Genomic DNA, 576716 nt, shown 5'->3' on the forward strand with positions numbered 1-576716 from the left:
ATAGATATGCTTTGTTCTGGCAAGATGGCTGCTGAGGTTGGCCACCATTATTATGTAAGGCATATCAAGAAAAAAGAGAATAAAAGGAAAAATTGTGTGGAAGTTTGCTATTATATGTAATTGGTAAAAAATTAAAATATATTAAAAATTAAAATAAAATAAGCATAAAATAGAGAGAAGGAAATCCACAATGCCATTCCTACAGCTACACCAACTACAGTTTGTATGTTACAAGATTTATAGAAAGTGCATCATTCTTTTGGGTAGAACTGTTTAAAAAAAAAAGAAAGACACTTCAGAAGAATCTGTCATCATATGAGAAAAGGCTAAGTCCTTATATGATTTTCTAAGAGGAAATGAAGGTGAAGGGTCTACCCCTATGGATTTTCAGGGCAGCAAAGACTGGTTTGAACATTTTTGAAAAATGTTTAGCCTTTGCAATGTGAAAGTAACTGGAAGGGCAGCATCTGCTCATCAAGAGGCAGCCAGGGAGATTCCTTGAAACCTTACAGAAATTGGTTGAAGAGAACAGCTATAAAATGGAATAGGTATTCAGTACTGACAAAACTGCCCTATTTGGGGTGGGGTGGGGTGCCTCAGAGGACATACATCAGCCAGGGGTGTGGCTGCCGTACATGCTAGTTTCTTGGAGCCACAAAGGGGATTTAGATGACAGGTGAACACCAAAAATAGATGAGCAGCCCTGAAAAGGGCTCAGCAAGCCCCCATACCAGAGGTCCTCCTTGAGTATCTCATACATCCTGAGAGAGTACATAGTAGTTGTAGTCTCTTGGAAGCCGAGTATGACAATTGTCTTTGTACATTATCATCTATTTGGGATAGATGAGTGTGCACAAAGATACTTGTGCGTGAAAGAGATTTAAGTGGAAAAGTCGGTGCACAGAGCCAGTCCCACTCTCTCGGCGTTGGAAGCCTGGGTCCAGTGGCATGAAAAATCATTACACCTGGAGATTTCCTCAGCTGCATTGGATGGCCATGCTGTCTTTTGTGCTCTAACACGCCCTGAGCACTGCACAGTGCTTTGCTGAGTCGCCATCTCAGCTGTTGAACCTTCTTGTTGGTTTCTTCCGCCTGTTCTGCCTAAACAGTCTTCACATGCTGGGTGAGCAAAGCCCTAGTTCACCAGGGGTCAACGACAACCCGATGGCTACCCTCACAAGGTTTGGCCGGCCTGTTGAAGCCATTGCCCGGGGTGTGGCCGCTGCCACATGCTAGCAGCTACTGGGAGCCACAAGTGAGAGCTGGGTGTCAGGTAGGGGTCAGAGGTTGGAGAGCTGCCCTAAGAAGGCACGACAAGCCCTCCGTACCAAGGTGCTACCCCTCCCTGAACACCCCATACACCCCAAAGAGAGAGTACAACTCTGTTTAATATTATATAATGTGCTTTGTTACTACTTAATTTAATGTTGCTAATGTCTTTCTGTGAGTTTAATTTGTCAGTTTTAATCTTTATTATTTCTCGGTCTGTACAAGAAAATCATATTATATATGGGGTCAATAGATGTTAATTTATATACACAGTTTCAGTAATCCTTAATATTTCTTGCAATGTATGTCCTGAGGATAAGGAGGCCTTACTGTATATACATATATATATAGTCTATCTCTCTCTCTATCTCTCTCTCTCTCCATCCATCCATCTATCCATCTATCTATCTATCTATCTATCTATCTATCTATCTATCTATCTATCTATCTATTCATCTATCTATCTATCTATCTGTCTGTCTATCTATCTATCTATCTATCTGGTCTGTCTGTCTTTCCTCATCTTTCCATGTCTATCTTTCAGTCTGTCTGTCAGTCAGTCAGTCTGTCTGTCTGTCTGTCTCTATCTATCTATCTATCTATCTATCTATCTATCTATCTATCTATCTATCTATGTTTGTCTTACCTCCTCTCTCTCTGTCTCTGTCTGTCTCTCTATGTCTTGTAATAAATGGACAATGGTGTTTTTATTGATTATTACTGGATGGCTTATGGATCAAGATTTTGCCTACCCTCCTCCCTCAAAATGCCACCCATTTTTCCTCCCTCTCCCTCCTACATCCCTTCCCCTCCCCCCTTATAGTCAGCCACCTTCTAAGTAACTCAAGGTGAACTATGAGGTTTAGAGAAGATACTCTTTCTCTCTCAAGTAAGGAGGTTTATTGGGGAAGACAAGACAAGGATAGAGGATGAGGTAAGAGGGATGGGGTTTTCCCTAATCTATACAAGGAGTTAGGAGGGTATTGGTAAAATGGCAGTTCAGTCACAACTGTGAGTCTGTCAGGGGGTCACTGGCAGGGACAGTCAGAGAGAGATAAGAAGACAAATATTTTTCTTCTTTCTTCTTCTTCAAACTCAAATCTCAGATATACAATTAGTTCTTCAGGTTCAGCCACCACCATCAGCCATGCATGCTAGTCAAAAGTTAGTTCAAAGCTAGAAATCCCAGCTTCTTCTCCACCACTCTATCAGAAGCCACAAATGTCTTTCTCTGCCTAGGTCAGAAGCTAAGAGGGGTCCAGTAAGAAGCCTCTCAGCCTCAGCTCAAAAGAAAATGATTCTCCCCCAGTTCAGCATGGCTTGGCTCCAATAGTTTTTCCTGGGAACATTCCCATGGAATGATACCTTTTGATTGATAGATGATGTCCTTTGCTTTGTGTTGCATGCTTGGCTTGCCTTGCAAATTCTCTCTTTTACAGTCTGTCCTCCTCTCTATCTGTCTGTCTGTCTCTCTTTATGCCTTTTTTCCCCTCTCCCTATCTATCTGTCTCTCTGTCTGTCTATATATCTATCGTGTCTGTCTGTCTCTTTCCTGCTCTCCCTGTCTGTCTCTATTTATCTATCTGTCTTTCCTCCTCTCTCCATGTCTATATGTCAGTCTGTTGGTCAGTCTGTCTGTATCTATCTATGTCTATCTTTCCTCCTCTCTCTCCATCTGCCTGTCTGTCTTTTCTCCTCTCCCTATCTGTCTCTCTATCTATCATGTCTGTTTGTCTCTTTCCTCCTCTCCCTGTCTGTCTGTCTGTCTCTCTCTCTCTCTTCACACTGATTCCAAATGAATACATATGTGTATACATACATATATACACCCACATGTGTATAAAATGTTTTTTTCTCAGAATAATTGGAACCAGGAGTTTACTTCTATACCTAACAGAATGAAAAATAGTATTAGTTCTAAACAACAGGGAGCTCAAACCTGGATGTTTTTAAAAGTCAAACTAAAGATCCCCATTTAGTAGGCTGTTTATGTAGCTTATGTTGATGGCTATCAGTTAGAAATGGTCACACAGGTTTATACTGGTTGCTTTGTGCAAAATTAAAAAAAATTTTCTTTTAGTCTGGAAATGATACTGGGAATGTCTTAGATGACGTAGTCCATGCAAGGGACTGATTACCTCTTTCACCTATTACCAGGGAGACAGAGCATAGTTTGGGCATGAACATGAAATCCTATGGCTACTTCATTGTCAGAGCTCAGTGGGAAACCTTCCCTGCAAAGGGGAGCTGAAGGTCTCACGTTTGTGCAAAGCTCCCATGATTCTATTTGTTTTAAACTTGCCCAGATTTCAGGATTTTAGACAACCCCCCCCCAAAAAAAACCAAGGGAAAGGAGGGGATCTCAGTTCAAGATTGTGAAAAGTTATGATAAAATGAAGGAGGTGAAAAATTGCCTCTCTTTGGAACTAAGAATTGCCTGATAAGGTAAAAAAAAAACCCCGGCTCCATCACCTCATCAAAGAGAACGGAGCCAAAGCAATCCACAGCCAACATTGCCAAACTAATTAGTGGGTGATGGGAGGAGGCAATTTGAAGAGAGATTGGGGGGGAGGGGATGGATGTGCGGCTTTTTTTTTTGGCAGATCATTTTTTTTGCCTCATTGTTTTTATGTTAATTGAGTCCTGTGTGATTGGTGGAAACCACTTAATTCCCTTTCTATTCTCTTTCTTCTCTCTTTCTCACTCCCCACCCCCCCACTCTCCAAGTGCTTGGCAATTTTCCACATTACTGAATCAATCTCTTCTCAGTAACTGTGATAGTCATCTTCCTACTGATGGTGGAATTATTTAAGGTGTCTGCATTTTTCCGTTCTTGGCTCAAATCATCCTTTCATTCTTTGTCTCATGGCTGAGGCCAAAGTGAGTTGTTCTGATGTGAGCTAATCAACAGACTTTCTGGACATCCATGATTTGAATGGCTTCATGTGGAAGGAGACATTGAAATTATGGCATATAGCTACACATTCTGTTATTTATGTTTTCCAAAGAACTTGGGGGTGCTGGCAGTACATTTAGAAAAGTATTGAAGGTGAATTAATTTTTAAAATTTTATTTAAAATGTAACTGGGTCCCATGCATCGTCCTTTCCTCTGTTTGAATCATTGTTAACTTCCTCTAGGCCCAAGGGGAAAATAACAATAATTCAAATAGATGAGAGGACATTGTGTGGGCCCTGATACATAAATATTTTATTAAAAGCTTAGCATCGTCCATCAATATAACCAAAATTGCTTAGCAACTATTTACATTTAAATTAATTCATTTCAAAGAATAATGGATCATAACATTTTTTCCAGCCTTTCCCTACTACATCCTCATTAGGGTTTTTCAGTTAATCATTCATTCTCAGGTGAAGGAATGAAATTTTTGTTTGCATACTTTGGGTTAAACCTCTGAGGTCCCTTTCACACCCAAAGCTCTCTAATCCTAATATTCCTTTCTCTGCCTTTTCTAACCTCAGTCTTGATTGTAGCCAACATCCATTTTTAAAAGAAACATGGGAAACATGATGCTTAATGTATGGATATATATCTATGATAGTGTATCTATATCCATAGCCCAAGTCTTTCTGTTTCCAAAATGAGGGCACTAATCATTATACTACCCTGCCTCTTACTGTTAACTATAATTATAATAGAAGGTCAGAGAAGGCAATTATTAGAAAAGGACAAAGCAGAGCATCTAGATATAGAGGGAGATAGAGCCCCCTATATTTTGACTCAGAAAATGAATTGAACTGCTTCACAGACAATTATTTAAGTTATTGTAGGCACTTAAATGGAAATTGAATGACTTTATAATGTAAAAATAATTCATGTTTGAGGTGTGGCTTGGACATCTTGAGGTTCCTCTCAGACACAAAACTAAGGTTTAATATTTGCTGAATTCAATTCATTTTGAAAGAACTGTTACTCCCAGAGTCCTCTGTAAGAAGTGTTTGACAAATAAAGTATTAGGATAGGGGGAGAAGATAAACACACTGGATTGTCATTGGATGCCATTAATACTTCAGCTTGAATTTTTATTAGATAGGAAATCTTGCTTCTGCTTAATTTTGATGGAAGGAAGAGGATGTTTGGCTATAGTTTGAGGTGTTATGTGGGAAGGGCAGACTAGGATGAGACTGAGGTCAATGGGAGAACAGTAGATGGCAAGGAATGGAATGGTAAATGGAGCAAGAATAGGTTAGAAGATCACCAAAATGGAAGAGTGATACTACCAAATATGAAGTTTGCCTTTCTTTAACATTTTATCAAGAATGACATTGAGGAATAGGATTAGGAACAAATTGGAGCTAAACAGATATTTTAAAAAATTGGACCCAGGTTCTCTTGGGGAAGCCAATTTGTGATTTCCTTCTAAGGTCAGCATACTCTGTTCCAATTATAATAGGCTATTTTCCCCAGGTTCCCTGGGGTGGGCTGCATTTTTCATAGAGAAATAAATGTGGGCTGTCATGTTGCCGTCCTTTTTGTGGAGATAATTTTTATGAGTTTCTCATCTCTAGCACTGAACTATCCTTTGAGAAACTCATGCTTTTGTTAGGTAGTTGTTTTTTTTTACACTGCCCAAATACCACATAATTTTTTGTCCAAATTTTGTAGAAAAATGGAACTTTATTGCAATTTTAAAAAGACAAAGACAATCTGATAATAATGTCTATAATTACAACATACTCCCTATTTACACTTAATTATATTTATATACAGGCATGAATAGAGGTTCATTACACATAACCTTTCAAGTTACATGTCAAACTCCAGCCATTTGTGAAGATTCACAATTTAAGTGTTTTCAGTAGAAATACGTTGAAAAATACACATTTCAATTTATTGGGTACCACTATTGAATGATATATCAAGGTTTGACCATAGATGTGAACAATAAATATGCATCAATCTTAAAATTATCCTCAAAATGAGCAGCAATAGTAAGACCCTAAATAGAATCAATAACTGGTTTATTAAAAACAAAATGAGCTTTCAATTTGTGTAGCACCTTTCTTTCAAAAAATTCAAAGCATTTCACAATTATCTCACTTGCCCTCATCATATCCTGGTGAGGTAGGCAGTGTTAAATATTATTATCCCCATTTTGCATGTGGAGAAGCTGAGGCACATAAGTTAATTGGTTTGCCCAAGTAGGTCAAAGAATCCAGAGCCTTGGACTCACAATTCCAAAACCAATGTTTTGTCAACCACAAAGCTATTGCCTCTTCTTTGAAATCGATGAAAGATGCTATCTTATTTTACTAGAAAAAAATTTAAAAAACTATGCATTTTTCTCTTTTCAGTGCATAGTTCATACTGATATTACACTGGTACAGAAACTGATCAGGGAAGTACTTTTTTGGTAAAGATTTGAGGACTTTCTTTCCTTTTTTCTTTCTCTCTCTCTCTTTTCTTTCTTTCTCTCTTTTCTTTCTTTCTCTCTTTTCTTTCTCTCTTCCTTTCTCTCTTTTCTTTCTTTCTTTCTTTCTTTCTTTCTTTCTTTCTTTCTTTCTTTCTTTCTTTCTTTCTTTCTTTCTTAAAGAATGTTGAAATGACTTAGCTCTAGAAATTCCTTGAAAGGGTGCTTCTAGCCATTCACAAGTAAGTACTGTGACATCATGCCATTCATAGACCAGTCTTACTTCAGGTTAAACAGAAATGGAAATGAACAATTTTATTTACAAAATTATGGATTCAGTGACTCAGTCTATAGGTTTAACCACCTTGTACACATTTACACATTACCTTACTGAATCTTTAGAATGTTGATAGGGAGTAGAGAAGATTATTCCATTTTCCTGATGAGTATACAGAAGCATATAAAGGAAATCCTATTTTCTTTATTCATGTTGCTGAGCACCTAATAGCTACTAGACAAAGTTTCTAATTTGAAAAGAAGCCTGATTGTGTTAAATGCAAATGTAAAACTCAATACTTATTAGATCCTGATAGAATATAACCTCCTCAAGGGGAGGGATTATTTAAATTTTGAGGTTTGTATCTTCAATCTATAGCACAGTTCCTGGAATACATGAGGATCTTTAATAAATGCTTATTGATGGATATTTAAATAATGACAAAATTTAAAATAATTAGGAGTGGACACAGGAATAAGAATCTAGGTTTCTGGGTTTCTAGAATATATTTTGATTCACCTGCAGAAATAAATGCCTATAAAAATTGCCTACCATTTTTTTTCTGCACAGTAAGAGAGAATTATCAGGATAGCTATCCTGTGCCATACTAAAAAAGAGATTAAAACATTTTTTGGTAGTTTTAAAAAAGGAAAACTTTAGGAATAGGTGATAAATAGTTTAGGTCGCTTATGTGTTTAGTAAAACAAATATGTGGATATGTGTCCAAGTAATGTTCACTCTCCTTTTGGTTTTCATTATTTTCATCTAGTGAATGGGATTGCCATCACTCAGGGGAAGTTTCTTTTTCTGTAGGGCTACTTTCCAGGAGAGACAACCTAGGATAAAAGAATCACTTCATATTAAGAAAGTGCAAGATATTATTTTTAGTTACACTCAGTTCCATACATATGTTGTGAATGAATGAGGGTGTGTGTATGTGTGTGTGTGTGTGTGTGTGTGTGTGTGTGTGTGTGTGTGTGTGTGTGTATGGTGAGGGTTCAGAGTCAACAAAAGAAAATCAAGTCATTAAGATAGGTAGTGCTCCCTTAATGTTTTCATTTACATTCTCCAGGGGTCAAAAAAGTTTCTTTGAGCCTTAATTATCCTTTATAGTATATTAGATTATGTAATTACCATAGAGGTGAGATGTATTTTTTAAAAAGGGAAATGGATATAATGTAATAAATCAAAATATTTTCCCCTATCTTCTGAAATTTTCTTTTTCATCTTGACAGTCTTGCATGTAGTAAGGGCTTAATGTTTATCAAAAGAAGTAGAATTATGAATTGTGATCGGTTATTATTGTATAAAAGATAAAAAAAAAACCCTCATGAGATTTAAAGGCAAACTATAGTATTATGCAGGGTGAAAATTGCAGTCATTACTACTATGTTATCGACTCATCTGAAACACTAATTAGAAGTATCTGGAACCTGATTCTCAAGGTCAGGGAACTTGCACATAATCAGCCAAGTTTTCCCCAATGCCTCACTTATTCCCTAGTTAGACACATTAGCAATTTCAAGCCACTTGGGCACAGGTGGGTGTAGGGAGGCTGGGATAAAGCCCAATTAATTATAAAAACAGCAGCTTGGTAAATCACTCTTTTCTTGAGAATGTATTCCTTTCCCCGTAAACCAATGTGAATTTTTTGAAGGAAAAAAAGGATGATTATTTTTTTTAAACCCTTCCCTTCCATCTTAGAATCAATACTGTGTATTGGTTTCAAGGCAGAAGAGTGATAAGGGCTAGGCAATGGGGATTAAGTGACTTGCCCAGGGTCACACAGATAGGAAGTGTCTGAGGTCATATTTGAACCCAGGACCTCCCATCTCTATGTCTGGCTCTCAATCCACTGATCTACCTGGATTACTTTTATAAGGCTAAGCTGGATGTGCTTCCAGGCACATTTTACCATAGAGTTTGGGATTAGAAATGACTAGATCTGGAAGGGAATTAGGCAGCAATAAAAACCAAGTCTTGAGTACTAATGTTGGATGCTACTCCCTTATTCAAATGTACTATTAGCAACAATTATATCTTCAACAGATCAGTCAATATGGCAGCCTCTGATGGAATAGTGGAAAGCTTTCAGTAGCTCACAGCACCAATGGAGCCAAGATCATTGGTTTGATCTCTTTGTGGTTCTATCAGTCAACAAGCATTTATTAAATGGCTAGATGGAACCATAACAAACCTCTTTTAAAGCCATAGACAACTAATCTCCCATAAGGAAGAGTAGGTAAAGAAGCCTGAAGGGTTAAATGAAAAGCAACTCAAAATTAATTCTCTTGCTGATGGGCAAGTGGCATCATCTTTTAAAAATGGTGGATATCACAGAATGCAGTAAAATAAAGGCAATTTGGGAGCTCTGCTCTTCTAGGTTCTCTAAGGAACTTTTCACTATTGGCTTGGGAGGAACTGATAAGTGGTGCCGTGAGTGACTGGCTCCTAATTATGGTGGAAGGATGGAGAAGAGCCATGTGAGTCATGCTGTATGAAGCAACAGAAAGTTGAAACTGTAAGGGAAATTGGGCAAAAAGAATAATGAAAACATGGGAGCAGATAAAGGCATCTTTTTGCATGTGATGCTTTTGCTCACTATTTTATGAATCTCATAATTTTAACATTATAAATACTTTCTATGACATTCAGGAAAGAACTATTGAAGCACCCCAACTTATTTTTTGCACAAGGAAAGTCCTTAAAAATCAGTGAAGATTATATAGAAAAAGAGAGCATAACTTTCTAATGATCAACTCTCATGAGGAAAAATACATGAATAAGAAATGTAGACAAGAGACATTCTTACTTGTATTTCTGTCAGTCACTGTTTTGTTCTATTTCCATCTTACGGGCACACAAAAACATAAAATGTGTGAAACCTACGCAATCATTTAAAAGGTAACATAGAAACATTTTATTTCCATCGATTTGAAACACAGGAGTCTGAGGAAAGGTCTTTAGAACACATTACACCATGTGATGAGACAACTAGAGCATAATACATCTTTGACAAATGCCCGTGGTGCACAAGCAGTATACTGGCAATCAAAATCTAATCTAATTGTACAAAGAGAAGATAGTACCAAATTGGCTGATAACTGAGAACTGCCACATGACTATAGATCTCTTTTCCTGTAACATTTTGAAGGGATCTGGGAGACTGGTTTAAAAAAAAAAAAGGAACATTTGAAAAGCCATCAAGGAAACACTTTAGAAATCTCTGTGCCTGGATAAAATGAAGGACAGGGATAATGAAACATCATTTGAATATCTACAAAAAGTGAAGATTCATCTCCTAGTCCTTTTTCCCCTTAGCATGTTCTGGTAATACTGACTAGTTAACTCCCGTTCATCATAATTTTCTAGACTGCTCTCATCACTCTAATCTCAGCACTTTGGGTTATTCTATTGGGTAGACTTTGTTCAAACCATCTAATGGCACAGTGAGGTTTAAAGCATTTACAGAAAGTTACAGTACAAAATAAGAAGATATTACAGCAAATTAGGGTTTCACTGTAAATAAAGGCCATACTATTATTTATAGATGTGTTCCTATTTTCATATAAGTCACTTAACACTGAACATAATATTTTAACCCTATACCCCACCCTGCAACTCCCCCAAAGCACTGAACAATAAACTTGTCAAGCTATCCAGGAAATAACCATCAGTAACTTACTGGGCTCTCAGCAACCAATGATAATCTGGTGGGAAAGCACAAATCACCAGTTTGAGAAGAACGATATCACTCTACCACACTGAAAACGACTGACTATTACACGGAACATGAAAGGAAACCATGGCATTTATTCATTTACAAAACTGCAATTCAGTCTTGATAAGAATGACTTTTAGAATGGCAAAAGTCTTAAAATTAGAGCCAGGCTACAATCCATGGAGTATATTCTTTTGAAAAAAGCATGCTACTTTAACTGCTTGCCTGTCTGCTGGTTCCATGCCTAGAAGTACAGAAATGACTAAAAAGAATGAAATAAGATAACCACCATGTTTTCGTTGGCTATTGCTATCTGAGGAATCACTATGCATTGGCTCCATCATTGTCTCTCCCATTTTTAACTTTTTTAGTCTTTAAAGCTTTAGGCCAAATCTCCTACTGTACACATATCTAAGAAGTACACATATTTACATTTCCATTGTCATCCTTTTAGCTAGTCAAACACCCAAGAAGAACCTTCTTAAGCTAGTGATTAAAACTTCTCAAAGGGGATTATAAAATAGCAGGGAAAATGAGAAGATCTAGATGATAAAGAAGAATGTGCATGTTTTTATATAAGAGAAGCTTAAGGAGTCAGAATTCCTCAAGAAAGTTTTTCCTTTAAATCACCATATGTTAGAGAATATGTTACAGACTTAATTCTCTGACAACAGTTGAGCTGATCTCTAAGATGAACATTCAGAAGACATGTTACTGACTGCTTCTCATTCAGTGAGTGCCAGGGGTGTGTGTAAGTGATAACCAGGTGATTGGTGCTTTCACTTTGCGAAGTCCCAGTTAAAAAAAGAATATACAGAATTACGAAAATTAAGAACACGTGTTCTGTTGAGTAAATAGATGCTGTCACACATTGAAGTAAAATGTCAATATTGCCTTGTGTTGACAATCAGTCATTAATTTTAGCACCTAATTAGACAGAGTTCCTTGGATTTTCGTAGCTTTGAGGCAGTTGAAATAGTAATCAACTGTTGCCTAAGGAAGAGCTATACTCTGAAATGTTTTAAAATAACTAATGATATAATTTATAGTAGCATAGGAGATACAATAGCAAACACATCAATTCAAGGAGAAATAGGCTATTTTTCTCCTCTGGGCTGTAACTTGTTCCTACAAATTCTTCAAACAGATTTTCTGATAAAATTTCTGTTTGAAAAATACAAGGGGCATCAAAAATTAAATTGGAATTTTAAAAGGTCTCCAGTTTAAGAAAACAATGACAAAAGAATATCAAGAACTCATTTCAGACGAGGTGGTAATTCTGATGGATAGAATAACTGACATCTCTCACCTAATCGAAAGAACTCTAACAGAATTCATAAAAGGATAATACAACTGATCAAAAAAGGTATCCTTTATGGATATTTGAATTTTAACATCCTAGGATTTGGTAGAAGTGACCACCTTCTCTCTTTAGCTTTTCTTTCAACTCTAGTAGAAATCTGAAAAATTGTGATTCATTTTTTGTTTAATGCCCAAATAGGAACAATAAAGAAAAACCACAATTTTCTATGAAAAAACATAGAATGCCCTGTCAAAGTATCATCAGGTCAGACTCCTCTTTACACTCTCCCCCCAATAGAAATGATTGTGCTATTAGCCAGTCTTTTAGATTGTGTGTGTGTTGCTTTTAATCAGGTTCTCTGAATATTCTTTTACAACCTGTTAATTAACTGATAGACCTCACATCTCCCTCTGTCAGGGGTCCTCAAATTAAGAAGGAGGTGCAAAGTGCATCTTGTAGACCTGGCACACATAATCCACATTGGAAAATTATTGGGGGGGGGGAGGCAATATCTGCAAAGAAAAAAAGACATCTCTCTGGAAAGTTCTGTCATCCTCAGGACTAAGTTAATCTCTCGTGAGTTAAGAGATGCATTTATACCTGAATGATAACTTCTTCAGGCCAAGAGGTGATAATTTAGTCCATTATTTTCAGAAGAGCCTAGATGCCCATGAATATGTGATCATGACTATTAATAAATGTTGAATAGAGACCCCAGGACCTAGAAAAGAAATGAGGTGCCTTAAGTTCCTAGTTAATTAACTAATAAGTGCTTAACACATGAATTGTGCTCAGAGATATTTGGATACACTAAGCAAGAGATTTTCAACTACTCAGTGGCAGGAGCTCTCTAGGAATGCTTCCAGTTGTCCTCCGCTGCAGAAACATTGTAATTTAGGCTAGTTTACTCTCCTGTTGTTGTACCCTTAATGTCGTAGCAGGAGGTCTCAGCTCTGAAGAAATAAAACCTTATGCTTGATTAGCTAATCAGCTAATTCCCTGTCAAAGCTAGCCTTGTTATTTCAGAAATGTAAATTTAGTTAAATGTATAGAGTTGTCATAGATAGAGTCCACATATTTCTCCAGCAGCATTAGCTTCCCAAGTCACCTTCCTTGTTACCGGGAGGGAAAAGAGCAGAACTGATGAAACTGAAAAGAGGCATTATCAGCAGCAAAACAGAATTGCCTCCTTTTCTGGTGGTGGGAAGAACCTGTGGTTTTCCAATGACTATAAGCCACCATTCACAATAAGACCAATAATTCTTCTGGAATTGTGAAAGGTGTACGAATCTTCGAAGGGTCTTTTTGAAAGACCTGAGTGGGTCCAAGTAAGGCCAGCCTTGGCCAGAACAGGGTCTTCCTTGGATTCTGACAGCTGGCCACAGTTTGGTGTGAAGGGTAGAAAATCCCAAATTGCTCATATAAATGCTCATATAGTCTGCATAGTCACTGGACTGTAATAAACTGAGAGAAATGACAAATAAGTACCAACTGGGGGTAGTGACAATCTGTAGGAAGATTCCTTGTCCTCTGGCTCAACCAAGCATTTAATAAAATTTGTGCCCCAAAGTACTAGTACCGACAATTAATAGACATTTATTTTGGGGCAGCTAGGTAGCACGCTAGATAGAACGCCAGGCCTGGAGTCAGGAGAAGATGAGTTCCAATCTGGCCACAGACATTTCCTAGCTGTGTGATCCTGGGCCAGTCACTTAATTCTGTTTACCCAGCCTTTGCTGTTCTGTCTTAGAGTAGTTACTAAGACGGAAAATAAAGGTTTAAAAAAAACAAAATATACATTTATTTCATTTACTCATTTACCAAGGTATTTCTGACCAGGAGCATCATGTACCATTTGAAAAGTTGAATCTTTAAAGATCCCAACTGTTACATATGTGGTTAGAGAAAGGTTTAAAATAAAAAATAACACAACTAGCTGTAATTAACTAGCTTATGTGCTTTTTGAGTTTTTGTTTTCTTTTTAAAGGAAACTATAAATGAGTCATAAAATGAAAATAGCTAATCTACATACTTTCTGATATTTCTCAGGATCTAGGCACAAAACAAAATACTTTAGATATTTACATACTAAAAATAAATGCTTACAAATGCTCTATTGAATCTAGACTAATTTCTCAGAACAATTACTCAAGCCAGTCAAAACTCTTTTAACTGCGATCTGAAGAGATACTCTGAAACATACATTCATGTTCTCAGCCCTTCAGAGCCAGTGTGGCCACTGTCCAAATAGGTGGTCTGTGTCCAAACATAAAGATTAAGGCTCTCTGTTTGAAATAATGAGTTCCCGGCTAATTAAAAAGAATTCTATAAGTACCATAACATTCTTAAAATACTGAAAAAATTCCGATTCTTCTTAAAATACCGAAAAAAGTTTTTGACTAGAAAAATAAAACAAAGCATCTAAAACTGAATTCAAGTACTTTTGGTATATAGGCCACAAGTGGAGTGCTCAACATAAGAAGGGATCAAACTCTGAAGAGACTCACAGAAAGTCTCCAATCCTATCTGTGTGCTGGAGTTTGACTCTCCAGTCTCTGAAGAAGCAGCTCCCTGAAGAGCCCTGAAGATTGGAACAGTGAACAAGTTAGTCACGGTTCCTTCCTCATCATCCAAACGAGTCTATGCTGGAGGAAAAATTCCAAACCTTGGGGAGCAAATCCTTGGGATAAGTTGTTTTGTTTGGAGATGAGAACAACAGCCATACATTTAAAATTTTTCAGTGAGGAGCAAAAACAATGAACAGCTGGCTCTTCTGAAAGGCAGTATTTTAGGCAAGTGATGGATATTAGGGTGAAGAGGGTTCATTTGAAAATACTGGATCTATCCTCACTTTTTGATCTTCAAGAGCAAATGAACCACTTTGGAGAGAGGGATGAAACATCGGCTTATTATTATTTTTTTTTTTAGCATCTATGTATGTATCTGTGGATACTTTATTGCTTGGGAAAGTTGGAAAATGGTTATTGCCTCTCCCCATCAGGTCCAGGTCTCTAAAGCAATGCACAACTTGCCATTTAGGATGACCTTCTGTTTTTCTTCAAATAGAGAAACATTCCCAAATGGCTGACAGAATCATGTGGAAAAAAAATTCCATCTGGGCATTAAAGTCTGGTGATATCTTTGCTCTGATGTAAGTCTCCGATACTCTCATAGTCATTTTCTTTTGGAAAAGCGATGTGGTTACCGTTAGTCATGGACACGGGTTTGTCTTCATCTCTGTTTAAAGACTGGATTGCTTCGTAGTCGGGTTCCGGTTCCCCATTGGAATGGGCTGCCGAGGGAGGCATGTTTGGGTTTTTCTCAAAGTCCCGCACAGTGGCATAGAGATCATTGCCGGAAGATGGGGATCTCTTTGGGGCCACATCTTGGATGCAGGAGTACGTGGAATCTGGAACTTTCAGAGTCTGTCCTGGCTTACTCACAGAGGAGTACATGGCAGAAATCTAGAAAAGAAATCATCAGGGAATGGTCAATTGCTTTTATTCATCTCTTCTCCCAGGGCCCCTCTGAGTGAATCCTAATCAAGATGCTCTTGGAGAAAGGCACAAAGATAGGAAATGAGATGTTTTCTATGAGGAACAGCTAAGAGACTAGTTGACTGGAAAGAATATCAGAGAAGAGAAATAATTGAAAATAATACCAGAAAGGTAACTACAAGCTAGATTATAGATAGATTTAATGCCAGGCTAAAAAGTTTGAATTTTAATTTACCCCCTCCTCAATGGCTTGTTGTGAAGATTAAATGAGAAAATATTTGTAATTGGTGATTGCTGATGCACATTTGAGAGCATCTATGTGCCCCTGACCCAGGAGTCAAGAACTTGGCCTCAGAAACTTTGGAATGTGTGGCCATGGGCAAGTCACTTAACTTCTGTTTGCCTCAGTTTCCTCAACTGTAAAACCATAGGATAATACCACCTACCTCCCAAGACCATAGTGAGCATCAGATGGGATAATAATTGTAAGCATGATGCTTGGCACATTGCAAGGGCTTTGAAAATGTGGGCTCTGAGCTTTAGTATTTCCATATTTTGAAGATATGCTTCTTCCATTTTGAGTCTTTTAAAAAAATTTTTTTGGTTTGTCCTTAATGATACTAGCAAAGGAATAAAGTGGCTCAGGTGCCTGATGATGAGGGAGGGAAGGAAGGACTAGCTCCTACTTGTGTCAGGCAGTGTGCTAAGGGTTTTACAGATATTATCTCAGTGGATCTTCACAATAAGCTGTGGATGAGAGGATAAAATTCAGACTCCTTAGCCTGGCATAAAAGCCATCTATAATCTAGCTTTTAGTTACCTTTCTAGTATTATTTCCAATTATTTCTTTTCTCTGATTTTTGGTTTCAGACCACTGGCCTTCTAGCTGTTCTTCCTAGAAAATGTCTCATTTCCTATCTGTATGCCTTTGCCAAAAGTCTCGAATTCACTCCCTATTCCCCCAGACCTTGAAGAATTCCCCGATTCCTCCAGTGCTCCATTGGGGGACTCCCTGTTATGTGAGAGGTTTGTAGATCCTCATTCTTCGGGCTTGTCCCTCAAGGAATGCCTTTCTCTCTCTCTGGGTTGATAAGACTCTCCCCAGAAAGAAAGAGAGTCCCTCAGAGGGAGGAAAGGTTTCAGTTCTGTTCTGGCATCCCCAGGTGCCTAGCACAGAGCCTGGGGAACAGAGAACCCCAAATGGCTCCTGGACTGCACTGAGGCCTTTAGAGCAGGCTGTACATCGCACAAGTGACGCTCTCTCAGAGCCTTGGGGAGCTCTGCTGCCTGTTACAGCATCAGACCCGGCCCCATTGTGAATGAATGACAAAATGAGTGTGAGGCCAGGCAAGCACACCTCCATGATGGAGGAAAAAGGGGCATTGAATTAAGGTAGAGAGTGGATTGTAGCCCCAGCTCTCGGCCATTAACTAGCCTGTGACCCTCACTGTTCCTGGCCTCAATTTCCAGATCTGAAAACTCACTTAGCCCTGCTTGCTTCAGTTTCCTCATCTGTAAAATGAGCTGGAGAAGGAAATGGCCAGCCCCCCTAGGATCTTTGCCAAGAAAACCCCAAATGGGGTCATGAAGAGTTGGACACATGAAAAACTGGTAAACAACAACACAGACCATGACCTCACTTTCTATTTCTAACAGACTCGTGAGGGGGGCACAACAGGGGTTTAGGTCTCTATATTTTTTTAAAATCCTTATCTACTGCCTTAGAATCAATATATGTATTTTTTCCAAGGCAGAAGAGTAGTAAGCATTAAGTAACTTGACAGCCAGTAAGGATCTGAGGTCAAATTTGAACCCATGACCTCTTGTCTCCAGGCCTGGTTCTCTATCCATGGAGCCACTTATATCCATTTTACAGATGCAGATACTGAGGCTCAGAGTGATCTTCCTGTGGTCCCATGGCTAATAAATGAGTAGAGAGGATACGAATCTGAGTCAGTCTGACTTCAAGTCCAGGGCTCTATGTGGTATTCCACTGCCTTTCACTTATCACATATTTGCTCTAATGTGATCCATAATTGCTTCTTCTGTAAGCAGAAATGTTTCACACTGAGGAAAAAAGCATTTTCTTGGAAAGATTATTATTGGAATAAATGGAAAATATATTTGGGGCAATTAATGCAGGCAGGCCCTGACTCAGTAAGAGGGCATGCCCTAAAATTTCATTTTTAAGCCCGTTGTTTAGAATTCAGAAGGCATTTTCTCATAGAAAGAATGTCATAAATAGCAAATGTTAGGTTCTTGGCTCAACTCACAGGATTCTATTTAACCCACAATGAAAGAGAAATAGCAGGCTAAGGCACTCTATCAAATGTTAAAGTGTCTCACCATATTATGGACTAAATAGAATTTTGTGGGCCAACCTAGGAATCTAATGGGCTTTTAAGACTTTGTTTTTATGGGTTCCATGTTAAGGAAAGAATAAAAAGTATGCCTAGCCTTTGCTGCTCTTCTGTCTTAGTACTGATACTCAGACAGAAAGTAAGAGTTAAAAAAAAAAAGATTAACTCTCTCTTCCCATCATCCTGGCTATGGCAACAAGGTAATCTGGAGGTTCTGGAAATATGACTCCCTCCTACTGTTTGACTCTTTGTCACCCCATTTGGGATTTTCTTGGCAAAGATATCAAAGTGGTCTGTCATTTCTTTCTCTGGTTAATTTTGCAAATGAGGAAACTGAGGCAAACAGAGTTAAATGACTTATCCAAGGTTACACAGCTAGAAAGGATCTGGATTTGAACTCAGGAAGAGAAATGTTTCTGACCCAGGTCCAGCACTCTATTTACTGACCCACTTAGCAGTCTGCTGGACCCACAGAAGAAAAAATGGAAAACCCATTCCAGGATTCTTGCCAAGAAAATTATGGACTGGTAAAATAAAATTATGTATATATATATATATATGTATATATATATATATATGCATATATATCATATATTATATAATATAAAACTATAGAGCTGGATAGGACCTTAGAGGTCACCTAGCTCAGCCCACTGATCTTATGAGTAACCTGAGGCTCCCTGAGATAAAAAGATTTTCCCTAGGTCATACAGCAAAAGCAAACCAGAGCTGAGACTAGAACCCAGATTCTTGGCTCCCTTCCCATGCTTGTTTTATTATACCATCCTGAGACTACCTGTAACTAGAATTCTCTCCCATTTAGATATTTTTCCATTAAAAAAATATATATCATTTTTACATGCATGTAGATAGTCATTTTCACAAAAGAAGAATTTAAAATCTTTACAGACAATATAGTTTGTCAATTATTTCCAGCATAATAACTGTTAACTAACTAAATTACAGGCTTCCTCAAGTTAATAGAGGAACTTAAGTTGTTTGGGATACTCTAACATTGGATCATGGATTATCAGTTTTGAACTGGAAGGGACCTTAGAGGTTATCTTGTTCAACCTGCAAGTCTTACAGATGAGTAAACTGAGGTCCAGAGGGGTTCTACGAATTAGGATCAGACATGTAAGTAAGTAGCAGAGCTGGGATTTGAACCCAGTTTGTCTCCAAAATCAATCACTCCTTCTACTAAACTATCCTTTCCATAATCATTTGGAAGAGATCTATCATCATAATGATATTTGGTCAAAATCTATAGTGATTTGTGACTGCACTTTAAATGTAATTATAGCCTCATAACCCTGTGAGGCAGAGACCAAACTAATGATATTTTAGATGGAGGATGAAATTGAGGCTTAAAGAGATTAAATGACACCAAAGGCCACAGAGTAGGTAAATGGCAAGACCCAGGTTAACAGCTTCCATGTCCAATTTCTTTTCACTACTTTATTCTTTATCTCAGTAGACTACTGATATCCAGAATGATGAAATGCAATTGGGAGTGGGGCATATTTAAAAAAGATAACACAGTATTTATTCAGTCATTTTAGTTGTGTCTGACTCTTTGTTGACTCCATTTGAGGGCTTATTTATTTTTTGCCATTTCCTTCTCCAGCTCATTTTACAGATGAGGAAACTGAGGCAAATAGGGGCATGTGGCTAATACGGGTCTGGGGCTAGAGCTGAGTTCAGGAAGATGAGTCTTCCTGCCTCTAAGCCCAGAATTCTTATCTACAGTGCCATCTGGCTGACCTAACATAGGAGAAATCTTCTTTATATTTATATAGAGATATATGTAGTTGGTGTTTAGTTATGTCTAAGTCTTGATGACCCCATGGACATATTAATAATGTATATGCTTATTTATATTTGTATTATATTTCTATATTTAGTTATTTTGCATTGGTTTGTTTTCATTTGGTTTCAAAAGTCTTATGCTGTTGTATAGTTCAAAGAAATATCTGTCTCTGGCACTCTTAGAAAGATATACATATCCAGGAAATTCCCCATATTCTAGCAGGCTGCCATCCAAGAAAACAGACTCAATCACATCCTTAGCATTCTTTACCATGAAAATCAACAGTAACTTAATTTCCTTTGGTAACAAGGGAATGGATGCTCTGTACTGATTAAAAATTGCTTCAGGTATTATGAGTCATGGTTGGACAGAAGTCAAAATATCCTTGATTACCTGGCATTCTTTTTTGACATAGTAATTCATCCATTTCAAAAGAAAAAGTCTAGGAAAGAAATGAGCATGTTTTTCTGACAGATGCTCAGCTTCTCAGTTGCCAAGGGATATTTTCTTCCCCTCCATGGATCTCACACACTGTGGGTAAAATTTCCAGCTGGTCTAAGAGTATTCTTAATGCAAGATTGTTATTTGTTTATTGGTCATTGGGAAAAGGATGGTTCCTTTCTAAAGAGAGTGTGAGCTCTATAAAGTCCTTGTCTACCCAAGGGTATAAGCATTATAGAAATCTCAAAATGCTCTCTGTAACTATATGGCAATTCTCTATACTTCACCAGCATCTATTGCTTCAACTGTTAAATACAGGGACTCGATTAGATAATCGCTAAGGTTCCTTACATTTCCCAAATCTTATGATTCGATATTATTTTTTCCCTCTGTCCAAAGTAGTTAATACGGCCAATTGTTTTTCAGCATAGAATATTTTGCTCTTGGAATACCATCTGACATTTCTATATCACTCAACATTGGCAATTGCTTTCATTTACTATATTTTTGGAATAGTAGGAATTATAAAGTAATAATGTCTTTGGGAATCTTGGAGGAAAAGAAAGTGCCGCTACTTACAAAGTACTTTCCTTACAATAACCCTGTAAGTATTCTCATTTTCAGGTGAAAATAGAGACTTCATGTGAATGACTAGAGATCAGTTCACCTGAAAAAGGTTTGGAGATTTGATTAGTTTGTGGGCTCTGTTTGACTCAAGATTGCAATAGATTGGTCAAAAAAGAGGCATGATATCCAGGAAAATGGAGGTGCCATTTTTTTTGGTTTTTTTTGTTTGTTTCTAACTCTTTAGTTTACTGCTGAGTGTTCTCCAATCTCCTTGATTTCACACATTCTAGTACATGTTTTATACTCAGAGCTTCAGACTGGTTCCAGTCATAAAATTTACAAAACACAGGACATCCCTTTGAAGCTTTGCAGGGAGCTTTTCTTAAATATTCTGATATCTTTTAATATTTTTATTTTTAAATCCCTTCATCTCTACATTGTAAGCAAATTTCCCTTTAAGGTCTCCCTTAATACAGATCTTTACTTTTCCTTCCATTTTCCTTCCCAATTCTGATGTTTTTCACAAGGTTGTCTTCAATAGAGATTTTGAGTCAGAGGTGCAGAAGCAGAACATTCCAGGCATAAACTATTCACATACACAGAGGCTGGAGTAGGAAGAGCAGCAAGAAAGCTACTTTGGGCTGGAGAGTGTGTGAAAAAAGTCATGTAGAATAATGCTGGAAAGGTAGAGAGGATTGTGGAGGACTTGAAACATCAGAGGAGTTTGTATTCTATTGCAGCAATAATGGGGAGCTGCTGAAGTGTGGTAAATGGGGGAGAAGTAGGGTTAGAATTTTGCTTTAGGAAAATAATTTTAGCAGATAGGATCTTTAGATTTCTATGGATGCTCCTTTAGAGCACCTCTTTGTTCTTCCACCTTGCTTGGAGCAAGTGAACTCTAGATTTTCTAGGATGCCAACTTCCACTGGCATGGGTTGGAGACAAATGTCATTGGCTCACCCAGGCCTAGGAACAAAATATTAAAAAAAAACCAAACTCTTATCTTTCCATCTTAGACTCAATACTGTGTATTGGTTCCAAGGCAGAAGAGCTATAAGGGCTAGGCAATGTGGGTTAATGATTTGCCCAGGGTCATACAGCTAGGAAATGTTTGAGGCCACATTTAAACCCAGGACTTTCTATTTCCATACATGGCTCTTAATCCACCGAATCACCCAGATGTCCCTGAAAGCATTTCAGATGGAGAAAATGCCAATATATTTCCTTGCCCCTCCTTCCCTTCTTTTGTGCACTCAGTTCATGTTAGCTACATCTTCTCCAATAATGATATTCCTCATTCTTTTATGAGTTACTACTCACTTTATATCTTCATTTTTCTCCATATTCAGCTTTCCTAATGCTTCGTCATAGTGCTGATATGATTTTAATGTTTAAATGAGATTACTCCTATTTTAATCTCAAATTGTTTTTTCTTGTTTAGTTTTCTACTTTTCAAGAGAAAAAATTGTCAGTATTCTCATTAGAAAAAAACAAAGGACACGCAAAGATTGTCATTGTCATTAACTTCTGACCTCCCTTTTTTTTTCTATGTCTTTTTGAAATCTCAATGACTAAAATTGGAGATAATTTTCCAATAAGCATCCAAAAATGCTAAAATTATTTCTTGGCTTCCTTCTCTTCCTTCTTTTTCACTCTCCCTCTTTCCTTTGCCTTCTAATAACACCTATGACATATAGTGCAGCAATAGAAAGGGGCAGGTAGGTGGCCCAGCAGATAGAAAACCAGGTCTACAGACAGGAGATCCTCGGTTCAAATCTACCCTTAAACACTTCATAACTGTGTGATTGTAGGTAAGTCATTTAACCCCAATTGCCTAATCTTTACTACTCTTCTGCCTTGGAGCCTCTCAGTATTGATTCTAAGTCAGAAGGTAAGGGTTTAAAAAAAATGAAAGCAATAGAAAGATGTACACATATTTACAATGAGGAATATTACTTTGGATTTTTGTAATAATAATTCTTTATTTAAATGTCCTTCCCTCTTTCCTTCCCTCTTTCCTTACTTCCTTTCTTTTTTCTTTCCTTCCTTATTCCTCCCTCTTTCTTTCCTTCCTTCTCTCCCACCCTCCTTCTTTCTCTCCTCCCTCCCTCCCTTCCCCTGTACTTTCTGTCCTATTAAGAACTCCAAGAATAAAGGGCATGGGCTCAGCAAGTACGATTAAATGACTCACCTAGAGTCATCCAGCTAAGATGTGTTTGAGACCAGATTTAAACCAGGACCTCCTGTCTCCAGGTCCAGCTCTCCACCCACCTGGCCATCTCGCTGCCCCAGCCCCTTTTCTCAGTCAGTATGTGTCCCACAGGGAGCCTTATGTAGAGTTTAATGGTCTTGTTAAACTCCACATAAAGATCCCTGTGGGACACATACTGACTGAGAAAAGCATCTATTAACATAATCTATATTCGATTGCATATTATTTATTTTGTTAACTATTTCCCAATTATATTTTAATATGATATTGCCTTGCTGGGCCACAATGTAGGTGGCAGGTTTGCCAACTCATATTTCATTCTATTCATCCTTTCTATCATCCTTGCCTTCAAGGCTGATTCTCTTACTTCATTAAGTCTTTCCCTGCCAGGAATCTGTTTCCTAGTTGTCTGGATTCTTTCTAATCTCCTCACCTGTCAGTCATTCACGGTCATGATTAGATCCTCAACCCCAAAGTCATATTCCTATTAACATCCTTACACGGCATTTTGCCTATAGTAGATTAACAAAAAATGACACAGCCCATCCTTAGAGGGAGCAGGGACTTGTCTATGGCAGGGATTTATAATTAGTGATGTTATATGATGCTGATTTCTCATGGGGGAATCGGGGCTCTCTCTGGTGCCAAAAGCTTCAAATGGTGCCTGGCTCCTGGGAGGCATCTTAATGTGTTTGTTGAATGAACAGTTGCAGAAACCTACCTCCTCTTCTGTTAGAGTTGGGTCTTCCTCTCGAGACTTGTAGGACAGCGAACTAAGTCTCTGTTAGAGAGAACAAATACATATAAAGATGAAATACTGTGAAACTTGTATAATTCTCTTAAAATCCAAGACTTAAAATTTTTTTGAGAAAAATTTCAGGAAAAGAAGCTCTCTGAATCATGAAAATGAACTGTTTGGAGAAAGTGCCATAAGGAAACCTGCACAACATCAGAAGATCCAGAATGAACTTTGGGATGTAATTGATTGAACTGATGGGGGTTGAACACATTTATTCTGAATGTAAACTCTTGTGCCAAAGGACTCATGCACCCAATGGATTTTTTGTCAATGCACCTAGCAAACACTGGTTTTACTCTCTCTCTCTTCTATTTCCCTCTTATCTCTAACTATTGTAGTTTCCTCTTAGAAAGTGCAATATTGTATTCACCTGAAGCTAGAAGATCTTTAGATGTATAAGCTGATTATGTTAAATGATTCATTGGGGAGTTAGTCTCTCAAAGAATCACAGGGGAAAATGGTGAAGAGTAAATCAAACTCTCTTTGTCTATCAATCAGCAATTTTTAATCTATCAATAATCAATAAAAAAATTAAGCACCCCTATTTAACATTTATTAAGAGTGTTCACAAATAACTTGCTAAAGTGGGACAACTCCAGAGGTGACTGACCACCCCCTGGGCAGTGCTAAGCAAATTGAAAAGACTGCAATTGGTTCCCATAAAGTAGAGGAAAGGATAGGAAGTGACATGGAAAAAGGGCTATTAAAAGTCTTGAACTTCTTGTCCAGGGATCTTCGGCTGGTGACTTGCCTCTTGGAGGTGGCTTTGGACTGGGACTTAAGACTTTGATTTGGGACCTTGGCTATTGGATTGCTTCTTGGAGGACTGCTCCTGGATCTTCTCCTTTGACTTCAACATTGGAGGACTTCACCTTGGGTGAGTGAGTAGCTGAGGGCTGAGCCTCATTTCACTAGAGAAGGGCTAGTAGGCTTGTTAAAACCTGTCTCTTTAGCTACCTTTTCCCATTTTCACTCTTTCTACCTCTTTGTAAATTAAGCTACTAAAGTAATTTTGACTTAAGTCATATCTTTAAATTGGCAACCACAATATTACTTTATTTTTAAATTTTTTTTTAAATTTTAAATTTTTATTTGGTCATTTCCAAACATTATTCATTGGAAACAAAGATCATTTTCTTTTCTTCCCTCCCCCCCCTCCCACCACCTCTCCCATAGCCCATGTGCAATTCTACTGGGTATCACATGTGTTCTTGATTCAAAGCCATTTCCATGTTGTTGGTATTTGCATTAGAGTGTTCATTTAGAGTCTCTCCTCAGTAATATCTCCTCCACCCCTGTAGTCAAGCAGTTGCTTTTCATGGGTGTTTTTACTCCCACAGTTTATCTTCTGCTTATGGATAGTGTTTTTTAGATCCCTGCAGATTGTTTAGGGACATTGCATTGACACTAATGGAGAAGTCCATTACCTTCGATTGTAGCACAGTGTATCAGTCTCTGTGTACAATGTTTTCCTGGTTCTGCTCCTTTCGCTTTGCACCACTTCCTGGAGGTTGTTCCAGTCTTCATGGAATTCCTCCACTTTATTATTCCTTTTAGCACAATAGTATTCCATCACCAACATATACCACAATTTGTTCAGCCATTCCCCAATTGAAGGGCATCCCCTCATTTTCCAATTTTTGGCCACCACAAAGAGTGCAGCTATGAATATTCTTGTAGAAGTCTTTTTCCTTATTATCTCTTTGGGGTACAAGCCCAGCAGTGCTATGGCTGGATCAAAGGGCAGACAGTCTTTTATCGCCCTTTGGGCATAGTTCCAAATTGCCCTCCAGAATGGTTGGCTCAATTCACAACTCCACCAGCAATGAATTAGTGTCCCTACTTTGCCACATCCCCTCCAGCATTCATTACTTTCCTTTGCTGTCATGTTAGCCAATCTGCTAGGTGTGAGGTGATACCTCAGAGTTCTTTTGATTTGCATCTCTGATTATAAGAGATGTAGAACACTTTTTCATGTGCTTATTAAGAGTTTTGATTTCTTTGGCTGAGAACTGCCTGTTCATGTCCCTTGCCCATTTATCAATTGAAGAATGGCTTGCTTTTTTGTACAATTGATTTAGCTCTTTGTAAATTTGAGTAATTAAACCTTTGTCAGAGGTTTCTATGAAGATTGTTTCCCAATTTGTTACTACCCTTCTGATTTTAGTTACATTGGTTTTGTTTGTACAAAAACTTTTTAATTTGATGTAGTCAAAATTATTTATTTTACATTTTATGACTCTTTCTAAGTCTTGCTTGGTTTTAAAATCTTTCCCTTCCCAAAGGTCTGACGTATACTATTCTGTGTTCACCTAATTTACTTATAGTTTCCTTCTTTATGTTCAAGTCATTCACCCATTCTAAATTTATCTTGGTGTAGGGTGTGAGGTGTTGATCCAAACCTAATCTCTCCCACACTGTCTTCCAGTTTTCCCAGCAGTTTTTATCAAATAATGGATTTTTGTCCCAAATGCTGGGGTCTTTGGGTTTGTCATAAACTGTCTTACTGAGATCATTTATGCCAAGTCTATTCCACTGATCCTCCTTTCTGTCTCTTAGCCAGTACCAAATTGTTTTTATAACCACTGCTTCAGAGTATAGTTTGAGATCTGGGACTGCAAGTCCTCCTTCCTTTGCATTTTTTCATGGTTTCCCTGGATATCCTTGATCTTTTGTTCTTCCAAATGAACTTAGTTATGGTTTTTTCTAATTCAGTAATGAAGTTTTTTGGTAGTTCAATGGGTATTGTGAAAAATAGACTCGAATACAGGACTACAATCCCCATGAGCCTTTGCTCCACTTCCCCAGAATGCCTTGTAATCTCACCTGGGCCGAGATTGAGAAGGTATTTAAGCTCATTCAAAGGCTTTTGAGGGGGCTCTTGGGCTTTTTTTTGGACTTCCGTTTTGGGAGCAGAGGCGTCTCTTCCATGATGTGAGGTTATTTTGTCTAGGCCTCTGGCCTAGGCACATGTTTCTTACTTGTATATTCTTAATCTTTAACCTTTAATAAACCTCTAAAAATATAATACTCCTTGCAGAGAGAAACTAATTTCTACCTGCCTCAGTCTCCCCATATTCCATAAATTTTAATCTTTACAGTTGGCGACCTAATGGAAAAAAGAACTTTCAGTCTTCTGATTTCTTTTCTGATCTTAAATTCAGTTTTAATATCTAGTACCTAGAAAAAAAAATTTTTTTTTTGAGCCATATCTCTCTGGCCAAGGTTTTCTACCCTCGCAAAGCTGCTACAGGCTCCGGACCTGCCCCGCCGCTTCCTGCCTGCAACCTGCAGCCCTGATTGTCCTCACCTGGTACCTGGTCCCAGCCTTGCCCACCCCCGCAGCTGCTCCAGCTCCTGGCCTCTCACCGGCCCGCTGCCTGCCTATTTCTGCGCCTCAGACCCAAGAGCGTGACCCCAGCCGGCTCATCACCCAGATCCTTGGAGCAGATCGCTCAGGACTCATTGCGACCAGCTGGTAACAGTATTGGCCATGTGGGCGGAGGGGAGAGACCAGAGGGAAAGGAGACCGGGTAATTTTCCCTTAGGCTAAGCCTCCACGTGGCTGGGGGTATTGGCCGCAGGGGTATCAGAGAGGGGAAAGACAGAAAAGACTAGAGAGAAGAAACAGATCTTTTCAAACAGAAACTTAATAGCAATGGGCTGTTTAAAAGGATTTTTGACTCTTCTGGCAATTTCATTGATTTTGCCTGCCTGTCTGGGAGCAGACTCAGCCCAAAGATTCAACTTTAACTTTGGGGAGGAAAATGGGTGGCCCAGCGAACTGGAAGCCAGGCCCAGAGACGGGAGGTCTCTAGTTAAAATCTGGCCTCCGATGCTTCCCAGCTATGGGGCCCTGGACGGATCCCTTGAACCCCATAGCCTAGCCTTTACTACTCTACCTTCGGACAATAGACATTTAAATGGATAATTAAAAACAAACAAACAAACAAACAAAAAAACCCCAAGGAACTTTGAAGAGACTAAAGGCTCTAAGGCATTTCAGACTCCAATGGTTTATAAAAAAAATCTCTGTATTCTATTGCATTGTTTTGTTTAAGATATAACTTTGTGATTTTAAGTTCATATATTACTGAATTCAATATTATTCTGCTTGAACTGAAGGTTGATTGAATTTATTTTGAATGTACTGAGTTTTGAAATTCTGTTGTTTTTCCCCCTATAACTGTGTTGAACAAATATTATTGTGAATAAGCCCATATATGAAAAAATAGCCTTTTTCTATTTTGCTGAGGATAGATGGACTTCAGAACTGGTTATAATTGTATTAACAACCTTTGGAATTTTAATGTGCTAAATACCTCAAATGATTTGATTTTAAGGGTTTTATAAATATGATTTTTGGATTTTTTTTTAACAATCTGGTTATTTTTGCCTGCCCCTACCATGAGGTAAGGCTCATTAGCTGAAGTGAAATGTATTTTATAAACCCCAACCTTCCCACATGTGAATGGAAGTTGGGCAGTTAATTTCAGGGCATTTGTACCCTTAAAAAGCCTCCAAAAGGAGCACCCCTTTATTTATACTCTTCAGCTCACTACTTTACTTGCACCAGAATGATATATAGATTTCTTGATTATGTTCTTAACCCAAGATGAGTTTTACTTTGTTTAAAAAATATGTTTAAATACCAAGGTTGAAAGATTGCTACATTTATAAAAATTGTGACAAATGTCCATCAATTCATAGGTTTTAAAAATGTCATACAGCAACTTATGTGAAATATGAAAGTGTGTTTGTTTGCTATTGTAATTAATTGGGCTATTGAGAATTTTGGGGATTTTGATATCTACATATTTGTACTACTGTATTTTTAAAGATGAAAAAATTGTTAACCTTGTTCAATTCATTTGCCTTCTACTCACAGTGATCATGGCCAGATACAAAGAGGAAATGGATCTCATTTTTTGATGAGAAAGTCTTACATTTTATATTTTCTTAGCTGACACAGAGTGTCAATGATTATAAGCTATATTTTTGAATTTTTAAAGCTCTTTTATTATTATATTTTTCTTGCATGTGCAATATACTTTTTTCAGGTTTTATTTTTATTTTTTCTCTCCTTTTTATATTTGAAGCACATGTCACCAGTATTAAGATTTTCTTTAACCTTTTGATTTTTAAGTTTAAGATACATTTGCTAATACATGCCCTAAAAGGCTTGTGACTATAAAAATGATGCCACTAATTATTTAAATAAATTATGGGACTTTGCTTAATGATTCTGTCTGATTCCAGGACAAGAGATACACACAAGAGCCATTGCACAAAGCCAAAGAAAGGCCAATCTAGGATGGATTGATGCACTTCTAGGCCAATACAAAGGTCTTGAACCTAGTGTGAAGACTCGAGGTTACTATGTTTAACGTGTTAAGACATAGGCTTTCCTTGTATCTACACTCACCCTGAAAATACTCACAAATGAGTATCCCCAAACCTTGGCTCCTACTTGGCTTCTATAATCTGGTCCCTTTCTTTTCTGCCTCTCATAATGTGGTACCTTTCTATAGTCCTGGCACTAATTGGGCAAATGCATCATTACTTAGATCATTTTGATTGGGCCCTGATTGAAGGACCTGTTATAGATTTATTTTTCTTCTACTTGGAATTTTTACACATAAGACTTTGATAGTCTATATTTTCATCCAGAAATTTTTCTTTTGGATTTTCTGATGTCTTTTTAATATCTCTTGCCAGTTGATTCATACCTCAGCCATGCATCCCTAACTGATTCTGAATCTTTCAATCACCCACAACACGGGGGAATGTAAAAAAAAAAATCATTATTTAAATTACAAAGTTTAAATTCCTTTTGAGAAGAATTTTAGGTAAAGAAGATGCTACCTCTCTGAATCCAGAACTGAATTGTTGGAGAAGCCACCATGAAGAAGCCTCCAGACCACAAGTTGCACAAAATTGAACTTTGGGTGTGGTTGATTGAACATTTATTTGTATGTATACTTTTATGCCAAAGGGGACTGCCCCCTAAAGGCTTTTTGTCAATGTGTTCAGCAATTATTGGTTTTATTCTTTCTTCTCTTATCCTCACACTATTGTAATCTTTTAAGTTGATTTTGTTTTCATGATCCTTTGGAAAAAAATTAATTTTTTTGCAAATGATCACATGGGGGAATGTGAAAAATAGACTCGAATACAGGACTACAATTCCCATGAGCCTTTGCTCCACTTCCCCAGAATGCCTTGTAATCTCACCTGGGCCGAGATCGAGAAGGTATTTAAGCTCATTCAAAGGCTTTTGAGGGGGCTCTTGGGCTTTTTTTTGGACTTCCGTTTTGGGAGCAGAGGCGTCTCTTCCATGATGTGAGGTTATTTTGTCTAGGCCTCTGGCCTAGGCACATGTTTCTTACTTGTATATTCTTAATCTTTAACCTTTAATAAACCTCTAAAAATATAATACTCCTTGCAGAGAGAAACTAATTTCTACCTGCCTCAGTCTCCCCATATTCCATAAATTTTAATCTTTACAGTATGACACTAAATAAGTAAATTAATTTGGGTAGGATTGTCATTTTTATTATGTTAGCTCATCCCACCCATGAGCAATCAATGTTTTTTCAATTGTTTAGATCTAGTTTTATCTGTGTGGAAAGTGTTTTGTAGTTGTGTTCATATAGTTCCTGTGTTTGTCTCAGCAGATAGACTCCTAAGTATTTTATATTGTCTAGGGTGATTTTAAATGGAATTTCTCTTTCTAATTCTTGCTGCTGAAATGGGTTAGAGATATATAGAAATGCTGATGACTTATACGGGTTTATTTTGTATCCTACAACTTTGCTAAAGTTGTTGATTATTTCAAGTAACTTTTTGGTTGATTCTCTAGGATTCCTTAAGTAAACCATCATATCGTCTGCAAAGAGTGATAGTTTGGTCTCCTCATTGCCAATTTTAATACCTTCAATTTCTTTTTCTTCACTAATTGCTACTGCTAGTGTTTCTAGTACAATGTTAAATAATAGAGGTGATAATGGGCATCCTTGTTTTACTCCTGATCTTATTGGAAAGGCTTCTAGTTTATCTCCATTGCAGATGATGTTTGCTGATGGTTTTAGATATATACTGTTTATTATTTTTAGGAAAGGCCCATCTATTCCTATGCTTTCTAGTGTTTTCAATAGGAATGAGTGTTGTATTTTATCAAAGGCTTTTTCTGCATCTATTGAGATAATCATGTGATTTTTGTCAGTTTGCTTGTTGATATGGTCAATTATGTGGATGGTTTTCCTAATATTGAACCATCCTTGCATTCCTGGTATGAATCCTGCCTGGTCATAGTGGATGACCCTTGTGATGACTTGCTGGAGTCTTTTTGCTAGTATCCTATTTAAGATTTTTGTGTCTATATTCATTAGGGAGATTGGTCTATAGTTTTCTTTCTCTGTTTTTGACCTGCCTGGTTTTGGGATCAGTACCATGTTTGTGTCATAAAAAGAATTTGGTAGAACCCCTTCTTGGCCTATTCTGTCAAATAGTTTGTTTAATATTGGGAGTAGTTGTTCTTTGAATGTTTGATAGAATTCATTTGTGAATCCATCTGGACCTGGGGATTTTTCCTTAGGGAGTTCTTTGATGGCTTGTTCAATTTCTTTTTCTGAAATGGGGTTGTTAAAGTAATTTACTTCTTCCTCTTTTAGTCTAGGCAATTTACATTTTTGTAAGTATTCATCCACATCACCTAGATTGCCATATTTGTTGCCATATAATTGGGCATAGTAGTTTTTAATGATTGCCTTAATTTCCTCTTCATTAGAGGTGAGGTCTCCTTTTTCATCTTGGATACTGTCAATTTGGTTTATTTCTTTCCTTTTTTTAATTAGACTGACTAGTACTTTGTCTATTTTATTTGTTTTTTCAAAGTACCAGCTTCTAGTCTTATTTATTAAATCAATAATTCTTTGACTTTCAATTTTATTAATTTCTCCTTTGAGTTTTAGGATCTCTAATTTAGTCTTCATCTGAGGATTTTTAATTTGTTCACTTTCTAATTTTTTAATTTGCATGCCCAATTCATTGACCTCTGCCCTTCTTAATTTGTTTATATATGAACTCAAGGATATAAATTTCCCCCTGAGTACTGCTTTGGCTGCATCCCATAGGTTTTGAAAGGATGTCTCATCATTGTCATTTTCTTCAATGAAGTTATTGTTTCTATGATTTGTTCTTTAACAAACTGGTTTTGGAGAATTGTATTGTTTAATTTCCAATTAATTTTCGATTTACCTCTCCATGTTCCCTTACTAGTTATTATTTTCATTGCATTGTGATCTGAGAAAGTTGCATTTATTATTTCTGCTCTTTTGCACTTGTCTGCAATGTTTTTATGCCCTAATACATGGTCAATTTTTGTGAATGTACCATGTGCTGCAGAAAAGAAGGTATATTCCTTTTTGTCCCTATTTATTTTTCTCCACATGTCTACTAACTCTAATTTTTCTAAGATTTCATTCACTTCTCTTACCTCTTTCTTATTTATTTTTTGGTTTGATTTATCTAGTTTGGATAGAGGAAGGTTCAGGTCTCCCACTAGTATATGCATATGTATTTTTGCATGCATATATCTATATACTTATTTATGTCTTGCCCTTTCATCCTATACAGTTTGTTGCTATTCCCTCTAAGTATACTTCTTTTTGCTGCCCAGGTAGTAACAACAGTTTTTAAGAGTTACCAATGACCTCTTTTCTTATAGGGATACATATCATTTTAACTTATTGAGTCTCTTAAAAAATTTTTTTTGTTGTTGTTTTTCTTTTTCCCCCTCTTTTTTAATTACCTTTTGATGATTCTCTTGAGTTCCGTACTTGGACATCAAATTGTCTGTTCAGGTCTGGTCTTTTCTTTATGAATTCTTGAAATTCTTCTATTTTGTTGAATGACCATACTTTCCCTTGTAAGAATATAGTCAGTTTTGCTGGGTAGTTGATTCTTGGTTGTAGACCTAGTTCCCTTGCTTTCCGGAATATCGTATTCCATCCCTTTCTTTTTTTCAGTGTGGATGCGGCCAGATCCTGAGTTATCCTCACTGTGGTTCCTTGGTATCTGAATGACTTCTTCTTGGCAGCTTGTAATATCTTTTCTTTGGTCTGATAGTTCTTGAATTTGGCTATAACATTCCTGGGTGTTGTCAGTTGGGGATTAAGTACAGGAGGTGATCTGTGGATTCTATCAATCTCCACTTTTCCCTCTTGTTCAAGGATTTCAGGGCAGTTTTCTTTAATAATTTCCTGTAATATAATGTCCAGGCTTTTTCTTTTGTCATGGTCTTCTGGTAGGCCAATAATTCTTAGATTGTCTCTCCTTGAACGATTTTCTAAATCCTCTGTTTTGTGAATGAGATGCTTCATATTTTCCTCAATTTTTTCATTCTTTTGGTTTTGTTTTATAGTGTCCTGCTGCCTTGTGAGGTCGCTCGATTCTTCTTGTTGTAGTCTGATCCTTAAAGACTGGATTTCATCCTTAGTTTTTTGGTCATCCTTTTCCTTTTGGTCGGATTTTCTTTGGAGGTCATCTTTCATCTTCTTCACCTCATCTTTCATCTGCTTTGCCTCATCTTTCATCTCCTTTGCCTCATTTTCCAGCTGGTTGATTTTGGCTTTCAAGACACTATTTTCTGTTTCCAGATGACTTATCTTAGTTTTTAAGTTCTTTTCCCAATTGTCTTCAGCCTCTCTTAATTGTGTTTTGAATTGCGTTTTGAGTTCTTCCAAAGCCTGTATCCAATTCGCTGGGGTTTCTGATTTTTCCTTTGCTGATCCCTCTCCCTCTGTTTCATTCTTTCTTTGCTCATTACCTGTGCAGAAGCTGTCTATTGTAATTTCTTTCTTCTTTTTCTGTTGTTTGCTCGATTTTACCCCTTCTTTGCTCCCCGTATTTGGCTGTGCTCTTGCTCCTCTCATTTTGTTTTGGTTTTGGGGCTGTCAGTCTCCCCTCTTGGAGCTTTGTCAGATCTCTTGGTACAGTCTCTAGGAGAGGAATGTTAGCTTCCCTATCCTCTGGAGGCTTTTGATTGGATTGAGTTCAAGTGGGTTGGGCTGTATGTGGTATGAAGCACTGAGGCTCTGAAGACTCCTGGAAGGCTGGGCCGCCCAGGCTCTCTCCAGTTCTCTCCAGCTGCTTCTCTGCTGTCCACAAGTGCCTTTGCCCGCCTCCCTAAACTCTGAGGAGTTCTGATGGAATTAGGTAGAACTGGATTGGTCTGGATGTGCCCCGAGGCAAAGGCAAGACTGGAGCCTGATGGAGGGACCCAGCCACAGCCCGTCTCTCCCTGGCTTCCCCCTCTGCTGTCCAAGCTGGATGCTCCGAGCCCGGCGCCCCGCTGCTCACAAGGTAGACCCTCCAAGCCAGCACCTTTGCCCGCTCAGAGGTTCCCGCTGCTGCTGGGGGCTTAGCCCTCTGGGTTGTGGGGGAGGGGTCCTGGGACCTTCCCTCTGCCTTCCCCTTAGCCCTGAGTACTCTCGGATTCTGGCTTTTGGGGGGGCGTACCTTTTGATTTGAGTCCAGAAGGAGGGTTCCACGCTTCTGTCCTGTTGTTCAGCTTGAATTTCGGTGCCCTAGGAGCATTCAGTCTGTATCGGTAAGGAAGGGTCTTCCACGAGGTCTGAACTTTTGCTGCTTGCTAAGCCGCCATCTTGACTCCCCCACAATATTACTTTAGAATTCTCATTTTTCATCAAGTCCCTAAATTAATTTCTTACAAATTTATAGTTCAGTCTTCTTTTTGCATAAATGGCAGGATATTTTGCTCACAGACATTCGTTTCCTGTCATTTCAGCAGCTTTTCAGATAAGTTACCATAATGCTTTGAGATAGGTTTAATAACTTGATCCTGAAAGGTAACTTCCAATAAAAAGAGATGTAAAGATGTGGAGTATTTCAGTAACCTCTGACCTATTAATTAATCTGCTAAGTGGATGGCTAATAAAATATGGTTCATACTCTTATAGGATGATGAGCTAAAAGAATCCAGTAAATGAGTTAGAATATTATTTCAATTACAGCATGAGTATGACTGAAGGGAACAAACTTTTAAAAAATATAGTATTTCTTTAATAATCCTATACAATGTACATATCCACGCTTCACAGGAGAATCATCAGACCATTTGGAATCATTTTCTAAGTCTGTGGATACAGAAATTATCTTAGCCACATTTGAAATGTGATTGCAGTGTGAGGGGCTCCATGATGACCTATTAGGAATCCTAGATTCATGAGGAGGATTGGATTTTCTAGAAGACAATTGGTTATCATAGATTTCATCTTAGGTAGATGGGGTAGAATTTTCATTCTTTTATAATGAGGACCAGGATACAGAGAAAGCCTTGATGCTCTTGGAAATTGTCTCTCCTCAGTAAAGGTGTTATCAAATTAAATTTTAAAATGGTTTCAGGTAAATATAGTTGAGTAAGTTAAGAGGAATGGGTCAATTCTGGAATAAACAATATTAAAAGGGCAATGGCAAAAAAAATATAGCAATCATAAGAAGAATCATTTTCTATTTGCAGTGTAGAAAAAACTAATGGATTTTCCAGACTAATAGGAATGAGGCTGTTTTGGTTTGATCCTCACACATGCGTCTTACTATGGAAAAGAAGAATGATATGAGACAGTTTTATTTTAATAGTAGTTGACATTTTCACGGTACATTTCACTTTATAAACTTGATATCAATTCATTCTCACAAGGACTCCCTGCTTTATGTAGTTCAAAGATTATTATCCTTATTTGCTCATAAGGACATCAAGGCAGAGAGAGGCCCATAAATATCAGAAAGGTGTCAGCTTCATCTCCGTGGGGGAAGAAAAAGATGTTATAAGTTGATGCCAGGTTACACGGAGCATTTAGTACCTTAGAGACAGTGTCATAACAGGGAAATGTGTTCCCGGATGTGTTGGAGGATCACAATGGTGGAAGAAAATGCAAGAGCAGATCATGGGGGCTAGGTGGGTTGGAGGGGGCTTCTTGGCGGAAGCAGGACTTCTGGGTAGGGATAGGAAGGTCAACTAATTGGTCCAAAGTAAGCAACATTGTACACTAAAATGAAAAAAATGCTATCCAATGCCACAAAAGGAACTGATGGAGTCTGAATGCTGATCAAAGCATACCAGTTTTTACTTTATTTCCTTTGTTTTCCCTTGTATATTGTGGAAGAGGCATGAAGGAAGAGAGATAGGACAATTGCATATTCTGAATGTTAGGGAAATTGTTGGAATGATTTGGAAAATTGTTACAGGATTTGTTATGTAAAAACCATGTTCATGTAAATCCCTTACCTAAACCATTTTCTTATACCCATTCTTAGCTTAGCACTAAGTAGACAGAATAGCTAAGATAAGTTAGGATTTTGTTATTTTGGAAGGGTAACAATATTTAAGATGGTACAGAGTTAAGCATAGATAGATAGAGTAATATAAAAGGTAAGTATCATTAAAAAATGTAAGGTGCATTGTTTTAAAGAAAAAAGGGGGGGGAATGTGGAAGAGGCATGAAGGAAGAGAGAATTTTCATGCATGCAAGACAGACAGCTGGGGACATCATCTCTCAATTAAGGTGAACATTCCAAATAGAATGTTCCCAGGAAAGTCAGTTGCAGTCTAGTCAGGAGATGAACTGAGAGAATGCTTTGACTTCTGACCAAGGGAGAGACTGCCTTCTTCTGACCTAGGCTGAGGCTTTGGTGTGGCTGATGTTGGTGATTGACCATTATATACTGGGCTGATTAGAAGAAGACAGAAGAAAAATCAGTCTTCCTTCATAACTCCCTGACAGACTTTTGGGTCACAGCTGTGACAGGATTGACATTTCTCATAATCCTTCTAACCCTCATTATAGACTAGGGATAACCCTGTCCCTCTCATCTCATCTTCTATCCTGTCCTATCTTCCCCAATAAACCTCCTTACCTGAGAAAGAGGGAAAAAGTATCTTCTCTAAACCTCACAGTTCACCCTTGAGTTACATAGAAAGGTAGCTGACTAACAGGGGGAAGGGAAGGGAGGCAGGAGGGCGTGGGTAGAAAACTGGGAGGTGAAGGGTGGAGAATAGGAAATATCTTGATCTATTAGCCATCAGGAGTGATCAATATGCAACCCCAGAATATCCCCTCTGGTAGTATCCCTCTAGTATATCTCTATCTCTGAAGTATCTCTCTAGTTAGTCAGAGTATCTCATTTATTACAACTTAGAAATAGCTCCAGAGTGTCCTTTCTAATACAATGTGCAATAAGTGTCTTCTTTTATAACATGACAATTATGTAAATATATGTTGCATGATAATACATGTATAACATAGCAGATTAACTGCTGTCTTATGCACAAGGGAGGAGAGAGGGGAGAGAATTTGGATCCAAATGTCTCAAAAAACAAATGTTAGTAATTGGGGGAGAATGTAATAAATTATTACTTGGGGGGAGGAGGAAAGAGGGAAGAAAAAAATACCAGATTTAGTGTTGGGCTCTAGGTTCAAGTCTCAGGTATGCTATGGGTTATCAGGATCATCTTGGGCAAAGCACTGAGCTTGAGCCTCAAATGTGAAAGTAAGAAAGATCATTGTTTGGTGCAGTATTACACATCTTGTGCCTATGTATGGATAGACCACATTATGTGAATGAGGACAAAAAGCAAATCAAGAACAGGAGATTCACATATTTTATGGAATTTTTGCCAAACAAAGGACAATATCGAATAAATTTCATGAGGTTGGGGCAAAAATATTTATATAAATAAAGAGATAAAAAATGAATTTTGTGTTATTTCAAGAAGTGAGTAAAAAGCCACATACTAGTAATAAAAACTAGAACCTGTCACACCCTAGTACTTTTTGATGTGCACAGCTAAAATCAGAATGACTTAAACTACAGTTTGAATGGGTCTGGAAAAAATAAAATTGATAAGATAATGGTTGATGACATATAACACTTAATTTTAGAAGACTTAGCCTAAAAATCAATGACCATGTTTGGCTACAAGGCAAGCATCCTGCTCCAGAATTATGCATGTACTTAGAGTGAACATTGGGAAGATATGATAAAGCTGTAGCTTAGAAAGACTTTGATTCTGAATACATTTTAATAAGATGAACACCTTTTCTGTGGAACTTGGGGAACTGTATCTGTCATCATTTGATTAATTCTTTAGAGCCTTAACCATTTCAGTCAATTCACAGTCCCTGAAGACAAGGTTTCCTATATAATAGATGGACATGTGGAGAGTTAAACACAGAGAGAATAATTAATTTCTTGGTATCAATGATTAGGAAAGATTTTTTTTTTAATCTTTCTTACACTAAGCAAGAAGATAACATGTGTGCATTTGAATTTTCACTTTTGTGTCCACTTACTCTCCTGCCCTCTCTCCTGGTAAGGGTCAATTGTGATTCCATGGATTTTTCTTTCCACTGCCTTTAAAGACTCTGTCTTTGGCCCCATACCATTAATTTTTATCAGACTGTAATGCTTGTAATATCTTCAGATAAATATCAAATGAAAAAGGATAGGTAACACAATGGAGGGCTGGGCCAGGATCCATAAAGATATCCAAAGGAAGAACAATAAGGGGAGCTGAAGAAAAAAAAGTTTAATAGAGAAATATAAAGTTGTACATCTGGTTTTAAAAAAAAAATCTACTTTCACAAATGCAAAATTTGGGACAGCATCTTTTGGCGAAAATATATGAGGGGGACAGTGGATTGAGAGCCAGGGCTACAGATGGAAGGACCTGGGTTCTAATCTTGCCTAAGATACTTTCTAGCTGTGTGACCCTGGGCAAGGCACTAACCCTCTATGATCTAGCCCTTATCCTCTTCTTCCTTGGAACCAACACACAGTATTGATTCAAAGACAGAAGGTAAGGGTTTAAAAAAAAAGGAAAGAAAGGAAAAGAAAAGAAAATATATGGGAGGCTTTAGTGCCTGGTCCAGAGGAAGCAGTTAATAGATTATACATTGATTTTAAGGGATTGCAAGCTTAATATGAATCAAAATTGTAACATGAAAAATTTTAAAGAGTAATGCTACTCCAAGCAGCACAAAAAAGGCATAATGTGTCTCTGCTTTCATCAGATTACATCTGAAATACAGTATCCATTTATGAGGATTATGTTTTAAGAGATAGATGGCTGAGGCTTGTTCAGAAGAGGGCATGAAAGATAAAACAATGGAAGGACTGGAGACTATGTGAGGAATGGGTCAGAAGGAACTAGGGATGGTTAGCTGGAAGAAGAGACAGTTAAAAGAGACAGGAAAGCATCTTTAAGTAGGTAAAGAGCTGCCATTTTAAAGAGGGATTAGCCTTGATCTATTCAATCCAATTCTGTAAAACTAGAAGCAGTGGATGCAAATTGTTAAAAAACCTGGTGGAAGTTCTGTTGGGAGGAAAAGCTTCCTCTATGTTATTATGTTGTCCCAAAGAGCAACAGACTGTGTTGGGAAAAGGCGGGTGCTCTCTCACTAGGTTTTCAAGAGACTAGATCATTAATTGTTTGGTGTGTTGTATAAAGGATTCTTATGCAGGTGTATCTTTCTTCGTCTTTTTCAAATTCTTAAGATTCTGTATATCATGAAAAATGTTCTTAATCCACATTTTATAAAGTTGCCTAGGGCCCCAAAACTTTTATGTAAGTAAACAAAAAAAAATATGTATGTTACATATTTAAAATTCTTAAAAGCCCTACTGCGATCACTCATCTCAGCATGGAAGTAATGTAGATGTACCTTAGGGTTTCTGTCCTGCACCCTAAAGCACCTGTCATGACAATCTTGACATTCTTGTTGTACACACATTCAGAGGAAAGAATGAAATGGTAGGTAAATGAACTCTGGCTCATAGGTACTCCTCTGAGAAGTGAAGAGTCGACTTGACTGAATGAGATTTACTATTTTGGGTTTTTTTTGGTTATCATTTGTAATTCGTATGTTGTATAACCTCTTACCTTTCTCATCTTCTTACTCTTACTGTATGCTTCAGTACAGAAATAATGACCTCTCTTGGCTCTGAACATTTTCTCTGGCTGATTCCCATGCCTAGGATGCTCTCCTTCTTCCTGCTCTGACTGATGGCTTCCATGACTTCTTTCACATTCCATCTAAAATTCTACCTTCTACAGGAATCCCTCTAAATTGCAATGCTTTCCCTCTTAATTTTTTATTTCCTATTTATTCTATTCTACTTATTCCCTATTTATTCTAATCTAATTCCTACTTATTTATATCTTATTCTATTGTATATCGCTTTAAATTTATTTGTTTGCATGTTGTCTCCCTCATTAAATTGTCAGATTCTTTTTTAATTTATTTTATTTTTTACTTATTTTAATTAATTAATTAAGAATATTTTTCTATGATTACATGTTTCATGTTTTTTCCTTCTCCTCTTCCCTCCTCCCTCTCAGAGCTGATGAGCAATTCCACTGGGTTATACATGTGTCATTGTTCAAAACCTATTTCCATATTATTAATATTTGCAATAGAGTGATCATTTAAAGTTAAAATCCCCCATCATATACCCATCAAACCACATAATTGATCATGTTTTCTTTCTGCATTTCTACTCCCCCAGTTCTTTCTCTGGATATGGATAGTGTTCTTTTTCAAAAGTTCTAGCTTGTTGAAGGCAGGGATGGTCTTTTACATCTTTTTGTATCCTCAGTGCTTGGCATACAGCAGGCATCTAATAAATGTGCTGTGATAATTGATTGTTAGTGAAGCATAAGCCCTGGCAAGTCCCATCAGGTTAGAATGACTTCAAGTATGGCCTCTATAACAGCCAAAGTCTTTTTTCTGGGACCATCCTTGCAAGGAATTAGGCAAATTGCTTGGTGATGATTTTGGGGGCCACAGAAACCCATTGAACAAAGAAAAGAAAATGGCCCTTGCTCCTGTGTGTTCCACTATTACTGTGACAGTAACATAGGCAAAGTTAACAGGAAAGAGGGTAGCAGGTGCTAAGAATCACACATCAATAGAATTTAATTTGACGGTTGGTACTTTAAATGTGCGATTCTTGTCCAATGACCAAGAAGTGGGCATATTGCTAAAGCAGCTGTCATATCAATCTTGACATTTTTGTCGTAAACAAAGCCAGAAGAAAGAATGAAGTTGTAGGTAAATGAAAGTCTGGCTCACAGGTACTCCTTGGAGAAGTGAAGAAACAAATTGGTTGAATGGGATTTATATTGTGCCAAGAGGCAACGAGAAGTTATTATTTCATGGGATGTTTAGCCATCACTAATTGTCAGAGTGGAGAAATTCCTCCACCGCCCCCATCAAGCCCCTAAAGGTACTGAAAGCATATCAATAACGACTTACTTATTGACCTATACTCCAATCAATATAAAAACTTTCTGAGAATTATCAATACACAAATTAAGGGCATCCTTGAAAAAGTCTTGGTAGGGAACAAAAATATTTTTGCAGGTGATATTCTCCAATGGACTTTATATTTTCTATTTGAAATTAACTGAAAATGTAGAAAATGTAGTGGTGTTTAAATCTTAAGCACCATAGAATCTTATAGTAAAAATATTGTTTTTTAAAAAAAAGTATTTGATTTGGTAGAACAAAACAATATCTTAACGGTCATTTTTACAACAAAATGTCTCCCACCCATACATCAAAATTATGCAAGATTCTCTGGAAGCTGTAACAACAGGAATAACCCTGTTCAACGGCACTCTGATAATATCAGGTAAGGCATGGAACATGAAGATGTATACTTGCCAGCAGTATTCAGTACAGTGTAGGAGGAGATTCAGTGTGGGGTTCAGGTTGAGGAAGTATTTCCAGTGGATGGTGGAATGGGTCCTCCAACACCTAACAGCTACTTTAGTTCACCCCATGTGTTATCCTGCAAGGCTGGATAATACCATTTCATGATAACTCACAAGAGACAACCCTTCTGATGTCTCATTCCACAACCAAACCTACCATTTTTTCAGAGTAAAGTGCCATATATGTTGTGTCTCTTCTGGTGCAGTATGATTTGTGGGGGGGCTGGGTACAGGACAGGTCCCCCCTCACACTGCCCACCCCCTGCTTTACCCCCAGCCAGTAGCCATCAACTTCCCAGACTGAGGTCCTTGGAAACCTTGGTACAGGCTGACCAGAAAGTCTGAGGACACTGCCACCATTTATGGTAGTATTTATGTATTTCTTAGTCATTTAACATGTATAAAATTGTGCTACTATTTTTATTAGATTCTTATCTTTTTTTTTAATGTGCCACTGGTGAATTTTTTGAGTATCCTACTCCTAACCCCATTTCTCCCATAAGCCCTATGGTTTTTATGGAGTGATTTTGCAGAATTCAATGATTTTTAGAAATGTATGTCAAGTTATAGCAATACTGACTGTATATTCAAAATTTATTTTTCCTATAAAGCTATAGCACTGGGAAGAGGAAAGAATATATATATATATATATATATATATATATATATATATATATATATATATATATATATATATATACATATATATATATATATTGCTGGAACATATATAGTATTTAATTTTTTATACTGGATTTTTAAAGTACTGAGAATCATTGAAAGTAGGAATTGTTGGGGGCAGCTGGGTAGCTCAGTGGATTGAGAGCTAGCCCTAGAGACAGGAGGTCCTAGGTTCAAATCTGGCCTCAGACACTTCCCAGCTGTGTGACCCTGGGCAAGTCACTTGACCCCCATTGCCTAGCCCTTACCACTCTTCTGCCTTGGAGCTAATACACAGTATTGACTCCAAGATGGAAGGTAAGGGTTTAAAAAAAAAAAAGAAAGTAGGAATTGTTACTATGTGGAGATAACACATCTAGTTTCCCACTCACATCATATACTACATAAAATTGACTTGGATTACACAATTTATTATTCTAATTTCTATAAAAAGTGAAGTCTAGGCTGCTCTTTGATAGCAATTAGTCCAATGACCCTTTTTACTAGTTAGATCCTAGCGAGTAAAGAACTTTAGCTGCCTTAGGAAGGATGCTCTTTAAATCAGGATTACAGTGTTTTCCTTTGGTTTTTGTTTTTAATTTGGTATGATACAAAGAATGGAAAACCAGACTTCATTATTTTTATATGGCAGGGAACTTTTGCTTAAAAGCTGACTTTCAGAATATAATTTTTCTAAGCAAATGAATGAAGGACTTTTCCAGAGGCTCCCATAAAATGAAACACAAAGGGGCTTTGCTGGAACTTTATGGACTCCTTTGGCTGCAACCTGACTTTACCTCCCACCAATTTCTACCTAGTTAATGTCAAATGTCCATGCCTTATATTAAAATAGGAAAGATGGGGACTTCTTCATGTTTTCTCCCTGCTTCCAGAATAAAAGCAAAGTCTCCTACTTTAAAAAAAAATCAGTAACAGAAGTAAGCCATTCATATGAAAGGGACTTGGCATAGGAGCTAATAAACACTCAAGTTAAAAAATTCTTTTGATTTGATATAAAGAAAAACTTCATTATTAGGGTTGTATAAAAATGGAACCAGTGCCCTCATAAAGTAGTGAGTTCCCCATTATTGGAGTTCTTCAAGGGAAGGCTGAATGGCCACTTCTTATGGACAGCAAAGTTATCAATGATTTCAAGTATATATCCAAAAACTTTATCACTAACTTCTAAGCTTTGGCCATTATCTATCACTCCTCTTCCTGGATACTTTGACCTTCCTTGGTTTCTTTTCTTGGCTCTCCTCCATTCTAACTGTCTGACCACTTGTTCTGATTCTCTCCTGACCACTGTGGGTATTCCCAGAGCTCTGTATTTGCCCCCTGTGTCCCCACCTCCTTCCATCTCTCTCCATACTCATCTTTTTGGACATACCATCAGCTCCAAGATCAAGTCATCTCTTTATAGACGACATTTAGATTTGCTTCCAGGAGGCCACAAGAACTCCTTAGCCCCTTGTTGAAATACCTCCACTTCCTGGCTACCTCTCCTGCCTTGTCTCTACCAGGTAGCCCTTCAGGAACTCTGACTTTGAGCCAAATTGGACTAATAGCTGTTTCCTGAAGGTCAGATTTCATTTCTAACCTTCTCCCTGAATTTGGACAAGCCATTCCTGTGCCTGGAATTCATTCATTCTTCCTCATCTTTTCCTCTCAAGATCCTTATCTTCTTTCAAAATTTTAAGTCATGGTCTCTTCCATGAAGCCTTAGCTAATTTCTCCAGTGGTTGGGGCTCTCCCTCCTGTTTTCCTTGTCCTACATCTAATTGTGTGCCTGTTGCATCTCTCTCATTCAATACAGGCTCTTGGAGGGCAGGGACTGTTTTATTTCTTAGTCATTTGTAGCTTTATATTTCATAGTATTTCATTTCACATTTCATATTTCAAGGCACCTAGCCTAGTGCCTTATATATTAAGAATGATGAACGAATGCAAATTTGATATCATAGAGGGCCCGAGTAATTTTATTCAGGTAGAGCTTATATATTGGATGATTTCTGAGGTTCCTTTTACCTCTGATTTTATGACTGATTCTTCTATAAATTGGTTTGTGTCAAACTGATTTCTCTTACATTCTAGTCCTTCTATTAACAAACCTTTACTGTGGGGGCAGCTAGGTAGCTCAAGGGATAGAGAGTCATTTTTTTTTTACAAATGAGGAAACTGGGGCTTAGAGCAATAAAATAATTTAATTTGATTAAGGTCATACAGCTAGTGAATGTTGGATCTGAGACTTGAACCCAGGCTTGTTCTCTAAGTCATTATATCACCAATCCAAACTAGTACTATTATTACCTGGTGGTAGTTTCTACTAGGATTTTCTTTATTCACTTATTTAAAACAGGAACTTATGTACCAACATGAAATTTGTGAGTTCTTCACTGGAATCCTACTATTATTTCTCAAAGCCTTTGATCATGTCTATATTTGGGACTGACATTTTGTGCCTTTTCTATTTTTATTTCATGTGCTACTCGTTATTCCTGACTTATATCTAATCCAGCAGAGCTGGATAACCCCTTGTTGAAGAAAAGTAAGAAGAGAGTCTTGCTTTAGGCCTGAATTGGATTTCAGGACTCCCTTCCAGTGATGATACTTTGTGATTCTGCACACAGGGGAGAAGAGGAACACCCAGATCCAGGAAGAAAAAGTAAGCAAGCAAGTATGGAAAAACTTGCCAGAAGTCTTTGTTAGGTCCTGGTATTTGAGAGTTTGAGGAATACTGATATGGGGCAGACAGAACCCTTTCTTCTTTAACTAGGTGCATTGGTGGGTTCCCGGTGATGCCTTGATAAGTTTCAGGACAAATGAGAAGTATGAACAACCCTACTGGTGCCTTAGAAAACAAAGAAGAACAACATCTGGATATCCAGAATGCACCAACTCTTGGGGCTTGCAGGGAGAAACAGAGATGAGGTGGGTACTTGGAGATGCAAAAATGTTTATCTTTAAGGGGCTTTGACCAGTAAAACAAACAACAAAACCTCTGTTCTCTTAGAATTGTCATAGAAACAGTAGACTAAAGACCTTTCTTCATTTTACTGAATGCACTAAATTATTAGTTCTAGAACTCTTTAGAAATTGTTGGAGTTACATCAATACTTCAATGAGTCTTATTTTGGCCAGTGTAGACATTTTCTGCTGCAATGAAGACAGCAATTCATCTGTGTCTAAACCCGTCCATGTCTCCTATGAGTTTCCATGGTTGAAAGAATTTACCTGAGCATCTCCTTCAGCCTTTTCTCCCTCTGATTGGAAGGTTGGAAGGTAGAACACCAAATTCTTCTTGATTCCTTTTTTTATTAGTAGGCAAAAACTGGACTTTCTGGCTCACTCTTTTCTGCATCTGATGCCTTATCTGATTTCAACTCTACTGCACAAGTGACCCCAAATTGGGAAGCCATTGTTCTTCTTCTTCCCTTCTACCCCACTTCACTTTCTCCTTACAGGATAGGGACTCCTTCTTTTTATTAATTGCATTCCCAGCACTTAGCACAGTGCCTGGCACATAGTAGGTGCTTTATGTTTACCAAACTGGATTGAAGAACCCAAATGACCTTAGAAAAGCTGCTCATTGGACAAGAGCTATACAGTCATGGACCTATACTAGAAGCCTTACCAGTTAGGATGGACCTATCAAAGTTTATAGTCACCCTAAACCCCTTTCCAATCCACATCACACTGAGGCTCCACAGTGAGAATTCTTTTAGTGGAAAAGTGATTAAGTTTTTATACTTTTGTTACATAAAGAGGCAATGTTGTATAATAACTACTATAGCTATTACTCATAGTTATAGTACTTCAAGATTTGCAAAGGTGTAGAAATGTAGAAAAAGAGAACTGAATGGGTATCTAGATGAGAACTGGGTTCAAATCCTACTTCTGATCTGTGTGACCATGGGAAATCACCTAGCCTCTTAGATCCTCAGTTTTCTCATCTGTAAAATGGGGAATAATAATATCTATACTAACCACCTTGCATCACTGTTCTGAGGCTCAAATGTGATGATGTATGTAAAGTGCTTTGAAAAACTTCATGTTTTATATATATATATATGTATATAATTTCATTTATTATTATTGTTAACATATTTTCATAGGCATGTGTTGTTTATTTACAGGATATGCATCATGGAATTGTATTTCTTGTGTCTGTCTCTCCCTGAAAACTCTGAGGGACAAAACATGATGATCCTTGTGGAGCTCAGGGCCAATCATGGGATAGCCCCTGATCTTTTAATTTTGGGCAAATAAACTAACTTCTTTACCTCTGTTTCTTAATCTCTAAGATGGGAAAAATAACATTTTCCTCCAGCCAGACATGATGTGAAAATTGAATCAGAAAGAAAAAAATAAAAGGTTTGATAGAGGTGATTTACAAACAGAAATTATCATTCTGGTAATGTGAAAAGAAAAAAAATCTACCTCATCATAACAGCCTTCACCATTCAAATAGCATGAACATTTAGGGGGAAATTTCCCAAAGAGACATGCAAGCTGAAAGCACCCAGCAGTGTTACATGGTACTTAACCTAGAATAAAATTTTTAAAAGGATCACACCTAAGTCGGGGTCAACTTTGCACACTTAAGTAGTTTTTATCCTTTTTTGAGCTATAAGAATATTAAGATGGTGGCCAAAAACTGGAAAACAAGGGGATGCCCATCAATTGGGGAATGGCGGAACAAAATGTGGTATATGTTGGTGATGGAATACTATTGTGCTAAAAGGAATAATAAAGTGGAGGAATTCCATGGAGACTGGAACAACCTCCAGGAAGTGATGCAAAGCGAAAGGAGCAGAACCAAAAAAACATTGTACACAGATGATACATTGTGGTATAATCAAAGGTGATGGACTTCTCCATTAGTATCAATGCAATGTCCCTGAACAATCTGCAGGGATCTAAAAAATACTACCCACAAGCAGAGGATAAACTGTGGGAGTAAAAACACTGATGAAAAGCAGCTGCTTGACTACAGGGTTGGAGGGGATATGACTGAGGAGAGACTCTAAATGAACACTATAATGCAAATTCCAACAACAGGGAAATGGGTTCGAGTCAAGAACACATGTGATAACCAGTGGAATCCTGCGTCGGCTATGGGAGAGGGAAAGGTTGGGGGGGGGAGGGGAGGAAAAGTAAATGATCTTTGTTTCCAGTGAATAATGTATGGAAACAACCAAATAAAATAATGTTAAAAAAAAAAGAATATTAAGAGCCAGCTTACCTTGTTGATTTGACTCTCTGTGCTCTCTGTGGCCCCTGTATTTGCTGCCTCCCCATCTGCTTTATCCTGTACATTTTCATTTTCATCAAGTAGTTTTACGGGGACAGGTGGCGGGGCTTCGTCCTCTACATCTAAAGAATTTCCAAGGATACTCTCTGCATTGACACTCTGTCGACTTTTTTTATTTCGGTCCACAGAGGCATATTCTGCAGACTCAGCTTTGTTCATAGGTTTAGAGCCCTGAATCTCTTTAAGGGCAGTTACAGAATTTGGTCTTCCATTTTGGCTTTTTTCTAGGTTGGCCGCTGTTCCCACTTCCTTTATTTCCTTCACAGTTTCATACAGACAATCTTCCACCATGTTTTCCTGTGAGGAACTATCTTTGAGAACTTCATATGGTCCCTCCATCCCAAGACCCTGGTCATTGTCCACATTTCTTGTGGTAAGGATGGTATCCAAGGTGTCATTGGGAGGAATTCTGGGTAATTCCCGGCTCTGATGACATTTTGATGACTTTCCTGAACTGTCCTGGGAATCCAAAAGGTCAGAAACAGAAGTCTGTACTTCTTCATAATGTTGCATGCATGTCACAGTACTGTCTTCTGAAAGAACTGCAACAGCAACAGGAGGGAAAAGAAAGAATTAAAGCAAGAGGTTCAATCACCCCTAAAGCATTAAACTGTGAGATTTACTATGTAGTAACATGAGAAAAAATCATAATGATTCATCTTCTTTGACTTTAAACAGAAAATTATAGACATGATTATGGACTAAGGATTCTTATTATTTTACTCATAATCTGGAAAGAAATGAACTAGTATCTCTTTTGAATTTAAATTGTAGCACTTTAAGAAATCTACTTAGTTGTAATAACTTCACCCATGATGACTTTGGGTTTTAAATTAATTTCTTCAACAGAACTTAAATTTTATCTCCAATGCTACTTCTCTGAAAAAGAGATGCAACTTGCTTTAGAAGAATATTCCTTCACTGCATTAGCATTACACAGTCGTACATGCCTTTCATTCCAAACAGCACTGATCGGTTTCTGTATTTCAGTGTGGCTATAACACTGTTTTACCAAAAACTCACAAAGCCACCTTTTGTGTCATTTATGGGAAAAATAAGGATTCTTATTCTAATCCCCAGTGAGCTGCCACTTAGTTCTTCATTTGCTAACTCTACTGGTCCCTTTAGGTTATTGGGGATAAGACAACCAATGGCAATTTTCAGAAGTTAAATATAAGGTCATTTCCTTCATGTTACCTAGGCAGAATACCAAATATTTTTGGTATGGAAATTATGAAATTATTTGTGATCAACTATACATTACTGGAGGTACTTTTATTTTTATGATCAATATAGCCAGCTCACTAATGTTAGAAGTGATGCCACTCATAAGCATAGGGCTTTTTAAAACTCTTTTTTCTTTCTTTTTCTTTAATTTTTCCCTCTTTTTTTTTTTTAGATTTTTCCCATCCCAGCATGTCAGTCCTGATAAGATTTGAATTCTAAAAATATCCGTTTGCCAATGAATTGTTAATGTTGTAAGATCTCATGCAAGCTATTAAACCAATGTTTTTCACTTTATTGGGAATGTCTTTATAAAGTATGATGGTATGGACCAGATAACTAGTTTTTTTTTTTTCAATATGAAATACCACATGTATTTTAAGTGTTTAGATTACACTAAGTTGGAAGATATTATAAATATTTATCCTCTAGTGCAAACAGAACTTCAGTGAGGATCGTTATGTACCTAATTCAATTCAACAAACATTTATCAAGGGCCTTCTATATGATAATCCCTGTGTTAGCTGCCAAGAGGAGTAAGATAAAGGTAATTCAGATTATACTGTCAGAGAAAGTAAATTATAACTTGGAGCCATAGAACCAAGGAATATCACAGCCAGAAGGAAACTTAATAGTTGCAACTCAATGAGACTGACTTCATAAAACTGGCTCACAAAATGAATAAACTGATAACAGCTAAATTTAAACAATATCACTTAAGCCTCTGAATATCCATTCAGTTCAGAACATGAGAAAGTGTGTATGGTAGGATTTTTACATATTGGAAAACTCAGCAGAACTTACTATCTCCATTGGTAAGGCCCCCATTTTGTTCACTGCTAGCAGGAAGTTCAGTGCCCAGACTAGTGACCGAATGGCTGAACATCTCCTTATCTGAAGGCTGCACAAAAATGAACACATAATATAGCTAAGAAATACATTCTGTACTGAAACAAAGGAGAGAAAATTACTTTTTAAAAAAATCTCAACAACCTATATGAAATATGTAATAATAGAAAATTACATCTTGAAGATGGTGGAGTACAGGTTGAAACCCAGCTGAATTCTCCCAACATTCCCCTCCAAAAAGCTTTAAAATAATGCCTCAAATACAATTTTGGAGCAGCAGAGCTAAATCAAGGTCAGAAGGAGCCATTGTTCTGTAGAAGGTCTGTAGGAGAGGAGGGTAGATACAGGCCAAAAGAGGAGCAGGAGAACCAGTGGTTGGAGGCAGCCATAGCAGCTGCTTCAGGAGCGCTTGGCCCAGGGACAGTAATGGGGTCTGACAACTGGTAGAAAAAGATGACAGAGCATCTCAAAGGAACCTACATGGGAAGATGATACATGTACCTCCTAAGCACTTCATCATCATTGGGACAAGGAAAGAGTCATAGAGGACATGGATGTTGTATAAGTGGAAATTTTCTATCTTTTGGACTTCGTCTCCCAGCATTCTTTCCTCATCCCAAAATTCCCTTTTTCCCTTTCCTGTATATGCATCATTATGTTGTTTGTATATAGTGGGTATGGCTCCTCCCTTTTTCTCTTTTTTCCATGTGGAAAGCTTGTGGGCTCTCTTGGTTTTTCTAGCCTTTTACTTTCCCTTTGCTTCAAGTTAAATATTAATAAATATTATTAAATATAATACTTGGAGTGTTGAATATCAATTTTTAAAATTTACAATGTGAATCAATTATGTTAGAATGATCTAAAAAAATGTAGGGATAAAAGAGAGGGATGTACCAGGAGAAGAAGGGAAAAGTAGGATGGGGAAAATTTTCTTGCATAAAAGAAAGATGTGAGGAAAAACTTTTATAGTGGAGAAATAAAGGCAATGCCTGAACCTCACTCACATCAGAATTTCGTTGAAAGAGGGAAGTATATATATTTTCTCAAGTTTATTTAGAAATCTGTCTGGTGTAAGAGATATGGGGGAGGGAGGCTGAGGCTGATAAAAAGGAAGGTATTAAAGGAGGCAGTGATCAGAAGCAAAACAGATTTTTGAGGAGGGACAGGATAAAGAGATAGAGAAGGATAAATACAAGAAAACAGGATGGAGAGAAACACACAGGAATTATAATTATGAATGGGAATGGGATGAGCTCATCTATAAAAATGGAAACAGTGAGCAGAATGAATTAGAAACCAGAATCCAATAATTTGTTGCATACAAAAGAAACATTTGAAACAGAAAGACACACACACAGAGTTAAAATAAAGGACCAGAGTAGAATGTATTATACTTCAGTTGAAGGAAAAAGGCAAGGATAGCAATCATGATCTCGGACAATGTAAAAATGAAACTAGACGCAATTAATAGAGATAATCAGGTAATACACATTTTGTTAAAAGGCACCATAGACAATAAAGTAATTATCCAAAATTTTTATAGCAAGTTTCTCTGATAAAAGTTTCATTTCTCAAATATATAGCGATCTGAGTTAAATTTTATTATAAAAATAAGAGCTATTTCTCAATTCATACATGGTCAAGGCTTCTGCACAGACATAAAGGCATATAATTACATGGAAAAATGCTCTAAACATTGGTCAGAGAAAGGCAAATTACAGCAACTCTCATATACTAGCTCATATCTATCAGAAATGATGAATGCTAGAGGGGTTAAGGGGAAATAGGTACATTAATGAACTGTTGGTAGAGTAATGAACTGGTCCCGCAATTCTGGAGAACAATCTGGAATGATGCCCAAAGGGCAACACCACTACAAGGTCTGTATCCCCAAGAGATAAAAGACAAAGGAAAAGGATCTATAGGTACAAAAATATTTATAAAAGCTTTCTTTTTGTGAGAAAGAATTGGAAACTGAGTTGTTCATCAATTAGAACATGGTTGAACAAGTTGTAGTATATGATTTTGATGGACTACTATTGTGCCATGGGAAATAAAAAGAGGATGGTTTCAGAAAAATGTGGCAAGACTTGTTTGAATCAGGACAGCAAGGCAATAGAGCATATTGAATCAGGAGGATCTGGGTTCAAATGTGACCTCAGATACATCCTAGCTATGTGACCTTGGGCAAGTCATTTAATCCCAATTTCCAAACCCTTGTCCCTCTTCTGTCTTAAAATTGATATTGGGACAGAAGGTAAGGGTTTTTGAAAAACAAAGATATATGAACTGATGCAATGTGAGTGAGAAAAGGTAGGAATCATGCATAATAATAGCAACATTGCAATATGATCAACTGCCAAAAACCTAGCTACTATGATCAATACAATGATCTAATACAATTTACTCATGATGAAAACATGCTGTTCATCTCCAGAGACAGAACTGATGAACTCTGCGTGTAGACTGAAGTATGATTTTTCTTGCTCTCTTTATTTTTGTGTGTTATATGGTTAATGTGGAAATACATTTTGCATGATTTCATATGCACAAGTGATATCATATTATTTGCCTTTTCAATGAGTGGGAGGCAGGGAGAGAATCTGAAACTCAAAATTTAAAAAGGAATCTCAAAAAAATAATAAATTGAAAGAAAAGATGTCCCCAAAAGGAAAAGTAAATTATATCTTTTAAAAATTGTTCAGTATTAACTGAGTCAATTGGAATTATCTTTCAAGGTATCTGATTAATCCTTTCTGCTTCTAGGCAGAAACATTTATATCATATTAGATCTATTATAGTCCAAAAGATTCTCAGAGAAGAGCCCATGATCTTACCTAAATTAGTATTATGATAAACAAAAAAGGGCTAAAATTTAGCTCTCTAATCAATTAATCAACAGGTTTTTATTTATTACTTTGCTTTTCCTTCATCCCTTCCACAGAAGACTGCTCAGAACCTACTTGAGTTTTCAAGGGGAAACAAATTTTATGGTTTGGGGGAGAAGGGATGTTAGGCTGAGGATGGGAGAGGATTTGCCCCCTCCGCTAGTCCTGAGATCCAGCATCCATCTGGGCTTCTTGGCTCTTTACATTGCTTACATAAGACAGAAGTCATCAATTCTATCCCTTCCAGAGTGATGGAGAAGCACTAAGCTTCACCATTCCCCTATCTTCTATATATTCTACACGAAAGCATGGTTCCCTGACCTATCTGCCTAACCTATTAAAGATTCCTGTGCCTGGCTCAGTCACAGCAACCCTAGGACCTCCAGGATTTTCTAACTATCTTCCTTTTCTGTGTTTTCTTCCCCAGTTAGGGTGTCAGCTTCTGGAGAGCTGAGTCTCTCTGATTTTCTCTTTAAATCCCCAGCCAGTACCACGGTGCTTGGTACATAGTAAAAACTTAAGAGAATGTTCACTTCACTCATTCGTTTGTGTGCCAGACACTTTGATAAGTGCTTGAGATACAAATAAAAAGCAAAACCAGTCCCTGATGTCAAGGAGCTTGGATTCTAACTCTTACTTATTCTCAAAAGTACATAAAATAAGGATAAATGGGACATCTGGAAGTAAGAATGACCTTCCAGGATCCCTTTGTTATTTTACACAGGATAGTCATCCTACTTGTACATTATATATGTGCCAAAGCTACTGTGAGCGAATTTTGTTTAAAACTGTGTTTAAAAAGAATTAACCTAGAGTATATGATTATAATCAGGAAAGTAACTAATTGGCAGTAGTGTATCTCTGTTTAAATTACCTCAGTAGTAAAGTTAAGCAATTTACAAGTCAAAACAAAGCTGTCAACACTGAAAGTATTTCCTTAAAAAATCATGCTGTCTCCCTTCTGCTTCCTATTCCAAATATCAGCATAAAATGATCAGAATGAAAAATCCCATATTATAATTTGTCCATGTGATAATTTGCCTCCCTACTCTTAATGAGGTGAACTGTCTGATCCTTCTCTTTTACCTCTTCCTGTCTTGTAATATATGACATGTAAGATAAGAGAAAATCCTGGTGTAATGCCCTAAGTCTTTCCCAAAAGGTATGCCACAAGAGGCAAGGAACTGCTGATATATTCGGGTGCATAACTATCTCCACATGACAAGCCCTGCAGTCTACTGGGGGAAACAGCATGCAAATAACTATGGGCAAAGAAGATATGTACAGGATAAATGAGAGATTATCAACAGAAGGAAGGCAATGTTCCAGTCACCCTGCTTTAATTATGGCTGTGGCCCAATAAAGTGTTTGTGAGTGAGTGTGTACTGTGTGTGTTGGGAGCTGGGGGACAGAACTGTCTTCTAGTATTTAAAATTGTTCCTGTGGAACAAGGATTACAATTACAATTGTCTGTTTGACCTGAAAAGACAGTCAGAGCTGATGGCAATGTGGGATTCTTTCAGAGGGATGGCTTATATTGGATATAAAGGGGAAAAAAAGGAAACAAAATGAAAAGCAACCTTGAATTTCTTGACATTCAGGCTGCCTGGAAAAATAGCAGATTTTTCCTTGAGAAGGTGAAGTCTTTCAAAGGAGTGTTTGATGACAGCTTTGTCAAATAGAAATAGATCCCTTCTGGTTATATATTGGCTTAGAAAATCACACATTAACATTATCTATGCTGTATATTTTTATTTATTTTATTAAGCTTTTGTCAATTACATTTAATTTGATTCTGGCTGGCTATGGACTGTGGACTACTTCCACAGTAGAAGTAATTCCTGTTTAGCTACAGCCTTCCAACACTAATATTCTATGTTTTTAAAGTAAGGGGGACTGATTCTATTAGGAAAAAATATAACCTCCAGAGAATTTGAGATCATCTTAGAGTGAATTTATTTTATTTTTCTTTTAAAAATCCTTACCTTCTGTCTTAGAATCTGTTTCAAGGCAGAAAAACAGTAAGCACTAAGTAACTGGGATCGAGTAACATGACTATGGTCCCATAGCTAGAAAATGTCTGGGGTCATATTTGAACCCAGGACATCCTGGCTCTCTATCCACTGAACCACTTAGCTGCCCCTTCTTAGAGTAAATTTAAGCCCTCATATTAGGGGTGGCAGAGAATAATACTCTTTTCACAATGTTATACTAGAGAATACCTCCCATAATCTTCCTACTTTGGATTCACTTTTTCCAGAGTTGGCCCAGAACTGGCCTTGTATAAGAGGTTTGAAGTTTAAAGATTCTCCCTCATGGAAATAGGTACTTGGTGTGAGGAAGGAGGCTATGGAGGTTTCATGAATCAAAGTAAATATATTTTATTTAATAGCAAAAGTTTTGTGAAGTGAGTCCAGAAAGCATTTATTAAGTGCCTACTATGTGCTGGACACTATTATGTACGGGGGATCCAAAGAAAGATAAATAAAAGAACCCACTCTAAGATGATCTCAAATTCTCTGGAGTTGTCCTTTGAGCACCTTTCCCTTGAGGGAAATATCTGGAGGCAGGGAGAATCTTAGGCAAGGCTTCCAACTCTCTTGAGGCTAATTAGAACAAAAGGCCTCTAGGGCCCAGGGTTGGAAGGGTGAGCAAAGTGCATGCACAAGGGCAGGACTCCCAAAGACTTTGCTAGAAGCCAAGTCCCTTGTGCTATTAGCTTAATGGTGTTTACAGGTGATTGGAGTAGGGTTAGCAGAAGCCCTAACATCTATCTTTTTGTCAAATGATGCCTTCTCTGCTTTTTTTATTTTTAAAATTTATTTTTATTTATTTTACTAAATATTTCCCACTTCCAGGTTAAAATTTTAACATTTCCATATAAGGCATATTGCAAAAGAAAATAAATAGAGCAAAAAAGCATGCTTTGATCTGCACTTGGATTCATCAGTTCTCTCTTTAGAAGTAGAGAGCATTTTTCATCATGAGTCCTTTAAAATTTTCTTGGATCCAAATGATGCCTTCTCAAATGTGGTAAGGGGAAGGAGGGAATTAACTGGATATTTTAAAATATAATTTTATGTAATTTTAAGGTAACAAACAAATAAATAAAATTTTAAAAATTAAGTGCTGCTATAAATTCAAGAATATTTAAATACCTACTAGGCTGGGCACTGACAATCAGATTCACGTGGTTACATGAAATCCTGCCACTGATTTCCACATTACTAGGCTAACAACATGGGCATTCAATTGTAGTTAATGGTACTGAACTTTTCCAGAAACAAATTCCCATAAAACCTCACCCAAGGACAATGAATGCCAGAGGCAGAGCCAATTTTAGGCATCCTTCCTGGCTTCCATCCAGCTTTGGGCATGTAGCAACATGCTAAAATGTACAACTGCTTTGAAAAAGAAGAAATCAGAGACTTACCACATTCATCAAGTTCTCGTGGTCACCATTTTGTTGTTTTGGTTTCTTTTCTCTGAAATTTTAAATATGAACTTTTAGTGATATTCCATATTTATATACACATAAATCTAAAAATACAGTACTTCATACACTTTGCTCCCTAAGGATTCAGAAGATCTTGCTTTAATTCTTGATTAAAATCTATTTCTTTCATTTCCAGAATTGACTGCTTCCCAAGGAAAGAGGGATAGGCAAATAATTATACCATAAAAAATTGTATCATTTCATTTGTTGGAGGGAAGTTCAATGGCATAACAAAAGAGTACCACAGGTCCCTGCAAATATTTTTGGCCAGTCTTTATAGATGAAGTCAATAGTGGTGGTGGTAGTGTCAAAAGAAAGTCCTCTCAGTTGGTGCCACAATAAGAAGTTGCTGAGCCTGAAAAAACTAGGTAATTTAAGCCAAAATGTATGAACATGAATATATATTACATATACATATAAATATATGTATACATATGTGACTATTATATATGACAATATGTAGGCAACTAGCTATATCACATAGGGACAGGTAAAGCACTAAACCCATGATTTCATTGGTGAAGGGAACACCAGTAAAAGGGAACCCCTACCAGCACAAATTGGCAAATTCCCTGCAACATATAGCCTTAAACATGGAGATCCTTGGTTTGAAGAATGCAGATGATTTCCTTCTCTTCAGTTTGCTTCAAAATAGAAAGCCTTTGCTGGAAAAGTCATCACTTTTGGATATTTGGATAAGTATTTGGGTTTGGGATAATTTGGAGAAGTAACCATGAAAGAATTTGGATAAGTAACCATGAAAGAAATCTGAGTCTCTAGGCAACTGGAGAATGCTATGTGGTCTCAGGACTTTTCAGAGGGCCACCAGTCAAGGGTGCCCAGAGGTGAGGAGCAATGGAATTCTGTTGTTTTGGTCTGAATCAGGATGTAGGCTTGCCACAAGATATCTGTAAGGGAACAGTGACACCTAATGGGTGGCAAACTTATTACCAAAAACTACTCTTTCAGATGGAGGTAAACATGCCCTCAAGCTTCTTCTACTCCAGCCCCAGTAAGAAGTCTGGTTCTGGCCTCTAGTCCCAAAGTGGTTAGATATAGATAAGGAAGGAACTAGAATTCCTCTCTGGTCCAGAAAGGTCCAGTTTTACAGCTTTCTTCAGGTCTGTTTAGAGCAGAAAGGTAGCACTTGAATGTCATTTATTAGATTTTTGCCCAAGATTGAGTGAAACAAGATTTCTCCCCTCATTTTGAGTCTTTCTTGAGGAGCTGACGTGTATAGAATGGCTGTGATTTCCATGTTTTCAGTGATATAAAATTTCTCAATAAAGTAAATGTGGTGTTATATACATTGAAGTGAAAATGGCTTTCTTTTCATTTAAAAAAATTGACTGTGACTTTAGGAAATACATTCACTAATTGAGGTTCCAGAATTTCAGAATGTTATTCTGTCTTGAAGGTGACTATTCATGCTTCTGTTAGTCAAAAAACAGTTATTAAATACTAAATAATGCAATGATCTATGATTCTGTAAGTTGTCACCTTAATTCACACAATACCTAGGTTTCAAAATCTCCAAACCCACTTGAAGATAACAAGGTATCTTTACAAGTATTAGGTTAAATGAATAGTAAATAATTGCATTCAGAAAAATCTCAAACACACAGGTGTGTGAATGATTGTCAAAAGAGTGATAGAATAATGGTTCACTCCATTGAAAAAGAAAATGGGCTCATTATCATTACAGCTGAGAGGAAATGGGATTAATTTTAATACACTGGAGCTTCTGCTATCTGAGTTGTACAGCAATAGCTAAAACAAACAATGATATGTTTAGGTTTCAGTAAAATTTTGCTCATCTAAGGTTTACCTTTCACAACTGGAACACAGAAAGATGAGGAAGGTAATGAGCAGGAAAGTTGCAACAGCTGCCAAACTCCCCCAGATGATGATGTGCACCTGTCCACTATGCAGAAGGCTACCTTCTGGTCCCATGATGGTCTCAGGAACTGGTACCAGCAGGGTTGAGTGGTTAGTCCTTCCAGCATTCAGACATCAGCAGCAGAAATGATAGATTTCTCTGGAATGAAAAGTTTTTAGGGAAACAATATTAAATGTAGTTCCAGAATCTAGCAATTAAGGTTCATGCCTGGTTAAGACCCCCTAGAGAATAATCTACTATGGGGAATGGAAAGTTGGTAACTTCTGTGTACAATACAGAGTAAGATTTCATTTGAAGGTGAATATTACAGGGCAAACTAATTCCTTAAGTCTACTACAAAAAACACACACCAGCAAATCCACAGTTTACTCATGGTAAAATTCTGAATTTTCCTTGATTCAAAGAAGAGGGAAACATTCAATACAATTTCGCTAAGATGTATAACTTACTGTCCCACAATTCTTTCCCAACCTGCAATGATCATGATTTTCTTGCTCTCCCCCAAGAAGGTGTATTGGGAATAAAATAAATGAACTTCTTTTTTACTTTAATTTTTTGTTTATATGATTACATATATCCTTTCTATCAGAATAAAATAAGTGGTATTAGAAGGAATAATGGATGATGATTCCTGTGTAAACTCTAAAAAAGCAAAGAAAAAAAGACTCCCTACTGATTGTTAAGTTCCCCAAAAGGTCTTAGACTCTTTCCTATGTGACATTAATTGCATTAAGCTCAGAAGATTAGAAAAACTCCTCCATCCACAGCAATGGGGAATTTTGTTTTTACATCTACATTAACAAAATTGAATGGATAAAAAATAGATATTATCCACTCTGATGTTCAGCTGGATGGAAAGCTTACTGAATTAGTCCACCAATATTTACATTTTGGGCATGCACTGTAGACAATGCAGAACTGAATAGGATTAGAAAAATTGGAAATGGCATAGTGCTTCGCCATGACCATTGGAAAGTGTTACACCATGCTCACCCCTACAAAGTTCCATTTCTTTAATGTTGGCATTCTCCTGCTGATATTATAAAGGTGTGAATCTTAGAACACTAGGATTTTAGAAGAATAAAACTGATAAAAAAAATAATCCAAAGGACAGGAGGAAGATGTATGGTGGGTATAATCTGGCTGCAGCATGTTACCCCTGACTAAAGCATGATGCCTATGATCAAAAAATGGTATGAAATAAATAACTGAGGAGTTGTGTGACAAGAAGATGACAGGAAATTGAGCTAGCAGATCTTAAATAAGGAACAATGTCTTGAGAGTTGAGTGGTATACTGGATTCCTGCTATATGAAAAGAACAAGAATATAAAGAGTACATCGTTTATAAAGGGTTTTTAGAAACAAGACAAGAAGCAATGAGTATTAGAAAGGACTGGAAGGAGTTTCGGAGTTTCTGCTCTTCTGCTCTTCTGCTCTTCCACCAGTGGTACCACACTGATGAAATCACTGTTACACCAAAAATAAATCAAAGACAATCATATCCTGAAATAGACTATCTGGTATGTTAGAAATAACACTGGAGGGGGCAGCTGGGTAGCTCAGTGGATTGAGAACCAGGCCTAGAGATGGGAGGTCCTAGGTTCAAATCTGGCCTCAGCCACTTCCTAGCTGTGTGATCCTGGGCAAGTCACTTGACCCCCATTGCCTAGCCCTTACCACTCTTCTGCCTTGGAGTCAATACACAGTATTGACTCCAAGACAGAAGGTAAGGGTTTATAAATTTAAAAAAAGAGAAAAAAAGAGAAAAAAAAGAAATATCCCTGGATTTAGAATCTAAAGACCTAAATTTAAAGAGTACTGGCTTTACTATATCATCTGTGTGACCTTAGGTAATCAATCTAATACAAGTTGAAGTAACTTGGGATGTTTAGCTCAGAGGGCAGAAGAATTAGGGTTAGAAGTAATTTAGGCTAGATGCCAGGAAAGTCTTCCTAACAATCAGAGCTATCCCCAAATGGAATAGGTTGCTTCCAAAGGTAGTGGGTTCCTTCACTTAATATGTCTTAAAACATAGAGTGGATGATTACTTGTTATGGACATTGTTGTGGAATTTCATTTCATATATCATTTGAACTTTATGATTGCTGATGTCTCATCTAACTCAAATTTCTTTGACACTGTAAGATCACTTTAATTTTCTTGGTTTTATTTCCTCATCTGCAAAATCAGAAAATCAGACAAGATGCATAAAGAAGCTCTATCCAAACTCTAAACCTTAGAAGATTTTGCATAGTATTTTATGTAAATATTAACCCTGGAAATCAATAGTTTTACTCAACCTAAAATTCCAAATTTCCTTTGTGTCAGAGAAGAAAAAGATTAAAATCATTTGATAAATATCAACTAATTTAATTCTCAAAAATCTCATATTAGACAGGACAGGAATTATTTTCCCTACTTTTCAGATGGAAAAACTGAACCCAAAATTTGAAATGACTTGTCTAAGGCTATATAGTCTAAACTGTTTCCTAGTTCAGTGTGCACTTTCCACAGTACCATGACATTTAAGAAGTTTAATACTTAGTGAACTAATGTGACTTCTTAGACAGTCACTACATTTATTAAGTCCCATGTGCAAGGAACTATGTTCTGTTCAGGAGATAAAAAGAAAAACAAAAGAGTTACAGATCTCTCAAGGATATCACTGTTTGGTGGAGGAGAAAACTTGCAAATAACTAAGTACAAACATGATATATACATAATAACTGGATAAAACCAATGGAAGGAAAGCATTAACATTAATAAGAATGGGTGCGGGGGGGTGGGGGGTAGTGGCAGGTGGCTTAGTGGATTGAGAGCCAAGACTGGAGATAGGAGGTTCTGGGTTCAGATCTAGCCTCGGATACTTCCTAGCTGTGGGACTCTGGGTATGTTGCCCTTACCGCTCTTCCTCTTTGGAACTAATGCACAGTATTGATTCAGAGATGGATGGTAAGGATATTTTTGTTGTTGTTTGCTTTTTGTTTGTTTTTAGTTTGCATCTTTTATTTTTTAATTTTAGTTTTATTGTTATGCAAAGCACACTTCCATATTGGTCATCCTTGTAAGAGCAAACTCGTATATAACCAAGATCCCCAAATACCATAAAATACAGTGATGTGAAAGATGACTCCAATAGATTTTTCTCTGGAGGTAGATAAGATTCTCTGTCATAAGTCTTTCAGGATTATCCCAGATCAGTGCATTGCTGAGAGGAGCCAACTTTTCATAGATAATCATGGTCCAATATTGCTGTGATTGTGTACAATGTTCTCCCAGTTCTGCTTATTCTACTCTACATCAGTTCCTACAGATCTTTCCAACTTTTTCTGAAATTATCTTGCTTATCACTTCTTATACCACAATAGTATCCCATCACCAACACATACCACAACTTATTTAGCCATTCCCCAATTGATGGACATCCCCTCAATTTCCAATTCTTTGTCACCACAAAAAATGCTGCTATAAATATTTTTGTACAAGTAGGCTGGTTCCCTTTTTTATAGATACAGAAGGGTGTTTTTTTTTTTTAAGGATTAGGAGAAACTTGTGTAGAAGGTAGGCATTTAGGTGGGAATTAGGTAGGAATCCAGGGAATAGATTTGGGGGGAGAGAATTCCAGGCATGGGAGACAGGGAAAGTGCTCAGAGTTATGTGATAGAGTATCAGGTATAAGGAACAGCCAGGAAGCCAGTGGTATTGCATTGCATAGTATGTGGGGCAAATAAGTGTGGAAGAAGATTGGAAGGGGGTGATTTATGAAAAGTTTTCTATACCAAATAGGATTTTATAATTGATTTTGGAGCTGACAGGGAGCCACTGGAGTGCACTGGGTCAGGCAGTGGGAATGGTCAGATTTACCCTTTAGGAAGATCACTTTGGCAGCTGAGAGGAAGATGGACTATAGTAGGGACAGACTTGAGGCAAGGGGAACAATCAGCAGTGAAAGTGCTAGAGGATAAGTTTGGAAGAGGCAAATGGGGAGTGTGGAGTATTCCAACTTCTCCATCTCCACTGGAGTTGGCAGGAATGAATCAAAGTACAACCAACCAGGGCTGGAAAATCTCGCCAGGGAGACTGTGCCATCATGAGGGTGCCAGAGGCAGAAGATGAAAGAAGTAGGAAAAGATTTGAGATGAAAGGAAGTTTGTTGCCCATGGAGAAAGAATTCCAGAGAGCCTAGTAGAAGGAACAGGAAGCTTTAGAGTGGGACCTCAAGAAGGTGTATTAAGAGGGACAGGAATAAGGGAACAAGTGATAGGGGACAGAGAGTGGAGTTTGAAAAATGACAGCTCAAATCTGGCCTCAGACACTTTCTAGCTCTGTGAGGCAGGGGGCAAGGTACTTAACTCTGTTTGCCTTAGTTTCCTCATCTGTACAATGAGCTGGAGAAGGAAATGGCATACTACTCCAGTATCTTTGCCAAGAAAACCTCAAATGGATTTCTGAAGAGTTGGACGTGACTGAAATGACTGAATAACAAACCACAATATTCTTTGGTTTGTGGTTCTTAAATAGTCTTAAATTTTAACTATCTGCTAAATAAAACAAAGAAGAGTATATACGAATTCTTGTCTTAGGATAAAGATCAAAAACCTCATTGCTGAAATCTTTCTTCAGAAAGGCAGCCTTGATTTGCAGGAATCAATTGACTGGTTAATAGAAAGTACCCCACCTCAATCTAGTCATCACCAAATGCTAACATTGTATCATCATCTGTGGTACTTAAAGAAGAATTGTAAAATAGAAGGGGGAAAACATTTTCCCAAGAGATTTTAATTAAGCTCAATTGTCTCTGGGTGAAAAAGGATAATTTATATTTGAATATCTGAGGCTAAAGACTAAAAACTTAAATCATTAAATATTATTTTAATCTGTAAAGAATTTTAGAGAGAAATGATGGAGGAGGCAGTTCAGTTTTTCTGCTCAGATCTTTGAGTCAACAATACTATTTTCTTTTAAGGACCTATAAATTATGTAACTGAACAACTTTCTGTGCTACAACTGAATTCAATTCTCCGTGATTATGTCTTGTGATTCTCCTGCTTCCTAGCAATGAAAGATAAGATTTTTCACTGTTTGTACTGTAATGACCACTCTGTGCGTGCAACAGAATATATAAAAATCTATAGATATATGCATATACATATGTACCAATACATTATAATTTTTGTTATTCTGCTAGATCAATTTCCTTTGACCTTGGAAACAGGATACACATATGAATCAACATTTCTATGGAGTGAAAGGACTTACAACCTGTACAGATAGAAGAGTCCTTACTGCCTTTGTGATTGGGGGCAAGAGGATACTACATTTAAAATCCAAGATTTTTGATTATTTTAATTCAAGATTTTTTATTTTTTTTTGAGATTGTATTTTTATAAAAATGCAAGATTTTTATTTTGTTTGAGAAAAAGATTTTCAAGGAAGAAGCTTGCTAACTTCTAAATCCAGAGAATGAACTGCTGCAGAAAGATGCCAGAAAACCTACACTACCTACATCAAGAAGATCAAGAATGAACTTTGGATATGGTTGATTGAAATGAAGTTTGATTGAATATTTATTGTAAATGTACACATTTATGCCAAAAGGGACTGCCCCTAATTTGGCTTTCTGTCAATGCACCTAGCAAAACATTGCTTTTGCTTTCTTTCTTTCTTTTCGATTCCTCCCTCACTACTCTAATTTCCTCAGAAAATTGAATATTGCATGAATTTGTAGTTAGAAGTGCGTAGGACCCAATGATCATCAGGGGGGATTGTGAATCTTAAAATTTCTCAGACTCTACCTTGGAACATTTGCTTAAGGCTATTCCCCATTTTAAACAATGGAGGTACTTGATCAGGAATGTATTGGGAACTTTAAAATTACTCCACCCATACTTAGGCATACTTTAGGGGAAGATAAAGTTGTAAAACTCCTTACTGAACAATGAAAAAGTCCCCAACCCATACTTATAGTGAGGCAAAAGCCCTTAAGCTAGGTCTATTTTTAGATCTAATACAAAAGGGTGCTAAGTACCTATGAAGGTCAAATTAATCACTAAAAGGTCAGGCAACTTGCAAGGGACAACCTTAGCAAACAGGTGTGAAATACTCAGAAGTTTTAGTCTACCCAGAGAAGGTGATAACAAGATGTGAATTAAGAATGGTCAGTCCTTTGGAAAACGTCTAATGTGATTGGTAGATGTGAAAATTTAGGGGAGGTAACATAGGAGAAAATTCTCTTTAAAAGGAGGTCAGAGGCCTCTGGACTTAGTTCAGCTTAGGAAGCTGAATTGGAGGTCTCTCGGTGGCTGAACGTAGTTGAGCTCAGGAGCTGAACTGGAGGGTCTCTCTGAACACTAGAGTTTTGCCTGGGACAAGATCTTGTGGTGAGTGATTAAGGATTGACTAGTCTCTCTTAAAGCTCAGGCCTAGGCCTAGCAGTCCCAGACCTCAAACTATATTACAAAGCAGCGGTCATCAAAACAATTTGGTACTGGCTAAGAGACAGAAAGGAGGATCAGTGGAATAGACTGGGGGAAAGCGACCTCAGCCAGATAGTATACGATAAACCCAAAGATCCCAGGTCTTGGGACAAAAATTCACTATTTGATAAGAACTGCTGGGAAAATTGGAAGACAGTGTGGGAGAGATTAGGAATTGATCAACACCTCACACCCTACACCAAGATAAATTCAAAATGGGTGAAAGACTTAAACATAAAGAAGGAAACCATAAGTAAATTGGGTAAACACAGAATAGTATACATGTCAGACCTTTGGGAAGGGAAAGACTTTAAAACCAAGCAAGACATAGAGAGAATCACAAAATGTAAAATAAATAATTTCGACTACATCAAATTAAAAGGCTTTTGTACAAACAAAAGCAATGTAACTAAAATCAGAAGGAAAACAACAAGTTGGGAAAAAATCTTCATAAAAACCTCTGACAAAGGTTTAATTACTCAAATTTATAAAGAGCTAAATCAATTGTACAAAAAATCAAGCCATTCCCCAATTGATAAATGGGCAAGGGACATGGATAGACAGTTTTCAGATAAAGAAATCAAAACTATTAATAAGCACATGAAGAAGTGCTCCACATCTCTTATAATCAGAGAGATGCAAATCAAAACAACTCTGAGGTATCACCTCACACCTAGCAGATTGGCTAACATGACAGCAAAGGAAAGTAATGAATGCTGGAGGGGATGTGGCAAAGTTGGGACATTAATTCATTGCTGGTGGAGTTGTGAACTGATCCAGCCATTCTGGAGGGCAATTTGGAACTATGCCCAAAGGGCGACAAAAGAATGTCTACCCTTTGACCCAGCCATAGCACTGCTGGGTCTGTACCCCAAACAAATAATGGACACAAAGACTTGTACAAGAATATTCATAGCTGCGCTCTTTGTGGTGGCCCAAAACTGGAAAACGAGGGGATGCCCATCAATTGGGGAATGGCTGAACAAATTGTGGTATATGTTGGTGATGGAATACTATTGTGCTAAAAGGAATAATAAAGTGGAGGATTTCCATGTGAACTGGAACAACCTCCAGGAAGTGATGCAGAGCGAGAGGAGCAGAACCAGGAGAACATTGTACACAGAGACAAACACACTGTGGTATAATCGAATATAATGGACTTCTCCATTAGTGGTGGTGTAATGTCCCTGCACAATCTGCAGGGATCAAGGAGAAAAAAACACTATCCAAAAGCAGAGGACAAACTGAGGGAATAGAAACACCGAGGAAAAGCAACTGCCTGACTACAATGGCTGAGGGGACATGACAGAGGAAAGACTCGGAGCGAACACTCTGATGCAAATACTAACAACATGGCAATGGGTTCAAGTCAAGAACACATATGATACCAGTGGAATCACGTGTCGGCCACGGGGGGTGGGAGGGAGGAAAAGAAAATGATCTTTGTCTTTAATGAAAAATGCATGGAAATGATCAAATAAAATACTATAAAATTAAAAAAAAAATAAATCCAGTTCACACACACAAAAAAAAAATAAAGCTCAGGCCTAGACCAATGGCCTAGGCCCTTTCCTACTATTTCCTCTGCCTCTCTCTCTTTCTTCCTTTCTCTAATTCCTTCATTCCTATTAATTAAAATCTCTATAAAACCCAGCTGACTTAGGTATTTCATATTTGGGAATTTTTCCTATGGTGACCACTTATTTTTGATTTAAAATCAAGACACTAAAATTATCTTTACAGTTTTGGCAATTCAAAGTCTTGAAAAACCACATTTTTGTGGTCACAGTTTTCTTATTTGTAAAATGGGCATAATACTTGTGCTAATGGCCTAACAACACAGATGTGAGAAAAGTTTTATGAATCAAAAATCATTATGTAAATAGGAATAAAAATTATGTGAGCTATAATCAATAATATTAATATATTCTTATAAATACCTCCATCATCTGAATAAAGTAGGAAATCTTGTGAAAACTACAGATCTTAAGAACTGTTGGAAGAACAGGAAAAGCCTCAACCAGAGACAAGGGACTACAATCACTCTCAAGAGTACTTAGGGAAGAAGCCCATGACTGTATGGCTTTTTGGAATAATCCCAGAAGAAGTGTTCTGGGGTTCAGTTACTCTGCTAAATGTTTGATCTGAATCACTACCAGTCATCAGGGGCTATTAGTATGAATCAAGTTACTTAGCAACATGACAGCTCTGGAATCAAATTAAACATATTTAAAATCTCATTCTGGAGTATTTCAGCAGAGTGTGATGCACCCAAGACAGGGTTCTGGGAGTTACAGCTCTTTGTGAAAAGCTTTTCTTGTGATCCAAATTCAAGCAACTGATCAAGCATTTATTAAAGGCTTATTCTCTCTCTCTCTCTCTCTCTCTCTCTCTCTCTCTCTCTCTCTCTCTCTCTCTCTCTCTCTCTCTCTCTCTCTCTCTCTCTGTGTAATTCTAATGCTAACCTCTGGGAATGTAATTACAGATATCCTTTCCACAGCATGACTTTCCCCATGTAGTTTTAATATCAAATGAGAATTTAAGGAAAGTTTTGTGGAAACTGCAGACAACACATGAAGGCCAGCAGAAAACACCGAAAAAGTTTAGAAACTATATAACCTCTGACCAAATACTTAGCCAAGTTTTATAATAAGGCCCTGTCAATGACACATTAAAGAAAAAGGAAAAAATTCAGACTCCTTCTCTGGTATGAAGGGAGGATCCAGAGATTCTACTTGGATTTTTCAGATCTCAGGGATGCTAAGCTCACCCCCTATATGTGGAAGGAATACTTGTGCAAAGTATAATGCAATCTCTACTCCCAAGGAGATTCTTTCATTCTTACAGTTTCTAATGGTAATATAACAAGTAGAAAGAAATATTTATGGGAGAATGTAAACTTCTTTGAGGGCAGGAATTACTTTTATTTTAAATTACTGGCATGGCACCCAGTGACTGCTGAATTTTTTAAAAAATTATTGGATTGAATCAAAAGGGACAAGAAAGCTAATTAATAAAAATTAAGACCATGCACTTTATGGGAGCCTCTGGCACACATTTACTACAGAATAGGTTTCACTGTATCTAAGGAATCTAGCCCCTATATATCCTGCCCTGGTGAGTTGGGGATTTTGGTAAATCTCCTTCTTTCAGGTTATTTAGGATGATTTCTTGAATATCCCAGGCAATTAGTTAGTTAACTAACATATATTAAGGGCCTATTATGTGCAAGGTTCTGTATTACACACTGAATGCTAGTATAACCTGAAAGAGGAAGTTTGATTTTTTTAAACTAAATTTCCCAATTTAATATTCTACTTTTCCTCAAACTGATGGATTTTAACAAAAAGAGGAATAGAATTGAACATATCTCAATGTGCATTTAGCTTTTTTTTTTTACTTTAACTAAGAATAGAATTAGGACTATCCCAACAGTAGTTCTTCCTTGTTTACATAGGCAGCATGACTCCTATTCATAACAAGAAAAGTTGTGAAACCTTACTAGGTTTCTAATCTTTTCATGTCACTTCTGATAAAACTTTCAGGCTCCCCACTCCCTGGCAGAAAGTAGTTTTTTCCTTCTCAAATTGTCCTAGAACACTTTGTTTTGATCTCTTTTTTATCCTATAACACATTTTACCTTACTCATATTGGTATATTTGTACTACCCAGTTAATAATAGCTAGCATTTATATAACTTTAAGTCTGGCTTCATACACTTGCTAGATTCATGATCCTGAGCAAGTCGTTTAACTTCTGCCTCCTCGTTTTCCTCAATTCTAAATTAAAAATAATAATAACACTTAAGAAAGTAATAATGCTATAAAGGAACAAATGAGATATATCTGTAAAGAACTTAGCACAGTGCCTAACACAGAGTAATTGCTTTAATAAATGCTTATATATGGAGCAGCTAGGTGGCATAGTGGATGGAATGGCAGGCTGGGAGTTGGGAGAACCTAGGTTTAAATTTGATTGTAGACACTTTCTAGCTGTGTAATTCTAGGCAAGTCATTCAATTGTTTGCCTAGCCCTTGCCCTTCTGTCTTAGAATTGTTACTAGGACAGAAGGTAAGAGTTTAAAAAAATAAAATAAATGCTTATTCAGTGTCCCTTCCATAGGGTTTGCAAATGGATGCCATTATTCTATCCATTTGATAGATGAGGAAACTGAGTGGGAATTTAACAACTTTTTCAGGGTCATATTGCTAGCAAGTGTCTGGGGTAGGATTTGAACTCAGGTCTTCCTAATTCCAAGCCCACTCCTCTGTCTACTGAGTCGACTAAGTGCATTTAGATTGCAGATTCTTTAAGACAGAATATCTATATTTTTAAAAATGTGGATGCCTAGTAATTAGTACAGTAGAGTAGGCAATTAATACATATTTATTGAATTGGAATCAGTCAATGATGATTGTGAAAACAATGTAGTACACTGGAAAATATGGTATACTCAAGAGAAAGAGGATTTGGGTTTAAATTCTGGCTCTGACATTTCAATTCTCTGCATCTCGAATTTCCTCTTCTGTAGAATGAAGGGGTCCTTCCCCTCCTTAACTCAGGAGAATGGATCCCCTGCAGAGGCTGATCAGGTCCCAAAGCCACAAGGGTGGCTTCCCTGAATTGTTGCTGGGAGAGAGGATCCTGGGCCAAAGGGCTGAAGAAGGGGACATTGCTATTGCCAGGACTTGTGTCCCAGGGCTTTGGGAGTCTCCACTGGGATCTCAGGGAAGGCTGGGAAAAAAATCACTTGTAGGTGAATCAAAGAACCTGAATTCAATTCTCAGTTATGATAACAATGACCTCAGTTTTCTCATTTGTAAAATGATAGGCTTGGATGAGTTCATCTCTAAGGTTTCCTTTTTTATTTTTAATAGATCTGAATGCCTGTGGCCATAGTAATGGTATTCATGTTAAATATTGAGAATGAGTCATTAGTGTTGGTAATAGGTACTTGCCTGGAATGAACTACTTTGTCACTTCTCCATCACTTTGTTAAGACTCAGATCAAACAGTACCCTAATATTTAAAAATGTAATTGTATTTTTTCAAAGAACAAAAATCAATTTTCTTTTCCCTTCCTATCCTTCCACTAATAAAAAAACATTGCCACAAACAAAAATAGCCAAGCAAAACAAATTCCTGCATTGCTATGTTTGAAATGTTTATATTTCATTCTATACCCTGAATCCACTATAATACAAGCTTAATCAAGTATCTTCTACAATCATTACTGATCACAGTTCTTAAATTGTTCAAAATTCAAGCATTATCTTCCTTACAAAGCCTTTAGAGATCTTTCAAATGCTAATATTCTTCCTAACTCTTTTAACTAGCTTATATTTAATTAGTATTCATCATATTATATATTACATTATTAATATACATTCTTAAGTCTATATTTTTAAATGCACATGTGGACTCTCCTTATAAAATGTGAGCTCCTTGAAGGAAGGGATTTTTTTTTTGGACTTGATATTTACAGACTGTAGCATTATAAGCCCTTAATAAACACTCACTGATAGATAACTTCCCTAGGGAAATTTTCTGACAAGAGTAAAGATCCATTTGGAATAATTTCAGCAGAGAATTGCTTGGATGGACAGTAGGGGGCTAGAATACTAGCTGGCCCAGAGAGATGGGTCCCCTCAGTCTATTTCATGATCCTACCAGATAAAGAATTCATATCTGTGGATATTCTAATCTAAGATGGGACTGTATTAACTTTGACCACATGGTGTCAGCAGAAGTCCACTTTCCCCTGCTCCAACTCAGACAGTCAGGTACCAAGAGATGATCTGTTGTTCTAGTGCTGGCATTTCTTTCATTGTTTTAAATGATTAGCAATTTAGACCCTCACCCTAGAGAAAGGGGAAAAAATAAAGCAAAGAGGGAAAAAAAAGCAAATGAGCAGGTCTAGCTGTAACAGTTAAAATTAGGGGGCCAAGCTGTGGCAGGTAGAAATTAGTTTCTCTCTGCAAGGAGTATTATATTTTTAGAGGTTTATTGAAGATTAAAATATAAAGAAAATACAAGAAAGGCACGTGTCTAGGCCCAGAGAGCCTATTCACGACCACTCACATCTTGCCTGCTAGGTGGAGAGCCACGTGTGCTCCAAAGCGGAAGTAGGGAAGAGCCCCAGTAGCCTTTACAGCCAGGTAAAATAGAAATTCTTGACCTCTTCCACATGTAAATCTCAGTGAGATTAGAGGGCATTCTGGGAGCTAGCAAAGACTCCTGGGGATTGGAGTCCGGAGTTCAAATGCCCATTTTTACACAGCGGCATCATTTTCTAGTGATATGCATTGCACTTATTATTTGGGTCACTTTTGCAAAGCAGAATCTGGGACAGACTAGATAGAGGCATCATCAGTGATGGACATTAGCACTTTTACCTCTCTGAATTAATGTTAGGGTCCTTCCTCATGACACAACTGTCACAGAATGACCTATAGCCAGAGGAAATCTAGCACACACAATCACTGGCTTTGTGGACTCCTAAAGGCTTACAGTAGTTTCTCCAAACAATCTGAGGTCATTTACAAGAGGTGGAAAAACAATATTAAACTTTCAACCTATTTCCAACATAAACAAGTGTAACAGCCCCCCAAACTACCTCAATTTCTTACCTATTCCCTAGCATACTAGTCATTTTACCAAGCTGGCTGCCTTTTTATTTATTTTTGGATGGGGTTGGTTTCATAATTCTTCTCAGATCCTAGAATAACTACAAAGAAATCCTTTAAACCTACTAAAGAACTTTAATTTCCAGATAGTAATTTCAGCACTAGAGGAGAAATCCTCACCCCTCTTAGACTTCGGACATTAGAAGTAATTTTTGCTTTGGATTTTTCCCTGCTGAATAATAGCGGAACTATAAAAAGTCCTACATGGTTTACAAGGCACCTCACATACATGGTCTTCTTTGATCCTCAACAACCTGAGGGGACTCTGGGTACAATATCTGGGGATCAGTTGGGATGTACAGGGTGTTCAGGGCCATTGGTTGCATCCTGAATCATTGTTGGTTGTCCTGACTTTTGTCTTGTGACTGGATTTGGATGACTCTGGAAGAGAGAGTGACTCTGCCAACTTTGGGAAACTTGGCTTCAGTTAAATCCAATTTATGTACAAGACAAAAGACATGACCCAGTGATATAATTTTGTTCCTCTTTAAGGACAAAGGACAATAACCAACCAATCAACCATCTGGGGATTCAGAGTAAGATATGGGGAAACTGACGCTCAAGGAGGTGAAAACAAATTTTATTTGGTTGCTTATGAATCACAAAAAGTCAGAGGCAAGATTTAAAGTCAAATGCTGTCTGGCCAAGTCCACTGATTCCCAATCTATACCATGCTGCCACTAATTATATTAAAAAGCATCAGCAACTTAATACTATTTAACTCACTTGTAACTACAAAAAGGATAACTGACCATGTTGCTAAGCAAGATGGACCATTGTTTATTGTTACAAAGTACAGATAAAGTTCATCTTTGTCACCCACTTAGAAATAATAGGTTATTACCAAGATAGACCCCAAATCTGGAACAGGAAGAGGCCCCAAAAGGTAATGGACACTAAGATGAAATTCTTTTTAATAGCAATGGAAATAATTGTATGCTATCACTATAGAGAAGTAGCGTGAATAGATTTGTTGAGTTGTGTTGGACTCTTCATGATCCCATTTGGGATTTTCTTGGCAAAGACACTGGAATGATATGCAACTTTCTTCTCCAGTTCATTTATTGACAAAGAAACTGAGGGAAATAGTATTAAGTGACTTGCCCGGGGTCATACTGCCAGTAAGTGTATAAGACTAGAGTTGAACACATGAAGTACAGTCTTCCTGACACCAAGCTTGACATTTTACCAACTGTGCCACCTAACAGCTAGTAAATAAAAAGCCACCCTCAAAATCAGAAATTGGTGGCTGTGTGACATTTGGCAACTTACTTATTCTCTCATGTGCTAGGGCATAAGACTCGCAAAGAAGGTGCTGAGCTGTAATGGAGGAAGGAGTTTCTTCACCTTGGAGTTCTCTATACTAACAAAATCACTGGTCCAATCCTCATTCCTTATCACTGTAGAAATAGTTTGACATTTCTTTTTGGAATAGTTTTGCTCTAATGAAGATGAGAAACCGGATCTGGAAAGCACCAGGACCATGAGAATAAAAGGAGAAGAAATTCAGAAGCATGATTGGCTTTTAAGAGGGAAGTAGCCATGGAGTTAAGAGCAAGTCATAAATCCTCAGCTCAGTCTGTCAGAGAAACCTGATTACATTTTGTGCACACCATCTTGAACCTATTGATCTACTGTAGAAAATGCAAAAGGAGATTTTGTTGTCCTCTTTAAAAACATTCCTAAACCACATCACAAAAAGAAATAATTAAATTCTTATTTTAGTTGATTGCTTATAAATATGCTCTTTACAAATATACTAGAACTATTTACCATTTTGATCTTTTTAAAGGTTAAAGGCAAGTGACTTTGGTGTGTAAAGTTGCTTTATATTAGTATTCTGCCTAATTTTCCTTTCATTCTTAACTTGACACTGGCAAATACCTTTGGCAAGTAAAAAACTGCCTGTTTTGTGCCTTGCTTGATATTTATGATTATGGGGTTATTGAAAAATGTTTTCTCCTTTTTTAAATCATTTAAGGGATCTTAAAATTTTTTGAATCATAGATGGGAGATACCTTGTTAGAACAGTGCTCTTTTGCTCAGTTCTACAAATACTTATTACGACCAATTTCATGTTAAGCTTTTTTTTGCCATTCTAGGTTAGAGGTATAAAAGAAAATCTAATATCTTCCCTTAAAGAGTATATAATTCAAGTAGGGGCATATGACATTTATACAAATAAATATAATAAAAATTCTTTTTTAAATATAATTTTTAATTGTTTCTCATTCATTTGTTTTTAAGTTTTGAGTTCTGAATTCACTTCTTTCTTCTGACCCACCCTTCCCTTCCTTGCCTGCCCCACTGCCTGAGATGGCAAGTAATCTGATAAGACTTTACATGTGTAATCATGCAAAACATTTTTCCATTGGGAGTCATTTTGTGGAAAGTTCTCAAATGGAAAAAAAAGGATAAAGAAAATGAAATACAGTATGTTTCAGTCAGCATACAGACTCTAGTTCTTTCTCAGAGGGCAGATGGTATTTTTCATCTTGAGTCAATGGGATTGTCTTGGATCACTATATTACTGAGAATAACTAGGTCATTCACAGTTGTTCATCAAGAAATATTGCTGTCATTGTGTATAATATTCTTCTGGTTTTGCTTATATAAGTCATGTTAGTCTTTGCAAATTTTTCTGAAATCATCCTGCTTATAGCAGGATTTCTTATAGTACAATAGTATTCCATAACTATCATATAACACAACTTGTCCAGCCATTCTTCAGTTGATCAACAAGCCCTCAATTTCCACCACAAAAAGAGCTACAATAAATACTTTTGTACAAATAGGTCTTTTTCCCTGTCAATTTTTTTCCCCTTTGGGATACAGAACCTATAATGGTATTGATGGATCAAGTGGCCTGCAAGGTTTTACAGTCCTTTGAGCATAATTCCAAATTCCTCTCCAAAATGGTTGGATCAGATTGCAACTCCATCAACAGTATATTAGTGTCCCAATTTTCCTGCATTGTCTCCCAAATTTAATTTTCTTTTTCTCCCATATTATCCAATCTGATAGATGTGGAGTGGTACCCCAGAGTTCTTTTAATTTGCATTTCTCTAAATCAAGATGGATTTAGAGCATTTTTTCATATGACTACAAATGGCTTTGACTTCATCTAAAACTGTCTATATCCTTTGACCACTTATCAATAGAATGACTTCTATTTTTATACATCTGACATAGTTCTCTATATGTTTGAGAAATTAGTCTCTTATCAGAGATATTTGCTGCAAAAAAAAAAAAAAATCCCAGTTTTTGCTTTCCTTTTAATCTTGGTTGTATTTGCTTTGTTTGTACAAAACCTTTTGAATTTAATATGATCAAAATGATCCATTTTACATTTTAAAATGTTCCCTGTCTCTTGTTTGGTCCTAAATTCTTCCCTTACCCATATAATTGACAAACAGATTATTCTATGTTACTCTAATTTTCTTGTGGTATTACTCTTTATATTTAAACCATTTACCTATGTTGATCTTATCTTGGTATACCATGTGAGATGGTATTCGAATCCTAGTCTCTGCCATATCATGTTCCATTTTTCCTACAGTTTTTGTCAAATGGCAAATTCTTGTCCAAAAAGGTTGGCTCTTTTGATTTAGCAAACACTAAATTACTATGATGATTTATTACTATTCCACTGATCCACTTCTCTATTTCTTAGTACCAGATTGTTTTGATGATTACTGCTCTATAATACACCTTGGGATATGGTACTCCTGTCACCTTCCTTTACATTTTTTCATTGATTTACCTGATATTCTTGACATTTTGTTCTTCCAGAAGAATTTTATTATTTTTTCTAGCTCTATAAAATAATTCTTGTGTAGTTTCATTGGTATGGCAGTTAATAAGTAGATTACTTTAGGTGAAATTGTCTTTTTTATTATTTTTTTGGCCTATCCATGAGCAATTAATATTGTTCAAATTGTTTAGATATGACTTTGTGTGAAGAGTGTTTTGTAATTAAGTTCATACAATTGCTGGGTTTCCTTTGGCAAGTAGACTCCCAAGTATTTTATATAATCTACTATAAATTTAAATGGAATTTCTTTTTCAATAATTTGCTGCTGGAGTTTGTTGGTAATATATAGAAATGCTGTTAACTACATGGGTTTATTGACTCTCGTTTCTGTATATGACATATGTTTTCTAAAGGTGTTCACTGTTGTCATGGAGATCCATAAGAAAATGGAAAAGGATTCTTTCTATGTAGTGAATTGCTCGGATATTCCTGTGTTCCAGCAACTTTATGGTAGTTGTATCAAGTCTTGTAACCCTACAGATCCTAACAAAAGCAATCCATAGCTATTCAGAAGAATTTGGACCAAACAGTAACAACTCAGTGGACAAAGAATGTTTGTTGTCTTGATTATGACATGTGGTTTAGATGGACAACCTAGAGAGCTCTTTCACGTGTGTGTGTGTGTGTGTGTGTGTGTGTGTGTGTGTGTGTGTATGGTTCACATGTGTGGATATGAGTATCTTTGACCTATCATACAAAAGGTTGAGATAGATCCAGAGTTAAAAAGAAGGAAGATGATGGGATAAATCGCTTGAGAAATTGCAAAGCTTCCTTAATGGCCCCAGACCTCTCAGAAACAAAAGTCTATCTTATCACAAACAATATGTTACTAGTATTATTGTATGGATATAAGTTATGGTATATTGCAGTACCCAAAGAACTGAAAATGGGTATCACTCAGAGTTTAATAGCACTAGATATTAATTGATTGACTCAAATAGAGAGAAACAAGAAGACAGAAATAAGAAGAGTCAGAGTAAAGAATGTCATTAATCAAATTTATGAGTGAAAAAAGAATATAGTCTGGCCAAATACAAAATTAAAGAATAATAGGCAGCCCAGGTATCCACTGATAATATCAAGATGACAGGAAGAGGTAAAGAAAGCCCAGCGATTATTAAGTGGAATACCTGTGACAGATTTGTGGGATAATATAGACAAGAGTAACACAGGATGGATGAATGTGGATGGATTTGTGTCTGCATCAATAAAGGAAATAATCCAAATCAGTGAAATCACAAATCTATTTCTTTATCTTTAACTTGAAGAGAAAATTCCCATTTCTTCCCCTCAATTCTTTCTTTTCCAACCCCCAGCATTTTCTTTTTAGCAGTTATATCACAAAAGACATAGTATGTTTACACTGGAACTATACTGTTAACATTATGGAATTTGTTTTGGCTGTGAAGAATATCCATTCAGGAAAATTCTTCCTACAGATTGTAACGAATAAAGTAGTGGAAGCCATAAACTGTAACATTTAAAATAGTGGTTGCCTTAAATTGTGACCACAGAAATATGGTTTCAAGACAGTGTCTTGTTTTAAATCAAAATATAAAGTGTTTACCAGGGGAAAATTCCCAAATATGAAATATACCCAAGTTACCTGGGTTTTATAGAAATTTTAATTAATACAAATGAGGAATTAAAGAAAGGGAGAGAGAGAGAGAGAGTAAGAGGAAATAATGAGAAAAGGGCTAGATCAGCCTAGGCCAGCCTAGGCTGAAAGCCCTAAGAGAGAGATCAGTCAGTCTTTTATCAACTCACCACAAGATCTGTCCAAAGCAAGATTTTAGCGTTCAGAGAGACACCAGTTCAGCTTCAGCTAGCTCAAACAAGTTCAGCTACCAAGCCCTTCAAGGCAGCTTTGGCCAGCTGCCTTCTCCAATTCAGCTTTTCCCAGGTGAATCTCCAGCTGCTTCTCAGCTAAATGATCCCCAGATGAATCACTCTTCTGAGCCCTTTCTGAACTCCTTTTTAAAGCTAATTTTCTCCTATGTCACCTCCCCTAAGTTCTTATATCTACCAATCACAGTAGATTCACAATACCAATCACAGTTTTCCAAAGGACAGACCATTCTTAATTTACACCTGAGTAGACTAAACTTTTGAGTAAGTTCTCACCTCTTTGCTCCTTGCAAGTTTACAAGTTGCCTGACTTAGCACCCTTTTGTATTAGATCTAAAAATAGGCACAGCTTAAGGGCTTTTGCCTTACTATAAGTATGGGTTAAGTATTTTTCATTGTTCAGCAAGGAGTTTACAACTTTATCTTCCCCTAAGGCATGCTTAAGTATGGGTGAAGTAGAGACTTCACATTCCTGATCTAAATCCCTTCATTGTTTAAAATGGGGAATGGTCTTAACCAAGTGTTCTGAAGTAGGGTCTGAGAATTTTTAAGGTTCACAAGATACAACTGTTCTGCAAATAAAGAGTCTTGGAGACAGTCATTGAGGGCTACATAAGTTATCCAGGATCATAAGGCCAGTATGTGTTAGCTGGTAATTTTTATGACTCAGATTTATTTTTGTTATAAAATATAGATCTTAATACATGTAATACTGGCCTCATAGGGCAGTGAATGAGGAAAGTACTTTGTAAAAGTGAAAATGTTCTAGAAAATTAAGAATGTGTAGGGGTGTAATAGCTAAAAAAAAGGGTAATATTTCATTAGAAAAAGCATTAAGTGTCAAAACAAACATGTAGACTTGCTTAGATCTAATGATATTTAAATTGATTTCAATGTCTAATGGGTCCAAGTATTCATTTAGCTCTAGGGCAGCTAGATGCTGCAGAGGATAGAATGAGGTCCTAGATCTGAGAAGACATGAGTTTAAATCTTTAAAGCTATGTGACCCTTGGCAAGTCACTTCACTCTATTTGCCTTAGTTTCTTCATCTATAAAATGAGCTGGAGAAGGAGAGGGCAAACTACTAACTTTGCCAAGAAAACCCCAAATGAAGAGTCAGAGGATAACTATTGAAAGGACTGAACAACATTCATCTCATTCCAACTGCCTCAATTTATGAAAGCACAGTAATCTGAGATTAAGTGACTTGCCCAGGTTCATACAGTAGTAGATCTGGAATTCAAATCAGTCCCTCTGACTTCAAATCTTTCCAATGCACTACAATCTCTTTCCATTGCAAAACTCTTTCCAATGCGCTACAATCTAATTTGCACAGTTGGTGTGCTGCCCTATATGGCATACTGGTGAAAGAACCCAAACCCACTGTACTCATGGTCACCATTTTCTTTTTGTTCTGTCTGGTTCAACAGCAGAATAGTGAGATCATAAGCTAGGCACTGCTATCTTTGGGGGATTTTCCAAGCAGCGATTGTGCCTTTATTGTAATAGTAACTATCTGCTTTAGCAAACAGATGATGACTTGGATATCTTACTGTCTTCTGGCACTGGAAAAGAAGGATGAAAGAAGAATGTTTTATATTTTCTGGCTATACACCCATAAGTAACACCACTATTCATTTACCATTCCTGTGAAATAGGTGGGTGGATAAATATAGGATAGTTTATTTAAACCAAACTCTGTTTTAAATTGTACTACATATAAAATACAACTCTTTTCTGTTTTGCTCTCATAGGAAGAGAAACTGAGCCACAGAAATTAAGTGGGTGTTTTAAAATAATTGTCAATAAAAGAATTAAATGCAGAGTGCAGGATCTTTTCCCCTGACAACTCCAAAGATTTATTATTGGATATTAATGCCTCTCACCTCCTATTCATTGCCTAGAAATGAGAAAAAATCTTATTTTATTGCTTTATTGAACTACAGATGAACTACCAATATTCCACCTATCACATATCAGCTAGGCTTTAAAGAACACTCAAGATAACCTTGAAGAATCTTACTATGCACAGGTAGCTTGGGGGTGGGGTGGGGAGACTCTTAAAATGAAAAGAAACAATTAAAAAAACTCAATATGATGACTCAGTATAAGTAATGAGGAAATATCAACTAGAGATTTCTTTAACTTTAGACATAGTGCTATGGTTAATTAAGAATGCTCAGGTAATGGGAAACAGAAAGAGGTGTTAAATGACAAAAAGAACTGTTGGGTTTTTTGATGGAGTTGTTGTTGTTGTTGTTTTGGTAAGGCATCTAGAGTACTTTTGAAGCATTTCTCTATTCAGTGACCTTAGAGGATCACGAATGTAATTTTGGAGGTACAACTTGGTACAGGACAGAAAGACAGTGGTCTTTAGAGTCAGAAGACATGGGTTCAAGTCTTGACCTCCCCTCTCCTATACATACTTACTGAGCCTACTCTCCCACTTTGGGGCTCCTTCTCTAAGCAAATTTCAGACTTCTCTCTCTCTCTCTCTCTCTCTCTCTCTCTCTCTCTCTCTCTCTCTCTCTCTCTCTCTGTCTCTCTCTGGAGGCTAATAAAACAGCAAACTTACTCATGTGATTACCAAAGGAAATGATTCACAGTTTTCTATACAACGACAAATGTTGAAGAGACATAAGCCTTAAATTTGCCTTGTGAGCAAAGGATTCGTATTCCAAGAAGAGGATTTTGTTAATTCAAAGGAAAATCTGATAAGGACACACCAGTGAGATGTCTGTCAAGAAGAATAGTGGCTGGCCCTTTAACGTCAGAGTGCAGGAACAGTAATCAATCCTGATAACTTAAAAAAAAAATCAATTGCATGCCTGGCAGTTGCATATTGGCTGGAGAGAAATTAAATCTAGACTCTTTATTTCAGCATTAAATGGTAGAATACTGAGGCAGGAGGGAAATGAGAGATCACCTGGCCCAATGCATACCTCATCATAAACAATATCCAAATCCTGCTTGAAGCCTTCCAATTACTTGGAACTTGCTATCCCTGAGGCAACCCATTCCATTTTTAGACAGCTCTTATCAGTACAGGTTATTGTCTTGTATTGAACTAAAATCTACCTCCCAGGAACTTCCATCCACTGGTTCTTCCAGGCAAAACAAATCTAGCCTTTTCCCAGCAACCCCTATGATGCCATGGAGAGGAGAGATGCAGGGACATTCTGGGAAAGCATCTATTTGAGTGTCTCTTAAAAATATGAAGTGGTGTTACTTATGGATGGATGGCCAGAAGATATTAAACATTCTTCTTTAAATCTTTTAGACACAAAGATGTCTAAGTCATCTGTTTAGTAGGCAGGTAATTAGTCAGGAAAACGTCATGATTGCTGCTTGAAAATTCTCCAAAGATAGCTATTGCTATAATGTGATCTCAAAATTCTACTAACTATGATAGACTAAAAATCATGGTACCCAAGAGTACAGTTGATGGGGCCATTTTCACCACTGTACATTATAAGATAGCATGCCAACTGTGTGATTAGACAGTATTGCATTGAATTTGAACTCAGGGGCCCTGGATTTGAATTCTAGACCTGTATGAACTTGGGTAAATCATTTATACTCAGATTACAATGATTTCAGGGGACGGCTGGATGGCTGAGTGGATAGAGAGTTAGGCCTAGAGATGGGAGGTCTAGGATTCAAATCTGGCCTCAAATACTTTGGAACTGTGTGACCCTGGGCAAGTTATTTAACCCCCATTGCATTTTATAAAAATGCTTTCATTAATTGAAGAAAAGTGGAACTAAATGAACACTTGGATATTTTAGGAATTTAAATAAAATTTAATTTAAAAAACATTTATAAAAAGAATTATGCCTGTAAACACACAACTTTCTAGAGCATTTTCACTTTTACAAAGTATTTTTCCTCACTGACTACCCTGTGAGAAAAGTAATACAAGTATTAAGTAGGCTGTAAGAATGAATAAAAGAAAAACAAATCCTACCATAAAAAGCTATCATGGTGAAAAGCAAATTCAAGGCACAAATCCAGAAGAAAAGGCCTTATGGCATCTATAAGCAAAAGCTCAAAGAAACAACCAAGTTGGATTTAAGTTCACCTAAACTCACTGGATGAAAGGAAAAAAAAATTTTTAAGGAGTATAAGTATTTTTATAAATGTAAAGATTAGAAAAGAAATGAGAAAAGAAAGAATTATAAAAAAGAATTAACAGCATGGTTCAAGAGTTATAAAACCTTGCTCAAAGAAAAAATTCCCTAAAAGTTAGAACATACTAAATAGAAAATAACGACTCCTAGACAATAAGAAATAAGAAATACTAAATTGAAGTGAAAAAAATAGAAAAATAGAATTTAAAGTATTTCACAGTACAAACAAATGACATGGAAAACAGATTAAGGAGAGATAACTTACAGATCACTAGAACACTGCCATGCCAAAAAAGAGTCTAGACTAGTCTAGACATATTTTAAGAAATTGCGAAAGAAAACTGCCTATGTCCTTTAAATCCAGAGGGCAGAGTAGAAATACAGAATCTACCTGAAAGAAATCTCCTGAAATACACCCCAAAATGAAAATACCCAGGAGCATCATTCAAAATCCAGAGCTTGCAAGTCATAGAAAGACAATGAAAGCATCTAGAAAGAAAGAAAGAATTCATGTGCTGAGGAGTCACAGTCAGGATCTCACATGATTTAGCAGCCACTGATATCAAGTAGTGGAGAGCTTGGAATGATATTTCAGAAGGTAAAGGATATAGACTTACAGCTCAAAATAACTTATGGAGCAAAATTTAGTCTTATCTTACAAGGGAAAAATGAATCTTTAATGAAATAGAGTATTTCCAGCATTTCTGATGGATAGAGCAGAGTTAAATCAAAACTTTGAAGTACAAAGGAGGCAAGAAAAACAAAAAGGCAAACATAAATAATCAAAAAGAATTAAACAAGGATTAAGTTTACATTCTAATATGAAGAGATGAAACATGTGTCCTCTCTGAATGCTATCATAAGGGGTCAGAGTGAGAGAATAATTAGACAAAAGACCTGAGAGCAGTTCTGTTATGTCTTGATGAACTTATAAGAATGGAAAAGGAGGGCAAGAGGAAAATATTTTGGGGAGGAGAGGATGAGAAAAGCAAACTAGGGTAAATTATCTCATATAATTAAGATGTGCAAGCAGAAATATATGCAAACCAGAAGTAAGGAGTGGGGAAGTGATTCTTGAAACTCTCATATGAACTGGTTAAAAGGAAAAAAGAATATATATACATATTGAGTACAAAAATACATTTCACCGAACATGGGAATAACAGGAAAAGGGAAGAAGATAGAAAGGGGAACTAAGAGGGAAAAAAGGCTAAGGGAGGACCTAGTCCTAAGCAACATGAACTCTACTGGGGAGTGGGAAATGCATATACCAAAATGAGAATGGTTGATCAAATTATGTCAAATAAATGTGATGGAATGTTATAGGGCTGTAAGAAATGATGATGCATATGCTTTCAGAAAAACCTGAGAAGAGGTATATGAACTAATTTAGAAAGTAGTAAGAGGAACCACAGTGAGTTATACATGGACCCATCTAGTTCAATTGCCTTCCATTTTATAGATGAGAAAACTGAGCCCTAAGGAGATTAAATGAGTTGCCCCTAAATCATGAATAACACACAGTAGGGAGTATGTTCAATTAGATATTGTTGGCTAGGCAATCCCAGATGACATGCTGCATGTCTATTAATCTTTGAGGGAGAGGAAAATAAAAAAGAGGGACAGGGGGAGTGGCAGAAATATAAGGAACTGTATTTTTTGCTTTTATAGTACAAATTCTGGTCACTCAGAAAGTTCTTTCCCATTTACAACATTTTTTCTTATAAAACTAATGCTTCCTTGTAGTGTTGTTTCACACACACAAAATATTTTCACAGAACAAATGAGAACCTTGAGGTCATTCCATATTTCTATTCAAGTTTCAATAAGCATTTAAATGTTAGCTAATATTTATAGATCCCATATAATATCATGGACTGTCTTTCTCTCTTGAGAAATTTCTAAAAATTTAAATATAACATAACTTAGAACTAGAAAAAATTAGATTCCATGGTTGGTAAACAATAGAGAGGATTTAAATTTCAGTGAGATTTTGTGGAAGATGTCCATCTGGGGTGCCAATTGTATTAGAAAGATACTGGAGCTATTTCTGTTAATAGAAATGATAATGTGGAGATATTTCTAGTTTTAATAACTGAGATACTCTGGTTGTGACTAGAGAGATACTACTAGACGGGATACTCTGGGGTTGCCTATTGATCACTCCTGATGGCTAATAGATCAAGATATTTCCTACCCTCCACCCTTCACCTCCCAGATTTCCACCCACTCCCTCCTGCCTCCCTTCCCCTTCCCCCTGTTAGTCAGCCACCTTTCTATGTAACCCAAAGGTGAACTGTGAGGTTTAGAGAAGAAACTCTTGTTCTCTTTCTCAAGGAAGGAGGCTTATTGGGGAAGATAGGACAAAATGGAAGATGAGGTGAGAGAGATAGGGTTATCCCTAATCTATAAGGAGGCTTAGGAGGATTTGGGGAAATGTCAGTCCTGTCACAACTGTGACACAAAAGTCTGTCAGGGAGATGGGAGGACAACTGTTTAATCTTCTTTCTTCTTCCTTCAAACTCAAGTCTCAAATATATAATCAATTCTTCAAGTTCAACTGCCACCATCAGCTACACAAAACCTTCTTCTTGTCTCTCCTCTCCAAAGCCCAGAGTCTTAGTTCAGGTCAACTGTGGGGTTAGCTTCCAAATGCCTCTTCCTGGGAACATTAATGTTCACCTTGATTGACAGATGATGTCCCCAGCTTCTGTCTCGTATGCATGAAGTTCTCTCTTCCTTCATGCCTCTTCCACAGGTTTAGACTGAAAGTTTTTTTGAGGTCTGTGAAAAAGGCATGAAGGAAGAGAGAATTTCATGCACACAAGGCAAAGTAAAGGACCTCAGCTGTCAATCAAAAAAATAACATTCCAAATATAATGTTCCCAGGAAAGATAGTTGGAGAGTCAAGCCAAGCTGAAGAGGGAAGAAGCTGGGAACAGGTCCCCTGTTAACTTCTGTCCTAGGCTGAAGGACCCTGGGTGGTGGTGGTGGTGGTGGGCTTCTGGAGCTAGGCTGAGAAGAAATTAAGTTTTCTTGGTGGCTTAGTGTATGAAGAACTGATTGTATATTTGAGATTTGAGTCTGAAGGAAGAAGAAAGACGATTAAACAGTTGTCCTCCCATCTCCCTGACAGACTTTTGTGTCACAGTTGTGACAGGACTGACATTTCTCCAAATCCTCCTAAGCCTCCTTATAGATTAGGGATAACCCTATCCCTCTTACCTCATCTTCCATCCTCGTCCTGTTTTTCCCAATAAACCTCCTTACCTGAAAAAGAGGGAAAAAGTATTTTCTCTAAACCTCACAGTTCACCTTTGAGTTACATAGAAAGATGGCTGACTAACAGGGGGGAGGGGAAGGGAGGCAGGAGGGAGTGGGTGGAAATCTGGGAGGTGAAGGGTGGAGGGTAGGAAATATCTTGATCTATTAGCCATCAGGAGTGATCAGTAGGCAACCCCAGAGTATCCCCTCTAGTAGCATCTCTCTATCTTTCAGAAGTATCTCTATCTCCTTTACAACTAGGCATCCTGAGGCACCCTAGTATTTCTCTAGTCAGACAGAGTATCTCATTTATTACAACTAGAAATATCTCTCCCACAGTATTATTTCTAATACAGGTCCCTTTCAAATTGAATTTATGAAACTAATTCTAGAGGACAAACAAAGAAGGGCAATTTAATTTTTAACCTGAGAGCCTTCAAAATCTGATTTTTGAATTAAAAAAAAACATGATTGATATTACTTGATGATTTCAAAATTTAAGGGAAATTTTATTTAGAATTCCCATCTTACGTTACCAATTAATTATTCTCAATCATCTATATCTGGTTTTATATCATTTTCATCATCACCTCTCCTATAATTAAATCCCCTGTAATTCTTATCTAGTATGTTTTTTTGAGTTTTCAATTATGTTATACTTAAAATTTAGTCTTTTTGGACTGTACTGAACTTTGACTATTAAAATTAAGCAAATTTTAAAAAATAATAAACAAGTTGATAAATTACATTCAGAATGAGTTTACCCATCCAGCTATTCTTTGAGCCAAATGATCTTTCTTTCTTTTTGAATAATCATGATTATCTAAAAATCAGAGTAAAATTTCCATCTTTCATTGGATATTGCATTAAAAACTGTCATTGCTCAAAACACCTTTTATTTGACTTAGACACAATGTATGGCTGGATACAGAAACTAAGTGGGTTTTTTATGTAAGAGCAATGTCCTTGGAATGATATTGTTTCAAGCTGAGTACTGTCCTGAATATGTCTAATGAATTCAAAAAATCTTTTTCCATTTGCATAGCAGAAATGGCTGTTGCTGCAAATTTCTTTTCAGCCATATTCCCAAAGCTTTGGGGTCACCTTTAGGGTTCATCTACTGACATGGTTTCTGGGATATCAGGATGACCACATTCCCTTTTTCCAAATATATTTTTGAGCTTTTTGATGCAAAGAAATGAAGGAATTTTAGAGAATTTCAGAAATCATGAAAATCTAGCCTGTCTTTTTGTATGTGAGGTACAGAGATTTTAAAAGTGATATGCCCAAGCAATTAATTCATCAAAAAGCAATAATTAATCACCTTAACTCAAGATCTAAAACTGGAAAAGATACCAATTCTCTTATTTTAAAGATGAGGAAACTGAGGCCCAAGAGAGATAAATTACTTCTCCATGTGCATGAGGCACTATGGTAGATGCTAGAGATACAAAAAGAAGAAATAATCCTTATCCTCACCGAGCTTACATTCTATCCTCTTGAGATTTGAACTCAAGTTTCTTATCTCCAAGGCCAGTCCTCTTTCCTCTAAACAGCTGCCTCTCTTTTCAGTCTGACATGTTTAAATTGCTTAATCATCAATAATTTGTCTAAACTTAGAATTCTTGACTCAAGCTAGAAGTTACCTAGTCTAGTTGACTCATTTAGCCCCAGAGATAGGTAGGTTGTTTTTATTTTTATCTTTTAAGGATTAATTGAATAGTTATACATTTTCCTGAGGAAAAAATGAAAATCAAGTACATATACATAATAATCATTTCTTTCTTTCTTCCCATGAATCTCTTTTTAGGAATCTGGCTCTTAAAATGCCATATAACAGTACTGAAGAAAAACAAAACAAAAGCACATAAATGTACCATTGATATTAATTTAGAACAATATTGTAGGGGAGAGAGTGTTAACAACTGGGGATGGGTAGGGAATTAGGAAAGGCCTTTTATAGCAAATGCCACTTAACTGTACTTTGAAGGAACCTATGATTTATGTCAGATGGGAGCAAAGGTGTCCAGGTGTTGGGAAGCACTTAGCAAAGAGTTGGAATGTCATGCCTTGGAGACCTTTCAAGCCAGTTAGACCAGAATAGAGATTTCATGAAAGTGATGAATATGAAATGACTAGAAAAGTTAGAAGCCAGATTATTTTATCATGAAGGCTAGAGATTTTTGTATTTTACCATGAAGGCAAGAAGAGCTATTTAAGACTTCTGAGGAGCAGCTGTGTTGGAGCAATTATAATTTTATAGATATGTGGAGGATGAAGCAGAGAAGAAGGAGAAAGAGGACAAATCAAGAACATTACAAAAGTCAGAGAGAGTGGTAATGATGGTCTGAAAGGGGACAGGAGGGAATGAATGGGAGCAAGATGGCAAGGAGGAAGGATCAATAAGGCTTGTCAATTGATAGATGTGAGAGCTGAAGGAAAAGGAAAAATCAATGATGACTCACTCCAAAGTTGTGGATGAACCTGGATGAACAGAAGAATGGTGGTACTGTCAAAAGAAAGGGGTTGAGAGGAAGGATGGATATTGGAGGAAAATAGAGTTAAGTTGAGTTTGATACATTTAACGGATAACTATGTACACATATCCAAAGGCAGTAACTAGCATGAGACTGGATTTCAGGAGAGAGATTAATGCTGATATATACATTTTGGGGTGATAATCAAATCTAAAGGAGCTAAAGAAATTACCAAAGAATTAAGCATTGAAAGAAGAATTTTGAGGGCAAGTAAGTGGCTCAGTGGATTGAGATCTAGGGCTAGACACACGAAGTCATGGGTTCAAATCTGGATTCAGACACTTCCTAGCTGTGTGACCCTGGGAAAGTCACTTAACTCCCATTGTCTAGCCCTTAGTACCCTTGTGTTTTGGAACAATATATTGTATTGATTCCAAGATGAAGGGTAAAGAAAGAAAGAAAGGAAGGAAGAAATATAGTATGTTCCAGTCTTTTTGTCTCAGTTTCTTCATCTGTAAAATGAGCTGGAGAAGGAAATGGCAAACCATGCCAGTATCTTTGCTAAGAAAACCCAAAAGGAGATCATGAAAAGTCAGACTCGACTGAAATGACTGAATGACAATGACAAAATGTAAAACATGAAAGGCAATGTGGCATAGTGCATGGTGATGGCTTTGTGGAAGACCTGGGTTCAAATCCTATCCTTCACACAAACTGGGCAAATCATTAAGTTCTCAGTGTCCTAGGCAACAAGATTGTAAGTTGAACAGAAGGAGTTTTCTCACCTTGGAATTCCTTATGCTGGTGAAATAGTCAGGCTAATTCCTAGAGCTACATAAAACCTAGTTCACTGTAAAACAAGCTCAAATATTTTATATCCTTTAACATCTGTTCAATAGATAATTTAGGACAAATATTGCACTAAATTCAAAATCAGTTCTTTCAACTTTTTAAATTTGCTTAAGTCATAGTAACTATATTTTGTTACCAAGATTCTATCTTGCAAAAAAGAAATACAATTCTATATTCTATCCCTGTGGCTAAAGGCAATGAAAGTCAATTTATGGCCCTTTGGGAGGGATCTTCAAGCATTGTTTTTTCTTACAACAGCCATGTGGTAAGTCAGAGAAGACCTAATAAGCGGAATGCTAATGAGCAATTCGGAAATGTTTCACAGTCTATGAAAATCAGGTGTTCTCCCTCAAGATTCTTTCTTGGAGTTTAAAAATGTATTTTTTTCTCTCTTTTTTTTTGTGAATACTCAAGAAGATAGTGGTTGTGGATGTGATTTTGTTTCAAAATGACTGCCCTCTATGCCATTTCTTCTCAAAGGTAATTTTCCCTTGTTTCTCCAATTCACTTAAAAAGATTACCTTCCCATCTTAAAATCAATACTGTATTGGTTCCAAGGCAGAAGAACAGTAAGGCCTAGGCAATGGGGTTAAGTGACTTGCCCAGGGTCACACAGCTAGGAAGTGTCTGAGGTCAGATTTGAACCCAGGACCTCTCATCTCTAGGTCACGATCTCAATCCACTGAGCCACCCAGCTGCCCCACTTTAATTTACTTTTGCACAAAAGGTCCAAGTTTTATTATTTACTAATTATGTAGAGATTAATTATATTAATATTTATATAATACATAATAATAATTAAAATTAAAATTTATTTATTAAGTCTTATTAAACTGGTCATCTTCTTCTGGACAGCTTCCAGCTTGTCATTGCCTTTGCCTCAACAGAAGGATGAAATTGCTTTCTTTCTTTTTTTTTTTGAACTCTTACCTTCCATCTTGGAACTTAATTCCATCTTGGAATTAATATTGTGTATTGGCTCCAAGGCAGAAGAGTGGTAAGGATGGGGGTCAAGTGACTTGCCCAGGGTCACATAGCTGGGAAGTGTCTGAGGCCAGATTTGAACCTAGGACCTCCCATCTCTAGGCCTAGTTCTCAATCCATTGAGCTACCCAGCTGCCCCTTGAAATTTCTAATAATTAATGATGAACAGAAATGAAGCCTAATGCCTGATAAGTAATGAGCTCATTTGTCTGGTGATGTATAAGCAGAGGCTATAGTTGGTGATGATTTTGAGGACACATGTTTCAGATACAGATTAAAGCAGATTTATCCACTAAGGGGGACATCTGGGTAGCTCAGTGGATTGAGAGCCAGGCCTAGAGACAGGAGGTCCTGGGTTCAAATCTGGCCTCAGACACTTTCCAGCTGTGTGACCCTGGGCAAGTCACTTGATCCCCATTGTCCTTACCACTCTTCTGCCTTTGAAGCACACACAGTATTGATTCCAAGACGGAAGGTAAGGGTTTTTTAAAAAAGAGAGATTTATTTACTAAGACCATTTTAGACTCTAAGAATTGTAAAAAAATAGACTCGAATACAGGACTACAATCCCCATGAGCCTTTGCTCCACTTCCCCAGAATGCCTTGTAATCTCACCTGGGCCGAGATCGAGAAGGTATTTAAGTTGATTCAAAGGCTTTTGAAGGGCTCTTGGCTCTTTTTGGACTTCCGTTTTGGAGCAGACACGGCTCTTTCCATAATGTAGGTGAGGTCTAGGCCTCTGGCCTAGACACGTGTTTTTTCTTATCCTGTATTTTCTTTTAATCCTTAACTTTAATAAACCTCTAAAAAATATAATACTCCTTGCAGAGAGAAACTAATTTCTACCTGCCTCAGATGCCTCAGTCTCCCCATCTCCCCTAAATTTTAATCTTTACAGATGGCGACCTAATGGGAAAAAAAACTCAATCTTCTGATTTCTTTTCTGATCTTAAATTCAGTTTTAATAGCTAGTACCTAGAAATTTTTTTTTGAGCCATATCTCTCTGGCCAAGGTTTTCTACCCTCAGAAAGCTGCTACAGGCTCCGGACCTGCTGCCCACCCCACCTGGCTCCGTCCTGCCGCTTCCTGCCTGCAACCTGCAGCCCTGATTGTCCTCACCTGGTACCTGGTCCCAGCCTTGCCCACCCCTGCAGCCGCTCCAGCTCCTGGCCTCTCACCGGCCCGCTGCCTGCCTATTTCTGCGCCCCAGACCCATGAGCGTGACCCCAGCCGGCTCATCACCCAGATCCTTGGAGCAGATCGCTCAGGACTCATTGCGACCAGCTGGTAACAGTATTGGCCACGTGGGTGGAGGGGAGAGACCAGAGGGAAAGGAGACCGGGCAATTTTCCCTTAGGCTAAGCCTCCACGTGGCTGGGGTATTGGCCGCAGGGGCATCAGAGAGGGGAAAGAGAGAAAAGACTAGAGAGAAGAAACAGATCTTTTCAAACAGAAACTTAATAGCAATGGGCTGTTTAAAAGGATTTTTGACTCTTCTGGCAGTTTCATTGATTTTGCCTGCCTGTCTGGGAGCAGACTCAGCCCAAAGATTCAACTTTAACTTTGGGGAGGAAAATGGGTGGCCCAGTGAACTGGAAGCCAGGCCCAGAGACGGGAGGTCTCTAGTTAAAATCTGGCCTCCGATGCTTCCCAGCTATGGGGCCCTGGACGGATCCCTTGAACCCCGTAGCCTAGCCTTTACTACTCTACCTTCGGACAATAGACATTTAAATGGATAATTAAAAACAAACAAACAAACAAACAAAAAACCCCAAGGAACTTTGAAGAGACTAAAGGCTATATTCTAAGGCATTTCAGATTCCAATGGTTTATAAAAAAATCTCTGTATTCTATTGCATTGTTTTGTTTAAGATATAACTCTGTGATTTTAAGTTCATATATTACTAGATTGAATATTATTCTGTGAACTGAAGGTTGATTGAATTTATTTTGAATGTACTGAGTTTTAAAATTCTGTTGTTTTCCTCCTATAACTGTGTTGAAAAAATATTATTGTGAATAAGCCCATATATGAAAAAACAGCCTTTTTCTATTTTGCTGAGGATAGATGGACTTCAGAACTGGTTATAATTGTATTAACAACCTTTGGAATTTTAATGTGCTAAATACCTCAAATGATTTGATTTTAAGGGTTTTTTAAATATGATTTTTGGAATTTTTTTTAACAATCTGGTTATTTTTGCCTGCCCCTACCACGAGGTAAGGCCCATTAGCTGAAGTGAAATACATTTTATAAACCCCAACCTTCCCACATGTGAATGGAAGTTGGGTAGTTAATTTCAGGGCATTTGTATCCCTATAAGCCTCCAAGAAAAAGGAGCACCCCTTTATTTATGCTCTTCAGCTCACTATTTTACTTCTACCAGAATGATGTATAGATTTCTTGATTATGTTCTAAACCCAAGATGAGTTTTACTTTGTTTTAAAAAATATGTTTAAATACCAAGGTTGAAGGATTGCTATGTTTGTAAAAATTGTGACAAATGTCCATCAATTCATAGGTTTTAAAAATGCCATACAGCAACTTATGTGAAATATGAAAGTGTATTTGTTTGCTATTGTAATTAATTGTGCTATTGAGAATTTTGGGGATTTTGATATCTACATATTTGTACTACTGTATTTTTAAAGATGAAAAAATTGTTAACCTTGTTCAATTCATTTGCCTTCTACTCACAGTGATCATGGCCAGATACAAAGAGGAAATGGATGTCATTTTTTGGTGAGAAAGCCTTGTATTTTATATTTTCTTAACTGACACAGAGTGTCAATGGTTATAAGCTATATTTTTGAATTTTTTAAAGCTCTTTTATTAATATATATTTCTTGCATGTGCAATATACTTTTTCAGTTTTTTTATTATTTTTTCTCTCCTTTTTTATATTTGAAGCACATGTCACCAGTATTAAGATTTTCTTTAACCTTTTGATTTTTAAGTTTAAGATACATTTGCTAATACATGCCCTAAAAAGCTTGTGACTATAAAAATGATGCCACTAATTATTTAAATAAATTATGGGACTTTGCTTGATGATTCTGTCTGATTTCCAGGACAAGAGATACACACAAGAGCCATTTCATAGGGCCAAAGAAAGGCCAATCTAGGATGGATTGATGCACTTCTAGGCCAATACAAAGGTCTTGAACCTAGTGTGAAGACTCGAGGTTACTATGTTTAACATATGTTAAGACATAGGCTTTCCTTGTATCCACACTCACTCTGAAGGTACTCACAGACGAGTATCCCCGAAACCTTGGCTCCTATAATCTGGTCCCCTTTTCTGCCTCTCATAGTGTGGTACCTTTCTGTAGTCCTGGCAATGACTGGGTAAATGCATCATTACTTAGATCATTTTGATTGGGCCCTGATTGAAGGACCTGTTATAGATTTATTTTTCTTCTACTTGGAATTTTTACACATAAGACTTTGATAGTCTATATTTTCATCCAGAAATTTTTCTTTTCTTTTGGATTTTCTGATGTCTTTTTAATATCTCTTGCCAATTGATTCATATACCTCATACCTCAGCCATGCATCCCTAAGTGATCCCTTTTTTTTATATCACCCTCTTAACGGGGGGAATGTAAAAAAATATCATTATTTAAATTGCAAAGTTTAAATTCCTTTTGAGAAGAATTTTAGGTAAAGAAGATGCTACTTCCCTGAATTCAGAAACTGAACTGTTGTAGAAGCCATCATGAAGAAGCCTCCAGACCACGAACTGCACAAAATGAACTTTGGGTGTCGTTAATGAACATTTATTTGCATGCATACTTTCATGCCAAAGGGGACTGCCCCCTAACTGGCTTTCTGTCAATGCGTCCAGTAATTCTTGGTTTTATTCTTTTCTTTCTCTTATCCTCAATTATTGTAATCTTTAAATTGATTATGTTTTCATGATCCTTTGGAAAAAAATTAAGTTTTGCAAACGATCAAAGGGGGGAATGTAAAAAAATAGACTCGAATACAGGACTACAATCCCCATGAGCCTTTGCTCCACTTCCCCAGAATGCCTTGTAATCTCACCTGGGCCGAGATCGAGAAGGTATTTAAGTTGATTCAAAGGCTTTTGAAGGGCTCTTGGCTCTTTTTGGACTTCCGTTTTGGAGCAGACACGGCTCTTTCCATAATGTAGGTGAGGTCTAGGCCTCTGGCCTAGACACGTGTTTTTTCTTATCCTGTATTTTCTTTTAATCCTTAACTTTAATAAACCTCTAAAAAATATAATACTCCTTGCAGAGAGAAACTAATTTCTACCTGCCTCAGATGCCTCAGTCTCCCCATCTCCCCTAAATTTTAATCTTTACAGAATCCAACAGTATAATATCAAAATACTATGCATGGTATTGGCCAGAATGTTCTGTGGCTTTTGGGTATAATATTTCTTTAATTAGACATATATATTTCTAATACCTTTCACTAGTGGTCTTTAAGGAAAGTCTTTGAGGATTATTTACTACGTTTGTTGTGGAGTTTCTTTTCAAAGTTTGGACTAAATATTATATGAACCTCCAATTCTCAAGTTCCATGATGCTGTGATTCAATCATGAGGAATCCATTATCAGCAACAACATTGACTGAGTATTATGGGCACTAGCACTTAAGTAATTAGGTATTCTTATTTACATTATCTATATTATAGTAATGCTTTATGACTTTATTACATGAGGAAAATAATTTAAAGCAAGCCAGAATTTTAAAAGTTCAACATTTTAGACCAAAATTATTATGTCCATTAGTGCATAAAATCCCTCTCTTTGTGCCCCTATAATTGTGTTTAACAGTGCAAAAGATGGCTGTTTTAGAGAAAAGTAACATATCTACCATTTTCAACGAGGAAAGCAACACATTCCAAATACTCCTAACAAAAATGAACATTTCTCACTTCATGTGGAAAACTAGACATTAATTTGCCTAAAATGTTATTAATATACTGTCTAGACATCCATTAAATATCCCTAATGAATAATGTGGAAAATAGGAGAATTGAATCCTTTGGGGTTAACCATTTAATTATTTCTCATGTAACTATTAAGATAGACCACAAAGGAAAAAAATTCATCTAAATTCAATGTGATACAAGTAGTTCTGCTAATTACTGAGAAGAGTTTTGCAGAAGAAAAAAAATATTTCGAAGATCAAGTCAGGCAATGACAACCAGTAAATTCAGTTCTTTAATTTAATTGCCATTGGGAAGAAAAAGATTAGTCTTTGTTCTCTGCTTGCTGGTTTAAATAATACATACCAAATGGCTTCATTCCAGTTCTTTCTGTAAGCAATTATTTATGGTGATTATGTCATTATTTCTTCTCAACAATCAGATTAATAAACTTAGTAATAAAATGTTTTTCAACTTTTCCTTCCATGACTTTGAAAAAGATCTTTCAGGGATAGCCTTTTTAGTTTTAAATTTTTTTAAAATAAGTATTGAAATCAATTTTAAAATTCCTAAATATGGAAAAATTAAAATTCTTTGTTTTGGCCAAAAAAGTTAAGCGAAAAATGATTAGAATAGAAGGGATTTAATAAAAAACTATTTAAAGCTCAAGATGATTTTGGATATAGATACTCATCATCAGAGAGGCTGACCCACTGGATGAAGCTTATTTGGCCACAGTAGCCAATGAAATGGACAACAAGACAAAATATAACTCTATATATTTATACACTCAGTATTGTGTGGTTCTTCCCATATGTAAAATCTGATGACCTCCCCTAGCTAACTCTATGTCTTCTGACCTCGATACATAGGAAAGATAATTAAAATTATGTTGAAAAATGTTACAGGTCCAAGAAATAAAGGCAGACAATGATCTGTGTATTACTCAGAAGCCCCCTCTCTGCACATCATGATGACTTGAAGAAGAAAATCAGAATGGTACTGGATATGGTGAGCACCAAATGATCCCATAGAAAAATTGCATTGACTTAACAGATATGGTCAAATACAATTATATTTCCAGAGTAAGCTGTGTGGAGTCAGACTATCCTCAGGTTGGGGAAAAGATCAGAGTAAATACTAAGTGACAAACCAGAAGAAAGGATGAAAAGGTAGGAAAAAAAAAAGGCTAAATTTGATGATTATAGTTCCAGCCTTACATGTTTGAATATGTTGTTGATTCAGAAAAATGGGAACAGGACACAAGACAATTATGATTTCTTAGAGAAGTGTAACAATTACCTCAACAAGGAGGCTGAAAGAAAGAGTCCACAAAGCATGTTGGTCAGTAAATATAATCTGTTTGACAAGTAAAAGGAAAAAGGACATGGAAGCCAAGGTTAACCAGCTTTTCTGCCAAAAATTAGAGGAAGATGACCTACTGATCATGAGTAATATGGACTCCCCAAATAAAGAACAATGGCTCACAAGAGAACAAGCTTAACCTCTGACCATGGTTGAGGGTATTTTAGTTGGCACTAAAAGGAGAAACAGTTAGGATGGGAAATTAAAGATATCTTTAGATATTTTTATAGTGGCCTATTTGGTCTTTCACTTTAGTACCCAAAATACTTTATAAGGAAGTAGCAATGATGTTTTAGAAAAATGAAGTCACTAATATGGTTGGATATGACCAAAAACAAAAAGAAGAAACCTATGAAAATGACTCAATTTAAAAGGAATCTGAGTATATTTTTTTAATGTGGGATTTCTTCAGATATTTGAAAACAATCATACTGTTCCACTTCTCACCCTCATGCTTTCTTTCCTTCAGGCTCACCTATTACCAGTTATTTCTGCTTTACTCATATATAGCACTATCTGGAGGCTCTTTGTCAACCTGTCTGCCCTCCAAATAAATATTCTTCCTAAAATGTGACACCTGTAATTAAACACAATACTCTAGATTTGAGCTAAGTTGATCACAGCAGAGCACTGTGGGGCTATTATATCTCATTTTAGAGGCTTCTAAGCATAATATAAGAATAGAAGTTAGAGAGTCAGGTTCTGAAGTCAGTATGACCTGAGTTCAAATCTAGCCTCAGACTTTTACCAGCTGCAACCCTGGGCAAGTCACTTAATCTTGTTTGCCTCTCTAAAATGAGATAGAGAAGGAAATCACAAACTATTCCAGGATCTTTGCCCAGAAAATCCCTGAAGGGGTCACAGAAGAAGTCACCTTGTTGAAGTAATTGTTTTACATCAGTTAAACTTCTCTAAGAAATCATAACTGTCTTGTGTCCAGTTCCCATTTTTCTGAATCAATAGCACATTTAAATATGTAAAGCTGGAACTATAATCCTCAAATTTAGCCCTTTTCCCTCATCTTCATCCTTTCTTTTGATTTGGTATTCAGTATTTATTCTGATCTTTTCCCCAACCCAAGGGGACTCAACTTAAAATCACTAAAACCCAGCAACAACAAACACACAATAGTATTTTTCAGTTTCCAGAGTGCACTACAGAAGCATTTTGAATTAGGAGGTTTACTAAAATATACCATTTTTTCAGGACAAACTAATATATTATGTATATTACTAACGTATAATATACATATAGGAAATAATAATTTCCTATATCTCAAAAACTCACTATAAAAGTGGGAGTTTATGAGAAAGAAAGGGGATGAAGGAGAAAGGAATGAATATTTATATAGCACTTGCTAAGTTCCAGGCACTTGGATCTTATTTGATCCTCACAGTAACCTTTAGAGGTAGTAGCTATTATTATTCCTATTTTCTAATTGAAGAAACTGGGACAAACAGAGGCCAAGTTATTTGGGCACACAGCTAGTATCAGAGACTAGATTTGCACTTAGATTTTCCTGACTCCAGACTCAGTGCTATATCCACTGCCCCACTTGGCTGTCTCTAGGGAGGGGAGAAAGGGAGAGTATGTAAACTGGAGTGAGATAGAAACATATCCTATGATTCTCTTTATCTAAAATTTCACATGTTGAGCTATCCTATCTTTACCTCTACTACATGCCTATGACCATTTGTATTATTTCATATATTTGCCTTCTTGGTCACATAATTTGTGATCAGAGGCATTCTGGAACACTTTTCTCCCCTCTTCTTGTCAAAAATAGACATTTCACTTCATGGTATACTGTCACTAAAATAGGAATAATCCATTTTTCTGTGTGCCAGAGCCCAACTTTTTGCTAATATTCCTTCTCAAACAGGACTCCTAGTGTGTCCTGAATTTCTCATGAATTTTCTAGGTAGGAGCAGGCATGTAAAAAGGTGCTCTTAAGTAAAAATACTTTTTAAACATCAAAGACATATAGGAAGAGAAAAATCTGCAGGCTGGTCATGCATTAAGAATTAGACACAACAGATGGCCAGAGCAAGTGCTATATTAGTAGCACTTGAGATATTAAAAGAATCAAAGGAAGCATCTCACATATTGGGTGGATCCTCTCTGGAAGATTTATGGAAGACATCAAGGTGAATAAAACAGGATAAGAAAGCCTGGAGGGTTATCGTCTATGTCAAAGGAGAAAACACTCACTCTGATGAAGTCAGAGATACTTTTAAATGTCTTAATTCCTGAATGCCTCATAGAATTGGCTACAAAATAGAGATGAATATATCACTACTGAGATGTCATCTTATAAAATTTTTAAAGATTCTCTCAAATATAAAATGCTAAAAACAATAAGTGTATCTAAATCTATTTTTTTCATAACTGAATACAGCATATATCTAATTGTATAAAACAGTAAAATAATAGGACACATTATTGGTTACAGCATCATAATTCCAATGTTTTAGGGTGTGTGTCAGTGCTAATGGGAGGCATATTTGTTAGATATCAACTTGCCAAGTGCTCCAGAATTCCTAAGGGTAAGACACATAATAAAAATCAATACAACATTATTATGGCAATAATAATTTACTGTTTCCCTTCAGGCTATATTATACCCAATTTTTTTTTTATTTTCTGCTTGCAACAGAAATATCTGCCCCACTTAAGAAAGTTATAGTATATTTTGCAAAGTAGAACAGTATGTTGTGCCTTGTGGACAACAATAAAGCTACAATCGTGGCTAAAAAACATTGATGTTAGCTATTCTCATTGCATTGTTGCCATGTTGACATTTTTTTACTTGATTTACAATTGTGGTTGCTTCTCAGACTTGTAATTGGACCAGTGTCATTGCTTAGAAAGAGCAATCTTCTCTGTGTTTATTGCATTTTGAGACATTTCTTCTGCCTTCTTTATTTTAGGCAGCATCTAGTCAGATTGCCATATCACATAAAACTGGCCCATTTTTGATATATGTTCAGTCTCTTGCTGCACTTGCAATGAACATCCATGTTGGTGAGCTATTTATATTCTCAGATCTCATTTCTGGTAATCTTTACCATCAAGCATAAGATTAATGCAATCCACCCTAAAACTAGATATAATAGCCATCATTGCACATGACGCATATAGGAAAATGCTCTACTATCTAATGGAATTAATGATGAGGTTACTAAATCATCTGTGAAGTATTCATTCCCCTAAACACATAATCCAGTTTCCTCACAAATATTTAATTTTTCTATGGTCTTCTCTCATCTTTCACCCATACTGATGAAAGATGGGCCTATACTTATGTACTTGTAGGGTATAAAATATTCATTGGACCAAATCATATAATCATATACAATAATGAGTTGGAATTTAAGCATTAATTTATTTTGGAGTTTGGGGGTTAAATATGCCCATTTATAAATGTGCCATTCAAACTAGGATATATACTTATATGTCAATTATACTTAAAAATGAGGTTTTAAGAAAAAGAAAATAATGTATGATGTTTGTGTCCTCTTACCATTTAAGTGGCACTGAATATTGTGTATAAAATTTTGCACATTTTTGTAAAATGGAACAGATCTAGGCTGAGTCTCAGAGACTTGGAAATAGGCAAGAACATAAAGTGGAAAACACACACATGCAACTAGGATCCCATTATTAGAACATTTGGAAGAGAATAAATAAATAAATAAACTCTGGCCAATCTCAAAATTTTACCTCCTGAAGCCCATTGTTTATGTTAGAATATTTGATATTTGGTTCTTGAAGTCAAGTATTTCAACTGGCATTTTCACATTTTTGAAACTACTTGTTATTGAATTTGCCTAGAAGAAAGAATAGATTGTCTGGTTTTTAGCACTTTTTTTTTCCTTTTTCAGAGGCTGTCCCTCTTTTCATATGCCAAACAGGCATTTTCTAGGGAAGCATTATATACAAACCTGTATTTTAAATCTTTTTTCTCCTGTTCTGTTATAGAATATTTTTCTTTTTGGTGGTGCAATGGGGGAAAAGACCAACCATGCTGACTCTTACTCTTACAGAGTTTTTCTGAGAACCTTTAGAGGCACTTGAAAACCAAGGAAGGAGACAGTCTGAGATGAGGCAGCTGACAGGAAGGGAGATAAGACTGTTTGACATTCACAGGGTGGAGTTGCAGGAAGATAGAGGTTACAAAGGGCTCTATAGATGGCAGAAGGTCATAGAAGGATTAAATGCTGTCAAATAGCCAGATCAGTTGTTTGGGGGAGAGGAATACAGGTGAGGAAATAACTTTAGCCTTAATCCCAATGGATATAAGAACATTTTCCTAATTGTGTCACAAGATGGCCAAAAAAAATATCACTCTTACTAGACTCTTGGTATATCAACCACAAATTTTCATTTTATGTCTATTTTTAAAAGTTACTTTAAACACTGGCATAATAACTCTTGAAACAAAAGAATTGCAGGACAATAATACAAGTTTTTGTTTACTTGTAGTTTGGTGTTATTTCATTCTTCCTCATAATGGAAAAACTAACTCAGAAAGCAGGAATTTTATCAGTACACGAGATAATAATCAATCATAAAATATGTTAAATGCTTAGTAGGCACCAGTGTGTTAAGTTTTACATATACAAAAAGGACCAAAAATAGTCTTTGTCCTGGAGAAGCTTATATTCCAATGGGGGAGTAAGATGTATATGTCAGCAAATATAAGATACAAACAGTTTCAGGAAAAGAATTTTAGAGGGGAAGCAGAGGATGAAAGGTGGTTGTGGGGAGAATGGAGAGACACTAGGAAAGATCTTCAGCAAAAGAATTTGAGCTGGTCTGGGAAGGATGCTATTGAGTTGATGATGACTGGGAGAGAGAGCTTTCCAGGCATGGAGGGCAGCCAGGATGTGTTACGAGAAATCTAATGTAGGAAAAACCATTTTAAATTGTAAGGGCAGAGAAGACTTAATGGAGGAGATAGCATCTGAGTTTAGTTGTAAAATGTAGGAAGGAACAAAAAAATGTAGGCATCAATTCTAAGTTTAGTGCTGGGGTGATAGCTTGAGCAAAAACTTAGAAAAGAAGAGCTGAATATAAAGTTGAGGGATAGAGCGTAATCTAGTTTGGCTGGTGAGAGAAATAAAACTAGAAAGAACTAATTGAAATAAAACTAGAAAAGAACTAATTAAAGTTTTGGAGTCAAGGTATTACGTGATCAGAGCTATGGATTGTTAGAAAGATGACACAGGTGACACAGCAAGAGCAGATTTGAAATTAGATAAGAAGCAGGAACAATAGATAGGAGAATGTTACCATAATTGGGGCAGCTTTGAGTTAGGAAGGCCTGTATTTTAATCCTGTCTCAGACATTTATAGGTTATCTTGACTTTGGGGAAGTTATTTAACCTCCAAAGGCTTCAATTTTCTCATCTCTAAAATGGAAAAAATAATATCTACTTCCCAGGGGTTTTGCGAAGTTCAAATGAGACAATATATCCAAAACATTTTGCAAACCTCAAAGCACAAATCTAACTATTATTGTTGCTTATTTGCATTATATTTATTATTAAAATATTAACTTCATATAGGAGAAGAGAAATAAGGAACTGACCTATGGTGGGTACAGTGGAAATAAAGGCAAGGGGCTAGATACAAGACAAAACTGAGGTATCATCAATAAAACACAATTATTTTTCTCAGTGGTTATTAATGGTCCATTTGCTCACTCAGGGAATTACAAGTCTTAAACTCAGACATTTTGAAAGGCACAAAGTATAGCCAGCACCAATTTGACTTTGCATTTACTTTATAAACCATAAAGCACCATATAAATATAATTTGTTTTTGCTATTATTAGGAAGCAGATGAAATGAGACCAATTTAATTTTCTTTCCATATCAGTGACATAAGCTTGATTGTTAAGAATCATAACATTAACTCATATATGACACCTTATAATTTACAAGATTCTCCTTCCAACATTACCTTGTTAAAAAAAAAGAGTATGGGTATCATTATCCCCATTTTACAGATGAACAAAATGAATCTTCAAGAGATTAAATGGCTACTTGGTACCCAGCTAATACAGTATGTGAGAGAGCAAGGAGTTGAAGCCATGTCTCTCTAAATGACTTCAGTACTACATTAAATCATGCTTCCTTTTTGCATGGTGGAAGCCACCTATTTACACTTTGATTAAAAACCAGGAGGTAGTGCGGTTCTTCTCCAAAGGGTTGGAGAGTAAATATTTTACGTTTTCTGGGTCAAGGAGAAATTGAGGGCATTACATAGTTATTGTGTAGACTGTAGAGGGAATTTCATTTCCTCCCCCTCCTGGATTGCTGACCTACTCCATCCCATTTTTACATGCCAGCTCTAATAGCCAAGAGGGGTCTTTTGGTCACTCACTACTTCCTTCAAGCCACATGAAGTACATCAATAGATGATAATGCACAAAGACAAAAGTCATTCTCGGTCACCGAGAGACTACCACTAGACTTCCTTCAGCAGGCAGGTGAAGGACAAATGGAGATTCCTGCAGGATGGGCTACATGTGGTCAGAATGAGAGTAAGAAAGAGACTTTAAATCAATGCTTATATACCTTTTCTATCTCAAGTGATTACTAATAAACTTTATGGAAAATAAGAACTTGGAGATATTAATTTAAATATAACATTATTTCTGTAATGAGAAATTTCCACAATTTTGATTAAAGAAATTCATAATAACATTTATATTCAACAAGGTGTGGGATATGATTGTAATGGAATATTATTGTGCCATTAAAAAAATAACAAATAAGATAATCACAAAATAACCTGGAAAGACTTCAAGGAAGTGATGCAAAGTGAAGTGAGCAGAACCAGGAGAACATTGTACATAGTGACATGGGCACTGTACCCCCGGAAACCCAGGTGAACTATTATCAGGGAAACTCCCTTGCCCTTGCATCCTCTGGACTCTGAACCTAGAAACACCCAATGACCCACCCCCTCAGGGTCCAGAGATGTTTATCCTCCTTGATTGTCCTCTAGATTTAAGATGGACAAAGAGCTGAATCTTTATGCCTCCAGGCAGACCCCAGTCAGATGACCACCCCACCCCACCAAGTGCCTGAGGGATTAGCACTCTAAAGTCACATCCACACCATGACATAGCATTGGTGGTAAAGAGTATAAAATCCCCAGAACTGATGTCCTCTGGGGGACAGCCTTTCCATCCATGCTGTCCCCATGGGGGGAAACAGCCTTTCCTTTCATGCTGTCCTCCCAAGGAACTGCTCCCCATCTTTCTGTCCCACCTTGCTATCCTCCTGGCCATTCTCAACATTACTTCCTAAATTAATAAATCTCTTTTTGTTTTTAAGCTAAGTTTTAGAGTCTTGCATTCTTGCAAAAGGTATCCTTCCCGAATTCCAGAGGTACACATCCAAACCCCATAACACATAGTACCAGCAATAATGTATGATGGTGAACTCTGAATGATAACTATTATCAACAAGGCAAGGATAAGAGACAAGTCCAAGGGACTCATGACAAAAAAGGCTTTCTACCTCCATAGAAGAAGCAGATGGAATCTGAATAATGTAGATTGAAACATACCATTCTTCACTTCATTTCCTCCACAAACTTTTCTCCAGTGCATGCAACATGACGAAAAGGGAAATCTGTATTACGATAATATAAGTACAACTTATATAATATTGCCTGCCTTCTTGGGGAAGGGAGAGAGAGAAGGAAATTTATTTTTAATTTTAAAAAATTGCATGTTTCTTCTGTTGCTTCAATCAAACTTGATTTAATTAACTTGCCATTATATTCCAGGCAATAATATTCCAAGCTTTCTTTGCTTAACTAACAAATGAGTCATTCAGAAAATTTTGCCTGTAACCTCATTTTCTTTTCTTTTTTTGTCAAGAAAGTTTTGTGATAAGAAATTACATTTAAAAAAATTTCCAATTTTTCTGACTGTTTCTTTCCTATGAATTGGGAATATTGCGGTGAGTGCTTGTTTTATTGTTCAATTTGTCCAATTCTTTGTGACCCCATATTGAGTGCTATTTTACAAACCTCCTGCTCATTTTATAGACAAGAAAACAGGCCAATAGAGTTAAGTGACTTACTCAGGGTTATCCAGCTAGTAGGCATCTGGGGCTAGATTTGAACTCAGGAAGGTGTGTTTTCTTGATTCCAGGCAAGGCACTCTATCCACTGTGTACCTGGATGCCCTGATAAGTGCTTAGCTGGCAATATTGACTTCTATTGTGTCTATTTACCAGAACTAGTGTCCCTGCATAATAAACAGAATACTTGGCCATCTAATTCATTAACAAAACAATCCATACTCCACTGCACCTTGAAAGTGGGACATTCAAAGTTTATTTTTCACTTCTTGTTTTGACATGATGGGTATGTACTAGGAAAAAAAATTTAAATGCTATGGTATGGTGATATGCATAGCACTTGAAATATTATCAAGTTATAATTGCAGCACAGATTTGTAGTGTGCTGAACAGCAGTGCAGAGCAATGAGAGCACCATATATGGGCTCTGCCATAATTACTCCACTTTACCATAGTAGAGGGAAAGCAGCTACAGACAATATATAAATATGTGAGCATGGCTGTGTTCCCATAAAAATTTATTTATGGACATAGAAATTTTAATTTCATATAATTTTCATGTATCGCAAAATAACATTCCTTTTGATTTTTTTTCCCCAATCACTTAGAAATGAAAAACCATTCTTTAGGTGGGAGGCTATCCAAAAATAGTTGGCAAGATGGATTTGGCCCACGATAATTTGTCAACTTTCATTCTAAATAGAAACTCTCAATGGGCACATACTCAAAAAATGGTTCAGACTAGGAAGATGTGTTGACTAGAGATAGAATAAAAAGCATCACTCCCCCGAAATTATTTTTAAAAACATAAACTATTATTATAATAGACATTTTGTAGACAATAAATAACATTATATATAGTGTCCCAAAAGCTTTAGTGCTATTTTTAAGCTTTAATAACTTCAAAAATATAAAGAATACAAGCTTACAAAAAATACTTGAAATGTTAATTGCATAAATAAAAATTGTATAAATAAAAAATAAAAAATATCACTCTCCCCAAACATAAACTATTATTGTAGTAGACATTTTGTAGACAATAAATAACATTATATATACAAAGTGTCCCAAAAGCTTTAGTGCTATTTTTATGCTTTAATAACTTCAAAAACATAAAGAATACAAACTTACAAAAATACTTGAAAGGTTAATTGCATAAATTTTTGCATTTATTTAGATTTGTGAACTTGGAATAATCAATTTCAAAGTTTTTATTTTAACAAGAAAGAGAGCATCCTCTGTATGCACACTGTATGTGCAACAGTTTTTTTATCATTGTCTCGGATCAATAGTTCTTGTTTGGTCACCTTAGTCACCTGATTTGTCTTCATTAGACTTTTTCTCGTGGGGTCACTGCCAATGTTTGCTTCTAAATATTATTCTTGTATGATCTTAAAGCTATGACAGTAAATGCAATTTCTTTAGTAGCTAAGCAGCAACTAATGAAAATTTTTAAATTCTGAAAATCAGCTAGAGTGATATATAGCAGAAGATAGAGGTTATGATGAATTTTAATACAAATATATTTTAAAAGTTTTAATAATTACCCTTTCAAATGCTTTTTACATTTGTGGCAGTTAAACAAGTTCTTAAGTTATTAAAGAACAGAACTTCATTAAGACCTTTGGAATAATTTATATAACAACAGAATAACATATATCACTAATTTTTATAATAAATATACTGATATTTTTGGGAAATATTTAATTGTCCTTCAACTTGTTAAAAATGACAGGGTAGTTGTTGATAGTGCAAATATGATTTTAGATTATTAGACTAATAAAAATATGGCCAGTCAGATGGAGTCTAATACAAATTTTTTAATCCTGATTTTAAAAAAATGTATTTTCATCATTCTTTTCTTTTTAAATGTTGAGTTCTGAATTCTTTTCTATCCATTCTTTTGTCCCCAAACACACTGAGCAGACAAACAAAATGATATCAATTAATTATAAATGTGCAATAATGTATAACATTTCCATTTTGGCAACATCACAAAAAATAAAAAAAATAAAAAAATAAAATTTCAAAGTGCACTCAGAATAAACATTTTTTCATCATGAGTCATATGGGATTGTTTTCAATCACAGAATGGAGGAGCCAAATCTTTCACAATTGAACATCATTACAACATTGCTATTATTATGCCCAATGATCTCTTCATTCTTCCTACTTCACTTTGTATCAGTTCATATAGGTCTTACCAAGTTTTTTTTTTTTCTGAAACCACCCCCATTGTAATTTCTTATAGCATAATAGTATTTCATCACAATCATATGCCACAACTTCTTCAGTCACTTCCCAATTGGTGAGCATTCCTTCTGTTTCTAGTTCTTTGAGACCACAAAAAGAGCTGCTATAAATATTTTTATAATTTTTTTGTAAATATGTAAAATATGTAAATATGTAAAAAAAGGTAAAAAAAAATTCCCAGGAGTTTTCATTTTGGAATCTCTTTTAGGTGAATTCTTTTAATTTCTATTTTATTCTCAAGATCTAAGACATGGGGGCATTTTTCCTTGACATTTTGGGAAATTTGATATATAGGTTCTTTTTTGATCATGGCTTGCAGGTAGTCCACAATTCTTAAATTGTCTCTTAACCTATTTTCCAGCTCAGTTATTTCAATAAGATATTTTACATTTTCATCTATTTTTTCATTCTTTTGATTTTGTTTTATTGCTTCTTATTGTCTCATGGAGTTATTAATTTCCATTTATTGAATTCTAATTTTTAGGAATTATTTTCTTCATAGAGCTTTTGTACTTCTTTTTCCATATGACAAATTATGCTTGTTATGGTGTTATTGTTATTAGTATTTTTGTGCTTCTTTTACCAAACTGTTAATCAATCCTCTTTCCATAATTTTCTTGCATCACTTTCATTTCTTCTCCCAATTTTCCCTCTGCCACTTTAATCTTCTTTAACTCTTCCACAATTCTTGTTATTCTTGGGTTCAATGAACATTTTTCTTTGAGGCTTTGCTTATAGCTGTTTTTACATGATTGTTTTCCTCTACCCTGAGGACAACATGGTGGGACAGTAGATAGAATGCTGTGTTTGGAGTAAGAAGGACCTGAGTCCAGATCTGACCTCAGACACTTAATAGCTATATGACTCTGTGCAGGTCTTTTAACCCCAATTGCCTTAATTTCTTCATTTCTAACATGAGCTAGAGAAAGAAATAGTATTTTTGCCAAGAAAACCCCAAATGGTGTCATGAAGACTTAGATGTGACTGAAATGAATGAACAACAACTTTATTGTTTATATCTTGGACTTCCCTGACACCACAGTACCTTTAAATTGTCCAGTTCTATTTTCTGATATTTGTAGTTTATTTCTTTATTTTGAATTTCATATTAAAGTTGATCTTTGTGCACCTGGGAATGGGTAGGCATTGTTCCAGCCTTCTGGCTACAATTTTCAGAGATAGTTCTAGGAGGTTTGCATGTTTTTGGTGCTTCTAAGGTTATATGATCCAGGATCTCCTGATCTGTACTTTAGCTAGGAAGTACCCCTGCTCCATTGCAGTATTCCTTTTGGCCCTGCAACCATTACCACACTTCCTGCTCCCCTGTAACTGCAAACACTAGTACTGCTCAAGGTCTTGGAACTGTTACCAGTTTCTTGCTCACTTGTGACTTATTATAAGCATCCCTCTCCACCATGGAACTGCATCCCAGAACTACTTGTGGGCAATAAAGCTATCAATCAGCACCAGTTCCACTCAGTGCCAGAAAAAGGATTCTACAATTTCTTTCTGGTCATTTGTCCAACCCCATAAACTGTCTCTGAGCTAAGAGTTCTTGAAGATGCTTCTGCTGTCACAGGTGCCTCCAAGGCTCTATGCTGGCAGACTACTAAGCATCTTTAAACATCTTTCTGTAATTATCTTGTTTTATAAATTATCAGGGTACACTTTTGGATCTTTGTTTTATAAAAAAAAAAAGACCTGAGACTACATGCTTTTAAGTTCTTTTTGAGTTCTATATCCAGTAATATGCAATGATACTTAGCCAATAACCATGACAAATATTTGAACAATGTCTGCTTTCATACAAGCTTTGAGATCATGGTGAGGGTGTGAGGTGGGATAAAACAGGATGTACTGTAATACTGCAAACAGCTGGATGAGATAATATTCTGAATTCCCGTCTAGGCTTAGAATCTTGTAATTTTAAAAAGTGGTAGGTTTCCCTATTTGAATTTAAAGGAAATTTTTACTTCATTCCAATCTCTCAAGTCTTTCTTTAAAATATCATTCAGTATTTAGTAAACTCAAATGTAGAGGGATACCATAATCAAATGAGGGGAACAATAAAAAGTTTGCCTGTCAGGCTTATGGATAAAGGGAGAATTTATTACCAAAACAAGTTTATGACAATGTTCATGGAGAACATTCTTAGAAATAAAATGCACAATTTTGATTACATTAAATTTAAAACTTACTGTGCAAAAACCAATGCAACTAATATTAGAAAGGGAATTACAAATTGGGAAAAAATTCTTAAAAGTAAAGTCTGAAAAAGGCTTCATTTCTCAAATATATAAAGAACTAAATCAAATTTATAAAAATACAAAGCATTTACCACATGACAAATGGTTAAAGGTTATAAGCAGGCAATTTTCCAATGAAGAAATTAAAACTATCTGGTCAAATGAGGAAATGCTCCAAATCTATTGATCAGAAAAAGGTAAATTAAAACAACTCTGAGAGACTACCTGATAACTATCAAAGTAGCTAACCAAAAAGGAAAATGATAAATGTTGGAGGGGATGCAGCAAAATCAGGACACTAATGCACTGGTGGTGAAGTTGTGAATATCTGATACAACATTTCTGGAGAGCAATCTCAAACCAGACTCAATGGGCCATAAAACTATCCTTACACTTAGACCCAGTAATACCACTCCCGGGTCTGTATCCAAAGAGATCAGAAACAGAGGGAAAAGATTAACAGCTCTTTTTGTAGTAGCAAAGAATTATAAACTAATGGGATATGCATCAATTGAGGAATAGCTATACAAGCTGTGTTTTAAGGTTATAATGGAAAACTATTGAGCCATGAGAAGTGATGAACAGGATGAGTTCAGAAAAAAAAAAACTGGAAAGATTTATATGAAATGATGCAAAGGGAAGTGAAGAAGACCAGGAGAATAGTATATACAATACCAGAAATACTGTAGGATGATCAATTGTGATCATTAGCAAAACAAAGTTCCAAGATAACCCCAAGGGATTCCTGATTGAAAAAACAAACAAACAAATTGAATCCAAAGTCAAAGAAAGAACTGTTGGAATCTGACTGCAGATAAAAGCAAGCCATCCTTCACTTTATTTCTTTAATGAAATTTTTAAATGTTTATTTGGTAGAGATTTTCAATCATGACATGAAGAATATGGAAATATGTATTGCATGAAAGCACAGGTATAACCTATATTGGATTATTGACAGCCTCAGAGAGGGGCAGGAGGGAGGGGTGAAAGGAATCTGAATAGGAAAATATCAGAAAACAATTGTCAAAAATTGTTTCTATATGTAATTGAAAAAAAAATTAAAAAATAAAGGGATACAGATGAAATTTTATTTGCAAGGAATTAGATATTTTTTTTTAGTCTCTTTCTCTCAGTTAAAATCACTACTCAGATGTTAGTAGCCATATTCCCAGAAAGAAAGAATTTTTAAAAATGTAATCAAAGAGAGTCCTAAGGAATTTATATATCAATTTGCCATTCTATACAGTCAATACTCAGTATAGTTTGGCTAATTCTCAGAGAACAGTAATGGTAGGCCATTGAATGAAATGAATGAGAATATATAAATTCTTTCATTTCTCATATGGCTATAAAAATCTTTTAAAAAATAATTATTGTCCGCTAAAAGAGGCCTTGACATCTAAATTCAATACATAATTTTTCTGTGTTTGGTTCAATTTCCTTAGTTGACCATTTCTACTCAATAAATATATTTTAGTTTTCTTTGTAGCAAAGAAAGCATGATGGCAACTGCTACCAAATCTAGTCATCTCTAACAAAAGACATATTGTGATCTTGTGCAAAATAAATATCATGAAAAAGTAAGCTTTTCCATACTTTCACCATTCTTACTTTACCTTTATTTCTTTGAACTCTTACTTTCCATTTTGGAATCATTATTATGTATTGTATCCTGTATTGTGTTTTTCAATCCATTAAGCTACCTCACTGCCCCATGTACTTTATCTTTCTATTCAACAGGGGAAAAACATACAACATTTAATAAACTCTGAAAATAGATTTTAAACACAACTAATTTTTAAATTCACAACTGAGAAGTTTGGCAAAAATAGCATGTGTTTTCTACTTTGGATAATAAAATTAAGTAATTATTTCATGAGTTATTTTGATGGAGTCAAATTTATGTGGACTTAAAAAAAGATGCTATATTTCTCTTTTTTCCAATTGTTGGTGTACATATTCTTGTCAACTTTATGTTGGGATTTAAAAATTTCACACAAGAAGCTTTAGTCACTGATGTAACCTCTAGCAGCTTTACATTTGTTGTGTATATACATATACACACATACATATTATGCATAGATATATAAATTACATTGTACACATTCTGAATATGTAAATATTTGGAGAGTAAAATACATTAATAATTTTTAAAATTACTGTAGTTATTCCATCACTGAGGGAGATCACAATAATAAAAAGTCTTCATGAAACAACGTAGCCCAAAATATTATCACCTGGTTGCCAAACTTATTGTGATACATGTCTCTAAACCTGACTAGGCTGGTCTTCCAATGGTCGACATGCCATATAATACCAGGCTCAAACCCCAAAGCACGATATTTTGAAAGGCCCTGCCAGAGAGATTATGCTCTTCTAGCAGGAGAACAGTAAAGTGAATGCACATTTATTAAGCACCTACTATGTGCCTAGTCACTGTGCTGAGTGCTGCGGATTCAAAGCGACAAAAATAGTCCCTGACCTCAAGATGCTCACAACCTTATAGGAGAAACAACATGAAAACAACCATTACAAACAAAATACATTAGGGATAAATTGGAGATAGTGCAAAGGCACTAGCATTAAGGCAGACTAGAGAAGGCTTCTTGCAGAACCTGGGGGTTTAGATGAGAAATGTGAGTCTCCAGGAAGTAGATTTATTTAAAATACTTTAATATTACATTTCAATTTAATTTAAAACTCATTTACCTCAGTTCTATCATATGTAACATACTATCCTAAGCATTGCAGTTACAAAGACAAAAATTAAAAACAAAATAAAATTTTGTTATTACAGTTTACATTCTATGGAAGGTTGGGGAGGGCACAAATACACAGAATTGTGTACACATACACAAATAAGCAAGTGCAAAGTATGAAATATTATAATAGCATATTATATTATGCTGATTATGCTATTATATTATTCATCCTTTGCATTTAATTTTAAAGTTTTGTTATATTTATTATATATTTTATATTATTCATTTAGTTATATATTATTATATTAATATTATATAGTTGGCAATATATTATATTATTTTTACTTTGCATTTACTATTTATTGAATTTATTAGAAATATTATAATTTTATAATTTATAATTTTATTATGATGTAATAAAATAGAGAGTGACAAGTGTTAATACCTGAAGGGATCAGGGTGCTTACAGAGGAGGCAGCACCTGAGCTGTGTTTGGAAGGAATCCAAGGATTTTCGTAGACAGAGTGAGAAGAGAGAACATTCCCAAAAAGGAGATCATTGGTACTAATGTAGGCTGTTAAAATTGGAAGAGACTACACAAAGTGTAGAAATGTTAAATAAGACTAGAAAAGTCAGTGGAACCCAGATGGTGGAGGACCATGAATGCCAGCTTAGAAATTTTGAATTTTATCAAAGAAGAGTAGAGAGCTAACTGAAGATTCTTCCATAAAAAGGTGGCATGTCTGGATTTGTGCTTTAGGAATATCAATTTGTAGACTATGTGAAGAATTAGAGAAGGGAGAACCTGGAGTAAAATTGCAGTGGTCTGGGTAAGAGATAATGAAGACCTAAACCTGGGCAAAGAATTTGAGAATAGAGAGAAGGGGAAATATGCAAAAAATATATTCAGAGGTAGATCAACAAGATAACCCACTGGATCTGAGCAATGGGAGAGAGGGAAAATTTAAGGGTGATATGAAGGTTGTAAATTTGTACAACAAAAACAATAGAGGTATAATCAACAGAAATGAGAAAGTTTAGAGGAGGAATGGGTCTTGGGAGAGGGAAAAGTTTCATTTTGGATATATTGAGCTTGAGACATCTATGAGATTTACAACTAGAGACATCTCTCAGGGAGCTGATACCAGTTCAGGAGAGAAATTAGGGCTGTATATATAAAGTTGCAAGTCCATCATAAAGGGATAATAAATGAATTCAGGAGAGCTGATCAGGTTGCCAAATAATTGTGAAATAGAGAGAGGGGGCTATGGAGCAGTAGAGGGTGTCAACTGGCATAGATTTTGAGGAATCCTACCAAAGTAGTAGCATGAAATAAAAACTATTTCCCTGTTATTCATATAAATTCAGTACATATGGATATTATGGTGCTGATTTTCAGAATCCCCACTGTTTTTTGCTTTTCTATGTATCCCCAGAGCTGAGTGTATCCCCAAATGCCTCACACACAGTAGGCATTTAATAAATTTGAGCTGATTATGACTGATCATGCTCTAAGATATACAGTTCTGTTTGCTATCAGGGCACTGAAAATATAAATTAATATTATCTTGATTTTTTTCCTATGGATCAAAAGTAACTGTTTTTTTTTTTTTAATTTATGGGTCATAGCAAGTTTCAAGTCTTTTTTCTTTCTTTTTTTTAAAAATAATAATAAACCCTTACCTTCTGTCTTGGAACCAATACTGTATATTGTTTCCAAAGAAGAAGAGTGGTAAGGGCTAGGCAATGGGGATCAAGTGACTTGCCCAGGGTCACACAGCTGGAAAGTGTCTGAGGCCAGATTTGAACCTAGGACCTCCCATGTCGAGGCCTGGCTCTCAATCCACTGAGCTACCCAGCTGCCCCCTCAAGTCTTTTCTAGACTATCCCAACCCAACAAGGTCAGACTTTCTTTCCCATGATAATATAATGATGATAAAGTATTTTTTATTGTTGTTCATTTGTTCCTAACTCTATATAATCCCATGGATGCTGTCCATAGTATATTCCTGGCGAAGATGCTGGAATAGTTGGCCATTTCCTTCTTCAGCTCATTTTACAGATGAGGAATCTGAGGGAAACAGGGTAAGTATCTGAGGCCATATTTGAACTCAGATCTCCCTGACTCCAGGCATGGTGCTTTATCCACTACACTAAGCTACTTCTAAAAAGGTAAAAGTAAAAAAAATAATAATAAAAATGAAAAGGTAAAAATCCTGAGTGATAGAATGATTCCATAAAAATATTAAAAGGATTAGAGAATGGCCTTCAAAATATTCAGTTGATTCTCTATAGAGAATTTACAGAAATATGTGCATGAGAATTGCATTGGATGAGAAGGCTAAAAGGGACTGCCATCTGCACATACCACTAAGCTTATGGATCTGAGGATGAGAAGGCTGGAAGGGACTGCCATCTGCACACACCACTAAGCTCATGGATCTGTCTTAGGCTCTGAGAAGGTATGACAGCATTACTGGTAGCAAATTAAGGCAGCACATTACTACATGGAGGATGATTTTTTTTTTCCTGAACTACTTTTAGAATAACTATCTAATTCTAACTCAACATTTGTGAGATGGAAATTTAGGGCAAAGAATTTTCTTTCACATTGTTGAAAATACAATTTCCTCTACTTTAAATTTTCTTTTTCACATTCTTTACTTTACCATGCCTACAATCTTTTTTCTTCTCCTCAGACTTTACAATTGATAAGTCTCCTAATTGTTGAGAATTAGGCAGAAGGAGATATAAATAACTCTCACCCCAAAATATCCCCATCTTTATCTCCCACTAACAGACATCACTCTTGGGTTATTCTGCATCAGAGCTGTCACTATCAGGAATGGCCATTACTATTAAGTTGAATGTAAAAGGCAGCCTTATGTATCACACGCTTTCTTCTTTTGCTATGCATGCAATCAAAACCTTGGGATGACATAATTCATGTGGATCATGTCTTCTATAAGACAATGACAGAATTAAAATAAATTAAGAAAAAGCAATCCAATGAGTGATTCCCTAATTACATACAAACACAAAATCAGAATTTGTTTCTCCTAAACAGCATTTAGTAAGGCCTAATAATCATGAAGTATAATTAGACATATAAACTTTTATTAGGGGCTAAATTAAAGTATCACTTAAATCACTACAGATTTTATTAACTATTAATAAATACAATACATGCTAATACAATGTATTATAAAATATAAAAAGCTCATTAGCATGAGATACTCATTTTAAGAGCTAATTTATCTTCTTATATTAAGTATATCATAAATATATTAAAATATGTACATAATATAAAATATATCATTATATCTCATTATAAATTATCTCATAACACATCTTTCAAGAAACCGTTCCTGGGCTTCCTTAATTTTAGTTCCTTTCCTATGAAATTATCGCCAGTTAATTGAGTATATATCTTACTGGAATAATTGTTTACACATTGTCTCCCTTATTGGATGGTGAGCTCTCTGATAGCAAAGGCTGGTTTTTTCAGTCTCTTTCTTGAATTTCCAGAACTTAGAACAGTGCCTGGCATTTGGTAGGTGCTTAATAAGTGTTTGTTGACTTGACTTGTCATATATACTATCAGAATGTTATTTGTATGTTCATTCTTATAATAGATAGCCATGTAATAACTGCTATCATTTTATTAATATATGTGCTTCTTACCTGTCAGTGGTGTATTTTGGAAGAATGAATTCATGTAATTCTTCTTTTGATAGGATCCAAAATTCAAATGTGCTGAAAAATGATGAATAATTTTTATGTTAAAAATTATATGCCTACCATTCACTACAATGACAAAACATTTCTGTATGTTGTCTTTCACTTCCTTTACAAATAATAGAATTCTACTGATCTGAAGGTAAGCCAGAGGTTTTCCCTACTTACATGTAAATTCTAACCAGTAGGAAACCCATTCCTAATTCATCCAGGACATTTTTCTATGTCTGTTAGAAAAATAGATGGAATGATTTTTAGCAACTCCAGGTAAGGAAAAGTTGATGCATTTCAAGCTAATAATTCTGACCAATTCTAGAAAACTCTGTTTGAGACAGCTTGGGATGGTGTCAGAAAATCTATATTTTCACCCTACCTACTATAAAGAATATTCCAGACACTGGAATGGGGTGAACTGAAAGTGAATAATGTAACGTGATTTCTTCTAATGGTACCTTCCATATATCATAAATTCTGTGAGTGTTTTTGAAGAAGAATGAATGAACAATATCTGTGGACTTAGAGTGAAAAAATCAATACCAGTTTGCAAACTATACCAATTCAAAGTTTCAGATGGTAATGAAAGGGCTTAGGGAATTTTTAAAATCATGTCTCTTACATTTTTTCTTTTTAGTTATGTCAAGGAATGCCTTCAACAAATTTTAAAATATAATAATGTTCTAACCTTAATTTGGTATGCCAATAATTTCTCTGATAAACAACTCCTATTTTAAAAGTTTATCCTAAATGGTCAAAGGATATGAACAAGCAATTTTCAGATGAAAAAAATCAAAGCTAACAATAATCAAATGAAAAAATATTCTGAATCACCTGATTAGAGAAATGCAAATTAAAACAATACTAGGTACCATCTCACAAGTATCAGATTGGCCAATATGATAGTAAAGGAAAGTGATAAATGGAGGGGATGTGGCAAAATTGGGACACTAATGCATGAACTGATCCAACCATTCTTGAGGACAATTTGGAACTATGCCCAAAAGGCCATAAAATTGAGCATATCTTTTGATCTGGTAATACTACTACTAGGTCTGTATCCTCAAAAGATAATAAAAAGGGGAAATAATGTACTTGAACAAAAACATTTATAGCAGCTCTTTGTAGTGGCAAAGAATTAGAAATTGAAGGGATGGCCATTGATTGGGGAATGGCTGAATAAATTATGGTACATGTTAGTGATGGAAGACTATTGTGATATAAGGAATGATGAACAAGATGATGTCAGAAAAAGCTGGAAAGATCTGCATGAACTGATGCAGAGTGAAATAAGCAGGGGAACATTATATACAACATTATACACAATAACAGCAATATTGTATGATGAACTGTGAAAACTTGGCTACTCTCAGCAATACAATGATCCAGGACAATTCCCTTAGACAAAGAACTACTGAGGCAGGTAGGTGCTGATCAAAGCATACTATCTTTCACATCAGTGTATTTATGGTTTTATGTTGGGGTTTTGGGGTGTGCTTTTACAACAATGGCCAATATGGAAGTGTGTTTTGCATAATGATACACGTATGGCTCAGATTGTTTACCATATCCAAGTGGGGGGAGGAAAGAGAGGGAGGGAAAGAGTTTGGATGTTATGATTTTGGAAAATATATACTAAAATGATGATTACATGTAATTGGGAGAATAAAATCTTTGAATTATAAAAAGAAAAAGAAAAAATTTTATCTTAGATTAAAGATGCTAGTCTTGACCATCAGTACTAAGCCACAAAGTGAAGCAGAACAGGATAAAGTAATTTCTGCTTGTAGCTTTAAGGGGAAAATCTATCCAGACAGATGAAGCATCCCTTTCTGTCTAGCCAGGGGAATTAATTTCTGGCTCTGACATTAAAAATTTGGAGGAAAAACACAATCATTTGTACTAGGGTAGTAGAATCCTAAGACCCACAAATATCCCACAAATGCATAAATGACAATGGCCAGAGTGCTGGTGTACTATCATGGAACTTGAAAGTTGTCACTTAGTAGATGTAGGTGTAAAGATGCATTAAAAAAAATCCTTTCAAGTCTTATATGCTTATGTGATCCAAAGATGTATTAGGAAAAGATAGATTTATAGATGCTAGGTGGTTTTGTTTTTAGTCACATAAATGATGGCATTTCTTAAAAGATTCTCTAATGTGGTATTTAATGTAGATTTAGGAGAACAATTGTCAATCCTTTACTACTCTTATTAGTACATTTATTGTAACCCACAGAATAGGAGTAAAATTTTAAAAACATTATCTTTACCATATAATTCAAACTAGTATTTGTGCTTTGTAATTCACTTTGCTAACAAAGTGAAAAGTAAGATTACTTTTAGTAGTAGTAGAGAGATTCTTTCCTCTAATATTTAGACAATGTTAGAAAAAGAGACTAAATTCTCACACTGTACAGGCAAATGCAGAGTTTAGATTATGAAATTAACAATAGGTAAAAGGTGTGTTCAGAAGAGAATGCTAACAGGAATGAAAAGGAGCAATCAATCAACTCTCATTTCAGACTGGACCAATAAGACCCTGAAATAAGGAAGCACAGTAGTGTGTGGGAAAGGAAAAGGCAGAATTTAGAAGACAGTTGCCTAGAGAAACTCAATAATGCTGAGAATAGTTTTATTATTTATTTTACAAGTGCAAATATTGGGTTCCTGCCAATATTTGTAGAAAATACATTTGTAATAAGGCTGACTCATTTGGATTCAGAATGAATTGTTAGGTTAGAAAAGGGAATGTTAAGCAGTTGTATTTCTTAGAGAGAGAAGCATCAAATATTTTCTTCTGCCTCATGTTCTATGATAAATAACAAAATCCAAACACTAGCAATGTTGTACAAGTTGCCAAACAGTTTTCAGTATTCATATCCTAGTAAAAAAGGTTAGTTTTTTTTCCCCAAAAATTTTAATATCAGAGCCAGGAATAACTCACCTGGAAATTTTGTAGCTTGTTACATATAGCTAGCTAGATGTAAAGTATTCTTCATCCATCTGGACATACTTATCCTTAAAGCCACAAGCAGAAATTACTTTCTGCTTTTCTTTGTCACTGTGTAACTTAATAGTCAGCACTGATGACTGTTGGGTTTAAGACAGTGAAAGGTACAGAAAAAAACAATATAAAATCACTGAGAAATGCCATGCCAGTTTTAAAAAAGTAAGGACAAACTTTTTTTAATTCAAAGACTTAATTTTTCCAATTACATGTAATCATCATTTTCAACATATATTAAAAAACAGATTAGGATTGTTAGGATATAGTATTATCAGTGCGAGAAAAATCAGAATAAATGTTTGTATGCTTCCAGGACTGGCAAAGGGTAAAGTCAGTAGTCAGAACTTAACAAACATATCAGTGAGGATGATAGGATAAATGCCCCAGTGTCTATGCACACAATGAATGGAAAGTCCAAGAAAATTGAATAGAATAAGAAAAATGGATTTTCTCACATACAAGTCATATTGTCAGCATAAAATAGGGCAATGCTTAGAGTATGAATGCCACTGGTTTAAGTATAGGAAGAAAAAGTTTTCTAATCATATCTATCATTATAGAAAGAAAATATAAACTATATTAGGACTGTTACAACAAACTGCAAGGTCAGCATCATCGAGGACAATTTGACATTTCATCTCTTTTCGCAGATCACAGTGCAAGGACAGGAAACTGAACAAGTGGGTTCTAGGATGATGGGGATTCAGTAAAAAGAAGGGGAAGAATGGTTTATCATTTTGTAATCTGCTTATAGGCACAGTGGATAGAGCACTGAGCTTGGAATCAAGAAGACTCATCTTCCCAGAGTTCAAATCTGACCTCAGACATGGTGTGACCCTGGGCAAGTCACTTAATCTCTGTTTGCCTCAGTTTCCTCATCTGTAAAATGAGATGGAGAAGGAAATGGCAAATCTCTCCAGAATCTATGTCAAGAAAACTCCAAAATAGGGTCAGTTAGAGTTAGACACAATTGAACAACAACATAATCTGTTCATCTGGCTCTGTTATTGGTCCTCAATAGTATTTATTTTACAATCTACTAGGCCCTGTGTCATCTCTTTCTGTCTTTGATTTCAAAACTAATTTGATTACATTTGGAGAAGTCCAGGTTGTTTGTTTTTGTTTTTTTCTTTTTCTTTTTGGTGACCATGACTTTTGAAGATCATCATAGCATGGGTATAATCTGCATCAATGGAACAATGTCTATGGCAATTCATTCTCAGGATTCCATATTAAATGAATCTTTTAAAAACAGTGTTATGTGAGGATTGAAGGCAAATGGGAAAACAATTGTGTTCCACAAAAACAATGTACTCTCGAGAGATATTCAGGATCCTTTGTGTTTCATTTGTATTGATGCTACAGGAAGTAAAGATATTTTTACAGATATGCTCTCTGCAGAGAGTAGAGAAAATGAGACAGCCCAGTTTGCAGAAGTGTTTTGGTATAAGTGGATATAATTCTATTACTGTCACAATGAGTACAAATGCCTATAGTTTCAGAAGTTGACAAATTCTTCCTGTCAATAATGAAATCATTTAAGTATTCTTAAAAAATTTAAGTATGTGCAAACCACTGGACTAGTTACAGTGATAATTAAGGCATTTTCTCTGCAGCTACGAAATCTGCAATCTAATTGCAGTTTAAGGCAAAGAAATATACAAATGTATGATAGCTTAATAGTAGTCATGATAACTGTATTGAGGAAAAGAATCTTAATTTAAAAAAAAAAATCCTGAAGCTAACATTAAATATAATGAGTGTTTCAGCATACAAAGTAGAATAGAAAAAAGAGGATTGTACATGAAAATACAAATCTCTATTATATACAACAAGCTTTTCTTTTAAAGTATGCAATAAATGATGAACAGAATCAATAGACTATTCATAGTGGGTACAAAGATGTAAGATATAAAGTGAGAGGCAAGGTTTGAGAGAGGAAAAAGCAATCAATTCTGACTGGGTGCAAGAGGGATGGGGAGATTTCGACTAGCACTTGAAGGGTGGTAAGGATTTTAAAAGGCAAAGCCTGGTGAAAGGGGCAACAAAGGATGGAAACAGCAAGGGTGTAGAAGCAAAACTACAGAACAATGTCACTTGTAGCTGAGCTGGGCATGGCACATGGAAAAGACTGGCATAAAGCAGTCAGGGTGGGAATGAGGATGGTGGGTGACTGAAGGTCCTGAAAATGGCTGAGGAAAAAGCTGCTGATGTGTGGGGCCACTGGAGAGTGTGAAGGCTGCTGGAACCCTGTAAAGAAATTCCTCATCTGATCTGGTTCAGTGTCTTACCCTGATTTTGCACTGAGTACTGAAATGATTCCATTTTGTTAGAGATGTGTAAAGTTCTAGTCCCCCCCCCCCCCAGGTTGAATCTGGACTTATTTAGGGACTAATAGAGGACCATTGGAAGGCTTTGGACTATGGAACACCATGATTGAACCTATTCACAAAGAAGATTATTATGGCAGGGGTGTGATTGGGACACTAGAACAGGAATGAGGTTGGAGGCAGAGAGGCTACTTAGGACACTGATATATTATATTAGTCCAGGTAGAAAATAGTAACAATCTGTGCCAAGCTATAATAGTGAGAATAAAAATAATGGGAGGGATCTGAAAGATAGTGGAAAGGACTTAAATGGCTAGATATGGAAGTTTGGGTGATGGAAAAGTTAATGATCATAGATTGTTGAACTTGGATATCTGAGCGCGTAGTGTTTCCATTGACAAAAAGAATAAAGTCATCAAGAGCAACTGGTTTGGAGAGAAAGAGACAAAGTCACATAACTACTTGATGGTAGACTTACAATTAGAAACTCTCCCTTTCTCACCTTCCAAGAAGAGGCCCATCCAGCTTCTCAGTAGAAATCATGTACTCTCGTTTCTGTAACAAAATGCACAGGATATTTATTAACTCTAAAAATTTCTTAGAAATATAGATGAATTTTATTTGTCTGCTTATTTAGAAATTCATCCTCATTATTTGTGTATTCCCTCTTCTTTCCTTGCAGAGTCTAACTGGGAAGGAAAAAAAAATCCAATTGCCCTAAAGTTGATTAAAGGAGAGAAACTCTAATAAGAATCAAAAGGGCATGGAGTACTCAGGCATGTGACTCAGGAAAGACAATCCTTGGGTTTCCAAGGAGGATGCTGACCTGTACTGAGAAGTGTAAAGTAATGGACCCTCATATTCTTCATAACCATCTCATTCCAGTTTTCTCCTCTTTCTAGGGCATGCTTTCCTGGTTAACCATGCCTGGAAACACAAATCAACAGATTTGGAATGGGGTGGCCTCTTGGTGGATGAAAATGAAAAAGAGAGATTTGCTCATGCTGTTTTTCAGGCAAAATCAGAAAAAAATATTTTTGAAAATTAAAAAAAAATTAAAAATAGGTAAAAGTGATAACATTTATATAACCCAATAGAAGTGCTTATTGGATCTGGGAGAGGGGAGGGAAGAGAGAAGGGGGAATAAAATGAAATATGTAAACATGGAAAAATATTTTTAAAATACATCAGAGTCAGTTGTGTCCTTGGTATTCTGATTTGGAGATCTGAATGTATTTTTGCACTTTAAATATGTTCCTGAAGTAACATTAGCATTACTGGCTTGGAATATGGGTCTTTTTTGAATGCCATTAAAGCATGAGTTCTTAACTATTTTGTGTCATGGGCCTATTTTCAATATACAAATTTTAATATATTTTCAAATATAAAAATTAAAATATGCAGAATTTAAAAAAAAACCCATAATGAAAGAGCTGTAAGTTTTCCCCAAGTTCACAGACCCTGCTGAAATGTAACAGAGACCCTCTGTACTCTGTGCCCACTGAGGGTACTCTATCTTAGCTCCACCTTCTGAAATCAGCTCTGATCAGCCCTAGGTATATCCACAACAGCTCTGAAGCTGATTTCCCTTTTAGATAAAGAAACAAGAGTTCAAAATCACAAGGCAACATTATTATGCTTGCACTCTATTGTAAATATCATTCTGCTTACAGTCCACTGGCATAAGCCCCAGGGGCCTTGGGTCACCTTTGCAATGAAACATCAGAAAAGGAATTTGCATGGCACACACTGAACTTGGAGTCAGAAGACTGGTTTCAAACCCCAGTTCTGACACTTGCTATATCTTGCTGAGGAGGCAAGTCATCTACCTTTTATTATTTTTTAAATAAAATTAAACTAAATGTCTGCCAAAGATCTCTCTAATCTATCAGTTTACAAAGTGTTCATTCTCACATAATTTATGCAGACAGTTTACAACATTAGCTTAGCCTGTCAGTAAGAGCTCCAGTCACAAAAAAAGGGGCATTTAGATACTCTACCTCCTCCCACTCAATTGCTTTCTAAGCCCAAAAGGGGGGAGGGAAAGAGCATTTGATACATTTTGAGTGAGATCCATCGATTCTTGGCTGCTGAACCTTTGGGGTTAGCTCAGTTTCTATAAAATAAGTTACTGATCCATTGTTTTTAGTACACCTCTAATATCTCGAAGAAGGAAGTGGATTGATTTAGCACCCAAATCCTTAGGGTTCCCTTCAATCTATCTCCTCCTTGGAAATGATTCACTAGGGAACAGTTAGGTGGCTAAGTGGATTGAGAGCCAGTTTAGAGATGGGAGGTCTAGGTTCAAATCTGACCTCAGACACTTCCTAGCTGTATGACCCTGGGCAAGTCACTTAACCTCCATTGACTAGCTCTTACTACTCTTCTGCCCTAGAACCAATATCCAGTATTGAGTCTAAGACAGAAAGAAAAGAAAAAAAAAGAAAACTGGTTCACTGAATTCAACATGTGACTCAGAACAAACACTCCAGAATATGGTCCGAAACAGACTAAGATGCAATTGGGAACTATTTAACAATAAATACATTTTTAAAAGGAAGCATATAAACATGTGATTTTCTAAGTTGATGTACAGCCTGTAGGGATTCACACATAGAGTTTAGTGCCCTCCCCTCCCCCCAACCCCATTTCTATTTAAGTTTGATACAACTGTTCTGGAGCAATAGGTCATACCCTGCCCAGTGAGAGCCAATGTTTTCTTCTTGGAGAAATATCCACATTTTATGGGAATTTTTATCTCTTTTTTTGTTGTTCAGTCATTTCAAACATGTCCTAGTCTTTGAGACCCTGTTTGGGGTTTTCTTGCAAAGGTACTAGAGCAGTTTGCCATTTCCTTCTCCAGCTCATTTTACATATGAGGAAACTGAGGCAAACAGGGTTAAGTGCCTTGCTCAGGGTTGCATTGCTACTAAGTGTCTTTGGGTTGAGTGAATACATATAAGTTCTTAAAAACCATACCATTTGAATCTGAAACTACCATTCCAGGGATTTTGGAAATATTCAGTACAATTGGGAAAAATTCCAGCAGCACATGGCTCCTATCAGATTGTGAATTCCTCAAGGGAAGGGACTGTCTTTTGCCTTTCTTTGTAATCTTTGACCTTAGCATAGTGTCTGGAATATAGCAGGCAATTAATAAATGTTGACTGACTGGCTTGGTTCCTTTTTAACTCTGTGACAAGGGAGATACATACAGACCTTCCCAACTCAATCAATCAATCAACAAACATTTATTAAGTGCCTACTCTATGTTCCAGGCAATGTGTTAAGTACTGGGGATACAAATATGAATACTGAAATAATCCCTATGTCACAGGAACTTATTTCTGGTATTGAGGAACATATAAGGTGACAAACTTTCCTTGCTTCTTCCACTCCAGCCTCATGTATGACAATTTTTGCCTCAAACTTATGAGTTTGAGAATTGGGCTAGTCATTTGTTTTAGAGTTGTTGAAGCTATAGAGGTGATCTCTTCTCTCACCATCACCACAGTGACTATTTCAAATCATTTCATTCTTACTTGAACCTCCCATTGCTCATCCTCTCTCTGCTCATCAGCTCTATTCTCTTAGCTGAAACACTGCCTCATATTTCACTGAAAAAAATTCTCTTAGAGCTCCCACTTCTTTGCTCATCTTATATCACTCAGATGCCATTGGCTATGATTTCCTTCTCTACCCATCTCACAAGAAGTGATTCTTCTTGGAAAGAAAAATCTCTTTGTTTGGACATATAATACTTAACCTTCTTGTCTTCTCAGCAATCTGTCTCATCTTACTAATCTTCTGTTTTTCCCTTTCTCTTGGTTGCTTCCCTAGTGCCTAAAACATCCTCATCCTCAAAAACACTCATTGGGTCCATCTGTCCCTGATACCTTTTGTTCAATATTCCCTTTCAAGGTTAAGTTCTTTGACAAGGCTGTGTACTCTAACTGGTGTTCCCTAGTATGATTCTACTTCTTTTCCTTTTCACTTCTTAACTCTCTGCAGTGTGGTTTCTGACCTCACCATTAAACTGAAACTCTTCTCTCCAAAATTACCAGTGATCTCTTAATTGGCAAATCTAGTAGTCTTTTTTCAGTCTTCATCCTTCTTGACTTCTCTGTAGCCCTTGTAGCTTACTCTCAGGATGGTCTCTTCTCTCTAGGTTTCCATGGCACCATTCTCTCCAGGTTTTCCTCCTCTTTATCTGTCTGCTTTTTCCTCATTCTCCTCTATGTGCTCTTCATCTCGAAAAGGCGGATGTCCTCCAGGGTTCTGTTCTGGGCCATCTTCTCTTCTCTCACTAGACTGCTTTTGCTTGGTGATCCCATCAGTTTATCATTTCTATACAGATAACTTTCAGAACTTTATCCAGCCCTAATCTGTTTTCTGACTGCCAGGCTCGCATCTCCAACTGCCTATTGGACATCTTGAACTGGATGTCCCATAGACATCTTAAACTCAATATGTCCCAAACCAAAAACTCATTATCTTCCCCTATTCCTTATTACTACCCTGAGTACCATTATGTTTTTCTGTCCCCCATGCATGAAATTCTCTCACTATTCATCTCTACCTTTTGGCTTCCTTCAACTCCTACAAGAGACCTTTCCTGATTTGCCTTAATGGTACTGCCTCCCCTCTATTTATTTTCTCTAATTTATCCTGCATATATTTTGTTGGTATATAGTTACCATATATATATATATATATATATATATATATATATACACATATATATATGTACACTATATATAGTGGTATATATATATTGACGCTGTCTTCCCCCATTACGCTGTAAGCTCCTTGAAAGTAGGGATTGTTTTGCCTTTCTCTGCATCCCGCAGTCCCTACCATATTGTTGACTTAGCATGATCTCACTGATCTTTACAACAACTCTGTGAAACAGGTACCATTCTATGGATGAAGAAACTACAGCAGAGAGATCAAGTAACTTGTGCAGGGACAAAGAGCTAGTAGCTGTCTGAGAGAGAAAATAATGAGACAAGAGACATACATGTCAAATTAAATAGTCTAATTTTAGCAGATTCCAGTATTATCAAGTCTTCATTTCAAACTCAGACTTTCCATTTGTAGTTGCCATTTTCAGATAACTATATCATTATCATTGCCAGATTTTTCATGTAAGTCATACAAAATGCAGTGTAGAGGAAAATATTACTTAAAAGGAAAAATGTTTCACCACCTAATTTTGACTACTATCTACAGAAACAAGAAGCTATTAAAAACATTTTAAAAATCTCCTAGCTTATTCAGTGTTAGGAATTTGGAGATTCTTCTCTAGTCTAACAGTTTCTGATTCTGTATGCACAGCACAGATTCCTGCCAAGCCCATTACAGTGAGCAAACAATGTCTTCTCTGTCAGAAGGGAGAATGAATAGTATCACAAAATGCTCCTCTAATGTACAGCGCCTCCCCTCAGTCCCCCCAACAGTCTAACTAGGATGAAGAGTGATTGAAAAAACACCACTTTGCTTTGGCTAAATTGAAACTCTATTCTGGAAATCTAAGGAATAAGTAATACCAAATACACATTGAGTTCTAAACATAAAAAGTTGACAAGTATATTTTCTCTTAAATTGGCTCATAAATTTCTGTGTTCCAGTATGTGCGTGGGTATGTGAACAAACATCTACCAACAGAGAAGAAAGGAGGAGTTTCATCAGATGCTATTTCAAGGCTTAAAAAAAAAAAACAACGGCTTCCAGCAACAAACTGAGCACCAACCAACAGGGAAACTTCTGAGAAATGACACAGCAACTTGTTTTAAAATATTGGCAGCAAATTCATTATTTTTTGAGGTTGACTATGAATCCAACTGCTTTTCCTGAGCTTCCTTTTGCACTAAGCTCATGATTCATGTATAGAAAATGCCTAAAGACACACATCTGAAACTCAGCAAACAAGGCTGACAGCTTTGTCTGTGGTTTAGGATCTTTCCAGAATATGTGTACATGTTTACATACATATATATATATATATATATGTATATATACATATATATATATATGTGACATAAACAGATACATACATGCTTATTACATCATTTTTAACTATTTTCCTAACAGAAAATCACGGTCATGATCTTTCAGAATGAATACTTCATGGAACATTTTCCAGAAGACAATGGAAAGCTTTCTTATTAGATCTTTCCATGAAAAAAGAAAATTGAATTTTTTTTTAGTCTCACATATTCACACATCTTTTTGTGGGACTGGATATCATTAACTCTTGTCCTTGATGACCTGGCTCTCTTGTCCTTGATGACCTGGACATAGCAAGTACATTTCTTTATTTTAGCCATTAAATTTAGAATGTCTTACTTCATTTCTAATAGAAACAATGTCTGTGCTGACCATCTAACCATGGAAGAATGTGCATGACTTGTCCTCATTCTTACAGTGTTTTCTCAGAGTTTTGTTTCCTCAGGGTTCCCAAATGTGATCATTGTCCCCTCTTGGGCTAATGTGGAAAATTCAAATGTTCCCAAGCATGTGGGATTGCTCCTGAGTTTCTGAAAGCACTGCGTTTTAAAATCACTGAAAGATGGGGAAAGGAGTTGGCCATAGAGAAGTCATCTCTTTCACTTCACTGCTCTACAAAGAATTGACTCCTCATAAAAGAATAAAGGTATAAATTGTACTAACCATATGAATGTATGAAGAAAAGGCTTAAGGAATTCCTTGGGTAATAAATAAATTGGAGAAGTTGCTAAATGTCATTAAATTCATTGTTGGACAGGATAAATAACAATTCATTTTTTAAAAACCAAGAATCCTCTTTCTATAGAGGGTTCTGCTTGAAATAAAGAAGGCCTGGATCTTGCCTCTGACACATACCAATTGTAAGACCATGGGTACATTATTTAACTTTACAAACTTCCAGACAAACTATTAGTTAGAGAGGAATAGAGCTGATCTGCCTCAGGATGTGGAATCTCCACCAGCAGATGGAATTATCACATCAGGAGTTCCCTATGGCAATAAAATTAAACTTCTATACTACCTCCAAGACCCCTTGAATCCATTTCTTATTATTCTGGTGGGCATCATCAAAGCATTAACATACTTTAATGTGCCTGGCACACAGTAGGGACTTAAAAAATGGAGACTGAATGAGTGATTTTTAGAGGCCATGTATCATAGTAGAAAGAGAGCTGCTCTTTGAATCTGGAAACATTGGGTTTTTTAAGTCCTGCTTGTGAAGATGGGATTGAGTGGGGGAGGTTCATCACCCACCCACCTCCCCCATTCAAGTGTAAGTGGGATGCATAAGCTTCTGGTAATGAAATCTAAAAATGGGCAGAGGAGAGTTAATCCCATCTTCACATGCTTCTAACTTCAGAGGCAGGGCTCTTCCTCCTACTCTATGATGCCTCAAGCAGTAGGAGGGGGAAATGACTTTGGAATAAGAGGTCATGGATTTAAATCTTGGTTCTGCCATTTGTGATCTTTGTTCTCAAGGAAAAAAATACTTAAACACTCTGGGCCTCCATTTCTTCTTTTGTAAAATTGGGTATTGGCTTGGATTAGTGATGTTAAGCTCATATAGAAATGGGGGCTACTAAACTACACTCAAGGATTTCTGCAATTGCATATTGATTTAGAAAACCACAAATTACAATTTTATTTATTTTGCTATATATTTACCAATTATATTTTCACCTGGTTCTGGCTATACTAAGAAGCATTGCCCCCATGTTTGACATTTCTGGCATTTCTCATTGAGATAGATAGGTAGGTGGCTCAGAGACAAAACTAAAGAATACTAAAAAGCTATTCTTCATTGAAATTCCACATGGGATGTATATTGAAGTTGTCAGTATCAGATTTTAAGAGGGACATTGGCTAATATTTTATATGGTGTGTTAATTTTGGAAACTACGTACATTTTCTCATTTGAACCTCTCAACAACCTGTGAGGTATATTCTAGGTGTTCTCCTCTCCATTTACAGATGAGAGAACTGAGGATTGGATAAGTAGACATGGCTTACCTATAATCATGTAGCTAGTGTCAGAGAAGGAATTTGAACCTATGCCTACCTGGCTACAAATCCTTTTTATGTTTTCTATTTTTTACATTACCAGATGGAATATTTCCGTATGAGGATAATAGGATGGAGAGAGAGGAGACTGATAAACATGTCACTTAAGGAAAAGTAGAAGAAAGTGGTTACATTTTTCTTGGAGAAGACTCTAGGATAATGAAAATGCATTCAGCAAGATTAAACTTTATTACTGTAAAAATTATTGTAGAGATTGCTGTAGCATTAAACTATGAGAACTCAAAAGTGCAGGATTTTAAAGAACTGGAAGTAAACATTTCCATTATATCCTAATTCCCTGGGCGTAAATCTGAATGAAAATGCCTGACAATTATATAACACCTTAAGGTTTACAAAGCCCTTTTTAAAAAACACACTATTTCATAAGGGAGAACAAGATTAAAATTGTTAAGTATATGAAGGGCTTTCATGTGGAAATAGGATAAGACTTATCTATGTGGCTTCAGAGGGCAGGAGTAAGTCTATTTGGTAGAAATTATAGGGAAACTGATGTCAGCTCATCATAAGGAAGATCACCTCTACAGTCATTTAAAATTAGAATGGGTTTGTAAGATAATGAGTCAAGGATTTTATAAAAGAATTAGTGGTGGGGTTTGGGATGAAAAACTGGATTAGCTGATCTATGAAGTCCTTTCTAACACTATGGAAATAGTGGAATAGATCAGCATAAGAATGGTTGCAAAGTAAACATTTAACTTGCCTCCCATCTAAAAAAAAGAAGTATCAAAAATGAGAACTTAAGAAGAAAATTTAGTCCATAATTTGGTTATCATGTATATGTCACTTTAAATACTCAGAAATGAAAGGGTTTATTTGAAAATTAGTGAAGAAAACAAAAGAATAGAGGCAGATAAATGTTATTTTTGTGATTATACCAAACACTGTCCTTCCATTCAATGAGTATGTGCAGAAGGCATGCAGTTGCGAGCAAGGAATCCTAACTGAATTCCCACTGTTCTCACTAAAGCCCAGCTGGCTCCCAGGCTCTCTCGGTGTTTCTCCTGGCAGCATCACAGGGAGAAGTTACAGCAACTGTTGATGTCTCCAATCTGGCAATAAGCCAGCTTGCATCAACAATAACACAATTATCACCTGCATTCCAGAGCCTCTGTTTCCAGTTTCCAATCTTATCTAAGAAAATAAAATGTGGGGGAGAAGAGAATACCTCAGGAGTTTCATTTCTGCCTCCATCTTCTTCACCTTAATTGGGCTACACATAAACATAATTAGGAAAGAAAAACTTGGGCTCCTATTTTCTACTCAGGCAGATCAGAATAGTATAATACAATCTTAGGTCCTTCACTGGCAAAATGAAAATCACCTTTATCTGAAAGGAATATGACAATATGACAATTAACACATGGAAAATACAGTCCAAGATCCTGAAAGGAAGACCTATAAAAATGTTACTGGAATAAAGAATCTATTCCTTTTGAGATTACAAGAAAGGAGAGAATTTTCAAGAGGCGAAAACATCTGGAGGAGGGGCATGGAGGGAGACTGTGAAAGATCCTGGGTTAAAGTTATCTATTTCAACAAAAGAAGTACTATTAAGCCTGGGTAAAGTCCTGAGTAAGGCACTTTGTCTCCCAAGGTAAGAAAAATCACAACATAGCACAGTAAACCTAAACAGCACACAACTTCACAGATATTTAAACCAATATATTTTCAAATATTAGAACTAAGCGCATTCTTAATTGGGAAGCTAGGTGGTATAGTGGAGAGTGGCAGGCCTGAAATTAGAAAGTCTCATCATTCTAAGCCTCAGATACTTACTAACTTGGTGACCCTGGACAAGTCATTTGGTCCTGTCTGCCTCAGTTTCCTCACCTATAAAATAAAATGTGGAAGAAAATGGCAAATCATTCCAGGATCTTTGCCAAGAAAACTCCAAATGGGGTCACAAAAAGCTGGATACAACCGAAATGACTGAATAACAGAATCATTGTGTTTCATTTTGACTTGATATTTACGTTTCTGTGACAAATATATTATATATGAGAGAAGCAGCCTTAAAAAGATTCTATAAATAGTCTATTAAATTGGGTTCTGGACTAGAACATGAAGTGTGTTTGTTTTTGTAATTACTCAGGAATACAAGTTTGAAAATAGCATGTAAAGTCACTTAGTTTGGGCAGCTATAGTCCTGTTTTAAATATTCCTTTAAATATAAAAAATATTAGAACTGATAAAAAGCAAGAAAAGTAGAACCAGAAGAAAATAGTACATCAAAAATATGATAATAGAGAAAACAAAAGATGATAGAACTTAGATCAAAGGCAATGATCAATATTGGTTTCTGATGGCTGACTTGACAACATGCCCTACTCCTCTCAGTAGAGGAGTTGAGGTTAATAGATCACAGGATCAGTCAATTTCTTTTTAAATAAAGGAGTTTACTATGACCATTTATTAGGAAGTAGGTTCAGTGTGAAACAAAACAAAATGCATTAATAAAACAGTAAGTGCCATATCTCTGGCTAAAGAGTACAGACCTTCTTGGCTCTCTCTTTAGAATTAATTATATCTTTCCCTAAGTCACTCTCCAATTGCCCACTTCTGTCTGAAAAGTAGAAGAGGGTACAAAAAGAAATTTGAGTTGTTTTTTTTTAACTTTCCATCCTGTATAGCACAACTATCACCCACTACAAAGATTAAATCACCAATCCCTTCTTCTCCCTGTGGGATAGGATTTTGTATTCCATGCTGCCATCATTACCTTTGCTATACATTTACTACATTTAGTCTCTCAAACATTTATCAAGTACATGATGTGTATGAGAGACACTAGCCTGACTGTCATGGAGAAAATACAAAGATGTATGAAAAATATTTCTTGTTTTAAAGGATCTTATATCCTATTCAAAATATCTTGTGCATAAATTTTCTGTTCAGTCATATATTCCATTTTGGGGTTTTTCTTAGCAAAAATTCTGTGGTTTGCAATTCCCATTTGCATTTCACTTTACACATGAGGAAACTGAGGCACACAGGGTTAAGTGAGTTGCATAGCTACTAAGTGCCTGAGACTAAATTTGAACTCAGGAAGATGAGTCTTCCTGACTCCAATCCCAAGAGTCTATTCAACCTAGCCATCTAGTGCATAAATAGTGTCATTCTGTTTTTCTGTGTGTTACACACATATATTTATATACATATATGTAATTAAATTAATTCATCATTCCAGAGACTATCATGGCTAGGGGCAAACTATATAGAGATAAAAGACGAAGAGAATTTCTTTCCTGTGAGAGATTGAGGAAGTTAACTCTTATCTTTGAGAAACATTGCTGCCTCAGAAATATAATTTATTTAAATTAAAATTCATGCTAAGTTGCTTATAGGAAGCTAGAAATATAGAGAACATTTGCTGATTTTTACTTTTGTAAGTATTAAATGTATAGGTGGGGGGGGGTTGTGAACTTTTAAAACATTTTGTCCACTGTATTTCAATCTACTTGGTTCTCTCTGTAACCCTGTGTGTTTTATTTGATGCACTGAAGAACATGATTATGAGAAGAAGTCTACAGGCTTTATTAGACTACTGACACCCACAAAAAATATTGAGAACCCTTGGTGTGGTGTAGATAAAAAATTAAAAGAACCAAAAGAAGTTTGAGGAAGCTGAATATTGAACAGATAGCCTCTGGAGGATTTCTGCTTCAACTAACAAGTCCTTTGTTTTCAAATGGGATGAATGACATCATGGGTGATGTCCTGCCTTGCAGGTGAACTAGATTTAACTGAGGCAGGTTTGCTCAGTCACCAGTCTCACTCTCTCCTAGAGTCATCTGAATCTAGTGATGAGTCAAAAGTCAGGATGACTGGTGGAGGCCTCTTCCATGTCTAGAACCAAGCTCTAGGGTTTCCACAGTGCCTATTTCTGATGTGCTCATGGCCATTCTACCAGGAGAAGTCATTTTATGCCCAGAGGAGACATCCATCCAAAATTACCAACAAACTAAAAATCTGTTGGTTACCCTCAGCCTCGGTTAGCTAGTCTGCAGACAGTTTTACCAGCATGTGGCCACGTGCTTCGTGAACCTGCCAGAGGTGAGAGCTGACTGGCAGATGGGCACAAAAGGTTTTTGGAAAGCAGCCCTAAAAAAGGGCTCACACCAGAGGTACTTGTCTTCCCTGAACACTTCATACACCCAACTTCTGCAACTATTAAATATACAGATGGAGTGGAGGCTTCTGAATTTTTAACAATGTGGTAATTCTATTATTACATATTACTTTTGTATGTATTAAATGTACCGGTATAGGAGTGTGAACTTTTAAAATATTTTATTTTTAATATACTTGGTTCCAGATTCCATCTGTGATCCTGTGTATTTTATTTATGCATTGAAGTACATGATTCTGGGAAGGGATCCACAGGCTTCTCCAGACCACTCAAATGCTTCATGACATCCACAAAAAGGGTTGAGATCCCCTAAGCATAGATGAAACATCAAAAGTACCAGAGGAAACCTCTTATATATTGGAAAGATAGTGTAAGGAAGATTTACAGAAGTGAATAATCAGGTACATAAGCTGTGAATGGGCTAAGGTAGGGAAGACTCAAATCTGTGAGATTATGGATACATTAAAGGAAAACTATTAAATATGGAGATATGTTAAGCATCAATATAATTTTCTCAAAGACTTTGTATTTTTCCTGTGGTGGAGTAAACATATTACTTACATTGTCTGAAGGCTCATCTACTGTATCTCTAATACTTGTCAAGTGGGAGGCTGCTACTTTTGGTTTGCCACTGCATTTGGCTCTTGTGATTATTTTCATTTTTTAATAAATCAGAAAAATGATCTGAACAAGACATGCAATCATGGGCTATCCTCCACTCACTACTTTTCTGATCCTTCAACTGTCAATCATAGCTAAGTGAGCTGAGTTTTATTTTCACTGGGTGAAGGGTTTGCCAAGACAAGAGCCTTTTTCAGGCTATTTTCTACCCTTTCATTAGATTTCAAATCAAACCTTTGACATTCAAATGAATTTTGAAAAGGATTAAAAATTGAGGGCCTTATCAACATTTCCCCATACTATCATGACCAATCATGAAGAATTATGAATTAATTAGAAATATGAACAAAATTTTATTATTTTGAATCAGATTGCTATACCAAATAAGCACAAGGGAACTGAAAGATATTTCTTATGAAATGCCAAATCTAATTAGCCTTTGTTAAAAATAATATTTTTAAATAAGGTTGGGGGGATGGGTTTAGGAACCAGCTAGGTGGGGCTCAATGAATTGAGAGTCAGGGCTAGAGACTGGAGGTCCTAGGTTCAAATCTGAATTAAAAATAAGTTTGTAGGGCACTGAAGGTCAGATGACTTCAGCAGGTGTAACTGACAGTGTTGCTAGGTGGGGCAGACTGCATCCATCCAAGAGCAGGCAGTCCTGACTCCCAGTCAATGCTCTTTCCATGACATCATCCACATTCACAAGCTCCTGGTGTCACATGGTGGCTTGTTCAGATTCCTGTAGCTTACTGTCAGAGTCAGGGTCTGAGCTCAGGTCCCCCAGCTCAGTGTTGTCTGGTACCTCTCATCTTCTCCAGATCAGCCTCTTCCAGGCCCCCTTTCAGAGCCACAATTTTCCATGGTTACGCCGAGGCTGGCATCCTGTCATCAGAGTGGCTCCTTCCAGAGGGCAACAGTTTGAGAATTTTCTTTGACGTTTCTGTCTCAGGTTTTCCCCCTAAGTATTCAAGGTACTGAGCCATGGGTGTGTTTACTCAAATACAAGATGTAAGATGTGTCTTTTTCACTCATCCCACGAGCACATGGCTAAATCCTTCTTATTTTCCATAACCCACTGCATTAGCTTCATAATCTATATTAATAAGGTCTTCCTATTAATGGCAAGCTTCCTAAAAAATCTTCAAAAGTGAAATTTGTGAATAATAGATTTGTCCTCATCATGCACATCTACCAAAATTCAGTAGCATCAGAAGTCATTTTTAAATTGGAGAACAAAATGATGAAATGGCTCTGTGTTTTTTTTCCTTTCCTTTTTTCTCCTTTATTAGGGAATGCCACTTGGAAGGCTCTAAAGCAGAGGGTTTTACATTTAAATGATACTTCACAATTTGGGAAGGAGAGAATAAAGGGTTGGTTTCAAAGTCAGGAACACCTGACCTTAACTCCTGTCTCTGACACATACTGGCTATTAAGGTCTAGGCAATGGGGGTGTAAGTGACTCACCCACAGTCACACAGAGAGGAAGTGCCTGAGGCTGGATTTGAACCTCTAATATCCTGAGGTCTTTAGACCTGGCTCTCAATTCACTGTGCCACCTAGCTACCCCCCAATCATTTCACTTTCAGTTTCTAACAACTCTTTTTTTTCAACTCTTCATGATCTTTTTTTTTCCAGCTCATTTGACAGATAAGGAAACTGAGGCAAATAGGATTAAGTGCAATGCCCAGGGTCATACAAGTATTAAGTCCAAAAGGCCAAAGAAGATGAGCCTTCCTGACTCCAGGTCTGGCATTCTATCCACTAAGTCACCTATCCACTCTAGGAATAAAAATCTAAGACATATATTGAAGAGAAAATGCCAATGTGCAGGAGTAGATGAAATTCTCTCACCTAGGAATTTTCTATACTAATGAAACTATAGGTCCAGTTTTCTTTAATGTTTATAAAGCACTTGCCTCATGACAAACCTATACGGCAGGAAATGCAAAAATTATATTATCTCCTTTTAACATAATAGGAAACTAAGGTTAAAAAAACAATCAATGAGTCAACGGCAGTGTTCAAATTCAGGGATCCTGACTCCAAGTTATATCAATATATATTTGATATATCAATTTGCTACATAATCCCATCTCTGAATCCTCACAGAGGGCCTCGAGGCAGCTAGAACAGTAGATAAAAGTGTTGGGGTTGGAATCAGGAATACTGGAGTTCAAATCTGGCCTCAGATACTTATTATGTCATCTTGTAATTTAACTTGTTTGCCTCAGTTTCCTCAATTACAAAATGGAGATAAAAATAGCACATACCTTGGAGGGTAGTTGGAAGGATTAAATAAGCTATTTGTAAAAAGTACTTTGGCTCGGTATCTGACACATTTAGAAATGCTTTTTCCCTTTCCTTCCTTCCCTTCCTAAGAAGTTATTAAGAATAATAATCTTTGAGAGCTGGAAGACACTGAATTCAAATGCCTGGTTTTATAGATGAAGAAAATTTGATCCAGAGAGGCAGGGAAATTTCCCCAAAAGAAAGTCTTTTGTAAACCTTAAGGTATTACATAGGTGTAATATATTATTAGATTCCGGAATTAACAAAAAACATGATATTGATATTTTGTGATAAATATACAATTAATATTTTTGAAGTTGGAAATTATTCATTTGTAATTTGGGGATTTTTTCCATTCTTTCAACATATTAATAAGATACCACGTGATGACAAATTTTTAGATAGCTTTAAAAATTTTGTTGTTGTTCAGCACTTTCAGTGGTGTCCAATTCTTGGTGACCCAATTTGGGATTTTCTTGGTAAAGATTGTATAATAGTTTGCCATTTCCTTATCCAGGTCATTTTACAGATGAGGAAACTGAGGCAAATGAGGTTAAGTGAATTGCCCAGGGTTACATAGCTAGGTATCATATATAGTAAGTATCATATTAGGCAGGAATTGAATTCAGGAAGATGAGTTTTCCTGCCTCTAGACCTGACACTCTATCTACCTAGCTGTCTCATATTATAGTATGCCCCCAATAAATATGCTAAAATGATTAAAATAGATTAATTTTCACGTTACTTTTGCGAAGTCAAAAGAACAAGTAAACAAGTAATTTAGTTTATAGGGAGTTAGATGGCTCAGTTGACACATTCTAGCTATGTGACCTGGGCAAGTCACTTAACCCCAATTGCCTAGTCCTTGTCACTCTTCTTAGAATTGATCCTAAGATAGAAGGTAAGGATTTTTTAAAAAATTTTAAAAAAAGAAAAGAGTTTACTATGTGCCAGGCACTGTGCTAAGTGCTAAGAATACAAATTCAATTCAAAAGTTGAAAAGAATATATGTATAACCCAGTGGAATTGCTTGTCAAGACACTCTGGGAAGAGGGAGGGAAGAGAGGAGGAGGGTAACAACATGAATCATGTAACCATGGCAAAAAATTAAAAAAAAATTTTGAATCAAACTCAAAAGTTAAGTTTCAAGATGATTACATTTGAATGGGAGAAGACTTCATTGGAATGTTAGTGAAAAAAGGGAAGAAGAACTCACAAGGGGTAAAGGCAAAGAAGTCTGGAGGAACAGAATCAGCGTGACTTGCTTGGTTGCTTCTTCCACATGGAAGCTCTGGAAGGATGGGAAGAGACTAGTCTCTCTGCAAGGACATAGTGGTCTTCCAGAGGGACAGGGCTGCAAGTGGAGCAACATTTTCCAGGATGAGAAGTAGGCTAAAGACTCAGAGATCTAGGCAATAAAGAAGGTAAGCAGGAAGGATGGCCAGCTCAGGTGATCCAGGGGCCATGTCTATCCAGACAAAGTCAAGAGCTCCAGAGGAAGGTCCTTCACACAGTGCATGGACCTCCTGGGATATTTATAGAACCACTGAATAAGAACCCCTGTGGTCATCTAGTCTAATGCCTACCTGGAAGTTAAGTCCACTGGGACAAATCTGATTACAAGGTCATTGACAAGCAAGGATGTACAGTGACCATCTGTACCAAAGAAGAGAATGCCCATTGAGGACATCACAGTTCCAGCTATGTCCATCTGATGATTTAGAGTTTGCATTCATGTTCATTGTTGGTCTTCCAATAATTAAACAAAACCTTGGCAAAAGGGGTTTTACAGTCTCTAGTCTACAGCTGAGGAAACTGAAACCCCAAGAGGTGAGTGAATTGCCTAAGGTCATCCAGCTACTGAACAGTAGAACTAAGAATAGAACCTGTCTCTCTCCTTTCCAGTCTAATGCTCTTTCCACTATACTATAGCCTTTCTGTCATTAAAGTAATTTTGTATAATCTAAAAAGGTTTTGAAAATAATCTCTAAATCTGTTTGCTGCTCCCCTCCCTTCCCCCACAATTCTCAAGACTTTCTTTTCTATGGCTATATTTCTCCCCTTAATAAACTCCCTCTGGGACCATCTCTGGTTTGCTATGTTCCTTTAACTCCAGCTCTATGTTTCTTCCAGCTGTGCCTCATCTTTTCTAACCCCAGCTGCCTTAACTCTCACTCTCAGCCTGCCTGGGATTTTTTGTGTTAACAGTACTAGTCTTCACAACATCTGATGTCCCCTGTTTCATTTTTCACTGAATCTAACAGCTGAAATCCCAGATGCCTGCCAAAGCAACAGTCCATTAAGAGAAAGGCATTTTCTAGATTTTCATTTTCCCCACTAAGGACAGAGAAAGACAGAAAATGGGGGTAGGGAGAAGGCAAGAAAAGAGAGATTAATTTACTGTGGTGCCAGAATGAAGCAGGAGAAGAGAAAGTGAAAATAAAGACAAGTAAATAAAGATGAAATTGGATTTTTTTTTTAAAGTATCAAGGCAAGGACATCATTTCTATGGCACTAGGAAAACAATTCCCTTTGAAATTCTTCTTCAAAATCATCATATGAGGAAAAGAATAATCCTTTATAGGAGAATTTTTTCAGAATCTAAGGTGCTAAAAAAACTCCATCTTTTTGAACATATATTGTAGATTTGTCTAAGGCAAGGAGAATAGAATATTGACACTTTTCCTGATTCATAACACATTTAAGTATCATTCCCTGTGCTTCAATACTATTTGCTTTTTCTCAACTGTTCTTAAAGAAGGAGCACAGTCAAAGATATACTATTTTGAGGGAAAGTGGAATAGAAGGAGATTAGTCCCCGGAGGCCATAAGCAGAGGGCTCAGTAGCCTTAAAATCCTAATTCTAGTAGATAAACACTCAGCAACATGTATCAAACCTCAAAGAGCAGAAACATAAAAACCATCTTTGTCAGCTGGGAGCAACACTTCTCAACATAATGCAGGCTTATTTTGCTTTTTTTTTAAAAAAAAGTCTGTACCTGTTTTTTGTAGATATGTATGGACAAATATAAAGCAGAGACCTGTAGACAGAAATTTCAGAAAGCCGAGGCCTCTCTTTAGTAGAGAGAAGGCATGAAACATTTAAATTGACTAGCATAATTAACTGGGAATGAATTGGCAGTAAGGAGAAAATGAGAAAACTTCTCTCCTCTAGGCAAGGCAGACAAATGAGGCAGACGGATGTAATAACTGGGGCATTCAATTTTTCAGGTACTTAGCTATGCATTTAAAGAGGACATTGCTGATGAAGTCCCCTCCATGGATAGGAATGAAAAGAGCAAAGAGTGACCAGCAGGACAATCTCTGCCACTCCTAGCCCATGACAACTACCCTTTGTGCCTATAGGCATGAATGAATGAATGAATGAATGAATGAGCATTTACTACATGAAAAGCCCTGTGCTAAGTGCCAGAGATACAAAGAAAAGAAAAAAGGAGAGAGTCCCCTATCTCAAGGAGCTCAGAATCACCATAAAAAGTTATAGGGCACACAGCTAAGATCCAGGGTCTTTAGGAACCCAGAGCAGAAGAGATGGCAGTGTCCAGGGGTCTGAAAGGTAGGTACATCCATGAATCTGGTAAGGACACAGTGGCAGGGCAGAGGATATGGCCGGGTGGTCTTTCATCTCCCTGGAATACTTGTAGTAGGGGATTCATAATTTATCAAATGAAAAGAAGAGCCATGCCAGTGTCCACGCCACTTCCTAGATTCCAGGGCTGCTGGGAGTTTGTTGGAGGTGGGAAATGGAGAGATGGGAAGGAGGAGGATGACCCCTCAATGAACATCAAATTATTAAACATATTTAAAATCTTAAAATCCTTTATAAAGGATGGCTCTTCTTCCTCCCACCTGGATTGATGGATGGGGTCTTTGCTTTCAAGGATTCCAGTGAGAGGGGTTGGAGAAGGATGTAGAGAAGGTGAGGGGATCAGACTACCTCAAAGACAGTTCACAACACAGTGAATAGTATACAAGGCATAATTAAAGGCAGGGGTAGAGGAGGACTTGGGGGTAGGTCTAAGATTAGTATAGTTAAGGAGACAGGGAGAAGGAATAAGGAGAAATAGATTTTTATCATGGTACAGACAAATCTTCATTAAATGGATTAGGGCTCTACCTGTGTGACTCTAGGCAAGTCATCTAACTGCCTCAGTTTCCTCTTCTGTAAAAAGAATGGGAAAAGGAAACAGCAAACCATTCCACTACCTTTACCAACAACCCCCCAAAACATGAAACATAAATGAAAAATGATTAAACAACTGGTAGGACAGGGGACGTAACAAGTTAACCAGAATTATGGTGTGAAGGTGTTTTTGCTAATTATATACTCTAGATGGGTCCTCAATGGCTTGGAGCAAATAATAAAAATAAATAATAGTAAATAATGAGGATAAATAATAATGGCTGCTGAGTAAATCAAGGTCTTCCTCATTTCAACTACTCCAAACCTCAGAATTTTCTCCCATCTTTATACATTCTGACTTTCACCACTCTCTATATATCTGCTCAGATTTTTCCTATTCTTAAAAAAACTAACTAATAAACAAAAAAAGTATTTAATTTGTCTGTCTTCTCACTACTGTGATAAAGTAGAACAGACATTGATCTTGGAGTTCAAGGATTTGAAACCTGGTTGTATTGCCTATTTACTTGTGTGCTTTCATCAAATCCCATACTCTTAGAACCTTATTTCCTTTGACTATAGAATAAAGGAATTGAACTAGGTAACCTCTGAGCTTCCTTCTAGCTCTAAATCTGAAACAACTATGCTAATAAATTTCATTTCTTTTCACTACTAAACTCCAGGAAAGAAGAGTCTCTAATTGCTGCCTTCATTTCCTCACCAGCCAATCTCTCCTTAACCTCTTGCAATCCAGCTATCAAATAGACTACTTGACTGAAATTGCCAGTTGAGGGTCTCTGAATTGCTATTCTTGTCTGTCTTTTTAAAAACACTCTTCCCTTCTGTCTTAGAATTTTGAAACTAAGTATTGGCTCTAAGGCAGAAGAACTTCGAGATCTAGGCAACCAGGATTAAATGACTTGCCCAGGGTCACACAGGTGGGAAGTGTCTGAGGCTAGATTTCAAACCAGGATTTCTCATCTCTAGGCCTGGCTCTTAATCCTAAGAACCATCTATCCATCCTCTTGTCTATTTTTTTAAATTGATATATTGTTTTATATTACCTTAATTTGGGAACACGTCTATTCTGTTCCTCAACCCATACAGTCATTCTTTGTAACAAAGAATATGAAAGCAAAAAAGCAGGTCAGCAAAACCATCATGACACCTCAATCATTTCTGACAAGTATGTGTAATACTCCATCCTCACAATTTCCCTGCCTCTAAAAAAAAAAGAGGTGGGGATAAATGTACATTTTCCCAACTCTAGGGCTACACTCAGTCACTATCATTATACAATGTTCAATTTTCTTTGTGGATGTTGTTCTCTACACTGTTGGCTTTTTATATTTTTTTCTTATTCTATTTACCATACTCTGCATCGATTCATATGTCTTCCCATGTTTTTTCTTCATGTGATTTTTAAAGGAGAAATATTTCTTTATAGTCATGATTATTTGTTAAGACCCAAATCAATGGGGCTAATTGCTTTTCTCAGTTCTCATCATGCTTAACCTGTGTGTAGGCTTTGATGGATAATCCTGCACCTTTTCTAGAAAGCTGCTTCTGCCTTGGTTTTCTTGACACCAATTTCTTGTTCTTTCTGTTCTTCTTCTATCTTGTTCTCTCTATAAGTCTTCTTTTTAAAGAAACCCTCATTCCCCTTTCTACCATCTGAACATGGGTGCCCTTGAGTCTCCATCCTAAGCTAATTGCTTTTCGCACTTTTCATTTCTTCTTTTTCTATTGTTTTCCTTTTGGTTCTCATCAAATCAGAGGTATTCACTTCTCATTATATAGATGATTTCTTTGAGCATCAAGGCACAAATGCTGTCTCCTCCATGTAGTCTATAGCCTCCCAGCTGCAAAGTGGTCATTTCCTCTACTCAGATATTCCTAGAGAACTTTGCCTGATCTCTCCTTTGTTCCCTTCATCCCTTATCTTATGTTATGTTTCTATCTGCTTATGATGTATTCACTTTCCCTTTTGACTGTGGTAAGCTGGATGGCTCAGTGAATAAAAACCCAGACTTTATGGGAGATGAGAGGTCCTGGATTCAAATGTGTCCTCAGATACACATCTGTATGACCCTGGGCAAGTCTTTTAACCCTCATTGCCCAGCCCTTACTGTTCTTCTGGTTTTGAAACTAATACACAGTACTAATTCTAAGGAAGAAGGTATTAGTTAAAAAAAAAAAAGAACATAAGCTTTTTCAAGATAAGGGGCTATTTCATTTTCATATCTTTAGAGCCTGGCACAGTATCTTGAATATAATATGATTTCCACAAATAATAGTTTTATTAAATTATTATAAGAAAGTCATTACTTAATTAGATAACAAACAAAAGAAGTTGTAATGGATAATACTATGTACTTTGATGTAAATTTTTATGAAAGGAAGAGATTGTTAATAACATGCTTTAGTAAAAGAGCATCAAAATATTAGCCAGCAGGATATAAAAGATACAGAACTTTAAATAGTTTAATGGCAGGGGGAGAATAACAGATGTTAAAAAGTTTTTGAAGGATCTGGGTTTACTTTATATTTAAGACAATCAAAAATTGTTTTGAAATAAACAGAATTTTTAAAAAAGTAAGAAACCTTAATAACCTGATAATCAGGGGCATCAAGAGTTGAACTGAGGGACAGCTAGATAGCAGAGTAGATAGAGCCCCAGGCCTGGAGACAGGAGGCCCTGGGTTCAAATGTGGCTTCAGACCCTTCCTAGCCATGAAACACTGGACAAGACACTTAGCCTCATTTTCCTAGCCCTTGCATTTTTGTCTTAAGAATTCTTACTAAGCTAGAAATAAAAGATTTTTTTTTAAGAGAGAAGAACATGATGCCTAAAGTATTCTGAAATCTTGGCTATCTTAAAAAATTTTAAAGCAAATCTTCACATCCACGGTAGATTCAACATGGTAACTATTCAGGGAGCCAGTTCAGTGGTTTGGAATATATACCCTGCTATTATTAGTGTGTTCTCCTTTGGAATAAAGTTTATAATATTGACCAGAAGGACAATAGGACACATGGTGCCAGTTCCTTTTTTTTTAAACAGTTATTTTATTTTATTTTTAATTTTATTTCATTGATTTAGAACATTATTCTTTGTTTACAAGAATCATTCTTTCCCTCCCTCCCTTCCACACACCCTTCCAATAGCCGACATGCAATTCCACTGGGTATTACATGTGTCCTTGATCAGAATCTATTTCCATGTTGTTGATGTTTGGTGCCAGTTCCTTTTGAAGTCACTGAGATTCCAAATTCTATTTTGATATGTCTATAATAGTGACTCAGAGCTGGCAGATCTGAGTTTTACAACTGGTAAAGCCTTATCTATTATGTGATCCACTCTTTGCCTTTATGTTCCCATTTGTAAAAGAGGATAAACTAAAACTTATCCAATGTGTAGGCATGACAAGAGAGGGGAAATCCAAGTTAGATGAGGAGGAGGAAGGGAGAAAGGAGGAAGATGAAGAAAAAAGTGAAGAAGGGAGAGATAGAGACATAGGAAAAAAAAAGCAAAACACTTTTGGACTCCACAGATGAAAGATAATTTTTGTTAAAATTTAGAAATGAGCAATCCAGAAAGAGGTCAATTTAGGACACTGTGTCATGATAAGCTTGAACCATCATCAAGCAGTTTCCTCAAGAGTCCATACCAATGCAGGAAATGGATTTCAAAACTGACACTTTCAGAACTAGAAAGAGAAAGCCTTGAAAGGTCCCCTGAAAACCCACTGGACTATTATGCCCTGGGAACAACAGGGGTAGCATCAGTTACTATAACATTTCCTTTTTCCTGAAGTCAACAGGTGTTGCTATGGTAACTAATACCAGGGTTAAGAAGCAGTCAAGGTAAGAAAATCAGCATCAAACCCTCAGGGAGGTAGAAAAAACAAGACTGGCATGCAGTGGCAAAATTCCTCTGGCTCCATAAATAATGTATGAATTGACTAGCCCTCATCTGGTAGCATTGAAGCAATCAACAAGTAATTAAGTTTTAGAAATACTAATACTGATTTTGAAAAGGCATAGTGGGGACAAGGGGTTGTGACACACTGTGTAGGCAAATGTGGATTTGGAATGCAAGAGAGGATGACTGATGGTGGCACTTGGAAGAGTAAAGTTAAGTAGAAGTTGGAGGCTTTCAAAAAACCAGTGGGTTCAGACAACATAAGAAGCTTTCAAATAGAAGTGAAAATGGGAAGATGCATGCGTGGGTACTGCCGGCCTAAGGAAGAGGGAACCTGATTCAGAAAATGTCTTTCTGAAAAATCCAAACATATACCCAAATTTAGGTTTCAAGGGGCTGGGAACAGAGCAGTTCAATCAGAAATTCAAACACAGACGGGTAACCAACGGGGAATGATTTTCTCAAGGGCCAGAAAAACTACAAGAGTAAACTCTGATTTGAATTAGGAAGTAAGACAGGAAACAATTGTCAAAATCATTTATGAACCCTCAGGAATAAAATTGTATATATATAATCAACTCAGTTTGCATATCTCTCTTCTTTGTCTTATAATAAAATTGTGAAGGGTAGCTAGGTGGCACAATGAATAGAATGCCCAGTTTGGAGTCAGGAAGACTCAGCTTTGTAAATTCAAATCAGGCCTTAGACATGTAGTAGTTGTGTGACCCTAGGCAAGTCACTTAGCCTTCTTCACCTCAGTTTCCTCACCTGTAAAATGAGTTGGAGAAGGAAATGGAAAAACACTTCATTAGTATCTTTGCCAAGAAAACCTAAAAAAGGATCATGAAGAGAGGGAAACGATTAAACAATAAAATTGTGCATTTCAACAGTTAACTGTAGCAGAATATAATTTGACAGACTAAATTCTAGACACAGTCTTTGGGAAAAACAATCCTATTTGTATTGGTAATGGGAGAGAATAATTAGTGAGGTAGCATGGGAAGGTGGGTTGTTGCCCCAGCAATGTAACTACATGTACTTATGTTAATCTGACTTCAATGTGTATTTTGCCTTTTTAATAATTGATTTTTTTCTTACAGAATATTGTGTATTGTGCCAGAGAATTTGTGTATTTAGTACTATGGACATTTAGCATCTGAATTGACTCCTGCTTATCTTACAGAATTAATATCTTTCATAGATGGCAGTAATGATGAGTTTCTCTGCAGTCTCTTCCAGGACAATAAAGAAGTTTTTTTTGTTTTTTTTTTATGTTACTCCTTAACCCCTCCAAAAAAAATTGGAACTAGAGACTGGACCTGTGATTTGGTTGAGAAAGGAGGCTCCCTGTAAGGAAAGTCCATTTACTAGTACAGGTTGGAAGCTTCTGCAAGTTGTAGTCTTGAAGTACTAGAATGAAGAAGTTAAATGATTTGTTGGGATCATTCATCCAATAATTGACATGATACCTCTCCTCAAAAAGATAATTCTACTTAATGGATTAAAATCCCATTATGTAATAGACATAATCATTGAATGAATGAAAAAGTGAGGCTGTTGCTACTCAAATAATTTTTCTCACCTTAGGACAGACATATTTTAATGATCAATCAGCAATCATTTATTCAGTGCTAACTATGTGCCAAATGGGTATATTTGGGTACAAATACAAAAAAAAAAGGAAACAATTGCTGTCTTCAAAGACCTTACTTTCTAATGGGAGAGAAAATATAACAGAATTAACACAAAAGGGACTAAATAAATTTATGATAGTTTTGGAGGATGTTGTGGTTAGGGGTGGAGCAGATTAGGAAAGACTTTACATAGAAAGTGAAGCTTCAATAAAAATTAAAGTTCCCTGAGGTATCACCTCACACCTAGCAGATTGGCTAACATGAAAGCAAAGGAAAGTAATGAATGCTGGAGGGGATGTGGCAAAGTAGGGACATTAATACATTGCTGATGGAGTTGTGAATTGATCCAACCATTCTGGAGGGCAATTTGGAACTATGCCCAAAGGGTGCTAAAAGACTGTCTGCCCTTTGATCCAGCCATAGCACTGCTAGGCTTATACCCCAAAGAGATAATAAGGAAAAAGACTTGTACAAGAATATTCATAGTTGCACTCTTTGTGGTAGACAAAAATTGGAAAATGAGGGGATGCCCTTCAATTGGGGAATGGCTGAACAAATTGTGGTATCTGTTGGTGATGGAATATTATTGTGCTCAAAGGAATAATAAAGTGGAGGAATTCCATGTGAACTGGAACAATCTCCAAGAACTGATGTAGAGTGAAAGGAGCAGAACCAGGAGAACATGGTATACAGAGACAGATACACTGTGGTACAATCAAATGTAATGGACTTCTCCATTAGTGGCAATGCAGTGATCCTGAACAACTTGGAGGGATCTACGAGAAAGAACATTATCCACATTCAGAGGAAAAACTGTGGGAGTAGAAACAGAAGAAAAACAACTGCTTCAATACATGAGTCTAGGGGATATGGTTGGAGACATAGGCTCTAAATGAACATCCTAATGTAAACACCAACAATATGGAAATAGGTTTTGATCAAGGACACATGTAATACACAATGAAATTGTGCATTGGCTGTGGGAAGGGTGGAGGGAGGGAAGGAGGGAAATAATATAATTCTTGTAACCAAGGAATAATGTTCTAAGTTGATTAAATAAATTAATAAAAAAAAAAAAAAGAAGGGGGGAAGAAAGGGAAGAAGGAAGGGAGAGAATTTGGAACTCAAAACTTAAAAAAGTATTAAAATTTTTGTTTACATGTAATTGAGAAGAAATAATAAAATTAAATTTAAATTTAAAAAGCACATTAGAAATTCAACACTTTTGTCAATAGTAAAAATTTTTAGAGTTTAATAAAATGTTAATAAATTCTTTAAAAAAAGATTAAAGTTCCCTATCTTAACTGAAGGAGATTCTTTTCTTTGACCTTAACCAAATAAAATTTTTGAAGGTAACCACTCTCAGAAGACACACCACTCCACTTCTTATATACAAACATTTCTGAAATTTAAATCCACGTTGTAGATTATTCATCAGTTTCTGAGTTTGTATAATCTGTTGGATATTTTTATTTTGTTTATTTTTAAAGGGACCAAAAATGATTTCAAGAAATTTGAAAGGACAATAACAAATTTGGTTATTTCCTACTTCTGTGAACTTTAGATTTACTCCATCCTGCTTAGTCTAACAAAATAGGAATGTCTACACCCCTACTTAATGATTAAGTATTAAGAAGGATGGCCTATGACAGGCATGTGCTAGCAAATGACAAATCAGAAACAACTGACAGACGCCTGGGCTGTCCTAAGTCAAGCTTAGCTACCATTGGTACATGTGAGATGCAGGAAAGTGATGTAAAAACGGTCTATATATTTCACATCACTTCTTCTCTTGGCCTCTTTTCATGGAGAGGTGGCTCTGGCAGCAGCATGCTGAGTGTCTTGGCATCTTGGCGTGGTGGCAGCTATTGTCTGGGATTGGCAGTGAGAGTCCTTGATACATTACTGGGGGAAGCTTAGTATCCTAGTTCAGGTGAGACATCTTCTCTGAGCTCTCTTGGAGTTTAGGCTGATTCTTTTCTCCTTTACCTTCCAAAATGCTTTCCTCTTAGGAAAGCCTCTAATCTTCTGAAAAGACCTTGTGGAGGAGGTCTTTGAACTCCTCCTGGCACAGGCCCAGTGGGAGAAATCCTACACCCTTTCCCTCTCTCTTCTCCTTAAATTCCTTCCCTCTATATTAATTAAACCACTATAAAATTTCCAAACTGACTTGAGTATTTTATTTGGGTTATTCTCTGGCAACCAATTAAATTTATATTAAGTCACAACCCTGAAATTTCCCCTTACACTTCTTTAGTAATGAAGATACCAAATGGATCACTTTTTAAAGAATAAACTTATAAATTAAGTCCACAAATCTCAGTCTATATATTTTTTTGACAAAATGAATAGGGAAAGAAAGTATTGATGGAAGAAGGAGTAAAAAAAAATGGAAAAATGAAAGAGGAAGAGGTGCTTCCACTCAGAGGGGTGGAACCACATAGGTAGCAAGCAACTTTCATTAGATGTTTCTAAGTAAACCTGCAATTTAGTCTTAAGAGTTTTACCACATAGTAATTAATACTATTGTAGTTTAGTCTGGGTTCCCTTGAGTTCCTGGCTCTATTTGGTGCATCTTCCCCAAACCATCATTTGGAGTTATAGGCAGAAATGCTGTTCAAACATCTTTTGATGCCTTTAATAATCCATCTTGATTACTGGCTAACTTCTTACCAAGGTACATATTTCCTTGCAATGACAATGAAAGGAGATTATTTATTTTTCAATTCACAGTACACTACACTGATCCAGTTCAATACAAGACAAAAAAAAAAGTTATTTTCTATACACATACAAGCTATAGTTCAAATGTAGAAATATGAAATAGCATTTTAGAACATATGAGTTATCAGAAACTCCCTGAATGGTAGTTCTAATCCTAGTTTACATTTACATAGCAGGTGGGCATTTGGAAAGAATCCAAGAAATCTACTATTAAAAAAAAAAGAAAAAAGAAATCTACTCCTTTAATACTATTTACATTATGCTCTCAAAGTGACCACATGGGCTCTGCCTACAGACCTTCAGTGCAGGAAAAATCACTGGCCAGAACATGGAACCTAAGAAGTGTTTTAATTTACATCAAGCATTTGCAAGTCACTAAGCATTGGAGATAAGGAGCATTTTTAATGGCTTTTGATAGCTTGAATTTCTATTCATATTTTTTACTAATTATTGAAGAATGGCTGTAATTATTATAAAATTGAAATCAATTATATATATATATATATATACATACATAGGAACAAAGATTAACAAAGGAACAAAGATAGGGTCAAGGAGATGGCTCAGTGCATGGAATGTTAGTCTAGCTGTGTGACCCTGGGCAAGTCACTCCAGTATCTTTGCTAGCAAAACCCCAGGGTGTGCTATGGTCTCCAAGGTCAAAAAGAATCAGACATGATTCAGCAACAAGAGATGTTTATATGTAAAACATCAGATTTTTAATCATAGAGGATATCAGATATTCTTCTTTTGAACAGCTTTAGTTATTTAGACATTTTCCCATCATGTTGAGACCATAGAGTACTGGAACTACAAAAGCCTTCTAGTCTAGGGTTTCTAGAAAGAACTGTTGAGTGCAGATTGAAAGTATACTTTCTTCACTTTTTTGGGTGTGTGTGTATGTATGTGGGTTTGTTTTTGCAATATGGCTAATATGGAAGTATTCTTCATGACTTCACATGTTCTTTAAGAATAAATGTTAATATGGGAAATATTTTTAAAAATACATTTTAAAAAAGATATAAAAAGGAAATGGAAAACAACTTAAAAAGTTATGGAAAAAAGTTATTTGACCCATTTATACTATGAGGACTATATACCAAAGAGATCAGAGAAAGCAGAAAAAGATCCATAGGTACAAAAAATATTTACAGCCATTCTTTTTCATGGTAGGAAAAAAATAGAAACTAAGGGAATGTCTAAACAAATTATGGCCAATAAATGAAATGGAATGTTATTGTGCTATTAGAAATGATGAAATGGACAATTTCAAGGAAACTGGAAAGATGTCTATGAACTAATGCTGAGTGAATGAAGGGAAATTTGTGCAATGAATCATGGTTCCATAGGACTAAAGAAGGAAGTCTGCCACCTATTTCTTGCCAAAGAGTTGATGGCCATAAATGCAGAATAAGATCAACATTTTTAGGACACAGCCAATGTGGGAATTTGCATTGTTTAACTACATATATTTATTATGAGGAGAGCAGGAAAGAAATGAAAAGGGGCAAAAGGGAAAATAATATTTGTTCATTAGAAAAACTACCAATTAAATTTTTGAAAATAAAATTGGCCACATAAAACTTTATACTACCAATTTCACAGATGCAGTAAAATTAGAGGAAACTAGTCCCCAGTGGAAAGTTTCTTTAATAGCAAATAGGGTAGTTTCCCTTATTTGAGTCTTAACCAAACCAACCTCAAATCTACATTGTTTTTCAGAGATAGCAGCGCTCATTGTCCATGAACAATGCTTGATCAATTCTTTGCATACTCCATAAAGGTTGTTTTCTAAATTACTATTATTTTTTATTTTTTTAGAAGAGTGAATCTTACTTTTTTTTGTCATTATTATAAACTTTCTATGCTCTCCACAGACATTGCTAGACAAAATGATTTGGCAGTCCAAAGGCTACAGATGAGTTTTGAGAGAGTCTGCATGTTGGGGCTTGGCTAACTGATCCCTACTTTCATCAGAGGAAAATTCACTACCTCTTCTGAAGTACTTATAAGTTAATAAAACCCTAATGGAAGTTCATTAAAAACTTTAATGGAGGTTCATTAAGAACAAGTCATGTAAGATTGTTTCCTTTTTTTTATAAGACTTACTAAACTATAGACAGAATTGTGTAGACTTAGAAGATCTGGATTTTGATATAGGCTAAACTTAGTCTTGTTAAGTAATTTGGGGCAGATAGATTATACAATGGACAGAGTGCCCAGTGTAGAGTCAGGAAGACATCTTCTGAGTTCAAATCTGACCTCAAATACTGACTTGCTGTGACCTGGGGCAAGTCACTATCAAGTTTGCCTCAGTTTACTCATTTGTAAAATGAGTGAGAGAAGGAAATGGCAAACCACTCCAGGCTCTTTGCCAAGAAAACCCCAAATAGGGTCACAAAGTACTGGATGTTACTGAAGAATAACAAGCTTCTAAGGTTACTTTCATTCTAATCTGTATGTATCTTATATGTAAGTGTGGTTTCCTCTAGTAACAAGGACTGTTTTTTTTTTCCCTTTTAATCTCTAATGTTTGTTTAGCACATGGTAAATACATAATAAATCCTAGGTGATTGTGCTAGGCATTGGGGCAACAAAATAAAAAAGTAAAGGCTCAAAGATATTATGTTGTTATAGATGGAAATGATATACATGAGAGAGGGTGTTTGAGGGAGAGGATTAAGTTCTAGGCAGCAAACTTCAGTTTATCAAGCAGATGGACCAGGAGCAGGGAATAAAGTCAATATGACTGGGGTCTGTAGGAAATGATGGGTTACATGAGGTAAACACAATCCTCAGTAAAGTTTCCACAGTTTCCAGTATAGACAACCAACTTGCTGAGAAGATGGTAGAGGAATAGAGGGAGAGAGAGACAGCATGTATCCATATATACAGATACAAAATAGACTAGAGATAGGTACAAGACATTTGGGACAAATAGAGGAGAAAAGACTGTAACATTTATTAAAAGTCTACTGGATACTAGATGCTGGGGAGAATAAAATCTCTGCTTTTATGAAACTTACAGTCCAGCAGGGAGTTAAGGCAGAAACACAAATAACTAATAAATAATTATGTGATAGGTGTAATCAAGCAGCATCTATTAGTCCTAGAATGAAGACAGGAATGGCAAAGTGAAATCAGGACAAGTTTGATGGAGCCAATAACCATTTGAGATGGGTTTTTGAGATGGATATTTGAGGTTGGACCTGATATTAGGAAAGTTGGAAGTGCTCCCTTCAGGAGCACAGACACTAAAATTGGAATAATACAGAGAAGATGAGCATGACCCCTTGTCAAGGATGATACAAAAGTTCAAAAAAGGTTCCATATTTTTTCAGAAGAAAAAAGTTAAAGAAAAAAATTAAAAGGTGCCAAGGATAGGTCTAGGCAGCATGAATCTTCAAGGCAAATTCAGAAGATAGTTCACAGATAAATATGGCTGAAGCAGTGCTTCATTCTGGAGAATAGAAACAGCAAAAATGGCTTTTTTAATTTACAAACTACTTTTTGGGGAAGAAATAAGGCTGGAGAGAGAAGTTATGTGCAAATGCTGAGTGCCTTAAATGCCAGGCTTAAGGAGCTTGGACTTCATTTTGTAAGCAGTGAGAAGTCAGTTTAGGGGTGTTATAATTTGTATGTATGTGTTTATATGAGAAATAGGCTGTTTTCTAATTGTACCTTGGTACGCTGGCTTCAGAGATTTTTGATATGTTTGCAGGGTTCTCACTGTAATTTGTCTTGGCTAATTACATTTAACTATCAGTTTTTCAGAAGTATGGTATATATTGAATTCTACATGTAATGATAATCAGATTTCAATAAGCAGAGAACCTATAATCTTTTTTTAAATATATGACGTATGAAAGTATGCAGCAGAAAGATACTACTACCTCCTCTTTCAGGACAAAATTTTATTTATGCCTACATTAACAGCTACTTTAAAAAAAGCAATTTAATTCTGGGGAAAAGATGCCACTTTTCACAGGCAGTTTTTAAGACTATTTTGATAGAAGACACAATGGAATCTCATTTGATCCAGTCATACATTGGCTAATATGTAAAGTGCCTATTGATCTTTTCAACTTTTTCCTTCTAATTTGAATAGAACTATGCCATTTCCCCCTGTGAAAGATTAAACTGAAATCGTTAGAAATTTAAATTCAGGATATAACAGGAAGCTATTATTGATCAGATTTGGATATGTCAAATAATATACTATATAATAAGCACTTGTGTTAAAAAGATGTTTAATGTGTGTGTGTAAGTCAGGAAGCTGTTCGGCATTATTGTGCTGCCTAAGTTCCTTGATGCAATACAGTTTGCAATTTTCCTCCTATTAAATTCTGGAGCTAGCTCGTTGTCCATTTGTGGTTCCTAATCAAGATATATGAACTGATAGACTAATTCAATGGATCTCTCACCCAGTCATATCTCATAATTTTGACAACAGACATTCATTATTCATTTGTTTTTATCTCTGTGCAGTTTTTCCTTTGTTCTTGAGTAGTCATAGATCTTTCTGAGGAGATCGAAGTAGTTTTGTGGGGGCTGAAAGTATAATTGTGAAGATGTGGTTGGCTCTAATAACTCACCCTGTTCTCCTGTATTTTTATCCAGGATACCTGTGATAGACAGCTGTTGGAGATAATTTTCATAAACATATTACAAAGATAAGAAAATAGGTTTGTGGGTTGTCAGTTTCTAATTTCTCAATTATTTTTTGCCTAATAAAATCATCCATGACTTGTTCTCCTTCTTCAAGATTTTGAAAGAGTCTCTCAACATTTTCATTACTGTGCTGCTTCAAGGGTAGTTTTCTTTTGTTTGTAACTGAGTCTTGTGCAACCATTCACACACTGAATTCTGAAGTCTTAAACAATTGATTGATAAAATGGAAGTCATCTGTGAATTATTGATCTATATACAACCATCACCAAGTTATATAAAAAGCGATACCAAATTAAAAGAAAAGGTAAGTAAGAGACAGTACATGCAAGTACAATAGCAGCATACTGACACAAGTGGACAGCTAGATAGCATAGTAATAGAGATTTCTGAACTTGTAGTGAGCAAAGACCTTAGTTTGAATCTCTACTCTCAAGTCCCATGATGAGACTGAGTGGAAGGAAGCTAAGCCAGGGGAAGTAGAGCACCCTTGTCATTCGCCTCCCTATCAGAACCTGTGGACAAGACTTGGGGAATCAAGGAATAAAAGGAAGCAATTCAGGTGTCCTATTTTGTTCTTCTAATTAATACACACTCACTATTAAATAGCGAGCAAGAGAGGAGACCCCAACAGAGGGAAACACAGTAAAATGTATTTAACATGGCCACGACCAGTGTCATTCTGCTGCATCATCATTATATTATAACCTAACCCTCTTGCTGTGAAATCAAAATCTCTGAACTGGAATGTCCCACAGCTAATAAGTGTCTGAGGCTGGATTTGAACTCATGAAGATGAGTTTTCCTGATTCCCATCCTGTGCTCTATCCTCTGGGCCACCCAGCTGCCCACCAAAAATAATTTTTTACATACATTGCATTTAATTCCCTAAGAAGGTATTGTGTTCCATCCCTAGCCAGCTGAATGTCAGTTTCTTGAGGGAAGTCTTTTTTTCCTCTTTGTATTATCTAGCACAGAACAAGCTTTGAACCTATTGTTAAGCTGAATTGAATTGGTCTGGGCCCTTCCTTTGTTTGGGTGTCCTGCCTTGCATCCTTCTTACATTTCTACAAGCCATGTACCTCCTGCTCTATAGTTCCTGTCTTAAGCTCGAAGTATGTTTCCATTTTCAGACCCCTGCTCTTAGCACTTAGCACTTACACATAGTGGGAGCTTAACAAAGTGTATTGAGTTTGAATTTTAAAGTAGGACATTTTGAGGCCTGGCTACAGTCTGGTGGGGTTTGTGATGAATCCTATTCCAGCTCATCACACTCTTTCCCTTTCCAAACTCCCTTAACCAACATTGTGTTTATTACCCATCGAGCCCTCAGGCTGTTCCTTTGCACTGGCATTTATCTTTTTCTCCATATGAAGAAAGCAGTCAGACAGTCAATGAGAATTTATTTAAAGTTGACTTTGTGCCAGGGACTGTGTAGAGATCTTAAACCCAGAGTCTGAAGGTCACATCAGACTTCAAGGTATAGTTTACATCACTTTATCCCTCTGTTGGGCCAAATAGAGATTTACAGAGTCTGGAAGAGAAACAAAGATTTAAATAGTAGTAGTGGGAATAGATAAATTATAAAACACTTGGATATATATGTAGCATCATTGATGTGGGGGAAGCCCCTTCAACAGTGCAGAGCATCACCCATGTATACTTCTTTTATGTTACTCTTAAAAAAAAATAAACCCTTACCTTTGGTCTTGGAATCAACACTAAGCATTATTTCTGAGACAGAAGAGCAGTATGGGATAGGTAATTGGGGTTCAATGATGTGCTCAGGGTATTTGAGGACAGATTTGAACCCAGGACCTCCCCATCTCCAGACATGCAGCTCTGTCCAACAAGCTCATTTTGTGATACTCTTACCTAAGCCACCATCTAAATCCTCTATAATGAGTTTGTTCATTATGCGAGAGGCCTTTCTTTAGTCTCCTGACATCAGAGGGGTACCAATGGAACATATGAGTTGTCCATCTTGTACCCTGGCTCTTTTTCCGTGAAGGCTCTATGTCCTTTGATGTTACATACATTCTTGTGTCTGTTGCTTGACTAGTAAAATGTGATAACCTGCTTATACTCGCCATGTCAATCTCCACTGCTCTCAAATAGTCTCTAATTCTGACACCTGCAGATTGTTGTATCTTGTGAATCGTAGTTCTCATCAGAGGAATATTGCTATTTAAAAGATGGATTTGTTTTGTAGAGATAAGCCATTTGTCTATTTCCCCATCTTTCAACTCTAGAAACAATCTTCAGGCATCTTTGATTCAAGAAGGAGTAAGGAACAGGAAGGCTTTTGAAAACATTATTTCACAACAAACCATATATTTGCGATCATTTGGGACAAAAATACACTATTTGACAAAAACTGCTGGGAAAATTGGAAAACAGTATGGGAGAGATTAGGTTTAGATCAACAGGACACACATCCTACACCAAGATAAATTCAGAATGGGTGAATGACTTGAATATAAAGAAGGAAGCTATAAGAAAATTAGGTGAACATAGAATAGTTTACCTGTCAGATCCATGGGAAAGGAAAGATTTTAAGACCAAGCAAGAGTTAGAAAAAATTACAAAACGTAAAATAAATAATTTTGATTACATTAAATTAAAAAGGTTTTGTACAAACAAAAACAATGCAATCAAAATTAGAAGGGAATCAACAAATTGGGGAAAAATCTTTATAACAAAAACCTCTGACAAAGGTCTAATTACTCAGATTTATAAGGAGCTAAATCAATTGTGCAAAAAATCAAGCCATTTCCCAACTGATGGGCAGAGGACATGAATAGGCAATTTCAGATAAAGAAATCAAACTATCAATAAGCACATAAAAAATATTCTAAATCTCTAATAATTAGAGAAATGCAAATCAAAGCAACTCTGAAATACCACCTTACACCTAACAGATTGGCTAAAATGAAAGCAAAGGAAAGTAATAAATGCTGAAGGGGATGTGGCAAAGTTGGCACATTAATTCATTGCTGGTGGAATTTTGAATTGATTGAACCATTCTGGATGGAAATTTGGAACTCTGCTCAAAGGGATTTAAGGGACTGTCTACCTTTTGATCCAGCCATACCACTTCTGGGTTTATTTCCCAAAGAGAAAATGGGGGGAAAAGACTTATGCAAGAATATTTATAGCCATGTTCTACATCTCTTATAATCAGAGAGATGCAAATCAAAACAACTCTGAGGTATCACCTCACACCTAGCAGATTGGCTAACATGAAAGCAAAGGAAAGTAATGAATGCTGGAGGGGATGTGGCAAAGTTGGGACATTAATTCATTGCTGGTAGAGTTGTGAATTGATCCAACCATTCTGGAGGGCAATTTGGAACTATGCCCAAAGGGTGCTAAAAGACTATCTGCCCTTTGATCCAGCCATAGCACTGCTGGGCTTATACCCCAAAGAGATAATAAGGAAAAAGACTTGTACAAGAATATTCATAGCTGCACTCTTTGTGGTGGACAAAAATTGGAAAATATGGGGATGTCCTTTAATTGGGGAATGGCTGACCAAATTGTGGTATATGTTGGTGATGGAATACTATTGTGCTAAAAGGAATAATAAAGTGGAGGAATTCCATGGAGACTGGAACAACCTCCAGGAAGTGATACAGAGTGAGATGAGCAGAACAGGAGAACATTGTACACAGAGACTGATACACTGTGGTACAATCAAATGTAATGGACTTCTCCATTAGTGTCAATGCAATGTCCCTGAACAATCTGCAGGGATCTAAAAACCACTATCCACAAGCAGAGGATAAACTGTGGGAGTAAAAACACCAATGAAAAGCAACTGCTTGACTACAGGGGTTGAGGGGATATGATTGAGGAGAGACTCTAAATGAACCCTCTAATGCAAATACCAACAACACGGAAATGGGTTCGAATCAAGGACATATGTGATACCCAGTGGAATCACGCGTCAGCTATGGGAGAGGTGGTGGGAGGGGGGGGGAGGAAAAGAAAATGATCTTTGTTTCCAATGAATAATGTTTGGAAATGACCAAATAAAATAATGTTAAAGAAAAAGAATATTTATAGCCATGCTCTTTGTGGTGCCAAAAATTGGAAAATAAAGGGATGCCCTTCGATTGGGGAATGAATGAACAAATTGTGGTATCTGTTGGTGATGGAATACTATTGTGCTATAAGGAATAATGAACTGGATGAATTCCATGTGAACTGGAATGACCTCCAGGAACTGATGCAGAGCAAAAGGAGAAAAACCAGAACATTATACACAGAGACTGATACACTGTGGCACAATCAAATGTAATAGACTTCTCTACTAGCAGCAATGCAATGGTCCAGGACAATTCTGAGGGACTTATGAGAAGGGATGCTGTCCATATTCAGAGAAAGAATTGTGGGAGTAGAAACAGAGAAGAAAAACAACTGCTTGATCACATGGGTAGATGGGGATATGACTGGGGATGTAGATTCTAAACAATCATCCTAGTGCAAATATCAATAATATGGAAATCGGTCTTGATCAATGCCACAAGTAAAAACCAGTGGAATTACTCATTGGCAATGGGGAGGAGGGAGGAAAAGAACATGAATTATGAAACCATGGAAAAGTATTCTAAATCAATTAATTAAATAAAAATTTTCAATTCTAAAAATAAAATCATATAAGATTTTCCCCAAAATGACAAAAGTTGTTTTATAATCCTCTGATTATTAATGTCAAATATAGCATTAAATAGACATATACTCTTGAAAGGTGTCTTCCCTTAATGAAGGGGATGCTATCCACCTCCAGGGAAAAATCTATTAGAGTCATCTTTCCCATCAGTGTATTTTTTGTTTTATTCTGGGGTCTTGGTTAGATTATGTTTGCTGTTACAACAATGACCAGTATGGAAGTGTTTTGCATGGCAATAAAAAAGCTAAAAAAAGAAAAGAGAGATATCTTCCTTATTGGTGCAGAATCCAGATTGAAAAGGGATTCCTAATAGATGTTGAAATACTCTAAAGATTCTAGTTTGTGAAGAACACTTTTATATCTCATCTCAGAATATTGTTGAGTCTCCTAAGTGAGATTTCATAATCATTTGTAGAAGTTTAGTACAACTATCCATGGAGGGAAAACCTCGTGGATTAAGAACATAAACTATAATATAGAGTTTATAAAAGCACATAGAACAATAGGACCAGTGTGTATACCTTGGATAGACACTATGAGCAGACAGGAATGTAAGCTGGAAAATGAACAGGAGGAAGAAAGTGAATCATATCCCACTTGGGAAATTATAAGGTGTGTCAGTGGTATAAACTAAAAATAAATAGGTTGTTTGGGTTTGAGACCAAAGGTCAGATTTCTGAAACTCTGAGGTTTGATGTCTACAAGTTATGGGTTGTGTCAATACTTTCTTTTCTTAACAATCTATCACAAGGATTTTACATCATAAAAGGGAGAACTCAAAGAACTCAAATGTTCATTGATATCTTATTAAAAATAATGATATATAGAGACATAATTATACATGTGGAATGGGGATAATAAAGGCTGTCAAACAACTTAGGATCATAATGGAAGGCAGTGGTTTGATTAACTATTCTTAGTGGTACCATCCCAGGCAGGGTTAGGGTAAGGTTAATGCCGACCGCACACTGTGACCTTTTAGACTCAATTTCACTACATACCAAGTTAGGACAGAAAAAAATGAAATAGTATATACGAATTGATTTTCTTGCTCACAAACCACAGGAACTCATTTCACCAGAGCCCTGTCATTAAATTTACAGCATATCTGAGCATGTGTTTTACATGATATATACTCTAATCTAATTTCCAAAACAATTATATCAAAAGCCTCCTGTCATAAGCCAAATATCTATTTATCTGTATACAGCAAACCTATCTATTGTAATAGTGTGTGAAAGGACTAATATTTACCAGCATTTCTCCATATCATTAATTGTCTACCCCTCTTCCTTCCTTTTTCTGCAAGCTTTAGTTTCCTTTAAAAGGAAGCAGTGGTCCAGGGGCCTGATTGACTTTTTTCCCCCCCATGACATAACTTCTAGGCATTAAAAGGTTCTACCCGCATGCAGTTGAGGACCCTTCTTGGTGGATTTCTAAAGACCACCCAAATCACCTTGTCCTTCACCATAAGCCAAACTAATGAACACATACTTTTCCAAGAGGATGAAGGGATATGTGTGTGTGTGTGTGTGTGTGTGTGTCCTAAGAAGGTAAGTTTCACTGTATTATATTATATATTCTTGCTATGTTAGGGCAAAGTAAGCTTCCTTCTGTTAACATATTCGATGATTTCTCAGGGCCTCATTTCTTCCTACCATCAAACCTGGACAAAGAGAGGACCGGCATAGAGCTGCCTCCAACATATGGTAATTGTCCTTTATTATCTTACTTAATGAAAAGTTTATATCTATTTTCATATACAAACAGAATTGTTAAGATGTATTATTTTTGTGAAACAAGCACACTCACTATGAAACAAGAAAAATATTAATTTTTCTATTTTCTTTTTTTCTCAGATGAAATTGCAATAAATTAAGCACACAAAGAGTAATACTATGGAAAATTAGATGTAACATGTTATAGTTCTTCTAGGCCTTCCCCCTGCTAAAAAAATTATTTAAGATTTGAGTTGAATTCATCAACTATTTTTTTATTTAATACACAGAGTAGGCCATTTTTTTATTCATCAAAAATAAATACATCATTTTTACTTTGAACCAAGTTTAAATAAGAAATATTGGTATTTTAAAATTAAAATAATTATAATAATTATTAATATTTAATTAATTTTAATAAGTGAATGTAAATATAATCATGCAAATAAAACTACCTAAGCTTATTTGTAACTGAAAAATGACAGAAACATTTCTATCATTAAATAAGAAAATAAATTATATTTTTTTAGAAACTCATAAAACTTTAAAGAAGGTCTTATTCCAACTTCAACTTTTTATTCTTATGTATTAAAAATACAAAAGCAAAACCCTATCTTAAGCCTGGAGTATCATGCTATGAATTTCAAGCCACTATTTAAACAATGAGTGGGTTTCTTCATAGGAACTCACAAGATATCATAAAACATTGATGAAAGCTTGATTTTTATTATATATAACATTGAAACATTTTTCTCATCTTCAAAGGAATGAGATGTATATCCCAGATTTATGAGCAACAACAAAGAGAACAATGAATAGATTTTCACTTTAGAGAAAACCAGGATGTTCAGGAGTAAGGAGGAGGATGCTGGGAGAAACCCCATTCAATTCATCCTCATTATGACTCTGAGGAGCAAATATAAATTGAAGCTAATTTGTTTTACAATTAGAAAGAGTATAACTCTAATGAAAGATAAATGAATTGAGGGTGAACTTGAATGAAGAGAGCAAGGACTGAAGTTGCTGATTCCATTATTGAATGGCCTTATAGCCTACTGAAAAAACCTCTGGTTTTTTTTTTTTAACAGATAAACACTGGCTGTAAGCAGCAAAACATGAACTTATTATTAAAGCCAATAGTCCCACACTGCTCAAATTATGTTTTTAGTTGAAAAAATATGCAAAGCAGTAAATTAAATCTATGGGCATTTGTTTCTTTGTTTTCTTCTATTTTAGTAGAATTCAAACCTGGCTAAAGTTATAGATTAAGTTGCATCCTCTCAATGAGGGAATTAGGCCCCATTCCTTTTTAGCACTATACATTCCTAAGACAACTAGAGTTTTAAGCACCTACTGTGTGCCAAGCACTGTGTTTTTAATACTGGAGACATAAAGAAAGGTAAAAGATGGGCTAGCTGCTCTAGAGGAGCTCAGAATCTAATGAAGGAGACAACATGCAAAGGGCTATGTGTAAACAAGTTACATATAGGATAATTGAAGGCAAAGAACAAAAACAAAAAAAATTACAGAGGAGGAACTAGCAAAAAAGGATATCAAGAAAGGTCTCTTGTAGAAAGGGGATTTTAGCTGGGATCTGATCATCTCAGAAATTTTGTTGAATAGTGATATGACCATGGATTTCTCAACTTTATTACATGTCTATGTTAAAATTTCTATTTTCTATAATTTCTATAAATTTCTACAAATATTTCTATAAATTTTGACTTTCTATAAATTTCTACAAATATTGAATTTTTATACCAAATAGAAGCACAATTTAAATTATGAGTTCTTGACTTCAGATAAAAAACTTACTAGAAAAAGGCAAATGACTCCTCAACAGATACACATAACAGGAGGTATATAAATTTAAAAAGTTTTCTTTAGGGAGATATTGTAAAGGGTGAATATTATGGTTGAGACTGAAAAAAATATAAATTTAAATGGTGGCCAAGAGAAATCCAAAATAATAAAATACCCAAGTCAGCTGCCAAATTTTTATGGTTTTTTAATTACAACAGGAGGAAGAAAATATTAGCGGGAGAGAGAGAGAGAAAGAAGGAAAGAGGGAGAGAAGGAAAGAGGTTTAACTCAGAACCACTCTGGCTCAGGCTGAGCCAAAGCAGGCATTAAGGCCTTGGAGAGCCAAGGCAGGGAAAGGGATCAGTCCTTATCACTCACATTACCAATCTGAAAGAAAGCAGTCTGCAGGGCTCCTCCAGCCTCAAGCTCCAGCCTTGAACTGAACTCTAGCCCTCCTCACAGGAAGTTCTGAACACTCCAGAGGGTGTTCTCTACCTCAGTTCCTGCATCTCACATGTGTCAATGGTGGCTCAAGGTTGACCTAGGACCGCCCAGAGGTCTGTCCTTTTTTTGCACATGTCTGTTGAAGGCCATATTCTCAAATAATTAAATCTTGAGTTTGCTGCAGCCCTTCCTAATTTTGTTACACTGAGTAGGGTGGAGAATGTAGTTTCCAAGACCTGATTCTGTTATTCCAAGTATCTCTATTGTTATTGATCAGGAAATAGCTAAATCTGATCTTCTAAAGAGTGGTCTGAATAGGGTGGAGTAGTTTTGAAATTCACAGTATCCTAATTCATTAAAGAATGGGAAATCTGCCTGTGCTTTTCAATATTTGAGTAATAATTACCAAAAATTTATTTTCCCCTGGTGAATTCTTTCTGTAGCTTTTTCAACAAATAGGTAAGATTTCTGGGTTTGGCTTGATTTTTAAGAAAAATAGAGATAACTATTACTGTGTGTCAATCCTATAAAGTGCTTCTCTTTTGTAAGAGAAAATCTAAATCTCTTCATTCAACAAAAGCGCACATCTGTAACTTTGTTAAGGACAAAATTTGATATGTTTATGTGAAGACGGAAGTCTTTGCTATTGGGAATATTGTTAGTTATTTCTTGTTTTCTGAAATTCATTTATTATACATTTTTAAGAAGAAGAAAAAAAAACCCTCACCTTCTGTTTTAGATTCACTACTCAGGTTCCAAATCATTAATGATGAGAGAAAAACCAAATAAAACAAATCTAAGATACTATCTCACACTGATCAGATTGGCTAACGTGACCAGAAAGAAAAATGATAAATGTTGTAGGGAATGTGGGAAAATTGGGAACTAATATACTATTGGTGGAACTGTGAACTGACACTACCATTCTGGATCAAAGGGCCATAAAAACTATATACATCCTTTGACCTAGCAATACCAATACTTTGGGTCTGCATCCTGCAGATCAGAGATAAGGAAAAAATACCCACCTCTACCAAAAACTTTTAGTAGCTCTTTTGTAGTGGCAAAGAATGGGAAACTATGGGGTTGTTCATCTCTTTGGGAATGGATATAAACAAGTTGTGATACCTGATTTTAATGAAATACCATTGTGCCATATGAAATGATGAATGGGATGAGTTCAGAAGAACCTGGAAAGATTTCTATTAACTGATACAAAGTGAAGTGAGCAGGACCAGGAGAACAGCATATACAGTAACAGAAAGATTATACAATGAACAACTCTGAAAGCCTAAATTATTATCAGCAAAGCAAGTTCAAGATATCTACAAGGGACCCATGATAAAAAATGTTATTCATAATCAAAGAAGGAACTATTGGAGTCTGATTGCAGATCCAAATGTGCCATCTTTATTTCCTTCATGAGTGTTTTATTCTATTGTGATAAGTGTCTTTTGTCACAGTATGAGCAACAGGAAATAAATATTGCATAGAAGCATTGGTATAACCTACATCAAGCTATTTACTGCCAGGGTGATGGTGGGGAGAAAAGTCTATATCCTAAATGTCAGAAAATAATTATCAAAATTTTTTTCTACATGTAACTGAAAACATATATTATAAAATATATTTTAATTTAAAACAAAATGTTTTAAATATAATACTGTATATGTAAGTTAAAGAAGAAAGAAAGACTAACAAAAATCCAACATTCAGATCATAGCATCATAGATTTAGGAATGGAAGAGACCTTAAAGCTATGTAGTACAACTTTCTCATTTTGTTGGTAAAGAGATCAGAGCCCCAGGGAAGTTAAGTGACTTATCCGAAGTCATACAGAGAGTAAACATCCGAGGCAGAATTTGAACCCTATGTTTATTATATCATATTCAAATGTTTAAATGCCTACCATGAGTAAGCTACTAAAATAAGGAGGTAAAGTTTTCCATGATGCAAATGGAGGGAAGAACGGAAAACCTCCCTCTAAAACTTCACACAGAGAGAAGGAAAAGCCAAAGAAACAAATCAGTAGATGTTAGAAAATAATGAAATCTTGTTAAAAATAAATAATAGCAAATTAGAGTTGCTTAATACCTTAAGGTTGGTAAAATGTTTCATAAACATAAGCAACTAGAAGTGGTCTTGACACTTGGAATGTGGTTGCCAAAGTTCTTTATGAGACACCATCATGAGGAGTTCTCTCCAGATAATTTAATTCAAAGAAATCTAAAAGCTGAATCATTTCCCCCCTTTCCACTTCCCACTGCTCAGATCATAACTGTAATTTCTGTAAAAGTTGAAGTATAGAAAGAAAAAACAGAAATTTCATAAGTTTTCAGAAAATAGATTAAAAGAACTTAGATATGTTAATATATTTTTTAAACATTTCTTTACTATAAGTCATTATGTCTTCACTAACCAAAGACTCTGACTAAGTAGCATTCCCTTTACCCCTCTACTTCCACCTCTCTACTGTTTTTTAATTTAATAATTAGTTAATTAATAATAAACTTAATTTAATAAAACTGTTTTTACTATAGGGTTTGTTGTGGTTTAGTCATTTTCAGTCCCAACAGAGTTTTCATGACCCCATTTGGGATTTTCTTGAAAAAGATATTGGAGTGGTTAGCCATTTCCTTCTCTAGCTCATTTCACAGATGAGTAAGCTGAGGCAAACAGAGTTATGGGACTTGCTTAGGGTCACACAGCTAGGAAATACCTGAGGTCCGATTTGAACTAAAAAAGATGAGTCTACTTAACTCCAAGCCCAGAGCTCTATCCACTTGGCTGCCCTTGGAGCTAATAGTCTAATATCATGATTATTGTTCATCATGATTGGGAACCTTATGTTACATTCAATTCAACTACCTCATAATGGCCTTACATTAGACATGAATAATCTTTTACTCTCTGTGTATTGGTCGGAATGGGTTCTTTTTCTTTTTCTTCAACCAATGAACCAAGACTAGGCCGCAAGCATCTAGTAGAATTTTAAAAAATTTATCAGCTAAATAACACGGGGTAAATCACTGACTTAACTTCCCTGAGTTTGAGTTTCCTATGAAACAAAGGCATTGTTTTGATCCAGCCATACCACTCACTGGTGGGTCTTTACCCCCAAAGAGATAATAAGGAAAAAGCCTTGTACAACAATATTCATAGCTGCGCTCTTTGTGGTGGCAAAAAACTGGAAAACGAGGGGATGCCCATCAATTGGGGAATGGCTGAACAAATTGTGGTATATGTTGGTGATGGAATACTATTGTGCTGAAAGAAATAATGAACTGGAGGAATTCCATGGGAACTGGAAAGATCTCTAGGAAGTGATGCAGAGTGAAAGGAGCAGAACCAGCAGAACATTATACACAGAGACTGATAGACTGTGGCACAATCAAACATAATGGACTTCTCCACTAGCAGCAATGCAATGATCCAGGACAATTCTGAGGGACTTATGAGAAAGAACGCTATTCACATTCAGAGGAAGAACTGTGGGAGTAGAAACACAGAAGAAAAACAACTGCTTGATCACATGGGTTGAAGGGGATATAATTGGGGAAGTAGACTCTAAATAATCACCCCAGTGCAAATATCAATAATATGGAAATAGATCTTGATCAATGACACAAATAAAAACCCAGTGGAATTACTGGTTGGCTATGGAGGAGGGGGGAGGAAAAGAACATGAATCATGTAACCATGGGAAAATATTCTAAATCAATTAATTAAATAAAAATGTTCAATTAAAAACAAAAACAAAAAATGAAGGCATTGGACTACATGTTCTCTGAAGTCCTTTCCAATGATAAACCTATGATCATAGGACCTTTTGGATGTCTCTTCACTGGCAGCTAGGTTACACTTTTTGAAAGAGTGCTCAATGGAAATGGAATCAGGAAGATTTGGATTCAAATTCTGGCCCAGACACGCCCCAGATGTGCCACCCTTGGCAAATCTCTTGACTTCTACCCATCTCAGTTTTCTCATCTGTAAAATAGCACAGAGAGAGGACCAGATCTGGAGTCAAATCTGGCCTCAGGCATTTCTTAATTGTGGGACCCTGGGGCAAGTTACTCATGGCCAATTGCAAGCCCGTGTGCCCTTCTGTCTTAGAGCTGATACTAAAATAGAAGGTAAGGGTTTTAAATTTAAAAAAAAAAAAGGAAACAGGCTCAGGAAAATTAAATGACTTGTCATTGTCCCATAGCTGGTAGATGTCAGAGGAAGTATTTGAACCCAGGTATTTCTAATTGGAAGCCTTACACATTAACCCCATGTCACAGCTGCCTTATTACTATCACTCCCATGACCTGCCTTGTATCTGTGTAGCCCTCTGAACTTTAGGAAGAACCTTCGGGTCTATAATCCAATTTTAAACTCCTCTTAGCCTTGGGAGACAGGAAGAAGAGCTATTATTCTATCTCAATTTCTCAATTTTATAGATAATGAAACAGAGGCCTGGAGAGTCTGTGACTTCACTAATATTAGACTTCTGCTGACAGGACCACAAGAACAGCACAGGACCGTGGAGTCTTTATTCTCTATTCTTTCCACCAGATTTCCCCCTAGCTATGGTTTGGGATCTCTGATACAAATAGGCTGTCAGTAGTTCTGCAAGCTCCTATTTCTTTAAGTCAAAGTTCTTCCTTTAACTATTCTTTCCTTTTATTTAAGTGAGTATATGGGCAAGAGAAAGAAATGTGGAGATTCTGGTAATGAAGTTCTGGCATGTTTTTTATAAATTAATTTCATTAATTGTATAAAATTATAAATTAAAACTTATTTAGTTTCTATTTTTCATATGATCACTAGAATTTCTCTCAGATTCTGTCCTTCTGCCCCTTCTCAGAAAGGCATTCCATTTAACAAACAATAATTTAAAGAAAAAAAGAGGAAGAGGAAAAACCCTGAAAAACCTGAAAAAAATCCAAAAAAAATCTGAAAATATATGTGCCAGACCACACCTGTGAACTCCAACTGCTGCAAAGGAACAGGATGGGGAGTTTTCTCATACCTCTTGTTTAGAGACCTTTTTGTTCTTTCTAATTTTTCATTTTTTCTCTGACCTTTCTTTCCATTCACATTGCTACAGTCATTGCATATATTGTTTTCTTGCCTCAGCTTAATTCACATTGCACCGGATCATATAAACCTTCACTAGTCATTTCTTGCAGCAAAATAATATTCTACTGAATTCATGTTTAGCCAATCCACAATCAATGAGCACCTATTTTCTTTCAAATATTTCTCTATCACAAAAAAATGCCCATCACATGTTATATACTTAATAAAGGGACATTGATTAATTGAAAGAATAAAATATGAATGACTTTTTTAAAAAAATATCAGACTTAAAATCTCTTTCCCCTTCAGTTTCCCAGTGGTCAGCATTAAAGGCACAATATCAAATGTCAGAACAAGGTAAATTTTTAGTTTGCTTTTTTAAACATTTCCCTCCTATCTTAGAATCAATGCTAAATATCAGTTCCAAGGCAGAAAAGTAGTTAAGGGTTAGGTAACTGGGGTTAAGTGACTTGCACGGGGTGGGGGATGGGGGGTAGGGGGGGTGTCACACAGTTAGGAAGTGTCTGATGCCAAACTGGAACCCAGGACCTCCCATCTGTAGATCTGGTTGCTCTATTCAGTCATCTACCTGCCCCATCAACTTAGTTTTATGTATCAATTAACAACTATTTTATGTTTAAATCAATAATTATGTGCTAAATACTAGGGATAAAGAAGAAAAAAAATTAAAGAATTCCTCCTCTTAAAAAGCTTATATGGTAATTAGGAAAACATATCAATAAATATGTGTATCCAGAACATATACAAAGGAAAAGTAGTTTGAGGAGAAGGAGCCCTAAAATAATTCTAGAAGACTACTACAATCATGAGTTCTTTGGATCCTCCCGAATTCCTATGAGATGAGTAGTACAACTATTACTATTTAATTAATTATTTTCAATTTAATTAATATTAATTGATTTATATTATTATATTATATATTATGTTAATTATTTATTAAAATATTATATGTAATACACATGCCATATATAATAAGTGGTAATAACAAATATTAATTTAATTGTCATTAGCATTAATTATATTGTTATGTTATAATTATATTGACATTATTATAATGGTTAATTTAATTGATTAATTATTGATAGTGTTAATTTTACAAATGGAGAAACCAAGGATGAATGATTATGGGGATTGACTAAGGTAACACATTTAGTAAGTCGAAGATCTGGACTTGGAACTGTCATGTCTTTAGAGGTTGAATCCAGTGCTTTCTATATCCTGCCCTTATATAAGGAAAATGCAGGCTTCTGGCACATCTCGAGAAACTAGTGAATTTGCTATAATCTAGAAAATATTTGATTAAACAAACTAACATAGCAGGGGCTAGGTATATAAGTTTCATTATTCTAATCCGTATGCCTGATAGAAATTAAATTAAGATTTAAAGAATTTTCTGGCATCAATCTGAAAGGGGTATAGGGTCTAAGACTATTATCTGTGAGAATCTGAAAAATCCTACCAAAAACAAAACCCTCTCTATTCCTCTGAAAATTTGCTAAAGAGGCTTCACAAAGAGCCATTGGTCTTAAAGAGAATCAGTGGGAGACAATGAAGGGTGAGGACTGAAGCCTTTTGCTTCTGTACTATCCTTTCCCTAATTCTTAGGGTAAAAGTAGAAGCTAACAATTTGTGGGTGTTTTTCAAGCCTCTCTGCTTTTTTTTTTCCTAATATCAAAGAGAATATGGAGCAGATGGGTGGCACAGTGGATAGAGAGCCTGCCTTGGTTAAGAGAAGGGTTAAGGGTTCAAATCTGGCCTCAGACACATCCTAGTTGTGTAATCCTGGGTAAGTCATTTAACCACTATTGCCTAACCCTTCATCATTCTTTGGAAAGTAAAGGTTTAAAAAAAAAAGAAAAGAAAAGAGAAAGGACTTTAAAGGCAATCTAGCCAGTCCAACCCTCTTATTTTACAGATGAGGAAATAAGTGGAGAATTTGAGCTGAAATCCATTGACTCGGAATATGATTTCTTTATATTAGACAATGCCTAACTCCAAGAGACTGCTCACTTTCATTTTCTTCCAAACAAAAAAAAAAAAGTCCTTTTACTGCACCCCAGGAATCAATGTAATCGACATATTTGGAGGCAGATATATCATTATCTCTCTCTATCAGATAAGTCAAGAATTACCCGTTTCATCTCTTACCTGGAGATAGCTCTTGGAAGGCAGAATTTAGGCATGCTGGAGGGCTGGATACAAAAAACGTGTGCTTTCAGGACAGGAATCCCTTTGATGAGAGACACCTGATTTACAGTCTTGTCAGTTGGTAGCCACTCAGCCATAATATTTTAAAATTCAATACTTTTCACTCTGGGCATTATTTGTCGGGGAGGGAGTGTCAAACAAAATTACCATCCTTTCTGTTCTGTCCAAGGATCTCATAGATGACAAATGCATTACCACTATTATTCAGAATAAAATCTTCAAGGGGGATGAAAACTTCACAGATTGTTTAATGCAAAGCCCTTGTTTTATAGAGGAAGAAACTGGGGCCCATGGTGACTTTGTGACTTATCCAAAAATGACACAGAAATCAGAAATTGGGCAGGAGTGGTCTTCTGAATGCTTTGTCTAGAAAATCCAAGGTTTCTCTCATTTAAATCTTAAAGCTCAGAACAATAACCCAATATTATTTTCCCCCCATTCATTTTGAATTCTGCTGTTAATAAGTACAGAAGACTGAAGTACTGATAAATTAGCTTTGAAATGTAAAAGGATTAGAAGAGATAACATTTACCCAGTGGCTGAGTGTCTTTGATCTTGGCATTTGTTTTATTATAGCACAAATATTTTTTTTTCCTTTAATGGAATTTTAATTCTCAAATAGTCTATTTGGAAAATGATACTATTAACTGTCTTTATGTTCCTCAAGAGTAACCAAGATGTTTACAGCTTTAAGCCAAAAGCAGAGGTCACAATTTAATTCTAATCCTTTGCATTGTTATTAGCCTCTGTGTAATGCATAATGATTTCTGCCTGTTCACACATGATGATCCCAAGAATAGCATTTCTCCACGCTTAATAATGATCTTGAAAATGGATATTTTTCTTTGGTTAATAATTATGTCTGGAAATACATTAACAAGCTTGAAATATACTCCTTGGATTTTTTGCATTGTCAACAGACTTCCAGAGCTGTGTTTTGATCAAATGAGCAAAGAAACTGCTCATCCCAATTACTGTCAAACTAAAAAATGATAGTTTTATAATTTTATAGTCTGCTTTATAGAAAATGTCACCCAGTGCCGAAATCTAAAAACAATTGAAGAACTAAATTTGGGGAGTTGGGGAGAAATGGTAGTAGGGAATTTCCTGCTGAATAACTATCATAATTCATTAGGGAATGATCACTTTATGTGATAATATTTCATTAGTGTAGTATTAAAAATCATTCAACATGGATCTCCCAGTTAAAGCTCAAAAAACCAAAAGGATGAAACACACTCACACCAGGAGGCCCTATACAGAGAACCAGGACAAGGTCTGAGTGGGTACATTGATGATGGAGAAAAGGAACCCTCAGGAATGGCCAGTCTCATAGGTTTGTCTGTAGGTATATTAGTTAAACCCTAGGGCAGGCTCCAATACCTCTCCATAAGTCATCAACTATAGGCGATCTTGCTGGTGACTGACAAGTCACTTAACCCCCTGGTCTAGTCTTTGTTATTCATTTGTCTTAAAATTGATACTAAGACAGAAGGGTTTTTTTGTTGTTATTGTTGTTTTTTATTTTTTAATTAAAAATTTTAATTTTAATTTTTTATTTGGATTTTTTACTTTAATAAATTTCTACGTAAGTTTTCTGAAGGTAAGGGTTTTAAAACAAAGTTGTGCTGAAGACTACAATGTCACGGCTGATGACAATTATACAGCTTCAGTCTGGGAGGTTGGGAATGTGTGTTTCTATTTCTATTGCATAAGAATTGTTTGGGCATAATTTAGATAATCACCTGTAAGCAGAGGTGGGGTGGGATAATGAAAAGCTAATGAGGGAATGGGCTGCTTGTGCACGTGTGCTGTGTTTAGGGCTGTGTCTATTTGTAGATGAAACAGAAATGTCGGGCAACAATCTCCTCCCCCCCTCCCCCCAATCTTCTGTATTCCATTCCCATCCCAGGTCTCAGGAACATTGCTGGGGACAAGTCACAAAGCACACAAATTTGTGCTGAATGACTTCTGGAGACTGGTGGTTGTACAGAGCTGAGCCTCTACTGTTTTCTCATTCCATAATTGAATTCTTTTTTTTTTTAAACCCTTACCTTCTGATAAAAAAAAATGGAAAAAGAATTGTACAAAAATATTTATAGCTGCTTTTTGTGTGGTGAGAAAGAACTGGAAACTGAAGGGATGTCCCTCCATTGGGGAATGACTGAACAAAATGTGGTATAGGATGGTGATGGAATACTATTGTGCTGTAAGGAATGAGGAACAGCTTGATCCCAGAAAGAACTGGAAAGACCTGCATAAACTGATAACAGAGTGAAATAAGAACCACAAGAACATCATACACAGTAACTGAAATATTGTGGGACAATTAAATGTGATAGACTTGGCAACTAACAGCAATACAATGATCCAGAACAATTCTAAAGGACTGATGAAAAAGAATGCTGTTAAATTAAAAAATTGCTATCCACTGCCAGAGAAAGAACTGTTGGAGTAAGAATGCAGATGAAAACATGATTTTTCACTTGTTTATTTCGGTTTATGTTTTAGAGTTTTGGTTTTATAAGATTATTCACTTACAAAAATGAACAATGTAGAAAATAAAATTATATATATATATATATATAATTATTTTTTTAAACCACCCTGACCTATCATCTTGTGTATTAATTCCAAAGCAGAAATGGGGGTTAAGTGACTTTCCCAAGATCACACAGCTGGGAAGTATCTGAGGCCAGATTTGAACCTAGGACCTCTCATCTCTAGGTCTGGCTCTCAATCCACTAAGTCATCTAACTGCACCTTCTATAACTAGATTTTTATTGACCTCCAAATGTGACTGTTTTAAATTCTGGAGCAGATGACCTTGCCTTTTTACTGAAATTAAGGTCCTTGGCTCCCATTTTCTCCTCACCAAATTACAAAGTATCTTCTCCAAGAGAAAGAGAGTTTGAAATCATTTGCTGCCTGAGTTAACTGAGCCAAATGAGGAAACTGAGGTTGAGGTAAGTTAAGCAACTTGCTCAACATCAGAGAGTAAGTACAATTCTCCGCTGCTTATTTTGACCTGACAATGAATACCTAAAAAGGGAGGAGGGGACTATCCCTCTTCTAGAGACTGTCTTCTCTTGGCTTTTCTAATACTGTTCTCTCTCCACTTCTGACTGTCACTGATTCCTTTATTCAAACTCTTCTGTTCTTTTTGCCAGTTAGCTAATTCTATTCCCTACTGCCCTGATGTTGGTGCCTTATATTCTCCTTTTAAATGCACCCTGAAACCATACAATTTTAGATATCTGTCTAAAAATCATATTCTTGGACACAAACTTTTCTCCCAAGCTTTTAACCTGAATTCTCAATTTGTTGTTGAACATCTCCCCTTGGATGTCCTGCCAGACTGTCATTGAGCATGTTTGAAACTGACCACATCATCACACCCTGAAAACTTAATCATTTCTCCTAATTTACCTTCAGCAGCTGTGGGCATCACTCTCTCTCTCTCTCTCTCTCTCTCTCTCTCTCTCTCTCTCTCTCTCTCTCTCTCTCTCTCTCTCTCCAGGTTTTAAGTTAGGATATTTCCTTCAACTCCATCTTCCTTTTCTTCTCCCTATATCCCTATTCTATTTCCAAAATTCTAGTAACCAAAATCCACTGTTCTAATTCTGAAATATCTCCAGGAAAATCATGGATATAGAGCTGGGAGAGACCTTAGAGGAGTCATCTGGTTTAACACTAACACATAGAAGAGAGATCCAGAAAAATAAAGGGAAAAAAATGGCTGGGATAAAGAACTAAAGAGTTAGACTTTGTGTAGTAGACTTCTACAGGTAGGATAATCATACTCAGTCAATAATGAAGCACATGTGCCAGGCAGTACTCTAGGGACCACAGATACCAAAACAATAAAAAGAGGTTTTGTTTTTTTTTTCTTTTCAAAAAGCTTTTAAATTCCTTGAACTGATTATGTGTATGCATGTATGGAAATATAATGTAAATAAAATAAAAGTTAAAAAAGTAAATACAATGTAAATAAAAGTAAAAAAAGTAAAGAAGTAAAATTTAAAGGTAAGTAAATAGCATATAAGTAAATGCAAATAATATTTTGGGAACAATGATTTGTCCATGTATAAGTCATCTATAAAGGAAATATAAGCTAATTTGGGGAAGAGGTGGAAGAAGTTCCCAAAGGCTGAGGGGATCAAGGAGATGGAGAGGAGTGAAGGAAACCAAAGATTCTCAGAAGCAGAGGTAAGAGATGCCTCAAGGAAACAATTTATGCCTCAGCTGTAAGGAGGGGACTAGATGACCACTAGGGTTCCTCCCAAACCTGAGAGTATACAAAATAGCCAATGATCTCCCATCAGTCACAAAGTGACAGTTTTCAGCTTTACATTCAGCTCTACACATTATCAAATGACATGATAATCTGCAAAGTCACAGAAAGCAGATAAGAGGCCACTGTATCCTCTGGGAGACAAGTTGACAGAGTGGTTATCAACATGCGATCCGAGCTAATGGCCTGCACAACGGTGATTATAACCAACTTGCTGCTTTACTGTTTTATTAACTTCCCCTTTAAAGAATGATTATAACTCATTTGAAAAGTAGAATGGAACCCCTCCCCCCAAAAAAAATACTTGAATGTTTACCATATTGGTAAATTCCCTTTTTTAATACCGAAACACAGTGATTAAGACATTGCTCTCTAGCATTAGATCATTGATTTCTGGGATTCTTACATAAGGTCCTATTGTATCTAGACCACAGATTTATACTGCTATAACTCCCTGTCAGGAATCATCTCTGATTTATGAATAAATAATACTATGCTCTAGGGAAACATTGATCTAAAAGAAAAAAAAAAGATCAATATACATCCAGCATGTATTATACTTCGACTGTGTGACTTCTTTTAAGTACTAAGCAATATTAACTACAAAACTACGCTATTTGCTTTCCCAATAAATCTAACTTAAGGTATGAGAGTGGTCAACATTCATTGTATTACTCAGCCATTCTGGGTCTTTAGTATATGAGCATTATTCTGTGAAATATAGACACTTAAGACTGGGTGCACAGGACCCTATTGATGACTGCTTAAGAAATTTCTAAATAATTTCTAAAACCCAGGAGTCATGCTAGGAGCAATTTTTCACTTGCTATTCTTGGACTTATTTCAATGCACATCTGGGCTGGAAAGCTGGTGGCTATTACAATTGACTGATTCTAAAAATAAAAACACTGTCTTATTCTGAAACTTTCTCTCTTTGCTTTAAGAAGTAGTGCTCAAGAGTGAGACAAAAGAATAAATGAATGACTTCCGAGGCAATGTCATCACCTTAGACTTTGGTGGAATCTAAACCTATTTTCACAATCAACACAGTTGCTAAGTTCTGACGTCCTGGAGTGACCTTCTGATTGCCAAACCACTCCAGAAGGTATGAGCTCTTGCTGTTCTTTCTAGAGCTGGTTAAAATTTAGAATGGATTTTCATCTATTTTCTGCTGCTATTCAGACAATTCACTGTTACTGTTTATGTTACCCTTATCTCTACAAGAGTTACATTTATTCACTGAATTTGGTTTAGCTATCTGGAATGTACACACTATCTCACTCACTATAAATCCTAATTCTGTAGCATGTCATACATTTGCTTTTCCTTGAGTTAAGCAGAGAGATCTCCTTTAAAGCTTTGAAAAGTTTTAAGTGTCACCTTGACCTGATATGCTTTTTTCTTTGGAGTAGATCTGGGATTTCATCAGCAGAATGATGAGAAACTTGCTCTACTAATGAAGATTGGCACATTTTCTCCTAGGTATAACCTTGGCACCTGGTAAGCTATGTAATATAAATATGGAAGGCATCACATGAGTTTAAGATGTCAATTAAAAATTATAGATTGTCCTTAACAAATTATAATTGAAATTATTTTCTAATAAGACTAGGCAATGAAAACTAAATGCAATCTCTCCTGGTACAGATCATAGTTTAAAATAGCATCAGTAAATAACAAGAGGAAGTAGAATGTCATGGGCTTTGGGGCATCCCTGTACTTTCCTGCAATCTGTGCGTGTGTGTGTGTGTGTGTCTGTGTGTGTGTGTGTGTGTGTGTGTATACATATCTAAAATTATCATAGAATCTTAGTATTTTAATAACTGACATTTATTAAATGCTTCAAGATTTGCACTCCACTTTATATACATTCACATCATAGCCTCACAACAACCTTGTAAGGTGGATATTATAGGTATTATTATGCCCCTTTTACTGGTGGGGAAACTGAAGTTGAGATGTCATGACTTTCCCATAGTTACATAGCTAGTAAATATCATATGTAGGATTTGAGCCAAGGCCTTCCTTACTCCAAATTTGGGAACTCCACCTTTCTGTGGGTACCACTCAAGGAAATACTCATACATAGATAAGAAAAAACATAGTACCTGCATATTCTGAATTACTTTCAAGGAACTGAAATTAATTTTTCTTTTCCAGGTCCATCTTTAATAAGTATGGCTCTGGGTTAAATAATAAACATTCCCTAGAAACTCAGAAAAACCACTGTCTTGGGGCAAGACAAGAGTTGCCAAGTCTGGAGTCAGAGGTCCTGGGTTTAAATGTGGCATCAGCTACTCCCTAGCTGTGTGACCCTGGGCAAATCATTTAACCTTAATTGCCTAGCCCTTGCTAATCTTCTGTCTTAGAAATGGCACTAAGATAGAAGGTAAGTTTTTTTTTTTTTTAAGAATGAAAGAAAAGAAAAACCATTGTCATATCTTTCATAAATCTAGCTTCAATTGTATCCACATAGTAGGTGTGTGTGTGTGTGTATATATATATATATATATATATATATAAATACTTACTGAATTGAACCAAATTTTATGAAAGTTAAGATGAATGCAAAAGTAGTCCTTAAAACCAGAGGAGTCAAGTTAAATTTGGTTACCTCTGATTGCTAGAAATATAAATTTATTCCCTAGATACAAAAGCAATGATAATGGAGAAGGGAACACAGAATAACAGAAGGTAGACTTTTCTAGGTTTACACAGAGTTGGTTCTTCTGCCCAAAGTGACAAACAAAAGGCAGGCTGTTTTCCAGGATAAGCGGCTGGATTCAGTAGAATTATGACCTCAAAGGGCAACCAAGAACGTGCCTGAAATAGTACACTGAGATCCCAAGAGAAAAGAGTTACTCCTGCGGGGGAAAAAGGAATTTCTTAACAACTTAAAGGGCAAATTTAATTAAAGGACAGTGCCCTATTTTACAAGATACTCTCAGTGAAAAGAATGTGAAAATTCATGCCAGATGTACTCCTTCCTTTCAAATCTGGAAAAGCAATTAGATGATGAAGTTTAATAGGTGTGGGTCACTTGGGTCTCAAATATTTAAGGTTTGTAAATCTTTTAAATGGGCACACATAACATGCACACACAGATCAGATTCATTGTGGAACCAATATTCTTGGAGTAAAGCTAGTGCTGACACTAACTCTGGAGAGAAGTTGAATTAACTTGTCTTTTATTTCTGGGATCAAAGTTTCTGGATTTAGCTGTCATGGATGTTTTGTTGTTTGATCATTCAGTCCTGTCTGACTCTTCATGATGCCATTTGGGGTTTTCTTGGAAAAGATTCTGGAGTGGTTTGCCATTTCCTTCTCCAGCTCATTTTACAGATGGGGAAACTGAGGCAAACAGGGTTAGGTGATTTGTCTAGGTTCCTATAGCTAAGAAGTATCTGAGGCTAGATTTGAATGAAGGGCCTCTTGTCTATAGGCCTGGCTCTCTAATCACTGAGCAGCCTTGCTGCCCCTGTATGGGATTTTCCTGGCAAAAATAATGGAGTGGTTTGCCATTTCCTTCTCCAATGTGTCCATTTTTTTACAGATGAGGAACAGAGGCAAACAAGATCTGAATGACTTTCCCAGAGTCACACAGTTAGTTTAAGAGGCCAAATTTGAACTCAAGTCTTCCTGACTCCAGCATTTGAGCTTTATCTACTAAGCCACCCTGCCTAAATGCAGATGCTCTTGAAGACATAGTCTTATATCTATTTTTTGATAAGTAGCATCCACAAAAAGACACAACACAATAAAAGCACAAAGCACTGGGAAACCCATTTGTGTCTTCCTCACCAATCTTCCCTGTCTCCATGGTCTTCCCTTTTCCCCTTTTTTGACAGATGAGATCATGTCATTCTCTATTGAATTTAAATGCAGAGAGGGGGGTGGGTTTTCCATCCTTTCCACTTACTATGTGTGAGATCTTGGCAAGTCACTTCAACTGCTTTGGGACAATTTCCTCCTCTGCAAAATGAGAAGGTTAGGTTTTTAAAAATCTATTTTCCAGTTCTAAATCAATGACACTGACTCTCTAGTCTCAACCATCAAAGCCAAGAATACTAAGAAAGGGGCAGGTTAGATGGTTCTGTCAAAAAGGATTTTGTCAATAATAGAGATGAAAGGTCCTGGGTTCAAATTTGACTCCAGACACTTCCTAATTATGTAGCCCTGGACAAATCACTTAACCCAATTTGGCTGGCCTTGCTCTTATTAGACTTCTTAGAATAAGACAGAAAGTAAGGGCTTAAAAAAAACAAAACAAAACCAATTGTTAAAGAAGGAAAGACCATTAGAAAGCACCTAATTATAAAATCTCAGAATCACGTTTGAAGAAAGTCTCATTTCCCTAACCTGGCATTCAAGGGCTTCCATAATTTGAAACAATCTTATCTTTCTAGACTCAACTGACTTGAGTTCTCAATATTCTCTATGATCTGGCCAAATTGGGCCCCTTGGGACCATCCCCCTGCAAATACTCCATATTTTTGTGCCCCTAGAACAGGAATGCTGCCTTGCCATATTTTATGGATCATTTCAAATGCCACTTCCTTCATGAATCATTCTCTGATCTCATCCCCAAAATCTTTCCTTTCCAAGACTCACACAGTACTTTTTGTCTGCATCTATTATACTCGAATGTGATAATATATGTAAAGCATTTAGCACAGTGCCGGGTGCTTCTTCTTGTTCAGTTGTATCTGACTTTTCACAATCCCATCTTAGGTTTTCTTGGTAGATACTTAGAATGGTTTGCCATTTTCAGCTTATTTTATAGAGGAAATTAAGACAAACAGGGTTAAGAGACTTGCCCAGTCACACAGCTAGTGTCTATGGGCTTTACTGAGAGAATTTCAGTGAAGTCATATCTGCTTAAGAAAGTTTTAAAATCTAAATGTATTTCATAGTGCCATGTACTGCTAATCTTGAAATTTTACTTGGTCAAAGACAAATGGTGTATTTAAAAAGTCACTTGGTCAAAGTTACAAGGGGTTTTTCAGCTCTCTATTAACATTTCAAATAAGTACCTGATAGGAAGGAGATTTTCAAGCAAATTAATCCATTGGTTAAGGAACTTTTCTCCCCAACTGGGGAAAAATAAAGCTGCAATATTTCACCTGGATATGTGAGTCTGAAGATAAGGGAATTAGGAAAAAATAAGAGAAATTCTCCATGAAAACTGAATACCAATCACTGGGAAGAACACTTCCAGAGCAGGCTGTGATAGAAGGGCAAGATGTCAAATAAGAAATGATTTGGCTTTCTCCCAACTCCCTTATTTCTTCTTCAAACTAGATGATCATGGAAGAAGCTGAGACATAAATAAGGAAGCTTAAATGAAAGGAAACTTCTTTAAATCTTAATCTTGTTTGAATCTCGAAAATTGTGAAATACACAGTTCCAAAATACCTTTAAAAAAAAAGTCAGGCTAAATTATACTGTATAGTTTGATGATATTTGTTTATAGAGCTATGATTGTAATTAACTTTCACCAAAGACAGAAAGACTGACCCATATTAGTAGCTAAGAGCCCTAAATCTCTTCTGGGAGATGTCAATTAGCCCTTTGAGAACATGTCGATATATACTATCATGTAGAGTTAGAAGGAACCTCAGAGGTCAAGTTCAACCTCCTACTCAATAGAGGAAGAGATCATTACAGGGCCTTTGTTGGGATGCTGGAATATGAATATCCATTATGGTCAAGGATCAGTCCTCTCTTAGCCTCCTTTTTGTCCAATGTTTTCAACTCATTTTATTGGACCACCCCTGCCCCCATCCAAGTACAATCCTCTCTCCCCCCACTTTTACCCACTACATACACTGTGATTTTTCAGGTTAGTGACAAGAATGAAATTATGTCAGTCCAAATGACATTGGTACACATCAAAATTAAATTTGCTTAGTCAAATGTAGTGACTGAAAATCCAGTTTAAGGATACATGCAATGTTGAAATGTATTTTCAGTGGCACTGGTTTGCTGGTAATAATATTTGAATATTTACTCCATTCCCATATTTTTGTGTCTAACCCAGAATGAAGACCCAGTCGTTTAACACAGGGATCCAAAATGAGTATAAGCCACGAGACAAGAACTGAATTAATTTATTTCTGTCCTTAACCTATTAGAGTAAGCAGTTGCTTTTTCACTGATCAATCTTCCCTGTCTAAAATCTTGTTCTCCTACTTGAACTTACTTGCAGGATTGTCACTCCTCCAAAACCACATACTAATTACATTACATTGTGACCTTCAAGATTCTTCTCAAAACACTGGTTTCATCATTTTGTTTAGAAGGCAAAGTGCATTTGCCTGAATAAAAACATTCCCACCAGTTCACCAAGCCTCCCAAGCTTCAGAGTCAGAATGTTGGCGAAGAGTTTGTTTTTTTGTATTTTTAGGCTGCTCTCAAGAGAAAAATATACAGCAGAGGGGCTAGGAGGGAAAGGCAGAGGAACTCTCTTTGAAAGTACTATGTAAAATGACACAGCTGGAAACATAGATTTCCGAGGCCTTTTCTGCCACCCTTCAAAGAAACTGGCAACCTGTTACCATGCCCCAAACACCCCCACAGTGAATTATCTTGTGCATATTAACCAGAGTCAAGGTTCAGAGCTGTTTGAGAAAGTCTTTATCTGATCTCACTAGCTCAAGTTAAGCCTGTGGAGTACTTGAGAGAGAGACTCCCTGGAATACTAATCCATTCTCCTCAAGAAGCAAAGATACTAGCTGGAGAGAGGCCAATGAGAAGTGGACATTTTTGTCTTTTGGCTGAAATGGGAGCTTTGAGTAACCAAATTGAAAGGTTTCCTGAGAAGATATTGACAAAATGAAGGACAATGATTGACAAATGTTTGCTAGGACAGTACAGTCCCTACAGAAGCACAGATGCTATAGATAGCCAAAGGATTCCAGAGAACACATCCCACCATTGCCTCCTGGGGTGGGTGGGGGGCAGCATTAGGGACCCACTGCAATTGTCACTGAGCCAAGCTCCTCCCTGACTAACAGACAATGTGCAATTCACAATACAAAGAAAAAGAAAGTTGCATCTCAAAGAAAGATCTTCTATAAGCTGATCCAAGGGAAAAAATATTTATATATGTCATTTTGAGAAACTCCAAGTTTCCTCAAGAAGTAAACTTAAGGGGAAGAAGACTGTGTTTTTGCATTTTATGTCCTCGGTGCTTAACACTGATCCTGGTACAAGGAAAAGGCTTAATAAATAATATTAATGATGCTGATGATAACAACAACAGCTAACATGGATAGAGTGTTTACTATGTGTCAGATGTTGTGCTAACTACTTTTTACAAATAGAATTCATTTCATCCTCATATCGAACCTGGAAGGTATGCATTATTATTATTTCCATTTTACAAGCCAAGGAAACTGAGGCAAACTGACATTAGATGACTTTTGCCCAGGGGCACACAACCAGTTAGTGTCTGAGGTTGGACTTGAGCTCACTTCTTTCTGACTCGGCCCAGCACTCTCTATCCACTCCCTCTATTCAATTGCCTCTGGTCATTGCTACTACCCACTATGCCTACCAGTGACATGGGGGCACCATGGAAAAAAAAAACCATGAAGTTTTTAGAAAATCTACTGCCTCAAATGTGAATAAAATCATGAATTGTATAATAATATATTAATATACTAAATATTAGATGAATATATCATATATAGTATCATCTATTTGATAGTTTTAATTATATATAATATATTACATATTAATATATACTTTGTTGCATATAGTTGATTATATATTCATATATTATTGTATCATATAAAATTGTTAATATATTATTATATTTCATATGAAATTATATTATATAGATATATACATGTTACTTTTTAATGTATTACCTGTTAGCATATAAATAGGTAGATAGCAGACTGAAAAACAGATAGAGAGATAAAAACATTATAGGCTTAGAGAAACTGAGTCCCTCAAAAGATACAAAAGATCATCACTTTTAGAAAAAGTATTTACCCAATTACTGGTTTATAAAAGTTGATCACTTTCAAATGAACTTTTTTTACTACTTCGAAGTATAAGGTAGATGTCTCAAAGCATGTGCCATTTTTGTTGAGAAATAGTTGTTAAATAAAGAATAGTCACTTTCCTATTTAATGTTCCCAAAGTCTTAGTGTAATTTTAAGCTACTAAAGGTTTATTAAAGTTTAAAATGGCATTAAGACTTTTGGGACAGACTATAAATTACAAAAATTCAATCTAGCCCAGGTCAGTGTCTCAGCATCAATTATTGACATCAGCATATAAGTTAGGTTAAAAGTCAGCCTGCCTTAAAGAAAATGTTAACCAGTTACCTGGAAGTCACTTTGTCAGAGGTCACAACGTATTTATCTGTAATAGAAGGAAGGCATCATCTGGATAGAAAACACAAGAGAAAAAAAAAACTGTTACAATCTTGAACATTTGGAACTGATAAATGCTGTATGAGAAAAATTGTAAGCCCTAGCACAATTAAGAAGATTTAAGAAAACTTTGAGTAGTTTTGAAATTTCAAATTAGAACATTAAAGGACAAAAATAAGAACATTTTCTTATTATGTTCATGAGCTATACATACATACAAACATACACCACACACAAGCATACAAACATTAATAGTACTGGTATATTCAAGGAAGTAGACTTATTTCAAAAACCAAATACTGTATCAACAATTAATATTTTAAAAGCAACACCAAGCAATGGAGAGTATTTGACTTGAGAGGCAGCATTCCTAGGTTTGAGTCCTGTCTCTGACACTTACTGTGTGGCCTTGGGCAAGTTATTTCCCCCTTCTTAGACTTAGTTTCTCTATCTGTGAAATGAGGAAAACAACATTTGTACTACCTGTCTATTAATCAAAGATCAAGTGAATGAAAAATGTTTATTGCCCAGCTTTCAACATGTATGGACAGACTCCCTACTGAAGTTGTCCAATAATATGTAGGTCCAGGACAGCATAGATGGACCATGGAATAAAAGGTCCTCTTTTCAACACTAATATTTTACCAGTACTGTTATTTGGCAGCAGAACCCCACTACCTGGAAGGAACCAGAGATGTGTACCAGACAGAGGGCAATGGAGAGATACATGGGAAATATGAGCCAGTTACAACACATGACCAATGAGGAACTCTGAGAAATAACAGTAAATGGCATCATTAAGAAATTGTTTGATGAAAAAAATAAGATGGGCTGGTTGATGAGGAATAGGTAATAGAAAAAGTGACCCATCAATACCTTTTTAATGTTGGAAGAAGAGAAGAAAGGATTTCAACATATTAGTTGAAATATTTGGTAATCCATGAATAAGTCACTCAAGACAGGTGCCTTGTTGGAAGGAGCTCTCCAAACAAGAACACAAATCCATTAGAGTATCTGAGTACCTGCCACAAGTCTTGTCTTGAGGAAAGAGTGATGGAAATAGGAGCTATTATTATAAATATGGCTGTGTTCATTCAAAAAACCTCTCTAACTTTTTAAGTCAAGTCTCCATCATAGCGGGTTGCCTCAGATTTAGATGCACTTTTTTTCCCTTGACCTTCTCTGAAAACTGATGGAAGATTTCCCATTTCATGCTTGTTGAGAATCTAATCTCTGGCATCTTCTTTCCTGTGACATCAGAGATGAGAAAGCAACAAGCCTTTCCTGGTCAAAATTCCTACCCAGTGAAATGCTGGAGTCAAGATTGAACTTAAAGATTGAACTTAAAATAGAAAGTATTATTCACTTCATTTTGGGGAACTGGTTATTAAACATATATGTACACAGAGATGCCCCATCATTATATGCTCTCTCTGGCTGTCTTTCAAGCTTTAAATCTTCTTTTGTAAGAGCTAAAATTCATTGTTATTTAGTTACAGATATATGTAGTATTATTTTTGTAATTATTACATATTATATTTTGTATATATGAATATTATATAATAGAAAGATAATGTGTTGAAATATTTAATATATAAGTATAATGTAATTATCATATATTTATGTATTATATTCCTTACATAGTCACTGAATATCAGTATTCATATTGGCTTGCCAGTCTAATTCCTTTGAGAAGCATTAAGTTCCCAAACTGTTACAAAGGATTTGAAAATCTATTCCTAATTACATTCATAGCTTCTATGTCTACTCATTTGTTTATCACACTCATTTGTTATTTTATCCCTCACTCTTGGGACACATTTAGATTTCTTTTGAATGATCCTACTTTAAAAAAAAGTTACACTGTCTATAAGTTAAATTTTCTAATAGCAATTCTAATTCAGTTTTAGAAAGAAAATCCCCAAACAACAATTCTGTGATTGTGATTCTGCTCATTCTTGGACTGTATAAAAGACATGATGATATATTTCCATACGTTCCCTTATACCCACACAAAATGCTAAATGTGAACCATACAACTCCTAAGGATTTTCTTAAGTAAAATGTTTATTACTATAAATTAATAGTTCTCATTGTGGTTTTGAAATGCCAAGATTGTAAAAGCAGAGGGGAAAAAAAGTTTTTCTTGAAAAGAACTATGAGAGGGACAGCTGAGTGGCTCATTGGATAAAGAGCCATGGCTGGAAGTGAGAAGTTCTGGGTTCAAATGAGACCTCAGACACTTTCCAGATAGGTGACTCTGGGCAAGTCACTTAACCCCAACTGCCTAGCCCTTATCACTCTTCAGCCTTGGAATTATATTTAGTATTGATTCTAAAACAGAAGGTAGGGGTTTTAGAAAAGGATAAAAAGAAGAAAAGAGATGTAAGAGAACATAATATTATAAATAACAAGGAAAAGTTGTTTGCAGTCCCCATCATGAAGCTTCTTTAATCACAACCAGTTGCTAACTTTCAAAAAAATAATACACAGAGGACCTTTAACACTGATTTGAATTATGTCCTAGAAGCTCTGAATTGATTGTTCAGGACTTCATAGAACACAAGTTTCTTGAGGGCAGAAAAACCCTTGTGGGTTTTTTTGTTTTGTTTTGTTTTTTTTGGTCTTTAGATAACTGTGAAAGGGAATTTTTATTCCCTTTGTCTATTTTAAGTTAATCAATCAATAACTTAAAGTATCCCTAATTAGCACTTAACAAGTCACTAACAAAGAAAGTTCACACCCTAAAGGGCCACAAGCCCTGCCCTCCTGGGCAGTGCTGGGTAAATTGAAAGGCTTGGTTGATTCCTGAGATGTGAGGAGGAGAGCTGATGGGTGAAGAATACCATATATAAGCAGGAGCCTGAGAGAGATTCCCAGTCTTCATTCTTGAGCTCTTCATGCTTGGCACATTCTTGAAATCTTGGAGGCCTTTGGCCTAGGGAGCATGAGCTCTGGTGGGATTCTTGGTGGTTTTGGCCTCATGTGCGCTGAACGTTCTCGGCAGTTTTTGCAGCATCTTTGGCTCTTCAGATTTCAGCTTCCTTGGTGAGATTAGCATTCAGATTCACATTCATAGTCTAAAGCCTCTAGGATTAGGAGTTAGGATATTTTTAGCTAGGTGATACTTTCTACCTCCTTCCTATATTTCCCACCTTAATATCTCTACTTTGCTGTAAATAAAGCTACTAACAGCTTTAAACTCATCGTTTAATTTAAATTTTTATAGTGACCACAACAATTTTTAACCATTATTATTTCTGTCAAACCAAAATTTTAACTATTACATTTAGCCAAACCAATTTTAATGATTACATAACCAACACCTAGCATGGTGCTAAGCACACACACACACAAAAGCCCCTTAAATCTGGCCTCAGACTTCCCAGGTGTGTGACCCTGGGCAAGTCACTTAACCCCCATTGCCTAGCCCTTACCAATCTTCTGCCTTAGAGCCAATACACAATATTGACTCCAAGACAGAAGGTAAGGATTTTTAAAATGAAAAAAAAAAGCCCCTTAATAAATGTTTGTGAACAATGACCAATATAAGTGTGTTTTGCAAGAAAATAACAAAAATTTAAAAAGAGAATAGGAGAAATAGCCAAAAAATAAAATAAAATAAATGTTTGTGAATTGACTAACCCTGAATGAGAACCTTAGTTCCCTGTTTCTCCCCAGGGATTACCCATCTGGAACCTCTGCTCTATACCTTGTAAATTATTATGAAAAAATCCATATCACTAGAGGTATTTCCATTCTCATTAATAAGAAAGAGGAGTAGGTAAGATACTCTCTCTCTTCCTATAGATGGGGCTGCCATAGAGAGAGATGTAACTTTTGGTACCCCAAACTGGAATTTTGAATACTTTTTGTAATGGAAACTATATTATAGTTTGTATTGTATATATGGTGGTATTCTTGTGTCCATGGACTCTCTCTTCCCAGACAGATTTCAGAGAATGCATGAAATTGGATAGGATACACACACACACACACACACACACACACATTTATATAATGCCATATACAAATCTGTCTGGGAATATAAATAAATATATATTTATCCTAATATAATATATATAAATATATATATGAAATTTGTTTCCTTTTCAAAATCTCATATTTTATTTTATACATTTTAAAACATTATTCTAGGGAGTCCATGGGTTTTACCAGATTACCAAACATTGTTTTGAGGAGCCCATGTGTTTTACCAGATTGCCAAAGGGGTCCACAATTCAAGAACGGTTAAAGAAGAAATCAACCCTTTTGAGAGGAGGAAGGGTACTGTGACCCCTGCCAGTATAACCATCTTAGGAAAAATGTCAGTGTTATCTTTCTGATACTCCCCATTTATTTTCCTCTGAGTAACTCAAGGCTTAACATGCCTGTTTCCCCTTATGCTGTCACCACCTGTTACTTCAGACCTAGGTTTCTTCCCTCATCCCACCCCCACCCCCCCATACCTATTATGAACAGAATGTATTCTGACAGCTTCTCTCTCTCTTCTATCCTAGAAGCAAGCAAGCTTTAAGAATTTCTGAGGATTTTTACCATTAGTAACAATGAGAAACAGGTGGCTGAACATCTTCCTTTCCCTCCTCCCATCTACATCTTATCTCCAAAAAACAAACAAACAAACAAACAAAAAATAAAGCAAGATCCACAGAGAAAGACAAAAGACATACAGATGGAAATGATGGGCCTTTGGGTACAAAAAGGAATTAAAATAATATTCACCTGCATTTTATCACCTGAGCATTTCACTAAGTAGCAACTAAGCCTCTAGCAGGTGCTGTTGATAAAGGTGGGGAGAAGGGAAGGGGGGATAGGGACCTTGGCTATGAAAGGAACTTTGGAACTATAAAGAAGTAACAATACCAGGCATAGGGATGGAGGTGAGGAAGAATCTGAGGCCATAAAAAGTTATTCTTCTAAAGTTTAGAAATAGAGAAATTCCATTTAATATTAGTGTAGAAAATATAAATTTTGGGGATTCTACCTGCCAAGACAAGCCTGGAGATTGCATGAACATAATTATAAAACACATTTCACACTAATAAAGTCAGATATGATCAACTGGAAAAATATTTGTTGTTCATGGAAGGTTAAGCCTATAAAATAAAAATGACAATTCTACCTAAATTAATTTACTCGTTCAAAGATAGACCAACAGACTACCAAAAAAATATTTTATAGAGCTAGAAAAAATAATAACATTCATCTGGAAGAGCATATGGTCAAGAATATCAAGGGAATTAATGGAAAAAATGTGAAATTCAGTAGCCTAATCATGCCAGATCTCACAGAGGTGACCCTTAAAACAACCTGGTACTGGCCACTGGAGTGGTGGATAGGAGGAACATATCAGGTACACAATGACCACACTGTGTAATGACCACAATAATCTAGTGCAAAGATTCCAGCTTTGGGGACAAGAACTCATTTGACAAAAACTGTTGGGAAAACTAGAAAGCAGTTTTATCAGAAACTACATATAGGCCAATATCTCACATTATATACCATGATAAGGTCAAAATGGGTACACGATTTAGATATAAAGTGTGATATTATTTTTTTTCCATTTCAAGGAGTTTTATTCTTTTTTTTAAATTTATAGTATTTTATTTGATCATTTCCATGCATTATTCATTAAAGACAAAGATCATTTTCTTTTCCTCCTCCCCACCCCCCATAGCCGAGGCATGATTCCACTGGGTATCACATGTGTTCTTGCTTCGAACCCATTGCCATGTTGTTAATATTTGCATTAGAGTGTTCGTTTAGAGTCTCTCCTCTGTCATGTCCCCTCAACCGCTGTAGTCAGGCAGTTGCTTTTCCTCGGTGTTTCTACTCCCACAGTTTGTCCTCTGCTTATGGATAGTGTTTTTTCTCCTAGATCCCTGCAGATTGTTCAGGGACATTACTCCGCCACTAATGGAGAAGTCCATTACGTTCGATTATACCACAGTGTGTTTGTCTCTGTGTACAATGTTCTCCTGGTTCTGCTTCTCTCGCTCTGCATCACTTCCTGGAGGTCGTTCCAGTCTCCATGGAACTCCTCCACTTTATTATTCCTTTTTGCACAATAATATTCCATCACCAACATATACCACAATTTGCTCAGCCATTCCCCAATTGAAGGGCATCCCCTCGTTTTCCAATTTTTGGCCACCACAAAGAGCGCAGCTATGAATATTTTTGTACAAGTCTTTTTGTCCATTATCTCTTTGGGGTACAGACCCAGCAGTGCTATGGCTGGATCAAAGGGTAGACATTCTTTTATCGCTCTTTGTGCATAGTTCCAAATTGCCCTCCAGAATGGTTGGATCAGTTCACAACTCCACCAGCAATGAATTAATGTCCCTACTTTGCCACATCCCCTCCAGCATTCATTACTTTCCATAGCTGTCATGTTAGCCAATCTGCTAGGTGTGAGGTGATACCTCAGAGTTGTTTTGATTTGCATCTCTCTGATTATAAGAGATTTAGAACACTTCTTCATGTGCTTATTAATAGTTTTGATTTCTTTATCTGAGAACTGCCTATCCATGTCCCTTGCCCATTTATCAATTGGGGAATGGCTTGATTTTTTGAACAATTGATTTAGCTCTTTATAAATATGAGTAATTAAACCTTTGTCAGAGGTTTCTATGAAGATTTTTTCCCAATTTGTTGTTTTCCTTCTGATTTTAGTTACATTGGTTTTGTTTGTACAAAAGCTTTTTAATTTGATGTAGTTGAAATTATTTATTTTACATTTTGTGATTCTTTCTATGTCTTGCTTGGTTTTAAAGTCTTTGCCCTCCCAAAGGTCTGACATGTATACTATTCTGTGTTTACCCAATTTACTTATGGTTTCCTTCTTTATGTTTAAGTCATTCACCCATTTTGAATTTATCTTGGTTTAGGGTATGAGGTGTTGATCAATTCCTAATCTCTCCCACACTGTCTTCCAATTTTCCCAGCAGTTTTTATCGAATAGTGGATTTTTGTCCCAGAACCTGGGATCTTTGGGTAAAGTGTGATATTATAAGCAAATTAGGGAAGCATGGAATAGTTTACCTGTAGATATATGGATAAAGGAAGAATTTATAACCAAACAAGAAATAGAGAATATTACATGATGCAAAATGGATAATTTTGATTTCATTAAATTAAAATGGCTTTTCACAAATAAAACCAATGCATCAAAGATGAAAAAAAGGAAATAGAAATGGGCAATGAAGTAGCATAGTGGTTAGAGTACCAGGCCTGGACTCAGGAGGACCTGAGTTCAAATCTCATTTCAGACTCTTCCTAGCTATGTGATCCTGAACAAATCACTTAGTCCCTACTGCTTTTCCCTTACTGGTCTTCTGTCTTGGAATTGATACTAACATAGAAAGTAATGGGCTTCAAAAATAAAAGGAAAGCAGAAAATTGAGTAGGGGACAGAATTTTACCACAGGTTTCTCTGATAAAGGCCTTATTTCTCACATATATAAAGAGCTGAATCAAATTTTAAAAATATGAAAGTTTTTCAGATAAAGAAGTCAATACTCTCTATAGTCATATTTTTTTAAATGCTCTAACTTACTATTGACTAGAAAAATGCAAAAATAAGGGAATTCCTTTCAATTGGCGAATGGCTGAACAAACTGTGGTATCTGATGGTGATGGAATATTATTGTGCTAAAAGGAATAAAAAGTGGAGGAATTCCATGTGAACTGGAACAACCTCCAGGAAATGATGCAGAGCGAAAGGAGCAGAACCAGGAGAACCTTATACACAAAGATGGATACGCTGTGGCACAGTCAAATATAATGGACTTCTCTATTAGCAGATATACAACAATCCAAGACAATTCTGAGGGACTTATGAGAAAGAACACTATCCACACCCAGAAAATGAACTATGGGAGTAGAAGCACAAAAAAAAAACCCCAACAACTGCTTGATCACATGGGTCAATGGGAATATGACTAGGGATGTAGATTCTAATGATCACTCTATTACAAATATTAATAATATGGAAATAGGTCTTGATCAATGATACATGTAAAACCCAGTGGAATTGTGCATTGGCCATGGGGGTGGCGTGGGAGGGGATGGGAGGAGGGGAGCAAAAGAACATGAATCATGTAACCATGGAAAAATATTCTAAATTAATTAAATAAACTTAATTTAAAAAAGAAAAATTAAAATTAAAACAATTCTAATGTACCCCATCACACCTATCAGATTGGCTAATATGATAGGGAAAGGAAATGACAAATGTTGGGTGAGGTTGTGGAAAACATTAATGCATTATTGATGGAGTTGTGAAATGGTTTGATCCATTCTGGAGAGCAATTTATTTACATACATTCATTCATTTCTTCATTCATTCATTACATTTTTTCTTAGTTTCAATTCTTATGTAGATGAGCAGCAAAAGCTAGGCAATGGGGGGTTAAGCGACTTGCCCAAGGTTACACAGCTAGGAAATGTCTGAGGTCAAATTTGAACCCAGATTCTTCCAACTCCAGGCTTGGATCTTTATCCACATTCCCATCTAGCACCCCAGGAGAGCATTTTAAAACTATGCCTAAAGTGCTGTAAAACTGTGAATATCATCTGACCTAGCAAAACCACCAGTAGATCTATATTCCAAAGAGATTTTTTTAAAAGGGAAAAAGACTTATATGAACAAAAATATTTTAGTAGCTTTTTTTTGTGGTGGTAAAGAATTAGAAATCAAGGGAATGGCTAAAACAAACTGTGGTGTATTATTGTGAAGGAACACTATTATGCTCTAAGAAATTGTGAGGGGGGCAGTTTCAGAAAAACCTAGAAAGGCTCGTATGCACTGATGCAGAGTGAAGTGAACAGAACCAGGAAAACATTATCCACAATAACAGCAATACTATATGTTGATCAATTGTGAATGACTTAGTGGTCTCAGCAATACAAAAATCTATGACAATTATGAAGGATTATCATGAAAAATACTATCCTCCTCCAGAGAAAGAATGAATGGAGCATGAATGCAGTTCAGAACATACTATTTTTTTATTGTTGTTCTACTTTTTCTTTCACAGTGTGACAACTACTAGAAATATTTTATATGACTATGTATAAACTATATAAAATTGCTTGCTTTCTCAATGAGGGAGTGGGAAGAGACAGAATTTGGAACTCAACATTTTTTTAAAAGGTGTTAAAAATTGTTTTTACATGTATTTGTAAAAAATAAAAAATGTATTCTCCTTTTCTACCTTTCTTGCAATAGAATTTCAATTTGCAAATTTTCAATTTGCCTTTTGGACCCTTCCACATCTTTCCCATTTACTTCTACCATATAAATTTAGAATGTCACCTTAAGTAGGGACCTTAAAGTTCATGAAGCCCAAATATGCTATATTTTGGATGAGCAAAAAGAAAAAAAAAGGACAGAAGTCAAATATGTTACTCAAAGTAATGGTTATCAGAACCAAGATTTCAGGAACTTCCTGTCTCTATGCTGTCATCATTGTCACCCTGAAAATCAGAATTTTTCTTCCCTTTTACTCAAGTAATCTGTTATGTATTAGGAGGAAAACAGTCTAACTAAACTAATTCACACTACAGTAGGAATGACTCACAGTTTACATTTGTCTTATTTGTCTTTTTAAAGGAGAATGCTTGGTTAATGGAAATACCCTTTAATTAGAGGGATTTTAGGTAGTTTGTAAGACTTATTTTTAGTCAGAGTGAAATGTGATGAAATACTTTGGGGTAAAAGGGCTATTCCCCTATTATTTCTGCTTTTTATACTTCCTTCCCTTTCTTTAGTTCTAAACCAAGTTATCTAAAAGCCTCAAGCTTTTTCACAACTATAGTCCCTTTTGACTCTCCAAGTTGGGGGTGGGATAGCAGGGAGAAAGGGATTCAGAAATTACAGCCCTAAGTTCAGAGTCACCACTGAAGCTTCCCATGGTTCACATGCTCAAACCTAGCTCCTCCAGCCTTTCTCCCCCAAACTCAGAGGTTTATACCTCTGAGGTAGAATAATAATAATATCAGCTTAATTTCTATCCAAACCCCAGCATCAATCACACCAAACCTCATTCATTCATTTTTCCAGGACTAAGCAGTTTGGAAAGCCAAATGGTCAAAGTAATTTAGATTACTTCTGTTCTGGCAAAGGCAAGAAAAAAAGGTGCCATGTGCCCAGATGGTTTTAAAAATCAAGTTAAGTCTGGATCCTAAAGAGATCAGAGATAGAGGCAATGGGCTTACTTGTACAAAAATATTTCTAGCAGCTCTTTATGTGGCAGCAAAGGACTGGAAAGTGAAAGGATGTCCATCAATTGGGGAATGGCTGAACCGGTTGTGATATGATTGTAACTGAACACTTTTGTGCTATAAGAAATGATAAGTAACCCAATTACAAAAAAAAAAATCTGAAAAGACTTACATGAAGTGATGCAAAGTGAAATGAACAGAACCATTGTATACAACAAGAGCAATAATACATGGTGATCAACTGAGAATTCGTTATTTCTCAGCAATTCAAGGATCCAAGACAAGCCAAGGAACAATAAATAGATAACAAATGGATAACAAAAAAAAAGGCTATTCACTGTTATAGAAGGAATGGAATCATGCTATTCTTCACTTTATCTTCTCCATGAGTTTTTCTCAATTTTATGCGATATGCATCTTTCTCAAGGTGAGAAATATGGAAATATGTATTGTACAAAAAACACATGTACAACCTATGTATTACCTACATCTTGGGGAACAGAGGTGGGAGGAAGGCAAAGAACATAGATGGAAAAGAAAACAGAAAATAATTATTAAAAATTGTATGGGAAAAGAGATCATAAGGAAAAAGACTTGTACAAGAATATTCATAGCTGTACTCTTTATGGTGGCAAAAAATTGGAAAATGAGGGGATGCCCTTCAATTGGGGAATGGCTGAACAAATTGTGGTATATGTTGGTGATGGAATACTATTGTGCTGAAAGGAATAATAAAGTGGAGGAATTCCATGTGAACTGGAACAACCTCCAGGAATTGATACAGAGCGAAAGGAGCAGAACCAGGGGAACATTGTACACTGTATTGGTTCCAAGTCAGAAGATATGAGTTTTAAAAAATTGTATCAATGGTAAAATAAAATAAATCAATCAAAATCAAGCATCCCTGGGGTGGGATGTTTTGGGGGAATCATGTGGAAAATCTATTTCCTTTATATAAACCATATTATCTCCTGGTGTCTGAAAGAGACTGAGTGGTTTACTAACACTGTAAATAAGTCAGGTACTCATTCAGGGCCCAAGGAAGAACAGGAATCTTCTTTGGCCCCATCTGTTCAAAAAGGTACTGAATACAACTCTAAAGTTATTTCACAAAGGATATCCAATGTGGCTTTGGAAAAATACATTCTAACCTTCCCTGAAACAACTACATAGATGAAATACAAAGTAGGCTAGAATTTTTGTAATTCTTCTCTCCCTTTACCAGGTGCAGTGACAAAGTTAAATCTTTTCTATAACTTAGTGCCTAAAATTCAGCATATAGATTTCAACATACAGATAAATTTCTATCATAGCATGCAGATGCAAAGATAAACAAAAAAATCCATACTGGTATCATACATAGGCTTCTAAAAGTTTATCACTCGATGGAGCACTTTGACATCTTAGCCATCATCTTTGCTGTTGTGCCATGGTCCATTTAGTAAAATTAAGAAAACAGCAGCAGTTCTATGTGACACTACACGGTAAAAAAGGAAATTGAAAATGAGCTTACTTAATTTAGCCTTTGCCTCAGGAATGGGTTTCATTTTAAATAAATCAAGTGTGTGTGTGTGTGTGTGTGTGTGTGTGTGTGTATGTATGTGTGTGTGTGTATGTATGTGTGTGTGTGTGTGTGTGTGTGTGTGTGTTTTACTGAAGACACAACTTTAGGACAGGGGAGTCACTAGCCCTTTGCTTTTATGGTTTGGGGACTCCTTCTTTCCATGTGCCTATCAGCACTAATTCTATTGCTTGACAGGCTTAAGACAATTGCCATGGGAAGATGAGATGTTATGGGTCATAGCAAGACTGAGTCAGAGGTGGGATTGGAACCAAAGTCTTTCTGACTTGGAAGCCAGATGTATGTGCCAAATTATGGCACAGTTATCAGCATAGTCTTTCACAAATATTCATGTAAAACAAAATATGAATACTAAAACATTTAGATTTTTTTGTTCTTTTCTTTCATTACCCCAAATATTTTGGAGAAACATTAGGCATGCCAAATTCTTTCTACTCAAATACATAAAGAAATATTTCCATATCATATATTTATTCTGCAATAGGGAAAGGAATAGAAAATACTTGGTGCAATTTAAATTGAATTTAAGACAATACCTTTGTAATTAAAACTAAAGAAAACGTGCCAGGATGAAGAGTGTGTGAGACTGATCACCTGAATGGGGGAGGAGCCCCAGGAGTTTGGAATCTTGAGGAGGAGAAGAATCCAGCTGGTAGAGGAGTAGGTCATTCTTGGTCTTGAGAAGCTGAAGGGAGATGTTGGGAAAAAGACTTTCTCCTGAGGGTTACCCACTTTTCCTGCTGATGACTGGAAATCTTTCCCCCAATACATCCCAATTGAAGGGACTTTCTGAAGAGAAACCTGAGCAGACTTTACCTTAGCTCCTATTGCCCAGGGGTGAGTCAACCTGACTCTCTCAGCGGGCTCAGGCTGCCAAGGCCTGAGTTCCCCCCAAACTTGAGGAGGGAGGGGAAAGAGTTTAGAAGGAGACAGGGGCCCCCTTTCCCCACTTTCCTTTTCCCATTCTTTACTGCCAGTTATCCCTTTGTATTATCCTGATTGAGTGGACATTAAAAAAGTTATCTGTTCCCCAAACTGTGAACAAGTGTGAGTGAACAGATCAAGGGGAGACCCTTTGGTCTCGAGTAGTGGAGGGGGGACAAAGGGGATGAGAGAGAATCTGGGAAAGCAGCTTTAGGGAAGGCAGAAGGGGGGAAAGCTTCAAACCCCCTCTCTGCATTCTGAGCCAACCCTAAACATCAGCTATATCCCCTGAACCCTGCTTTTGAGAGGGGGTCTCCTCTCTTTCCCCCTCTCTATACTGAAAGTCTTAACACCCTTTGTTACAACTTAACCTCCCATTATAATACAGATTTAAAAGAACCCCATTAAAAAAAGGCTTTAGTGACTGTCACCAACTGTCAACTGTCATTTGTGAATTTGTTGCCAATTACAACTCCTGGAGCCCCTCCCCTATCGAAGTGATCAGTTTCACACACTATTCAGCTTGGCACTTTTTCATTAGTGCCAGCCTCTGTCACAGATGTCACCTTAGAACTTTTTTTTATTAACAAGAATTTCATGAGAATTTTTTTTTATTAATCTGTCCCTCCTACTATCTTTTTCTCCATAGATAATAACTATAAAGTATTTAACACAATGCTTATACATAATAAACATTATGTAAACATTAGCTCTTATTAAGAAAATGTTTTAATCCTAAAAACACATCTATACATTTTGACAAAAACAAGTTCCCATATTAATCATGTGCAAAAACATATATCTCTTTTGGCATTTTAAGTTCATTCTATCAGAAAGTGAGTAGCACTTTCAGATTGATAATTGTAAAGTCTTTCAAAGTTGTTTTTCTATGTAATGTTATTGTAAAATTATTCTCCTAGCTCTTCTTTTTTTGGTCCTGCATCAGTTCATAAAGATCTTCCAACTTTCCTTTGAAATTGTCTAATTCATCATTTCTTATGGGACAGAAATATCCTGTTTCAATTTTTTGTTACAATGAAAAGAACTACCAAAAATATATAAAAAAAATTATAGCAGTTCTTTTTATAGTGCCAAAGAATTAGAAATTGAGGGGATGTACAGCAATTAGGGAACTGTGATATACAGTTGTAATGGAATATTATTGTGCCATAAGAAATGATAAACGGGATGAGTTAAAAAAACAAACAAACCCTGGACAGACATATGAACTGATGTAAAGTGACATGAGGAGAACACTGTATGTAATATACAAAAACAGAAATGTTATGTGATGATTAACTGTGAAGAGCTAAACTATCATCGGTGATGCACAGATCCAAGATGACCCCAAAGGTCTCATGATAAAAAAAAATGCTATTCACACAAAATAACTGCTGGAGTCTGATTGAAGATCAAAGCACACAATCTTTCATTTTATTTCCTTCATGAGTTTGTTTTTTTTTGTTTTGTTTTGTTTTTTGCTTCTCTGTGCAATATGTATCTTTTCTCAAAGTATGGCTATATAGAAATGAGACTCGTCTCCCCAAGGATCATAGGGGGTTGTGCAGACAGAAAATTTGCCACACCTGAGCTACATTCCCAGCATCCTTTTAAGTTACATCCTCATTTTATGTAAGGATGCTTGGGAGCTAAATTTGGCTGAGACCCACACTGCAGGGCTCTTTTTTTGGAGCTTGTGCTTTTGGTAAAGTGCTACAAGCATGAGTCTCTGGCTCTCTTTGCTCTGCTCACTTGACTAAAAGTACTTTTCTTTTCCCTCTCTCTTGATTTATTATTAAAAACCCTATATATGTTTAAATGCTAGGAGTATTTATTCATTTTTACTCCTACAAATTTTAGAAGATACACACTTATAGTATCCATAATTATTTTTAATAGAATTTACCTTTTTATGCCTTCTGGTTGAGTTTTGTTATATACAAGAATGCTATTGGCTTATGTGAATTTATCTTACATCCTGAAATTTTGCTGAAGTTATTATTTTAATTAGTTTTAGTCGACTCTATAGTTCTCTAAGTATCTCTTTACTTATTATTTCCTCAAATTATTTTTCTTGTTTCATTGCTATTTCTAGAATTTCTGACACTATGTTAAATAGTATTAGTGATAAAAGCCTTCCTTGTTTTAACCCTGATCTTACTGAAAAAAATCTCCACTACATGGGGGCAGCTGGGTGGCTCAGTGGATTGAGAGTCAGGCCTAGAGACGGGAGGTCCTAGGATAAAATCTGGCCTTAGCCACTTCCTAGTTGTGTGACCCTGGACAAGTCACTTGACCCCCATTGCCTAGCCCTTACCACTCTTCTGCCTTGGAGCCAATACACAGTATTGACTCCAAGACAGAAGGTAAGGGTTTAAAAAAAAATCTCCACTACAAATAATGTTTGCTCTTGTACTTACATAAATATGATTAGTCAGTTAATAAGCATTTATAAGGTACTGAATACATGCCCGCCACTGTGCTAAATGCTTGGGATAAAGAAAAGCAAAATCCTGCTGTTAAGGAGCTCACAATTGAATAGGAGAGACAAAATGCAAACAACTAATAGGAAGTAATCAACAGAGGGAAGACTCTAGAATGAATAGAGATTGGGAAAGATTTCCTATAAAACATGAGTTTTAGCTGGGACTTGAAGGAAGCCAGGAGTCAGATAAAGGAAGATCATTCCAGGTTGGGGGACAGTCAGTTAAAATGCCTGGAGCTGAGAGATGGAGTATCTTGTTCAAAGAAAAGCCAGAATGCCACTGGATCAAAGCCTACATGATGGGGGAAAGGTGATCATGAAGAGCTCTGAATACCAAACAGAAAGGAAAGGTCCATTTATTCCTATGATTCCTAGAGTTTTAAATAGAAATAAGTGTTAGATTTTGTCCAAAAAAATTCCTTTTATTCCATGATTACTAGAATTTTAGCAGGAATTAGTGTTAGATTTTGTCAAAGGCCTCTATAGCATATGTATGTATGTATGTATGTAGAATCATGTTGTTTTATTGCGTATTTATTATTTAAGATGGTTTATTTTGGCATTCCTAGTAAAAACCGCAAATGGTCAAACTGTATAATCTTTCTAATATATTGCTTTATTTACTAATATTCCAATTAAAAATTTTACATGAACATTTATTAGAGATATTGCTGTATAATTTTCTTTTTTCTGCCATTAACATTAATAATTTCTGGAAGCTGTATCTTAATTTATGATGACTTATTAAATTTAAAAATGAGCCAGATTTTTAAAAAAGGCACCAACCACATGAGGCTGGCTCCTAAGCCTCCTCTCCCAGTCTGTTCTACCAGTGTCATAGTAGGACGTCAGGCAGCCACTCTTCTGGGCAGCCCCAAGCCCCATTGTCCGTGTGTGTGTGTGTGTGTGTGTGTGTGTGTGTGTGTGTGTGTGTATGTGTGTGTGTGTGTGTATATGTGTGTGTGTGTGTGTGTGTGTGTGTGTGTGTGTGTGTTTGTTCTGGGGCTCCTCTAGCCAGTGCTCTCCTACTCTGGAACTCTCCCAGCAGTCTCCCCCAGAGTCATCTGTGCATCCATGCCACCTCTTTTCTCCATCATTCTGGGCCAAAAAAGAGCCCTATTTCCTTTCCCTCAACCCATTGATCCTCCTTATGATCACTTTTCTGAGCCTCATTGAGCTACAGGTCTCTGACCTCAGTCTAAACCAAAGGTAGATTTTCCAAATACCAGGAGTTACCATGAGGTCCTCAGAGCAGCCACACAGAACCAGTACAGCATCTCCCAGCATCCTACAGAGGATTCCAGCCATCACCTCAGAGAAATACCGTTCAAATGTAAAATTCTGTGCTTTAAAATTAAAAGTTATCTTGGCAGGCTAGTGTTAAATCTTCACACTGCTTTAGCTCTTCTTGCTTCAGTTATTAAGATCATATTTGTGGAATACTATTGTGCTAAAAGGAATAATAAAGTGGAGGAATTCCATGTGAACTGGAAAGACCTCCAGGAATTGATGCAGAGCAAAAGGAGCAGAACCAGGAGAACATTGTACATAGAGACTGATACTTTATGGCACAATCAAATGCAATAGACTTTTCTACTAGCAGCAATGCAATGACCCAGATAATCCAGAGGAATCTACGAGAAAAAACACTATCCACATCTAGAAAAAGAACTGTGGAAATGGAAATGCATTAGAAAAATATGTGATCGATCACATAGGGATATGATTGGGGTTTTGATGTTAAGGGATAGGACTACTGTTGATATGAGTAACATGGAAATAGGTTTTGAACAATGATACATGTATAATCCAGTGGAACTGCTTGTTGGATTCAAGAATGAGAAGGAAAGGGGGAAAGGGAGGATCATCAATCATGTAACCATGGAAAAATATTCTAAATTTTTTAAAAATCACATTTGTATTATAGCAACTGGAAGGGTGCCTTCTTGTGGCAAATAGTTTATGTAGGATTGGACTAATTGGTCTTTTGAACATTTCATAGAATTCAGGTATTAAGATCATATTTGTGGAATACTATTGTGCTAAAAGGAATAATAAAGTGGAGGAATTCCATGTGAACTGGAAAGACTTCCAGGAATTGATGCAGAGCAAAAGGAGAAGAACCATTTGATAGAATTCACTTGGGAACCCGTTTGATCCATATATTTCATTTTTTGAGAGTTAATTCATGGCTCATTCAATTTCTTTTTCTCAGTCAATTTCTTCTTCAGTTAATCTGGGTATTTACATTTTTTAAAACATACATCTGTTTCCTCTAAGTTATCAGTTTTGTTGGGAGATAATCAGACAAAATAGTTTCTAATAAGTTATAAACTGACAACTTAACTAGTTAAAATTTGGGAATAATAAGACTTGTCCCTGTATAGTAATATTTCATGAGAATGTTCCAAGAGGACTGTGTGGTACAGTACATAAATGATAGGACCTGAGTTAGGATACTATGTCTTTTGTCAGGGTTTCAATTCTGACTCAGAAAACTGACTAGCTATGAGACTGTGAATAACTTTGCCTCCCAAAGTCTCAGTTTCCTTATCTGTAAAATGGAAAAATACTTGCTCCATAAAGATCTCAGAGGGTTACTGGGAAAGAACTATTTTGAAAACCTTAAATTGCTCTAAAAATGTGAATTGTTGTTGCTATTGCAATTATTAATAACAACAATAATCAGATAAATGTGACAACTCCTTAGAACTTTTAAGAACAAAGTGCTATGGAGGAGAATCAATGAATCCTTCTGAGATCGTGTCTACAGCAATATATCTCTTTTTGGCAAGCAAGAAATGATACAGAGAGCCACAAGCTACTAAAATGCTTTGCCTGTGATTCAGACAGGTGTGTTATATTATGACAAGGTCACATTTTTTCCCTTAAAAGGCAGATGAGAATAAAACCAAAACAAAATGAAGAAACATCAACAAAAACTTCAAACATTGATCTCACCTGCTTTTTGTTTAGTTTAGTTTTCAAATACCACTTGTGTTCAAGGAAAATGTAAAGCAATCCTTTCAAGCAACAAGGTGAAAGACCTAAATAAGCTAAAGAAAGTATCCCTAAAACAACAAGTCTAATTAAGCATTTTCATTTGTTTTCTAATTGAATAAAATGCTTTGGATTTTTTTTTAACATTAAGCATCCAATGATTCCACATTTTATATGCCTAAAGTTTTTAAGATTTACTGCCTAATTCAAAACCCTATGAAGCTGAAACCAAAGTTACTGAAATTCTAACCAATACAATGGTAAACTCTTTATATATAGCAACTATAATTGGAAGGACACCTATACAACTGTGTCCTAGATTTGCTACTCATTGTGATCTTAGATCAGTCACTAAATTTCTTTGAGTTCCAATTTCCATATCTAGACAACCTAAGAAATAAAAAAATTAAAATTAAATAGACACCCTAAGAACCATAATACAGATCAAAGGAAATGGCATGCCCGACACAACTGTAGGTCTTAAAACTCTACATAAATGTTAGTCAATATTATTTTTGAGGGTGTGGAAAGAACACTGGATTTAACTCAGAAGGTCTGAATTCAACCCTTAGCTTTGACATTATCTGTATAACCTTGGGTAAGTCACTAAACTTTCCTTATTTGTACTAAAAGATGAGAAAGTGAATCCAGGTGATCTCTTTTAGCTCTAAATTTCCATGATTTTATAATTATATATATATATATATATATATATATATATATATATATATGTCCCATCAAAACAGCAGTTAGTTTATGTACCATGAAAAATAAACATTACTCTTGATGGTATAAGAGATCTGAAAACCTACACATGGAAGTATTAATAAATATTTAGCTGTAGAATATAAACCAGATGTCCAGTAAATGGAAGCCAGGCTGAATCTTAATTTATTCCCCACCATCATTAATGGTACCTGGAAGGTATTAACCATCCAAGTACAGATGGCACTATGTTGTGAGCAATTACAAGTCAAATTAAAAAGATATAATTCATATCCTTCAGGATCTTAGATTCAAGAAAAAAAAGCCAGGTCTACATATTTCTTGAAATAAAGACATTATAAAAGATTCTTTTTAACCTTTTTAAAAAGTGTTTTTTTATTTTTATTAACCTTTTTCCCCTTCCTAAAACTGATGCTACTTCATAATACAAACTAGGGATTACTGTGACTTTTTGCATGTTATTCTGAATGCCTGGAATTTCCTCTCTTTCCCTTAATGAACTGATACCTATCCTTTAAAGCCCAGTTCTAATGCTGTGAGTATCCCTCCAACTGGTAGCTACCTTCCGCCCTCACAAAACATTCTTTACATCAATTAAATTCTTTTGCACTTATCATACTATATTTGCATATTAGATGTCTGTTTGGGTCTTATTTCCAATTCAGTTTTAAGTTCCATGAGACAGAGGCCATTGTCTAAAATTTTTAATCCTCCCAACTGCCTATACTATTCTATACTATACATATATTAGGCACTTAGTAATTGCAACTTTCCTATATTCATACAATAAGTGGCAAAACAAAGGTGTAAACCAAGCTCTTCTGGCTCAAAATCCAATATTCTTTTCACTACAATAAGACATTATTAAGAGAATTAAGAATTATTAATGGCCACACCATGAAGCTATTAAGCCTAGATTGGGGATAAAAATGAGGTGAGTAATAAAGAGTTGGTTGAAAGGGTGGTAACCAAGGTTTTGAGGAACTAATATGGGAAATATTATAATACTATGAGTTTGTCTTCCTAGATGAGACATACTGGTTATATTCATGGTTGAAGATGTACGGAAAAAGAAGTCAGCAGATTCACTACCTTTATAATTTCACTAATAGAATCACATAATAACAGAATGCGAAGGTCCTTATGAGACCATCAATTTCACCCCACATGTGAATATGAATTCTTTTGTCAGAATCCCCAATAAGATGAAGATCTGAAATAAGGGAGTAAACACTATCTTCTCTGGGCATTTTGAAAGAATTAAATTAAGTGGCTTAAAATATTGATTTTACAAATGTCATATCTTTTAATATTGAATTTGTATATAATTACAATTCAGTATGCTAAATATGCTCCTTGGCAATTTCCTCTCTCCACTTGTGATTCTGCCTCCCGAGACCAAGTATATAATAAGACAAATTCCTCTTGCATGTGATAAATCTTTATATATTGATGATATCTACTGTGTCTCCCCACATCTATTTAGTTACCTAAACAACTCTGGATTTAAAAAAAATTATCCTTATACATCATAGTTTACAGTTATTTCACCATCTTTGTCCCTTTGAATCCATTAAAATTTGTCAATTTGACACAAAGGACTTAATACTTCAGATGTGATCTATATAGAACAGAATCAGTGGGACTATAACCACTATCATTCTGGACATTAGGCAACCTAAGGTTGAGTTATATTTTTTGGTTCTGCATCACATCATGGATTCATAGTGGTTGAAGTCCACTAAAGTTATGATATCTTTTTCTGATGAAATACTGTCTAACTATGCTTCTTCTATATAATACTTGAGAAGTGGAGGGTTTTGTTTTTCTTAACTTGTTAGGACTATTTTTTTAGCTACATTAATTTTTATCTTATTAAATTTAATCCATTTTAGTCCATTAAAACGAATCCATTAAATCTAATCCAAAAATCTAGACTTTTGAGATCCTTTTGGATTCAGTCATTCAAAGTATTAGCTATCCCTCTCAGCATTATGTCATTTGCAAATTTGACAAGCATACACCAATGATGGGTTTATCTAAGTCACTGATAAAGGGAAGAGACTAAAGAACAGTTTCCTGCAGGTGGTCACCAACTTAAATGTCTTATATAACAAGAGACAATTAGGAGTCAAAGATTCACCTTGACTTATCAATGGTGACAGTTTTACTCCCTTTTCTTTGTCTTTCTCCTCTCTTGCTTCTGGAGACCTTGGCCTTGATCCTGTCCTCCTCCTTCCACCATTTTCTGACCACTTCTGATTTCAGATTATTTTGGGGTGGGTCTTCCAACCACCAATTGTCAGAAACATCAAAGCCCAAGTCTTAGTTTTTCACTGAAGTTTAACTTCCATAGCCTGCCCCTCTCCTGCCATTCCTATACCTTCACCCAGAGCTCTCTAAACAAGCCCTAATGAGCCCAAATATACTCCAGGGCATGGAAGTCATCAGTTTCTTTGGTAACTACAGAATTTATCTCTACATCCCACCCCAGCCCACCTCCACTTCCCAACCAATATTCAGTTTTTTAACATTTCCAGTCTAATATCCATTTCTTTTGGATAAAACATTGCTACAAGCAACAGTTTGCTATCAAAGGACTATGCAATTTAAGTAAATTAATTACTTTTGAATAATTTGTATTTCTTTTATATTTTTTTGTGGGTAAAATGCACTGTTTCAAATAGCTAATTTGGAACATGTCAGACTATTATCTAAAGTGAAGCCTGTATCTATAGTCAATAAATTTGTAAAGGAATACTATTGTACCATAAGAAGTGACAAACAGGATGAGTTCAGAAAAACCTGGAAGGACTTGTATGAACTGATATAAAGTGAAGTAAACAGGACCAAAGAGAAATAAACTCTCTATATAGTAACAGAAATGCTGTATGATGATCAACTATGAAGGTCTAAACTATTTTAAGCAATGTAAGATTACAAGATAACTGCAAGGGACTCATGATGAAAAATGATACTCATATTAAGAAGGAACTGTTGGGAGTCTAACTGCAAATCAAGGCATTCCATTTTTCACTTTGTTTCCTTCTTATATTTTTTCCTGTATGTGAGATATGTGACTTCTTTCATGGCATGAAGAATATGGAAGTATGTATTACATGACAGCACTGGTATAATCTATATTAAACTATTTACCATCTTGGGAGAGAGTAATGGAAGGATAGAATCTGAATCACAAAAAAAGTCATTTAATAATTGTTTCTTCATGTAACTGAAAAATATTCAAATTATAAATAATAAATTCTGACATGTAAAAGTGACTAATGAACATCTACAGGGTAGTTTGGGGGAAACTCTGGGACACCAATGTTCCCTACTTCAGAACACTGGTTTATGTATTATTTTTTCATAAATTGTGAGGCCAAGGGACCCTCATTTAATTTCAAAAGAAATTAAATGAGTATACCCAACTGCAATTATCTTCAAATCCAGTATTAAGGATGCTACATTTGTATAACAAGTATTTTAAACTTATTTTGAGTCATCAATTTAATTTCAATCAAGCTCTTTGCTCACCAACCCTTGTGACAGTCAAGAAAACTACTTATTCTCCTTACTCTGGGAAAAAACGGTTGCCAAGACACCTCTTTGTTGTGCCCTTCCCCCAAAACCTTTCAGGTCATAGCTGTGCTTTCTCTTACATTTCACTTTGAAAGGAAGAAAACTGAACCAGAAGCAAGCAAACCATTTAAGAGTCACATACACATTTTAACAGAAACTGTGTTTTCTAAGGTAACTGTCCAAAAAAGCTCATTTCTTGATAAGATATTTATGTGTGAGGTCCCAGATTCATGAACTGGAGAAGGAAATGGCAAATCATTCCAGTATCTTTGCCATGAAAACCCCAGATGGGATTGTAAAGAGACGGACACAACTGAAATGGCTGTAAGGATCAAATGAGATAGTAATGTGCTTTGAAAACCTAAAGCACCATATAAATGCTAGCCATTATTTTGATGATAGCTATCTTCTAGCTGGCTAATCCTAGGTAAATCTCAATTCCCTTACCTAGAAGAGGGAGACAAAAAGACCCACATTACTCAATACCTGACATTTATTCAACACCTTAAAATTTACAAAGCACTTTAGAAATATGGTCTCATTTTATTTTCAAAACAAAACAACCTGAGATGTAAGTGCTATTTAATTATCTGGTTTATATGTTAAGAAACTGAGGCAGGAAGAGGTTAAGTGGCTCACCTACAGTCATCGAGTGGATAAAGTCAGATTGAAGTTTAAATCTTTAACTCTAGGTTGTGTGCTTTTTCTATTACACCACTTAGCTACCGAAAAAAACAAATGAAAAACTGTTAAAGTTAAAAAATCTCCAAAGAAAATTTCCTATCAGTACTTAGCCTAACAATAATAGGTGCACTTAAATTGCACTTTAAAAGTTCTTAAAGCACTTTATCTATATTACATGATTTGACCCATACAACAAAATGAGGAAACTGAGTTTTAGAGATGTCAAATAACTTAATATAGAAGTGACACATAAGGTTGTTATAATGACTAAAATAGCATATTGCAAAGTGACAGTGAGATATGTGTATTTTATTTTACTATTACTAGGAAAATTAACTCTCAAAAACACTATCAGTTTTGTTCCTATCATAGAACCCATTCAAGTATAGCAGAACTAATCATTGTTCAGCTAAGGTCATGCCACTATGGAAAATTCCATTCTGTCTCTTTCCTGAATTTTCATGCTGTAATGGCACCAAATGTTCTACAATTTGATTCTGAAACTGTGTTTTCCAGCTACTTAGCTAACCTCCAAGATAAAAACCTATGAGCATGCTACTTTTCTTTCCCCTTTATACATGGTGCCAGAATTAAGAATAAAAAGAAAACTGCTCCAAGGTAATAGCAAAAAATCATCACTAAATGAAGTTCAAACATTATGATGAAAAGTCCTTGAAAACAAATCTAAGAATAGTTTTGTGACATTTAGTCCATAAGTAAATCACTATCTTCAAAGCAATCAGATTTATCTACTTGCCAAAAATAGCCACCTAATAATGTTAGTTATCTTCTTGGTTCCAGACATTTTCAGGAAAGGAGAAAGAAAAGGGGCTTTAAAATTTTTTATGTGGGTGTTTTGCTACCATTTTCTGGGGGCAGTTGATAGCTTTCTCACCTGTTGTCCTGAAGGCATCTTCCCTCTTTCTAGCTAAGGTTTTGGAAATTTAAAAGAAGAAAGAGGTATTCCTTAGATAGGATCTTTATAGTGAATTGTCCCCTAGTGTGAGTGTGTCTTCATGCACATCTATAAAAGTGTTATCTACTAAATTATCCCCTCTGGAAAGGTAAGAGGAATTGATACCAATTTCAGCAACTCCATCAGGTAGACATGGTACCATTATTACATAATTTACTTTTAGCCAGTCCTTTTATGTTCAAGGAAATGGAAAATTGAGGTCTTAAAGTCTTAAGCTAGGAATAATTGAAATGAAACAAAGTAAATGAAAGCACATCCCAAATTGCTTGATAAAGTCAGTTCTTTCAATAAAAAATCTTTGATCCAATTGAATGTGGGCCATGGTGTCATAGTCGACAAGTAAAATGAGAATGATTTCAATTAAGAAAGCAAATTCCAACTGAATCTTCTAGTGGATTATAAAATCAAGAAGTATGTAAATTGGAATAACCTTGCCAAGAGCAAGACATATTTCAACACAGAAGGAACATTAACATGGTTAAGAGTTTGTTAGGAAAAAAAAAATCTCACATTTTTCACCACTACAAAAGTATAAATAAAATTTTAAAAAGTCCTACAGCTAGCTGGAAGGGACCTAAGTGGTCATCTGGTCTAGCCCCCTCCCTGATAATAGAGGCTAGATAAAGCAGTGGAAAGAGTGCTAGACTTGGAATAAGGTTCTACCTCAGATGTTTACTAGTTGTGTGATGCTAGGCTAGTCACTGAACTTCAATCAGCCTCTATTTATCTGTAAAATGGTGCCGATAAGAGCATTTATCTCATCTCATTGGGTTAAGGATCCAGTGAAATATATGTAAGGAGCTTTGAAAACTTTAAAGCATTTTATAAATGCTACCTATCATCATCATCATCATCTATTATTATTATTGTTATTATTTTCTCTGTACAGCTTATCTGGCATGCATTCATTCAGCTTCTGATTGCCTGACCCAAATAATAGGAAATGATCTTTTACCCCTAAATCCATGATCACACCTACTTCACCAGACTGTCCATTCCCCTTCCCAAGGGCTCAAAATGTTTAGCTTTCAAATAAACTTTCTAATAAGAAGGCAGTTCAACACTACAGATGTAATTTGGCACATAGACACACATTCTTGATCCCTGGAGTAGAAGGAAAGTCAGTGAAACATTAAAATAAGGCTTCACATCATTCTCGAGATTTAGCAGAATTTAGTTTAATCAAACAGTTTGAATCATGGTCAATTCAGCAAGACAAAAAAAAAATCCAGAAAAAAAACTACCAGCCCAGTGACAAGCAAACAGAAAATTAAATATCAACTTGGAACGGCATTACAAAAATGAAAAGCTATATTGCATTATGAAACCAACTAAACCCATTAATAGAATAACAAGAGAGTGCATTTTGTATTCCTAAATACAAATCAAAGATGACCCATTAAACTTATTGAAAATTCTGGTGTAAAAACAGAAAAGTTAGTGGTAGGTCTTGACACAAAGGGATCAGCCAACAAAAGCAGACAGCATGAGATTATAGGAGGACATCAATATTTTCCCTTTATTTGAAAAAAAGATTGATCTAACAGCCCTATTTCTGCCTCATGGCACCAGCTCTTAAGCAAATGCCCAGTTCTGGCTGCCTGAAAAGGCAGTCTCCACAGAGTCTAGACTTTGGTTTATTTGGGAGGCAGTGAAACTTTTATGTGATTTTTGTCATATTACATTATTTTGTACTGATATCAATACTATACTGTAGTAATAAGGTGGAATCATAACAATGTGGCGAACTTAAGCAGACTGTTCATATTTGGAATCTTTGGATCTTTAAAAAACTTTAATATTGGCCTGGGGATGATTCAGTGATTCTGTTTTAGAACCTTTTCTATATCTATCTATGTATTGCAGTAATCCAAGAAAATCAAACCAGTCACTACTAAATTTTAATCCCAAAAATTCTTATAAATCATCTAGCGAGAAAACTATGGCATACTTTTTACTTAGATAACATATCTTAACTCATAGGCAGGAAGGGAAATTCTATGGCCATTTAGTCCATTCTTTGGTTTTCAGGGTGAATAATAATCCAGGAAAGTTAAGAATTAGCTTCAGTATTCCTTGACAGTAATTTCTTCCTTTTACTTAACATATCATTCTTGTTACAGAATTTAAGCCTTCTGATTTATGAATTATAACAGATGATTACTACCCATCTCAAATATTTGGAAACAATGTTGACTCTCAGATTTTTTATCTAGTTCTAAAACAAGAGGAAGTGGATAGATTCTGAAAGTCCAAGATTATGAATATTTCACTAATAAAAACAAAACAAAAACAGCAAAACCTGGCCATGATCCATGATGTGACAATTTGCCCTTTAAAATGTACTCATATTCATATCCCATCTCTGATAGTCTAACATTATTGTAATTTCATAATTTTCATAATTTCTTTTTTTTTAATTTTATAGTATTTTATTTGATCATTTCCATGCATTATTCATTAAAGACAAAAATCATTTTCTTTTCCTCCTCCCCACCCCCCGTAGCCGACGCATGATTCCACTGGGTATCACATGTGTTCTTGCTTCGAACCCATTGCCATGTTGTTAATATTTGCATTAGAGTGTTCGTTTAGAGTCTCTCCTCTGTCATGTCCCCTCAACCGCTATAGTCAGGCAGTTGCTTTTCCTCGGTGTTTCTACTCCCACAGTTTGTCCTCTGCTTATGGATAGTGTTTTTTCTCCTAGATCCCTGCAGATTGTTCAGGGACATTACCCCACCACTAATGGAGAAGTCCATTACGTTCGATTATACCACAGTGTGTTTGTCTCTGTGTACAATGTTCTCCTGGTTCTGCTTCTCTTGCTCTGCATCACTTCCTGGAGGTCGTTCCAGTCTCCATGGAACTCCTCCACTTTATTATTCCTTTTTGCACAATAATATTCCATCACCAACATATACCACAATTTGCTCAGCCATTCCCCAATTGAAGGACATCCCCTCGTTTTCCAATTTTTGGCCACCACAAAGAGCGCAGCTACGAATATTTTTGTACAAGTCTTTTTGTCCATTATCTCTTTGGGGTACAGACCCAGCAGTGCTATGGCTGGATCAAAGGGTAGACATTCTTTTATCGCTCTTTGTGCATAGTTCCAAATTGCCCTCCAGAATGGTTGGATCAGTTCACAACTCCACCAGCAATGAATTAATGTCCCTACTTTGCCACATCCCCTCCAGCATTCATTACTTTCCATAGCTGTCATGTTAGCCAATCTGCTAGGTGTGAGGTGATACCTCAGAGTTGTTTTGATTTGCATCTCTCTGATTATAAGAGATTTAGAACACTTCTTCATGTGCTTATTAATAGTTTTGATTTCTTTATCTGAGAACTGCCTATCCATGTCCCTTGCCCATTTATCAATTGGGGAATGGCTTGATTTTTTGTACAATTGATTTAGTTCTTTATAAATATGAGTAATTAAACCTTTGTCAGAGGTTTCTATGAAGATTTTTTCCCAATTTGTTGTTTTCCTTCTGATTTTAGTTACATTGGTTTTGTTTGTACAAAAGCTTTTTAATTTGATGTAGTTGAAATTATTTATTTTACATTTTGTGATTCTTTCTATGTCTTGCTTGGTTTTAAAGTCTTTGCCCTCCCAAAGGTCTGACATGTATACTATTCTGTGTTTACCCAATTTATTTATGGTTTCCTTCTTTATGTTTAAGTCATTCACCCATTTTGAATTTATCTTGGTGTAGGGTATGAGGTGTTGATCAATTCCTAATCTCTCCCACACTGTCTTCCAATTTTCCCAGCAGTTTTTATCGAATAGTGAATTTTTGTCCCAAAACCTGGGATCTTTGGGTTTATCATATACTGTCTTGCTGAGGTCGCTTGCCCCCAGTCTATTCCACTGATCCTCCTTTCTGTCTCTTAGCCAGTACCAAATTGTTTTGATGACTGCTGCTTTGTAATATAGTTTGAGGTCTGGGACTGCAAGGCCCCCCTCATTTGTGTTTTTTTTTTCATTATTTCCCTGGATATCCTTGATCTTTTGTTATTCCAAATGAACTTTGTTATGGTTTTTTCTAAATCAGTAAAGAAATTTTTTGGGAGTTCCATGGGTATGGCACTAAATAGATAAATAAGTTTGAGTAGGATGGTCATTTTTATTATATTGGATCATCCTATCCATGAGCAGTTAATGTTTTTCCAATTGCTCAAGTCTAGTTTTAGTTGTGTGGAGAGTATTTTGTAGTTGTGTTCATATAGTTCCTGTGTTTGTCTTGGGAGATAGATTCCTAGGTATTTTATTTTGTCTAAGGTGATTTTGAATGGGATTTCTCTTTCTAGTTTTTGCTGCTGAGCTGTGTTGGAGATATATAGAAAAACTGATGATTTATGTGGGTTTATTTTGTATCCTGCAACTTTGCTAAAGTTGTTGATTATTTCAATTAGACCATCATGTCATCTGCAAAGAGTGATAACTTGGTCTCCTCCTTGCCTATTTTGATGCCTTCAATTTCTTTTTCTTCTCTCATTGCTACTGCTAGTGTTTCTAGTACAATGTCAAATTGTATGTTTGTTCAAATGTCAAACTGTTGTTTGTTCAAATTCACCCCTTCTTTCCTCTCTGTATTTGTCTGTGCTCTTGTTCATCTCATTTTTTTGTTTTTTGGGGACTTCTATCAGTCTCCCCTCTTGGAGCTTTAACAGAGGATCTTTTGGTGTAATCTCTGGGGGAGGGTTGTTGGGGGTTTGAGCTTTCCTGTCCTCTGGAGGCTTTTGATTGGCTTAAAGTCCAGCAGTCAATGAGGATGGGTGGGGAGCCTGGGCTTCCCTGTGTTCTGGAGACTTTTGATGGGATTGAGTTCAGCTTAGTTGGGCTGGGTTTACTCTGAGTTTTAAACTTCCTGGACGGCTGGAGCAGATATGGAGGATCTCCAAAGCTCTGGCCAGGCTGCCAGGTCTATGCTCCTTCTAGGCTGCCATCTTGACTTCACCTCTAGGTTTCTGTTTTTTCAGAAGACCCTGCTCTCTAAGGGGGGAGATGGGTGGCCTCTCTGGGCTCTGAGGGCTCCTGATGGGATTAGGTTCACCTGGTTTGGGCTGAATGAGCCCTGATGCAAAAAGCCTCCTCCTCCATAATCTGTGTTGAATGCCTGGAGACTGGCCCGGGTTGTTTTGTTTTTTTTTTTTTTAAACCCTTACCTTCTGTCTTGGAGTCAATACTGTGTATTGGCTCCAAGGCAGAAGAGTGGTAAGGGCTAGGCAACTGGGGTCAAGTGACTTGCTCAGGGTCACACAGCTGGGAAGTGTCTGAGGCCAGATTTGAACCTAGGACCTCCCATCTCTAGGCCTGGCTCTCAATCCATTGAGCCACTCAGCTGCCCGCCCCCCTTCCCCCCCCCCCCCCCGGGTTGTTTTTAAGGTAAGCCCTTCACTGGCCCTGAGGTTTTTGTTCTTTCAGAAGCTCTGAGGGCTCCTGATGGGATTAGGTTCAGGTGGTGTGGACGGAATGATCCCCGAGCCAAAAAAAGGAAGAAAAAAAAAGCAGCAACCTCCTCTTCCACAGTCTGTGTTGAATGCCCGGAAACTGGCCCGAGTTACTTTCAAGGTAAGATCTTCGGAGCAACCCCTTTTCCAGCCCTGAGTTTTCTGTCCTTTCAGTAGCTCTGAGGGCTCCTGATGGGATTGGGTTCAGCTGGTGCCCTAAAGCTGGGACCTCCCTTGAGACTCAGATGGAAGGACCCAGCCAGGGAGCTACAGGCTTCCCCCTTCTCTCTATGTTTCCCTGCTGTCTGTGTTGGGCGCCCCTGAGACTGGCTCAGGTTGCTTTCAAGGTGAGTCCTCAGAGCCCTGAGGTTCCCACTGCTGCCGTGGGCTCAGCACTCTGGGTTGGGTGGGGATGGGTCCTAGGACCTTCTTTCTGTCTACCCCTTAGATCCAAGTGATCTAGGGTACTGGCTTTTGGGGTGAGGTACCTTTTGATCAAGGTCCAGGAGGAGGTTTCCCCAGGTCTATCCTGTTGTTCAGCTTGAATTTCGGTGGCCTAGGAGCACTCTGTTTGCGATCGGTAAGGAAGGGTTTCCGAGGTCTGAACTTTCGCTGCTTCTACGCCGCCATCTTGACCGGAAGTCAACAGTCCCTTTTCTTAAGGAGCTCTCAGTGTAATGGCTTCATAATTTCTTTTGAAGAAAACCCATCTCATTCTACAGTCATACTTGGATCTTCTTTCTGATTATGTGAAGTTGTCATATTGTTTGCTACTGAACAATTCAACTTTTTCACCCCAATAAGTAGATAACTTCATTTTATGGAATAGGAGACTGAACTTGAACTGAGTCATCATACCTTGAGATGAAAAATTTGGGTATCTCAAACTTAAATTTCAGCCTCCAAAAATATGGGTATTCTCTCTATCTGAAAAATTAGTCTAAATCTATAAAGTGATCAAACAAGGCCAGAAGTGGTTGCTCTTTTACTTAGTTTGACCTGTAACTCATTGTGAGTACTCAACTTCCACTGAACTCAACCAGGAATTCTCTGCTTAAATAATGCTCATCCACCAACTCTTTCTATAAATCATCCACAGAAGATTTATCCCACATGCTGGAGATCTACTTGATTCTTAAATCACAAGGATACCTCTGTAGCACTTGGGCTTGTTGTCTTACTCACATGGATCCAGACCATCTATTAATTTTTCATATTATGTGTGGCCTTAATGTTGCCATTTTAACCTGGGCTCATGGGAAAATTCATTGGTAAATTTTAAGTACCTTATTTGGTAAGTGCTATCTCCTTTTAAGAAAATCTAGGGGGAGCAAAATCAACATCTGCTGCCATTAGTTCTGACTGAGTCCTGGAATGACAACAAATCCCCAAATATACTTTCCATCACTGTCTGTACCTTCTGATCCACCTCAAATATATTGATCCTACCTGGAAGGGGAGCCCAAATACGCCTTGCTTCCCATCGCTTCTGGACTCTCCTTTTTCCTCCATTTCTCAATAATTTCTCCCTTTCCAAAGTAGATTGAATCAAAAACTTCTAACCAATTCAAATATAGTGGCTGTTGTATACTCAGTCATTCTCCCTCCTTTATCACAGAATTCTATACCTTCTTTACCATCTTCCCCTCCATCTCAAGTCCCAGCCTTATACTAGGGAACTTCACATTGATATCACCTCTAATTCTTTAATTCCCCAATTTTCAGACTCCTTAAATCCCATTGCCAACTGCTCCACTCTACTTCAACCACATATAGGGATGGGTGTGTGTGGATTTCACCATTACCCATAGTGCTCCTTTCCTTAACTAAAAACTAACATTTTTCTGACTGATTCCTTTCATTCTTCTCTCTAGATGCCTCACCCTTCCTCAACTATGCCCTTATGGACACTTCCAATTTCTTTATCCTTGATTTTGTTTCTAAAACATTAGTCTTGCTCTGATTTTACTTTTCCTCCATTTCCAATCTTGATACTGTTGTTAGCCATTTCAAGTCTCTATAATGTTGAATCCCTTGCCCTCTTGTCCTATTTCCATTTATCTCTTTGCAAATTTGAGCCCTGGATTACTCTCATCTGTTCCTGAGATAGTCTACTTATGATTTTGCTGAGCAAGCCTCACAACTGTGCTGACATAGTATATTATAAATTCATGTAATCCAACTTCAATTGGGCCTTCATTGTAGTAAGGTATTCTTTCCTTTTATTCTTCCCTAATTGATTCCTTATCTCATTCCCCAAAGAAGTTATTCTAAGCCTTCTTTTTCCTCCTCAAGTCTCCCAGAGATCTCTCTCTCTCCCTTCGGTCTTTCAGCTGACGATCTTGCCCTTTACTAAGAAAATTTAAGGTATCTGATGTGTGAGCTTTCTTTTCTTCCTTTCTCTTCATGTCAAAATCTCTTGACTTCATTCCCATTCTTTAGACTTTTCCCTTAATCTCTTACAAAGAGATGGATTTTCTTACAAATGCCAACTTGTATGGGTGCTTGATTCTATCCCCTTCTATCCTTCTATCTTCTTCAGCAGGCTACAACCTCAATTATCCTTCCACCCCTTGAGAATCTTGAACCTTTTCTTATCTATTGGTTTCTTCCCCACTGCCTTTAAACATGCTGAAGTTTCATCTTTTTTAAAAATTTTCACTAGAATCTCCCACTCCCCTTAAGTTACCATCAAGTTACCAGTTATATGTCTTTCATCCCTTTCTGAACCAAGTTCTGAAAAAGCTGTGTACATTGGCTAACTTTATTTCCTCTCCTCACTAACTGCCCAACTCTGTACTTTGGCTTCCAATCTTATCACATCACTGAAATTATTCTCTCCAATTATCAACAAACTCTTTATTGTGATATAAATAAATATTTATTGATGTGAGAGTCCTTTCTCAGTTCTCCTCTTTCTTGACTTCTCTGCTGCCTCTATCACTGCTTATCCCCTATACCTCCAAGATATTCTCTTCTTCTAAGTTTTTGTGATGCTACTCTTCCCTCATTCTCTTCTTGTTATCAATGATTGCTCCTCCATCTTCTTGGCTAGCTAATCATCCATATCATGGCCCTTAAACATGGGTGTTTCCCAAGACTATTATAGGCTGTCTTCTCTCTAAGTACCTTCTTTTTTGTAATATCATCAGTTGTCAAGGGTTTAAATGTCTCTGCAGATGACACAGACTTATAAATGCTGTCCCACTTTTTCCCCTGGTCTTCATTCCCAAAGAACCAAATTCCTGTTGAATATTTTGACCTGGATAACCTGGAGACATCATAAAATTAACATGTTCAAAACAGAACTTGTGATCTTTTCCCAAAAATCATCTACTTTAAAATGAAAAAAAAAAAAAACTAGATGGACTCTTAAGATTTCATATTTCTTTTCACTCATCTATATCCTACAGTTCTAAGATGTAGGTGATATCAGTGTCCCAAGCACTTAAGGAATTGGCAATGCTGGGTCCTTTAGTGTAAGCATAATTCTTGGTAGATAATTTCCTTTAAAGTAAAAGTCCAGCAAACCAGGTCACTGAGTAGGAAGGGTAACTTAGCTAGACCACACAGCAATGATTGTTCAAGCCCTTAGCATATGCTCTCACCAGGTTTTCTGAGATACTGGGGACATGTGTTGGGCCTCTTGAATGATTTAAGAATCAAGAATTGAAAGTCTACGTAGGGTTTTAGGGTAGCCATTCAGCTCCCATCTTAACTAGTCCTAATGGCTGAAAGATTATTATTTAGAATTTGCAATTCTAGGGGGACAGAGTCAGGATAGTAGCTTAGGAGAAGCAAAAGCTGAAGCTTCTCTATCCTTCCATACCAGTTCTTTAAAAAACTCTTCAGAAAAGACAGAAATCCAAACCCAACAACAGAGCCACAGGATTCTCCTGCTGAAGCCAATTTGAAAGGTAGTCAAAGAGAGTTGATTTCCATGATAAAAGGGAGATATTAGACACCCCATCTCCAAACAACCATATTAAGACCTACAATCAGACATAGGCTAACTGTGGGATTCCAGGGCGAAGGCTGCAATTGATGGAGGACTTCAGATCCACCACTTGAAGTCCAAGGCTCTGACAGTGGCTGACAGGAATGAACTGGGGGTGAGGGTGTGGGGTGGGGTATCTGGTTGGGCACCCTCAGCCTTGTCAGCAGCAGGCTATGGAGAAGATTTGGCCTCAGTGCAAATTAGCACTACAGGGCATCACATCTGGTCTAATTGAGTATACCAACAGAGGAGAGAGAAGACTGAAGATTCCCTCCAGGGCAGAACAGCTCAAATGCCTGTTCCAGTAAACCAACAGGGGGAGTTCACAGTTCACAGGAGGGGAGTACAAGGAAGGGGGAATAAGTTTTAAAAAAAAGGAAGCAATGATTGAAAACTTCTAAGGTGATGAAAACCAAAGAACAGAACCAACAGAGGTCAACAGGATCCAAGAAACTTCAAGCAAAATCTCAAAAAATCCAGGGAATTAGACCCAGGCTATAGAAGAGTTCAAAAAGGAATTTAAAAAATCAAATAAGAGAGATTGAAGAAAAATTGGAAAAGGAAATCAACAGCTTAAAAAGCAAAATAAGTCCTTTGGGAAAAGAGGTACAGTGTTTTAAAAGCCAGAATTAGCCAACCAGAAAATGAGACCAAAAAAAGTCAATGGATGAAAAGAATGACTTGAAAAGAAGAATGGACCAATTAGAAAAGGAGGATCAAAAGGTCATGGCAGAAATTCAGTCTTTAAAAATTAGAATTGGGTATTTAGAAGCTAATGACTTCACAAGACAGCAAGAAACAATACAAAAAAAATTTTTTTAAATGAAAAAATAGAAGAAAATATGAAGTAACTAACTGAAAAAAAAACTGACCTGGAAAATAGACAGAGAAGAGACAGGACCACCTTAAAGTCATGACCAAAACAAAGCCTAAACATCAGGAAATTATGTAGGAGGTGATCTGTGGATTCTTTCAATCTCTATTCTTGAACAAGATGATAAAATAGAGATTGAAAGAATCCACAGATCACCTCCTGCATTAAATCTCCAAATGACAACTCCCAGAAATGTTAAAGCCCAAGTTCAAGAGCTCCCAGGCTAAGGAGAAAATACTACAAGCAGCTAAAAAGAAACAATTCAGATTTCATGGAGCCCCAGTCAGGATTACACAGAATCTGGAAGTTTCCACATCTAAGGACTGGAAGATTTGGAATATGATATTCTGGAAGGCAAGGGAACTGGGTTTACAACCAAGAATCAACTACCCAGCAAAACTGACTATATTCTTTTAGGAGAAAGTATGGTCATTTAATAAAATAGAAGATTTCCAAGCATTTCTAAAGAAAAGACCAGACTTTAAATAAAACATTTGATGCCAAAATACAAAATTCAAAAGAAGCATAAAAAGGTAAATAAGAAAGAGAAAAAACTTAAGGGCTTCAATAAGCTTAAATGGCTTGTATTTGTACATGGAAAGATGATATCTAAAGCTCTTTAAAATTTTTATCATTATCATAATAGATAGAAATATACATACAGGTTTTGTAGTAAACTATTTAGGATGATATGACAAAAAAAAAAACTAGGTATGGAGTTGTGAATTGATCCAACTATTATGGAAGGCAATTTGGAATTATGTTCAAAAGGCTTTAAAAGACTACATGTCCTTTGATCTAGCTATACCACTACTGAATTTATACCCCAAAAAGATTTTTTTAAAAAGTTTGTACAAAAATATTTATAGCCACATTCTTTGTGGTGGCAAAAAAATTGGAAAATGAGGAAAATTCATAGATTGGGGAATGCTGAACAAATTGTGGTATATGATGGTGATGGAATACTATTGTGTTGAAAGGAATGATGAACTGCTTGATTTCTATAAAAACTGGGAAGACCTCCATGAACTGATGTGGAGTGAAATGAGAACCAGAAGAAAACTATACACAGTAACTGAAACATTGTGGGATGAACAAATGTAATCAACTTTGCTATTAATAGCAATGCAATGATCCAGGACAATCTCGAGGGACTTATGAGGAAAAATGCTATCCACATCAAAAGAAAGAACTGTGGGAGTAGAAATGTAGAAGAAGAAAAAAACATATGATTTATCACTTGTTTATATGGTCATATGATTTGGGGTTTTGGTTTTAAAAGATTATTACAAAAATGAATAATATGGAAATAGGTATTGAGTGATATGCATGTATACCCCAGTAGAATTAATTGTCAATTTCATGAGAGGGAAGGAAAAAGGGGAGGGAGAGAACATGAATCATGTAACATTGGAAAATAATTAAAAGTAGATAAATTTTTAAAAAAAGAATTTGCTTTGCTGCTACTAGTTGGATTGGGGACACTGAATATTGAATCTGAATATACCCAATGGGGGCCAGTAGGAGATACTCCACCACGACTTTGGAGGGGATCACAAAGGCAGACAATAGTATTTATTAAGGGCTCACTAAGTGCCACTTATTGTGATAAACACTGGAGATTCAAAGAAAGGCATAAACTGTCCCTACCTGCATGGACCTCACATTCTTAGGAAGAGACAAAAAGCAACTAACAATGTACATACAAGATATATATAGTAAATGGAAATTAATCTAGAGGGAAGGGATTAAAAGAAGGGATATAGAGGAAGGCTTCTTATAGATTGTTGGCTCTGGAAGGAGTCTTTAAGGGAAGGTAGGAAACTAAGAGGGAGAGAATTCCAGGCATGGTGTTACCTGTAAATGACCTAATTATTTTCAGCAAAGAAGTGATCCAAGACAATCCCAGAACCTCATGATGAAAAACAACATGCATCTCCAGAGAAAGAACAAATGGAATTTGACTGAAGATCAAAACATGCTATATTCTACTTTCTTTCCTTTTTTTTTTGTTTGAGATCTCTTCCACAACCTAATATAGAAAAAAGGTTTTACATGATTACACATGTAAAATCAATATTAGATTGCTTGTTGTTTCAAGGAAAGAGGAAAAATAGTAAGGAATGAAGGAGAGAGGGTAAGAGTGAAGGAGAGCATTTAGAACTCAAAAAAAAATTTTTAATGTTAAAAACTGTTTTTATAAGTACTTGGAGGGTTTAAAAAAAAGTCATAGTGTTAGGAGGAGTGGGAAGCACCAAAAAAATCCTACTTACTATGATGACAATAATGATGATGAACTATTTTTGTGACTTTTGATTTCCCAAAGGTCAGCAACTCTCCAAAATTAGATATTAACATAAAATTAGACCTTTATTATTAAAACCAACTTTTAAAATTAGAATCCCATTAAAGGATCATAGATTTAGTGTTGAAATGATTATTTAGTTTTATTCACTCGTTTTGTGATGAGGAAACTCAGGCTTCCTCCCCACCAAAAAAAAAAAAAAGTGATCTGTTTAAAGATAGCAATTAGCTGAGATTCAAACTCAGATTGTTCATCCACTCACTCCTGACTCCCTGGCCTTTCTCCATAAGCCCCTTACCCTGAAAGTTCCCTCTGACCCATCCTTCTTGTAATGAAGTTCATTCCAGCCACTCTCATGCCCTTTCCTCTGATTGATTGGTTCCTGCTAGACACATCATGTCTAACTCCATTTGACACTTCATTATGTTTTAGAATTTGGAGGAAAATTTTTGAAGGAAAGTTTCTAGTTCAGGTATGAATTCTTTACTCCTCAGAGTGCCCCCTTTTCCCCCTTTTCAGCTTCCTTTTTGTTATTTTCTCCCCTTAGAAAATATGCTCCTTAAGGATGGGGGTTATCTGTTTGTATGTTTATTCCCAAAGTTTAGCACGGTACCACACTTACTATTGACTGAGTGATTCCAAATCCTGTCCTTTCCCCACCATGCTACTATGCCTTAAGTATTCATCAAATGTGAACAGTTGTTTATTAGTAGGTGGACAATGGCTCTGACATTTAATTGGGTTTTCCAGTTAGAATGGGAAGACTTGGGGAAAATGGCTGAAATTAAGCCTTAAAAGAGAGTTCAAGTCAAGCCATCTGGCTTGAAATAATAAAAAGGCAAAGAAACAAAAGTGGCATTCAAATTAAGAGAATACAATACTAGTGTGTTTTTATAAGTTCTTAAACTTTTTTTTGTCATGGATTCCTTTGGCAATCTGGTAAAACTTATATACCCCTTCTCAGGATGGTTTTAAATATATGAAGTAAAATGCCTAAAATTACAAAGGAAAATAATAATACTGAAACAAAAAAAATTAAGTTCATTAACCCCAGCTTAAGAACTCATTTCAACACTATTCCAACACTGTCCTAGATAATGATATGTAGAAGAACAAATTGGGAGATAATTTGATTTTAAACATAAAACTTTAGTTATGCAGTTTTCTCTCCCATTTCTCATTGGGTCAATCCAGTTTATATTATGTCTCTACACATATAGCTGATGGATATCTATATAGTATTTAGTGATTTAGTCAACATTTATTTATCAGACATACCACGATTTTATAAGATAAGGTTGACAGTTTGAGAATATATCTATCAGCTTTCAAATGGTTTTAAGAAGTATTTCCAATTTAGCATATGGCTAAATACCACTTGATTGTTTAATGATATTCAAAACAAGTGCTGCAACATTCACTTTTCATTGATATTAAGGATCAGCTTCATGGCTTTATTTTAAAAATAATTATCTCGTCTATACAGCATTATGTTCAATAAAAATTTAAATAGATATCCACTTGGGAATCTATCTCCATTCCACTAGGCCATCAATGTAGTAAATCCCTACTAACAATACAGGAAATTTGTTTAAAATTACATAAAATCTCTTGCAAATCAAGACTTTACACTGAAGTCATATCTAAGAGAGTTGTATTTTAGTTTTCTTTATCGAAGATGTTCCTATGCCTTATTTTCCTTAGAGACCCAAAAGTAAAAGCTCTCTTAAAATAAGAACATTAAAGACTTTCACAAAAATTAGTCATAAACTGAAGTTTGGAAGTGGGATTCATTGCTATAAAAGTGCCGACTGGATGGGAATGGACAATAGCATCAATCAAGAAATACATATTAAGCTCCAATATGAGCCAACTACTATGCTAAATGCTAAAACCAAATGAGAAAAGATAGACAGAAAAGACAAGAAGGCTGAGGACAAAGCTTTGAGGCAAGAGGAAGAGAAGCAGAAAGGGACCTATCAAACTGGTAGAAGGAAAGGGAAAGTGCATTCAATGTGGTTTTTTTTAAGGATATTAAAAAAAAAATCTGAACTTCACAAACCACCAAATAAAAATACTTCCTTATCCATAGAATAGAAGAGGACTATAACTGAAACTGCCTCTATTATAAACAGTTTGCTTTTATTTTCAAATGCTTAGTTTTATTAATAAAATCAATATGTAGTATTACAAATAATACATTCAACATAAATTTCCAAAAATGTGTCAGAAAAGCTAATATATTTAATTTAGTTCTAACAAAAGAGAAAGGGATAATTATTGAGTTAGAATGAAACCAGTCCAAAGAAAATCATACCTCAGCTTTAGTATGTCAAACTCAAAGGTTGTATCTCAAGAGCATCAGCAGGTAAAAAGTAAATGATGCTAGTATTTTCTTTTCTGGACAAAATTGGCTTGGGGGTGGGGGTAGAGGGAAGATGTAGATTACAGTGAGAGAAACAATGAATATAAGAATGATAATTTAAGGCAAATCCTACCATTCTATTTCACCAGACACACAATCTGGGAAAGATGTCTCTGAGATCCAGATCATAAATAATTCACAACGAGCACCCTGTGAAATAATTAGAAGATTTTTCTTCAAATGCCTATTCTCAAGTCAAAGTAAAAGGAAAACTAAGGGAGAGATAAAGCCAAAACCTGTGTCACACATTCTCTGAGGCAACTCTCCCAAATTTCCATTAGCACTGATCTGGGTCCCCAGAGCCTAACAGCCAGGTCCTTTGGCATTCTAAAATTAAACTTAGGGGGCTGGAGTTGCCTTTTCTAGTTTTACCTAGCTCAGGAGCCCCAACAGGTATGCTCGATACCATGATTATCAGCTGATATCAATTAGTAAGTCATATTTAATTAGCTTTGGGGACAAGGTTCTGGCTTTAAAGTTACTCATTAGACCTGTTTTCAAATGGTACCTCTTGGATAATCACTAGGAACTTCTGTTCATTGTTTAAATGGGAGGGTGGAAGTGAGGGGATGGATAGATGTCCTTCTGAACTTCCTTCTGGTTATAAAAGTATGAAGCATCACCCTTTTTCTCAACTTCTATTTGGTTTCTGTTCTATATACCAAGGAAAAGGATTTTTGAACTGGAGAAGTCAGTAAGAAGCTGAGACAAAGGAAATTGTAAGAGAAAGCATGAGTTCACCAGGTTCATATGAACTGAACATACTGTTTGATCCATCCACCCTTGTTCTAATTCATTGTGGCAGTAACTTTCTAAACAAATAGAAGGTAAGCTATTAGTATTAAAGTCTCTGGACTCCAGTTACCCTTCTACAAAGTAGATAATATGTTTCATTCCAAAAGACAAGTGGTTTGTCAAAAGATCCCTTTCAGATATAATATCTGGTGTTCTATAATCCTATCTATGAGCCAAAACTCTAAGTTTTGATCAAGAGTTGTTTACACACTGATTTCTCAGAGTGTTTCAGAAACTGGCTAAGATCAGAACCAACAAAGCCTATTTATTGCTAGCTATAGTTTTTCCCTGAAGTCTGTCCTGACTCATTTAATAAACCACTAAGCATTAGCTGAATATCTTCTATGTCTTAAGCACTGAAAGAAATATTTTTCTTTTAATGTAGACATGTGGAAGGGGGGGAAACCCAAGTGGCTCAGTGGATAGAAAGCAAGGTCTGGAGACAGGGAGGTCTTGGATTCAAATGTGACCTCAGACACTACCTAGCTGGGTGACCTTGGGCAAGCCACTTGACCCCAACTACCTAGCCTTTACCACTCTTCTGCCTTGGAACTGATATTTAGTATTGATTCTAAAACAGAAGTCCAAAATTAAAGGAGAAAAAATCATGAACTCCAGGTTAAGAATCTCTAATTTCAAGGCATTTCTGTAGAATGTGTGTATGTATTTGTATGTCTAGAGATTCACCAAGGCAAAGTCCTTCTTGTCTATATACTTTTTTCTTTAAACCCTTACCTTTTGTCTTACAATCAATTCTGTACCAAGGCAGAAAAGTGGCAAAGGGGGTTAAATGACTTGCCCAGGGTCCCACAGCTGAGAAGGGTTTGTGGCACTTTTTAATCCAAGATAGTGCTGACTCTCAATCCACTGAGCCACTGGTTGCCTTCTCTTCCCCTAAGACTACCAAAACTGAGGCAACATACTAGAGAGAAAAGAGAATTGTATTTCAAGTGAGAAGTCGGGTTCAAATCCTATGAATCCAATCTCTGAAGTGACTACGAGGTATAAGGCACTGTAGATATAATTAATTAAAAGATAGCTCTTGCTCTCAAGGAGTATACAATTTAATGTAGGGGTGGGAAAAGGGGAAGAGACAACACCTAAAGAGTTGGAAGGAGAGAGACAGGAGTCCTTATCATTGTGGGGCAGGAAAGGTGGCATCTTCTTCCTTGTAGTTGAGTGAAGTGAGTCCAAAAGGCTACTTGCTTCCCTCTAGGAAGGAAGGCATTGATAGTTTATTTTGTCCTCCAGTCAGAGAAGAGAGGAGATTAGAGATGATGAGCTGAGCTGGGAGAGCTATCTCCTTCCCAAGAGTTGAAACCAGGCAGCTGGAGTAGATATCTAATAATTATTATCTGTGTCACCCAGGAGAAGTCAAATAAATTTTAGGACTGAATTTTCACATCTGTAAATGAAGGAGTGTCCAAGGAAGGAAGAACTTACTTCCACCTCTCCATCTAGAACCCTTTGAGAATGATTAATATTTCTTTGGACTCTACAGAAGAGCTGAGGATCCCTTCAAATCTTTTCTTATGAGACTTAGGTTTAATGTCCTATACTAATCTAAGTAAATGTTTCACTAGGAAACAATGACATGAAATATCCTTTCTGGAAAAGCAAATTATCATAGCAATGACTTGATAAAATAACAATGATAAAAATTTAAGAATTCATTTTCTCTCATCTTTTGTGACACTATGATTACCTATGGAAACTTTGTTTCAGTCTAGCAAGTGACAATTAAGGGATGGAATATAATAAACCTAAGGCTGGCTTATTCTTGCCTGCAAGACACTGCATCCAGGAGAATTTCATTGATTCTCCATTTCTCCACTCAAATTGATCTGGATAAGAAGAGACTCACCCCCATTAGTGAAAGGAGATATCTAATCAGAAAAACAGAATCTTAGCTCTGAAAGGTAATTGAGAGATCACCAACATTGTCATTTTATAGATGCAAAATTTATGCACACAGAAGTTAAGTGACTTTCCTAAAATCACATAATTAGTTGGTGTTAAAATACAGGTCTCCTAAATTTGCTTTATAGTCATTTTTCAGTTGTGTCCAATTCTTCATGACCCCATTTTAGCTTTTCTTGACAGAGATCCTGAAGTGGTTTGCTCTTTCTTTCCCTAGTTCATTGTATAGATGAGGAAATTGAGGCCAACAGGACTAAATGACAGTGTTAAGTCAGGAAAATGAGTCTTCCTGGTTCCAGGTCCTCTAAGTCATCCAGCAACCCTCTTGAGTCACAAAGAGGAACATTATACACAGTGTGGATGAATGTGAAATGTTCAGCCCTTTTCTTTTCTTCCCATCCCATATAATTTTCACAAAGCTTTAAGATTATAGTAACATCATCATTGGTGAGATAATGGGGGTACAATGTGAAATGAAGAATCTGAGGTGTCGAAGATCATGTCAATAACTACAACAAAATAAGAAGAAAATAATTTTGGCAGAAACTACATTCAGACTTAAAGGGAATGGGCATTTTTAAACAAATGTGTTTCTAAGCCAGGATTTAAATAAAATCTTCTGATTATTGAAATTCTTTTCACTTAGTTCCTCTCCTCCTCTACTTTAACATCATTTTAGCCACTGACAATTTAAGAACCACTTAAGAAATAAATGATTCATGGCAGTTGAAAGCACTCCAATTTTCTGCATGAAATAAAACTTTGGTTTCTTGGTGATCTTATACAAAAATTGGGGGAAAGGCAAAGTGAGAGCCAGAAAGATGTCTTTTTAAGAATTTTCTAAGTATATAAAGGAAAATTAAGATACATAATTTAATTATTAAAGAGAAAGCCTTAAAAGTTTTGACCTTTTCTCCAATATAGAATACAGTGAGGCAGACTTTAGAGAAGGTTCCCCCTCCTTTTCTTCTTTCTGTCCTCTTTCCCTTCCTTCCTTCCTCATTTCTATTGATGTATTTCCTTTCCCTCTACCAAAAAGACATTCTTTATTAAATAAAAACTATTTTAGGGGGGCAACTGGGTGGCTTAGTGGATTGAGAACCAGTCCTAGAGATGGGAAGTTTTATACTTCCTAGCTGTGTGACCCTGGGCAAGTCACTTGACCCCCACTGCCTAGCCCTTACCACTCTTCTGCCTTGGGAACAATACAGAGTATTGATTCCAAGATGGAAGGTAAGGGTTTAAAAAAAAAAAAAGAATATTTTAAAAGCTAGAGGAAAAGCAATATATCAAAAAAAAAAAAAAACAATCTGACTTTAAATACTAAACTCCACATCCATAGTCCTCCACCTCTACAAAGAGGTTGGAAGAAATGCCTTCTTATATTTCTTTGGAACCAAGCTTAGACAATACAATTTCACCACATTCACTTTCAGTGATTGTGTTGTTTTCATTTACAGTCTTGTAGTCATCCTGTAAGTTATATTTCTAGTTCTGCTTACCTCATTTTGTACCAATTTATATGCATTTTCCCATACATCTCTGTAGTTAGCATATCTCATAACATTCATATACCACAATTGGTTTAATTATTCCCTGAAATGATGGATATCTACTTTGCTTCCAGTTCTTTGCTACTTACAAAAAAATTACTGTGTATATTTTGGTATATATGGATCCTTTCTTTTTTGTCATTAACTGTTGTATTGAGAAAGGTTAAGTCACTTGCCAAAGGTCACATAAAGAGAAGTTTCTGAGACAGGATTTCATCTCCAGCAGTCTTCATTTTGCCAATTTAACAGCATAAAGGGACAGAAATAGGGACTGAGATTGTGATTTCAATGGCATGGGTAACCTCAAAATAAGGACATTTACTTTACTAATGCAGGTCATCTTAGTTAACTTGTTTGCCTCAGTTTCTCTAAGTACAAAATGGGCATAATAAAAGTATTAACTCCCAGATTTGCTGTAAGGATCAAACGATTTGATATTATATAGCATTTTTCACAGTGCCTGGCACATAATAGGCACTCCATAAATGCTATCTGATATTTTTATCTCTGTCATTTACAGAGTTACCTAGAGCAGTGAAGAATTAAGTGAACTTCCTAGCGTCACAGATCACTATCAAATCAACTATGTGTCAAAAGTGATACTTAAACCCAGGTCTATGATGGCCGTATATGTATTATCCAACCATAATTAATCAATCAACAAGCATTTATTAAGAACTTACATGTTGGATAGCTGGGTGGCCCAGTGGATAGAGAGCCAGACCCAGAGATGGGGTTCAAATGTAGCCTCAGACACTTCCTAGATGTGTGACCCTGGGCAAGTCACTTAACCCCCATTGCTTACCCTTACCAGTCTTCTGCCTCAGTCTATAATGTTGATTCTAAAATGTAAGGTAAAGGTTAAAAAAAAAATCTACCATGTGCTGGGGAAAAGTATAAATAATTGAAAGGAGCCTTACTTGGGAACTTGCATTCTTATTGGGGAAACAAAAAAGTACATACATAAATTTAGATGGCAAAACGAATGACATATTGGGCCTTAAGTCAGGAAGACACCTCTTCCTAAGTTCAAATCTGTGTGACCCTGGGCAAGTCACTTAACCCTGTTTACCTCAGTTCCCTCATCTGTAAAACAAGCTGGAGAAAGAAATGGCAAACCACTCCAGTATCTTTGCCAGGAAAACTCCAGAGGAAGTCATGAAGAGTCAGAAATGACTGAACAACAACAACATAAGAAAGTGAAAAAATACAAATATGTACAAAGTAGTTAAATACAAGGGAATGGCAGGGGGTGTTAGGAATAGAGGGGAACCAGAGATCCTCCTCAAGAAGATGGTGTGTGAGCTACATCTTAAGAGAGGGCATCTATTAGTAGGGGCAAATGAGGCATCATTGGAGGAATGTGGACCAGCCAGGCATGCAAGGATATGGAGACAGATGGATCATTCTGAGTGAGGAACAAAGAGAAGCCACTCTGGCTGCATCACACAATATTAGAGGAACAGTAATGCCAGAAAGGTTTGAAAGATGGGCCAGGATAGTGTGCAAAGGGCCTGAAGAGATAGATTTCTAGTTTATCCCAGGGGCAATAGGAAGCCAAAGGAGGGGACTCTCTGGACACAGACAGACTTGTGCTTCATCAAAATGTCTTTGGCAATGATGTCCAGGTTGTACTGGAATGTGAGAATCTTGGGGCAGAGGGATGCTGCAATCATCTAGATTAGCAGTGATGAAGGTCTGATGCTGCCTCTCATTTAAGGTACCTATTCCTAAGAGAATGGCTGAACAAGTTGTAGTACGTGACTGTAATGAAGTACGGTTTTTATTATACCACATTTTTGGCATTATATTTCATTGTATACATTATTGTTTATTATATTGATATATGATTAATTGCATGTTATAATATGTTATAATAATAAAATCATTATTATTATACCATAATAAATGACAAATAAGAGGATCACAAAAATTGTGAGAACTTAACACTAGCTTGAATCCCTTCTTTTTCTTAGTATCCTAAGATTGGCTTTGAGTTTTAAAGGGGAAAGTTTTCTATTGAGTTTGAAAATAGTTCATTTTTCTGAGGCTGCAATTGAATCCCACACTTTGATTGAACTAAGAACAAGGCCTGAGCTTTATCTGTATAAGGGGACACACGCACTCACTGGCACCGGGAGGACACTTGTCTCTTGTCCTGTGTGACTCCTGGTGTCCAGAAGACTGGCCTCAGATCCAGATAGTCTGCCAAATCAGAGAGACTCAGAAAAGGAACATCACTGAAAGCATAAGTTTGAGTCAGGAAAGTAAGTAGGTCTCTTTTTGGCTTCACAGTGAGCTCCAGGCAAGCAATGGCCAGGGAAGGAGGTTTATGAAGGGAACAGCTAGCCCCATGTGCTTGGTCCCTTTTCTCTGTGTGTCCCACTCTTTTAATTTAATTAATAAATAACTACAAATTAAGACACAGTCTCCAGAGAATTTTAATCTTAACACAACTTCAAAAATCTAGAGATTTTGGAAATTTAGAGCATATTTAGACAAGAACATGTTTCAAGCATCTTTCCTGAAAAAGATCACTGAAATGACTAAAACTAGAAAAGAGAAGCCAGAGGAAGTGGTTTTATCTTGTAAGATAAAAGTCCTTTTTACAAAGAAGAGAGTGATCAGCTCTTCCTCATTCTCTGAAGATAGATCATGAAGAAATCCGCTGAAAAAACAAATGAAGAAATTAAATTGACTATAAAGAAACTCCTGACAGTAAAAATTAGATTCACGATTACTATAACTCAGAGTCCTCAGAAGTCACCTCTGTTCCAAGTAACACTTAACCAAGAATCTCATGATCTTCCTTAGAAGTGTTTAGTAAGCTTTTTAAAATAAGCTTCTAGGGGGCAGCTGGGTATCTCAGTGGATTGAGAGCCAGGCTTAGAGATGGGAGATCCTGGGTTCAAATCTGGCCTCAGATACTTCCCAGCTGTGTGACCCTGGGCAAGTCACTTGACCCCCATTGCCTAAACAGTACCACTCTTCTGCTTTGGAGCCAATACACAGTATTGACTCCAAAATGGAAGGTAAGGGTTTAAAAAAAATAAAATAAGCTACCATTTGAAAAACTCCAATAAAGAAATATCAGTATTTTCCCAAACAGGCTTGCTTTGGGGAAATAGATACTCAAGTGAGTAGAATGATAGAGCTGGAAGGAGCCTTCCAGAAATAATCAGTCAATTCTTTTTAGAGATGAAGAAACTGAAACCCATAGAGGTAAGGTGACTGGCTCAAGGTCCCACAGATAATAATGGGCAGAGCTAGGGCTTGAATCTAAGCCTTTGGGACTCCCAGAGAAGTGTACTTTCCACTTAAAACATTGAAATGTTGTTCAATCATTTGAATCTTTACTCCTCTCCACATACTCTATGATGCCATTTTGTTTTTTGGTCATGTCAGTCATATCTAATTCTTTGTGATCCTATTTGGTGTTTTATTGGCAAAGTTCCTGGAGTGGTTTGCCATTTTCTTCTCCAGGTCATTTTACAGTTGAGGAAACTGAGGCAAAGAGGGTTAAGTGATTTGCCCAGTGTTACAAAGCTAATAAGTGTTTTTGAGGCTGGATTTGAAATCAGGTCTTCTTAATAGTTCCAGGTTCAAGACTTTATTCACTGTGCCACCTAACTGCCTCTATAATACTGGAACATGTAAAAGATGTCACAGTATCTCATTATTGTCCTTTAAAAAGTTGTATTGTTTGAATGAAGAGGCTCAGCAGTCACAGAAGTTTCCATCCTTTTCCTAATCCTTGTTGCCTTTCCTAATCCTTTCCTAATCCTAATTCCTTGTTGCCTAGTTTAGGCTCTCATCCTCATTCTCTATCTTTGGCCCCTAAAGCCCTCCCACCCCCCTTCCCAGTGACTCTGACTCTGGGTCATTAGGTGAGCTTTCACCTTATCCTGCCTAGAACCAGGTCCCCACCTGCCCTTTATATGTCCCCCTTCCTCCTTGAAGGCAGAAACTGTTTGCCTGCTTCTCTTTGTATTCCTAGCACTTTATAACACTTAATAATTTATCTCTTTATCGATTTTTCTATCCATAGGTTCATTGCTGCTTTTTAAAAGAAAGTTACATGGTAAGGATTAAAAAGACTTTACTATAAAGGACATAGTCAGGGCTAAATAAATGTTTTATTGTGGCTGAATTTGGTCTTCACTTGATGCTTTTCTAGTGAGGTATGATTTTAAAAAAAAATTCCTTTTTAAAAGAATTATCTACAAAAGCCAAGATATTCCCTCTTCTGTTTTATGTTTCAATTTAACAAAGGGGCTTTGTTTGTAGGAAACCTTTGTTTTTGTCCTTTCTATCTAGCCCCAGCTATTATGACTATTATGATTATTATTCCCCTGCTCATGGAAGGGGCTTAATAAATGTTTGTGGAATTGAATTTAAATCCTAATTTTATCTGTGGTGTGGAGGTACCGGAGACCCTGAAGGAGATATAATTATCTGGAAGCACCTACCAAGCAGAACGAGATTGCCCTATGTATTCAGGTACTCTGAAACAGCATAGCATAGTTTAGAGAGGCTTGATGGGAGAAGGTAGCCAACAGGTGATGACTGTTTATAGCTACAAACTATGGAGGAAATATCCAAGCTGTTGAACCTGCCCGTCCCCGACATTGAAGTCTGTGAAAGGCACTCGAATTAATAATCCATGTGGCCATGTGCCAACACTGCCCACCTCCAGAGAATCACCTCCTGTGATTCAAAATCAAGTATAAGTCATTCTCTCTAAGAAGGCTATTTTTAGCAATGCAGATTCACAGTATCTATGTTGTGTGATACATGAAACAAAACAATAAAAAAAATTCATCACAATACATTGGGGAAACATTTGGGGTTTGGAGGCTTTTATTTGGATGATCAGAAAGGCAGCAAAACTAGTCCCCATTGAGATAGGGCCTTGTTAATTCTGTTTTGCTCAAAGATTTTAAATGGACCTGAATGGTTTCTAGAATTTAGGTAGGGCCAACATGGCCATTTGCACATGAAACAGCTAGGCACTAGAGATATAAATGCCAAAAAAAAAAGGTAAATATATCTATAGATATATTTACTTTTTTACTTTTATATATATAGTTCTTTATCTTAAGTGTCTTGGGAGAGGAGAGACGAAATGTCTGTGTGTGTCTCTGTATATATATATACCTATATAAACATATACAGATGTGTATATATGAATATACATATTTTTAAAACCTTTTCTGTCTAAGTATTAATTCTAAGACAGAATAGCTGCAAAGAAGTGTCTAAAGCTAGGTTTGGAAGCAGATCCTCCCAAATCCAGGCCTGGCTCTCTACCCACCATGCCACTTAAGCTACCCCTAGACATATCGTTTTTAGTTTATATACATGCATATATACATACAAAGACATTTGTCTTTATACACACAAGGTAGTTAGGGAAAAGGGAAGGGGCACTAGTAGTTTAAGCAAAGGCTTCATTGGATCTTTTGGCTTGAAATTCTTCCACTATGTGACCTTGGCTTACAGACACTGAAGATAGCTTACTTGCCCATGTTAGGGCTGCAAAGCAATATATGCTAAGAATAGAAAAATAAGTAAATCAAGACAGGCAACTGTTAACAACAACCTAGCAAACTATGTGAATAACAAACTGTCTACTTCTCTTTTCCTGTATTCTTCTAATCTCCAAAACTGGGATCACTTACACCAGTTAGAAATCCAATTTTGTTGTGGTGTGAGCCTGGGCAAGTCACTTAACCCCAGTTGCCAGCTCTTCTGCCTTGGAACTGATACTTAGTATTGATTCTAAGATAGAAGGTAAGGGTTTAAAAAAAAAAAAGTCCAGCTTTGCCAAGGACTCTGGGACTAATGACTAGGATTTTACCTTCTGGGTAGGAGTCTGTCTGATATCTCAGTTTCACTGCTTTCCCCACCTTGTATTCAATTACAATAGATTCAACACACATTTATTCATTCACATCAACCACATGTAAGATATTGGGCCAAACACCCAAAACAAAGCAAAAAACTGCCTCTGCCCTCAAGAAGTTTATATTCTATACCAGTGATGGTGAGTCTTTTAGAGACCATGTGCCCAAACTGCACCCTCACATGCATGTGAGCCACTGCCAAGGCATGTGAGAAATGTCTGTAGGCATGGTGGAGAGGGGGAGGGAAGGAAGTACTCCCATTGCCTGCTGGGCAGAGGGGCTGGTCATGGGAAAAATGTCCTCAAGTATGGTGGAGAGGGGGAAGGGAGAAGCTTTCTCTGGCACATGATCCATAGGTTCGCCAACATAGACCTATACTATTGTACCATAAGAAATGATAAGCAAGATGATTTCAGAAAAAGCTGGAAAGATCTGCAGGAATTGATGCAGAATGAAATAAGCATAACTAGGAGAACATTTTAGACAATAACAGCAATATTGGACAATGATTATCTGTGAAAACTTGGCTATTCTCAGCAATGCAATGATCTAGGACAATCCTGAAAGACTTATGACAGGTAATGCTATCCACCTCCAGAGAAAGAACTGTTGGAGTCATCTTTCATGTCAGCATGTTTTATCATTTTATTGTGGGGTTTTGGTTATGTATGAATGTGCTCTTACAACAATGACCAATATGTAAGTGTGTTTTGTATGACAATAAATATAAAAAATTAATTAATTAAATAAAAAAAGAAGTTTGCATTCTAAGAAAAGAAACATAAACAGAAAATATCAACAGGTATTCAACCACTACTTACATTTATCTAGTACATGATGGCTTGGAATATGCTTTCTACACATTATCATTTTATTATCATGACTGTTAGGCAGTCAAATCTAGTAGGATAGCTATCTGCATTGATAAACCACCAGAGAAGAAAAGGAAAAAAGTTGAATTCAGCTGAGGGATCCTTTCCTTGGAAATCACAATAACTAACTAGTAATCTAGCTAGCTAGTAATCAGGATCTGAAGTCAATTTAGTTTTTCTCAAAAACTATAGCAACTGATTTATCTTTGGCAATACTGACTGAGATATTTTTTAAAATCAGTCTTAGACATAGTTGGTATCTCCTCCAGAAAAATGAAGTCTTAAAAGTCCAGCTTTAGAGTCTTTTTACATCCCTTAAGCAACTATTTTTTTAAACCTTTACTCTGTCTTAACAACTCTAAGTCAGGGACAAGAGCTAGGCAAATGGGTTTTAGTGACTTATCCATGATCACATAGGGAGGGAAGTGTCTAGGGCCACATTGCAGCTCAGGTCCTCCTCATTCCATTCTCAGTGCTCTACCCACTGAGTCCCCTCATTGCCCCTTATGAACATTTTAGTAAGGAAGGTTAGTTTATAGTGTGATTATTCTGGTTAAGCTAAACAGTCGGTGTACTCCTAAATTCCAGCCCTTCTAACTGAGTTGCCTTTTACCTTTACACCAGCTTCCCCCCTTGCTTGGAGTTCTGTGTCTCATTGGACAAATAGCCAACTGGACTTTCCACTTGCCTATTTATTGCCAGGCCTCTGCTGACTGGGGGCCTGCCCTGGGTTGGCTCACTCGATGATCTCTCCCAGATGGATGTACCTGTCTCTGGAACTCTGTCTGGTTTTGGTTCCTGGCTACCTCTCATCGGACCCATGGAGATGACAGCATAGATCTGACAGGATGTGCGTGTGTAAACTTGACAAGTTGCACAGTTAATTTATTCCAAAATAGAACTCCTAAAACCCTGGCATTAAAGATCTTCTAAAAACTGAATTATATTTTAAGTGTACAGAAGGAAATTTGCTATTATTTAAAAGACTCCTGTGGGGAATCTTTTGAAAAATCAAGAGTGGTCCCCTAAAATCTTTTGTGTGAAAACTCTTATTTATATAGCACTTTCTAGTTATGAAGAACTTTTTTTATGGAATGAGATTTTCCCCCACTGGGTTTTCTTAAAGTTAAGGAACACCTGTGTGCACAATAAAGGTACACTATGTACCCTGCACACCAGTGCTTGGTGGCTGACTACTTAATCATTAATACCCAAAGGAAAAAAAAATTGAAAAAAGATCTGTAATATATGTTTCCTAACCACCAATAAAAATAGAACCATTTTCTTTAAGAACAAAATCTGTCTGGGCACTAAAGCAACAGACTCTCTAGACTTGAGTAACCGTATTTTCAAATCACTCATGTTATTATTCCTCTTTTCAGTTCCTTCAGAAGCTGTCTAACAATGGATCCAATCCAACAGCCCTGCAGGCACAACTCTCATTGAAGTGATGGGGAGTTTTGACTGCATAAAGACTATGGGAAAGAACCTTGTTAAGAGGCCAGCCAAATGAATCTTTGCCCAGCTCCTGAATTCTTTAATGTGCAGGATAAGAATTCAGAGACATGTAGGATGTATTCTGAATAAAAGAAAACCACACATCTGTTAAGAGTTCAGTTTGAGTCCCTAATCACTCATCCCCACTCCTGCTGTAAAATTCTGTCCTACATAGCAATTGTACAAGGACGACTATCCCACCTGTCCTGGGGACAGGGGAAATTTCATTTTATTGAAAACTTCGCCTTTGAAACCTTAAATGTGTTTTAGAATGGCTAATGAAAAGATGCTAATGAGTGGAGAGAGAAAAAGGCTTTTGTTGAAAATATGCTTCAATAGGAAGGATGGAAATGTTGGGCTGCAGAAAACCTATCAAATTTGAATTAAAAAAAAAAACCACCTTTCAGCCAGGCACCATGAATATGTCTCCCCTGTAAAGTTTTCTGACAAGGGTCAGGCATTCAGAGGAAAAGGACTTACTGAGAATAAAAAAGAACCAATAAAGGCTAGACCAGTTGAGAAGCTAAAATATACAGAAAAAGCCAGGAATATTTTTACGTTCCTGTGCTTAGCACAGTCCTGGGTACTCAGCAGGCACTTAATGAATGCTAGCTGACTAGACATCCTCCTCCTTTTATACATCCTGTAACTGTCCTTTCTAAAATTATTCACATCTCAATTTTATCTTCCTTCAAATACTGGCTGTTTCCTCTACACCGTACTCCATTTCCTGAGTGTCTGCTTTAGGTGGTCTCCCTCTTACTCATGTTAACCCTAGGAACGCTTGCTGAAATCCCAATGCAGGGCTATCAGCACTGACATGTTTTATCTATTCTCTAATTCTTTTTTTTTAAAAAAACTTACTTTTCTGTCTTAGAATCAATACTAAGTTCCAAGGCAGAAGAGTGATAAAGGTTAGGCAGTGGGGGTTAAGTGACTTGCCCAGGGTCACACAGCTAGGAAATTTCTGACCTCCTGTCTCTAGGCCTGGCTCTCTAGGCCCGGACAGATAGATAGATAGACAGATAGATAGATGATAGATAGATAGGTAAATAAATGGATAGATAGACATAAACAGACAGACAGACAGATAGATAGATAGATAGATAGATAGATAGATAGATAGATAGATAGATAGATAGATAGATAGACAGATAGATAGATGATAGATAGATAGGTAGATAAATGGATAGATAGACATAGACAGACAGACAGATAGATAGATAGATAGATAGATAGATAGATAGATAGATAGATAAATGGATAGACATAGACAGACAGACAGATAGATAGATAGACAGATAGATGATAGATAGATAGGTAGATAAATGGATAGATAGACATAGACAGACAGACAGACAGACAGACAGACAGACAGACAGACAGACAGATAGATAGATAGATAGATAGATAGATAGATAGAAAGAAAGAAAAATCGACAAATAAACTGATAGACAGGACAGATAGATAGGCAGACAGACAGAAAGACAGGTATAAAAAGAAAGAAAACTAGATAGATAAATAGACAGATGGATATAATATATATTTATGTATATACATATTGTGTACGTGTACAAATAGGTAACTTGCCCAGGGTCACCAGCTAGGAAGTATCTGAGACCACATTTGAACCCACGGCCTTCTGACTGCAGGCCTGGCACTGTATCCACTGTGCTACCTAGCTGCCTTCCACTAATTCAGATCAGATTTACTCAGTTATTAATTTATCTCTGAAATAATTTTGGTCAACCAACCAACCAGTATTTATTCATTACTCATTATTCATTATATTAATTATTCATATGTCAAGCTCTATAGTAAGAATTTGGAATAAAATATATATTAATAAGATAAATAATAATAATGCATTATATATAATATAATAATATACAAGTAAAATTATATATATTAAAATCATATGATAATAAATGGTCATATGAATAAAAATAAAACAGATAAAATAAACCAAATTAAACTGTCTCAAAAAGCTAATATTGGAACAAAGAAAACTTACACATTTGTCGTTAGAGACAGTTAACGAGCTCCCCATACATATTACTTCCATCCAGAATTGTGGGGGGGTCTCAGCAGCAAGGGGGGATGAGGAAGGGCTACAGGTAGAAGAGGGCCCTTGAGCTGAGTTCTGAAGGGAAGCAGAGATTCTAAGAAGCAGAGATAAAAAAGGAGCTCAGCCCCAAGGCCTGGAATTCAGCCAAAGCATGCAGAAGGCGGCTGGGGTGTTTTGTGTGCGGCTCAGCCAGCCTTATCCAGAGAAGAGTGGCCAGGAGGCTGCGAGGGCCTGGGGCCAGGCCTTCCCAGGACCTGCTACAGAAACATGGGGTGTTGAAGCTGGAGAAGTCTGATGGGGAGATGAAAACTAGTATTTGAAGTGTGGTGCAACAGATAGAGAGCCCTGAAGACTCTTCCTCCTGACTGAAAAAAGAAGGGACTTAAGCTTAAGCAATGGGTACATTAAAGAGAAGAGGCAGATTTTAGCTCAGTCTAAGAGGAGTTGTCAAAAACACACAGAAGGCCTCTATTATTGGGGATTTTTAAGTAGAAACCACATGAGAGCAGCCACAATAGCTAGTCTCTTTATAGAGCTCTTTAAGGTTTGCAAAGCCCTTTCCTCTGCCTTCTCACTGGATCAGACAAACTACTGTTCATCAGATCAATAGTATCTACAGACAAGGTAGGTACCATCATTTAGCCCCATTTTAAAGATGAGGAAACTATCAGCTAATAGAGATTTAAGTAATTCACCCAGGAAGAGAGTTGTAATTCCTTTATGTGTAATCTTTTTTCCCCCTTTGTATATGGATATGCTTGTTTTATTTGGTTTTGTAAAATTTGAAAAACATTTTTTAAGGGGAAATAGGGTGCTGCCGTGGATAAAGTGTTGGGAAAACTCTTCCTGAGTTCAAATTTAATCTCAGATACTTATTAACTGTGTAATCCTGGGCTAGTCACTTAATCCTCTTTGCCTCAGTTTCCTCATCTATAAAATGAGCTGGAAAAAGGAAATGGCCAATCATACAGATATTTTTGCTAAGAAAACCTCAAATGGGAGTCGAATATGACTGAAAAATGATTGAACAATAGAGTCACGCAGTTTTTTTGTCTGAGGCAGGAGGTGCTTGAGACTTCCTGACTCCTAATTCACACTATATTCACTTTGCCATTTAGCTGCCTCATGAGAGATGCAGCAGAGGAAATTCTTCTTTCAAGCCTGGATTGGATCGGGTGACCTTTTTGGTGTCTCCCAAAAAAGGGACTGCCATTTGGGGGGACTCAGAGAAGGATCTTGGAGCCCCATAACTTGTGCTGGGCCAAGCAAGGCATGGGAACCCCCAAAGAATGCATGTCTGGAGTTCCTGTGACTGTGAAGTATGCTAGGCGGCTTCCAGGGATGGAGGGTTCACCCTCCCTGGAGAGTGTAAAGCAGAGACTGGATCACCCTTGTCCAGTGTGTTACTGAAGGGCTTCCTCTTTTGGTACTGGCTGGGGTTGTCGTGGAAAGAGATTTGGATGTGGTATTGGATGAAAAAAAAGTTTTCAGTTTTGATTTAACAGATGAGGAGAGATTTGGAAAAGATAAATGATTTTCTTGCCAAGGTAAAGCAAAAAGTTGGGGGTAATATTACCCTTATCCTTTGAGTTCAAAAGGGATGAGTAGCCATTTATCATTCTTCATTTATTTCCATTGGAATTAGATAGAAACTTCTCTGGATGCTCCTGGGTATCATGCACCGCCTCTACAATTTAATGGCTTGGACCCTGGATGAGTCACTTGACTTCTGGACCTCAATTGTCTCAATCTATAAAATGGGAATGGTACCTGGAGTACCTCCTGCTCAAGGTTGTTAGGAAGTCCAAATGTAAGTAAAGAACTTTGCAAACTATAAAAGGATATCAACATGGCAGTTATGACATAGAATACATGCATAATACAAAGCTCAGTGGAGGAAGCAAGCGGAGACAGGAGTTGGGAAGAAATCCAGCTTCACATACTTACTCCCTGTGTTTGACCCTGGGCAAGTCACTGAATTTTTTTTGCCTCAGTTTCCTCAATTGTAAAATAGTGATAATAACAATACCCACATCTCAGGCTTAGGAGAATCAAATGTGAATATCTATTCTTTTCCTTTGCCTATACCTCTCCTTCCTCCACAAATATGAACACCAAGCATGTGACAATGAATAAGTGTCAGAAGCAGGATATGTAACTAGTTCTTCCTAGGTCCAAATCTAGCCTCTAGAACTACTCCCGATCCTGTACCATCTCTGGATCTGATAGGTAGAGTCAGGATGACAATGGTTCAACCCAGAGTACTGTCCCAAACATTGTAAATGATGTGGTATCCTTGGGGAAACCTTGTCTTTGCTAAACTTATTTTTAAAACCCTCCAGAATCTATTGCATCTATAGATATTTAATAAATATTTATTGAAGTTAAAGAGAAAACTGCTCAAACAGATGTCGGATTTCTCTCCCTTCCACTTTTCACATTTTTTTAACCTTAGGTAATATGGAAATTTATAACAACGGGATCTATAACCAAGGATATATTGTGTGAATGGTCACAGTGAGACAAAAACTTAGATGGTGTTTCATACATATGTTTAAACAGACACACAAGTGTTGGTATATGCACACATGCATATTTAATATGCACATGTACAAATTTTAACATAACAAATATATAACATATTATACTCAATAAGTATGCAGAGAATGAATGAAAAAAATGATTACATTTTAATTCATTAAAAAGTTGACAAAATTTTTTTAAACCTGTACCTTCTGTCTTAGAACCAATACTGTGTATTGGTTCTAAGACAGAAGAGCAATAAGGGCAAGGAAATGGGGGTTAAGTGACTTGCCCAGGATCACACAGCTAGAAAGTATCTGAGACCACAGTTGAACTCAGGACCTCTGATCTCTAGGTCTGACTCTCAATCCACTGAGCTACCCAGCTGCCCCTGTTTAATTTCACAAGAGTTTCATAGTTCTTTACAAACCTTAAAGGACAATTCATGAGAGGTTTCTCCCCAGCTTCTTTTCTGAAATTATAATTGTTATATATAATATATAATTATCTATATAACTAATTATATAAATATATAAAACTAATTTTAAAATTCCAATGGAAATGGATGAAGATGAATATCTCCTCATCCCTTTTGTTCTCAAGGGACTGGGTTAATTTTCCCACAAACAGCTTGGCTCTACACCTGGCCAAAGAACAAGAATCCTTTCCAAATCCATTCCTATGTCAGAGTATGGCTGTGAGATCAGAACTAAAGCCATGTTTATTTTATCATCACCAAAACCATTTATCAAGAATTCATCCATCTCTCCCATTCTGTGTTGGGTAAGGCACAAGGCGACTGAAGCAGAACCCATTCTTGCCGGATGGCTATTTGCAATCTAAGACAGACAAGCCTGCTATGGGCACATTTCATCCATTGCTACTGAAGTTATTACTCCCTGGAGCGAACCCATCTATAAAAGAAAAGCCTATGAGGTGTCGACTAGTCCATCTCCTTAGACTCGGACTGGAGGTCCTGACAGCCAGCAAAGGCATTAGGGTGGAAGGAGGAGGGAAAAAGAGAAACAGAATGGGGGTGGGGGGTGGGATTCAATGCTCCACTAAATGTGGAAGCAGAGGGTTTATTCTAATCCAGGGCTGGCTGTTTTCAGGATATGTGATGCTGTGAAAATACATAAGAAGAGTATCCAAATGCCAAATGGCCTGTGGCTACAAAACAGTATGAGAGAAGAATGCTCACTGTCAGCCCAGAGCTGTTTATTATGAACGCTATGGAGAACAACAATTTTGGAAATGTTATTATTTATTAAAAGGAACGTTCCATAATAAATTCAGGTGCTTTCATGCTACTATTAGCAAATAAGTCAGCCAGTCTGAAAGGTTAAGAACTGTTGTAGGCAGAAACTATTAAAGTCAATGGGAGTTTTATGCCACGGTGCTTTGTTTTATTCTGAGGCACAGTGGTGGTGTTGTCCTTTTCTAAACAACCCAGCATAATTCCTTGAAGGCTATTTTCAACTCAGATACCCAGGGTGAACACTTTTTAAATGCAATACCAAAATTCCTTTTTTCAATTGCTCTTTAGCCAGAAAATCATTCAGGCTGTAATGTAAAAATAAGCCATGCAAAAATAAAACCATAAATGTTCACCCAGAGCAAAGTTATTCTAAAATCCAACAGAAAAGTGGAGAGGGAAATATGTATGGAAATCATCTTCAAAAGACAGTGGAATGTAAAATTGATAACATATTGCTTGTTTTCTCAATGAGGGAGGGAAGGGTAAAGGGAGGGAGAGAATTTGGAAATCAAAAAAAAAATTTAAATGAATGTCAAAAAATTATTTTAATGTAATCAGTAAATACATAACAAAATAAATAAAAATATAAATTTTTAAAAAGGGACAGTAGAAATTTCTTTTCTAATATTATGGCAGAATAGTGCAGAGGAAGAAACATGTAATGATTTAATCAGAGGACATGGATTAGAATACTATACTTGGGTGAACTTGAGCAAATCCCTTAGGGACTATGGCCCCAGTTTCCTCAAATGGAAAATGAGAGAGTTGAACCAGATGATGTATAGGCCCCTTCCAGTTCTAATTCCATGATTCCATGAGGATCTGCATCTAAAAAAATTTTTTTAGAGTTCCCTTAGGAAAATAAATCTAGGAAACTTCTGCTAATACTGCTATAATATCAAATCTATATATAATTAATACATAAGCAATATGAATCCATTTTTTCTTAACATTTTAAATTAATATGGAGTCTTAAAGAGAAAAGACTACAACTGATATTTGTGTCATAATCTTTCCCTACAGATGAAAATAAAGCTGTGAATGAACTAGCAAGGATAACAACATATATATGAGCCTACCTTGTCAATCAGAAAAAAAATAAAGCCACAGACATGAATTTTGACAGACTCAGGACTAAAATATGAAGCAGAAGATATAAAAAATTCATTGACAGGTAAAGAAAAATATGCATAGTAGGCATAAATAGCACTTTCAATCAACTCCTAAATATATGACCTTAATAATTCTAATATTTTAAAATTGATTTTGACTATTCATTTCTATCATGTTGTCTATTAAAATTAAAAATATCACATGAATATGTAGCATAAAGAAGAAAGGGTCAACAAACTGGGGATTTGCTTTAAAAAAAAAATGAATAAAGATATAGCACCTGATAATGAAATCTCGTCTCTTGCAAAGATTAGTGTGAAATGCAGTTTAATTATCCACCTTGGTAGTAAGTAGTGCAGTAATGTCAAATCAAGTCAACAGAATGCTAACAATGTCATGGATTAGCATATTTGGATTTGGCTGAAACAAAGATACATGGGGCATCTGGCAGCCCAATAAATCTTTGCTTTATTGGATGAGTTTCCCTAACATATAAATGCATACATAAAAACCTGTGAAACATACAATGGATTTATTTGTCATATTGTCTTGGTTCCTATGTTATTTAATTTTCTGATGCACACTACTAGCACTAAAATATATGATAAATGATTCATCTGTTTTTACTTTATCACTATGTATACAATGTAATTGTGAGGAAATAAAGCTTAAAAATAAAGAAAGCAAGAAAAGAAATGAAACTTAGGGTTGAGGTTAGATTGAAAGACTTTACATGACATTAAACAGAGTACAACTTATGCTATTAAAACTAGGGAGATATTTTTGTTGTTTAGTCATTTCAGTCGCTTCCTACTCTTTGTGACATCATTTGGGGCTTTCTTGGCAAAGATAATGTTTTAGCTTGGTATTTCTTTCTCTAGTTCATTTTACAGATGAGGAAAATGAGACAAGCAAGGTAAAGTGACTTGTTCTGGGTCACAAGGCTAGTGTCTGAGGCCAGATATGAACTGGTACCTTCCAGACTCTAAACAGGGCACTCCATCCATTGTACCACCTAGCTGCTCCAATGAGGGTTATTTTTCAAAGAAATAAGACTCATTATTTTATAAGCACACCTCATATATGCACATAAATAGCAGAGTGTCAGGAAGTCACAAAGACCCACATTCAAGTTTAGCCTCTGACATTTAAGCACAGATTTAATCTTGTCTTGAATTAACTCCAGGGACACTTGATTATCATCAGGAATGGAATGTAAGTGTTTTTATTTGGCAAACAAAGCTTTAAAAAAAAAACCAATCTAGGCTATTTCTGAATTTCCAGCCTTATTGCATATTATTCCACTTCATACAAATTATAATCCAGTAAACTAACCTTCTATTCATCTAAGAGGGCTCTCTATCTCCACTCCTTATCTCTTGCCTTTTAAAATCTTTGAAGGCTCAAAGAATGACCTTCTATAGGAAACTTGTCCTGAGCTCTGAAAATTATCTTGTATTTGTTTTTTTATACACCTTTATATGTAGTTGTCTTTATTAGATTGGTAACAGAGGAAAGAAAGTCAGAAGATAAATAATAATAATTAATAAAAAATAAACCTTTACCTTGTACTTTAAGGTTTGCAAATTGCCAAGAATATGATCTCATTTGATCCTCACAATAACCCTGAGAAGTAGGTGCTATTATTATCCTTATTTTACAGATGGAAAAAAAAACTGAGGAAGATAGAAAGTTAAGTGATTAGAGCCACAAAACTATTAAGTATCTAGGCCTCGATTTGAACTTGGGTCTTCTTGATTCCAGTGCTTTTTCCACTGTGTCACCAAAATTTAAATTTAATCACAGAAAATTTAAATCTTGCCTGGGTTTCAGTTTCCCCATCTGTAAAATGATGGAGTTGACCCAGATAGCCTCTGAGGTTCCTTCTATTTCTAGATTTATAATCCTAGAAATTATAAATTGTACAGGAATTTTTTAACTTTTTATCTTTGTGTCCCCAGTGCCTAGCAAATTCCTGGCACAGAAAAGACATTAATTAATTCTAGTTAATTGATACAGTGCTTGGCTGTGTAATCTTGGGCAAGTCATCTAACTTCTAAGTTCCCCAAGGCAACTAACTGTTGTGAAAAGGGAATCCTTTATTCTCTTTGCCTAGTTGGAGTTAACAATAACTTAAGTATCCCTACTTAGTACCTCACTGGATTTTGAAGATAGGATTAACTCTCCTTTGTCTGCCTTTTGATTGAATCAATACAAGCTTGAACTAGGTGGAGGAGCTTGCAAACCATTTAGAGACTTCACACCCTCCAAAACTTAATCAGCCAAGAAACTGAACCCTTTTGATGAAAATTCACACCTCCAGAAGGTGAGAAGTGAATCCCATAGACACTGTCCTCCTGGGCAGTCCATGGCAATTTGGAAGCTGTGAATGGCCCTTGTGAAGAGGGGAAGGGTCCTGAGGCCACTATAAATGGCCCTGAATTTCTGGGGCTGGAGAGGTTCCAGCTTCAAGAAGAAAGTCAGCTTAAGGAAAAAAAGGTTGGCCTCAGGAGTCACTTTCAGCTTGAGCTGTCTCTTAGAGGGAACTTGGGTGACTGGATAGCTGGCTTTCCTTTCCTGTCTTTTGCAGACAGTTTAATTCTGGTTTAAGGTCAACAAGTCCTGGTTGAATAGAGCTCTGGAGCAATATTTAGTTAGATACACTAATGTCTTCTCTACCCTTTTCTCTACTTTCACTCTTTCCACCTCTTTTGTAAATAAAAATTATTAAAGGTCAATTCAACTTTGAACAATAATACTTTGAATCGGCAACCACCATTATTACTTATAATTTTCATGTATTTTAGTCAAACCATTAATTTTTAATTCCTATACTGTATAAGATTAAAACAGTTGATTTTAATTGAAAAAGGGGATTTCTTTATTCAGAGTTATCTTTACCAATGAAATCCTAGATCCATCTCTGCCCATCTCCCTTGACCAACTTTTCTTATATAAAGAAACACAAAAATAGGAAAATTGTTATTCACTCAACAAATATTCAATTAACTATCTACTGGTATGTACAAGTGACCTTAGGAAAATCATTTAACCTCCTAAATGTCTTAAACTCCTAAAGACAAAGTGTCTTGACCAATAAAATATTTAGATGAACTCTAAGGCATTATCCAGCTGAATTTCTCTATAAAACTTTGAGAAAGAGGCAGAATTCCAGTTGGGTAGACTGTGAACATATGTATGAGTGGTAAGTGTATTCCAAAAAGGAGAAACAAAGTCCAGAAGTACAAATAAATAAGGTAGTCAGTCAATAAACATTTATTAAGCTCCTACTATGTTCTAGGCACTATGCTAAATTCTGGGAACATAAAGAAATACAAAGAAAGTAAATAATAGTCCATCTATATATAAGATGAATTGGAAATAATCATCAACAAAAACAAAAAGATAATAGGACTAAGGGGAATTAGAAAAGGTTTCCTATAGAATGTAGGACTTTAGCTAAGACTTAAAGGAAACCAGGGAAGCCAGTCGACAGAAATAACAATAGAGGACTAGCTGGAGAAAGCCCAGGGTTGGGAGATGGTCTCCTTTGAGGAAAAGTAAGGAGGCCAGTGTCACTGGGCCACAAGGTAAATGGAGAAGGATGAGGAGTAAGAAGACTGAGAGGGGGAAAAAGGAGAGATATGTAGGGCTCTGAACACCAAACAGGATTTTAGATTTGATCCTATGGGTGACAGGGAGGCGAGAGATCTGCTCAGTAGGAAGACCACTTTGATGTATCTTGGGGTAAAGGCATCATCTTGTGGTTCTTGTTGAGGACAAATGGCAAGTGTAGTTGGGAAGGAAAGGGGGTCATGTAAATCATGGAAGGCCTTATTGTTCATTCTTGGTTTTCAAGAGGGCCAATAACTTGTTCATGACCTGGCTTTAAGTGAGGCACAACATCATCACTATCTCTTCCAGAGTCATCAAAGTCCAGTGGCAAGATAAAGTGAGGACTTATTGGCAACCACCCAGGATTTGGTGGATGCCCTTGGTGTCTTCTATGTCTAATAAGGCTCACAACACCTGCTTCTTCCATATTTATGACCGTTGGAACAAACTGTTCTCATCTACTGGGGGAAGTCTTCACATGCTTGAGGTAACCATCACCTAACCCACTGATGGGTTTGTGGTCCAATGGCTACCCTCAGTCTGGTTTAGCTCATCTGCCAAAAAGATGGCATATTCAATATTCTTACTGAAGGTAAGATGCAAAATCAGCCTCATGAAGCCTAAAATTGAGATTTAGGGATAAGTACATACATGAAACTTCCTAGAAATTGCTTTCCTCTGGAAATACTCATTTGACAAGCTTCCTAGTCACTTTCTGGTGAAATAGAAAACAACATTATGAACTATATTTTTAAAGAATACCTAACCCATAAGTGTGGCTATAATGTAATTATTTTAGTAATCCTGATCATATATAGCATCTGATATAACAAAGGCATAATTAATAAAATTTAGAAGATTAAACAAACTTCACTTTGATTTATGCAGAATTAATTCCATATTGATTGCATATCCCTCTTTAAAAATAACATACATACACACATGAATATTATGACATGTGGTTTCTATAGTGAGATTAGGAACTTATCCATTTCATATTGGTTAATAAAAACATAATTCTTTAGCTTCCCAATGTGTTTTGTAGATGTATAGGTAGAGAGAGAAATGGATCGATAGATAGGCACAGATAGACAGAGATAAATAGATGAGAGATGGATGGATAGATAAGGAAAGAATGTGAGCTACATCATTGTTAAAGGAATTTTCTCATCTATTTTCTATCTGTACTTCTCAAATTAAACTAAGTGTTTTATCAAACTGCTCTCCTCACGTTTGTCAAACGCCTACCATTTAACCCTTATATCATTAATCTTACAAAGAAGAATTATTTAAGAGGGTCATGAGAGATTCTTCATCTCACCACTCATTTCAGCATTTCAAAAACCATCACAAGAGTTATATTTTACATATTTACAGTTACATAATTATGTACTAAGAATGAGGAATAACTAGTAAATAGCCCTCACATTGTCTACTAAGCACATTAAATGAATGAAGCATTTTATTAACTATTTACTATGTCCAAACCATTGTGCCACACCTAACGATATAAATAATAAAGCGAAACAGTCCCTACATTCAAAGAGTCCATGATCTAAATGGGGAGATAACATATATGGAAAGTTTCAGTTGTGAGTCAAATGGAAACTGCAAGTCATCATCCTTACAGTTTGGTAGCAAACCAGATGTTAAGGCATCTTCTTGAATGTCACTACCACTGATAAAATCATGTAAGTCTCTACTGTTGAAATATTTGATAAAACCAAAGACTTTTGTGACAAGAACATTCTTTTCTAGGTCTTTCACAGATATGGCTGTATCACCCCATGGGCTGCTTCCTGGAATGATGGCTGCAGATATTGAGATGGAAGACTTGCTATCCCAAAAGCTTTTGAGTAGAGTCCCAGTCTGTTTGTATCAGAGTCTAAAGGAGATGGTGATCACTGTGGTGCTAGTGGTGATGGTGGTTTGTCTTGACTGGCACTTGCTCACTCCTGTCTCTCACACACAGTGCCTTGCTTCTGCTGGGATGCTTTACTTGTCTTGTGAATATTCACTGGTGTCCTTGCAATGTCAAAAGAATTAAAGAAAGGCCTCAGGCACAGTGGGTGGATTCTGAGTGGCAGTTTTATGACAGGATGTGGACAAGAATTGCACAAAATGAGACTACAAAGATAGGTATGGGGTAAGTGTCAGTGAAGGGATTACCCACATTGATGAAAGAAAACCCCTGACATTTCCAGACCATACTGCCTTCACTCCAGCCATCTTCCTCAACACTCTCCAACTTAACCACCTAAATCTGTCCCTGGACTGTGAAAGCTTTCACCCTATCTAATCCAGAACTAGACCCCATGTCAAGTTCCTAATCATTTGCAAACCTCATTGTCTTCAGAGTCTCTTCCACTGTACTCTTTGTAGATTCATTCATTTAGAGAAAGTATCTAAAGGAATAGGAAAAGGTTATTCTATCACATTTTTATAATTATTTTATTCAGTTGTCTCATAAATCAAAGGGATTTCTTTTTTTAATTATGAAAATAAGTAAAAGAGATGATGTTTCAGAAAGCATGAGCCTTTTCTGTCTACAGTAAATTTATCAGCAATTACTTGTGCAAATGTGTAGATGAGTGCTATAGAAATGTAATCACTGACATTTACATAAATAACTTGTTGCACAATACTGGTATTTGGATCACTGCCAACACTTAATTTCTACAGTGTGGAACTTTAACTTGACCAGTAAAAACACACACATACCAAATCTACCTTCAATCTTTCTTTGTATACGTGTGCAGTCCACAAAAAGAATCTTGATTTCATTGTGTTAAAGGAGACATGGCATAGCAATGACTACACCAAAAAAAATTTTTTTTAAATTAAAAGTCTTATTACTGCTTATGATTTGAATAGCCCAGCTACCAAAATCAAGGTTCATCCAATTAATAATTATGACAAAAATCACATTTTATCAATTATTCATGAAGTCAATTTTAGGAACGCCACACAAATGCTAAAACACTAAAGAATTTATTCAATATATTCAAAATCCAGGGGCCATCTGTTGCCTGGCAAGGCTCCAGGTGGTCTTCATAGTGTCCCATAGCTGTAGTAATTTCCACCAACATTCCCCCTCATTTTCCAAGTGCTTTTGAATATTTTTTTTGAATTATTTGAATAAGTACACTTAAAAAAGTATAGAGGAAACAAAATTCATTCCCCCATAAATATGTAACAATAAGTAACTCCTTCTTAAATGCCTAGATACACAGGACTATATAATGAAACATGAATTCAAAAACTTCCCTTTTACTATTTCTCAAGTTCTTCTCTCTAGCTGCTCCTATTTGCTTAATCATATTCTTCTTTTCACCTGGTTTCCAAGGACTTTAAATTTATTTTCACTCACTGCTATTATTTCCTGATCTCACTCACTACCTCAAACCCTAGCTACTAATTGTATAAACTATCAGATGTCTGCTATGTCAGTCATCCTTAATGGCCTGTTTTAGTTTGGTTTTAATTTTTTTTCCCCTTTCCTTTGCTTTTATCTAAGACTTTAGCGGCAGCCATCTAGTCAGTCAGTCAATAAACCCTTCCTAATTGCCTAACACGTTAGAAGCACTGTGCTAAGTGATAGGGATACAAAGAAAGATAAAAGCCAATCCCTGTTCTAAAGGAGCTCACAGTCTAATGGAAGCCCAATGTCCCAATATTGGAAAAGATTTTTGGTCCAACCCTTCTTGCTGCATACCTCAACTGCATACGACCCAAGTGAGCATTCATCTAGCCTACACATGGACACAAGTAAACTGACTCCCACTCAGACAACACATTCTACTTTTGAAGAGCTCTAATTTGCTCAAAAGCATTTTGGATAAGCAGTATTTGGAGAAAGAGTGTTTGAAAAGCCTAATTGACTTGGAGTAAGAAGATTTGAATTTGAAATCTTGGTCTACCTCTTAGCATTTTCCATCTTAGACCCGGAAGGACTGAAAGATATTCAAATTCAGCTCCCCCATTTGATTAAAAAGACCATTTCAGACTCAACTTAAAAGAATTAAGATGACTTCAAGATAAGTAATGAAGAAAGAATGGGTAATGCTCTGGGCTTGGAGTCAGGAAAGACTCGTCTTCCTAGATTTAAATCTGGCCTAGCTTTGTTACCCTGAGGAAAGAAGCAAAGGAAAAAAGAGGGAGAGAAATAGTTTGTGTGTCCTTGGGCAAGTCATTTCACCTTTCTAAGTCTCAGTTTCCTTCTTTGTAAAATCTGAAAACTCAACAAGATGAGGTTTCTTTCAGCTCATGTTCTTGTGAAGAATTGGATTAAAATTTTATCTATGACCTACCTTTTTGTTTTTGTGAAATAATTTTATCATTAATAAAATCTTATCTTCTATTAAATGAAATATTCTTTTCTATAGATTCTATCTATAAACCCTAGTTCTACTATGTAGAACTGGATAAATAAATCCCATTTTCCTTTCAAATAGCAACCCTTTCAAATATTTGAAGACAGAAATCATGAATCCCTCAAATGTTTTCTTTTCTCAGTTAAACCCATCAAGTTCTCTTAATCAGTCCTCTTCTAGAAAGGTTTCAAGTTTTTCCTCAGTATCGGAGCCATTCTTCTCCAGACATCCTTCTGTGAGCTGCTGTTCTTTCTCTAAGATAGAGTCCTCAACCAGAAGCAATACTCCTGATGTTGTCTGACCACAGCTGGGTACATTCTATCACTTCCTTCATCATAGACACTAAGCTTCTACGAACTTTCTTACTTCTTACATCAACTTAGTTACATTCCTCCTTTAAGAATGAAAGGGGGGGGGGGGGGTTAGTTAGTTGGCAAGACGGATAGAGGGCAGGCCTGGAATCAGGAAGACCTGGGTTCAATTCTGAGCTCATGTAACCTAGCTATGTAACCCTGGGCAAGTCATGACCTGAGATGCCTAGGTCTTGCTCTTCTGTCTCAGATGGTTACTTGAGCAGAAAGTAAGGGTTAAACAAAAATGAAAGAGGAGTTCAGTGGTGCAGAGGACCCAGCACTGGGCTTAGAATCAGGAGGACACTTCCTGAGTTGAAATCCAGCCTACAAGGACCCTACACAAGTCATTTGATTCTCTCTATGTGACTTAAAGTTTCCTCATCTGTGAAATGAGCCAGAGAAAGAAATGGAAAACCACTCCAATATCTTTAAAAAAGAATAATTTAAGAGGGGCAGTGTCACAGGAAGAATTGAGTTAAAATCCTACCCATGAAAAGGAAAAGAACAAAAATAAAAATTAAATTAAATCCTACCTATGACATACTTTTTTTGTTCTTGTTAAATGTCAAATTGGTATTTAACAAAATTTTTATATTGGAGCATTAAAAAAAATTTAATGAAATAATTTAGTTTGTATAATATCTAATTCAGATCCAGACAGTTCAATTTCAAGCAATGCTGGTCTTCCTCAAAGTGAAAATGGCACAAATACCATTGATGATTCACCCTCTAATATTTTAAGTAAACTAGGAAGGTACATATCAATGCAAAAGAACACTGGGTGTGGCTAGTGGAGAATGTTAGGTCATAAAATGACAGACAAAAGGCAAGAAAGGGGAGAATGAAAATAAAATGCTGGCAACATTTAAGAACAATTTTTTTTAAAGAATTTGTCCCTTCAGGGCAGGTGGATAAAGCACCAGGCCTGAAGTTGGAGAATCTGGGTTCAAATGTGACCTCAGACACTTACTAGCTGTGTGACCCTGGGCAAATCACTTAACTCCACTTGTGTTAGGCAAAGGATTTAAAAAAAAAGAATTGATCCTTTTTCAACACTGAAAGGGTTTCAGATTCGATATATTTAGAGTTCAAATCAACAATAAACATGCGACTTAAATCCAACACAAACTTCCCTCAATTCTTTGAACTTATTCATTCACATAGAGTATTTAAAATACCAAAGAGGGGGGCAGCTGGGTGGCTCAGTGGATGGAGAGCCAGGCCTAAAGACAGGAGGCCCTGGGTTCAAAATCTGGCCTCAGACACTTCCTAGCTGTTTGACCCTGGGCAAGTCACTTAACCCCTATTGCCTAGCCCTTACCACTCTTCTGCCTTGGAACCAATACACAATATTGATTCTAAGATGGAAGGTAAGGGTTTAAAAAAATAAATAAATAAATAAACAAATAAATAAAATACCAAAGAGTTTCCATAAGAAGTCTTATAAACACAAGGAAAAACAAAAATGTCATTAAGACATGTCCGAATACAATGTCACTAGAATTGGCATATTTTGCCACTGGTCAGGTATCAGGAGAAAAAAATTTATAATATACATTTTGGAAAGATTCACAATAAAGCTTCAAGTCTCCAACTGTCATTGTCAAGATGAGAATCAGAAATAGGGGGTGGGGGAGACAGAGATTTTAATCAAACATTTCTACTCTGGAAAAACACAATTCAAAACAGATGACCACCATTGATCATTCTCTTTCAGATTTATGCATTAAACCTTCTTTAAAAAAGATATTCTCCTTGGGAATGACAGATGACATTGTTGTTAGTAATATGCTATTATTCCCTGAGGGAAGGGGAACAAGGAGTAAGGGGGAAGAATGATTTTCCCAATATACATTGTTGACTTTTTAAAAACTATTAAAATAAAACTCATTTTTAAACATCCAGGAAAAATCCGATTTCAATGCTTACCGTTTCCTTTAAAAAGAATATTACTATGATGAAAACATTTACCCTCATAGAGATAAACACCATGGGGTTCCTTATCATATGAAGGATTTATATTTCCTGTTTCACAAAACTAGCCTGTGGTTTTCTTTTTTAAGTTGGTCAGGCCTCTTAATCTGAATATCTTCTTCCCCAAAGAGATGCAGATAGAAGTTTCTGTATAGTGGGTACCAACTGCTATTTGTAGAAAGGAAATTTGTCATGCCACCATCCGGAGTAGAAACTGGTGGTCCACAAAGCTGGCAATGCTTAGGACCTCCTATGTACAAAGAAGGAGGTTAAGAGGTGGCAGGGGAGAGGGCAAGAGAAACTTTATGAGAAAATAATAATTTAATATCAATAAATTCCACTGTTCTTTGCACTTAAATATGTTGTAAGGGGCAGCTAGGTTGCACAGTAGATAGTCAGGAAGACTCATCTTCCTGAGTTCAAATCCAGTCTCAGATACTTACTAGCTATGTGACTTTGAGCAGGTCATTTAATCCTCTTTCCTCAGTTTCTTCATCTATAAAATGAGCAGGAGAAGAAAATGGCAAACCAGTCCAGTATCTTTGCCAAGAAAACTCCAAATGGGGTCATAAGAGAGTCAGAGATGACTAAAAAACAATTGATCAATAACAACAAAGTTTTTGGAAATCAAGTCAAATGTTTTATAATTAAGGCTGAAAACTTTTATTAATACAGCAGAAATGAATGTGGAGGAAAGGTTTTTCACACCTTGCTTAAGACATATAGATACACAGTCTAGGCTCTGTAGTTATTCAATCTCTTTAATCAACTTGTCTTCCATTGGCCAACATAGCAGCAGCAGCAACTAAAAAACATTCAGAGAGTTCCTGTTTGCCTAGGCACTAGATTCTTATGGATGGAACACTAGACTAATAAAAGTAATAAAAAATAATATAGTTAAAATGTACAACATGCTTTAAGTTTTGCAAAGAGCTTTATGTAAATTATATAATTTGATCCTTACAATAATCCTGTGATGTAGGTGCTATTATCTTTGCTTTCCATATGAGTCTGAGACACTTTCTCAAGGTCTATACAATTGGTATATCTATAAGACAGGATTTTAACTCAGATCTCCTTCCCAAATAATGGGGCTAGCTCTGTCATTAACTAGCTACTAAACTTTAGGCATGCCACCATTTAAATATAACCTTTTTTTCTGTAAAATAAAATTAAAAATCACCTATTTTAATTCATTTAAAGAGTTATATTGTTACATTCAGATGAGATAATAAAGTAAAAATGTTTCAAAATGTATAAAATGCTATGTAGCTAAAAGGTCTACCTTAGCAAGCAAAGTCCCCAAAGTGATGACTTTAAAGATTGAAAGTGGCTCAATACCTCAGAGACCAAAGACTTCCCTTATTCCCAAACTCTCCATAGCTCTTCTTTTTTTTCCCCTCCTAATTTGTCTGTGACTTGGATACAAGATGGGAAGTCTCTGTAGGATGGTTCCAGGTGCATATTTCATACCTGGTCCGAATAATATGTAGCCAGAAAAAATAAACTTTCTTTAATGCTACTTACCCATCTATATCTGGCAAACATGTCTTCTCTTCAATACCCAACATCTTAAAAGGCTGTAGAGGATATTCATGACCAGCTTTTTTTTTAACCTCTCACATTTTGGCTTCTATCCCACCATTGACTGAAACCAATTATCTCAAAGTTGCCTTAAATCCAACAGTCTTTTCTCAGTTTTCATCCTTCTTACCCTCTCAGTGACACTATGAGGAATCATTCCCTACTTGAAATTCTTTCCCTTAGGTTTTCCTAGTACCATATTTCCCTGGCACCTCACTACACATCTTCCCAGGCTCCTTTTCCTCCTTCCATACCATAAATGGGTTGTTATATAGTTGTTCAGTCATATCCAACTCTTGGTGACCATAGAATGCCAGGTTCTTCCTACCTGAAGGGCTCATCTTCCAAAGTCATGTTTTTTAACATGTTAATACTGTCCTCTTGGCAACAATACTAGAATGGTGTGCCTTTTCCTTCTCCAGTAGATTATCTTTTGTCAGGGTTCTCCAATAGGACCTGTCCATCTTGGGTGACCCCAAATGGCACAACTGGTAGCATTCCCAAAGACTCTGTTCCTGGCCATCTTTCTTGGAATTCTCTTCCTTCTCAAGTAGGGCTTCAAAACTCAGCTCAAGTGCTTATCTGAGGCTTTTCTTGATTCCCTGAGCTGGTAATGCTCTCTTCTCCTCTGAAACTTTGTATTTATTTTGCATATATCTTCTATGTTATGATTGAGGAACATTCTGTTAAGTGTTGCTTCCCTAGAGAGCCTCTGTGGGCACCCTCAGTAATTGAATGCTTCTCATTTCCTCCCACCCCAAAACTACTTTGTAAACATTTTCTATTTACCTATCTGTGTACATAGTATATCCTACCAGTAGAATGTAAGTTCCATGAGGTTTGAACAGTTTTGTTTTTTGTCTTTGAATTCCCAACAACTAGTCCAGTGCCTGGCACATAGGAAGCACTTAAAAGCAAATTGAATTGGATGAAATCTGACTTCTCCATACCATCAATTTCTCATGACTTTAATTATCATTCTTACATGATGAGCTCTAAATCTGTGTCTCACATCTCTGTGTGAAACTCTAGTCCTTCATTTTCATACGCTTATCACCCATCATCTCAACACCTTGAAGTAAACATGTCCAAAACTGAGGTTATCTTCCCACCTCAAAAAAGCTTCACCAGCTGACTTCCTTGTTTCTAGTAATATCATCACAATTCTCACCAGTCACTCAGACTCTAAATCTTTGATTTTTACCTCTTCCTGTCCAACCAGTCACAAAGATCCATTGAATTGTCCAGAGAATCTCCCAACTCTCATTCCATCTCTCCACAACTAATGCAACTGTCTCCATCAGTCTCACTACCATACTGTTTCTGGATCATTGTTCTTGAAGCACAAGCATTAGCTCATTCCTCTACACAAAAATGTTTTCTTTCTTGGCCTAGCATTCAAGGTCCTTCACACTTAAATAGTTTATTTCCTAGTCCTCTCATCTGTATCCTATCATTTGGTCATATTAGATTATACTCCTTACATTTTCTTACTTCTGCATTTTACCTATTCTATTCATTTCCCTTGTGACACTCTTCCTCACCTCTGATTGACAAAATTATAGCCAGGCCTTTAGATCCAGATCAGTCAAACACCACCTTCTTAAAATCTTTAATGATTTCTGCTTACTAAATGTGATCTCTCCTACCTTCATATACCCAAAGCACTTTCATAGCATCAAATTAGAATATAAAAGAATATGTGACATTTACTTATTTTTCTTTTATTTGTTGAACTAATGGAAGGTAAACTTCTTGAAGGTAGGGACCTTCCTGTTTTGCCAGGAGCATGGAGATATAGACTTATTATGCCTTGATTATAATTAGCAGACTGAAATATTTAGCTAATGAGAAGGCATACAAGTGAACTCAAGGGCCTATTTCCCTCATATATCACTGGAAAGAAGGAAAAAGCATATAACAAGTTATGTGCTGACTGCTTTACAAATATTATCTCATTTGATTCTCACAGCTATTATCATCTACTTTTTACAGTTGAGGAAACAGTTGAGGGAGACAGAGATTAGGTGACTTGCCCAGGGTCACACAATTAGCAAGTATCTGAGGCAGCATTAGAATTCAGGTTTTCTTGAGTGCCCTATCCACTGCTCCACAGAGCTGTCCTCACTGAGTATCGGGGTCCAGGAGATAGTAAAAAAATACACATCACAAGCAGTGCACCTGTTTTTAACCTTCAGAAAATTGCTTGATGAAGTTTCCAAGAGTATGCAGGCTTTTAGCAAAATATAACCACAGGACAAGAAAATTATACATTCTTGAAGGAAGAGACAGTGGAATTTAAACAAAATGTGGAACATAATTATTTTATGTGAAGAATTATTTCTTATTTAACTTATAGTGACAAATACAAAAAATGGGATATGTTAGTTATAAAATGTTTTTTTTTTTCAAAACATTATATGGGTAAAGTTGATGGAATTTTGTGGCTCAGGGTTTATATTAAGTCACTTCAGCTACATTTATAAAGGTAGGCCAGTGTTATGCCCACAGGAAAAATAACAATTTGCTCAACAATTCTTGCTACCTCTGCTTGACACCAGTCATCAAAGACTCACAACATATCCTATTTTAAAAAAAATTCTTACCTTCTGTTCTAGTAACAACCCTAAGATAGAAGGGTAAGGGCTAGGCAAACAGTTAATTGACATGCCCAGGGTTGCACAGCTAGGAAGTTTCTGAGGTTCAATTTGAACCTAGGTCCTGACTCCAAGCTTAGCACTTTATCTATGGTGCCATTTACCTGCCCCCACATGCCATTTAAAAACTCTAGAACAGTGACACACATAAAAATTCTTAATTGAAAAAGAATATATCACACTATCATAAGTTATAAGTCTTTGCTATCCATTAATATTAAATATCCTAAGAAACTAAAATAAGCAGATATTTGAGTGAGACCTGGAATAAGCTGGAAAGGCTTAATGATGTCACTTTAAAAAATAACATTGTTTCATGTTTCATGAAAAAAATTAAAAATTCATAATTTGCCTTAAGGTATTAAAAAACCTACTCCATTATTCAACATGCATACATAGAACACAGAACAAGAGTTCTATGTAATGAAATGCTTTAAATAAAATAAACTTTCAGTTGAATATTCAGTCAAGGGTCTTAGCACATGTCCAGACTTATAATGGATATAATTCCTTTTATTTTAAGAAAAAAAGATCTTGACATTGGAATGAGATCAATTCTGCATTAGCATTTTCAGTGGCTTCTAAATTAGATACATCCTAAAATGGTTTCTTTGATTTTTTTTCCTAGTCACTATCTAATAGCCTCACAGTAATGCTGAATTTCAAAATCTTCTCTTATAAATTTAATCAACTCAAGAATTAAACACTGATGATGATGTATTTCTATGTGTAAAAGGAATACTCTAGGGAAGAGATGAGAAAGAAATGTTAAAAGAGTTCTATCCTTCAAAGTAGTACAGTTCAGCTACCTATAAATCATTCTCTCTGTTTATTAAGTTAATTAGGCCCATCAGTACACTTAACTTTCAAGCTCAACAACTGTCTGGCAAGCATATTTTCCTCTTTTTGTGAAAAACAAAGGGGAAAGTGATAAAAAGACAAATCTACTTACTGCAAGCTATCTACATAGTGTATCTATCTGATTTTCAGAAGTGATTTATTCATCTGATTCCTTGTGCTGCTTTGAAAAATAGACTCAGCTCTTCCTTCTGTGCTATTCTATTAAGAGAAGGCTTTTCAATTTGAAAAGTGGACTATGATTCAAACTGCAGGCTCCTATAGCATGTCAGCATTTGCATTAAATACTGATGAAGTTGGATGTTAACCAAATAGAAGGGAGCCCCACAGCTGCAGACACTGCAGTGAGAGATGGAGTTATTATACACGCTCAGAAAGACTTCACTGCTCTCCTTACATAAAAAATGACAGCTAAGGTAAAGTCATTGAGTCCTCTTAATTTGAACACTCAGCCTTTGTCAATTTCCCTTGTGTTCCTAAACTTATATGAATGCATGTGGCTAGAGCTGCTTCTTCACTTAATCTTTCTTCCTATGCCATCTCCAGGGTAGTGTTGGATTTGTATGTAAATGTATTTTTTCCCTAAAGGACTCTGTTCCCGATTCCAGAATCCCTAACAACTCCTGCTCCTCAGTCCTGAGAAGTGTAGTAGATATGCAGACCAGTGACCTGGAAAAAAGAGCTTTTTCTCTTGGCTCCCTTCAAGCAAAAGACATGGGTCCTTTGCAGTCGCAGCCTAACAGAAACCCGCAGAATCAACTCCGGTGCAGACTTGTCATGAGACAACATCAGCCTAGGAGGGACGGACGGACACACACACACACACACACACACACACACACACACACACACACACACACACAGAGCGAGAGACAGAGAGAGAGAGAGAGAGAGAGAGAGAGAGAGAGAGAGAGAGAGAGCGAAAGCGAGAGAGAGAGAGAGAGAGAGAGAGAGAGAGAGAGAGAGAGCGAAAGCGAGAGAGAGAGAGAGAGAGAGAGAGAGAGAGAGAGAGAGAGAGAGAGAGAGAGAGAGAGAAACCCACATACTCGAGATGTTTGGAATGTGCGGTTAGCAAGAGGCAAAATACCATCAGAGCACCTGTCCTCATGGAGCACGCTTCCAACTGGTGCCCTCGTTAGAGGTTCGAGGGTTGTCACCCAGTAAGTAGCCCACCCACCCGAGCCAGTCACCCGACACCCCTCCCTTTTCTGATGTGCAGCTTCGCTTTCAAACCCCTCAGCCCCAAGCTGAAGCGATGCCCAAAAGGGCTGCTAAAGAGGAAAGGGGGGGGGGGGAATAAGCCAATTCTTCCAAGCACCCAGATTCTTTCCGCCGCCACCCCCCCCCACACACACACACATACACAAAAACAAACACACGCAAAACCAGCTTTGCTTGTTAGTTTCCCCTCCCCCTGTCCTCCGCCCCCTTATTGAACTTCCGAAAAACTGTATTCAACTTACTGGACTCCAGACTCCTGCAGCTGCAGCAGCAGCAGCGCCAGCCTAGGCTCGAGGGTGGCAGCAAGGATTGCGGAGGGGAGCCCCAGCCCAGCCTGACTGGGTCGGAGCAGAAGCTGGAGCAGGAGCGCAGGAGAAGACAGTGCTTACAGTGGAGATGGTGGGAGAGGCGGCTGGCGCGGTCCGCACTCAGCCTTGGAGCGGGCACGGGCTCCGGAGCCACAGCCCGCAGTGGGGCAGCAAGCAGCGGCTTGGGCTGCGGGGTTCCGCAGGACCGGCACGCGACCCCGAGCAGCTTCTGGCGACTCCCGCTGGTGGTGCCGCTGCCGCTGCCGCCGCCTGTAAAGAAGCTGCACGGTTGTGGGAGCCTCTGGAGCGTGGCTCCAGTCTGATGGAACTTGCTGGGTTTTCTTTTCTTTTCTTTCTTTCTTTAGTAGAAAAGGAGACGAGGAAGAGTAGAGGCGTGGAAGACGCACAGCCAAGCCACCAAACCTCCCAGAACGGGTCAGTCACATTCCCGATAGGGCACTGCAGCCTAAGCAGTCCGCACACTGACCCGCACAGCGGAGACTGACAAGAGCTGAGGCGAGATCAGACTAGCAGAGAAACAAGTGGCGGCAATGCGCATGTTCCCCCAGAGCCTGTGTGATAGAGGCCGCTGCGGCACGTCACTGAGAGAGCGAGGGAGGGAGGGAGTGGGGAGAAGAAGGCAAGAGGGCGGGGTACTGGAGAAGAAGAGCTGAGCCCTCTTCCCAGCTGGGTGGGAGAAACCTTCAACCTAAGACTGGGTCTCCAAGTGCTTTTGTTTGCATTTTCCTAGGAAAATGACATTAAGGGGTGATTAGGTTCCCAGACTAGACCAAAAAAGACCCCTTGGAAGCCTTACAATCTAGCAGAAAGAATATTAAAATGATTCATGTTAAACGAATTAACTCATATTGCAAGGTTTACAAAACATTTACTTTTCCCAAATCTATCTTAGATATTCAAGATCTTCTCCATTTAGCCTGCTATTAAAAAAATTCCTGGAAACAGCTAGTGACAATAGATTGACGGCCAGGCCTAGAGAGGGGAGGGCCTGGGTTCAAATTTGACCTCTGACACTTGCTAGCTTTGTGACCCTGGACTTAACCCTCATTGCTTACTCTGTACCACTCTTCTGCTTTGAAACCAATACACAATATCGATTATAGTAGCTAAGGGTTTAAAAAAAACATTTTTAAAAACCCTTAGCTACTATAATCAATATTGTATATTGGTTTTTCTTTAATTCCTTCAAAGATTACTGTAAGTCACATCCATGAAGCCTTTCTTGCAGATAGACCCAGCTAAAATTGTTTCCCCCTCCTTAAAGTCTCCCTTTACCTTTTTACTCTAGAACATTCGATTTCTCTTACATTGTATCAGCTCCTCTACTGGAAGTAAACTCTTGGAAGGTAGGAATAATAATAATTGGATTAAAAATTTAGAGCTGAAAGTCTAAAGACATAGAGTCCAGACCTCTCATTTTACAGACAAGGAAACTGAGATCAAGTGATTTGCTCAAAGATGTGTGAATAGAAAAGTAAATGGAAGAACTGGGATTTAAACCTAGGACCTCTTGATACCATATATATCTCTTTCTTTTGAACCACATAGTTTTTCTATTTCTGGTACCCAGCATCTAGCATAGTACCATAAAAATAATTGCACTTAACAAATAAATATTAGTTGAATTGAATTAAGTTGAATAATAAATTCAGAAGCACTAGGCTAAAATTATATGAAACATAATTGTGGCATCCCGATGTAATTATATTTTAAGTCAATGTCATAGATACTAAATTCACAAATTACATTATAGATTGTTTTAAAATTTGATCACATTCAGAAGAGGAATGGCATTAAAAATTATTACTAATGTCATCTGAATCTTGGCTACCTCTGGGTAAGTCACCCAATATCTCTTTGTCTCAGTATCTTCATCTGTAAAATAAGAAATTAGGGATCACTAAATCTTATCTAGTCTTGCCTCTAGGATTCCTAGTTCTCCATGTGACTGTAAGTGAATCCCATCATACAGGGAGGCAATCTTAGAATTAGAATTTGCTTTCAATTTGGTGCCAGAGGAATTAGATTCAAATCTTGAGCCTTCTGCCTATGTGACCTTGAACAAGTAATTTAAACTCTAATATAAGACTGGCTTTCCTTATATGTAAAATGAGGCATTTGGACTAAATGACCTCTAAGAGCCCTTCCAGCTCTGAATCTAGGATCCCATGACCCTTCTGCACTTCAGTTTTCTCATCTGCAAAAGGAGGATATTAATACTTGCACTTTCTACCTTACAGTGAGGTTGTAAGTATTTAATGTATGTGAAAGTGCTTTGTAACCATGAAACACCATAGAAATGAAAGCTGTTATTAGCTTTCCCTACAGAGAGGAAAGGATTATATCTATAGTTTTTCCCAGGCCTTATATTCCTGATAGGTCAACAAAGCAAGCTATTTCTTGGTTTGGGATTCTACTCATATTCCAGTTCTTTAAAGGTCTTGTTTGTAATGTTTTCAATTATCCATGTACTGAAGTCTCCATTTAAACAATTTCCTGCCTACCAAAAAAAAAAGTCAAGTGAAAGATGGATTTATATTAAAGTTTTTTATGTCAGCAGAGAATGATAGAATTATCACTAAATTTAAAACTATTGGCCCAGTGTTTTTTTCTTTGGGGCTGTTATAATTTTTTTCACCTAGAAAGCTTCTTTCATCTGAAAATCTATAAGAATTTCTATGTTATTTTCTACCAAAAACTAAGCAGATAATATTTGAAAATACTGAAAAGAAGAAATAGGAGAAGCAATGGAAAGTAAATTTACAATTAAAATCATTTAAAATTATAGTTTCAATTTTTTTCTTGAAAAAGATTTATTGAAGTTCTTTTTTTGAGTAAGCACAGGCTATGCCTGGAACAAATTTGATCTTTAATCTTTAGGAGAGGATTATTTGAAATAATCATAAAATATAATTCCTCTCATACTAATACAGACAGTTCACTACTTATGAATGGATGTGGGCTAAAAATGTATTTGTAAAGTGGTTGATTGGAATGTAGTTTCCCATAGAAATAGAGTTATAAATTATGGTTAAGTTCCCAGACTAGACCACAAAAACCTTAACCCTAATCTCTTAGTCTCCAAAAAAATTTTCCCCTAAGCCTTGAGTCCCTGATTCCCCTCTACATATTGACTCTGGCTCTCAGGATAGTCTTGAAAGAGCTTTGAATCTATCTGAGTCTGTAAAGAAGGACTCTTAAAGCAACACCTCTGGGTAGAGCAGCCTTGTTGGTAGTGAGGTAGAGCTGGATTTGAACTACAATATCAGCAGCTCAAAAAACCAGTAATGGGGCAATGTCTTTTTTCCCCTTCCTTCCTTCCTTCCTTCCTTCCTTCCTTCCTTCCTTCCTTCCTTCCTTCCTTCCTTCCTTCCTTCCTTCCTTCCTTTCTTTCTTCCTTCCTTTCTCCCTTACCTTCCATCTTAGAATCAATACTGTATATTGATTCCAAAGCCATAGAAGCAGTAAGGGCTAGGCAACAGAGTTTAAGTGATTTGCCCAGGGTCACACAGCTAGGAAATATATGAGGCCAGACTTGAAAGTAGGCCTTCCTGTCTCTATGCCTGGCTCTCAATCCACTGAGCCAGCCAGCTGCCCCTAGCAATATCCTTTCTTAAATTAGTATTCTTAGGCTGAATATTTCTAGGTTGGGAACTGTTAGTATATTTGTTGTTCATTCGTTTCAGTCACGTCTGATTCTTTGTTGACCCAATTTGGGGTTTTCTTGGCAAAGATATTAAAGTGGTTTACCATTTCCTTCTCTAGTTCATTTTACAGATGAGGAAACTAAGGCAAGCAGGGTTGAGCGATTTGTCCAGGATCCCAGCTCCTCAGTGCACAAGGCAGATTTTCCTGACTTTCAGCCTGGTATGAAATCTGTTTCATCATATAGATGTCCTATTTCTGTATATATGGCAAATTAAACCTATCAGGACCAAAATATAATACCTCAGAAGGTAATAAACCCCATATGTATTTTTAAAAACTGAAATATTACAAATACTTTACCTCCCTGAGACAGTGTACTTTAGTTGCTGTCTGATGCTGGATGAGTAATTTAAACTCTCACTGATGTCTAGGCAATTTTCTAAGAGTCTCACTTTAAGTGAGAAGGTGCTGGCCTGCATTAGTAGAGAGAACTTCTCCCCTCTGGAGCTAACTCCCTTTACAAATGACCCATCCCTGTCCCTAACCCCACAGACTTCTAACTTTTGTTTCATAAACCCTTCAGGGATTTCCTTGTTGGTATCTGGCAATAGGGGCATAGCAGGCTGCAATTTAAAGTTAAAATTTATAACATGAAGTCTGCTACTGTTTTTAGCATAAAACATCCTTGGCTCTAGTTTTTAAAAGGGTAAAAAGGAATGCTTTCCTTTTCTGTCAAGACTCACAAGCACCATTAATGCTCCCTTGAGAGGACAGAAATCATGTAGAGAAGGCATTTCGGAGAGATCAAGGTAAAGCTTACTAATGTCCTATAACCACATAGTCACTGAAATGAAAAATCAGGGCTTAAGAACTGACAGTTCAGGAGCTTCCAACTGAGAGGAAGAAATTATGGGAGCTTGGATAGAGTAACTATAAAAGTGGGAAGAGGTGGCAGCTTTGAACTACAGACTAAAGTATGAAAATTGCCCTTGTCCATTGCCCTGTTAACCCCACACATCTTGACATCCCTCAAGATAGGGATGTTTAGAATAATAACTCCCCCACAGCCAATTTAAAAAGGGCTCCTTCATGAAAATCTTTTATAACAACATTCATCTTGGCATGAAGGTTCTTAAAGGCAACAGTAGGTGACAAGCTTTTGAAAAAAGGTCCAACTACAAATGCATGCATGGAAGAATGAAATAATCCTCAGAGCATACTGCGTGCCAAACACTGTGTTTAAGTACTGGATGTTGTTGTTAAGTAATTTTCAGTTATATTCAACTCTATGACCCTCTTTGAGGTTTTCCTGCAAAAATTCTGGAATGGTTTGCCATTTCCTTCTCTAGCTCATTTTACAGATGAGAAACTGAGGCAAACAGGGTTAAATGATTTGTGGAAAGCTGCATTTGAACTCATGAAGATGACTCTTTCTGATTCTCTACTGAACCATTGGTATATGAGTAGAAAAGCAAAAAAAGTTTTTGTCTTCAATGTTTGTATTTAGATGGGGAAACAATATTAGGATGGGTGGTTTGGATCGAAAAATTGCCAGCATGGTGAATAAAACCAAAGGCAATGGCAATATTGATTTGATTATGGTTTGAAAACTGGAAAGCAAAGGTGAAGGGAAGTGGGCATATGCTGGGAGACAAAAGTATCACTAAGTTGCAAGTGAACCATGGTTGGTGTTGTCTAGAATTGAGGTACTCACCAATCAAGAGAGCATGGTCAGTCACTGAGGTGGGAGTTTCAGAGTTGAAAGGGTTAAATACCACAGGGCATGGAGTCTGGCATATCTCTTGTAGACCAGAGATGTCAAACAAATTTCCTCTAGGAGGACTAGAACAAGATTAAAATGTAATTGGGAAGTGTTTAACAAAATAAATAAAACTACAGTAGAACAAAGTTAAATTGTGGTTTTCTTAGTCAATATGCATCCAAATGGGATATTTTTTCTAGTTGGGTTTGACACCATTGTGTAGACCATTTTAAATCTGATTCCAGCTGTACTCCGGAATTTTCTCTGGGTACACTGGAGTTTTGTTAGTCCTGAGAATGACACCTCTGCCATTCTAGCTAGGGGAAGAGAGGCTTATCACTTGGCTAGCAGAGTATTCATATTTGTCTTAGAAACTCATAAAGAATAGTTATTAAAGCAGTGAAGGGAGGTAATTTGCATTGATGAAGGAAATGGCCAGTCAGTAAAATCATACAATGAAGTTAAAAAAAAAAGTGGTGTTGTAGAAAGAGGAAGATATTTCTGCTACAGCCGATGGGAGAGATTTCTTCTTACATTCAATTTTCATTCTTCTAGCTTTGCCATTTCACACAATAACACCATTAATATAAACTTGTCCTTTAAATGGTAATCAGAGAAAATGCTATGCTCTGTTAATCAAACACCATTTGTAGTCCTAAACAGCAGATGGGAAAAGATCAGGGAGTGAGAAAAGTGCTGAGATTGAGGTAAAGAAGCTGATGGAGAAAGGAGATTTAAATGAGAACATAAGTGAGTGCTAGCATCCCTGGATCAACAACAGAGAATCACAGGATTGGAGGTAGACAGGGCCTCAGAGGACATCCAATCCAACATGTGTCCAAACATAATATACTTAAGAACTGTTCATTTGGCCTATATTTGAAGACCTTCTGTGAAGTAGGAAACCACTACTCCCAAAGCAGCTCATTTCATTTTTGGAGAGCTATGAACTATTAGGGAGTTTTTCTTGCACAATTCCATCCTTTGCTTCTGCCCTCTGGGGCCAAACAGAACAAGTTTAATCCTCCTGCATATTACAGCCCTTCAAATACTTGATGTTAGCTGTCATGTACTTCCAGTCTTCTTTCCTCAAGGTTAAACATTCTCTCTACCTTCAGCTAATCCTCAGATAGCATGAGAGGAGGCAGAACAGTGCTCTGCTACTTACAACATGGGTGCTGCCATTGTTCACATCATCTCACTATGTTGGACCACAGTGGCTTAATCTGTAAAATAAAGGGGTTAGACTAGAAGGCAATCAAGGTCCCTTCTGGTTCCAAATCTCTAAACCAAGGATCTTTTCATAATCCTAGATGCTTTCCTTTAGGTGACTCCTTTGGGGTCTTTGGGGGGGGGGGGACCAGCACCTCTGGTGTAAAGACTTGCCTGTCCTTTTCTGGGCTGCTTATTCACCTTTGGTGTCTAGCTGTCAGTCACCTCTCATCTGTAGCTCCAAGAAGCTGTATCATGCACAACTATCCCCCTGTTAAAACTGTCTTGACAGCCAGGTTAAACTAGATTGAGGGTAAATAGCAGATCTAAAACCTGTCATGAGTTAGGGGGATGTCTCCCCCAAGGAGGTGAAGACTTCCCCTGGTAAAATGTGCATATGAGAAAGAATTGTTCCAATAGTCATGAAGGTAGCAAAAGCAGAGTTTCTAGAGTTTAGTCAGGCATCAAAGAAGCCAAGCATCCCAAGACATCACCAGTCATCTTGACTTTTTCTTACCATTTGGAATTTGATGATTGGAAGAGACAATGGGCAACTGCCTCACTTAAATCCAGTTCATAAAGAAATCACCTCATGATCCTCTTGGAACAACAACAACTATCAATATCCTTTTTAAAATATGGTACTGTGAACTGGACATGAGACACTAGCTGTAGCAAGATCAAGACAAACCATAGAAGTATTGCCCTCGTCATTTCTGAAAGCTTTGCCCCTCTTACAGCAACCCACCATTAGCTTATCAAATTGCCTTTTCCTTCACTTCTATTGAGTTTTCAGTCCTCTAAAACCCCACAATTGTTTTCATACAAATTATTGTCAACTCATACACCTATTCCATCTTGGACATGGGAACTGGGTTTTTTTCTAAATCTAAGTGAGACTTTGCATTTATCCTTTTAAAATCCCATCTTTGTCAATAAGCAATAGTCAATGGTCAATAAACATTTATAAACTGCTCATTGTTTCAGGGGCTGTGCTGAGTACTGGGATATAGAGAAAGGCAAAGACAGACCCTCCTCTCGATAAGATCACAGTCTACTGGGGAAGACAAGTAAAAAGAACCCCAATAGGGTAGGAAGCTTACTTGGCTCAAGGGTATGATGAAGAATTTCAGCCCAGGGGAAAGTGACAAAGTGACTGGACTGGGCCCCTTAAAGAGAAGATTGGAGAGGATCTGACCTCTACACTCTCCATTCAGAGAGAGGGAAGGGCCCCAGGGCTAGAGAGTATGTAGATCTTAGATTCTTCCCACATCTGGGGAATCTTCTAAAATAATTGGTTCTGCTCTGCATACCAGTGGCTGAAGACTGTCTAAAAAAATCTATCCTAGAATCTTAGGAAAGGTAATTTTGGGAACACAGAAGACTTTTTTCAGAAGTCAAAGAGTCTAGATTTTTTTTCAACGTTGACTATGTCATCCAATGTTTTTGGCTATTCTTTCCAGCTCTATGTCATCTTAAAATTTAACAGGCATACCATGCCATCTGTGTATTTATCCAAGTCACTGATAAAAATATTATCTTGGCATATGGCCAAGAACACATTCTTGAGGTACTCTGTGTGAGACTACTTCCAAGGTGATATCACCCTACAAATGATTACTTCTTGGGTTTAGCCATTCAACCAGTGCCTTGATTTGTTTGGCTATACTATTACCTAGTCAAGATCTTCCACTTTTATTCAGAAAACTAGCATAAGAGATTCAGTCACATACTTAACTGAAATCAAAGTACAGTCTATGTCATTTAACTGAGTTATAAGATCTATCAGTCTTATAATAGCTTTTAAAAGTCTGTCATAATTAATTTTAATTACATTTTTAATACACAAAAATCTAATTCCTCTTCCTTTGACAACCTCCCCTTCTCCACTTAAGTAAGAAAGAAAATAAAAATGTTTTTTACAAGCATATATAGTCCAGGACATTCACCATGTCCAAAAAAATAATGTTCATTCACGCTCTAATTCCTTCACCTCTCTACTAGAAGGTGAGTAGCATGATATGTCTTGAGTTTTCTGGAATTTGGTTTGGTCATTACACTGATTAAAATCTCAAAGCAAAGCCTGTTGAAAAGGTTTGTCTTTTGAATATTGCCATTGTTTAACCTCTAGTTCTGCTTACTTCACTGTGCCTCAGTTCATATAAGTCATCCCAGATTTCTCTGAAATTATCTACATCACTTTTATGGCATAATAATATTCCATCACATTTATAAACCACAACTTGTTCAGTCATTTCCCAAGTAATAATGGAAATTCTTTCCATTTTCAATCTAACACACACACACACAATTGCTTATAAATATTTTTATGCAATCTTTGTTTTGTTTAGGATTATTCTCTCTGTTAATCTAGCCTACCAAATATTTTACCCTTTCTGTTGTCCCTTTTCCCTCCTTTTTCCTTGTTTAGTGAAATACATTTCTGAACCTAACTCTTTGTATATACTCTTCCTTCTTCTGAGCAGTACAAATGAAAATGAGGTTCAAAGGTCATTTCCCTCACCCCTCTCTTTTTTTATATAGACTTCTGCTTGAGCTTCTACTTCTTACATCTACTACGTGAAATAATTTTCTCCATCCTTCTTCTCTCTTTATTGCTCTCCTCTTCTCCTCCCTTTGTATCATTAAGATCATCAGGACATAATAGAACCACTTCCAAGCCTTCTGTCTAATTGGACTCTTATGACCCCTTCTGATGTTATGTTCATTTCCCTCATATTAGAAAATAAACTTTGTTTACCCATGTTTATCCCTTATGACTATTCGTATTTTCTTTTTTTATTTCTCTTGACTTCTGTGTTTCAGTTTCAAAATTTCTATGCAGCTCTAGTCTTTTCATTAAGAATGTTTAAAAGTCTTCTATTTCATTAAAAATCTATTTCCCTCCTTGTATGATTATACCATTTTTCTGAGTAAGTTTTTTCTTTTTTGGGCAAGCCTATATTCTTTGCCCTCTATATTCTAAACTTTTCACTCTTTTATAGTGGTAGCCGCTAAATGTTGTATGATCTTGACTGTGGTTCCTTGGGACTTGAATTTTTGTCTTGGGATACTTGAAACATTTTTGTCCTCTTTTTTCTGGAAACCCTAGAATTTGACTATAAACCTCCTGGGCGTTTTTCCTTTAGAGTTTCTTTCAGGATATGACTGGTAGATTCTTTCTATTTCTACATTGCCCTTTGGTTCTAACAAGATTTGGGTGGTTGTTTCTTAGGATGTCTAAAAAAAAAATTTTTTTTTTGGTCATGCCTTCAAAGTAGTTCAGTGATTCTTAAATAATCTCTCCTAGAGATTTTTTCTATTTTCCAGGTCTGTTGTTTGCTCTGAAATTCCTTATATTTTCTTCAATTTTTAAGTCTTTTTACTTTTTACTTTGTTTTCATATTTTTTCCTTGCCATTCTCCTCTTTTTAGTCCATTCCATTTTTCAGGGAGTTTATTGCTCAGTGAAGGTTTGAACTTATTGTGTCAAGCTGTTGGCAACTCTGCCTCACTAAAATCCAATTCATTCACAAGTTAAGACATCACTCATAATGTCATTGGTATTCATAAATGAAAAAATAACACCAACAACAATAATTTCCTTTCCAATTCTTTCTTCCATAGATTTCTCAGTTCTTTTCCATTTTCCCCTCTAGTATTCTTATTTCATTTCTAAAATCATATTAGATACAAAAGCTCAAAACAAAGCCCAACAACAACAACAAAAATTCTTGCTCTATCTTTTCCAGGAATTCTAATTACACTTGTATCCAAACTATGTTTTCTTTTAGGCTTTGCTTATGGGTTTTTAAAAAACCTTTACCTTCTATCTTAGAATTGATACAATGTATTGGTTCTAAGGCAGAAGAGCAGTAAGGGCTAGGCAATGGGGGTTAAGTGACTTGCCCAGGGTCACACAATTAGGAAGTGTCTGAGGCCAGATTGACCAAGGACATCCCATTTCCAGGACTGGTGCTCTAACCACTGCATCATTTAGCTGCCCCTTTGGTTATTTTGGCGTCATTCTTTTCTTTTGTTTTTTTCTTGAGAGACCCTATAATCAGAATAACTTTTGATGGGGTTCTTTTTTTGGTTTGTTAATTCTTCTAGTTTACTTGCTGCTTTTAAGCTTCATGTTAGAGTTGGACTGTGCACTTCTGCAGGGAATGTGTAGGTTGAATTCCTGGTTACTTTTGTGGGGGAGTGTTATGTTATTCTAGGATTTCAGAGACTTTTGGGGTGGGGCCTTCAAGCTTTCAGAATTTTCAATGACCTGTTTTTAATAGAGCCACATGGCTCTTTGTAATTAATGCTTCTTTTTCTAGATATTCACTAACTAGCTCATTAACTTTTGCTAGGAATCAAAGAAGCTCACCAACCTATATTTTAGAAACTTCATTCATTTATGTAAATTAGAGCATCTGTCTTAATTTAATTTTTTCCTTCCATATGATTTTTTTTTAATAAAACCCTTACCTTCTGTCTTGGAGTCAATACTGTGTATTGGATTCAAGGCAGAAAAGTGGTAAGGGTTAGGCAATGGGGATCAAATGACTTGCCCAGGATCACACAGCTGGGAAGTGTCTGAGGCCAGATTTGAACCCAGGACCTCCCATATGATTTTTAAAAGGTTATTGAAGGTGGACCAGCTAACATGTCTTCAAGATTTCTGCATATTTCAGGATGGAGTTCATATGGATTTGATCTCATAAAGGACAGCCAGGTGTTAAGTTTCTCTTTATTTGTCTTGGACATCAACACTGCTATCAGCCATTTTGTTTTATCCTTTCCATTCCAAACATGATTCTATTTGGCAGAGAAAATAGCTGCAGATAAGTGGAATCATTCTGCATTTTATGTTGGCTTAATTTTAAGCCAAGGAATATCATGCCTCACAAAAGATAAACCACTTACCTGAAATCTCATCATGCTATTTGACTCAGTTTTTGATATTCAATGACTTTTCAATATCTCAGTGACTTCTCACCTCTTACTGGAGAGTAAAGCACTTAGCTCCTCCCTAAACCCTCCTTTATAGAGAAGGGCTGGAATCTTAACTTTCCAGGTAAGTCTCCATTTCTCCATCAATACTGTTGCTTAGTTTTGATATCATATATTGAGAACAAGAACTGTCTTTTTCTTATTTGTATTCCCATCACTTAACACAAGGTCTGGCACATAATAGGTACTTAATAAATGTTTAATGAATTGAATGACCTGTTATCCATTCTCATCTTCCTGTTCACCTTGAGCAATGGTCCTATCCATGCTTTGAATCTCCTCTTTTTCCAATATATTTTAAAAAGCCCTTTTTACTATTTCCTAGTTTTGCTTTCTACTATAGCTCATTCTAAGTATTATGAATGACATTATTCTTCCAATGCCATAATGGTATAACATGCCATAATTTTGTGCCAATGATCTTTAGAAATTGTGACTTTTCTACACTCCTCACTTGGTTCTTTCTTCCACTTACACTCCTCCATTTCTCTACAAAGAAAATGAAGATTTTCCAGGTCATGATCCTCCCCTCCCTGCTTTTGTTACCTACCATTCAGAAAATGTTCCTGGATACTGGGGAGAGAGTGGATTAAGGATGAGAGGATTAGATAATCTCTGGGTTCCTTCCAATTCCAAATCCCATTACTCTATGAAGAAAATACTGTTCTCTTTGTGAAGAATAGGGTATATTGGTATAATCTCCACTATTAGACTGTTGAACCTTGAGAGTAGGGAATTGGTTCATTTTTTATACTCATATCCCCAGATACATAGTAGTGGTAGTCTCTCGGTGATCGAGAATGACTATTGTCTTTGTGCAATTTCATCTACAGTGTTCCCTCATGTGGCTTTGGAGTCCAAAGGCTGAGGTGCACAGTTTGTGGCACATGGGGCATGGGACGCCAGTTGTTACAGGAGATGCAGGTGTGGCCTGGTGTCGGCGTTCACGCGCAATGGCAAGACATCAACATCACTCATCTTCAAAGGTGGTGGCGGCATGGTTAATGTGGGTTCGCCAGCTGCTTCTGTCAGAGGCAGCGAGTTCTAGTTGCTTTGGTGTCATGCCAGCCCACTTCAAGTTGGACTTTAGCTGATCCTTGAATCTTTTCTTTGGTCAACCTTGTTTCCTGAGTCCAGCTGACAGTTCACCATAGAATGCCTGTCTTGGTATTTGCTGTGGGTCCATGCGGATGACGTGTCCAGACCATCGTAGCTGGGTTTTGAGGACCATGACTTCGATGCTGCTGGAGTTGGCTCTGTTGAGGACTTCCTGATTGGTGATTCGGTCCTGCCATCGGATCCTCATGATTGACTGGAGAGAGTGCTGGTGGAATTGCTCCAGCTGTTTCATGTGCCTCCGGTACAGTATCCATGTCTTGCTACCGTACAGGAGCGAGCTGAGGACCACTGCGTTATATACTTTGAGCTTCGTCACAGTGCTTACACCGCTGTGTTGGAGGACTTTGCAGCACAGCCACCCAAGTGCCTGACTGGCCTTTTGGATCCTGGCATTAATCTCGTGGTCTAGGGAACCGTCGTTGGTGATGGTCCTGCCCAGTTACTTGAAAGTGTTTACATTAGAAAGCTGCATGCCATCGATTATAATGCATAGCTGGTTAGTTGGCCTTCCTGGTGCATGTTGGAACAGCACCTCTGTTTTGCTGAGGCTGATAGTTAGGCCAAACAGTTTTGTTGCGGTAGAGAACCTGTCCACAATGGTTTGGAGATTATTTTCTTGGTGGGCCATGAGAGCACAGTCATCTGCAAAGAGAGCTTCCAGGATGAGTCTCTCTGTTGTCTTTGTTTTTGCAGTCAGGAGGCGAAGGTCAAATAGTGAGCCATCCAGTCGGTATTTGATGTAGACGCCCAGGTCTAGATCCATCACAGCATGTCGTAATACTTGGGTGAAAAATAGGTTGAATAGTACCGGAGCAAGGACACAGCCTTGTTTCCCCTGTCATGTTGACATGAAAGAGCTGGATCAGTTTGACGAATTTTGCTGGGCAACTGAGCTTGCGAAGGATTACCCACAATGTGTCCCTGTTCACTGTGTCAAACGCCTTTGTCAGGTCTATGAAGACAATGTAGAGACTCAGGTTCTGCTCGAGGCATTTTTCCTGCATTTGCCTCACCATGAAGACCATGTGGATGGTGCTGCGATCTGGTCAGAAGCCACATTGTGATTCAGGCAGATTCTGCTCTAAAACAGATGACAGGAGTCTGTTGAGTATAACACGGGCGAGGATCTTTCCAGCAGTGGAGAGTAGTGAGATGCCTCTGTAGTTGTCACAGGCTGCTCATGAGCCTTTGTTCTTGTATAGGGCTACGATGGAGGCATCTCTGAGTTCTGGAGGCATGTCTCCCTCTTCCCATATGCTGGTCAGCACTATGTGAATGCCTGGAGTGCCTTTCCATTTAAAGCCTTGTACACCTCGGTTGGGATCCTGTCTTTACCGGGTGCCTTGCCTGCACTCATTTGTTTAATGGCTTTTTGGACTTCCTCTATTGAAGGAGGGACTTCAAGTTGTTCAATGGCATGGTTTGGGGGGATCTGGTCAAGGGTGCTTTGGTCGACTGAAGAGGGTCAGTTGAGAAGCTGACTGAAGTGTTCTTTCCTCCTGTTACTGATGCCTTTTTTATCTTTTATGAGAGTGTCACCGTAAGAGGATAGCAAGGGAGTGGTGGTGGGTTTTGATGGCCCATAGACAGTCTTGAGAGCACTGAAAAATTGTTTGTAGTTTTTCGTATCAGCAAAGCGCTGGATTTCTTCTGCCTTTTTTTCCCACCATTGGTCTTGCATCTTCCTGATCTCACACTGTGCCGTGGCTTGGAGAGACTTGAATCTGTCCTTTTTAGGAGCAGAGTTTGGGTTATTTTGCCACTCCATAAAGGCTTTGTTCTTCTTGCTCAATAGGTCTTCAATAGCAGTGTTGTTCTCGTCAAAACAGTCCTGGTGGTTGCGTTGTTTGGGGCCTAGGACTGCCTTTGATGTTTCCTCACTGCATCTCTGAACTGGTTCCATTTCTCGGTTGAGCTTCCAGTGAGTGGTCCCTTGGCAGACAGCTTGTCGTCCAGGCAGGACTGGAATGTTTGCAAATAAGATGGATCTCTAAGATGACTCACGTTGTAAAATGCACAAACTGTCTGGGCGCGTTTTGGATGGCGAGGCGCAATGCGCATTTGAAGAGTCGCTCTAACCAATTGGTGGTCTGTCCAACATTCAGCTCCTCTCATGGCTCTGGTGATCTTTACATCCTGGATGTCTCACTGGCATACAATGATGTAGTCAATGAGATGCCACTGTTTTGATCGTGGGTGCATCCAAATTGTCTTATATTTGTTTGCCATTCTGAACACAGTGTTCATGATAGTGAGTTCGAACTCTGAGCATTTGCTGAGTAGCAGTAGGCCGTTGTTGTTCATTTTGCCCATGCCTTGTTTGCCGAGCACTCCTTTCCATCTTTCATGGTCCTGGCCAACGCGAGCGTTGAAGTCTCCCAGTAGTATCAGCTTGTCATTTGTGGGCACTGAGTGCAGGATAGCATTCAGGTCAGAGTAGAACTGCTCGATGGTCTCCTCTGTGCTGGTCAGTATTGGGGCATATGTGCTGATGATTGTGGCATAACGGTCTTTGCTGAGAGGCAAATGGATCTTCATCAGCCTCTTGCTGATGCCCACAGGCAAGTCTGGCAGCTGTTTGAGCAAACAGGTCTTGATGGGCAGGCCAACACCGTGGATTCTGTCTTCATTTGAGGCTCTACCTTTCCAGAAGAAGGTGTATCCAGTGGTGGGTTCGCTGAGTGATCCCTCTTCTGGTAAGTGTGTTTCACTTAAAGCTGTGATGTCGATGTTATATCGCGCCAGTTCTTTACCGATTAGAGCTGTTCTTCTCTCAGGTCTTGGGGTATTCTCTCTATCAAGTAATGTTCTGATGTTCCACGCTCCTAGTAGGAGTTTCTTTGTAGTTTTTCTTTGATTTCAACTGCTTAAAGGGATGACCCACCAGCTGTGGTGTGCTGACCGCGTGTTTGTAGGGCAGGCAATGTTTGGGACACCTTTTCTAGTCCCCTCCCTTGATTAGGGTGAGCAGTGCTGTCCTAGAGAGGGCTGCTCAGTTGCCCAGGTTGCTGCTGAACATCCCTGCTGCCCACAGGGCCGAGCAACCACTGGTCCATGGGTCACCTACGTGCAGGATTGTGACTACAACTGCCAGTGGTCACCTCCACCTGTTGCGTCACCACTCCCTCATCACCACAGGTCTTGAAGAGGGTGGACGGGGTTAGGATAGATGAGTGTGCACAAAGATACTTGTGCGTGAAGGAGATTTAAGTGGAAAAGCCGATGCACAGAGACAGTCCCACTCTCTCGGTGTTGGAAGCCTGGGTCCATTGGCATGAAAAATGTTACGTCTGGAGACTTCCTCAGCTACATTGGATGGCCCTGTTGTCTTTTGTGCTCCAACACGCCCTAAGCACTCCACAGTGCTTTGCTGTGTCGCCCTCTCAGCCGTTGAACCTTCTTATTGGTTTCTTCCACCTGTTCCGCCAAAGCAGTCTTCACATGCTGGGTGAGCAAAGCCCTGGTTCACCAGGGGTGGATGACCTGATGGCTACCCTCACAAGGTTTAGCCGGCCTGTCGAAGCCGTTTCCTGGGGTGTGGCCGCTGCCACATGCTAGCAGCTACTGGAAGCCACAAGTGAGAGCTGGGTGTCAGGTGGGGGTCAGAGGCTGGAGAGCTGCCCTAGGAGGACACGACAAGCCCTCCATACCAGAAATACTACCCCTCCCTGAGCACCTCATACACCCCACCAGGTACATAGTAGGTGCCTGATAAATGCTTGTTGATAGATTAAATCACGAGAGACAGGACTTTGATGATTGTACCCAGAAGTTAGTATTATCTTCTTGTCATGGGCATTGTACCCCCAGAAACTCAAGCAAACTATTATCAGGGAAATTCCTTTGCTCCCTTATATCCTCAGACTCCCAACCCCAAACATCTGACCCTGAGAGGATTGTCCTCCTTTGATTGTCCCACTGATTTGAGATGGACAAAGAGACACACCTCATCCATCTGGCTTCCAAATCATGAGAACCACCCCCATGCCTTCAGGGAAACCTCCTCCCCAACCCTTGCCCCAGAGTCACCTCCTCATTGCTGTAAATGAATATAAAAACCCCAGAAATGAGGTATTCTGGGAACAACCTCCCAGGTTGCTCCACTTATGCTGTCTTGCTTGCCAAAAATTCAACATTACTAATAAATCTCTCTACTTTTAAGTTAAGTTTTGGAGTCTTGCATTCTTGCAGAAGGTATCCTTCCTGAACCCCAGGGGTATACCTCTACACCCCACAATATCCTCACTATATTGATGATAATAATAGTAATAATAACAATAATATCAATAACTGACATTCACTTTAGATCACTTTATATAAACTAACTCATTTGGTATCTAGAATATTAGCAACTATATCGGTAGAAATAGTCTCTGTGAGATCCATCACTACTAGGTACCTCTTAGAAAGAGAATTTTCTATATATAATAATGTTGTTGTTCAGTCATGCCTCTTTATGGCCCTATGTGGGATTTTCTTGGCAAAAGTACTGAAATGGTCTGCTATTTCCTTCTCCAGTTCACTTTACAGATGAGGAAATTGAGACCAACAGGGTTAAGTAGCTTGCCCAGGGTTACATAGCTATTAAGTGTCTGAGACTGGATTTGAATTTAGGTCTTCCTGATTCCAGGTCTGGTGCTCTATTTACTGTACCACTTAGCTAGTTCCTTTTTGGAAGCAACTTCCCAAAGATTGGAGAGTGGATTGAATCATAGATTAGAACTAGAAGAGACCTTAGAGGTCCAATCTAATGGTCTTTTCTCAATCTTCATTCTCCTTGACTTCTCTATAACCTTTCTTTGATCATTCACTCCTTCTTGAACTCTCTTCTCATTGGGTTTTCAGGATACTATGCTCTCCTGGTTCTCCTATCAGCCTTCTTAGCTGCCTTTGCTAGATCTCATCCATATCATACCCTCTAACTTTAGGTGCTCAAAAGGTGTGTAAGCCAGAGGACGCCCACCGAAAGCTTTGCCACGAAAGGCATGTTGGTTATAAATGCCTGGCAGGTAGAGCAAGCTGAATACACTTTAGAGGCTATGGTAGTTATACTGGGGGCTATCCATACTCTCTTAACAGAGTCCATGATTCCCTGGGTATCAAAGTGACCATTTTTATGAACAGATTGGCAAATTTGGTGATAGAAACTTCTAGGGGGCAGGGATTTCCCTTCAGACGATACCCATACTCCATTAACCTGTTTTGCTTTAAATTTTTGTTTCCATTTTTCCACTTCCTTTTCATTATAGGAATGTGATACATTTAAGTCATCAGTGGTTATTAGTGTCAAAAGTAATTCAGGCCCTTTTATGGCTGCTAGCTTTGCAGCCGCATCTGCTCGGTCATTTCCCCTGGAGACAGGGTCAGAGCCACCTGTATGGGCAGAGCAATGAACTACAGCTAGGGCTTCAGGGAGTTTGAAAGCAGAAAGAACTTCATTAATAATTTCTGCATTAGCTATGGATTTTCCATCTGAGGTTAAAAATCCTCTCTGGAGCCATAGCATGCTGACTGAGTGACAAATGCCAAAAGCATATCTAGAATCTGTATAAATTGTTGCCTTTTTACCCTTGGCAATTATACAGGCATGTTTCAGAGCTATGAGTTCTGCCCCTTGAGCGCTAATATTAGAGGGCAGCGAAGCTGACCATTCAGTGGCAAATTCTGTGACTACAGCAGCTCCAGTGTAGTGTATGCCATCTCTCATAAAAGAAGAACCATTAGTAAATAAGACCAGATTTGAGTTGTTTAAGGGAGTGTCCAAGAGATCTTCTCGAGGCTTTTCTGCCATGGACACTAGTGTTTCACAACTATGTAATGGTTCTCCTGAAGTTGGTAAATCTGGAAGCAAGGTGGCAGGGTTAAGAGTTGAACAGCACTTCAAGGTAATGTTTTCATTGTTTAACAAGGTTATTTCATACCTTGAGAGGGCAACGCAGCAAAGCACTGTGGAGTGCTTAGGGTGTGTTGAAGCACAAAAGACAACATGGCCATCCAATGCAGCTGAGGAAGTCTCCAGACATAACAATTTTTCGTGCCAATGGACCCAGGCTTCCAGCGCCAAGAGAGTGGGACTGTCTCTGTGCATCGACTTTTCCACTTAAATCTCCTTCACGCACAAATGTTTTTGTGCACACTCATCTACATCATAGATGAAAGTGCACAAAGACAATCATCATCCTAGGTTACGGAGAGACTACTACTAACTGGCTTCCATGCTAAGCCTTCTCTTTTCCTTCTATACTACTTCACTTGGTGATCTTATCAGCCCCACTGGATTTAATCACCATCTTTAAGGTGATTATTCTCAAATTACCTTTTTTGTCCTAACCTCTTTTACTGACCTCTGGCATCTCTAGCTGCCTTTCAGACACCTAGAACTAGATATCCAGCAGGAATCTTAAGCTTAATATGTCCAGAATGAAACTCATTATCTTTCCCCCAAGCCTTACACCCCTCTCACATACACTTTTTCTATTACTGTAGAGGGTAACTTCATCCTCCCACTCCCTTGGACTCACAACCTGGGAATCATCTCAAATTCTTCACTATCTCTCACTTTGCCCTCCTCAGCCCCTCTATCCAGTCTGTTTCCACGACTTGTTCATTTTACCCTTATGGCATCTCTCAATTAGATCTCTTCACTCTTCTGACACTGCCACCCCTAAGGTACAAGCCCTCATCATGTCATGCCTGGACTATTCCAGTGGCCTACTGATGGGTCTGCCTGCCTCAAGTCTGGAATGGATCCAAGCCATTCTCCATTCAGTCACTAAAGAGATTTTCTTAATGTGCAGATCTGATCATGTCACTCCCTGCCTCTACTCAGTAAAATACAGTGGCTCCCTTTTGCCTCAAGGAACAAATATGAAATGCTCTTTTTGGCATTCAAAATCCTTCATAAATTTAGCCTTCTCCTATGTTTCCAGCCTTCTCAAAACTTACTCTCCATCACATATCCTTCTGCCCAGTAACACTGGCCTCCTGGCTGTTCCAAGAACAAGATATTCCATCTCTCAGTCCTGATCATTTTCTCTGTCCCCCAAGCTTGGAGTGCTCTCCTCTTTATCCCTGCCTCCTGGTTTCCTTGGCTTCCTTTAAGTAGCAACTGAAATCCCACCTCCTACAGCAAGCCTTTCTCAACCCCTCTTAATTCCACTGCCTTTTCACAGTTAATTATTTCTCATTTATCTTGTACATAACTTGCTTTGAAGATGTGTATTTGTTTCTTGTTTCCCTCATTAGATAATAAGCTCCTTGAGGGCAGACTGACTTTTGCCTCTTTATGTATTCTCAACATTTAATATTGTGCTGGCACCTAATAGTCACTTAATAAATTTTTATTGATTAATTGATCTAATCCTCCCTTGTTTTATATATGAGGAAATTGAAGCCCCGAGAAGTTTAGGTGAGAAAACCCAAGATATGAATCTACCTCCTCTGACTCCAATACTCTTTCCCCTGCATCATACTGTTTCCTAATCATTATTTTTTGGTCATTTGCCTTTACATGTGAAGCTATCCCAAAGGTTCATAAATTCTTTGTATTAAGGTCCTTTTAACACAATTTTAGGGAAAGATGTTGCCAATGACCTGAACCAGGAAGACATATTTGTCAAAGAAAATGTTGTAAGTACCATTATGATTCTATATGGCCCAAAAAAGATGAAAGCAATAGAAGGTACCCCCAGAAATCAGATGATACATCCACGTCATGAGACTCTGAATGAGCCCTTGGATACAATTAAAAGGAATTGTGGGGCTGTGGGGGTTGGGTCACCCATCTGCTTTAGTCCTCCCCAAGTATTGATATTTTATTTTGATTGTAAAACTCTTGTACCAAAAAAAGGGGAATAACCTTTAATAGCTCCTTGTCAATGCATCTGTCAATCATTTTTTAATATGTTAAGAAACACTCAAGCATAATTAGACCCTCTACAAAATATATATTTTGGGGTCTTTGTGTATCCTGATGAGACAATCCTAAAATGTATAGGTATCATACATGGAGTGATTCACTGGGGAGACTAATACATCTCCTGACAAATCAAAAAGGGGAATGTGGAAAGTTAATATTAATCTGGACCCCTTTTATCCCTAAAACAACCTTTTGATTTTAAAACAAAAACAAAACTTAGGGCTGAAGTTCTGAACTGTACCTCCCTGAGGTCATGGGTAAAGTCCTCCTTCCTTTTCTCTACTATACTAGGAAGTGCTGTATATGCTTTCTGCAGCCATTCTAAATACCTCTTGGTTACACTTGGAGCCTAGAAGCCTGCCTTTTGTCCTGGCTGAGTTCTGAGTCCCTAAGTCAGAGAGTCAGGGAAAAGCGACATCACAAAGGGCATAAATTGATGGAGGGGGCAAGAAATTGCTCTTTCCAGGAATCATGGATTTAGGAGGGTACACAGACTGGCTCTGGGATGACTCAATCTGCTCATGGAGGAGAAGTCTAAAAGAGCTAACCAGATACTTATGGCTCATGCTTTTCTTTTTCTCTGGCCCATTTTTTGCTATTTAACAAATAATTATAAAATTAAGATATAGTCTCCATAGAATTTTAGTCATAACAATAGAAAGACAGTCAATTCAAATCAACAAACATTTATTAAATTCTTACATGTACAAGGGCATACTGAATAGTAAAAGAGGAAGTACTGATAATATGATGTGAGTGAGGGGCTGGCTGTGCCTCTCATATACTTGACAGTACTCCTCCTATCCCCAGATGAACAGTAGCCAGAAGCCATTGGCATTTGGGTACTGGAGATGGTTTTGACCCAGTAGGATGCCTTGTATACATTAACTTCTCAAGAAATATGCCTGGATGGAAGAAACAAAAGCAGAGCAGTCTCATAGCAGGATGTGAAGGCAGGGGGTTTTTGGTTCAGTTCAGATGGAGAGAAGAATTTACAGGCAAAAGAGCACACAAAATAAATCATCACTTCAAGATGTCTTATAAAAACAACAGTTGCTTTTAGAAATGTTTAATCCTAAATTCCACCAAAGCACAAATGGTATTTCCTGTTACTGAAGAAATAGAGGAAATTGAAGCACTTCATTTGACAGGAAAGCAAGCAGCACCAGATGTTGATATTGGTAATGATCTGCAGGAGCCTAATATATAAGTGGCAGAACTCAGAAAAAGGCATAACAACTATCTGAATTCATGGGAACATAATTTCCCTTGGCTATGAAAGTCAAAAGAAGCAAGATTCTTTTTGTTTACATTAGTAATGCCAGAAGGTTGGCATTTTGGTAGTGGAACCAATAATAGCATTTTAGAATTGCAGTTTTTTTCTGGTACATATTTCAAATTACTCTCTCAAGGTGTGATCTCAATAATAATCATAGGTGACATCTAAATGGAATAGCTTTATCCTAAATCAGTCAGATATCAAGTCCTATGAAACATCTCTAGTATAATTATGGTCTCCTCTCCTGTGACACAACTATCGTCCTGGTGAAATCCCTCATCACCTCACACCTGAACTTCTGCAATAGCATTCTGATTTGTCTTTCTGCCTCAAGTCTCTCTCCACTTCAGTTCATCCTCCATTCAGCAGTTAATCTGATCTTCCTAAAATGCATATTTGACTATATCACTCCACCTATTCAATAAAATCCTACAACCCAATGGAATTGCTTGTCAACTCTGGGAGGGTGAGAGGGGATGGAAGAGGGAATGGGAAAGAAAATAAATCATGTAAACATGGAAAAATATTTTTTAAAAATAAAATTTAAATTTAAAATAAAAAATAATAAAATCCAGTGGCTTCCTATCATGTCCAGGATCAAATAGTAAGCCCTCTTGGTTTTTTAAAGCTCTTCTTTTTGTCACTTTTTCAGATATCTTATTATCTTACTCCTCTCCACAATTTCTGCAATCCAGATATACTGATTTTCTTGCTATATCTCACATATGACACTCCATTTCCCAGTTCTTGGCATTTTTATTGGCTTTCCCCTATCCCTTGAATTTTCTCCTCATCTCTTCCTCCTGGCTTCTGTAACTTCCTTCAAAAATATCAGCTAAAGTGCTACCTTCTACAAGAACCTTTACCCAGTTTTCTTTAATCCTAGCACTTTCCCTCTGAGATTACTCCCAATTTATCCTGTCTGTATTTTATTTGTACATAAGGTCCCCTTTGCATGTTGTCTTCATTAAGTTGTTAGCTCATTGACAGCAGGGACTTTCTTTTGTTCTTTATATTCCTAGGACTTAGCACAGTGCCCATAGTAGGTACTTAATAAACTTCTAGTTGACTATCTCATCTGAATCTCAAAGTAACCCTTTGAGTCAGGTATTACAGGTATTATGGTGCCAATTTTACAGATGAGGAAAATGAAACTCAAAGATATTAAATGATATGATATTGTCATTCAGCTAATTAATGAAAGGTGGGATTCAGACTGGGATCTTCCTCATCCAAGTCCAACTTTTTGTCTGCATCACTCTGCTGATACCTTGCAGAATGCTTTGTCTTTCCAATTTATCTGACACTTGGTCCAAAAGTAGGGATATATGTTATTGAAACCACTAATAGGAAAATTCACAAAAGATTGTTTTGTCTCTATTAAAAATAAAAAATGTGGAATCAAGCAAAAAGGTAGGATTAGATTCCTAATGGAAATAGATTTTTAAAGTCTGGACTTAATGACAAACAAGTTTGTCTCATCTTTCATTACACTCCTACATACTTTTGCTCTGGCCAAACTGGATGACTCATGGATGTCTAAACATGCTTTATCTTTTCCTGCCTCCTTAAATTTGTTAATTCCCTTCTCTAAATTTATAATTAACTCAGTCTTCCATTTCTATTTTTCAATAATCAGGTCCATTCTCACTTCTTCCATGAAGCCTTCCCCATCACCTTTTGTACCCTATAATATTTGTACCCTATAATATTTTGCACTTAACACATGCTGTTTTATACTGTAATTATTTAATTAAATTAAAAAAAATATCAATTAGATTTTAAAGTTTCTACAGAATGCCTAGCCCCAAAACTGAGTGAATGAATGAATAAATTAAAGGAATTTTCATCTTTGGCTAAAGTTTAACATTTATAAGGTACCAGATGTGTAAAATCATCTATCCTTCTTACTTTAGAAAATAGTCCAACGAATCTGCATTATCTAGTTTAGACTATTAATTCTTAGAGTATACAACCTGTATCATGTATCACTTAATTACATGTTTGAGCAGTTAGATATCCTTAAGAACTCCATATTTTTAGATAATTATTAATATTGTCATGTATGTCAGTCAAGCAGCATTTATTCCTCCAATTCAGAAAAAAGCAGTGTAGGATAATTAATGGAGAGAGAACTGGGCTTGGAAAGAGGAAAAATCTTCATTAAAATCCTTGTTCAGGGCTATCTATGTATCTGTCTATATCTGTCTATCTCTTTCTCTCATGTTTAGGTTTCCATAACAAAAAGAAAAGGTCTTTCAGTCCCTAAGTCAGCATTCTGAGTAGCAGAACCACATTTAGCTGTAGTAAGTCCACCCAGGCTTGCCCCATCCCACTATGTCTCTTTGATAAGGCCTGAATTCCCTAGATAAGGTATAAAGTCCCTAAACAAAGTCCTCCTTGCTCCATACCTGGGGTCTTTGTTCTAGCACTGACCCAAGCTCACATACCTGAGCTACACCCCTGAGTGTGACTTTTATGGGGGCTGGGGCTTCCCAAAGATCTGGAGAGAGAAAAGGTCAGGTAGAAATGGAAGAGTGGCTGTGCAGAAACAGGAGCTTGGTTATCAGAGAGAATTCAGCACATGGTTACCTCAGAAAAGTCAATAAGTTCTAGGGAGGCAGCGGCTGAGTGGAAAGGAGTTCTTAGGCTAAGCTGGGAGTTTGGAAGCTAGACAGGACAAAAATCAAGTTCACAAACTACAATCAAGAAGAATACATCTGAACCTTGCCCTTCAGGGTTGCAAACCACAAAGACTTGTGGGGACATCAGAAGAAGGATGACTCAAGTATGGAATGATGCCATTAGATCCTGGAGAAGGTAAGATCCTAAGAGACAGGGGGTTCTTTGTATTTATAATATAATTTCTTGTGCTTTCTCTTTTAAGGGAGGCTCTATGCTGGGCAATTCTATTAGTAGGAAGTCCTATATAGTTTCTTGGGAAAGGAAGGTAGAGGACTACCAGAAAGCAAAGGGAATAAGGTTAACTATCTCTAAGCTCAAATAAAAGCCTTTTGCACTATTTGTTATTTGCCATAAAACTTGTCCTCTATAGGTGTTTTGTTGGCCAAAGTGCTTGTCTGCATAAGAGCTAAGGATTCTTTTCTTTTTGTTGTGGAACTGTAAACGAAAGCCAAATTTAGATTTTCTCAGGGGAAATCCTCAGTGTGGGAATGAGCCAAATGATTATTTGTGAATTTAGAATTTTAGCAATGAGCCGTGGACTACATGGTTTAAATTGAATATTGTCATGTATGGCTGAATTAAACAATTGTTATCCTCACTCTCCAGGATTTTAGATTTAGAGTGCACAGGGATTTTGCAGGCCATCTAAAACCCTCCTCACCCAGATGAGGGAAGTGAGGCCTGGAGAAGTTAAGAGAGAAGGTCAAGTTTTACATATACTTTGTAATCATCTTTTTCATAGTTTTTCTTACTTGAACTAATCATCACTCTCCTTATTGAACCAAACTAATCTATGGCAATATTTTGCCCAAGATCATATACCAGGGGGAAACCCTGAGATTCATATTTGTTGTCTGTGCCCTGGGCTTCCAAGTCTATTATTTATCTTGTTTTTATATCATACCCTCTTTTTGTTTTTTTAATAAATATTTTTTTCTTTTTTATTAATAAAATTTATTTACAAGTGCCTCAACCTCTTCATTCTCTCCCACATGAAGAAGACATCAGCTAGGATGTACCCTCTGTAAGTATTGAAATGTTAGTCATTTCTAGTTCAGACAGTTTTATGGAAGGTATTAACATTCAATGAAGCCATTAGATTTAACATAAGATTCTATTGTTCATGTCCTTGGAATTGTTCTGTTAAAATGTCTCCAATTTGCCAAAGCCAAAGTAGCCTTTCTCTTATTCCTGATGGTTAAATAGGATTCCCCCCCCCCCCACCTTACCCCCAGCCAACAAGCATGTATAAAATAGTTATTATGTGCCAGGCACTGGGGATGTTGAAGACAAAAGTGAAGTAGTCTGTACTTTCAAGAAGCTTATATTTCTGGGGCAGTTGGGTAGCTCAGTGGATTGAACGCCAGGCCTAGAGATGGGAGGTCCTAGGTTCAAATATGGCCTCAAACTCTTCCCAGCTATGTGACCCTGGGCAAGTCACTTGACCCCTATTGCCTATCCCTTACCACTCTTCTGCCTTGGAACCAATATATAGTATTGACTCCAAGACAGAAGGTAAGGGTTTAAAAAAAAGATGCTTATATTCCATTCATTGGAAAACACATATATGTATACACACATACGTATACATCACACAGTCTTACTCTTGAAGCATGCTCAGTTAACATTCCAGTCAAATACATGGAAGCTTTGGGTGGCCTATTTCTGGACATGGGTGATGGAAGAGGCCCTTTCCTCTAGCACTTCAGAACTGGTTCAGGTATCTTCTGACTGTTTCCTGTTAGGCATAATGACTAAGGGGTCTTCCCATATTTCTCCTCTTGTTATTTCTAATAACCAATAGTACTCCATCAAAATTATATGCCACAATTTGTTCTGCTATTCTCCAACTGAGCATTCCCTCAATTTCCAATTCTTTGTCACTACAAAAAGAACTGCTCTAAATATTTTTCTATATATTTTTAAAAAACATAAAATATACCTATTTTCCCTCATCCCCTCCAATGTTTGTTATTTCTGATAAGGTATGAGGGGTTTCCTCAGAATTATTTTAGTTTTCATTTCCCTAACCAATAATGATTTGGAGGATTTTTCATGTAACTATCAATCGCTCTGATTTCTTCTTCTGAATATTTTTAAAAAATAAATTCTGGGGATAGCTGGGTAGCTCAGTGGGTTGAGAACCAGACATAGAGATGGGAAGTCTTAGTTTCAAATCTGGCCTCAGACACTTCCTAGCTGTGTGACCCTGGGCACTTAACCCCACTGCCTAACCCTTACCATTCTTCTGCCTTAAAAATAATACATAGTATTGGTTCTAAGATGGAAGGTAAGGGTTTAAATAAAATATTCTTCTTCTTCTGAATTACTTTTCATATCCTTTGACCATTTATCAATTGGCAATGGCTCTTATTTTTAGAAATTTGACTCCATTTCTTATATAACAAATCACTTTAGATGAAGGTGGCGGGATGCTCAGTCTACTTTCTCTGATTGAATATTAATATTAACTGACATTTATATAGAACTTGAAAGATTATCATTTGTGTTATATATTTCAGATAAGAATATTATTCCAGAGAGAAATTTAGTGATTTGTCTATTGTTACAAAGTCAGTGTGAGAAACAGGATTTGAACTTGCATCTCTCTAGCCCCACATCAAGCTCTTTAGGCATGAATCCTCAAAGGCATGTTACATCAAAATGATCAACTTCAGAATTATTAGTTGCAAATCTATAAAGATACACATTATAAATATATAGAGATAAAGTATATACATTGTTACATACAAATAGATAAATAGTGTTTGAATTTCTGATTTTAGAGCAGAAAGGATGACTTACTTTTTGTAGATCCATGTAGACTCTGGGGGCATGGCTCTAGAGGACTGGCTAGGTCTTTCCCTTCAGTGTTCTATGATGAACCTTGAAGGATTAGGATATCTTCACCTAAAGCACTTGGCTCAAGCCCCCATTACAGTCTATTTTCCCCACTAGCAGTTAGAGCTATCTTCCTCTTGTCCTAGATGACCTAGTGATTAGTCCTCCAATATCATTTAAGCAATGAACAATATTAGTTTCTACAAAGAAATAATTACAGAGAAGATAAAACAAAAACAGAAGTCCAATCTAGGGGCATATTCTCCTCTCTAACATCTCTATTCCTGTGGGGAGGAAGCTTTAAAGTGGCTGCTATAAAGTATCTGCCCCCAAAGTTCCCTTTCACATGCCACTGGATGTCTTTTCCTTATTACAGGACACTCTGTCTCGGATGCCCTCTCTCTGGGTCAAGCAGCTCTTTGCCATGTCACTAGCCTTGGTAGCCATTTCTTCAAGCTCTGGTGACTTGTACTTTAAGCAGGTCACATGTGCCTCATCAAACTTGGCTGTGAGTAAACTCGCGGAGTGACTTCTGGTCTTTGGAAGCTTCTCTGATCACAAATATCTTCAATACTCCTGCACCTAAGAGAAGGAAAGAGTGGGCAATTGAGGCAGAAACGTCAGCAGGGGAAATAAAAGCCCAACGCCTCTTTCCTCACTCTATAGCAGTTGTCCTTTTATTCCAACAAAGGAAGAACTCAACTTGGCTAGCTAATATTTTTTGTATGTTCACCCAGTTTGGATTCAGTAACCCATCAAAAAAGCTCCTCTTTGCCTAGAGGCAATTAGATAGGAAATAGTAGTAGTAGTAGTCTCTCAGTAATTGAGGATGACTATTGTCTTTGTGTGTTTTTGCACAAAGACACTTGTGCATGAAGATTTAAGTGGAAAAGTCGATGCACAGAGACAGTCCCACTCTCTTGGCGTTGGAAGCCTGGGTCCATTGCCATGAAAAGTCGTTACACTTGGAGACGTCCTCAGCTGCATTGGATGGCCGTGTTGTCTTTTGTGCTCCAACACGCCCTGAGCACTCCACAGTGCTTTGCTGCTTCGCCATCTCAGCCGTTGAACCTTCTTATTGGTTTCTTCCATCTGTTCAGCCAAAGCAGTCTTCACATGCTGGGCGAGCAAAGCCCTGGTTCACCAGGGGTCGATGACCCGATGGCCACCCTCACAAGGTTTAGCCGGCCTGTCAAAGCCGTTGCCCGGGGTGTGGCCGCTGCTGCATGCTAGAAGCTACTAGGAGCCACAAGTGAGAGCTGGGTGTCAGGTGAGGGTCAGAGGCCGGAGAGCTGCCCTAGGAGGGCACGACAAGCCCTCCATACCAAAGATATTTACTCCTCCCCGAGCACCCCATACACTCTTTGCCTAGAGGCAAATAGATACGAAATAGTTATAGAATATCTTTACATGCCCCAAAGCCCACAAAGGGGATTGTATCAGACATCGCACATTGTACCTGCTCCTAGGACCAGGCTTTCATTGGCCTCTCTCCTGTTATACTTTATTTTATTATCATTTAATCATTCAGTTCTGTTCTCTTTGTGACCTTGTGGACCATAGCTTTTCATGGAATTTTCTTAGCAAAGATACTGGAGTTGTCTGTCATTTCCTTCTACAATGGAGCCTTTTGTCAGGCAATCAGAAGTTAATAGATTTGCCCATAGTCACCTACCTAGGAAATGTCTGAGGTCAGATTTGAACTTAGGTCTTTCTGAGTCTAGGCCCAGCACTCTATTCACTGAGCCACCTTAGTTGCCTTTTGCACTTTGCTTTAAGGAATTTTTATTATTATAACTTTTACTGGACCACAGGAATACTTTTAAAAAGCTTTAAATCTTCCTCTCCTGTGTTGATTGGAAACATGAAAGCTTATTTAGCCCTGTGCTGAGCATATAATAGACTCAATAAATAACTTCGAATTGATTATTTCATTCCCCTTAGTAATGAATTCCCTAAGGAATTGATTGATTGATTCAGGCTCCTAGTAGTTTAAGCAACTTGGCAAACACTAACATGAAAAGTTATTACTTGACTTAGACTGCATCCATCCAAGAGATGAGGCTTCTGCTCAGATTCACTGCTATGAGGTGCTAACCATTTCTGGCTTATTTGGTCTTATCATCCCTTTTGTAATTTCTGGCACTGTTTTTATCAGTGGAAGACATTTGCCACTATCCTTGGGACCCTTAGATGACTCTGTGTCTATCAAGTGGATACCTAACAAATAGGACTCTGCCCCAGCTATAGAGATCAAATCAGTTTCAAAGAATCAAAGAATCTCTGGTTTTGCAGGTCTGTACTTATGTTCCTCTAGTTGTTTGTCTTTGGGGATTTAATGGGTTCTTGGGTTAATTCTTTTTAGTTTCCAGATGTAATAAATTCCAGGGTGGTGTTGAGAGTTCAGTCAAATCTGTTTTGTCTAAGAATGGATCTCAGGAGTCTAGACTTTGTCAACCATTTCAAGACCAACTTAAGTGTGGAAGATGACCCTAGAGCTTCCATTATTTTATAGGGGTGGGCTTCCCTCTAAATCAGAGGTGAACAGTGTAATGCAGATTCATATCATCAAAGTGTTATGTGTAGGAAAAAATATTCAGAGCTAGAAAATTCTCTGTCCATTGCAAATGCCTTCTGTAATTTATCTTTTCCTTGACTCCTACTTTTTCTAAATAGAATCCAAAGCATTATTCTGTTCTATTCTTACTCATGGGAGATGAAAAAAGGGATGAAGCCCAAATCCCAAGGATTTCTTTGTCTCATCTACATCTTTCTTCAATCCTAAACTGCTACTATGACTTATATTGCCATTTTAGGCATCATTATAAGAGCAGCCAATATCGCCTCCTGCCACATTAGTTCCACCCATTTCACCAAGCCAGAAAGAAAAATTATTTTTTAATAATAATGAATAATATCTATAATAATAAACTGAAATTACAGACAGCTGAGTAAAAACAAAGTACAATGTTCACAGATTAAAATGTGACCCCTTTTATCCTAGCCCCCTGGGCCACTTTAGTGTTCTCATTTTATAGGTAAGAAAAATGAAATGGGAGAAGACCAAAAGCCTCCTAAGGATATTTATACTGCTCATTAGTGGCAAATGCAGACTCATGACTGCTGATTTGTTAGTTTTTTGCTTAAATCCCTAATTCCCCTGGCTCCTTCAATGAGTATAATACCCTGAAGTTTTAATGCTTCTTATCCCAGAATTCCCACTTCATGAAGTCCCTTGTCCCCTTGCAATCACCTCACTTCTGGAGAGATCATGCACATGCACACTTGCATGTACGTTCATATATGGAACCCCTCATGTATGCACAGTGTATGGGTACAAAGCTCTACTTAGAACAGGAACATCCCAAAGCTGCTCAAACCCTTAGAAAAGCTTTTCCCTTGTTCCATAGATTCTTCAGGTCATTTTGGATATTCTCTTCTAGAGTCCTTGTCAGAGACTGCAAGAAGCACATTCTCTGGAGGAGCCCACACACATTGATTATGGGTAAGCAAAAGCAGGTCTCTGAAATTAATCTCTCTTCCTCAACCCTCCTGGAGTCATTCTGAGTTACTGCTACAGAGGGTCTATCTGGGGGATTAAAAGGAAGAGAGATGAAGGCAGCTGGGCAGCTGTAAATGATTAAGAAGGGAGCTCACACATTACTTTCTGGCCAACTCTCATAAAAAGTAGGGGGGAAAATAAACCAACAGAGGGCCTGTTGTCTAGGAGTTTACATTCTAAAATTCCTGGGATTTCAAGCACAGATTCGGACTGATAAAGACTAAATCTATTTGTTTGTGCATGTGCTTGATTAGAAAGCAATGAGACAGGCCACAAACCACTCTCTAACACTATAATAACCTATTATAGATAACACCAGTAGAGTTGGAAGGAGCTTTTGAAATCATCCAGGACAACCCCTCATGTTACAAATGAGGAAACAGAAATGGGAAGTTATTAAAATTATTAGAATTCCAAATTTGAACTCACACCCTTCAACTCCAAATCTAGTGTAGTTTTGTTTTGTTTTAAGTTGCTAAGGAATCATAGAGTTAGAAGTGACCTTGAATTCTAGTCCACTCTCCCATCCTAGGTAAGTGTTCTCTCTTCAGAATATATTGATAGGTGGCCTATGATTGAGTACTCTCGATTAAAGGGAACTCAGTTCTCAAAGCAGCCCATTCATATTTTTTAATTGGATTAACCAATACATTATCTATTTTATTTGTTTTTTTTTTCAGAATACTAGCTTCTAGTCTTATCTATTAGTTCAATATTGTTCTTTTACTTTCAATTTTATTAATTTCTGCTTTGATCTTTAGGATTTCCAATTTCCTTTCCTATTTTGAATCACTCTTGTTTTTATCAGTTGACTATTACTACCAATTCAATTGGCCAATGAGAATTTGCTAATTACCTATTATGTGCCAAGGGATACAGAGAGAAAATGAAAAATAAGTCAAGCCCTCAAGACACTTAACTTTTTGGGGAAGGAGGGAACCTGGGAGGGGCTGATTCAACTAATCATGCAAAGTAATCAGTACCAAAGATCCTGCCTCTTCAGTGAGCCTCATCAATTCCACTTAGGAGGAGTAGAGCTGGTGAGATTGCCTCAATTCTGGCAGTCAAGGTGAAAAGTCTCTATCCCTATTGCCTCCACCTTCCACCTTCCACTTTCCACCTTCCAAACTGAACCAAGTGAACCAAGAAGTCATACCTAGAAGGAATTAAGCAACTTGTCTCTGACCTCATGCTAGGTGGCACAGTGGATAGAGAGAACCAGCCTGGAGTCAGAAAGAGCAAAGTTGAAGTCTAAAACTTTCTAAAACTTCTCAGATCATAAAGTCCTTCTCTGGTCACCATACACCATTCTCCCCTATATAGGCCCTAGCTCCCATTGGAATGCTAATTTCTTGAGGTCAGTGACTGTTTCTCTTTAATTTTGAACCCCATCATTCCCTAGTTTAGCAAAATGCTTGATGCGTAGTAAATGAATAATAAATAGTTGTTAGTTGACTGTGTATATGTCATATTGAGGTAGCTAGGTAGATAGATTGGAGTCAGGAAGATCAGAGTTCAAATCCAGAATCAGATACTTGCTAGTTCTGTGACTGTGGGCAAGCCACTTAACCCAGTTTGCCTTAGTTTCCTCACCTGTAAAATGAGTTGGAAAAGGAAATGGCAAACCACTCTAGTATCTTTGCCAAGAAAAACCCAGATCAGGTCATGACTCTAATGACTGAAGCAACAAAATAGGGATTGAAAAAAAGAATCTACCTCCTAGGGTTGACTTGAGGTTCAAATTAGATAATATTATAAAGCACTTTGCAGACCTTAAAGCATAATTATTACTAAATGCCTTGCTATTGTTTTGCTCCATTGCATTTTAAGCTTCTTAACATGGAGTATCATTTAAAAAATAATTTAATAAAGGAGAAACTAGGTGGTTCAGTGAATAGAGAGCCAAGCTGGGAGATAGGGGGTTCTGGGTTCAAATTTGGTCTCAGGCACTTTCTAGCTATATGACCCTGGGCAAATCACTTAACCCCTATTGCCTAGTCCTTAATGCTCTTCTGTATTGGAACCAGTATATAGTATTGATTCTGAGAGAAGGCAATGGTCTTTTCTTTTAATCATTTAATCCCAGTGTTTGGAATAGTGCATTGGACTAATTTCTGTACAGAACTTGGAGTTTAAACTCTTTGGAAGTTACTAATAGACATTGAAGCATAATTTGAAAAATTCTTCTTGAAAATGTTTCATTAACTTTCATTTTTTTCTTCCCTTTTTCACTGAGGGAAAGAGGAGTGAGAAGGAAAGTAAAATAAAGAAGCAGAAGAAAAATAAGCAAACCAGATCTTGACTGAAAGACATATTTTCTGACTCAAAAGAAACTTTATTGGGAAATTGAACTAAAAGTGAACTGGAAAAACACTTTAGACAGACTTTTAATTGTTGAACACTGCAAAATAGCACTAACTATTCTTCTGAATAAGTAATATGTCATAAGTTATATGGATTTAAAAAAAAAAACAAAAGTCTGACCTTCCATTGTAAGTCATTACTCTGTATCAGTTCCAAGGGAGAAGAGTTGTAAGAGTTAGGCAATGGGAGTTAAATGACTTTCCCAGGGTCACACAAATAGGAAGTGTCTGAGGCCAGATTTGAACCCAGGAGTCCTGTCTCTAAGCCTGGCTCTCAATCCCCTGAGCTAGCCAGCTGCCCCCTAATTATATGAATTAAAAAAAATTATCTGTGATTTCATCCTTCCATCTCATCTCATTTAATCATTAGAACAATTCTGCTAGGTAGGTGCTATTATTTTCCTCATTTTTACAGTTGAAGAAAATGAGGGAGTCAGAGGTTAAGTGACTTGTCCAGTCATACAGCTAGAGTCTTAGGTTTGATTTGCACTCAGGCCTGAGTCTAGACCCAGCTTTCTATCAACTTCACCATGTAGATGTCCCCATTGCCTTATTAAATTATATAATATTTATATGGTCCTTAACAGGGCCTGGAGTATAGTAAGAATTATATTAAAGCTTTTTCCTTTTTTCTTCTCCCTCCCCAAATATGTAGAGGAATTCTACCAATGCAAATTGGCAACTGTTCTGAAACCTAGTAGAAAAATTGCTCTGGGGATCCTGAGAGATTAAATGATTTGTCCAGGATCCTAAGGTTGGTAGGTGTCACTGGCTGGGCTTGAACCCAAGTCAGCTTCCTCTCCTTTATGCCTTTATTTTCCAAACATTTCTAGATGCTGATATAAAATTAACAAAATGGAAAACTCTACAGAATCAGTAGTAGCTTTTTGTCATTATGTGTTTTGTAAGTGTATACCAATAGTGCAACTGATCTACTGTGGGAGCCTGGGAAATTTTTTGACATTTAAAAGGTTGTCCTAATACTGAGAAAAGGTTGGGAGTCAGTGATTTAGGGAAATGATTAATGAGTTGTGGATAATTGCCAAATTTTAATTAAATAAATAGAAGATATGGGAATTATACTTATGTTTCTTAATCAAGATTTATGGAGGCAATGTATAATGCTACTAGAATAATTTAATTCAATTAAACTAGCATTACATTCTTATTAAATAGTGAAACAGTATGTTTTATAAATAGGCTTGAAATCAGGAAGACCTGAATTCAGATCTCCCCTCAATTCTAACTTGCTGTCTGACCCCTGGAAAAGTCATTTAACTGCTTAGAGCATAGCATTGTTTTAGTTTGGTTTAGTCGCTGTCCTTCAGACTCAAAGAGGACTATGAAGGTGATATTTTGACTTGCCCATGAGTTGAATTTAAGTAAAGCAGAGTTACCCAAAGTCTTCAGCCTCACTCTCTCTTTCAGAGTCATCAAAGTCCAATGGTGTGACAAAAGTCAAGACAACTGGTGATGACTCGGGATGCAGTGGATGTCTTTGGCATTTCTGACGTCTGACCAAGCTCTAGATCTTTCACATCCCCTGCTGCAGTTGCCTTCATGACTGTTAGAACAAATTATTCTCATATACTTCTGCTGGGGGAAGACTTCACATGCCTGTGTAGACACCCCTCTTACACATTTGAGAGTAAGGTTTGAAACCTCTCCTTACTCTCAGTCAGGTTGTAGATAAGTTACAATTTGCCTTGGTAAAGGAATTTTCTACAATCACAGAACCTTCAAATAATAGAGGTTTATTGTGTATTTATTTGTGTATTCTTTGCTCTATCAAAACAATTAGATCATCAGATCTTTGGATAAATTACTTCAGAGTGATTGAAATACCTCATAATTTCCATTTCTGCAATCTATCAAGAAAATCCCTTTCCTTATTTGCTTTAAAAAAATTAAAAGGCAAGATTAGTGGGGTTTTTTTTTTCTCCCTGCTTAATGCTTTAAGCTGCAGTTTTCATTTGCTTCAAAGGGAAGCTCAGAAAGAGCAATATACAGGATGTGGAAAGCAATACAAGTTAGCTACAAAACTAGTTTACATGCTACAAACCATCAAGGAACATAAAAGATGAATGAAAACCATATTTACTGTGAAAAAATACTTATTTATAGAATCTAACATTTCTAAGCTCAGCTAGAAGGGCTTTATAACAGCCCTGGTTATGTCTGTTTTTAACTTAAACAGTAAATAGCTTTTAAAAAATCCAATCACTATACACATACAAAGGATTTCAAAACTTCATATCTCTCTAACTAACTCCCTCCAACTCTTCCATTCTACCTTATCAGTGAAGCAAGAGGTAGACAGAAAATCAATCAAGGCATGTTTTTTGATGCATCAGTATTTGACTTTTTATTTGTTTTTTCTTTTTAAATGAATCTGTGATCTCCTTAAAATGATCACTCTTGACAACAGTGCAGATAATATCTCCTGAAAGTTTTTCTATCCTCCAATAATCTTGTGCAGGTCAGAAAATTTACCCAACAAATTGGATGCCTTCCTCAAGTCCTTTTCATAGCCACTAGAGCAGAATTTAAGCTATCTACCATCTCTCAGTTTTTGCCATATGGCAAGTCCACCTCATTTTCTGGTTATAAGTTTCTAGTCTAGCACCATGTTTAGCCTGGCCCCATTGGGCTGCTGACTTGCATCCATCCTATGTTCTTTATGTCCTTGAGGTTTGCTCTGAGTTCATTATTCTGGATTTGGCTGTCTTCTCAATAGGGGAACTATACTCCCCAGTGCTTCATTCCATAGCATGGATACAACCACACACACACACACACACACACACACACACACACTCATCCCTTCAGTTCTCTAAATAAATCTACCTTTGGTGCATGCCCTTTTACTCAAAAAAGGGAAATAAAGGTAGTATACAACATACATCAATCAGGTGTAGAATAGGTAGCTTTATTCCTACACAGAAAAAAGGCACCTTAGCAATAAAGAATCATAGAATGATTCAGGCAAAATTCACTGACTTCTTAGGTCTGGCACAATCAGTTGAAAGGGTATCCTCCTTGGGATATTTACAAACATTTTCCTTTCTAGGGCAATTCATCAGTCAGTTTACATTTTACCACCATTGAGTATCATATAATCATTACCAAATGAGCTCTTTCTTTTTGATGGACTCTTTGTCTTCTCTCCTGTCTTTCCTTCCTCCCATCCATCCCCTCTTCTCTCAGTAAATCATCCCCTTTCATCTTGTCTGCTTCAGTTTCTCTGCCTGCCACAACTTCTCTGGCAGCTACAATCTTGCTTCTTGGGTGCCCAAAAAGGGGACAATGCCAACAGTCTTTTGAGATCTTATAAGGACCTGTAAAAAAGGAAAGAAGATTTTAAAAGATACCCCCATCCTCAGAACAGCTCATGAAATTGTCTTTACACTTTGGCACCAGAAGGAAGAGGAGACTGAAAGGGGCAGGGATCACCCCTGGAGTCAGGAAGATTTTCTTTCAAATTCAACTTTAGGCACATGCTAACTGTGTGACCCTAGGCAAGTCACTTAACCTCGATATGCCTTAGTTTCTTCATATGTACAATGGGACTAATAATAGAATCTATTTTATAGGGTGGTTGTGGAGACCAAATGAGGTAATAGATGAGAGCTAGTTTGTAAATTAAACAGTCATATAAATAACAGCTATTATTATATAATTTATGTATTGGTCTGAGCAAAAAGTATTCTTCATTTGTCTTCTTTTCCTTTGTATGAATCTCTGAATTGATTTGTTTTGGGTGACCATAGACCTTTCTGAGGAGACCTTTTTAGCTTTCTGGACTTAATACATACTCTGCATAAATTAGGAATGAAATAAGCGAGATGATTTCAGAAAATGGAAAGACCTGCATGAAATGATGCCAAGTGAAATAAGCAGAACTAGGAGAACATTGGAGACAATCACAGCAATATTGGATGATGATTATCTGTGAAAACTTGGCTACTCTTAGGAATGCACTGATCTGGGACAATCCTGAAATACATAGACTGGGGAGTGCTATCCACCTCTAGAGAAAGATCTGTTGGAGTTGTCTTTCACATACGTGTATCTTTGGTTTTATTTTGGGTTTTGATTATGTATGAATGTGCTCTTACAACAAGGACCAATATGGAAAAATATAAAAATAGTTAGCACAAGCCTTTTACAAGCAGGAACATCTCCAAGACTTTCTCCTGTCTTTCCTCCCTAAAGAGGGAATCCTTCACTAGGCACCTCCTGAAGACATCTTCCAGGCCAGACCTATACAATATTTGCCTGTTTTTATTCTGCCTTCAGCTCAAGGCCCATAGGTTAGTTTCCCTTTTTAAGGGACTTGGACCCCATTTCCATTTAGGTATTTAGCATCAGATTTCAAAGGCAAATACTTCAGAGATGATATTTGTAAGGCACATTGCAAACCTTGAAGTACTCTATACATATTGTTATTAATATTACTATTATTATGATTTTCCCAATTCCTCAGGACCATAATCCTTTCTATACCACCTGAGTCCCTGGAGATTAGAGGAAGATTTAGGTGGACAGTTTAGGTCAGCTCCTCATAGTCCTGGTCTCCTGAAGTTTAACTCAAACCCTGGCAGTGCTGATTTCTGATGGTTTCTCAGATCTGAGATCCTCAGGGTGTCAGAGTGAGGCTGGCTAGAACCTCCAGTCTGGTTTTCTGGACTCCCAGATCCCCACAGCTCATGCTCTTGGGTCTCTCAGAGACTCCATTCCCTGCTCTTTCTTATAGCATGGTAGTATTCCATAACAATCATGTGCCACAACTTGTTTAGCCATTTCTCAATGGATGGGCCCCTTGATAATGAATCTTTAATTCATTATTTCAACATTTAAAGCAATATATTTAGGATTTCAGATGATTAATGATGACTCATGCCTTTATCATCACTCCTGGGAAAGAAAGGGAACAGAATGTAGGTGTGGTTAAAAGAATATATTTATAGATTTCCTATCAATGTATTAATTTGTTTTACTTATATATTCCAAGGGAATGTTTGATCAGGATTCAGTTTGAGGGAATCATTGGATAGTGACAGTGATATTTTTTAAAAGCAACAATTTTTAAAAAGCATCCATAAAAGGCTAAATAGAAAAAGAGAGTATGCCAAACAAATCTACCCAGCAATTGTACAATATATCCAACATGCCACCTTTGCTCAAGAAAGGCACCATTCCCTATGGCCCCCTATTGCCCTTTTTTTTTTGAGAGCCAAGCCTACAGTCTCTCAAAGCTGAAGGTCCTTCTGTCTAGGTGGAGCGGTGTAAAAAATAGACTAGAACTCTGGACTTCAATCCCCACAAGCCCTTGCTCCACTTCCCCAAAATGCGTTGTAATCTCATGCAATTCTAAGGTGGGCCGAGATCGAGGAAGGATTTAAGCGGATTGCAAAGGCTTTTGTGCCTCGCTCTCTTTTTGGACTTCCTTTTTGGAGCAGAGGCGTCTCTTCTATGATATGAGATTATCTTGTCTAGGCCACTCTGGCCTAGGCACGTGTTTCTTATCCTGTCTTTTCTTTAATCCTTAACTTTTAATAAACCTCTTAAAAATATAATACTCCTTGCAGAGAGAAACTAATTTCTACCTGCCTCAGTCTCCCCTAAATTTTAATCATTACAGTTTTGGCAACCACGAAGGGATGAGAACTTCTCAAATTTTTTAGCCTAGATAATGATTTTTTTTAGCCACGTTTCTCCAAGATGCTTTTTAGAAAACCATCTTGATCAGCTCTTGCCTGCGGCCCTCTCTGGCTCCTGCTTCTGCCCCTGGCCTCTTACCTGGTGCCCGAGCTCCCGGCCCTGCTTGTCTGCGCTCCGGTCCCGGCCATCTGTCTCTTGCCTGAGGTTGTTTTTTTTTTTTCCCTTGCAAAGCTGCTGCTCGATCCACACCTGTTGTGTTTGCCATCCACCCCACCCGGCTCAGCCGCTTTTGCCTGCGGGCGTTCAGCCCCCGATCCAGACCTGATTCAACTAAGATTGCAATCACCTGATGACCTGCTTGCCCAACAAACCCAGTTCCTTCGAGCAGATCGCTGGGGACTCATTTCTATCAGCTGGTAACAAAAAAAGAAAAACAGGGGGGTATTGGCTCCACATGGGTGGCCTGGGCTCCACGTGGACTGGGAAGGAGGAGGGATCATATCAGGGGAGAGAGAAAAGGGAGAGGAGAAGAAACAGACTTTTCAAACAGACTTTTAAGCAATGGGCTGTTTAAAAGGATACCTTTTGACTGTTCTGGTAATTTCACTGATTTCACCTATGTGCCAGAAGAAAGATTCAGCCCAAAGATTCAACTTTGGAGGGGCAAATGGGTGGCTCAATGAAGTGAGAGCCAGACCTAAAGACATGTGGTCCTGGGTTAAAATCTGGCCTCAGATACTTCCCAGCTGTGTGGCCCCGAGCAGATCGCTCAGACCCCATTGCTTAGCCCTTACCACTCTGCCTTTGGACAATAGGCATCTAAATGGATAATTAAAAACAACAAACAACAACAAAAATAAATACACCTAAAGAACTTAAAAGAGTCTAGAGACTATATTTTAAGGCATTTCAAACTCTAATGGTTTATAAAAAATCTCTGTATTCTATTGCATTTTTCCTGATTGTTTTGTTATGGCTTAACTTTGTGATGTTAAATTCATATATTACTGGATTGAATATTATTCTGTTACACTGAAGGTTGATTGAATTTATTTTGAATGTACTGAGTTTTGAAATTCTGTTGTTTTTCCCCTAAAGCTGTGCTGAACAAATATTATTGTAATTAAGCCCATACGAAAAAAAAACCCAGCTTTTTTCTATTTTTGCCTTTGTCACATAGAGGATGGATGGACTTCAGAACTGGTCACAATTGTATAAAACTTTTGGAAAATTTAATGTGCTAAATATCTATGAAAGTGTGTTTGTTTGCTATTGTAATTAATTGGGCTATTGAGAATTTGGGGGATATTGATATCTATATATTTGTACTACTGTATTTTAAAAATGAAAAATTGTTAACCTTGTTCAATTCATTTGCCTTCTACTCACAGTGAGCATGGCCAGATATTAAGAGGAAATGGATCTCATTTTTGGTGAGAAAGCCTTGCATTTTATCTTTTCTTAGCTGACACAGAGTGTCAATGATTATAAACTACATTTTTGAATTTTTTAAAGCTCTTTTATTATTATATTTTTCTTGCATGTATAATATACTTTTTCAGTTTTTTTATTATTTTTTTGAAGCACATGTCACCAGCATTAAGATTTTCTTTAACTTTTTGATTTTCAGCACTACAAGTTTAAGATACATTTGCCAATGCATGCCCTAAAAAGCTTGTGCCTATAAAAATGATGCCACTAATTATTTAAATAAATTATGGGACTTTGCTTAATGATTCTGTCTGATTCCAGGACAAGATATACACACAACAGAGCCATTGCACAGAGCCAAAGAAAAGCCAATCCAGGATGAATTGATGCACTTCTAGGCCAATACAAAGGTCTTGAACCTAGTGTGAAGACTCGAGGTTACTGTGTTTATCATTGCTAGACATAGGCTTTCCTTGTGTCCACACTCACTCTGAAAATACTCACAGACAAGTATCTCAACCTTGGCTCCTATAATCTGGTCCCTTTCTTTTCTGCCTCTCATAGTGTGGTAACCTTTCTGTAGTTCTGGCTACTGACTGGGTAAATGCATCATTACTTAGATCATTTTGATTGGGCCCTGATTGAAGGACCTGTTAGAGATTTATTTTTCTTTTACTTGGAAGTCTTTGATAGTCTATATTTTCATCCAGAAATTTTTTCTTTTCTTTTGGATTTTTCTGATGTTTTTGTAAATTTCTCTTACCAATTGATTCATATACCTCAGCCATGCATCCCTAAGTGATCCTGGTTTTTTAATCAGCCTCTTTAAATGGGGGGAATGTAAAAAAAAATATTATTATTTTAAATTTCAAAGTTTAAATTCCTTTTGAGAAAAAGTTTAGGTAAAAAAAGAAGCTACCTCTCTGAATCCAGAACTGAACTGTTGGAGAAGCCACCATGAAGAAGCCTCAGACCACAAGCTACACAAAAATGAACTTTGGGTGTAGTTGATTGAATGTTTATTTGTATGTATACTTTTATGCCAAAGGGGACTGCCCCCTAACTGGCTTTTTGTCAATGCGTTCAGCAATTATTGGTTTTATTCTTTTTTTTTTCTTCTCTTATCCTCAAATTATTGTAATCTTTAAATTGATTATGTTTTCATGATCCTTTGGAAAAAAATTAATTTTTTTCAAACGCTCAAATGGGGGAATGTAAAAAATAGACTAGAACTCTGGACTTCAATCCTCACAAGCCCTTGCTCCACTTCCCCAAAATGCGTTGTAATCTCATGCAATTCTGAGGTGGGCTGAGATCGAGGAAGGATTTAAGCGGATTGCAAAGGCTTTTGTGCCTCGCTCTCTTTTTGGACTTCTGTTTTGGAGCAGAGGCGTCTCTTCTATGATATGAGATTATCTTGTCTAGGCCACTCTGGCCTAGGCACATGTTTCTTATCCTGTCTTTTCTTTAATCCTTAACTTTTAATAAACCTCTTAAAAATATAATACTCCTTGCAGAGAGAAACTAATTTCTACCTGCCTCAGTCTCCCCTAAATTGTAATCATTACAGCGATCAGGCAAATAATGAAGAGATGAGAGACAACTGAGTGCTCAGACCTGTGCTCAGGCATTAGATAGCTGTTTTGCCTTGGCACAGAGTTTGTGTTTATTATATAGCTTCTGTGAGTACATGCCTTCTTGGCACACAATCATTTTTCAACATACATGATCTACAGATAATTGGATATGTCACACATTAACAAATCACTTAATCAACATTTTGTGATAATTTACCACATTGCTTCAACAGAAATATTTGTGATGGAGATGAATGACATAGACAGGGTGATCTGGAGGTTAGTTCCCTCTGACCTGTGGGATAACTAGCTAGGAGAATCATTGTTGCTTTTGATCAGCTTTCACAATTAATCACAATTACTTAGGAGATAGGTAATAAAACATTTCACAACTAGGTAAGGGGTTAAAAGGCCAAAACCAGGAATTTCTTTAATTTCCATGTTGCATTTTTCTTGTATTTAATTAAGGCACCTGGTGATGTTACCTGGTTATCATAAACACAAGGACCAGTAAAGTATGTCACTTGCTTGTGCTTCAGAAGAGTGATTGAGGTGGTGCTTGTGTGTTTGGTCAACAGATGGGTGTGGGGACTCTTAATGTACCTCTGCTAAGAGAGAAAGGAAAGAGGTAATGGGTAATGATCTTTAGGTTTTAATTCTGTGAATGTAATCTTTTTAGGGTAATAATCTGGGGGGATTAAAGTGGGGCATATGTGTATTAACCCTGTAAGTATTTGCTCTTATATTATTTCTCCTGTACTGGGAAGAGAACAATTCTATTAGTAAGGGAAGTTAGAGGGAGAAGTCACACAGAGGGGGTTCAGTGGGTGCCTCATCTTTTCTGAAGGCTGCTCTGCAGCTTCATTTCCCAAACTGCAACTTTGTCAGATAGCAAGGGTATGATGGCTCTCCACACCTCTTGGATATTCTGATTGTTGGGAAATTTTCCTTTCTATAATTTCCAATTACTTATTTTAATTCTGTTCTCTACTTCAGTCAAGTAAAACAATTCTAATCCATTTTAATCATAGTAGCTGGGGGCAGCTGGGTGGCTCAGTGGATTGAGAGCCAAGCCTGAAGACTGAAGGTCCTAGGTTAAAATCTGACCTCATGATACTTCTTAGCCATGTGACCCTGGGCAATTCACTTAACCCCCATTGCCTAGTCCTTACTGCTCTTCTGCCTTGGAACCAATACACAGTATTGACTCTAAGACAAAAAACAAAACCATAATAGTTTTCCCAATGTTTGAAAAGAGCTGTCATGATATCACTGTCTTCTAATTCCCAAACAAAATTGCTCTAAAATTTTTTTAAAGACCTGATGGTAATGAGGGAGGTACTATTCTAAATGAATTATTATATTAAGTTTTTTGCACTAAATGCTCTTATGACAATTGCAATGTAGTAATAATTATATTAAAATAAGTGTTCTGATACTTTTTGCTTCACAGTCATCTCCTGTTTTACTCCAGCCCTCCCCTAATGAGCCATCCTTCATAATAAAGAAAAGAAAATAAGACTGGATAACAATTGTTCCCACAATCCCTGGTTTCTCTGCTGTGAGATTGGATAATTCCTAATGCCTTTTTTCAGGGCCAAAACCAGTCATTACACTGACTAAGTGTAATGGCCTTGTCTTAACTTAGAAATAGAAATAATAACAAGATCAATAGCCTAACTTGGTTCAGAATATATACTATTCAAAGTCATCCCCAAAAGCATATGGATGAATGTATTTAGAATATGAATCAGAAATTACTGATCGAGGAGGTTGAAAATATTGATTATGCCATCTAAAAACAGTAAGTTCTAGTCTCCTGAATAAATTTTCAACATCATCCTTTTATTTCACCTCCCCTGTCTGCCTTTCCCTTGCCCCCCCCCTCCTTTTTTTCTTAATTTTAATCACCTGAAGTAATACATTATTTTAAGACTTTCTCAAAAGGGCATATCCCAGATCGAGGGAAAAGAATTGGGGATGCAAGAAATGAAGAACAATAGACTAAACTAGAAGGTTTCCACTTTTCTTTTATAAACTCCTTTATATTTCTTAGGAGAAACATACTTAACTATATGTTAGCTAATCCCCTTTCCTGGCTGTAAAAAATGCTGGGACCAGGAATTGTTGGAAACTAGGGACAGAGGAAACAAGAATCCTCTTCCTATGCATTCATTTGGCACATAGTTAGAACCTTCTCAGACAGAAAGGAGATAATTAAACTTTGCAATTCTCAGTCAAACTCTTCATCTTATACATCTAATGGTTTGTTTGATCCAGAATTGTCCATTAAAATTAGACATCCAACAGCACAGAAAGAATACATTGTGGGGAAGCTAGGAGGTGAAGTAGATAGAGCACTGAGTCTAGAATGAGGAAAATAAGTTAAAATCTAATCTCACATACTTACTAGCTGTGTGACTTAAACTTTATTTCCCTCAGTTTCTTCAATTATAAAATGGGGGTAATGTTAGCCCTTACCTCCCAGGATTGTTGGGAGGAACTGTTTCTAAAACATAGTAAGAGATATACAAATGTTAGCTCCTTATCATTACAACTAGTATATCATAAAGTGGACAGTTGTTAAGGAAAACACAGGGAGGAACATAAGCAAAAAAGGCAAACAGTAGGCAAATCAGTGCAAAAAGAGGAGAAAGAGATGAGGTTATCAGAAGCAGGAGGTAAAGGGAAATGGAAGTACAAAATGAGTTTGTCAGGAGAGGAATAAACACATTTTACCACTATTCACAGATGAATAAATTTTGTATCTGGAAGAGACTTTACAGGTTATCTGGCTTAGAACCATTATTTTTCAAAAGGATGACATGAAAGCCTAGAGATTTGTGCACAGTTAGATATCAATAAGTGATAGAGTAAAGACTAGAACATGGGTCCTTTGGCTTCTTATTAAATTTTTTTCCCTTCTGCTTTTAAATAAATCCTCACCTTTATTTAACTATTATTTTTAAATTATCCTAGAAAGAAAGGTAGAATGTTCTAGACTGCTTTTCTATTTCTGTAGCTTCTTCCTCCTCCAGTGGGTGAGTTTTGTCCTTGAATCTTTGAAGCCAGATATGCTTGCTTCTAACCCATCTTAACTCTTTACTCCCTGGAATAGGAAAAGATGATTTTGATGATCCCTTTGATTTCAAAATTCATGTTCAAATACTGACACAGACAGTAAACGCTACAATAAGTTTTTAAAGAGATCATCCTTGGAAGGGAATAACTTTGGAAGGCTTCATGGAGCAAATATGAATTGAGGAAGACCATTAAGGGTCAAATGGCATTTATAAAGGCTTAGGAAAAGGCAGAGTCCATTCCAGTTTTGGGGAATTAAAAAAAAAAAAAGGCTCTCACCCGAGAATGAATGAACAAGACATTCTTGGGTCAAAGTGAAGAAACCAATCAGTCTGTCATACACAGTTCTGCAGTAACATGAAATCAACTTGGAAAACTAGCTTGTCACTGATTATAGAGGGCTTGAAATATCAGAAGATTCAATTTAAGAGAAAATAAAGAATCTTTGCAGAAGTCAAGAGTAAATACATATAGAAATATTTCTGTGTATGCATTTGCTCTAATCACCAGTTTGTAGAATATAGATTTTTTATCAAATATGCCAGGTCTATTCATTATCTTCCTCACCCTACTTCTATATTGCTTCCAAATAAACAACGATCACTTCCATTTTTTATTCTTTATTCAACTGTTTTTTTTTCTCTATTCTTTTCATTCTTCATACCTGAAAGGGACATTGTCCTCTCTGCAGCTCCAGCTCTACCAAGAAGGTCTTGTTTTCAAGGTCTTAAAGATGTAATACTCATAATTAAAACATCTCTGAATTCACTCATCTGAAAGTCATACAATCAGTACTACATGAAATAAAAGAAGGGGAGATCATGGTAAAGTGGAGTAATTGGTGAAGGTGTCATGGAAGACAGAATTGTGTTAAGTCTTGGAGGACTAGTTGCATACAGAAGAAAAGTCATTCCTCAAATTTTTCATTTTTGCATTTATTACACTTTCCCTTATAACAAAATTATTTGTCTTTTTCTGATGCCTTGATTATATTCTCCTTGTATGCAGTAATATAATGCCTTTCCCGTAGACCTATAATAAATATTTTCTGAATAAACTGCTATTCCTGGGTCATGAATGTAATGAAATCTTATAACATGGCTTCCAGTTCTCTGTTTGAAAACTCTATGATCAAGTTATGCTCCCTCCCCCCTCCCCTTCTTTTTGAAATATACCTTTAAGGAGAGAAACAGTATAAGGTAATAGATGGAAAACTGGCTTCCAAGTCAAGAAGATGGGGTTAAATCCTGCCTCAGCAACATATAGGCTATGGCTGGTCCTGAGCAAATCCCTCAATCTCTTTGTATTCCCTCAAAAAGCGATAGGATTACAGAATAGCTGCTAATCTACATTGGTAGAAGGAATTCAATATACTAACAAAATCACAGATCTAAGCACAATGATGTAACCCCCCCCAACCCCAAACTTTAATGATGTTTCTTTATGTCAGTAATTAGAGATAATTGTTCTTCCGTAAGAGCCATAAGAACTTTTCTCTCTTAAGAATCTTCATTATCTTCCTCTTCTTACTATGCTCAAATCTCATAAATTTTACTAGATGAAAAAAAAAAAGTCTTCCTTTTATTCTTCCACTCCACTCTCTCTTCCCCTTCACAGCCCAGTTGTTGGTTGGACCCGTTCTGCCACTGGATTGTGTCAGCAGGTCCATCAGTGTCCAAGCCACCTCATCACCTCTTGCGACTAGACTGGGCTGGGTGGGTTGTTCAGCAACAGAGAGTGTTGTCTCAGCTAGACGTGCCCATTCTTGGACTGCTAGGCTAGTTCTTCAAGGTCTTTTTCACCTTCAGTTACTGGCTGTTTGGGAGGGATGTTTATTGCAGTCTCTCCAGCTAGAGAGTGTTACTGAGCTTTTTCGGCTAGGACACCGACTAACTGAGGTTTAGGAAGTCAGTTCTCTTTAACTTTCACCTCAACTCTGAAGTTATTTGTCACCTATGCATAAGAGAAAAGATTTACCTCTCCAATAAATTCTTCTTCTTTCAAACACCTTTCTGTCTTCCAACACTCTATTTTGCCTTAGGGTTATTCCTTTCAATTTAGTCATTTTCACTTCCTTTGGGAATCTTATGTAGATGAGTGTTTAGGGATGAAGGTGTGAATGCTGTTTTTGGCCTGAAGGCACATTCCTGTCAGGTTGGTTTCATTTGTAACTAAAGTATTCTCAATCCCCACCCTTCTGGGGTAGAGAAACTTCTCTTCTCTTCTCTTCTCTTCTCTTCTCTTCTCTTCTCTTCTCTTCTCTTCTCTTCTCTTCTCTTCTCTTCTCTTCTCTTCTCTTCTCTTCTCTTCTCTTCTCTTCTCTTCTCTTCTCTTCTCTTCTCTTCTCTTCTCTTCTCTTCTCTTCTCTTCTCTTCTCTTCTCTTCTCTTCTCTTCTCTTCTCTTCTCTTCTCTTCTCTTCTCTTCTCTTCTCTTCTCTTCTCTTCTCTTCTCTTCTCTTCTCTTCTCTTCTCTTCTCTTCTCTTCTCTTCTCTTCTCTTCTCTTCTCTCCCTCTCTTTTTCTTTCCCACCCTCCCTCCTTCTAGTTTTACTTTTCTCCTTGGTCATCTTCTTGCCAACTGATTTGCCTTTGTGTGCGTCTGTTCCCCTTTCCATGCCATTTAAATGTTTTCCAATCCTAGAATCATAATTATTAACTATGTATATTTAAAATATAATATGGCATAAGTGTGACATTTACAATTGTAATAATGTAGTATGATTGTCAGGAATGCCTTTCACAGAGAGCTAAGTTTTACATTCCAGAAGAACTCTGGACAACCCAGATGAGATTAGTGCCCAGAACCAGATATTCTAATGAAGGAACCATTAAGCATCTTCCCTTGAAAAGTTGACTTGCAACCAAGTCCCTAATTCTTTTCCTGCTTGGACATCTTTTCCCCTGTTTTCTTCTTCTTCTTCTTCTTCTTCTTTTTCAGAAACTGATTTCCAAGCATCACCTTCCAGTATCTGCAACATTAAAAAAAAATCCCACTCCCAGATTTTTCTTTCTGGGAGAGACCTAGACCCACATGCATGTCAAACTTTTCTGACGTTAAGACAAGTTTGTTTCTAAAATTATTTTTAAGTTAACATAAGCAAATCAACACAGCACTTACCACTTCTAAGAATATTTCATTTCCCTACTGTTCCATTCACCATCCCACTAATTTCAGGACTGCTCATCCATCTTTGGTGTCTATTTCTCACTCAACTCTCATTTATGACCAAGAAGCTATAATTGAAGATACTGACAGACTTTAAATCTATTGGTGATTTAGCGGGGATGTATAGCCAAGAATGAGAAGACTTCCCCAAGCAGAATGGGCAGATGAGAACAATTTGTTCCAATGGTCACAAAGTCAGCTGAGGCCTGATCAGACATGGGAGATTCCAAGGACATCCACTGGATCCCTAGACCATTGCATTCTTCTTGACTTTTGTCTTTCTACTGGACTTGGATGACTCTGAAAGAGAGAGAGTGAGACCAATGACTTTGTGCAACTCTGCCTCACTTAAATTCAACTCACTTGCAAGTCAAGATATCACCCTCATGAAATCATTTCATTGGTCTTTCAGAAAGATAAACAACAATTTTCCAGACCAAAATACCCTCCCATACATGTCTTTTCTCTTCCTATTTAAATGTAAGCTACTTAGGGGTAGGGGCTGCATTCACATTTTCATTTGTATCTCTGGTGCTTAGCATAGTTTTGGGCATATAATAAGTATACAAAATCTTTTAATTCAGTTATTAAAATGGAAAAATGGCAAGAAGACTGGCATTGTTTGGTAGTAGAGTGTGTAAAGAAGACTATATATATAATAAAGTTAGAAAGGTGGGTTGAGGTCAGGTTGTGAAGGGTTTTAAAAGTTAAACAGAAGAGGGCAACTAGGTGGCTCAGTGGATTTAGAGCTGGGCCTAGAGATAAAAGATCCTGAGTTCAAATCTGCTCTCAGATACTAGCTGTGTGATCCTGGGCAAGTTACTTAATCTCCATTGCTTAGCCCTTATCAGGCCTTGGAATCAGTACACAATATTGATTCTAAGATGGAAAGAGTTTGTTTTTTTTTTAAGTTAAACAGAGGAGTTTATATTTGATCTGTTGAATACAGTAGGTAAACCATCAGCTGATCTTGCTTGATCCCAGAGTCACAGACTTCTGGGGTTGATAATTTTGGCATTCTCCAGTCTCCCCAGACTCTTGCTATTGCTACTTTTTCCCAGTCTATGGACTTTTGGTTTTAATGTAAAACAACTTCCATAACCCTTCCTCCTGGCTATGCCTCCAAATGTATTTAAATCCTGTTCTCTCAGTTCCTCTTTGACACCCTGGCATCCTAATGCCCAGAGTATAATCTTCTTGCCTTGATTAAAGACCCTTTGTAACTATTAGTAATTATTACTACCAGTAACAACACTACTAGTTCTTTTTAAATAAAAGACAGATCTTAGAAGTAATCAGGGGTCACTAGATCTGTTGAATAATTAATCTGAGCTTCTCTTTTGCAAAATCTTTTTGGTAGTTTATATGTGGAGGATGGACAGGAGAGAGAGAGAGAGAGAGAGAGAGAGAGAGAGAGAGAGAGAGAGAGAGAGAGAGAGAGAAAGCATGATGATTAATTAGAAGCCTAATTCAATAAATTAGGTGAGAGGTGATGAGGACCTGTATTAGGGCAGTTCCAGTCTAGTGAGCAGAAGAGAAGACAAATGCAAAAGACGCCAAAGATGAAGAAAGAGCAAGATTTAGCAACTGATCTTATATGCAGGCTAAGAGAGAGTGAGGAGTTGAGGATGACATTGAGGTTGTGAAACCTGATGACTGGATGATGGTGGTGCTATCTATAGAAATAGGGAAGTCTGTGAGGAGATAGGTTAGGGGTGTGGGAGAACAAATACTGAGGACACTGTCCATAGAGCCTTGTTGAGTTTGAGATGTCTACAGGACATCCAGTCCAAAATATTTAATAGGAAATTGGTGATGACAGCCTAGAGCTCAAGACTGAAGCCAATTCATCTGGGCTCTGTTCTAGAAAGTAGTCCTTAGCATAGTCCTCCTCCTATAATGAGGAATTAAATGCCTCTCAAATGTCCTAGAAATACAACCAGTGTTTTCACATCTGGCTGATGCTTTGATCACACTATTTCTTATACCTAAAATGCTGTATGTCCTTTCTTATTCTCTCTTTTCACCTGATGAATTTTTACTCATCCTTTAGAGCTGAGGTTCCTAAAGTTTTTGTAAGTCATGAATCTGAGTCATGAAGCCTGAGACTACTCAGATTTTTAAATGTAAAAAAGCAAAACACATAAAATAACAAAGAAAAGCAATTATATTGAAATGTAGTTATCAAGGTAGATATATTTTAAATTTCACCAACCCCAAGGTGAGAAATCCTACTTTAAAGTTCAATATTTAGTTTAAATGCCTCTCCTCTATGAAGCTTTTCAAAAATTTTCATGTCACTAATGCATTACCCCCATCTGACTTCAGACCTTTAATAGAACTTTTCTATTTTAAATTAACATCATATTCCATTCCATATTATCCTATTTTAAATTCACTTATCATATATTATTCAGTATTATCATTATTTGTGTATATATCATGTTTTCCCTAACAGAATATAAGGTCTACAATTTAAGGTCCACAATTTACTAGAGGCGTGTCTTGTGCCAAAGAGAGAGTACTGGACTTGGAGTCAGGAAGCTCTTAGTTCAAATTCATCCTCCAACCCTTACTAGTTATATAGGTATGCATTAATCTCTGATCATCAGTTTCAGTGACTGTAAAATAAAGCTACCTACCTCATAATGTAGTTGTAAGATTAAGAAGAAATAATATAGGTCAAACTTCTTGTGGAAATTGAACTAAGTAAAATATCAGATATTATTATACAAATTTGGCATTTCCAAATTTCCTGAACATAGTAAATACTTAATAATGTTTATTGGATTGTCTGGAAATAGTCATGGACATTGCAAAACAAAAAGAAAACTTTTCCCTATATCTCTTATTTACTAAATAGACAAGAAGAGCATTGTGAAGCTTCAGCTTAACCAGATGAAAGCAACTAAAATGGTGAGGGAACTAGAGACCATGCCATATTGTCAGTCAGTCAGTAAGCATTTATTAAACATCTGCCCTGTGTCAGGCATTGTGTTAAGTTCTAGGGATTCAGAGAGAGACAAAACACAGTCGTTGGAAATCTCCCTCCTGTGGCCATGATACCCCACTCCTCCATGTTCCAGTTTCTCCCAGAACTTCCAATGATACCTCCTCCCCATAAGTAGATTTTTAAAGCACCTAATCCCCGAAGCCATATCCCTTCACAGGTCATCTTTCCTCACCTATAGGAGCATTCATCAGTAGCACACACTCCTACTACCTAAGTAAGGCATCTTTCCATTCCTCCTACTTTTCAATCCTTTCTCCCTTATCCTCATCCTTTCTTCTGTAGGCTCTTCTCTTTCTAAGACTATACAGGTCACCTCCTATTCTCCTCACTATCCCTTGCAACTCTTTCCCCCCACTTATGTTCCTTTCTAAGATGTAATGTTGTCCAAAAGTCAAAGTAAACATTGTCTCACTTGTGGGCAGTGCGTTGCCATGTTCTGAACACAATGCTTCCTGTCTGCCTCTTCACTTTACCTCTACTGGATATCTTCCTCCTTAAGTACATATTTTTTGTTTGTTTTTTGAAAATTTTATTTAATTAGTCAATTTAGAATATTTCCCCCTGGTTTCAAGAATCATGTTCTTTCTCTCTTCGTCCTCCAACCCCCTCCTATAGCCAACATGCAATTCCACTGGGTTTTACATGTGTCCTTGATCAAGACCTATTTCCATGTTGTTGATGTTTGCACTAGAGTGATCATTTAGAGTCTGCATCCCCAGTCATATCCCCATCGACTCATGTAATCAAGCAGTTGTTTTTCTTCTGTGTTTCTACTCCCACAGTTCTTTCTCTGAATGTGGATAGTATTCTTTCTCATAAGTCGCTCCAAATTGGCCTGGATCACTATATTGCTACTAATAGAAAAGTTCATTACATTTGATTGTACCACAGTGTATCAGTCTCTGTGTCCAATGTTCTCCTGGCTCTGTTCTCCTCACTCTGCATCAATTCCTGGAGGTCATTCCAGTTCACATAGAATTCCTCCAGTTCATTATTCCTTTGGGCACGATAGTATTCCATCACTAACATATACCACAATTTGTTCAGCCATTCCCCAATTGGAGGGCATCCTCTCATTTTCTAATTTTTTGCCACCACAAAGAGCACAGCTATGAATATTCATGTACATGTCTTTTTCCTTATTATCTCTTTGGGGTATAAAACCAGCAGTGCTATGGCTGGATTGAAGGACAGACAGACTTTTAGCGAGCTTTGGGTATAGTTCCAAATTGCCCTCCAGAATGTTTGAATCAATTCACAACTCCACCAGCAATGTATTAATGTCCCAATTTTGCCACATCCCCTCCAGCATTCATTACTTTCCTTTGCTGTCATGTTAGCCAATCTGCTAGGTGTGAGGTGCTACCTCAGAGTTGTTTTGATTTGCATTTCTCTGATTATAAGAGATTTAGAACACTTTTTCATGTGCTTAGTAATAGTTTTGATTTCTTTATCTGAAAATTGCCTATTCACTTCCCTTGCCCATTTATTAATTGGGGAATGGGTTGATTTTTTGTATAATTTATTTAAATTTTTATAAATTTGAGTAATTAGAACTTTGTCAGAGGTTTTTGTTATGAAGATTCCCCCCCACCCACCCAAATTTGTTGCTTCCCTTCTTATTTTGGTTGTATTGGTTTTGTTGTACAAAACCTTTTTAATTTAATGTAATCAAAATTATTTATTTTACATTTTGTAATTTTTTCTAACTCTTGCTTGGTCTTAAAATCTTTCTTTTCCCAAAGATCTGACAAGTATACTATTCTGTGTTCCCCTAAATTCCTTATAGTTGCCTTCTTTATATTCAAGTCATTTACCCATTCTGAGTTTATCTTGGTGTAGGGTGTGAGATGTTGATCCAAACCCAATCTCTCCCATACTGTCTTCCAATTTTCTCAGCAGTTTTTGTCAAATAGTGGACTTTTGTTCCCAAAACTGGGATCTTTGGGTTTATCATAGACTGTCTTGCTGAGGTCACTTACCCCAAATCTATTCCACTGATCCTCCTTTCTATTTCTTAGTCAGTACCATATTGTTTTGATGATCACTGCTTTATAGTATAGTTTGAGATCTGGTACTGCTAGATCACCTTCCTTCACATTTTTTTCATTATTTCCCTTGATATCCTTGATCTTTTTTTCTTCCAAATAAGCTTTGTTATGGTTTTTTCTAATTCAGTAAAAAAGTTTTTTTGTAGTTCAATGGGTATGGCACTTCATTAAATACATTTAGAAAGAAGTCTCTTCTTGGTCTCTCTGCTCTCCCTCTATTGCTGTCTTTACCTGCTACATTTAAGGCTAAAATAATCTATTCAGTTCTGGTTTTCTTTCTAAAGATGTTTCAAACTTCTCCTAATTGTTGAATATCCATCTTTTTTATGTGTGGTTGAACTTATATTTATAGATTTATCCTGGGCTGCATGCTGAACTACATTGTTCTTGGGAAGATATTATTCCATTACTCCTATGTTTCCTGATGGGTGTAGAATAATTTCGTGTTATTTGATTTCCTTTTTGTATATGATGGCCTTTCTCCTAATGCTTTTCAGAACTGTGAGAGGTGATAAGGGCCAACTACAGATGGTTTCTGAGTGAACTGATGAATTTAAATGTTTCAGAGTTTACAGCCTTGAGGTTTTTTGGAGGCAATCTGTCATTTGATAGTTTATTTTCTATGTTCAGAATCAATGGGCAGTTCTCTTCTATCATATCCTTTATTATGGTATTAAGGTATTTTTGTCCTTTTGTATTCTTCTGGGAGATTTTTAATCCTTAGCTTGTTTCTATGCATTATGACTTTGAGATCAGTATGATTTGCTTTCATAATGAGCAGATTTCTTTTAATGTTCTTGTTCTCTTCTACAAGACTGTCCTTCATTTCTTATGTATTTGCAGTTCTAATTTGTTGTTCTCTCTTGTTTCCTTCATGAGGTTTGTTATTGCAGATTCTAATAATTCTTTTTGATTCATATTTTTACTATGCAGGCTATAAATACTGTTCTCATAATTCTCATTTTTTTAACTGCACAGGAACAGTGAAATATGGTTCCGTGTTTTTCAAATTCCATAGGGTCCTCTGTCTTATCAAATGTTGGGTTGTTTTTCTTTGTTTTGAAGTATTTATTCACAGATGCTTAAACTTGTTTATTAGATCTGGAGGCCATATTTCCTTTGGTTGCTACTATTTTTCCTGTTGATTTATCTCTATGTTCAAGGTCTTTGGGTTCTATTTTTCCTGAATTCTTTAGGAACTCCAGTCTTTTTTTACTCTTTTATTTTCCTCTGTTGCTCACTTTCTGACTCTTTCCTCTCTGATTTTTATTTTCTTGGGGGTTGTATCTCAAATCAATCTCAGCCTTCTCTCACATTAGGCAAATTCACTGTTCACTCTCATAGGCCTCTGCCCAACTTAACTTTCAGCAGGTCAGAGAAAGTCTCACTTGTATGCCAGGCTCTTTCCTTCAGGCTTAGTGAAGAGCTATATACCCCCCTTTAGACACTTACATCATCCTGTGCTGGTATGCTGACCTGATTTCTCTGTTTTTTAGTTCTTTGCTACACTGGACTATGAAATTGTTTGCTCTATCACAGGTTCTGCTGGTGTTTTGAGATTACTGGCCCAACTCTAAGTACAACAGGATTGTTTATCTATAACTGGCCACTAAGAGTTTTATAGCACTGGTTTTGGGGGGTTATGGCCTCTGGAAGGATTTTGATCATGAAGAGGTATTGCTGCCATTGTCATGACCAGGGACATTTTCTGAATTCTAACACCAGAATCTTCAAGGCACTGGAAAGAAAGAAGTTGACCAAGGTATAGAGGCAAATTTTGTTGTAAACTTATGTTATGTCTGTAGATCTGATATGCAGCCTTAATGTGAGTAGGGTAGAAGGTGGGGGAAGGATGCTAAGTGAGCTTAAGGTCATGATATTCATGAGTCTTTGTTGTTTTTTGACATTCTTTTAGATTTTTGGATGTTCTAGACCATGGAGATAACTGAAGTTGCTTTATCTATGGCACAATTCTTTTTTGGCGAAATTTGGGTTATGGGGATCAGAGAAAATGACTAATTTTCTTTCTTATTGCTCATGTGACTCAGAAATTTTCTTGACAGTTTTAAAATATAATGTTATCTATGTCATTTCATTTTTATTTATTTTGTTATCTTTTTCTTAAGTACTGAATCTTATTCAGGATGCACTATGCTTGGGAGTATTGCACCCATATCTGTCACCTCTGAATAGCTTATAGGGCATCAGAGTCAGAATGACTTACATTCAAGCTGCATTGCAGACACTAGCTATGTGACCTCTGGCAAGTCACTAAGCATCTCTGTGCCTTAGTTCTCTCATTTATAAAATGAGAGAGTTGGACCTAATGGTCTCTAAATTTCCTTTTAGCTCTAGCATCTACATAAAAAATGTGCCTTAGCATTTTCTCTTGATTTACTTTGTGTGTGAACAGTCTCCTGAGACTGGATGGCAAGCCTGACTCAGCCACCTTCTTTGGGGTAGGGGTGGGAGGTGAGTATAGTTTCCTCAACTTCAGAAATTAGAGGCAAATATAAGGTTCATAAAAAGCAACTTAGTTGTTATCTTGCTGGTTAGGTGACCTCAGGCAACTTCGCTAAGGGGACTGAGAGAAAGCTTAGCTTGGATTAGAGGAACAAACAGGACTGGACTAGGAATGTCCATTTCTAGGAGACACAGAACTTGTGAAATTAGTAGGATGGATTTAAGTATCTGAAAAAGATACTTAAGAACTGTTATTTCTTTAACCTTGACTCATCTCACAAACTAGAATACAATCCAACTCCATTAACTATCCACATATCACAGAATTTTTTAGATGAAAGGGACCTCAATGATCATCTAGCCTGACCTCTACTTTAAAAAAGAATTCCCACTTCTTCATTGTGAGAGATGGTTAAAAAAGTTTGCTTAAAGCCTTCCAATGGGGTAGGGAGAAGTTGGCAATCTCTGATGTCAGATCAATTTTCTTTAAGACAACTTTGATTTTAAAAAAAGATAACTTTGATTGTTATATTACATTAAAAATAGCATTAGTCATTCCATTTTGCCTTTATCCACCTTTTTATAAAGCCAAGTTTCAGCTGCTAATAAGTCATCTGATTTTGGAGAAGCCACAAGATTACTCACCCTCCCAAAGCACATGATAATCCTTTCCCCTTTTGCCTCAGTGTCTCCCTATCCCTTCCACAAAAATAAATAAGGAGCCTTAATCCCTATAATCCTATTTTTTTTCTTTTTTTAAACTCTCTCTAAATTACATATGTAAAAATATGTAGAAAACAAAGTTCTATGTCCTTGGTCCTAATTTGTTTCTGCATCCACATCCTCTCCTAAATAAATTGTTGTCTAGTTGTAAAGACTTGGTTTTTTTATTCCTCTATAACAGTTATAGTGACCAATAAGGGGACTGAAACTGGGAGTCTCTGTGTGAGTATTGGACCTTTGGTGAAGTAATACCCTAGGATGCTCTGGGAAGATTTTGGTGAAGGGTGGCCTGATCTTTCACATCCTCCAGAACCACATCCAGATGGTAGCTCCTTTGAAGTGAGTGGGTGTCTGTTCTAGTAAACTGATGACTACTGCCCATAAGGAAATTCTTTTTTTTTTTTAGTATTAAATTTTTTTCAATTACATGAAGAAACAATTTTTAACAATTATTTTCTGACATTTTGTGATCCTGATTCTCTCCCTCCCTCTCCTCCCCATTCCAGAGATGGTAAATAATCTGATATATGTAATGCCAATGTTATAATGCAATGAATATTTCTATGTTCCTCATGTAGTGAAAAATGAAACATTGCACATTCAAGAAAAAACTCATGAAGGAAAAAAAGTGAAAAATGGTATGCTTTGATCTGCATTCAGACTCCATCAGTTCCTCCTATGGAATTGGCTAATGTTTTTTTTTTTTTATCATGAATCCTTTGAGATTATCTTGCATTCTCAAATTGCTGATAAGTTTAATCATTCACAGTTGATCATCATGCAGTATTTCAGTTACCATATATAGTGTTCTCCTGGTTCTGTTAATTTCACCTTGCATCAGTTCATGTAAGTCCAGGTTTTCTGAAATCATCTTGTTCATCATTTCTTGTTACTCAATAGTGTTCCATCACAACTCTATATTACAACTTGTTCAGTCATTCTCCGATTGATGAACATCCCCTCAGTTTATAATTCTTTGCCACTACAAAAAGGGCTGATATATATATATATTTATACATGGAAATGTATCTTTATGACATCTATGAGTTAGGCTACACCTACTTCCAGTGCCCCTGTGGTACAGCCTGCCAGGAGGTGACTTCCAATGTATGTATGCTCAGACTCTTTGGTGTAGAACTGCTTGAGAGAGTCATAGAGCCCAATGTGGACAGAAGCAAAACTCATCAGGCTTTTCAACTCAGTTGCCAGTCTGACAGGCTGCTAGGGCCTTTGGTTTTCACCATGGTCAAAATGGTACCCATGTCACCTCAATACTGGATAATGGTAAAGGATACATGGATGGCCCCCTGGCTCTCTCCCTGAATCTGCAGCTGGACTTAAGCTGTGTTCAGGTGTCCAGAGGAAAGTAATGAGATCAGCAATTCAGATGGTGGTACCAGCTCTAAGAAACTTTATAATGGCTGTTGGGGGCACATCTGTAGGCTTGAGAAAGACATAACATTTCTAAAAAACTATTTTGTAGGGAAAAATCAGAAAAGGGTGGAATTTCAAAATAGCTCTCTCCATTATTAATAATATCAAATTCTCAAGTAGGGCCTTCTGGTCATAGATTTTTTATTAAACTTTTAGTAGGATATAAGAAGGAATTTTCCTTCTTTTTATTTGTCTTGTGATATAATCTATGTTTCACATCTTGACAAATCAAACTACCTTCCTTTTTCGGAGGAACTTTCAAAATCTTCAGAACAATAGTCTCCATAAGAAGGAAGAGAAACCTTGTTTTCAGTCTGCAAGAATTTATGGTATTCTAAATAATTCAGTCAATTTATGACTAAAATTTCTCTGCTGTAAATTTCCAAATTATTGTTTGAATATTTCTATAAATGCTGAAATGTTTTAGTAAGTTTTGGGGAACAAGTAAGGAAAATGAAGACTCAAACTCTGAAAGTTACATGGAAATAGTACTTAGGCCTTTTATCACTTTTTCTCTGAAAAGTGACATTTATTGTTTTAATGCAAGGGAAGAAGGTGAGTTCATTGATTAGAGGAAGAAAAAGGAGTTTGCCATTTAAATTTAAGAACTGTTTATTATTAATTCTTTCTTGTCCAAGAAAAGAGAGAAGCTTGTTTAACTCAGGGAGGAATTTATAAGTTAGTTTAATTTAACCTGAAAGACTGTTTTGTGTTACCACTGTATTTCTTCTGTGAATTATGTACCAGAACTTAATTGTTTAGGTAAACTTGAAGCAAAGTTACTAAAGGTGTTGGAATAGATCATGCATTTGTAAGCTTAAGAATCTCAATTAATTGGTTTTGTCTAATAAAGACTTGGTCTAATTTATAAAAGAAAAATTCAGTGGAATAAAGGTTAGTTCCATAGGTAATATGAAATATGATTGGGAAATAAAGAGTAGAAGAATTAAGCTGGGAGGGATTAGGTTTGGGCCACTGAGTGATTTTAAAGTAAAAGAAAGAAAAGTTATGAGGAGGTAGGAGTGCCACCATGAATTTTTTTCTCTCTCTAAACATGAGCTAGCTGAACACAGTAGGTCCTGAAATTTGAAATGCTGGCATCTGATGGCTTTTAGGAAAATTGAGATTTAAATGTTACCATTAGCAATTACAAATCCTGATTTTATTTGGTTCAAATTTTGAAATTTTGTTCTGAAAAGAAATAATAATGTGGTTTTATTTATTCTCCTATTAGGATAATTGTGGCAAATCAGATCCTAATGCAAAATCTGTGACCTTAAACAAGTTCCTTCAGTTTACCTCAGTTTCCTAACCTGTGAGGAGATAATAAAAATAGCATCTACTTCCCAGGTTGTTGCAAGGATTGCATGATTGTAAAAATGCTTAGCATAGTTCCTGACACATGGAAAACATTATATAAATATTAGTAAATGTAAGTACTCTTGAATGCAATCAATATAGAATGCCAAAAGTGATAAAATAAATTATTTTTATGTAAGATAATTTGGAAATGCCTTTGATGGAATTAATTCATCTAACTGGAAATGTTTTATTTCATATTTCAAATACATGATGTGTACATTATCATTGTGTTTCTAAAATTTTTCTTATATTATAAAATAGGGAAGTCATTGTATCAGAAATGCTATTAAAAATCTTCTTTAATCTGAATGCAGATGCTAGATTGTGAATTGAGCTATTAAAAGACTGTGGTAAAATTGTTTGAAAACTGTTAAATATTTAATGGAGGTGTATTTGCTTTAAAATGAATAATATCACTAACAACTTACTGTTGGGAAAATTATAGCAAAGTCCTCTTCAAATTATCATTACCTGTGAAGTTACTTGGGATTTACTACTTGGTTGAGATCATAAGATCTTATCAGCCTTGCTGAAAGTTTGTAATCAAATTCTAAAGTACTGAAGTTTGAGAACTTAAGACTAACTCCCCGAGAAATTTATGAGTCTGTAGAGAGTAAAAAGTGAGTTTGATCTGAGAGATTATTTGCCAATCACTTATAAAAATTATGAAGGTGTACCTGTTATTAGTCTATGTTGAAGTTACATCTTTGAGCCAACTTAGTAGCAATGGACTTTAGATTAAAAAATGTCAATCCTACCTTAGAGGCGAATAGGCAATACAGACCAGGGGCTTACCATAGTCAGCATATTTCTGTGTTTGGGAGTCAATTATTATGTATTCACTGTATGAGTGGAACTTGAGAATGCCATTATTCTTAAATTACAAATGGACAGATAATGTTTCCTTAAATGTGCTCTTTGTTAACTATACACACACACACACACACACACACACACACACACACACACATATATATTGCAGCATGAGAATAATAATATAACCTGAACTTAAGCTGTACTTTAGTGAAATTTTGCTATTTGAGGTAAAATCTCATGAGACTGTAATTTGATACTCATTTGTTCTAAGTTCTGATTTCAAGTATGATTGTCTGAAGTGTTATTAAGCAATACTCTGCCATTCCAGCAGAATGTCATGTGCTGCCCAAGTCTGAGCACTGCCAAAAGTAGATATTTGGGTCTGGGAAAGTTGAGGGGATTAAAGTAAAGGGTGGTATTTTCTTGACTCAATTTTTTATTGTACTTTTTCCCCTTTCTTGATAGGAACTTTTCCCATCTGATTAATTGTGAGCTTGGCTATGATACTCTGTGAGTAATGTAGCACTTCATTGTGTAATTGGCTATTAACTCTGACTCTTTCCTAGAACTAAACACATCTAAAAGATTTTTCTCTTGTTATGGCTTATGTCAGGTCAGTCTGTGCCCTTGAGGGAACAGTTTTGATATCATAACTGTGCTCCTCCTTTTTTAAGGTTGCACAGATTTTACATCAGGTTCTGATTTATCACAATTATCCTAAAAGGAGACTAAATTTCATTGTAAATGATGCCATGTTATTAGTTAATTTCAGTACAGTTTGAGAAAGTGCCAATCTGCATTGATAGAAGGCATTTCCTCACCTAGGAGTTCCCTATATTAAGGAAATTGCAAATTCAGTCCCTATCCTTATACTTCTTTTAATTTATCTGAAGATCCCATTTGCCTTTTAACTGTGATATCATACTGATGATTCGTATTGAGCTTACACTAATAAAACCCACCGACATTTTTTCAGACAAATTGAAATCTAACCATTCCTTACCCTCATTTTTTACTATGAAGTGGCTTTTTCAAATTCAAGGGTAAGACCTTCATTTATTCACTGAACTTCATTCATCCCAGTGCTTTAGCCTGTCAAAATCTTTTGAATCCTAATTCTCACATCCAGTTTGTTTAGCCATCACTGTCACCTTCATGTCAGCTACAAAGAGCATGCCATCTTTGTCATTATCCATGACACAAGTTTTTTTAATATGTAGATAGCACAGGGACCCCTCAGATCCCCCAGCATCACTTAGGGGACCTCTTGACAACTTCTAATGAACTATTAACTATTATCCTTTGAGTCTGGCCAATTCAGCTAGTTCCAAATCCACTTAATTGTGTAATTGTCTAGTTCACATTTATTTAGCATGAATTATGTGTCAGGTATTGTGCTAGGCACCAGTGATACAAATGAAAAAATTAAATAGCATGTGACATTGAATTCCTTAATCTCTGTCTCAGTTTATGAGTCTTTCTCCCATTCCTCCCTCCCTCCTTCCCTCCTTCTCTCTCTCTCTCTCTCCCTCCTTCCCTCCCTCCCTCCCTCCCTCTCCCCCCCTCTCTCTTTCTCTTTCTCTCTCTCTCTTTCTCTCTCTGTCTCTCTCTGTCTCTGTCTCTCTCCTCCCTCCCCTTTCCTCCTTCTCTTTCTGTGTCTCTTTCACTTTTGAGAAAATTACTATAAACCTAGGGGGAAAAGTAGCATCAGTGCCAGATCCCAATTTTCCCAAACTGGTTCTCACATGGATGTGAATGCATGGTGCTTCTGTTCTTGGCCTCTTTAAAGGCTCACTAAATATAAATATAAACATGCCTTTAGGGCTGGGCCCTCATTGGCCAGTCCCTTCTTAAATATTCAAAATAGATGCAAACTATTTGGGGTGATGGTGGAGAGGCACTAATAGTCTGGGGGAATCAGTACAGTCTCAGATAGGAGCTGGCACTTGGATAGAGCTTTCTTTTCTTATAGATAGCATTCCACTGATCTGCCAGGTTTAGCAACAACTTCAGAAAAAGGAAATACATTTAGTCTGACTTGACCTGCTTTTGATGAAGTCATGCTGGTTCTTTGTAATCATAGTTTCTTTTTCTAGATGCTCACTCTTTTAAAAAATATTTACCTTCTGTCTTAGAATCAATACTAAGTATTGGTTCCAAGGCTGAAGAACAGTAATGGCTAGGCAATTGAGGTTGAGTGATTTGCCTAGAGTCACCCAGCTAGGAAGAGTCTGAGGCCAAATTTGAAGCCAGGATCTCTCGTCTCCATGTCTGGCTTTCTATCCATTGAGCTATCTCACTATCCTGATGCTCACTGTCTCTTAAATGATGTGCTCTATAGTTTTCCCTAGAAGTGAAGTGATGCTTTCTGGCCACTAATTTATAGATTTTCTTCTCTTTCCTTTTTTGAAAATGGGAGCAATATTTGGTTTTCATTAGTCTTCTCATATCTCTTTCATTTTCAGTGATCTTTCAAATGTGTGTCTCAGTAATCATATCTGCGTATTCTCTCAGTACCAGTGAATAGAGTTCATTTGGGCTACATGATTTGAACTCATCAAAAGTAAGGAGGACCACTTTTCTTATTTTCTTATTTGATTATCAACTCCCTTCTAATCAATATTTTTGTTGTCATTTCCAATACAAAGGTCATTCTTCTTGGCAGAGAAAAACCGATGCAAACTAAGAATAGAACAAATCTCCTGTTTCTTTGATATCAGTTATTAATGTCCCATCTACCTTTAATACCAGCTTTGTTGTATTCTATATAGTTATGTTGCCTAACTAAGTAATCTGTTTTTTGTTCTTGTATAAATTCTCCATAATTACAGCTTTAGGAAGCTGCCTGGGACCATGAGAGGTCAAGAAACTTGCCCAAGGTCAAAGAACCAAAGGGCCTTGGCATTATATTACATTACATTACATTACATTACATTATATTATATTATATCATATCATGCCATGTCATGTCATATCTCATTATGTTATATTAATTATATCACATTGATTATGTTATGTTATATTATATTATATTACATCATATCACATTATATTTTATATTACATTATATTTTATTACACTACATTATATTACATTAAATCATGTTATATTACATTTTATATAATATAATACTAGAACGTAAAATGTATATTCTAAATAAATATAGTTATTTAGGGGACAGAAAGTAGGAAAGCACTAGCAACAGGAGACACTTGAAAAGGCTTGGTATAGGAGTAGAACTTTAGGTGCTCCTGATGGAATCTGAGGATTCTAAGAATTTTCAGTGGGGAAGCTAGGCATGGAGGGAGGGGAAAGTATAACCTGCCTAGGGAAGAGCAATTATGTTAGGTTAGTGCAAATGGAGAATACTGGAGAATCTATCTGGAAATGACAAGTTAGAAACAGATTGGGCTTTGAATATTTGCATTTTAACCTAGTAGCAATAGGGAGTGACTAAAACTTCTTGAGTAGGGGAATTAAGTGGTCAGACCTTTATTTTGAGAACAAAAATTTGACATGAGGATGGGTTGAAGATTAGAGGTTAGAAAACCTGACTAGAAAACTATTTCAGTAGTTCAGATTAAGCACGAGAGGTGATGGGGCCCAGAACTAGAGTGATGATCATGTAACTAGACCCTGACACCCTCACAAATTCATAGATATTCATCTATGGAATACTCTGAATCTCAAGTCAGTGAACTTGGGTTCAAATTCTACTTCTGAAATTTACTACCTGAAAAATCTAGAGTGAATCACAACCTGCTTGGGCCTCTGCTTCTCCTTATTGGCCTTTTAATGGTAATAAATAGCTCTTCTGCCAGGAGTTTACTTGCTCATGTGTCATTCTATCCACATTCCATTCATTTTGGTATCAGAGTCACAGGAACTATTTCTGATAGGATTCCAAAGAATTTTAAAATACAATAGTGCTTAAGGATTTTTCAGGGTGTAGGTTAAGTAAGGACCGGTAATAGGTTGTTTTCTAAAGAAATACAGATTTGAGAATTTTGCTTTCTCCTCATTCAACAAAATCTAAGATCTCTTTCCCTGAAAGCATAACACAAAGCCCATTTTTAAGGAGCAGAATCAGCCCGATAGGACTATATGTAAGTACATCTGACAATTTTGTCTATTTGAATTCTGAGCCTCATATAATGGGTGAGTATTATAAATCAAAATCAAAACTTGGCTGCATTAGAACCATTATCCATTAGGGATGATCCCCAAATCTTCCTCTAATCAAATGCAATTTTATTAACCACTCTACATTTTTAATAGCTAGCTTGCTATCCTCATTGTAATTCAAGACTGTATTGCTGCTGCTATTGCCATTCATAAATCACTTGATAGGCTCACATGCTTTAAAATAGCATTCCAACCTTTGACTAAATGTTTTTGTCAAACCATCCCAGTCCATTCTGATTTGGTTTTTATTTTGCATGGGTACAGGACTATCTAACCTGAAGAATAGGTAGAATAATTGACTGCAGGAGAAATGTTTTTTTTTTTCCCAACACCTTTCATAATTAAAACCCCAGAGCACTTGGAAATTTCCCCAACTACAGTGTTCACCATTAAGGATTTTTATTCTTCATTCTTATTAGACCATAAACAAGATGATGACTGGAAAAGCTAGCTAGTTAGGTAGGGCTAAATAATGGGAACTTTATCTTATACCACATTGCTGGTACAGAGACTGATGTTAAATTGGATAAAGGAGCAGATTGCTGAGTACTTATGGAATGATGTCACCTATCATTTATTAGGTGTCTACACTATAGGCAGAACAGCATCCTAGGCACTATGGGTGATAAGACACAGCTCCCATCCTAGTAAGCTTTAAAGTTTAGTAAAAGGATAAAAGGTAAACAAGTATTATTTTATGTTGGAATGGGGCATGATAAGTGTCTTAGAGAGCAATATGTTATTATTATCCAATGAGGGAGGGAAATGAGCAAATTATATAGTATCTACCATGTGCTAGCACCATTCTAAGCATTTTTTTACAGCTATTCTCTCATTTGATCTTGATTAGTACTTTTTTTAATTTTGAAAATTTTATTTAATTAGTCAATTTAGAACATTTTCTCCTAGTTACAAGAAACATGTTCCTTCCCTCCCCTCCTCCCACCCTCTCCTGCAGCCAACACACAATTCCACTTGGTTTTACATGTGTCCTTGATCAAGACCTATTTCCATATTGTTGATGTTTGCACTAGAGTGATCATTTAGAGTCTACATCCCCAGTCATATCCCTCTCAACCCATGTATTCAAGCAGTTGTTTTTCTTCTGTGTTTCTACTTTTCTTCCTCTGAATGTGGATAGTATTCTTTCTCATAAGTCCTTCAGATTTGTCCTTGATCATTGCATTGCTACTAATAGAGAAGTCCATTACATTTGATTGTACCACAGTGTATCAGTCTCTATATACAATGTTCTCCTGGGTTCTGCTCCCCTCACTCTACATTAACTCCTGGAGGTCATTCCAGTTCACATGGAATTCCTCCAGTTCATTATTCCTTTGGGCACTATTCCATCACTAACATATACCACAATTTGTTCAGCCATTTCCCAATTGGAGGGGATCCTCTCATTTTCCAATTTTTTGCCACCACAGAGAGCAAGCCTATGAATATTCTTATACAAGTCTTTTCCCTTATTATCTCTTTGGGGTATAAAACCAGCAGTGCTATGACTGGGTCAAAGGGCAGACAGTCTTTTAGCACCCTTTGGGCATAGTTCCAAATTGCCCTTCAGAATGATTGGATCAATTCACAAGTCCATCTGGAAATGCATTAATGTTCCAATTTTGCTACATTCCCTCCAACATTCATTATTTTTCTTTGCTGTCATATTAGCCAGTCTGTTTGGTGTGAGGTGCTACCTCAGAGTTGTTTTGATTTACATTTCTCTGATTATAAGAGATTTAGAACGTTTTCATGTGCTTATTAATAGTTTTGATTGCTTTATCTGAAAATTGCCTATTCATGTCCCTTGCCCATTTATCAATTGGGGAATGGCTTGATTTTTTGTACAATTGATTTAGCTCTATATAAATCTGAGTAATTAGAACTTTGTCAGAGGTTTTTGTTATGAAGATTTTTCCTCAATTTGTTGCTTCCCTTATTATTTTGGTTGCATTGGTATAAAATTTTTTAACTTAATTAATCAAAATTATGTATTTTACATTTTGTAATTTTTTCTAACTCTTTCTCGGTCTTAAAAATCTTTCTGTTCTCAAATATCTCACATGCATACTATTCTGTGCTCCCCTAATTTCCTCATATTTCCTTCTTTATATTCAAATCATTCACCCATTCTGAGTTTATTTTGGTGTAGGGTGTGAGATGTTGATCCAAACCCAATCTCTCCCACAATGTCTTCCAATTTTCCCAGCAGTTTTTGCCAATTAGTGGATTTTTGTCCCCAAAGCTGGTATCTTTGGGTTAATCACAGACTGTCTTGCTGAGGTCACTTACCCCAAGACTATTCTACTGATTCTCCTTTCTGTCTCTTAGCCACTACCATATTGCTTTGATGACCAATACTTTATAATGTAGTTTGAGATCTGGTGCTGCTAGGCCACCTTCCTTCATATTTTTCCATTATTTCCCTTGATATCCTTGATTTTTGTTCTTCCAAATGAACTTTGTTATGCTTTTTTCTAATTCAGTAAAAAAGTTTTTCTGTTAGGTCAATGGGTATGATACTAAATAAGTAAATAAGTTTGGGTAGGATTGTCATTTCTTTTTTTTTTATGTTAGCTCATCCTACCCATGAACAATTAATGTTTTTTTAAATTATTTAGATCTAGTTTTAATTGTGTGGAAAATGTTTTTTAGTTGTGTTCATATAGTCTGTCCCTTTGTCTTGGCAGATAGATTCCTAAGTATTTTATATTGTCTAGGATGATTTTAAATGGAATTTCTCTTTCTAACTCTTGCTGTTGGGATGAATTGGCAGTATTTGGAAATGTTGATGATTTATGTGGGTTCATTTTGTATCCTGCTTCTTTGCTAAAGTTATTGATCATTTCGACTAGCTTTTTAGTTGATTCTCTAGGATTCTTTAAGTAGACCATCCTATCATCTGCAAAGAGTGATAGCTTGGTCTCCTCATTGCCTATTTTAATACCTTCAATTTCTTTTTCTTCTCTAATTGCTACTGCTAGCATTTCTAGTACAATGTTAAATAATAGAGGTGATAATGTGCATTCTTGTTTCACTTCTGATCTTTTTTGGGAAGTTTTTGTTTATCCCCATTGCCGATGATACTTGCTGATGGTTTCAGATATATACTGTTTATTATTCTTTTTTTTTTAATTTTTATTTGGTCATTTCCAAACATTATTCATTGGAAACAAAGATCATTTTCTTTTCTTCCCTCCCCCCCTCCCACCACTTCTCCCATAGCCCACGCGCAATTCCACTGGGTATCACATGTGTTCTTGATTCAAACCCATTTCCATGCTGTTTATTATTCTTAGGAAAGGCCCTTCTATTCCTATACTTTCTAGTGTTTTCAATAGGAATAAGTGTATTTTGTCAAAAGGGTTTTTTTTTTTTTTGCATCTATTGAGATAATCATATGATTTTTGTTGGTTTGCTTGTTGATATGATCAATTATGTGGATGGTTTTCCTAATATTGAACCATCCTTGCATACCTGGTATAAATCCCACCTGATCATAACAAATAACCTGTGTGATCACTTGCTGGAGTCTTTGCTATTATTCTATTTAAGATTTTTGCATCTATGTTCATTAAGAAGATTGGTGTATAGTTTTCTTTCTCAGTTTTTTACCTGTCTGACTTTGGAATCAGAACCATATTTGTGTCATAAAAGGAATTTGGTAGAACTCTGCCTTTGCTTATTGTGTCAAATGATTTGTATAGTATTGGGATTAGTTGTTCTTTGAATATTTGATAGAATTCATTTGTGAATCCATCTGGTCCTGGGGACTTTTTTCTTAGGGAGTTCTTTGATGGCTTGTTCAATTTCTTTTTTCTGAAAGAGGGTTATTTAGATATTCTATTTATTCTTCTATTAATCTAGGCAATTTATATTTTTGTAAATATTCATCCATATCACCTAGATTGCCATATTTATTGCCATATAATTGGGCATAATAGTCTTTAATGATTGCCTTAATTTCCTCTTCATTAGAGGTGAGGTCTCCCTTTTCATCTTGAATACTGTCAATTTGGTTTTCTTATTTCCATTTTTTAAAATTAGATTGACCAGTACTTTGTCTATTCTATTTGCTTTTTCAAAGTACCAGCTTCTAGTCTTATTTACTAACTCAATAGTTCTTTGACTTTTGATTTTATTAATTTCTCCTTTAATTTTTAGGATCTCTAATTTAGTTTTCATCTGAGGATTTTTAATTTGTTCATTTTCTAGTTTTTTAATTTGCATACCCAATTCATTGCCCTCTACTCTTCTTAATTTGTTAATATATGAACTCAAGAATATAAATTTCCCCCTGAGTACTGCTTTGGCTTCATCACATAGATTTTGAAAGGATGTCTCATCATTGTAATTTTCTGCAAGGAAATTAATAATTGTTTCTGTGATTTGTTCTTTTACCAATTTTGGAAAATCATATTATTTAAGTTCCATTTAATTTTTGATTTGCCTCTCTATGTACCCTTACTAATTATTATTTTTATTGCATTATGAACTGAAAAGATTGCATTTATAATTCCTGCTCTTTTGCACTTGTTTGCAATGTCCTAGTATATGGTGAATCTTTGTGAATGTTCCTTCTGCTGCTGAAAAAAAGGTGTATTCCTTTTTGTCCCTATGTATTTTTCTCCACATAACTACTAACTCTAATTTTTCTATGATTTCATTCACATCTCTTACCTCTTTTTTTATTTATTTTTTGTTTGATTTATCTAGATCTGATAGAGGAAGGTTCAGGTCTTTTACTCTCTATATCATTCTCTTGCTCCACTAGTTTCTCCTTTAGAAATTTGGATGCTATACCTTTTGATGCATACATGTTGAGTACTGATAATTCCTCATTGTTTATATTACATTTATCAGGATATAATTACCTCCCCTAACTCTTTCAACTAGATCTATTCTTACTTTGGCTTTGTCAGATATCATGATTGCAACTTCTGCCTTCGTTTTCTCAGTTGATGCCCAATAGATTTTGCTCCATCCTCTTACCTTTACCCTGTGTGTCTCTGCCTTCCTCATGTATGTTTCTTGTAGATGATATATGGTAGGATTTTGGTTTCTAATCCACTCTATTTGCTTCCGTTTTATGAGTGAGTTCATTCCGTTAACATTCAGAGTTATGATTACCAGCTGTGTATTTCCCAACATTTTGACGTCCACTCCTAGTCCTGTCCTTTCTTCTTTCACTATTTCCTTCTACACCAGTGTTTGTTTTTAATCAGCCTCCCCCCATTTCCCACCCTTATTTTGCTTCCCTTTCCCCCTCCCTTATAATTCCCCTCTTATTTTTATTTAACTTCTTTTTAATCTACCCCTCCCCCTAATCCCCCTCTCTTGTATTACTTCTCTCCCCATCAATCTGTTTGTTACCTTTCTATTTCTCTTTTAGGGTGGGAATCAATTCTCTGCCCCAATGGATCTGATTGTTCATCCCTCTTTGAGTCAATTTCAATGCGTGTAAGAATTAAGTATTTCTTATCTCTGACCTCTTTACCCTTCAAGTGTATTGATGTTCTCCCCCACTCCCACCATGCACTTTTTTTCTGTTCAAGTCCAGTCTTTTCTTTATTAATGCTTGGTAGTCTTCTATTTTATTAAATAACCATACTTTCCCCTGCAATAATATAGTCAAATTTTCTGGTTGTAGACCTAGTTCCCTTGCTTTCTGGAATATCATATTCCATGCCTTTTGGACCTTCTCTGTAGATGCATCCAGATCATGTGTTATCCTAATTGTAGTCCCATGGTATCTGAATGACTTCTTTTTAGCAGCTTGTAATATTTGTTCCTTGGCCTGGGAGCTCTTGAATTTGGCTATGTCATTGCTGGGTGTTGTGAATTGAGGATTAAGTACAGGGGGTGATCTGTGGATTCTTTCAATCTCCACTTTTACCCCTTGCTCTAGAATGTTGGGGCAGTTTTCTTGGATAATTTCCTGTAGAATGATGTCCAGACATTTTCTTTGGTCATGGTCTTCTGGTAGACCAATGATTCGTAAGTTGTCTCTCCTGGACCTGTTTTCTAGATCTTCCATTTTGTGAATGAGGTGTTTCATATTTTCCTCAATTTTTTCAGTCTTTTGATTTTGTTTTGTATCTTCCTAGTGTCCTGTGAAGTCATTTGTTACTATTTGTTGGATTATAGTTTTTAAAGACTGAATTTAATCCCTGGATTTTTGGTCATCTTTCTCCTTCTGATCTTTCATCTCCTTTGCCTCATTTTCAAGCTGGTTAATTTTGGCTTTCAAGACACTATTTTCTGTTTCTAGATGACTTATTGTATTTTTATTTTAAAATTTTTCCCCAATTGTCTTCAGCCTCTCTTAATTGTCTTTTTTTTTTGAATTTTATTTTGAGTTCTTCCAAAGCCCGTGTCCAATTTGCTGGAGTTTCTGTTATTTTCTTGATTTTCCTTGATTCTCCTCTGTTCCATTTGCTCTTTTTTCATTTCCTGGATAGAAGCTGTCGATTGTAATTTCTTTTATCTTTTTCTGTTGTTTACTCACATTTTGCCCTTCCCCCCCCCCCCCCCCCCATGGTTTGCCTGTAGTCTTGCTCCTCTCATTATGTGATGGTTATGTGGGTTTTGGCTCTTCTGTCCTGAAGGGGCTTCTTCTCTGTTCTGCTGATTGACCGGGTTAGTCAGATCTTCCCCAGCTGACAGCAGAATCTGAAAAGGAGTTGAGATTCCCACCCTGATATCAAGGTTGTTGCTGTAGTTTGTTGCAGTCTGCCCTAGGAGCTTAGTCAGCAAGGCTCTCAGATTAGTCTGTGGGGGAGGGGTGTTGGAGCTTGAGCTTCCTTTCCTTCTGAATGCTTCTTATCTGCCCTACTGATGATATTGAGCCAGGGCAGAGTTGATCTGCAAAGCTGGCTGTGCCCTAAGGCCAAAACCTTGTGAAGGGGGAGGGCAAGTTGAAGTGTCTTGGATGCAACTAGGCTGTCTGCTCTGTGCTTCTCCTCCAGCTGCCTCTACACCATTTATGTTCAACACCCGAAGCCTGGAACAGCTATGCCAGCACAGTACTCCCACCTGACTAGTGTGTTTGCCTGCCCAGAAATTCCAGCCACCACTGGAGGCTCAGCACTGTAGGTGGGGAAAGGGTCCTGGGCCTTTCCTTCTTCCTTCCCCTTAAATTCATGTGTTCTAGAGTTCAGACTTTTTTGGGGGGATTTACCTTTTAAGTTGAGTCCAGCAGGAGGTATCCCTAGCTCTGTTCTCTTAGGTTTGGTTTTCAGTACCCTTGAAGCATTGTATTTTTGATTCAGTAAGGAAGGATTTGAGGAGGTCTGAAATTTTTCTGTCTCTAAGCCGCCATCTTGACTCCACCTCTTGATTAATTCTTGCTATAGTGGTAGATAGCATTTTCATTATGAGTCCTTTCATTGTTGATAATAGCAGTCATTCACAATTGGTTATCCTAAAATATTGCTGTTAATATATATAATATTCTGGTTCTACTCACACTTTGTATTGGCTCATATATGTCTTTCCAGATTTTTCTGAAATAATCCCATTTGACATTCCTTAAGGCATAATAATGATTTTTAATAGTCATATACCAGAACTTGCTCAGTCATTAACCAATTGGATAGCCCACAAAAATGCCACCACAAAAAGAGCTGCTAAAAATATATATTTTTGTACAAATAGATTATTTTCCCCTTCGATTTTTTTTGGATAGAGTCCAAGTAGTAGTATTACTAGGGAAAAGGATACATACACACAGTTTTATAGCCCTTTGGGTATAGTTTCAAATTTTTCTCTGGAATGGTTGTAGCAGTTCACAACTTCACCAACAGTGTTTTTTTTCCCCACACCCCCCTCCAACATTTATCATTTTCTAGGCCTCAATTTTAAGCCTTATTTTTCTACTTGAATTGTTTCCCATGGATTGAAGGAATTGATTCATGGAGAAAGAGACTGGAAGACCAATTTCTGATGATATTGACATGATAAATTTATTGCCTCACCAAATTATGTCTTTTTTCAGATCAGATGTGATTCAATAGATTAAAGGGATCTTATCCCTATATTCTCCCTTCATTTCTGAAGATTGGAATTCTGGTATAAGGGTGTACACACACACACACACACACACACACACACACACACACACACACACACATATATATATATATATATATATGAGTATTGATCAGGCTATGTCATAATAATAACCAAAAGTCAGTATAGTGAAGAGAATCTGATCCTAGAACAGAGACAAAGGATGTACCTGTCAGGAGAAAACATTGAGAGTAGCTAAAAACTGCCAGCTGTTGTGAATCTCATTTGTCTTGTGAGTTGGAGGACTTAATTTCCCTTGTAGTCCATGAGTCTGATAGGCAATGGTAGCCCCCACCATAGTCCTAACTTTCTTTTATTTTTATTCCATAAACTGGCAGTTTAGTATAGTAGAAAAGAAATTGGACTCTGGCATTATGGAACCTAGCTAGGCTTAAATCCCACTTCTAATATTTCCTACTGAAGTCACTTTGGACCAGTTATATAACTAATTGGGCCTCAGTTTCTTTATCTATAAAATGAGGAAGTCTGACTCTGAGGTTTGATCCTAATCAAATACTTCTCCCATTCATCTTCTATAACTCAAATATATATACAGGCATCCCTCCTTTTTCTCCCCCTCCCACCCCCAGTAGTACACAAAGAACTAGGGACAGGAGACAGAGCAACAGTTTGAAAAGATGGTTAGTAGTCAACGTCTTCATTGAATAGTGGCCTATTCTTTGTTTTCACTTTACTCTGCATAAAGGAAACTTTGTGATCATAGTGTATTCAGGGTATGAATTTAATAAGGCTGTAGGCAGTGAACTGAGAGTGGAACCCTGATGGACTGGGGGTTCTGAGCAAAGGAAATAGAAAATTTCATTTTTTAATACGTTGAGCAAGATTCCATTTCATCTCCTAGGTAAACCTGTACCTTGCTAGAAAATGGTTAATCAAAGTTGTTTTTGTGCCCTCATTCCATTTTAGGTTTAGAATCAGGGGAGTGGCTTAGATATTTTTAGGCTTATTGACCTCTGGTGACCATGGCCTTTTAAGAAAGGATTACATGGAATAGGCACAATGATATGTTCTCTCTCTGCAGACTTAGGGAAAGCAACCCTTAAACGTTACTCCAAAGGGTTCCATTAGGTGACCAACGTCATGTCAAAAACCCTAAATTGACAATCTGAACTGAGTTGGTAGAGAAAATAGTATTCAAGTTTCTGGTAGGCATTCTCTGCTATAGGTCTGATGTAGAAATACCTCAAGCATTTCTTCATCTTTTCTGTCAACTAACAATAGCCATTCGATGCAGCATGTCCTTTTCAATGAGCAATGGGCTCTCTCTCTCTTTTTCTTGTCTTTGAGTGATCAAGAGATACACTTAATAAAGAAATGGGCCATAGCAAAAGCAATTCTATCCCTCTATCTGTATTAAAGCCCCCATAGACTATTTTTCTTAATCTCCTTCCTGTAGATGCACTCATTCACCTAACCCCACTCCATTATTTTCCTTATCTACAGCTCCCTTAGACATACTGTTTATGCAGAGCCAGAGCTAGTGGGAAAAGAGCTTGAATTCTCTTTTATTGCTTCTAATATTCAAACTCACAGTAGGCACTGAATGAAAGGGAAAAAAATCTTAGCTTGTTCCTAACTGGGAAATCTTCAGAGTAACATACCATAATTTTGCAGATATGCAACAAAATACATCATAGTTAAGGAAAACTGGTCATAATGTGTGTGGTGAGGTGTCAGAGACCAAGATTATAATTACAAAATTGCGTTTATACTCTGATTGTTCTTTCTGTAACAAAAGAACCTGAATTAGCATATCATGTATATTATACTGTTCTATTATGTGCACAAATGCACACTAAGTTATTTCAATTGGGCAAATAACTAAGTCTCCTCAGACTGGGGTCTGAAATAAATTAGACCAGACTTTAAATTAGACCATGGACAAAAAAAAGACAAACTCCCCACCAAAAAACAAAAAACAAATACCCAGCACTGTACACTAGTTTACTTTCATAGATGACTGATACTTGCTGCCATATAACATAAAATTGCAGTGCCTCTCAGTGAAGGACTGACCCAATATGGCTTTTTTGTCCCTTATAAATTCTTTTTAGTCCCTACTCAATATTGGTGCAGAGGACTGGACACCAGTAGAAATAAGAGACTGATCTCAACTTGGAGGTATCTAAAGTAGAGTAGCCCTGGTGACTGTCCTTGGTCCTGGTCTATTTAGCATTTTTATAAATGACTCGAATGAAGTCCTGTACTTATAAAAGCCTAGAGATGACATGAAGCTTACTTATTGGTTGACAATTAGATGTAAACAATATTCAAAGACTACTATAATATATCCTTTGTAGAGAGAGGCAGTGTAGGAAATGTGCTGAATATGGCGACAGAAGCTGGTGTTCCAATCCTGGTTCTGCCATTTGCTAGTAGAATGGTATTAGGCAAATCACTTCATTTCTTTGGGTTACATTTTTCTCAAAAAGCAATAAATCAGCAAACACTGATTAAATAATACTATATAGAGGAACTTTCAATCAATCAATCAGCATTCATCAAGTACCTGCTATATTCTAGGAACTTGCTAAGTGCTGTGGATACAAAAAGAGACAAGAGATAGTCCCTGACCTCAAGGAGTTTACAACCTAATGGAGGCAATAGCATGAAAACAAATGGATAGTGTACCAGGGCCTGAAGTCAGGAAGACAAGTTCAAATCTGTTCTCAGACATATACTACCTGTGTGATCCTAGGCAAGTCACTTAATTTTGTCTCAGTTTTCTCATCTGTAAAATGAACTAGAGAAGGAAACAGCAAACCACTACAGTATCTGCCAAGAAAAAAAGAAGCTAGGAACATCAGTAATTGGAGCAGAGATTAGAGAGTAACAGCATCAGGATAGCCAAAGAAAATGCCTGGAGACTAGAGATGGAGAGTATTATTCATGGAACATCCAGGAGGATGGATTTAAGAGTACACATTGAAGACTAAAGTATAAGAAGCCTGGAAATAAAATCACAAAAATGAAGATAATCACTGTAATTGAGGAACCTACATTTTAGTGGTGGAGAAAAAATGTATATATATAAGCCACATAAATGAAATGCGAAGTATGTCCAAAGAGTTAAAGTTTTTTTTGGGGGGGTGCTGGAAGTATTTCTCATACTTAAAAAAAAAAATAAACCCTTACCTTCTATCCTGGAGTCAATACTGTGTATTGGTTCCAAGGCAGAAGAGTGGTAAAGGCTAGGCAATGGGGGTTAAGTGACTTGCCCAGGGTCACACAGCTGGGAAGTGTCTGAGGCCAGATTTGAACCTAGGACCTCCCATCTCTAGGCCTGACTCTCAATCCACTGAGCCCCCCAGCTGCCTCCTCTCATACGTTTTTATTTTCCTTATGTCCAAAGTAAATATTTCTTTTTAAAGTTTAGAAGTAAAGGTCCTAGCAGTTGAATGGATCTTGAAAGGCCTTAGGTGGAAGGCGGTAAGCTCTGAAGGAGACAAAAGATAGGCAATAGAAAATCCCAGGCATGAAAACCAGGACAAAGGCATAATGATGAGAGATGGAGTATTCTGTGAGGAACAGGAAGTATGAAGTGGATTATGTGTAAGTAGAGTGGGAAGGTAGGAAGGGGCAGGTGATGAAGAGCTTTGACAAATTCAGGCAATATTTTTCTTATAAGTAATGCCACCATTGTAATTTAGTAAATGGCTGTATAGTGAGAGTAAATGTGTGTATAACATGGACATACCTGCAATTTGGGAAAATTATTCTGGTGCCTATGTGTTGAGATGGAGAGAGACAAGACAGATTGTAATAGTATATTAGTGCTTAGGCTAGGGTGTTAGCTGTATGAAAAGGGTAATGATACAAAAAAAGGTCATGGATATAGAAACACCAAAATTTAGCAATTAACTAATAGGTGGAAAAATGGAGAGTGAAGTTTGAGAATGACATTAATATTATGAATCTGAGTGACTAGAAAGATGATAGTGGTGCCAAAAGTAATAGGGGAGTCTTGAAGAGGTTTGTGGGGAACAGATAATGAGTTCAATTTTAGGTATGCTGAGTTTGAGACACCTCCAGGATATCCAGTTGAATGTGTTTAATGGACAGTTTGTGATGCTAAACTGGAGAGAAACTAGAGCTGGATATATAATTTGATGGATCTTCTGTGTCAAGATGATAATGAAGATCATGGGTCTATAGCAAGTACTCTAGCTTCATTTTTCCAGAGCAAGACAGTTACATCTTCCCTTACAGGTCCTTTTGAGGGGTTTTAGTGTTTTTCTTTAACGTTATTGGCTTGATGCCCACCCACCCCCATTCTGGTGTGGTCCTTTCAATCTATAGAGATTAGCACCCCAGTTCCAATTAAGTAATGAACATCAATTATCTCTTACAGAAAGATAATTACTTTGAACATAGAGATAGAGTTGGAATTCAACTATTTCATCTCCAACACTCTCCCTTTGGTTCCTTAGGAGAGTTGACTCAGACAATACAGTTTCTACAAAGTATTATTTCTACCAAGTTCCACATGTATTGTTGCTAGAAAGGTACTTTCCTTGGCTACTACTTGACTTGGTCCCAATGGTCATTTCTTGCTTATTGGAGTCTGAAAGCTTAACTAGCTGGCTTCCTAGCATAGAACCCATTCCCAGACCTCAGGGTGACTTAATCTCCTGACCTTTCAAAACTCACAAGATGGAAGCCTTCACTCTCCTTCATCAAATACTAAAGAAAAAAATTCCATAACAAAGAACTAAGGTCCATATTCATAGGCCATATTTAAAATTTTTTTTTTTATTTTTTAAATTTAAATTAATTTGGTCAATTTAGAACTTTATTCCTTGGTTACAAGAATCATATTATTTCCTTCCCTCCCCTAACTCCACCCTTCCTGTAGCTGATGCGCAATTTCACTGGGTAATATATGTGTCCTTGATCAAAACCTATTTCCATGCATTAGGATATTTATTTAGATTCTACATCCCCAACCATATCCCCTTGACTCATGTATTCAAGTAGTTGTTCTTCTTTTGTGTTTCTACTCCCACAGTTCTTCCTCTGAATGTGGATAGTGTTCTTTCTTATAGATCCCTCCAAGTTGTCCAGGATCACTGCATTGCCACTAATGGAGAAGTCCATTACATTCAATTGTACCACAGTGTATCAGTCTCTGTATACAATGTTCTCCAGGTTCTGCTCCTTTCACTCTGCATCAATTTCTGGAGGTCATTCCAGTTCCTATGGAATTCCTCCAGTTTATGATTCCTTTGAGCACAATAGTATTCCATCACCAAAAGATACTACAATTTGTTTAGCCATTCCCCAATTGGAGGACATCCCCTCATTTTCCAGTTTTTTGGCCACCACAAAGAGCACAACTCTGAATATATATATATTTTTTAATTTTATAACATTTTATTTGATCATTTCCAAGCATTATTCATTAAAGACAAAGATCATTTTCTTTTCCTCTCCCCCAGCCCCCATGAATATTCTTGTACAAGTCTTTTTCCTTATTATCTCCTTAGGGTACAAACCTAGCAGTGCTATGGCTGGATCAAAGGACAGACAGTCTTTTATCACCCTTTGGGCATAGTTCCAGATTGCCCTCCAGAATGGTTGGATCAATTCACAACCCCATCAGCAATGAATTAATGTCCCTACTTTGCCACATCCCCTCCAGCATTCATTACTTTCTATTGCTGTCATGTTAGCCAATCTGCTAGGTGTGAGGTGGTACGTCAGAGTTGTTTTGATTTGTATCTCTCTGATTATAAGAGATTTAGAACACTTTTTCAAGTGTTTATTAATAGTTTTGATTTCTTTAACTGAAAATTGCATAAGCCATATTTTGACTTGTATCTTGGATATAGATCTGAGACCTCTCCTATCACAGAATTGTCTGCTAGTCAGTATGTGTTCCCTTTCCCTCTTCTCCCTCAAGAATACATCTGGCTATAGAGGTGCAGGCAATTTAAGATCTTCTTTATGATTTACATCATAGACTAGAACTGGTTATGAGATTCTGTGTCTGCTCCAAAGTCCACATGGAGATTACCTCAGCAAAGCACTACAAGTATGCTCATAAGGATTCAGCTCATTGGTTAGTCACTCATTACAGGAGACATTGAGGCCACCAAGTGAAGGAATGGAGAAAGAAAAGAGAAGGACCAGAATAGATTCTTATAATACATCCACAGTCAATGGACACAACATGGATGAAGATACAGGGAAGAAGACTGAGAAATAGCAATTATTTCTTATTGTTCATTCTTCTTTCCCAAGAGAACTAATAATATCACAGGATGATGTTTTTATTTTTGCATGAGTTAAATGTAAGCATCTTTTCTTAGGATTAAAGGAATCTTTTGAGAGGTCTTAATGTTTTTCTTTAATGCTAATGGTCTGACCTGCCACCTCCTCCCCCTCCCTCATTCTGCTATGGTCTTCCCAAGCTATAGAGATTAGCACCCCAGTTCCAATTAAGTAATAAACATGTTAACTTTTACACAGGGATAATTACTTTGAGTTAGAATGGGAGTACAACTATTTCGTCTCCAACACTTTGCAGGTTGCACTGAATCATTAGTCTCACTATCTCCTCCAGAGTCATCAGAAATCCAGTGGCAGGACAAAAGTCAACACCACTTGCCTAGATACGGTAGATGATGTTGTTGTCTTCGATGTCTGTCTAAGTTCTAAGCATTCCACAGTGTCTGCATCAGCTACCTTCATGCCACTGAAATAAATTGTCCTCATCTATTCATTCTGCTGGAGGAAGTCATCTTATGCTTTGGGTTGACATCCCTCCTAAATTATCAACAGGTTCAAACATATCTGTTACTTTTAATTTGGTTGAACCCATCTTCAGAGACAATTTTACCAGGATGTGACTGACGGGGGCATGCTAACAGCTTCTGAAAGCTACTGGTGAGAGTTGGTTAAGAGGTGGACACCAAAGGCACATAAGTAGATCTGAAAAAGGCTTGGAAAGCCCTTACATCAGAGATACTTGTTTTCCCTGAACACCCCCTACACTAAATAGGTTAGAAGGGGGACAAGAGACATTATCATGAAAATCTCCTCAGGAGGTTGGCTTAGTGGACTTAGTGGAACTAGTTGGCTTAGTGGACAGAGAGCCTAGCCTAGAGAGATGGAGGGTCCTGGGTTCAAATCTGGCCTCAGACACTTTCTTATTGTATGACCTTGGGCAAGCCACTTGACTCCAGTTACCTTGCTCTTACTGCACTTCTGCCTTAAGACAAAAGGGAAGGGTTTAAAATAAAATAAAAAAACAAAACAAAAACAAAAACACCTCATCATTTAAATATATGATTTGAATTAGATTACATTCAGCTCTAAATCTATTGTACTATGATTGAATCTAGTAAGATAACATACATAGGTTTAAATATTCAGTTCCATTCTTGGTTTTAAAAAATCAATGTCATATATATGTATATATGTATATATACATATAAAGATGGAGAAAGAGTGGCTAGACAGCACATTTTGTAAAACAGATCTGGAGTTTTATTGATGGCAAGACTGAAATGAGTCAACAGAGTGACGTGGCAGCCCAAGTTGGTGCAATAATAGATTGCACTGTAATAACTAGCATAGTAGCACAGATTTAGACAGGGCTTTAAGTTTTTTAAAGCAGTTTACATATGCCATCTCATCTGATCTTCATGTAAACCATATGAAGGAAATAATGTTATTAAGTCCATTTTAAAGATGAGGAAACAGAGTCTGATTAAGATAAAATTGCTCAGGGTCACACAGCTAATGAGTGACAGATGTGGGATTTGGACTCACATCCTCCTGACTTCAAGTCCAACATTTGATCCATTCTGACACCTAAATGAAAGAAGTAGATTGTGCAAAGCAAGAGATAATAGACTTACCCTCTTTTCTTCTGCTTGTTATTATTGTTGTGTAGTCATTTTAGTCACATCTAACATGACCCCTTTTAAGGTTTTCTTGGCAAAGATTCTGGGATGTTTTGCCATTTTCTTCTCCAGATGATTTTTTCAAATGAGGCAACTGAGACAAACAGGGTTAAATGACTTGTCCAGGGTGACCTGGCTAGTAGATATCTGAGATTGGATTTGAATCCAAATATTCCTGACTTCAGGCCCAGCCACTATCCACTGGGCATCTAGCTGCCCCTTGCTATTCTACTTATTGTAGACCAAATCTGGAACATTCTATTCAGTGCCTGGCAACACATTTTGGAAAGGACAGTTTGCAGGGGAGGGCAAATAGGATTAGGGTAGGACTTGAAACCCTATAGTATGAGGAAAGATCAAAGGAAATGGAGATATTTAACTAAGAGAGGAAAAGATCTAGGAGGGCTATAATAGGTATATTTAATTGTCTAAAAAGTGGTCTTGTTGACAAGGGATAGACTTGTTCTACTTGGTTCCTGAGGTCTGAACTAAGAACTATGGAGACAGACAGGTTTAAGTTTGATGTAGGAAACGACTCCCTAAAGAGGCTCCCAAAACTTCAGTGGTTCTACTCCAGAGGCCTGATGGCGAATTGTTACAGATATTGTAGAGGAGATTTTTGGTGAGGTATAACTTGGATGAGATGGTCTTAAGGTCTTTTCCTTTAGCTGCCTTGACCTCTTCACTCATATTTTGTGATGTGATGAAATTGTAGCATAGCAGAAGAGTAAAAATAATAGCATTCATAAAACATGCTAAGGCTATCCCATGTTATTCTATTTAATCATTGCAACAACTCCATTTTACAAACTGAGAAACTGAGGCTGAGACAAGTTAAGTGACTTGCTCAGGGTCCCACATGGGTATAATGAGTGGAGATGGAGAATTTGAACCCAAGTCATCCTGACTCCAAATCCAGCATTCTATCAACTATATCACTTGCTTCCATGTAGTCTTGGGTTATAGTCTTGACTGCCACTAACTGTGTGAATGAGAGCAATTTCTTTTTCTTCTTTGGACTTCCCATTCTTTATCTGTAAATGAGGGTGAAATTGAACTAGATAATCTCTAAATTCCCTCTCAGCTTTCCTATGTGACCTCTCTCATTTTACAGATGAAGGCTCCTAGAGAGCTGAAGTGGTTGGCCCATGATTACCAATTTAGTGAGTGGAATGGTAAAGATCATTGAATTATCTCATCAGTATTTATATCTTGGATAGACAATGCAGCTGGTTAATGATCTGGGCTACAGAAAGGACCTTGATGAGGCAAATAGACCAGGTTACAATTGGGAAATTACACAGCACTTTTCACGATTTCAAGCTGCTCCCAGCAGCCAAATAACACACAAGCATAGAGTTTAGAAATAAAATAAAAATAATACATATATTTTGCTTTTAAATTAAATCTATTTTAATGATATAAAGTACATGTTTAAATAAATTAGTTTGTTTATATATGATATATAACCATATATTAACATCACTAGGTTATCAGTGATAATGTATACTTATGAATTTTAAAATATCACAAGGTCTGATGGATTCACATTACAGACCACCCCAAAAGGTAGATGAAAGCTCTATAGTGGCAATACATATATCATAATACATTGTCTACAAAGACTTTTACATAAGAAGTATAGAGATAATAAAATTGAAAAAATATAGAACCAGGGAAGGAGAATGGTTGATCATGTTCTGAGAGTGAGCATTGATAAGTGCAAGGCCTGAGCATTGGGCCAGGGTTTACAAAATCTTTGAAGACCTAGGTGAAGTCTTTCAGTGTATTAAGAAGATTGTCTATGGAGTATTTAGGGAAGATCATGAAAAAACTCTCATAGGATGAGAAGGTGCTAACAAGTTATGATTTGCCTGAGTGAAAGATATACTTACAAAAAGGAAAGCCAGCCAGCCAGCCATTTATCCATCCATCCATCCATCCATCCATCCATCCATCCATCCACCCATCCATTCATCTATGAGAATTTATTGGGTATCTATTGTGCAGTAGGCACTGGGTACTGTGATAGGCACTGGGGACATGAAGCTGTACATTAAATATTCCCTGCCCTTGGGAATTTTACATTCTATCAGGAAAGATAATACATAAAATATGTACTCACACTTAAGCATATGAGTGTGGCCCAAAATCCAAGTTCTCTCCTCCACACAATGCTTTCTTAACTCCATTATTAAGCTTTTAGTTCTCTTTGAGATTGAAAATTGTACAGGTCTGTATTTCTCTATGATTATATGGCCTTAGTGGCTTGGAAGGGATAAAAGTGGCCATGTATGTGTACTTAAAGGAACTTATCATCTAACTTGAGAAAAATGAATGATGTGAATAAATGCATGACAGAAATGTTTTCAGAAAAATGCTAGTGTGAGTAGTACTAGATGGGCCATGATAGAGGAAAAGAAGATGGCCTATCATAGAAATTGGAGTGGCTCTGATAAGGAGGGTTGAGTATGGGATAGCTTTATTAAGGAAATGAGAATAAAATAGAATTTTGGAAGCACATATTCTGCCGAGAGAGGATGAGGAAGGATATTTCAGGTGAAATGAGGGGTCTACAATGTACAAAAAAGCCAATGTTGGGGGAAAGGACTGATAGACCAGTTTCCTGGTTTGATATTGGAATAAAACACTCATAGAAAAAGACAGTTAACAAATAATTTGCCTAACAACAGAAAGGGAAAGATATTCAACAATAATATTCATTGAAGACATTGAGCTGATGTAGCTGAGCTCACCTCCCCTTCATTTGTTTTGCCCATGGTAGTCTACAGATTAAGCATCCTGGAGAAATTAGCTTTCTTCTTGTTCAATTTATATCAAGATGACCTGGAAGCAATACTGATGACCAGTGTTTCTAGTCCTTGGGTCAATTTAGTTCTCATTAAGGTTTCATTACTTAAAAAAAAAAAAAGAAAACCCTTACATTCCACCATCTTAGAATCAATCAGTACTGTGTATTGGTTCCAAGACAGAAGAATGGTAAAGACTAGGAAATAAGGGTTAGGTAACTTGCCCAAGGTTGCACAGCAAAGAAGTGTGTGAATTCAGATTTGAACCCAGGACCTGCTGTCTCTAGGCCTGGCTTTTCAATCCACTGTTCCACTTAGATGCTCCCAGTTTCAATACCTTTTATGGAAAAATAACTATCTTTGCTTATATATGAAAGGACTCTGGTAGATATTCCTTCTACCAATGGAAAAAACTATGAATCTATTAATTCAATTTAAATTAATTTAATAAACATTTATTAGGCATATATTTGTACAAGGCATCTATCTTGCTAATAATACAGAGATTAAGAAAAAAAAAGATAGTTTCTGAAAATTTGCTATTGAGTAGCAGTAAAAATCCCCAGTAGCACCTTCTTTTCCTATGAGAGTTTTGTTTGTGACCTTCACTAAATTCTCCATAGACAATCTTTTCAATACACTGAAAGATTTCCCCTAGGTCTTTTAAGACTTTACAGACCCTGGCACAATAGTCAGGCACTGAAAAAAAAAATTTAGATTTAGAGTCAGGTGCTATGTATTTAAATCCTGGCTGCAGGACTTTCTAGCCACATGAATTTAGGAAATCTACTTATGTACTGCAATTTCCTTCCTCTTCTGAAAAACGAGGATAATAATACTTTCCTTACTATCTTAAAGTATTGTTGGGAAGAAGGAGCTCTGAAAAGTATAAAGTATCTGACTGAAGGCCCTTGGAAAGCGGGACTCCATTTATTTATAGTTGAGATCAGATCCATTGCTGGTGATCTAACAATCCGTCTTCTCTACTGAATGTAAGTTACTGAACCATCTGACTATCTAGTCATTCTCTGAGCTAGTCAAGCATCTTGAGTGGAAAGAATTGCCACCACAGGATCTTTAATTATCTGTCCATTTTCTGCAGCTCTCATCACTGTTGCTGGGCAGGTAAGAGAGAAGCCTGGTCTCAATACCCACCTCCTCTTTCCCTTCTGCCACAGCCTCCAGACCACGTGTGCTTTGCTGGAATGTATTTATGAGAGAAGAGAGTGCAGTAATACAGTAATAACAGTAATAGTGCAGCAGGCAATTGGAAGTATATCAAAAACCATCCAGTAGAATCTGCACTGCTCTATTTCATACTAATTCAGACTTACCATCTCTGTGGATATTTTTGTATCTAACCTGTTTGCTTATCAGTGAAATGTTGTGATTTTTATTATATAAAAATTAATAATTTGGGAATCATAACTAGGGTACAGTTGATTGGGATCAAATGATCATTATGGCACAAAGGTTGTTGAAACTAAGCCTCCTTATTTTACAAATAAAGAATCTGAAGAATAAGAGGGGTTAAGTGACATGAAGTCAGGAAAACCTAGGTTGAAATATCTCAAGGGACAGCCAGGTAGCAAAATGGAGAGAATACCAGGCTTGGAGTCAAGAGGACCAGGGTTCAAATCTGACCTCAGACACATACTAGCTGTGGGACACTGGGCAAGTCATTTAACCGCAGTTGCCCAGACCTTACTGCTCTTCTGCCTTACAAACCATACTTAGCATCAATTCCAGGCCAGAAGGTAAGATTTTTTTTTCTTTAATCCTGTTCAAAACACTTACTAAATGAGTGTGACCCAGGGTATGTCACGTAACCCCTCTTATTTTTTATATAACAAAAACTACAACTATTGCCTCTCAATATCTCCCTAAGACCTATTTCCATAGGGCCAAAATAAGAAGAAGAAAAAGCAATTTCAGGTAAAAAAAATGGTTAAACATCAGCAGTTTTTCAAATTGGATCTAAGTGTGCCTGATGTTTTTTAGGTATTCTTTTTAAGACAAATCATGGAAAACCAGGAAAACAGTCTGGTGAGGAGGCAGATTGACTAAACCCAGCCCTGAATTGCCCTGGAAATCTAGACTGCAGTCTGCAAGCACTTCAGTGACTTATCAATCGGTGATGTTGCACCTGGAAAAGAACTTGGTGTGTGTAGGGGGTTGTTTTGTGACCACCATCTTCAGTTTGAGCCCACTCTCCCCTGGGATCCAAGTAGGAGAGGAGAGTATCTTCCTGGTCTGAAATGTATTACATAAATACTAGTCATGCTTTTTTTCAGTAAGTTTCCCTTTATAAGAACTAATTAATGTTAATTGGTTAAAATTAAATTGGGGAGATATTAACCAATAATTGACATTAGCAATTAAATAGGGAGAACATGCAGGATGGGGACTTATGAACAGTATAGCATTAGGACATTTCCCAAACCCTCAGAGGTACCCTCAGAACCCCTGTTATTGAGGTCCAGTCATTTCAGTCACATTTGACTCCTTGTGACCCCATTTGGGGTCTTCTTGATAAAGACACTAGAGTGGTTTGCCATTTCCTCTAGCAGCTCATTTTACAGAGGAGGAAAATGAAGCATATAGGGTTAAGTGACTTGCCCAGGGTCACACAGGAGAGAAGACATGGGAATGTGCTGGGGATTTTATCTACCAGGGATAGTGGGTATTGGGATAATGAGCCTCAGAGTCTGTGCACTGCACTAAGGATAACTCCCTCCTGAAAGGATTGTTCTCTCTCTAGCTTTTCCTGGAAATGAATAAGTAATTCATTCAGCAAATACTTGCATGGCCCCATGGAAGAGACAAAGAAGTAAACAATATTGTTATTGCCTTTGAGGAGCTTATGCATTAGTTAGGGGGAAAATATATGCTTATATGTAAAGTTAAATAATAGTACAATATATGATTAAGCGCTTAGAGAAAAGGATAGGGGATCAGTGATAAATCTCCTCAAAGGCAGAGTCTGTATCCCTTTATTTGTCTTCAGGGTACCAAGTCATGCTTTGCAGTAAATGCAGATTGTATATCCTTAGTAGTTATTGAATGAAATACTAGGAGTTCTTTGGTAAGAGAGATGTTTGTGAGCTGAAATGCGTAGGGAAAGTTTTGTGGTGCAATTTAGATTTTTCCCTTCCAGGAAGGGTAGGATTTCAACAGGTGGACAGGAAGGGCCTTTAAATGCTAATTGGCATGACCTGGAAAGTGGGTTTTGCTAGGTAAGCCAAAATGTGGGCAATCTGCTTGAGGATATTTCAGAACTAACCGTAGCTCAGTTTTCTAGATTCCAGAATCACTTGAGAGGCTGAAAATGCTCTGGATTCCAAAGCAGGAGACCCAGGGTTCCAGGCCCAGTTCTGCCTCTGAGTGGCGAGGTGACCTAGGACAACTTTCTTGGCCTTGTAAAATGGGGCAACAATATTTCTACTCTCTACCTTCCTTTGAGGTATGTGAGGATCAAATGTCAGAATACATAGAAATAAAGTGCTTTGTGCTGTCTAGTGCCAGGTCACATAAATGTAAACAAATAATTATCCCCTATTTTACTCAGTCTATTTTCAAGCCCAATATTAAGAACATTACAATTGGGTCTTGCCCTGAATAAGAGGAGAAAGGACTGAAGCTAGCAATAATAATTCATACACTTTTGCTGTAGTGAGACAGAGAGCAAAAAACAGGAAGTAGCCCTGCTGGGGCCCTTTGCAGGGGATTCTTCTCCTGCTTATATTTTGCTCTAACTTCAAGTTCATAGGAAGAAGATTTCCTTTTGAGGAGTAGAGGCCCTTCCCGGAAGACTATTTGAATCTCAGCCCTCCTCTGTTTCATACCTGAGAACTGTGGTAGGAGATTCCAGGGAAGGAATAAATAATAGTCAACAAGGGCACTTCTACTCCCAAGGCAGATCCATAATTATGAAATCAGAACTTAGGAGGGGCAGCTAGGTGGCAGGTCTAGAGATAGGAGATCATAGGTTCAAATCTAGCCTCAGATACTTCCTAGCTGTGTGACCCTGGGCAAGTCACTTAACCCCCATTGCCTAGCCCTTTCTACTCTTCTGCCTTGGAACCACCACAAAGTATCGATTCTAAGATGGAAAATAAGAATTAAAAAAAAGAATTCACATTCAGGTTTTCAACAGCTAAAAAGCTTTTGTATATGAGTTCAAATACTTATTTTTTACCACATTAATTCACCATTTATGTTATCCAGGTGGAAGGTTCCTAAGTGGAGATCTCCCCATGAATTACCACCATGCCATGGCTGAGAATTTAGACATGATGGAATCAGTTTCAATCCCTACTTTGGAGAAACTTATTTCTAATTTAATTATTTAAGCATTCACACTGGCAAACAAGTACCTTGCCTTAACAAAAAGCTAAAAATAAGTCAGTGCTGTCACATGAGACTTGATGTTAGAAGAATAAGTAAGAAAAGAAAAAGGGAAGTGAATTGTTCTCAGCGTACCCCAATGCTTTATGTATTTAGAAACTCATTCATTCTTCCCCAAATCAATATGCAGCCCTCAGCATAGAGAACTCTCAGAGAACTATTGACTATAAACCCCAGAAGATAACAGCAGTGATTAGAACATGAAATTGTGCAGCTGGAATGCCTTCTCTCTCTCTCTCTCTCTCTCTCTCTCCCTCCTCCCAACCAGATTAGTTGCTATGTTAATAATTCAGGCTTGGAATACTAGAATTAATTTATTCCATTTTGTCTCTGATGTGTTGGTCTTCTGTCAGAATTAACAGCCAATGAATCATAGTAATTAGAGATGGGAAATATCCAGTCAGTCATCCAGTGTTAGGGCCATTAGACAAGTGCTCTTTATCATCATGCTTAGCAAACTGGCACTGCCAGGAGACCCCCACCCTACTCCCACTCCAAATTCTCTAATAGGTCAGCAACTGAGAACTATAAATAGGTGGCCTGATTTTCTTCTCTCCATCACCTATGGAGAGGATAGCCTCCTTTAGCTATGAGTAAAAGAAGAGATTTGAAGAGATGAGGAGATGGGAGTATTATAAAGCTTCTATAATTTATAGAAAAACTAACTTAGAGTAGCAATAATAAAAGTCAAATAATAATGATAGCTCTTATTTATTTGGTACTTTTAGATATATTTAATGGTACAGTGGAAAGAGAATTAATCTTGTAGTCAGGAAGACCTGGATTTGAGACTAACCTCTGACAAAGAGCATTTATGTCATACAATCTCCACTGGGCCCTCCCTTCAACAAGGCAATCCTTTTACATCTGCTGATAGATTCATTATCCTCCTTAGTGCAATGGCTATTCAAAATCTTTTCATCCATTCTCAAACTTTCCATCACACTCATAGTGGAAGACTTTGTCTTAAATTTAACTGAAAAAAATGGAGGTCACTTACCAAGAGCTCCCTCTTCACCTCACATCACACATCTCACATCATGTCTTCCTTCATCCTTGTCTCTCATGAAGAAATTTCCTTATCTTTGCCAAGGCAACTCTGCTATAAGCAGCCTTTATCCCATTCCATTTTAGCCTCTCCAGTAGATTTCCCCTTCTATTATTTACATAATCTCACTAATCTTTAATTTGTTCTTATCTCCTAGATGATTCTCTGTCATCCATAAATATTCCCATTATCTCCTCTAACTTCAAAAGCCCTTGCTTGATCTAAGCATCCCTGAAAGCTATAATCTATCTCTCTTCCCTTTTGTAGCTAAACTCCTAGAAGAAGTCATCTATAATTGGTATCTCTACTCTCTTTCCATCATCCTCTGGCTTCCTATCTCATCACTCAGCTAGAACTGCTCTCTTCAAAGTTACCAAAGATCTCGATTGCCAAATCTTATAGCCTTGTCTCAATCCTCATCCTTCATGACCTCTCTGCAGGCTTTGACAATGTCACTCGCCTTCTCTTAGTTATTCACTTCTAAGTTTTTGAGATATTACTTTTTCCTGCTTTTTCCTTCTCCCTGGCTGACCACTCCTCCTCAGTCTCCCTTGCTAGATCTTCATTTGGATCATGCTCACTAACAATAGAGTTTCTTTGAAGTTCTGTCCTGAGTCATCTTCTCTTCTATTCCATATCATGTAGTGATTTTATAAATTTTCTTGGGTTCAATTATCATCTCTCTGCAGAAGATTTTCAGATTCATTTATCCAGTCATTATTTCTCTCTTGACCTCTATTTCACATCACCAGTTGCCTATTAGGTTCTCTGAAGGCATCTCAATCTCACCATGTCCAAAACAGGGCTCATTATCTCTCTTCTAATTTCTCTTCCCTATAACTCACCAGGATATCACTCTCTATCAAGTCACCCAGGCTTTCAACTCTAGTGTCATTGTCAGCTCTTCATTTTTCTCAACTCCACATATCCAATCTGTTGTCAGATCTTGTCTTTTCTACCTTCACATACATATGTCCTCTTCCTCATGGAGTTTCTTCCTGCTGTAGTCCCTTGTCACCTAAGTCCTGGAGAACTATAATAGCTTTCCTTTTGGACTCTCTGCCTTAAAGTCTTAGCCTACTCCAATTTATCCTCTAGTCAGCTGCCAGGAAAATCTTCTTAAAGCACAGTTCTGGCCATATAATTTCCTCCCTTCATGGCCCCCACTCACTCAATAAACTTCACTGGTTCCCTATTATCATCAGAATCAAATATAAGATTCTATTTGGCTTTTAGAGCCTTTCATAATCTGGCCCCCTTGCCACCTCTCTCCTTCATGAACTCTATAATTCTGAAACTGACCCACTAGATGTTCCTTACACATGACATTCTGTCTCTTGAGTATCTATACCTCTTCATTGGGTTGCCTCTTAACTCCATCTTCTGAATTATCTGGCTTCCTTCAAGTCTTAACTCAAGCCTCTGCTTCTAAAAGAAGCCTTTTTTGGTATTCCCACCTACCCAAGCCTTCCCTTTCTCCTTATTCTTCATTTCAATCAACATGCATTTATTAAGAGCCTTGTTGTTCAGACACACCAAATCTTTGTGATCTGGGTTTCTTGGCAAAGATAATGGAGTGGTTTTTTCATTTCTAGTGGATTAAGGCAGATAGAAATTAAGTGACTTGTCCAGGGTCACAGTGACAGTAAGTGTCTGAGACCATATTTGAATTCAAGTCTTCCTGATTCCAGGCCCAGTGCTCTATCCACTGAGCTACCTAGCTGCCTCCTTAGAGTGTATGGTATGGGGTGTTCAGGGAAAACTAGCACTTCTCACTTGTGCTTCCAAGAAGCTATAGTATGCACAGGGGCCATGCTATCTTGTCAGGTCGGATATAACCAGCAGGCTTCAAACTGGTTGACAAGTTAGGCAGCCATCTAGCCCAAGCGTGTGAAGACAACCCCTGGTAGAGAGGGCAGATCAGAATAACTCATTCCAGTGGCCATGAAGGTGACTGAAGTAGGCACTGTGGAATGCTTAGAGCTTCGTCAGACACTAAAGAAGTCAAGGTATCCATTGTACCCCAGGTCATTGCCAGTCTTCCTTATTTTTGTCCTGTCACTGGACTTAGGATGATTCTGGAAGAGAGAATGAGTCTGAGGACTTTGTGCAACTCTACCTTGCTTAAAGTCAATTCACACTCAAAGCTCATTGGTCCTCTTTGAAATGGAAGAACCACAGCCACCTGCCATTTATACTATGTGTGTATGTGCATGTACATAGTCATTTCATGTTGTCTCCCCAACTCTGAGAATGAGGGTTCCTTTGATGCAGAGTGAAATGAGCAGAACCAGGAGAACATTATACACAGCAACTGCAATATTGTGGGACAATGAAATGTGATAGACTTTGCTACCAGCAGCAATTCAATGATCCAGGACAATTCTGAGGGACTTATGAGAAAGAATGATATCCACATCCAGAGGAAGATCTGTGGGAGCAGAAATGTGGATGATAACATGATTTATTACTTGTTTATATGGGTATATGATTTGGGGTTTTGGTTTCATAAGATTATTCACCTACAAAAATGAATAATATGGAAATGTGTTTTGCTTGGTAATACATGAATAACCCAGACTGAATTGCTTATCTGCTCTGGGATAAGGAAGAAGGAAGAGAGACAACATCAATCACATAATTTTGGAAAATTTATGTGGAAATTTGTTATAAAATAAAGAAAGAAAAATAATTTTTTAAAAAAGAATGGGAGTCCCTTAAAGCCTGGGACTATAATCTTGATTTTCTTTCTGTCCTTGGTGCTTTTCACTATGCCTGGCATATAGGATGGACTTAATAAATGCTTGTTGACTGTTCCCCAGGCAAGTCAGGTAACCTCCCAATGGTTTCCAAGAGCATAAATTACATAACAGGGAGTTTGTACCATCGAAGTCGCAGGTATAGTTCTAAACTCCTAATCTTTAAGGTTTCTCAAGCACTTTCCATATATCATCTCATTTGACAGAGGATTGAAATAATTAACTTGACCTTTTTCTTACCTGGATGCAGACTCCATAACATGGTGGGTGCAGGAATGTCCCGGGAGGCAGGAATACCTGGGTTAAGTCCTGCCTCTGGGACACACTAGCTGTCAGTCTGCTAAGCCCTTGGCATCCCAGGCTACCCTCTGAAGGCTCTATTGACAATGATGGCTGCTCTGGCTTAGGGTACTGGCCCCTCACCAGGACTTCTTTAAACCATCAGTCCAGACTAGAAAAATACAGCAGAAATCGTAGACAGTCTTAGAAACAGAATGGTTAAGTTCATTGAACTCTGGAGCAAGTATAGGAAGCTATTTATAGAAAAGACAAAGGGAAACAGGAAACTGGCCCCTGAGATGAGAATGTGAAACTGTGGTGTTTGCTTACATAATAAATACCCCTCTGCTTTTCTCCTTTGATATTCTTACTCTATAACTTGGGGGCAAAAGAACAAAATTATATAAGTGCCTGACTGACAAAAGTCAGCTTTATTGTCAAATACAATTAATCCTTTGGACTTTTCTAATCTAATTTCACTTCCATTTACTGAACTGTCTGTCGCTCCTGACTATTTGGGAGTCAGGAGACTTGGGCTTTCCTTTTGTCTTTGCTACAAATGTTCTCAAGCTACTTAAATTCTCTGGCCTTTAGTTTCCTCATTTGTAAAATGATGAAATTAGACTAGATGATTTCTTTGGTCCTTTCAAAAAAAGGAAAAGGCTATTGAACTTGGAATTATGATAGCTAGGTGCTATGATGGTTAGAGCTCTGGGTATAGAGTCAGGGAGATCTGAGTTCAAATCTGCCATCAGATACTTGCTAGCTTTTCAATCTTGGATAAATCACTTAAATCCTGTTTATCTCCATTTCCTTATCTGTAAAATGAGGATAATAACAGAACCTACTTCCCAGGGTTGATGTGAGGATCAAATGAGATAATATTTGTAAAGTACTTCGTATAGTACCTGGCAAATAGTTAGTAGTGGTATCTCTTCCATTCTGAAACTTTCCCCATGATGGTTTTGATATATCGTGGATTGGCACAAGAAATTAAATGAAAGGCCTCAGATACTTCCTAGTTGTATGACCCTGGGCAAGTCACTTACCCCCCATTGCCTAGCCCTTGCCAGTCTTCTATCTTAGAATCAATATATAATATTGGTTTTTTGGTTATTACAGAAGGTAAGGGTTTAAAAAAATTAAATGAGAATTTTTGGGGAGTGTTGCAGAAGCTGCAGATGACAAGGTCAGCAGATAACATAGAAAAAGTTTAGGAACTTATTGACTATAACCAGATACTTAACCCAAATTTTATAATAAGGTACCATAAACACCCCATAAAAGAAAAAAAAATATGACTTGCTCTCTGATACAAAGGGAAGACCAAAAAATATTACATGGATTTTCCAGACCATGGGGATTCAGCCCCCCTAATCCCAGTGATGTGGAAAGAATGCCTGTACTATATACATTTTAGCAATGATTATTATTATGATAATAAGACCTAGATTAAAATTCTGGCTCTATTATTATCTGCATGACCTTGGATGAGTCACTGAGCTTTAATTAGGTCTCAATTCCCTCATCTGTAAAATGTTAGGGTTCTACTAGATTGCCTCTTGGGTTCCTTTTGCCTCAAGATCTAAGATTCTTACAAAATTATTTTCTCTTTTCTTCTACTCATATGCTATTACCAAAATCTCTCTGCCTCTAGCTGTGCAAGTGATTCATACTCTTTAAGGATTTCTGTACAGAGAAAAAGAATGTTATTTTACACTCTATCAGGTAGTTTCCAAATTAGATGTTTCAACAATTGTATATAGAATTCTATTTCTTTGAACTAAAAGAAAAGATTTTACATTTATAGTTGGCCCCAGGGACTTAGAACTGCCACAGGAGCATTTCTTGACACAAGGTCAGCTTCTGTGTAGCTGCCATCTTTCTGACAGCTACTGAGGTTACCAGTAGTAGGTGCCAGTAATGGTTTCAAAGCAGAAAAACATTGAGGCAGGGGGATGTTGAAGATGAACGCAGAAGGTTAATTATTTCAGGGTTGCATTTTTCTTGATTTTCTTCTCAAAATCTTAGATGTAGTTTAGAAATTAAAGGGAAGCAGAAAAAGCTAGTGGGAGAAAATGTGGTTTCTCAAGGACAAAACTAGTGTCATAAATTAAAAAAAAAATCTTTCATCCTAGGAGGGCCCAGGAAGTAGATGATCAACATATAAGGGACAAAGGAATATGGTGCCTTGGGGAACTATTTGCTGATAGGCATGCTAAACAACATCTATATTTTAAAAGAAACCATTAAGGATTTACAAATGCTCTATGATGGTTATAAAAGAATACTCCATCTTTCCTTACTGTTAGATGTCTGTGCCAGACATAAATAGGAATTCCATTCACACAGGAATCTGCCCCAAAAAATCTCTTGCATAGCATTTTAATTTTTTCAAAGTGCTGAGAAAATTAATTTTCCCCTTTCATTAAAATATTCAGGATCTAAGTAAAATATGATTAAAATGTTAAAGAATGTATTTTCATCTGTATTCTGAGATGAACAGAAAACTTTTCCTTAAGAAATTTATGATAAATTTAAAATAAAAAATAATATGGCTGAATAACAAGTGGGATAACTAGGCAATACAAGTCACATGACTCTGTTTACTTCAGTTTCTTCATCTATAAAATGACCCAAAAAATTGGCAAAGTACTTCATTTTCTTTGCCAAGAACTTCACAAATAGTGTCTCAAAGAGTAAGATACACTAAAATGAAGAAATAACAACAAGCAAATAATAATAACCTTTGTTGGTGTAGGACTTCAAATTTTACAATTTATATGTTTGACACTGGAAGTCGAGTAGTACAAGTATTATCTTTATTTACTCATGAAGAAACTGAAGCCATTTGCCCAAGATCACATAGCTAATAAGTAGCAAAGACTTAGATTGAGTTTTTTTCCAGTAAAATTCTCCACCCCCTCCCCCCACACACACAGAGGAGTTTTTCATCAGATTTCCTATATCAGTAGATATCGCAGGTCTAATCCAAAATAGATGATAGATATTAAACATCAAATACTTTATTTTTTTCTCCCAATTACATGTAGAAGCAATTTTAAAGATTCATTTTCTCATCTTTTGAGTTCCAAATTCTTTCCCCCCTTTCTCTCCTCCCTCCTTAAGATGATAAGCAATTTGATACAGTATATACATGTGCTATTATGTAATGGATATTTCCATTTATATCAGTAGAAGAAAAAAGAGCACTAAAAAAAAACTCGAAGAACATAAAGTGATGATGGTATGTTTTGATCTGTACTGAGATTCCATCAGTTCTTTCTTTGGTGGTGGGTAGCATTTTTTCATCACGAATCCTATGGAATTGCCTTGAATCATCGTATCACTGATAATGGCTAAGTCATTCACGGTTGATTATGGTTAAATGTTGCTGTAACTGTGTACTATGTTCTCCTAGTTCTGCTTACTTCACTTTGTATCAGTTCATATAGGTCTTTCCAGATTATTTTGAAATCATTCTATTCTTTACTACTTATAGCACAATAGCATTCCATTACAATCATATACTACAACTTGTTCCACCCAATTGATTGTTATCCCCTCAATTTCTAATTCCTTTCCACAACAAAAAGAACTGCTATAAATAGTTTTGTACCAATAATTCCTCTTTTCTTTCTTTAAAAAAAATTCTTTGGGATACAGAACTAGTATTGGTATTGCTGGATCAAATGGCATGCACAATTTTATAACCCTTCAGGCATGGTTTTAATTTACTCTCTAGAATGGTCACAGTTTACAACTTCACCAGCAGTGCATTAGTGCCCCAGTTTTCCAACATTCCATCCAAAATCTATTATTTTTCTTTTCTGTGATAGATATTAAAAGGGAAATATATATGTATATACATATGTGAGCTCACTGTGAAAGAGAAAGAACTCACTGTGTATGATATTGCTCCAATGGACTATGTTTTTATTTATTTGGGAGTTCCCTCCAGTGACATAGAAGACAAGCCATCCATGCCAGGCCAATCTGTGCATTTCTTATTCCTTCCATATATTTATTCCAATGGGTCCACTCAAGGCACTGGGAGCCTTCCTTCATTTCTCCCGGTACTATAAGTAACATTTGGAACACTCTTGCTGTCCTGTCCACCTGTCATCCTTCTCCCTTGCCATGTGCACAGACTATCTTCTCTTCCTTTATAGTTCACACAAAGAGAAAAAAAAACAAAAGTAAGTATAGTACATGTTGTTCAGTGGTTTTGACATGTTCAACTCTTTGTGATCCTATTTGGAGTTTTCTTGCCAAAAATACTGGAATGACTTGCCATTTTCTTTTTCAGTTCATTTTACAGATGGAAAAATTGAGGCTAAAAAGGTTAAGTGACTTCAAGGTCAGCCAGTTTGTAAGTGTCTTAGGCTAGATTTGAATGCTTTTCAGGCCCAGCATTCAATTTACTCTATCACCTGGCTGCTCATGTATGGTACATATAATCATAGAATGTTAGAACTATAAGATGCTTTGTAGACTACTGAGTCCATTGCTTCCTGGCTGAAGAATTGTGAATGCCTGAAGGGCCAAGAAGTTATTGCAAGAGTTTTAATGCAGTGATCCTGAACAACCTGGAGGGATCTATGAGAAAGAACACTATCCATATTTGGAGGAAAAACTGCGGGAGTAGAAACACTGAAGAAAAACAACTGCTTGACTACATAGGTTAATGGGGATATGATTGGGAATATAGACTCTAAATGAACATCCTAGTGTAAATGTCAACAGCATGAAAATAGGTTCTGATCAAGGACACATGTAATACCCAGTGGAATTGTGCGTCGGCTATGGGAAGGGGTGGGGTGAAGGGAGGGAAAGAATATGATTCTTGTAACCAAGGGAAAATGTTCTAAATTGACTAAAATTTAAAAAAATAAAAAGGAACCTTATATTTGTTACAATTAAAATTATTCCAAGAGACTGACTTTGGGGTAGAACTGTAAGTTTATTGATTATATCAGGTTTATTGGTTAGGCCAGCATGATAACTGATGAAATGATCTAGGTCTCCATGGCTCTCTTCTGACCCAAACTGGGTCAGACAGCTTAATAAATAGATCTTTAGGAGCTCATAATTCAATCCCTCTCTTGAACATCCCCAGATATTTTTAATTGCTGATAGCTTATTAAGTGGTGGTCTATCAACCTATCCACCCTCCCCATACTTAAATCATATGGAACATATACACAGGAAAAGAATCCTTGTCCCCCTCAATTGCTAACCAAATTCTGTTAAGAAGGAAGACATTCCTTGGGATTTCCAAGAACAAAGAAAATGAAAAAAAGCACCAGACTAGGTGATATCTGAAACCCAGATCACAGACACAGCAATACAGTTATTCTCCCTGATATGCAGGAACTAATATAGTGTGTGAAAAACAAATTCTTACATATTGGAAGAGTTTGAGGACTACTAAGCTAATCAAACACTTTACTTATATATAGATGAAGAAACAAAGACTTAGAAAAGTAAAACATACTTCCTTAAGCTAATTTCAGATCTGAGCTAGAACCCAGATCTCCTGTTGCCTCATTTGCCTGCTACTTTTTGCATTTTCTCATGCAAACTCAAATAGTAGATAGTCTAAAGTTATTTATGTCTTAAGTTTAAGTGCTTTATCTAATTTCCCTCACAGGAGATTTGCCTTCCTAACTCATTTGTTTAAGATAATATTAAAACAGTTTATGTTACTTGTGGACACAACCCCTGGGTGATAGGGGGAAGCAGATCAGAAACATAGTTGGTGGCCAGAGAGATCTGGGCAGGATAAAAAATGCTTTGTAGAAAATCCACAGTGTTTAATCTGTCCAAAGATAATAGAATATAGGATACATTCATTTTATCTGGCCTGTGTGGTATGTGTGTTGTGCCCGGGGGTGAAGTCAAATCAGATGTAGTGGAAAGATTCTTTCATTCCAATTTTTTTGCAACTTGTTAAGATGACCTTCTAATGGGAAGACATATTTAGAGGCAGAGAGGTGGCACAGAAAACCCAACTCTGAACCTTGAGTCAGGAAGACCCAAGTTCAAATCCAGGTCTCAGATGCATATTAGCTATGTAACCCTAGATGAGTCATTTAATTTCTATCTGCCTCAGTTTTCTCATCTGTAAAATTGGGATAATAATAGCACCTACCTTCCAGGGTTATTGTAATGATCAAATGAACGAGGTTCACAAAAATGCTTAACAAAATGGCTGACACATAGTTTGTACTTTATAAATTACCTTACCTTATTACATCATGTCCCTGCTAGTTACAGGGCTATTAGATAGGCTTAGAAGATTCAGAATGAGGGATACTCTGGGACCATGTGTTAATGATGAGCCTCAAGTGTTTTATCTTGCTTTTTGTCTTGCAGTAACTTGAAGCATTTCTATAGTGATGGAGTGGGAAATGTATGGACTCTGGGGTCAGAGGACCAAGTTGGAATCCTATTTTTGTTCTTTACTTCCATTAAGTAGTTATTTGACATTTCTGGGGCTCATGTTTTTTTCATCTACGAAGAGAAGAGGTCTTGTTAGGGAACTTTCAAGTGCCTTCTGGTTCTAAATCTGATATTTTTAAAAGAATTGATTTTAATTAATTGTGATTTAAATTTGGAGATTTCATCATTCAAAGCAGGGAAGATGGTAAACAGACCTCCAACTCATTCCTCAGTGAGAAATTGTGGGTAAATAATACATATGTAAATATAATAATGATATTCCTTTGACAGTGTGCATAATTTAAAATAGAGTCAGAAAAGAACCTGCTCCTTCAGAACATTACAACAAACATCACTACCAAAACTCTATAACAAATCGATTTTAGGTTCTGAACTTGCTCTACTAATTTTCAATAATATTGGATTTGTAAAGTGACAGTGACCAGAGGACAATTTGGATAGGCTTTTGGATTTCATAAGTGAAGCCAGCTTTCAGAGGATATAGTTCATGGCTACCAAGGGCTGCAAAAACATATCTGTACACCAGTGTTCAAAGTAGGAAACCTTTTCAGCTGGGAATCTGCATGGCAACACACTCGCTGGGAAGCAGGCGCAGAAAGTGACAAAAGTCCCAAGGCACTACTCTGGGAAAGAAAACACTTAATGCCCTTCTCTTCCCATACACCACTGCTAATGAACTTAATCCTGCTGTATGTGGAGAAAGTAGTCTCTAAATACTCTTCATTATTTTTCAATCTCTTACAATATAATTATGAGCAATGTCTCATATGTTGGGGTTGATTATCTCTTCCTGGGGAGAAATAGCTTTACCCACTACAATTAAAGTTGTTTAATGAAAGCAAAGCACCAGCAAGTATACATTTTACTTCTCAGGGATCAGATTGAATACCCCCCACCCCTCAAAAATAATGTCTGAGGTTCGAGAAAGGTCCTTGGGGGAAAGAATATCCTTGGAGACCATGAGAAAGTCTCTTGGGGAAAGGAACTAGTGATGTAAATGTATTTCTTTTAAATTAGACCAAAAGTTTTCTAAATTGGAATGCATTTGACAAATATGAGTTATTAATGCTGTCATTGGGCAGCTGGGTGGTACAGTAGATACAGTACTGGGTCAGAAGTCAAGATTTATCTTCCTAAGTTCAAATCTGGCCACAGACACTTACCAGCTGTGAGACCCTGAGCAAATAAAGCCTTTTTGCTTTAGTTTTATCATCTGTAAAATGAACTGGAGAAGGAAATGGCAAATGATTCCAGTATCTTTGCCAAGAAAGTCCCAAGTGGGGTCAAGAAGAGTTGGGCATGACTGAAATGAACAATGCTGTTGTTCCTGCTATCCTCTGCTAGAATTTTCCTCTGATGCCTCATTGTGCTTTGGAGGTGACCCTAATCTTTAGAAAATTATGTCAATATACAGAAATATTTATTGCATCTCTTTTTGTGGTGGCAAAGAATTGGAAACTAAAGGGAAATCCCTCCATTGGGGAATGACTGAACAAATCATGGTACATGATGGTGATGGAATACCACTGTGTGCTATAAGGAATGATGAAATGGTTGATTTCTATAAGAACTGGAAAGACCTACATGAACTCATGCAGAGTGAAATAAGCAGAACCAGGAGAACATCATATACAATAACTGAAACATTGTGGGATGATCAAATGCGATACACTTGGCTACTAACAGCAATACAATGCTCCAGAACAATTCTGAGGGACTAATGAAAAAGAAAGCTATCCACCTGTAGAGAAAGAACTGTGGGAATAGAAATGCAGATGAAAACATATGATTTATCATTTGTTTATTTGGGAATATGACTTGGAGTTTGCGGTTTATAAATTTGTTCACTCACAAAAATAAATAACATGGAAATGTTTTGTGTGAGAAAACATGTGTAATCCAGATTGAATTGATTGTCAGTTCTGGGAGGAGAGAGGGAAGAAGGGAGGGAAACAGTATGGATCATATAACTTTGGAAAATTTATGCAAAAATTTATTATGAAAATAAAAAATATGAAGCAACAAAGAAAAAAGATCATATTAATAATGTATGGAATAACAAGTGCTTTAAGATTTTCAAATTATTTTACACATGTTATTTCATTTGACCCTCACAATAAACTCTGAGATTCATGTTATTACTACCTTATGTTGGATTTGAACTCTTTTCTTCCAGACTCCAAGTCTAGCAGTCTGTCCACTATACCATATAGCTTCCTCCAAGATAAGCTCAGGTAAGCTCCATCAGGCTAGAAAATATGAGTTTGGTACATCTGTCAGCTAAGGGTAAACCTAAGCAAGGCCAGAAGCAAAGTCACCAAGTTGCCTGAAGATAATTAATCTTTCATCCATAACAACTCTTAAAAGTTGGCTTTTAGGATATAAAGAAGGAAAGCTTTACTTAGCATGTTATAAATGTAAGCATGTTGAAGGTGAGGAATCTTTAATTTTGTCTTTGTATCTTGTGCGCTTAACAGGTCACCTAGTTGTTGTTGGTTAGTTGTTTCAGTCTTATATTTGGATTTTATTGGCAAAGATACTGGAGTGGCTCACCATTTCCTTCTCCAGCTCATTTTACAGATGAGGAAACTGAGTCAAACAGGGTTAAGTGACTTACCCAGGGTCACACAGCTAAGAAGTTTCTGAGGTCACATTTGAACTCATGTCCTCCTGACTCTAGCTTGGTGCTCTCTATCCACTGTGCTAACTGGCTGCCCATGCTTTATCACATAGAAGAGGCTGAATAAGTGCTTTCTGATTGATGGGGAGAGGGAGTAACCACAATTATTGAGAACAAGCAAAAACAGATCCTTGAAGTTCTCTAGAATCCTGATATCTTCCCAGCCAGCCAAACTGAACAGCTGAGTGGCTCAGTGGATTGAGAGTCAGGCTCAGAGACAGGAGGTCCTGGGTTCAAATCTAGCCTCAGACACTTCCTAGCTGTGTGACCCTGGGCAAGTCACTTAACCCCCATTCCCCAGCTCTTTACTGTCATTCTCGGTCACCGAGAGACTACCACTAAACTGAACACCTCAGTCACTTTGCCTGCTTCCACTCCCTTATTCCCCACATAATGTTAATTAGCATCATTTCTTTCCCATCCTACTGTCATCCACTCTAGTTCTGCCTCTCATTACCTCTCGTCGAAATGATTAGAATAGTTTCTGTTCTGGTCCCTCTTTTCTGCCTTTCATCCTCTTGACAGAATGATCTTCTAGAGCCCAACTTTGATGATGTTTCTCCCATGCTTGGACATACTTACTAGCTTCCCATGGGAAGCCTGAGAAACAAAAGCTGAATGCTTTAGGATGGCATCCAAGACACTGTGCCTTATTGATCTTTACATTCCCAATAATATGCAGAAAATGGATTTACACATAGTAGGTGCTCAACATTTTGCTTAAGTTTATAGGAGTTATCACAAGAGGGGAGAGAAAAGGGGAGGGACAAAACATGAATCATGTAACTGGGAAACATGTGTCAATTCATTATTGGAATAAAATAAAGATAAAAGAACTGGAAAAAAGATTAACTTAATATATAGTAGTTATAATTTAAAATAATTTTCAAAAACTATTCCATATGTTTTGTATGATAGCACAACAATCCATCTCAAATTGGGAAAGGGAGGGGAGAGAGGAAGGTACAGAATTTGGAACTTGAAATGTTAGAAAACAAATGTTGAGGGCAGATAGATGGGTGGCTCAGTAGGCTGATATCCAGGCCTACTGACAGGAGTCTCTGGGTTCAAATCTGGCCCCAGACACTTCCTAAATGTGTGACCCTGGGCAAGTAATTTAACTTCCACTGCATAGCCCTTATTCTTCTTCTGCCTTGGACCCAATGTACAGTATTGATTCTAAGATGGAAGGTAAACATTTTTAAAAAATGAATGTTAAAATGATTTTCATTTAATTGTGAAAAAAAATATTACTGACCTGAAAAAACTTCCATAATGTTAAAAATTTAATTTAAGTTAAATTAATAAAAATTAAATCAAGATAATTAAAAGTAAAAAATCAACTCACATTTATGTAGTAATTTGAAGTTTACAAAGCCTAAAACAAACAATTTGGTCTGTAAAATGTTTTATTTGATTGATAAGCCAATAATGGTCTTGGAAACCAGACAATGAGACATACTGTCCTCCCCACAGCACAGAGGTAGGGGATTATTAGGGTAGAATATTTAAGTATTTTCAGAATCTGTGTCTTTTTATTTAATTGTTTCTCTGTTACAAGATAGTTAAACATGAAGGTGGGGGAGGGAGAATATTTCCAGAAAGAACTATGACATAAAAACAAAAGGCATTGGTAATATATTAAAAAAAATCGATTTGGTTCCCTTCATAAATGAGATTGATCATATCAGCTCTGCAGCTGATCCAGGTGGATAAACATTCATCATTAATATGGTGGCAATCAGTGGGGTAGCTGTACTACATGAATCATTTGATTTCCTATGCAGACTCAGTGCTAGAGTACAAGATCCCTAAAATGCTTATGTGTAGGGTACATGCAGGTATGAGACCCCAGGCTACAGTTTCTATCACCTGGGTAGAAGTCTCCTAGTGATTTAGATTTGCTTTTCTCTTGTATTTTTCTTTTCTTATTTTATGCTGTTTCCATGGTGAATTCCTATAATGAAGGTAGACTAATCCCATCGTCCTTTGATTTTCACAGTTCCAGAGGTGACGCTTCAGTGTTTCCAGGTTTCTCCCTGAAATATAATCAAGAAAGGAAGAAGAAGCAGAAGATTTGCAAATCTATGCTCAGAAGAGAAATGAATTTTGCAATTAAGGAAAGAAAATCAGGCAATAGGTCAGGTGTTAATAAGTCCTTAACTTTGCAATATCTAAATAATTCTACTCCTAGGATCTGGTAGAAACTCTCCTTTGGGCATCACACACTTATTTTCCTATCAGGTTTTAGAATTATGGTGTTATAAATTATCATCCAGAGCTATAGCCCTCATAAAATATGACCTACATAGAAAAAATAAAAAACAGCTGAGGATTTCATCAGATCATAGATTTAGAAGAGCTCTTGGAGTCCTTATAGATCAAAGGTTTTAAGCTGGAGTCCTTGAACTTACATTAAAAATATTTTTATAACTGTATTGTAATATAGTTGGTTTCTCTTTTATTGCTAAGTCTTTTTGGATTTAAATATGTGACATGAATATATTGACAAAAAATGTATTTTGTTTTGCATTTTAAAATGATGATTCTGGGGCATCTAGGTAGCACAGCAGACAGAACACCAGGCCTGGAGTTGAGAGGACTTGAGTTCAAATCTAACATCAAAACACTTACTAGCTGTGTGATCCTGGACAATTGCTTAACCCTGATCACCTAAACCAGTGATGATGAACCTATGGCACGGGTGCCAGAGATGGCATGAAGAATGCTTTCTGTAGTCTTTTGGTCACCCTCCCCTCCCTCCCCAGAATTTATTACAGGAAAGGAAGAGAGACTTGGGCAGAGCTGCTCCCCTCCCACTCTCTACCACACCTGATGACATCATCTGCCCCTCTAATCGGTAGTCCAATGGGATCACACAGGGGGGTAAGGTGGGTGGCTCACAGGTGGCAAAGCTAGAAGGGGGCAGAGCACTCAGGCCACTTCACTCTCCCTCTTCAGAGTGCCTGATGATATTTCATCGCTTCACCCGGCCTTCCACCTAGCAGCCAAATGGGAGTTCTTCCTTCTCCTGTGTGAGGTAAGGTATGTGTGTATGTGTGTGTGGTGTTTGTATTCCATCTCTAAAAGGTTTGCCATCATTGAGCTAGCCTTTGCTTCTCTTCAGTCTTAGAATTGATACTAAGACAAAAACTAAAAGTTTAAAACCAAAGAAAAAACAAACCCATGATTCTGGGAAGGGGTCCACTGGTTTCACCAAACTGCCAGTGGTTGATAATATAAGAAAAGGTGGAGAATTGCTCATATTTCAACCTTTTCATTTTACAAAATGAGGCTTATAGAGGCAGTTACAAAGGTATCAGAGTAAGGAGCCTGGATTGCAGACTCAGGTTCTAGGCTTCTAAATTCATCCTTCTTTCCATTGTTCTATGCTGCCTTCTTAGAGGGCTACAGCCTCAATATGTATCAACGTTGTGATCATGACAGTCCAAAGAGAAAGTGTTTATCTTATCTTCACAATGTATCTCTCTTAAATTTTTCATGTTCTCACTACTCTCATAGGGAAGAAAGGGAAAAGACATTTATCAAACCCCTACTATGTCTAAGGCAGTGTGCTAAGCTCTTTTGGCAAACAACTCAGAAAGGTAGGTGTTATTATTATCTTTATTTTATAGATGAGGAAACCTATATTGTGAATTGTCCAGGGTTATATAGCTAGGATGTGTCCGAGTTCATACTCGAACTCAGGTCTTTCTGTCTCCAAGTCCAGTGTTCTGCCTATTTTCTACACTATCTTTCAGCAATAACCTCTACCTTGATTCCACATCTCTAATCTCTGTCTTTTCTTATCTCTACCCAGCAGAGCTGCCAATTTGATTTAAAAAAAATTCATTAAAAGCTCTATTAGCTCCCTCTTGCTTCTAGGATAAAATACAAATTTATCTGGCTTTTAAAGTCATTCACAATCTTACTCCACCTAACCTTCCAGATTTCATGCTTGCCACTCTCCTTCAAGCACTCTATGTTCTAGTCAAATTGTCCTGTTCTATACTCAAGAGTAGGCTGGTAAACGTTTAACAATAGGTTGATTAAAATAAATAAGCAAGCAAGAGAAAGAAAGAAAGAAAGAAAGAAAGAAAGAAAGAAAGAAAGAAAGAAAGAAAGAAAGAAAGAAAGAAAGAAAGAAAGAAAGAAAGAAAGAAAGAAAGAAAGAAAGAAAGAAAGAAAGAAAGAAAGAAAGAAAGAAAGAAAGGAAGGAAGGAAGGAAGGAAGGAAGGAAGAAGAAAGGAAGAAAAGAAAAAAAAAGAAAGGAAGAAAGGAAAAAAGAAAGAAGGAAAAGTAACAAATGAAACACTTCAAATTTAATCAATGTTATTACCATTTCCTCCATAACTTTCTTAGATAAAAAATTAACAAAACAAATCAAATACTACTTTATAGTATTATTTCTGAGATGTAAATCCTCACACTGAAAAATGTAATAATTTGCTCTTGCCAGACAATTGACTTTTCAAGTCCTATCTCCATGGCTTTGCATGGGTTATTCATAGTGTATGGGATATCCTCCTTCCCTGTCTTTTCCTTGTATAATCTATACCTTCCTTCAAATCTTTTTTTCTTTTTCTTTTTTTTAAAATATATTTTATTTGATTATTTCTAAGCATTATTCGTTAAAGACATCGATCATTTTCTTTTCCTCCCCCCCACCCCCCATAGCCGACGCGTAAGTCCACTGGGCATTAGATGTTTTCTTGATTTGAACCCATTGCTTTGTTGATAGTATTTGCATTAGAGTGTTCATTTAGAGTCTCTCCTCTGTCATGTCCCCTCAACCTCTGTATTCAGGCAGTTGCTTTTCCTCAGTGTTTCCACTCCCATAGTTTATCCTTTGCTTATGAACAGTGTTTTTTTCTCCTGGATCCCTGCAAATTGTTCAGGGACATTACACCACCATTTATGGAGAAGTCCATTACGTTCGATTATACCACAGTGTATTAGTCTCTGTGTACCATGTTCTCCTGGTTCTGCTCCTCTCGCTCTGCATCACTTCCTGGAGGTTGTTCCAGTCTCCATGGAACTCCTCCACTTTATTATTCCTTTTAGCACAATAGTATTCCATCACCAACATATACCACAGTTTGTTCAGCCATTCCCCAATTGATGGGCATCCCCTCGTTTTCCAGTTTTTGGCCACCACAAAGAGCGCAGCTATGACCTTCCTTCAAATCTTAGCTCAAATGACAACCTCCTATCAGAATCCTACACTGATCTCTTCAATTACTTGAGGTTCATGGAATCATTAGCTTCCGCTTGCCCAAATATAATTCCCTAATAATTTTTTCAATTACATGTATAAAGTATATTTAACATTTGTTATTTGACATTTCATGATCCAGATTTTCTCCTTCTCCCTCTTACCTCCCTACTCCCCTGAGTCAGTGAACAGTCTAATAGAAACTATACCAGTTCTGTCATGTAATACATAAAAATCTCCATATTCCCCATGCCTTGAAACCAGATACATATCACAGAAATAAAAGAAAAAACTCATTAAGGAAACGAAGTGAAAAATAGTATGTCTTGATCTGCATTCAGTTTCTGACAGTCTGACAGTTCCATCTGTGACTATGGATAGCATTTTTCATCATAAATTCCTTGGAGTTATTTTGTAATGCTGTATTCTTGATAACAGTTTAGTCCTTCACAGTTGATCATTGTGAATATTTCTGTTAGTGTATACATTGTTCTCTTGGTTCTGTTTACTTCACTTTGCATCAGTTCATATAAGTCTGAAGATTTTTCTGAGCTGTTCATCATTTCTTATGGCACAATATTATTCTGTTAGAGCCATAACAAAAACATGTTCAATCATTCTCCAATTGATGGACCAGTTTCCAATTCTTTGCCATTACAAAAAAAAGCTGCTATAAATATTTTTGTACAAATAGATCCTTTACCCTTTTAAAAAGTCTCTGGATCAAAAGGTATGCATAGTTTTATGCTCCTTTGGGTGTTGTTCCAGATTGTCTTCAAAAATGATTATTTTCATTCATAGTTCTACCAACAATGTATTAGTATTCCAGTATTTCCATATCTCCTCCAACATTTAGTAGTTTCCTTTTTGAACATATTAATAAATCTGATAGGCGTGGGATGGTCTCTCAGAGTTGTTTTAATTGGAATTTCTCTAATTAATAGTGATTTGTAGCATTTTTTGCATGACTATGGATAATTTAAATTTGTGAACTGCCTGTTCATATAATTTGACCATTTATTAATTGGAAAATGTTTTGTATTCTTATAAATTAGGTTCAGTTCTCTATATATTTGAAAAATTAAATTTTTTGTCAGAGATACTTGCTATAAAAATTCTATCTGAGTTTTTTGTTTACCTTCTAATTTTGGATGCATTTGGCTTTGTTTATGCAAAACATTTTAAATTTAATGTAACCAAAATTATCCATTTCATTTTTTAATGTTCTCTATATCTTGTTTGGTCGTAAATTCTTCCTTTACCCATAAATCTGACAGGTAAATGATTCCATGTTCTCCTAATTTATTTATGATATCACCCTTTAATTCTAGATCCATTTTGACTTTATCTCAGTATATGGTGTGAGATGTTAGTCTAGCCTAGTTTCTGCCATGCTGTTTTCTAATTTTCCCAGCAGTTTTTGTTAAATAGTGAGTTTTTCCCCCTGTATCTTAGATCTTTTAGTTTATGGAACACTAGGTTAGTATGGTCATTTACTACTGTGTGTTGATTACTTAACCTCTTCCATTGATCCCCTACTTTGTTTTTTAGCCAGTACTAGATTATTTTTTTTAACATTATTTTATTTGGTCATTTTCATACATTATTCATTGAAAACAGATAATTTTCTTTTCCTCCCCCCCCCCCTCGTCTGGGTATCACAGGTGTCCTTGCCCTGAACCCATTTTCTTGTTGTTGGTATTTGCATTAGGGTGCTCATTTAACGTCTCTCCTCGATCATGTCCCCTCAACCTCTGTAGTCAAGCAGTTGCTTTTCCTCTGTGTTTTTACTCCCTCAGTTTGTCCTCTGATTGAGGATAGTTTTTTTTTTCTCTCTCATAGATTGCTGCAGATTGTTCAGGGACATTTTAAAGCCATTACTGGAGAAGTCCATTCTGTTCTCTTGTACCACAATGTGTCAGTCTCTGCTTACAATGTTCTCCTGGTTCTGCTCCTCTCACTCTGCATCACTTCCTGGAGGTTGTTCCACTCTCCATGGAATTCCTCCACTTTATTATTCCTTTTAGTACAATAGTATTCCATCACCAACATATACCACAATTTGTTCAGCCATTCCCCAATTGAAGGGCATCCCCTCATTTTCCAATTTTTGTCCACCACAAAGAGTGCAGCTATGAATATTCTTGTACATGTCTTTTTTCCTTATTATCTCTTTGGGGTACAAACCCAGCAGGGCTATGGCTGGATCAAAGGGCAGACAGTCTTTTATCGCCCTTTGGGCATAGTTCTAAATTGCCCTCCAGAATGGTTGGATCACTTCACAACTCCACCAGCAATGCATTAATGCCCCTACTTTGCTACATCCCCTCCAGCATTCATTACTTTCCTTTGCTGTCATGTTGACCAATTTGCTAGGTGTGAGGTGATACCTCAGAGTTGTTTTGATTTACATTTCTCTGATTATAAGAGATTTAGAACACTTTTTTCATGTACTTATTAATAGTCTTGATTTCTTTAACTGAAAATTGCCTATTCATGTCCCTTGCCCATTTTTCAATTGGAGAATGGCTTGGTTTTTTGTACAATTGGTTTAGCTCTTTATAGATTTGAGTAATTAGATCTTTGTCAGAGGTTTTTGTTATGAAGATTGTTTCCCAATTTGTTGCTTTCCTTCTAATTTTAGTTACATTGATTTTGTTTGTACAAAAACTTTTTAATTTGATGTAGTGAAAATTATTGATTTTACATTTTGTGACTCTTTCTAAGTCTTGATTGGTTTTAAAATCTTTCCCTCCCCAAATATCTGACATGTATACTATTTTGTGTTCACCTAATTTACTTATAGTTTCCTTCTTTATATTCAAGTCATTCACCCATTCTGAGTTTATCTTGGTGTAGGGTGTGAGGTGTTGATCCATACCTAATCTCTCCCACACGGTCTTCCAATTTTCCCAGCAGTTTTTATCAAATACTGGATTTTTGTCCCAAAAGCTGGGGTCTTTGGGTTTGTCATAGACTGCCTTGCTGAGGTCATTTACCCCAAGTCTATTCCACCAATCCTCCTTTCTGTCTCTTAGCCAGTACCAAATTGTTTTGATGACCGCTGCTTTGTAATATAGTTTGAGATCTGGGACTGCAAGGCCACCTTCCTTTGTATTTTTTTTTTCATTATTTCCCTGGATATCCTTGATCCTTTATTCTTCCAAATTAACTTTATTATGGTTTTCTCTAATTTAGTAAAATAGTTTTTTGGTAGTTCAATGGGTATGGCACTAAATAGACAGATAAGTTTGGGTAGGATGGTCATTTTTATTATGTTAGCTCATCCCACCCATGAGCAATCAATGTTTTTCCAATTGTTTAGATCTAGTTTTAGTTGTGTGGAGAGTGTTTTGTAGCTGTGTTCATATAGTTCCTGTATTTGTCTTGGCAGATAGATTCCTAAGTATTTTATATTGTCTCGGGTGACTTTAAATGGAATTTCTCTTTCTAATTCTTGCTGCTGAACTGGGTTGGAGATATATAGAAATGCTGATGACTTATGTGGGTTTATTTTGTATCCTGCCACTTTGCTAAAGTTGTTGATTATTTCGATTAGCTTTTTTAGTGATCCCCTAGGATTCTTTAAAAAAATCATCATAACATCTGCAAAGAGTGACAGTTTGGTCTCCTCATTGCCAATTTTAATACCTTCAATTTCTTTTTCTTCTCTAATTGCTACTGCTAGTATTTCTAGTACAATATTAAATAATAAAGGTGATAATGGGCATCCTTGTTTGACTCCTGATCTTACTGGGAAGGCTTTGAGTTTTTCCCCATTGCAAATGATGTTTGCTGATGGTTTTAGGTATATACTGTTCATTATTTTTAGGAAAGGCCCTTCTATTCCTATACTTTCTATAGGAATTGGTTTTCAATAGGAATTGGTGTTGTATTTTTTCAAAGGCTTTTTCTGCATCTATTGAGATAATCATGTGATTTTTGTCAGTTTGCTTGTTTATATGGTCAATTATGTGGATGGTTTTCCTAATATAGAGCCATCCTTGCATTCCTGGTATGAATCCTACCTGATCATAGTGGATAACCCTTCTGATGACTTGCTGGAGTCTTTTTGCTAGTATCCTATTTAAGATTTTTGCATCTATATTCATTGGGGAGATTGGCCTATAGTTTTCTTTCTCTATTTTTAACCTGCCTGGCTTTGGGATCAGTACCATGTTTGTGTCATAAAAATAATTTGGTAGAACCCCTTCTTGGCTTATTCTGTCAAATAGTTTGTATAGTATTGGGGTTAGCTGTTCTTTGAATGTTTGATAGAATTCATTTGTGAATCCGTCTGGATCTGGGGATTTTTTCTTAGGGAGTTCTTTGATGGCTTGTTCAATTTCTTTTTCTGATATGGGGTTGTTTAGGTAATTTATTTCTTCTTTTAGACTAGGCAATTTATATTTTTGTAAGTATTCATCCATATCACTTAGATTGCCATATTTTTGCCATATAATTGGTCATAGTAGTTTTTAATGATTGCCTTGATTTCCTTTTCATTAGAGGTGAGGTCTCCCTTTTCATCTTGGATACTGTCAATTTGGTTTTTTCTTTCCTTTTTTTAATTAGACTGACTAGTACTTTGTCTCTTTTATTTGTTTTTTCAAAGTACCAGCTTCTAGTCTTATTTATTGAATCAATAGTTCTTTGACTTTCAAAATTTCTCCTTTGATTTTTAGGATTTCTAATTTAGTCTTCATCTGAGGATTTTTAATTTGTTCACTTTCTAGTTTTTTAATTTGCTTGCCCAATTCATTGACCTCTGCCCTTCTTAATTTGTTTATATATGAACTCAAGGATATAAATTTCACCCTGAGTACTGCTTTGGCTGCATTCCATAGGTTTTGAAAGGATGTCTCACCATTGTCATTTTCTTCAATAAAGTTATTAATTGTTTCTATGATTTGTTCTTTAACTAGCTGGTTTTGGAGAATCATATTTTTTAATTTCCAATTAATTTTTGATTTATCTCTCCATGTAACCTTACTAATTATTATTTTTATTGCATTGTGGTCTGAGAAGGTTGCATTTATTATTTCTGCCCTTTTGCACTTGTTTGCAATGATTTTGTGCCCTAGTACATGGTCAATTTTTGTGAATGTACCATGTACTGCTGAAAAGAAGGCGTATTCCTTTTTGTCCCTATTTATTTTTCTCCATATGTCTACTAACTCTAATTTTTCTAAGATTTCATTTGCTTCTCTCACCTCTTTCTTATTTATTTTTTGATTTGATTTATCTAGTTCAGATAGAGGAAAGTTCAGATCTCCCACTAGTACAGTTTTTCCATCTATTTCATCCTTGAGCTCCTCTAGTTTCTCCTTTAAAAATCTGGATGCTCTGCCATTTGGTGCATACATATTGAGTACAGATATTTCTTCATTGTCTATACTGCCTTTTATCAGGATGTAATTACCTTCCCTATCTCTTTTAACTAGGTTTATTTTTACTTTTGCTTTATCAGATATCATGATTGCTACTCCTGCCTTTTTTTTAATCATTTGATGCCCAATAGATTTGGCTCCATCCTCTTACTTTCATCCTATGCGTATCTACCTTCCTCATGTGTGTTTCTTGCAGACAGTATATGGTAGAGTTTTGGATTCTAATCCACTCTGGTATTCGCTTGCGTTTTATGGGTGAGTTCGTTCCATTCACATTCAGAGTTATGATTACTAGCTGTGTATTACCCAGCATTTTGATTTCTACTCCTGGTCCTGCCTTTTCTTCTTTCACTATTTCCTTCTACCCCAATGTTTGTTTATAGTCAGTCCCCCTAGTTCTCCCCCTTATTTTACTTCCCTTTCTATCCCCCTCCCTTCTTATTCCCTCCCTTATTTTCCCCTGTAGTCTTTTTAAAATTCCCCCCCCCACCTTTTCCCTCCCTTGTACTGCTTCGCTCTCCACCAATCTGTTTTTTACCCTTCTACTCCCCTATAGGGCGCAAATCTATTCTCTTCCCCAATGGATTGGATTGTTCTTCCCTCTTTGGGTCAGTTTCAAAGTACATAAAAGTTGAGTATTTCCTATCTCCAACCTCTTTACCCTTCCAGTGTATTGATGTTCTCCCCCTTCCCACCATGAGCTTCTTTGTGACATAAATTTACCCCCATTTGTTTCTTTTCCCATTTCTTTTAGTTATGACCTCTTTTTTTTAGCTCTAGTCATGTATATATATATATATATACACATACACATGTATATGTATTTATGCATGCATATATCTATATACCTATTTATGTCTTGTCCTTTCATCCTATACAGTTTATCACTGTTCCCTCTGAGTGTAATTTTTCTAGATGCTCAGGTGATAGCAACAGTTTTTAAGAGTTACCAATGTCCTCTTTTCTTATAGGGATACATATCATTTTAACTTATTGAGTCTCTTAAAAAAATTTTTGTTATTGTTTTGTTTGTTTTTTCCCCTCTTTTTAAATTACCTTTTGATGATTCTCTTGAGTTCTGTGGTTGGACATCAAATTTTCTGTTCAGGTCTGGTCTTTTATTTGTGAATGCTTGGAACTCTTCTGTTGTGTTGAATGACCATACTTTCCCCTGTACGAATATAGTCAGTTTTGATGGGTATTTTATTCTTAGTTGTAGACCTAGTTCCCTTGCTTTCTGGAATATCATATATTCCATGCCTTTCGGTCCTTCAGTGTGGATGCAGCCAGATCCTGTGTTAACCTCACCCGGTTTCCATGGCATCTGAATGGCTTCTTCCTGGCAGTTTATAATATCTTTTCTTTCATCTGATTGTTTTTGAATTTGGCTATAACATGTAAAGATTAAAATTTAGGAATATGGGGAGACTGAGGCAGGTAGAAATTAGTTTCTCTCTGCAAGAAGTATTATGTTTTTTAGAGGTTTATTAAAGGTTAAAGATTAAAGAATATACAAGTAAGAAACATGTGCCTAGGCCAGAGGCCTAGACAAAATAACCTCACATCATGCAAGAGACCCGCATGCTCCAAAATGGAAGTCCAAAAGAGCGAGAGCCCTCAAAAGCCTTTGAATCAGCTTAAATACCTTCTCGATCTCGTCCCAGGTGAGATTACAAGGTATTCTGGGGAAGTAGAGCAAAGGCTCATGGGGATTGTAGTCCTATATTCGAGTCTATTTTTTACAAACATTTCTTGGTGTTGTCAGTTGGGGATTAAATACAGGGGGTGATCTGTGGATCCTTTCAATCTCCACTTTCCCCTCTTGTTCTAGGATCTTGAGACAGTTTTCCTGGATAATTTCCTCTAGTATTATGTCCAGGCTTTTTCTTTTGTCGTGGTCTTCTGGTAGTCCAATTATTCTTAAATTGTCTCTTCTTTAATGATTTTCTAAATCGTCTGTTTTGTGAATGAGATGCTTCACATTTTCCTCAATTTTTTCATTCTTTTTGTTTTGTTTTATAGTGTCCTGCTGCCTTGTGAGGTCACTTGATTCTAGTTGTTGTATTCTGGTTCTTAAAGATTGGATTTCATCTCTGGCTTTTTGGTCATCCTTTTCCTTCCGGTCTGATTTTCTTTGAAGTTCATCTTTCATCCTCTTTATCTCATCTTTCATCTCCTTTGCCTCATCTTTCATCTCCTTTGCCTCATTTTCCAGCTGGTTGATTTTGGCTTTCAAGACACTATTTTCTCATTTTAGTTCAAGTGCCTCTGTTTCCATATGACTTATCTTAATTTTTAAGTTCTTTTCCCAATTGTCTTCAGCCTCTCTTAGTTGTGTTTTGAGTTCTTCCACAGCCTGTATCCAATTCACTAGGATTTCTGGTTTATCCTTTGCTGGTCTCTCCCCCTCTGTTCCATTTGCTAAGTAGTAGCTGTCTATTGTAGTTTCTTTCTTCTTTTTCTGTTGTTTGCTCAAATTCACCCCTTCTTTCCTCCCCGTATTTGTCTGTGCTCTTGTTCCTCTCATTTTTTTCTTTTTTGGGGACTTCTATCAGTCTCCCCTCTTGGAGCTTTAACAGATCTCTTGGTGTAGTCTCTGGGGGAGGGTTTTTGGGGGTTTGAGCTTCCCTGTCCTCTGGAGGCTTTTGATTGGCTTAAAGTCCAGCAGTCAATGAGGATGGGTGGGGAGCCTGGGATTCCCTGTGTTCTGGAGACTTTTGATGAGATTAAGTTCAGCTTGGTTGGGCTGGGTTTGCTCTGAGTTCTAAACTTCCCTATGCTCCTTCTAGGCCACCATCTTGACTCCGCCTCTAGGTTTCTGTTCTTTCAGGAGACCCTGCTCTCTAAGGGGGGGAGGGGTCATGGCCTCCATGGGCTCTGAGGGCTCCTGATGGGATTATGTTCAGCTGGTATGGGCCAAATGATCCCCGAACCAAAAAGCCTCCTCCTCCACAATCTGTGTTGAATGCCTGGAGACTGGCCCAAGTTGATTTCAAGATAAGCCCTTTGGAGTAACTTCTTTGCTGGCCCTGAGGTTTCTGTCCTTTCAGAAGCTCTGAGGGCTCCTGATGGGATTGGGCTCAGCTGGTGCCCTAAACCTGGAACCTCCCTTGAGACTCAGATGGAAGGACCCAGCCAGGGGGCTACAGGCTTCCCCCTTCTCTCTATGTTTCCCTGCCGTCTGTGTTGGGCGCCAAGGAGACTGGCTCAGGTTGCTTTCAAGGTGAGTCCTTCAGAATAGCCAACCCTGAGGCCCTTTTGCCAGCCCTGAGGTTCCCACTGTTGCTGTGGGCTCAGCACTCTGGGTTGGGGAGAATGGGTCCTAGGACTTTCCTTCTGCCTACCCCTTAGATCAGAATGATCTAGGGTTCTGGCTTTTGGGGGGCTGTACCTTTTGATCCAGGTCCAGGAGGAGGGTTCCCTGGGTCTGTCCTGTTGTTCAGTTTGAATTTTAGTGTCCTGGGAGCATTCAGTTTGTGATTGGTAAGGAAAGGTTTTCAGAGGTCTGAACTTTCACTGCCTCTAAGTCACCAACTTGACCGGAAGTCTAGATTGTTTTGATGATTATTTTTTTATTTTTGTACAGTTTGAGGTCTGGCACAGGTAGGCCACCTTTTTTCATTTTTTCTCCATGAATTTCCTTGATATTCTTTATGTTCTTCCAGATGAATGTTTTTGTTATTGTTTTTCTAGCCCTTCTGAAATAATTTTTGGGTAGTTTTATTGGTATGGCATGAATAAGTAAATTAATTTAGGTAGAATTATCATTTTAATATATGCACTGATAAAATCACAGATTTGGAACTTGAAAGGGTTTTTAAGATCATTAAGTCCAGCTCCTTTCATTATCTAGCTGAGGAAATGGAGATATAGTCAGGTTTAAGTGGCTTACCCTTGGATCACATGTGTAGTAAGAGTTTGAGACTGGATCTGAAGCCAGGGCTTCCTGACTCAAAGAACAGTTCTTTATTCACTAGACCACCCTACTCCTATTTAATCAAATTTAATTCCTCTTCAAAGCCATTAATAATACAGTATTATTATTTGGGTCATTAATTTTTCATATATTCTTACCTGTACACCTGTATTCCTTTGATTTTTTTATTTCAGATAAAATCCCTACAGAAAAATTTCTCAGTTCTAAGCCATTAAGAACTGAGATGAATGAAAAACTATTAATTTGCATACCTATGCTTTTGAATTTTTGATAAATGAGTCAGGAAGAAGTCAAACATTTTATTTGTGTTAAAATGACCCCAAATCATCAGTTTAGAATTCAAACCAGCATTTCCTAATCATTTGTGAAAATGACTATTTTCTTCTCTAGACAGCCAGCTTCACTTGGTTGGTTTCAAACCACCACCTGGACGCATTCAGGCAGTCAACACGTCTACAGATGCAAAGTCTTCTGGTTGACAGCCAGGCTCGCTCACAGGGTTCCTCCATGTAGCCCCCCTTGCTCCTCTCCCCCTGCCCCTCAGATGCCAAGCCTCAAATTACTCATATTCAGGATATGTCTGGACCTGAAAGTCAAATGAAGAACTGAGGCAAACGCCTCGATAACTCAACATGGTGGTGGGGAAGGAGAATGGGGGGGGGGAGGGAGGGACTAGGAAGGAAAGGAATCACTTTGGCCTCAATTGTCTGGGCATTTCAGGCAACAAAAATCCTCTTTGCCCTGAATTATTGGCACGGGGATCTTTACAAGTTTAGATATGGTCTGGATGATCACTTCCTTCTCTTCCCATTGCTTGAGGCTCTATCTGTGCAAGCAGCATGGTCAAGGTGAGAGTAAGCTTCAGATGTTTTCATATGTCACTGTGTTCCCTGAGACATCCCTGCAAGCAGGAGAAATGCTATTTCTAAGACCTTACTGGTAGGGAACCATACCACCACTAGCTCCACCTCCATTACTCCTACTAGCTGGTTAGCTGGTGCTTTAAATAAATAGTTGTTTAAATTTAGCCAAATGTGTTCCCACTAGAATCTCTGGGGGCTACAGGTATTATTCTTCCCATTTTATCGATGAAGAAACTAATAGTCTAGAGAGGTTTGGTCTTACTATGGTGACCAAGTTAGTAAATTTCAGAGGTTGGTTTCAAAACTATCTTAGGTGGGTAAGGGGTAGTTAGGTAGCACCATGGATAGAGCATCAGACCTGGAGTTGGGAGGAGCAGGGTTCAAATCTGGCTTCAGGTACTTCCTAGCCATGTGACTCTGGGCAAGTCACCTAATCCTGTTTGACTCAGTTTCTTCATCTGTAAAATGAGATGGTGAAGAAAAGTAACTATTTCCTTCTCATAAAATTAAGAAAAAAGAAACTATATTAGATGTGTACTGACCTCAAGTCAGAAGCAAAAACACTGGCTTTAGTATCAAAGGACTTGTATTCTAATATTGCCTCCATTGCTTAATACTTTGTGACTTTGGGCAAGTCACTGATAATGTTTCCCAGAAAAGGAATAGTTTGGATTAGATGACTTTGAATGGCTTCCAGCTCTGGAACTATGATCCTTTAGCATTTTTTAAAAACCCTTACCTTAAGTTTTATAATCCATATATGTATTGGTTCTATGGCAGAAGAATGGTAAGGGCTAGGCAATGGGGGTTAAGTGACTTTCCCAGAGTCACACAGCTAGGAAGAGTCTGAGGCTAGATTTGAACCCAGGATCTCTCATCTCTGGGCCTAGTTCTCAATCCACTGCCACCTCTGTAACAATTGTTAAGTTAGAACCAGCTCAGTGGATCAATGGATAGAGAGTCAGACCCAGAGATGGGAAGTCCTGGGTTAAAATGTGGCCTCAGACACTTCCTCACTGTGTGACCCTGGGCAAGTTACTTAATCCTTATTGCCTAGCCTTTATCACTCTTCTTCTTTAGAACCAACATATAGCATTGATTCTAAGACAGAGGGTAAGGGTTAAAAAACCAAATAAACAAGCAAATCTGTTAAGTTTGTGAGATTAATGTGGGTTGGACTATTTCAATCTCATTTGATTTATGGGCTCATTGATTTAGAGCTGAAAGGGATTTTAGAGATTATTTAGAACAGCCTCTTCATTTTGCCAAGGAAGAAACAAAACTCAGGGAAATGACTTGCCCAAAGTCACACAAGTCCTAAGTAACATTGGGAGGATTTGAATATGGATTCCAAATCAATGCTCCTTTAATAAGCTTAGAAAAGGTCTGAAGAGGTGAGATGGGCAGAAGCTGCAGGAGTTTCCCATGAATACAATTTTCCTGCTTAACTTGTTTTATTTTTTCCCTCCAAGGGGCCTCTAACAATGATATGAAGCAGTTTGACTTTAGCACCATTTGCTATCTCTCAAAGACATTCAATCTGTGAGAGTTCTGGGGGCAGGCATTTCCAGCAGATGAATGTTTGGCAGGGGCTTGTAATGTATATCTGCCAAAGGCTCTCTCGAGCAGATGGGAACAGCTGGTTGTGGCTCAGTCTTAGGCAGCAGTGGATGAGCCTTTGAAAAGGGTCCATTGTATTATTTTAATGACATTTTTTTCCCCTCAGAGTGGTTTTTCATTGTATTACTGCATAATTGTTTTTGCTAATGCATTTGCTCCTATCATACAAAAATCTAATTACTCTGCATAATGAATCATTAACAATTTCCTTAAATTCATTTTCATGTTTGCATGCTGATATTCCATTTATGCTAATAAGGCTGCAAAAATCCATGCCTGTAAGTCATTAATCAATTAAGACTGGGGAGTATATTAACAAAACTTATAACTAAATGTACATCTAAATTTGTATTTTTACTTAAACACTCAAGTGTAAATACTGTTGGGTTATTCTAAACATCATTTCCCTTTTTTCTCCTCTTCATCTTACTGTAATTTTTACGGCTTTCTCTATTTCCTCCACATTCTATTTTCTTAGAACCAAGACAAAAATGACACTTGATCTGGTTTTGCTTGATAACATTATTTGGTGTTTGAGAAAAGAGGTCAAAGATGGTTGATTTAACCTTTTTCTTTTTAAAGGAATGAATGACAAAGCATATATTAAATACTTACGATGTGATAAATACTATGAGTACAAATAAAAGCAAACACAACGGTTTCTAGCTTAAAGAGCTCACATTGTAATGGTGAGAGATAACAAATATGGGGAGCTGGCCAGAGTCTCTCTCTCTCTCTCTCTCTCTCTCTCTCTCACACACACACACACACACACACACACACACACACACACACACACACACACGCACACACAGAGTTAGGAAATAGCAAGGCAGTAATACAAAATTCTCCTGCAAAATTAAGAGAAAATAGGTGGTTCAAAGGATAGAGAGCCAGATCTGTAGATGGGAGATCCTAGGTTCAATTCTGACCTCAGATACTTCCTAGATGTGTGACCCTGGACAAGTCACTTAACCCCCATTGCCTAGCCCTTACTGCTCTTCTGCCTTAGAACCAAAGTTTATTTATCAGTGAAGGAGACTGAGTTTCTGATCCAGCTGCTGAGACAAAAGATAAAAATAAACATATTTCATCTGTAAAATTATCGTAAAATAGAAAAAAAATTTAAAATAAATCCTTACCTTCTGTCTTGGAATCAATTGGTTCCAAGGTATTGGTTCAAAGGCAGAAGAGTGGTAAGGGCTAGGCAATGGGGATTAAGTGACTTGCCCAGGGTCACACAGCTAGGCAGTATCTGAGGCCAGATTTGACCTCCCATCTCTAGGCCTGGTTCTCCATCTACTGAGCTACCCATTTGCCCCCTAAAAATGGAAATTTTAGGAGAAATTCACCAACATCCCAAATCAAGAGAGCGGATCTTTTGGAGAAGGTGCCATAAGGATGCCTGCAGAAACTGCACACTGCATCAAAAGATCCAGAGTGAACTTTGAGATATAATGAACTGAACTGAAGGGGGTTGAACATATCATTTATTTTGAATAAATACTCTTATGCCAAAGGGGAGTACCCCTAATTGGCTATTGGTCAATGCATCTATGAATCATTTTTATTTTCTTTTTCTTTCCCTTTTATCCCCAAATTGTTGTATTTACTTCTAGGTAAAGTGCAATGTTTTACACACCTCTAGTAAGATTATCTTTAAAGGTATAAGCTGGTTATGTGAAATGATTCACTGGGGAGACTAGGAATGTTAATTTCCCAAGATCCCAAGCAGGGAGATTTTGACATGCTTGTCTCCCAATAGAATCACGGGGGAAGGGGGTGGAGGGGGAATGGAGGAAGGGGTATAGGGATCCCCTCCCCCTCCCTGGGGTCATCTGACTGTGTCCCTGCACTGTGTGACTGGATGTCACAGGAATGCTCCAAACATAGGTCACAGGTGAAGAGTCCTAGGGACTTGACCCGGAACTAAAGGTTATGGGGCTGGCCAAAAGAAAGGATAAAAGAGGGGGTGCACTCTATTTCCTTGGTTAGTGATGTTGCAGGACATGGGCTGGGAGCAAGGAGGCAGAGCACCACGTGGCAAGATTAGAATTAGATTATAGATAGGCTTTGATCTCTTTATCTGCTTTACTCTATTTTAAGTAAATATTAATAAACTTTACAGAAACTAAGAACCAGGAGTTTTTAATTTAACTTTAACACATCAAAACTGCTTTGGCCCCTGAAGCAATAGTACCAACCCAGGGAAATATTCTGTAGGTTGTTCCTTACCCATATCAACATACAAATTAATTTTATAATTCAGGTCCCTTTTATTTTTGCTCTTTTTTTTGTGCAGAAAGTAGATTGGCACATAGTAGGTACTTTAAAAATGTGTCTTATCTTCTCTTGGATTGGATTAGATAAAGGTACCCTTGAAAAGTGCTTTACAAATATCCCATTTGATCTTTACAACAATCCTGAGAAGTAAGTGTTAATGTTATCTCCATTTTACAGATGAAGAAACAGAGGCAGACAGCAGTTAAATGGATTTCTGAGGTTATACATATACTAAGTATCTGAGTCTGGATTTGAACTCTGGACTTCCTGACTCCAGGTTCAAAATTCTATCTGCTGCACCAACTAACTGCCTCAAGCCCTGTAAACAATTTGTCTTCTAGTAGGTTTCTGAGGAGGCATTTGAACTTAAGCCAGTATGACCTGTACTATAACTATTATGCATTGGCATGCTACTAGGAAGTAACTCATTTTGCTACTGGACAGCTCTAATTGCTTCAAAGCATTATTTCTTCTCTTGAATTATAATGTGCCTTTTGGGGCCCAAGTCCTGCCCCCTGAGGCCTGAGCAAGAGAGGCAAAGAGAAGAGAAAGAAGCAGAGACTGTTACATCTGCTAGGAGCCCTGCCTTTCATTGAGTCGGTCCCCTGCTTCCATTCCCCCATTCCTACCCCTTTCATATTTTACAGATAAAGAAAGAAAGAATCAGACATTTGCCTGTCATGTTTTTGATTAGTATGAGAACTGGAACTAAAACTCAGGTTTCTAGTTTCCCCGCAACTTAAATAAACTACCTTTCCTTCCATGATTAATTACCCTTCAGATTTTGAATACAGTTATCAGATCTCTCTCTCCTCTCTTCTCCAGGTTTAATACCCCCCAGCTCCTTCAATATTTCTTTGCTTTATTATACAAGTAATGGCAAAATAAGAACCATCTCAGCAGATGGGCTAAACCAGGTCAAGGACAACTGAGAGAGCTCAAACCCTTCTGTGAGTCAGTGATGTCTACCCCAAGCACATAAAGACTTGTGGAATGGGAAGAAGGGAACTATTTATTCCATTGGCCATGAAAGTGGCTGAACATATGCTGTGGAAGGCTAGAGCTTGATCAGACATCAAAGATGCCAAGGAATCCACTGAATCCCAGGCCATTGCCAGTCATCTTGATTTGTCTTGCCCCTGGACTTCGATGACTCTGGAAGAAAGAATGAGACTGAGGACTTTGGGCAACTTTGCTAACTTAAATCCAATTCATTTACAAGTCAAGATATCACCCTGTTGTGCCATTGGTCCTCTTCAAAGATGAAGGACAAACAAAAACAACAGTAGCTTCGTTGTCATCAAATTATTAAGCAGCCTAGTGCCACGAAATTTAAAAGTTTGAAGAAACCTTAGGTGTCATTTAGTACAACTCGTACTCTAAAAATAGACCCCACTACAACATACATGATAATTGAGGCTCTGGGTTCATATTCTGTCTTTGATATCATTTGTAGGAGCTAGGACAAATCACAACCTCAGTTAGCCTCAATTTTTTTTTCATTTATTAAATGAGGGGAATGACCAAATGGCTTTTGATGACATTTTCATTTCTAAATCTATGGTCCTTTCTATGATCCTGTTGTCATTCAGTCTTTAAAGATTTCTGATTAGGGGGAACCCATTATATCCTAAACCATCATATTTTACTTTTTTAAATGGATTTACTCAAGGCTATAGATACAGGAAATGGCAAAGATAAGATTCAAACTCATGTTCCACAGCTACAAGGTCTGCACTTTCTTCCCTGTACAGGGATGTGTTAGGACCAGTTCTAGAGATTATGAGAGCTCCTTGTTAAATGTTCACTGTGAATATTTATACCTCAGATCCACAAGTGCTACAAATCAGGGTTCGGTTAATTTTTTTGTTGACTGTCTTTTCTTAAGAAAATGATAATAATGCAGAATAAGTTTAAAAGTTATTGTGCATAATTTTTATTTTCAGTCTGGGGAGCCTGGTTGTTAAACATTTACTACCACACTCCTATATTACCCTGTAAACATTTCTTAAACTCAGCAAGAGCAAGGCAGAAGCCTCAGGGAATGATGATGATGATAACATTTATAAAGAACCTTAAGGTTTGCAATCAAACCTTAAACAGATCACCAGAGCCATGAGAGGAGCTGAATGCTGGACAGATCATGGATTGGTTAGAGCAACTCTACAAATGTGCATTGCGCCTCGTCATCCAAAACACGCCCAGACAGTTTGCACATTTTACAATGTGAGTCGTCTTAGAGATCCATCTTATTTGCAAACATTCCAGTCCTGCCTGGACGACAAGCTGTCTGCCAAGGGATCACTCACTGGAAGCTCAACCGAGAAATGGAACCAGTTCAGAGACGCAGTGAAGGAAACATCAAAGGCAGTCCTAGGCCCCAAACAAAGCAACCACCAGGACTGGTTTGATGAGAACAACACTGCTATTGAAGACCTATTGAGCAAAAAGAACAAAGCCTTTATGGAGTGGCAAAATAACCCAAATTCTACTCCTAAAAAGGACAGATTCAAGTCTCTCCAAGCCATGGAGCAGTGTGAGATCAGGAAGATGCAAGACCGATGGTGGGAAAAAAAGGCAGAAGAAATCCAGCGCTTTGCTGATATGAAAAACTACAAAAAAATTTTCAGTGCCCTCAGGACTGTCTATGGGCCATCAAAACCCACCACCACTCCCTTGCTATCCTCTGACGGTGACACTCTCATAAAAGATAAAAAAGGCATCAGCAACAGGTGGAAAGAATACTTCAGTCAGCTTCTCCTCTTCAGTCGACCAAAGCACCCTTGACCAGATCCACCAAAACCCCTCCATTGAACAACTTGACGTCCCTCCTTCAATAGAGGAAGTCCAAAAAGCCATTAAACAAATGAGTGCAGGCAAGGAACCCGATAAAGACGGGATCCCAACTGAGGTGTACAAGGCCTTAAATGGAAAGGCGCTCCAGGCATTCCACATAGTGCTGACCAGTATATGGGAAGAGGAAGACATGCCCCCAGAACTCAGAGATGCCTCCATCGTAGCGCTGTACAAGAACAAAGGCTCACGAGCAGCCTGTGACAACTACAGAGGCATCTCACTACTCTCCACTGCCGGAAAGATCCTCGCCCGTGTTATACTCAACAGACTCCTGTCATCTGTTTTAGAGCAGAACCTGCCTGAATCACAATGTGGCTTCCGACCAGATCACAGCACCATTGACATGGTCTTCACAGTGAGGCAAATGCAGGAAAAATGCCTTGAGCAGAACCTGAGTCTCTACATTGTCTTCATAGACCTGACAGAGGTGTTCAACACAGTGAACAGGGACGCATCGTGGATGATCCTTCGCAAGCTCGGTTGCCCAGCAAAATTCATTAAACTGATCCAGCTCTTTCATGTCAACATGACAGGGGAAGTCCTATCTGGTGGAGAGACTTCTGATAGCTTCAACATCTCCAATGACGTGAAACAAGGCTGTGTCCTTGCTCTGGTACTATTCAACCTATTTTTCACCCAAGTATTATGACATGCTGTGATGGATCTAGACCTGGGCGTCTACATTAAATACCGACTGGATGGTTCACTATTCGACCTTAGCTGCCTGACTGCAAAAACAAAGACAACAGAGAGACTCATCCTGGAAGCTCTCTTCACAGATGATGGTGCTCTCATGGCCCACCAAGAAAATCATCTCCAAACCATTGTGGACAGGTTCTCCACCGCAACAAAACTGTTTGGCCTGACTATCAGCCTCAGCAAAACAGAGGTGCTGTTCCAACCTGCACCAGGGAGGCCAACGAACCAGCTGTGCATTACAATCGACAGCACGCAGCTTTCTAACATCAAGACTTTCAAGTACCTGGGCAGCACCATCGCCAACGATGGGTCCCTAGACCAGGAGATTAATGCCAGGATCCAAAAGGCCAGCCAGGCACTGGGGCGGCTGCACTGCAAAGTCCTCCAACACAGAGGTGTAAGCACTGCGACGAAGCTTAAAGTGTACAAAGCAGTGGTCCTCAGCTCGCTCCTGTACGGTTGTGAGACATGGACACTGTACCGGAAGCACATGAAACAGCTGGAGCAATTCCACCAACGCTCCCTCCGGTCAATCATGAGGATCCGATGGCAGGACGGAATCACCAACCAGGAAGTCCTCGACAGAGCCAACTCCACCAGCATTGAAGTCCTGGTCCTCAAAACCCAGCTACGATGGTCTGGACACGTCATCCGCATGGACCCACAGCGAATACCAAGACAGGCATTCTACGGTGAACTGTCAGCTGGACTCAGGAAACAAGGCCGACCAAAGAGAAGATTCAAGGATCAGCTAAAGTCCAACTTGAAGTGGGCTGGCATTACACCAAAGCAACTAGAACTCGCTGCCTCTGTCAGAAGCAGCTGGCGAACCCACATTCACCATGCCGCCACCACCTTTGAAGATGAGCGACGTCGACGTCTTGCCCCTGCGCGTGAACACCAACACCAGGCCACAACCTCACCTCCCGTAACAATTCGAGTCCCAGGCCCCATGTGCCACAAACTGTGCGCCTCAGCCTTTGGACTCCAAAGCCACATGAGGGTATACCGTAGATGAAACTGCACAAAGACAATCGTCATTCTCAGTCACGGAGAGACTACCACTATACTATAAAGTTTGCAATGTACTTTATATCTGTTATTTCACTTGAGTCTCACAATATTCCTGCCTGTGTTATTCTGCCTCCCATATTCCTTGCTGATAGCATAGCAAAGTATAATAGATCTATATATATGATTCCTCATATCTAAGAGTAGTGTATTGTTGAATCATTTCAGGTTTTCTTGGTAAAAATACTAGAGAAGTTTTCCATTTCTTTCTACATCTCATTTTACAGAAGGGGAAACCGAGACCACTAGGGTTAAGTGACTTGCCCAGGTCACATAGCTAAGTGTCTGCATTCAGATTTATTCATGGTGCTGGGGCTGGAATCAGGAAGTCAAATTCTCCCTTAGTTTAAATCTGGCCTCAGAAAATTACTAGCTGTATGATCATGAGCAAGTCTCTTAGCCCTATTTGCCTCAGTTTCCTCATCTGTAAAATAATCTGGAAAGGCAATTGCAAACCACTCTAACATCTTTGCCAAAAAAAACCCAAATGGGGTCAAAAAGAGTCAGACACGACTGAACAACAACAACAAATTTAATCTGTATCTGAACAAGAATGTCTTCCACAGAATAAATGACAAGAGGTCATCAAGCCTTTTTTTTAAAAGACATTAAGGGATGAACTCAAGACCTGAGGTTGCTCAGTCTACTTTTGGATGACCACTTGTCTGGTATATGGTAGTGGTGATTCCTATTAACAACAGATTGGTCTAGATGGCTGCTGAGGTCTAATAGCCCTCCTAAAATTCTGTGATTCTGCAAATTCTAAGATTCCTCTTGGTATAGGTAAGGATTCCCTTATGTCTTCAGTTTGTTTTTTCTTTCTGTTTTCTCTTCAAAGCCTTACATCCTAGTAAGAACTTTATTTTCCATGATAACCAGGAGAGGGAAGGGATATTATTCCAGACTTTTTGCTACCTTCTCTGGCAAGGAGAGCAACCTGAATTTTGCAGATACTTATCAGGCATTGTAAGAATATAGGTGGGAAGAGAAAATAAAAAGATAATTCATCCTCTGCAGGTTTTCCATTCCTCCAATTCTTCCTAGAAATGAGATCCTTAGTTCTTTATCATTCCTATTTTTGTGGTTAGTCATGTCTGTTTTGACTCTCTGGGACTCCATGTGGGGTTTTCTTGGCAAAGATCCTGGAGTGGTTTGCCATTTCCTTCTCCAGCTCATTTTATAGATGAGGACACTGAGGCAAACTAGGTTAAGGGACTTGTCTAGGGTCACACAGCTAGAAATGTCTAAGGTCAGATTTGAAATGAGTTTTCTTGCCTCCAGGCTTGGCACTCTATCCACTGTGCCACCTAGTTGCCCATTATTCCTGTTGGTCACACTTTTAGCTAACTCATATGGCCAAAAGCTATGGCAAAATGCCAAATCTATGCTAATAATAAGAGACTACTAACTAAGAATTTATTTACAATGGGATTTTCACCTTTTTGGGGAGGAAGGGGGACTTCCCCTGAATTTTCTCATAATATGATAGTAATTCAAGAGGGATTATTGGGTATTTGCTGAGAATTAGGCTCTGAGTGAGAGATCTGGGTTCAAGTTCCATCTTTGATGCATCCTGATCAATCAGCTCTAGTCAGGATACAGAACCTATCAGGGTCAAAGGCAACTCTCTAGGAATCAGCTGTGATGTGCAGGCCTGTCGCCTTTGGTGGAGAGATTTTCCTCTTACGGAATTCTTTAATCTAATGAAACTGTAGGTCTGTTTCCCCCAATGACAAATGATTGCTCAAGTGTCTTCTTTCATAATTAGCAGGTTCCTACCATAGCCTCAGAACCAAAAAAAATGTTGTCTGTAGCAGCAAAGTTTTAAGGAAAAATTCAATTTGTTCTCCCTTTCCTTCACCTTTCTTTCCTTTCTTTCTTGTCCTTCCCACTAATGAGAGACTTAGGAAAAAAAAAACTCTTAGCTGGAGACAGCTAGGTGGCTCATTGGATAGAGAGTCAGACTTAGACAGGAGGTCCTGGGTTCAAATCTGGCCTCAAACTTCCTAGGTATGTGACCCTGGATAAGTCACTTAACCTCCATTCCCCTTAGTGCTCTTCTGTCTTAGAACCATTAGATTCAAAGATAGAAGATAAGGATTTAAGAAAAACAAGACAAAACTCTTTTACCTTCTGAGTTAGAATCAATACCATGTTCCAAGGCAGAAGAGTGGTAAAAACTAAGTAGCTGGGGTTAAATGACTTGTCCCATGTTGGACAGTTAGGGAGTGTCTGAGGCTAGATTTGAACCCAGGACCTGTTATCTCTAGGACTAACTCTCTATCCACTGAATAACCTAGCTTCTCCACTAATAAACTTTTGCCACAATTCCTTCTTGCAATTTTCTGCCTTTTATGGTATAAGCTTTAAAAAAACACACTAGATTTTTTTCTAGGATAATAACATGTGACAAAATAATATATAGTTCTATAACCTGGACACTTTACAAAATGCAATCATAAACATCATCTTATTTTTATGAGAAAATATTTTTTTAGTAGTAATTTATTTTCTTCTTCCTTCTGGTTTATCAGATTTCATCGTCTGTGCTTAGTAAACTTGTCCTGCATTATTGATTGCAGTATTCTGACATAATTAGTAACATGAACAAAGAATTTGTCAGAGACAATAGACCAGAATTTTCCTGCCTAATGAGATTATACATTACATAAAAAAGTAGTAATTAAATGATGAGTCGGTAGGTTAGTAATGGACACGGGTTCATCTGTAGATGATTAAAGCTTATTTTCTTGGTATTTACTAAAATCCTGGCTATAGCAGTGCCCGTAATTGCATGCCCATTTTCTTGGAAATAGCCTGGGTCAGAAAACACATGCAGATATTTCACTAACAATCACAGGAACATGCTAAGCTATCCTTTCATGACTCTAATCTAGGTTGCTTAAATCTACCATTGGTGTTCCCTGGTACCTTAACTTGGTTTGTCTACCATGTTTCTCCTTCCTTCTGTTGAGGAGTAAGTAAATCCTTATTTCCTCTCCCCTACCCAACCATCCTCTCCTCTTCCTCCTCTTTTATTTTCCTCCTTACCTCTTTAATGTTTAGTTGCCATCTTGCTGCCTAGCCATGACTGGGTACCATAATGGAATCAAAGAACTTGAGTTTGCATTCAGGATCTGTCACTTTCCACTTGTATATCCTTAAATTATTTAAGGTTTCTGGGTTTTCTTTATATAAAATGAGGGAATGGAATTAGGTGATCCCTAAGGCCTCTTCAGCCTCTAAGTCTGGATTCTATTGTTAATGTCAGACACATTTGTAAGAGGAATTTCTGGTTGACTTGTACCTTGTCTTTTCATGCTACACTTCCCAGATACTGCTGTAAAGATTAAAATTTAGGGGAGACTGAGGCAGGTAGAAATTAGTTTCTCTCAGCAAGGAATATTATATTTTTATGAGGTTTGTTAAAAAGTAAGGATGAAAGAAAATACAGGATAAGAAAAACCTGCCTAGGCCAGAGTGGCCTAGACAAGGCCTCACCTACATTATGGAAAGAGCCACGTCTGCTCCAAAACGGAAGTCCAAAAGAGCTCAAAAGCCTTTGCAATCAGGTTAAATCCCTTCTCGATCTCGGCCCAGGTGAGATTACAAGGCATTCTGGTGAAGTGGAGCAAAGGCTTGTGGGGATTGAAGTCCTGGATTCCAATCCATTTTTACACTGCCATGAAACAAGACTCCCAGATAGATGACATATTACCCTCAGGATTAGGACAATGACATTCATTTAGTATTTGTAAAGTACTTTGCAAACCCTAAACCTTGGTTACATAAATACTTTTTGTTCATTTGTTTCAGTCATGCCTGACTCTTCACGACCCCATGTGGGGTTTTCTTGGCAAAGATATTGGAGGGGCTTTCCATTTCCTTTTCCAGTTCCTTTTACAGATGAGGAAACTGAGGCAAAGTTTAATGATTTGCCCAGGGTCACACAGCTAATAATTGTCTGATGTCAGATTTTAGCTCTGGAAGATGAGTCTTCCTGTATTCAGGTCTAGCACTCTATCCTCAGGTCCAACTAACTGAAATAAATGCTAATCATTGATAATAACAGTAATAATAGTTTTATTATGCTCATGTTTATTATACAAAATTATTTTCTTTGTAGACGTGATTCAATTTATACCTGCACTGATATTTGAGACAATTGATTTATCAAGAATATTGTGTTCAGTCCCAGACTCCATATGTTGGACATTGATAAGCTGGAGAGTATCCAGAGCAAAGTGGCTGGGACAATGAAATCTCTTGGAATCATGTCTTATTAGGAATAGTCAAAGGAACTTAGGATGGTTAGCCTGGAGTAGAGAAGACTTTTTTGGGTCCTTTAGAATGATAGCTGTCTTCAAGTATTTAAAGGTATTTGATGTTTGAAGATGGACTATTAGATTTGTTCAGCCTGACCCTAAAGGGCAGAATTAAGGAACAATGAGAGGAAAGGTACATAAAAGCAGATTTAGGGCCAATGTAAGGAGACCTTTCCTAATTAGCTATCCAAAAGTAGAATGTGCTGCCCTGGAGGGCAAAAGTCAGTGATGGCACAAGTGCCAAAGATTGCATGCAGAACTCTCTGTGGTCATATGGCCACCCTCCTCCCCACCCCCTAACCTTGAGTTCATTACTAGAAAGGCAGAGGGACTTGGGTAGAACTGCTCCCCTCTCCCTCTCCACCATTCCTGACGATACTTTTTCACATCCCCCACCCTGCTGCTCAGCAGTCCAAAGGGAATGCACAGGGGGTAAAGTGGGCAGCTCACAGGTGGCAGAGCTGGAGGGGATCAGAGAGCTAAAGCCACTCCCCATTCCCTCTCTACACTAGCTGAGGATGTTAGTTCCTCACTTCACCTACCCTTCCACCCAGCAGTCCAATGGGAGTGCTTTCTCCCTTCCCTGTGTGGGGTAAAGGGGGAGGGGCAGGGTGTACCTAACACTCAATGGGGGGAGGGACATGGCACTCCATTTCTAAAAGGTTTGCCATCACTGGCATAGATTCTTTCTCACTGGAGATCTTCAAGCCAATATTTAGACAATCTTTTAGGGATATTATAGACTAGTTTCAGCCATGTAAAGATTTGGCAAGATGGTTTTGACATCCATTGCAACTCTGAGATTCTCTGATTCTTTGATCTGCATCTTTTTTCTTGATTCTTTTGTAATGATGGTTTTATTATGTTCAGTTCAATTTAACAAAGATTTATTTAGTGCCTGCTGTATGTGAAGGTCTGAGGTGGATGTGGAGAGAAATAAAACAGGGTTCCTAGCATTAAAGAGCTTACAATATAATAGAGAGATTGGACAAATACACAAATAACTCAAATACAAAATGGAACATAAGCAAATAAGAAAACTCAAAGATTCTATGATATTTCAAAAGGTGATGATTTGATGCAGCAGAGAGTGCTGGACCTATACCCAGGAAAACCTGAGCTCAAATTTGCCTCAGACACTTACTAGCTGTGTGACCTTGCGTAAGTCACTTACCTTATCCATGTGACTCTTTTCCCTGATTTGTAGAATGAGGATAGTCCTGCTTCTCAGGGGTGAGGTAAAAAGATAAAATGTAATAATATTTATAAAGTGCTTTGCAAACCATAAAGCATTCTATAAATACTAGCTATTACCATTGTCATTGTTGTTATTATGAAGACATGATCTCTGGCCAAGTATAGAAGATTTCCTTGATTAGAGAAAGGTAAATGTGGAGAAAGTGATTTTCATTGTATCTGGGAGTCAACTTATCCTGCCTAGAATGAGCCAATTATTTAATTTTCAGTGTGAATATTTGTGCTTTGGAAATTGATAAACACTATAAATTAGGGCTTTTATTTCCTGTTTTATTGATTGCCTAGACAACGGAGCAAATTTTAAAAATGCAGATTAAACATAAAAGCATTATGTAATTTGTACTTTTTGAGGAGAGCTGGTTGTTAAACATTTTGTTAAATTTTACCAATACACATCTGGTAACATTGGAACTTTATCTTGAACAATGGTTATAAATCCATCAAGTGGATGAGAGAGGGAAATAGGGATATTCTAAGTCAAGGGAATGATGTAAATGAATATTCAAGGTGAAAATATCAGTTAAGTGTTCAGGAAATGGTCAGTAATTCTGTAGTATAAAATATTCAGGGATAGGAATTGGAGCTGAGCCTGTGATTTTATTGATATGGGGAATTCCTACACAAAGAAAGTCCTTTAGCCCAAGTGGGTTGGTACCTCCACAACTTAGTCTTAAAGCACTAAAGTGCTTAAATCACTAAGAAGTTATAAATATAGGATCACACAGTAGGAATATATCAAAGAGAGGACTTAAACCCAGGTCTTCCTGGCTGTGTGGCTGGCTCGCCATCTACTACACCATGTCACTTATGGAAAGCATAAAGAATAGTTAGAGATAAGTCTGGAAAGGTATGTTAGCAATTGAAGATAGGTTTAAATGATCAGACTTTAAATTAAATGAATATGTATTGACAAGTTACTCTGTACTAGTCTTGGAGTGGACAGAGTCAGGAAATATCCAAGTATAAGCCACAGTCCTTATGCTTTTCATAAGTTTATATTCTCCTTGGGGAGAAAAGACATAGATGTGTGAAAAAAACTCTTTGAAGATGCAAGGCAGTAGGTGCTTAAGGACTATAATGAGAGATGTGATTGATGATTGCCCCAAACACTATTACATAAATTGATCTCATGGTGAATCTTTTATGCCATTGGTTCATTTAATAAATATTTATTTAGTGCTCACAGTTGGTAAAACTACACTAGAAACAAAGCACAAATTTATCATAAGCATAATCCCTATTCTTAAAGATCAGTCTGATGGCATAGTGGACAGAATGCCATGCCTGAAGTTAGGAAGTCCTAAGTTCAAATTTAGTCTCAGATACTTACTTAGGAATGTGACCTTGGGCAAATCATTTAAGCTCTGCCTGCTTTGGTTTCCTCAACTGTAAAATGGGAATAATAATAGTACCTACTAATGGAATTCTTATAAGCATTAACTCAAATGAGATAATTGGGTAACTAGGTGGCTCAATGAATAAAGAGTCAGGCCTGGAGATGGAAAGTCTTAGGTTCAAATCTGACCCAACAGACTTTCTAACTATGTGATCCTGGACAAATCACATAACCCCAATTGCCTAGCCCATACCATTTTTCTGTCTTAGAACCAATTCTTAGTATTGATTCTAAGACAGAAGATACTAGTTTTTTAAAAAATGAGATAATAATTACAAAATACTTATCACAGTAGTAAGTACTATATAAATATTAATTATCATCATTATTAATCTAAATTATAGCATATGTAACACCTGGAATGCCTTTTTTTAATATGCATCCTTAAAAAAACTCTCCCAGGTTCAAGGTACACTGTGAGTCCTCACCTACTCTAAATCAGAATTTGTAATATCCTACCAATGTGTTTACTTTTTTGCTGGTCACTCATAAAACATATTAGCTTGAAACTAAAGATAATTATTTATTTAAATGATTTCCCCCCAGATTACATATTAATACATTTTTTTTAAAATTCTCACTTTCTGTCTTAGAATCAATACTCTCTATTGGTTCCAAGGCAGAAGAGTAGAAAGGACTAGGCAATGGGAATGAAGTGGTTTGCCCAGGCTCACACTGCTAAGATGTGTCTGAGACAAGATTTGAATCCAGATCCTTCCATCTCTTACTCTGCCTCTCAGCCTACTTAGCCACCCAACTGCCCCTGTCACTACAATTTTTAATAACCGTTTTCTGTTTTTGTGATCCATGTTCTTTCTCTTCCTTCTACCTCTCTCCAAGATGGCAGATACTATACTATACTATAATATACTATACTATGCTATGCTATGCTATGCTATGCTATGCTATGCTATGCTATGCTATGCTATACTATAGATTACATGTGTTATATAATACGTATTTCTATGTTTGTCATGTTGTGAAAGAAGACATTAAAGAATAAAAGTAAAGAATGGTATGCTTCATTCTGCATTCGGACTCTGTCAGTTCCTTCTATGGCAGTGGATAGCCTTTTCCCTCATGAGTCCTTTGGAGTTGTCCTGGGATCTTTGCATTGTTGGTGACAGTTCAATCATTCACAGCTGATTATTTTACATTATTTTTATGAAAAAGATATTTAGTCAAATAGAATGGCAAATAAAATGATGAGATCTCCCCTGCATATGTGTGGGTATAGTCCTTCAGAAATTACCACAATTCCAGTGTACTAGGGAACACTCTTGGAGGGCATACACCCAGCGAACATGTATGATGAGACATATTCCTGTGGCCCAGGTAGATATGTTGAGAGCTCGTACGATAGCAAGTCACATGGCCAGAGTACATCCATGGCCCAGCATTGGTCCCTGCCGTAATGCAGCTGCCAGTGTCCTCTGACTCTAGCCTTGTACTGTTGTCTGTTCCTGCCAGATTGGGGCTATCATTTCATTTCTACTTGGTTTTATGCTATTTCTATTGGGCTTTCAGACATTCTCATGGTCACAATCTCTGCTCCCATCTTCTGGGCTCTTCAGGACCACCCCCTCCTCTCTAGTGCTGTGTCTAAAATTCCCTGACAAGGACAGGATGGCCATCATGAATGCATAGGCACCAGTCCTCCCACATAACTATCAGCTTTGGCTTAGAGAGTTCAAAAAATTTTTTTAAATTAGATTCTTGATTTTGTGTGGTCTATTGTCCTCCAAATCTATTTCATGGACTCAGCTAAAAAACACCCTGTGGAGTCTGGGGCACTTGAGGTGAGTCTTTATGCCAGGATCTTATTTAATTAGAATTCAAATGAAATAGCTAAAGCAGGAAGGGTCCACCTTCCTGCTTTAATATGCATGTCCATTAGCAACAGAATTACAAGTGCTTTTTGTGCTATATTCTGGCTAACACATATTTTCCAGATCCAATTTTTGTTATTGTTCAATCATTTCAGCCATGTCTGACTCTTGGTGATCTCATGTGACATTTTCTTGGCAAAAATACTGGAGTGGTTTTCTCTTTTCTTCTCTAGCTCATTTAACAGATGAGGAAATTGGGGCAAACAGAGTTCAGTGACTTGCCCAGGGTCACATAGCTAGTATCAAGGCCAGATTTGAATTCAGGTCTTCATGATTCCAGGTCCAGAATTCTATCTTAGCTGCCCCCCAGGTCTAGTTACATATGTGAAAATCAGAGTGACATACATATCCATCTTGGGGTAAATACAAAAATAACATCATTGGGCATTTGGTTCTTTTATTTGCTATAGAATTTGGTTGTATGTTGTACTTGAGTATGTTGCTAGAAATACATTCCCATTCCCAGTCTTCCATCCTAGAGACAAAAATGATGATCAACCAAGTCTTCTTGCAACGAATTAGTGAAAAGTACTATAAAGTGTCACAAAGGTATCTAGTTAGCAAAGTGGGTGATAACATACTTAAACCACTGAGAGGATAGGAACATATGTAGCTACTTGCACCGGAGGATTAGTGATGTTTCAACTGGTACATATGCCAATCAGCTGATTAGTCAATAAACATTTGCAAAGCTCCTATCTGCCAGGCACTGAGTTGAAGATTCAGAAAGGAAAAAGACAGTCCCTACTCTCCAAGGGCTCACAATCTGATGAAGAGACAAGCAGAGAAATAGTCAATCCTCAACCTTTCTGTGTTTAACTTTCATAACTTTGAGCATTTAGCTGATTTTGTTAGTAATTTCATTTTCACTTTTGGGTTGGCAACCCACACATTCTTGGCTATGGGCAGTAGAATAAAAAATGAGAGGTGAGATGGATGCAAGTTTGTAGAGCACCTAGGGTCCTAATAGGGTGACTTGGCGTAATTGCCTGACTATGCTTTCTAGAGGCATGGAGAGAGAGATCCCCTCAGAGCCTCTGATATGCTTCTGCCCTCTGAGACTTTTAAGGATCTCAAATAGCACACGGAACAGATGTCATTGTTGGATTCTTTCACGCTGGTGTGTCCTTCACAATCTCCAATGCCATACACCAGTTGTGAGGGACAGAGTGTCGGGGAGGGGTGATATCAAGACCTCACCAAGCTCAGCATCTTCCTACAGCCACAACTAATGTCCCAGCAACCTCTCCATTGGTTATAGGGTGGTCAAGGTAGAGGGATTTATAACAGTATAATATACAGTAAACACCCTCACATTTCCATTTGACACAATGGAAGTAAGGTTCAGCTTAAAAATATATTATTTAGTTTTAATAACTTTGTTGTATGATATTTATGAAACTGTAGATCTCATGTATTCTGAAAAATGAATAGTATCTGAAATCAATGCTTTATTATTAAATTGAGATGTTAGCATAAAAGGTCACAGAATTCTAAAGAATTACTAGTAAGAAAAAAACATTTTCATTTTACTAATTTTACTTTGCATACTTCATTTTATGGGTTATTTCATGGTTGCTGTGTTAGAAAAAGTACATGTTTTATTATAAAGAATTCTATACAGAAAAGTGTATTTTTAGCAATCTCTATCAAAAGATTACACTTTTTGGTTGTTGTGGAAACTTAACCCACTATTTCAATGTATCAACATTTGTGTTTTTATCTACCATTTTCTAGGAACATTACCCTAGCAAACGTTGAAGACTGATTCTATGTACATGTATGTACAAATAAGATAAATTCATAGAGGGGCTTTACTAGAATTAAGGGGTGTTGGAAAAGACTTCTTGTAGAAAGTAGGATTTTAGTTGGGCCTTGAAGGAAGTCAGAGAAACCAGGAGGAAGAGGTGTATAGGGAATGCCTTCTAATCATGGGAGACAGCCAGAAAAATGCAAGGAGGCCAAAGAGTACTTGGCAGGCAGGGGGCCCAAATGGAAGATGTTGTAGATCAGAGGTGATAGAAAGTCACTGGATTTATTGAGGACAGTGGCTTGGTCAGAATTGGGGTTTAGGAAAATCGCTGGTGACTGAATGGACGATAAGTTGGAGTGCAGTGAGACTTGAGACAAGCAGATCCACCATTGCAATAATTCAAGTATGAGATGATGAGTGCCCGCATCAAGATGGTGGCAGGATCAGAGAAGATAAGAAGCATATTTGGGAGATAGTGCAAAGGTGAAATATGCAGGCTATGGCAATAGATTGGCCAAGGGGGAGGGGGGGAACACAGGTCATGAGAGATAGTGGGTATTTTTAGTTAGGTTTCAAGTTTGGAGCGGATTGGAGTTGATTATACTCTTGACAGTAATAGGGGGCTTTTGAAGGGTGCATATATTTAGGTTGAAAGGTAATGAGTTCAGTTTTGAGCATGTAGAGTTTAAGATGTCTAATGGATATTCTGTTGGCTAGGTGTAAAATGCCATTGGAGATGTGAGACTAGAAGTCATCAAAGAGGTTGGGGCATGATACGTTTGAGAATTATCAGTCTAGATAAATCTAATAAAAAAATAAATAAGAAAGATGTTAAGGAGGACAATAGAACCTTAGATAAGAAAAATAAAGGAGAGATCTGAAGAGTCTCTCCCCCAACACCCCCCACCCCATATGAGCAGATATAAGTCTGAGCATAAATATAATCCAAACATAGTTTCTGGTGGGACAACAATGACTTAGTGAGTGCAAATATTCTACAAAAACCCTACTTTAATACTCTTCATACTATGGAAATAATCCTGAAACCCTGAGGGGTTGTGGCATTGGAACAAAAGTTCCACTGGGTGTGACCAAGCTGGAAAGACTTGTTTTTAGAAAGTATATGATCCTGGCAATAGACTGTCTCTGCTATCTAAGGGCCAATCTACAAAATATGATCCTGATAATATATGTTAACTGAAACCTAGATGAGGCAAAATGATTAAATTAAATGTTGATAGGAATATGGAGAAACAGACCTAATATTACATTGTTAGAATAGCTGTGAATTTTTTTTCAGAAAACAAGATGGAAATACATATTAAGAACCATAAAGTTGCTCATGCTCATTGACCTAGAGATCTAATTACTAAGGTCAGACTCTTAGGGCATTATTGAGAGGGTAAAAAGTTGTATATGCATAAAAATATTCATGGAAGCTCTGTTATGACAAAATAATTGGAAATACTACAAATGCAATGAATGAGAGAAATGCTTAAATAAATTGTAATATTTTAATGTAATCAATTGTTTTATATTATTATAAATTATAAATATTGAAAATATAAAGAAAATAAGGGATATCTATGACAAGATGAAAAGAAAAGAGAAGAATAATATATGCCAGGATTACATTAACTATCCAAGCAAAACAAGTCCAAAGAGAACTTAAAAGAAGAGGATATTTATATTAGCATTCATATATAATTTACACATTTTAAGCAAATTGGAAACAATGTACAGTTTGTGGTTTTACATATAAATATTTTTCTGTATTTGTTTAGCTAAAAGTTGTTTGGTGGGAGTGGTGATTATGAATTAAATAAAATTTAATTTAATTTTAATAACTTAAAGGGCAGAACCCTTCCTCTCTATTGTCTACTGTTAAGGGTAAATTTAGGGTTGTTGACTGAATATATTATATTAGTGGTTTCCAGGGATTAAAATCAAATCCCAGTGAAATGCTGAAGTCAGTTTGGGATTTTATGGTGGTTTAATTATAATAAAAGGGAGAAAATAAGAAGAAGGAGAAGAGGGAAAGGGTATAAGATTTTCTCCTCTTTGGCTTAAGCCAAGGGGAATTCAGAGGCCTCAACCAAGAGGCCTCCTCAGAAGATTAAATCTAGTTTGGCTTCCAGCCATGAGGCCTCCTCCAAGATGAGGGGCCTCCTTGGAGGATAGTGCCTTCAGGAGGTCAAGGAAAGGGAGAGTCAGCCTTATCACTCACCAAGGCCAATTCAAGGAAATCAGTTCACCTAGACCATGCTACAGAGCTCCTCTCAGTGATCTCCACTGCTAAAGTCCACCAAAGTCCCAAGCACACCAAACACCACCAAGAGCTCCCAACATCATTGAGAACAATCACAGAAAGTGACACGAAATATATAGGCAGTTCTTTACATCACTTCTTGTGTCTCACATGTACCAATGGTGGCTTAAGCTTGGCTTAGGGCAGCCCATGGTGGGTCAGTCAGTTGTTTCTGATTTGTCATTTGCTAGCACATGCCGGTCATAGACCATCCTCCCCTACAGTTAATCCTTAAGTGGGGGTGTAGACATTCCTTGGTTGCTAAAATGCTAAAGACTAAGCAGGGTGGAGTAAATCTAAAATTCACACTACAAACATTATCTCAAATTGTTACATCAATAATAGTTAAAAATTAATAAGAGAAAAAAGAGAATTATCAGTCTGGAGATAATTAAATCAATGGCAGCTAATGAGATCACTTTGCGAAGTAGTACTACTCAAGGTTCTAGGCACAGCAAAAAATACAATACAAAACATTTATTATGCACTGACCATACGGCAGACATTGTGCTAAGGCTAGTATATAAATAACACATGGGTGTATGGGTGTTCAGGGAGGTCTAGCCCTTTTCATGATTGCTCTTCAACCTTGATATTCACCTGGCACTCAGCTCTTATCTGTGACTTCAAGAAGTTGTAGCATACCCACTGGCCACACCACAGTAAACCATCTTGACAGAGGGACTATCCCAGGTTGAGGGTAATCAATGAATCATAAACCCATTGATGACTTAAGGGGTATGAAGCGGGTCCTTGGTAGAATGGGTAGGTGAGAACAATTTGTTCTAACACCCAGGAAAGTGTCTGAAGTCGACACTGTGGAGCATTTAAAGCTTGGTCAGACATCAAAGATGTCAAAGTCAACCACTTCATCCTGGGTCTTTACCAGTCATCTTGACTTTTGCCTTGTCACTGGACTTTGATGATTCTGGAAAATAGAGTGAAGCTGGTGATTTCCTGCAACTCTGCCTCACTTAAATCCAATTCACTCTCAAGTCAAGATATCACCCTGTGATGTCATTGGTCCTCTACAAAAAAGGAAGGACAAACAACAATAAATAAGAAAGCAGGTTCCTGTCCTGAAGGAGTTTAAAACCTAATGAGGGAAGACAACCTATGAAAGGAAACTAGAAAGGGGGTGGGGCATCACATGTGGGGTGAGGGGAGGTGATGTTCTATGGAGTTGAAACCAGTCAGAGCTCCTGATGGAAAGTGGAGAATTATTGGCAAGTTCAGATCCCATCCCAGGAGAGTTTGGGGAAAAAATTAGGATTCCACCTGCCAACCGTCCAATCTTGAGAAAAGAAGACATCGAGAGCTGAGAAGATGAATATCTGGGGGCAGCTGGGTAGTTCAGTGGATTGAGAGTCAGGCCTAGAGACGGGAGATCCTGGGTTCAAATCTCACCTCAGACACTTCCCAGCTGTGTGACCCTGGGCAAGTCACTTGACCCCAATTGCCTAGCCCTTACCACTCTTCTGCCTTGGAGCCAATACACAGTATTGACTCCAAGACGGAAGGTAAGGGTTTAAAAATTAAAAAAAAAGATGATGAGTATCTAAAACTAAGTTAATCTGCATGTTGACAAGATTCCAGGTAATCAGTTTATCCTGTGGAGTCCAAACCAAGGGTTTTCTGGAAATTAATCTGTTACAAATTACAGTATCTGGACATAATGTTTGTCTTGGGTAGAAAAATGAGATAAACAAAATTATAACTCATCATTCATGTTGTTATGAGATAAAGTATACTTTTATATATTAAAATGACTCCTAGAACTGGTCAACACTTGAATTTGAATCTTGCCTCAGGTATTTACTAGTTGTATGACTAGGAATGTATGTCACTTAATATCTCTGAACCTCAGTTTCCTCTCTGTGTGGATAGAGTGCCAAATTTGAAGTCAGCAAAACTCATCTTTCCAAGTTCAAATTGGGTCTCAGATATTTACTAGCTGTGTCACCTTGGGCAAGTCACTTAACCCTGTTTGCCTCAATTTCCTTGTATATAAAATGAGCTTAAGAAGGAAATGGAAAATACTCCAGTATCTCTGCCAAGCAAACCCCAAATGGGATCATGAAGAGTCAGACATGACTGAAACAACTGAGCCACAACAAAATGTAGATAATAATAGCACCTACCTTTCACAATTACATAGTTGCAGATGAGTCTTCTGTAAAATGTTTATAAATGTTAATTAAGACCACTATTATGTCTGAGTACAAATTGAGGTGGGCAAAGACCAAATAACAGGCAAGGTAAAATCACCAGACTTGGATTAGATTGCTTTTCTTAGGAGGCGTTGTTTTGGTCAATAGGGTCAATTGTCATTTTAATTGAAGCAAAGATCTCACTTCCATAGCTGTGTGCAGTATGTGTAATAAATGAAGAAATAGATGAATAATTATGATTTATGAGATTCTTCCTGCTCCTGACATTTCATTATTTTATGTAGAAATGACATTTATGGTATGTGCTTTGAACATCGCGCTGTCTTATCTTGCTACAGGATATTCTAGGAACAGCCTTCTCATTTCGTTGCTTTGTTTCTTCCATTAGCGAAAGAGTTGTACCATAAACAATATTCTATCTTTGTCTGCTTTATGTTTCCCTGAAAATCCTTCTGCTAGGATGGAGACAAGAATTCAAAACAACAGCTACAAGTATAAGCGTTGTTTGAAAACATTTTAAAAACTTCAGACATTGTCTCTGCACACAGGCAAACAGGTTGGCTGAACCGATGGCTCAATTGGTTTTTTGTTTTTGTTCTTTTCAAAAAGATAAATTCAAACACTAAAAAAGTATGCGACTAAAAGCATAGAGGCAGCTAGATCTATATTGAGCACTGGATCTGGAATCAGGACTTGTTCAGTTGTTTCATTAGTGTCTGACTCCTTGTGAACCCATTTGAGGTTTTCTTGGCAAAATACTAGAGCCGATTGCCACTTCCTTCTCCAGCTCATTTTATAGATGAGGAAACTGAGGCAAATAGGGCTAAGTGACTTTCCCAGGAATCAGACAGTTAGTGTGGGTCTGAGACCAGATTAGAAGTTAGATCTTCTTGTTTTAAGGCTCAGCACTTACTGTTTCATCTAGCTGCCCCTGGTCAGAAAGTCAGGAAAGCCCGAGTTCAATTCTGGTTTTACCTGCTTACTAGTTGTGTGGCCTTGAACAAGTCACTTAACCTATGTTTGTGTAGGAGACATCTAAGTGGCTCATTGGATAGAATGCTAGACCGGGAGTCAAGAGAGACTTGAGTTCAAATTTGACCTCACATATCTGGACAAGTCATTCAGCCTCTGTTTGTCTTAATCCCTTAGAGAAAGAAATGGCAAACCACTCTAGTATCTTTGCCAAGAAAACCCCTTGGACCATGGGGGTTACAAAGACACAAATAGTTTGGCTTCAAGTTTATTCTTTTAGCTGGCCTATTCACAGAAAAAGCAACTGTTCCTATGGAACCATGAGAATTCTATTCAGAAGACAGAATAATACTATATTTGTATGAAGGCATTATAAATTAATAAAGCTCTCTTCAAAGCTCCCTCTTTATTACAGACCTTTGTCCTAAGTGAGACAGGGCACTGGATTTCAAGAGAAATGGAGGCAGAGTTGGTTGTGGCTCTAAAATCCTGCAGCTCAGTATCATGCGTGCTCTTTACAGTGGCTAAAAAGCTCAGCCTCCATTATGCATTTTAATAGCCAAAGGCCAAGTCTTATAAATTGCCGTTCTCACCTCAGAATTCTTGAAAGCCTTGTTCAATAAAGAGAGATAACTTTCAAATCAAGAATGAGGGAGTCAGAGTTAGAAGGTCCTAACAGGGTGTCTAGTCCAACCCTCCCTCAATGCCAAAATCCTTTCTACAGAGCCCTAGTGGATTGATTGACTTCTTCCAGTGACTAGGGATTCACTACCTTGTTTCTCCCCATTGCATTGTTGGGCAACTGTAGGCACTAAGATAAAAAGAAAAGAAACATTATTGCTCCAAGTAAAATTTGGGCTCATCCCAAATAACATGAATATGAAAGATGTTAGCCAACTTTTGTTTTGGAGTACTTAGCACAGTGCCTGAAACAAAGTAGTAATTAATAAATGTTCACTGAAAAATAACTGGGAAGGCTATTTTTATTTTATTTAAAAAAATTTTTTTTAATTCTATTTTAGAATCAAAACTAAGTATCACCTCTAAGGCAGAAAAGCTGTAAGGACTATGCAATTGGGGTTAAGCCTAGTGTCACACAGCTAGGATACATCTGAGGCTAAATTTGAACCCAGAACTTCTCATTTCCAGGTCTATTTACTGAGCCATCTAGTTGCCCCAAAGAAGGCTATTTTTAAATTCTTATTTGATTTTTTATTTTTTCACATTATTTTATTCATTTTTAAAGAATATTTTTCCATGGTTACATGATTCATATTCTCTCCCTCCCCTCTTTTCTACCCTCTCCATGAGGGGGTAGAATTGCTGACAAGCAATTCCACTGGTTTATATATGTCTTATGACACAAAACCCATTTCCATATTATTAATTTTTGCAATAGAGCAATATTTTAAAACCACAACCCCAAGTCCTATACCAGTATAAACAAGTGGTAAGTCATATGTTTTTCTTCTGTATTTCTACTCCCCCAGTTCTCTGGATGTAGATAGTGTTCTTTCTCATAAGTCCATCGGGATTGTCCTAGATCATTGCATTGCTACTAGTAGCAGAGTCTATTACATTTGATCATCCCACAATGTTTCAGTTAAAGTGTACAGTGTTCTCCTGGTTCTACTCATTTCACTCTGCATCAGTTCATGGAAGTCTGGGAAGGCTACTTTTAACAATAAATAGTTATTAAGCACCTACTATGTACCAGACTCTGTGTGAGCCTTTTATTTTTTAAGCCTGTGAATTCCATGGTAAAAAAAAAAAGCTGTTATAATGTGTATATGAAATATATGCCTGGAAGGACATCTTTTAGAAAACAGATGGTTCCTTGTTGAAAACCAAACAAGATTATGGTGTTTGCATGCAATAAATCTTGTACTTTTGATTTTTTTGAATCAGGCTTCTCTTCCATCCCCCTTCCCTTTTTCACTCTGTTTTGAATTGTAAAGCCAACTGCTATCCCCATAGAAATTCCCTGCCCTTATGTAACCAATTGAATAAAGGTAAAATGTCTTTTTAAAGAATATTTTTATGAAGTCTAGCTCTATAAAATGAGGCCATTCCTAGGCTCCAGCAGATGGCCCTTGTTAACAGCAATCTGCTTACAGAAACAGTCTATGAAACAAAAAATTCAGCAGAGCAGGTGCCTTCACCAGTCCTGCCTAGAAAAGTCGATCTCTGTGACAAAGATCCCCCTTTGGGAGTAATCATTTGTACGATAAATGTATTTGAGTCTGAGAAGAGATTTTCTTAAAACATGACAAGTTTTTCAAGACCTTGCGGTGATGTTTTAGACACGTGTTAAAATAGCGCCGTCCTTATGGGATCTGAGGGTCAGTGGCAGTGAGATGGGGACAGGGTTGTTAGTGGAGTCAGAAAAATGAAAACGAGAAAGGTTTCAGTGCCACGTGAGACCTGTCAGAAGCAAAGGGTTAAGATAGCAGCTGCCACAATGGACAGTGGAGTCTGTGATGCAGGAGATTCACTTGGGATCTGGTGGATAATAAGTACCTGCAGCTGGAGTGAAAGAAGATCAAGGAGACAAAGGATCAAATTACTACTTGTCATTCCTGGGAAACAGAGGCAGCTTGGTGTTGCAGAAAGGCCCTATCATATTTCTTTAGTCCTCATTTTCTTCATCTGTAAAATGAATAGAGATGCACTGGAGAGAATGCTGGACCTAGATTCAGGTAGACCTACGTTCAAAGCCAGCCTCAGGTATGTACTAGCAGTGTGATCCCGGGCAAGTCACTTTAACCCATTTGCCTCAGTTTCCTCATCTGTAAAATGAGCTGGCAATGGAAGTGGCAAACTACTTAATTATTTTTGCTAAGAAAACTCTCAATAGGGTCATAAAGAATAAAAAAATGACTAAATAACAACAAAATGAGCAATTTGGACTACATGACCTCCTAGAACACTTCCCAGTCTGAATACTGTGATACTATGTCTAAACAAGTACAAGAAGAATGAGTATTATGGCCTTACTCCCTGAGTTCAGTTTTTTCTTTTTTATTGTCATGCAAAACACACTTCCATATTGGTCATTGTTGTAAGAGCATACTTGCACACAATCAAAATGAAACCAAAGATAAACTGATGTGAAAGATGACTCCAACAGTTCTTTCTCTGAAGGTGGAGAGCATTCCCCCTCATAAGTCTTTCAGGATTGTCCCAGATCATTGTATGGCTGAAAGTAGCCAAATTTTCATAGTTGATAATCTTACAGTATTGCCATTATTATGTATAATGTTCTCCCATTTCTGCTTATTTCATTCACTCTGCATCAGTTCCTGCAGATCTTTCCAGCTTTTTCTGAAATCATCCTTACTTATCATTTCTTAAAGCTCAGTATTATACCATTACCAACATGTACCACAATTTGTTCAATCATTCCCCAGTTGACAGTCCCTATATTTCAAATTCTTTGCCACCACAAAAAGAGCAGTTAGAAATATTTTTGTACAAAAAGGTCCTTTCCCCATTTTTATTACCCTTTGGGGATACAGACCAACTTGTGGTATTACTGGATTTTTTTAGCCCTTTGGGTATATTTCCAAATTGCCCACCAGAATGTTTGGGTCAGTTGACAACTCCACCAACAATGCATTTTTGCCACATCCCCTTCCAACATTTACCATTTTCTGTGGTACCTCTGGGTTCCAGACAAAATATCTGATCAGCAAATTGTGATATGGGAAAGGAGCTCAAATCAGAGACTAGGGCTGGACATGTAAGGGAATCATCTGGATAGATATAATTAAACCCTTGGGAATGTAGTGAATACTTTCTGTGGCAAGGAAGGCTACCTCTTCCCCCAGTAGGTTCTTAAGGTACCCCTAAGGGATTGGAGAGTCTTGTTCTAAAATTATCAGCTTTCTCCCTTCCCCCCTTCCATCTGGACAGGTTTTCTAACTACAACCTTTAATGTCTAGCCAATTAACCATTTTGCTCAAATAACATAAATTACCCTTTGAAAAGAGATATTTACTTTGAATATATAATAAGAATGGATATACAAATATTTTCTTTCCAAGACTTCAGAGGTGCTCTCTGTCACTCCTTAGTCCCTGAGGAGAGTAGACTTAGATGTAATATAGTTTCTACTTAGCATCTATCCTACCAAATTCACAACCAAAAGCATATCACTGCTGAAGGGGTCCTCAGCTTGACTACTACTAGGCTGGGATCTGAAGGTTTCTCCTTGCTTCTGTCAGATAATTTTAGGGTTGTGACTTTAAATCTAAATTTAAATGGTCGCCAAATAAAATTCCCAAGTCAGTCTGGAAATTTATGGTAATTTAATTAATATAGAGGGAAGGAATTTAAAGAGAAAGAGGATATAGGATTTCTCCTACTTGGCCTATGCCAGGGGGAGTTTTAAACTCCCTGTCTCTAGGTCTCTGAAGAAGATTAGAGGCTTCTGAGAGGGAAAAGTTGGAAAGTAAAGGATGAAAATTCATCCAGAAACTCACCACCGAACTGGACAATAGCTTGTAGCCATGCTAAGATGCCAAAAGGCTCAGCACACAGCTCTCAGGTAACTCTCTGTCACCAATCAGGGAGAGAGAGAGAGTGCCCTTGAGGGACGAAAAATCTCATCAAATTTCATCCTTGTGTTCTCCTCCTCTAAATTTTCACATCTACCAATCACATTAAAGGCTTTTTCTCCAGGACTGCCCATACTTTTAGTTCTCACCTTCTTTGATTTGATTATATCTTTAGAGTTACTTAACACTTCTTTAAGTTCACCTTTTGTGAGTTACTTGACCTTTTTTGTGATGAATTTAACCTTTATAGTTACATAACACCTTTTTGTATTAGATCTAAAAATAGACTTAGCTTAAAGTTCTAGCTTCACTATAAGGTGAGAACTAAGTACCTTCATTGTTCAATCAGGAGGTTACAACTTTATCTTCCCCCAAAGTATGGTCTAAGTAGGGTGGAGTAGTTTAGAGTTTACACTTCTTGGAGCCTCAAGCTGTACTGGCTAGCAACAAACCCTGGCATAGTGTCTATTTCTAGATTCCCTCCTGGATCACTCATGTAACCTTTTGAAACTCTCATGATCATAACTGCTAAACTACTTTACCTAAAATGAAAGAAGAGATACTGAGAAGCAAAGTACAGAGGCCCTTATTCATGAACCTTTCCCCTTACTGCATTATCTTTCTTTTCTCACCATCAGGCAAGAATAAAGTCATACAAAGAGAAGGGGACTGGCTCTTTGACTTTTGCCTTTTGAAGACCCCAATCAAAAAGACTCTCATTCATCACACGTGTAGCAGAGTAGAACCAGTTATTGAATATCCATGCATATTCTGAAGTCCATGAAGGAATAATATCAGTCTCAGATCTTACAAACATTCATAAGAACTGGGCTCATTGGCCAGTCCTCTTTTTCCACTTGACATGCAAGTAAGAGGAGCCAGATAAAATTAAAGCATTATAGCCAAAGTGTTGTTGAGTAGAGCTAGAAATTCATAGTCCAAACTCAATCAGCTGCTAGTGTCATAACTAAATTGAATGGTACAAAGTAAAGGGAAATTGGGAGCTAAAGTATCATGGGTTCCTAAAAGCGAGCAGTAAATGCAGGCCATTATGGAGATGAGTCATCATGCAACAAAGCTTATGTATTCATGAACATATTAGTATGGTGCTCCCACTATCTTGTGTCTTATCGGAGGCATAATTAGGGTGTCCTAGATCATGGCAAAAATTATGATGAGAAGAATGACAGATTTACAAAGTTCTTTAACATGTTTAAAGCTCCTTACTTCTACCAGCTCTGTAAGAACAAGCATGCTTGTCCTGGTTTTAGAGATGAGTAAACTAAATAATAAATAGGATAAATAATATGTCATGATCACATAGTAAGTATCTGAGGTAAGATTTCAACCTAGATCTTTTGACTCCATGCTCCAGCTTGACAGGAACAAAGAACAATAACAATAAACTAATTCTATACTTGGAATGCATAATGATATTCCATTTCTATAACTAGTGATTAATTTCTTTTTTTTTTAATTTCCTTCCCCCACCTCTGAAGAGGTTATTTGTCCTTGCTTATCAATGCCTTGACTTATATTCTTGGCCTCCTCCCCACCTACTTCTCTAGGAGATTCTTTAGCAATCATTAGCCCTCTTACAACCCAATATAATTAAATAAATAGCTATTAAGCACCTGCCTTTTCAGGGCACAACATGGAAGTAGAAAGTTTAGATAGTCAACAGCAATCATCAATAAAGTACTTACTGTATGTTAGGCATTATGCTAGGTGCTGGGGATACACACACACACACACACACACACACACACACACACACACACACACACACACAGAGTGGCAAAGAATTCCCTCAAGGAACTTACATTCTATTGTGGGAAATAACATATATATGCATAGAGGTGTATACAAAAAAGATAATTTTTGGAGAGAAGGCCCTAGATACTGGAGGGGTCAAATGTAGAAGGTTGAGAATGAACTATCTAGAAGGGAATTAGGGAATTCTAACAATGGAAATGAGGAGGCAGTGGGTTCCTGTCAAATTGAAAATGCTTTTAGGGGCAGTTAGGGGGAGCTCAGTGGATAGAGAACCAGGTCTGGATACAAAAGGTCCTATGTTCAAATCTAGCCTCAGACATATCTTTAGTTGTGTGACCCTAGGCAAGTCACTTAACCCCCATTGTCCAGCCCCTACTACTCTTCTGCCTTGGAACAGATACTTCATATTGATTCTAACAGAGAAGGAAAAGGTTTGAACAAATTTTTTAAAAATAAAATAAAATGTATTATGTACTAGGAATATTGAGAATGCATATAGGAAGACTACTGTAATAAGGCTTGAGAGGCAGGCTGGGGCCAGAATTTGAAGAGCTTTGCATAGCAAACAAGAGTTTATATTTGATTCTATAGGTCATTGGTAGTCACTAGAGTTAACTGAGTAAGTGAATGACATTTTCCTACAAAGCAGGAAAATCACTTTGGTGGCAGAGTAGCAGATGGAAGTGAATTGAGGCAGATAATATACTCTACCATCTACCTTCATGGAGCTCATATTTTAGGAAGGGTATTTGACACATGCTAAAAAACGTCTGATTCCTAGTACAGCTAGACATTGGAGATTCATTTCTGACAACACAGAGGATCCTCGGTGCTTGCTACATGAGTTTCTGGGAGATATAGGAAAAGAATGAATCTTCAAGAGACATTATTGTTTCTCTTTGCTTGGTGGAAAAGCTATGGTTTAGAGGTAGTGATGTATCCTAAGGGTCAGGTATGAACAAAGACATGGAGAGAGACCCTGTAGGTGGTAGTCAGATAGCTTTAAAATGAGAGTGCGGTTAAGTCATCACTGCACTCACCACTTCACCTCAGCTCTTAGTACCCTAAAGGCTGACAATGGCAGGGGCAGGGGTCTACTCACTACAGGTGGACTATTCTTTTCCCCAAGGAGATAAAGATCTAGAATGAACTTTACTTCCAGTTCATTCTGATCTGTTCGACCTTGCCCCTATTTGGATAGCCTCCCCATTTTCTCAATTCCTCTTCTTTTTTTTTCCTATTAGAACATAAGCTTCTTGGGAGTAGGAATTATCTTCCTTTATTGTTTTTATATCCTTAGCATTTAGCACAACATCTGGGGCTAAATAAATCTATTGGGACTCTCTCTCTTTCTCTCCCCTCTCTTTCCCTCTCTCCCCTCTCTCTCCCTCTCTCCCTACCATCTATCTATCTATCTATCTATCTATCTATCTATCTATCTATCCTGTCTGTCAGTCTATCTGTCTGTCTATCTAATCAGGATAGAATTTCCACCTAGAGAGATGTCAGGAACATACTAATGCTTTTGCCTATTCTTTTCCTTCATCACTTCATGGCCCAAGGAGAATGCATGTAAAAATCCAGTTTACCTGTTCTTTAACATTATTTATATTTCTTTTCAATTATTACATTAATGCAAGCTCATTTCAAATAAACTGTGATTGATCCTAACTATTATGGTTTTGTTGAGGTCCATTATGTATGAATAAGGAGTTCCAAAAGAGAGAACTAGTGTACTAGCCCAATATGCAATAAGAGGAAAAGAGGACAGAGAACATGGATGTACTCTTTGTTGTTTTCACTCTAGTGAACCAGTTTGGGTTCAGGAACCACATGAGAAAGAATTTTATTGATTTTAAAAATATTCCTGGTAGAAATTTCCCAAAGTGGGATAATAGCCAAGTCCAGGGTTATTCTTTAGGTGAGGGTGAGTGAACTGCCATCGTTGTTTTTGAGAGGGTCCAGCTACTGTTCTGAATCATACCTGCCTTATCCATGATTCTATTTTACACATGCTCAGAGAAAATATCCTCTGTGGGGTGAAGCTGGAGTTGATAAATCATATCCTTGAAAGGAATGATTTTTAAAAATTAATGACACCCATATTCCAAAAGTGGAAGCCATTCAAAAGGCTAGATGGCCTGTCGCCCAAATACTACCCAATCTCTCAGAGAAATGGCTTAAGGTCATGAGAAGAACAAACAATACTTATGTGATGCCTGAGGGAGGACAAAATCTGTTTCCAAAGTCATAGATCAGGGAAGCTCACATGGATGATGACATAGAAGTTGAGTGGACCTTTAAGGATGAGAGGTAAGGAGTCATTCAAACCACAACAAAGGCACAGGGATGAGGAAGTCCAGACTGCATATTGAAATGGTAAGCAATCCAATTTAGCTGCAGCACACAGTATACTGAAGATGGTACCATAAAAACAACCTGGTAAAGTCCTGACAAATTGACAAAGAATCTGAATGAAGCAAAGGTGACTGAACTTCATTCAGCAGGCAGTAGAGAACCACTGATAGATTTCGAGTTGAGACCTGGCATATCTATCTCTAAGCATGAGGAAGGAATATTAAATATGAGAGTAAAATGAAGGAATGGAGGGAAGGGGAAGAGAATGAGATGTGAATAACAACTGACATTAAATCAAAACTTTCCAAAGCATTTATATACATTGTTTCATACAATAATGAGATAGGCACAATATTCTTCATTCTCCAATTCAGAGAATTAAGGTTGAGACAGGTTAAATGGTTTACCCACGGGCACATGAGTAATTAGCATTGGAGGAAGGATTCAGACTCAAGGATTCTAGACTTTATGCCTAGCACTCTGTGCGTTGTGTTTTGATGCCTGGAAATACCAGTTAGGAGCTATTATGATTACTTAGGCAATAAAATTCTACTTTTGTGGAAATGAGATGAGACAGAAAAAAAAAAAGAGAGAGTAAAAGCCATTGTGGCAGTGGTAAAACTGGTAGGACTTGTTAACCAATTGTATATAAAAAGTGAGGAAAAAAAGAGACAAGAATAACATCAAGGTTCCAAACATAGAAGACTGAATGGATGATGGTGTCAGTGACAAAGATTTTGAAGTTCAAATGAGGAGCAGATGTTTGGGGAAAGATAATAAGCTTGGTTTTAGACACACTGAGTTGGAAGTAGAGGTCCAGATGAAAGTGTCCTATAGCCAGCTGGAATTTCAGGTTCGGAGCTTGGAAGAGATGTGAAAATCAGAATCACAGATTTGTAAGTTGTCTGCAAAAAGATGATAATTGCAGCTTTGAGAGTGACTGAGATTGTCAAGGGAGAGACTGAAAAGAGAGAAAAGTCAAAGGTCAGGGACTAAACCTGACATCTTTTGAGCTTTTCATTTCTCCTCTCCCACAATTACTCTCTGAATCCATGTTTTCATCACTTTGCTAATGTAACAATATCCTTGCCCTCTCCACTCCCCTTTAGTTAATTTCCCAAACAGATGTCAAAATAATCATAAAGCATAAAAGTGACCACACTACTCCCATAGGAAAAAAACCTATAGTGATTTCCTTTTGTCTCTAGGATAAAATACAAACTATTCAGGCAAAATCCTTCTCAATCTGGCTCCAACCTACTGTTCTAGCCTTATTTTCCCTTTTCTTTTCATGTAGCCTACATTCTCAGCAACTGAACTCATAACTAATAGCTAAACTTTACATGCTAGATGCTGTGTCTTTTCATTTTCAAAGGCCACCTCCATAGCTAGAATCTACTCCCTCTTTATTTCTGTCCATTAGAATCCTTATTCTCCTTCTGGGTTAAACTCAGGTGCTACCTCTTCCCTGAAGCTTTCTTTTATCCTGCCCCTCCATCACTTTTCATATTGTCTGATCTCTACTTATTTTTTGTATAGATATTTCTTCCCAGTGAGCCTTTTGAGGGCCAAGGTCTGTTTTTTGTTTTTTGTTTTCCTTTTGTATCTTTAGTATTTAGGGTGTTCAGGGAGGCTCAACACCTCTGGTATGAGGGCTTGCTGAGCCCTCTTCAGGGCTGCTCATCCACTTTTGGTGTCTACTTTTCAACACTCATCTGTGGCTCCAAGATACAAATATGCTATAATATGGGAGTATCTTCCAAGAAGTACACACTTCAAAGCTATATATATAGATATAGATATATATTATATATCTGTGTGTGTGTTGGTAAAATATTTGTTCATATTAGAGGCACAATAGGATGCCCCATTTTTAGTTAGGAACTAGAAACCAGTATATCTTTTCATTGACTTAGAATATATCACATTTGTGATTTTAAGGTATCTAGTAATGATGGTCATCCCTTTTATTGACTCTAATAACTTTTAGCCTTCTCTGCAGCCTTTGATAATATCCATTAATTTCTTCTTCCATATAGCCTCTCCTCTCTGATGTTTTCATGATTTTGCTCTCTCTGAATCTCCTCCTGCCTGCTTGACCTCTCCTCAGTTTCCTCTGAGGCAATCTTCATCTATGTCTGTATGTATGTCTACTTACCATGATTATCCCCCAAGACTTTGTTCTGACACATCTCTTTCTCTGTCATCTCCCTTGGTGAGTTTTTGCTGGTTCATGAGCTTTCACTGGTTCAATTATCTCTATGCAGATGATCCTGGAATGTGTGGAGTGTTCAGAGAAGACTAGCATTTCTGATGTAGGGTCAAGCTCTTCAGGGCTGTTCACCTACCTTTGGTGTCCACCTCACCTATGGCTCCAAGAAGCTATAGCATGTGGGGTAGACACACTTTGGTCAAACTATCTCAGCTGGTAGGCTAAACCAGGTTGAGGGTAACTGACAGGCCTCAAACCCATCAGTGGATTAGGAGGGATGTCCACCCCAAATATGGGAAGACTTCCCCTGGCAGAAAAGTCAAATGAGAATAATTTGTTCCAATGGTCCAATGGTCATGAAGGTAGTTGAAGCAAACTCTGTGGAACACTTGGAACTTGGTCAGACATTGAAGACTCTAAGGTTATCCACCACATCCCTGGCCATTGCCAGTCATCCTGACTTTTGTCTTGCAACTGGACTTCAATGACTCAAAGAGAGAGTGAGATTGGAGGCTTGATGCAACTCTGCCTCACTGAAGTCCAATTCAGTTGAGACTTAAGACATCATCCACATGATGTCATTGACCCTCTTCCAAAGGATGGACAGACAACAACATTTAGCAAACTGTTCCTTTGCACATATTGTACTAGGTATTTAATTAATGTTTGTAAAAGAGAAGAAGCAGGACCCCAAGACAGGATGGACCATTAAAATGGGAATCTACAAGTATTCTCATCAAAGTAAAAACAGCGTCTCTGTTAGAGAGGGCACTGGGATTCACTCAGAGACACTTCAATAGAGAATGTGCATATGTCTTTGGCAACTGCCTTGATTAAGTTAGAGTTTTTGAAATCATCTTTTATGTTAATAGAAACTCCAAAACATTTGGGGGGGGGGGAGCTGTGATTTCATTGGTTTAGAGATCTCCTGAGAAGGAAAGCCCTCTGTACTGGCGTAGATCAACAAGTGCTCTGTAACTCACTATCTGAAAGAGTACTTGGGACATTGAGAATTAAAATGATTTACCTATGGTCACACAGGGAATGTGTCAGAGATGGCACTTGGAGACAGATTTGCCTAACTCTGAGGCTGACTTTCTATATACTGGGCTGCTGTTGTTGTTGTTCAATTGTGCCCAATTCTGTGATCCCATTTGGGGATTTTCTTGGCAGAGATACTGGAGTTGTTTACCATTGTCTTCTCCAGATCATTTTACAGATGAGGAAACTGAAACAAATGAGGTTAAGTGACTTGTCCAAGATCACACAGGTAGGTAGTGTCTGAGGCCAAATTTAAACTACTGAATATGAGTCTTCCTGACTCCAGACCTTCCACTCTATCTACTTTGCCAAGTAGCAGTCCTACACTGTGCTATTCTTCCTTGAACTCCAAATATACTATTTTAAAATGCACAAATGCTCCACATCCACATACCTTACAACTACCAGAATTATGGTATAATAATGGCAAAAGAAGCTAAGTACCTGGGTTTATCAACAACTAGTGCTTAACTTCAGAAAAATGAATAGAGACAATAAAGGAGACAGTTGGCTATGTGGGAAGTCAAATCTGCTGGAGTTAGAAGAGAAACAACTGGTCAGAAAGAAAGAAGTTTGGGTATAAAACAAAGGAAAGTTGAACAGATATGGAAGTGGCAGAGGATTGAGGGGAGGCAGAAACATGGAAATGAAGTATATTCGGTTTTTACAATATGAAGTCTTTATTCCTAAAACCTCCTAGGTGGTAATGTAGAATAGTGGAAAGGATATTGGAAGACCCAGATTCAAACCTTGACAACTATTTATTAGTTGTGTAAGTGGGGGTACTTCACATCTTTTCTCCATACCTCAGTTTCTTTGCTTGTAAAATGGGCATAATAATATTTATCCTAGGGTCCTTTCTAACTTTGTCATTGAACAATTCTGTCTACCTCTCAAAACTTCTATGGGGCTCTGAAAGCATTTTGTAAGCATATACATAAACTATTACAATTTCTAATTCTTTGGGGAAAAGGAGGGTTCCCATAGTAGAGAAATATAGTAGAAACCAGAAGCCCTGAATCTCATTCTGGTTTCTAACAGCAATAGAAGAATTTGGATGTATCGCTTAATCTCTCAGTCTCAGATTTTCCACCTGCTAAATATAGATAACATTTACTACTGAGCTATGGTATTAGGGTGTTCCAAGGACCAATAAGGTAGTCATTGTAATAGGCTTGAAAATACTCAGATGAAATGTGTTAGTGAAAGGCTCATCATTATTTAATTTCTTTACAGCTTGAAGGATTTCCCTGCAGTTCTTCTGGCTCATCTCAGAACAGTTTAAGGGATAGAAAACAAATCTGGTAAGACATGCATGATGTTTCCCCTTATCTCTCCTTTCAAGTGGTCCCACCAAGCATTGGTTGGAGCCCTTGGTTAACACATTAACCTCTCACCCCATACCAGAAAATGGGTTTTGTGGATTATTCCTACTCCCTAAGGAACCTATAACCACATCGTAAAACTACTATATTTTGAGCATTATTTTCAGTATCTATTCATTCCAGACGTGGGATTAGAATAATAAGGGTATAAATAAATGAGTCAGGATTGACAGGCATTAGAGAGGTGCAAAGAATTTATTTTTCCCTTATTTTACTATCTATTTTTCATTTGGGCAATAATCAAGTTAATTCATTGAGTCAGAGATTTTTCTCCACATGAAGCTTTCAAAAGAATGTCATGAATAGCCTTACTTGAGAGAAGGAAAACTCCCGTCCTCCATTCCCTCCTTCCAATCCAACTCCCCACAAAGGCAGAGTTTCTGGGCTTTAGAGATGATTAGAGTTTTGGAAGGTCTTTATTTCCACTTAAGATGAGATCAACCTCTTTCTCACATCAAACAGCAACCCAAATCTTTTTTAATGGCTCTGGCAAGGTTGCAAGTTCTTTTAATATTTCAAAAGGCTTGTGATGCCCAGTCTACTGCACTGAATAGCTTTTCCCAGAATGTAGCATCTCAGTTGCTGAAATCAAGTGTTGGTTCTAAGGTTTCAGATAAGCTAGAGATAGAGAGTGAAAACATAGTCAGGAATGCCATCATTTTCCATAGCTGCTATTTTAGGGCACATTTTATTGGTTATCTTAGAACAACTATTAGGTCAATTAAGTTTTTTGGAGGCAACTGTACTGAGGTAAGATTTTCTATAAGAACTTGGGTACAATAATGATGCAGTAGAAATGGGATATTTTTCATAGAAAACTATGAACTACATCTTCAGATAAGAACCAGGTTAGTTTAGTCTAGGACTAATTCTCATAAATGAATGAATAAAAAAAGAAATAAGTGAATGAATGAATGAAAAAGCATTTACTTAGTTTTTACTATGTACAAACACAGAGCTAAGCCTTGGGGATACCAATTGAAAAAACAAGGCCATTCTTTTTCACAAGAAGTTCACATTCTAACAGGTGGAGACAATACATCTAAGAGGTTCCAGCTGAAGTCAGATGGAAAGATCCTGTTTTCGGCAAGGTGTGAAAAGAAAGTAAAATATAATGCATCTTTAATGTGATTTTATTTTGTCTTTTTAAAAACCCTTACCTTCTGCCTTAAAATTGTTATTAAGTATCAGTTTCAAGGCAGAAAATTGGTATGACCTGGGCAATTAGGTTAAGTGACTTACCCAGGAAGTATCTGAAGCTAGATTAGAATCCAGGACCTTCCATCTCCAGATCTGGGTCTCAATCCACTGAGTCACCTAGCTACCCCTAATGTTTTCTTCTTCTTCTTCTTCTTCTTCTTTTAACCCTTATCTTTCTCCATAGAATCAATGCTAAGGCTGAAGAATGGTAAGAGCTAGGCAATGCCAGTTAAGTGACTTGCCTAGGGGTCACACAGTTAGGAATTGTCTGAGGTCAGATTTGAACCCAGGATTTCCTATATTCGGGCCTGACTCTCTATCCATAAGCCACCTAGCTTCCCCTCCTACCCCCCTGCAATGTTATTTTCAATGACAAATCTGTTTTCTTATATTTACCCTTAGGATAGTGCCAAGGACTTTGGTGGTGAGAACTTTCTCCCATGAATATTCAGTAACCATAACTGCTGAGGATCCAGGGTCTGTAGCACTTGTAGAATAATAATAATAGTTAACTTTTATATAGCACTTAATATGTGCCAGGCATTGTGCTAAGTGCTTTACAAATATTACCTCTTCTGATCCTCACAACAAGCCTAGGAGATAGATCCAGGTGATAGGGGATTTAAACCTGCACCAGGGAGGTAGCAGTGTTAGATGAGGGAAGTTGCAAAGGTATAATCAGCAGAACTTGGCAGCTACTTGGAGGTGAGGAAAGAAAGAGATTCCACTTAGATTATCAGCCTGGGTGTCTGAGGTTGTGTAGTACTATTATCATCTCCATTTTATAGATGAGGAAACTGAGGCAGACAGAGATTCAAACATGACTTGGCCAGGATCACCCAGCTAGTGAAGGTGTGAGGATGAATTTGATCTCAAATGTTTGATTCCAGGCATAGCATTCTATCTAGTATACTACCTAGAAGCAGATACCAGCTTTCATCATAAGAACTGATTCCCAGGACTCATCTTGGGATCTGGGGTCAGGTGGGAGGCAGAACTGGTAGTCTGGGTTGGGAAGAAGGAGATATTGGCATTTCCCAGGATTCTTGGCTCATGATCCTGACCTGTTTCTAGCAAGGATTGAAGGAAGGAGGGGGCTGTAATTTGTTTATTTGCTCCTGTCTCTCCTTTGTGGTCCTTTGATATTTTAGCTAGGTCAGCTTATCTGCCTGGTAGAAGACAGGTAATTGACAGCTGATGGGTCAGACAGGCCCCTTTACTGCAGGGATCAATCCCCCGGAGATGACTTAGAGGGGTGGCCTTACAGCAGAGTCAGTGATATAGGAGATATTGCTATTCCCAGGGTTCTGGGGCTTACTTGTCCAATGATGGCAGGTGATCCTTATGGGTGGTGGTGAGGATGGATCCATTCTCCACTGGGGTTGATCTCTTGGATGATGTCTCGATGAGTTAGGGTAGAAGCAAGGATAATGGTTTTGAAGGTACTATAATTGCCAGTGTTGGGGAGCTTAGGTTCCTGAACCATCTCCATCAGGGTCTGAAGGATGATATTGGTAAGGGTTTGACTTGTCTGGTACATGCCACCTCCTGTCTCTCCCTTGCATGCCTTGATAGGCTTGCTACTTGCCAAATCAGTGGCAATCAGTCAGAAGTTGATGGCCAATCCTCATCCTAACAGGAACATCTTCTTGGTTTCCTCCAGTAGAAAAATAGCTTTCCAACCATGAACCACAATTTTCCTAGGAATCAGAATGAGAAACTTCTCCCCTGACCCAGACCTGAATAAGCAGGTTCTAGAAAAAAAAATCATATTGACATTACATAAACCAACAAGAGAGGGAGTTATCCTATAACATTTCTTCTTTAACGAACCCCTTCTCCTAGTTTTCTTCCCCCCCCCAAGCAATGAAGATACCAACCCCCCAGCCTTGTAGGGTCTAAATCAGGGGCTGAGAATGCTTTTCCCCCCCTATTCTTCCTTCTCCCTCACTCTCCTTAGATGACCTGTTGATTCTTCTCCTATAATGTCCATGATATGCATTCCCTCTGCTATGCTGTAGTTGAGGCCTTCTTCATGTCTTTGGTGGCCTTCTTCCCTTAATCAGTCCCCCAGCATCCAGTCTCTCCTCAATTCAAACTATTGTCCACACAGTTGCCTGTCAATGTTCTACATAGGAATCATCATCCTGACTCAGGAGTGTATGAGACTGTAAAAGTTTTGAGATTAGGACAGGTAGGTGACTCAGTGGATAGTTAGACCTGGGGTACAGGAGATCCTGGATTCAAATCTAGCCTCAGATACTTCCTAGCTGCGTGACCTTGGGCAAGGTCATCTAACTCCAATTGCCTAGCCCTCATGGCTTTTCTGCCTCAGAACTGATTATGACAAAATACAAGTATTAAAAAATTATAAGATCAATGAATCAGAACATATAAAGTTAGGTTATAACCTACTTTCCCAGCAGTAGTTAAACATGGCCCCGCTTTTTCAATATACTTCACTTATCTCCCAACACTCTCTCAGTCCACGCAGTCTGATTGCTCTGTAAGCTTCTGATCATCTCTCTGAGTCTGGTAGACTCAGGTAGCACAAGAAATGGAGAGGAGGAAATGGATATCATAGACATGATAGCAGAAAATCAACTGAATGAGTCAGCTGGGGAGCGTGAGGGAAAAGGAAGAATAGGGAAAAATATGTTCCCACTCTCAGATTTAGATCCTACAAGGCTGGGAGGTTCGTGGTTTCATTAATAGTGAAAAAGAAAACCGAGAGGAGCGTTAAAAATACAAGAAATACCATGGGACAGTAACGGAGAACCTATGGCATGGGTGCCAAAGATGGCACACTGAGCTCTTTCTGTGAGCATGCTTACAGTCACCCACCAGAGTTTGTTACTAGAAAGCCAGAAGGACTCAGGGTAGTGCTGTCCCCCTCCCCCTCTCCACACCTGCCTGAGAACGTTTCTCTCATCACCTACCCCCTCTGCTCAGAAGCCCAATTGGAGTGTTTTCTCCCTCCCCTGTCTGGGGCAAGAAGGGGGTGGGGGAGGAGATAGGGGGCAAAGTGTGGCACTAGGTCTTGGCCGGGCACAGCATTCAGTCTGGGGGTGGGGTCCCGGAACTCCATCTCTAAAAGGTTCACCATCACCATTGGATTACTGCCTTCTCTCCCCCTCCGCTCCCCCCATCTTAGTGACTTATGTGAAGTCAGTATGTTTTTTCTGGAAACTGCTCATTCAGTTCTGAGTCAGGGGAGTGGGATCTTATTTCTTTTTTCTAAGAAAAATTATGGTTCCTGGTTGGAAATCTATTTGTATCTGTTATTCTTTAGACTTTCAGGGCAGTAACAACCTAACTACTTTGGCCTGGGTGCCTCTAACAGCATCTATGCAGGCACCATTAGGAAAATCCCATCTTGGCACCCAGATTGCCTGTGGCTGTGGAGATACCTTTTGGAAGGCAGGATCTATGTCCCAGGGAGTGACAGGTAAATAAGAGCTTTGTCAACTCCCACTACTTCTTTCATTTTGGATGAAATTGGCTTTGGACCCTTTCAGGAAGAGCAGCCATGGAAGAATTATTATAGATCTTATTACATTATGCTCTCCCCACCCCTAGCCCACCCCCTTTCTAAAAGATCTGATTTCTGTTAAAGGTACCATCATCCTTACAACCATCCAGATTTGTAAGTTCAGTGTTATTTCTGACTTCTCAATTTCTTTTGCTCTGTATCTGCAAACTGTTACCACATCTTATTTCTGTTGCCACAGAATCCCTTATATCCATCCCCTTCTTGATAATCATAGAGTTACCAGCTTAGATCAGGTTTCATCATCTCTTACCTGCCTGTGGTCTCCTAATTGGTCACCTCAAGTCTCATCTTTTTAGTATATCCTCCACATACTTGCCAAAATGAATTTTTAAAAATACAACCCTTACCTTCCATCTTAGAATCTTAGAATATGCATTGGTTACAAGACAGAAGAGAGGTAAGGGCTAGGCAATGGGGATTAAGGGACTTGCCCAGGGTCACATAGCTGGAAGTGTCTGAGGCCAGAGTTGAATGTAGGACCTCCTGTCTCTAGGCCTGGATCTCAATCCAGTGAGCTACCCAGCTGATCCTCCCCCCCAAATAATTTTCTTAAAGTATTGATGTGATCATGCTACCATCTTTCTCAATTAACTCCAGTGATTTCTGATTGAAATATAAGATAAATTATCAAATTGTGAAATCAAAGATAAATTCCTTTGGCATTTAATCCCCTTCACAATGTATTCTTTAGCTTAACTTTCATTATATAATATTTCTCTTTTTTGCATTCTTTTTCCTGTTCATCACACATATGCAAAACAAAAAGTGAAATATACGAATTTGAATAGGAAATTAAGGTGTACTGCCATCCATCAAGGGGAAGGGAGCAAGTATTAATTAAATGCTTGTAGTACTTGTACCAGGTACTGTTCTAAGCACTTTACAAATATTATCTCATTTGACTAAGCAGAACCATAGAAAGATGATTGGAATTATATTGGAAATTTTCCACTGTTACAATCACAGATAATTCACTTTTGCTGGTTGCTTTTATATTATATATTGTGGATATCCTCAGACAGAAACATGACTTGCTGAAAAGTGAGTATGCTCATTAACCATTATGATATAATGTTTGATTCTTGCATTGTGTATATTTTAGTGAAGAAATTCACCTGTTTGGATAACTACATTACAAACTATCTGAATGATTTGTTTCTAACAAATAACCATTATCTATAGGAAAATATTTCACATGATTGCAAATGTAAAAAAAAGTATCAAAAGAGAAGTTAGATCATTCAATGGATAGAGAGTCAGGCCTGGAGATGAGAGGTCCTAGATTCCAAATTGGCCTCAAATTCTTCCTAACTGTGTGACCCTGGGCAAGTCACTCAGTCCTGCTCTTCTGCCTTGGACCCAATACTTAGTATTGATGCTAAGATAGAAGATCAGGGTTTTTTAAATCTATATCAGATTGCTTACTGTCTCAGGGAAGGTGTAAGGAATGATGGGAGAGAATTTGCAACTCAAAAATTAATTTAAAAAGAATGTTAAAAGTATTTCTTTATTTTAAAAATAACTATTATCTATTAGGAAGATAACCATATTTTCCTTAATTTTTTCTAATAATCCTTACCTTCCATCTTGGAATTAATACTGTGTATTGGTTCCAAGGCAGAAGGGCTAGGCAATGGGGGTCAAGTGACTTGCCCAGGGTCACACAGCTGGGAAGTGTCTGAGGCCAGAGTTGAACCTTGGACCTCCCATCTCTAGACCTGGCTCTTAATCCTCTGAGCTACTCAGTTGCCCCCAATATTTTCCTTATTAAAAGATGATTTTAATGATACGAAGTCAAATTAAATCATATTATAGTGATAGCAGAAAGATTTTCTTATACTGGGAAAAATATTTAACATAAAATATAATTTATTTCATCTTTATCTCATTATTTAAAAATTTCTATTTGGGGCATGTATATGTAACATATAGCTATATATACATAGTATATAGTTGGAAATAAATGTGTGTATTTGGGGGGTATATGCTCAAAAAGTTTCTTTTTAATTAATTTACTTAGTCAATTTAGAACATTATTCCTTGGTTATAATAATCACATTATTTCCCTCCCTCCCATCCACCCACCCTTCCCACAGCTGACATGCAATTTCATTGGGTATTACTTCTGTCCTTGATCAGAACCTATTTCCATGTTGGTGTTTGCAATAGGATGTTCATTTAGAGTCTATATCCCCAATCATATCCCTTTGACCCATGTAATCAAGCACTTGTTTTTCTTCTGTGTTTTTACTCCCACAGTTTTTCTTCTGGATGCAAATAGTGTTCTTTCTCGTAGATCCCTCCAAATTGTTCAGGGTAATTGCATTGCCACTAATGGAGAATCCATTACATTCAATTGTTCCACAGTGTGTCAGTCTCTGTGTACAATGTTCTCCTGGTTCTGCTCCTTTCACTCTGCATCAATTTCTGGAGGTCTTTCCAGTCTCCATGGAATTCCTCCACTTTATTATTCCTTTGAGCTCAATAGTATTCCATCACCAACAGATACCACAAATTTGTTCAGCCATTCCTCAATTGAAGGGCATCCCCTCATTTTCCAATTTTCAAAAAGTTTTTAATGATAGAAGTATGAAAGTATGAAAATGGTAAAATATACATTGGAAAAAATACAATCAGTCAGTCAATAAGCATTAATTAAGTTCTTTTTATTTCCAAGCACTGCTTCATTGTTATCTATGGCAGGAAGCTAATTTTCAATAATTGTGGTATTATTGACAGAGGCAGAGAAACCTGGAACTATAATTTTTTATCTCAGAGATTAGTCTTTTATATTTAGGGTTTTTTCTCTATTCATCTTTAGGCAATATGAAATTCATATTGATTGGTGATGTTTGCCATCCCTTCTTAGATATGGATATGCAAGGCTAGCTCTGTAGTAGTTACTTGTCTCCCTTTAGCCCTATGCCTGAAATGCTGGTCACTAGTAGATGAATCATGGTACCTTGATTTTTATGCTAAGTAGTTCTATTTTCTCCATGCATTAATAACAGATGGCTTTGATGAGCAGGTAGCAGATGTACTCATGTTTTCTCTCTAAGAAAACAAAATTCCTCATTTGAAATCTTATATTACTATATAATATGATTTACTAATTACAAACATTGAAAATATGATTAAGAACAAACATTTAAATAACTCCACCTTTTTATACTCTATATAATGTATAATCAACTTATAAATTACTGTCTACTCTAACCGTATCCTTCTTCATCTCTTAAAAAAATGCCCAAAAAAAGGATATACAATTTTTGTGCCTTTGGTCATATCTACCCTTGTAATTTCTAAATTTGTAGTTCTTGTAGTATTTCCCCTTTAGCAAGAAGAAAGAAGAAGAAAAGAAGAGAAAAAAGGAGAGGACAGGACCATTTTGTATGTAATGGAAAGTCTTATAGTACTTTTCTAATACGAGTTTCCTCTGGAAGTTATGGCATGTATGCCAATCCCACTTCCAAAAGTTGCCAACATTACTGCAAAGATTTGTTCATATTCAATTCTGCGTTTTACAACTTAGATCTAGCCAAAATCTTTGGTGAAGTCTGCTTATGAAAGGCATGAAGCTTTTTTCTTTTTTTCTGATCACTTAAAAAATACTTTGGAACTGAAGAAAGCTTTTTAAAAAGACTCGTATAGTAATTTTCTGAGAGACTAACAGGAAGCAGAAACAGGCTGATCAATCATGCATGAAATAGTTCTTTTTGAACTGAAACATGATGTTGCCTATGTGGTAAAAATTAAAAAAAAAATGTGCGCAGAAGCAAACCCTGATAACATTCTGTTTGGGGAGAGAGAACCTAAAACAGAAAACATGCCTTTCCATTACTCTTTATGTGATCTTCAACAATATAAAATACATCCACACAAATCATCAGCATTTTTATATAATACTAATAAAACCCAGCAGGAGAAATTTCATTTCATATACATGTAATGTATTAAATGCTTGGAAGTTTACCTTCTAAGATACATATAAGAACTTTATAAATACAACTACAAACTACTGTTTATAAATATAGATCTAAATAGTTGGATGAATGTTGATTGTTCAAGTCTAGGCTGAGCTAACATAATAAAAATGACAATACTACATAAATTAATTTATTTCTTCAATGCCATACGAATCAAATTAGAAAAATAAAAATTCATGTGGAAGGAAAAAATGTCAAAAATCTCAAGGGAAAGAATGAAAAGTAATGGGAATAAGGAGTTCTAGCAGTGTCAGATGTCAAAACTATACCACAAATCAGTAATTCTCAAAATAATTTGGTCCTGGTTAAAAAATAGTGAGATCTAATAGTGCAACAGATTAGCCACATAGCTGTGTAGCCCTGTGCAAGTCACTTAACCTTAGTTTGCCGTAAGTGTAAAAGAAAGAAAATAAAAGCCTATTTTTCAGGGTTGTTGTGAAGATTAAATGATAAGCATCTGCTACATGATCAAAGCTAAATAAATGCTTATTCCCTTTCTATTCTCTTTCTCCCCACTCCAAGGGCATGTAATTTTGATATAAAATCATATAAACAAATTAGGGAAACAATAACTTGTCAGATCTATGAATTAAAGGAAAATTCATGGCTAAACAAGGGATAAAGGGAATCATCAATAAGATAATTATACAAATTAATTATATGGAATCATACAAATTATTATACAACTTTCATACAAATTAAATTTTATACAAAATTATAATTGTACAAATTTAATTGTACAAAATTTAAGTTTTTGTACAAATAAGTCTAATGAAGCTAAAATTAAGAGGGAAATGAACATCTTTGAAACAAATTTTTTTAAAAGTCTCTTTCTGTATATGCAAATATATACATACATACACATGAAGTGAGACTCATAAAAATATATCATGTATACATATATATGGAACCGATTGAAATTTTTAAGAACAAGAGCCATTTCCCAATGGATAATATTCTAAGGATATGAACAGATGGCTTTCAAGGGAAGAAACCCAGGCTATCTATATATACAACCTTGTGAAAAAAATGTTCCAAGTCATTATGAATTTAAAATACAAATTAAAACAATTCTGAGATTTCACTTCATACACAAAAGATTGAAAAGAATGATACAGAAAGAAAATGGTAAATGTTGGTTGAGACTATGGGAAAGTAGGCACATTGATTCACTGTTGGTGGACCTGGAAATGGGTATAACTATTGTGCAAAGCAATCTGGAATTATATACAAAAAATTACTTAACAGGGCATGCCCCTTGACTATGCTATTCTATTGCTAAATCTATACTCAACAGACATCAAAAAGTGTGGAAATGTTCTGTAGATATAAAAGAATTGTAGCAATTCTTTTTTTGATCATAAAACACTAGAATTTAATGGATGTTCATTAATTGAGGACAAGTAAATAAACTGTGGTATATAACTAGAATGTTGTTGTTGCTGAGTTATTTGGTTGTGCTAAACTCATTGTGACCCTGTGAATCATATCGTCTGTAGTGTTTTGCCATTTTCTTCTCCACTAGACTGAAGCAAACTGAAATTAAGTGACTTGCCCTGGGTCACACGATAAGTGTTTGAGGCTAGATTCGAATGCAGGTCTTCCTGACTCCAAGCCTGGTGCTCAATCCACTGAGCCACCTAGCTGCCTCTGAAGGATTACTATTGCGCTATAATAAATGATGAAATAGATCATTTCTCATACCTGCCACAGATATGTCCTAGCTATGTGACCCTGAGTAAGTCACTTTCCTCCATTTACTTAGCCTTGCTTCTCTTCTATCTTAGAATTAATACTAAGACAGAAAGCAAGGGTTTTTGAAATTTCTTTTACTTTAAATTTTTTTGTCATCAGGATATTTCATTTCACCAATTACATGTAATACATTTCCACATAAGTTTTCCAAAGTTATGTGATCCAAATTCTTTCCCTCTCTGCCTTCTCTCACCTCTCCAGGAGCTGGCAGGCAATTCGTTCTGGATTACACATGTATTATCATATAAATCATATTTACACATTGATCATTTTTATCAGAGAATAATCACATAAAACCAAAACCCCAAACCAAATACCCAGATAAGTTAAAGTAAAACATCACATGCTTCAAACTGCATTCTGACTCTCACAGTTCTTTCTCTAGAGGTGAAGAGCAGACTTTGTCATAAGCCCCTCATGACTTAGGAAAAAGAATGCAATGTACCTCCAGAGAAAGAACTATTGGAGTAGAAATGCAGAATATAATATATGATTTATCACTTGACTATTTGGGTTTTTGACTTGGCATTTTGGTTTTATTAAATTATTCATCTACCAAAATGAGTAATATGGAATTGTGTTTTGCTTGATAATGCAGGTATAACTGAGACTGAATTGGTTGTCAACTCTGGGAGGGGGGAGTGAAGACGGGAGGACCACAACAGGAATCATTTAACTTTGGAAAGCTTATGTGGAAATTTTGTCATTAAAATAAAAATTTAAAAATAAGTCCCTTATAAATATCATGGATCATTGCATTGCTAAAAGCAGCTAAACCTATCATAGTTGATGGTTTCACAATATTGCTGTCACTGTACAGTGTTCTCCTGTTTCTAGTTATTTGCTCTGCATCAGTTCATGTAGGTCTTTCCAGCTCTTTCTGAAATCATCTCATCCATTATTCCTTTTAGCACAATAGTATTCCATGACCATTATATACCACAATTTGTTTAGTCATCACTCAATTGATGGACATTCCTTCAATTTCCAATTCTTTGCCACCACAAAAAGAGCAGCTATAAATATTTTTGTACAAGTAGGTGCTTCTCCCTGTTCCCCCCACCTTTTTAATATCTTTGGGATATAGACCTGATAGAGGTATTACTAGATCAAAGGGTTTAAAGTCCTTTGGGCAGAGTTCCAAATTGTCCTCCAGAATGGTTCTATCAATTCACAATTCCTCCAGCAAGTATTAGTTTCTGAATTTTGCCACATCTTCAACATTTATCACTTTCCTTTACTATCATATTGGTCAATCTGTTATGTGTGAGGTGGTGCCTCAGAATTGTTTTAATTTTAATTTTAATTTTAATTGCATTTCTCTTATCAGAAAGGATTTAGAACATTTTTTCATATGATTTATTGATAGCTTTGATTTCTTCATCTAAAATCTCCTTATTCATCTCCTTTGACCATTTGTCAATTGAGGAATGACTTGTATTCTTATAAACTGGACTTTGTTCTCTACATATTTGAAAAATGAGATTTTATCAGAGAAATTCATTATAAAATATCCCCTCCAGTTTGTTGTTTCCCTTCTAATCATGGTTGCTTTGGTTTTGTTTATATAAAACCCTTTAAGTTTAATATAGTCAAAATTATTCATTTTACATCTTTTAATGTTCTCTTGCTCTTGTTTGGTCATAAATTCTTCCTTTCTCTATAGATCTGAGAGTAAACTATTCTGTGTTCCCCTAATTTACTTATACTGTCACCCTAAATCAAATACCCATTTTGACCTTATCTTGGTACAGAGTGTGAGATATTGGTCTATACCTAATTTTTGCTATACCATTCTTCAGTTTCCCAGTGTTTCCCATTTTTTTTTGTCAAATAGTGAGTTCTTATCTCCAAAGCTGGGATTTTGGGGTTTATCAAAAACTAAATTGCTAAGGTCATTTCCCCTAATTTATTCCATTGATTCACCATTCTATTTCTATTGTTTTGATGAACACTGATTTATAGTATAGTTTAAGATATGATACTATAGGCCACCATCCTTCACATTTTTTCATTAATTCTCTTGATATATTTTATCTTTTTTTCTTCCAGATGAATTTTGTTGCTATTTTTTCTAGTTCTATGAAATAGTTGGGCATGGCACTGAATTAATTAATTTAGGTAGAATTCTCATTTTTACTATATTCATTCAGCCTAACCTTGAACAATTAATGTTTTTCCAGTTGTTGAGATCTAACTTTATTTGTGTGAAGTGTTTTGTAATTCTATTCACATAATTCCTGAATTTGTCTTGGCAAATAGAATAACACGTGTTTTATATTGCCTAAAGGCTAGATTTTTTCTTTCTAACTCTTGCTGCTGGACTTCATTGGAAACATATAGAAATGCTAATAATTTGTGTGGGTTTATTTTGTATCTTGAAACTTTACTTGTTATTAAATTATTTCAACTAGCGTCTCCTTGATTCTCTAGAATTCTCTAAGGACACCATCATATCATCTGAAAAAAGTGATAGTTTAGTTTTCTCATTGTCTATTTTAACTCCTTCAATTTCTCTTTTCTTATTGCTAATGCTAGCATTTCTAGTACAATGTCAAATAATAATAGTGATAATGGGCATCCTTGTTTTACCCTGATCTTATTGGGAAGGCTTCTAATATATCCCCATTGCAGATGATTCTTGCTGATAATTTTTTTTCTTATGATTTCTAGTGCTTTTAATAGGAATGGGCATTTCCCTGAAAGAATATAGTGAGTTTTGATGGGTAGGTGATTCTTGATTGTAAACCTGATTCCCTTGCCTTCCAGAATATCACATACTAAGCTTTTCAACCTTTAATATGGAAGTTGTCAAATCTTGTATAATCCTGATTGTGGCCCCATGATATTTCAGTTATTTCTTTCTGACTGCTTTCAGTGTTTTCTTCTTTGCCTGGGAGCTCTTGAATTTATCTATAATATTCCTAGGAGTTGTCATTTGAGGATTTGTTGCAGAAGGTGATCTGCAAATTCTTTCAATTTTTATTTTACCCTACTGTTCAAGAATACCAGGAAAGTTTTCTTGGATAATTTCTTATAATATGATGTCTAGGCTTTTTTTTTTAATCTTGACTCTCAGGTAGTCCAATAATTCTTTAATTGTCTTTTCTGGATCTCTTTTCCATCATGAGAAGTGAAATGGATCATTTTGATTATATTAAATGAAGGGTTTTGTATGAACAAAAGCAATGCAACCAAGATTAGAAGGGAGAAAAACACTGGGTAAAAATTTTCTAGCTAGTGTCCATGACAAAGACCTCATTTATCAATATACAGAGAACTGACTCAAATTTATAAGAATACAAAGCATTTCCCAATTGGAAAATGGTCAAAGAATACAAACAGGAATTTCTCAGATGAAGAAATTAAAATTACCTATAGTCTTATGAAAAAAAACACTCCAAATCATTATTGGTTAGAGAAATGTAAATTAAAATAACTCTGAGATACTACTTCACACCTATCAGATTGGCTAACATGACCAAAAAGGAAAATGATAAATGTTGGAGAGGATGTGGGAAAACTGGGACACTAATACACTGTTGGTAGAATTGTGAACTAATACAACCATTTTGGAAAACAATCTTGAACAACACCCAAAGGACCATAAAAATATGCATACTCTTTGACCAAGCAATGCCACTACTAAGTCTGTGTGACCCTGGGCAAATCACTTAACCCCCATTGCCTAGTGCTTACCACTCTTCTTCCTTGGAACTAATACATAGTGTTGATTCCAAGACAAAAGGTAAGGATTTAAAAAAACAATTTATAGTAGCTCTTTTTTGTAGTGGCAAAAAATTAAAAAAACTGAGATGATGTCCTTTATTAGGGGAATAGTTGACCAAATTGTAATATTTGTTATAATGGAATAATATTATGCCATAAGAAATGATGAACAGGATGAGTTCAGAAAAACCTGGAAACTCTTATATGGACTGATGTAAGTGAAATAAGCAGAACTAATGAGCACTGTGTATAGTAACAGAAATATTGTGTGATGATCAATTGTGAAGGATTAAACTTTTATCAGCAATACAATGTTCCAAGATAACCCAAGAGGCTCATGATGAAAAATTTATCCATAGCCAAAGAAGGAATGTTGCAGGCTAATTGCACATCAAAGCACTCTATTTTTCACCTTATTTCCTTAATGAGTTTTTTCTTGTTAGTCCAATAGTTATCTTCTTTCATAGCATGATGAATTTGGGAACATGTATTACATGAAAACACTGGTTTAAACTACATTAAACTATTTACTACCTCAGGAAGAGGGAAGGAGAAAGGGAGAGAATCTGAACCACAAAATGTTGATAACAGTTGTTAAAAATTGTTTAAACGTGTAATTGAAAAAAAAAAAGTTTAAAAGACATAATTTGGAAATATTTAAGAAAATAAACAACATACAACAAAACATAAATAACATTACATTTAAAAACTAAGTCAATATGAGTCCCTACTGATCTTTATGTACAGATTCATGGATCCATTTTTTTAATTTAAGTTTGATTCTACCTATGCAGACAATAGTAGGCTGGCCTTGTACACTGGAAAACTTGGGGCTTTAAGAATTGTCTCTGCAAAATACTAACTGTGTGATACTGGTCAAGTCACTAGCTCTATCAGTGCCCCCAAACAAAACTATCAATTTTATTTTTTTAACCCCTATTTTCTGTCTTAGAATCTATACAAGCATCAGTTCTAGGGCTGAAGAGTGGTAAGAACTAGGCAATTGGGGTTAAGTTCCTTGCCCAGGATCACACAACTGGGAAGTATCTGAGGCTAGATTTGAACTGTAGTTCTAGTACCCTATCTGCTGAGCCACCAAAAGGTGTAAAGGTTAGAGAAGTTACATGTCTACATTGCTGAAAAGAGTATTTATTTGTAGATAGAATCCCTGATCTGTATTCTACCCCCTAAAAGTCTAGTTGTCTTTTTAAATTGGATTTTATTTTAAATTTATATTTATTTATTTGTTACATTAAAATACCTGGTTAATTCTCTCCCTGCCTTCTTTTCATTAGGGAAGGCATCATTTGATGAAAAGTATATATATATGCATATATATATATAATATATATATATATATTAAGACAGGCTTATTTATTTTTATTTATCTGTTCCTTCTCTGAAGGTAGAAATACACAAGTCATTTTTCTTTTATTGGGAAAATTGAGACACTAATATACTCTTGGTAACATTAGTATCTAATCCAACCATTCTGGAGAGAAGACTAAAACTGTGCATACCTTTTGATCCACCAATATCATTACTGGGTTTATATTCTAAGAGATAAAAATGAACGGAAAAAGAACCCATTTGTTCAAAAATATTTATTTCAGCAAATAATTGGAAACTAAGAAGTTTTCCATCAATTGGGGAATCACTGAACAAGTAGTATATAATACTGATGAAATACTATTGTACTATAATAAATGACAAACAAGATGATTTTAGAAAAATATGGACTCATATGAACTGATACGAAGTGAAGTAAGCAGAACCAGAAGAACATTGTACACAGTGGCAACCATATTTCTTCATGAAAAACTGTGAATAACCTGGTTATTCTCAGTAATACAGTGATCCAAGACAATCCCAGAGACTCAGGATTAAAAATGCCATCTGCCCTCCATGAAAGAACGGGAATCTGAATGCAGACTAAAACATACCAAATTTCAGTTTCTTCCTTTTTAAAAGAAAATGGATAACTTTTCCACAAAACAAGTTCTATGGGAAAATAATTTATGTGATTAAACATGTAAAATCTATATCATATTGCTTGCCATCTCAAATAATGGGAAGGACTGAGAGGGAGGGAGGGTCAGAAGAAGGGAGAGACTCTGGAACTCAAACTTTAAAAAATGAAGGTTAAAAATGATCTTTAAATGTAATAGGGGGGGAAATAAGATATATTTTTTTAAAAAACCAAAAAGATTGGATCAGTTTATTAGTGTTTTCATTTTTCTATATCCCCTCTAATATTTGTCATTTTGCCCTTTTACCATTTTATCCAATCTGATAGGTATGAAATGATATCTCAGAGTTGTTTTGATTTTCCTTTCTCTGATCAACAATGATTTAAAGTATTTTTCATATTTTTATATATAGCTTTGATTTCTGTATCCAAAAACTCTCTGTTTATATCTTTTGACCACTTATCAATCAAAAAAAATATATTTGTCAAAGTTCTTTATAAATTTTAGATATAAGACCTCTATCTGAGAACATGTGTATAAAAAAATTCCCCTAACTTATTGTTTTCCTTCTAATCTTGCCTACATTAATTTGTACAAAAACCTTTCAATCTAATGTGTTCTAAATTATCCATTTTATATCTCACTATACTTTCTCTCTCTTGCTTATTCATAACTTCTCTCATCCAAAAATCTAATAGGTAATTTGTTTCCTGTTCTTCTAATTTCCTTATGTTAAGTCTCTTTATGCTGAGGTCATATATCCATTTTTTATCTTATTTGGGTAAATAGTGTAAGATTCTAGTAGTTTCTGCCAGACTGTTTTCCAGTTTTCCCAACAATTTTCGCCAAATAGTTTATTCTTATTCTAAAAACTTCTATGCAGCCACTCAACCCTCACATGGTCAGTTGGTTGTTAGTTCTCAAACTGAGACTATGGTTTACAAAGTTGCTTCCATATCCTGCCATTTGTTTATTTGGTTGTCAGACTGCTGCCTACAGCCCTCCCAGCCTTCTCTCAAACTGTCTTATGTTGGATAATTGTTTCTCCTTAATTCTTTTTTTTTTTAAAGAAACTCTTACTTTCTGTCTTTGAATCAATACTGCTCATTGTTTCCAAGGAAAAAGAGAGGTAAGGGCTAGACAGTGGGAGTTGAGTGATTTGCTTAGGGTCGGTCACAAAGCCAGGAAGTTTCTGAGGCCAGATTTGAACACAGGATTTTCGATTTCTGGACCTGGCTTTCAATCCACTGAGCCACCTAAGTGCCTCCTTTCCTCAACTTTCAACTGTTTTTGCCACTTTAAAGCTCACTTAGAGATACTATTTTGATTATTGGTTGGGGAATTCTGTCATTTCCCCACATATCCCACATTAGATTTTCAAGTAATTTTTAAAAATCCATGATATGTTAATGCTGGTATCCTTTGGTTTACATTGTAAGAGAACCGTTTAATTAGGAAATCATGTTTTAGTTGAATTCATGCTTGGATTTAACTTAAAGTTTTAAAAAATGATCAGATCAAATTAGAAATGATGAAAAAATTTGTAAATTTGAGCTTCTGAGAACTTGATTTGGTATTTTCAAATAAAGATATAATACATAAAGCTAGACTTCAGGTCCTATTTATTTGTCTGTCTTTACTTTTCTTTGGATGCATAGGATAAGAGATCTCATAGATTCGCTCTACATATAAACTATTTTCTTCTCTGATGTAATCCAAATACCACACTATACTATTCATTGTGACAGAAAATAACTTAATTAAAAGAAAATAGATATTTAATAAAAATCATATTTGAATGTCTAGACTGCACAAATATAAATATATATGTATATATAGGTGCTAAATGTATTGGAATGTTTCAGTCAGAACTTCATAAGGGTCCTTCCTCTATTTTTAGGGAAAAGTTTATGCAATACATGATTGTTTGTCATTTATATGTTTGATAGGATTGTTAAAAATTAACCAAGGGGGGAAGTTTCTTTGGGAGTGTGCATAAAGCTTGCTCAGTTTCTCTTTCTGTGATCCCCTTGTTCAGATAATCTATTTTCTATGCTTTTGGAAGATTATTTTGGCAGCTGAATGAAGACTGGATTGGAGATGTGGGAGATTGAAATCAGAGAAACCAATTAGGAGCTATTAGAATAGAGAGGGGTGATAAAGACCTGAACTACTGTGATGGCCTTTTAAGCAGATAAAATGGGATAGATATTGACATGGCAGCGGATTGAATATGAAGGGTCAGGGTAAAGATGCATGAGGGAAGAGTCAAGGACAATCCAAAACTAGAAAACTGGAGACATGGGATGATCACCTCAATAGAAAGATGAAGGTTTTAAGGAGAGGCAGGTTTAGGGAGAATGATGACTTCCAGTTTAGAAATTTAAGTTTAAGATGTTGGTGGAATCTGGGTAAACATAGTCAGTCTTTAGTTGACCATAAAGAAATCAAGAGACAAAAGAGGGCTAGCTGACACAGTAGATAGAGTGCTAGGTCTAGAGTCAGGAAGACTTTGGTTTCAATTTAGTGTCAGATACTAGCTTTGTGACCTTGGGCAAGTCACTTAACCTATTTGCCTCGGTTTCCTCATCTGTAAAATGGGGATAATAATAGCACTTACCTCCCAGATAAGTTCTCAAAGAGATGGGTGTAACAGAACATCTTACTTGTCTCCTAAGGAACCTTGATGTGGGCCATGAAACAATAGTTAGAACCAAATATGTAACAACTACTTGGTTTAAGATTGGGAAAGCAGTAAGACAAAGTATGTTGTTACCTTATTTATTTTACTTATATTCAGAGTACATCCTATGAAATGCCAGGCTGGACAAATCAAAAGCCAGAATTAAGTTTTAACTTAAGGAGAAATATCAACCATCTCAGATGTGCAGATGATACCACTCTGCTGGTATAAAGTGAAAAAGAATTAAGAAACCTCTTGATGAAGGTGAAAATGAGAGTGTCAAAGCTGATGTGAACCTTAACATTAAAAAACCCAAGATCTTGGCCACTGACTGGTCCTATCCCTTCTTGGCAAAAAGAGGGAGAAGAAATGGATTTGGCATCAGATTTTATATTCTTGGCCGCAGAAGTCACTGCAGAAGGCAACTGCAGTCACGAAATTAGAAAATGCTCACTCCTTACAAGAAAAGCCATGACAAATCTGGACAGTATACTAAAAAGCAAAGAAATCACCTTGCTAACAGTGGTCCATATAGTCAAAACTATGGCTATGAGATTTGAATCACAAGGAAAGCTGAGTAACACAGAAATCAGTGCTTTTGAATCATGGTGCTGGAGAGTACCTTGGACAGCAGGGAGCTCAAATCAGTCAGTACAGAAAGAAATTAATTCAAACTCTTCACTAGAAGGTCAAATACTGAAGCTGAAGTTTAAATTCTTTGAAGACAGACAAAACTCATTGGAAAAGCCCCTGAGGTTGAGAAATATTGAAAACAAAAGAAGGGGACAGCAGAGGATGAGATGGATAGATTGTGGCATGGAAACAATGAACATGAGTTTGGACAGATTTTGGAAGATAGTGGAGAATAAAAGATTCTGGTGTGCTGTGGTCCATGAGGCCACAAAAAGTTCAAAACAACTAGATTGCTGAAGAGCAACAAAGGGTTGTTAAGAGGATCTAATGAGATAATACTTGTAAAGTATTTAGCACAGTACCTGGCACATGGTAAACATTATTATTATTATTAATGTGAGGGGATGCTAGGTGGCTCAGTGGATAGAGAGCCAGGTCTAGAGATGGGAGGTCCTGGGTTCAAAATTGGTCTCAGTCACTAGCTATGTGACTCTGGACAAGTCACAACCCCAACTGCCTAGCTCTTACTGCTACCTTGGAACAGAAGATACTTTATATCAATTCTAAGACAGGAGATAAGGGTTTAAAAAATAACAGAAACAATAATAAATAATAACAATGTGAAGGGACAACCTCATGAATTAGTAGTGTACTCTATTTAAAAACAAAACCCCTCTAAAAACTCTATTGCTCTTAAAAGAAGCAGTCCATGAGAGGAAAATGTTTAATTTTCACTAATGCCTGTTCTTCTTACTCTTGGCTAATAGCCTTTTTATTTGTCAACTTCTAGCTATAACATTAGTTTGTTAACCAAAATGGAGGAGAATGTGCAAAAATGAAGATGGAGGAGCATTGAAAACAAAAACTTATCCTTGGAAGAAACTTCAAACATGGCTTTTTAACTACACTAAGAGTGCCTGTGAGTAAAAAAGAGCAATGTAAAACTATTGTTTTTCTTCTGGCTTTAAAAGAGTATTTACTCATTGCTTTGATCTGCTTTCCTCTCACTCCTAAATCTAAATCCTTTGGAATTTGGCCTTTGAATTCACTCTGTTATTGAAACTGATCTCTCCAAAATTAACATGCACTCTTTCTCTCCTTGTACTGCTCTCCCTCTTTTCCTCCTTCTCCCTCTCCCTCCTTCTTTCTCTCTCCCTCCCTCTCTCCCTCCCTCTCCCTCTCTCCCTCCCTCTCCCTCTCCCTCTCCCTCTCCCTCTCTCTCTCTCTCTCTCTCTCTCTCTCTCTCTCTCTCTCTCTCTCCCCAAACCAGATTAAGAGACTTGCCCACGGTCATACAGCTAGGAAGTGTCTAAGGTCAAATTTGAATCCAGGTCCTCTCAATTCCAGGCCTGGTGCTCTATCCACTTAGCCACCTAGCTAACCATATCATGATGTCTTAATGGTCAGATCTGATATTCTTTGCTCCTTCCTCATCCTCCTTGATCTTTCTGCTGCATTTGATAATATCAAGCATTCTTCTTCTGAATATTTTCTCTTCACTAGTTTTCCATGGTACTAATTTCTTTCCTTGTTCTCCTCATTTGAACACTCCTTTTCAGTCTGCTGGATCATCAGACATTCATTCTTTCATTCCTTTTAACTGTGAGTGTCCCTAAAGAATTCTCTTGATCTACCTATAATCTCTTGATGACGTCATTAGGCTTCCTGGTTAATTCTCATTTCTATGCACATGATTCACAGATCTATATATCCAGCCCTAGTCCCTTTCCTGAGCATCAGTCCTATATTGCCAACTGTGTATTAGAAATTTCAAATTGAATGTCTTAGTGACATTTTAAACTTAAATACAAAACAGAACTCATTACTTTCCCTCTCCAAATCCACCCTCCATGCTAAGCTGTCCTAGCTCTAACTAACAAGAGCCACCCATTCTTCCATTCTCCCAGCTTCATACCTTCAATGTTATCACTAACTCTTGACTCCTCCTCCCCTGACAAATCCAAACATTTGCCAAATCTTGCTGTTTCTACTTCATGGAATCTCTTGTGTCTTATTGACCCCTTCTCCATACTCACAATACCACAACTTCATTTCTGGGCCTCAGAACCTCTTGCCTCCATTAGTTCAACATTTTCCCAGTTGGTCTCTTGACCTCAGATCTTTCCTCTCTTCAGCATATCTTCAATCTAACTGCTAAAATGATTTCCCTTAAGGCCAGAATTGACCGTGTAACTCTTCTGCTCAATAAACCCCATTGGCTCCCTAATACCTCTAGAATAAAATAAAATTTCTTCTGTTGGTTTTTAAAGTTCTTTGCAAATTGGCCCCCAAATCAGCTTTTTGGTCTCACTGTACATTACTCCCCTCTCACTGCTTGTGATATAGCTCAAATGATCTTTTTTCTGTATCTCGCATAACATTCTTCTCTCTAGTCTCTGTGATTTACGCTGACTGTTCTCCATGCTTAGAATATATTCCCTCCTCACCTTTGCATCACAGAATTCCTTTCTAATCTTTTAGGATTCAGTTCTGAGCTCAAGGGCCACTTTCTAAATAACAGCAACAATGATAATAAGCATCTACATAGACCTTTAAAGTTTGCAAAGCACTTTACAAAAACAATGTCATTTTATCCTCATGACAACATTGGGAGGTAAGTACTATTACTAACCCCATTTTACAGATGAGGGAACTGTGGCAGGCACAGGTTAAGGGACTTTCCCAGAATCATATAACCAGTGTCCAAGGCTGGTTTTTAATATGGTACCTAGTAAATAGTAGAATAAATGTTTGTTAACTGATTGATGATCTATTTTTACTTATATCTGCAGTGATTTTTAATCAAGTTTATGAGAGTGGTCTAGATATTAATTCATTCTTTTACCCTGTTTTCAGAATAGATCATTAATTTTTTAAGCTCTCACTTTCCATCTTAGAATCAATACTGTATATTGGTTCCAAGGCGGAAGAGTAGTAAGAGCTAGGCAATAGGAGTTAAGTGACTTGTCCAGGGTCACAAAGCTAGGAAGTGTATGAGGTCGGATTTGAACCCAGGACCTCTCATCTTTGGTCCTGACTCTCAATCCACTGAGCCACCTACCTGCCCCTAAATGTATCATTAATTAATCAATTTTTAGGTACTATCAGAAATTTCTTGATATCAGAAGATAGAAGATCTTAATTGGTCTATCCTTTCGGTAGCAGTTAATTCTCCTCAAATCCATCACATTAGATTAATGATTTCTTATCCCCCTCAAATTTTTGTTGAAAGTATTTTATTTTTTCCAATCCCCTGGAATTCCAGAGAGCATGAACTGAGCTAAATATAACTCTACTAATATGTAAACTTAGATTTGATCATCTGGGTAATGACTGGGAAAGATATCTAGGCCAGAAAGATTTATTTATCCCCAGCCCAACTTTTCTGTCTCAAGGTGCCTGATTTCTAACCAGCTTGCAGTAAGAGGAATTTGGGAGAACGTAGTATCCATCTTTCATAAGCAGTTTTCATTTCATGAAGGTAAGCTCTAATGAAGGAAGCTGAATGTGAATGAGCAGATGATGAACTGCAAAAAGGTCAGAGAAAAGACATAATACAGCTTGACTGCTATTTTCTTTTGGGCCTTTCATTGCAACTCTCCTCCCCCAGCTCCTTTGAGAATGATCACAGTAGCCACTCAGAGAATTTGTTGTCATGTTGTCAATTACAGGTTATTGGTGACCTTCTTTTAGAACTGGGGTTCTTAACCTGGGGTTCATGAATTTGGACAAGAAAAATAAATTTCATCTCTATGTTTTAACCTCAAATTGAAATTTAGAACTTCCTTCAATTATCTCAAAACATTATCCTGAAAAGGGTTCTATAGACATCAAAGACTCCTAAATAGGTCCATGACTTCATTTTTATTTTAAATCCTTAACACCCATCTTGGAATCAAAACTGTGTATTGGTTCCAAAGCAGAAGAATGTTAAGGTCTAGGCAATGGGGTTCAAGTGACTTGCCCAGGGTCACATAGGTAGAAAGTGTCTGAAACCATATTTGATCCCAGGACCTCTTGTCTCTAGGCCTGACTCTCAATCCACTGAACTACCTCATGACTTTAAAAATGTTAGAAACTATTGGTTTAGATCGATATTTTACACTACTGAAGTAGTGCTGCAGACCATAGACTGAGAACTTATTCAGCTATTACTTAAAAGATTCTGAAATCATATAAGTGAAATGTCCCTTACAGATTTTTCCCCAGTACTACTTTATTGTATTTTCCCCCAATAACATGTAGAAATAATTTTTAAGATTTGTTTTCTGACATTTTGGGATCCAAATTCTGTCCTTTCCTCCCTCCCCACCCTTCTCTCTGAGGTGGTAAACAATTTCATATAGGTGATATATGTGCTATTATTCAAAACATATTTCCATATTGTCTTGTTGTGAAAGAAAGAAAGAAAGAAAGAAAGAAAGAAAGAAAGAAAGAAAGAAAGAAAGAAAGAAAGAAAGAAAGAAAGAAAGAAAGAAAGAAAGAAAGAAAGAAAGAAAGAAAGAAAGAAAGAAAGAAAGAAAGAAAGAAAGAAAGAAAGAAAGAAAGGAGAAGCAAATACAAGAAAAAACTCCTGAAGAAAATAAAGTGAAAAGTGGTGTGCTTGGATCTGCATTCAGATTTGTCAGTTCCTTCCCTGGTGGTTTTCTTCATGAGTCTTTTGTAATTGTCTTAGATCATCATCGTATTGCTGAAAATAGCTACGTCAATAACAATCAATCATCCTATATTGTTGCTTTTACTATATACAATGTTCTGGTTCTGCTCATTTTACTTTGTATCACTTCACATAAGTCTATTCAGGTTTTTTCTGAAATTATCTTGTCTGCCACTTGTTATGGCATAATAGTATGCTATTACAATCTTATACCACAACTTGTTTAGTCATTCTTCAATTGATGGACACCCTCTCAGTTTCCAATTCTTTGCCACAAAAAAAGCTGATATAAATACTTTTGCCCAGATAGGTCCTATTTCCCTTTCTCTGCATTTCAAAGATCTTTATAACTTCTCCCCAGACATCTTCTTGTCTCATTCAGTGTCTCTCCCAATGCCTGACCCTCCCTATGCTCATGCTATCCATCTTTTCACCTATGGAAAGAGTAATCAACAAACTCTTCCACTGTTTTCAGGAAAGGTATATTAATCAGCTGCCCAATGGCATGTGTGTGACTTCCCATACCAAAATCACCTCTGTCCAGAATTTCTCTATATTTGTTGTCTCCTTGTATTACAATGTAAGCTCTTTGAATCCAGGAACTGTCTCTCTTTTTTAAGCCCTCACTTTCCATCTCAGAATCAATACTGTATATTGTTCTCAAAGCAAAGAGTGGTACAGGTTAGGCAAATGGGGGCTAAGTGAGACTTTCTAGGGTCATGCAGCTAGGAAGTAACTCAGTTAAGATTTGAACCCAAGACCTTTCATCTCTAGGTTTGGCTCTCAATCCACTGAGACACCTAGCTGCCCCCATGTCTCTCTTTCACATTTCTATCTTCATTACTTAATGCACTATTTGGCACATAGTACCTAAGAAGTCTTTTGTCTGCTATTGAAGACCTATTGAGCAAGAAGAACAAAGCCTTTATGGAGTGGCAAAATAACCCAAATTCTGCTCCTAAAAAGGACAGATTCAAGTCTCTCCAAGCCACGGCACAGTGTGAGATCAGGAAGATGCAAGACCGATGGTGGGGAAAAAAGGCAGAAGAAATCCAGCAGTTTGCTGATATGAAAAACTACAAACAATTTTTCAGTGCCCTCAAGACTGTCTATGGACCATCAAAACCCACTACCACTCCCTTGCTATCCTCTGAGGGTGACACTCTCATAAAAGATAAAAAAGGCATCAGCAACAGGTGGAAAGAACACTTCAGTCAGCTTCTCAACTGACCCTCTTCAGTCGACCAAAGCGCCCTTGACCAGATCCACCAAAACCCCTCCATTGAACAACTTGACGTCCCTCCTTCAATAGAGGAAGTCCAAAAAGCCATCAAACAAATGAGTGCAGGCAAGGCACCCGGTAAAGACGGGATCCCAACTAAGATGTACAAGGCCTTAAAAGGAAAGGCGCTCCAGGCATTCCACATAGTACTGACCAGCATATGGGAAGAGGAAGACAGGCCCCCAAAACTCAGAGATGCCTCCATCATAGTGCTGTACAAGAACAAAGGCTCACGAGCAGCCTGTGACAACTACAGAGGCATCTCACTACTCTCCACTGCCGGAAAGATCCTCGCCCGTGTTATACTCAACAGACTCCTGTCATCTGTTTCAGAGCAGAACCTGCCTGAATCACAATGTGGCTTCCGACCAGATCGCAGCACCATCAACATGGTCTTCACAGTGAGGCAAATGCAGGAAAAATGCCTTGAGCAGAACCTGAGTCTCTACATTGTCTTCATAGACCTGACAAAGGGGTTCGACACAGTGAACAGGGATGTATTGTGGGTGATCCTCAGCAAGCTCGGTTGCCCAGCAAAATTTGTCAAACTGATCCAGTTCTTTCATGTCGACATGACAGGGGAAGTCCTATCTGGTGGAGAGACTTCCAATTGCTTCAACATCTCCAATGGCGTGAAACAAGGCTGTGTCCTCGCTCCGGTACTATTCAACCTATACTTCACCCAAGTATTACGCCATGCCATGATGGATCTAGACCTGGGCGTCTACATCAAATACCAACTGGATGGTTCACTATTCGACCTTTGCCGCCTGACTGCAGAAACAAAGACAACAGAGAGACTCATTCTGGAAGCTCTCTTTGCAGATGACTGTGCTCTTATGGCCCACCAAGAAAATCATCTCCAAACCATTGTGGACAGGTTCTCCACCGCAACAAAACTGTTTGGCCTGACTATCAGCCTCAGCAAAACAGAGGTGCTGTTGCAACTTGCACCAGGGAGGCCAACGAACCAGCCGTGCATTATAATCGACGGCACGCAGCTTTCTAACGTCAACACTTTCAAGTACCTGGGCAGCACCATCACCAACGACGGGTCCCTAGACCACGAGATCAATGCCAGGATCCAAAAGGCCAGCCAGGCACTCGGGTGGCTGCGCTCCAAAGTCCTCCAACACAGCAGTGTAAGCACTGCGACGAAGCTCAAAGTGTACAACGCAGTGGTCCTCAGCTCGCTCCTGTACGGTTGCGAGACATGGACACTGTACCGGAAGCACATGAAACAGCTGGAGCAATTCCACCAACACTCCCTCCGGTCAATCATGAGGATCCAATGGCAGGACCGAATCACCAACCAGGAAGTCCTCGACAGAGCCAACTCCACCAGCATCGAAGTCCTGGTCCTCCAAACCCAGCTACGATGGTCTGGACACGTCATCTGCATGGACCCACAGCGAATACCAAGACAGGTATTCTATGGTGAACTGTCAGCTGGACTCAGGAAACAAGGCCGACCAAAGAAAAGATTCAAGGATCGGCTAAAGTCCAACTTGAAGTGGGCTGGCATGACACCAAAGCAACTAGAACTCGCTGCCTCTGTCAGAAGCAGCTGGCGAACCTACATTCACCATGCCGCCACCACCTTTGAAGATGAGCGACGTCGACGTCTTGCCACTGCGCATGAACGCCGACACCAGGCCACAACTGCACTTCCTGTAACAACTGGCGTCCCATGCCCCGTGTGCCACAAACTGTGCGCCTCAGCCTTTGGACTCCAAAGCCACATGAGGGCACATCAATAGATGATAATGCACAAAGATAATCGTCATTCTCGATCACTGAGAGACTACTATGTAATGTACCTAAGAAATGCTTTCCATTCACTTTCTTTTTAATAAACCCTTACCTTCTTATCTTAGAATCAATTCTGGGTATTTGTTCCAAGGCAGAAGAGTTATAAGGGCTAGGCAATGGGGATTAAGTGACTTGCCCAGGGTCACACAGCTGAGAAGCGTCTGAGGCCAAATTTGAACCTAGGATCTCCCATCTATAGGTCTGGCTCTCAATCCACTGAGCTACTTAGCTACCCTCTTTCCATTCACTTTCAATCAATCATTCCTTTCTGGAAATGAAGTCAAATAAGGTCTTCTACTGCAAGTTCTGGGCAGCTTCAATTAGAAGGCCAAGTCCACCTGACTTTAGTCATGTCCAGGTGCATTATAGTCCTCATGCCTGCCCTGTCTCAAAAAAGGAAGAGCCTTATTTTCATAGTATGTAAACCACAGAAACCAGCAGAACAGCATGCCTGTAATAGCATGCTGGGGTTAATTACTAACTCAGAAGGGAGAGTGCCAGCCAGTGAATCATCAGCACACCTCTTGTAACACCTGGGGTTTTCTCTGGAAGCTTTCCATTCCAAGTGTTGACAAAACCTGACCCTGCCTAATCTGGAGGACTGGATGGGATAGGAGCCAAGTATGGCTGTAGGCCAGAGGGAATGAACTCTATGGAAATCATCAGTTTTACTCAGCTCTACATATGGCAAGAAGACTTCTCCTAGTTCCCCTTAATGCTGATTGAAAAGTTTCCAGACAAAAAGGCTGTTGTTATAATAAAAGAACTCATGCAATACTGTGCATTGAACCGCTGGATCTCAAATATCAGGGAATGTCCAGCCACTCCGCCTTGGTGAGGATCTGTGATACTGATTAGACTCACCCTGGGTGTGGGAAGGGAGAGCTGGCTAAGAAACTGGCAGGCAGGGCTCAAAAGTACTGTGCAAAAAACCAAGGTCATGAAGCCGGGAGCTGACTCATGGGGCCAACAGGGTCAGACGATGGACGTGGTATCTGAGGCACAAACGGGATCAAACTCGGGTATAAGAAAATGCTAAGGAGATGCAAAGTCTGGGTGAGGTTCTGGCTATAGTAAGTAACTAGTAGCCATGTAGCAGACTTTGGAGTTAAATGATATTGTTACTTTAAAATTCTGAATGTGAATACATTCATATGTATATATTGTGTAGCTAGGTTGAAAGATCAAGTCTCAACAATGAACATGCAGAGAAGGATAAATGATGTTATTAATGAAAATTAAAACCTAGAAATCACTATAAGAATTCTGGAGGCCAGAAATCTGTTGGAATTCTCAATTGTCCAAGAGGATTACTGGCAAGAAAATCAAAGACTAAACATTTTATTTCCAATAGATATAAATATATGTGTCATTTTTTAGTCACTTACATTGAGTCTGTGATATATCTGCATTACTCAAGACTTTTTCATTCTATATTTGAAATGCAGATGATTTCCCTCTTAGAAAAAATAGTAAATGAGCTTAAGGAATGCCTTCCAACTCTCATGGTTACCAGGAGGTATAAATTGTTCCTTTAAAAAGTAGGAAGAAAACCATTGGCAAGCATTTTCTGTAAGGCAGATAAGCTGGAAGCCTTCCCAATAAGATGAGGGAAGCAAAGATGCCCATTATAAACACTGCAATTCAATATTGTAACGGAAATGTTTGCTATGGCAATAAGAGAAGAAAATGAGACTGAGGGAATTAGAATAGGCGATGAAGAATCAGTTATCACTACTTGTAGATGATATGATGAGAAACCTAGAGAATCAACTAAAAAAACTAATCGAAACAGTTAACAACTTTAGATAAGTTGCAGGATATAAAACAAACCCTCATAAGGTATCAGTATTTCTATATGCTACCAACAAAGTCCAACAGCTAGAGATAGAAAGAGAAATTCCATATAAAATAATGGAAGACAGTAAAAAATACCTGGGAGTGTATCTATCAGAACAAACCCAGCAACTATATAAATGCAATTATAGGACACTTTACACAAAATAAAATCAGACCAAAACAATTTGGAAAACATTAATTGCTCATGGATAGGCTGAACCAATATAATAAAAATAGTAATTCTGCCTAAATTAATTTACCAGTTCAGGGCCATACCAAACAAACTTCCCAAAAATTATTTCATAAAGCTCAAAAAAATGATAACAACTCATCTGGAAGAACAAAAGGTCAGGAATATCAAGGGACTTCATGAAAAAAAAAAGACAGAGATCTAGTCTTACTAGATCTCAAATTGTACTTGTAATGCAGCATTCATCAAAACAACCTGGCACTGGATAAGAAATAAGAGTAGTTGACCAATGGAATAGACTAGATACTTAATATATGGTAGGAAATGGCCATGATTACTTTGTATCTAATAAGCCCAAAGATCCAAGAGAGAAAGAGAGAGAGAGAGAGAGAGAGAGAGAGAGAGAGAGAGAGAGAGAGAGAGAGAGAGAGAGAGAGAGAGAGAGAGAGAGAGAAGAAAGAAAGAGAAAAAAAGAAAGAAAAAGAAAGAAAGAAAGAAAGAAAGAAAGAAAGAAAGAAAGAAAGAAAGAAAGAAAGAAAGAAGGAAAGAAAGAAAGAAAGAAAGAAAGAAAGAAAGAAAGAAAGAAAGAAAGAAAGAAAGAAAGAAAGAAAGAAAGAAAGAAAGAAAGAAAGAAAGAAAGAAAGAAAGAAAGAAAGAAAGAAAGAAAGAAAGAAAGATAGGGATGTTCAATTGGAGAATGACTAAACAAGTTGTAATTGGAATACTATTGAGCCATAAAAAAAATGATTTTGAACAGGATGCTTCCAGAAAAACTTAGAAAGACTTGTGTGAAGTAATGCAAAGTGAAATGAGCAGAACCAAGAGAACATTGTATACAGTAATTCAAATATTGTATAATGATCAACTGTGAAGGACTAAACTGTTATCAGCAATGCAAAACCCAAAACAACCCCAAGGGATTCATGATGAAAACTGCTATCCACAGCCAAAGAAGGAACTATCAGAGTATGAACAACAGATCAATCCATGCCAATTTTTGCCTTATTTTTTCTTACATGTGCAATAAATGTCTTCTTTCACAACATGAAGAATAGGAAAATTTGTATTGCATGACAACACTGGAATAGTCTATATCAGGTTTGCTGCCTGGGAAGAGGGGAGAAAAGGAAAGGAGGGAGAGAATTTTGATTGTAAAAGGTCAGAAAGCAATTGTTAAAAAATTGTTTCTACATACAATTGAAAAAATAATAAAAGGAATGTTTTATTAAAAAGTGTAAAAGAGTATTAAAATTATGCCTATTTTAACATTAATTTTTTGAAATCTCAATTCTTTTCCCTCCTTCTACTTTCTCCCCCACCTATTGAGAAAGCAAGAAATATGATATCAATTATAATGTGGGGTCATGCAAAACATATTTCCATATTAGCCATGTTTTTTTTTAATAAAGGAAATTTAGTTAAGTGGAAAAAAGTATTCTCCAGTTTGTACTCAGAGTTCATCAGCTCTCTCTCTAGATATAGACAGCTTTTTTCTTCATGATTCCTTTGGAATTGTCTTGGATAATGGCCTTGATGAGAATAGATAAATCTTTTATAGTTGATCATCATTGCACTATTGTCATCGTTGTGTATGATGTTATGATGTTCTGGTTCTGTTCACTTTGTATCAGTTCATATAAGTATTACCAAGTTTCACCAACAACATCCTTGTTATAGTTTCATATAACATCCTATTATTCCATCACAATCATAGTCTACAAATTGTTCAGTCATTCTTCAATTAATGGGCATCTCCTCAATTTCCAATTCTTTGTCAACACCAAAAGAGCAACTATAAATATTTTTTGTTATGTATAGGTTCTTTCCCTTTTCCTTTACTCTTTTTGGAATACATACAGTTTTATAGAATTTGGGGCATAGTTCCAAATTATTTTCCAGAATGGTTGGAACAGTTCACAAGAGTGCAGTAGTGTATCAGTATTTATCATTTTCCTTTTTTGTCATGTTGGCCAATCTGATCAGTATACAGTGATATCCCAGAGTTGTTTTAATTGGCATTTCTCAAAGCAGTGGTGATTTGCAGCATTTTTTTCATGGGACTGTTGATAGCTTCTTCTGAAAACTCCCTATTCATTTTCTTTGACTATTTGTTCCCTAAATATTTGAGAAATGGGGCCTTTATTAGAGAAACTGGATTTAAATCCCCACTCCTGTTTCCTGTTTTCATTCTATTTTTGGCTGTATTCGTTTTGTTTGTTTAAATGTTTTTAGTTTCATGAAATAAAAAATTACTCATTTTAATTGCCACAATCCTCTCTATCTCTTGTTTGGTCAAAACTTTTTCCTTATCCATAGATCTGATAGGCACATTTTTTTCAGAGCTCCCCTACTTTGCTTATGATATCAGCCTTTACATCCAAATTACATAACCATTTTGACCTTATCTTGGTATATGGTTTGAGATTTTGGTCTAAGCCTAGTTTCTCTAGATTTTTTCCCCCAAAATACTTTCCAGGTTTCCCAGCAATTTTTGACAAATAGTGAGCTCTTGTCCCAAAAGCTTGTATCTTCTGGTTTATCAAACACTAGATTACTATTGTCATTTACTACTGTATATTGTATACCTAATCTATTCTACTGATCTGACATTCTATTTTCTAGCCAAACTAGACTGTTTTGATGATTATTGCTATGTAATATAGTTTGAAATCTGTTACTGCTAGTCTGCCTTCCTTCACATTTTTTTCATTGATTCCCTTGATAGTCTTGACCTTTTATTCTTCTGGATGAATTTTATTGCTATTGTTTCTAGCTTTATAACATAATTCATTATAGTTTGATTGGTATGGTACTGAATAAGTAAATTAATTTAAGCAGAATTGTCATTCTATTTACATGGCTTTGCCTAATCATAAGCTTTTGGCTTAAGCCTAGTTTCTCTAGATTACTTTCTCCAAACTTCCAAACTGCTTTCCGAGTTGTTTAGGTTGTTGATGTTATAGTTAGGCTACAGTCACCTATTAGCTTATTGTTGGACTATAGGCTAGACCTGTGGTGGCAAACCGATGGCATATATGCCAAAGGGGGCACTCAAGAGCCCTCTTTATGGGCATCATCCCCCACCCTTGCCACAGCACAGAGTTTACCAGGATTCATTACTAGACAACCAGAGGGATGTGAGTCTGGGCTCCTCCCCTACCCCTCTCCTGAGGGCATTTCTCACATTACCCTCTAAAAGGTTCACCATCTGGGGTCAATCAACAAAATAAGAAATCAAGCCCTGATTTGTAGCAATTATCAATTTCTTAATTATAAATACTCATAATGCAATATGAAGACCTGCTGACTGGTTGGAGCTAGCTTTAGCATAGCCCTTGTCTAAACCATGGAGAAGTGATTATATCTATTCTGATTGTCCTCCATTAATGTTATTAGGATCAATTTTTATCCTCTGAGGTTGGTATTAGTAATGTTTTCATGAAATAAAAGGTAAGTTTTGGTTTTATTTAAGGGAAACTAGTAGATCTACCCCACAGTGGAAATGGAAGATTTCCTCTTCCTAAAGCCTTTGGAATACAGATTAGATCAAAATTTGCACTGTATATGAGAAGAATAGGTTTCACTTTTGTAGGATCATAGATTTTGAGTTATAAGGAACTTCAAAGGCCATCAAATATCACTTTCTAATTTTACTGATGTGGAAATGGTGCCATATTATAGAAGGGATTCTTATTCTTATTCAGGCCCCTAAAATTATCTCACCCTGAGATTTTGTCTCCTGAACAGAACTGGGATGCATTTCTTATTTTACACCGGAGTAACTTTCTTGTCTATTTTAATAAAGTCCTGGCCATCCAAAAGCTGAATTTAAAAAGCTGGTAAGTCGAGATACCAGCTATGTTTCTGTCTTGTTTCTGGGAAGGGCATTTTATCCACCATTCTTATTTTTTCCTTCTCATGGCTCAAAGAGCAATAAAACATTAACTTCTCTTTCTTGGTGTCATCAAGAATAACACTATTTAAAAATTGTCCTTTGCGGGGAAGGACAGACTAACAACCAGTAACAAATAGCCAAAAATAACAGCCTAGAAGATCTATTTAACTGAGGCTACTTATAAGCCACTTCAGGGTTAGGGCAAGGCCAGAGTTAATCATCCTTTCTATGTACATAGTCTCATCCACATTCTACTCCCAAAATATTTCAATGTAATGATTTAGAAAAAGAATAAAAGAAAATTTATAGTAGTATATTATCATCTGAAGAGCATTGCCAAATTCTATAGACCAGTCTCATCATTGCTTCATTGAGCACCATAGGCTTCAATTTCATGCTATGTGAGGAATGGTTGATGAAACTGGGTATGTTAGATCTGGAGAAGAAAAGACTGAGGTAGGAGTTGGAGAGAGATAATCATGATAATCTTTTTTAAAGGTCTATCATGTGGACAAAGAATCAAATTTATTTTGCTTAACTTCAAAGGATAGAACTAGAAGCAATGGAAGGAAATTGTTGAGGGACAAACTTAGATTTGACGTCCAGAAAATTATGACCTTGACAAACATTAACAGCAAGAACATTTCCTGCCGAAAGAGGATTGTTTACGAAACCATGAGTCTCTTATGTTAAAAAAACAACAAAAAAACCCTCCTGTATATTAAATTGAACATCCCAATACCGATAGTCCTCCTGCTTAATTGTCTCCTCTTCTGAACTCTTCTCTCCTCTACTCTGTGTATTTACATTTCATTTTATTATCATTTTTATTTTAATAAAAAATTTCCACATAAGTTTTCTGAAAGTTATATGATCCAAATTGTCTCCTTCCCTTCTTTCTTCCCCTTTCCCACAAGCTGGTAAGCAATTCAATCTGGGTTATACATGTATTATCACACAAAACATATTTCCATATTATTCATTTTTGTAAGTGAATAATCATATGAAACCAAAACCCTAAAACATATACTCAGATAAACAAATGATAAATTATATGCCTTTATCTGCATTCTGACTCCAACAGTTCTTTCTCTGGAGGTGGACAGCATTCTTTGTCATAAGTCCCTCAGAACTGTCCTGGATCATTGCATTGCTGTTAGTAGCAAAGTCTTTAACTGATCATTCCACAATATTGCTGTTACTGAGTACAAAGTTGTCCTGGTTCTGCTTATTTCACTCTGCATTAGTAGGCCTTTCCAACTCTTTCTGAAATCATCCCATTCATCATTCCTAATAGCACAATAGTATTTTCCATCACCATTATATACCACAATTTGTTCTGCCATCCCCCAATTGAGGGACATCCCCTTAGTTTCCAATTCTTTGCCACTCCCAAAAGAGCAACTATAAATATTTTTGTACAGATAGGTCCTTTCCCTTTTTAAAAAAATCTCCTTGGAATATAGACTCAGTAGTGGTATTACTGGATCAAAGGATATGTATTCTATAGCCCTCTAGGCATAGTTCCAAATTGCCCTCCAGAATTGTTAGATCAATTCACAACTCCACTAGCAATGCATTAGTACCCCAATTTTGCCACACTCCCACCAACATTTATCATTTTCCTTCACTGTCATATTGGCCAATCTAATAGGTAGGAGATGGTCCCTCAGAGTTGTTTTTAATGTACATTTGTCTAATCGAGAGTGCTTTTTTTAATATAATTATTTTTTCATATGATTATTGATAGCTTTGATTTCTTCATCTGAAAACTGCCTATTCATATCCTTTCACCATTTATCAATTGGGAAATGACTTGGATTTTTATAAATTTGACTTAGTTATTTATATATTTGAGAAATGAGACTAGACAGAGAAACTAGTTATAAAATTTCCCCCAGTTTATACCCCTTCTAATCTTGGTTGCATCAAGTTTGTTTGTACAAAACCTTTGTAAGTTTAATATAATCAGAATTATTCATTTTATATCTTGTAATAATCTCTATCTCTTGTTTGATCATAAATTCTTCCCTTCTCCATAGATCTGAGAGGTAAATTACTCTATTTTCCCCTAATTTAGTTATAATTCTGCTCTTTGTGTTTGAATCATATACCCATTTTGACCTTATCTTGGTATAGGGTGTGAGATCTTCTGTGTATTAAGAATAATTAATTGATATTCTTTTCTCTCTAATTCAGTTTTTCTGAAGCCAACCTCTCAAACATAAGCACAGTTCTCTGCATCCTAAATGAAATTGGTCTGCTTTGCTCCCCATGGTGGTTTTTTCAGCTACTGGTCATAAGGCCTGAGGGCAAAGTCATTAGTTGCTTGTTCTGATGGTTGGATTGGATCCAAAGGTATTGTGTGGATAGCTGGAAACTGGACATATGACTGCTATTCTATGAAGAAAGAGAGTTTCTGAGTGCTTAGAAATGGGGGAAATATAAAGAATGAAGGGTATTAGCAGTGATTTTAAATTAGAGATTAAAAATCATCTCTGGCTACCTCTTTTAAACTTGGATTATCCTATTTAAGATAACGTATGATTTGAACACTTGTCTGCTTATAAGCATTATTTCATTGTGTTTCCTACTTTTCTTATAAGCTATATCAGAATCTTCCCTTTAATAAATAAAGATGACCAATATTTATTTTCTTTCTCTTTTAGATTTATTAAATTGTTTTATTCCCTGACTTGTTTTATACATTTTAAATTTAAATGATTTGATAGTCAAATATATTACATTTTAGATATTCTATAATGTATATCAGCCTATTTCTTCCTCCAAGTCTAGAACTGTTTAATATTCAATATTTCTGATTTTTCTTTACATTTCCTTATGTAAAGATATTTAATAATGTATATTATATTAAGTGGATTCTATGACTTAAAATGTCTTAAGATTATTTTATGGTTTCTTTGAACCTCTTGGAATCATAATCACTTTTGTAATGCAGATGTATTTCTTTCTCAATCTCTTAAATCTGAAAATTTCATCTGAAAATGTCTGTCCTCACTCACCCTTTCATTTCTATTTGATATTTTATCATATACCAACTGTATAATTCATCATCTGTGACTTGTCATATCTGATTACTTCAAATAGCATTTCCCCTTTTCTTCACCAACTGTAAATGTCTATTTTTGCCCTGAAGCCCAGTAACCCCTCCAGGGAAAGAGGAAAAAAGAAGAGAACTACAAAATGAAAAGATGGTTTCTCCACTTTTCACTTTTTGCTAAAATATATCGGCGTTTAATTAACTTCATAAATTTTTGGATTTTCTCTGAAGAACTAAGTCTAGAAGGGAACTCTAGTACTAATAAAGTAACTCAGCATGGAAGGCTTTATTTTCTGCAAGATCATCCTAAAATATTCTCATTAGGAGGAACATGAATAAGAAAATCTACCTGCCAAACTTTTAATTTCCCTAAAGAATATGCTTTTGGAGATGAAGCAGTTGAAATAAGTCTTTAGGAAAGCAAAAGAGGTCATGCTGATTCAACAATATGAGATTTACAGACTTACAGATTTTAGAAATAGAACAAAGAGGTTGGCTTGTCCATCTGCTTCCACCCCAGGGTCATTCAGACCTTGATCTTTCAAAACACTGAAAAATATAATCATGTGTTTAAGTGAAAATGATGTTCAGAGCACAACAGAATCCCTTGAGAATTGACAAGGTTTGGGCAAGTTGCACCAAATAAACTGAACAAACTTGAGTCAACCCTGGATGTTTACCTATTTGCAAGCCAAACAGGAGCCGTATATTTGGAGTTCAGATTGGACTGATGTCCTTACAAAAAAAAAATCTAGACAGCAACAATGTCCAGTCAGGTAAGGGAAAGGGCCAAATGTGTTTCCACCATCTTATGCTTCTATGTAGACCCAATTCTTGACTTTTGGTTTTGGAAGAATAAGCACAACTTCATGACATGTTACATACTAAGCTACAGTATAATTTAGTAGTGAGTGACCATTCTTAGTTCTGTGTCTCTTGGGACCAAAACAAATCCATTGATTTGGAGATGAGTTACTGACTGAGAAGAATAAATTGGAAGCTATCCTCCTCACCAACAGATGTGACTCATGGACAGCTTGGTTTTACCTATATCTTTTATCCTATTAGATAACTTCTAACCTCACTACCATGCTGCTACCTCAAGCTGTGATTAACTAACTCCACCTCTCTCAGTCTATTCTCCCCTCTGGTTGGAGGAATTTGGGGTGGAGTACCAAATTCCTCCAAATAGTTCCCTTTCTAGAAGGCAGAAACTGGACTCTTAGATCATTCCTTTTCGCAACTACTGCTCTTTCTGATTTCAACTCCAGGAAACACAGTGCTCTAGTGTTGGTTATTCCTCTTCCCTGCCCTTTTCCTGCCTCCTTTTGTACATTTTCCAACCCTCTAGACTATAAACTCATTGAAAGCAGGGACTGTCTTTCTTTTTATCAATTGCATTCCCACTGGTTAGCATAGTGTCTGGTATATCAAAGGCATTTAATAAATGTTAATTGAATTGGATTGTTGGTTGGATTAGATAAGCAGTTTTCTTCTGCTTATCAGTGTAAGCTGTTAATGATCTACAGCAACATTTTCTAAACAGGTTGACCATGTTTGTCATAGAATGTATCAATGGCACTTTTAGAAAAAAATTTAGAGACAAAAAAAAAATTAGACCTATTTTCAAACTGAAATTTTTAAAATTTAATAACTACATTGTGACATGCATTTAAGCCAAGGCTAAGATTCTTTTATAACCTTGGGCTCCTTTGGAACAAGTCTATTTCTAGGACTTAACTCAGTAAGGATCAATTTCTTTTCTCTTTGACTTTTTATCCCTATACCCCAAGATTTCCTTTGAACCAATGTCCCATTTTGGCTTAGGTTATATTTTGTATCTGAGTTTCCCTTCATGTGGATGAAAGGGGTTCTCAGCTATGTAAGCAGGCACTCAATGTTATACATGAGGATCAAGAAGGAAAGCCTTTATTTTACCCCACAAAAAATGCAGAAGATACAGAGAAACCCACAAACAGAGATAAAAATAAAAAGCACTCACAGTGGTGCCACCATTCTAGTGAATCCCTCTCTCATCCCACAGAAACCCTCTCAGAGCATTATCTCCAGTGAAAGGGAAACATATATTTTGGAATTGCTCAATGGTCATAACTTTATCCATTGGTAAGGCTCTGTTCTTTATAATTGCTCTGTCCAAATAACTCACTATAACTTTGGGATCAGCAAGGGTTGATTTTTCCCCCCACCTTGCCAACCTATGGTTTCAGTTTTTCCTTTGAAGAGGTCTGGTAAATAATAAACTTTCTTCAAGGTTGAATAGGCACAGAGGTGTGTAGGAAACAGCTCTAGCTGCTTGTAAAAGCAAATTCTTAAACTTTTAGTGTGAGAATTTATACATAGAAGACAATCAGTAAAAATCTGGACTTGATTCCTTTGTTTTGTTGGTTGTCTAAATTTTTTCCCCCAAGATATTTTTTTAAGTTTCCCCATTACATATAATACCAATTTTCCATATACATTTTCTGGAGTTATAAGATCCAAAATGCCTCCCTCCTCCCTCCCCTACACCCTCCTTGAGGTGGTAGGCAATTTGATATGGGTTTTACATGGATTATTATGCAGAATATATTTCCATATAACTCATTGTTATAAGAGAATGCCAATATAAAACCAAAACTCAAATAAACTAAAGTGAAAAATTGTATGCTTTGATCTGCATTCCACTCCAACAGTTCTTTCTCTGGAAATGGATTGGTTGTCTAAACATATATATTCAACATAAAAGTGTGTGTACCTTGTTTCTTTCCCCAAGTAGAGTCTGATAGTTCAGCATTTACTAGCATACCCTTATAGTGCTCTATAAATACCACTTATACTTAGTAAGAGACTTAGGGTAATGAACTCATCACTAGACTAGAGCTCTGGGGACTGTAAGCTGATGATGATGATGACAATGATAATAAATAGCATTTATACATCTCTTTAAGGTTTGCAAAGTGCTACACCTTCATTATTGCATTTGAGCCTGACATTGCCTCGAATGACCATCAAGAGCTATGTAGATGATCTTGTCAAGAGCAGTTCTTAACCTTTTTTGATGTTATAAGAATATTAATAATAATTACCAATATTTATGGGCTTTGCTATTCACCAAGTTCCTTATATATGTTAACTCAACATCAAAATAACCTTGGGAGATGAGTATTATTTTTATACTCATTTTATAGATGAGTAAACTGAAATTAGGAGAAGTTAAGTGACTTGCCAAGGGTCACCTACTATTATCACATAGCTATCTACTGCACCTTTTAGCTGCTTTATGGTTACCATTGGCATTGTGGTGAAGCTTCTGAACTGCTTTTCAGAAAAATAAATTTTAAGTGCATAAAGTAAAATATGTAGGATTGCAAAATAAACTGAAGATTAATAAAAAATAAAGATTTTTTTTTTTGCCATTCCAATCATGTACCTTCTGAAATCTATCCTCTGACACCAATCTCTGGCCCCTACGGTAAGAATCTCTGCACTTGAGAGATTCAATATCCAAACTCTCAGATTTGAGATTTTTTTTTACAAAATGACCCCCAAAGTAGGTGCTGCCAAGGAAATGTACTGTTAACAGAAAACCCAGATGCTTTGATGCCAAAATCACACTGCTTATGAGAATGAAATCTCTTTCTTTTCATAGGAGGTTATGGCCCATTATTCAGGAACTATTTCCTTGGGCTATGTGCCTGAACACATATCTGTGTGATTTCTTTGGGGCACAGGCTAAGTAATGGTATCGCCAGGTCAAAGGGTATGCCTTGTCTAGTAGCCTTTAGAGCATATTTCCAAATTGCTTCCCTGAGTGGCTGAACTGATCTTTACTTTTACCAAAAGTGTTGGCTTTTATTTTTGGAATAATGAGTCCTGACTCCTATAGCTGGGTCTTTGGTTTTCATCAAACACTAGGTTTAGGTTCTTGTTTACTTGTCTAGGCTGTATAGCTAATTTGTTCCACTGATTTACTGCTCTGTCTTAAGCAGTACCAAATCATTCAGATGATTACTACTCTGTACCATACTTTGAGATTTCGTACTTATAGGTCCCATTTAATTGTGTTGAAAAATTATTTTCCTTGAGATTCTTGATGTTTTGTTCCTCCTGGAGAATTTCATTATTCCTTTTTTTTTTCTAGCTTTATAAAGTAATCTTTAGATAATTCAGTTGGTATTCTGCCATGTGTTTCTTCACAAACTCTACTTCATTCTCACTAGGAAAGTGCCTCTGACCAATGCTCAGAAAGCTATGAGCAAACAAATTTAATTCCTGTGTGCTTGCACTCCAAGGCAACACTAACTGGCTCTTTGCGATAATGATCTATACAAATGCAGATTCCTAGGGTTGTCCAGGTTCAGTTTTTTCTCCTAAACCTGGAGGGGTTAAGTGACTTGCCCAGGGTCACATAGCTAGGAAAAGTCAGATTTGAACCCCCTGTCCGTAGGCCTGGCTCTCAATTCCCTGGGCCATCTAGCTGCCTCACAAATACTCTCATTGTTAAAATCCCTCCACTAACACATGCAAGCAACTTGTCTTCAACTACAGCATTAAAGGGATAGTTGGGTTATTGGGATATATAATTTGACCAGGGCTACAAAACTCATACCTGTAAGAGGTAGAATTTGAACTTAGCTCTTTCTGTCTTTTGAAATCTATCTGTTCATATACTTTAACACTTTAAACATTAGGAAAAGGCTTTTGATATTCTATATTTGTCAATTCTGTGTATATTTTATATCAATTTACCATTGATATTTGGTGGAAATATTTTCCTACTCTACAATTTATCTTCTTATTTGGTTTTCATTAATCTTACTTGGGCAAAAGATGTTTAATTTTATGTATCAAAACTTTCTAATGATGAGCTGGGAGTTGAGTGCTCAGTTGTGTTCTACAAAAGGTCCCTCTTTCCTTTATATTGCCAGGAGCTGTTACATGAAGAATGCAGAGAAATCTGAGAATAATTGGATGCTCTTTCTGATCCAGAGGAAACTAAACAGAACCAAAAGAATAATTTGTATGATGATCACAATTCCACAAATGAAGATATATCACTAATTTGGAAGCCGAACTGAGAAAATAAAAAATCAGTTATGTTGCTAGAGAATTGATAATGAGGCATTATAGTTAAGGAGTGGAGGTCTCCTAAAGTAGTATGTTTTATACATTATCACAGGAAATCGCTCTATTGGGTGACAGGAAGAAAGTTCTTTTTTATTTCTTTACAGAAACGACTGATATAAATTTTAAAGTCCAGAATGAAACATATGGGAGGGGGGAAGAAACGAGGTAACATGTTTTGGTATTTGTAAACAGTAAAAACAAAGTATGTCCCACAAAAGGCAATGTATACTGTACAGCAGAACAACTAAACCTGTCATACCCATCTTCGTGTATTCTATACTGTCATTATCATTATTCTCTTCTACAAAGTCAACCTGGCCTCTCTAAGCATGTAAGTAAATAATCCACAATTATAGGAAAGAATGACAACTTAGATTCATTTTAGAAAAACCAAAATTCCTTTTAATGTGCTAAATTAATGTTCTCACATTCTTTTTCTTCTACATAAGTTTATTAAGAGCAAACATAAAACTACACAGTATTTTACAATTTATAAGCTACTGGTCCCATAACAATCCTGTAAGGTAGATAGTAGAAGCATCAATGCCCACATTTGGCAGGTGAGGAAACTGAGAGTACTTTGGGTTCCTCTACTGAATCTTGCTTTCTGCAATTGGGCTTACAGAGCCAAACTCTCCCAGTGTAGGCACGGCTGTCAATAGGCTAAGTCCTGCTCTGGGTTCCCAGTTTATATCTAAGGAGAGACCTGTTGGTCAGCCAGAGATGTTGGGGGAAACAACCATTTAATGAGTGAAGAAGCTGAAAATAATGTGTAAAACAATGGGAATGAGTTTCAATTTATGGCAAGCTGTAAGAAGGGACAGGGAGGAAGGGAAAGGGGTACCTGATATACACAGCTCAGGCATACATATTAACATAGACTATAGCTCACATTAGGGTGTCACTGCACTCGGGAGCACAGAGACAAAGGTCCATTCAGCAAGGCAGTGTATACCTGACAAGGGAAGGGTGTGCTCCAAAGTACCTTTCTGAAGAAAAACATAGGATCCATCACATGGTTCAGTGGGGATATGATTGGGGTTTGGGCATTAAAAGATCACTCTACTGCAAATATAAATAACATGGAAATAGGTTTTGAACAAAGATACATGTATAACCCAGTGGAACTGCTTGTCAGCTCAGAGAGGGGAGAGGGAAGAAGGGTGGGGAAAATCATGAATCATGGAACCATGGAAAATATTCTAAATAAATAAATTCCAAAAAAATTCCAAAAACCCCACAAAAAACAAAATAGCCTTCTGAGAGTGGGCTTCTTACACTTTGATTTGAGATAGCCTCTCTGGAGCAGATCATTTTGCATATCAGGAGTCGGGGCCAAATAGTAAAGATAGGGGTTTGTTAGGGAGAAAACAAGCTGGTGGTAGACAAAATACTATTTGGGGAACATGGCTGTACTAACTTTTGAAAAATGTTCTTGTCAATATTTTTCCATGAGTATGTTTGATAGCTTGGTGGCACTGTACATAGAGTGCTGGGCCTGGAGTCAGGAAGACTCATCTTCATGAGTTCAACTCTTGCCTTAGGCATTTACTAGCTGTGAGACCCTGGACAAGTCATTTAACCCTGTTTGCCTCAGTTACCCCATCTGCAAATGAGCTAGAGAAGAAAATGGCAAACTGCTCCAGTATCTTTGACAAGAAAATCTCAAATGGGGTCATGAAAAGTTGAACACAACTGAATACAACTGAACAACAATGTTCTGTAAGCTTAAAGCCTCCTTTGAGGGGAGACTATGATGATACCCCAAGGCCATCATAGATTCTATAAACTACAGCCTTCCTGAAGAAGATACTGTCATGGTGGTCTCAGGAGAACCAGGCCCAATCTTATAATGATATTAATAATAATTTTATAACACTGTATCTTCTTTAAGTTTGGTCTTGTTTCTCTATAATAAACTCACTCCTACTTTGATTCAGCTATTAGTAAGTTTTCTATAAATATAAAGTCAACAAATTATTATGATTCTTCAATATATAAATGATAAATTCTCAGACATTCTTTTATATAAAATATGTAATTTTAAAAATATAAACATTGGGAATGTTTCTAAATGTGGGTTATGCTGATAGACAAAAATGGTTTCTCATTCCAAATTAAGGTAGATTGAGTAATCAGTGACCTAAAAAGACTATTAAAAAAACAAAGCTTTTTTAAATGATAGAAATATCCAATTTATCCTTTTACAAATGATCTACCTATTAAAATTTCTGACCCAGCCACCAGAAGGTCAACCCTTTTATAGATTAACTCATTCAAGAATGTCAAAGGTTAGAGACTCTCTGTTGAGAACAGATGTTAGTCGTTTGTCCTTCAACATCAAAGACTCCAGAAGATGATTTAAGAAGTTTTAATTAGTTCTAGAGAAATGACACTAATTCCTGGCAGAAAGTGGGGATGTTTTGAGACTATTTAAAGTAAAAGTAGAAAAAATTTTTTAAATCCTTCTTAAAGAAATTATTGCATATGAGAGGCATAGTCATTAGTGAAATGAAGTGATTTCTTTAGATCACAGAACATCTATGGAATTTTACCTAATAGTGCAAAGAAACTATATCTTAAGACACAAAAAAAATGGAGGTATATATGAAAATTCTTATATAAAATGAATGAGTTCAATTACTTCTTTACTTTACTAGAGTTTTCTGAACTGAAGAATTTGACCAACATAAGATAGGAGAATGTCTCTGGGAGGGAACAAAATAATGGCCAAAATTGTTGAATATTTTCTAACACAACTCCCACACAAATATATAATTTTCAATCATAATGCATTTCAAATAAAAGTTAAAAGAACCTAAGATTAACAGGTCAAATACATTCCAACTGACAGGGAATATAGCCCAGTTAGTGATAGAATATAAACAAGTGTGATCAAATACAAGTCAATGAATGTAGACATTGGCATGACCCAGATCCATGGTTAGTCATTAGCAAAGTGGACTCCTGCTACAGATCAGTTGTGTTGTGGCTTTACTTGATGGGCTGGAATGTGAAGTATTACCTAATGATTAAACAATCTTTGTATAGAAGTTAGGAATAACATAATTGTTATATTTCTGAATAATTTTGGCAAGCAGAATATACTAAGCTGGTTTCCAAAGAGGATGCAATTTTTAAAAAATGAAAATAACTTAAGAATGGTCCCAAAGTTTGAATTTTTCAGCAATTACATTTAATTTTAATTTATTTTTCTCTAGTTTTTATTTTTTTATTTTCTCTATTTTTATTATCTCTCATGAGTCTACAGAAATATTCTGAGATAGATACTACAATATTATCCCCCACATTTTGCAGATGACAAAACTGAATTTTAGAGTGATTAAATGGTTTGTCTATGCTCACACAGCTAGTAAGTGTCAGTGACAGGATTTGAACTCACACTTCCCTCCCTCATGTCTTGCATGGATAGGCGAGTGGAATTAGAATAAAGATGAACATGAAAAACTGGCAATGCCCAATCATGAAAACTGGAAGGGATCAGCTTTAAAATTTCCCTAGAAAGGAAAAAATGTAAATATTATGGCTCAGGAAATAAATATGACTTCCAATGAAGAAAGAAAAAGGAGGAAAGATAGGGTCAGGATTCTCTCTCTTCCCATTCCCACCCCATGTCCCTGAAAAACATTTAGGGATTCTATTGTTAGAAGAGATGAAAATTCATAATCTAGAACTGCCCTGCCTAATTTAAGATATCTTGTCATCTTATACATAACAGTTCAATAATATTATCATGCTGGTGAAAAGGAGGCATAGCAAGGGTAAATGAAAATATTTACTGCTTTAAATTTCCTTCCTTGAATAGCCTTGACAAGAGTAGTTTGAGATCAGTGCAACTGATAAGTGCCTTCTGTTTTCCTATTCCACATTTCTGCTCTGCTAACTGAGGTAGGAAAAGAGAAATGCCTAAAGGGGGCAAGAGAAAAAGAAAATTAACTCATCTACTTCTGGCCTTTTGATAAGCAACGGGTAAAATCAATAAGAGATTCTGGAAGAAACAAGATACATATGAGAAGTAGGCTGTGAGGAAAAAGTGAAAATAATTAAACATTGCTTCTGTTTCTCATTATCATATTAGTCATTTGGGAAGAGAAATATGAGGACTGAAAAGAGACTTTCTCATGTTATTTTTTTAATTGTCTGGAAATAAAATTTAAAATGGTCACAAGCATCAAATCCTATTTATCAAATATCTTCTTACACTTGGTACCTTGTTTGTATGCCAAGAACCATTCAGTAAACCATTTAATCTTTAGTTAAATCAGTAGTGATGGAGAATTATTATATTTGTAACCTAAAAGCAAGATGCAAGTCACCAACTATGATGAACCTGTTAGCTGCCATTAAAGAGGAAATGACAAGAGTCACTGATTTGGAAGAATTGATAATTCTGATTTTTTAAAATCATCCTCTATTGTACAACTCTATTCCACTGACACAAAGGGAAGTCCTATGGGGAGTAAGAAGTGTGGGAGGAAAACCAGTGGTTAAACAAATTGTGGCATATGATTGTGATGTAATGCTTCTGTGCCATAAGAAATGACTAATAGGTTCATTTTTTTTAAACACCAAAAGATGTACATTAAGTTACAAAGAGTGAAACAGAGCCAAGAGAACATTATATACAGCAACAGAGATATTATTTGAAGAATGACTTGTATATGTCCACCTCCAGAGAAAGAACTGATAAATAGAAATAATCAAGACATAGTTTTAGATGTACCTATATCTTTTTGTCAAATGATGCTTTCTCTAATGGTGGAGGGTGGGGGGTGGGCAGGAAGAAGGGATTACCTGGGTATTTTAATGTAACAAATGGACAAATAAAATTAAATTTTAAAAAAAGGCATATGGGAGGGAGAAGAAAGATGAGGAATTGAGGGAAGCTGTGATTTGGATAAAGCTAAGGAGCAATCTCTTTAAAGAGATCAGAATCCTTGAGCCTTTGAAGAAAAGCCTACGTGACATTTGTTTTAAGTTAGGGTTTTGTCGATCTTCTTTCTGTGTATTAATAGTAAGTGATTTTTCATAAGAAAATTTATCTTCTTAAATCTACAAGGACCACAACTCATAACCATACAAAAGAAAACACCGAAGGCTCATTCATAGAGCCTTAAAACCTAGTCTTTGTGCATATCTCCTTATATGGCTTTATTAAATGGATGAAAAAGCCCTGGCTTTAAAACAATTTTTTTAAGCTAAATCTAAGAATCCAAAGATGCATTAGGATAGCATACAGTATGAGAAAAACAGGACCCATTCTCCCATCATCTTCCTATGAAAGCATTTGGATCACCAGATAGAGGCCTGGTGAATAGTGTCCTGAGAATTTTATGGTAGTGAGTTGAAATAATTGCTATTTATCTTCCTCCATATTCAAAGAAAAACCTTTGGATGATTTCCACTAAAGGGAGAAACATTTCCCTCCTATTAAAGTGCTCTCTGCTCCTCAGAGAAAAATGTGCTCTAAGTAGAGGGTATGATTATTTCATGAGAGTTGGGCTGCCTTTGACATTCATTAGTGTTGTTCTATTCATAATTGGGGAAATTGCCTTAATATATTGGATCTTCAACACACCCACATACCATTTATTAGAAGCTTACATTAACATGAGGAAAATGCCATTTTTAGAAATGTGGGCCCTGAGATTCAGAGAAGGCAACTGATTTGCCCAAATTACTCTAGCAGACTTAGGGGTGGAGGGGGAGTTGCCACAGCTGAGAGGCTGACATTTAGCTTGTGATAACGAGACCACACAGCTTCTCATTGACTCCCTGTAAATTATTCACATGCAAGATTTTATTTACTTTGTGGGCAAATCCAATGAGGGTTGGACTTAGTTTAATTTTTATCCCCCCCCCCCACTATCTCCCCAACCCCAGACTGGAACCATGAAAATATGTGCACACAGTCTCTCCTCCCATCCAACAATGGGCTCCTTGAATGAGACAGAAGGATCATTAGACCAGAGAAATGCACTTTTTTCCCTCCCCTCCACAATTTTACTGCCCAAGAAAAAATACAGCCCAATCTACTTCTTTGTTGCTTGCATTCAGCTATAGTGTATTTCATTCGTAAATGCAGTGTGTGCTTCTTGCTGTTTTAATAAGCGCTTTCTCTTCCCTTGGGGGTTTGAGAACACAGTCAATACCCATAAACTTTAAGGATGTGACAGGATGTTTCATCTCATTAAAATGCCTCCCAACCAGGATTCCTTAGTCCCCCTTCTTGCGTTTGATTTGTGCTCCTCGGATATGACCTTTAAGGCCTTGGTTGCCTTGCTACCATATTGAATGCCCCGAGGGCCCATGATTAAGTATGTCACATGGTTCATATTGCATATTACTCTTAGCCTTACAACATTTTCTTTCTCTCTTCTGTGGGAAAATTCCTCGCTTTTTCACAAGACAGGCATCGAAGTCTTCTTGGCACTAGTTTCTGAAGGAAATGTTTCTGACATATTGTCAGGATACTTGAGGTCATTTGGGATTTCATTAGTCAAGTTAATAATTGGCCTCCTATCTCCAAAGTCTTTGGTTCCTTCATACTAATATGCAGAAAATGGCCCCTGTTTAGATTTCTCACGTGATGGAGATTTCCCAAACACATCATTTCATTCGTATCCATTGTCAAGAGCATTGATATCTCTGCATAATTCTATCCCATGTATATGATTATTAACAATGAATAAGTATTAATTAGGTGCTTTCTATGTGCCAGGCACTACGCTAAAGCCTAGGAATACAAAGAAAGGTAAAAATAGACCCTGTCCTCAAGGAACTTATATTCTAAGGGGGTAGAAAGCATGTAATTAAATAGGTATACACAAAATAAATACTTGATTTACAGAAAATAACTTTTGAAAGGAAGACTTTTGGAGTTTGGGGGACGAGGAAATCTTCTGGTAGGAAGTGAAATTTCAGTAGAATCTTGAAGGAAGTCAGGAATTAGAAAAGAAGCAGATGTTTAGGACTTGAGAGCATTTTGGGCACGGTAAAAAGGCACCGAGATGGGCGCTGTAGTGTCATGAACAAGGAACAGTTGTTCAATCATAGAATAAGACTAGAAATGTAGCAAAGAGGCAGTCTGAGAGGTGTTTTAAATGCAAAACCAAACACTTTCTATTTGATCCTGGAGGTAATAGCAAGCCATTGGAATTTACTGGTAAGGGAAATGACATGATCAACATTAAGAAAATTACTTTGCTAGCTTTGTGGATTATTAGTTTGCGTTTCTATAGCATTTTGAAGTGTACAAATCACTTTACTTGCAATCTTGCATGTACTCAATAAACTCCAGTAGCTCCCCATTACTTCAAATATCAAGTATCAACTCCTCGTTTTTAAGCTTTTAAAGTTCTTTCCGACCAGGCTTCCACATCCTTCTGAAGTGATGGTTTTTATTAAAAAGTTTCTCCCCTTCATATAAATTAAGGTCAAGCTAACCTGCTCTGTTTATTTTTCTTCACACAGAACATCTCTAGATGCTTTGACTGGCTATCCCACTCATAGGTCTGCAGTGTGCTTTTCTCATTTCTAACTTTTAGAATTCCTGGTCTTTTTAAAGATTCAGTTTGTGCTGCCTTACACAGGAGGTTTATCCTGATCCTTAGTTACTTCTGTTCCTTCCCCTCTGCCACCTCCCCCACCTTGTAATCTATTTTATATATGCTTCTATATGTTCTCAGGGTCTCCTTCAACAGAACGCAGACTCCATGAGGACATAAACTTTCATATCTATCCTTGTGCCCCTGGAATGCAGGCCAGTGTCTGAAACATCACAGGCACTTAAGAAATATTTCTTTTTGATTGATTTGAAGACTTAAATACAGTTCTTCTGACTTCACATAATGGATTTCACCAGTCTATATAGAAAATGTACAAACTAATTTTCTTTCTTTCTTTTTTAACCCCTTACTTTCTGTTTTAGTAACAACTCTAAGACAGAAAGGCAAGGGCTAGGCAAACAGGAGTTGTGACTTGCCCAGGGTCACATAGCTAAGACATGTCTAAGATCAGATTTGAACCCAGGCCCTCTCAACTACAGGGCAAGCTCTCTATCCACTGTACCACCTAGTTGCCCCAAACTAATTTTCTTTAAAATGGATTTATCTTGGTAATTTCTGACATTATTGGAAACATTTATTAACCGAATTTGCATTTTGGCATAATTTCTACTCTAATTTCTCTTGGAAATTCTATTTTCTGTGTGTGCTCTAAGATTCCCCAATCAAGTAAATAAATATGTATGTTGTAATCTTTATAACTGTGCTTTCATAACTTTGCAGAGCACATTTTTAAACAACATGATAAAATTTCATTTTGCTTACTATAATTACACAAGAATAAGGGACTTAAGATAACACAAAATCAGCAGGCTTTAAAGAAAAGCAGAAAGGTTCATTTCTCCCTAATCTCCAATCCATGCCACCCTTTCCCTTCCCAATGACTGAAGACTACTCACCAAGGTCGGTGAAAGCTGAACTAAGGAAGTTTATCATTGGGCTGGCATTGCGAACCAATTAGTTGGACCAACTACTAGTTCTTGTTCTTGTTCCATGATGGAGGATTTATTCCCTTTTATACATAGAAGCTAATGTATTGAAATCCCACATGATTTGGTATCTACAAAGAGTTATAGCATGTCAGGGCTGAAATGATGTAGGGCTACAGAAGGGGGCTTTTAGACCCTATTTTTATTTTTTTTATTTTTGTGTTTAAAAAAAATCTGAGTTTAACAAACAGCAAGTAAAACAAGCTTTTCATAAACATTGTAGAACAGGAGAGGGTTGAAAATGAAACTATAAATATGATTTGTACAGTTCATTTTACTTTTTAAATAAAATCATGAATTTGACATATAACTTTGTCCTGATTATAATGTTATTATTATTATTTTTAAAACCTTTCCTTTTCCCTTAGAATCAGTACTGTGTATTGGTTCCAAGGCAGAAGAGTGGTAAGGGGTGGGCAATGCGGGTTAAGTGATTTGCCCAGGGTCACACAAATTTGAAGTCAGGGTCTCCTATCTCTAGGCCTGGCTCTTAATTCACTGAGCTTTCTAACTGTCCCCCAATGCTTTATTTTTGGTTCTTTTTTTTTTTTGAAGGGGAGAATTCTCCAACCTGCCAGGCATCTTGTCTGTTCAGTGGATAGAGCCCAGAGTCAAAAACCAGGCCTCAGACACTTGCTAAATGTGTAATCCTAGGCAAATTATTTGACCTGTCTGCCTCAATTTCCTCACCTGTAAAATGTAGCTAATAATAAGACCCATATCATAAGGTTCTTGTAAGGATCAAATAAGATAATATTTGCAAAGCACTTAGCATAGTATCTGACTCATGGTAGACAATTAATAATTGCTTATTTCCTTCCTTCTTTACCTTCATTAAAAAAAAAAAGAAAACCCTTATAACAATTATGCAGATTTAAGCAAAATTAATTTCTATATTGACTATACAAAAAATAAGTGTCTCATTTTACATCTTGAACTAGAAGGATCTGCTTATATTTACATGATGCCATTGGAAACAAGGGGACCCTTCTTATTATAGGAAAGAAAAAAATATTATTAAATGTCTTCTAAGACCTCAGACTATCTTTTGTGATCATCCTTGATCCTCTTTGCAGTCTAGAGAACTTTTCAGGTTTGACATTATGGACATATATTTAGGAGAAGTGAATCCATATAAGATTATAAATATGACTTGTATGCAGAATTTTTTCTTATCCATTTCCTTCATCATTATCACCATCACATCACTGTAATGACCTTCACAATCGCCATTATTAGCAATTTCAATTTCAAATTCAATTCAAGTCAATGGAATCAATAAGCATTTTTAAAGTATCTATCACGCACATCATGGCACTGTGCTAGATACCGGACATACAAAGACAAAGATGAAACAGCCTCTCTCTCTCTCTCTCTCTCTCTCTCTCTCTCTCTCTCTCTCTCTCTCTCTCTCTCTCTCTCTCTCTCTCTCTCTCTCTTTTTCTCTCCACATACACATATATATGTATATACATACATACATACATATATATAAATGGAACTATCTTTTCTACATTTAAATGTTTCTCAAGGTTTCTGGGTTTTTTGTTTTTTGGTGGGTTGTGGTTTCTACTTTCATTTTAAAATGATGATACATGATTGTATATGGTATATCATACATGTACATTATATATAGTATTTATGAAAGGTGCATATATACATAAATGTATACATATATATGTCTACTTAGTTATTAAGAGTTTCTCTTGTGCTTCTTTGAAAAAAAAAAAAACCTTACCTACCATCTTAGAGTCAATATTGTGTATTGGTTCTAAGACAGAAGAGCAATAAAGGCAAGGCAATGGGGGTTAAGTGACTTGCCCAGGGTCACACAGCTGGGAAGAGTATGAGATCATATTTGAACCTATGACCTCCCATCTCTAGGCCTGACTCTCAATCCACTGAGCCACCCACCTGTCCCTGCTTCTTTTCTTAATATGTATCCCTGCCAGTTTTGTCATGTCTTTAGTTCTTCTGAAATGGGGTGGGAAATAAACATGTACAAAGAGAAATAGAAATATAAACAAAATTCAAAGTAATTTGGGAGACAGGGAAACTGCTAGCCCCTGCTGGGAGGTCAGGAAAAAGCTGTATGAGAGATGGAATTTAAGTTAAGACATAAATGAATCCAGGAATTTCAAGAAGCAGAAATGAGGGGGGAGAGAATGACAGGCATGGGAAACATTTTGTGTGAGGGCAAGAAGGCAGGAAGTAGAATGTTGAATTTATGCAAGATGCATGTGATATAATTTGAGTGAATGTAGATTACATGAGTCATGGGGGTGTAGTGGGCAATGTTCAACAACCAGATCACACACAAAAAATCACTCAAAACCCAATTTTAAGCTTAATCAGCATTTTAAACAGTCTCTCCATCACTTTCTTAAGTCTAGACAATTAACAAAATAATAAATCAAGCCCTAGCTTGTAGTGTTTGCTCATTTCCAAAGTGCAAGTGTTCATGATGAAAATTTATCAATTAGATCACAAGAGCCTGTTTGAGCTAGCTCCATCACACCTCTGAATGAGTGGGAGTGATGTGAAATCAGTCTGGGAAAATCAATAGGAGCCAGATGGTAAAAGGCTTGAAATCCAAATGGAAATTTCTATTTTGTCCTGAAGTTAAATATGGAGACACTGAAGTTTCTTGGAGTGAGTGAGTGAGTGAATGAATGAATGAATGAATGAATGAAAGGGAGAATTGATGAGAGTCCAAACAATGGTAGTGTCCATGTTAAGTGGAGAGAATAGGATCAACAAAAGAAATATAAAAGTAGAAAATATACAATTTGGCAACTGATTCAATTTTTTTGGAGAAGAAAGAGTAGAGGTTACTGGTAGGACAGGAAGTATAATGAGTGACTGAAAGGGTAGGGTTATCCTCTATAGAAATAAGAATAGTAAGAGAAGTGATGGATTTGTGAGGAAAGATAATGAATTCTGTTTGGGATACTTTGAGTTTGAGATGCTGATAGAGCATCTAGGAAGAGATATACAAAGGAAAATGATAGCGTAGAATTATGGAGATAGAGATTTCATCATCATTTGCAAAGAATAACCATTGAAGCCATTAGAGATTATGATATTACCAAAAACTTCTTCAGTTTTATCACCAGTGCCATAACTATCACAATCATCTTTACTAGATTTATCACCATTTCCATACCACCATTATCTGTCACCAACAATTTCACTATCATTATTATGATTAATATATTCATATTAATAATAATAGCTAGCATTTTAAGGTGTATAAAACATTTGAAATGGTTATCATTTAATCTTTACAACAATCCTAGGAATTAGTTACTGTTATTATCCCCATTTTACAGATGAGAAGACTGAGTCTTGAAAAAATTAATTGATTTGCCAAGGTGTGACTAAATTGGTGGCTGAGGATATATTTAAACTCATCTTAAAAAAAAAAAAACAACAAACCCAGACACTCTGTCTTAGAATCAATACTGATTCTAAGGCAGAACATCCATAAGGGCTAGGCAATGGGGACTAAGTGACTTACCAAGGGTCAAACAGCTAAGAAGTGTCTGCGGCCAGATCTGAACTCACAACCTCCCATCTCAGGCTCATCTCTTTATCCACTGAGCCCCCCAATTGCCCACAACTCAGGTCATCTTAACTCTAGGTCCAGAATTCTATCCACTGTGCTGCCAGCTGCCAAATGATATTTTCATTGTCTTCTTCTTCATCATCATCATCACCACTAGCAATAAACAATAAATCAAAAATGGAGATGAGCTGGGCATTCATAAGCTGTTCAGGCATAGCATTTGCTTTTTATTTGGTTGCCTTATAAACAGATAAAACAGATGCTAATAAATAAAAATCAGAATAAGAATATTATGTTTGTAAACAGATAGGATCATGTTTAGATCATGAACTGGATGTGTTCCTTTAATGGAAAGGACAGTGGCAGTGTTTTCCCTGGGTGTGCTGGGCCACTATCCCAAGCTCTCTACAAGCCTATGCCAGACACCAAAAAATAAATCTGAACAGAGAAAGTCCTCTGTATGCGGAGGATTGGGTCTTATGCCTCCTTTCCTGTTCCTTCTCCAAATGGCCCATGAGCTAAGGGCTGATTGTGAGTGCTATGACTGAAGGGCACTGAAGCAGAGTACTGGATGGGTAGAAAGGGAGGGATTATGACAAATTTTTGTCTTTATATGTAAATTGCATCCCTTCACTCCACCAAAGCACATACGGTTTACCATTTGACTATAGATCTGGAGAAATTCATTTCAATAGTTTCATTTCTGAACATTAGGTAAATTATGATCACTTGAAAAAGTCCCTAATCCCTTTAGGACCTTTCCCCAGTTGGACTCCATTGTAGCTGAAACATTAGACATATGCTAGCCATAAAACAACTGAAATTTATAGAGTACTTTAGAGTTTCCAAAAGACATACCAATCATTTGAGTCTCACAACAACTCTGTGAGGTAGGTGCTACAGGAACCATTAATTCCATTTTACAGGTGAAGAAACTGAGGCTCAGAAAGTTTGAAACATTTATTCTAGTGCATGTCAGAAGATGGATTCAAGTGAAGATGTTTCTGAACTCAGTTAAGGTTAGGCTTCTATCAGTTATGACATATGGCCTTTCATGACAGAGTTAATATGTTACAGTGAGAAGAGAGCTAAAGTCAGTCAGGAAGACCTGTGGGTTCAAATCCCACCTCTGTCATTTATTAGTTGTGTGGCTGTGGAACAGTTAAGAAATCTCTCTGAATCTCAGTTTTCTTATCTATAAAGTGGAGCTAATAAGGTCTATAGTATCTCTCTTACAGTATTGTCATAAGGTAGTCTGATATAATGGATAAGAGCATACACCCAGGAGTCAGAGGAATATGGTTCAAGTGCTACCTTGGACACTTACTACCTGTAGGATCCTAAGCAAATCACCACCATTCTTTGGACTCATTTCTTCATCTGTAATACAAAGGTTTTGGGCTAGATGGCCTGGTGGTAGTAGAAAATAACTGGAATTTATTAAGAATGGGAAGTGACATGATTGGAGTGATGCTTTTGAAAATTCACTTTAGTAACTGGGTAAAGGATGGATTGAATTGGAAGAGTCTTGAGGCAGAGACCCCAATTATAAAGCTGTTACGATAGTCCAGGTGAGAAATGATGAAGGCCTGAACTAGGGTAGCTCACGGGACAGATCTAAGAGCTCTAGCATAGATAGAAAGGACAAGATTTGGCAACAGGTTATATTTGTGGAATGTGTGAGAGTGAGGGGCTTTAGATGACACCAAAGTTTCAAATCTAGGTTAATGGGGGATAGTGGTACCCTGGACAGAAATAGCAAAATTAAGAAGAAGAAAGAGGGGGGAAAATAGCGAGTGTTGTTTTGGACTTGATGAGTTTGAGATGCATATACAATAATTAATTCAAAATGTCCAATAGGTTGCTGATGATATGGGACTGGTTACCGTCCTTTTTTCATATTCAAAGAATTTTTATTTTCTGTATATATGGGATAGTGCTTAGAGACCAGATTTCTAAACCAGAAGGACTTGAGTCCTGCCTCTGATACATATTGGCTAGGTGAGCCTAGATAGGTCACTTAATGCCATCATGCTGTAGTTAAATAAATCTAAGAGTATAAATTGCAAAAAAGATGGCAAATTACATTGGTGGAAGCAATTTTCTTATCTGGTAATTCCATATACTAATGAAATCAGCAGTCTATTCTTTAATCTTATCTTAATATTCTATATGTAAATTACTATTTCTGTTTCTCTAAGTATATATATTCATTCATACGTGTACACATATACATACAATGCATTTTAAAATCTACTATATGCTTGTTGTTGTGATAGGTTCTATGTGCAAGATTTATCATAACATGAGTCTTCCTTAAATGTCACAGCCAAAGGTCAAGATAATAAGCATTTATTATTATTATTATTTTATTTAAATAAAACCTACTTTCTCTCTTAGAATCAACACTATGGGTCAATTCCAAGGCAGGAAAGGACTATGTAATTGGGGTAAAGTAATTTGTGCAGGGTCACACAGCTAGTATGTATATGAAGTCAGTTTTGAACCCAGGTCTTCTCATCTTCAGGCATGACACTCTACCCACAGAGCCACCTAGCATTTATTAAGCACTTACTATGAATCAAGCACTCTGCTAAGCACTAGGGATAAAACAAATGCAAAATATAGTCCCTATTCTCAAGAGCTCACAATCTGTTGGGCATATTCTAGCAAAACAATATGCCAGTATATAATCCATTTCCCTTGTCTACATGATCCTAAATGGTCTCTGTCATTTCCTTTTCAGAATTAAATTTCCTGTTGTGTTCTCTACATTGATCATTTTACCCAAAGTGGTTAAAAACTGAATTCATCCAAAGCCAACTTTTATTTTGTTATTTTCAGATAGTGGTAGTGGAAGTGGGGTTAGGGATGCAGAAGTGAGGAGGAATTTCATGCTTAAATAGGGAGTCCCTTTTTTGAAAAAATGCAGGATAGTGGCAGTTGGGTGGCTCAAGGGATAGAGCGCCAGGCTTGGAGACAGGAGGTTCTAGATTCAGATTTGACCTCAGATACTTCCTAACTATGTGACTATGGACAAGTCACTTAACCCCCGTGACCTAGCCGTTATCACTCTTTTGCTTTGGGATGAATACATAGTATCAAATCTAAAATAGGTTAAGGGTTTTAATTTTTTATGTAACTGTGCAGAATAATGTGTTTCATATCATTTCACATACTTTATGGCAGTTGAATTGTCTGGAACTGAAGTACGATTGCATGGACAGGTGCATCCCACGTTTATCTGACAATAGCTTTCTCTGGTCCTTTCCTTTTAAATTGTCTAATTTGGTTACATTCACTTAGATTGTGGAGCAATAGCTCCAACTCATCTTTTGCCGGTTAGAAGATGACCTTGGAGGAAGGACTTCTACTGTATAAGGTCTAGACCCAGCCAATCCAGTCTGGTAAACATTAATTAGGCACTTACTGTTTCAGAGAGCACTATGTTAAATACTTGGAATACAAAGTGAGAAGGGGCCAGCTAGGTGGCACAACAGACAGACCACCAGGGCTGAAGTCAGGAGGACTGGGTTCAAATCTGACCTCCAACACTCCTTAGCTGTGTCACAATATTATTTGCCTAACTTTTGCCCTTCTGTCTTAGTAAGACAAAAAGTAAGGGTTTTAAATGTGTATTTATATGTTTTCATTATAGGATTATAAATATGAATGTATATATATAAAGTGAAAAAAATTGTTTTTTCAACATTCTACTGGGAGCTTCAAAATGAAAACAATTAATAAATATATGGTAATTGGAAGAGGGAGAAAGCTCTAATAACTTGTGCAATCAATAAAGATTCCCTCTGGGAAGTGGTGCATGAACTCACCTTTGAATGAGACTCAGAATTCTAAGGATGCAGCTAAGTAGCATAGAGGATAGAGTACCAGACCTGGAGTTAGGAAGGCTCATTCTCCTGAGTTCAAATTTGACCTCAGACAAGTACTAGCTGTGTGACCCTGGGCAAGTCACTTAACCTTGATTGCTTCAGCTTCCTCATTTGTAAAATGAGCTGGAGAAAAAAACAGCAAAATGCACTAATATCTTTGCCAAGACTATCCCCCTGAAAAGTTGGACTAGCCCGAAAAATGACTGAACAAAACAATAGGGATTCTAAGAGGCAGAGATGAGACAGGAATGCATTCCAGACATAGAGGTCAGTCCTATACAAGGCCAACATATGTTTAAGTATTGACTTTAATCCTTTTGAATAAACCTTCAACTAGCTACATGTGATTAGAAAGGGGAAAAAAGTTAAACTGAACAATCTGCCTTGTTTTCATGAATTTATATGTGGATTTCATGATTGTTTACAGTTGCCCTAGTCAAAATCTAAGGTTTGATACATTCTCAAGTCATTTTAAATCAGAGAAGCTGAAGGAGAAAAGGGCTGAGTAGACACAAAGTTTCAAGCTAAGACCCTTTCTCAGAAGAGTTTCACATGGTGATCTAGTCTAGGTTGAGGGGAAAGGAAGCTCTAATACTTAACAAAATTAGCAAGCAAACAAACAACAACAAAAAAACACGGATAGCAAAATTAGCAAAAAGGAAATTAGCTTTGCTTCCTTTGCTTCCCTGCAGTCAGGTGCTCTTCCTAAAATTCAATGGAAAAGTTTGTAGAAAGGCTGATGATGATTATGATGATGGTGCTAACTTATCTATATGGTATTTAAAGGTTTTCAGATAAATTGCCATCAATGACAGACAAGCACAATCAGAAACTGCCCTCTGAGATCAGAGATTTGCTCAGTTATATAAACTAATCTTAAGTTACTCTAATGGGAAAGAATGAGAAGGAATGGATCATCTTATTTCCCTCTTCTGTGAAGTCTGATATTTTATAATGTATGGAATAGATATTTTTAGAACTGTTGAAGCTTTGAAACCTTAAATTACTGAGCTGAGTAATCTAGAGATTTTTCTCAATTGAACTTAATGTGGAACCAAGATCATACCAAGATCCAGCCAGTTTTCCTCTATATCTCATTGTAAGGGAGGGCAATAGTCTTGACTATTGGTCAAGAAAATCTCCTGTTGTTTTAAACATTATACCTTAGGTATGGTCCTGCCACCTAGTGATTTCTTTATTGAATTACAGTAGGTGTGGAAGACAGCTACTGGTTTGCTCAATTCTATCCACAAAAAACTGAGGTAGACTTAATTATGCCATGTGATTTTCAAAACTTTAGAACCAGAAAACAAAATCAGGCCAGAGCTAAGAGAAAATAGGCTGTAAATAAACAAAAATCTAAATGGAAAATTTAATCAAAATTGACTCTATGATGAATAATACTAATGTTCTCTCAAAACCAAAATTTCCAGTATTTTAATTGAAAAAAATCAGTAGGCAGTTTTGAACTAATTTTTTTTAAACCCTTACCTTCCATTTTAGAGTTAATACTGTGTATTGGCTCCAAGGCAGAAGAGTGGTAAGGGCTAGGCAATGGGGGTCAAGTGACTTGCCCAGGGTCACACAGCTGGGAAGTGTCTAAGGCCATATTTGAACCTAGGACCTCCCATCTCTAGGCCTGACTCTCAATCCACTGAGCTACCCAGCTGCCCCCTTGGACTAATTTAAAAATATTTCTTCTATAGTTCAATAAGATGAGGAAAAATACTTTATTCCACTTCAGAATGATTAACTACATAATTCTGGGTAAAAAGCAAAGCTAAACTAAAGTTGAAATATATGCCGCATACAACATCATGGAATACTGGTTGTGCTTACTCAACACTTAAAGGAAGAGATGATGGAAGAGGGAGTAAGAGAGACATTTTGTACCAAGGTCAAGTAAGAATGATGAATGACTTTGCTGAAACATAGACTCATCTTGGTTTGTGCCCATTTTTAGCTTTATGATCTAAACCTATAATGAACTGGATGGGAGACTTAACATGCTTTACACAAACATCAATATTTGTTTATCTATCTGTATATACTTTTGGGGGGGGGGGAAATGCTGCATAGAAGTCAATGGAAAAATGTTCTGGAGTTCGTTTTCATCCAATACACTATTGCAAATACTCTCTAGCAAGTATTTAGATCAAGTGTCTTTGCTGATTGGTATGACTGATTGTAGAAGTATGAGTAGACCTAGGCATCATCCTTACATAAAAATGGCCTGTAACTGATGACTTCCATCAACCACTATTACTACAGACTGAATCTCCAACTGCCACTGAATTACTCCCTACATTTGACTTCTCAGATCCAATTTCCCTGTTTTCTGGAGCTTAGAAAAAGCCACAGACAAGGATATCCAGGGAAATAATGAAAAAAAAAATACAAAGGAAGGGGGTCTTGCAGTCCCAGATCTCAGACTATATTATAAAGCAGCGGTCATCAAAACAATTTGGTACTGGCTAAGAGACAGAAAGGAGGATCAGTGGAATAGACTGGGGGCAAGCGACCTCAGCAAGACAGTATACGATAAACCCAAAGATCCCAGCTTTTGGGACAAAAATCCACTATTTCATAAAAACTGCTGGGAAAATTGGAGGACAGTGTGGGAGAGATTAGGAATAATAGATCAACACCTCACACCCTACACCAAGATAAATTCAAAATGGGTGAATGACTTGAACATAAAGAAGGAAACTATAAGAAAATTAGGTGAACACAGAATAGTATACATGTCAGACCTTTGGGAAGGGATATACTTCAAAACCAAGCAAGAATTAGAAAGAGTTACAAAATGCAAAATAAATAATCTGGATTACATCAAATTAAAAAGGTTTTGTACAAACAAAACCAATGTAACCAAATCAGAAGGGTAGCAACAAATTGGGAAACAATCTTCATAAAAACCTCTGACAAAAGTTTAATTACTCAAATTTATAAAGAACTAAATCAATTGTACAAAAAATCAAGCCATTCTCCAATTGACAAATGGGCAAGGGACATGAACAGGCAGTTCTCAGCCAAAGAAATAAAAACTATTAATAAGCACATGAAAAAGTGCTCTACATCTCTTATAATCAAAGAGATGCAAATCAAAACAACTCTGAGGTATCACCTCACACCTAGCAGATTGGCTAACATGACAGCTATGGAAAGTAATGAATGCTGGAGGGGATGCGGCAAAGTGGGGACATTAATTCATTGCTGGTGGAGTTGTGAATTGATCCAACCATTCTGGAGGGCAATTTGGAACTATGCCCAAAGGATGATAAAAGAATGTCTACCCTTTGATCCAGCCATAGCACTGCTGGGTTTGTACCCCAAAGAGACAATAAGGAAAAAGACTTGTACAAGAATATTCATAGCTGCGCTCTTTGTGGTGGCCAAAAATTGGAAAACGAGGGGATGCCCTTCAATTGGGGAATGGATGAACAAATTGTGGTATATGTTGGTGATGGAATACTATTGTGCTAAAAGGAATAATAAAGTGGAGGAATTCCATGGAGACTGGAACAACCTCCAGGAAGTGATGCAAAGCGAAAGGAGCAGAACCAGGAAAACATTATACACAGAGACTGATACATTGTGGTACAATCGAAGGTGATGGACTTCTCCATTAGTAGCAATGCAATTTCCCTGAACAATCTGCAGGGATTTAAAAAAAATACTACCCACAAGCAGAGGATAAACTGTGGGAGTAAAAACACCGATGAAAAGGAACTGCTTGACTACAGGGTTGGAGGGGATAAGACTGAGGAGAGCTCTAAATGAACACTCTAATGCAAATTCCAACAACAGGGAAATGGGTTCGAGTCAAGAACACATGTGATAACCAGTGGAATCATGCGTCGGCTATGGGAGAGGGAAAGGCTGGGGGGGGGGGAAGGGGGGGGATGGGAGGAAAAGAAAATGATCTTTGTTTCCAGTGAATAATGTATGAAAACGACCAAATAAAATAATGTTAAAAAAAAAAAAAAGAAAAAGCCACAGAATTGTAAAGTTGGAAGAGCCCATTGTCCAGCCCATCCTGACCAAGAATCCCTTCTACAGCATACCTGACCAGTGGTCATGAAGTCTTTGCTCAAAGACTTCTAGTGAAAGCAAAACCCATTTCTACTCAAGGTAACCCATTAAACTTTTGGATAACTGTAACTGTGAGGAAGTTTTTCCTTACCTCAAGCCTAAATTAGTATCTTGGCATCTTCCATCCAATGCTTCCTCATTTTGTGAAATGTTCATGTTGTTGATGTTTACATTCATAGTAAAAATAAAAAACAAAACAAAACAATTAAAAAATATATTACGCTGTTTTCCTGCCAGAGTAAGATTTCAATAAACTACACTTAATTCAGTTTATCTTTGATGATTCGGGAGTTTACTTTTCGTAAGGAGATTGAAAAGGCCAGTTAGTAACAAAAGGATTTCTGGCATCAGTTTATTTTGTTGTCATTTATCACTGAATAATAAAGCTAAATTCAGGAAAGCAATTCTAATGAACAGAACTTCTGACTATTTAGATATCAATTAATCAAGATGTTATTATTATGCTTCTCATTTCTCCCATGCTTGTTAGCCTCTATTTCAGTATATAGAATGACTTGAGCTCAACACACATGTAGATAAACCTGAAATGTGGATTTAGTGAGCTGATTTCTCATCACTCGTCCTAAAAATATATGCAAAATTCAGATGCAAATTAATTAGTACAATTGAAAAATAGAAGGACATTTTGTACATGGAGGGGCTTCTAAGTAGCAGTAACAATAACCACCACTGGACATGGATCTTCAAGGAATCAACTGGACTGATTATGTGGTAAATGAGAGCAGGAAACTGAGTGAATTCTCCAAAGAAGAGGGCACACTACTCAAATGTGGTATTTGAAATTTAACAAATGTTTAATTCTCACAGAATCTCAGGGATACTAGGGTAGGGTCCTTAGAGGCCATATGTTCCAGCATGCAACTGAACAGGTGTTCCCACTTCACCCATGACAAGGTATCATTTAACTTGTGTTTGAAGACCTCTAGGGAAGGGGAAACCTACACCCATCCAAGGCAGTTCATTCAAATGCAGGATAAATCTAATTATTAGGCCTAAACTTAACTCTTTACAACCTCTGCCCATTGCTTCCAATTCTGTCTTTTGTTTTCAATGTCATTCTACAAGCCTTGGATCCCATAGTTATACTAATGTAATTATATTTTTAAATACATGGTGGCTTGCACTATATAGATTTCAGACTTCAACAAAAGTATCACCTGAAACTGCACCAACTTTTACTGATTTGGTGTAACATGCAAACATAGAAATAGAGTAGAGCGACTTTTTTTTTAATGTGTCACTTCAGTCGTACCTGACTTTTTGAGACTTTATTTTAGGGTTGTCTTGGCAAAAATTCTGGAGTGGTCTGCCATTTCCTTCTCCAACTCATTTTACAGATGATGAACTAAGGCAGACAAGATTAAGTGACACACCCAGGGTCACACAACCAGTAAGTATCTGAGCCAGTTCAAACTCAGGAAGATTAATTTTCCTGATTCTAAGCCCAGTGCTCTACCCACTATATCTTTACTTCTCTTGTTAACTTTCCTATGAACATTCATGAGCAGGGTTGAAGCATTTTTAGTTGGAGTGAACAATTTGGGTAAAGTTGTAGAGTTGGTACAACTCAGGATATATTTAAGAAACTTCAAGTATTGCAATTTGTTTCATTTTTAGAGTGTGTAAAAGGGAGAGGATGAAAAGAAGTCCTAAAACAAAGTAACTTGAGAAAAGAGGAAGGGATAGAAAGGGAGCTTAGGTCAAGATTTCTCAAAGTTTTCAATGCTAAGGTGATATTTTAAGCAGAGGAATGACATAATTAGGTCTGTGCTTCAAGAAGATTAATTTGGGGGTGCTAGGTGGCTCAGTGGATTGAGAGCCAGGCCTATAGATTTGGTTCCTAGGACCTGGGTTCAAATATGACTTCAGACACTTCCTAGCTGCATGATCCAATGCAGTCATTTAACCCCCATTGCCTAGCTCAGTGATGGCAAATCTTTAGAGACCAAGTGCCCAAACTGCAACCTTCACACTGCATGTGAGTCCACCTCCTTACCCTAGATGCGGAGAGAGGAAGCACTCCCATTGACTGCCTGGCAGAAGGGCAGGTGATAGGAGAAATGTCCTGAGACATAGTAGAGAGGGGGAGGCAAGCAGCACCCCTCTCCCCAGCACATATGCCATAGGTTTGTCAATACAGGTCTAGCCCTTACTGCTCTTCTACCTTGGAACCAATACACTGTATTGATTCTAAGACAGAAGGTAAGGGCCGTTGTTGTTGTTTTTTCAATTAATCAAATGGAGATATGAAAGTAAATTCTATAGGTCATATCTAGAAAGTTACTCTTTCAGTAGGCAAGCTTCCATGGCAAAAAGGACCCAAAGCCTATGTCCTCATGTGTCAAACTTACAGGTAGACTTGGATTTCGGCTCTTCCTATTATAAACAATAAAGGGTTCTTGTTTTTTTTTTGTAAATGTGAGTCTCCAGTGGGTTGTTACCATTTTAATTTAGTAAAAACACAGTGAACACATATGCTTTATTGGGCTTCTAAAACTGTGTACCCATGAAAAGATGAAAATGTTTCATTGTCACATCTGCCCTGTCACCATATCCACTCACTTCCTGAAACCCATAAACTAAATGCATCTCTTTTCCTCAGAATAACTCATTTAACGCTTTTTCTGATGGTGTGCTTAGACAGGCACAGCCATTGGCTGTCTGCGGTCCTCTGTTGTCCCTTGGATCTTAGAGCATCCTGCCAGGGCCATCTGTCTCTCTCTAGTGAGAGCCAAACAGAATGGATCCCCTGATCTTTTGGGGGGAAAAAAGCCTTGCCTTGTTCTTTTATAGGGTTCTCTGCTTGACTGGATACTTTTCATGACTAAGGACATTTCGGGTGCTTTCTCTTAATGAGTTCCTGGCTTCCTTTCCTGAGAGGGAAGGTCGTTGAGTTTCTTTTCTTAGGTGAGACTTTATATTGGAATCCTGGACCAAGACTTGCTCTCTCTTCTTCAAGGAGACTGACATCCGTGGTGTCACAAGACAAGCATTTCTGAAATCTCATTCATACGATTTTTCCACAATTGGCCTCCTTCTCCTAAAAGGAATTACATTATATTTTCTTTCTTTCTTTCTTTGGATACTTTAAGTTGTAATTATCTTCTCCCTCGCCTAGAACAGCAGGTATATTATCATGCTGAGATGATTAGTTCTTAACTATTTCAAGTTATTAGCTGCATAGAAAATGAGATGCAAAATTCTAAGATTTGGGCTTGTCTCATACTGGGCCAATGGAGATGTCTCCTGTGGAGACAGTTCCAGGGAGATTTCCAAATATCAAGATTTTTCAAACTCTCTTCAAAAGTCATAATAAAATAGTCCCTAAAAACAGTTCAAATGAATTCTGTCTAGTTTTTTTTTAATACTAGAATATTAGGTCCAAGTGAATGTTCAAACTTGCTAATTTGAACAATTTAAGGATAAACTCATTTAAATGGGAGGTTATTGCCAAGAGTAGTAGCTATATAAGCATAGTCCAAGAACCCCTGGTGGTCCCTGAGACCCTTTCAGGGTTTATGATATCATAGCTAGATCTAGAATAATAATAATAAGATTTAAAATTTTCAAATATAGCAAATATTAATCGATAGCCAGTGTTTAGTTAACATAACACTTACCATAGTATAAACACTTAACATTAACAACTAAATAATTAAAGAGGAAAAAATATTTTGTGCTACCAAATTATACTGGATGAGGAGTCATTTGTTAAATTTTCAGTGTGAGAATTTATACCTCAGAAATCAGAAAATGATACGAATCAAGGCTTGATTAATTTTTTTATTTTCTAGGCTTCAGAAAGTCATAGAGAAAATGTTAACAGTACAGTCATGTATACTTTTTTTTTTCCTCTAGGAGAATGGGTTAAACATTTACCAACACAGCTCAATATAATTCATGTAAACAAAAGCTCTTTGGTGGACTTTCAATAATTAAGAGTACAGAGGGGTCCTGAGACCAAAAACAGCTGAGAACTGTTGACTTAAAGTCTGGTCTGATGCAGTGTAAACATTTTTTATTTAGAGTCACAGGAAATGTTTACACATTCTACTTTTGATGCTCACTACCTTTGACACCCCACAAGAAGTCAATTAATGTTAATGGAGCTCAGTGTCATCTAAAAAATAAAAATGGTGGGACTACCTGGCCCTGAGATTCCCTTCCAGTACTAAATATATGATCTTATGGCTGGGAGTTTTCAACCTGAGATTAATGAATTTAAAACAAAAATATCTTGATAACTATATTTCAGGATGATTGTTTTCTTTTGTAATCCTATGTATTTTATTTTATACATTTAAAAACATAATACTGAGAGGAGGGCCATAAGTTTCATTAGGATATAAAGGGGATCCATTAGAATATCACAGAGTTGAGAACCCTGATTCTAGGTAGATAGGGTCATAAGTCAATAGTGAAGCAAAGCTGGTTTCCAAATGTTTCACCTTAACACCATTTTAATTCTTTCCTTCCTGGGCAAGACAAGACAAAACTCTGATCTTGCCCATTTGCCCTTTTAAGAGGAAATAAACCCTACTTGGTATGGACTAATTTAACTTGTGACCGTAATAAGAAGTATAGAATTTTCATGTAAGAAAATGATAATGCCAAAAGGGATGAAAAATTTTAAAAACCAAATTAATTTTTTTCCTTTAAAAATTTTATTAAATATCTCCCAGTTTCATGTAAAATTTTTAGTAATCATTTTAAAATTTTACTCATATTTCATTTCTAACTTTATTACATGAAAAACAATTTCTTAACCTTCATTTTCTAGTTTGAACCAAATTCTCACCCTGCCTCCTTCCTCCCCAAGAAAGCAAACAATATGATATTGATTTTACATGTATGATAGTGTAAGGTCTCTTTCCATATTAGTCTTTTTTTTGAAAGAGAACTCAAACAAAAAGAAAAAAGTGTAGAAAAATAGTGAAATATAGTATTGCCTCCATCTACATTCTTACTCCATCAGTTCTTTCTCTGGAGGCAGATGGCATTTTTCATCATGTATCTTTGAGGATTTTCTTGGATCGCTGTATTGCTAGGAATAGTTAAATGATTCATTAATGTTCATCCCATAATATTGCTGTTACAGGGTATGATGTTCTCCTGGTTCTGTTCACTTCACTTGGAAGTTCATATAGGTTTTCCAAGTCTTTCTTAGATCATCCTTCACCTCATTCCTTATAACACAATCGTATTCTATCGCCATCACATGCCACAACTTGTTCAGCCATTCCTCAATTGAGGGACATCCCCTCATTTTCCAATTCTTTGCTACCATAAAAAGAGCTGCTATAAATGTTTTTGCACAAATAGGTCCTTTCATAATGTTAAATATTTTGGGGATACAGGCCTAGTAGCGGTATGGCTAGCTCAAAAGTCAGGCAGTCTTTTAGCACCCTTTGGACATAGTTTCAAATTGCCCTCCAGAATGGTTGGATCAGTTCACTACTCCACCAATAGTTCTTTAGTGTCCTAATTTTGCCACATTCCTACCAGCACTTATTACTTTCCCTTTCTGCATTATTAGCCAATCTGATACATGTAAGGAAGTAGGTACCTCATGGTTGTCTTAATTTGGATCTCTCTAATCAAGAGCAATTTGGAGCATTTTTATGTGCATATATTTTTATGTTCATATATATATATGACCATTTATCAATTGAAAAATGATTTATTTTCTTATAAATAGCAATTGGTTTTTTTTTAACCTTGAGCTCCAAATTCTCTTCTCCCTTTTGTCTCTTCCCCCTCCTTGAGAAACCAAGTGCTTTTGATTATATTCATCTGAGATCAAGCCAAACATGTTGCAAAAGAAAACACTAACAAAACAATAAAAATACAAAAAGTTAAAAACGTATGCTTTGAAGAATGCATTCAGAGTAAATTAGTTCTTTCTCTGGAAGTAGATGGCATTTTTCATCCTGCATACTTTGGAATTATCTTGGATCACTCTTTTGATCAGAGTAACTATAAGTCTTTCACAGTATAATACAATACAATATTACAAGAATATAATACATAATACAATATTGCTATTATTTTGCACAGTGTTGTTCTTATTTGCTCACGTCACTTTGCATGAGTTCATATGTCTTTCCAGGTTTTTCTGAAACTATCCTGTTTGTCATTTCTTATAGCACAGTCATATTTCATCACAATCATATACTTGTTTAACCATTCCTCAATTGATGGGCATGCCCTCGATTTTTAATTCTTTGTCACAACAAAAAGAGCTGCTCCAAATATTTTTGTAGGAACAGGTCCTTTTCTTTTATCTCTTTGGAATACAGAACTAGTAGTGACTTTGCTGCGTATGGTTTTATGGCCCTTTGGACATAGTTCCAAATTGTTCTCCAAAATAGACTAGGTCACAATTCCACCAACGGTATGTTAGTGTCCCAATTTTTCCACATCCCCTCCTATATCTGTCATTTTCATTTTCAGTCGTGTTTGCCAGTCTGATAGATATGAAGTGTGATCTCAGAATTGTTTTAGTTTGCATTTCTCTAATCGGTGGTGGTTTAGAGCATGTTTTCATGTGACCATTGATAGTTTTGATTTTTTCTTCCCAAAACTATCTATTCATATTTTTTTACTACTTATCAACCAGGGAATGACTCTTAATTTTATAATTTGGCTGAATTCCTTATATATTTGAGAAATGAGGACTTTATCAGAGAAACCTGTTATAAAAACTTTTCTTAGTTTCCTGTTTTTCTTTAACTGCATAATTTTGTTTGTATAAAAGTGTTTCAATTCCTTATAATCAAAGTTATCTATTATGGTAACTAGATGGCTCAGTGGACCAAAAGTCAAGTCTAGAGATGGGAGGTCCTGGGTTCAAATCTGCCCTCAGATACTTCTTAGCTGTATGAGTTACTTAACCCCCATTAACTAGTTCTCATTCTTCTGCCTTGGAATCAATACTTAGTATTGATTCTTAGACGAAAGGAAAGTGTTGTTTTTTTACTGACCTATTTCACTACTCATAATCTCCTCTATCTCTTGTTTGGTCATGAAATCTTCCCTTATCCATAGATCTGACAGGTATATATTTTTTCATGCTCCTCTAATTTGCTTATGATATCACTCTTTATGTCTAAATCCAAATGAATTCCCAATAGGGAATCTATACTTCTTGATGGAATTTAGTCTGGAGAGAAATCATTGGTAAACAGGAAATTCTCTGTCCCCTCTAATTATAACATTGAGGTGACTTCCTCCAGTAAAGAAAGGAGTGGAACAGTGGAAAGAATGCTAGATTTGGAGTTCCAGGGCTTGAGTTTAAATGCCAGGTCCCCTAGGTACCACCTGTGTGACTTTGGTCAAATTACTTAACCTCTCTAAGTGTAACTGTTTATAATGCTCTCAATGGTCTCTTCCATGCCTAAATCTATGATCTAAAGTAAATCTCATCTTATTCACAGCAATTGTCAATTTCCACTGTGAAATTAATTTCCTCCCCCTCTTCTCTTTTCCTAAGACCATTGGCAGGTAACTTAGCTCACTCCCAGGTGGGAACCATTTCATTTCCTAGTCTTACTAAACTTGCTGCAGGATACAGGCTACTTCTGCCTTCTTCCTCCTTTCTAAGCCAATAAAAAGGTCATACCTATTGAAGACAGTAGCCCTCTGTAAACAATGAGCATACATACCTCTGTGGTTACTTCCTCAAAGTCTACTTCCTCCATGCATTTCACATCCTGCAAATAGCTGTTTTAAACAAGAAGAACTGTAGGATTTCCTAAGGAGATTCAGAAGCAAAGGAGGGGCAGTTATTCCTCAAAGCCAGGGAAGAAGGACCTGTTTCCCCACAGGTACTACTCCAGGTTTGCTGGTTCCCTTTGCTTTTCTCAGATTCTTTGTTCCTTTTCTCTCCCCTCTCTTATCAATCATTTTTTCACATGTTAAAGATGGGGATTCCCTGTGGCAAAAAGGGAGAAAGTACAGCTGTGAGAGAAAGATATGGCCACAAAAGGTCATCAAAACAGACTTTTTAGTCACCCAATCACATCAGAGGAGTTAAGCTGAGTCAACAAATAATTAAGTGCCTGCTATGTAGAAAGCACAATGGTAGGACAAAAGAGCAGGAATGAGAGAGAATTTAAAATGACATATGAGAGAGGCCTTACTTGCCAGGCCAAGTAATGAGAAGTCCTTTAGTAAGGAAATACTTGGCCTAAAGCAAGTTCAACTGAAGGGGTGTTAGGGCATTCTAAAGGGGTTGATGTTGTGGGTAAAGTAGTCTCAGAGGACAATCCTACTACAGGTAGCTACCACAGAGACAGAAGAAGGTAGCCCTTCCTCTAGAGCAGTGATGGTGAACCTTTTAGAGACCCCATGCTGTGCCTCCCCATCCTAGATTGAGTGCCACTCAGTGAGTGAGGTGAGGAATGTCCTCAGTACAGGTGGAGAGGGGTAGGGGAGTGGCCTGCATATTCCGTTCCTCTCCAGTTCTGGCCATTTTACCCCACACAGGGGAGGGATGGGTGAAATGAAAAAAATGTCCTCAGGCACACATGGGGAAGAGGAAGGGAGCAGCTCCCCTAAGTTCCTCTGCCTTTCTAGTAATAAACTTTGGTGGACAATGTTGTGTGTGCCCACAGAGAGGGCTTTTCATGCCCTCTTTGGCACACATGTCATAGGTTCACCATCACAGCTCTAGAGAATTTTGTGGGTACACTGGTAGGCATCTTATTCTTCCCAAAGACCATGAAGCTGGGCACATAGACATAGAAAATCACAGGGCAGAAGGACAAATGCCTCCTCTCCATGGATGTTGACTCTGTAGGACAAAGGTCTTCATGCCCCATGCTAATTACAGATCTGAGTATAAGATGTATTTGAAGCTGGAGGTTGTGCCATTAAAAATAGCATTCTAGCTAAAATGATATTCTATAAAATAATAACAAAAATGGGAAAATTTCCTGTGTTACATTTTGAATTCTACCCTCTATTGGAAGAAAACTACATTTTTCTATCCTTTCACCCCCTTGCTTTCCATTCTGTATTGGTGTCTATTGCTTTTCATGCCCCTTGTCTCCTGGTCCTCCAGCTCAATTATAAAAATGAGTAACTGAGTCTTTAAGAATCTTCAGTAAATCATTTTAGTATACAAGATACTGATTTAGGTACTAGGAGTGAAGGTACTTTGAGAAGGAGAAAAGTAACAGGTGAGGAATCAGGAAAGTCATTATGAAGAAGATGGTGCTTGAGTTGAGTCCTCTTAAAGGAAGAGAGGGATCTAGAGGGCAGGGATTGAGGGATAGAACATTCTGGACATGTGGGATGGCCAATACAAAGGAACAGAGATGAGAGAAAGGGTACAATGTATGTACCTGTAAAATGTATGAGTAACAGAAAGTTGGCCAATCAGTTTGGATTGAGTAGTATAAGAAAGGAGTAATACTCAATGAAGCTAGAATAGGCTTTGAAGGGCTTTATGTCATCATGTACTTACATTAATTTAAAATTAAAATTTAAAATTAAAATAAATTTTAATTTTAAAAAGCTAGATATGGGTATTAAATATATATTTAATCCCCATATTTGTAATTTATATATATATATATATATATATATTTAAACTTGTACATTCTGTCTTAGAACCAATGTACTGTGTATTGGTTTTAAGACAGGAGAGTGGTAAGGACTTGGCAATGGGTGTTAAGTGACTTGCCCAGGGTCATATTTCTAGGAAGTGTCTGAGGCCAATTTTGAATCCAAGACCTCCTGGCTCTGGGCCTGGCTCTCAATCCACTGAGCAACCCAGCTACCCCTAATAAAAACATTTAGAAAAGAACATATATATATATATATATATATATATATATATATATATATATATATATATATATATATATGGGTATATGGGGTGCTAAGGGAGGAGTAGTATCTCTGGTATGGAGGGCTTGTCGTGCCCTTCTAGGGCAGCTCTCCAACCTCTGACCCTCACCTGACACCCAGCTCTCACTTGTGGCTCCCAGTAGCTGCCAGCATGCAGCAGTGGCCACACCCTGGGCAATGGCTTCGACAGGCTGGCGAAACCTTGTGAGGGTAGCCATCGGGTCATCGCCGACCCCTGGTGAACCAGGGCTTTGCTCACCCAGCATGTGAAGACTCTTTCAGCTGAACAGATGGAAGAAACCAATAAGAAGGTTCAAGGGCTGAGATGGCGACGCAGCAAAGCACTGTGGAGTGCTTAGGGCTTGATGGAGCACAAAAGACAACATGGCATCCAATGCAGCTGAGGAAGTCTCCAGGTGTAATGACTTTTCATGCCACTGGACCCAGGCTTCCAACGCCGAGAGAGTGGGACTGTCTCTGCATCGACTCTTCCACTTAAATCTTCACGCACAAGTGTCTTTGTGCACAAAAACGCACAAAGTCAATCGTCATCCTCGGTTACCGAGAGACTACTACTACTACTACTATATATATATATATATATATATATATATATATATATATATATATATATATATATATATATATATATATATATATATATATATATATATATATATATATATATATATATATAGAGAGAGAGAGAGAGAGAGAGAGAGAGAGAGAGAGAGAGAGAGAGAGTTTATATTGTATCCTAGACACATTTGGAAGTCAGCAGAGTTGGGGAATCATATGGTCAGATCTTCAATTAAGGAAAACTATTTTGGAAATCTTGGGAAGAAGAGGTGGGAGACCCAAGGGAGGCTTATTAGAACAGTGTGGGCCAGAGCAGAGGAAGTCCTGAGCTAAAGTGGTAGTTATCTGAGTAAAGAGAAGGGATCAGATATGAATAGTATTGTCAAGATAGACAGCAAGATCTGGTAACTGATTGGACCTGTGGGGTGAGAGGTAAAAATTGAGAGAAGAAAAAAAACCAACACAATGGATTTAGAAGATTTGAGTTTGAATTTTGACTCCCTTGTTTTGGAATCTGGGCAATAAGTAGATAAATCATGAGGTCTAAAGTCAGGAAGACCTGAGTTCAAATGCAGACTCAGGCACTAACTATGTGAGCCTGGGCAAGTCACTTACCTGTTTGCCTCATTCTCCTCTTCTTTAAAGTGAGCTGGAGAAGGACATGGAAACTCACCCCAGTATCTTTGCCAAGAAAAGCCCAAATGGAGTCTTGAATAGTCTGGACTGAAATGCTTAAATAACAACACTGAGGCCGACGACAATTAATCTATAGCATATTCTTTAAAAGTTGCCAAAGGCACATGGATTTGGGTGACTTCCCCCTAGTCAAAGTGATATTACGTGTCAGGCCGACTTTAAACTCAAGTCTTTATAATTCTAAGCCTGGCATTGTGTTGGCTCTGCTGTGTTGCCTCCCTGGAGTTGAGATGATAACCACTGCTAATACCTACTTCACAGGGTCCTTGTGAGTGGAGTGAGAATATGTTGCTTTGTAACAGGCAAGTTACTATAGAAATGTGAATTACTGTATGCTTACAGCCTAGAGATATGGAGTGCAGTAAGGAATTTAGTGTGGGGTCCCCTGAGAAGTGTGGGTAGAGGCAGTGTGAAATGTGGTCTGAATAATGCTTTTGTATCAAATAATACTTGTGTTTGGGGCCTAGGACTAATGGCTAACTTAAAAACCAACCATTTTACATAAGATTTTTGATGTAATGAGCTATGTATGTATTAACACACATCTTTTAGGTTCTTACTGAAGAGAGAAACTATTGTCATTCATCCTGCTTAACAGGGAGTGAGAGATAGACAACCTATTCTTTTTCTGAGTCATATTTTGACAGGATGAGTCTGAAACCCAAAGCTTTTTTTTTTCTTTTCAAAAAGTGATTCCTTTCCTTGATTTTGCTGTGAGAATGTACTTTCTAGAGCTTCTCCCTTCTACTCTTGGAGATAAGAAGGGGATTCTACCCTGCAATGACTTCAGTTTTTATCTGCAGGGTTTACACTAGAGTGTAACATTTATTATCTGTTTTGTTCTTTTTTATTTCTATTGGGAGCTCAAGGACTGATTATTCAAATAGAGAAAATTCTCTTGCTTCATGTAAACAATATAGTTACCCTTCTAATCTGGTTAGCTATTTATTAAGCATGGAGCATTTCCCAAAAGGTACCCTGAAAGGAATATTTTTTGAAAACTTTCCTAGTACATTTAAATTTGAGCATTTGCAGCATGCATGATGGAAGAATTCAGAAGGTAGATTACATTGAAAATATAGAAGCTTGGACAGCTAACTAGGAACCATGTGGAACTGAGTCAGAAATTGGGTTCTTAGGAATGATAGGGGAGAGAGAGAGACAGAGACAGAGACAGAGACAGAGAGAGAGAGAGAGAGAGACAGAGACAGAGAGAAAGACACACAGAGAGAGACAGAGACAAACAGAGAGGCAGAGAGACAGAGAACTAGAGACATTTATTTAGTGCTTACTTGGTGTGCCAGGCACTATACTCAAAAGTGAATATTTAGACATAAGCAAGAAAGCATGATAAGGCAAAAACTTACCTATGAGAGCAAAGGAACCCAGGGCAGGAATCCAGATTACAAGGGGAAAAGATGTGGTATGCCCGGGAAGGCAAGGTCCTGGTCACATAATTTCATTGATATAGAGAACCTTCCTGAGATAGAAATTCCTTCCCAGTACAGGTCATCATCTCCTCTGTAATTCAAAGAATTAAAGCGTTGCCTAGAACACCAAAAGTTTCAATGACTTGCCTATGATCACACAGGCAGAGAAGTAGATATTAAGCCAGGTCTCCCTGACTTCAAGGTCAGCTCTAGCCATTATGTCCTTCTGCCTCTTTAGCTTATTATTTCCTTAGAAGCAAAGGCAGCAGATAGTGGGAATAGCTAAGGCTAAGGCTTGACAGAGAAAAGTTAATAATTGAATTAGGGGGCAAAGGATTCAAGGATGGAGTTAGAGTCAAATCGATTTATCAAAAGGTCAATAAAAAAAGCATACATATGTGTGTATGTATATATACATGGTAAGGATAAAAAGCAAATTTGGGGGTTGTAGAATGGAGGGAGAAGTATAATGACAATAGATTGTGAGAAGATTGAAATAAGGGAATTGCAAAGTTTACAAACATATGTGGTGCATTTGTGAATGATGGCAAGATCAAGGAATTGTTCTTTGTATATACCCGAAGGTGGAGCCAAAGAGAAGATCATGGAAAATGGGTAAGTTAAAACACTGAGAGGTTAGTGTGATTTAAACTTTATTTATTTATTTTAAAATATATTTTGCCAAATTTGTGTGATTCATCTTCTGAGGTAAGAGGTTTATTATTTTTTTTAAACCCTTAACCCTTGTTAGAGTCAATACTGTATATTAGGGTCACACAGCTGGGAAGTGTCTGAGGCCAGATTTGAACCTAGGACCTCCCATCTCTAGGCCTGGCTCTCAATCCACTGAGCTACCCAGATACCTCCTGAGGTAAGAGTTTTTGAGAGAGTATCAATATGTATGTTGAAATTCTCATATAAAGGCAGGAGTTGGAGAAGAAAGATTAAGCGCTAAGCACTGGACTTATTAATGGAAAAAAGAAAGACTGTCTTGGAGATCAGTAGACTATCAGTAGCCACTAAAATTTTAATTGAGTGATGCATATGGATTGAGTGAACCTCAAAGAAAGGGATGTTGCTAAGTAATAGTGGTAGAGAAAGAGTATGGAAGTAGCAATGGGGAGCAATGAATGTCCCAATTTCCCCACCAACCAGTGAGTTGGTGGAATGAATGAAAATACAAGCAAAGCTGGAAAGTGTGTATCCAGAGAAGCTGTGTATCAGAAGGGAGCCACGAAAACCAGAAGATGGAAAGAGTAGGAATTGAAAAAATTGAAAAATAAAGTGGGTTTCTTATCTTTGGAGCAGACATTCCAGAAAGCACAATGGAAGGGTTGGATAGTCTTAGAGGGGGGCAGTGGGTGGGTTGGGTTAAAGAGAAGAGGAATAAGGGATCTCAGGCAGTGGGAGACAGAGAACTGGGTTTGAAATTTGACAACCATATTACCGAATCATTGGCATGGGGAGGGAATGAATGAAGAGAAGTTTCTTAAGTCATTGAAGAATAAGTTCAGGCAGGTTTTCAACATCCCTAGTGGTTCATCCTCAAAATGAAGTCCTCTCAGAGACTTGGGCAACTCAGTTGATGGGACTAGTGGTTGAGAAGAAGTTGAAGAAATTGTACCTTTCCCCTTATGTAGAAGGTAGGAGTCCAGGTTACAAGAGTGAATGAGATGGAATGGCATTTCTCCTCTTCAGACTAGACGTGGAGATGTGTGGTAGACATAGAGGAGGCCTGCACATAATAAATTAAAATGAAGACAATAAAGACTGAATTTAATGCCTATAAATATCAGCCTTAAATCAAGTAGAAATACTATATTTGGTAAGGAGAACACATCATAACCTATAATCTTTATGTCAAGATGGATTTAAATAAACATCATTTCCAACCTCATTATAATCTTTCAAAACTCTTTAAACAAAATAATAGAAGTATAGACTGGGGAGGGGGGAGCATGTTCAAGATAGGATGGAACAAGAACAGACAAAATATAGATTTTTTAAAAATCAGAGTTAGAAGGAACCTCAGAAACCATATAGTTCAACCCATACCACCAAGAATCTCTACCACATTTACTAAAGAAAGGTACTTAACTTTTGCCTAAAGACTACTAACATAGCTGGATCTTCCTGAGCAGTCCATTCTATATCAGAGGTGGTATTTCAGGTCTGTTTCCTTTCAGGGGAGTAGATCTGGGGAGAAGGTACTCAGAGAAGGGAACTAAGAGAAATAAATGTAAGTTCTTTTCAAAATAGCAACAATAAACTATTAAGGTCATAAAAGAGCAAAGTCTGTTTCCCAGCTACTTTAGATAATTTTTCTCTCCATTTTTCTGCTTGAAGTAGGCTTGAGGAGAAGTGTTAAATGCACAAATAGGTTTTTGGCTGTAATCATAAAACTATCCCCTCAGGATATTAACGGTAGCATTTGAATTTTGGTTTTAGAAAATTACAGATGCAATAAAAGAAAGGAATCTGCACTTCTTCATTGCTCCTTAATTTCCTGATGTAATGAGTTTACTGCTTAAATATGTATATAGTCATTTTTCTTCCCTTATCTTAAAAAAATGTGTCTGGCTACTCTTTCTGGAGCCATGTTTCATTACAGTCCTTAGTCTGCTCTTGTGAGGAAAAACAGATACTAATTAGTAACAGCCTTGCCTAGCCCTAATATGTTTTTTAGAAGATTGGAAGAGAATGAAGATATTGTTGGGAAGATCAAAATAGAAACTGCAAAGTCTTCTTGTGTGATAAAAAAAAAGAACAGAAAATACACATGGGCAAGGGATCACCTACATGCTATGAGATCCTTTGCTCTTCTTCTATTCTTTTATCTTTTTATAAATAACTCTTTAAAATGCAAGAATATTTGATGATGGTGACATACTGCTGCTGCTGCTGCTGCTGCTACAGTTGATGGTGATTAACTCCATCTGCTATATTTCACAAGGATCTCCCCTTTCCTACAAATCCACATATCCCTTGGGCCTTGTCATTGGTACTGCCAACTGAATCCAAAGAACAATAGGTCCTTTCCATCCATCTTGTAGCTAAATTCTCGTCCAATTAGATTGGGAGTCCTTTGAGAGCGGGGGCTCTTGATTTTCTATTGGTATTGTCTTCATTTAGTGCCTAATATATGCTTTACTTAGCACAGGACATAGCAAGTACCAAATAAACGCTTCTCCTTTTCATAACACCACTAGAGAGAAAAGGGAAGTTTATAGATTCTCCTATTTTAAACTATAATGCAGCTTAAGACCATTTCAATCATTCTACACCTATATCTTTAAGTTGGTTCTGTTAGGGTGAGTAGGGGATTCTATAAAAATGAGTCTTCCTATACTCCTCTGGTCTATTGACATGTATTTCACTGATTTGAGTGGTAGAGCATAATGATTATTTGGGGGACTTCTCAACAGCAGCCAAACATATTACAGTTCCTGAAAAAATCAACAGAGGGAGCCAGTGTCATAGTTGTAACCCTTTGCATTGCCCTAAAAGCTGGGACTTTTGCTTCTATAGTTTGAAAATTCTGCTGACCCAAGGAAAAGGAATACTTCGTGACATTTATTTTGGGAGAAATGTGGAAGTTTCTAGAGTCCATATCCATGCCAGCATTGTTGGGATAGAAATTCAGACTGAATGCCCAAGATAGGTTAACTTTGGAAAGGCAGCAATATCACAAGCACCCCATCCCTCTAAAAGTCATTGAAATACACTCAGTGGGAAGCTGTTCATGGCTCTTCAAATCATTCTCTTCCCGTCAAGAGGTGAAGCCCCCCAGAAGCAAGAGCAATATTCCGGATGAGGTCCTGTTTAGAAACTGGCAATCAGATCTTCGAGCATCTTTCTAGGCATCCCATGTAATAATAGACCTTTGTGGATATAGGGCACGGTTCCAAGGCAACTCTTTGTTCATGGATGTGGTCCATAACGGAGGGAAGATAATGAGAATTTGGCTCGTAATTAAGAAGCAGCATGGTGCAGTCGAAATTGGAATCAGAGGACCTATGGTAAGTTCTACTTCTGATTTGGCTCTTTATAGCCTTGTGATTGTAGATGAGTCAGATTAATGACTCTTGGGATCAGTTGCCTCAAATGTAAAATGAAGATCATAGTGATTCCTGACTACTTCACAGGGTTGTTATGAGGGCTAAATGAGATTATATATGGGAAAGAACTTTGTCATCAGACTGGCTAGATAACATTTGAAGGATTGTTATTTTTCAGTCTTGGTTTGATGAAGAGAACAGTGCTTTTTCTAGTCCTGGAAAATAAAATGGGCTTGCTCTTTGTGCTGAATTCTTACAAATTCATTCTGAAAATGAATCTCCCTCTCTAGCCTCCTATTCTTCTAGTTCTTTTAGACATTTCTAAGAACAAAAAGATATAAAGTAAAAGATAAAACTATGATCAGTGCTTTACTCTGGGGAGAGTTCAATGAGTGAACACAGATTTAGGGGGCTTTAGTATCTGTAGTCTCACTCCTTGCTTCAGTGGCTTTCTTCATATTTAATTGCTACTAGGCCAATAATAATGAGCATGAAAAATGCAATTAAAAAATGAAAAGTGTCACTTGTGACTTGATGTGTGAACAGAACTGATGGAGTAAAATAGGAAGAAGTGGCATTGCAGAAGTGCACATTTTGCATTTTAGTTTCATTGAATCACTTTAAGTTTCTAGAGCATTGTAGCCCCTCTCATGATTGATCTAATTATGCCAATAACATGTGGTGAGAGAGAGGGGAGGAGGGGAAGAGAGAGACAGAGAGACAGAGAGAGAGAAAGAGAGAGAGAGGCTTGAATAGAAATCAAAGCATTTAATACCAACCACACTATTTTAGGATACAGAGGAGGGAGGATGCCTCTGATAACAGCATGACAATGGACAAGTTAAGTTCTATTAGCCTCAATTTCTTCACCTGCAAAAGAGTTAAAATGATATTTCCACAGAGTGCTAAGTGTATTATCTTATAAAGATGTATAAGATAATAAACACAGAGTAGTATTAATTATCTTATACATCTGTTATAACTGCACCCTACTATAGCAACCCAAGGCATTATTATTGAACACAGCATTATTCTCATCTCTCTCTACTACATACTTTTGGATACAAGTAGACCTAAGGAAAGTAGAGGCCGAGAGCATATTTTTGTTTTTTGTCTAATGAGGGGGTAAACATACATGTCTTGATAAATACCCTTCATAAATAGAGAAATTAGAGTCCCCAGAAATGAATTTTAAAGCAATATTCAAGTAAAACATATTCTCAATATGTTTCTACTGGATTATACTGATTTTCTTGTAAGAAGGTAATCTTCAAATCATTCTTTCTTTCTTTCTTTCTTTCTTTCTTTCTTTCTTTCTTTCTTTCTTTCTTTCTTTCTTTCTTTCTTTCTTTCTTTCTTTCTTTCTTTCTTTCTTTCTTTCTTTCTTTCTTTCTTTCTTTCTTTCTTTTTTAACCTGTACTTTCTAACTTAGAATCAATACTAAGTATCAATTCCAAGGCAGAAGAGTGGTAAAGGCTAGGCATTAGGATTAAGGAGCTTGCCCAGGGTCACACAGCTGGAAAGTATCTGAGATCAAATTTGAACCCAGGACCTCCTGACTCAAGGCCTCCCCTCAAACCATACTTGTATTTGCATCACCAATGTGTAGCATAGTCCCTGGCACACAGTAAATGTCTAAAACATTCTTGTTGATTGATCCCTTTACAACCTTAAGGCTTATGTTCCTCTCCCCCTACCAAGTCTAAATTCTTCTGGGATTGCTATGAGTGTACCTTAAACTGGGAACGAAACCCAGAGCCAATCATAGAATTGATCAGATGTGCTTAGACTTGCCCCAATCATTCTGACCCAGTCACCAGGTCAAGATGGAACAACCAGTCTTATCCTACTGATGACTAACCCTACCACAATCAGGAGGAAAAGAAATATGAATACCTGCTGGGTGAGAATCTGATATAACAGTGGGCAGCCTTAAACTGGAGATAAAACCTAAGGTAACTGGGACACTGAAACTCTTTCAGCAGTGTGGTTGAAAGGAAACGGGGATGGACTTGGTCCTAGAAGATAGGAGGATGTCTCTGACAACAACACAACAATGGACAAGTTAATTTCTATTAGCCTCAATTTCTTCATCTGCAAAAGAGGCAAAATGATATTTCCACAGAATGCTAAGTAAATGAGTTATGATTTTGTTGCCATTTACACATAATGTAACAGTAATAAATTTCATGAAGCAACTAGGTGGTACTGAGCCTGGAGTGAAGAAGAGCTCAATTCAAATTCAACCACAGGTACCATGTGTCCCTGGGCAAGTCATTTAACATTTGCTTTGGTTTCCTCATCTGTAAAATTAGTTAAAGGATGAAATGGCAAATTACTCTGAAATCTTTGCCAAGAAAACCCTAAAAGAGATCAGGGAATGTTGGATGCGACTGAAATGACTGCACAACCACAATATTCCTAGCTTTTATATAGTACATGAAGGTTTATAAAAACTCTCTAAAATTTATCTCGTTTTATCCTCACAGCAGCCCTGGAAGGTAAGTGCTATTTATTATTCTCATTTTATAAGTGAAGAAATAGAGACAGAGGTTGAATGGCTTGTGCAAGTCAATTAGGGATATGGAGAACACTTTCCAATACTTCTATGGATCTGTGATCTCTTCGTTGTGGATATTTCTTCTACTAGTACAGATTATAACCCATCTTTACCTTCTTATACCATATGCTTCTCCTTTATTTCAGTAAATACTCCACAGAGGATAGACCCAATCTTCTGGAGATCCTCCCCTGGGTCTTTTAAGATTTCATGGATATCAGTGTAGCATTTGGGCTGCCCATCTGTCATCCCTCATTCTTCCTGAATAACTATCCCCCTTCATTTTCAAGTCATATACATATGGCCTAGATGTCTTTTATAAGACTTCTTGTAGGTAAGTGTGGATAATAATAATAATAGCCATAATAGTAGCATGCTATTGCTGACTTACACCTACCACACATTTTTCTTTTGCTATTTGGGTCATTGGTAATTTTTATTCTTAGAAGGTGGTGATGTTCCATGATTTGGAGCCATAAAACATCCCCATGTTTCCTTTTGGAAAGTTGTACTGGAACACACCTTGCTGTCAAAGAACATTTGTTTAAAAACGCACCAACATTCTCCCAAACCACGGTTTATGACACCCTTTAGTAAATCCAACAGGAGCATGTAAAAAAGAACCAAGTATATCACACAATATATTTGTTCAGGTGCATTTTTCCTTGTTTCTATTCATGAATTGAAAATTGGTTAGGGTAGAATTGCCAGCAAAATGAGAATTACATTGAAGGTTAAAGAATTCTGTATATAAAATTCCCTGAATGTAGGTTAAATATCACATTTTCAATTAATAATATGATCCTGAGAAGCAATAAATAAAGGGTCAGGAAAGAAGCAGTATATGTTGACAACTCAATGCTATATTAGAAATAAGCAAATATAGGAGAGGTCATAGTAAAGGGCAAAAAGAACAGAACCTTCCTTCTTTCTTTTTTCCCTTCCCCCCTCCCTCCTTTCCTTTCTCCCTTCCTTCCTCCCTTCTTCCCTTCTTCCCTCCCTTCCTCCCTCCCTCCCTTCCTCTCTTCCTCCCTCCTCTCTTCCTCCCTCCCTCCTTCCCTCCCTTTTTTCCTCCCTCCCTCCAGCCCTCCCTCACTTCTTCCCTCCCTCCTTCCCTCCCTCCTTTCTTTCTTCCCTCCCTCCCTTCCTCCCTTCCACCCTTCTCTAAGACAGAAAGGCAAAAACTAGGCATACAGGGTAAGTTACTTGCCCCCACAACTAGGAAGTGGTTGAGGCTAAATCTAAATCTAGGTCTTCTCAACACCAGCCCTGGTGCACTAACCATTGGGAAACCTAGCTGTCCTACCCCCACCCCTCCAATCCTTATTTCTTATAGTTTTAGGATTTAGAGCTGGAAAAGGACCTTGAGATAACTTAATCTAAGCTACTTATTTTAAATATGTGGAAATCAAGGTCCAGAAAGGCCTGGGGTCAAATTCAAGATCTGCCACTTAATAGCTAGGTGTGAGACCTTGTGTAACTTCTTGTCTCTGGGTCTCAATGATCTCAACTGTAAAATGGAGTGGTTCTCCAAGGTCTTTCTAGCTTGAATGTTTTATGATTATAAATAATATCTGACTTGTATAATAAGGTTAGAGTCATTTGTGAGGCCCCCAAAAGACTGAAATTTTATCAACTCAACTTTATCAAACTTTATGAACTCAAAGAACAAAAGTAAAATTATAAAGCCAACACTATTGGCAGATTTGAAATGCTAGGAATACTTATACTACTTTGCCCACTTTAGTGTCCTCTCAGCAACCTTTATATTAAAAAAGAGAGCTTATTGATACTTGGCACATTTCTGCAAGGTTGGTACTGAGCAAGAACAAACTGTAAATTATGACTACAGCAGAGGATGCTGTATGACTTGCCCAACGTGTTAGGGTGAGTCAGAGTGAGCGCCCTGACTATTATAGTATCCTTTTTAAACTAGACCCGAGTTTCACCATTATTAAGTCACTCCCTAGCAGCAAACTATTCCCGCCCAAGCTTCAAACACTTTCTGCACTGTACTGAGAACTAGAACAGCTTGTCACTGAAGGCAGGACATTAGCAAGCTAATTCTCAGGTGTGGAGTAGGTGGACCATTTTAGGTGCGAGGATTTACTTGTGAGTTCTTACCATGATGTTTAACGTGCATTTTTTTGAGGTAGGATATGAGGGATGGAGACTGGAAAAGGGCATATTTATGCTAGAAAAAATATCTCGTTGATTAATTTAGTTCCCTTATGTAAGAAAGAGTAAGGATTATGTCAGTCGCCTTGTTTTCTATGGCAGACTTTTCTGGAGAACCGTAGGGACAAGGTCTGCTCAGTGTAGCCTATAGACAGTTTACATGAGTCTACATCAAGTTTGAATTCAAGTCCTATCTTTGACACATATTGGTTGTTATAGCCTTGGCAAGTTACTTAACTTAGTGTCTCCAGCAACTGTTCAGAGGCATTAAGGCATAAAATGGGTACTGCTATACATTGGTAGGATTCGCTTTATGCTGCCTATATGACTAAAAGCTGATCCTATGTTGAGGCACCAAGCTAGGTGGTGCAATGGATAGAGTACTGGGCCTGGAGTCAGGAAGACCAAAGTTCAAATCTGGCTTCAGAGATTTATTAGCTGTGTTACCCTGGGCAAGTTATTTAACAGTTAGACTCAGTTTCCATATTCATAAAATTAATCTGGAAAAGAAAAAGGAAAAGTACTCCAGTATTTTTGCCAAGAAAACCCCAAATGGGGTCATAAAGAGTAGTATACAACTCAATAACACAATAACAAGAAGCCATTTAAAATCTCTCAGTTTTAGTTTCCTAATCTATAAAATGAGGATGATAAAAGTATCAATTTCAGAGGGCTATTGTAAAATTCAAGTGAGATAATAGATGACACATGTAAAAGCACTTAGCAAAACTTAAGTATCATATAAATGCTAGCTATTCCATGTTTATAATTTCTCTCTTGAATTCCAGTCCTGCATTTCCAACTGAATACTAGTACCTCAACTCCATATGAGGCAAACTGAAAAATCCATCCTTCCTTCTAGTTTTTGTTCTGCTGATAGCACTTATGTTTCTGGTTTATCCAGCCTGAAGTCTCAGTCTTTTCAGTCCCTCACTCCCAATCAAAATCTGTTGGGTTGTTTTGTTTTGTTTTTTACTATCCTGGCTCATTAGGACTTCCATAAAGTGGCCCAATCTGTTTCCAACTTTATTATACATTATTGCCCTTCCCAAATTCCATGTCCCAGCCAGACTTGATGGCTAACTCTTTCCCAAACCCAGGAAAATATGTTCTGCCTGTATCTTGGGTTAAAATCTAGACTAACTTTAACTGTGATTGCCACTTGCTACTTTTTGACCTTAACAAATGCCTTAACCATTTTGGACCTTATTTTTCTCAACAGATTGTAAAATTAGAGGATTAGACTACTCCATATTTTGAGCAGACTGATTGTATCCTTGGAATTCATTCCCTTCTCATCTCCACCTTTTAGAAACTTTCTCTTCAGGTCTCAGCTTACTTGCTATTTCCTCCATGAAGCTTTCCTTTAATGTCAACAGTTCTCTTTTTTCTTGAAATTTTTATCTAGCACATTTTTCTGATCTATCTTTTGCCTCTGTCTTGCTAAAGATCATGTTATACTAATGAGTCTATGTCAGTTGCCTCCAGGAAAATGAAAGCACCTCAACTATTGGAACCATGGAATTTTTATTCTTGTTTCCTTCGTGCCCTAGCAAAAAGCCTTGTCTAGAGTACATAATTAATAAATAATAATTGAATTAAAATTCTGGAAATACAGTATATCCTCTAAAATACTTAGCTGGGATGATTGATCACTGTAAAACTAAAAGGTATTAATGGAATTTGTCATTGTGAACTTTTGGTTTTAAAAAACCCTTTCGTTTCATCTTAAAATCAATACTAAATATTGGTTCCTAGGCAGAAGTGGGATAAGGGCTAGACAATGGGGTTAAGTAACTTGCCTAGGGCCATATAGCTAGGAAGTATCCAAGATCAGATTTGAACCCAGGATCTCCCATCTCTAGGTCTGGGTCTCTAAAGGGTATACTATTTTTCTTTTTAAAATTCTTCTAACAATGTCAAAAACATGCCAAATATACATGCTATATATTAGGAATCCTTATAATTCTATCTTATAAATACAGGATCCATACTATTATAACTGAGGGCATGGAAGAACAGACGTAAAAGTGATGATAATTTAGCTAAAATCACTCCGGATATCAAGGGCAATGCCAGGGGTAATTTGGGAACAGGTAATAAGCCAATTATATTACTGTGTACCTATAAATGACTCAGTGATGGGGGTGGGGTGTAGTATAATCATAATTACATGGATCTAGAGGTAGGGAGAAAGTTAAGGCCACCACATCTCACCTTTTCATTGTAAAATGAGGGATCTGAGGTCCCTAGAGGTTTAGTCACTTGACCCAGATAAGTGAGTGAAATCTCAATTAACACACTATGCCTAGCCCATCCCAGATCTTGCTTTACATCCCATCCATATATGCACCAGGAAACCAGTTAGCAGTAAACCAGAGGGAGTAAATAGCAAAGTTGGGATTAGAACTGGGATTTCTGAATCCAGACAATATTTCTTTTGTGGCACCATGTTGTCCTTATTATAGATTTAGAGATAAAAGGTACCTTAAAGATTGTCTAGTTCCAGACTCAACCAGAGATAGCTGAGAAAGTGCTAGATTTGGAGACAGAGGAACTGGATTCAAATCTTGACTCTACCATTTACTAGCTGTGGATAAATCACTTTGGTCAAATAACCCCCCCCACCTCAGTTTCCTCAACTGTAAATTGAAGGAGTTGGATTAGATAGCCTCTAAGGTCCCTTCCTGATCTAGATCTAGGATTCTATGAATTCCAGAATTGTAAAAGAACTCAGAACTTATGGCAAAGAATGTTATCCACCTCCAGAGAGAACTGTTAAAGTTAGAATGCAGATCAAAGCATACTATTTTTCACTTTAGTTTAATTCACTTTTTATGTTGGGGTCTGGGTTTTATATGAGTATTCTCTTACAATAATGAATAATTTAGAAATATGTTTTGCATGATTATATATGTATAACCCAGATCAAATTGCTTACCATCTCTGGGAAGGGAAGAAGGGGAGACAATTAGGTTCTTATAACTTCTGAAAACTTACATGGAAAATTGTTATTAAATGTAATTGGTAAAATAAAGTTTCTTTAAAAAATAAAAGAAAAATTATTATTAAACTTTTAATTAACATTTAATCTGGATATAATAAACACTAAATTAAAATTAATTTAAAAAAACTCAGAGGTCATCTAATCCTACTGTTATTTAAAGAAGAATCCCTTCTATCTAATCAAACAACCCATCATATGCATTTATTAATCCTCCTAAAATAATCATCTTCTGGTCCAGACATCCAGAAACTACAAGGGGATTAATCAATCTCCTCTGCTCTGGAATTCTTCCATTGGACTGAGCATAGGCAGATAAGAGAGTGAAATCTCAATTAACACACTATGGCTAGACCATCCAAGATCTTGCTTTATATCCCATCCAGGAATCACAAGGAAACCAGAACTTACAAAGGCAACTTGCTATGCACCCTGTCACCAGGTACCCTCCACTGCCTATTTCCTTTTCTGTAGCTCTTGGAACTATAATCAAATCAGTACTATCACTTCTGTGGGAAAAGAAATGATAATCAACTGCCCTTTGCCTCTCTACACAATTCTTGTAATTCCTGAGGCCAAAGCACCCTTCTTTTGTCACCAGACCCTTTATGTGTTGTTTCTTCCTTTGGAAAGTAAAAATTGTGCCCTTGTTGTTGTTTGTTCCTGTCCAACTCTTTGGCGACCCCATTTGTTCTTGGTTTTGGTTTTTTGACAAAGATACTGAAGTGGTTTGCCATTTCGTTCTCCAAATCATTTTACAAACAAAGAATTAAGGCAGAGTTAAATGACTAGTCCAGGATGATAGAGCTAGTTAGTATTCAAGGTCAGATTTTGAACACAGGTCTTTCTGACTCCAGCTCTGGCATTCCATCTATTTCACCACTTAGCTGCTTTATAGATTGTATTCCATGGGCCTATTGCATAGAGAGTGTTCCATACATATTTTTTTCATTATTCATTCATTCAGTACTTACTATATTATAGGCACTATACTAGGCACCAATACGTTATAATCAATAAGAATCATTCAGCTGTTGTTTGAGGAATTTCACTGAAAGGAAACCAATTTCTTCCTCTGGAAGCAGATTCTGCTTTCACATAGTTTCAATGTAGCCTTCTCAGTATATGATGAGGAAACTGAGGTCCAGAGCAGAGAAACTGACTTACTCAAGATAATATCTACCTAGTAGTTAATAATGGCACTGGGACTCCAACCCAAGTCCTCTGACTCTAAATCCAGTGTTCTTTCCTCTGTACTGAGTAGGGATAAGAAAGATGGCATTCCTGAACTTTCCTAGAATTGATTTCAATCCATAGCTTCTCTGCTAAACTATTATTGCCACCAAGAGCCGTTCTATCTACGTAGAAAAAAGTCCAACCTAACTGACTCTCAGGAACCCCTCTTTCCAATTAACTTATGTGGAAGAGGGAGGAAAAGCTTGGTGATTTATACCAGTGGGCTTAACTTAAATCAATAGCTTCTTTATCAAAGGAAACCCATTTTTTCTCCACATACAATTCAATTATACAAGGGGGTCAATAATGCTTAATTTCTATAGTCTTCTTCAACTGAAACTGTTCTCTCCAAGGTTTTCAATAATCTTTTAATTCCCATATTCAAAGGTCTTTTTCTCAATCCTTATCTTTCTTAGCTTCTCTGCAGCATTTAACATTAACTACCTTATCATCCTGGAAACTCCTTCCTCCTTGAGTTTTATGGCCCTACTCTCTTCTGGTTCTCTTCCCTGCTTGTCTGGAAAATTTACAGTTGTCTTTGTGGGGTTCAGGAATTCCTAAATTCTATTTCCTACTTCTTGGTCTTACCTATAGGCAGTACCATACTTCATGAGATGGTTTGAGCAAAATTTTGAGCACTTGGCTCTGATGGTGTGGCAAAAACAAAAACTAACCCCAGAAACAAACAAAAAATGCCCCTCACACTTAGGTGATTCAGATGCTCTTTTCATGGCCTTTATTGTTAGCTTGTATCATACTTTCATTTATGTAACATTTTTCTCATTATGAAGAGTTTTACATAAGTTATCTTCTTAATGATCCTCACAAAAAAAGCTGTGGAGGTCATATCAATGTTGTTTTCTTTATTTGACAGATGGGGAAATTGAGGCCCAAGGAAATGAGCCCAAGGTTATGTATTTAGGGAATGTTACACTTGAGGCTTGAACCCAGGTCTTCTCCCTTTAAGCCCAGTGTCCTTTCCTTGCTACCACAAGATTTATTCAATTAGTTAGCCATAGCACATAAATTGAATGAATTATCAGAATTCTTGAAAGGAAGAGGGAAAACTAGAATCTGAGGTGCAAGGATAGGGGGCAGAAAGAAAGGATACACTGAAATATCATACACAAGAGCCCAGTGATACATACTAATGAAAGACTTGCTAGATGATGAGCATTTACATTAGTTTCTTCTCTTGTCTCTTGGAAAGTGCAGATGGCACTATATATTAACACAAACACCCAGAAAGGGACTGTTTTTTGGGAAACATTTGTTTATGCTATCTGCTTGATGGTCTCATTTTATTTGTGAGTAGTTACTGGTTTTGGTTTTGAACTAATATTCATGATAATAGACAAGAAACTTCTCTATGGGAGAAAAAGCACATTCTGAACTCTAAACAGTCCTTAATGTACCAAAAACAAAAGATCCATCAAATTCCTGAGAGAAAAGGGCAGGACAACTTTCATTATGACAAAAAGGCAATTGGCATTTTGATGCATATAATTTTAATCTAGAATTTATCTAGTAACCAAACAAATAAAGCTGAATAGCTTAGAGGGGGGTTGTAAGCAGTGCTTATCTAGATGTTCCCACTACTTTCCTTTTCTTAGCATTTTGCCGGCCCCTTGGAGAATTCATATGCACATATCCTCTATCTCTGGGGCAATTGCATGGGCCCCAGGGAAAAGAAAAGAGAACCCACCTAGCATCCCTTTGTTACCTTATCTATGCAATGAGGATCTGGCACCTTTGCAGCCTTCAGCAGAGGCTGAGGTCATCTTTCCATGTGTAAGACATTGGGGAGATAGCTTTGGGGAGAATTATAACAATTTGTAAGGGAAGTGCCTTGGAGAGAGTGTGGCACATTCTGTAGCTAGTTCTAGATATGTCTGTTTCCTAGGAAAGGGCACTGAGTTTGGTGGCAGAAACCCTGGGTTCAAGCTTCAGCTATAATACTCCGTAGCTATGTGACTCTGGGCTCATTTCCTTTGACCTCAGTTTCCCCATCTGTCAAATGGTGAAAACAACATTGATACTACCTCCTTTACAACATTTTTGTGAGGATCAAATGAGACAACTTATTTAAAACTCTTCATAATGAAAAAAAGGTTATATAAATGTGAAATAATGATAAAAGCTGATAATAAAGGCCTTGAAAAGAGAACCCGAATCATCAAAGTGTGAGGGCCCTTCTTTTTGTTTCTGAGATTAGTTTTTGTTTTTGCCACAGCATCAGAACCTAGAGCTCAAAATTTTGCCAGAACTATCCCACAAAGAATGGTACTGTTTATAGATAAGATAAAGAAGAAGAATGTAGAAATTTGGAATTTTTGAACCTCACAAATAAGACAGAATATTTAGACAAATACAGAAGAGAACCAAGAGAGAACAGTATCATAAAGTCCAAGGAAGAAGGTGTTTCCAAGATGAAAGGGTAGTTAATGTGAAATGCCACAGAGATGTTAAGGATAAAAGGTTGAGAAAAGATCTTTGAATATGGGAATTAAGAGATTATTGATAATCTTCAAGAAAACAGTTTCAGTTAAATGAGGTCAGAAACCAGCCTATGCATTGAGAAATGGGTGAGACAATAAACCCATGCAGTTTTCCTTTCATATTATTTTCTCTTTCTTTCTTCCTTTCCTCCTTTTCTCTTTCTTTCTTCCTTTCTTCCTTTTCTCTTTCTTTCTTTTTCTCTTTATTTTTTAAAAAGCTCTTGCCTTCTCTCTTAGAATTAGTACTGTGTATTTGTTCCAAGGCAAACAAGCTATAAAGGCTAGGCAATAGGGACAAGTAACTTGCCCAGGGTCACACAGCTAGGAAGTATCTGAGGCCAGATTTGAACATCATACATTTTCTATTTTTCTTTTGTTAATCTAAGAAATTTATGTTTTTGTAAATATTCACCCATTTCATCTAGATTTTCATATCTATTGCCATATAATTGGGCAAAATAGTTCTTTATTGCCTTAAATTTCCTCTTCATTAGAAGTGAGATCATCTTTTTCAACTTTGATACTGTTAATGTGATTCTCTTCTTTCTTTTTTAAATTAGATTAACCAGCACTTTATCTATTTTATTTGTTTTTTTTTTCAAAGTACCAGCTCTTAGTCTTATTTATTAGTTCAATAGTTCTTTTACTTTCAATTTTATTAATTTCTCCTTTAGTTTTTAGAATTTCCAATTTAGTTTTTATCTGGAGACTTTTAATTTGTTCTCTTTCTAATTTTTAAAGTTGCAAGCCCAATTCATTGACCCTCTCCTCTATTTTGTTGGTATAGGCACTCAAAGATATAAATTCCACACCCCACACCCCTAGCTGAGTACTTATTTAGCTGTATCCCATAGTTTTCATATGACATCTCCATTGTCACTCTCTTTAATGAAGTCCATAATTGCTTCTATGATTTCTTTTTTGATCCACCAGTTTTGAAGAATTAGATTATTTAGTTTCCAATTAATTTTAAATTTGCCTTTCCATGGACCCTTGTTAATTATAATTTTTATTTTATTACGATCTGGAAAAGTTGCATTTATTATTTCTGCTTTTCTGCCTTTGTTTGCAATATTTCTATGCCTTAGCGCATGGGTGATCTTTGTATATGTACCATGTACTACTGAGAAGAAGGTATATTCCTTTTTATCCCTGTTCAAATTTTCTCCAGATCTCTAATTTTTCTAGCATTTCATTCACTTCCCTTACTTCTTACTTGTTTTTTTTTTTGTTCAGTTTATCTAGTTATGAAATGGGAAGGTTGAGATTTCCCACTAGTATAGTCTTACTATCTATTCCCTTCTTAAGCTCCTTTAATTTTTCCTTTAGAAATCTAGATGCTACACCATTTGGTTCATAAATGTTTAGTAATAATATTACTTCATTGTTTATAATACCCTTTAGCAAAATGTAATTTCCCTCCTTATCTCTTTTAATCAGATCAGTTTCTACTTTAGCTTTGCCTGGTATCAGGATTGCTACTCCTGCTTTTTTTACTTTAGATGATGCGTAATAAATTATTCTCTAGCCTTTTACCTTGAATCTGTGTGTGTCACCTTGCCTCAAATGTGTTTCTTGTAAACAACATATAGTGGGATTCTAGTTTTTAATCCACTTTGCTATCCACTTCCATTTTATCGGTGAGTTTATTCCGTTCATATTCAGTATTATGATTACTAACTGTGTATTGCCCACTATCATATTATCCCCTTTGGATCCTGCTCTATTATCTTTCACTCTGTTCCTCCTCACCAGTATTTTGCTTTTTGTCACCCCCACTTCCCCCTCCCTTCAATTACCTCCCCCTTCCCTTGTCTTATTCCCCTTCTACATCTCTGTAGGGTAAGATAGAATTCTATACACCACTGAGTATACTTGTTTATCCTCTCTGAGTCAGTTACAATGAGAGCAAAGTTTAAGCATTGCCCATTACCACCCTTATTCTCCCCTCTCTATAATGATTTTTCATGCCTCTTTATGTTAGATAATTTACCCCATTCTATCTCTCCCTTCCCTTTTCTCTCAGTGTAACCCTCTCAGCCTTTGCTTGATTTTTTACATATAAGTCATATGCATACATATTATATATACATATCATTTCAGATCATCATATTTATATACACATCATATCATCTTATATTGTCATATACAATACATCATCATAATCAGCTTACTTCCCCACCCTCTTCCTGTTTAAATTCCTTCTATATTCTCTACTACTAAGAGTAATTTTTGAGAATTATAGGTATCCTCTTTCCATGTAGACATATAAATATTTTGACCTTAATGAGTCCCTTAAATTTTCTCTTTCTTATTTACCTTTTTGGGCTTCTCTTGTGTCTTGTTTTGAGACTTCAAATTTTTTGTTTAGGTTTAGCTTAATCCTCAGGAAGGCTTGGAAATCTCTTATCTTATTAAATGTCCATTTTTTCACCTGAAAGAATATGCTCAGTTTTGCTGGATAGATGACTCTGGGGTATAAACCCAAATCTTTTGCCTTCCTGAATATCACAACCTATGCTTTTCAATCCTTTAATGTAGAAGTCACTAGGCCCTGTGTGATCCTGATGTAGTTTCTTTCTGACTGCTTGAAAAATTTTCTCCTTAGCTTGCTGGCTTTTCCATGTCCCTCTGCCTAGGCAGGGCTTGCACAGTTTCCAAAGTTCTGAAGAATACCTCTGGCCCTGATATTAGTTTAGAGGAGCTTTTAGGGAAAAGAAGCAGTAAACAATCTCAAGAAATCATGAGAGAAACTGTAGGGAGTAGACAGTATAGAGGAAGAAGGAAGGAAATAAGAATTTATTAAGTGCTTTTACTATGAACTAGTTATTGAGCTAAGTGGTTTATGCATTTTATGTTATTATGTCAACAACTCTGGGAAATAGGTATTATTATCATTCTTGTTTTACAGTTAAGGAAACTGAGGTTAAATGAAATATCCAAGGTCATATAGCTATTGTTTGAGGCCAGATTTGAACTCATATCTTCTGACTTCAGAACCTGTGCTTTTATACATGGTACTACCTTTCTGTCCCTTGGATCATCATAAGCCACATGATGATTCTAATTCTGATAATAAGAGTATGAGCTGTAAACTGGGGAAAATAATTCCTGCTGCTTGATTCTGAATTAGAGAAAGAAACAGTGATAGTCTATTTCCCCCCACTTTGTCCTTCTTTGGGCATCCAACTTTATTGTGGATTATCTATTAATTTTAAGTTTTCTTTTTCACTCTATTCCCTGCCAGACTGTTTAAAGCAATCACTGTGATGCTCTGGAAAATTTTAGTCTCTTTTCTAAATGTTTACTTTTAAGTCTAAACTTTAAATATGATAAAACTAGTATCTGTCAGAAACCCAAATAGGTTGTTGTATTTTATTTAATTCTCAGATATATAGATAAGAAATGATGTTGAAAAAAATGACTCATTTTTCTGACATCAGACATTTGCTTAAGTTGAGTTGGATGTGTGGACTGGAACCAAAAAGAAGAGCTAAGTAGAGAGACCTATATTACATTTTCACTCAATACTCAAATGAATTAGTGATTTTATCTATTAGGGAGTTCCCTCCAAAGATGCAAATTGCAATTTGCCCTGGCCTTCCCATCTTTTTGTGACTCACATCCCTTTTCTCTCAAAAGTTCACCATGAAGAGTCTATCCAATATGACGAGGACTTTGTTCAAATTTTCCTGATGTAGAAGGTAACCATAGGGACATTCTTGCCATTTACATGTAATATTCTTACCACTTAACCTCTTCCAGTCATATAATGACATCTTTTCCTGCTGTTCTTTTTTGGAATTCTTAGATGGTTAAAATTCACAGTCCACTCATATTAACTATGAGCTTTCCCAGTGTCTTCTCTGTGATACTTTAGTTTTTTGAACCATTAGTATGCCTTGTCTTCATACCATATAACACCAACAACAAAATGTTAACTTTGAAGAAGTGAGCATTTGCTTTCATAGGAAGCTTGAAGTCAGTAAAAGAACTATAATTCCTGAGATCATTCCAATTCACACCACTACTCTGCTTAAACTGGGCCTAGGCCATTGCTCATCTGTATTGTTGTTCCAAAGTGACAGACTGATGGATAAGGTCTATAGGCTATCCATTCATTCTTCATCCATTTGATCTTTCCTGTTTGGATGGACAGGGAAACTCTTTTGAGTGATTACATATCTCTTTCTGGAGTTTCTGTATGGTCTTGGGGGTTAAGGCAATCAGCATAAGGTCATCAACAAACAAGAACTTCTCATATATTCTACAGCTATAAAGAATCCCTTCCCAATGTGGGCTCTCCCCAGAATTTCCTTTGATAGTCATGAATATTCTTTGTCATTATATATCTCTCTATTTATGCCTCCAGTGATGTTTCTAATTTGAAAGTCATTGAATAGTGTTATTTTTATTTTTATGTGTTTCAGGGAATCATGATTGAGCTTAATGTACAGATGTCATGTATCTTAAGGCTTCATCTCATTTTTACTTAAAAGGTATTAAAACTATTCTTGAAATTTAATTGGTTCAGAAGACTAAGGTAATATGGCTTCCTGGTCTCTATGCATAAGGCCATGAGGAGCTCTAGCTGAATCATCAGGCAACAATACAGGAAAACTAAATTCCACCGAAACAACATAATATCTTTGCTGACCATCCTTAATATAATCCCTCTGATATAACTGCTAATCTCCTTTTCTTAAGTGTTAGATCTTCTACAATGATTTCACTTTGTTCCAATTTTTTTTTAAGACCTTTACCTTCCATCTTAGAATCAGTATTGTACTTTAGTTCCAAGGCAAAAGAGTGGGAAAGAGTAGGCAATAGGGGTTAAGTGACTTGCCCAGTCACCATAACTAGGAAGTGTTTGAGGCCAGGTTTGAACCCAGGACATATTCTCTCCAGGCCTGACCCTCTATCAAACTCTATCAGCTGCTCCCCCACCTTGCTCCAATTTCAAACTTAAACTGCCAGAAACCTGGTTTGAAACCACACACTTGGGGTCCTAGATCCCATGACATGTCTTTCTAGTTCTAGCTCTATGGTTCAGGAGAGCGTTCTAGGTCTGGAAGACAGCCCAAGAAAAGACACAGATATAGGACATTGACTAACATACATGAGAAATAGAAAATAAGCCACTTTATCCAATGTGTATAGTGCTTAAGGAGAATAATACGTAATTTGATTTGAAAGATAAGCTAGAACCAGAATATTTAGGGCTTCAAATCAGAAGGTGAGGAGTTTGTATTTTCTTCTCAAGTTTCTTGAATAGGAGAATGATAAGGTTATGTCTGCTCTTTGAAATATCAATTTGTCAGCTGTATAGTGGATGGATTGTAGTGGATAGAGATTGAATGCAGAGAAACCAATTAGGAGACTATTGAAGCTCCATAAGAATCAATGAGCAGGCTAATTAGAAAAAAACTTGGAAAGAACAATATTGGATAATGAACAGTGAAATGAATAGAACTAAGAGAACATTATACATAGCTACAGGTTTGATACTTGAAGAATGACATAAATGTCACCTCCAGAGAATGAACTGAAAGGTATTATCTATGTGTATGTGTCTCCTGGATGATGCTTTGATATGCGGAGGGGAGGGAGTTGCTGAGACATATAAATAAATTCTATTTTTTAAAAAGGAGTCTATTTCAATAGATACCTCCCAAATGGGAGGTGATGGGGTCCTAGACCAATTTGGTTGTGGTAGGAGTAGAGAAAAAGAGGCTTATGTGAGAGATGTTAAAGAGATAGACTCAACAAGATTTGACAGCTGACTAGATTTGAGTGTTGAAGGAGAATGAAGAGTCAAAGGTAAATCCTAGATCTCAAACATAGACTAGAAGAATAAGGATACCATTAGGGATGCATAGGATTTTGTATTTTTCTTGAGGACTTTTCTGTGGACTATGTCTATTGGTATTTTGGTTTTTATGTTCAGAATTTGTGGGCAATTGTTTTGTATTATTTCTTGCATTATGGTATTCATTTTTTTTACTTGTCATTCTCTTTTGGGAGATCTATTATCCTTAATAAGTTGTATTTACAACAACAAGCTAGCTCTATGCAACATGTCTTCAAGATCAATGTATTTTGCTTGTATAGAGATTGTCCTTTCTTCTAAAGTAATATTTTTGTTTCTTTTTTCTAGATTGTTTTACTTCTGTGAATATACATTTTTAATAGTTGGTTCTGCCTTTTGTCTCTTTGGCAAGATTTGCCAATGTGGATTCAATTTTTTCCATTCAGCCAATTGTTTCTACTAGGCAAAATATAAATTCTGCTTTCAAAATTCTTGTTCCTTCTTTGAACCACTCAGAAACATCTTGATGTGGTTCTATGATTTCTTGGGAATCCACAGGGTACTCTGACTCATTAGTTATTGATTTATTTTCCTTTTTCCTGAAATATTTATTTAAAGTTGTAAGGGTTGAAAATTAAAGGTTGGACTAAATATAAGAGAATGTGGTCACTGAAATTAATATATCTCAAGTCAAAATGACTGTTTAGCAGTATTTATTTATAAAATAGAGGGAAAGAGTGAAAGTAGAGAAATGAGAAAGAGGGTAGATAAGGTATCTATCCTGTCACACTAGATAATTACTCCAGCCCCAGTTGGGACCAGTTAGGGCTCAACAGTTGGAGGGGCCTGTGATGAATAAAGCAAGGGTTCCAGCCATGAGGCTTCCTCCAAGACAGGGGGCCTCTCCAGAGGCTAGTCCTTTCAGAAGCCAAGAAAGGAATCAGCCTTTTTCACTCACCCATGTGGTATTCCAAAGAGAAGATTGTCCACCAGCCTTCAGATCCTCCAAAAGAGCTCCAACTCCAAAAACCTTCTCGCAAAAACTTCCCCTCATAGGAAGTTGCAACTACTTTTAAAGAACCATCTTTGAATCACTTCCTGTGCCTTCTTTCCACATTATGTGGACCAACTGTAGTTTATAAATTTTCTTAGGATTGCCCATGGGGCAGTCAGTCATTTCTGAGTTTTCACCCACTTTAGCATGTGGCTTGCAGACCTCCCCCCACTTAAGTGTAAAGTGGCTGTTATATACTTCTGGTGATTAAATCTAAAAGTAGGCAGAGGAGAGTTAATCCCATCTTTACAAAGTGCCTGGAGTCTTTAAAATCATCTGTTTAATGGTTTATGCTGAAGGTCTTTACCTGAATTTTCTTCTTTCTGAGATCTTTTGTAATTATTCGTTTTTCTTCTTATATTCTCTTGCTCATTGTCAAACTCCTTCCCCTTTCATGGAGGTTTCCCTGGGGACTAGACTTCAAAACTGTCTCAGCCTTCTTCCACACTAGGGAATTCACTTTTCACTGACCTCAGCCTTTACCTCAAATAATTTCTAGAGGGATGGCCTCAGCAGGAAGCCAGTCCCCTATATTCAGGCAGAGTCAACCTGTCCCAACCTCCTTTTCTTTAAAAAAAAAACTTTTATCCTCCATCTTAGTGGTCACATGACCTGAAAGTTGATACTTTAAAAAAATATTGCTTAGATTTTCCTCTTCTCTCCTTCCAAAGCAGCTATCTCTTATAATAAATATTTGTTATAAGAGATAGCTGCTTTGGAAGGAAGAAAGGAATATATATATTTATACACACACACACACACACATATATATATATAAGTGGCATAGCTACAAATAGTAAGTGGCAAGTCTAGATTTGAATCTAGGTCTTCTGACTTTACAAAATTAAATGTTCTTTTCATCAGATCACATGCTATGCCATTCAGTAGTTCCTATCTCTACTTTCTGAAAACTAATAAGTTTGACATATTTCAGCTTTCCTGCAAGGTTACATTTCTAGTAACTTTTTTTTTTATCACAGGCTAGAAAGTATCATTATAATTTCCCACAATTAACTATATGTATCATGAGTCAAATGTTGAAATTGAGATCAATTATCTTGCTTTGAGATTTACAGCATTTTAGAGTTGGAACAGACTGGAAATCATCTAATCCATTTCTCTCATTTTATAGGTGAAGAAACAAGCCCAGAGATGTTAAGGGAAAGGATCAAAGTCATCCAAATAATCTGATTGATTTCCTATCACCATTTCTACTCCCCTCTACCCTAAATAAAAAAAAAAAATATCTCAAATGATTTATGGTTTAGTATTTTGTTTCATTTTTGTCTTGGTCAAATTATTGAGCAAAGTATTTCTGCTTGGTAGAAATTTTCCCAGCCAGTAACTACAGTTTTCTAATTTCTAAGCATTCTAATTATGTTGGACAAAATAGGAATGATTCTAGTTCACAAAAGCTTTGCCATCTTCCAGGGGAAAAAGTTAGAGTCATTACTATTTAAGCTCCTCCCAAGCAATGTGATTCTTCCAAGGACAGGTCAAAAGTCTCAATGACATTGATCTTATTATTATTAATACTGTCATTACTTTTACTATTCAGTATTTTTAAATGGGAACATAAAAGAAACTACAAGGTCTCTGATCTATAATTAAAAAAGACAAAAAGCAACAAATGAGAGAGAGAGAGAGAGAGATGATACTAGGCAGCATTCCAGGTATTAAGCTGACAAGGGCCATTCTATTAGCTGTAGTTTTTCTACACATACACTTTTATTGATTCCTTATGTCTTGAGATCATAATCATTTCTAGAAGGGAAAAAGTACTCTCTTCCTCCTAAACTGAATCTTTCTTTGTATCAAAGGAAAATAATTAAGTATAAAGAGCCAGCACAGGGGCAATATCTAACAATGTATGCAGTACTCTATTTGATAGTTCCTCATCTTTCCACTGTGAAGAAGGAGGTGTCTTTCAGTGTCTATTGTCCAACTCCATCACTGATTTTTCCTTGACTTAGAGACCATTTTCCTTTCAGAGATATTTTCCTTTCCATTGTTGTAGTCAGTGGGTGAGTTGCTCTTTTGGTTCTTTAGCTATAGTAGTAAGGTAAATTGTCACATTCTCAATGAGTCCATTTCCCAAGGTATAGTGTGCAGTGTGCTATAGCAAAATGATCATTGGATTGGAATCACAGCTTAGCTCAGTGATGGCGAACCTATGGCACAGGTGCTAAAGATGGAATGCAGACTTCTCTCTGTGGACATGCAGCCACCCTACCCCACCTCCTACTCCTACAAAGTTTGTTGCTAGAAAGGCAGACAACCTTGGGCAGAGCTTCTCCTCCCTCCCTCTCCACCATGACTGAGGACATTTTTTTACATCATTGGCCACTCTGCCCAGCAGTCCAATGGGAGCACTTATTCTGTGTAAGGTAAAGGTGGAGGATACACCCAGCATTCAGTGGGTGGGGGGCATGGCAATTGGTCTCTGGGGGAGGCAGGCACATCACTCTGTTTGGGCGGTAGGGCCTGACATTCCATATCTAAAAGGTTTGCCATCATTGGCTTAGCTACTGATCTTGGACAAATCACTTCCTTTTACTGGGTCTTGGTTTATTTGCCTTATGATGAAAGGTTTGTACTAGATGATTTTAAGGTCCTTTCCAACTTTAAATTTTATGATCCAGATCCAAAAAAAGGGGTAATTTTGGTGAAAGATATGAATTTGGGGATTAAATACATACTATTTTAATAATAACTTGTTTATAACTTTTAATTCTGTGTATGCCCACTGTAAAGAGGGTAAGAAACCCCTGGGTTGTTGTTGTATATGAGTGGTCAGGCTGAGGGCAACCTTAAAGTTTAGCTAATAAAAACCCCTCAGTGAAGAAAACTGAGACCAATTATGGTTAGGTTACTTTCCCAAGATCACACAGATAATGACAGAGCAAGAAATTGAACTAAGGAAAAGTAAGTCTTAATGGCTCAGAAGGGAAATTAATTATTAACTGGTCTGCAAGTATTATTTCTCCTTTATTCCTGCTTTAAAAAAAAAAATTTCCCTTGAGATTTTAGATGTTTTGTTCCTCCAAATGAACTTTGTCCGCTGGCTCTTTAAAAGTAGCTCCTAGATCAGTACAGCATTAAACTGGTATGTTAATTTGTGAAATAATTACCATTATTTTTATTATATGAGTATGACCTAATTTTGTGGGCTGAATATTCTTTGAGCTATTTAAAAGTGTCTATTTCTTTAAAAAGTATGCTATAATCATACTTTTGTATGTCTTGAATGTCTGTTAGTAGATTAATTCCCAGATATTTTACATATTTTATGGTTATTTCAAAAGCAATTTTCCTTTCAATTATTTCCTTCTGCATTTTGTTCGTTATAGCAACTGTTAATAGTTAAGAGTTTATTTTGTAATCTGCTACCTAAGTGAAATTATTAATGAACTCATTTAAGTTCTTTGATGATTTACTAGGATTTTCTATATTATCCATGGTGTCATCGACAAATAAAAATGCTCTTGTCTCTTCTTTGCCTACCTTTAACATCTTTATTTTCTTATTTCTAGAATGACATCAAGTAACATCCAGGAAAGGGGACATCTTTGCTTTATTCCTATATTTATTTGGAAAACTTTTCAGTGTTTCTTATTACATATGTTAGCTTTTGGCTTTATATTGATACTTTTATCACATTAAAAAAATTTATGCCTCTACATTGTAGAGTCTTAGTATTTTATTATTTATTATTAGTAGTATTCTAATTTGAGTGATATTTAGCTTTTAAAATCTTATAAAGTATCTACTAGTATTATATTGTTTTGGAAGCTTTCATTTTTAATATGATTAATTATTTTAATTTTTTTCCTAATGTTGCAATATGCTTGAATCCTTGGCACAAATCTAACCTGGTAATAAATTATTTTGGGAGGCATAAACTACACTTGTGTTCTTATACCAGGATTTTATTTAAAACTTTTGAATTGATATTCATTAACGATATAGGTCTATAATTCTTTCTTTGATTTATCCTTTGATTTACCCTGATTTATCCTATTTGGATTACATTTTTCTCATATATAAACTTGGGTAAAGTGGTTTTTTCCCCTTAATTTTACAAAAAAAAAGTTGCATAGATATTTATTGTTCTTTAAAAGCTCAATAACATTCTTCTATAAATCTATCTAGACTGGGTGTTTTTTTTTCCCCCTTATGCATTGCTTTAACTTATTGATTGATAAGATTGATTTAGCTACTAGAAGTTTATTATGTTGTTCTATCATCATTCCATTTTCTTTCACATTTTCTTTACAACTAGTTTGAATTCTTTCTCTGAAGTGAGATTATTTAAGATATCTATTTTGTGTTTGGTTAATTGTAATATTTTGTATTTTTGTACACTATTTCTTATTTCCTTTGACTTCTTAAGATTATTATTGTTGCTTTATAATTGTGTATAGGAGCTCTTGATAATTTTTTAAAATTTCTTTTTCATTTTTTTTTGTGATTTCACTTTATTAGATCCCTCCTCTTTTTCCAAGTCAATTTGACTAAAAGTTAACAAATTTTCTTACTCTTGTTAAACAATTAACATGTAGGGTTTTTTAATTCAATGCTAGAAGTGTTTTAGTTTCTATTTTATATATTTATTTAATTTTCAAGTTTTCATCCTTTGATTATTTGGGGTTTTCTCTTTTTAAGTGGTCTAATATTTTAATTTCACATGTAGTTCATTAATGTTCTATTTTTCTAATTTGTTAGTTTAGAGCTAGGTTTTTACGTAGCACTATGGTCTGTCAAACTTTTTGCGTATGCTATCTCATTTGATTCTTACAACAACCCTATAAATGATGTTATTCCTATTTTATAGATGAGGAAATTGACCATGACTTGCCCAGAGTCAGACAGCTTAATATCTGAGGTTAGACTTGAACTCAGGTTTTCCTGATTCTTAAGTCCAGCACTCTATTCACTATGCCCCCTACTTATGTATTTTTAGTACTAGAATTTTCCTGAAGATTGATTTAGCTACTAGAAGTTTTGTAGTTTTGTTTCATTATCATTGTTATTAATTGCTTCTACAGTTTGTGCTTTGATACAGTTTCTATTTAAACCTATAGCTTTTGCTCAAGCTCACGTATAACTATTTTTACTTTATTATGGTATTTGTTTAGTTGTTTCAAATTGTGTCCAACTCTTTGGGCTCCCATTGGGGGTTTTCAAAGACACCGGAGTGGCTTGCCATTTCCTTATCCAGCTCATTTTACAGACAAGGGAATGAAAGTCAAAAGGGTTAAGTGGCTTGCCCAGGGTCACATAGCTAGTAAATGTCTGAGGTTGGATTTGAACTCTGTTCCTCCTGTCACCAAATCCTGTGCTCTATACATTGTACCACCTAGATGCACTTTATTATGATAGGTAAAGGATTAACATTCCTACTTTTTATACCTATAATTTCTTTGTGTACTTTTATATGGTCCCCTTTTTATTAAGATGTCATGCAGTGTTGATAAATATATTTGTATATCATATGTTCTGTAATGTTACTATTCAGCCATACATCTAGAACATGTCAAATAATTTATTCATTTCAGTATGTTCCCTTTTGTTTATCTTCCTGTAAAATTTGTCCATCTCTAAGATTTCAGATTCCTACTATTATGTTACTTGTGTATTTTTTTCTAATGAGTTAACATTTCTTTCATTGGTGTATTTGTTGCACTACATAGTATACATATATATTTAATATAGATATATTTCATTATCTGTGGTTGTTTTGACCAATATAAATAATAATATGGCATAGTGGATAGAGTTCCTGTCTAAGAGAAAGGAATAACTGGATTTGCCTCCGACGCAAAGAAATGATGTGATTCTGGACAAGAGATAACTAACTCTTCAAGATCCTAAGTTGTTGAAAAGACACTGACTTATGTTCAGAGGGAGTTTCCTCATCCAATGAAATCACAATTTCAGTCCCTATCACTATTGTTACTGTAAAATTTTATTTTTTCTTTGTTTATGCACAATTTTAAGTGATATTTCACTAAAAATAGGCTTATAGAAGTATGAATGCACTGTACTATGCTAGAAGGTTGATGAAAAGTTGTCATAAAAGAGTTAAATCCTTCCCTCAGGGAAGAAGCTTAGTTTCTGTTGGGTAAAAAAAAAAATAAACCAAAAGATCTAGGTGTGTACATCAAGAGATTTTTGCATCTGAGTGTGGATTCCCCAATGGGGTTGCTGATGACATCAGAAACGGAGACTTTTAACAGGATTTTCTGGTTCTGGTAGATTTGGCTAGGGTACTATAGATTTTTTGTTTTGACTTGTCTACTAATCATTTTTATTGTGCAAGCCACACAGTACCGTACTTACTATTGCCCTAAGCCCAACTAAATCTCATAGTTCATTCCCAGAAATCAAATCTTAGAAATAGCTGTAGAACAAAGGAATCCTGGGTTTCAACATGCCTTACTTTATGATTCCCAACTCGGGAAGTGATTACTTGCTTGGGAAAGTAGCTTTACAATTATACTAGGTTTTGCCCAGGATAGCTTCAGAGTCTCATGTGCATTGCATTTCTTGGGGCTCAGGCTTTAGCTATACTCACCTGATCAAGTATAAGTAAGCTGTTTGTAACAAAAGATCTGGTGAAACAAAGCATAGGGAATATAACACTGTTTCCAGGAGAATTCTCTAGATGAGAGTTGGACTAACAACAACATAAAAGTGAAGATGAGTGAAATCCAAGTAGAGATCTTCTATTTATTTCACTTCAGAAATGTTGATTTCAGTTAAAAACAAGAATTAACGTGTTGTTGAATTAGATTACCTGGTACAAGCAATTTGCCTCCATAGCTGATAAATTAAGGAAGTAAGAACTGTGAAAACCATTGCCTCTCCTTTTCTTTAGGGGATTTATGCAGAGAGCTAAAATGTAGTTACTGAGGGAATGAAAACTTCTTTCCCTACTTCTTAATTCTTTCCTCTCATAAGACAGGATGCTAGTTTTATATTGTGTGATATTTTACTATGGTTTCTCATTTTAACTCCATCTTTGAAAGTTTATGTTTTGAGATCGTTTTACGAATTAAACCTGAGTATTTACTGAATGCCTAACGTATGTATTTCATGATAGAAAATAGAGATAGAAGAGAAGTATAATCAGGAGTTCATAGATTTAAAACTAGGAGCCTTTAGAAGTCATCTAGTCCAATGCTGTCATTTATTGGCAATTGGCAGATAGTTAGATGGCACAGTGGGTAGAGGACTGGTCTTAGAATCAGGAAGACTTGTCTTTGTGAGTTCAAATCTACCCTCTGACACTTCCTAGATATGTGATTCTAAATAGGTCACTTAATCCTGTTTGCCTCAGTTTCCTTATTTATAAATCCTGCCTACTACTACTATATCTTTCCAGCTTTTTCTTAAATCATCTTGCTTATCATTTCTTATAGCACAATCGTATCCCATCCCCAGCATGTACCACAATTTGTTCAGCCATTCCCCAACTGATGGATATTCCCCCAATTTCCAATTCTTTACCACTTGAAAAAGTGCTGCTATAAATATTTTTGTACATTTAGTCCTTTCCCCCCTTTTATGATCTTTTTGGGATACAGCCCAAGTAGTGGTATTACTGGATCAAAAAAGAAAAAAAATTCAAAGATGAAGGAAAGGGAGAGTTCTCTAAAGGGGCCAATGTAGATATAGAGGGAACTCATCAATCCATCTCTTTAGACATTAAAAATAAGGGCAGGTTACAAAGAATGAATATAAAATTGTGGCAAGGTCCTATAACAATAGTTGTCAGTGTTGTAAAAGTAAAAATGATCTGAGCAGTTGAGGAAAACTAAGGTCAACAAAGATGATGCTTTTAACAATGTTAGCAAAACAAGGAGGACTTGAAATTTACTTTATTTTCATTTTTTCCACCAAAGAGAATATTATTGAGAATGGAAAGGCAAAAACAAACAAACAAACAAACAAAAAAACTCTCAAGAGAGAGTTAAGAAAGGAGATGGGGGCATCTGGGGAGCTCAATGGATTGAGAATCAGGCCAAGAGATAGGAGATCCTGGATTCAAATCTAGCCTCAGACACTTCCCAGCTGTGTGACCCTGGGCAAGTCACTTAATCCTCCATTGCCTAGCCCTTCCCACTCTTCTTCTTTGGAACCAACAGATAGTATTGATTCTAAGAAGAACAATAAGGGGGAAAGAAAGAAAGAAAGAAAGAAAGAAAGAAAGAAAGAAAGAAAGAAAGAAAGAAAGAAAGAAAGAAAGAAAGAAAGAAAGAAAGAAAGAAAGAAAGAAAGAAAGAAAGAAAGAAAGAAAGAAAGAAAGAAAGAAAGAAAGAAAGAAAGAAAGAAAGAAAGAAAGAAAGAAAGGAAGGAAGGAAGGAAGGAAGGAAGGAAGGAAGGAAGGAAGGAAGGAAGGAAGGAAGAAAGAAAGAAAGATGGAAAGAAGGAAAGATGGAAAGAAGGAAAGAAAAAGAAAGAAAAAGGAAAGAAAGAAAGAAAGAAAGAAAGAAAGAAAGAAAGAAAGAAAGAAAGAAAGAAAGAAAGAAAGAAAGAAAGAAAGAAAGAAAGAAAGAAAGAAAGAAAGAAAGAAAGGAAGGAAGGAAGGAAGGAAGGAAGGAAGGAAGGAAGGAAGGAAGGAAGGAAGGAAGGAAGGAAGGAAGGAAGAAAGAAAGAAAGAAAGAAAGAAAGAAAGAAAGAAAGAAAGAAAGAAAGAAAGAAAGAAAGAAAGAGAAAAAGGCCTAGCTGTAACTTCTAAGTTCCAATTCCCATCCCTTGCTATCTTTTTAAGGAGCCCTTTGTTTTGTATTGAGAGATCATGATCTGGCTCCCATTTATTTTGCAGATTTAGTTGGTATCCTTCCTTCTCCTATAATCTATATTTTTGCTAAGCAGGCCTGTTTCCTAACATTCCATTTCCTGCTTTCCTGGTTTTATTCAAGCTGTCCTCCTTCCCTGGAATGCATTCCCTCCTTAGGTCCTCTAGGAATCCTTGCTACCTTTGCAAGTCAGCTCAAGAGCCTCATTCTCTATGAGGCCTTCACTGATATTCCCAAATTGTTAGCATTCCCACCAGATTTACCCATCTCTGTACCAGTTGTTTCCCCTAGAAGACAATAAACCCTTAAGGACCAAGACTGTTTAGTTTTTGACTTAGCACAGTGCCTGGCACATAGTAGGTGCCTGATCAAAGTTTATTGAATAGAATTGCATTGCTTTGACATGGAACAAACCATTTCTTTCTTATAGTTAGACAAGATTTCATCCAATCCTCTTAGTTGGTCACTGGTGGTTCTGTCTAGTTTTAATTTTCAATCTATAATTTGGTGATGAACACCTTTTTTGCAAATTACTTTTTTCCTAGTTGGGTTTCCTTCATTTCTTTTCTGCTGTAGTCTGAGAGTCAGAGAAATATAGTGCAAAAGCATTCTATATGACCTCAAACCTCACTTCTCACTCTTGCTTAATTGCTCTGAACCTCAGTTTCCTCATTTGTAAAATGGATATAATGATACTCAAAATTTTCTTTTCTTAAAATGCTAACCACATTGAGAGAAAGATTTGTGGGAGGAGAAATGCAGAAGGAAAACATTTGACTTTCCTCTTGTTTATGTGGATATTGGATATAGGGTTTAGGTTTTTAAAAGATTATTATAAAAATGAATAATATGAAAATAGGTATTAGTGATAATACATGTATAACCCAGTAGAATTGCTTGTCAGCTCTGGGAGGGGGGGGAAGGAAAAAAGGGGAGGGAAAGAACATGGATCATGTAACCATGGAACCATACTTAAATAAAAAAATTATTTTTAATTTTCTTTCTTCATAGGATTGCTATATTATATGAGATAACACATGTATAACATGTTGGCAAATCATAAAGCCCCATGTAAATGTCAACTGTAGTTATTTAAGAGTGGGTTAGCAGAGGTAGTTAGGTGGCTTAGTGGAGAGAGCCAAACATAGACACAGGAGATTCTGGGTTCAGATTTGGCTTCAGACACTCCCTAGCTGTGTGACTGGTCACTCAACTCCAATTGTGTAGCCCTAATTGCTCTGCTGCTTTGGAACCAATACTTAGTATTAATTCTAAGACAGAAAGTAAAGGTTTTTTTTTTTTTTTTTAAGTAGCTTGGCTTGGCCAAAGACTATAAACACTTTTATAGCTCATGTCATAGTACCACAGATTACTTTTCAGAAAGATTGAATTATTTTATAATTCAAGTGGTTCTTTAAAAAAAAAAATAACTGAGGAGGCATCTAGGTGACTTAGTGGCTTGAGACCTTGCAAACCTAGAGATTGGAGGACCTGGGTTCAAATCTGGCCTCAGACACTTTCTAGGATGGTAAAATAGATGAAACATACCATAACATTCCAAAGGATGATAGGGTTATTCCTTATGCCAATACAGATCATGAGCCATCCATTCCTGTCTAAACTATGTGACTTAATTGTCTTTTTGCCAAAAAATTTACCAAAAGTTTGGGTTTGTACCCCAAAGAGATAAAAGGAAAAAGACATATACAAAAATATTTATAGCTACGCTCTTTGTGGTGGCAAAAACCTGGAAAATGAGGGGAAGCCCTTCAATTGGGTAACAGCTGAACAAATGTGGTATATGTTGGTGATGGAATACTATTGTGCTGAAAGGAATAATGAACTGGAGGAATTCCATGGAGACTGGAACGACCTCCAGGAAGTGATGCAGAGTGAAAGGAGCAGAACCAGGAGAACATTGTACACAGAGACTGACACACTGTGATACAATTGAAGGTGATGGACTTCTCCATTAGTAGCGGTGTAATGATCCAGGACAATTCTGAGAGACTTTTGAGAAAGAATGATATCCACATGCAGAGAAAGAACTGTAGGAATAGAAACACAGAAGAAAAACAACTGCTTGATCACATGGCTTGGTGGGGATGTGACTGGGGATGTTGACTCTGAATGATCATTCTAATGCAAATAGTAATAATATGGAAATAGGTTTTGATCAATGATACTAATAAAACCCAGTGGAATTGCTCTTCAACTCTGGGAGGGGGGAGAGAGGAGGGGAAGGAAAGCACATGAATCATGTAACCATGGGAAAATATTCTAAATTAATTAATCAATAAAAAATTTAAAAAAATTTTTAATTTACCAAAAGTGATGGTGTGCAGTGATTTCAGTTATATCTGACTTTTTGTGGCTCCATTTAGGGTTTTCCAGGCAAAGATACTGGAGTGGTTTGCCATTGCCTCCTTCAGTTCATTTTAGGTGAGGAAACTGACACCAACAGGGTCCCACAGTTAGTAAATGTCTGAGAACCAGATTTAAACTCATGAAGTTGAGTCTTCCTGACTCTAGATCTGGTATTCTATCCACTGTACTACCTAACTGCCATTTTAGTCATTTAGATGATAGTAAAAATGCATCTCACATGTAATCACCTACCTATTGCCTTCTAATAATTTCATCAGGGTTGCTCTATGTATGTTCACATTATTCTCATAAAATATTTTGTAGATAGGAAAGTAGATATGGGAATCAATGGATATTCATATTCTTTTAGTGACCCCTCTCTTTAAAAAGCAGAGGGGCATTTCCCCTCTATGACATTGTATCTTCCTGCTGCAGATACCTTGAGAACTGACCCTTCAAATTCCTCAAAATTGTCTTGCTGTCCACATTGATTTTCTCAGTGTAATCTTGCCTTAGTTCAGCTTCTTTTCCCATTTTTGTTCCTTTCATTGTTTCCTTTAATGTTATTTTCACTGCCTCGAGAAGCACATTGCTAGAGATCAAAGAAAAGGAGTCTTAGAACAGAAAATAGAAGAAAAAAAATCTGATTCAGTTAACAGTTATTTCATATGTCCTTTCATTATTCTTGAAGCCACAGAAGACCAGACATCCTGGTACCATCTGCAGTTATGTGGCTCTAGATCTCAGTATACTCTGTATTTGGCTGTAAAATCTACTTATTTGTCTCTATCCAGTCTCAGGCTCATTCATACTCCAGCTTCAGCTCTGATCTTGAGCAAGAAGAGTGTTATGTTCTTCTCATTCATAGGAGATTAAGGTGATTTTGTTCCCCCCAAACCCAATTTGTTGTGTGTTCCATTCTACTTGACCTCTTAGATCTTGTACTCTGCTTGCCATAGGCTGTCTGTGGGCATTTTTCTAGACTTTCTTATCTAGAATTCCAATATTTTTGTATCTTCCTCTATTTTAATTGACCTTACCATGACAGAAGTTTGCCTAGATCCTTCAAATCTCTCTGTTATAGCTGGATTCCTTGTTCTGGTCTCTTCTGGCATGCCCTCACCCTTTGCTGCTTAAGAGCAATAAGAGTAATATATGCCTAGAATAGGCAGCTGGGTAGCACAATGGATGGAGTGCTAGGTCTGGAGCCAGAAAGATTCATCTTCCTGAGTTCAAACCCAGTCTCAGACAATTACTAGCTCTTTGACTGAGGCAAGTCACTTAACCTATTTGCCTCAGTTCCCTCATCTACAAAATGAGCTGGAGAAGGAAATGACAAACCACTTCAGTATCTTTGCCAGGAAAAATCCTAAATTGGACCATGAAGAGCCAGATTTGAGTCAATAACAATAACAACAACAAAAATGTAAGGAATGTACTTAGAGAAATGAGCTAATAATCTGAAAATAGCCAGCAAATCTTCCAAAATAAACCTATTTATTACCTTTAGTGAATTTAAAATGATGAATTAAATTACTTTATTAAATTTATTAGTTAAATAAATAAGTTGGTAAAGTTCTTTATAACTAAGTTTAAAATCACATTTCATAGTTTTAAAGCACTTTGCATTTTTATCTCATTTTAGCTTTACAACAAAGCTGTGAAGGAGATATTAGAATTCATTTCTTGCATTTTATAGATGAGAAAGCTGGGGCTGACCAAGGTTAAGTGTCAAGTCCAAGTACACAAAAGTACCATGAATAGGAGGCAGGATTTGAACTTAGGTCTTCCTGGCCTTCCAATCTAGCACTACCCAGTATAATTTCTGCCTCATTTTGCCATCAAACCAGAATTAGATACGACTATTAGATGGAGTGAAGCAATCCTAGGGAAGACTTCTAAAGGTTACATTGAAATACTTTATTTGATGTGATATAATTGGCAGCTAGCTTTTGGGAAATATGAGCAGACACACATGGGACTGTTGTCCAGGAGTCAGAAGTGGGCAATCCTAGAGGAGCAAATGGATTGAATCTTCCTTAAATTGAATGAGACCTGTTAAACAGACTGCAGTTGCAAGCTAAAGGACTTCAAAAGAAATCATCTAACTCAAAGTAGAAAAGAGTGTTGTTCTTAAGGTCTTTTCATCCACTAGGTGCCATGAATAGCCAGGAAGTCACTTTGAACAGGGAAATCAAATTGAGAATATTACTGCTTATACCTACCCTGAAGGCAGAATTTGGATTGTGGACCTGAAAGAAGAGGCAGATTTAAAAATGAATTGAGAAAACAAAGAAAATATTTGAATAATTAGAGCCATCCCAAAGTGGAATGGGCTTTGGGGAGGAGTTTCCCTTCCCAGGAAGTTTTTTAAAAAGGGGTTAGCCAGTGGAATTAAGTGTCAGATACAGGAAGGGGGGAGGGGAAGTGGAAGGGGAGGGAAAGAGCATGAGTCTTATAACCATGGGAAAATATTCTGAATCATCTAATTAAATAAAATTTGGGGAAAAAAAGGGGTGAGATGATCTTTTGTTGAGGATGATATTAAGGGATTGAAAGTCAGACCTAGAGATGGGAGGTCCTGGGTTCAAATGTGAACTCAGATACTTCCTAGCTGTGTGATCCTGGATAAGTCACTTGACTCCATTTGCCTAGTCCTTTCCCTTCTGGCTTAGAACCAGTACATAGTATTGAGTTGACTCTAAGTTGGAAGGTAAGGGTTTAAAAAAAGAAAAAGAAAAAGAGGATGATGTGAACATTCTTATGCAGGTACAGATTGAACCAGATAACCTCAGATGTCTCTGCAATGAAATTGATGTGATTCTGAGAAGTGCTTATGAGGACTTCTGAATGTTGCCTTAAAACAATGTAAAAAAGGGCTATAGTATATATGAGAGAAAACAAAAGACCTTCCAGGTCTTTAGGATGGGAATTTTTGCTTATGCAGTTATGGACAAGAAGCAGGTGTCCTCTGCCCCTTCTAAGATTTTATTGCCTAAATTTTGTGTATTGCTTTCAACTAAGTCAGGACTGAGACCCTTCAAGGTCTGACGTAAGTCAATAATTAAAAGTAAATCTAACTTAAAACAAGCTAGAAAGGGGGGGAAAGGAGTCAAAGAAGTGATTTGGAGGGAAAAGTTTAATTAAATAGTCATCTTCTGAATTCCTCCCCGTACCCACCATCTCCTTTCAGAAACAGAAAGAGAATGAAAAATGAAATGGTTCTGTTTGAATGAATCCTGACTTTTTTTTTTTGCATTTCCCATGAGTACTTGTCCCATTTCTGTGGCTTTCGACTCTGGTCTATAATCATGCCAATAATATACATATATATTACTTTCTATATATTGTCTGCCTTGATCCTCACAACAAGCCTAAGAGATAGGTGAGGCAAGTATTCTCATTCTCATTGTATGGATGAGGAAAATTAATATTAATTTAAATGGGCTAAATGAGTTTCTTAAGGTCACACTACCAAGAATCACATTACCCATTCTTATGAGCTCAAGATCAGTGCATTTTGGTCAGAAGGAAGCTGCAAGAGATTTGGGGGAAACATGCAAAAGTGAAAGTTGTACTAATTGTGGAAATTAACAGTGTTTCTCAGAAGCCTGCCAGGGTGATCACCAATGCATTCCTTCCAACTAACCCCAACATCAAATATGCATAGCATATGTTCCATTACCTGTACACAGACCATTTAAAAAGGTTGTCTTCCCCCTTAGAATCAATACTGCGTATTAGTTCCATGATAGAAGAGTGGTGAGGGCGAAGCAATGGGGGTCAAGTGACTTGCTCAGTCACATAGCTAGGAAGTGTCTGGGGCTGGATTTGAACCTAGAACCTCTGTGCTCTAGGCCTGGCCCTTAATCCACCCAGCACCCTAGATCATTTGGCAATTCTGTTGAGTGGAGAGAAGGGAATAGATGTGAAAGCTGTGGAGATAGAATCTCCTCGGCGAGGGATCAGATATGGAACATGGGAGAGAAGTAAGTCAGGTGATGACTAGGTTGTGAACCTAGGGTGACTGGAAGAATGGTAGTGCCTAGAACCCAAAAAGGAAACTCAGCAAGGAAAGGTAAGGAGTTCTGTTTGGGATATGCTGAGTTGGAGATATCTGTGGTATATCTAGGAAGATAGATCTAACATGTAATTGGTGATACATACATATTAGGCAATAGGAGTTAAGTGACTTGCCCAGAGTCACATATCTAGGAAGTATATGAGATCCGATTTGAACCCAAGTCCTCCTGACTCCAGGCTTGGCACTCTATCTATCTATCTATCTATCTATCTATCTATCTATCTATCTATCTATCTATCTGCATATATATTTGTATAAATGTACATATACACATGTCATTTAACCACATACAAATTTATCAAACTCTACCATTTTTTATCAGTGTAAATGACATTAATGAAGATGTATTATATTCTTCTCTGCTGTTGTTCCCTAAGGACCATGGGATTTGGGGGGGAGAGGGCAAGGAAATTTTTGTATTTTGAATTGGTTTTTGGTCCATATATTTCCATTTTGTCCATGAAGTTAACACAAGACTTTGTCCACTACATTGTTGAAATCTAAGCAAATTACATTTATAGTACCCCCTTGATCTATTAGTGTAGTCTTCTTATCAAAAAAGGAAATGAAGTTAGCTTGGTATGACTCTCATTTAGTGCTTTCTGTGAGAAACCTATTATTCCTCCTGACCTCTCAAAGATCAGTGACAGTGGTTCATTAATCATATGCACTATAGGTATATGTGTGTAAATATATAATGTATATATACATATATATTCAGTCACTACCTACATATATATATCCTCCAACTTGAGAGACATCTCATCTCAGCTTTCTAATTCCTCCATCACCTACCATAATGTTCTTAAAAAAGCAACAATAACAAAAAAAAAAACAACAATCCTTATCTTCTTTCTTAGAATCAATACTATGTATTGGTTCCCAGGCAGAAGAATGGTAAGAGCTAGGCATTGGGGGTTAAGTGACTTGCCCAGGGTCACACAGCTAGGAAATGTCAGAAGCTAGATTTTCTACCACAATGTTCTGGCACAGGAAGTGCTTGATGACTATTTGTCAAGTGAATTAATATATAAGTAAAGAAATTGCACACACATCTACTTTTGCACATAATTGAGAAATCATTGATATAAACACAATGAATATTAATATACAAAATGAATATTATATTCCCACCACTAGGTGGCAATAGAGTATTTCTGTTCTCTACATTTTGGGAACTATAATACATATAATATAATATATAATCCCAAGTAATAGATTGTTTGTGGGTTTGTTTGTTTGTTTAAGAATCACAAGATTAGGAATTTAGGCCTGGAGAGTTCCTAAAGATCATCTAATCCAACATTTCATTTTACAAATGAGGATATTCAGGTCCAGAGAGGTTAGATAACTTGCTAGATCACACAGCTAGACCTGTGGCATAACCAGGATTTAAACTGAAAACCTCTATATCCATTTCCAGAGTTTTTAATCTCATGGTAATCACAAAATTAGAGTGAGGAAGGATCTTAGGTTTAATTAACTTAGCACTTTCCTTTTAAAATTAAGGAAACTGGGGGTAGCTGGGCAGCATAGTAGATAGAGTGCCAAGCCTGGAGTCAGAAGGACCTGGGTTCAAATCTAATCTCAGATACTTCCTAGATATGTGACTCTGGGCAAGTCACTTAACTCCAATTGCCTAATCCTTGATACTTAGTATTGATGGAAAGACAGAAGATAAAGGTTTTTGTAAATTAAATATAGAAAATTAATGTAACCGAGAAGTTAAATCATTTGAAAGAGAGAAGGTTACAACAGAATGAGTTGTCATCAAAGTCAAGGCTGCATTTGGAATTGAAAAAAGAAGAATCTCTCAAATAGTTATGGAGCACATTAAAATATTGGTGAAGGGAACTATTTCCTCTTTCTCTCTGTGTCAGTGGCTGCCTGAATTTTTGCTCATTATTTTCAGCTTCTCAGATATAATCGTAATTAGTAGCTATACCTTTCTTGCTGGCCAATAATACGGGGAGTTTGCAGACTGCATCCAGAGTCTTCTTCGATCTCTTCTACTTTGGTTCAACATAAGAGATCCTTGGCATCTGTGAAAATGATAGAGGTAGCTCCTCCAAAAACTGCAACAATTTTGGTGTTTGGTTGTATTTCAGTGATAATAGAGTGGTTAGCCATTTCCTTCTCCAGCTCATTTTACAGAGGAAGAAACGGAGGCACGTAGGGTTTGGTGACTTGTCCCGGAACATATCTAACAGCTGGTAATGTCTGAGGTCAAATTTGAACACGGAAGATGAGTCTTCCTCATTCCATATCCAACGTTGTATCCACTGCGCCACCTAGCTGCCTTAGAGCAATAATAGTCACTGCTAAATTCTCTGACTGCAGCTGGAGATGTGGAGGACTTTCCGGCTGAGCAAAAGATACCCCCTAATGGATCACTGCCCCAGAGTTATTATGTTCCTGGCCTGGGTAGGACAAATTTGATTTGCTGCCTGTTTTGAGGAGAAATTAAGAAGTATTTATACAACGGTTTGAGCTCTTATAACATTCCCCAAATGGGAACATTCAGGACGCACAGCAAATGGATCGAGAGATGTCTCTAGAGAGCCCGAAAGACGTGGGTTCGAGTTTCATCTCTGACATATATCTGCTTAATAATACTGGAACAGTCATTTTAGATACCACTTTATGACTCAGTTTCCAAGAAGGTGTCAATATGCATAGATAGACTGGGCGGCCTTACCCAGGGAGCTTCTTATACCACTTAAGCGGGAAGTCTAGCCCCCTCTCCCTATTTCATCATCCAGTTTCCCATGACTACATCTGGGCTTCCTTCCTGTGGTGGATAACGAAATTTCTATTATAATTCATGCGTATTTTTTTCATCTCCGTTACAGATAACGAAATCAGGTTTAGAACGAGAGGCTGCGGCCAAGGAAGAAGGGGTTGATTGTCAGGATGAAGTAGGTATTCAGATCCTAAAAAAAAAGTTCTCATTTGTAGAAAGTTGTCAGGTAGGTAGCTAAAGTGCACGGTTAAAGTAAACCTTAAAGCAATCGGTACAAATGAAGGCTATTGTTTGTAAGGAAATATTTGTAAGGAAAAAAAAAAAGCCTATTCCAGGCTCAAGTCCCCTCTTCCCGGGAAAGTGAAGCAACGGAGAATTGGGGGCTGGGGGAAGCTAGGGCGGGTGGCAAGAAAGTAGTGCCACTGGCAGCAGCTTATCAATTAACAAATGTTTGTTCAGCACTTTTCACAGTTCAAGCAAATGTGCTTGCTTGGCCCCCTAGGTGGATTGGAAGCAATCGTCCAGGAGATTTTAACTGGAACCCACCCCAGATCAGCGGTCTAAAAATAGAGATGGGGAGGGAGAAACGAAGGGGGAGAGAGAGAGGGAGAGAGAGGGAGAAGAAGGGAGGGAGGGAGGGAGGGAGGGAGAGAGTAGAAAAGAGAAGGAGAAAGGGGGATGAATCTTTGCCTCTCATCTCTCCAGGTTCCTGACTACGGTTTCCTACAACTATTAAGGGGATAAAGGTTCATCTGCCCGTACTGAAGCACTATGGAACAGGGGTTCGAGGCGCTTTGGGAGGAGCGGCTGCGTGTCCCAACTTGCAGTGAGAGTTTACTAGAGTCCCCCCAGGCGCAGGGAGGCTCAAGCCAGGTGAAGCCCATTCACATCTCTCAGCCCAGTAGGAAAGCTGGAGGTGGGGTGGGGGGAGCCGGGTGGGGAGAAAGGAAAGAGGCCCAACCTTCTCTGCTCCCATTGGTCCAACCCACCACCTCACATGGCCAGATCTCTATATATGGGAGGCACCCGACTCGGGCCATCTGCACGCTGGTCCCCTGCTTCTCAGCGGAATTCTCTGCTTTTTTCCCCGGAATCCTTCCCTCCTCTTCTCGCCTGAATTCACCATGCCTTTACCCCCGCAGCTAGTGGGCAAATGGCGCTTAACGGAAACTAAAGGATTTGATGAGTACATGAAGGAACTGGGTGAGACATGCTTTCTTTATTCTGGGGAACTCATACAGATGTGTGCCAGTCTGGAGGAGAGATGCTGAGCCCATGCTGAGCGCACTCCTCGTGGTGCAGCCTGGTGGGGCCTGAGCGCCGGGAGGGAACTGAAGCTGCAGAATTGACCAGCCTTAGCACCACCGTCTTTATCACTTCCTTCTCCTTTCTTTTCCCTTCTTCATTTGTAGCTACTTGGCGGCTGTCTACTTCTCTCTTAATTTTCCTTTGATTCTCCCTATCGCTGCCTCTAGCGCATGGACAGTCAATTGCCTTTGCTGAGTCTATGTCCCCTTGTGGGCCTCAGGGAAGCACCCTGGCGTACCCACCCCCTCGGTGGCATGGTGGAACCTTGCTCAAGGATTGCTGGTTTGGGAAACCTGCGGCAGCTCTTGCTTTCATTCATCCCTCAGCTTCTCTCCTTGAAGTTCCTGGAAGCCATGAGGCTCACAACACCTGCCTTTGTAAGAGCATCTTGCCCAATGGGAGGGGAGGGAGCTCATGGGGTGTGGCGCTAGGGCTCTCTCCTTTCTGGGATAGGTTTTGCCTTGGAGGGGGCGGGAGCTGGAGAATTAGGTTGGCAATCTTACTTAACAGGCTTGGTGGACCCGAATCTACGGGGCGTTCCTTTGTTTGCTGTCCTAATCCTTTGGAAGTGCCGTCTTTGTGTTAAATCTGCATTTGGAATTTCATTTTCCTGGATCTCTCCAAAAGTAAATCTCAGACTGGAGAATGGCCACTGCCCTGCAGTAGAGACCACCAAACCCCTTTCCTTTATTGTTGTAGCTAGGAAGTTCCAAAGAACTAGATCAAATGCATCCCTTAGAAATCAACCCGTTCAGCCCTCATTTTATAACGAAATAAACTGAGATCCAAAGAGACAGCTTACCCAACTAAAGTTATTTGATAAGTGGACCAGAACTAGAATTCATATATCTTAACTCTCGGGCAGGATTTGCAAACAGAGAACAGGATTTTGAATCCCAGCTGTGCTGCTTATGTATGTACTCATGACCATGGGCAAGTTGTAGGGCCAGTTTCCTAATTTGTAAAATAAGTGGGTAACTAGATGACTTTTAAGGTCCCTTCCAGATGATTCTAGCCCATTGATCTTCCTACCACACTGCCTGGAAAGCAAATAAAAGGTGCTTTTTTACAGTTTTACTTATATGAGACTTTTAAAAATTTAATATCTGCAGTAGGTAAAGAATCATTAAGATCTGATTGAGGATGTAAAGAAGACTAAGACAGCTTTTGGTCCTAGGGTCCTAACAAGCTTTAGTCTTCACTGTGAGATAAATTAGGCCCACCCTATCCTGGGAGTTGAGAATACTTAACTTCTGTCCCCCTCCCTTAACAACAACAACAAAAAAGGGCCATTTCTAATCATTTCTCTTTCCAGATATTTTTTTTTCCTCCAAGAAGCCAGGTTCAGTGTTTCTTACATCAATAATACTGATTCCTGGGTAGGGCCACTAGGTGACTCAGTGAATTGAGAACCAGGCCTAGAGACATGAGGCCTTGGGTTCAAATGTGTTCTCAGACACTTCCTAGCTGTGTGATCCTGGACTAGTCACTTAGCCCCCATTACCTAGCCCTTACCATTCTTCTGTCTTAGAACCAGTACATAGTATTAACTTAAACTTGTTAAAACTTCTTGGAATGGCTTCAAGGAAGCTAGAGAATGGCTTTTATACTAACAGTCAACCTCCCCCCAAAAAGCAAAGCCCTAAATTCAAACTCTTTATGGTTTCTTCTTTCCTGAAGGCCAGTGGGCTAGGGACATTTCTGAAGGCTCCCTTCCAATGCTGAGACTGTCTAAATAACAGAATTGATCACTGTGCTCTATCCACTGTCCCTCTGGGATGTAGAAGGAGGGGCTTGGGGCAGTTGGATTTGCAGTGATTCAACATTTTATTTTGTTACCTGGGAGTGAGTAAACAGTGGATGAATCAGTTCAAGGCAGAGCCTTGATTATGTGGTCAAGAACTCTGCATTGGGATTCCGAAAACCAGATCTTTCACTTGGTAGTTATTAATTTTATCTCATTCTGTTGCCATTTATCAAATGAGGCTCATTCCAACCCTCAGAATGATTTTGACATCAGAGGTAAGTATGCACATACTTGCTACTTACTTTTAGTTGTAGTCTAAGAGATCCTTAAAAACTATAGTCTGATAGAGACTACAGGTACTCTTGTTTTTTTATCTGGAGTCTACTTAGTAATTCAAACCCCTAAATGTGTAGCTGATTTGGTAATTAGGTAATTATGCAAATAGATAATTAAAAGCTTCTATTTTTTTAATTGTAGATTTTCAGAGGAACAGGGTTCAAATATTGGCTCCATCACTTATTGTTTATTTGACCATGGACAAATCAAGAGTTACCCACTTTGGGGCCTAAGCTTTTTCATTTGTAAAATGAGTGTGTCAAACTAAATGTCCTCTGAGGTTCCTTCTGGATCTAAGTCTATGATTCTATGAGCCTAAGAGCTCCCTCCCTTTTTGTATGTGTGTATGTGGGGGGGGGTAGTGGTGGTGGCAGAGAAAACATATATGTTGGAAATCTGTTATTATTGAAAATTAAACCTTTTATTTGAAATCTCATCTTTAGAAATTGGAAGTGTAACATGAATTGCCAACATATTCTTTTGGAATATAACATTTTAGAGTACCTTTCCTGTCTTGATCAACTAAGAAAGAAGAAAGTTAGCTGAGTCAGACCAATTGCAATGAAGAAGCATGAAAAAGCTCTTGAGGCTTCCAAGTTTAGCTATTTCACTTAATTTCCATCAACCTTCATTATCAATTTTCCCCTACATCTTGTGGGCTAAACTAAACACAAGTGGTGGCTTAACATTTTGTAACTTTCTTTGGCAGGAGTGGGGATGGCCCTCAGGAAAATGGCTGGGATGGCCAAACCCGATGTTTATATCAGTGAAAATGGAGATACAATTACTGTTAAGACTGAGAGCACCATAAAAACTACACAATTCTCTTGTAAACTTGGTGAGAAGTTTGAAGAAACCACAGCTGATGGCAGGAAAACTCAGGTCAGTGATATTTTGTCTTTTGTTGCAGGTGAGATGACTTTCATAAAAGTAGTTTAATTACTTGCTAAAATTTCTACTGTTTTTAGTCAAGAATCAAATGAAATAGACATATTTTCCTTATTGATCTTGAAATAAGATTTGTAAGCAGCAACTCTTAACAATTAAAATACATTTTCAAAAATAGTATAGTGAGTTAGAAGGCTGAAATATTCTGACCTGATAGTCTAAGCCTTGACTTGTGTAAAGTGTCTCCTAGAATATTACAGTGTGTAATTAACTACAGACAGGCTTTCACAAGGGAAGTAGCAGCAATTATAGAAAATTTCTCTTGTCAAAGATCTCAATCAAGTATAAATACTTATTAGGAAATGATTACTTGGCAATACAATTTTGAAACTTTATTTCTTTAGACCATTTGTACCATTGACAAAGATGCATTGGTCCAGCACCAGACATGGGATGGGAAGGAAAGCATAATAACAAGAAAAGTAGAAGATGGAAAGCTCACGGTGGTAAGTCCAGGAACCTCCCTGTCTATAGATTTCATCTTTATTGCTAGTTAATGTAAATTGTCCCATGGCTCTAAAAGTAATTAGAACCATGCCCAGCAGCAGAAATACTAAAACCCTCAATGCAAATGACTCATCCAAGATGCAAATACTGTGAATTTGCTTTGAATTTGGGTCCACAGTCTCCAATCCAACACTGCAATATATAGCTTATTGATCATAGACAAAAAGAGATCACTAAGCATAAGCATTGTCTTCCCAAGTGGTAGCAGTACGTTTATGCTGAGTATATATACACATTCTTCCTGGGTTCTTTCTAACCCCTCTCTGCCTAAATAGTCCAACTTTATAGTGCTTCTGCTTTGCAGTTCACAAAATGCATTCCTCATAACTACCCTCTAAATTAATTATCTAATAGCTTTGGAACTTTTAGTAAAATTCTCTCTGTGGATCTCAATTTTCTCATTGGTTAAACGAAGCCATTAACTCAATCTCCATGATCCTATCCATATGTAATGTTCTAAGACTAAAATGTCATGGGTTTGGCCTCTATTCTATCAGAGGCCATTTTTGCTGGATTGTTCTAGGTTAGTGTTGGCGAAGTATTGACACATGTGCCAATCCACTATGGGGAAGCTGCTCCGTTTCCTTTCTTCCCAATATCTGAGGACATGTTTGCATGCCACACTTCTCTGTCCAGCCACCCAAAGCAAATATTTCCTTCCTCCCCTGTCTGGGGTAATGTGGGGGGAGGCGGGGCTCACGGGCAGCTTGAAGCTGCAATTTGGACATTCAAACTCAAAAATCTTCCAATGCTACTCTAGGTCTTTGATCCCATGATCAAGTTTTCAAAGAGTACATTCTTTGAGTACAGTATTCCATTCTACAGTTCCCTGAACCAAGATGGCATTAACACTGGCCTCTTCTAATCGCTACTCTTTTTTTCTTTCCAGGACTGTGTTATGAACAATGTCACTTGCCACAGGGTCTATGAGAAAGTGGAGTAAAGAAATCCCATCATTATATGGAACAGGAATTAGCTGTTATGAATGAACCAGCTCAGTTCAATGAGCAAACTCTCCAACCAAACTTGCTTTTTTCTTCTCTTCCTTTCTGTGGTCTGTCGTCTCAGTGACTGACTACTGCAAACAGTTTTATTTCTAAGCTTTGATGTAATTAGGATTTTTTTGGCTAATAAATAAAGAATTGTGCTCTTATTAGATCTTCTTGCCTTTCATTTGAAGAGAGAAGTGAAGTCATGTGAATTCATGTTAAATAAATCTTATTTTCTGAACCAATCATCAGGCCACTGTCATTTGAAGATACAACCCAATAATATATAGTTTTGCCTTAAGCACTCTAATCATTGTCATTCTAATAGAAACCAGCAGTTTTTCAAACTATTCTTTAGATCTCAATCTTAAAATTACAACTGTTTAGTGGAAAGGGGAAAATGATAGTAAATTTTTAGCAGCCAATATAAAATTCCAAGAGGTTGGGGAGGGTGCTGGAGTCCAATGGAATGACTCCCCCAAGAAGCAAGGACCCTCCCTTTCCAGTCCTGGCAGGGTTTAATATACAATGTACACATTCTATTTCTTGTAAATAAAGAATACCTTTCTAGAGTTGTATTCCAGATACCAAGTCCCATTCTTCTAAACCTCAGTGGTACAATGGAGGTTAAATTTGACTTGTGTTAGGGCCTCTGGTTCACATTGCTTAATACCAATATTTGCATTTTTGTATGGCATGATTGATGGCTCTTGGTTTTTGTCTTTGGTGAATGACTGGACTTTTTGTTATTCTTTTAGCTATTATTTTCTGTGGTATCCTGCTTGTTTATTCATAAGCAGATTTCTCTGCCTTCTCTTCATTTTAAAGTCCTTCCAGTTAGATTTGCAAGACTAGTAACAATATATCTTTGACTTCCCATATTAGGGCTACATTGTATCATTGGCTGATAGCCCACTGTGAACTAAAGTTAACAGTTTTCAGCCAGTTTTACTATATAGCTTGAGATATCAGCTCGGATCCTGAATATGCATAGCAAGTTCATAAGCCAAGAAACTTGGGCATTTCTGGGCCAACCCTCAGACTCTTGCTGGATTGGCAAAATCTTAGTCCACCTTGCAATTAAGAAAATGCCCTCATTTCACTGATCTGACTATACTCTTCCCGTGGAAGACAGGACAGTCTTCTATTGGAATCAACTTTGTCTACATAAGTATGTCTCAAGGGGTTCTGGGATTTAGACCAGAGGGAGAAAACCATTGAAAGGTTCTTCATCTAAAGCTACCCCACTATGTGCTACCAACCTTAGAAGAGGGTTACATGCTGAGACTGATCCTTATTAGTTATCTTCTCCCCTCCTGAATAGTAATAGTTTTGTTAAATGTTATTCCAGTTGTAGTCCTGCTGTTAATGCCTGAACTTTCTAACACTACAAATTGATGTCAAAAGGCTATGAAGAGCACAGTTAGCCAGATAGCTTTTTGGGGGGAGTGGGGAGGAAGGAAAAGATTCCTCAGCAAGGGCAATGACACAGAGTTAGGAATCTTTGCTGAGGAGTGGAATGGCTGAGCACCTAGAAGAATATTACAAGGGTGTTCAAGAGGTCAAGGGTGTTCTTTGAATGCTCCAGGATTTCAAGTGAAGAGCTGTTTGAGAATAATAATAAATTAACCTCTTCAGGGATGAAATGTTTTTCCCCAGTGGGGACAATGTCTAGGTGGCTGGGAGTCTTGGATTATGAAAGCATTCAGAAATTTAAGATATGCCTTGAATACCCAAGAATCTGAGCAATGGGTTGTTCAAACATAAGAAATTAGATTTCTAATGGAGCTGAGGATGCTATCCCTTGATTATTCCTCATGTTGAAAGTAGCACTTATAGAAAGGCTGGATGCACAGAAAAGTTCAAATGGATCGAAAGATAGAACCTGCACTGTTTCCATGTCTAATTCAAGGTATAGCTTTTTGCAGCTGTCAGTAAGATTTATGAACTCTGATATCAGACCTATAGGTCTGGTAAATTTCCTCTTTTCCCTTCTAAACTCTTCCAGTTCTTCCCCCCCTGCCTGCCTTGACCCAAGGAAAGGGTGGAAAAAGAGACAGCAATATGTTGTGAACAGATAAAGGAACATGTCAGATTAAATGGAAAAGGTCAAACGGGTGAGAAGTGTGGCCCCCAACAGGGCTATTTCCTGTGATGGCGGAGCAGAGAGAAACCACAAGTCCTATGTCCCAGTACTAGCTAATGGCCAAATGGGGAAACTAGACATTTTCTGAGTCTCCTAGACACCATAGCCCAAGTGACTGAAGGACTAGAATGTCTATATGCAAAGGGCCAAGAGTTTTCTTTGGTGGTATCAGCCTTGTCTCATGTTGTTAGGCATCCAAGGGATTGCCACAATGGTGTTGGGACCCTCCCAGTCTGACTCTGGGTAATCCTGACTCAAGAGTGTCAAACTCATTGGAAAATCAAATCCAGCATAAACTCGGGAAGAAGAGATTGATGCTCTTTTAGTAGCCAAACTGAAAAACTAATTGCAATATGTCATTCATGTCTGAGTTCACTGAAGGGGGTCTTTCCCCAAAGTATGCAAACATAACAACATCAGTCCCTTTAGTTTCACTACTGATCTATGCCCACCTAGCCATAGAAATTAACACACAATGTTATACTTTTGGTGGACCTGTGAAAGGGTACAACCAACCTAGAAAGCAATTTAGAATTAAACACAAAAAGTTACTAAACAGTGCATGCCCTTTGACCCAACTATACCACCAATTGGCCTATTCTTAAAGGAGATCTCAGTAGAAAAGGTCCTAGATGGACAAAAATATTTATAGCAACTTTTTGTTTTGGTGGCAATAACACGGAAATTAAGCCCATTAATTGAGAAATGACTGAATGAATTATGATATGTGAATAAGATGGAGTCCTAATAAGTGAGAAAATAGCTGCTGTCAATACAAAGACTTATACGAACTGACATGCAATGAGGTAAGCACAATTTACTTGAACAATTTTGATTACTTTTACATACCAATGAAGAATGAGATGAGTAGAATGGAGAAAACAATTTATACAATAACCACAGTCCTGTAAAGACAAAACTCTTTGAAAGCTGTTAGAATTACGATCAATAAAATGACCATCCGTGATTTCTGAGGATTGATGATGAGACCCACAACTGATTGTATACAGCTAATGAGGGGATTTGTTTTGCTTGATTCTTCATATTTGGTACAATGAATTTGTTTGCTAATTTTCATTTTTCTAAAGAGAAGGAGAGATGGGAGAGGGAAAAAATAGATTTCCACTAATATAAAAATATAGGTTTGGAAGGTGCTACACATGTGGAATGTTTCACATACTTTCAGGTGAGGTTACTATATTGTTACATTGCTTAATTCTTTTTCTTTGTTATGAGAAACTTCTCAAGGAGTGGGAATAATCTGTATGTGTTTATAAAGTAAAAACAAAACACATCAATAAAACTAAAAAGACACACCCATCGCCTCCCCACCACCACACACACATGCACACACAATACAGGACTGGGCCCACCAGAAAGGCTTCCATTTCACCCAACAAGAAGCCATGGAATCAAGGGCTATTTAGACTTCGTGCAAACCCCATTAAAATATAGAAAGGGGTCCCCTAAAGAATATCCTTTGAGGCGTATGGCCAGCTAGGTCTCAGCAGGATATTAAGTAAACTTTTCCTCAGGACAAAGGAAGTAAGATCACAGAAGTAGTGGGATCGGGAGCAAAATCTGGCAGAAACCAGTAGGTGGTAATCATTGGGTTCCAGCCAAGGTAGTGGGCCAAGAGAATTGAGGGACATTGTAGATCCTGTCATTGGATTGCCCATCTATCCAATGATGAGTAAAGAATGGACTAAACTGAGGAGAAAGGATTTGGACTGGTATAAAGAAGAACTCTAAGTGCTGACCTGTACTTTTCCTTACTGTATTTCTTATTCTTTTTTTTTAATGTTTTTATTGTCATGCAAAACACTTTTCCATATTGGTCATACACAGCTAAAACCCCAAAATAATACCAAAGATACACTGATGTGAAAGATGACTCCAACAGTTCTTTCTCTGAAGGTGGATAGCATTACCTGTCATAAGTCTTTCAGGATTGTCCCAGTTCATTGCATTGCTCAGAATAGCCTAGTTTTCACCTATAATCATCATCTGATATTGTTATTATTTGTTATTATTGTGTACAATGTTCTCCCAGTTCTTCTTATTTCACTCTGCATCAGTTCCCACAGATCTTTCCAGTTTTTTTCTGAAATTATCTTGCTTATAATTTCTTATAGCACAATAGTATTCAATTACCAACATGTACTACAATTTATTCAGCTATTCCCCAATTGATGGTCATCCTCTCATTTTCCGATTTTTTGCCACCACAAAAAGAGCTGTTATAAATATTTTTGTACATGTAGGTTCTTTACCCTTTTTTTAATTATCTCTTTGGGAGACATATCCAATTGTGGCATCATTGGATCAAAGAGTATGCACAGTTTTATAGTCCTTTGGGAATAGTTCCAAATTGCCCTCCAGAATGGTTGGATCAGTTCACAACTCTACCAACAATGCATTAATGTACCAACTTTGCTACATCCCCTCCAACATTTACCACTTTACTGCCATATTGGCCAATCTGAGAGGTGTGAGGTGGTACCTTAGCATTGTTTTAATTTGCATTTCTCTAATCAAAAGTGATTTAGAATTTTTTTTCATATGATTATTGATGGCTTTGATTTCTTCATCTGAAAACTTCTTGTTTATATCCTTTGTGCATTTATCAATTGTAGAATGGCTTGCATTCTTATAAATTTGACTTAGTTCTTTATAAATTTGAGATATTATACCTTTATCAGAGACATTTGTTATAAAAAAAAATTTCCCCAGTTTGTTGTTCCCTTCTAATCTTGGTTAGATTCATTTTATTTGTACAAAAGCCTTTTAATTTAATGTAATCAAAATTATTCATTTTATACCTTGTAAAAGTCTCTATCTCTTGTTTAGTCATAAATCCTTCCCTTCTCTGAATATCTGCCAGGTAAACTGTCTGTGTTCCCCTAATTTGGTTATGGTATCACTCTTTATATCTAAATCCCTTACTGTATTTCTTTTTCATTTATTTATTTATTTTACATTATTTTATTTGGTCATTTCCAAACATTATTCATTGGAGACAAAGATCATTTTCTTTTCCTCTCCCCTTCCCCCCGCTGCCAATACCTGATGCATGATTCCACCAGGTTTCACATGTGTCCTTGATTCGAACCCATTTCCATGTTGTTGGTATTTGCATTAGAGTATTCATTTACAGTCTCTCCTCAGACATGTCCCCTCAGCCCCTATAGTCAAGCAGTTGCTTTTCCTCAGTGTTTTTACTCCCATAGTTCCCTTACTGTATTTCTAAAGGTAGCTAACTTCAATGTCTCCTGGCTCCAGTAGAATTTGATGGGTGGATCTGAACCCTGACCATTTGTATGAGGGACATAGTCATCATCTTGATAACAATCCTCTGTGGGCTGCAATTATTTAGTACCAGCTCATTAATTCCTTCCCCATCTGCCTTACACATGCATGCCTCAGTTGGGAAAGTTTTGGATTTGAATGAAGGGTTCAAGGACCAAGGTGGAGTGATAGATTGTGAGCCAGTGAAAACTAGTTTGACTGGCATGTCTCAAATCCCCTAGGACACACGTATGCCAAAGTTAACAAACCCAGTTCCTGGGCATTTCTCCCTTTGCACTCCCTCTGTCCCTGCCTCTTAGAGGGTTGGCACAGAATTAATAATAGCTGGTATTTAGAGAGTGCCTACTGTATGCCACCACTGTTTTTCACAAATGTTATTTCATTTGATCCTCACAACAGTTTTGGGAGGTAGGTGCTTGTTTTAATCCTCATTTTAACATTGAGAAAAATAGAACAAATGAGGGTTAAGTGACTTGCCCACGGTCACACAGCTAGTAAATGCTTGAGGCCACATTTGAACTTAAGCCTTCCTGACTCCAGGCCTGGCGCTCCATACCCTGAGCTTGCTAAGTTTCCTATAACTCCTCCCCTTATATCACATTCCATATTAGGTGATTTTAAAAATATTCTTATTTCACTGGTCCTGACTATACTGGCCCTATGGCTATGGATGGCAGAACAGTCTCCTGTTGGTGCTAGACAGCTCTTCCTCTAAAACTTTGGTTCACCCTGAGAGGCCCTGGGACTTCAACAGGCTTGTGAAAGTTGTTGTCGTCACCAACTTTAACATCTAGAAGCCACCCACTATGTGCTGGTAAAAAAACAATGAACAAGAAAAATATTTGAAATCTCTGGTGGTTATTTTATCCTCCCTCTGTGTCGTGTTGTGATTTTCTTTTGGAACTCATAGCATTCCTTCTTGGGGCTAGGTGGCTTTTAAAGAGACCACCATGTTATATCACATATTTCTCCTTTCCTCAATCCTCACCCAAACCACATTATAATGAGGGAAGACAGCTTCACTATTCTTCCGTTGGCATGTGGATTTCATTATGGGAATGTGTCTAACATGATTAATATTTAATGCTCTTCTATGAGCCAGTTGACCCAATTTCACAATTGTATCACCAATTACTTAACATAAGTCACTTTTCTCCATTAAAATAGTATGAAATGCATTTAAGTTCATGTCATGCTAAAACCTAGGTCAACTATCTACAGCTTTCTTCAATTTACCTATTTAGTAACTGTTAAAAACAAACAAACAAACAAATAAACAGGTTAGTCTGACATTACTTGTTCTTGATGAAGCTATGCTGGTTCTTTGTAATCATGATGTCATTTTCTAGATATTGACTAACTATCTCTCTAATGAGCCATACTAGAATTTTTCCAGTGTGTCACCTCCAAACTCACACATGCAAATTGGGTGTCTCAGGGCAATTACTATCAAGCCCCAGCCCCCAATTCAAGCTACTTAATGGAACCTAAAACTGTAGTTCATGAACCCACACCAATGTCCTACGTCTTTTATTTTTTTAATTAAAACCCTTATCTTCTGTCTTGGAATCAATACTGTGTATTGGTTCCAAGGCAGAAGAGTGGTACGGGCTAGGCAATGGGGGTTAAGTGATTTGGCCAGGGTCACACAGCTGGGAAGTGTCTGAGGTCAGATTTGAACCCAGGACCTCCTGTCTCTAGGCCTGGCTCTCAATCCACTGAGCTACCCAGCTACCCCCTTCCTATGTCTTTAATAGTTGGCTAGAAGACATGGTAATTCCAAGCAAAAGCATTTTCTGAAATGACATCATAAAAAATATTAGTAAGAAATCATTCCTCCATAAACCTAAGGGGCATTCTCTCACAACTATATATAACACGTCAGTGGAAAGAGTTAAGGTACAGGTACACACACACACACACAGAACATACCAGAAGAAAAGTACATACAGGGAACACGGGGTCAAGGGAGTTCACATCTTTGGCAATGAAGGGTTCTCAAATCATTCTCTGCTTGTGGAATCTTCATATTGCTCCCCTTGGTACAGTGTCTCTGCCAACTCAACTTGCTACAGAGCCTTTTTGAAACTTAATTCTAGATCATTGATGTCAGCTTTCTTTTCAGTTCATAGGACTAACACTCCTTGGAGTTCTCCAGCATCAAATATTTCTTTAGAGAGTCTGTGTTTTGTTTTTTTAAGGGAAACAGGGAATGTGACCAGTTCTTAGGTAGCAGTTGGATATTTGTTCCTTTCCCCAAAATGGTGGCACCTCTCCTATCTCCCATGATCTTTCCAATAACTGACCATGGGCCAGCAATCATACTTGCCATTTCTTTCAATTCTCAGAGATGTAAATCACTTGGATTGCTTTTGTTTTTAAACCCTTGATTCCAAGGCAGAAGAGTGGTAAAGGCTAGGCAATGGGGATTAAGTGACTTGCCCAGGGTCACACAGCTAGGAAATGTCTGAGGCCAGATTTTAACCTAGGCCCTCCTGTCTCTCATTCTGGCTCTCAATCCACTGAACCACCCAGCTGCCCTTACACCCCCAAGATTGTTTTTTTTTTAAACTTCATTAAGAATCTAAATCAGAGGTGTCAAGCTTAGGGTCAGCAAAACTCTAGAATTAGAGTCAGAATCAATTAAAATGTAATTGGGAAATATTTTTTTAAATAAAATTATAATGCAACATAGATATTGTTAATTTGAAGTTTTTCTAAGTCAATATGTGACCCTCAGACTTGCTTTTTTATTTGAGTTTTGCACCACTGATATAAGTGACCTTTTACTAAGTCCATAGTTATCTCCTTATAGTTAGGTGGAGAGAACACTGAGTGTGACGTGAGGAAGACCTGATTTCAAATATCACCTCATACTTACCAGCTGTGTGACTCTGGGTAAGTGACCACCCTGTTTGCCTAGTTTCCTCATCTGTAAAATGGACTAGAGAAAAAAATGGCAGGCTACTTTAGTATCTTTGCCAAGAAAATCCCAAAAAAGCGATCATGAAGAGTTGGACACAAATGAAAATGACTAAATAACAATGACTTATCTCAGGTATTCATTCTCTATTAGTCATTTCTAGAGCAAATATTAGTCTCCTTGATAAAGAAAACAGATGAAAAATGAGAAATGAGCAGTTTTGGAGCTTTAGTACTTTAGAATAAGGCATGTCTTTCCATTTCAATAGTCTATTCATGGCTTATATCCAAACAAATCTCAATGATACTTAGAAGCTACATTTAGCTACTTGTGTATCTCTAAGATAGTTGTCTAAGGCCTTTCTTTTTGGATATTCTCATGTGAATATGAATGTGGATATTTCCTCTACTATTCTTCTTCCAATATACTAGACACACATATACATATGCATATACATATATAGACACACATATGTAGTTGACTTAGTAGTTTTATAAAGTAAGTTTTCTCCCTCTGTCCTATTTTTAGTTTATAGTCTTCTTGATCTGATCCAAAGATCTTCAAGCAAATATATGTATGATCTGTAGCTCTCACCAAGCACAATTCATCCTTATCCAAGATTCCATTATTCTTATATCCTAATTCGTTACCCATAAACCCAAACACTAACTTTTGATAGTGTTGCAACAAGATGTTCTCTTTCCCTAACTTCTTTTCTTTCCCAAAATCATTGTTTTCATTTGGAAGCAATAATGAAAACATTTCCTCACCTCCTATCCTTGCTTTCTACAGTTTTCAGTTTTCCTGCCCACATTGTTATAGAATGATCCCTGCCCCCCTTCCCAGCTCCAGGGCCATTGTTTACATCCCACTATATTTAGAAGAACTCTAGGTAACAAGCATTTGCTAATCAGTATATGTCAGGCACTATGATGAGAGCTAGAGATATCAATATACCTAAAAAGAAAGATAGTTCTTGCCCTTGAGGAGATTATATTATAACTGGTAAAGCCAACACATTAAAGGGTACTAAGAGTTGGAGTAGGGGAGGTTGAAAAGTATCTGTGTACAAGCATGTTGGTGAAGTCCCTTTAGTCAGAAGCATCTATAGGAGAGGGATGAAATGTCTACATATGTATACAAACATGGGTAAATACAAGCCTTATGGCAATATGCAATGCTGTACAAACATGTCATGTCCAGGAACTATATATATATATATATATATATGTATATATATATATATATATATATATAATAAGAGATGAGCACTGTTTCCAACTTCTAAGGAAGCAATTTTATATGTGAGGAGATTGTAGTTCAGATCAACACTCTTTGTTCTGGAAATAAGTAATGGTTCTGAGATAAATGGGGAATTTTAAAAGAAAAAATTCTAGTTCTATTCATTTATACCAGTAAACATATATACCTGCTAACACAGAATACTGATCAGCTGGAGGTAATATAACATTAACAGAAGCCATGCATTAAACTTTTTATCAAAAATGGATCTTGGAAGTTGTTGAAACCATAGTGTTGGGTGGATAGAGAATAACTTTAATTTAATTAACTTTCAGGCTATTTGTCTTTTGAAATTTTACCTGATACACTAATGTATACTACCAGGCCAATGGGAAAAGTCTATTTAAAGAATATTTCCATACACATATGGATAACCATTAGCAATTTTCTTTTTATAGTTCCTTAAAATATGCCCTTGCCTTATTGGTTTTGATCTTACTTATTCATCATTTGTTATTATTATTTATATTATGATTTGCTAAATGAAGTGGAGTATGGCTATGCATGGGAGGTACAAAATTCTCCATCAATGATAATGATGATAATATTTATATATGTTATCTCATTAGAATCTCACAACAACCTTGTAAGGTATGTGGTACTATCAATACCCCGATTTCATAGATGAAGAAACTGGGGTAGACAAATATTAAGTGACTTGTCCAATGTCACAGTTAATAAGTATATAAAGCGTGACTTGAACTCTGGTCTCCTTTAGTCCCAGTGCAATGTTCTACTCACCTAGTTGCACTATAATCTCTATTCAGTGAATACTCCATCCAACTTTTGAACTTTTTATAATATTTTCCTTTTTATATGGATCATTTTCATTTCAGAGGTAAATATTTCATTTCATTTTATTTTTTAAAGAAAAATGCTCTGTAAAAGTAATATTTGAGTATATTTGAATACTGCAAAGAAACAACCATGCATATCAAATTGCCTCAAAGCATACTGTGTCTAATCTTGGTGAAGCCTAGTACCAAGCTCCTGGAATGCAGAACAATGATGGACTGGAATGTGAGGAGTAGCAATCCCAGGCATTCATTGGCTTCCTAGAATTTTCCAAGACATGATAATTCTGTCTGGACCCATTTCTTTAGTGTGTGATGTTCCCAGATGTGTTCCTGATGTGTTAAGAAATCTTTCTACCTCTGTGGCATGACCAACCCAAATAAAACATTAAAATTTTATGTTGTTCATTCATGTAGCCAGTTTTTATCAAGCACCTACTATGTGCAATTCACTGTATGATGGAGTGGATACCCCCAAAATAAGATATGATACCTTCATGAAGCTAAATCTAATAGGGACTATGAAGCATATTGGCAAATAAATATCATGCAAATAAGAGTACAGATAACAAGGGATCTAATGAGGAAAAGAACTCTGATCCTGGTAGGTAAATCAGGGAAGATTTTTGTAAAGTAGATAACATCAGCTGTTGACCCTCCTATACAGGATGTTAACATCAGTAGCTGGAAGACAGAGCTAAATAAAGCACAATTGCACCATAAGCAAGAACTCTTGGGAAACTATCCATTATCCATTAAGTATAATAATTTTATAATCCTGTCAGCCACCAAAAGAAATAAAAGGAAATCAAGTTAGTCTGTTGTGATGTTCTTTTTTTTTTTAAACCCTCACTTTCCATTTTGGAATCAATACTTTATGTTAGTTCCATCACAAAAGACTGGTAAAGGAGACTGGTAAATGGAGGTTCAATGACTTGCCCAGGGTCACACAGCTAGGAAGTATCTGAGGTCACATTTTAACCCAGAACCTCTTGTCTCTAGACCTAACTCTCAATCCACTCAACCACCTAGCTGCCTCTTGCTATGATATAGTCTTTTTTTAAAAACCCTTACCAATACTGTGTATTGGCTCCAAGGCAGAAGAGTGGTAAGGGCTAGGCAATGGGGGTCAAGTGACTTGCCCAGGGTCACACAGCTGGGAAGTGTCTGAGGCTAGATTTGAACCTAGGACCTCCCGTCTCTAGGCCTGGGGTCTCAATCCATTGAGTTGAGCTACCCAGCTGCCCCCTATGTTAGTCTTGAAGAAGTCATGCTAGTTCTTTGGAATCACTGCTCCCCTTCCTAAGGATTCCCTGACCTTCCTCTTTCACAGCATTTTTTCTACCTTCCTTCCTTCCTTCCTTCCTTCCTTCCTTCCTTCCTTCCTTCCTTCCTTCCCTCCCTCCCACCCTCCTTCCTCCCTCCCTCCCTCCCTCCCTCCCTCCTCTTTCTTTCTTTCTTTCTTTCTTTCTTTCTTTCTTTCTTTCTTTCTTTCTTTCTTTCTTTCTTTCTTTCTTTCTTTCTTTCTTTCTTTCTTTCTTTCTTTCTTTCTTTCTTTCTTTCTTTCTTTCTTTCTTTCTTTCTTTCTTTCTTTCTTTCTTTCTTTCTTTCTTTCTTTCTTTCTTTCTTTCTTTCTTTCTTTCTTTCTTTCTTTCTTTCTTTCTTTCTTTCTTTCTCCCTCCTTTACCTTCTCTCTTAGAATCAATACTAAGTATTTGGTTCCAAGGCAGAAGAGCAGAAAGAGATGGGCAACTGGAGTTAAGGGATTTGCTCAGGGTCACATGGGAAATGTCTGAGACCAGATGTGAACCCAGGACCCCCATCTCTATCATAGTACCTTCTAGGAAAGACGGACAGGAATCCCAGCCTATTGATTGCAGATGCTATTCTTCTTCATTTTTGGACAATAGATGCATTTGTCTCTCTCCTACACCTTTTTCCATATTTTTCCTTTTTGAACAACATGCACATTTGCACTCTACTGCACAAGATTATGTTGGTACCTGGATAAAGAATGGATAAAAAAGGAGTAAAGGCAGGGGAAACATTAAGAGGCCACTATAGTAATATGAGAGGTGAGGAATGCCTAAAATAAGGTAATGAGAGAATGAAAAAAAGGCGATGGAGGTAAGAGATTTTGCCGTCTCCTCCCCTTACCCCAGACAGGGGAGGGAGGAAGGGTTTCCATTGGCTACTGGGCAGGGGCAGGGGAAGTAAGGAATGTCCTCAGTAGTATGGAGAGGGGGAGGGGACTCCACCCCAAAGCTCTCTGGCTTTCTAGTAATGAACTCTGGTGGTAACTGCAGGCATGTCCACAGAAATGGTCAGTATACCCTTTTTGGCATGTGCATCATAGGTTTGCCATCATGGATTTAGGGGATAATGAACATTCCAGGGTATGATTACAAATGAAGTATGGTATTAAAGAAGGGGGTCTAGGACAGAGCCTTAGGATATATTTACAGTTAGGCAGCATGATATGAATGATGAATTAGCAAAGGAATTTGAGAAGAAACAAACAGGAGGAGAGCCAGGAGAGAGTAATATCCCAAAAATTCATAGCGAAGAGGGTTATGCAGGAAAGAGATTTTTTTTTGGTGGGTATCAAGTACTAGATCAAAAGAGTCTCCTAGCACTTCCCCCAACACCCACCTCTCTCTTAAAGTGTAGGGAGCATTTATTTTAACTTTCAGAGGGAACAGTACTATGGTTGATGCCCGCTGATTATTTAAGTTTGTTTAGCCAACTCCATGCCCTCAAGGTATTTATAGTCTAATAGGCAGACAAATTAAACAAATGATATCACATAAATAAACACACTGAATAGAACACATGCATAAAAATTGCATCCTAGCTCCTGTTAAGCCTTAGACCTTTTGTTGAAAGACATCCTATCACAATGGCTAGAGACTTAAATTTAGTGCCAGAAAAATCAGGGTCCTAATCTAGCCTTTGACACATGCTGGATGTGTGACCTTGTAAATTATTTAACCACTGTCTCATAAGACTATAAGTTGTAGAACAATTTCTATCAGCTTTGGCAGAGAGAGTTTGCTTCCTGTGTAGCTGCTAGTACTGAAGAAATCCCTATTTTGGATAGAAACATACACTCTACTGATATGAATTAGCACAGGTCCATCAGGCCAGCATTACATTTTATGAAAGTCAGATTGCCTGTCAGTAAACAATTTAATAAAGAATTGAAAATGCCATAGTTTCATGTTAATTTCCTACACATTTCTCAGTTACTACTTTTCTTTCTGTTCCAAAAGATTTCTCTGACCCACTTTATGGTCAGAAGGATTTTGGAGGTTTTAGTGAGTTTGAGGAGTTTTTCTTATGCTATGGTTTCTTGTTTCACTGGGGAAAGCAACACAGCTGCATTATATCCATGGCTTTTCCTATGGTTGTTAGGAACCCCACATGATAAGCTACTGGTGGAAAATTTATGTCAAGTGATTTCTGGATGATGGTATAGACTGTCTGGCCCTGGAAGTTAATGTTCCAAACTTTCACTTCTAAATTAAAAAAAAAAATCTATATCCCTCCTCCTCAAAACATGAAAAGAAGGGGGAAGCTGGGTAGCTCAGTGGATTGAGAACTAGGCTTAGAGACGGGAGGTCCTAGGTTCAAATCTAGCCTCAGACACTTCCCAGCTGTGTGACCCTGGGCAAGTCATTTGACCCCCATTACCTAGCCCTTACCACTCTTCTACCTTAGAGCCAATACACAGTATTGACTCCAAGACAGAAGGTAAGGGTTTAAAAAAGCGAAAAGAAAAACAAAACTAATAACAAAAATTAGTATTATCCAAGTGCAAATAATTGAGACACAAGATTTACTTTAATATTTCCAAGAAGTTTCTATTGTTTTCTGCTATTGTAAATACACAAGCCCACACCCACCTACATGTACATAATAGTTTAAACCAGAATGAATGAACCTCTCAAATGGAATGAATTATAATACTAAAAAAAGTTTCTCTAAAAAACAATGATTTTATTCAATCATATTCCAATCTAGTGAGAGGAGTACCATATTTATATTTCTTCTTTTCTGTGGGATTCCCAAAGCTGAATGGTATTTCATTACTTAAAATCAAGTAGAGAAAAAAAGAGTCTTTTTAGAATGATACTCTCTTAGTTTAATCAACTTCCCTACTATCATCAAGCCAATTTCTGTCCTTCCTGTTTCTTAGACTTGGCTCCTTAGAGTCAAGCAATCTGAGACACCCAAGGCTGGAAAGGATTGTACAGGGTCATCCAGTCTACTGTATTTCCTCCCTATTTATCCACATCCTTGACCTCTATCTTCCTATAAACACACACACACACACACACACACACACACACACACACACATACACTCTCACACACAAACCACACATCTCTAGGTACACATGCATATTTATTCACACTGATGTATATGACAGATGATAGATTTATTTTTAAATAGGAAGGTTCTTAGAAGAGTATCTAGTTCAACTTCTCCATTTTCTCCATAAGGAAAGTGAGGCTAGGAGAGACTGTGATTTGTTCAGGGTGTCATAGACAGTGGGAAAGCCAGGTTTCTGATTCCAAATCTAATTCTATTAGAAAGATGTGAAGAATTCTCTTTCATATCCTTCCCTGGTGAATAGCTATCAACCTTATATTGAAGAATCCTCATTGTTAGAAAATTATTCCATTCAATTTTTGAACTATACAACAGATAATTATCAAATATTTTGTGTTTCAGTCAACTTTAGAAATTAATATCCAGGGTTATTCATGGTCAAGGACAAATTTCCACATAGTCATTGCAGTTGGCAATTTATATAGATTTTCTGTAACATTGAAAGATTATATTTTTGGAGTCAGAATTCTTAACTTCAAAGGCCTGTGACTTCTCTGGCTATAACCACTCCCATCCCTACCAACAGAAAGGGAAAAGCTAAAGAATGCAGCATCTTAGGTCACTAGTTCAGAATGTTTAATACTTGATGCCAAACTATGACATGCCTTTCATGGATGTCATATATACAATGGCCACCTTGAATGGGAGAGGAATAGGCAGGACCTGAATGATAAGGCAAATAAACCAACGAGAATGATAATATATGAGGACAGTTTTTCTAGGGCTATCCTTGTTCATATCTCTTTGCTTTATGCCCCATTTAATATTGGTAAATAGATGATCATTGAACAAATTTATCTTTCTTACATATTTTAAGAATCTTGTATAATTCTGACATCAATGGAAAGAACCTACTTTGATGAGAGCTTTAAAAGTGATATGTTGTTCTCTTGAGTTAAATAGTTCTTAAAACTATCCTAAAGTTCATAGATTTAAATAATATATCTTGATAATTATATTTTAACTTTAATTAATTTCTTTTAAAATTCCATATGTTTTATTTTATGCATTTATAAACATGATTTTGAAAAGGATTCTAGTTTTTACCAGAATGCCAAAAGTGTTCATAACACACACACACACACACACACACACACACACACACACACTCACACACACAAACACACAATGGCAGCTAGGTTGAATAGTGGATAGAGCTCTACACCTGGAGTCAGTAGGACCTAGGTTCAAATCTGGACTCAGACGATTCCTAGCTGTGGTGCCCTGGGCAAGTCACTTAACCCCAGTTGACTAGCCCTTGCTGCTCTTCTGTTTTAGGATTAATACTAAGACAAAAGGTAAGAGTTTTTTTTTTTTTAACATTAAGAAACTCTGCTCAATAAGGCACATATAGGACAATAATCTGAGAGTTCAAATATGGTAGCTCTGTTGTTCTTGATGGTTTGTTCTAAAAATCTTTGTTAACCTTTTCATTTTTTTGGTGGCCTCTTTTCCTTCTCCCCAACTATAATCCTTAAATACTCTTAGAAAACATTGGTCCCTATAATGCAGGATCTAGCAGATAAAAAATTCCCTATGGATGGTGAGGTCTTCCATTGATGATTGGATTTTGATAAATGCATAAATCCTCCAATACTGAAGGCTCTCCTAAATAAGAACTATAATCATTTAGAGGAGTTTGGCCTATCAGTGAGAGAAAATTTAGGTGGATAAAAAATGTCTATTCTTCAGGTTATAGTATGCAATTGGATGGCCTATCAATAGAGCTTGTTCTTCCACATATCTGCCTTAGACAGATCCTTCAAATGAATAATGAGCTGAGTCACAGGAAAGAGGAAGAGGACAGGTTGGATTGTTTTTGGAAAATTATGAGGGGGCAGAGTCAAGATGGCAGAATGAAAACATAGAACTTTGCCATAGCTTTCCACAGACCTCTTCCACAAAAAAAATGTAAAAAATGCTCTAAACTGAATTTTGATAGGACACAATCAACCATTTTTCCAGTGCAGGATGGTTTAAGAAGATAGAGAAGACTGGATAGTGGAGTGGCAGTTAGGAGCCCAACACAGTGGAAGTGGTAGCAGCTATGATAGGGAGCAACTCAGGATCCAAGGACTGGGGAGGAATGGGGTTGGAAACCTGAACAGAAAGAGATTCTATTGGACCTCTGTACTAGCATTGGGTAAAGGATCAGGTGGCATTTGGCAGCTCTATTGCCAGTTCTGGGTCACACTTCCAAGGTGTAGAAAAACAGCCTTGGTTGTAAGCAGGGGCTCCATCTGTGTAAAGACCAGGGTGTCAACCAGGAAGGTGTTGAAGAGATTTCTCCAAAAAGCACCCAAATTTGGGAGCACTGAAAACTTATGGACCTTCAGAGTGAGCTGTGGAGGCAAGAAAATGACATGAAAGACAGAAACTCAGGCTAGTCCACAGAGTTGAGAAGAATACAACTCAAATATAAAGACCAAAGTCAAGAATGATTTGGGGGAAATGAGCAAACAACAAAAAAAGAACCTGATGATAATATGCTACTATGGTGACAGAGAAGCTGAAAACAAAAACTCACAAGACAATGATTTTAAAACTTTTATAAGAAGTTTTGAAAGAAAAAAAAAAGAGTATTGGAAATAAGCCAAATAATTCCTGGAAGAGCTGAAGAAAGACATTTAAAAAGAAAAAAATGTTTTCATCAAATAAGCTTGATAGAGGAAAAAAATTGGAAAGAGAAATGAGAAAATTATGAAAGAGAATTAATATATTGGTAAAAGAGGCACACAAAATATTGAAGAAAAATTAAAAAGTTCTTGTAGGCCCAACCAGGCCCAACTTTTTAAAACTAACACTCTTCCAATAATGTTTCATGACTGCAAGACCTATAAAACTATAGTCACTGAAGAGTTTCATGTAAAATTCATCTAAAAGGGCAATGGCAAAGCACATGGTAGGTATAAGTTGGCTACAACATACTATGAAAAAGAAGTGGTACAAAGGGTTTCATCAAGGAAAAATACGTGATTATAAGACAAGATGTTCTCATGAGGTAGAGTGAGGGGAAAAACAAATGGATAGCTAGCTCACATACTTGATATGAGAAATTTGAGAAAGGCCTCAGCCTACTGGTTAGACTCCTTATGGAGAATTCATTCAAAGATGGACAAGAATTATGAAAGATGGGCAGGAATGGATAGATTGTAATACATATTGAGGGAAGCCTACATTAATAAGACCATAGATTCAGTGAAGCATCAAAGTATCCCTGCTCACAACAAATCCCATAAAACAATCAAGTTACACTGTAAGATTTCTTCATTCTGCACCTCTTCTTAATCTTTTATTATTCTTCACTCCATGTAGAGGATATACAGTATCAACTTTCTAATTCTTTTAAAGGATATGCTGGACAAAGCTGAACTTTCTCTTGAAACTTATTATCTGACTCACACTTTCCCTGGGGGTTGAGAAAGTAATTAACTGTTTTGGATTAATAAGAGAGAACTTCAAATCTTCTTTTCTTCTGTTTCCAAGAAGATGAAAGCAAGATTTACTACAGATCTGTTCCAATGCAATTTTCTGCCCACGAGTAATTGAGTTTACTATATAATTTAAATTCTCTATGCTGTATTTTAAGAATTTTCCCTGTTCTGTCCTCTGGGTAGAGAGGGAATCACCACTCTCAGGATATAATTGAAGTCTATTTACCAAAGCGATCTCTATAGGGAGATTTTTTTTTTTTAATTATGGCACCAATGGTCATTTGATTCCAGTCATTTTTAAAATCCAGTGATGAGAGATACATCTGATGAGAGCAAATTTGCCATATCCATTTGTGTATAAAAACAACACAAAATTCGGGGGCAGCTGGGTAGCACAGTGGATTGAGAACCAGTCCTAGAGACGGGAGGTCCTAGGTTCAAATCTGGCTTCAGACACTTCCCAGCTGTGTGACCCTGGGCAAGTCACTTGACCCCCATTGCCTAGCCCTTACCACTCTTCTGCCTTGGAGCCAATACACAGTATTGACTCCAAGATGGAAGGTAAGGTTTTTTTTAAAAAAAAAAAACAACACAAAATTCCATTTGAATTTATCTAGACAAATAATTCTGTATACAAAGAATGACAAAAACATGGCATACTGGCCTTCTTACTATAGCAATAAACTCTGATCTCATTCTCACAGATTAAGACTAGCTGCATTTCCCACTCAGGGTCTTAGGAATATTTTTTTGATTGGCTGGTATTTTATCTGCTGTTGTCTTATTAAGTCCCTAGCCCAATGTGGTTACTTCTCCCTATGGCCACCTCCCCCCTCCCCCCCACTAACTACGAATGATTAACTCTACAGTTCCATTTGAATATTTATTTTTAAGATAGAGTCAAATATATTAACAGACCCCAAAGCCCATCTACCTTTGACCCTGGAAAGACCAGACTCATACTTAACTCAATTTCCACAATAAGTTGGTCCATTATGTTTACATCCAAGTACAGGTTAGCCATGGATGAGTCTACCTCTCAGCTAACACTATATAGGGTTATAAAGGTTGCCCCTTATTCCTTAGGGCCTTAATGATAGATTGGTTGGTTTAACAACCAAGCATGGACTTTGCCTGATACAAAGTATATGCTTAATAAATGTTTATTAGTTGATACTGATTGATTGATATTCCCATCTTTTTTGATGACTTTATCTACTAACCTTCCCAATCTCACAAAATCTTAGTCATCTCTAATGTTTCTTCACCTAAAAGCAAGAAATTTTTTACAGTGGAATAAAGAAACAGATTTTCATCTGGAAAAAACAATTTATTTACCAAAGCATGTGGTTGCAAAAACAAATAAGGTTCAAGAACATTGGTAGACTCTTAGTTTCTACAGTTATTTATAGATGGAAGGGAGTAAAACAAATAGAATACACTTTATTTCTTCATGGTGAAGAGAATAAGGTTTTCCCCAAATCAGGTGACAGTGGAAAAGGCAATAGTTTTATGATTTCCCTGAAAACAGGAGCAACATTGGGGAGGGGTTAGTTTTATGATTTTCCTAAAATTGGGTGACTCACAAGAAGTTAAACTCAATTTCACAAAATGTCTAGAATGAAGGGCAAAATTGAGTCACGGATGCTATGTTAATGTAACATTCCACCTCTTTGATTCTGGGGTTTTCAACTCCCAGGATCACTTATGTAAATGCTTTATTTATTAGAGATTTCTGGACAAAATGATAATCTACTTTAAGGGCATCACAAAGGGTGGGGTGAGAGGCACAAAGAATATGATCAGAATCATGACCTAATATATCCCCTAAGGGAATAAACCTTATTAAATAGACTATATAGATAAACTAAATCAAAGCTACAGATCAAACTTTTTAGTGGTCTCAACATGGTCTAATTTGAGAGGTGAGTTTTATATGTCACCAAGATAACCAAGAAATTTCAGCAAATATAAATATGGAACAAAAAGCTGAAGTGATATACGATAATGATCATCAATATTAAATAACATGAAGTCTCTTTATAACCTAGTAACTCATTACCAATATCCATTTAATTGGCACTTTTCATCTTGAGTCCTTGAGTTCAGGTAATCTAGTTCTTGGAAATATCTTTCCTTGGATATTCTGGGATAGGTCTTATTCTTAGAGTGATAATGAAAAGGACTCCTCCTTATAGATCTGCTACTCTGGTTCCAAGTCACTTGCAGAAATTCCTACCCAATTCTACTAAAATCTGCCAGTAACAAAACTCAGTACAATTTAATATAATCTCTTAATTTTTTCCCCTAAAAATTAGTTCATGTGGCAAAAACCAGCTCCAATCCTATAGTTCTGATCCTATAACAACAGGCCTATAAGAATACAGAATTAAGAACCCATAATTCACCTCAAATTTGAGATTCAATTTTTATATACTACTTGCTCTTTCCATCTTTACCTAAACCCTGTATCTGAATGGATAAATAATGAACAACTCAAGGATTATTATGAAGGAAGCTTTTCAGGAGATGTCTTTATCTGAGTTTCAGTCTAGTCAATACTTTTGAGCTGCTATATGGAGATCCAGCCTTGCCATGAAATCTAATGCAAACTCATAAGCAAATCTTTTATGACTGCTTTTCCTCAGTGGGTCTAATTTGTCAGGTTCCTTCATAGAAAACTTTACATCTTAATCTTATTCCCCTCTTTTGATAATATTGTCCCCAAATCTTCCTGACAAAATGAGATACTTCAAGGACCTAATATTATTAATGAATATATAACTATTAGCAAGTGAATAGCAAGCTCCAAAACTCATTTACTTAGTTTCTTAGAGTATAGAATTAACTACAAATTCAAATTAAAAACAGTAACATCTTTCATACTGCATCTTATAGTAACTCAAGTGTTTGAATACTAATCTATTAATTAATAGATATAGTATTGCAATGGCAAACTTCCACTGTTCACCTGCTTTGATTATACAAATTTGCTATGAAAGGAAAAAGAGGGACATATGATGATGATATAAAGACTCTTCCCTCAAGGGCACAGACTGATCTGACATCAGTCACAACAGAGGAAAATGCCCTTAGCTCTATTTGATTCCAGGTATAGAATCATATTTGACAGTTAATTGTATAGCAAAGTTCCACATTATTTGCAAGGTATCATAGTCAGGTTCAGAATTAACCAAGTGGGAAAATTTCATGTTGAAGAAGGAAACAGCCCAACAAGAAGCTGAATCAAGAGGATCCTACCTTTGTCTACATAAGGCCATCCCCTTAACTTTTCCCAGGGACAGATATTCACCTATAACAATTCTCAGACTGCATTCCTTTTAAAAAGCACATAGAATTACCTTGGAATGTGCACTGTTGGCCTAATGAGAATGCAGACAATTATACCTGAGATCAAAATGGAATAATATTAAATTACAGTCTTATGAGATTTTACCTCAAAGAGACAGTATAGGGGTAGGATATCATTATTTTTCTTATGTTTCCATAACAGTTAACAATGGGAATTAGCAAAAATTGGGACATTTCATTTATCCTACATTTGTAAATGAAGAATAACCATATTATAGAAAGTTATACATCGTGAATTATTAGTTATCAACTTTAAAGCAAATACACCCAATTAAATATTTAAGTTTTTTAAATATTTTGAACATATTCTTTTGACAGCTCACTTCATAATCTAACAGTATCCAGATTAAAAGAAAAGTGACTTTTATAATAGTATTTCTGTTCCCAAAATTTTACAACATAAGAAAAAATAAAACAATAACATAAACAATATAATGTATTTAAAACATGAGACAAAATTTATCACCAGTCAATTGACATTAATTCTGTCAAATTCATTTCCCAAAAAAACTTTTAAAGAAAATAGTTACTTTTATAACTTTTGACATTCTTTATTAATCATATAAGCATAGTATACAGTGTGAAGATTAAAATGAACTCTCCCCTAATTGTGAAGATTAAAATTGTAACCCCTGCCTATTTTTACATTTTAATCACCAAAAGTGTAAACACTCTACTTAAAAGTTGAGTATGGAGATCTGCCCATTTTTAGATCTAATCACCAAAAGTGCAAACATACCATTTAATCATTAAGTGGGAAGTCTGTGACCCACGTGGTAGGTGACAAATCAGAACCGACTAACTGCCTCCTGGGAAGTCCTAAAGGAGGACTTCAACTGTGATTGGTAGACATAGAATGAGGGGAAGACACAGAAAGTGATGCAAGAGAAAGTATCTTTAAAAGGGAATTACAACTTCCTGAATGGGGTTCTACTGGCAGTTCTTCATTCTTTGAAGTAGAGGCTGGTGAAGAATGTGCTGACTGGACCTGAGATTCTGTTTCCTGGTGAGGCTGTTCTAAAACCTTTTCCTTTGAACCATGAAATTATACATGGTGAATGAAAAGCTAACGCTTAACTGCTAGATTTTCTGAAAAAAAAAAACTAACTTCAGGAGAGGCCTTATCTTTTCTCTGATTTTCTTATTTCACTCTTCATTTTGTAAATAAATTTTAAATTTATTTTGGAATAAATTAAATTCCTGGCAATTAAATAATTTAATCCAAACCTTTTAAAATTAATCCTTTTCCCCCTTACAACAGTGATGATGAACCTTTTAGAGAGGGAGTGCTGAGCCCTGACATCACCCCAACCCCCAGACCAAGTGCCATGCTCACCCACCTCAGACTGCATGCCATGGCCCTCCCTCCCTACATGCCGGGTATGCCCCGGTCCCCCCACTTGAAGAAAGCACTCCCATTGGGCTGTTGGATGGAGGGACTGGTAAAGTAAGGAATGTCCTCAGTGAGTGTAGAGAAGAGGAGAGGAGTAGTTTGAATGCTCTGCTGCACTCTAGCTCTGCCACTCATGCACTCTCATTAGGCAGTACGGCAGGTAATGTGAAAAAATGTCATCAAACATGGTGGAAAAGGGGAGGGGAGCAGTTTCACCTGAGTCCCTCTGCCTTTCTAGTAACAAACTATAGAGTTGGGGGGTGGGGAGGGAAGATGGATGAATGCCCTCAGAGGACACTCTGCATGCCATCTTTGGCACCCATGCCATAGGTTCACCATCACTGATATAGTGTAATCTGGCATGGAATAATTACATTCAATTAAAAAATAATAATAGTTCCAATTCATATTATGCTTACTAAGTGCCAGGCACTATATTAAGGACTTAACAATTATTATAACCATTTTATCCTCACGCTAACCCTGGGAGGTAGGTGCCATCATTATCCCATTTTACACAGGAGGAAACTGAAACAAACAGGTGAAGTGACTTGCTGAAAATCACAGTTAATAAATTTCTGAGACCAGTTTATAATTCAGGTTTTCTGATCTATTTGGTTTTCCAAGCATGTCTACTTAATGCCAATATCAAAAGTTTATTGTATTAAATTATAATTTACCACAGTTATCCTGGTAGAACACATTTTACTGTAAATGAGACCACATAATTTAGTTTCTGGACAAGATGTTAATGAGATGAAATTTTGGGTTTGCAGTGGTAATATTCTGAGCCTCATTTTCCCCCAAAGTCATTTATTGCTAATACTTCAAATTACAGTGTCAGCTACTCTTAATTAATCTATTGCCAAAGACTTAAAGTGATAGTCATATTTTTCTCCTCTTTCAGAATCCATGAAGATTTTTCTGAAACATAGAAATTGTAAACATAATTTTTGATATATAGTAATGAAATTATGAATGATTATTCCTAACATATGGACTAACAGAGCCACATCTAATAGTCTGGCACTCAGTGTGGGGTGGGGCATAGCATGCAGTTTCTAGGGAGGGAGTGGCAGACATAGCACTTGGTCTGGGGGTTGGAGTGGAGGCGGGAGCCAGCACTGTCTCTAAAAGGTTCACCATCTCTATGCTAGATTAATGCTGTTCAGGAAACTAACGCAAATACTTATGATACTTACTGGCTAAAAGTAGGCAGAATACTCAAGGAATAGGAAGTCAGAGGGGAAAGGACCATAGAATCATGGATCTAGAGATGTCAGAGACCTTTCAGGTCATCTAATCTAACTTCCTTATTTTATAGATGAGGAAATTGAAATGCAGACTGGCTAAGTAGTCACAGTCATACAGAACTGATATTTGAGCCCAGGTCTGGCTCCAGAGTCATTGTTTTTTCCTATTTACCAAAGGGAAGAAGGAAGAATCTCATTCGACCAATTCAAAACAATTAAATTCAACTACTATTTATTGACCAAAGCACTGTATTGAACATTTTGGAAGGTCTTTCCTCACAATTACTTGATACCCTCCCAAATTATCTTAATGTGTGGTCCAATTCTAAAATTCATAATTTCAGAAGAAACATGAAAAACATTACTAAGGTTTGGGGAGCGCCACAAAAAATTAGAGAGTAACCTGATATAAAGGAGAAAGCACTGTTCTCTGAATCAGAACACCTGAATTCAAATTCTAACATCACAATTCACTTTTGTTCTTTGTGTCTTGGTTTCTTTTTCTATAAAATAGGGACAATAATACATACTGACTTCACAGATATCATAGTCATTCAAACATCTGTTAAGCACTTAACTGTGAGGAACATGTCTAATAAATCCTAAAGTTCTATGTAAATATGAATAACTATTATAAAAACATTAAAACAAGCCCTGTCATTTTTGGTCTGACTCGTTAGCCTGGCTGTGTTCCCCTGAGAAAATTGAGTGCACAAATATTTTTTAAGCTCTTATTATGCGCCATGATATTTTCTGGGGACCAAGAAAGGAAATTATATATTCCTTGCTCTCACAAGTTCATGAGTTCATGCTCCCAAGGTAGGAAACATATCCTAAAGTATGTACAATTCTATATATGAGAAAATGGATGGGAAGGACCAAAAAAGGTCTCTTGCAAAAGGAGGAATTTAAGCTGAATTTTGAAGAAAATGTAGGAAATTAGAAGGGTTGAGAGATGTAGTCTTATGGATCAGGAAGAAAAAGAAGATAAATGTTGAATCAGAAAGCACATGGAGATGTGAGAAACGCTAAAAAGACTGGGAATAGAATGGGCCAGGTCATGAAGAACTTTGATATTTTTATCTTGCAGTTAATAGGGAATCACTGGAGTATATTGAATAGGGACTGATACAGTCAGACCTGTTTGGTTCATGAAGTTGGTCAACCTCAGAGACCTCAACAATTGAAGGATTTTACCTTTGGAAATGTGGGATATTGAGATATTCCTATCCCATATACAGGAATTCAAGCTTGAAGGAAATTTAATGCATTAAAAGGGTAAGAAGAATAGATCAATTCCAATAATTGGATTTCCAATTCCAATTTGGAATTGGAATTCCAAAATATTCTCCTATCTGTTGAAGCTTGTTAAATATTTTTCCAGGCTTATCTGGTCAGATTCTTTCTGTGACTAGCACAAGAAACTGCAATGAAACAAAACAGCTTACTTGAAGAATCTGGATGGCCTTGGAATATCAGAATAATGTTGAGTCTACATTAGAGCCTGTCATGATCTAGAGCTCCAAGACTACTGGCCAAAGATTTATGTATTCTGATAGAATAACTTCTAGAATGAGATTTCAATATCTAAAAACAATCTATTGTACTAATTCACCCATAAATAGGAATATATAGAAATCTCTAAATCTTGCTGGTTTTCTAAGTCTTCTATATCAATTCAAATGGAGAAAAAATATTTGGTGATTCTCTTTTGCATATATTTTTATTCAAGAAACAAAAGAGAAGAGGTCTGGCAAAAGGAAAGATGTGCTAGATCTAGAATTAGGAAAGACTTGATTTCACATGCCACCTCTGACATTATCATTATCACGACAATAACAAGAAATTATATAACAATTAAGTTTTGCAAAGTACTTTGCAAATATTATCTCATCTTCAGAGTAACTCTGGGAGATGGACATGGATATTGTCCCCCTTTTATAGATGAACAAACTGAGGCAGACAAGGTAAGTGACTTATCCACAGACACACAGCTCATAAGTTTCTGTGGTGGGATTCAAACACAGGTGTTCTTGACTCCATGTACCACTGTGTCACCTAACAGCGAAAGACCTTTAAACTTTTTGAACCTCAGTTTCTTTACCTGGCAGACATTAGACGCTGAATAGAAAGCAGAAAGGTGATGCTTGAGATGAACTTTGAAGGAAATTAAGAACTGTAAGAGGCATAGGTGTATTTTAATTACAGAGAATGTGGTGGGGACAGAAGGGAATGCATATGGAAGAGTAAAGATAGGTTGTCTTGACTCTAAAGTGTGGGAAGTGGAATAATATGTAATAGCTTGGAAAGGTAAGTTGGAAAGGACTTTGAATGCCAAACAGAAGAATTTATATTTGATTCTAAAAATGTCTATTTGCTTTTCTACAAACAGTAATACAATGATCCAGGACAATTTTAAAGACTTAGGAAAAAGAATTCTATCCACCAAAGAAAGAACTGTTATAGTAGGAATGCAGATGAAAACATAGGACTTATCATTTGTTAATTTGGGTATATATCTTGGTATTTGGATTCTATAACATTATTTGCCTACAAAACAAATAATGTAGAGATGTGAGTGAAATATTGGAAAAATTAGAGTTAATACATATATGAAGAAAAATAAATAGGGACAAAAAGGAATGTGCCTTCTTTCAGTAGCACATGGTACATTCACAAAGAATAACAGTGTACTAGGGCATAAAAACATTGAAAACAAATGCAAAAAAGCAGAAATAATAATTGCAACCTTTTCAGATCATAATACTATAAAAATAATAATTAGAAAGGGTACATGGAGAGGCAAATCAAAAATTAATGAGAAATTAAATAATATGATTCTCCAAAATTGACTGATTAAAAAAACAAATCATAGAGACAATAATTTCATTGAAAAGAACTACAATGAGGAGACATCATATCAAAATCTATGGGATACATTCAAAAGAGTACTATGGAAATTTATATCCCTGAGTGCATATATTAACAAATCAGAGAGGGAAGAGGTCAATGAATTAGGCATGCAAATTAAAAAAACTAGAAAGAGAACAAATTAAAAATTCCCCAGAAAAAACTAAATAAGAGATCCTAAAAATCAAAGGAGAAATTAATAAAATTGAAAGTGAAAGAACTATTGAATTAATAAACAAGACTAGAATCTTGTACTCTTTAAAAAAACAAGTAAAATAGATAAAGTACTGATTAATCTAATAAAAAAAGGAAAGAAGAAAATCAAATTAACAGTATCAAAGATGAAAAGGGCAACCTCCCCTCTAATGAAGAGGAAATTAAGTTAATTATTAAGAACTATTTTGCCCAATCATATGGCAATAAATATGGCAATCTCAGTGATATGAGTGAATATTTACAAAAATATAAATTGCCTAGATTAACAGAAGAAGAAATAGAATACTTAAATCATCCCATATCAGAAAAATAAATTGAATAAGCCATCAAAGAACTCCCTAAAAAAATTCCCAGGACCAGATGAATTCACAAGTGAATTCTATCAAACATTCAAAGAACAATTAATCCCAATATTGTACAAACTATTTGACACAATAAGCAAAGAAGGAGTTTTACCAAATTCCTTTTATGACACAGATATGGTACTAATTCCAAAGTCAGGCAGATCAAAAACAGAGAAAGAAAACTACAGACTAATCTCCTTAATGAACGTAGATACAAAACTCCTAAATAGAAAACTAGCAAAAAATCTCCAGCAAGTGATCATAAGGGTTATTCCTTATGATCAGGTGGGATTTATACCAGGAATGCAAGATTCAATATTAGGAAAGCCATCCACTTGATTGACCATATCAACAAGCAAACTAACAGAAATCACAGGATTATCTCAATAGATACAGAAAAAGCCTTTGACAAAATACAACACTCATTCCTATTGAAAACACTAGAAAGCATAGGAATAGAAGGACATTTCCTAAAAATAATAATAAGCATACATATTTAAAACCATCAGCAAGCATCATCAGCAAGGAGATAAATTAGAAGCCTTCCCAATAAGATCAGAAGTGAAACAAGGATGCCCATTATCACCTCTATTATTTAACAGTGTATTAAAAACACTAGCAGTATCAATTAGAGAAGAAAAAGAAATTGAAGGTATTAAAATAGGCAATGAGGATTCCAAGCTACTACTGTTTGAGGATGATATGATGGTCTACTTAAAGAATCCTAGAGAATCAACTAAAAATCTAGTCTAAATAATTAACAGCTTTAGCAAAGTTGTTGGATACAAAATAAACCCACATAAATGATCAGCATTTCTATATATTTCTAACACATTGCAGCAGAAAGAATTAGAAAGAGAAATTCCATTTAAAATCATCCTAGACAATATAAGATACTTATGAATCTATCCACCAAGACAAACATAGGAATTATACGAATGCAACTACAAAACACTCTTAACACAATTAAAACTAGATCTAAATAAATGGAAAAACATTGATTGCTCATGAGTGGAATGAGCTAACATAATAAAAATGACAATCCTACCCAAATTAATTTACTTATTTAGTGTCATACCCATTGAATTATCAAAAAACATTTTTACTGAATTAGAAAAAACTATAACAAAGTTCATTTGGAAGAACAAAAGATCAAGGATATCCAGGGAAATCATGAAAAAAAAATGCAAAGGAAGGAGGACTTTCAGTCCCAAATCTCAAACTATACTATAAACCAGCGGTCATCAAAACAATTTGTTATTGGCTAAGAGACAGAAAGGAGGATCAGTGGAATAGCCTCGAGATAAATGACCTCAGCAAGACAGTGTATGATAAACCCAAAGATATCAATTTTGGGGACAAAAATTCACCATTTAACAAAAATGACTGGGAAATTTGGAAAACAGTATGGGAGAGATTAGGTTTAGATGAACATCTCACACCCTATACCAATGTAGATTCAGAATGGGTAAATGACAAATATAAAGAAGGAAACTATAAGTAAAAAAGGTGAACATAGAATAATATACTTGTCAGATCTATGGGAAAGGAAATATTTTAAGACCAAGCAAGAGACAGAAAATATTAAAAAATGTAAAATGAATAATTTTGACTTCGTTAAATTTAAAAAGGTTTTGTACAAACAAAACTAATGCAACCAAATTTAGAAGGGAACCAACAAATTGGGGGAAAATCTTTATAACAAAAACCTCTGACAAAGGTCTAATTACTCAGATTTATAAGGAGCTAAATCAATTATACAAAAAATCAAGCCATTCCACAACTGATAAATGGGCAAAGAACATGAAGAGGTAGTTTTCAGATAAAGAAATCAAAACTAACAATAAGCACAGGAAAAAGCATTCTACAGCTCTTATAATTAGAGAAATGCAAATCAGAACAACTCTGAAATACCACCTCACACCTAGCAGATTGGCTAATATGACAGCAAAGGAAAGTAATGAATGCTGGAGGGGATGTGGCAAAATTGGGACATGATTGCATTGCTGGTGGAGTTGTGAATTGATCTAACCATTCTGGAAGGCAATTCAGAACTATGCCCAAAGGGCTTTAAAAGTCTGCCTGCCCTTTGATCCAGCCATACCACTGCTGGTTTTGTACCCCAAAGAGGTAATAAGGAAAAAAAAAAACTCGTATAAAAATATTTAGAGTGATGCTATTTGTGGTGGCAAAAAATTGGAAAATGAGGGGGTGTCCATTGATTGGGGAATGGCTAAACAAATTGTGGTATCTGTTGGTGATGGAATACTATTGTGCTAAAAGGAATAACGAACTGGAAGAATTCCATGTGAACTGGAATGACCTCCAAGAACTGATGCAGAGTGAAAGGAGCAGAACCAGGAGAACATTATACACAAAGACTGATATACTGTGGCACAATCAAATGTAATGGACTTCTCTACTAGCAGCAATGCAATGATCCAGGACAATTCTGAGGGACTTATGAGAAAGAATGCTATACACATCCAGAGAAAGACCTGTGGGAGTAGAAACACAGAAGGAAAACAACTGCTTGATCACATGGTTCAATGGGGATATAACTGGTGATGTAGACTAAATGATCACCCTAGTGCAAATATTAATAATATGGAAATAGGTCTTGATCAATGATCAGCATGTAAAACCCAGTTGAATTGCTCATTGGCTATGGGAGGGGTTTGGGAGGAGGGGAGGAAAAGAAACCATGGATAAATATTCTAAAGTAATTAATTAATTAAATTAAATAAATAAATAAACTTAAAAAAAACTAGATCACTATGGTAATTTTCAACTATGTATGATGTACCTAATCTATTCCATAGAAAAACAACAACAGATAATGTGGAAATATATTTTGTGTGATAATACATGTATAACCCAGATTGAATTGCTTTTTATCTCCAAGAGGAGGGAGGTAACAAGGGAGGGAGACAATATGGATCATATGACTTTGGAAAACTTCTGTGGAAATTTGTTATTAAAATAAAAAATTTAATAAAAAACAATTTAAAAAGAGGGCTGTAGTGAGGATGGAGGCCTCAGGGAGGCATTAAGAAGAGACAGTGAAACTTTTTCAAAAAAACAAAATAAATAAATGAAAGTATCTATTTGATGTCAGATAGAGAGCCACTGAAATTTATTGAGTAGGGGAGCATTATGGTTTGCCCTACACTTCAGGAAAATCTCTTTGGCCACTATATGGGTGGAAGGTAGATTGGAAGAGTTAAAACCGGAGGTAAGAAAATCAATTGGGAGATGATCACAATAGTCCAGGTTGTGAGGCTGGTCTAGCAGGTTTGGGGCAGCCTGGGTGGAGGAAAAGACACAAATGGGAGAGATATTGTGGAGGTCAGGAGAAGATTTGGTAACAAGATGAAAATATGGAGTGAATGAGAAGGAGGAAATAACACCAGAGTTTCACATTGGAATTACTGAAAGGAAGGTAATAATGCCTTATGGAGAAATATAGAAGCTCCAAAGACAAGTAGGTTTTGGTGGTTAAAATGATTTCCATTTTAGACATATGGAGTTTTCTTTCTTTTTTTTTCTTTCTTTCTTTTCTTCATACAAGGAAGACCGCAAGCTTGAGCTGATAGGTAATGGACTGAGGTGGTATCTTACTTATGTACTGATAGTTCACATTTATATGATTTAGGGTTTACAGAGAATTTTCCTCATAGCAACTCTCTGAGAAAGCTAATGAAAATATTATTACCTCCATCCTACAAGAAGGAGGAAACTGAGAGAATTAAGTTAACTTCAGAAAGATTAAGTGACTCACCCATGGTCCCACTGATAGTTTCAGATCCAGGATTTGAAACAAACTTTACTCCCTGCTAATCTAATATCCTTTTTTTTTTTAAATTACAATAAGCATAAGCGGTAGTCATTTCATCATCCTCTCATTTTTTAAAATTACTTCTTAGGAATTTAGACATCACTTCTGTAAGGGGAAGTTGCAAAGGGAAAGATGGAGCATTGAAAGAAGAGATGATTGACAGTCAGAGACCGTTGGGAGCAGAGTATCATGGGAGAAGAAGGTGAACCTGGGGGAGATCCGAGAGGAACTCGGGGCTTTTGGTGTGGAGATCTCAAGTTGGACCAAAGTGTCTCACCTTACCAGAGATTTGCCAAGAGCCTGACCAAAAATGTCCAAGTGTCCAACTCCAGGATTTCTCCTGAAGAGTATTTCACTATCATAGTACTTCAGACAACATCTAACTGGAGAGTCAAGTCTCTTTGGACCTGTGAGGGTCTAGGACTCTCGGCCAGTGAAGGCCAGACCCTCTCTTAGCCTATTGCACTTGCCCTGTTTATTCCTTGGTCCTATAAGTACTAAATTATGAGTGAGAAATAGATGGAAGGGAAGGTGAAATTCTGGATTTAGCTTTGCAACTGCCAGAACCAAGGACCTGTTGGGGTTAGAAATCAGGGACCCCAATTTCCTCATTCTAGCTTCCCATCTTCCCTTGTATTCATTATATATTAAATCATTTTACCTGCAGTAAGATATTTTCAAGTGGCTTATTCAAGGAGCTAGGGGAAAGCAACTTGTTGAGCCTACAGATCAGTCATAACCAAGTGCAGATCAAGGCCCCTTCCCCAGTGAGTTAGAAGACTCCGGGGAGGTTTATCCTTCTGGCCATTTTGTGCAAGGGAATTTGGGGGTACCCCTTATATCACCTGATAGAGGAGACTTTCCTTCCTTCATCTCCCCATCACCCACTCCATAACAGAGGAACCCCAATTTCTTGAGTAACACCCCTTGAGAGCACAGCCCAGGAAGAGAGAGAAAGAATCTCCTCAACTAGCTCCTTTAGACCATCAAACGTACCATCTCCTAAGAAGCATCAGTGTCTATTTCATAAATAGTCATTACACTTTCCAAAGTGCAACTTATGTCTGCTCTTTCTCAACATGCTCTTTTGCTTTTAATCTCTCTGGGACTTTTATGGAGAAGTAGCTTTCTCAGTAGAACAACAAATTGAAGACAAGTTTACATCAGGCCCACTGACCTAGATCTTTTGCTATGGTCATTAAGGCAAATGGAGGCAATGTTAGAAAGCTTGCAAATTATTCCTGCCATTTCATCAGATTCTCTGCTTTTCCACCCCACCACCACTTGAAACACAAGCCAGAAGCATTCTGTTGGTTTAGCAATGAGAGTAAGCAATGAAAACCAGTGCTTGGCACAACCGTAGAGAATTTCTTCTACAATGGGGCATGACGAAATGTCTAATTTGGAGGAATTGATTTGTGTTCTAAGACCATCTTCAAGAAAGATAATATAGGGTGACCCAATTGAAAGCTTTAATAGCTTAAGTGACGTTAAGCCGTTAAATTAGCTATTATTTTTAAGCTATTAAATTAAACTATTATTACATGAAAGTTTTACTAGCTTGAATAACTTTAAGTTATTAAATTGAACTATTAAAGCTTACAATAGCACTAAAACTTTTGGGATACTCGATATATTCAAGTGCTTTGAAATCACTATGCAAATAAAAGTCCTATTATTAAATTTAAGTATTATTAGTATCATAACATTGAGAACAAACATATACTTATTTCCTGCTATGGGTTGGGCACCCAGATAGATAGTAATAAGATACAGTTTTGCTCTCAATGACTCATGGTAAACAGGGCAATTGGAGATGGTCTAGTCCAGCCTTGTAAATTTACAGAAGGAAACTGAGGTATTGAGAAGGGAAGTGACTTTCTTAAGGTCACATATATAGTATGTAACTGAATCAGCACTCAAATCCAATCAATCAACAAGCATTTCTTCCTTCACACAAATTTTTAAAACAACAACAAAACAAGAATTATCAACTGCTTGCTATTTATCAGGGACTTGGTTATAGAAGTAGTCAAGAGATGATGAAGGATATAAAGACAAATAAATGAAACAGTCTCCACTTACATTGTAGCAGGGGACCTATAACATAAAGTATAATCAGCTTTAAAGGTTCCTTCTATTTCTAAATCTGGGATGCTAAAAATGGGGACGATAAAGTTTATACCATTTGGCAGGATAAGGTGAATGAAAGGAATATAATATAAGGTTGCCTCAAATGCATTGTTTTAAAGAAAATATTTTGGATACTTGAAGGTGTTAATAAACAGTAATTATTTTTAAGGAAAATTATATCCAAATTCAATGTTTTTGGAGGTAAATTCTGCTGCATTGTTTGTTTCAGGAATTAAGGGTAGGCAGTCTTCCTATAGAAGCACATAGTCCCCGTAGGAAAAGACCTATTTGAGAACTCAAAGAAACACATGCCTTGGAGAGTACTGAACTTTCATCTTGCATAATTCCTTGCAGGGGTCTTCTTCCCAGGTGCTTGAGTTTAATATTGTGACCCTGCATAGACTTTATGATAAGGAGGGGCTTTCTTCCCAATTTCCTTCAGGTGGACAAGGGATTCTTTCAAGTTAATGAAGTACTAGCTGCCAAAATTTTTGTATTCCCAAGGGGAACTTCTGCCCTTAGAGAATGCTAAAACTTAAATAGATGGATTCTTAAGTCTACGAGGAAATAATTTCATTATTTAACTTACACTATCAACAATCCCCCCCCCACTCTTCTTCTCCTTCTCCTTCTTCTCCTTCTCCTTCTTCTCCTTCTCCTTCTCCTTCTCCTTCTTTTTCTCCTCCTTCTCTTCTCTTCTCTTCTTTGCTTTTCTTCTTTCTCCATTACTCAGCTGGTCAAGGAGAAGTGCCAGGACATTAAGCAAATTGTAATTTGGTCACTATGTTGTTCAGTATCCCATTTGACTCTTCATGACCCCATTTGAGGTTTTCTTGATAGACCCTGGAATGGCTTGTAATTTTCCTTTCCAGATGATTTTAAAGATGAGGAAACTGAGGCAAGCAAGGTTAAGTGCCTTACACAGAGTCACATAGCTAGGAAGTATCTTAAGTTAGATTTGAAACCAAGACTTCTTAACTCCAGGCCTGGCACTCTTTCCACTATGCCACCTATTTGTCCACTTGGACCCAATTAATCTTTTAAAAGTACCCACTTCAGGGGCAGTTGGTGTCACAGTAGATAGAGTTCTAGGCCTTTAGTCAGGAGGACCTGGATTCAAATTCAGTTCCAAATACTTCCTAATTTGTGAAACCCTGGGCAAGCTTAACTCTGCCTAATGCTTACCTTTCTGTCTTAGAGTTGTTACTAAGACAGAAAGTAAGGGTTTAGAAAAAAGAAAAAGAAAAAGTGACCACTTCCTTCATCTTTAGGAAATACTCTCTATTAGAGAGGAGACAAGAATATATACCCACACGTGTATGCATTGTATATGTCTATGTATATATTTAATATATGAACATATATATATATATATGCATATGCATCTTTGTGTATTATATGTATATGTATATAACCAGAAAAGAATTGGTGGAGTTTTAAACTGTACCTTAAAACTACATTCATGGGGGCAACTGAGTGACTCAGTGGATTGAGAGCTGGCCCTAGAGATGGGATGTCCTAGTTTCACATCTGGCCTCAGACACTTCCCAGCTGTGTGACCCTGGGTAAGTCACTTAACCCCCATTGCCTAGCACTTACTACTCTTCTGTCTTGTAACCAATACACCGTATTGATTCTAAAATGGAAGGTAAGGGTTTAAAAAAAGTAAACTACATTCAGATTTCTGGAACATTCTGTCTGTTTATCTCAACACATAGATGTATGTTTTTGTCTCTGTCTAATTGAGCAGGTAGGACTAAAAAGAGAACCAAATAAAAATTCTTGCCCACACCAGGAGTAGGTGGAGACAACAATCAGCAAAAACATGTTAAAACTAAAATAGTTTTAGCTAAAATAGAACACTTTTCAACAAGATACTCAGGAGGGATTGCCCAAACTCTGAGAAACTCATTCCCCTCCAAGAGTTATTTTTAAAGAAATTTCACTTTACTCAGCTGTTATTCAGATGTTCATTTTCAGTAAGAAAATGCCTTCATAGCAATCTCCCACAGAAAGCTCTGTATTGTTTATTTCCCAGTCTTCACTCTTTAAAAATCTACTCAGTCATAATTAATTCCTTAAGCTTGTCTCTATGGGAAAAAGAAAATAAAGAATTGGAATATTTAAGTGGATAATTTATATCTTAAAATAACTTTTATCCTATATATTCAGATTAATTTTTCCCTTTTTATTTTGGTTGAAATTGAATCATCTTGAGGGATCAGTTAACAAGCATGTAAAAGAGAAGCTGAGAACTGAGGTATAGACAAATATCTTGGACCTTATTAATACTTTCAAAAATGGACTGAAAGAGTCTTAACAACTATTAACCTAAAGACGTCCTTTTCTATCTATATCAAAATCTCATGGGGATTGTCTCCATACATACCATATACACCATAATAGTTCAGCTTTCACAAGCATTATTCCATGGTGGTGTTTTGTCTGAAACTAGATCTGTGATTTTATTGGTACAATTAAATTTTTATGATGGTATCCCCTTTAAAAACACAGATCAATCCCTGTTCAGTCACTTAACATCTTTGAGAATAACCTTGAGACTGAGAGGGTAAGGGACTTGCTTAAAGTCATATGACTAATGGGGCCAGAGGTAGGACTTAAATGAAAGCTTTCCTGATTCCATCCCCTATCACTAACTCTCAGACCACACATTTAATAATATACAATTGGCTGAAAGATATAAATATCATGAGATTCCATTGTACTTGTTTTTTTTTTAATTTATGTATTTAATTAATTAATTTAGAATATTTATCCATGGTTTCTTTCCCTCCCCTCCTCCTAAACCCCTCCAATAGCCAATGAGCAATTCCACTGGGTTTTACATGTATCATTGATCAAGACCTCTTTCCCTATTATTAATATCTGTAATAGAGTGATCATTCAGAGTCTACATACCCAATCATATCCCCATTGAACCATGTGATCAAGCAAATGTTTTTTCTCCTGCGTTTCTACTCTCACAGTTCATTCTTTGGATGTGGACAAAGTTCTTTCTCATGTCCCTCAGAATTGTCCTGGATCATTGCATTGCTGCTAGTAGAGAAGTCCATTACATTCAATTGTGCCACCGTATGTAAAATGTTTTTCTGTTTCTACTCATTTGCTCTGTATCAATTCCTGAAAGTTGTTCCACTTCACATGGTATTCCTCCAGTTCATTATTCCTTTGGACACAAAAGTATTCCATCACCAATAGATACCACAATTTGTTTAGCCATTTCCCAATTGAAGGACATCCCCTCATTTTCCAATTTTTTGCCACCACAAAGAGCGCAGCTATGAATATTCTTGTACAAGTCTTTTTCCTTATTATCTCTTTGGGGTACAAACCCAGCAATGCTATGGCTGGGCCAAAAGGCCGGCAGTCTTTTAAATCCCTTTGGGCATAGTTCCAAATTGCCTTCCAGAATGGTTGGATCAATTTACAACTCCACCAGCAGTGCATTAGTGTCCCAATTTTGCCACATCCTCTTTCCTTTGCTGTCATATTAGCCAATCTGCTAGGTGTGAGGTGGTCCCTCAGAGTTGTTTTGATTTGCATTTCTCTGATTATAAGAGATTTAGAATACTTTTCATGTGCTTATTAATAGTTTTGATTTCTTTATCTGAAAACTGCCTATTCATGTCCCTTGCCCATTTATTAATTGGAGAATGACTTGATTTTTTTGTACAATTGGTTTAGTTCCTTATATATTTGGGAAATTAGATCTTTTTCAGAGGTATTTGTTATAAAGATGTTTTCCCAATTTGTTGATTCCCTTCTAATTTTGGATGCATTGGTTTTGTTTGTATAAAACCTTTTTAATTTAATGTAATCAAAATTATTTATTTTATATTTTGTGATGTTCTCTAATTCTAGCTTGGTCTTAAATTCTTTTCTTTCCCATAGATCTGACAGGTATACTATTCTATGTTCACCCAATTTACTTATAGTTTCCTTCTTTATATTTAAGTCATTTACCCATTCTGAATTTATCTTGGTATAGGGTGTGAAATGTTGATCGAGATCTAATCTCTCCCATACTATTTTCCAGCATTCCCAGAAGTTTTTTTCAAATTGTGGGGGTTTTTTCCCCCAAAACTGGGATCTTTGGGTTTATCATACACTATCTTGTTGAGAACATTTACCCCAAGTCTATTCCATTGATCCTCCCTTCTGTCTCTTAGCCAGTACCATATTATTTCAATGAACACTGCTTTATAGTACAGTTTAAGATCTGGTACTGCTAGACTCCATCCACATTTTTTTTATTATTTCCCTTGATATTCTTGATCTTTTGTTCTTCCAAATGAACATTGTTATAATTTTTTCTAATTCAATAAAAAAGTTTCTTGGTAGTTTGATAGGTATGGCACTGAATAAATAAGTTAATTTGGGTTGCTTATTGTTCCTTAGTGAGAAAAAGAGCATTTACTAAAAAAGGAAACAAAATTCCACCCTAATTCTCAGCCTCTCCCCCAAGCATGCATCATAATTGCCTAAGATTTCTTGAAAAATATATAAAGGGCTAAAATCTCAAAGGACTACTAATATAAAGGAAGACATAAAAAGATGGGAGAATATGCTCACTGAAGGTGTTTGCTACCATCATGGCACAGAGATAGCAAAAAGTTGAAGTTAAAAAGGAATTATTTAAAGATGACAAGGTCTTTTACCACCACAAACAACACCGTAGCTACATATTTTCCTTTTTTCCTGATCATCTTAGACTTAAAAGTGGCATGGCTAAGTCAAAGGACATATATAGTTTTATGATTTTTTGGGCATAATTCCAGATGCCCATCAATTGAAGAATGGCTAAATAAGCTGTAATGTATGATTGTGATGGAATACTACTGTATTGTAAGAAATGATAAATAGGTTAGTGTTTTTTAAATCATGGAGAGACTTACATGAAATTATGAAGTGTAAAATGACCAGAACTAAGAGAACATCATTATGGCAATGGGAAGATTGTTTGAAGAATAATTTGTGTAAGTCTATTGCCAGAGAAAAAAATTGATAAATAGAAACAAGCAAGACAGATTTATGTATACATCTATTTTTTTGTCAAGCAATGTCTTCCCTGTTGTGGAAGGGAAGGGAAGAAGGGAGATACTTGGGAACTTTAATGTAACAAACTTATTAATTAATTAAAGTTAAAACAAAAAAAGATGACAAGGTCCTTCAGACATTCCTGTTTACAGATGAGATGTTGATTACATAGGGCATTTCAGAGCCTCTCAGAAGAGATTTATAACCATTGAAAACACTTTAGCTTTACCATCTACACAGGGAACACCAAGTGGATAAAAAATGCCTAAGGTGGAGGAAGCTAGGTGGTTCATTGGATTGAGAACCAGGCTGGAGTGAGGAGATCCTGGGTTCAAACATAGCCTCTCAGACACTTATTAGTTGTGTGACCCTGGGCAAGTCACTTTGAAGTGCCTCATTATTGATCCCAAGGATGAAACAAAGACCAACAATGTAACACACAGGAGGAAGTTTATTAAACAAACTGCAGTTTAGACTCAGCACTCTAAAAATGGCTGGGCCCTGAGTCTGGGGCTTGCAGGCTTTTTATACACTTTTGTGGTAGAGGGAGTGCACAGGAATTCCTGGGATGGGGGGAGTGAACTGGAACTCCTGGGGCTGGGGTGTTATTAGTTCCTGGCATATGTCAAGAGGGGGAGGGACAGGAACTTCTGGGGTTGAGGATCATTATGACTCCTGGCATATGTCAGGAGGGGGAGTGACAGGAACTCCTGGGGTTAGGGGGCCAGGGAGGGGAAAGAAGGGGTTTGGGAGCTGGCTCTTCAACTTAACCCCAATTGCTTAACCCTTACCATGCTTCTGCCTTGGAACCAATATATAGTATTGATCCAAAGCCAGAAGGTAAGTGTTTAAAAAAAATGCCTATGGTTCAAATTATTACATGCTATGATAAGTAACCTACAGAACACAACAATCCGGGTATGGAAATCAATGTGCATATGACATGCATATACTTGTGTTCCTGTGTGTATCAGATGCTGAAAACGAACTGTGAATTTAGACCCAGAATTAAAAAGAACAACAGTGAACTTGATTTAAGAAACTGAAAAACTTTAATGATCTTGAATTTTTTCCATAAACAAAGGCCCATATTTTTAATGCCAATATCCTACTGGTATCAATATATGGGGTGTATGGGGTGCCCTCTGACCTCGACCTGACACCCAGCTCTCACTTGTGGCTCCCAGTAGCTGCTAGCATGCGGCAGCGGCCACACCCCAGGCAACGGCTTCGACACGCCGGCCCAACCTTGTGAGGGTAGCCATCAGGTCATAGACCCCTGGTGAACCAGGGCTTTGCTCACCCAGCATGTGAAGACTGCTTCGGCGGAACAGGCGGAAGAAACCAATAAGAAGGTTCAAGGGCTGAGAGGGCGACGCAGCAAAGCACTGTGGAGTGCTTAGGGCGTGTTGGAGCACAAAAGACAACACGGCCATCCAATGCAGCTGAGGAAGTCTTCAGGTGTAACGACTTTTCATGCCACTGGACCCAGGCTTCCAACGCCGAGAGAGTGGGACTGTCTTTGTGCATCGACTTTTCCACTTAAATCTTCACACACAAGTGTCTTTGTGCACACTCATCTACATCACAGATGAAAGTGCACAAAGATAATCATCATCCTTGGTTACCGAGAGACTACTACTATCAATATATGCCATGTGATAAGCAATTCTACTGGCTCTAAAAATTTTAAGTGTTTAAAAATCACTTAGAAGGTAATGAAGGGGGCATATGATGGGCATAGGTATGCTGTAACATGGCAAGTAAAGAACTATAAGAACTTAGGTAAATGACATAAAATGAATGTAATGTGATTTGCCACTTGTTTAGGTTTATATTTCAGGGTTTTGGTTTTATGAGATTATTCACTTACAAAAATGAATAATATGGAGTTGTATGATAATACATAATATTATGTATTATGTATGATAATAATAACTGTGAGGGGAGAAATGAATGTATGTTGGAAAAAGATGTTCCACATGTTGAGACTGAAGGATAAACGATGTGAAATCTGTCTAGGAGCAGTTAAGTGGTACAGTAGATAGGGCATTGACCTAGAGTCAGGAAGACCTGGGTTCAAATGCAACCTCAGAAACTTAATAGCTGTGTGGCTGTGGGCAAGTCATTTAACCTCTGTTTGCCTCAGTTTCCCCATATGTAAATGATGAAAATAAGTAGCTTCTATTATCTAAGTAAGCTATGAACTTCAAATAAGGTAATACTTATAAAGTGCTTAGGACAGTTCCAGGAACATAATTAGTCCAATATATATGTTAGCTACTATTACATTCCACTTCTAACCCTGCAGTATCAAGGAAAGAAAAGAAGGGTCTCAGCACATGAACTTGAAGTGAACCTGAGAGATAACATGGGCAGGATTTGCATAGGATGGTTCTAAATCATTAGAAATCATCAGGAAAAAGATCCATTTAAATGTCTGAGTACAATGTGAAAGATTAATCCAATTTTCTACTGGTCTGCATTTATAGAAGGAGCCTTCAGATTTGGAGATTTGGAAAACCAGAGGTCTAGTGGGACTTCAAAATCTACCTTTTGTTAAAAACCATAAAAGTCAAAGAACTTATTATTTTGATTTTTAAAATCAAATTTGAATGTAATTACATATAGACAGCTATATTTTTCATATGATTATAATTTAATACATGAAGGCAGTTCACCACCACTTAGAGTTTGTAAAGTCCTATACAGTTGCTTAAGGAGGACAAAAGTTCAGTTATATGTCCAAGATTACAGAAGTAATAAGTATTGTAAGCAGGATTTGAACCCAGGTCATCCTGACTCAAAGCCCAGTATCCTATCCATTTTCTCATGCTCCTTTATAATTTAAATCAACCATACATTTCACCATGGCTTGTTTTGTTGTTTCTTTTGGCATTTTATATGTTGCAAATGGGGACAGCCTGGTGACTTAGTGGATAGAGAGCCAAGCCTGGAGACAGGAGGTCCTGGTTTCAAATGTGGCTTCAGACACTTCGATATCCTTGCTCTAATGGAGCTCACTCTGATGAGGGAGACACCACACATGGATGGTTTTAGCTGCTAGTCAGATGGAAAGGCCCTTAGGTCCTTAGGGTGCAGAAACAAAGTAAATAGTACTATTTCTTCTTTGATGTCATTTTTCCACTGACAAAATCATAGTTTCTGATGTTGAGCCATTTGATGGTGCCAAGGATCTTAGTGACAAGAACTTTCTTTTCTGAGTCTTTGGTAGCTGTGACTATAGCACCTGCAAGAATAGTTGTCAGGCTGCATCTCCACAGTTTGCTTCCCACAATGGTGGCTATGGGCACTGGGCAGGAAGCATTGATGTTCCCAAGGCTTTTGACTTCAAGGACCTGGGTTGTCTCCATCAGTGTCTTAGGAGAAATGGTGGTCAAGTTGATGAAGGTGGTTTAACCTGCTTGGCACATACTGCCTTTTCCCTCTCTGTTCTTCAAGGGGTTTGCTGCTTCAGGGATTATGGCTTGCCAGCCTCATGGGGAGTAGTTGATGGAGATGACTGGGCCCTTCCACTTAGGAGTTGCTTCCCCAGATGATGCCTGTAAAGACTGTCTGGAAGCAGGAATAGAGTTTTGGACACTGTCACCACTAACAGGACTCTTATGCTCATCTGCCAGCAGTTGTTGCTGGTGAGGAGGTGAAAGAAGATGTGTCCTTTCTGCACAATGATTTCTCTCTTCAGAGCAATTCTGTTGCTTATAGATTCTTCATCACCTCATTCTGGTATTGACATTGGAAATGGAGCCATTTGGGGGGGGGGGGAGAGAGAGAGAGAGAAACAGAGAGAGAGACAGAGACAGAGACAGAGAGACAGAGAGAGACAGAGAGAGATTATATCTTGATAATTTTTCATGCAAAAATATTTGGAAGGGCACTCAGATAATTAATTTACTCTAAAACCTTTATTAGTTTTAGTTCCCCTCTAATATTTTTTTTAATCATCATTACACACTTAAACCCTTCATTGTGACTAGAATCTTATTGCTCTGTATGCTTCTTCTCAAGATGCAGGTCATAATCTGTTCTTGTCTCACTTATGAAAATTTTATACCAATTCACCATCTTGGTGTGGAGCTGAGCCCGGTTTGTCAAAGGTTACCCCAACAGAGCCCAAGCTCTGACAGAGTTTACCAGACTGGAAACACTTTCAAGTATGGACACAGTAAAAGGAAAGGCTTCATGTATCTATAGTCTTAACAATTGTCTATATTTACTAGAAGAAAGACAAGTATAGAGAAAAGCTCATCATGAAGGGTCTAAACATTAGGTTATGCTACTGGTGGTTTATATGTTGACCATGGTAATTTAGGTAGCATAGAAAAATATAATGTGGTTCAGTCCTAGGTGATCCCTCTCTATTTCATCTTTAAAACAGATATATACTGTGTGATAATTTTATTTTGTTTATTCATTTAATTTAATATTTTCCTCTCAAGATTCTACATTGTGAAGATAAAAATTTCAATAGGCAGTGTTTCTGGGCATTAAAATTAATTTATTAACTGGTCAAGACAAATTAATCTGGTCAGATGAGTCTCTCAATAATCAAAGACCCTTTCCCTGGTACAGATCTATAAATACATTATTTAGCTCCTCCCTTAAGGAAACATCCCAAGATATCTCTAATTATAAAGAGTTAATTGGGAGGTGGTCCATCAACACTCTCAACTACTCTCCATCTTCATAGATGATGATAAGTGGTCATTAGTTAGCAGGAAGAGCATCGTTGTCTCCTTTATCAATTAATCAGGTTTTATTGGGGGGGGCATTCCTTGGAGTTTTAAGAACAAAGGAAATATAAAAGTCAATAGAATGATTGGAGTCACTTAATCCAAGACCCAGATGTAGGAATAATATAGTACCTAAAAAAATAAATTCTCACAACATATCAAAAAATGAATAGACACAATATCATAAAATCATAGAATTAGAATCTGATGGGCACTTAGAAGTATTCTAATTTTACCCCAAGTGTATGAGTCTACAGCTACAGTTTGCTTTGATCTGAGTTTGGGAGAATGGTTAGCATTTACCCTGAAATGAAGCAAATCCCCATTTGCCTTTCCTATTATGCTTCCCATTCCTGTTCTAGTTGGAGCTCCCTATACTTACTCTTCCTTCACCCCTCCTTGGTACCTTAATGCATTTTGACTTTCTGTCCTTAACCTTGTTTATTCTTTGCCTCTAATAACTTTTTATCATCTCTCTGGCTTTGAAGTTTGATCATTGTGATTCCTAATGATATGATTATATCTTTCTGAGACACAAGCCTGTTAATCTCAAAAAACAGGCCAATTTCTCTAAATATGGCACATAAGCCAGGAAGGGACTCAACCAAATATTTCATCTACAATATCTCTGAATATTGAACATCCAGCTTTTACTTAGAGACTTCCATTGACAGGAAATTAATGATCTCCCAAGGCATCCCTGCCAGTTAGTATTGCTCTAATTATTTATTCACCTTGAATAAAAACCCACTCTGGTAATTTCCATCATTGCTCTTAGTCTTTCTCCTGAGACTAACTAGATCAAAACTAATCCTCTTATACAAGATAGTCATACAAATACTTGAAGATATTTAACCAATAAAAATTGATTAAAGACCTACAATGTGCCAGACACTGTGCTAAGCAGTGGAGTTAAACCTAAATCTTCTCTTCTTAAAGACTAAACACCCCCAGGTTCTATCAACAGAAAATCACATGATGTTTCTTTTCCTGTGGGATAATGAGAATTTTCTAATTAAACCTTAAATTGAGATATGAGTCTACAAATAAATACAGTAGTAACTTAATTCTTTCTGTTGCATTTGAGGAGGTGAAATAGGCAACTGTTGTGTGATTTAAGATTGAGAGGCTTTTGGTAGGGCTCCTTTTTGGAAAATATCTTTTGTAAAGCCTGCTGAAATTCCCAAGATTCATTCATTTGAATATTATTGGCTTTTTGGGTTTTCAATGAAAATTTAAATAACTTCAGGAAACATTTGTTAAATATTTACCATAGACAAAGGTCTAGGAATATGGAGATAAAATAAAGTATAATCTTTGTTCTTGTGGATCTAACAATCCAATATAGGGGAGATAAAATATATACAAATTGGTAGACGAAATGTTAAACTGGAGAGAGTAATGAATTTGGAGTATAGAGGTTTAGTTTTAATTCCACAATTGACAATTGGTGTATGATCATAGGCAAGTCACTTTTTGAGTATTAGCTATCTTACTGATAAAATGAGGATTTTTAAAAAAGGAAACCAATACTGTAATATCTACTTCATAGGGTTGTTATATAATTCAAATAAACAACAATATCAGAGCTAAAAAGAATCCTAGAGACCCCTGAGGCCTGCTATTATTTCATAGTTGAGGAAACTAAAGCAGACAGAGGACTTGCCCAGGGTAACATAGCTAGTGTTTGAGGCTAGATTTTAATTCAGGTTTCCCTAACTCCAGGCCCAGCTTACTATGTACTTGTTTTCCTAGCAGTTTCTAGATGAGGAAACTGAGGTTCAGGAAGGCTAAGAGGTAAAAACTTAAACCAGTTCTTCCTGACTCCATTGTCACTATTCCATCCACTTCACTACATTTCCTCTCTCTCAAATGCAAAGTATTTTGCAAACCATAAACACTATATAACCCCTATTTTCACATAACTAAAATGTGGTATATGCATTATTTGAAAAACAAATCTAGTATTACATTAAATTTTTTATATGGGAGATATCACTTCTAGCTTGGGGCAGAGGAAGTATTTGTGAAATAGGTGGCATCTTAAAAAGTTGGATCTTGAAAGAAAGTGTGGCTTTCAACAACTGGAGCCTAGGCATGGAGGAATAGTCTAGTGAGCAAAGACTCAGAGATGGCAGAAGCAGATACTCTTGGTAAGGATTATACCTAAACATGTTACCATTCAATATCCAAACCAATAAACATTGATTAAATACCTACAATGTGCCAGGCACTGTACTAAGCAGTGGAGTTAAACCATACGAGTTTATAGGAGTAAGAGTTATAAAGAACCTTCAAGTTCATCTCATCTAACTCCTTCATCTTATAGATAAAGGAACTTATTCTTTAGGGGACAAATAATTTGTTTTATTTTTCTATTATAATAAATTTTTATTTTTTCCATATTATATGTCAATATAACTTTTCAATATTTATTTTCTGATATTTTGTAAACTATGCTCTCTCTTTCTCTCCTCTTTCCTCCCTTTCTTGCCCCAAGAAGATAGATGATAAGATGTAGGTTATACATACATTATCATATAATATACATTTCTATGTTGATCACGTTGTGAAAGAAGATAAATGTTGCTTACACTAGAGAAAAATTCATGAAAGAAATAAAGTAAAGAATGGACAAGTAACTTGTTTTATATAGATAATACAAGGAAGAGGAAAGATTCAAACTCTGACCTATTAACTTTATATTCTGTTTTAATAATGCCTTGGCATCCACTGGCATTTTGCCTGGATTAAATGACAACTAGCTAAGAACAAGAATTAGATAATCCAGAGTCAGCTTGCCAATGTCCCCACTATACTCTCTACTGCCTAGTTCACTTGGGCTTAATTTTAGTAACTACATCTGAAGAGATACTTTAATAAATTCTTCTAGACAAGGATGTCATCTAGACAGATGGCAAGGAGACTAGAAACTATGTCATCTGAGAATTCATTGAAGGAATTAGGAATGTTTATCCTGGAAAACAGAAGATTTAGGAATTAATATAGACCTAACGCTTTCTTCAAGTAATGGAAAGGTTGTCACATGGAAGAGGGTAAGTGGTTTTATTGGACAGAATGAGGGTCAAGAATTTGAAGTAACAGGGAGACAAATTTAGGCTCAATAAAGATATTTTTAAACACCTCTGCCCCCATTAGTTAACATTTAG

At 37.0% G+C, this 576716-nt stretch overlaps 2 protein-coding genes and 1 non-coding gene across 9 annotated transcripts; 2 read left to right on the forward strand and 1 right to left on the reverse strand.

Annotated features, from left to right (window-relative positions):
- Positions 1–5886: 5886 nt before the first annotated feature.
- Positions 5887–255566, reverse strand: PAG1 (phosphoprotein membrane anchor with glycosphingolipid microdomains 1). 7 transcript variants are annotated; one of them, XM_056824143.1, is made up of 11 exons: positions 255427–255566; positions 179729–179788; positions 119437–119489; positions 113547–113618; positions 102141–102205; positions 57686–57895; positions 55795–55846; positions 49429–49525; positions 47332–47942; positions 23549–23608; positions 5887–15404 (listed from the first exon to the last, which is right to left on the reverse strand). In XM_056824143.1, exons 6-11 carry the CDS (start codon positions 57808–57810, stop codon positions 15063–15065), a joined length of 1287 nt encoding a protein of 428 aa, XP_056680121.1. In that variant the 5' UTR covers positions 57811–57895; positions 102141–102205; positions 113547–113618; positions 119437–119489; positions 179729–179788; positions 255427–255566; the 3' UTR covers positions 5887–15062. The 7 variants fall into 7 exon arrangements, with proteins under 7 accessions (XP_056680121.1, XP_056680118.1, XP_056680120.1 ...); XM_056824140.1 differs by lacking the exon at positions 102141–102205 and adding an exon at positions 128802–128855; XM_056824142.1 differs by lacking the exon at positions 102141–102205 and adding an exon at positions 128802–128855 and having other exon boundaries at positions 119413–119489.
- On the forward strand, positions 149725–149831 carry LOC130458573 (U6 spliceosomal RNA). Its single transcript, XR_008917989.1, has one exon. It is a non-coding gene; the product is annotated as a U6 spliceosomal RNA (small nuclear RNA).
- A 269580-nt stretch (positions 255567–525146) lies between the features above and the next one.
- FABP5 (fatty acid binding protein 5) lies at positions 525147–530136 on the forward strand. The gene is made up of 4 exons (XM_001377289.5): positions 525147–525340; positions 528238–528410; positions 528821–528922; positions 529873–530136. The coding sequence occupies exons 1-4, from the start codon at positions 525262–525264 to the stop codon at positions 529924–529926; spliced, it is 408 nt and encodes a 135-aa protein (XP_001377326.2). The 5' UTR covers positions 525147–525261; the 3' UTR covers positions 529927–530136.
- The last annotated feature ends 46580 nt before the right edge of the window (positions 530137–576716 follow it).

This window comes from Monodelphis domestica, chromosome 3, assembly GCF_027887165.1.
Source record: "Monodelphis domestica isolate mMonDom1 chromosome 3, mMonDom1.pri, whole genome shotgun sequence".
Classification (NCBI taxonomy): domain Eukaryota; kingdom Metazoa; phylum Chordata; class Mammalia; order Didelphimorphia; family Didelphidae; genus Monodelphis; species Monodelphis domestica.

Coding starts and splice junctions, on each gene's coding strand:
- PAG1 (XM_016431457.2), bottom strand. CDS start 57,810: ATGGGACCAGAAGGTAGCCTTCTGCATAGTGGACAGGTGCACATCATC. Junction 55,847..57,685: donor CTGTGTTCCAGTTGTGAAAG/GTAAACCTTAGA, acceptor TTAAAATTTCAG/AGAAAAGAAACCAAAACAAC. Junction 49,526..55,794: donor ACGAGAACTTGATGAATGTG/GTAAGTCTCTGA, acceptor ATTTTTGTGCAG/CCTTCAGATAAGGAGATGTT.
- FABP5 (XM_001377289.5), top strand. CDS start 525,262: ATGCCTTTACCCCCGCAGCTAGTGGGCAAATGGCGCTTAACGGAAACT. Junction 525,341..528,237: donor TGAGTACATGAAGGAACTGG/GTGAGACATGCT, acceptor TTTCTTTGGCAG/GAGTGGGGATGGCCCTCAGG. Junction 528,923..529,872: donor AAGATGGAAAGCTCACGGTG/GTAAGTCCAGGA, acceptor TTTTCTTTCCAG/GACTGTGTTATGAACAATGT.